We start from the raw sequence: 576716 nt of genomic DNA, 5'->3' as shown, positions 1-576716 counted from the left end.
GCTGTTATGCTTCCTTCTTGTGAGAACTTGCAACTCTGATACCAATTGTTGGAATATTCAAATAGGAATAATGCTTCTGAGAGAGGGGGGGGGGGGGGTGAATCAGAATTACTGTACCTTTACCATTAAAACTTTTAACTAAAAGTAGATTGCATGCATATAAAAACATCAAACAATTATGAAAAAACACATATGCATCACCACATAACACTTGAGATTTTGGTAACCCAAAAACCCTCTAGAAATAAGAAGGTAAAACTGGGGTGGGGATGATACGCACAAAAATTACTGCAGCAATAATGCTTAACCACTTCTGATGGTCTACCCTGTTAAAGGCTTTACACTGTATCAATAGTGACCTAATTAAAGGATTTCAAACACTTTACATGAAGTGTTACCCTGTTAAAGGATTTAATCAACTATTTATAGGATCTACAAAATAGCTGTTAAGCTAACCTATCACCATAGGATTTTCTTTCTAATACAATTGCTGGAGAGTATTAGGTATAATAAACCTGATAGCTTACAATCCTTAGATTGTTGAATACAAGCACTTGATCTTCTTTCTCTGACCATGATCCTCTAAGATCTGATACTCTTCACTCTAAAAATAGTTTTCCTTACACACCCTCATCCATCCACACATACAATGAGATTTAGTCTTCCTTATAAAGACATTCGAAGACTCAGGGTTAGGTATGGATCTATGATCCATATTGAATCTTTGTTTCTCGCTCATTCCTTGCACATTTACTATTGGTTGCATGCCTTCTCCATTTTTCTTATTGGCTGCATGTAGATTGCATATGAAGAACAAAAGATTCGTTCTTGTCTTTTTAATCCTTCGAGATTCGTCATATGTTGGCCATGAAAATAGTTTACATCTGCATTTGTAAAGTTACAAACTCATATGTGCATTCTGTGTTGCTCGACACTTACTAATTCCTGATGCTCGGCACATGTAACAAACTAGCTTACTCGACTCCTATTGTATTTCTATATTGCTTGGCATCGTATATAACTCAACACTCAAATACCACTCGGCACTTGTTTCATGCTCGACACCTAAAGTCATTCGACACATGATCTTCACTCGACACCTAAAGGCTACTCGGCACCTGAAGATCACTCGACACTTGAAGGCTTTCCTGACTTGGCTCATGTTGTGGCTCGGCATACATGGTGTACTCGGATCCAATGAAGAAAGTGGTTAAGTGTGTTGGCACTCAAGTGTCAAAAACCATTTTGAGGCTAACAAAATGGTACTTATGGACCTTCAGTAATTGATTCAACCCCCCCACCCCCCTCTTAGTTATTCTAAACATTTTTAACAATTGGTAGTAGAGCTCAATTCTTAAAAATAAACATCTAACAGTACTTAAAGCCAAAGATCATGAGTCAGAAGAGAGATGTACCAAAGCTCAATAGGGAGAACTTTCCTGCATGGAAAACCTTGATGAGGTTGCATATATCTAGTATCAATGATGCTACTATCAACTTTGTGGTAAATGAGTATGTGAAGGTAACAACTACTCCTCTGATAGCTATTCAACTAAAGAAAAAGAAAGATCACAATCAAGCAATGTTGGAGATTTCCTCAGCCCTAAGAAATGATGAGTTTGATGAGTTAAAAGACTATGATAGTGCAAAGAAAATGTGGGACAAATTGAAAACCATATTTGGAGGTGATGACAATTTCTTGAGAGCCAAATCAGAGAGCCTGAGAGGTAAATTTGATGACATGAGAATGATGGAAGGTGAGAATATAGTGCAATACTATAAAAAAGTCAAAGAATTTTGTTATGCTATTCATGGTGCAATTGGAGAAATCAAACATGAAATTGTGATAAGAAAGGTATTGAGAACTTTACTCCTTGTATATGCTATTAGAGTGTCCGCAATTCAAGAACTCAGATGCACACCAAGTAACACTTTGACTCTAGAAGGTGTAATTGGTAGGCTAATTGCTTTTGAGATGTCTAAATTTGATAATTATACACCTACTACTATTGAATGTACCTTTAAGTCATAATTGGTCCTTAGCAAAAGGAAAGAGAAACATGTAAAGAGTGAGAGTAATAGTTTTGATGATGAGATTGATGAACTTGAAGCCCTCATCACAAAATGATTTGGAAGAGGAAAAGGCACATACAAAGGTAAACTTCCTATTATCTATTTTTCATGAAAAAAAATTAGTCATAATGCTGCTAGGTGTCCTGATATAGAGGATAAGGATGAAAGAAAGGAAAGAAAGTACAAGGAAAGAAGAGATGGCAAGGACTAAAAGAGAACAAAAGATGAAAAAGGTAAGAATTCTTTTTATATTGTTGAAGAAGAAAGTGACAATGAATATGAAAGTAATGATGATGAAGTTGTCTATGTTGCTACAAAAGAATATTTTGATGAAGATGAGAAATCTGAATTAATCTCTTATATAAACAAAAGTGACAGATGGATAATTGATAGTGGATGTTTAAATGATATTACTAGTGATAAAGATAATTTTGAGGAAATTGGTATAGACAAAGGTGGATGTGTTAAATTTTGGAATGATGTTCACTGTGTTGTAGAAGGTAAATGAACTATTCAATTGAGTGACAAGATAAAATGTGACAATGTTTACTAGGTTGAAGGACTTAACTATAATCTATTGAGTATTTCATAGCTAGACAAATCAAGTTACAGAGTTGAATTCCAAAATAGGAATAGGAAGGCTAAGATACATGATGTTAATGGTAAGCTGGTTGGAAGTGGTGATCAAACAAGAGGTAACTTGTTCTATCTAGATTTATCTAATGAGACATGTATGTTGACACAACAAGAAGATGTTTGGTTATGGCACAAGAGATTATGTCATGTAAACTTTGACAATTTGGTCAATATCAGTAAAATGAATAGAGTAAGAGGGTTTCCTAAACTAAAAAAGCCTACCAATACTATGTGTAAACAATGTCAATTGGAAAAAATGACCAAGTCTTAGAGTTTTAAGAGAAAAAGATACACTTCTAGTGATATTTTGGAATTGGTTCATACTAACCTATGTGGATCTATTGATGTTCAAATCTATTGTGGAGATAATTATTTCATTCTACTTGTTGATGATTACTATAGGATGATGACTATGATCTTCCTTAAAGCTAAATTTGATGTTTTTCAATTATTCAAGTCATATTTAGCTAGAGTTGAAAAGGAAATAGGGAAGAGTCTAAAGTGCTTGAGATCTAATATAGGTGGTGAATTCATTTCAAATGAGTACAATACATTCTGTAATGACAAGAATTAAAAGATAAATGTCAGCACCAAGGACCTCTCCCTTAGAATGGGATTGCTAAAAGGAGAAACAAATCAAGAATGGATTGTGCAAGAATATTGATGATGGAGAAGAGTGTATCAAAGAAATATTGGAGAGAAGTTGTTAGTACTTCTATCTATACCCTAAATAGAGTACAAGTTAAGAAAGGTACAAATGCTACACCTTTTGAACTATGGTATGGATATGCTCCTAATGTGAAATATTTCAAAGTCTTCAGAAGTAGATTCTATATACTAAAAGATAATAGGAATGGAAAAATTGATGCAAAGAGTGATGAAGGTACATTCCTAGGATATTCCACCAAGAGTAAAGCTTACAAGTATTTGAACTCTAACACTAACAAAGTTATGGAAATCACAAATGTGAAAATTGATGAGTTTGTAAAAAGAAGTGACACTCCATGCAAAAAAGAGCTTGAAGGTTATAATACATTCATCTATATAGATGATGGTGCTCCCAACACTCCTAATGATCAAGAAAATCAAGCTATAGTTTCTCAATAGACAAGAAATGATGTAGTGCAACAAATTGTTTACCATTAGTTAGTGGACGTTGAGCAATAGACTGAAGATGCTAAGTCATAGACAAGCAATATCGACCATTAGATAAAGAATTCCAAGCATGTAGAACATGAATCAAAACTTGAAAAAGAAAGAGAAAATGAGATTTGTTCGTGTAAATAAGTATTTACTTATTACACTTACTTAAGTTTACTTAGGTTAATGCATTATTTAATTATTTTGCATTATTTTGTTATTATTTTAGGTGAGACACTTAGGAGTTTGTGAACTTTCATTGAGTTATGCAACTCTAATTATGCACATGTTGTCTACAACATAGGAGTATGCATCATTCACTGAGTTGTCATGTTGACAACACAGTTATCTGCACTCCTAATTTAGCACATGTTGTCTACACCACTGATTTGTGTGCTACACCATTGTAGGCTTATCCTCACATCAACACACTTAATCTCGTGCTTAATGGAGGATAACCCATATCTGGTGGACATGTGCCTAGTTGTATGACTTATCATGATGCTGACTTCTATGCATTCTAGAATCTCTCCTGAGGCCTTTATATACAGGCACTCCTAGTGTACTCTCAAGTTGGCTAAGCTATCATATTGAATGAATATCATCATTCTAATCATACTCTGTCTATTTTGGTCTACTGTGTGCTTGTGCTGAGTTCTTTAGTTCTTGGGTGAGTTTTGGTCTAAGCCAAATTCTTACATGGTATTAGAGTTCTGAGAGAGATTCTCTACACATAGCCATTCGAGACCATTCATGCTTCAGCACCTTGACCCGAATCTGAAGGATCCACAAAAATTGGGAGCATCTAGAGCTAGATCTGACCTCATCGTTACATCCAGAGCATCGATTTGATGAAGATCGACTATAAATTTTCCTATATTGTGTGAAAGTTGATCGTGAGGCAAATTTTTTTTGTAAATCAGAACCTGGAGGCCCCGATTTGCAATTTGGGTATGATCATTTATTTGATCCGATCATTAATTTTTAGATCTTAATTTAATTTATTCTCTATATTTCTGGGTATTTTTGAATCATTATTTTCAAATTTATTAATTGCCTTAGCAGAGAAATTTGTTTTGCCAAACCAGGCAGTGACACCTCGGCTTAGCTTTGTCTTTGGTGGAATATTTGGTATTATTTTCATAGGGTCTATTATTTAGTGTGCGGGAAACTCTACACATAAATGTGCAGATCAGACAACCCGCGACCATATATATCATGGGCCATACTATGCATTACATCCGAGCACAGTCTAATTTTTGGTGAAAATCACCTTCCACCGCCGACGACCATCCCTACTTCCAGTGGACTCTTTCATGTTGTTAACTGCGGTAGTTTATATTTATCAAGCACTTGTTGTGTTGGTCCCATCAATGTGGGACTAATCACATATAAACTGGCAGAATATATACTTCAGAACCTCCGGCAACACAATAACTTTTTCGATGATGGCAACATTTATGAAATCCAGCTACTGACATGCTCGTAAAACTCTTATCTCCAGTGACACTCTACATTTTTGGCAACCTACAGGGACCCCAAATAGAACCTACACAGGTCCACATGGACCAATCCATGCTTGACACGTGGACAACAATAACTGCCCCAATCAGTCACATGGACCAATCCACACTTGACATGTGGACAACAATAACAGCCCCAATCAGCAGTGACTGGACTGCTTAGGGTAAAATCACAAACCAGTGTCACCTTTTATAAAGAAACGTGATATCAAAATGTGATAGTTCAACATTAATGACAAAAAAAATGGTATTTGTGTTTAAAATATGAAGATGATGTAAACTGATGAAATGTGTAGAATTGTATGAATTTTATGCCTATAATTTTTATTATTTTTTTGACCAAGAATTTATTCATTTTATTTTATTTTGAAGTCCCTTTTTTAACTGTAAAAAATATAGGATGTAGTTCCCGTCAAACAAGTATGTGCAAATCATCTTTTTTTGTTCTGATTTGAAAATATTTTATAGATGACATGTATAGCTAGTGAACAAAAAAAGAAATAATTATTTTTGAAGTATATTTACTTTGTTATAAGTGCTCAAGTTCGACCTTGTTAGAATCCAATAGTTTTTTCCTCCTGTCAAAACTTCCCTATCAAATCTATACCTTCTTGAAAAAAAATTACATATTCATGAAGAGGATTCTCTCCTCTAGTGATAAATATAATTTTTTTTTTTTTTTTTGATATGATTTACTATTTTTTTTCATTTTTTGAGAGAGCATCTTTTGAAATGTTGAAATATTGACTTATAATTTTTTGAGATTATAACATATTATAACTAATCAAAACACTCAAAAATTTATATAATGATGATATTGAATCTGAGATCTATAAAAGGGTATTTTTAGTTTTTGAAAAAAATTGAGTTTTCATAGAGAAATGAGATTTGACCAAAACAAGTTTTTGTATCACAAATGTTGACATAGATCTGTGCTTTTACCCCTTAGTCAGTGCTACAGGGCACCACGTCAGTAGTAAAAAATCCCTATCAGTGTATATACAAGCATTTGTACGGTGCCATCTCAGCTACCATGTCACAGACTTCCATACAATTCTATATAGTACAATAAGACATGTCATCTGCTACATCAGTAGTGGACAAAATTTTGTGCTTACGTCATTTGATCACTATCTTAAAATTGATAGCCATTTGGACATCATTTCTAGGCAAATTACAACTGCTGCGATGGTCGTATGACCATCAAATTTAACCCTCTCATTTGCTGATGCAACCATTCTCCAGATTGATTTTGGTTTTTGCAGTCCGACTTCGAGAGGCCATAACTCAGACATCCAGACTCCAAATCAGGTGCAATTTTTTTAAAAATTGGGCATAATTTTCTAAAATTTTCAGTGGTGTAGCCCTTTTTTGGTTTTGGTTCAAGGATTGTTTAGAAATAGAATTTTTTGGCAACTGTACCTGGATAATCCTGCATTTTGCAACTTCAAACACTTCATACGGGCACATCTGGAGTTGAAAATAGGTTCCATTTTTTTTATAACTGTGTTATTTTTTGTCTGCTTTCCAAATCTGTTATCAGATTGTAGGGTTCTATGGACCAAAGTGTCACTTTTAGCAATAGGGCCTTTCTTTACTTTGTAATGCTTCAGAATTGTAGCACATTGTAAAGTTTTAGATTTGTACTCCATTAAGAGGTTGTAAAAAGAAAAATCAGAAGTCCATGAAGGCCAAAATTAGCAAATGGCCTATTGTAATCACACTACTAATAAAGTGCCCAAAGTATCTATTTTGGGGGGGTTTCTTGATTTAGTGAAAAGCGGGGGTGTTCTTGGTTATGGGAAAATTTAAGTTTCCTAAATTAACTCCTCATAACTATGCTCTGTGGTCAATCAAAATTTTGTATCACTTAATGCATAATGAAGTTTCACAATATGTAGATGGTACTCTTCCTAAACCAGCAGGTGATAATGTGTCAGCAAGTGATATTTCAGCTTGGGTAGCAATGGATAGGAAAGCCCTAGGTGATATATGTTTGGGGGTAGATGATAAGATCATGTATCAAATTAAGAAATGTACTACATCCAAGGAAGCTTGGGATACCCTTGAAAGCATTTATGGTAAAGTGTCTGAAGAGGATGTGTTCAAGATTGAAGATGAGCTTGTATCCTTAGATCCTAAGTCATATGACTCAATACAGGATTTCATCATCAAGGTGAATGAACTAAGGACAAAGCTTACTAATTGTGGGAGTTCTATCAAAGATGATAGACTGATTTATCTCATACATAACAAGCTACCATCGAAATATTCCACATCTGTATCTTCTTTTAACACCTCAAAGACTACCTTGGGGTCTGCCTACAAGAAAGTCACTTTTGATGAATTTACTAAACTATTGGATGATGAAGAAAAGAAGTTGAACTCAATGGGGATTCTCAAATCACCTCAGTCTAAAGCATTAGTGGCCAACAATGAGGGTTCTCAACATTCAACTAGATAGTCTTCAAACAAAGGAAAGGGTAAGAAGAAATGGAAGAAAGAAAAATTAGAGGATGCAGAAAAGACAACACCACAATCCAATCAACAAGGAAAGTCCTTGAATTTGAACAAGAAAGGGGACAACAACAATAAGGAGAAGAAAAAGTGTGCTTATTGCAAGAAATCGGGTCATGAAGAGCATGAGTGTTATCTCAAAAAGATTGATGAGTTGACCAACATCATGAAGAAACATAATGTTCCATTGCCTAATGCTTATAAGGACAAAGGATCCTCTTTAGATTCGAAGGGCAAAGGGCAAGCACTCATGGCTAATTCAAACTCTTCAAAGGAATGGATATTTGACTCAAGAGCCTCTTATCACATGGGTTCTTCAAAGGAGGATTTTTCTTCAATGAAGCAGAGCAAGGTATCACACATCTTCATGGGGAATGATAAAAAAATGGAAGTTGAAGGAAAAGGAAATGTGGAGATGGAAAATGGAGAGTTTCAAGAGGTTCTCTATGTTGTGAACCTAAGTTTGAATCTCCTATCAATCTACCAAATCACTCACCTCGGAGATGGACATAGAGTTGAATTCCTTCCGGACTCAGTAAAAGTGCACAGTCTTAAAGATGATTCCTTGGTTGCAGTGGAGAAAGCAAATGATAATAAGAGGTTGTACTCTTTCTCTCATTTTGTGCCCAAGTCTCCTTCAAAGGCCTTGTTAACACAATCCAATTCAAACATGCAACTATGGCATGAGCGGTATGGTCATCTTGACTACTACTATCTTCAGTAACTTTGCACAAACCATATGGTCAAAGGTCTACCTCAAATCAATTTTTCTAAGGGTGAATGTTCAACAGATTCAGTGGACATGCATCCAAAGGGAAAGTTATAGAGAGGGAGGTCTTCAAGAGCACAAGGTGTTCTATAGATGGTTCACAAGGTATTAGCAGGTCCTTTTGCATTCAGCCAAGGTCACTACATACTCACCTTTGTTGATGACTTTTCAAGGTTCACTTGGGTCTACTTTTTGCATAACAAGAATGAAGTGTTGGACATATTTCTAGCCTTCAAGACTCATGTAGAATGGAAATCTAGAAAGGCCATCAAAATACTCTGAATGGACAATGGAAGTATGTATGTGAACAAAAGACTTATGGATTTTTGCAAACTCAAGGGAATTGATCTTCATACTCCGTTAGCATTCAATCCACATAAGATAGATGTTACAACACTAAGGATTAGGACTCTCAAGTCTATGGCAAGTTGCATGATTCATGCCAAGTCTCTCAATCCATCATTAGAAGTTGAAGCAATCTCTAGTGCCACTCACATTCTTAATCATTCTCCTCCTCTAGCCTTAGATGGAAAAACTCCTTTTGAGGCATGGTGCAGAAGAAAATGTAACCTGACACACTTCAGAGTCTTTGGTTGTCCTGCATGGGAAAATGTATCTTCTAGGGATAAAAAGCACAGTCATCTTAGCCTTGTACCTTCATTGGTTATGAAGAAAGTGTGAAGGCATACAGACTTCTAGATCCAGAGACACATCAGCTATTTGTGGAGAAGGATGTATACTTTGAGGAAAATTCACCAAGCTTGTCCTCTACTCCTCTTCACACATCATACAGTGTGGAAACTGATAGTGATTTCAGCGATAGTGCTTCAACAGATTTAGACATGTGAGGTTCTATCAATAGTTGTAGTGAGAGGTCACTTTATCAATTCAGTCCACATGCATACATCACCACCGTGATAGGTCCAGAATAGTAGGGTACATCTAGTCTTCCAGATATAGGTTCAGTGATAGATTTGGGAGATAGTATTGATGATTTTCCTCTTCTTCTTGATGCAAAATCACCTTCTTTAGTTGTCATGAGGGCTCTATCTGACTCTCTTATTCATTCTTTGCATGATCGATCCTCATAGGTTGAAGTGATTATGTATACTTATGATTAGCAATAGCAGTAGGGTTCTTCATTAATTGTAGAGACAGACAATTCTTTGGGACAGGTTCTTCAGCCAGTTGAGCAGGTTTCAGAGACATCACTTATCCATGGGATTCTTTCCACATACAGTGGAAGTGTCTCATTTGTACCCTTGGCATTGTTTCTTCCTAAGGGGAGGACCACCATTCTGCAATCTTGGATCAGCTTCTTCATCGAAGCAGTCACTGTTCAACATTCTTCTTTTGTGGGGGGGGGGGGAGCCTATCCTATCTCTCTTCCTCTTCTCATCATTCTCTTATGTATATACTAGATGTATGTCATAATGGGGGGGTCTTGATTACTCCATCCATCCATGTATCCCTTTATCTCTCTTTTTGGGGGAGGGTTTTTCCCATAAGGTTTTCCCTCTTTCCCCACTTTATGAGAGATTGCATATCATTATGTACATGGGTACCTAACATGGCCTAGTAGTCGGGACCCATATTGCATTGCATCCTAGATTTTGTAAGCTTAAGGGCGTTCCCCTAAGTTGCACTTAAGGGGTGTGTTGGTGTAAATAAGTATTTACTTATTACACTTACTTAAATTTACTTAGGTTAATGCATTATTTTATTATTATTTTAGGTGAGACACTTAGGAGTTTGTGAACTCTCATTGAGTTACGCAACTCTAATTATGACCATGGTGTCTACAACATAGGAGTATGCATCATTCATTGAGTTGTCATGTTGACAACACAATTATTTGTACTCCTAATTTAGCACATGTTGTCTACACCATTGATTTGTGTGCTACACCATTGTAGGCTTATCTTCACATCATCACACTTAATCCCATGCTTAATGGAGGATAACCTATATCTAGTGGACATGTGCCTAGTTGTATGACTTATCATGATGCTGACTTCTATGCATTCTAGAAGCTCTCTTGAGGCCTTTATATACAAGCACTCCTAGTGTACTCTCAAGTTGGCTAAGCTGTCATATTGAATGAATATCATCATTTTGATCATACTCTATTTATTTTGGTCTACTGTGTGCGTGTGTTGAGTTCTTTAGTTCTTGGGTGAATTCTGGCCTAAGCCAAATTCTTACAAGATTGAGATTATTTTCCAAGATGAACCTATAGGAGAACAAAAAAGGAAACTACCTATGCTCACAAATTTTGTAAGAAGACATCACAAGCTTGAACAAATAATTGGTGATGCTGAATCAAGTGTTATGACAAAAAAAAGAATCAAAGATGACACATGGTTACTTTGTGAATTCAGGCCCAAAATAGTAAAAGATGCTTTAGACAATGAAGATTGAATTCAAGTAATGAATGAGGAAATTGACCAGATTAAGAAGGGCAATATTTGGACTTTAGAGCTAAGATGTAAAGACAAAAGTTTCATTGGAATAAAGTGGGCTTTTAGAAAAAAAACTCAATGAAAATGGTGAAGTAACAAGAAATAAAGCAAGATTGGTATGCAAATGATATGCTTAAGAAAAAGGATGTGATTATGGAGAATATTGTTCTTCTATGGCAAGACTTGAAGGAGTTAGAACTCTTCTTGCATATTCAATCTACAAGAACTTCAAGGTATGTCAAATGGATGTCAAATCTTCTTTTTTGAATGGTATACTTGAGGAGGAAGTGTACATTGAACAACCTAAAGGATTATAGATCCAAAATAGAAAAATATGGTATTTAAACTAAACAAATCCCTTTATGGATTGAAACAAGCACCAAGAGCATGGTATGAAAGACTAAATAATTATTTGGTGAAGATTGGTTTTGAAAGGACAAATGATAACCATTATCTATATTTGAAGAATGGTAAGAACAATGAAGTACTACTATCTAAAGTATTTTTTGATGACATTATATTTGGAGGAGGAGAAGCATTATGCAAATCATTTGTTGATGAAATGAAGAATGTATTTGAAATGTCTATGTTTGGTGAAATCATATTCTTTGTTAGATTACAAGTATGTCAAATGAAATTTGGTATTTTTATTACTTAATCCAAATACATCAAGGATATACTATTTTTTTTTGGAATAGAAGATTCAAAAATAGTGAGTACACCTATGTCTATAGGACATAAGCTATCTAAGAATGATGAATCTACTGATGTGAACCAGACCTTATACAGATCCATAATTAGAAAATTACAATATGTTGCTTTTAGTAGACCTGATATTGCATTAGTAGCTGGGATAGTTGCTAGATTTTTAGAAAATCCTAATGAGATTCACATGATGGTAGTAAAAAGGATAATGAGATATTTGAAACATATAGAAGACTATGGATTATATTATAAGAAAAGTGATAGATTTGAATTGAAGATATTCACTGACTCTAATTGGGCAAGAAATATTGATGATATAAAAAGCACTAGTGGAGGTGCCTTCTTTCTAGGAAAGAGATTGGTGGCACGGACAAGAAAGAAATGAAATTGTATTTCCCAATCAATAGCTGAAGTTGAGTATGTGGTAGTTGCAGTGAATTGTTCAAACATTATGTGGAAAAAGAAATTATTGAAAAGGATGAAAGAATAAATTATAGATCTAGTAGTTATCTATTGAGATAACACAAGTGCTATTAACATTTCAAAGATATGGAAAGATATCAGCATTGAAAGATATGAGAGTAGGGTGAGTGACTATAGATTCCACAATAGGTGGATTGACCTATCTGAGGTTTTAGAGGATCTAAAGCTATTGATGGACTTGGTTATACATATTCCTTTATCTCACAATCAAGATGCTATTGTTTGGGGTTAAACAATGAATGGTCTTTATTCTATGGATTCTAGCTATGAGTCTCTACATTTACAGGACTAGGCCCAGGTTTGGGCTAAAGCTTGGTTCCCTAGCCTTATTCTGAATATCAACTTCTTCTTATGGACCCTTCTCCAAGACCGCATCCTCACTATGGAAAACCTCACCAAAAGAGGTAACATGATGCCCAATAGGTGTATTTTATGAAAAAATAACAATGATAGTGTTAATCATTTGTTCTTACATTTCCCTTTCATTTTTTCTATTTGGTATCTTCTCCTGTCATTTTTCAATTTGTCTTGGTGTTTTCCATCCAACATACTAGAGCTCTTTGTTCAATAAAAATCTGGGTTGGATGTTAGGACTCCAAGACATTATGGCTATGGGCCTTACCCCATGTTTGCTGGGGAATGTGGAAGGAGAGGAACAACTGCATCTTCAAGGATAAGGAGTCAAATGCGAAGGTGGTTTTCCACAAATGTTTCACTGCTCTGATGGAAAATTCCACCAATTCTAAGGGTCCCATCCCCACTCTTAATTCTAAGGTCTGAGATAAAAGAGAGGGATGTTGCTGGTCTCTTTCGCCTGAGGGCTGGTTTAAGGCCAATTTTGATGGGGCTGCTAAAGGCAACGCAAGAAAATTTGGGGTGGGTGGTATCATAAGAAATGAGCATGGAAAAGGTATTGCAACCTTCACTACCCCCATTGGGAGCCAAACTAATTATTATGCTGAGCCCATTGCAGCTCATTAGACTATCAAGTTAGCTAAGGAAATGGGAGTTAATTTTCTCTGGCTAGAAGGAGACTCTAAAAATATTATTGAGTGCATCAATATTAGAAATAACTCAACATGGACGATGACCAATATCATTGGGGAATGCATCTAGGACCTCTAGACTTTTGAAAAAACCTATGTGGCACACAAGTATTACAAGGCCAACATTGTGGTGGACAGGTTGGCAAATTGGGGTGTTAAGCATAATGATGTGGCCAAATGGATGAATGGAAATGGCATCCAATCAGAAGCTAATGAAGTCATTGAGAGGGATCATATCCTAGGTAGATTGGGAATAATTAAATACCATAATGAAAGCTAGTTGTATGAGGGTTGAGATCAATACTAACATGTGTGAAATTAATATGGTAATCAATATTTTATGGGGAATACATAGAGTTAAGGTGTGGAAGTATGATATTTCTCATACTTTCCATATCTACAAAATCCATCAACCCATGTCTAATACTATGTAAGGGAAGAAAATTCACAAGGAGGATAAAAGTGGCAAGAAAATGAGGGGAGCCAAAGACTTGTAGGTTTAGAAGGCTTTTGGTTACAGGGACAATGGAAAGGAGAACACCATGGTGGGGGAACATCACAGAAGGGAACTGAAGGATGAGGCACAGAAGTGGAAGAGAAGAACTAAGGTCTGGAGCATCCTGAAGAAGGGTGAAATCAAAAGCTATATTGAATGCCTTCATAGATGGAAGCCCTTGGTTACCAAAAGCATGGTCAAAAACTAGAAGAAGGGCATGGTTGAAATTGATGGAGTGGAATTCTCATTCATGGAAGAAATCATCTCCCATGTCACTGACATCCCTATTATTGCCAAGAAATTCTATAGAGACTGGAAGGTATCTGGGTAGGCAGTCATGAAGTTCATGAAAAATCAAGAGGAGAAATATGCACTATTGAAGAAAGGCACCCACTACCTCCCAATATCAATCAAGCCTCTATGGAGATTTTTGCTTTGGGCCATCATCAAATACATTATCCTTGACACCAGGTTCGACTACATTTGTACATACCATTTTGTCCTGCTCAACCATTTCAGGTATGGGGCAAAAATCTCTATTCCTTTTTACCTCAATTCTTCCATGAATGAGAATATAAATGAGTATCAAGAAAAGCAAACAAGAAACCCAACACTCCATGAGGGGCTACTACTATTAATCTATGAATATTTCAAAGCTAGGACTATCAGTAAACATGTCAAAAATAAGAAAGAGGGCACAAAAATTAAAGGGGACTCTAATGAGTCCAAGGATATTTACTCACCTTCAGATATGGAGGAAAGTCTCAAAATGTACATGGACTCTCAGGACTCTGAGATCCCATAATGGACCTTAGGGAAAACAACCCTCACTACTGTTAGTAAGGAGAAGAATGTGCTCCCTAAGCCCACAAAGGATATTGACACCTCTTCGGATAGGGGTTACAATGAACAAGATGAAGGGATGAACACAGGAGGTGAAAGAGTAGAGGTAGAGGAGAATATTAGGGAGGTGGAAGGCAAGGAGTGAAGGAAGAGAAAGAGAAACATAACTATCAAAGTGTCGACCAACACAGAGAAGGAGGCTATGGGGACTGGAAAGCACAAAAGGAAAAGCTTAGATGACAACAAGGACAGATAGTGGGAGGAAAGTGCGAAGGTGGAGGAGGATCTCGTTAATAGGCCAGAGCTAGAACCTGAATAGGGCTACGATGATGTGGGCACTACCACTTATAGATGCTTAGTTACATGGAAGGATAGGAAGGTAGTATGGAGGAACTGTGACCATGCCTAGGCCAATTTTGGTATCAAAAGGGAACTAATTAGAATGTAGGTTAGAGAAAATGGAGAGGGTAGAATCCAACTAGAGGAGCTTATTGATCTGGCCTTGGTTATCCTTAGTGACATAGCTAGGGAGAATCTAGATATGGATGTTTTGAACAATGTGAAAAGTAGTACAATTGACAGCTACAAAACCACTAAGTGGATATTCCATGAAATCCTTGACCTCAAACATAGACTTAGCACTCTAGAAAGAGAGACATATAACTTTAAGAATAGGGTCAATGAGAATGAGCAAAGTATGGACAAAAGAGTGGATTCAGTGAATACCAGAACCCTTGAGATGGACAAGACTATGAAAGGCATAGCTAAGCAAAAAATTAACATTCTCAAGGAAAATGAGAATATGAAGAAGTTCATTCACTATGTGGACAAGTAAATTATCTGTAGGGAGTAGGATCTAGACATCAACCTTAAGGACAAGACTATTGATGAAGGAGCCAGGAAATGAACCAGATCAAGCATCAGGAAAAAAGATACTCTGACCCTTGATCAGGAGCTTTTGGAGATGAAAGAGGTGGCTGGCAAGTTGTCTGAGCTTGAGATCAATGCTATTGAGATGCTTAGAGATATTTTCTAAAGCTCCCTGACCTTTTGTGGGTTGCTTGGTTTTTTGGTGTCTCTCCCTAGCTTTTTCCTATGTATTTCTTTAATTAGGGAGATGTCTTTTCTTTTTCTTTCGAGCTCTCGGTAGCCTTTAATGTTTTAGTATTGACTATTTTATCTATGTTCAGGGTTTTAGGGCCCTTTTAAAGCCTTTTTTCCTTAATCAAAAACATTTCAAAGAATCTAGTGATGCACACTAAGACAACGAACATTACTATCAAGTATCATTGCTTTAGGGAAGTAGTTCAAGACAAAGAAGTAAAGCTAGAATATGTGCACACCAAAGAAAAAATTGTTGACATATTCAAAAATTCCTTACCTATAATATATCACAGATATCTTAGAGGTAAATTAGTGGCAATTCCCCTAAATAAAGATACTTAGGGAGATAAGGTGCATTGCATCCAATGCGCTAATAAGAATATCTTACACATTGATGCAAAACATCTCTACTTTGGCAAATGCCTAAGGTAGATAGTCAAGTACAAGATAATAGATCAGTCATAGACTGATGAAAAAAATCAGTTAGACATGAAAAATATACATAATTTAGATATATGAAGAGATTGAAGCTAAGAAAGCTAAGTGTCTTTGACATTGTTGTGAAAGAGGGAGAGATAGACAAGTAGACAAAGAAGGGAAACTATAACCAAAGGGAGAATATAAATAGAGGGAGAGATATATCCAAGAGAGAGACTTATTATTTCAAAGGGAGAAAATTAATAAAGATAATCAGAATGAAATTAAAGATATTGATCACTCATGATAGTGAAATCTTTTGGAATGTATGGTAGCCAAGTTACATACATTGAGATATTGAGATCTAGAGATGTTTCCATCAATGCCAAAGAGGGATATTGTTGGAAACCTACAATTGGAACAATTGGTGTTTTGTCATTGATGTCAAATATAATGATAAGACATATTGCTACCTAATCTAAATGTCATATCTATTTGATTGATGAAGAGGATTTGATAAATTTCTCATTACAATAACCCCTAGAGGTAAGGTTGAGTTCTGAAAAGGAAGCTACAATGGACATTTGGTTAGATAGACTTTGATGACACAAAGTGAATGTTTATATCAAGAAAGTTAAGCTAAGCCAAGCAATAGAATAAAATGGTTAAGGAATATTGAGTGTTGCTAGTATCAACCAAGCTATAATAAGTACCGAGAAAATCTAGTGTTGACTGAGCATTAGTATCAACTGAGCAAGATAGTTGATGCTAAACCAAAATTTTTATAGTGATGAAGTATTTAAGTGATGATTGAGTGTTAGAACTTAGTGATTATTGAGTAACATTGTTGAGAATTAATTTGAGAAAATCATGATTCCCAGCCGACTTAGTTGATTTCTTGGGAGATGTAAACCATGTTGAAGATAAGATTGATGATTTGGATCATTAAATTCAAGATAAGGATTAATTAAAGACCTGCTAGATAGATTCTAGAGAAGTTTCTAGAGGATGACCAAGAAGATGGACAGATACAATGAATCATATTGAACTTGATCATAAACCCAAAGATCTACAATGTTAATGAAAAACAACAAAGTAAGAATTACTTATTTAAAAGGTATATATCTAAACAAGGGTGCGACAGTGTGTGTGAGGCATGCACAAAAGAAGGTTGATCAGAGATACACAAGTGTGTGAGAGTGAATGCGAAGCTAAAGATTTTTCTTCTTATGTAGATGCTACTATTAATGGTAAGTAAATCTGAGCAGATGACTTAAGTTTTGTTGAAGAGAAAGAAGACTAATTTCTTGAAGGGTTGCCAAGTGACTCAAGAATAGAGATGATAATGGAGAGCTTATCAGTCAATCAATACATGAACTAGAAAGTGATATAAACTTGCAAAATGAGTTGTAATCATATAGATCAAAACCCTACTATTTTCTTTCTAATAATTTTAAACAATTTGTATTGAAATCCTTTTATCAGAGGTTGACCTAATAGTCATTTGAAGGACTTAATAGAATATGTAAATCCTTTAACAAGCTCATATTCTAAATGGAATGATCAAAGTCCTCTAACAAGGCCACTCCTAATAGGGTTATTAAATCCTCTAACCAGGTCACATTTAATTGTGTATTATAAACCTCTAATAGGGTTGGATCCTAATGGAGCTCACCTTGAAAGAGTAAAAAAGTGGTGACATGTTGCTGGTGGTTTTTCCCAAATTGGGTCTCCACGCAAAATCCTAGTGTCAAATGATTTATATGTTTTATAATTTATATTCAACAAAGCATGTTACATTTGGGACAATAATTTTTTTATTAATATAGTAGAGAACGAGAACAATAGGATAAGAAAAATAATGAGTGTTTTATGTTTAATTGTTCAAATGGTACTTATGGGCCTTGAGTAATTGATTCATCCCCCCATCAATAAATATTTCTGACAAGATCTTTATTATATTTTTCTAGCCATAGATCTTGTAACTAAGTTGGGGCTAACAAAAAGTTTGGTAGCTTCCTTAGTACTGGCCCCAAGTATGTATATAAGTGAGACAACAAGTATATATATTTGATCTAGAAAAAGGAATAAAGATAACAACATGTGCATCATTAAGATCTATAGGGGTAAATGACCAAATAACTAAATTATAATAGATCAAAAGCCTATGGTAACCTAATTCTTATTATGAGCCCCTAGAAACTACAAAGCTGAATTGGATAGGCATGGGTTTACTTTCTTGAAAGGGATGGTTAGGGAGATGAGGGATGAGCTTCTCCCCAGTAAGGGACATATTTTTTTCCCTTCATTGGGAAAAAAATTGATGAATGGAGGCTCATATTTGTAGTTTGGATTGGTGAAATGGTGACTATTCCACACTGAGAAGTAGTGGGTCAACAATGAAATCATCTTCAACCTCAAAATTTAATCTCTTAGAACAAAATAAAGATTTGGAAAGATCTTCAAAAGTGGTCTTTGGGTTATTTCTCAAAAGTGTGCCTTGAATCCCATAGATCTAAAAAGTGTATTTGTTGGTGGCTATATAGGGGGATTCCTTATTGAAGCCCCCATTGTGGTGACTTTCACTTCAATGAATAGTCTTTAAGAATAATGTAGTGTGTATAGTTCTTGTGAATCTAGATTATGAATCTACAATGCTAAGAGCTATGTAATGTAATGTAAAAATACCAAGATATAACTCCTTAGAGTGATACACTAGCATGTAAATGTAATTAATGTGTGCTTGAGTGCATGGCAATGTGTAAGTATGAAGAAACAAAGCATATTTTAAAATTAACATAAAATTATATCAAGACCTTAAGAGAAAATGTACTCTATATTCAGAATCCATTTGCAACTCCATGATGTCTTGAATGCTTGCTTGGTTGAAGCTGTTAAACTCCTCTTTATGTCAATGGATTAACCCCAAACCCTTTTATCTCCACCTTGAAATCAATATAATGTCAAATCAAGATGTCTACCAAAGTGTTCACTAACCATTACATGATTTTTTTCATTCTTATATTACCAAATGAATCCAAAGAGGATTTTTTATAGAGTTTTAGAGACAAAATCCCATAGGAGATAACATAATTAAACATGAAAAACCCCCAAATTTGAAATAGGCATAAGGGGAGCTTGGTGCTAGAGCACCCAATGACCCATGGAGATCCAATAAACCATTTGGGCATAAAATATGTATCAAGGGTCATGGGGAACAAATATGATGTAATCAATCCTTTGAGGCATAAAATGTAATATATATTTTTTATGTTGAAGTTAAAGGACCTATAATACCTCAAATAATGTAATAAGGGTCAAGTGGCCCAATAATTGTAACATTGGTGTTTGGGTCTTAGGATTCCTATAAACTATGTTCTCAATCATAAAATTCATAATCAATTCATTTAAAGGCTTTCCAATAGGTGGAAATGGTTATCGTTTCTTTGGAGGGAAAATTAGAAATTTAAATATGAAAGCTAACGACTAGTAAGCCCAAACAAATGTCGAAGTGTTTGTTAATGGGTAATGATAGTTGTAGCCAATTTTTTGAATTGAAATGATTTTGAAATTCCATGTACATGCCCATGCAAGGGGAAAAAACTTTTTGAAGACATTTATTGTAGAAATTTTTTATGGGAATTAATAACAACCATGATTTGATTATAATATGCTCCAAAATTTGAGTAATACTTGTAGACACCCTAAAATTGGAAAAGACATAAAACAACGTGAATTTTGATCAAACAACAAAAATCAAAGACAAAATTAGATAAATGAGGAAAATAACAAACTTTCAAATCAATCACTGGATCAAGTCACTTAAGTGGTTAGTTAATTAATCATCTATCAAATTCAAAAATATTAAAGTTGCTTTTAAAAGAAGAAAATCAATTCATAAAATCATAAAATAAAATAAAAAGGGAAAAAGGTAAAGACAAAAGTTGAAAGTAAATGCAACATTTTAATAAATCAACAAAATCATTTATCCTCTCAAAAGTGAAATGCATCTTTTTTGGAATTTAAAGGAATTGAAAAATCCCTATTTATCCTCACTAACCAAGTCTATTGGACTATTCCTCTTGGGGTTTTGTGAGATATTTTTAGTTTCACTCTTACCCCTAGTTAAAAGTAAAATCTAGATCCTTACCCCAATCCCCTTTCTAAAATCCTATAAATAGAAGGGAAAATCAAGAGCAAAGGGACCCAAGTTTTATGCATCCACACTATAGGCATATTTAGAGCTATTATCCATTTTAGCATTGTTTTTGTAGAGAATTCATGCCATTCAAGTGTTTTTCCAACATTATTTAGCACTGTTTAGTCTTATGCATACACATTTTCTAACATTTTAGTGTTATAATCATCATCTAATCTACATTTTCATATAGGTCTCATACAAACTTTGGTAGATCTGCATTAATAACATACTCCCATTCTAGAACTATCACTAAGATGTTGGTCTGAGAGACATTTTAGTAGTTGTTGTTAGGGAAATATGAGATGTTCGTGGAATGCTTATTTAATGATGATTTCTTGGGTCTAGATTAGTTCATTGTTATTTTGATTGCACTCTACACTAAGGTCTCATCAATATGCAATTCCACTATGTACAAATTAGTGCCCACTATGGGGCTTCATTCTAAAGCCTCATTATTATTTAACATTTCATTCTATTATTTGAATCTTTTTGTATATCTGTGTATTACTCTAGTTTCTTATGTAGATATGACTTGTTATAGGTTTTCCAATGTTTGGTAAGACTCATAATAGGAGCAACAAGCTTTCAAAGATGCTACTAAACTCACACATATTGGATCTAAGATTTTTTTGACGTTCTAGCACTTTTGAACATTGTTTCAACACTTCCACATTATTTTCTAATGCATTTGAAGTATTCTGTAATGCATTTGGATTCTTTTATAGTGCATTTACTAGATCTTTTAGCACATTTACATGTTCATCTAGCACATTTAACTGATATTATAACATGTTTGAACAGTTCTATAATGCATATGCAAAGTTTTGTAGCACATTTAATTAGAGTTACAAACTACCATATTTAACATGTAGATCTGATTGTCAGTTGTTTACAGGTCTCTTCTGAACTAGACATGAACTCTCAGGTCACTGAATTTACGAGAAGGGAATGAAGACAATAAAAATGTCCCTAGCCTTTGCTAGTGTCAAATCAGGTATGCCTAAAACCCTTGTAAATTAGATTACAACATTTCAAGGTTCATAACATAGCTTAAGCAAGAAGTTTGATTTCTGTTATTTGTTTAAAAATCAGCCTATCCTCTTAACTCACTGAGTTGATCAAAATGCAAAACCTTCCGAAAGGGTTAGTATGAATTAATCTGGGAACAAACAAACACCTAGATTATATAGGAGCCTCTTGTCTTCCTAGTTAAAGGCTTGTAACTGAACATTCTATTTATCATGTTTGAGAGGTTGGAGTAGTAGGGATATTGTCTCACTCTTTTAGGGTGATCAAACTCCCAAATTTTCTTCCACTTTCTATTTGTCATGCTTTTCACTAGGTATCTTACTCAATAATAGAAAGGCATACCTCCTGAGATTTTCCTTAGTAGGGCCAATGAGAGGGAAAGCCTTCTAGCTTGTATTCCTAATTGAATGCAAGCTGGTTGTGTTCAAAACATAGCCTTCCTCTAGTAGTCTCGAAAGATATTGTGCCAAACTTCCCTTGTGTTGGTGGGAAGCTCTCTTTCATGAGAGAGGTAAATTCAAACATAATCAGATAAACACTAAATCCTTATTGTGATATTTCTATTAGGATTTAACACTTAGCACTCATTGGATCTAGGTGATGCTCATAGGGGTGAAGCACTGGGACTTCTTGGGAGGTCACCCATCCTAGTACTACTCCAGCCTAAGCGCGCTTAACTACAGAGTTTCCTCCATGGTTAAACCCAAAGCTGGCAACCCCATTTGCAAAACCTTCACGAAGTGTTGTGCTTTATGAGCCATTCATTAGAAATCCCCTCAAGCTCATCAATTGATAAGTAGGAGATAATTTCCACAGCGAGTCAAATTGTGATATTGCTATCAGGATTTAATGGTATGATTTTGAGTCAAACTCAAAATCACACAGTTAAATCGTGATAGCAATATCACAATTTGACTCGCTGTGGAAATTATCTCCTACTTATCACTAAATCCTTATAGTCACCAACCTTAGGAAGCCATTGTTAAGAAGGCATTTTTTTTAATCTTCTTAGTGTGTGTGGGGATATTTCATTTCCGTTTCTACTATTATTGTGCGTGAATGTGTTTATTTTAATGCATGTTAATAAACTTCAGATTACAACCCTTTCAAGTAAATTGAAACGTGACTACAAACTAGCACTGGATCAAACACAAATGCTACAGTATACCATGAAATAGTGTATTGAAATCCTAAAACAATGCATTTGATTACTTCTTTAATGCATTTGAAACCTGTAATAACACATTTGATAGATGAAACAACGCATTTGCATAATCCAACAGTGCATCATCCTTTTAAAATGGTTTTTTTACCCTATAGACAAGCTCCTAACACAACATAAAATGATGCATTTGAACATTTAGATAGCAGATTAAAAAACTTCTACATCACATCTGAGAAAACTTGTGAAACAAAGGCTATCTGCATACAAAATATCCATAAATAGAAAGTAGATCTAGATACCCTTTACTTCCATTAACAAATTGAGTAACCCCAAAAGTGACCAACATCTTTAGGATCAAGGGAGAAATTTTCTGACCCTACATAGGGACTTTTGTCCAAAATACATTGTCACCTCAACTTTGTATATCGAGTTAGAAACAAATGAAAACACACATCCATCCCTTATCTAACTTCACGAAATTGATTCTTTTCATCATCAACAATACTGGAAACCTTTCAAAACATACCTTGATATTTTAATATATTTTGGTCTAAAAACAATCCTCACCTCATAAAAATGTAGAAGAATTAGAGGGATCTCATCCATGTCTTATGCCACTACATAAAACCAGTGTAGTTGTTAAACAAAAAGAATTGAAAAGATCGCCCATACGAGTAAGTGGCAGAATAGAAAAAACACACCACCAAATTGAGACAATCCCCAAATATCATTGAACTTGTTACACACATTGATTTCTTATCAACCACCATTACCAAAAAAATGACCCTTTTTCAAAGGATAGAACTCAAAACTCTCCAAGAAAATGGGTCCATCTCAAGCCTTGAAATGAATATCAAATATTTTTAGGAAAACCTAGAACTTGTTGACATAATAAAAAAGACACTAGAATGACATAAAGAATCCTACTTTCTATCATTGGCACAACAAGGTCCAAAACTACCTCCTGACTTTAAAATATCTAACCTTAGAGGGGATCAAGAATCACCCCTAGAGGTTGTCACTCAAAAACTTCAAGACCCACAATTAGAAATAGAAAGGATGAAAAGAGGGAAAGTCCAACCAACTAAATTCAATCTCAAGAAGGTATGTCCCCTCCCATTTGATAGAATTGTCATCTTGATACCCTTTCCAAAAAATATGCAAATACTAAAATATGGCAAATATTTTGGCACATCTGATCTTAGGATCATCTTCAATAATTCTATACTTTTAGTATGGAATTCATCCATGATAGGACCTACCTTATGTAGTTATTCCATAGATGCTTGGGGGGGGAGAGAATCCATGGAGTCATTCTCAGAGATCCCCTCCAATATTAAGTCATTTGATCAACTAGCTGCTATCTTTATTACACAATACTCATATAATGTCGAATGAGAGGTCACTATGATTGACTTATTCAACACAAAACAACTCCTAGGAGATTCTTTCAAGGTTTTCTAACAAAAATGGAGGCATGCCTTTGTAAAATACCATCAGGATATCCCAAACAAAGAAAAAATGGATATATTAATTATAACCTCTCAAAACCTATGAACTATTTGTTATAAACTAGAGTTTTTGTTGCACCAAAATATTGACCAGTTAATGCCCAAGACAACCACTAGACTTATAGATCACGAGAGGCAGTTAAGCCATGTCATGAATCCTAAAGGGGAACTTTTGTGATTAGTCCAACAATCTTCCCTCCAATGTTACTCAAGGAGATTTGAACCTATAATCAAGCTCTGATACCTCTTGTTACAAGCTAGAGTTGTTGTTGCACCAAAAGATTGACTTGTCAATGCCTAATACAACCAATAGACTTATAGAACACAAGAGGCAATTAAGCCATGTCATGAATCCTAAAGGGAAACATTGGAAATTAGTCCAACATTGTTTGCTGCAACTTCAAGGTCCTAAGCAATTTTAAACCACATTAGAAAATATAGCCAAAGTGGAAGAAACCTTGCTAAGAAATGACATCATTAAGCTATCAAAGGATGGCAAAGGTTTCTTAAATAACTCCTTACAATCATACAACTCATTAGATTGGTCAAATTTGTGTTGGAGAAATAAAAATGAAAATATAATAAATGATGGGGTGGTCAAAGAAAATCACATTAAACCACAACTTTACCCCTCTCCTAATCAACAATATCCAACTATCAACAACACCAATGGGCCTTCTTGCTAGGATACACAAAGACAAGATCATGTTCATCCTTTCTATCACAAAAATACGTCCACTTCTCAAACCCAAAATATCCCCAACTAACAGGTGGCATATAATCAAGCCCCTCCACCAAAAGGATATAAATCTATTAATCCACTTAGAGTATATACTCCCATAGGGGAAAGCTATGAAAGAGCATTACAAATGCTCTTAGTAGATGAGCTTATTATATTACCAGAAGCAAATTGCTATGAACCACAAGTCAAACCTCCATGGTGGTGTGGAAAACATTTTTGTGCCTACCATCAAAACAGGGGGCATCTTACCAACAACTATCACACCCTCAAGGGGGCCATTCAAAAACTAATTGATAACAAGACTATTGATGTAAATGATCTTCATAATAGTGAGAACCATAAAACTTTAAAAAACCCCTTCATGAGCCATGAGAAGGGTGAATCTTCCAAAACCAACTAGACCACATCCTCCAATGAAAAGGTCAATTATGCCCACAATTAAGATAATATGATCAACGTGATCTGTGGGTTTGAAAATATTGTTAATGTCATCATTGTCAAAGACAAGCACAAGAAACAACCCTTGAATGCCATTACCCAAGGTCAAGAATCCAAGGTGGTCCTACCGGGGGGAAACTACTAGTTTGGTAAAAGAAACCACGAGGTTCACTATATCCAAATATATCTTTGTTAATCAGCTATTAAAAACTCCTTCCCATATCTCCATCTTTGAATTATTTCAAATCTTTATGGAGCACAAAGAGAAACTCACCAAAGCCTTAGTGCCAAATAACCTTGATGGCAATAGATTTCAAAACATGGTAAGAAACCTTGTAGCCCCTCATTGTGTATCCTTCTTAGTAAAAGACAACATGTCCTTCACTCATCCATAAAACTCCTTGTTGCATATTGAATTCTTTATACATAGAATTAGAGTAAAGATGGCTTTGGTTGATAGTGGGGTCGATCTCAACATTTGCACTTTAAAACTAATAAGAGTACTAGAATATATAGAGGATTTTGTTGATCCCAAGAAAAATATTACAATTAAAGCTTATGATGATGAGGAGAGATGCTCTAAAGGCGTGGTCATTTTACCAATAAGGGTTGGCCTAGTCATGAAGGAAACTATCTATCAAGTTATGGACCTAAAGTTAGCTTACAACATCTTATTACTTAGGCCATGGATCCATGATATGCAAGCAGTTCCCTCTACTTATCATAAGTGTCTAAAATTTCCATATATGGGTCAAGAGGTAACCATACCCAAGGATCAAAGCTATAAAAAATATTGTAATTCCCTTGTTCCCCATAATAGGGAAGAAGTCCTCATCCCAACAAGAGATGTCAGCCAATCTACACCAGTAGAAACTTCAACATCCACCAGTAAAAAAAAAACCACTTTTCTACAATGGCTAAGGGAAAAGAGAAAGTGGATTGTCCCAATTTTTCAATCTCATCACATTGCTACAAGGAGGCTCTAAACAAAAAAATAATGAGGAAATGAGTTGTTTAATGAAGGAGTTTGAATGAAAGTGCAAACTATAGCATAGGGGGGTAGGTGAATATTCAATTTCATTATTTGATCCGCCACTATCTCCTAAATCTCATGGCAAACCATCTTCAATCACTCCTCCTAGACCCTACAACAAACACTTTGTTAAAAGGGAGCACTATATCTCCAAGCATCACTAAAGAAGAATATAAGAGTATAAAAAATGTGTACATCTCCCCCACCATTTTGACAAGGGTTATAATTTAATGAAGAAAATGGATTACCCAAGGGAAGGTCCTTTGGGAAGAGGCAAAGGTATTGTAGAACCATTAGCAACATATTTTAGACCTAATAGGTTGAAGACAAGGGTAGGTTATTTAGAACAAGAAAAGAAAAGTTTTTTACCCTTCCCTAAGCCACCACATCTTGATAAAACCCAACCTAATCATGGGGAATCCTCTTCCTCCACTTTGGTTTGGGTACCAAAAGAGAAAGACATCATAGATGAAAAAGAAGCTAAAACAAAGAGTGTGAACCTATCTTCCCCTAATGTACACTTTGTAGAAGGACAATTCACAAATGACATTAACAAAAAAGATGATGATAATTCCAACAAGTGGGAATTTGACTTATTATCTAAGGAATCCACCCAAGATCATAAAGAGTTTGATGTTGTTCACATTCCTATAGAAGACACTTCCATAGAACCAAATTCTACTTCTAGCTCAAACTTCACTTCACTGTAAATAGTCAATTCACACCAAGCTAGTTTAGAAGAAGAAATGAAACTAATGCATGATCTCACAACACCTAGGGATGATGAACCTAATGAAGGATTCCAATTCTAGACCCTATTTCTAAATTTATTTTCAATGGAAATAAAAAATGAGTATAGTGAACAACTCGAAGACTCTAGTTTCCTTGATAACTTATAAGAGGCACATGTCATATTCTTAATAGATAGGATGTATGAGTCACCAAATAAGGTTATGTCCTTAAACCTAGCCAAACCACATCTATACCCTGAACCATTATTCCCAGTCCATCCTGAGCTTATCAGGTGGCATACAATTGAGCCTCATTATATTCCTAACTTCAATATTGACTGAGGCATCTTCATATACTTTAATGCAGTTGAGCCATCTCCTAGATTAGAACCAAGTAATAGACCCATAGATAGGCTAAGTATCAATTATCTCAGTAACAAAAAGGAGTAAAAAATGTTAAAGATTGAATGACCCCAACCACGTTGTGGCAAGTCTTGATAAAAAATTAGAAAATAATAGAAGTGACACATCTAATGGTGAAAACCCAACTATGGGACCCGATGATGAGATAATTGATACTCTACCCAAGTATTCAGAAGAGAGGTCATTTTTCCTAATTGAGCCAATAGAGAAAGTTGACATTGTGACAGAGGTAGAACCCAAAATCATTCACTTAGAAAAATCATTAACTTCAAAAGAAAGAACATAATTTATTCACTTCTTAAAAGAGAGGAAAATTAATTTTGCATGTTACTATGCTAACATGTTGGATTTAGACCCTAATTTGATCTTTCATCATCTCAACATTTCTTTAGAAGCCAAAACAATCAAATAGAAACTCAGAAAAATGTATCCACATATAGCATTATTAGTCGAAAATAGAGTTGGAAAAGTTACTTCATACCAAACTCTTTAGGCCATTGGCCTATGCTTCATGGATCTTTGACATTGTACCTATTTCAAAGAAATATGGTAATATACAGATCTAAATTAATTTTCATGATGTCAACAAAGCATGTCCCGAAGATGACTTTCCTCTGCCAAGCATTGACACTATTGTAGAACTAACAATAGGACACTCCATGTTCTCCCTTATGGATGGTTTCTTGGGTTATAGTAAAATTAGGATAGCACCCAAAGGCCAAGAGAAAATAACTTTCACTTGTGCATGAGGATATTTTTTTGGAACATCATGCCCTTTAGCCTAAAAAATGTAGGAGCTACATATAAACGACCTATGACCAAAATATTTCATGACATGATGCACACATTAATGGAAGATTATGTAGATGACCTTCTAGAAAAATATCATACCTGTGAAGACCATCTTTCAATTCTAGAAAAAAAATATTCACATGTCTCAAAGCTTTCAAAGTTAGACTGAATCTTAAGAATTGTGCTTTCGGTGTACAATTTGGAAAGATCCTAGGCTATATTGACTCTACCAAAGGCATAAAGGTAGATCATGAAAAGAAAAATCTATTGTCAACATGCAATTTCCTAAGAACTTGAGCCAAATATGTTCCCTCCAAGGGAGATTGTAGTCTATCAGAGATTCAGATCTTAGTTGGTCGAGAAATGTGTTCCTTTTATACACCTCCCTCACAAAGATATAGTTTTAAGTGGGACAATCAGTGTCAAGCAACCTTTGATCTTCTCAAGAATTATCTCATGAATCTACTTATGTTGGTGCCTCCTATGCTGCATAAACCTTTACTATTGTATATTTCCTTGATAGAAAACCAATAGGATCCCTCTTGGCACAAGAAAATGACAAAGGGAAAAGAATGAGCCATCTACTACATTAGTTAAACCTTGGTTAATTATGAGCTCTACTGCACTTTCATTGATGAGGCATGTTTGGTCATATTTATTGCTTCTCAAAAACTACACCACTATCTCCTAACCCACAAAGTAAAAATCATAGTCAAAATAGACCCACTTAAGTATTTTTTGAGCAAGACTACGTTAACAGGAAAACTAGCCAAATAGGTAATGATTGTAAGTGAGTTATACATAGAGTATATTGATAGAAAGGCTATAAAAGGACAAGCTATTGTAGATCAACTAGTAGATGCACCTTAAGAAAGTTCCAATGCCATCTTAACAAGATTTCTAGATTGTGGCCACATTTTTAGTCCTCCATTCTTGAACTTTTAGGTCAAGTTCTAAGTCAATGTTTCATGTCTTTATTTTGGACTAGGTTTCTATTAGGGTTTCCTCTTTCATCTTTCTGTTTGAATTTCCTAGGTGGGGATAAAAGATCAATATAAAGGTTCTTAAATCATGTTAGATGATTAGGATGGTAAGGGTAAGTTTAACCTTCTCTAGATGAGAGAGAGAAATAGTTCTATCTCTGGAAAACCTACCTCTATGATCAAGTATTCTATTAAAGACATGATACAAGTAGAATGGAGAGATCATAGACATATTCAGAGAAAATGGAAGAAAGGAATACAAGGACCAAGGCTAAGGAACATGGTGCAGGCTGTGAGAATAGGCCAGAAGTAAGATCAATTGAATTTGAGGCAGAGTGAGCACAGAAAGATGCAGAAAAGGTGGAGAATGCAGTCAAAGGTGCCAAAGACCACAGTTGAAGTTGAATCTATGACACAAAATACATCTAAATCTCCATGTCATAGCTTGAAAGGTCAATTTCCTGTAGAAATGGATTCCTAACCTTTGGATGAGGATTAGATCAAAGGTCATGACTTCAATTAAGCCTCAAACATTCCAAGTTACAACGATGTAGGGAATAACCATCTTGAATTACACCTCAGGCATTCCAAGTTGTAATGATGTAGGGAATAACCATTATAGTTAGAATAAAGGTTTTCATAGCCTCACATGAATTTAAGGCTAACCTATGGTTAAGGTAGCAAAACAATGAAAATCTCATAATTTCGTTGACTTATTCTCAGAAAAATGAAAGAATGGCCATGCCTGATGTGAACACCAAGGAGAGGCCAAGGATTGAGCCTACTCTTAAAGAGCTCCATATAAATAAGGACAAGGTCTTTCAAAAGATCTTGTTGAATCTTGTAGAAAGCCTCAACAAAGGAGATGAATCCAAAGCAAGGAAGATATGGGGCCACCTCTGCAACCGATTCCACAAGTTGAAGGACTAGCAAATGGACAATAGAAAGGAGCTAAAGTTGAAGATAAAATCTACACTTGATCATGAAGCTCCTATGGTAATGTCATCCGATTCTAGTTCTCATATTGTTTTAGTCTTTGGTAGACAAGAGACTATTCCTAGTGTTATAAATTAGGGTGACAATACTCCATTAGAGCCCTCCGAAGAAGAATATGAGGATGGTCATCTGCCTATACTAGAGAATCCCACTTATGATCTACCAATAGCTATAACTCTAACTCTAGTTGAAGAAAGAAGCAATGAAGTTCAGCCTAAAGAATGATTGTATCAGCATGAGGAGGAACTTCATGAATGTACTACTAAGACTCTTATCCTTGATAAAGATGTGATTGAAGAAAAGAGTCTTGAGATCAACTATTAGTCTGTAGAAAAATTAGTTCCATTTCTAGACACAAATTTTTCTTATAGTATGGAAGAGGAGATTTTTTGTGGGTTCCTACCATCCCTCCAAATGGATGAACCCTCTTGAGATGACCCAACTATGGAACTATAACTTGAAGAAATGTCATTGGCTCATGAGTTTCTTTCTATGCATTCAAATTGTGTAAGAAATAATGATACACTGAAAGATGGAAGTGTTGAAACTAATATGAGATATGAGGATGATTTGGTTCATCAAAGAAATAAGGTGATATCTTCCTATTCTAAGGCTCATGAGGAAAGTACATACCACTACAAAAATGAGCTCACTTTCTTAAAAGAGATGTATGTCTTTCCCTCCCTCATTGGCAGAATATAATACCATCAAAGGAATAACATGAAAGGTGCAAATGAAGATATTAAAGTATATGATGGAGCATGGTTGTTCAGACCAAAGTGGGCACTCAAATGTTTCATGCATATCATGAGCCTAATCAAAATTGATTTACCTATGCTATTTGAAGGAGCCACATAAAAATGATACATGAAACTCTAAAGGAAGGGCTCATATTTCTCCCAACAAGTGAGTGGTTTCATTTGAATATCTCTAGCTACTAGTTTTTAAGGTGGGATTCATTCCACCTTTGTATATAATTAGTTTTAGTTGCATATTTTCCTTCTTTCTAGTGTAGCTATCTTTCCTTGCTTTCCTACTTTTTGTTGGATACCTTTGCTACCTATCCATCTATAGTTGCATCTTCCCATGCTAATTTAGACTTTGCAGCCCAATAGTTAACTTACCAAATTTTGTGACATATCGATGTTAAGTAAGATTTCCTTATTGTTGTGTATTTTAGTTTACATTTTTGTCTAAAGTTTTCCTTCTAGACTTTATAACTAGAGATTCTAGGTTCTTGCATAGGCATTAACATGCCTATTTCCCCAGTTAGAGCCAGTTGTTTCCACATTTTTAGTCCTCCATTCTTGAACTTTTAGGTCAAGTGCTAAGTGAATGTTTCATGTCTATGTTTTGGTCTAGGTTGCTATTAGGATTTCCTCTTTGATCTTTCCCTTTGAATTCCCTAGGTGGGGATAGAAGAGAAATGTAAAGGTTTTTCAATCATGTTAGGTGATTAGGATGGTAAGGGTAAGTTTAACCTTCTCGAGATGAGAAAGAGAAACACTTCTATCTTCAGAAAAACTAAATCTATGATCAAGTATTCCATTGAACACATGATACAAGTAGAATGGAGAGAGCATGCGTATATTTAGAGAAAGTGATAGAAAGGAATAAAAGGACCAAAGCTAAGGGACATGCTATAGGCTATAAGAATAAGCTAGAAGAAAGATTAGTTGAATTTGAGGTAGAGTAAGCATTGAAAGATGAAGAAATGGTGGAGAAAGTAGTCAAAGGTGGTGAACACTAGTGTTGAAGTTGAATCCATGACAAAAAATGCATTTGAATTTCCATGTCATGGGTTAAAGGGTCAATTTCCTGGATTCCTAACCATCAAATGAGGATTGGACGAAAGGTCATGACTTGAAATAAGCCTTAGACATTCAAAGTTGCGATGATGCGAGGAATAACGATTGTATTTAGAATAAAGGTTTTCACAACCTCACATGAAGTTAATGCTAACCTATGGTTAAGGTAGTGAAATAATGATAGGTTCATAATCATAGCATTTTTGGGTTAAGTAATGAGTTAGAGTTTTAAGTTGCGAGATTGTGAACATGGTAATAGTTAGACTAAAAATGGTCATCGCAATGTTGCAAATGTTAAAGTTGTCTTTCAAATTTGGGTTGCGAAGCAATAAAAGCTAAAGATCACATGACCGTGAGTCAATTATGGCTTAAAGAAATGCAAACTATGATGGAGTGAAGAATATAAAATGGTAGTCAAAGTCTAAATAGTCACACCATCGCAACTAGTTAAGAGTAATCTAAAGTTAGGTTGTGAAGGAGCAAAAGTAAGTGATCACAACATCGCAATGAGTTAAGGCTAACTTCTAATTAAGGTAGAAAATTAGCAAAGTACTCATGATCACATCCTCATGAGGTTAAAGTTGTGGTTAAAATTTAGGGATGCAAGGTTGCAATGGAGTGAAATAGTTAACTCTAAATGGTTATCATAATGTCACAAGTTAAAAGACATTCAAGACATTTCAAGTTGCAAAGAGGCAATAAGGAGTTCAATGATCAAATGAGTTAGGTGATCAAAGGAAGAAGTATATCGTTATTTTGATAAAGCAAAAAGGGTACGTACAATAGTTAGACTACAATTCATCACTACTTCGTAGGAAATTAAAGTTAATCTGAGATCATATTTGCCAAAAGGAGATAGTCAGTGATCTCAACATCAAAGGTAGTAATGTAGTTAAAGGATTTTATGGTGTGAAGCTATGAAATAAAATAATAGTTAGTCATTGCATCATCACACAAGTTAAAATTATTGTATGATGGACAATTGCGAAGAGGTGACAGGCCTTAAGATGAAGTTTTCATAGGTTCCCCAAGTTAAAGTCATGGTTAGCTTGAAGGTTTGTGATGTTGTGAAAGTATTTGATCAGGACTTTGCAACAATTTGCTCACAGTTAAGTTTTGAGGCAGAGAATTAAAGATGAAAGGGTTGCCATGTTTAAATCATGATCATTGATAGGAGATTGAGAATGAAGATTCAAACTTGTTGTGACTCTTAGGATATGAAATACAAGTTTTGGCACTAAGGTAACTATTACAGATCCAAAGAGAAATAACAGTTGTTTCAAGGAGGATTTTGGATGATCTAGAGCCTATAGAAGCTGGAGGAGATGCTACATTTCCATGAGAATGTCTAAAGACCAAAACCTAACTCTTGGACTGTTACACAAATGATTGGAAACCTCTGCAATGAGAATTTCATCAGCTTTTCCTTGTTTCCTTCTTCATTCTCTATGATATGTAATTGTAACTATAAAATGGTGATATGGTAGGTGATTCAAATTCTCTACATGCTTTTATAACTGATGACTATCAGTATGCAACATTGTTAAGAAGTTATAAATTTGTAGGGTCACTTGTAACTTCTCAAGGACAAGGGGACCTATATATGTGATTTTTCAAGTTAATAGAAGGGATCAAAATTTATGTCCTAGTTTTCCCCCTACATTTCCAGATGTTGAGTGAGAATCAAAGAGTTAGATGGAATAAAGGATCTATATGATTTTTGCAGTTAGGTAATTTGATGTTTTGATTCCATTTAACACTAGCATGCCTAGGTTCCTTTCATCATCTCCTTTAACTGGGCTAACCTTGCATCTAAGAATAGTTTATATGGGATTGTAGGACAAATACATTTAAGCTATTAATTACTTTCTAGATTCCATTTTGGTAATGTGTTATTAGTTAAGGTGGATTCCATTTCATCTTTCATGTGCATCTCTATGCTCTCCCTAGATTAAATTTTAGTAGGACTAATATGCATTTAGATTGGAGTAGGAGTAGTATTAGAAGAACTTTAAGGTAGCTTGCGATATCCATTCCACTAGGTGTTATAAGTTTCCCAAATCTATTTTTTCTTGGGGTGTTTGTAGTTATGGGCATCCTAGTTTGCCTCTATTGCTCTTAGGTTAAGAGAATCCCCCATTTTATTTATTAAAAACAATATTCACTGCATATCTTTGTAGAGGGGAGTTGTATCCATAAAATTAAAGGATTAGTGACATAGTAGGTGCATTGATCCAATCTATTATAGGTAGATTGTTTCCTAATATTTTGGGTATTTAAATTCAAGGTAAAGACAAGTTAGCAAGAGGGACAAACTATTTACCAATATTTTTTGGCTACTATACTAGGGAGAACCTATACAAGTTTTTAGTTTTCATTGCAAACTAGTCTTGCTTTTTTTCCCCAATTCTTTCAAAAAGTTATTTATTTCTTATATCAATAGGTTCCTTCCCTAGGACAGAGGATGGTGACTCTGTATAAAGGACCTACTTTCTTTTCTCTTAGAAGGTCTAATGTAACTCATGACCTTCCCTAATGGTAAGGGGATGGCTAGGTCTAGGCCTGACCACGCCCTTGAAGACCTATACAAATGGGCTGATCCTATGCTCCATAAGACTTATAGCAGGTATCAATAGGGTACCTTCTACATGGACAATCAAAGGATTTGGCGTTAAGTTTGTGTAAGATATCACCAACTACTATATTGGGCTAAGCACAAGTTGGAAGAACTAACACAAGAAATGTAGGAGATAAGAAGAGAAATGGAGAAAAGAGCCCATGCTTCCCAACTTGTGTGCACTTGTACTCCTAAAGAAGTAAAACTTGCACTAGTTTGCAAGAAAGATGATATATGCCTTGATATACATCTTAAAGAAGAAGCCTTCACTTGTTCTTAGATAAGTGGAAGAATGGCTATGCCTAATGTGAACATCAAGGAGAGGCCAAGGCCTTAGCCTACTCTTGAAGAGCTCTGTACAACTCAGGACAAGGTCTTTCAGAAGATCTTGTTGAATCTTGTAGAGAGCCTCAATAAAGGAGATGACTCCAAAGCAAGGAAGATATGGGGCCACCTCTGCAATTGATTCCATAAGTTGAAAGACCAACAAAAGGACAAAAAAAAGGAACTAGATATGAAGATAACATCTAAACTTGATCATGAAGCTCCTATAGTAATTTCACCCGATTCTAGTTCTCATATTGTTGCAGTCATTGGTAGACAAGAGAATATTCATGGTGCTATAGATGAAGGTGACAATACTCCATCAGAGGCCTCTAAAGAAGAATCTTTTGATGATCATCTACATGTACTAGAGAATCCCCCTTGTGATTTTCCAATAGCTAAAACTTTGACTCTAGTTGAAGAAAGAAGGAATGAAGTTCAGCCTAAAGAATGGTTGTATAAGCATGAGGAGGAATTTCATGAATGCATTGGTAAGACTCTTATCCTTAATAAAGATGTGATTGAAGAAAAGAGTCTTGAGATCAACTTTCCATCTATAGAAGAATTAGTTCCATTAGTAGACACAAATTTTTCTTATAGTAAGGAAGAGGAGATTTTCTGTGGGTTCTTTCCATCCCTCCAAATGGATGAGCCCTCTCGAGATGACCCAACTATGGAACTAAAACTTGAAGAAATGTCATTGGCTTGTGAGTTTCTTTCTATGCATTCAAATTGTGTAAGTACTAATGATACACTAAAAGATGGAAGGCATGAAACTCATATGATAAATGATGATGATTTGGTTCATCACAAAAATAAGTTGATATCTTCCTATTCTTAGGCTCATGAGGAAAGTACAAACCATTGCAAAAATGAGCTCGCTTTCTTAAAAGAGATGTACATCTTTCCCCCTCTCCTTGGCATAATAGAATACCATCAAAAGAATAAAATGAAAGGTGAAAATGAAGATACTGAAGTATATGATGAATCATGATTATTCAAACCAAAGTGGGCACTCAAATGTTTCCTACATATCATGAGACTAATTACAATTACTTTATATATGCTATTTGAAAGAGCCACATAAAAATGATGTAATCAGCTCTAAAGGAAGGACTCATATTTCTCCCAACAAGTGAGTGGTTTCATTTGAATATCTCTAGCTATTGGTTTTTAAGGTGGAATTCATTCCACCTTGGTATATATTTAGTTTTAGTTGTGTATTTTCCTATATTTTAGTGTAGCTATATTTCCTTGCTTTCTTAATTTCTGTGTGTTTATCTTCCCTTTGTGTTAGATACCTTTGCTACCTACCCATATGCAATTGCATCTTCCTATGGTAATATAGACTCTACAACCCAATAGTTAAGGCACTAGAGTTTGTGACTATCGATGTTTCCTATCAATAAGAAGTAAGGTTTTCTTATTGCTATGTGTTTTAGTTTACATTTTTGTCTGAAGTTTTCCTTCTGGACTTTTGAACCAGAGATTCTAGGTTTCTACATAGGCACTAACATGCCTAGTTCCCCAGTTAGAGCCAGCTATTTATGTTAGATTGTGGTTAGGGATTGTATCAAAGTTGTGATGAAAAAATTGGTTCTTGCAATAGTATTGAGTTGTAAGGGATTACAGATTGTAATTAGGTTGTAATCATTGGATCGTAATAATATTGGACTTTCCTTTTGGTGGACTTAGCCTAGGGATTGGGTGAACCACGTTAAATCTTAGTGCCTTGTGTTCATTTCTGTGTGATCTATTATTTTCTATTATTGGTTATATTTGCATGTAATTGTTATTTCTATCTATGGTTTAATCCTAACAAGTGGTATCAAAGCAAGGCTGTTTTTTAGTTATTCTCTGTAGGAAAGTCTCACAATTGAGTAGGAGTCTCACAATTGAGTGGAAGTGATGGAAGACGAGGGTAAGCTGAGAGTTGATAGGTTTTATTGGCATAACTTCTAATTATAGAAGATGCAAATGGAAGACTATCTTTATGAGAAGGATTTATGGAAGCCGTTGGAAGGCAAAACCAAGAATCAAGGATCTATGTCAAATGATGAATGGGATCTTTGAGATAGAAAGGAATTTGGAAGCATTCGATTATGCTTGGGACCATCAGTGACATTTAATATTACAAAAGCAAATATGAAAAAAGAATTGATGCAAACCCTAGCAAAACTTTATGAAAAGCCCTTCACTTCAAATAAGGTATTTTTCATGAAGTTTTTATTTAATATAAAAATGGCAGAAGGTGGATATGTTGCAAATAATTTAAATGATTTTAATACTATTACTAGTTAGTTATCTTTTGTGGGTATCAATTTTGATGAAGAAATTAGGACTCTTTTGATTTTGTGTTCTTTGCCTAAAAGCTAGAATGGATTGGTAATGCCTATGAATAATTATGTTCTTGGATCTAGTGCCCTAAAATATGATGATGTGATTAGTGTTGTTTTGAGTGAGGAAACTCGTAGGAAAACCTTAGGTGGATCTACATCAGGAAGTTCTTTGAATGCACAAAGTAGGGGCAGAACAACTAATAGAGGAAGTAATTCTAGAAATCATGGAAAATTAAGAGGAAAGTCAAAGGGGAGGAGGTCTCAATCGAGAGGATTGAATGACTGCTAGTACTGTGGGAAACTAGGGCACAAAAGGAAAGATTGTTGGAATCAAAAGAAAAATGAAGGAGATAAACTAGATGGAGACAAGGACGCAAATGTGGTAAGTAACAAATCTGAAGAGGATGCTTTGCTTCTATTTTTAGAAAGTGTTGATGATTCATGGGTTTTAGATTTTGGTGCTTCATTTCATGCTACACCTTATAGAGGTTATTTCATTAATTATGTCCAAGGGGATTTTGGACTTGTTTATTTGGAGTATAATAAACCTTGTCAAATTGTTGGAATGGAAAAAGTTAAGATTAAGTTGTAGGATGGGAATCATTGGCTACTACATGAGGTAAGACATGTTCCAAGGCTGAGTAGGAATTTAATTTCAGCAGGGCAACTCGGTGATGAGGGTTGTGTAGTTACTTTTAATGATATAAATTGGAAGGTTTCAAAAGGTTCTCTTGTAGTAGCAAAAGGTGTCAAAGTAGGCACCTTATATCTTTTTACATGTCATATTGTTCCTTCTACTTTAATTATTTTAGAGAAAAATGAATGTTCAAGAACAATTGCTACAATTGAGCAAGCAGAACAAATAACTGCTGTAAATTTTGATACAACACTATGGAACAACAAACTTGGGCACATGAGTGAGAAGGTATGAAAGTGCTTCATTCAAAGAAAATTTTGCCAAGTCTAAAATGTGTTAATATGGATTTCTATGAAATTTGTGTGTATGGAAAACAAAAGAGAGTGAGTTTTGTGAAGACTAGGAAGCAAAACAAAAAGGAGAAATTAGAGCTTGTCCATATCGATGTATGGGGACCGGCTCGGGTATCTTCCCTTGGTGGATCTCATTATTATGTGACATTTATTGATGATGCAACTAGAAAAATATGGGTTGAAAATGAGACTAGTAAGAAATTTAAATGTCTCAGATCTAATAATGATGGTAAGTATTGCAGTCATGAATTTGAAGATTATTGCTCCACTAATGGTATTTGTAGATAGAAAACTATTCCAAGGACTCCATAGGAAAATGAAGTGGCTGAACATATGAACAAGACTATAATGGAGCTTGCAAGGAGCATGAGGTTGCATGTTGGGTTGCCCTTACATATGTGGTATTCCAGAGGAAGCATGGTCAAGTAAGAAGGTGAGTTATTCTTTTCTCAAAACCTTCAATTGTGAAGCATTTTCTCACATAGATTCTGAAAGTAGAACCAAACTAGAAACTAAGTCAAAGAAATGTGTATTTGTTAGATATGGCATTAATGAATTTGGTTACAGGAGTTGGGATTTTTAAAATCATAAAATTGTAAGAAGCAGGGATATCATATTCAATGAGAATGTGTTGTACAAAGATCTGTTGCAGCAACATGAGAAGAAAGAAGATGATTATGTAGTGTTGGATGATGCTCCAAAAGCTTATAGTCCAGCCATTCCTCATGATGTGCAACAACCCCAACAAAAAATACCACAAACATCGGTGAATGTTAGAAGGTCAAAAAGGAAAATTAGACCTCCAAAAAGATTCTCTCCCTCTTTGTATTCAATTCTACTTACTGATGCTGGTGAACTTGAATGTTATGATGAAGCTATATAGGTGGGTACTAAGATTCAGTAGGAGTATGCAATAAAATACGAAATGGACTCTTTGCTGAAGAATAAGACATGGGATTTATGCCAGTTGCTTGTAGGTAAAAGGGCTTTATAGAATAAGTGGGTTTATAGGTTAAAAGAAGAGGATGGAGGTAAGAAAATATTTAAAAGCAGGTTAGTTGTAAAAGGATTTACACACAAAAAGGGTGTTGATTTTGATGAGATATTTTCTTGTGTTGTTAAAATGACTTCTATCTGTATTGTATTAAGTAGTCTAGCTACTAAAGATTTGTATTTAGAGTAGCTTGATGTTAAAATAGCCTTTCTTCATGGTGATTTGGATGAAGAGATATATATGGCTCAGCCACAGGGATTTGAGGTCAAAGGTAAGGAGAAATTAGTGTGCAAATTCAAGAAAAGTTTATATGGCTTGAAACAAGCAACTTGGCAATGGTATCTAAAATTTGATAGCTTTATGCATGAGCATGGATATCGTAGGTGTCATTAAGATCATTGTGTTTATTTTAAGCAATTGAATGATGATAGCTACATTATTTTATGTTTATATGTTGATATGTTTGTAGCTAGGTCTAACATGGATCATATTAAGGGCTAAAATGCCAGTTAGCACATGCATTTGCTATGAAGGATTTGGGGGCATCAAAATAAATCCTTGGTATGAAGATTTGTAGAGATAGGAAGAATAAAACATTGACACTATTTCAAGCTAATTATGTGAAGAAGGTGTTGCAACGTTTCTCTATGGAGAATGCTAAAGCTGTCAGCACACCTTTACCTGGTCATTTGAAGTTGACTAAGGAGATGTGTCCCAAGGCACAAGAAGAGGAGGATAAGATGTCCAAGGTACCTTATGCTTCAGCTATAGAAAGCTTGATGTATTCTATGGTATGTACCAGGACAGATATTGCACATGTAGTGGGAGTTGTTAGCAAGTATATGAGTTATCCAGGAATCGAACATTGGAATGAGATCAAATGGATTCTCAGATATTTGAGAGGAACATCTAATAAGTGTTTACACTTTGGGGGATCTACTACTAATTTACAGGGCTATGTTGACTCAAATTTGGTAGGGGATATTGATACTAGGCAAAGTACTATAGGTTATGTCTTTACTGTTGGTGGGGGAGCGGTGAGCTAGGTTTTTAGGCTATAGAAGGTTAATGCTTTATCCATTATAGAGGCAGAGTATGTAGCTACTATAGAGGCAACAAAGGAGATGATATGGCTTCAATTCCTATTAGAAGAATTGGGACACCCTTTAAAGGATAATTTTTTTTTACAGATAATCAGAGTGCCATTCATCTTGCAAACAATTCAACTCTACATTCAAAGACCAAACACATACAATTGCGGTACCATTTCATTCAGTCAATTTTGGAGGATGGATAGTTAAAGCTAGAAAAGATATATATAGATGAAAATCTAGCAAATATTCTTACCAAGGTAGTGACAAGGGTGAAGCTCAATTCCTCTTCAACTTTGGTTGGTCTTTTAGACTAAACATGAATACAATAACAATAGAATCTAGGGTGGTTTGGTCCAGTGGGAGCCTCATGGAGTAGAAACATAGCTACATGATCAATCCAATGGCTACAACCTAATTACAATCTATAATCCCTTACAACTCAATACCACCACAAGAACCAATTTTTACATCACAACTATGAAACAATCCCTAACCCTAAGCTCTTTTATACAAGTATTTTTACCACTTTAGGGTTATAATTAATAATTAGATGTTGGCCCAAAATCCCAATAAAATAGGGCCCAAATTTTTTTCAGGTGATGCCTTGAGCCCCAAAGAATTTATGAATTATGTACAGTACCTTTTTGATCACTCACCACAATCATGCCCCGAGCCCCAAAGAATTTATGAAGTATGTACAATACTTTTTTGATTAGTCACCACAATCTAACAATTTCTACATTTTCATTACTCCATTCTTGAACTTTTAGGTCAAGCGCTACGTCAATGTTTCATGTTTGTGTTTTTGTCTAGGTTGCTATTAGGATTTCCTCTCTCATCTTTCCCTCTGAATTTCCTAGGTGGGGATCAAAGAGAAATGTAAAGGTATTTCAATCATGTTCGATGATTAGGATGGTAAGGGTAAGTTTAACCATCTCTAGATAAGAGAGAAACACTTCTATCTTCAGAAAACCTAACTCTATGATCAAGTATTCCATTGAAGACATGATATAGGTAGAATGGAAAGATCACATGCATATTTAGAGAAATTGACAAGAAGGAATACAAGGACCAAAGCTAAGGAACATGGTACAGGCTGTGATAACAAGCCAGAAGAAAGATCAATTGAATTTGAGGTAAAATAAGCACTGAAAGATGAAGAAATGGTGTAGAAAGTAGTCAAAGGTGGTGAACACCAATGTTGAAGCAAAATCCACAACAAAAAATTCATTCGAATCTTCACATCATGGGTTGAAGAGTCAATTTCCCTTAGAGATGGATTCCTGACTGTCAGATGAAGATAAGATCAAAGCTTGTGACTTGAGTTAAGCCTCAAACATTCAAAGTTGCAATGATGCGAGGAATAACCACTATAGTTAGAATAAAGGTTTTTGCAACCTCACATGAAGTTAAGGATAACCTATGCTTAAGGTAGTGAAACAATGAAAATCTCATAATCAAAGCATCATTGGGTTAAATAACGAGACATAGTTTTAAGTTGTGAGCTTGCAAACAAGGTAATAGTTAGACTCAAAATGGTCAGTGCAACATCACAGATGTTAAAGATGACTTTCAAATTTGGGTTGCAAAGTAGCAAAAGCTAAAGATTACATGATCATGATTTAGTTCTAGCTTAAATAAATGCAATTTGTGATGGAGTGAAGAATATAAAATGGTAGTCAAAGTTTAAATAGTCGCACCATTGCAAGTGGTTAAGGGTAATCTAAGGTTAGGGTTGTGAAGGAGTGAAAGTAAGTGATCACAACATCGCAATGAGTTAAGGCTAGCTTATAGTTGAAGTGGTGAAGTAGCACAATACTCATGATCACATCCTCACAAGGTTACAGCTATGGTTAAAATTTAGGGATGCAAAGTTGCGGTGGAGTGAAACAGTTAACTCTAAATGGTTATCACAATATCGTAGGTTAAAAAGTATTCAAGATATTTCAAGTTGCAAAGAGGTGATAAGGAGTTTAGTGATCAAATGATTTAGGTGATCAAAGGAAGTAGTATCTTTTTATTTTGATAAAGAAAAAAGGGTAACTCCAATAGTTAGATTACAAGCCATTGCTACTTCGCAGGTAGTTGGTTGAACCCACAATAATGGGTTCCACTTTTGTGGTATGAAAAAAATCCAAAAAACTTGCAAAATCTGCAAATCACATTTACCAATTGTTTGCTTGAACATATTAACTATGTTTGTAGCGAACATATTTCACATGTATTAGGCATGTTCATTGCGAACATACCTCATTAATATAGTCAAAAGACTTAAGGGTGTGTGTTCGCATGAACACATGTTCGCAGCAAACCCATTATGTATGTTCACAGTGAACAGTATGTTCTAAGATAACATGTCAAATTACAAATTTTTGACCCTCTTTTCTAAATTAAAAAAAATTAGCTCTTTTGACACCTAAAATTGAAAATGATTGATCTCTTACTATAAAATAAAAAATGCTGATTTGTGCTGCTCGGAGCAAGCTTTCCAATTACTATAATTGTAATACATATTATATTCTTTAAGACTTTCAAATATGAGTTTAACTCATTATATGTTCATTACCAATTGAACATCAATTGACTTTGAAACTTTCGGAAAATTATTAAATTAGGTCAGAAAAATTTGAAAAATATCTAGGAAATAGGTTTTTGAGATATCTTTCTATTAAAAAAAAAGATTTATAATAAATTGAGTTCAAGTTATCTGTGTCAAAACGAATGTGTGTCTGAATTATGATTGGTGTCACTTCAAAACTTCATAAACTATACAATATTCAACCAAATCGAATAAAACTAAATGCATCCTCTAGATATTAATGTCACAAATCCAACACTGAAAGAATTGCCTCATTATCTTTTCTAGAAAAAAAATTATGTGTGTCAAACAAACTGTCACTCTTTAAAAATATTGAATTTTAAAATGTACAACTTTTCGGAGGAGAAGAAAAAATTGACATAAATAATTTTTATTTTTAAATTAAAAAAATGAGTACAAAGTAGGAAGAAAGTACTAGAAATCACTAGTTTATGTTATCTTGAAATTATTCACAGTTTTAGAGATATAGTCACTCAAACGTGAGGTTTGTTTCAAAAATATTGATTTCAATGTCCAAATTGGTCAAAAAGTGGAACCCATTATTGTGGGATCACCCTTTAAAATTAACCTGAGATTAGAGTTTCCCAGAGGAGATAGCCAGTTATCATAACATCATAGGTAGTAATGTAGTTAAAGGATTTTATGTTGTGAAGCTATGAAATAAAATAATAGTTAGTCATTGCATCATCGCAGAGGTTAAAATTATTGTATGATGGACAATTGTGAAGAGGTGATAGGGCTTAAGATGAAGTTTTTGTGAGTTTGCAAGGTTAAAGTCATGGTTAGTTTGGAGGGTTGTGATATTGTGAAAGTATTTGATTAGGGCTTCATAAAAAATTTCTCACAATTATGTTTCAAGGTAGAGAAGTAAAGAAGAAAGGGTTGCATTGTTTAAATCATGATCATTGATAGGAGATCGATGACAAAGATTCAAACTTGATGTGACAGTTAGGATATGAAATACAAGTTTTGGCAACAAGGTAACTATTATAGATCCAAAGAGGAATAATAGTTGTTATTAAGGAGGATTTTGGATGATCCGGAGCATACAAAAGCTAGAGGAGATGATACATTCCAGGAGAATGTTTGAAGACCAAAACCTAACTCTTGGAGTGTTACACAAATGATTGGAAATCTCTGCAATATGAACTTCATCAACTTCGCCCTATTTCCTTCTTCATTCTCTATGATATGTAATTGTAACTATAAAATTATGATATGGAAGGTGATTCAAATGCTCTACATGCTTTTGCAATTGATGACTGTTGGTATGCAACATCGTCAAGAAGTTCTAAATTTGTAGGGCCACTTGTAACCACTTGAGGACAAGGATACCTATATATGTGATTTTTCAAGTTAATAGAAGGGATCAACAATTATGTCCAACTTCCCCCATGAATTTCTAGATGTTGAGTGAGAATCAAAGAGTTAGATCGAATGAAGGATTTGGATGATGTTTGCAATTAGGTAATGTGATGTTCTAATTCCATTGAGGACTAGCATGCCTAGGTTAATTTCATTCTCTCCTTCAACTGAGCTAATGTTGCATCTTAGAATATTTTCTATGGTATTGTAGGATAGATGCATTTGGAGTTGTTAATTCCTTTCCAGATTTCATTTTGGTAAAGTGTTATTAGTTAAGATGGATTCCATTTCATCTTTCATTTGCATCTCTTCTCTTTCCCTAGATTACATTTCAGTAGTACTAATCTACATTTAGATTGGAGTAGGAGTAGCATTAGAAGGAATTTAAGGTAACTTGTGATATCCATTCCACTGGGTGTTATAGGTTTCCCAAATCTATTTTTTCCTTGGGTGTTTATAGTTATGAGAATCCTGGTTTTCCTTTATTGCTCTTAGGTTAAGAACATCTCCCCTTTTATCCACTAAAAACACAATTCATTGCATATCTTTGTAGAGCGAATTTGTACCCTTAAAATTTAGGGATTAGTGACATAGTAGGTACACTAATCCAATTTGTTGTAGGTAAATTGTTTCCTCATATTTTAAGTATTTAGAGTCAAGGTAAAACCAAGTTAGCAAAAGGGGAAAACTATTTATGAACATAGATACACACATGCTTCAAACATAGGCAATCACATGGAAGTTTTACTTTGACAGTTCATTCACACATCATGGTTCAAGCGCTAGATTATTGTTCATCATGTCTATAGGCATCACCATTCCAAAGTTATGCAACTGTTGTTCCCCCACACTAATAATGTGGCAGAATATGAGGCCTTAGTTTTTGGTGTCAAAGTATCTTTGGAATGGAAACTAATGACAATATAAGTTTATGGAGATTCCCAGCTAGTCATTAATCAAGTGAATGGCACATATCAAACCAAGGATGAAAAATTGTAACCTTATAAACACTTGGTTGATACACTAAAGGCATGTCTTGTTCAAATTACATTAGAGAAAATCCCTAGAGATAAAAATAGGGTAGCAAGTGCTATGGCTACTTTGGCCTAATAACTCCAACTACTAGATCAACATGAATGAAATGAATTCTTAGTCAAGGAGATGGTTCAACCTATGTTTTCTCAACTAGAATCCCACACCATTTAAAACTTAGATAGTCCTAAATACCCCTGGTATGGTTCTATTTATGCCTACTTATGCCATAACAATATGCCTTCTAACCTATCCCAAAACCAGAAATACAACTTTATCTAACATACCTTGTGTTACACATTGGTAGCTGATACATTGTATAAGAAAGGTCTTGATGGTACTTTATTTAGATGTCTAGAACACAATGAGTCTAGGGTTTCTTTACAAAAAGTTCATGTGGGTATTTGTGGGTCACATTCTAGTGAGTTCACCTTTATTGGATACAATTGACTAATTGTGTGTTGTCTATGATGTTACAAAAATGTCATATCAATTGTCTGTCAGTGCTTACCGAGCTCACTTGGTCAACAAGACAGTTTTCCTTGTCTACCAAGCATTCCTGGAGATTACTTTACAAAGAATGTGTCTACAAAGCTCACTTGGGCATTGAAGGAAATTAAGGTAAAAAGTAGTGTTAACCAAGTTCTCATGGTTAATGAAGGAAAGTTGGTCAAAATTAGTATTAACCAAGTTAACTCAGTTGCCAAAGGACTTTACAAGTTTGCAATGTTAACCAAGCTTATGTTGGTTAACATAGGAAATCATTTCAAAACCAGTGTTTACCGAGTTGGGTCAGCTATCAAAGGATTTTGTTGATTTGGGATAAGAAGTTTAATTATTTCAAGTATTCATTTCAGTCAACTACGGTAATGATTATTGGTCATTGTAATTTGTATTGAGCCAACTTAACAATCTGAACAATTTAAATATAAGGTAAAGTTGTGATTTTTAGTAGTATGCAAGTGTTATGATTGATTGAGAAGGAAATTGTGTGAGCAAACTTGAAGGATGGTCAGATATCCTTGTGGAGTAGCAAAGTAATATTCGATCAGGAAGGATCTAGAATGAAGTAGAACAAAGATTTGTAATCAGCAATTTAGTTGTATCACAATAAGGTATTTTCATTATTACTTTCTTACCATTATAGCAGTGATCCAACATATTTTAATAGAGTTGGTTTGATAGCTAGTTGTAAATCCTCTAACCAGGTGATAGTTCCATTGAATTGATTTAAAGACCTCTTGCAAGGCCACTCCTAATAGGGTGATTAAATCCTCTAACAAGTCACACCTAACAATGTGTTTTGTAACATTTAACTAGGTTGGCTCCTAATAGGGCTCACTTCAAAAGAGTGAAAAATAGTAACTAGTTACATTGGTGGTTTTTCCCATATTGGGTTTCCACATTAAATCTAGCGTCTCTTGTGTTCATTTCTTTTCTCTCATGTTTGCAAATTATTACTATTGATGTTAGATCAGCTAAAGTAAAACATACTCTGCATTTACCAAGTTACAACATTTTCAATATGTTTATTGAGTGACAACAGTAATTAGTTTTGTCAGACATCTAAAGGATCTATAAAAAATATTTTGTGGTAATTGATTCACCCTACCTCTCAGTTACTCCATCTATATTTCCAACAATTAAATTCAGAGCTTTTCATGCTCCTAGGAAAGGTTTCAAGGACCTAAGCTAAAGATCAGGATGTCTTACAAGAGAGAAATTCCGAAGCTTAAATGACACAACATTTTAGCATGGTAGGGACTTATGAGACTTCATCTAGCTTCCATTGGTGATTAAAGCTTGAAATACCTTGATGAAGAATACACAACTCCTACTAGTACATTATCTATTGGAGATATTGTTGAGAAAAAGAATCATAACACCATGATGATAGATATTGCATCTGCTCTTAGCTATGAGGAATTTGATGAGATCAGGGACTGCAAAACTGCTTTTGAAATGTGGAATACACTAAAGGACATCTATGATGGTGATGACAATGTGAAGAGAGCCAAATTTGAAAGCCTTAGAGGATAGTTTGATCAAATGAGAATGAGAGAAGATGAAAATATTGCCAAATATGTGGAAAGAATCAAAGCCAGTGTCAGTGCAATTAGAGCATCTGGAGGAGAAATCAAGGAAGAAACTATTGTAATTAAAGTTCTTAGAACATTGCTTCCTATCTATACAATTAGACTATCTCCTATTCAATAAAGGAGTTGTGAAACAAATCATAAGATAAATTTGGATACCTTAGTAGGAAGATTAACAACTTTTGAGCTAGACAACTATGACAATAATGTTCTAGCTTCCAAGAATATTGAATTTGCATTTGAGGCCAAGCTTTCACTTAAGGAGAAAGGCAAAAAAATAAAGAACATTCAGTCAGAAAGTGAAGAAGAATCAGAGGAAAGTTTTGCTAGTGATCTTGAAGTTATTGAAGCTTTACTTGCAAGAAAATATTCTAGAGGCAGAGGAAAATACAAAGGTAAAGTTCCCCTAATCTATTTTTTATGTGAATAAATTGGTCATATTGTTGCTAGGTGCCCAAACAAAGAGAGCAAGGATGAGAAGAAAATTCACAAGTGCAATGGCAAGAAGGATTTCAAAAATCACAAATCATTCAAGGAAAAAGGTAAGAAGACTTGTTTTATGGCTAAATATTCTGATAATAGTGAAGATGAAATAGTTTACATTGCTATAAAAGATGAATCTAATGATGAAGGAGATAAGATGGCACTTATCTCTCATATTAGAAAGAATGAAACATGGATCATAGACATTGGATGTTCACATCATATGACAGGAATAAAACAAAGTTTGAACACTTTGAAGACTATGATGGTGGTAGTGTAAGGTTCGGAAACAATGAACCTTGTTGGATAAAAGGGAAAGGTTGAATCTCATTAACTGAAGAACTTGTATATAACAATGCCTATTGGATTGAAGGACTAAAACATAATTTGCTAAGTGTGGCACAGCTAATCAATATTGGATTCAAGGTAGACTTCATGCATGGCAAGGCAAGCCTACTGGATGACAAACAGAAACTGATTGGATTAGGCAAACAAACAAAAAGTAACCTATTTTATCTTGATCTTGGTGATTTCTCATGTTTTATTGCTCAAGTTGAAGAAATTTGGTTATGGCACAGAAGGTTATGTCATGTAAATTTTGATAACATAGTGAAAATAAGAAAATTTAGGAAAGTAAGAGGTATTCCTAGTTTGAAGAAACTAGATGTTGGACTATGCAAGAACTATCAAATTGGAAAAATGGGAAAGACTAGTTTTATTAGCAAAAACTATCAATCTTAAGATATCTTGGAAATTGTGCATACTAATTTGTGTGGGCCTATTGGAATAGAAAGCTATAGCGGAGAAAAATTCTTTATTCTTTTTGTTGATGACTACTCTAGAATGATGACTGTTATGTATTTAAGAGAGAAGTCAAAAGAATTTGAGAAATTCAAATGGTATTTGGAAAGAGTAGAGGAAAAAAAAGGGAAAAGACTAAAATGCTTAAGATCAGATAGAGGTGGTGAATTCATCTCCAATGAATTCAACAACTTTTGCATTGAAAGAGGAATCAAAAGACAAGTATCAGCCCCTAGAACTCCTGGATAGAATGAAATAGCTGAAAGGAGAAATAGATCCATCACGAATTGTGCAAGGACTCTAATGATTGAAAAGAACATTGCTATCAAATACTAGAAGGAAGCCATCAAGACTGTAGTTCATTCCTTAAATTGAGTACAGTTGAAGAAGGACTCGTATAAAACTCCCTATGAATTATGGTATGGCTATATATCCAATGTAAACTACCTGAAAGTATTTGGAAGTAAATGTTATATCTTGAAAGAATCTAAAAAAGAAAAATTTGATGTAAAAAGTGATGAAGGTATATTTCTAGGATACTCCAGCAAAAGTAAGGCATATTAAATGTTTAAATTTGTTTACTCACAAAATCATAGAAAATGCACATGTGAGAATTGATGAGTTTGTAGAAAGGACTGAATAAGAAAACAAAAAGGAACTAGAAGATTATAGGAGATTTGTTTACATTGAACTTGATACATTGCCAAACACATCTATCAATAAGGAGACCTCTACTCCCGAGTCTTCCTCGGTCACCGAGTTGCAAGAAGTTTAAACTGAGTCACAAGGACCTAAGTCACATTCTGAAGCTACTAAGCCAATGCCTACTGAGCCTAAGCAACCAAAGCCAACAGTTGAAGTTCAAGAGGAAGACAATGAAATTCATTCAAAAGGCAAGGAATCTGTATTAGCCAAGTATGTTAGGAGGCATTATGCACCTAATAAGATTATTGGAGGTAAATCAGAAGGTACTATGACAAGAAGTAAGCTAAAAGGTACATGTTTACTTGCTGATTTTGAACCTAGAAATGTTAAAGATGCATTGGAAAATGAAAGTTGGATTGAGGCTATGAATGAAGAAATAGAGAAAATAGAGAAGGAAAAAACTTGGACCCTTGTTCCTAGGCCTAAAGATAAAAGTGATTGGAACAAAATGGGCATTCAAAAATAAGTTGAATGAAAATGGTAAGGTATCAAGAAACAAAGCTAGACTGGTGTGTAAAGGATATTCTCAAGAAGAAGGCATTGATTATGTTGAAAAATTTTCTCCTATTTCAAGATTGGAAGGTTTCAGGACCTTAATTGCATATGCAACACATAAAGGATTTAAGGTATATTAGATGGATGTTAAATCTACATTTCTCAATGGTATTCTTGATGAAGAAGTCTACATTGAACAACCATAAGGTTTTGTTGATCCAAACAAAAGTAACATGGTTTGAAAGCTATGCAAAGCTTTATATGGTCTAAAACAATCTCCTAGAGCATGGTATGAGAGGTTGCACAACTACCTTATACAGATTGGTTTCAGAGAACTAATAATAACAATAGTTTGTACATCAAGGAAGGACTAGATAACAAGATTGTATTGGCATAAATATTTGTGGATGATACGTTATTTATAGGGAATGATGATCTATGAAAAGAATTTTTAGAGAACATGAACAAAGAATTTGAAATGTCTATGTTTGGTGAGATTAAGTTCTTTGTTGGACTTCAGATACAACAAAGCAGGAATGGTATCTACATCACTCAGTCTAAGTATATCAAGAAGATACTCAAGAAGTTTGGTATGGAAGATTCAAAACTAGTTGGAACCCCCATGTGTACTAGATTAAAGCTTACCAAAGATGATGACTCAAAAGAGGTAGATTAGACCTTATATAGATGAATGATTGGAAAATTATAGTATGTAGTTCATACAAGGCTTGATGTTGCTTTAGCAGTTGGTATAGTGGCAAGATTCTCAGAAAAACCTAGAGAAAATCATATGATGGCATTCAAAAGAATCTTGAGATATTTGAAACGTACTAAAGACTATGGCTTATGGTATAAACTTGAAGGAAATCTAGACCTAAAAGTGTTTACTGATGCTAATTGGGCAGGAAATATTGATGACAAAAAAAGCACAAGTGGTGGAGCATTCTTTCTTGGTAAAAAGTTGGTATCTTGGACAAGCAAGAAGAAAAATTGCACATCCCAATCCATGATAGAAGTAGAATATGTTGCAGCAGCAGTAAATTGCTCTAACATTGTTTGGTTTAAAAAATTGTTGCAAAGTATGAAGGTTGAAATCAAGGAACCAGTTGTCATGTTTTGTGATAATACAAGTGCAATTAACATATCAAAGAATCCAGTGATGCATTCCAAAACCAAGCATATTGATATAAAATATCATTTTGTTAAAGAACTGGTACAGGTCAAAAAAAATTAGAATGGAATATGTCCATACAAAAGAATAGATTGTAGACATATTTACCAAGACATTACCTAAGCATTCTTGTATCTAAGAGGCAAGTTAGGGATCATTCCCCTATCTGAAGCTCACTAAATAAAGTTTTTGTGATGGATCAACAGGAACCAAGTTGAAGATCTATTAGTTGATGCAGCATAGTCAAGAGAATATTGCATATGAATCAGTACTCAAGGTACATTGATACTAATTTGGTATGTGTTGTCTTTGGCATGTGTTTTCAAAGATCGAGAAGTTTACTATCATATCTTTCTAAAATCCATTTTGAGAAAGAAGCTATGTAATTCCTTCACAAAGGGAGATTATTGCATAAAAGAGAAGCTTGTGGTATAAAAATCTAAGAGGGAGAAACTTTCTATCAGAGAAAGTCTTGCTTTCAGATTTCATTCTGCTATGACATGTTGTGTTGCCATCAATGCGAAAGAGTGAGATTGTTGGATACAATTGACTAATTGTGTGCTTTCTTCAATGCTATACAAATATCATATCAGTTGTTAATCAGTGCTTATCGAGCTCACTTGGTCAACAAGATAGTTTTCCTTGTCTATTGAGCATTCCTAGAGATTACTTTGCAAAGACTGTGTCTACCAAGCTCACTCGGGAGTCAAAGGAAATTATGGTAGAAAACAATGTTAACTGAGTTTTCATGGTTAACAAAGGAAAGTTGGTCAGAATTAGTATTAACCGAGTTAACTCAGTTGCCAAAGGACTTTGCAAGTTCACAGTGTTAACCAAGCTTCTATTGGTTAACACAGGAAATCATTTCAGAACCAATGTTAACCAAGTTGGGTCAGCTATCAAAGGATTTTGTTGATTTGGGATATGAAGTTTAATTATTCCAAGTATTGATTTCAGCTGACTATGGTAATGATTATTGGTCATTGTAATTTTTATTGAGCTGACTTGATAATCTAAATGATATAAATATAAGGTCAAGTTGTGATTTTCAATAGTATGCAAGTGAATTGATTGATTGAGAAGGAAAGTGTGTGAGTGAACTTGAAGGATGGTTAGATATCCTTGTGGAGCAGAAAAGTAATATTTGATCAAGAAGGATCTAGTATGAAGTAGAATAGAGATCTATAATCATCAATTCAGTTGCATCACAATCAGGTCATTTCATTGTTACTTTCTTACCATTGTAGCAATGATCCAAAATATCTTAACAGAGTTGATTTAACAGCCAGTTGTAAATCTTCTAACCAGGTGATAGTTCCATTGAATTGTTTTAAAGACCTCTTGCAAGGGCACTCCTAATAGGGTGATTAAATCCTTTAACAAGGTCACATCTAACAATGTGTTTTGTAATCTTTAACCAGGTTGGCTCCTAATAGGGCTCACTTCACAAGAGTGAAAAATAGTAACTAGTTACATTGGTGGTTTTTCCCATATTAGGTTTCCACATTAAATATGTTGTCTCTTGTGTTCATTTCTTTTCTCTCATGTTTGCAAATTATTACTATTGATGTTAGATCTACTCAAGTAAAACATACTCTACATTTACCAAGTTATAGCATTTTCAATATGTTTACCAAGTGACAACAATAAATAGTTTTGTCAAACATCTAAAGGATCTATAAAAATATTTTGTGGTAACTAATTCACCCCCCCTCAGTTACTCCATCTATATTTCCAAAACACCTTAGCTAAGAAAATTGTTATAATAGGCTATTTTTGGCCCACCATGGCAAATGATTCTATCGACTATGTTAAGACCTATAAGAAGTGTCAAATCCATGACAACCTCATTCACATACCAGCCTAGGAACTCAACCTTTTTGCCACACCGTGGCCTTTTTATTAGTGGGGTTTTAACTTGATTTGTGCAATCCACCCATCTTCCTCTGACAGACACAAATGGATTATTACAGCAACCGAATACTTTTCCAAATGAGTCGAAGTAGCACCACTCATAGACTCCATCAACAAACAAATATCCTCATTTATCCTGAACCATATCATTTGTCAGTTTGGCATACCTCATGCCATCTCAATGGATAATGCCTTGTATTTCAAAAATCAAATAGTTAACGAGCTATGTGAAAAATTTCACATCATCCACCATTCATCATCAATGTACTATCTCTAGGGAAATGGCTAAGTAGAGGCCACCAATAAAAATATCATTAAAATCCTCAAAAGAACCATCAATGATACTAGTAGCGATTGGAAAATATATAGTTAAATCCTACCCTATGGGCCTATAGGACAAGTGTTTGAATGCCTATGGGCACACCACCTTTCTCTTTGGTCTATGATAGTGAAGCTATACTCCCTTTAGAGGTTGAAATCCCATCTTTACAAGTCACCCTCCGTGACATATTTTCTGATGAGGATTATAGAGTGACCCATTTAGAATAATTAGAATTCCTAGAAGAACATCTACACACAACACACGAACATCTTAAAGTGTATTAGAATAAGTTGTCCAGACACTACAACAAGAAGGTCAAGCCCTATGTCTTCCAAAATGGAGATTTAGTCCTCCATGAGAACCCTAAGAATTAGGCAGCCAGTGAAAAGAAGGGAAAATGAGAAGCCAATTGGATTGGCCCTTATAGCATCATATAGTCTTTTGGGATAGGTACATATAGGCTAGTGAATTGTGACAAAGAGGAACTAGTAGAACCCATTAATAATATTCATCTCAAATGGTTCTATGTCTAAAGCCTTGAGGAAGTACCTCAATATTGAAAATATTTTTAAAAAAATCAAAAAGGCTAGAAAATATTCCAAAAATAATAATAATCTGGTATCAATGGAGTGAGAGATAACACGTTTGGGCTTCCTCATACAACACGTGTACCTCAATGGGAATGTACAACAAGAAAAAGATACAACAACACCCTTCATGCAAAATTTTCTTGTTTGTAGCCTTTCCATTGCTTATCTCCATCTTGTTTGGCATAGTTAAAAAGAAATGGGAACAAGGGGTACATAATACCACATTTGAGTCAATTTTATACATACCTAATTGAGAAACACTTGTGGTTTATATTTAAGTGGTTTCTCAACAGTAGAAATAGTTCACCATAAACAAGGGGCAAAATCAGAGGAAATACAAAGTTCAATTCTATTTTGGGATACCACAGACATGAATTGCAAGAAAATCAATGCACACCTCACATATATACCGTCACCAGTTGGTCATAAAAATCCATTTTAGTCTTCTTAAATCCATTTTTATCACAAAAATTTCATTGTAGCCTTCATAAATACCTACTCATTTCCAATAATCTATTATTGTTCCCAAAGCCCTCCACGTGCTCTTAAAAATCATGTTTGGCCCACATGCCTACTTTGGTGATTCCTATATTCCAAAAAATCTCACTTCAGTCCCTTTTTTGCTAATTACTAGATAAAACATGATCAAAATCTTCAAAAATAGTCAAATATCATCAAAAAATACCAAAAAAAGTCAAATATCTACCAAAATTATACAAAACAATCAAATATCTTCAAAAAATATTTTTTAAAAAAAAGTCAAATATCATAAAAATTTACCAAAAATAGTCAAATATCTTCCATAATGATAAAAAATAGTCAAATATCTTCAAAAAATATCACAAATGGTCAAATATCATCAAAATACTCAAAAATAATAACAAATTATCACTAACATGCAACAAACGTGACTTAGTTGATCTAAATTATTTTTTATATTTTTTTATCCAATGATACATGGATTTCATGTCGAGTTGGTGTGTGTTTGTAATCGCCGCTCCTTCGAGATGAGTTTGGCGTACCTAAACCGATCTTATATGAAATCAATGGTGAGGCCCCCTACATTGAAAAATATTTTAATATTTATAGAAAAATCCTTATTCTATTTTAATAACTATGGATGTCTATATCACCCATTTTGCCACAAAGAATTCAGAAGCAACATCGTTATATCTTGAAACATCTCTCTATGCTTGGGAAAATCTAGCACACCACAAATAGGTGAAAAGGTCTTGACTATGTTCCTTATGTTCTACAAACATGAAAACAAATCTTAGAGGATTTTGAAACTTATTTATGTTGCAGAGACCATGATTGATCCAACATCCTTCAACAAATCTATCGATGTTATCCTAAAAGGTCTTTTATAGCCCCACATCTTGCCTCTATGGTTTGACAGCGCATTAATATTTCATACATTACTTGAATTATCGTCAATATCCATCAAAATCTTTCATCATCACCAAACAATAGCATAGAATAGGTAAGCGTATATTTAAGAGATCGCACAAACCTACTCTAGCACCTTTTTAGGTCATCAAATGCCTTTGTAGGCCCTAAGCTCCCTTTTTCGCCCTCCTCTAATGCCTTTTTAGGCCATCCAACATTTTTGTAGGCCCAAAGTGTCCTATTTCGACCTCTTCTAGCACTGTTGTAGGTCATCCAATGCATTTGTAGGCCCAAAGATCCCTTTTCGAGCCCCCTAGCACCTTTTTCAGGCCATCCAATGCCTTTTATAGGTACCTTTTTAGGCCATCTGATGCCTTTTATAGGCCCACCACCCTTTTTAGGGCTTCTAACACCTTTGTAGGTCTTGAGCATCCTTTTTATGTCCACTTAGCACCTTTTTAGGCCATCCAGAGCCTTTTATAGATCCAAACAACTTTCTTTGGCCATCCAATGCCTTTTATAGGCCCAAACACCTTTTTTAGGCCCTCCAACACCTTTTTCAGGCCTCACAACGCCTTCTTAGGCCCCCATACTTTTTCATGGATCCCATAAATATCCATCTTGACACACACCTAGAGAAAAATCTTGACTTGGGCTCTCACTTGTCTACAAAGATTATCAATATACACATAATTGTTTTCTCAAGCTTTTCCTATCTTTCATGAGTTATCACTTCCTGCTTTTCCCACCTCATGCACTTTCCCTCTCCAAATGTTGCACAATTTCATATTCATCTTTCATTAAGAGCCCACTATTGCTTTCTTCTTCACAATCATTTATTAAACATAAGTGAAGGTCAATCTTCCTCTCGATTCAAACTTTTTGAGGGTCTCAGTAACTTCCCACTCTTGCGACAATTCCCAAAAAACATCCAAATAATTTTACAAAATTATCAAAAACATCCAAATAGTTTTACAAAAATATCAAATAATTCCAAATAATTTTACAAAAATATCAAAAACATCTAAATATTTACAAAAATTCCAAAAAGATCCAAAATATTGAACATATGCCACAAAAAAAAGCACAAATATATGAATAACGATAAGCCATTTTATACACACATGACACATGTCACCCTTTTTGCCATGAAAAAAAACTACACTCTTATTTATTATAATGGAAACAATACAATTACATCCCAATGAAGCATTTATTCAAGCCTTCCTCGTAGAGGTGGCATGTTAGGACCTTTGTCTAGTGGCATTTCCCCAGGTGTAGTCCTAGAAGATGAAGCTCCTAGCGTGGATCCCTCTTTCACCCAAACCACATCCATTGGTATTGGGAATTTACCACCATGCAGTTGTGCATTCAATAGTTGTGTAAATTATCTATCTACAAACTGGATCTCTTGTCAACGCTCCACCAAGACCGACTGATAATATAGCCCCATATAATATACTACTTTTCAGTGTACCTTCACCATCCTTTACATATCTACGAACACATTATCATTCAACTTGTTGATATTCGACGTCGTAATCACCCATTGAGCCACGTACCATTCTTGCTACATATGCTTGGTCACCATTCTCCAATTCTCCACATCCACTCTTGTCTCACTAAGCGACTACTACAGCTGTCTCATCCTTCCCTCACTAGCCTTTAATCGGCAGCTGCAATGACATAATTTTCATTTTTGACATTGTATCTTTAAAGGACTATGATTACACCTTCAATAACACCATCTCATTTTGCACACTTTTAAAACCTGCTTGCACCATCCTCAGATAATCTTGCAATTTTTGTGCTTGTGCTCGCTCTACCTAAAGCCCCACATAGTTTCCCTCTACTAATAACTTTTCCACTCACAACACGGCTTCTGATGATCACATCTACATGTATTCTACATCCAACACTCCTCAGAGCCATCTTGCTTCTGTTGCATTCCATCCTCATGGAATTTATCCATCAACCCTAACAAAAATGCAACCTCTTGCTCCACATTCTTTGCCCACACTCTCTTCATGACCAATGCTCTCCATGGCTCCTCCACTTCATGTGTAGCAACCTTCAGCTCCAACTTTGGCTCAAATGCATCTAAGACTCCCATCTCTTCACCAACTAACTCCTATATTGGAATTATGAGGCTAATTAACTAAGTCATGGTGCTCGTCACCTCACCCATATTGACATCCTCTATTACCCTCTGACCCCCTCTAGTGATCTTCCTAGGAGATCCCATTCTGCTCGCACTTGTTGATCCCTCTTCCATAATTTGTGCTACCCTTGGAAGGCTACCTTCTACCCTTGTCATAGGATTTCCACCTAGTTCCTCTTGTAATGCCTACTGGGATGCACTCCCTGACAACATTAACAACACTGACAAGGGAGTTTCCTCTGCCTTGACTTCTGAGCCCATTGGTTTTGTCTACCCTATCTCTGTCTGACTTTACTCACCTTGTTCATGCACCAATTCACTTAATGTCCATCGGTCATGCTTTTCTCTCTACCCTTTCCACACCCACCCTCCATGACTGATATCCCCCATCTCTTCCTTCTTTTTTGACTAGTCTAGTGAGCTCGACATGTTAATAACCTCACACTTACTTTGCTTGAATAACAATGAGATCTTCAAACAACAACAATACTTATCTCTTCACCATACATCACTTCATTCACCTATCCATCTATTTATAGACATCACTCCACCCACTTTACACTTCATAGCCTTACCACATGTTCTCTCTCTAAAACCTGCCACACTAGTACCAAGTATAAATGCCACTTTACTCTGAGATTACAATGCAATTATCTCCCATTGACACATATCTTCCAACACAATCACCATGCATTCCATTATACAATCTTCAGTAGTACACTCCATGATTTATTACAAGAATCCTACAGAAACTTTATCCATAGATAATAGAACAAACTTGACCCTATTGCACACAACTGTTGGTACTACTGGTTTGTAAATAATGGGTTTTCCACTATCATGTGTTTCTAGTACTTTGATGATATATTTGACTAAAGGGACCAGGATGAAGCCACAATCTTTTATTTTCTTTTAGTTTTTCACTGTTCTACTCCAGTGATTCTTTGATTTTGTGCATTATTGATGTCCACTTGTAAGTACCTCCTTTCATTTGGAAGGTCATGTGTACTTTGACCAGTTTTGCATAACATCTTAGACAAGGTTCTTTATCTGACATGTGTCTCTTTGTGTGTATGTTTTCCTTTAGTAAAACAAAAATTTCGTTCTTACTGGTTATCATATCTTTCATGTACATTATTTATTTTCTGTAGCAATTCTCAATGTGATTGAGTATTCATATCACCATAGATGAGCTAATGGTGATTGTACTATATCACTTTTTATTTTGAAGCTCAATGATGACATTTAATTTGCATCTCTCTACAAAATGTGATAGTTGCATTCATCAAGATTGTATTTCATATGTGTTCCCTTAGCACAAATGGTTAGCACACAACTAGGGAATAATCAAGATATCTCAACAACCATCATCTAATGGATTAAATACGAACTGAAGCATGGCCAAAAATGACTGATGACAACATCCTCATTCTAATGAGCTTTCACAATTTATGTATCATGGATTTTGTTTTTCATCACCAAATCACCATGTTGATCACACTTCATTCCCTCATTATCTCATACCTTTCATATCATCTATTGCATTGCGTGACCTTTGAATCTCAAACAATTCCAATCTCCTCATATCACATTTATCTTTCTCTCATCATCAATCACATTCTATGCATTCCCTATTTCGCAATTCTCACTAGGGCCTCAATGTTTCTTGGTGGCCTTCGAATCTCAAAACTTGAGATGCACTTCTTCATATCATTTTATCTCCTATCATCACTTTATTTTTTTCTCATTACATATTCATTTCATCTATCATATTTTATTATATTCCCTCTAAATCATTTGCATTTTATCCTTTTACATCATTTAGTATTTATTACCATTTCATCATTCTATTTTCCCTTTTCTTATCTCATATTTCTTACCATCTTCATTGTTCTTTTTTATGCTATTTTATATTCATTTCATTAATTCATTTTCATTCCAACACATACCAAAAATTGAACCTTTGCTCTTTCTTTTTATCATTTCTTTCCAGTTTTCACTTTCATTTCCCTAAAACTATTTTCATTCTTGTTCTTTTCTTATTTATTTATTCTTCATTTAATTTAATTACCTCATTTTATCATTGACCCATATTATTGCATTACATTTTCATTTTCCTTCTCATGTTCATTATTATTTTTGTTAATTCACTCTTCTTCACTTATTCAATTTACATCATCATCACATATTGTTTTCTTTTTCTTTTCTTTTTTCATTACGTTCACCCATTTTCTTAATTTTGGATCATTGTTTTCTCATTTTCATTTCATCTTTCCATCAAACAACTTTCATTACCCTCTATTCCATTATTCTATTTTTCATGTTCTTCCATTACATTACATTTCATTCATACATTTCCTTTATACACTTTATTTCTATATCCATCATCTATATATTATGTTATCACACTATGCACCTATTCATTTATACATTCACTACATTAATCATCCAATTACATCCAAATCTACAACTATCATAAAAATAAATACCATATGCACATCACATGCATACATCCATGACATCTGTAATATAAAGTCCATGATACAAAACCACAAAAATACAAACAACCATGTAAAATATTGATCGAAATAATCATATATTGAAAGGTCATAATCATACATCAAAAGGTCATCATCACACATCAAAAGGTCCCCATCATACATCAAAAGATCATTATTATGAATGATACATCTGATAAGCCAATAATATGCAATATAAAATTATATGCATATCACTCCTATGTCTCACCACTTGCATCATCCTCATGTGTTTGATTAGGAGGTGCCTAATCACTAGGGGCACTCATCCCATCTTGTGCAACCTAATATGTTGAATCTATAGCCTACATCCCAGGAATAGTTGAGACCACCTAAATAGTCATCACCCCATCTATCCTTAGTATTAGTGATGGAGGTGGAGGCCTCGATGCCATTGAGGCTATGAATGCCTGCACTATACTTGTCAAATGGCTAATCTATGTCCCAATCAATCTAACATGTGCCTTCATGGCACTCATGCGAGTCTCCATATTTTATGGCCCATCCAGTCTAACTGGTGGTGGCATGCACTACAAAAACTTGTGGTTGTGAGCTATTTTCACCTACAATAGGAACATGTACCCATAGCCTCTGATGCTTGATAAATTGAACATCATCTAATAACATGGCCCAGGTCTAAGCTAGCCTACCTGAACCCAAATCATTTTCCCTCCTACTTAGCCCTACAATTACACATAAGCTTCCCCTCACCACAACCCCACCTCACCCATAAACCTCTCTAGGTCTATTAGCTCTAACATCCCCTAGCCTCTACACTGGGCCCTATAATACAATCCTCTACTATGGCAACACAACTGCTCTACCTCAGTACCCATATCTCCCCCACACTCTAGCTCTTCCTCTAGCCCTGCCTCTCACCCTTCCACCCTCATCATCGCTGCCCTCTCCCCCACTAGATGGCTCTTCTATCCCAGGTATCGGCTCTACAGGATCAATGTACCTCGAGAAGGGATTCTCTCTGAACCACCAGGCATAGTCTCCATCCATCTTGACATCTTCCTCATCATCCCTCAAAGCCCATCTCTATGGATTCACTATCATCTGAATAAATGCCTCATGCTCCAATGTTGGAACCCATACCAGTCTCTTATCTTGAACACAAGAATAATGTGCCACTCCCTATGGCATCCCTTGTTGATGAACACACTATTTGACTACCCTCCTGAATAAGAATCTCTCAATCACCATAGGGATCTAACCAAGTAAATATTGAGGAGAAAATAAATACACCATCTCATCATCATCCTTAGCCCATGGGTCTATAAATCTGTACAGTCTCCATGTGACCTCATCCAAATCATCTAACATACATCGCCAATACTTTTTCTTTCCTAGATGGGGTTGTACAATCACAACTAAATACACATAAATGTATGGCATGTCTCATGGTCGATGATGCACACGTATCGTTTAAGTAATGGGAAGATGCTCCCATATCCATATTTGTAATAATGCCACACTTGTTGAAAGTGATGTGGCATCAAAATATACCACCTGATGCAAATCATGATATAAGTGGGCTAATATACAACTACCTCATGAAAATATTTGTGGTTAGTCAATCATATCCTGAATGATGTGGCCCTATCCCACTAGACATCTAGACCTCTACTTATTTGGCAAAATAAATCCCCCTATCAATCCAACTAACACTGTAGGTAACAAATCATAATACAACATCTAGAACCATAGTACACTATCATCCCCAATACAATCATCCCCAAATATATCTCTGAATGATGTCCCATCAATGCTTTGATCATAATAGACTAGATCCGCTAGAGTAGGGATCAAAAGAATCTTGTATACATCCTCAGGTGTAACCATCATCTCTCCCAGGGTCATGTAAAAGGTGTTGTGGTCTAAATACCATCGCTCGGCCACATCTGTCAATAATATTTTGTTCACCTAGAACTAAGGTATCTGAAGAAGGTATGTGAACCCACGTCTATCAATCACCTATCTCCTAGTCACTAATAATCTACCTATGGACTTCAATTTTCACAGACACAATCCCTGAACCATGAGCTTCCACCCATGTATTTATTTCACCAAACAACCAAACAGTGATATCAGTTTTTTATCACAAGTGATTATATATCCTACATCAATAAAAAAAAATATCTAGCTATCCAACTAAAGGTCCTATCTTGAACCTAATATTTGTCCTACTATATATTTTGATATGGACATGTTAGTTTTCCCTACTTTGCATCCTGAGGGGGGCACTTTTTCCTATCTATCCACCTATCCCTTGATTGATCCTAAATATCACTTTGTGACTACACATGCCCTTTTTTCTTATTCATTAAATAAACAAGTCTCTGGGTAAACTTTGAGCTCATCAATTCCTCATCAAGACTCTATATAAAACTTGGATCCAGGTTATGCACATTCTCATCTACCTATCTGGACTTGTTGCTATTGGACAAACCCTAAATTGGCCACATGCATTATCTCATGCCCCAAACACACTACAAGATTACTATGTGCTATTTTGTACATCCTATGCACTATTCCACTGGATGGAAGTGCTAAAAGCTTTAGAAGCATTATTACACTAATTAAAAGAATTGTTAAATAACATGGATGTGCTACAAGACTCCTTAGTTCTACTAAAATAATCATATGTGCTAGTGAATCAATCACAGGTGCTATCTAACTATGAAGTGCTACTACACTCATCATACATGCTATCACATCCCACAAATGTGCCAGCAATAGTAAAAATGTTAAGAACTTAACTGCATGCTATGAAAACCCCACCCATCTGATGGACATTCATCATCTATGATCATACTACCTTAAAATGCTTATTCACTATTATAGAGTTATATGTATTCAAGAATGCTTCAGATGCACTACAAGATTCAAAAGTTCTATAAAAACCTACATATGTGCTATATTTTATGCCTATGTGCTATTTCATTGAGTTATAGCAATTTCAAATTCACAGTTTTGCATCATGGATGCACTACTAGAGGCTATAAGTGCGCTAAAATGTTCTAAATGTGCTAAAAATATCTTAAATATGTTAAAACATGGAAATTCAACATTTATCAGTCCCTAACATGCAAAACCTAAAAATTCCTTACAAAATTCAAAAATTCAAAATTAAGGAGGTCATTGATGCCTTACTGGGGCACCATAGTCAGTAGGATGCTCGTATCTACGACCCCTCTCGAATATGTGCTCTCGCAATGGGACCACCATCTTCATCAACTCAAACCTCCACAAGGTGGAAAGTCAAAAGGGCATGTAAAAATGAAATGGGTAAAAAGTATTTTGACCTATTTAACCCCCTCTTAGGGAATCTTATGAAATTTTCTTCCTTATTCACCCCATTTCATGCCTTTAGATGACTTTTTCTGAATTGGGTATTGTCCCATTTCTACTCTTTTTTAATGTCCCACTATGTCATCAACATTTTTTAGAAATCAAATTGGACATTCCCCTATTGCAATCCTTTTTTTCCAATTTAATTTTTGAGAGTGCAGTATACCTATATCAAACTGGGGCATCAAAAATTTTCAAATATAAAAAGCATTCTACCCTAGCCAAATTTCAACATCAAATCAAACAAAACTGGTGCATTCAAGCAAGTTATTCTAAACAAAGGATTTTAAACATCACAATATCAAAATAAGACATCATATCAAGCTCAAATTAGCAAAACATCATTGATCAAACATTCAATCATCAAAATTTGGCTTAAAATCAAAAAATCAAGATAATCTTTGAATTAATATTCTTCACATATTAGCTCAAAGAGGGGAATTTGTAGACACCCTAAAATTAGTAAAGATCTAAAACAATGTGAATTTTGATAAAAAAACAAAAATTTAACACAAAATCAAATAAATCAGGAAAAAAACAAACTTTCAAATCAATCATGAGATCAAGTCACTTAAGTGGTTAATTAATTAATCACCTATCAAATTCAAAAAGATCAAAGTCACTTTTAAAAGAGGAAAATCAATTCATAAAATCATAAAATAAAATAAAAAGGGAAAAGGTAAAGACAAAAGTTAAAAGTAAATGCAATATTTTAATAAATCAACAAAATCATTTATCCTCTCAAAAGTTATATGCACCATTTTTAAAATTTAAAAGAATTGAAAAATCTCTATTTATCCTCACAAACCAAGTTTGTTTGATTGTTCCTCTTGGGGTTTTGTGAGATATTTTCAGTTTCACTCTTACCCATAGAGAAAAGTAAAATCTAGATCCTTAACCCAATCCCCTTCTAAAATCCTATAAATAGAAGGGAAAATCAAGAGCAAAGGGACCCAAGATTTATGTATCCACACAATAAGCATATTTAGACCTATTATCCATTTTAGCATTATTGTTGTAAAGAATTTATGTCATTTTAGTATTTTTTCAACATAATTTAGCATTGTTTAGTCTTATGCATACACATATTGTAACATTTTAGTGTTTTTATCATCATATAATCCACCGTTTTATATTGATCTCATATAGACTTTCGTAGCTCTACATTAATAACATACTCTCATTCTAGAACTATCACTAAGATGCTAGTGTGAGAAAAAATTTAGTAGTTGTAGTTAGGGAAACATGAGATGTTCATGGGATATTTATTTAATAGTGATTTCTTGGTCTAGATCTTACAAACGGGTACCTGATTTTAAAAAATGGGCACCCGTTTTTGGTTCGGGTGCTCGACCCTAAATTTAAAAAATGGGCACCCGTTATTTTTAAAAATCAGGTACCCATTTTTTATTTTCAAAAAACGGATACCCGTTTCTCAAAAAAAGAAAAATTTAAATTTTTAAGAAACGGGCACCCATTTTGTAAAAATAAAAAATGGGCACCCATTTTGTAAAAATAAAAAATGGGCACCCATTTTGTAAAAATAAAAAATGGGTACCCGTTTCTTAAAAATTCAATTTTTTAAGTTTTCGACAGATTTTACATACCGCTTTTAGCTTTTCAAAACGGGTACCCATTTTTTGAAATTCAAATAAGGGTGCCCGTTTCTTACAACATGAGGCGGGATTTTTTTTTTCCTACCTCGCATTTTGGTTTGGGACAGGCTTGGTGGGACCAAGCCTATGCCTTGCCCTCTTAAGATTTGGCTAAGGCATTGAACTGACAAATTCATGCCTTGCCATAATTTTTAGAGGGTCTTCCCGATCAAATTTTTTTACGAAACAAAAACCCATTAGAGCTCTCACTGTCCTGATTTCATAAATATAAATTTTATAGAGTTATGTTTTTATTTACTATTTTTTTTTTTTTTTTTAATCAAAGGTGGTACCTAAATGTAAAATAGAAATGTTCACTAAAACTTTAATAACTTTTTTATTTTATATTTAAAAAAAAATTAATTTATGTGTCATCAATATACATTCAATTCTTTTGAAGTTTAAAAAAAAAAATTGAAAAAAGTGAAATTTTGATCAAATTATGGTGTTCGTACACGAGAGGTTTTAAAATTTTCTTTTATAGCCAATTAAAAATTAATTTTAAAAAAAAAAATTCATTAAAAAATTCAAGAAAAATATTCTCATCAATCTTTGGTGTGTCAGGGAACTCCATTTAAAAGGATTCACAAAAATTCATTCATTTGTGTCAAATTATGGTGTCCGTACACGAGCGTGGTATGGTCCTGAAACAGGCATTTTGAAAAAGTGGTTTTTAAAGATCCATACCAAAAAAATAATCTATCATATGGGTATACAAATAAATTACATATTCAAAAAGAAGATTCCAGGCACTACAATTTTTATTTCTGATTTTTTTTATATTTAATCTCTAAATGGTTCAAATTTTGGCATCAATTGACAAAATATTTCAAAAACAGGAAAAATACTTCCACTTTTTGGCCAAAAGTGAGACCCAACTTCTTGCACTAACCTTGCACTCTACACTAAGGTCTAATGAATACACGATTGCACTGTGTACAATTTTTTTGAAGACATTTATTGTACAATCTTTTTGTGGGAATTAATAAAACTATGATTTGATTCTAATATGTGCCAAAATTTGAATAATACTATTTCTTAAGGTTCAACGTTGATTTATATTCCCTTTTAATATAACATTCCAATAACTTATGTTGTTGGTTTGAGGCCTTGATGAAATCATTTGTTTATTCTTTTTATTGACATGTACGTTGAGCACTTTGTAACAATTATATCAATTTGAGTGTCTTTTAACATAAGATGAACCATTCTAATTTTTGTCACCATTGTTCCTTGTCAAATGGGTCAATAATAAGGTATCAAATATTCTACTAAAAAAATTATATGCAGGAAAGATTGGGAGATGGATTTTTGAAGTGCTAGAGTGAAGGATTGCTTATGAAGAAGGTTACATTGTTGGAGCCAAGGTAATGTTCTAAGAGTTATCTATCAAAAAGCCATAAATTTTATGTTGGAATGTGTCTATAAAATTCAAATGTGAGTTAATCATTTTTGGTCTTAGGAGTGATTGGAAGAGTGGATTTGAGGAGGCCAGAGTTTTCAAGGCCTAAATAGGAGGGTTTGTTGGCTAACCCATTGAATGAGTGTGGCTAGCCAAGTAAATACCAAAAAAAAAAAATTTATTCCAAAATACAATATTATGTAAACCATAAAGTTATGGTTCAAATTATAAAGAGTAAATGCTTTTAAAAGTGGCCTAATCATGGCCCCAAACAAAAGTAAATTTCCCTATTCTTGATACAAGGTAGGTTAGGTAATTTGGGCCAGAGTCACGCCTAACTATCAAACCACCTTGCTTAGTAAACATAATGGAAGCAAGACACAAAGAACAACACCAAAGAGAGATAGAAATAAAAATATCTTATTGATTCATCAAATAATCTGCAAACATGCTTAGCTATGAGGCCTTTTAGGTTGTGACCAACAAAATGATTACAAATTAAAATTTGAGATCCTCGATCTCACTACAAATTCCAACCCAAACTCAATCCTCTATGATCATTTACATCTACTCTCTGAATCTCTAAGAAATGCCTAACTTAAGCCTAGACATCTTTATTTATACTTTCCAAAATTGATTAGAGAAGATTATAGATTTTTATATTACAAAAGGATGACCTCATAACAGTCTACACACACCCCAATTATCAATCCTTACGTTAAAGTTAGGGTTACAAGTTAAATACACAAGTTAGATCATGAGAGAACTAGCCATATGCAAACTTGGTCAAACAAAAATTTGAGCATTAGAAAATCACCAAGCCAACTCAGTATATGAAGTCACTCAAAAATCATAGAAGTTCATCTAAAATTGGAGCATGGACAATAATAAAACTAAAAAACAATTACAAGTCGACATTCAATGAGAAAATAAACAAGATGAGAGGGATATAAAGGAAACCTGGGATACTAAAAAGTAGCGTTGAAAGAAATTATTCTCCTAAACCATGAAGGTGTCACAACTTGAGCTAAATCCAACTTAGATTGAGAAATTTATGTAGCATCTTCAACTAGTATGTTCTTCCACGTTACCAAATACTCATAGTATCTCTTTTCTCTTGTTCTATTGCCAACTCTCTGATCCAATATCTATTCAATCTCTTCCATTTTCTTTTAGGATAATCACCCGGTACAAAAATGTCATCATCTAACTCATGATACTCATATAAATTAGAAACATTAAATACAGGAGATATGTCTATGTCATCAGACAAATCAACTTCATATGCATTACCACTGTCAAATTTCCTCAAGATTCTACAAGGATCAAACTTCTTTATTTTCAAATTATGGTAAGTATCAACAAGAAATCTGCCTCTTTTCAAATGAACCATCACCTCATTTCCAACTTCAAAAACATGTTGTCTTTTATACTTGTCTAGATTCTCCTTATACTCTTGATTACTTTGTTCCAACTTCAACTTCACTTCTTCATGCAAAGAATTCATAACATCAACAAACACTTCTCCTTTACAGCTTTTCTTTTCTTAACCAATAATATCCCTCAAATTTAATATACCTCTAGGGTGCATTCCAGTAACAATTTGAAAAGGTGTTTCCCTAGCGATCCTATTCACATAACTATTATATGAAAACTCATCTTGTACCAATGCCATATCCCAAATACTTGGTTTATCCCCAACTAAGAATCTTAGAAAATTACACAAGCTTCTATTCACAACCTTTGTCTATCCATTAGTCCATGGATGGAATGTAGAACTAAACTTCAAGTCAGTATTCATTTTCTTGCACAAAATATTCCAGAAATAACCAACAAACTTATTGTCTCAATTAGAAAGAATACTCCTTGACAACCCATACAATCTAACAACCACTTTGAAGAAAATATTTTCAATATGCACTACATCATATGTCTTCTTACATAGTATAAAATGTGCATTCTTAGAAAATCTATCCATAACAACAAATATAGAAACATACCCTCTTGTTATCTTAGGTCAGTAACAAAAAAAATTCATACTAATGTCACTCCAAGGTTTCTCAGGAATAGAAATAGGAGTATAAAATATAGTATTCTAACTTACTCCTTTTGCAACTTGATAAATTCCACAATTATGTGGTCAATAATACTCGTCTTTAAGAAAACTCAATATCTTATCAATAAAAAAGTATCCAACCAATCCACCACAATGATTTTCCTTAATCAAATTAACTCTCATAGAACTTCTTGGTATACACAAGTGAATCCCTATGAGCAACATGACTTCTAGAATAAAGTACTCATCATACTTAGTTGATTTGATAGATTCAGCGTTTTGCACTCTCTTGACACCTTAAAAAAATCAAGGTTAGTATCATACACCTCCTTTATCTCATCAAAGCTAAGGAATTGAATCTTCATCTCATTCAACAAAGAATGTCTCCTACTCAATGCATTTGTGACATGATTACTGACTCCACTTCTATGATATATCACAAATGTGAAACTTTGGAAATAGTCAACCCAATTTATATGTCTTTAATTCAGCTTATGTTGACTTCCCAAGTATTGTAAAGCCTTATGATCAATATACAACACAAATTATTCAAGAAGAAAATAAATCCTCCACTTCTTCAAGGCTTGAAAAATAGAATGGAATTCTTGATAATACATAAAATACTTCCTCTTAGCATCATTCAACTTATCACTAAAGAAATGAACATGTTTACCTTCTTGACCCAACACAACTCTTGTTGCACTACCACCTACATCATAGTCAACTTGATATACCTTATTGAAATTAGGCAAACTAATACAGACAACTCAACAACCTTTTGTTTCAAATTCGCAAAAAACTTGTCAACTCGATGTGTCCATTTCAATCCATTTTATCTTCTCTCATAGTCTCAGTCATAACATTACAAATAGAACTATTATTCCTAATGAACTTTCTAGAGAAATTTTCCAAACCATAAAATGATTTTACCATAGCCACATTCTCTGGTGTAGGCCATTCAATAATTTCTTTAAACTTATAAGAATCCATCTTCAAACAAACAAATGAAATCACAAATCCCAAATACACAATCTCCTCTTGCATGAATGAAGACTTCTTCAAATTAATCAATAATTTCTCCTCCTTCAATCTCAGCAACACTTTTCTAATGTGTTCTAGATGTTCTACCTTAGTATTATTGAATATCAGAATGTCACCCAAATAAACAATCACAAACTTACATAAGTATCTCTTTAGAACCTCTTTCATCAACCTCATGAAAGGACTTTGTACATTAGTCAAAGAAAAAGGCATAACTTGTTGGAAATGTAAGAAGAGTAACAAAGAGGAGAGGGGTGAACTAGTTACCACAAAAAAAAATCCCAGTCCCTTAAGATATCAATGAAATACAAAACAAAGCTCTACTAATTATACTATTGTAACTCGGTTAACACTGAATCACTTGGTTAGCAAAGTAACTCGATTTACACTAAGAATGATTCACTTGATAAAAACTTAATTAATATTGTATATAAGCATTGTTACTTTGTTAACACTAAACATGCAAACCTCAAGATATTAAGTGTGATTAACCTTAATTATCTTAGCTGTAAAAACATAAAACAAATAACATGAACACATGAGACACCAAGATTTATCGTGGAAACCCAATTTGGGAAAACCACCAATTACAACTAGTTATTGTTTTTCACTCTTCTGAAGTGAGCCCTATTAGGAGCCAACCCTGATAAAGGTTAAAAAATATGCTGTCAGGTATGACCCTATTAAAGGATTTATATGACCCTATTAGGAGTGGCCTTGTTAGAGGTCTTCAAACACTTCAATCTAGAAATACCAACTTGCTAGAGGATTTGGCAAATAGCTATTAAGCTAACTCTTTTACAAGATTTGGTTCACTGCTACAATTATTAGAGAGTAACAATGACTTGACTTGATTGCTGATGCAACTAACTTTCTGATTTGAGATCTATATTCTGGCTTGATTACTTTATCCTCCTTGATCAGAATATTGTTTGCAGCTCAGTTAACTTGGATACTCTTCTATCCTTCCAATTTGCTTCAACCTTTATATATTTTCTTCTATTCCACACATTCATTCTTTCAATCCTCAACTTTACCTTACACTTATATAGATTACCTAATCAAGTCAGCTTGAGCACACTTAAAATAAAATCAATAATCAATCCTTGAGTCAGATAGAACCAAAAAATTCATCCAATAAACTCAATATGTTGATACAAAAAATCCTTCATTAGTTGACCCAACTCAGTCAACACTAACTCAAAAAAGAATTTCCTTTTGCTAACCAAGTGAACTCAATTAACACTACATCCTAAACTGAATTCCCTTCAATAATTGAGTGAGCTTGGTTAACATTGGTTCTAGGCCAACTTCTCTTTGGTACTTGAGTGAAGTTGGTAGACACTAACTTCATGCCAACTTCTCTTTGGTGCCCAAGTAAACTTGGTAGACACCGAATCTAAACTTGGTTATCTTTGGAATGCTCGACATGCACTGGAAGCTATCTTCATAGACTGAGTGAACTCAACAAACACTGATTGGTAAAGACTTAACATTTTGTGTAACATCAAAGACAATATGCAATTGAACAATTGTTTTCAACAATCTCCCTCTTTGGCAATGATGGAAACACACCATGTCATGATACAATGAAATTTTTGAGCAAACTAAAAGTAAGGATAATATCCTTAGTTTGATTCTAATTCTCATCCATGAGAACTTCCTCTATCAGTGTGAACTCCCTCTGACATCAATCTTTCCTTCTAGAATGATTCTTTGATTACTCTAATTGAAATTTCTCCCTCTATTAGAAAACTCTACCTCTTTACTCTTTATCTTACTTGACAACAAACTCTTTGTTTTTGACATCTCATGCCAAAAGCATAAACCAAATTTCTTGATATTGACAAAAAAATCTCCCTCTTTGACATCTTATGCCAAAGACAACATTCAATATACTTCTTATGTACCTAATGTACTGATTCATATGCAATATGCTCTTACAATCCTGCATCAACCCAAACTGATCTTCAAATGCTCAGTTGATGGATCACTAAACATTGTTTAATGAGCTTCAAATTGGGGAGTAACCCCTAGCTTACCACTTAGATAGAATAATGCATCCTTAAGTAATGGCTTGGTGAATATGTCTAGATTTGTTCCTTTGTATTCACATATTCCAATCTTACCTCTTTGTCTTGCACAAATTATCTCAAAAAGTGATATTTTATTGTAATGTGTTTAGTCTTGGTATGCATCACAATATTCTTGGAAATGTTAATTGCATTGATGTTATCACAGAAAACAACTACTAGATTCTTGATTTCTTTCTTCATACCTAACGAAAATTGTTTGAACCAAATAATGTTGGAACAATTGACTTCTACTGTAACTTATTCTACTTCAATTGTAGACTAAGAGATGCAATTTTGCTTCTTTCTTGTCCAGGACACTAGCCTCTTTCCAAGAAATAATTCTCCACCACTAGTTCTCTTTCTCTCATCAATACTTCCTACCCAATCAGCATCAGTGAAGGCTTTCAATTAAAAGTTGCCTCATTTCATATACCACAATCCTCAATATTCATTACCCTTTATATACCTCATTATTCTCTTTATTAATGTTATATGATTTCCTTTTGGATTAAAAAAAAATCTTACCACCATACCAATTGCAAGTGCAATATCAACTCTTGTATGCACTACATACTAAAGTTTTCCAATCATAAATCTATATGTAGTCTAATCTACCTCTTTGGAATCTTATGTCCAGTAAAAATATTTGTTCCAAATGGTCTAGAATATTCCATTCCAAAATTCTTCAATATCTCCTTGATGTACTTTGATTGAGTAAAGTAGATGCCATCCTTCTTTTGTTGAATCTGCAGGCCAAAAAATAATTTGATCTCTCCAAACATTGACATTTCAAATTTCTTATTCATTTCATCAGAAAACATTTACACAAGTCATCATGTCCTATGAACAATATATCATCTACAATGATTTATGCTAGCAATATCTTCTTTTATGGTCCTTCCTTGATTTATAGATTGTTGTTATCATTTGTCCTTTGAAAACCAATCTTTATCAAATAACAATGCAATCTTTCATACCAGGCTCTAGGGTATTTTTTGAGACTATAAAAAGCTTTGTATAATTTCCAAACCATATTCCTTTTGCTAGTATCTATGAAAAATTTAGGCTTCTCAATCTAGACTTATTCTTTTAGGATTCCATTTAAGAAAGCTAACTTTACATCCATCTAATATACTTTGAATCCTGATGGAGCCTCTAGGGGCCTGCTGACTTTATACAAGACTAAACTTTTTAGGGTGGAATCAATATTCAATGAAGGTAATATTCTTTTTTGTGAAGTGTTCCATATCCATTCCAATGAATTTTGGTTCTTGCTCAATATTTATGCTCCCAATAATAAGAGAGATAGAAATTTCTACTGGTCTAGAGCAGAAGGGCTGGTACAAAATAGTAACATGAAAAAAGGAATCATTATGGGAGACTTCAACATGCCTCTTCTAGATAAGGAGAAGAAGGGTGGTCTTCCTCAGGAATGGGATAGCAAGCATGACCTTTCTAACTTCATCAATGGATTGTCTTTTTTGGATCTGGATCTAATGGGAGGTGACTTCACTTGGTCCAATAAATGATTAGGCAAGGAGTGTATTCAGGTTAGACTAGATAGAGCCCTCATTTCTCCTGATTGGTTGTAGTCCTCCTCTTGCAAGTTAGCTCTTTTGCCTAGAATAGGGTCCGACCACTCCCCCATCTCCCTCTCAATTGATCCTTTTGATCCGTGTAGACCTCCTCCCTTCTGTTTTGAGAAAATGTGGACCTCCCACCCTGACCTTTTAAAAAGAATTAAGGTCTGGTGGAGCATAGATGTGGAAGGCACTACAATGTTCAGGGTGGCTAGAAAACTCATTAATGTTAAAAGGATGGTAAAAGCTTGGAATAAGTCAGATTTTGGTCATTTATTCTCTCTTAAAGAGGATCTCTCTGCAAATCTCTCTTCTATCCAAGCCTCCATTCAAGAAAATGGGTATGATGCCTCGGATAGGGAAGAAGAGCTGTACATCCTATCTGATTTACATGACATTATTAGCAAAGAGGAAAAGTTCCGAAGGCAAAGATCTAGAATCAATTGGCTCAAGGAAGGAGACCAGAACACAAAGTTCTTCCATTTATCCACTCTTAATCATAGAGCTAATAACAGAATTTCTGGCATGAAGAAAGGTTAGGGTGTGCTAACTAAGGAAGAAGAAATTTCTTTTGAAGCTGTTTCTTTTTTCTCCTCTCTTCTATCTTGGGATCCTTTACTTTCTAAAGTGGACCAGGACGACATCATCTCTTGTATCCCTCAGATCCTCCAACTGCACCATAATAATCTGCTCCAGGCCATTCCTTCTAATTCTAAAGTAAGAGAAGCTCTTTTTTCTCTTCCGGAGAATAAATCAGCTTGACCTGATGGTTTTCCCACCTTCTTTTTCCAAATGTATTGACTTTTCATTATGAAGGATGTCGTTAAGGCCGTTCAGGAGTTCTTTGGAGCCAGAAGTATTTTGAAGGAAATCAACTCCACATTCTTAGTTCTTATTCCCAAAGTGCCAAGAGCCGACACTCTGGATAAGTTTAGACCCATCAGCTTATGCAACTCATTTTATAAGATCATTTCAAAGGTGCTCACTTTGAGGCTACTTAAGATTCTCCCCCTAATTATTTCTTAGCAACAATTTTGTTTTGTCCCGGGTAGACAGATTTTAGATTTGATTATGATGGTGCATGAAGTGATTCACTCTATGGAGGCTGGAAAGAGAGAAGGGATGTTACTCAAACTAGACATGTCCAAAGCTTATGATCGGGTCGATTGGTCTTTTTTGGATTTGTTGTTGAAGGCTTTTGGCTTTGATGTCAAATCATGCAAGCTAATCTCCCAGCTGGTCACCACCCCCTCTCTAGCTGTTTTAGTGAATGGATCCCCCTCGGATTTCTTCAAACCTAATAGAGGCCTTCGTCAGGGGGATCCTCTATCATCAATACTCTTTATTATCTTGGCAGAATGTATTGGCAGACTCATGGAGAAGAAAAAGAAAGAAGGGAGGATCAAAGGTTGTAAACCTTCTTCTAAATGCACCCCCTTTATGCATCAACAATTTGTTGATGATACTATTATGGGTGGAGAGGCCTCGATCAAGGAGGCCAAGGCTATGAAAGACACTTTGGAAACCTATTCTAGAGGGTTGGGGCAGCTCATCAATTTGGACAAAAGCTCTATTTTCTTTATCAATACTCCGAAGGAAAGACAGAAGAGAATCTCCATAATCTTGGGTTGTCAGGTGGGGAATCTTCCTTCTACCTACCTTGGTCTCCCCTTGGGAATGACCCCATCTGAATCCTTCTGGAATGAAATCATGGAAAGGTTCAGTAAGAAGCTAGTTGCTAGAAAGGAGCCATTTTTAGCCAAGCTGGAAAATGTCAACTAGTTAAATCCATCCTCCAAAACTTGTCAATATATGCTCTGAGCCCTTTTACCATACCGGTGAAATATGCAGAGAGGATGGAGAAAATCCAAATGGATTTTTTATGGATGAGAACTGAAAGGAATAAAAGGTATCCCCTTGTTGCTTGGGATAAATTTTTACTCCCTAAGAAGAAAGGAGGTTTGGGAATCAGGAAGCTCACTCACCTTAATAAGGCCCTCCTAGCTAAGCAAATCTGGCACATCTTTAGTAGCACGAGGGAATGGAGAGACACTATGGTAAATAAGTATATAAAAAGTCCCTCTATTCAATTCACTCTATTCAGTGAGGATATCCCAAGAGGCTCAGTTGTTTGGAATGGTTTATTAAAAGCTAGGGACTTGGAAAACTCTAATGTCTCCTGGAAGCTGGGTAATGGGGAGAATATTTTGATCTGGTCTGACTGTTGGCTTTCTCAAGGCCCCCTTATGAATAACCCCAGCTATGGATCATGGGCTAATTATTGCATCAACCTTTTTGGGCACAAAGTCAGCAATTACAGGACCGAACAGGGATGGAAGGACCTTTCCATTATCTCAGAGGACCTCAAACCAATCATGATCATGCTTAATTCCTTATCCCTAAGAAGTAATAAGGATGAACTAGTTTGGAGGGATACTACCAATGGGCTCTATTTGGTTGCATCTAGGTACTCTGCTTTATGGAGCTTAAAAGAGTCTCCCCCTTGGTCAAGGGCTTGGCTCCCGGGCCTCATGCCAAAAGTCAACATGTTTTTTTGGTTGGCTCTTCAGGACAAAACTCTCACCCAGGAAAATCTCATCAAAAGAGGTCATATCATGCCTAGCAGATGTGTTTTTTGCAAAGAAGAGTTGGAGATAGGTAATCATTTGTTTGTTCATTGCTCTTACTCCAAGATAGTTTGGGGCTTCCTCACCCAAGACCTAGGCCACAACTGGTGTTTTCCTTCCAACCTTCTGGACTTTTTCTATCAATGGCACAACATATTCAATGGGTCTACCTTGCAGGAAATTAGCTCCTGGCTCCTGCCCCATTTTTGTTGGAGCATATAGAAGGAGAGAAACAATCATATTTTTAGAGATACGGAGGAGCTGACTTTAGTTGTTGGAAGCAAGATCTTTGGTAACATAAAGGATAATTTTTTACTAAGGAAGGGGGGATTTTTTGAGATAGGAGGCAGGAAAAAGGAGAAGGTAAAAGACAGAGCGAGGAAAAGACAAGAAGCCAAGTGCCTCCTCCCCCCTGAAGGCTGGCACAAAGCCAACTTCGACGGAGCCTCCAAGGGCAACCCAGGATCCTCAGGTAGTGGAGGTGAGATAAGGAATGAAAATGGAGATAGTATTGCAGCTTTTTCTCTCCCATTGGGTTTCCAAAAAAATCATTTTTCCGAAGCCAACACAGCGTGCAATGTGATTAAATTGGCTTTTGAAATTGGGGTCACCAATTTATGGCTTGAAGGGGACTCGAATAACATTATAAAGTCCATCAATGGCAATTTGTATCCATCTTGGATGATTGCAAATCTCATTGATGAGACTAGAGAGACCCTTGCCAAATTTAATAGAATCCACATCACCCATACTTTTCAGGAAGCAAACCCAGTTGCCGACAGGTTTGCAAATATAGGGGTCAACGCAAACCAAAAAATGACTTGGCTTCCCAGAACTTGTTTGCTGGCGGATGTTAAAATTTTGATCGACTTGGATAAAATCCAAGGAATTACTAAGAAAATCAAGCTTTAATTATGAAAATGAAGGGGTTAAGCAATAAGGGTACTTTTCATAATAGAAGCATGGGAAATTGTAAATGCAGTAATCGTTTATTGATTAATCGACATGCTTTGTGGGTTGTTTATTTCAATCACTTATGGGGCAACAACAAGGTTATTTTTCTCTATTCTTTGCTTACTCTCGGAGGTCCATTTTAGTCACAAAGTGAAGAGCACATGAGTAAAGTGGGTGTGTAGTGTGCGGAAATGGTTGGTGAGAGATGTAGAAAGGAGCCGATGGGGGATTTTGAGAAATGGAGAAGTAGGCCAAAAGTGTGGAAAAGCTTGAAGAGGGTGGGGTTACCAATTATATCATGAAGTTGCATGGATTCGATTAGGAGGTGACCAAAAGCATGGTGGGGTCCTAGAAGGATGGCAAGGTGAAGGTGAATGGTATCTTCTTCCGGATAACAGAGGAGGTGATTGCGGCTATCACTGAAAACCCTATCGAGGGTTTTAAATTCTTCAGGGATAAGAAGCTCTCAGCCAATGTGGTTAGGGACTTTGTGGAGAGTGAGAAAGAATTGAAGGCATTGAAAAGGATTGACACCTACTATGTCCCTGACTCCATGAAGAAGTAGTGGAGGTATGTTTTGAGAGCTGTTATTGAGTACATTACTTTGGACCCTAGGTTTGATAGAGCCCAAACCCACCACTTTGTCATTTTGAATCATTTTCGAAATAAGGCCAAAATTTCCTTTCCTTATTATTTGTTAATCTCAATGAGAAAGGCGGTGGATAGCTTCAAAAAGAAGCCCATTGCTAACCTAGCTTTGCATGAGGGGCTACTGTTGCTTATCCACGAGCACTTCAAAGGTCAAACTATAAGCATTGCCCCCCCTCAAATAGAGAATGTGGAGTCTGGTAGTTCCAATTACTCCTCTAACTCAGATGATATTCAGAGCCTTAGCTCTAAGAAAGGAGGGATCTCTTCTTCGGGGAAAGCAACGACTTACCTTGCTAAAAAATCACCCTCCCCCATAACCCCCAATAGAAAAATCCCTAGGGATCTCAGGAAAAAGCCTCCAGAGAAGGCAGAGGAGGGAGACAGTGATGATGAGGAGGAACCAAAGTCTAAGGAGGTGGTTAAGGAGACGTAGGAGGAAATTAAAGAGGAAAGTGGAAGGAAGAAATGCAAGAGGGAGAGTTTGGAGGAAGTGCGCTGTCAATTTGAGGAGGCGTTTATGCTGCCCCTTTCTCCTGTCCATCTCCATCCTGAGGAGCAGAAGGAGGACAAAGCGGGGTATGCAGAAGGGGAAGTATAGACTAATGATAGGAGGAAAGCGTGGATCAACTTCAATGTCAAGACTTCCAAGATGGGCATCTTCAGGAAGGCCATGAATCCCCGAATTCTCATGGATAATCAAGAAGAACAGTGGCTAGAAGAACTCATTGATTCGTTGATTGTGGCTATTTTGGACAAAGCCAGGGAGACAGGGATAAACCTCTTGAATAATGCTTGTAACAGTATGATTGATAATTTTAGATCAATCAAATGGCTTTTCCATGAGCTTGAGGAGGTCAAAGATTAGGTGAAACATATTGAGGCAACAAGGAAAGGGATGGATGCCAACAGGAGGATGGATTCGGCTGACAGGCTCAGTTTGGTAGAAAAAAGGATACACAACCTAGAAAACTACAATCACAACCTTGCAAATCAGATGTTCTCCTTGTTAAGATCCATTAACAACAACATCATCTCTCTCATGGGCTGGATCAGAGACAGAGAAATGCATGAAGATGAGGACAGAAAAGACAAGGATGAGGCCAGAACAGTGGATGACTCTGCAAAGGACAACTCCATTCCTGATCAGGACCAAGGGAACCAAAGGATGCAACAGATGGAAGTGGAGGAGAATAAACTGGCCTTTGAGGTTGCTTAGGTTATGCAAGACCTAGAGTGAAAGAACAAGGAATAACTCTCGCCTGTTCTTTTGTTTATTATTACATCTTTAGGCTTTTTGTTCTAGCTTTAGGCCGTAGCTTTGCTTGTTTTTTTTCCTAGTCTTTTCTCATAACTCTTTCCTTTGGCTGGGCTTAACGCTTATTATCAGCCTATGAACTTAAACTTTTTTGGCTAGGCTTTCACGCTTATTATCAGCCTTTTTGTGTATTAACTTTTGGGTTTCAGGTTCCCTGTAAAACCTGTTTATCTAATCAAAAACATAAGAAAGTAGTGTTCTAACACCTTCTAGCCTAGCAATAGGAGAAATTTTTTCTCCATAGACAATACCTTCTCCCTGAGCATAATCCTTGCATACTAGCCTTGCCTTATTCCTCGACACTTCTCCATTTTCATTCAACTTATTTCTTGAATACCCATTTTGTGCTAATTGCATTCTTATCCTTGGGTCTAGGAACAAGAGACCAAGTCTTATTCCTTTCAATTTGTTCTATCTCTTTGTTCGAAGCCTCAATCCAAATTTCATTATCTGATGCATCTTTAATAGTTCTAGGTTCAAATTCAATAAGAAAACATGTATCTTTCAGTTTGTTGCTTGTCATTGTGCCTTTTGACTAATCTCCAATGATTTTCTTAGGTGCATTACACCTTTTAACATATCTAGAAAGCCCATGTATCTTCTCCTTGGATTTAGCACTTGAATGACTCAGTTCACCATGCTCAAAATGATCTTCTAAATCATGCTTGGGTCCCACTGTCTATGACTCAGGTCCTTTAGACTACGACTCAGTTTCCACTAGCTGAAACTCAAGTCCTTCTAATTGTCATTTGGGTTAAAATAGCTGCAACTCAAGTTGAACTAGAGATTTTTGGTACTCGAGTGGTGAAGATTGTTGATTCCCAATTGTATTAAGTTGAACTTTACGTAAAGTATCAGGTTCATAGCACATAAAGTTTCTATAGTTTTTAGGGTCCTTAGTACTTTTTTCTTCACTCTTTTAAACAAACTCATCAATCTTTATATATGCACTTTCTATAACTTTATGAGTAGTTAGATTAAGACATTCATATGCTTTGCTTTTGTTGGAGTATCCCTGAAATCTACCTTCAACACTTTTCACATCAAAATTTCCTTTCCTTGTCTCTTTTGAGATATAAAATATTCTTCCAAATACTTTGAAGTAACATAAATTAGGTTTATAACCATACCATAATTCATAAGGTATTTATTTTGAATCTTTCTTTAGTTGATCTTGGTTCAAGGTATGAACTACAGTGTTGATTGCTTCCTTCCAGTATTTGATTATAACATTTCCCCTATCATTAGTGTTCTTGCACAATCTATGGTGGATCTATTTCTTCTTTCTACTATGCCATTATGTTGAGCTATACCAGGGGCTGATACCTATCTTTTGATTCCTATTTCATTGTAGAATTCATTGAATTCATTAGAGCTGAATTCTCCTCCTTTGACTAACCTCAAACACTTCAGTTTCTTTCTTGTTTGTTTCTCTACTCTAGCCAAATACCACTTTAATTTTTGAAATGCTTTTGATTTATCCTTCAAGTACATTACAGTCATCATTCTATAATAATCATCAATGAATAAAATAAAGTACTTATCTCTATAGTAGATTTCTATGCCAATAGGTCCACAAAGGTATGTATGAACCAGCCCCAAAACTTCTTTAGAGTGATAGTTCTTTCTCTTAAAGCTTGTCTTTCCCATCTTACCAATTTGACTATTCTTTTACATGCCCATGTTAGGTTTCTTGAGGCTTGGAATGCATCTCACTCTTCTATTCTTTCTTATGTTGACCACATTATCAAAATTCACGTGAACTAACCTCTTATGCCATAACCAAGTTTCTTCTACTTGAGCTAGGAAACATGAACTTTCAGTTAGATCAAGATAGAATAGATTACCTTTTGTTTGATTGCTAGTCCCAACTAGATTTCCTTTCCCATCTCGCAGCTTGGCCTTACCATTCATGAATTCTACCTTGAGCTCAATATTGTTAAAATGTTACAATTTGTAGGGTATACACACTTTGTCACTATTTTCTTCCATATCTTATAGCTGAAAAAATGATATCAAGTATACTTTCATTTGACATTTCCATGAACTTTAATCATATCTATCAAACACAGGGATATTCAATTTGTGTGTCATGCTATCTACATCAAGTTGTTAAGTTTCATGCCAAAAAAAATCAAGCTCTTATACGGATTGTTGAATATGTTGAATAAATAGTGGGAAATCATTTATTCTACACACTGTTAAATGTTTTTCTAATTATCAATTATAAAAAAAAATTGCATCCACTAATACTAAAGATATTTTGGTTAATATTGTTGAAAATATAAGAGAAGTAACTAAGAGGGGAGGGGTGAATCAATTACCACAAAAAATAAATCTCAGATACCTTAGATGTCGATACAAAACATAAACTCTAATGAAACTATTGTTGCTCAATTAACACATAGGTACTTGGTTAACACTAAAAATATGTTTTAACTCAGTAACCACTAAAATAACAACTATTACTCAAAAAATACTGAACATGTAGAACTTAAGATATTATCTGTGATTAACCTTAATTAACTTAGTTGCATACACATGAAAGAAATAGCATGAACACAAGTGACACTAAGATTTAATGTGGAGACCCAATTTGGGAAAAATCGCTAATTGCAACTAGTTACTAATTTTCACTCTCCTGAAGTGAGCCATATTAGGTGCCAACCCTATTAAATGTTACAAAATAGACTGTTAGGTGTGACCCTATTAGAGGATATAATCACCCTGTTAGGAGTGGCCTTGTTAGAGGTCTTTAAACACTTCAATCTAGAAATGCCAACTTTTTAGAGAATTTAAAATAAGCTATTAAGACAACTCTGTTAAGAGATTTAGTTCACAGCTGCAATGGTTAGAGAGTAACAATGATATGACCTAGTTTCTGATGCAATTGTATTACTAATTTCATATCTCAACTCTAGCTCAAATACTTTATCCTTCCTAGTCAAACACATCTTTGCAGCTCCTCGAGGCTATTATGTTTATCCTTCTAATTTGCTTCCTCTAAGCATCTCTTATTCTTTCATCTAGTTACACACTTATTCAATTCTCAACTTGAGCTTACACTTATATCATAAACATTGTCAAGTCGGCTTGAATACATCTTAGAATAATTAATATCCATCTTCCTAGTTGTCTAGAACCAACAAACAAATTAAACTCAAAATTCCTTTGTTAGTTGACCCTACTCAGTAGATACTAACACATAAATGATTGTCCTATATTAACCAAGTCAACTCAGTTAACACGACATCTTCACTAACTTCTTTTGGTACATGAGTGAGCTCAGTTAGCACTAGTTCCATCCAATTTTTCTTTGTTAACTGAGTGAGCTCGGTTAACACTCAACTTTTGTGAAATTCTCTTTGATGCCCAAGTAAACTTAGTAGACACTATCTTCTAAACTTGGAAAATACTAGAATGCTCAGCAGGCACAAGAAATAGTCTTCATTTCTCAATTTAGCTTGGCATACACTGACTAGTAAAGATATGACATTTTGTGTAACATCAAAGACAATATACAATTAATCAATTGTTTTAAAAAATCTCCCTCTTTGGGATTGATGGCAACACAATATGTCATAATACAATGAAATTTTAGAGAAAAATAATAGTAAGGATAATATCCTTATTTTAATTATGATTCTCATCCATGAGTACTCTCTCTATCATGTGAACTCCCTCTAATGTCAGTTTCTCTCTCTGTCAGAAAACTCTATCTTCAACATTTTCTTCTGATAGAAAACTCTATCCTTTTGATATCAGACCAAGTTCTACCTTTTTGACATCTTCAAACAAAATTTCTCTAATGTATGACTATGATATTAAAGTCTTCCTCTTTAGAAAATTTTTGTGATATGATAGCCAAACTTTTCCTCTTGACATTTTATGCCAAATACAATATTCAGTGAATGTCAATGTACCTCATATATAGATTCATGTGTAATCTTCCCTTTCAATGTTACATCAACTTGTCTGGTCTTCAACATGCTCTGGTTGATGCATCACTAAACTTCATTTAGTGAGTTTTAGATAGGGGAATGACCCCTAACTTACCTCTTAGATATAGAAATACATCCTTAGGTAATGACATAGTGAATATCCCTACAATTTGATCTTTAGTACTCACATATTCCAATCTTACCTCTTTGTCTTGCACCAATTCTCTCAGAAAATGATATTTTATTGCAATGTTCTTGGTCTTGGTATGCATCACAGGATTCTTTGATATATTAATTATATTGGTGTTATCATAGAAGATAACCATTGGATCCTTGATCTCTACCTTCATACCTACTAACAATTGCTTGAACCAAACAAAATTTGAACAATTAACTATTGCTGCAACATACTCTACCTTTGTTGTAGACTGAGAAATACATTTTTTCTTCTAACTTGTCCAAGACACTAGTCTTTTACCAAGAAAGAATTCTCCAACAAAGGTGCTTTGTCTTTCATCAACACTTCTTGCCCAATCAACATCTATGAAGGCTTTCAAATCTAAATTGCCTCGTTTCTTATACTATAATTCATATTCTTCAATACCCTTGAGATACCTCATGATTATCTTGATTTTCATCATATGAATTTCTTTAGGATCTGCTAAGAAGCTTGCGGCCACCATACCAATTGCTAATGCAATATAAGGCCTTGTATGCACTACATATTGTAATTTTCAAATCATTGAGTTGTATGTTGTATGATCTACTTCCTTGCAATCATATTTTTTTGAAAGCTTATGTCCAATAGACATAGGTATTCCAACTAATCTTGAATCCTTCATTCCAAAGTTCTTAAATATCTCCTTGATATACTTAGATTGAGTAATGTAGATACCATATTTCTTCTATTGAATCTATAATCCAACAAAGAATTGTACCTCTCCAAACATAAACATCTCAAATTCTTTGCTCTTTTCCTCTAAAAAGGCTTTGCACAATTCACCATTTCTAGTAAACAATGCATCATCCACAAAGATCTCTGTGAAACAAATCTTCTTGTTTGGTCCTTTGATATATAGGATTTTGTTATCATTTGTCCTTTGAAAACCAATTTTCATTAAATAGTTATGAAGTCTTTCATACCAAGCTCTAGGAGCTTGCTTGAGACCATACAATTTTCTTTCTACAACTTCCAAACCATATCCTTTTTGCTGGGATCTACAAAACCTTCAGGTTGCTCAATATAGATTTCCTCTTCAATAATTCCATTCAAGAATGTAGATTTGACATCCATCTGATAAACTTTAAATCCTTTATGTCCAGCATAAGAAATTAAGGTCCTAACACCTTCTAATCTTACAACAAGAGAAAAAGTTTCACCATTATCAATACCTTCTTCTTGAGAATAGCCTTTGCATACTAACCTTACTTTGTTTCTTGAAACTTCTCCATCTTTATTTTGCTTATTTCTAAAAACCCACTTTATGTCAATAACATTCTTACCCTTGGGTCTGGGAATAAGATTCCAAGTCTTATTCCTTTCTATTTATTCTATCTCTTCATTCATTTCTTCAATCCAACTTTCATTATCCAAAACATCTTTCACTAATCTAGGTTCAAATTCAATAACAAAACATGTACCTTTCAATTTTTTCCTTGCCATAGTTCCATTTTACTTGTCTCTAATGATATGATCAAGTGCATGGTGCCTTCTAACATATCTTGCTAACACATGTACTTTGGATCTAGAACTTGTTCCACTTGCCTCGCTATGATCATCTCCATCATGCCCAAGTCCCACTATCTATGACTCGAGTCCTTCACATTTAGACTCAGGTTGCAATGGTTGCAACTCGGGTGCTTCTAGAGATTTTGAGGACTTGGGAGGTGAATTTTGTTGACTTTCAATTAGATTTAGCAATGTATCAAATTCAGAGTAAATAAACTTTTTGTAATTTGTAGGTTCTTTGTTGCTCTCTTCTTCATTCTTTTCTACAAACTCATCAATTCCCACATGTGCACTTTCTATGATCTTATGAGTTGTTAGATTCAAACATTTATATGCTTTACTTCGACTAGAATATCCTAGGAATATGCCTTCATCACCTTTCACATCAAATTTTCCTTTTCTAGTCTCTTTCATAATATAACATTTGCTACCAAAACTTTCAATTAACTTACATTAGGTTTGCAGCCATACCATAGTTCATGAAGAGTTTGGTTGGAGTCTTTCTTCCACTGTAATATATTCAAGGTATGAACTAATGTATTGATTGCTTCCTTCTAGTATTTGATTGCAACATTCTTTTCTATCATCAAGGTTTTTGCACAATCCATGATTGATTGATTCCTTCTTTTTTCTATACCATTCTGCTATGGTGTAGTAGGGGTTTATACTTGTCTTGTGATTCCTCTTTTAGTGTAGAATTCATTGAACCTATTAGAAATTAATTCACCTCCTCTATTTGATCTCAAATACTTTAGCTTCTTTCATGTTTCCTTCTCTACTCTTGCCAAATACCACTTAAACTTTTGAAAAGCTTTAGACTTTTCTTTCAAATACATTATAGTCATCATTCTAGAATAATCATCAATAAATAAAATAAAGTACTTATCTCCACTATAGCTCTCAATTCTAATAGGTCCACAAAGGTCTGTATGAACTAGCTCCAAGGCTTCTTTAGAATGATAGTTCTATCTTTTGAAACTTGTCTTGCCCATCTTACCAATTTGACAATTTTTTCATAGGCCGATATCAAGTTTCCTCAAACAAGGAATACCTCTCACTCTTATGTTTTTTCTTATCTTGTTCAAGTTATCAAAGTTCACATGACACAACTTCTTATGTCATAACTGTAGACACCTAAAAATCCTTTAGAAAATAAAGTATTTTTATTTTTTGAAAAATTCCCGATGACATCATCATTAATTAATTAATTAATTATTTAATTAATTAATTAATTAATTTTTATGCCATTAAATCCTTTTATCTTAATTAAAAATATTTAATTAAGGAATCCCTCCCAAAAATGTTTAAATCTCATTTAAACATTATTTCTTTATTTATTAATTATTTAATTAATAAATTGACCAAAAATCCTAAAATAAATAAAAAATTTATTTTTTTCCCAAAAGTTTGCCAATTTCCTTGTGACCAATAACCTCTTCCAAAATCTTCTAATCCTTCTTTAATTTTGATTAAAGGCTAATCCCATCATTTCCTACCCCTAATCCCAACTCAAAATATTTAATTAAAATTAAATATTAATCCTCATGTTTATTAAAAAAGTTTTAATAAATATCTCCTCAACCCAAACCCTTGAAATAAATAAAACTTTATTTATTTCCTAAAAATCTAATTTATCCTCATCCTAAGAAGTTCTAGACTCTTCTAGAAAGTCTCCATCCTCATCCTAGGAAATTCTAGACTATTCTAGAAAGTCTTTATCCTCATCCAAAATCTAGACTCTTCTAGAAGATGTCTTTAAACCTAATCCTAATCCCCTCCTAACCTTGTCACATTCCCTAAACATGGGTTAAGACTTACTAACCCAAGCCAAAGCTAACAAATATCTCCTCCTTCACCCACCCTCATTAAATGCCATCCACTTGCCTATCCCTAAGCTAATCCTAAACCATCCTAATCCATCCTCTAATCATTTTCACAAGCCTAAGCAAGCTTAGAGCCTTGCTAATCAAGTCCAAGTCGAATTTGCTCTCATCACCCTCAAAATATCTCAACCATAAAACTTTATGAAGTCCACTAGGTCATAAATGACTCTTACAAGCCCTTTTATTGCTCTTACAAGTCATTATGAGGGTCTTTATGAAGATTTTATCTCTTGAGCCACCTTTGTTGACTCATCCTTGCCCTTTCCTCCATCCTCTCACCATGTGACATGTGTCACTCCTTGATTGGCTATAAGGAAGCACAATCCATGTGCTCTCCTCTCATGCAATCTGAGCCCTCCATAAGCTTTTTCCCATCCTTGCATCTTAGCCCTCAATCCCTCAAGCCTCTTGCCTATAAATTGGATCCTTCCCCTTTGCAAAATAACACAATCCATGAAGTAAAGTTATAATGCTATTTTGAGAGCCAAATCCATATTAAAACCATATATCCACACCAAAAATCCACAATCATCCATTGAAGCTTTTGGAAGCATATTGAGCATACATCCTATCTATTTAGACAAAGCTACTCAACAAGAGAGCTTCTCATTGAGAGAGCCCATTAATGGCTCATATTCTCAATTGAGAGTTCATCTTAGTCTATCTTGAAGTTTATGAATTTTGTTTAGTTTGTAGAAGCTTTATTTAAATTTGGTTTCTATTAGCATACTAACATTACTCATATACAATAACTAGCTCTCTTCTACTTGAGCAATGAAATATGAACTTTCACTAAGATCTACATTGAATAAGTTACCTTTTATTTGGTTACCGGAGCCAACTAGATTTCCTTTTCTATCTAGTAGCTTGGCCTTCCCATTCATGAATTCTACCTTGAATCCAATATTATTCAATTATGCCACACTCATTAGATTTTGCGTCAATCCTTCAACCCAATAAGCATTATCATATTTAAGTTCATTGGTTAGTGAGATACAACCTTTTCCCTTTATGCAACATGGTTCATTGTTTCCAAATCTTACACTTCCACCATCATAGTGTTGCATATGTTCGAAATCTGTTTTATCACCAGTTGTATGATGTGAACAACCACTAAAAATAATACATGTATCATTTTTGCTAACATGAGAGATAAGTGCCATTTTATTTTCTTCATCATCAGATTCATCTTTTAGAACAATTTAGACCATTTCATCATCATCACTGCTATCTAAATCTTTAGCCATAAAACAAGACTTCTTACCTTTGTTCTTGTAGCTTTTAAAATCCTTCTTGCCTTTGTACTTGTTGTTCTTCTTTTCATCTTTGTCTTCTTTGTTTGGACACCTTGCAACAATGTGACCAATTTCTTCACAAGAAAAATAGCTTAAAGGAATTTTACCTTTGTACTTCCCTTTGCCTTTGGGATACCTTCTTGCAAGTAATGATTCTATGGCTTCAAGATCACTGTCAAAATTGTCTTCCTCTTCACTTTTAGATTGTTTTCCTTTAGAATTTTTATCTATATTCTTGAGTGACATCTTAACTTTAAATTTAGACTCAAGATTGCTAGAACTAGGAACATATTTATCATAGTTATCTAGCTCAAATGTTGTCAATCTTCCAACTATTGTATCCACTACTATATCATTCTTTCGATTAGATCTCATCTCTTAAATTTTTGTAACTCTAATTGCATATATAGGAAGAATTTTTCTAAGAAACTTATCATTGTTTCATCTTCAATCTTTCCTCTTGAGGCTTTGATTGCATAAACATTGGCTTTGATTCTATCATTGTACTTTGCAATGTTCTCATCTTCTTTCATCTTTATTTGATCAAGTTATCCTATGAGACTTTCAAATTTGGCTCTTCTTACATTATCATCTCCTCCATAGATGAATTTTAGCTTGATCCACATCTCATAAGCAATACTATAGTCTTTGACTTCATCAAATTTGGCAGAGTTGAGAGTTGAAGCCATATCAATCATCATAATATTATGATTCTTCTTCTTTGCAATTTCTTTAATAGTCATGGTTTGAGCAGGTGCCACATACTTAGCATTAAGATATTTTAGACCTAAATCAATTATGGTTGACAAATGTAACTTCATAATTTCTTGACATGCATGGAAGTTATCTATGTTCGACTTGGGGATCTCCCTTCTGTAAGACATCTTAATTTTTAGCTTAGGTACTTGAAACCTTTTCTGCAAGCACCAAAAGCTCTGATACCAATTGTTGGAAATATAAGAGTAACTGAGAGGGGAGGGGTGAATTAGTTACAACAAAAAATAAATCCCAGATCCCTTAGATGTCAATACAAAACATAAAATTTGATGGAACTATTGTTACACATGAAAGAAATAGCATGAACACAAGTGACAACAATATTTAATGTGGAAACTCAATTTGGGAAAACCACCAATTGCAACTAGTTACTAATTTTCAGTCTTCTAAAGTGAGCGCTAGTAGGGGCCAACCATGTTAAAGGTTATAAAATACACTATTAGGTGTGATCTTGTTAGAGGATTTAATCACCCTATTAGGAGTGTCCTTGTTAGAGGTCTTTAGACACTTCAATCTAGAAACACCACCTTGTTAGAGGATTTACAAATAGTTTTAAAGCCAACTCTATTGGGAGATTTAGTTCATTGCTACAATGGTTAGAGAGTAATAATGATATGACCCAACTTATGATGCAACTATATTGTTGATTTCAGATCTCAACTTTAACTTGAATACCTGGTCCTCCCTGATTGAATGTATCTTTGCAACTCCTCAAGGATACTTTTCTAACCCTTCTAATTTGCTTCCCCTAAGGATTTCATTTTCTTTCATCCACTTGTACACTTTTTCAATCCTCAACTTGACCTTATACTTATATCATAAACATTGTCATGTCGGCTTGAATACATCTTAGAATAATCAATATCCATCTCCCTAGTTGACTAGAACAAACAAATTAATTAAACTCAAAATAAGAAAATCCTTCATTAGTCGAGCCTTCTCAGTAGATACTAACTCAAAAATGATTTTCTTGTGTTAACCAAGTGAAGTCGGTTAACACTGCATCTTCACTAACTTCCTTTGGTAATTGAGTGAGCTTGGTTAGCACTAGTTTCATCCAAATTTTCTTCATTAACCAAGTGAGCCTGGTTAACACTCAACTTCCATGAACTTCTCTTCGACATGAGAGTGAACTTGATAGACACTATCTTCTAAACTTGCAAAACACTAGAATATCAAAGACAATATACAATTGATCAGTTGTTTTCAAAAAATACACCATCAAATGATAAGCATTAATAACATAGGTATAGTGACACAATGAACACCAGATATGACATGGAAATCCAAACTTGAAAAAACCACAAACAAAATAATTCTAATGAAATAAAAAACAACTTTATTTAAGGTGACATAGATGTGGTGGTTTTCTATAACAAGGGAAAGTTCCAAACCAAAGAAGGGTATTGCTAGTAGGCTAACTCCATGAGTAGCTATGCCCAAAAATATCGAAAGGTTCATTTCTAAAATGATAAGTGTGTATGAAATATAATGTAGTGACAAGACTCTAAAAGTTCCATTTATGAGTTTTCAGTAACTCCTCAATAAACTTGTCTAAGTGGTCCACATTTCCATTACAAAGAAATATAAATTGCCAACTTCACATGCTTGACAACTTTCCTATTTTTGATAGACATAACACAATAACATATATACAAACCTAATGTACCATAAGTTTATCTACCAAAATAGATAAATAAAGGGAAATGTCATCTTGAGTATATAATGCACATAATCTTGAGAACTCCAACATTCTTTTGTAAACATTTTATAAATTGTTGATCCAAAACACAATCTCTATGCAGCACCAAAATGATCCAAGAAACCACCAAGACATGAAATGATGAATCAATTAATGTTGATCCTGTTGACATTATGGTCAATTTTTCTATGAGTGACTCAACACTTAGTCAAATGGTTACATTACTACTGAGCTCTACAATTGCTACTTAGTTTATCAGTCAATGTGCAGTGTTTGCTAAACTACATAGAGTTTAGTGAGCTACAAACAAAATGCTTAGTGCAAACTAAACATAGCAGAGGCTACCAAGCTATTCAATGGAAGTAAAGAAGTTTATAGTGTTACCCAAGATATGGTATGTTAATTGAGTTATATTCTGTTTACCGATTTGAATATGTTAACATATGAATCTAGAGTTGATTGAGTCATGCAGTGTTAATTGAGTGATTCAAAAGCTATCAAGTTTCTTAATGTTCAGTGAGTCACATAGTGTTGACCAGGTTTAAGCTACTTGGAAGTGATTAGTATGGATTGAGCTTCAAGTTGAACCAAGTGTCAAATATTTTCAAGCGTTGGAAGTATTTTTTGAGTATCAAAACATCACCAAGTGTGTCTTTAGAACCCAAGTTACAGCAATCAGGACAACTTTGTGAATTGTGATGAAATTGGTATTGTAGTTGACTCTAGTAAGTTGTGATTTGGATTGGTATATATGTAAAACATTATACAATATCCAATTAAGTATGTGAAGAAGAATATGATGAGAAGGAGTGTGAATTAAAAAAGGCTACAAGAAGTATAAGGAATAGCAAAGATTTATCTATCACAGTCAGGTGATCATTGCATTTCAATGAATCTCAACCAGGAAAATCAGAGTTGTAGATTAGAGGTCAATCACTAGTTCATCCTAATAGGTGTATTAGTTAAATCCTCTAACAGGGTAGACTTAATAGTCTTTGCTAAATCTCTTAACCGAGTGCATACTTCATTGTATGTTTGTAAATCCTTTAACAAGGTGGAGCTCACAATCCTTATTGCTCCTAATAGGGAAAATCACCAGAAATAGTCAATTGTAAGCCTTAACAGGTAAACTTTATACTACAGTACTAAAGCTTGTGGGTATCATCTGCACCCCAGTTTTAGTTTCTAATTGGAAGGTTTCTAGGTTATCATATCTTGTGTCAAATTCTTATGAATTTTTAAATGCTCTCATTCTTTCATGCATACAAATAGATTAGAATATTATATGAAGGATTAATATGTCAAGTAGATAAAGTTTTATTGGTTCTTGATTCACCCCTCTCCTCTTAGTAACCTTGTCTACCTTATATTTCCAACAATTGGTATTAGAGCACTTGGTTCTCACATCATAAGCTTAACAACTTGAGAAACGATCAAAGGCAATGGAGGCATATAAGTTGGATAAGGCTATTGATAATGAAAATTTGGATTTGGAATTGGCTATTGGACAACTCACGAAAGAAAAGGAGAAACTCTCTTAGTTATTGAAAAGAAAGAAAGATCTTACAGTACAAATGATTGACAATCTCTATACTGAAGAAAGAATTGAAGACATATGCCCAAAAAGAAATTCAGATGAAGCTGATGAAGAAATCAAAGACCTATTAGAAAAGAAGTCAAAAAGTTGAAAGAGAACAAGAAATCTAATCAATCAGATTATGTGAAGTATTGGAAGAAAAAGATAAAGCCAAAGAAGAGATAGAAGAAAAGAGCAATGAAATTATGCAACTATCCCTTCAACAAGTAGACTTCATTGATCAACTAACTAATGCAAATGAAGAGCTTATGAACCTAATATCAAAGAATGAAAGACTATAGAATGATCTCAATATTGAAAATAAAACCTATGAAAGAATAATGAAATCTTAGGAAAGCATGAATCAATTGAATGCGCAAAGTAAGTATAGACACAAAGGAAAAGTTGGAATAGTATACATTGAAGAAGGTGAATCATCTCAGCAAGGAGCTCAAAAGAATAAAAGGCCTACTTGCAATCACTATGGTAAGATAGGTCATACATCAAAAAAAATGTTGGAGTAATGGAAAAGAAAAGTTCAATTGGAAGTGTTACAGTTGCAATCAGCATGGTCATAGAGAAAGTGAATGCAAGGAGAAACCTAAGTTTGAAGGTAAATGTCACAATTGCAAGAAACAAGGACAAAAATCTACAAAGTCTAAAACCAAGTAGATAAATTGAGAAAGCAATATTTGGATGGGATTACAATGCATGGTCTAGATGTCACTACTATGGTGAATTTGGACACATTGGAGAAAATTGTATGAAACATTGCATGAGAAAAAGAGATACTACAAAAAGATGTTTCATTTGTACAAAACTTGGACATCTTGCTAAGAACTATATGAACATAGGTAGAATTAAAGATGAAAAGAAAGCCAAAGCTGATAATATCATAAAAAAATGAGGCAACAATGGGTACCAAAATATCCAAAGAATAGAAACCAAGATCATGAAGTGAATGATATCCAATTCAATGAGTTGGATGACTCATTCATCTCAACTTAGTTTCTTATGGAGGTCACTAGAACTATGATTCAAAAGAAGTAATCTAACATTATTTCTAGCCAACAAGTAGAATGATCCAATTAGTATTCAAGATGCACAAGGATCACCGAGTATGATGGAAAGTAGAAGACCTTATTGAGCAAGATCAGGTTGCATATTGTTTTTGCTTGCGAAGTTAGTAGTTCCTATCGAGTGTTGATGACTCCATCAAGCTGTAGATGTCTCCTAAGAATTTAAAAAATAAACCAAGTGGAGGAAAACATGTCAGTGAGAAAGTATGAAGTATGAAGCATTAATGGCGATCGATAAGAGGAAATTTGTTAAAAAGGAAGAAATTAATTACAATGTTTCACCGTGAATTTCTAGAGCTATTTGTGAAGAGAAAATTCAAAGCCCCCGAGCAATCTAAGAATTTTTTTTTTGAAGAATTCTCAAAGTTTTCAGAAACCCTATCGAGCATGGTATTTTCAAGTAGCAAGGCAAAGAAAGGTTCTAAAATGTTAGTCTATGGAGTCAACTGCAAGGCACCAAATTTCAAGTTGAGTCTAGTGATTGTAGAGGCACTCAACCCATCCGGTGCACAATCTCAAATTCTATCGAAGGTATTACTCATGCATGATATCCATTTATTTTACCATTGTTCAATTCAGGAACTCAAAACCCTAGGATGAATGAAGCATTCAAAAAATTACGTGTGGACAGTGCATTAAAACTTGAACATCAACATCTGGAAACAAAGGGTTTGACACACATCTCTCATATGCCAAGTATTCTAAGTTTTGTACACAATGGGAAATTATGGTTGGACTAACCCATTTAGATATCGAAGAAAATGATTCACAAAATCATTGGGCTTCCCATGCTAAACAAGGCTAAGATGACTAAAACATAGGTTGGGAAGCTAAGAAGACTCTTTTTGAATGGGACAAAAGAGGTATGAAGCTAAGTTGAGTAACTGACATGGAACTAAAATTTGGTATTCATATAATTGCACACAAGATATACAACTCTATTCGGTTAAAAAATGTATCATGTGAAGCTATCAATCTTGCATATAAGATTGTGAAGAATAACCTACCCTTCGACCTTGTCGAGTTTTTGTTGAATCAATTCAACAAAAATATGGAGAGCATTAGAGGATCAAAGAATAATCCATGTAAGTTTGGATCTCTTTTCACATGTTTATTCCTCTTTGTTTAAAAAAGTTTCCCTTCCAAAGGTGTAATAGTATGAAGGAAAGATGTATATGTTTTATATCAGATTAATGAGTACATAGAAGGAATGGGTAAAATTTTTGATAGCATCATGGATAACTACTTTGAATCATTCAAGGAGAAGATGCATAATAGATTTAGGATTCCAAAGAAACTTGTAGAAGATTACAAGGATGATATATGTTTCATGGTGGATTGTGACAAAGTGTACATACAAGTAGTTAGACCTGGAGTGACATGGGTTAAACCTCTAGAGTATGAGGTTAATATTGATGACACTAAAGATGTAATTGAGGGTTTGTTGAATGAGCCTATGGATCCTAAAGCCACCTATTTTGGAATTTACAATGAGGCAAAGGCAAGAATTGAGCTTGAAATCAAGCTACCCCAAGTAGTGAGTAAAGGTAGGAAAAGAATAGAGAAGATGTTGAAAAGAACCAAGAAAAAAAGTTCTACTCTAATGCTTACCAAGGGAAAAGGTGATGATGATGATATTGAAGGTGATGACAAAGAGGATGAAGAATAGGAAACCAAATATGAGTAAAAGAGCCTCTAAGAAAGAAAGGTAAGTTTAGCATAACCAGACCTGCCAAATCATCTCTTGTTGTATTTACTAGAGGGGCACCCAAGTCAAGAAAGAAGTTGAAGTTAGGTGAAGATGAAACCGAGTAGGTTATCTTCAAGAGATCTTCACCTATATTTCAAGAAAGATTGAAGAAAATGGAAGAAGGAACAAGCATGACATGTTTCAAATTCCTCAAGTAAGAGTCAAGAAATGAGGAAGATACAAGGTAGATATAGGATATTGTTATGAACAAGCTAGGTAAGTGGAAGTAATCATTAGATGAGCTTGTACAACAAATTCCTAATGAGCTTATGAAGGTAGTAAAAACACAATGAGAAAATGCATAGAAGACTGCCAAGGATATCTAAGAATAGACCTTGAAGCAACTCATGCCAAATCTCAGTAATAAGGAGGTAAAGGAATCCTTGAAGAAAAATGAGAAAAATTTCACTCTCAAACTAGGCACATACATGATACTGCTTAAAGACATTGAATATATGGTGAAGGAAACTACAAAAACATGGAAAAACATTTATAGGTTACACCAACCTAGTAGTGCATGTTGATGACAAGGATGGTGAAGATGAGGATGAGAAAGAAAATGTAGAGATAAAAGATGATGAGTTAGATGATGTAAATTTGGATGATGAGGAGGAAGAAAAAGAAGCTACAAGAGTAAGCCTTATAGATATTCAAGGCATTGAGGAAACATGTGCAGAGAAAATTGCAACAATAGTCATGACCTCATTTCCTCACTCTCTGAGCAAAGCCTTAGTCCAATCAGACTCAAAAAAAGCTTCTACCAAGTTGGTTGTGGATACCACTACTATACCAAGCACCCAACCAAGCTTAGACTCTATTCATCTAAATGATACATTGATAGAAGTGCCCAACACTTCATCTACCAAGTAGCTAATCCCTTCATCACATGGCTTAATCAAGCAGCAACAAGGTATTTCTATTGCTAGTGCTATTTCAACATTTATTGATACTCCATTAATTTCCACAATTTTTTCTATTCCAAGTATATTCATAGCTAGTACAATGACAGTTGAGAACTAGTCTCAACTGAGTACTAAAGTCTCAGAGAGGGGTAAACAAATTATTTCCACCATTCTAAAAGAAAAAGGAAAAGGAAAAGTAACTATTGATCTAGACGAGGATATAGTTATTCCAAATTGGGATATCTCTACCCTCACCCTTGATCAAATAAACACCATGGGTGAACTACTGAAGAAGAGCTAAGAAACAAAAGCTTAGAGAAGAGTAGAAGAAAGAAAATTAAGTCTTTGAAGACATAAAGAGCTTATTTGTTGATACTCTGAGTATTGAGGTTGATAATACTCAACCCATTTTGGATCAGTTAGCATATATTGTCAAAAAATTCAATGAAGACCTAAATGGATAGGAGAAGCTGCTACAAAGAGTTGAAAGAAATTTTGGGAATAGAGTGTTGGAACAAGTTTCACAAAAAATTGCAATACATCAAGTAGAGTTAGCTACTATTCTTGTTTCACTAGAAACCTCTGTGAAGAATGTTGTTTCATTGTTTGTCAAGTTAAGTGACACATCTATCTTTACAAAGGAAAACAAGTAGAAATTGCCCAAGATAGATGAAGACATGAAGGCAAGTGTACACCAGCTACCACTTGACCCAAGTTACAATTCTGCACATTATACAAAGATCGGATATTTGACAAATCTACAGACAGAATTATTGAAGGAAGAAGCGAGGATCTAGGCCACACTTGAAGAAATCCAGGGCATGATTTTTCCAGACATGGATGCATTGAAGAAACACATTAAGCATGCAAAGATTCTTATCCATGATGACAATGTCTCCATAGCTGATCACATGATGGAATTATCAATAGAAGTTTAGATTGCATTGCATGCAAGCAAGGCATTATAGGAGAATTGGGACAAGACAATGGTACTTATCCTAAAAGTACATTCTTTCTTGTCACATTTTGGTATTATAATATAAATATTATACACCTTTGGTATTTATGTCAAAAATGGGGGTAAGATATTGTATATTGTAGAAAAGGGAAGAAGTATATGTAGTATATTGTAAAGGAAGAGAAGGTATAGTATACTCCAGATATTTATATAGGAGATGTATGTATAGAGGAGTAGTATAGTATGATGAAGATACTTGTACATATGAGCAGAAGGTAAGTTTACAAAAGCAATTTTGAAAAATCAGAAAAATAGAGTATGTTATTGAGCAACAGTAGCAGATAGTCAAAACCGAGTTGAAGACACAGAATGATGATTTAGTTTGAAGTTCAAATTTTTGGTTTGATAAAAAAAATTTGTCACTAATGCCAAAGAGGGGGATTATTGATATTATGGTCAATTTTTCTATCAATGAGTCAATGCTTAGTCAAATAGTTACATTTCTATCGAGCTCTATAGTTGCTACCGAGCTTATCAATTAGTTTACAGTATTTGTTAAGCTACATAGAGTTTTCTGAGTTATAGAGATAATGTTCACTGAAAACCAAGAGTAGAAGAGGCTACTAAGCTATTCAATGGAAGTAAATCATAGTGTTAACCAAGTTATATTGTGTCTATCAAGCTCGTTGTGTTAATATATGAATCTAGTGTTGACCGAGTCATGCAATGTCAACTGAGTGATTCAAAAGCTACCGAGTTTCTTAGTGTTCACCGAGTCGCATAGTACTAACCAAGTTTGAGCTACTTGGAAGTGATTAGTATGGATTGAGCTTCAAGTTTAACTATGTGCCAAATATTTTTGAGCATTGATAGTGTTTTCCGAGTATCAGAACATCACTGATTTTGTCTTCAGAACTTGAGTTACAGTAGTTGGGATGACTTCATGAATTGTGATAAAATTGGTATTGTAGCCAACTCTAATAAATTGTGATTTAGATTGGTATTTATGTAATACATTACATCATATCCAAGTAAGTATGTGAAGAAGAAAATGATGAGTAGGAGTACGAATTAAAGAAGGCTACAAGCAGTATAAGGGACAACAAAGATTTATCTATCACAGTCAGGTGATCATTGCATTTCAAAGAATCTCAACCAGAAAATTAGAGTTTCAAATTAGATATCAGTCACTGGTTCATCCTAATAAATGTATCAGTTAAATCCTCTAATAGGGTAGACTTAACAATCTTTGCTAAATCTCTTAACCAGGTGCATACTTCATTGTATGTTTGTAAATCCTTTAACAAGATGAACCTCATAGTCCTTATTGCTCCTAATAGGGTAGATAACTAGAAGTGGTCAATTGTAAGCCTTAACAAGTTAACTTTATACTGTAGTACACAAGTTTGTGGGTATCATCCCCACCCTAGTTTTAGTTTCTAATCGAAAGGTTTCTGGGTTACCATATCTTGTGTCAAATTGTTATAAATTTTCAAATGATCTCATTCTCTCATGCATACAAATAGATCAAAATATTATATGAAGGATTAATATGTGAAGTAGATAAAGTTTTATTGGTTCCTGATTCACCCCTCCCCTCTAAATAACCTCGTCTACCTTATATTTCCAATAGATCCAATAGTCCTAAACAAATGAAGCACACGATAACAATAAGAATAATTCATGCATAGCTAACTGATATGCCACAACTATCAGAAACCAATTCACAACCACCGATGCATGACTAGAATAACCAAGGTCTAGATAAAGATGTTGACACTATTGACAACTATGATGCCAACCTAGAATGATAGCCATCAAGCTTACTTCCAACATAAATCTCTATTACATTACATATAGGTTGAAATATAATAATTTCTTCCACTTATGGGCCTCATGAAGATTTATCATTTTATACAAACTAGTGGAGGGGTCTCACAATAGCATGTTCCACTTTTTGGTCTAAGTGGAGCACTAAAATTGGTCAACATTTTAAGCTAAAAAATTATTTTCATTATTATTTTTTTCTACGACATCAATTATTGATTTCTCCCATATTTATATTCCAACTACATATACAATTTTATTTTTAATTTTTAATATTTTTTTATAGTTTATAATACTTGAACGAGTGATATTATCACTTCACATTCTATTGTTAATGTCCATACATAAATTCATACAAATATTAAATTTCATATAAAAAATAAACTTCATTATTAACTTTTAAAAATTATAATATGTAAATAATGTTTAATTTAAATCTCTTACATAAGAATAATTATAATCGATAAAATATGTTACAAAAATAAGAAATTCAATTCAAAATGTTAGAAAAACATATTATAAAATCATTAAAAATGTATCTACACTTCATATCAATGTCTTTGTTTCAATTTTAAAAAGTAATCAATTTATATTTATATGGAAAATATATAGGTTATGAAATCTATTCTTTAGAAAAATAGAAAACTATTTACTACATATATTTTCCTTATTAGTCATTTTGTGATATGGTTATCAAGATTTAATTGTCTAGTTTTTGAGCCAAACTCATTGACCCATATTTCATGAGTAGTGATTCAAGATGAATTCATCTGTCATAATAGTAAATGGAACACTTAACACTCATTAGATCTAGGTGATGCTACTAGAGGTGAAGCACTAGGACTTCTCGGAAGGTCACCCATCCTAGTACTGCTTTAGCTTGAGTGCACATAATTGCTAAGTTTCCTCCATGCTTAAATCCACTCTACATGCAACCCTATTTGACTCAAAAACTACATAGTTAAATCATGATAGTACTATCACAATTTGACTTGTTGTAGAAATTATCTCTTGTTGATCAATTATTAGTCATTTTCATATAAGGAAAGACTATTTTTTATGGTCTCTTTTTTCCATTAGTTCACGCTTTGGTAAATATGAAAATATTTCAACATAGGCTATATACTATGGTATCCACAATTAAGTCCATTAAAATGAATTTATCTCTACAAAATTCCTATTTTCATACTGGCTCAGTTATTTTTTCTAGGCAATCTTTTAATTTCTTATTTACAAAATTTTGTTGGAAACTAAGTGTTGGATCATGGAAAGTGCTTTCACACATTTTTGATGTGTATATTAAAAGGTAACACCTCAAAGAATAGGTTTCTACCTATTGAAAATAATTGTTTAATTGTATATTGTCTTTGATGTTACACAAAATGTCATGTCTTTACTAGTCACTGTCTGTCAAGCTCAATCGATCGATGAAGACAATTTCCAATGTATGTGAAGCATTCCAGAGTTTACCAAATTCAATATTAGTATCTACCAAGTTCACTCAGGAAACAAAGTAAAGTTGGCATGGAACTAGTGTTAACCAAGCTCACTTGGTTACCAAAGGAAATTTAGTTCAAGATGCAGTGTTAACCAAGCTCAAGCTCACTTGGTTAACAAAAAAATTTATCTTTCGAGTTAGTGTTGACCGAGTTGGGTCGGCTAACGAAGGATTTTTGTATATCAATATATTGAGTCTATTACATTAATTTTTTTTCTAGCCGACTCAAGGGTTGATTATTGATTTATTTTAAGTATGTTCAAGTTGACTTGATAATGTAATTCATATAAGTATAAGGTCAATTTGAGGATTAGAAAGAGAATGTGTGGAATAGAAGAAGATGAATAGAGAAAGTGAATTAGAAGAATAAGCAAAGTATCCTTATTGACCGAGCTGCAAAGAACATTTTGATCAAGAAAGATCAAGTAATCAAGCTAGAATAGAGATCTAAAATCAACAAATCAATTGTGTCAGCAATCAAATCAAGTCATTTTTACTCTCTAGTAATTGTAATAGTGAATCAAATCTCTTAATAGAGTTATCTTAATAGCTATTTTCCAAATCTCTAACCAGGTGGCATTTCTAGATTGAAGTGTTTGAAGACCTCTAACAAGGCAACTCCTAACAAGGTGATCTAATTCCTTTAACAGGGTCACACCTAATAGTGTGTTTTGTAGCCTTTAACAAGGCTGTCTCTTAATAGGGCTCACTTCAAAAGAGTGAGAAACAATAGCTAGTTGCAATTGGTGGTTTTCCCAAATTGGGTTTCTACGTTAAATCTTGGTGTCTCGTGTGTTCATGTTATCTACTTTATATTTCTATAACTAAGTTAATTAAGGTTAATCACACTTAATATCATTTTGTATGTTTAGTGTTAACAAAGTAATAGTGCATATATTCAGTATTAACTAAGTGTTTACCAAGTGAAAATCATTCTTAGTGTAAACCAAGTTACTATGTTAATCAAGTGATTCAGTGCCAACTGAGTTACAACAGTATTTAGTAGATTTTGGTTTTGTTTTTTACTGACATATTAAGGCACTAGGATTTTTTTTTTTGGTAACTAATTCACCTATCCCCTCTCAGTTACTCCTCTTACATTTCCAACAATTGGTCTTAGAGAATTTGGTGGTTTCAAATAAGTTTTCGAGGACCTAAGCTAAAGATCAAAAGATGTCTTATAGAAGGAAAATTCCTAAGTTGAACAAGGATAACTTATAAGCATGGTAGGAACTCATGAATATAAATTTGGAAACCATTGGAGACTTGCGTTTGAAATATCTTAACACCAAGTATGTGACACCTACTTGAACTATGAGTGTTGAAGAATATACAAAAAAGAAAAATCATAACATAATGATGATTGGCATTGCCTTTTCTCTCAATTACATTGAATTTGATGAAGTCAAAGATTGTGATACTACTCATGAGATGTGGATCAAGCTAAAAGTTATCTATGGAGGAGATGACAATGTAAGGAGAGCCAAGGTAGAAAGTCTCAGAGGTCAATTTGATCAAATGAAGATGAGAGAAGATGAAAACATTACAAAATATAGTGAAAGAATCAAAGCCAATGTCAGTGCAATCAAAGCCTCGAGAGGAATAATAGATGATGTGACAGTTGTAAGCAAGATACTCAGAACTCTTCTTCCTATTTATGCAATTAGAGTTTTAGCAATTCAAGAGAAGAGATGTGATCCCAAAAATGATATAACTTTAGATGCACTAGTGAGAAGGTTGACAACCTTTGAGTTAGATAACTATGATAACTATGTTCCTAACACTAGTAACATTGAGTCTACATTTCAAGATAAGCTATCACTCAAAAAGAAAGGTGGAAAATCTAGAAAGTAGAGTGACCGTGAAGATGAAGACGATTTTGATGATGGTCTTAAAACCATTGAAGCATTACTTGCAAGGAGATTACCTAAAGGCAAAGGAAAGTACAAAGGTAAAATACCTCTAATCTTTTTTTCTTGTGAAGAAGTTGGTCACATTGCTACAAGCTGTCAAAACAAAGAAGAAAAAGATGAAAATAAGTACAACAAGTACAAAGGCAAGAAAGATTTCAAAAGAAACAAGGAGAACAAGGATAAAGGTAAGAAATCTTGTTACATGGCTAAAGATTCTAATAGTAGTGATGAGGATGAAATGGTCTATATTGCTATTAAAGATTAATTAGATGATGAAAATGATAAGGTAGCCCTCATTTCTCATGTTATCAAGAATAATACACTAATCATAGATAGTGGTTGTTCTCACCACATGACAGGTGATAAATCAAAGTTTGAGAACTCAGTACACTATGATGGAAGAAGTGTTAGAATTGGCAAGGATGAACCATGTTATGTAAAAGGAAAAGGAGGCATTGCATTGACAAATGAACTAAAATGTAAAAATCCTTATTGGGTTGAAGGACTAAAACATAATCTACTTAGTGTGGCACAATTGAACAACATTGGATTTAAGGTAGAATTCATGAATGGTAAGGCCAACCTTATGGGTGGAAAAGGAAATCTGGTTGGGACTAGTAATCAAACAAAAGGTAATCTATTCTATCTTGATCTAACTAAAAGTTCATGTTTCCTAGCTCAAGTAGAAGACAGTTGGTTATGGCATAAAAGGTTGTGTCATGTAAATTTTGATAACCTGGTCAACATAAGAAAGAACAAAAGAGTGAGAGGCATTCCAAGCCTTAGGAAACCTCACATGGGCATGTGCAAGAATTGTCAAATTGGTAACATGGGAAAGATAAGTTTCTAAAGCAAGAACCATCATTATGAAGAATTTTTGTAGCTAGTTCATACAGACCTTTGTGGACCTATTGGCATAGAAAGTTACTATGGAGATTAGTATTTTATTTTATTTATTGATGATTATTCTAAGATGATGATAGTAATGTACTTGAACGATAAATTAGAAACATTTCAAAAATTCAAGTGGTAACTGGCTAAAGTAGAGAAAGAAGCAGGAAAGAAATTGAAGTGTTTAATATCAAACAAAGGAGGAGAATTCATTTCTAATGAATTCAATGAATTTAGAAATGAGAAAAAAATCAAAAGATAGGTATCAACACTTAGTACACCTTAGCAGAATGGCATATCAAAAAGAAGAAACAGATCCATCATGGATTGTGCAAGGACCCTGATGATAGAGAAAAATGTTACAATCAAATATTGGAAGGAAGAAATTAGCACTAAAGTTCATACCTTGAACCAAGTTTAGTTAAAGAAAGATTCAGAGAAGACACCTTATGAATTATGTTATGGATATAAACCTAATGTTTGTTACTTCAAAGTATTTGGAAGCAAATGTTATATCTTAAAAGAATCAAGAAAAGGAAAATTTGATGTGAAAAGTGATGAAGGCATATTTCTGGGATACTCCAAAAAAAATAAAAAATCATATAAGTGTTTGAATCTAACCACTCATAAAGTTATAGAAATTGCACATATAAAGATTGATGAGTTTGCAAAAAAGAGTGAAGAACAAAGTAGCAAAGAACCTGAACACTATAAAAGTTTTGTTTACTATGAACCTAATATTCTACCTAGAGTTCAAGCTAATACAAATAGGAATCAATGGTCTTCACCACCCGAGTCCCCAAAATATCCAATTCAACATGATTTGTAGCTAGTGTAACCCGAGTCACAATCAAAAGAACCTGAGACTTTTTCAAAAGGACCCAAGTTTAAACTAGTGGAAATAGAGTCACAGTCTGAAGGACCTGAGTAATAGACAATGGGACCCAAGCATGATTTAGAAGATCATCTTGAGAAAGAAGAACTGAGTCATTCAAATCCTAAATCCAAGGAGAAGATACATGTGCTTGCTAGATATGTTAGAAGGCATCATGCACCCAATAAAATCATTGGAGATCAGTCAAAAGGAACAATGATAAGGAACAAATTGAAAGGTACATGTTTGCTTACTGAATTTGAACCTAGAATTGTTAAAGATGCATTGGATAATGAAAGTTGGATTGAACCTAAGAATGAAGAGATATAACAAATTGAAAGAATAAGACATGGTCTCTTGTTGCTAGACCCAAGGATAAGAATGTAATTGGCACAAAATGGGTATTTAGAAATAAATTGAATGAAAATAGAGAAGTATCAAGGAATAAGGCAAGGCTAGTATGCAAGGGTTATGCTCAAGAGGAAGGTATTGACTATGGCAAAACTTTTTCTCCTATTACAAAACTAGAAGTTGTTATAACACTACATGCTTATGCTGCACATAAATGATTCAAAGTATATCATATGGATGTGAAGTCAACTTTCTTGAATGGAATTCTAGAAGAAGTCTATATGGTGAAGCCTGAAAGTTTCATAGATCCTAGCAAAAAGAATATGGTTTGTAGAATATACAAAGCTATATATGGTCTTAAATAAGCCCCCAGATCCTAGTACGAAATATTGTATAGTTATTTGATAAAGATTTTTTTCAAAGGACAAATGATAATAATAGTCTGTACATCAGGGATGAACCAAAAAAGAAGTTATTGCTAGCAAACATCTTTGTTGCTAATATATTGTTTACAGAACATGATGACTTGTACAAATATTTTTCTGATGAAATGAATAAGGAATTTGAAATGTTAATGTTTGGAGGGATCAAATTATTTGTTAGCTTGTAGATTCAACAAAAGAATGATGGTATTTACATTACTCAATTATAGATCTATGATTGATAAACTCCAATATGTAGTGCATAGAAGACTTGATATTACACTTGCAATTGGTATGGTTGCAATATTTCTTACTAATCCAAAACAAAATCATATGATGGCAATTAAGAGAATCATGAGATATCTAAAGGGCACTGAAGATTATTTATTATGTTATAAGAAATGAGGCAACTTTGAATTGAAAGCCTTCACTGATGCTGATTGGGTAGGAATTATTGATGATAGGAAGAGCACTAGTGGTGGAGCATTCTTTCTTGGAAAGAGGCTAGTGTCATGAAAAAGAAAGAAGCAAAATTGCATCTCTCAATCTACAGTAGAAGCAGAATATTTTGCAACAACAATCAATTGTTCCAACATTGTTTGGTTCAAACAACTATTATTAGTTATGAAGGAAGAAATCAAGGATCTAGTAGTTGTTTTCTATGACAACACTAGTGCAATCGACATTTCCAAGAATCCTATGATGCATACCAAGACTAAACACATTACAATAAAATATCATTTTTTGAGAGAATTGGTGTAAGACAAAGAGGTGAGATTTGAATATGTGAATACAAAGGAACAAATTGTGAACATATTCACCAAGTCATTGCCTAAGGATGCATTCTTGTATCTAAGAGGTAAGCTAGGGGTTATTCCCCTATCTAAAGCTCACAAAACAATTTTTAGTGATGCATCAACTAAGCATTTGAAGATCAATCAAGGTTGATGCAGTATTGTAAGAGTAGATTTCATATGAATCAGTACATCATGTACATGGGGAGTCCACATAATGTTGTCTTTGGAATTAAGATGTCAAAGAGGGAGAGTTCTGTATGTATCAAGAAATTTTTTTGATTGTTTATGTTTCTAGCATGAAATGTCAAAAAGGAAGAATTTTCTATCAAGTCAGATGAAGAGTAAAGAATGAGAGTTTTTTGACAAAGGGAGAAATTGGAATCGAAGTAATTAGAGAATCATTCCAGAGGGAGAGATTGATGTCAGAGGGAGCTCACACTGATAGAGGAAGTTCTCGTGGATGAGAATCAGAATCAAACTAAGGAAATTTTTCTTACTTATATTTTTGCTATAAAATTTCATTGTATTATGACATGTTGTGTTTCCATCAATTTCAAAGAGGGAGATTGCTGAAAGCAATTGTTCAATTGTATATTGTCTTTGATGTTACACAAAATATCATTTCTTTACCAGTCAATGTCTATCGAGCTCACTCGGACAATGAAGATAGTTTCTAGTGTATGTCATGCATTCTAGAGTTTACCAAGTTCAATATTAGTACCTACCAAGTTCACTCAGGAAACAAAGGAAAGTTGGCATGGAACAAGTGTTAATCGAGCTCACTCAGTTACCAAAGGGAATTTAGTTCAGGATGTAGTCTTAACCAAGTTTACTTGGTTAACAAAGAAAAGTCTTTTTTGAGTTAGTGTTGACCAAATTGGGTCAGCTAACGAAAGATTTTTCTGTATCAGTATATTGAGTTGTTGGATTAATTTGTTTGTTCTAGCTAACTCAAGGGTCGATTATTGATTTATTTTTAGTATGTTAAAGCTAACTTGAAAATGTAATTAATATAAGTATAAGGTCAAGTTGAGGATTGGAAAGAGAATGTGTAGAATAGAAGAAGATGAATAGAGAAAGTGAATTGGAAGGATAAGCAGAGTATCCTTGTTGGCCGAGCTAAAAAGAATATTCTGATTAAGGAGGATCAAGTAATCAAGCCAAAACATAGATCTAAAATCAGCAAGTCAGTTGCATCAAAAATTAGGTCATCATTGTTACTCTCTAATGATTGTAGTAGTGAATCAAATCTATTAAAAAATATTTTCCAAATCCTCTAATAAGGTTGCATTTCTAGATTGAAGTGTCTTGAGACCTCTAACAATGCCATTCCTAATAGGATGATATAAATCCTTTAACAAGATCACAACTAATAGTGAGTTTTAAACCTTTAATAGGGTTGGCTCCTACAAGGCTCACTTCATAAGAGTGAGAAATAGTAACTAGTTGCAATTGGTGGTTTTCCCAAATTGAGTTTCCAATTAAATCCTAGTGTCTCATGTGTTCTTTTTATTTCCTTTATGTTTCTACAACTAAGTTATTTAAGGTTAATCATACTTGATATCATAAGATCTTCATGTTCGGTGTTAACAAAGTAACAATGTATATATTCAGTATTAACCAAGTGTTTATCATGTGATAATCACTCTTAGTGTAAACTGAGTTATTGTGTTAATCGAGTGATTTAGTGCTAACTGAGTTACAATAGTATTCAATAGAGTTTGGTTTTTTTTGTACTGACACCTTAAGGGACTAGGATTTTTTTTGTGGTAACTAATTCACCCCTTCCCTCTCAATTACCCCTCTTACATTTCCAACTCTCTAACATATTCATATTATAAGGAAAATCCTCCAAAGGATAGATTTTAAGTGGAGTCCTCTTCATATTAAATATTTTATTTTTATCATTGATGTTGATTAGCTCCTTTAGTCCTTGAAGTTTTTCCATATATTAAAAATTATGTTTCCTTTATTGGTGTCAATTGTAGTGAAATTAAATTTCTCTTTCATTCCACCTGAAATCATATTCTACACTCACTTTTCCTTACATAGAATATGATTGCTAGATATAGAGATCATGTGAGTTTGTTGATGGTTCAAGGTAGTAGAATTCACTAGTTGGCTACTAGGTGTCTTTTCCCCCATTTATGGTGTCGATGTATCATGTTTAATATTTTTTGTATAAAGATTTTGATGAGGAGGATTTGTATACATAGAGATGCATAAAATAGACATTCCACCTACAACCACTCTCCCTTATATTGAATATGGTTGCCAGATATAGAGATTGTGTGAATTTGTTGGCAGTTTCAAGTATGAGTGTTTCTACATTATTCCTCCTTATCTAGTACTCCTTGTTAACTTTCTATTGGAATAATAAAATGGAAAGAATACTTCTAAGAGGGGGGGTGAATCAGAAGTATCACACTTTTGACCTTAAAAACTTTTAACTCAAAATAAACTTCATGCATGTAAACATATCGAACAACCATAAAGTAACCAGATGCACCACAACACATAACACCAAATTTGGTAACCCAGAAAATCTCCAAAATGAGAAGATAAAACTTGGGGGGGGGGGTGGTGTGGGATGATACCCACAAAATCACTACAACAATAATGTTTGACCACTTTTGATGGTCTATCCTATTAAAGGCCTGCCCTATTAAAGGTTTTACACTGTATCAATAGTGACTTGTTTAAAGGATTTACAAACACTTTACATGAAGTGTCACCCTGTTAAAGGATTTTATCACCTCTTCAAAGGATCTACAGCCTATCTGTTAAGCTAACCTATCAACATAGCATTTTCCTTCTAATACAATTGCTAGAGAGTATTAGACTAATAAACCTGATAGCTTACAATCCTTGATTGTTGAATTCAGGCACTTGATCTGCTCTCTCTAATCTTGATCCTTTGAGATTTGATATCTAGTTGATTCCCTTGCTCTATTCTAATCAATTGAATACTGCAATGCTACTCAATTCCTCTAAGTCTTTCACACTTCCCTCTAAATTTCACTATAGTTTACCCTTAGACTACTCTCATCCACACATACAATGGGTTTTTGTCCTCCTTTTAAAGATTACAACGACTTAGGGTTAGGTATGGATCTATGATCCATATTGAATCTTTATTTCCTACTTATTCACTTGCATTTTTCTTATTGGTTTCATGCCTTGTCCATTTCTCTTATTGGTTGCATGTTGATTGCATAGGAAATATAAAAGATTCATTCTTACCTTTAATATCCTTCGAGATCCTTCTATGTTGGCTCAAAAAATGGTTTACATCTAAGTTTGTGAAGACACAAACTCATATGTTAAATCTATGTTACTTGGCACATACTGGATTAATGGTGCTCGACACATGTAGTATTCTATTTTTCTTGACACCTATAGCATTTTGGCTTGCCTAACATCAACTATGACTCGGTACCTATATATCACTAGGCACTTGATCTTCACTCGGTACCTAAAGATCAATCAGCGACTGTTGGAATTTTGGCTCAGCACATATAGTGTACTCAGCTTCTATATGAAAATTGGTTAAGTGTGTTGACAATCAATTTTCAAAACCATTCTGAGACCAACAATCTCCCCTTTGACATGAGTGTCAAAAACAGTTAACTAAGAATTATACTTGGTCTTATGAGTACATTATTCAATCTGTTCGGCATATATACAAAATTTCAAGAACTTTTTCAAAATTTTGTAAAGAATAATATACCTCAAAATTCTTATAACTCCCCCTGAGCTTATGTACCATTTCCATTCCTATAACCAAAATTCTTGTGTTGATTTTGTCTCATGCTGATATATCTAATACTATTTGCCTTTGCCCTATTTATGCTCTATTTCTATTTCCTATTTTCTGTATCTAAGTTACCTTCCATTTTTATTTACAACTCCCCAAACATTATATCTCCCTCTTTTATATGTCTCCCCTTTTTCCTATCATAGGATATGCACAATCTTTCCCCTTTATTCTCCAAAAGAATGAAAGAATGTAATTACTTAGTATTCTCCCCCTTAGTTATTAATCTCCCCTTTTATTTCATATCTCCCCCTTTTTTACACTAATGTCAAAGGGTGCTAAGGGTCAAGACCATACTTTGCCAAAAATGTACTATTTACCTCCATAATCATTTTAAGAGTTGCATCCCAATTCTCCAAAGCAATTTCCAATGACTTGTGTTGTATGGCAGTCTCTACAGCAAGATGTACAAGTCCATCTAAAGTAGAAAGATTAGGATCTTTCTTTAGCACATTCTCAGCATAAGCTTGTTCTTTGTGGAGTACTTCCAAGTGTGGGGTAATTGAAGATTGTATCTACATCAATTTGGCCTTGATATTGGCCTCTTCAGTTGTTAGTGTAGCTAATTCTTTTTGTAGGTGAAGCATTTGGAAAAAATGCTTCTCACTTTGAGCTAGGTCTTTTGGTAGCTGCATGTTAGAAATCTTTAAATTTCAATCCAGGCTCAGTATTCTTTGGCTTGTCTCTTGTGTGAAATAGGAAAAAGCACAGAACTTTTTGTACAATGAGAATACATTCTCAAGTACAATATTTACCTTTTCAATCTTTTTAGCCAATTCTACCTATAACAGTGCTATTTCACTAGCTATTTTCACATTGACTCTCCCTTGAAAGTTCTTCTCAAACCATTCCATAAGTTTTATGTTGGTTTCCTGGTCTTCATTGGTCACCTGTTCTACAATATTTGACAATTGTTCCATTATTGGTTTTGTCTCATCGGGTGACTACAAGATGAAAGCATCCAAAAAGATGTCCTTGATCTCATGTAATGCTTGCTTTTTTTTATACTCCTTCCTGAGTATCTCTTGCCTTTTTCTCCTGTTCAAGGCTTCCTAAATCTCAGTGATTTGCTCAATGCTTATTGTCTTTGAGTCATAACTAGGTATGACTATCTCTTCATCTAGCTCAGGGTCTCCATAGTGAAGTAACCTTTTCACCTTTGTTGAGCTCGAGCCTGTGCAAAAATTTGCAATGGCATTGCATCAGTGCTCGGCTTTTAAAGGACTTGTGTAGGGGTGCCAATAGTTGGTAGATTAACCATTGTCTATATGGCAGCCTGCTCCTCTTCTTTTGATGTGTCCTTTTCCTCATCTGATCCCCCCTAATCAATTACAACTATTTGGGGTTTACCTTGTGTTTGTACTATAGGGTCAGATGTAGCAACTCGTCTTGTTTTCTTTGTTGTTTCTTTCTCTACTTCTACACTCAACTTTTGCTGCATGGTATCACCTGTTCTAGATGTGTCAACTATTGGAAATGGTGGTAGAAGCATTAGGAGTTGACCACTAGTAGCTATAGAGATGGTAGAAGGTGGTTCTTATGGATTCACCTTGTCTCTAATTGGTTTTTCTACTACCTTTTTCAACTCATTCACACTCATAATACTAGATTTGTGCATAATTGGGCTTGTAGAGTTGATTGGTGAAGGATCTTCTTGAGATCCTCTGCAGTCAGTGGATTGATGTTCTGAGTAGAAGTGTCAGTAACATCCTTCATAGTTATAGTATCTACAGATGTGGTGATGACATGAGGAGGGCTAGGTGGTGGAAATTGTGTGTCTTGCACACTATGGTCTTCTTCCTTCTGTTGTTGATCAGTTGTTGCCATTTTATCTCCTTTTTGTGTCTCCTCCTCTTTTTTTTTTCTTTTTCCTCTTCATCTTTCTTCTCTTCTTCTCCTTTCACTTCTTCTATCTTCTCTTCTCCTTTCTTTTCTCCTTTTTCTTCTTCTTTTTCTATTTCTTTTTCCTCATTTTGTTTCTCTTCCTTCTCCTTCTCACTGGCTTCAGCCTTATTTGCTTCAGCATCCTTCTCTTCTTCCTTGTCCTATGTCAAGTTGTATATTGACTTCCACAATCTTGTGGACTTATTGACAACTTCTTCAATTTTATTTTGTAAAATTCTAAAGGCACTATACTTTGGTGCAAACTTGCCCCCATGTTTCTTATTAGCCTTAGCAATTTGACCTCTAGTCAATTCTATCATCACTTGTGCCAAAGTGGATTCTCTTATCTCCTCTTCCATTTTCAAACAATAATGCCACTTATTTTCAATAATTTCATATAGTTCCTTGGGCATAGTATTGTCTAATTCAAGAGGAGTATTCTTGAATTTTGCCATCATGGCATATACTGATTCCTCTATCTTATTCTAATCTTCGCTACTTAATTTATTGAAATTAATACTTTTCAAATCAAATAAGTCTGCATTCTTAACATTTTCACAAATTTTATCAATATGTGACTTGGGAGGATGACTTACCACTCTAAATTGGCCGATGTCCTCTAATTTTGTTCTTTCTTCATCATCAATTTTTGGCTGTGCTACATATTTCCTCCTTTGCTTCTTCTGCACTACACTAGTCTGCTCAATAGCTTTCTTCTTCTCTTTGATTTGTTCCTTGGCCTTTTGAGTTGAGGCCCTTGTGGTGGCTCTTGTCACTGGTGCTGGCTTGGCTTGAGTTGGCTCTGTAGCCTTCTTTTCTTTGGGCTGGGCTATAGGCTGAGTTTTAGCTTTTCTTTTCTTGGGCTCAGCTTGAGCTGGTGCTTCCTTGACTTCTTCTTCCTTTGCACCTTCTCCCTTTTCTTTGTCCTCACCTAAGCCTTGTGTCAATTCTAGTGGGCATTGCCCCTATTCATCTTCTTCACTCTCATCATCTTCTTCTTCTTCTTCCTCAACTGCCCTGCCAATACCTTCACCAAATTTCTTCTTTATCATCCTCACTAACTTATCCTTCTTCTTTAAGGTGGAAGTAGTTTTCAGCTCCATATCTACCTTGGAACACACAACATCATATGTCCCAACATGTTTAGTAGTCTTATCAATTTCCTCTACAAGAAATGTTGTGATTGTTGTTGATGCTTCATCAACTTCTACCTCATAACCTAGAGGTCTTAGCCATCTCACCCTTGGAACTATTGCTTGGATATAAGTGTAATCAATATCAATTAAGATGTAGATATCATTGATGTGTTGTTCCACTAGGGAAACTAGTATCCTAAGTCTTTGCTTCATGGATTTCTTAAAATCCTCAAAATAACTTATCATAAGAGAGTCAAAGTTGTCTCCCATTTGCTCAATATACTCATTAATTTGAGTAATGGCTGACTTATCTGATTTCCAGTTGACTTTTCCAAAAGAAGGAAATTCTTCCAAAACATAGAAAAATATGCAAACAAGAACTTTACCAAACTTACATTGAGCACCTTTAGATCTTCTGATTGCTCCTAGATTCTCCATGATTTGTTGCAACAACAATTCTGCTAGATCATATGTATGATCTTTCTTGACAAGTTTATATGCCACATTCATAGCAATACATGGTGCACTATTCAATCTACTAGATTGATAAAACTTGTGAGATATGATTCTCACTGCAAAATCAAGAAGGGGATCTGTGATTATGTTAATGGTCATGCCCCTTTTACTCCATTTTGCTCTAGTGTTCTTTTCAATAGCTTCCTTTGAATCACTACACAGGGTCTTGTGGCAATCTAGGGTTGGAAAACCTGTAACCCTATGCACTATCCTTTTTGTTATTTTGATTGGTCCTCCTTCCAACCACAAACAACCATTGTGTATTCTAATTAGAACAATTCTTATCCATTTAGTTTTAAAACTTGTGGGGTAAACTAGGGCATGGGTTAAACCCTTCTTCTCAACTATTTGAAATTCTTCCTTAAGCACTCGATTTTTGCATAGTTTATCATATGCTTGAAAATTTTCAAGGTCTCCTATTGCAACTATCTTGCAATTATAACACTTCCTCACATCCTGCACCATTACGACATTGGGTGGAATCATGGATAATGCACCAGCAAGGTTGTTTTTATAAGCTACCTCTAGAATTGGCCTAAACTCTAGTTGTTTGACCTCATTACTAACCAATTGAACCTCGAAACTTTCCTTTTCGTTAGGATTTTTAGAGCTGGATGCCATTTTGTAAATCTAGGGTTTCAAAAGGTTCTAAACTTTAAAATTGTGCAACTTGACACTTGAAGAATACCTTAAATTGATCAAATTTGTGCTTGATCTGTGTTGGAATCCATGCAAAAGGCTTCAATGTTGCTCTACAGTCACTTTTTCTCTCTTCTCATTCTTGCTCTATGTTCAAATGATGAGAAATGATCAAAAATTTGACCTTATACCTTTCAAAGCATAGCATTAAATGCTTAGTGCATACAACTATACACTCGGCTCCTTAGGATTTCTACTTAACTCAGCTTCCATTGGTTTTCCATCACTCAACTTCAACTAGATTTACTCTTTACTCAGCTTCCATTTAAATTCCTCAACTTGGCATCAACTATCAACTCGGTCTCAACTGACTACTAGGCATGCATTGACATTTACTCAACATCTAAGGACAGCTTGGCAACACTTGCAAAAATTTTAAATTTTAACTTGGCATCTTTTCTCATGTTGTTTTCTTCTTTAGAGTGCTTGTTTGTCTTAAGGCTGATGTTTGATATAGCTTTGTATATCAATCTCATGCACCTATTCATGCTTAGTTGGATGAGGTGTGATCACTTAACCTATTAGGTGAAGTGATCCCTTCATTTGATGAGATACATTCATCTTTCTTCTTCCAAGTCTTGTTCATTTGCCCTCTAATGTGTTCAACATCTACCTTCTCTTTTCCTTTGTTGACTTCTAACTTGGGTGCCTTTGACTTTGTTGGGAAATTCCTGCTGATATGACCAGTCTTCAAGCAACTAAAACATGTGGTTTGACTTAACCACAAGCTGTAGTTCCCTCTAAAATGTGCCCTTATGCAATTTTCAAGAATGTGTCCATATTCCTGACAGTGATGATAGCTATACCTAGTGTTATAGTCCCAATTTTGGTGATGACCATGGTTACCATCTCTTATTGCCTGATTTGATGTCCACATTGGCTTTGATCTGCACTCAAAAGCTCTATGTCCATACTTCTTGCAATTATAGCACTGACCTTCAAGTTTTGGTGTCCTGATAGTCCTCGTCCTGCATTCATGTGCTTGATGTCCTTATTTTTTGCACTTGTGACAGTAGCTTGCATTCTTAGGCTTATCATGTTGATTGTTCTTCTTACTCCTACATACATTAGAAGTGTGTCCCTTTTTACCATAGAAATGACAAGTAGGTTTAGTGTTCTTACCTTTGTTACTCTTTTCTTCTGTAGTCTTGGAACACTCTCCTTGTTCAGTGCTGGTGTAACTAAGTCCTAAAGTATCATTACTAGCCCTTGATGATTTCAGTAGCTATTCAAAGTACTTGATAGCCTCATTTGGTTTGTTGAAACTTTTTGCAACTTTCTTCTCTCTTTTTAGGTCATTTTGCAGTTGTTCATTTTGTATCTTCAATGTAGAGATCTCAATGTCTTTCATATTTAGCTCATGATGTGCATTCATCATTTGACTTAAGGTGTCTAGTTGCATGTTTGAGATTTTTTCAAACTCAATTGTCTTTTCCTCCAATCTATTGGTAAGATTTCTCTTGTCATCTTCTATCATGGCCTTGTCTTCAATGGCTCTTTTCTTCTATTTAATTACTTCACAAAGCATTATGGCTTGTCATTCTTGTTCAAGCTTGAGTATTCTAATTTCTTCTGCTTGAGCTCTGTTCTTGTCCATTAATTCTGCTATTTCTACATCAAACTCTTGAGTATCTTGATTGGAAAACACTTTTGTGGTATCAACCTCCTTGTAATGTGTGTCATTTTCAACTATGGCTATATCCTTCCTTCTTTTCAAGGATTTTCTTAATTCTTCTTTGGCTTCCTCCAAGTTGTGTAGAGTGAGGTGCACATCAATCACTTGATTCTCTATAATCTTCCTAAGTTTGAAGACTTCCATCTTCAGATCTTTTCTCTAACCTGTTAGGCTTCTCCTTATTAGAACTCAACTCTAATACCAATTGTTGGAATAATCAAATGGGAAGAATACTTCTGAGGGGCAGGTGGGGGTGAATCAGAAGTATCACACTTTTAACCTTAAAAAAATTTAACTGAAAATAAACTTCATGCATGTAAACATATCAAACAACCATAAAGTAAACACATGCAAGACAACACATAACACCAAATTTGGTAACCCAGAAACCCTCCAAAATGAGAAGGTAAAATTGGGGTGGGGATTATACCCACAAAATTAGTGCAGCAATAATGTTTGACCACTTCTAATGGTTTTCCCTATTAAAGGCTTTACATTGTATCAATAGTGACCTGTTTAAAGGATTTACAAACACTTTACAGGAAGTGTCACCCTGTTAAAGGATTTTATCACCTCTTCAAAAGATCTACAACTTAGCTATTAAGCTACCCTATCAACATAGGATTTTCCTTCTAATACAACTGCTAGAGAGTATTAGACTAATAAACCTAATAGATTACAATCCTTGATTGCTGAATTCGGGCACTTGATTTTCTCTCTCTAATCTTTGATCCTCTGAGCTCTAATATCTAGTCGATTCCATTTCTCTGTTCTGATCAACTGAATATTGAAATGCTACTCTGCTCCTCTAAGTCTTTCACACGTCCCTTTGAATTTCGCTATAGTTTACCCTTATACTACTCTCATCCACACATACAATGGGTTTTTGTCCTCCTTTTAAATATTATGAAGAGTTAGGGTTAGGTATGGATCTATGATCCATATTGAATCTTTATTTCTGACTCATTCACTTGTATTTTTCTTATTGGTTGCATACCTTGTCCATTTTTCTTATTGGTTGCATGTTGATTGCATAGGAAATATAAAAGATTCGTTCTTATCTTTAATATCCTTTGAGATCCTTCTATGTCAGCACAAAAAATGGTTTACATCTAAGTTTGTGAAGACACAAACTCATATTTTGAATCTGTGTTACTCAGCACATATTGGATTACTAGTGCTTGACATATGTAGTATTCTATCTTGCTCGACACCTATAGCATTTTTGCTTGCTAGGCATCAACAATGAATCGACACCTATATATCACTCGACACTTGATCTTTACTCGGCACCTGAAGATTGCTCGATACATGAAGATCACTCAGTGCATGTTGGAATTTTGGCTTGACACATATAGTGTACTTGGCTTCTATATGAAAATTGGTTAAGTGTGTCGACACTCAATTGTCAAAACCATTATGAGACCAACACTTTCTCTATTGTGGTTTGCAAATACTCTGAGTATTAATATTATCCCTATTTAAATGATCCATGTAGGCCTCTCTTGTCCAACTTTATGTTATAAATTAGAATATAGTTATGGATTTGTTATGAATCTTTCATATTCGATATTATTTATAAACTAATTACTATAGATATTGAAAGATTTATTTTCTAGTGTCCTTGAGAGGGCTTTGTACAAGTTTTTTAAAGGTTTTTGTTTTGAAACTCTTCTTTTCTTCTCTTAGAATATTTTTGTTGGAAGTTTATTGGGAAACTAGGATACTAGGGGGGGTCGAATCAGGATCACTAAAACTTTTAACCTTCAAAATAACAGAGCGGTATTGGTTGTCCCTCCTTCATCTAATTGGTTGTCCCTCCTTCAAAGAGATTGATGATCCACATCAAAACATGTAACAACCTCTATAACAAAATCTATACTCATTAAATGTTATTTATATGTCAGCTCAAAATATATTACATCAAAGTTTCTGCCATTTTAGACATTCTTGTTCATTCTGTGTTACTTGGCACATATTGTTTCTGATGCTCAATCATAATTGTTCCTCCTATTGAACTAGGCCTCAACTAACTCAACACCTTATGTATGACTCGGTGTCCATTTTCTTTGTTTTCTTGACATTTACTAAACTCGGCTTACATAGTAATGCTTGACAACCAAAGACTTACTCGGCTTCTATAGAGCTCAACATATACAATATTATTTATAAATCTTCACAAATACATGACTTAGCATGTATAGAGTGTCTCAGTTGTAGTGATGACCGAGCAAATTTTCCTTATATATGACAATATTTGACACTAATAGGAAACAAAACTAGAGAGATCAACAATTTTTGCATTGCAAGATTGAACATTTTAGACATTTCTAATATACTATGTCTTGGGTTTATCAACTTTGTTTATTCATATTTTATGCATTAAGAGTCAAAGCTATGTAGTATTTTTGAATTTATTTACCTTTAGAAATAATAAAAATTTTAGCATCGTAAAAAATATTTCAAATTAAAATCATCACACAATTTGTATGAGATCCAAGGAAAGGAAAAATAGTTGCAAAATTACAACATGTAGAGAAAATATTTGTTTTGTCTATCTAGGTCAATTTGTGCTATAAATTATATTTTTAGTAGAGTTCATCATTATGCTAAGGTACAATGACTGTAAGGAAAAACTTGGTACTATAAGGCTGGGCCCCTATTTTTTATGTGTGTGTGTGTGTGCGTGTGCACGTTGGTCAATTGCTTCTTTATAAAATGCCCACAAAGCATATAGAAGAGAGGTATATGTTCTACTATTCTTTGCATTTGTTAATGATTCCTCTGTTGTTTATAGTTTTAAGTAAATTTCAATTGATTAAACAAAGATTATTCATTATTTATGTATTTACTTTGATAATGCCTGCAACAATGGAGATGTGTATCTATAAGGTCTCAGTTAGGTGCCTAGCTATATCCATGAATAACTATTATCATAAGGGGTTCCTTTTTAAAGTTATACGATATATCAAGATAGGTTCTACCAAGTTTTCATGTACATAGTTTTAGTCATGAAAATTAATTCAAAATAGAAAATGTTTCATTACAAAGTGCGGAAATACCATAGAGAATGGTGTAATACTACAAATAGCACTAGCCATTGTGTTGCTATTCATTACTCACTAATTTCCATTTTTATACAATCTAAGATTCTAGAAAGAATTAAAATTGAGGTTCATGATTATCTATGAAGAAAATAGGATTTTGTGCTCCTTTAACAAAGGGCTCTAAATTTGTAGGGCTTGAGTAAATCTATTAATTCAATTTTGGAGGGTTTATGAGACTATTTCTATAGAATATTGGAGCATTTTTAATCATATCTCTAATGAGGTTTATTTTTACATGCTTGCGGGACATATACTCCAAACTTGACCAAAGACTAGTTGAAGTGTGTCCTTCCAAAAATATTTATAGATGTTTTCTTTTAGGTGCACAAATATTCATCTTTTAGGATGGAGGTTATCTCCTTTACTACAGTAAATAGTTTTCAACTTGTACGAAATTGAAGACAATGTTTTGGCTTCATTTTACTTTTATGAGCATGCTCAACAGTGTCTCTTCACACCAAGAGAGTCTTTCAACATCAAGATAATAAAGTAAATCCCCATCTTGATAAGATGCAAATAAGATGTAACTATAACTAGTAATGTAGTTTGGTTTTCTATTTAATTCTTCTAGTTCTGTAGAGGGAAGGAAACTCCTATAGGATCCATTTTTCACTCAACCTGGATATAGTTAATCTCATCACAAAATTCACACTTCTTTCCAATGCTATTTGAGATATCAATGACTATATATGGCACTAAACTACAATATATGTGCCAAAATGTAGTAATATACAGAGAGGAACTTGTGTTGCCTTAAAATGAACCACAATTTTTAATAGCAACACCTATCTTTCTTTCAAAAATGTATCATTTTGATGGTTGTTTGATCTCCTCTTTCTTGTATTCTCAATGATCCCTTTAAATAGATAGATTGACTTGTCTTTAACCTCCTTATACACCAGTCCAATTTCAATGATTCCTATCAATATATAGATAATTTTTCCTTTGACCTCCTTTTCTTGTAAATTGATTTTATCTCAATGATCAGCTTGCATTCTTCTCTTTGTATTACTGAATTTTCAGCTTGTGTGAAGTAATGGTGGAGACAAATGCACCAAAGCAATGACGTAGTGATCTCTATGGTTTATGTTAAAAAAATTGAGAAACCACTTCCATGTCCTATAAATCACCATGATGTTCGTCCTCAATTCTTGGAGAAACCCAAAAATCTAAGTGAAGTTGAAGAAGAGAGAACAAAAGGGGATTTGTTGCAGAGAAATGAAATAATAAAGGAGGATTTTTCTCTCATCACTCCATTTGAGGAGAAGATCAAAGATGATGCACGTGTTAGCAGACATGTAAGTAATGTTCAACCTCCATCTATGGTGTAGCTGAAAGGTACCAATGATGGTGAAGATAAAACACTTGAGAAGGGGTTGATTACAAGCCTCATCTCAAAAAAAAATCTTATTTTACCTTTATTATTTCTCTTTTATCTCTTTTACCCATTTTTCTTGATTGAATTATTTTTAAAAATAAAATATTTTAGTAATTGGAAATATTTTTCTACTTTTAGTACTTACAAGAATGTAATGTTGGAAAGTCTATATGTGCAATCTATTATTGAGGAAGTAGGAAAAGCACGTAGTAATGATAAGACTTAAGAAAGATTTTTGGACACGATGAAAAGGAGAAGGTAAAAAATATTATGTATATAAGATTAATTGATGATAATTGATAAAAATCTTTAGAAGAGAAAGTGTGTGAAGTGGCTATGATGGTTTCATGTTAGTTTTTTCTTTTGATTACTAAATGTGGATTTTTTGGATTTCTGGAATAGTAAATTTTATAATATTTATGTTCTTTTTGTAATCGTTTATTTATTTATTGATATTGTTGATTTCTATTGATGTTTATGTAATAATAATTTCATAGTAGATCTATAAAATATGTTTATTATATGTTTAAAAAAAAATCATATGTATGTGCATTTTATAGAATAATAAAGTTATTAATTTAATAGATTTGATACTCATAATTAATAATGATCATATTTAGAAATAGTTTATTGGCCTCTATAAGTTTATAATTAGCTCCAACATATCAATTTCTTTCATTACTATTTTATTAATTTGAATATTTAAAGATCTTTATAAATTCTTTGTGATAATTTAGAGATCTATTTCATATGCTCGCCTTTATTAATATATATTACATTAATTATAGAACATTATTTGATGGTATTTATCTTGCTTTATTATAGAAGTAATTGATTATGTTTTTAATAGTTAGAAGTTACATCATAGAAATTATCATCAATATCTTTATGGTTCTCAAGAATGACATCTAAATAAATTGTCATCACATCTACTATGAAGGATAATTTATTTTAAACTTAAACATATACTAGAATGAAGCTTTTATTTGCAAACAAAATTTTAAACCTCACTTTCTAAGAATTGAACCCAAATATTCACTAGAGTGAAGCTTCTATTTGCAAACAAAATTTTTAACTTCACTTCCTTGGATATTTCTAGTACATGTAATCTAATCTAATATATTCCATCAGCCATGCTTGGAATGGAAGAATGTTATGATGATTATAAGCCCCTTATTCTTACAACTGTATTTGATAGATATACTTTTCTATCATCGTATTTCTATCTTTTATTGATACCTTCTATATTTTCCATGATGTTGATCATTGCTCAACATAGTTCTAGGCTAGATGACAACTTCCTACTACTCCCCTATTGAATGAAGGGTTCTAGTTGCTTGCAACCCTTGTTTTATTGGTTCTTATAGAGTGCTTATGTTAAGGTGAATACTACAAGAGGAATTTAAGAATTATCAATTAATTTCGCATTCACTGCAAATATTATTTCAAATATTTAAATATTTACTTTTGATACATGGTTGCGAATATTTTTATGCTTTCAATTTTTTTATCATTTTTAGATTCAAGTTCACCTTAAATTGGGAGCTAAATTAAATTGTCAGATTTACTTGGTTATGTTGTTTTTTATTAGTTTGGGCTAATATAATCACATCTCAACAAATGACATTTGAACTAACTTTGGTTTATGTCCTGATATATACATCTCATACATTATATAGTCTTCCATGTCTATTTCTATGCATTCAATCTTACATCATCCATAATTATATTCAACACATTCACCATTTATTAGTCATTTGTACATCCTCATTTACACCCACTTTCATAAGCTTATTCTTGACCCTAAAAAGTCTACCTTTTGTCCTTAACCAATATTTAATGGTGCAAAAATGACCCCAAATTAATTATTTTTAATTGAAATTTTAACTTCCTTATCCCCTTTCACCATTTGTGTAAATATGGCTATTTCGCATTAAGTTATCTAATCACTCTTTGTAGGTTGACACATTCATACTAGTTAAGTATCCAATATGGAACTTTTATCATTTTCTCCCTTTATGTCGCCAAGGTGTATGTATTCACATTTTGAGACATCAATTGCATGTATATCTTACACATTCTCACACACTTACAACATGTGCTTGAATATGTTGTACCTTTGCAAGGTAAGTCATTTTATCTAACCTTCCTACTTCCTCCACCTTAACTATACATCCAAGGTTCTTGTCACAAATTCTACATGTCATCTATAATATCCATACAGATTTTTGTGTTCATTTCTTCAGTAATATGAGATATTTTGATGTTTTTATATCTTGGCTTCCCCAAAAAATTTTATGAATGTATTTATTATTATTTTGCCAATTGATGCAGTACAAGGAAGGATGATCCCGAAAGGAGATGTCCTAGCCCCCAAAAAATAGCTACACAATGGAATATAAACAATAACATAGAGATTTATATCCACAACCAATGCCAATTCTCATAATATAATAATAAGATTTACATCCAATATGCCTTGTTGTAAGGCCTTCCTAGTTATGGCTACATACATAAGCAATTATAATAACAATTCTACAAGACCTTGTAAGATCTAAACTCTAGCTAACCTAGATCCACAATCTAGTAGAAAACCCAAAGAAGAATCTAAATTTGTTCGTGCAAGCCACCAAGAAACCTTCTTGTTTCTCAAGCCCACACTTACTACTAGCTCTTTCAAACTCCACTTCTCTTAGCTACTCCATGCTGAAATGAATACCTTTATTCATCACAAGACCAAACTAAACCAAGCCACAAGTTGTCCTAGAAAGTTACATTAAATAAACGCTCTCATTAAAGAAACCCTCAAGCCACATGTCAGCTTGGTAACAAACATTAAATACATGAAATATCTAAATATTTAGGACAAGCCCCAAGTTTACAATGGATAACTAACTCATAAGACCAAATAAGAGTATGCACTCTTAAGCATAGTTCCACGTGCCATCGAATGATCCAAATCCAAGAGTGCACACACCAACTCCCTTGGATCAAAGCTCGTGGATAAAATCTCCAAAGTTTGTCAATAAATTAGAAGCACGCTAACAATAACCACCAAAAAGGCTCTAACTTAAAGAAAATTACCCCAATCATTATGCACACTTATGAAAAGGTTCTCCAATATACCTCGAACACATCCTCAATTTCATAAAGTATAAATACACAAATTTGAACCTAAATCCCCTTCACACAAGATTGTTGACTACCCCAGGATACACTTACATTAGACATTGCAAGTGTGAAGAAAAGATGTTCTCGGTAGCTAGAAGAACATCTTTTAGCATTCAAGACATAAACCTCAAACTAGTTCTTCACATACATGTCCTCCAAGTTATCAACTTGAACACTCTTTCCTTTATTCAACTTATGCAAATCCTTTCCTCCAACATTAAATTGTTTACTCTGCTTCTTTTGATCCTTCTTGGGTGTACTATGAGTATGTTTTCCACACTAATCTCTAACCCCTTGAGAACCCTTCAACTCAACTTGCCTACCAAAAATCAATTTCCTCCTACCAAGTTATGCATTCTATAAAGGAATCAAGGAATACTTCCTTCCACCCTTCTAAAAAATAAATATGTTCTTGACACAATCATGCACTACCCTACAATCATACTTCCAAGGTATACCAAGTAGTATGCGACAACTACTCATGTCAACAAAATCACATAATACTTTATCAACATACTACCCAAATTGCAAATTAACAAGACATTTCCCTCACTTCCAAAGCATGTTGATCTTGCAATCAAATGATCCTATAAGGACAAGGATGTCTCACTCAAACCAAGTTTCTAAACCATCTCCTTAAAAACTAGGTTATTAATACTACCACCATCCACAATTACATTCTAGCATTTATCTCTAGATTTAAAATGACTCCTAAAAAAATTCCTCCTTTTACAAGATTTCAATACCTTCTTATCAAGCAACACTCATTGAATCAGAAAGTTCTCCCCCTCCTAGTTGGGCTCATTCCTTGAATCCATATTTTCATTTACCACAACAACTCTTCTATCACCAAACTTTCTATCAACATTGGGACATTCAAAATCTCTATGTCCTTCTTCACCACATTTGAAACAAGTACCTTTAAATGTAACTATGCCTTTACTTCTCTTCTACTCAATGGGCTTTGGTTCATCCTTAGGAATATGTTTGTTCTTCACCAAGTGATCCTGCTTCTCCTTCCCTCAAGAATTACCTTCATGTCTTCTCTTCAAATTCTCTTCTTCCCTCAAAGCATGCTAATAAGCATCCTCAAGTGAAGCAATATTCAACATACCAATCTCATCATGAATATTGAATCTCAAATAATTAATATATCTAGCCACCTTTTCTTTAGAAAGTTGTCTATGTCTAGATTGAATAGTTAACTTGTAGAAATCCTGAGTATAATCCTTCATGGTCACATACTTGTGCTTCAAATTATACAACATTTACAACAACTCAAGTTCATAATCAACAGGAATGAACTTAACCTTCAATTTAGTTACCATTGACTAGTGATCTTCATTTCACCTTCCTCTTCTCTATCTATTTGCAATTAATACCACCATATAGTAGGATGTCCTTTCAACTTAGTTTGCGTCAACCTTACTCTAAGCGGATCTCCAATATCCACTAACTCAAAGTTGTCTTCCAACTAACCACTTTAATCAATCAAGTTTTCAAGATTCAAAGTACCTGAGAAATTATAAACATTCATCTTATGCTTCAATTTTGAGTGACCTCTAGATCTATCCAACTGACTAAATTATGCCTTCCACAGGTCTCTCCATGTGATTGGTTTTGTCATCACCACTAGATCTAGTAGCTTTAAAGTCTTCATCAGCTTCCTCATAGCCATCTTTAGTAGCCACATTCCTTGGTACACCGGCTACATCTCTCATGATCTCATGGACCATATCATCCTTCATCAACTCCATCTCAGATCCCAAATCTAATCTAATCTTCTCTGTAATCCTCGGCTCCACGACATCATAGAGATCTACAATTTTCCTAAGGTCCAATCTTCTTAGAGGCATCTTCCAAGATCTTTGCAAACCCAAGCAACAAATCCACAAGATTAACCAACTCTACAAGATCAACCAGCTTTGATACCTCTTGATGCAATACAAGGGAGGAGAATCCCCATAGGAGATGTCCTAGCCCCCAAAAAATAACCACACAACATAATATAAATAATAACAAAGAGATTTAGATCCACAATAATGCCAATTCTCATAATAGAATCATAAGGTTTACATTTAACATGCTTGGTTGTAAGGCCTTACAGGTTATGACAAAATACATAAGCAATTACAATAACAATTTTGCACAATCTCATAATATCCAAACTTTAGCTAGCCCAAAACCACAATATTGTAGAAAACCCCAAGAATAATCTAAACTTGTGCTTGTAAGCCACCAAATAACCTTCTTGTTTCCCAAACTCACACTTGCTACTAGCTCTTCCAAACTCCTCTTCTCTCAACTACTCCATGTTGAACTAAATGCCTGTAATGTCCCATGTTTAACCAGTTTGGATATATGTTGTCGTTAGCCTACTTCTATGTGGTCCCGGGGGCTAACAAGGACATGGACGGGATCTTGTGGTGTTTTGGCCTAGTCGATTTTGTTCTAGGGCCAACTAAGTTCGTTTGGAGGCATTTACAATGTGACTTACTATTTTTAGTAAGTCAGCCAGGCTAGCCGGATGATAATTTTGATGATGGGGTTGGATGTGTTTTTCTTAGCTCTTTCTAACGAGCTATCATTTGTGGTGTTTCGAGATCATTTGCTATGGAATTTTAATGCCGGAAGTTATTTAATAAAGTAACTTCAATTAAATTAATATTATAAGGTTACTTTATTATATTTTGTATTTTAAAGTGATAAATGGAAATAATATATTAAAATGCAAATATGAGATTTAATCCCACATTGCTTGTGGAGTGGGGGTCGACCCTCTAAGAGGACTTTATATACAGCCATGAATGGGGTGTGGAGATATGAAGAGATTGATGAATTCAAGCTTAGTTTGGTTGGTTTGGTTGCTGGCTTTTGGAGACGAAATCCTCCATTGGTGACAATCCTTTCGTTCTTGGAAGACAGAGTCAAGGGATTTAAGATCTATTAGTTTCATACTGTGTGCATTCAGCTTCAATTTTTCAGCTACAGGTAAGATTGAAATTGTTCCATTTCCAAAGGCATATCATTGCAGACATTGAACAGCATGGACAGCAGATTTGGAGGTGAGATTTGGAGCAGGTTTGTGGGTAAACAGTGCTGCTACAGTGCGCGTGAACAGTGCATGTGAATAGTGCGCATGAACAATCCTCATTCTGTGTACTTGGAGGTCATATTTCATACCCTAACCGAGCAGCTATTAGATGGGTTGCTAAACTGGACATCCATCCTCAAATTTCGAACAGCAGCGATCATATTATTTCCAGATCATATGGTCATTGTTTGGCAGAGAAGTATTATAACATCTGAACAAGAACTCAGAAATTATAAATCAGACTTTGCACACCAACTGTTTGACAAAATGCTGTTGAATCAAAACTAAAAAATTCAAGGTAGAATTAGTAGGGTATGTTACAATGCCTCTAAATATCACAAGACCCTCTACTTATACTAAATCATACCATAGGTCGGTCATGCAAGTTATGTTAAATAAACCCTCAAGCCACAAGTCGGCTTGGCAACATACATTAAATACATGAAATAACTAAATGCTTAGGCCAAGCCCCAAGTTTACAATGCATGACTAACTCATAAAACCAAATAAGAGTATGTGTTGTTAGGCTATCCAAATCGAAGAGAAGACATGCCAACTCCCTTGGATTGAAGCTTGTGAATACAATCTCCAAAGTCTACCACTAAATAAAGAACACAATAACAACAACCACCAAAAAGGCTCCAACTTCAAGACAGTTACTCCAATCATAGGACAAGGTTCCCCAATATGCCTCAAACACATCCTCAATTGCGCAAAGCATAAATCCACAATTATGAGCCTAAAGCCTCTACATATAGGATTGTTGACTACCCCAGGATGCTCCTGCATCATCAACTCATTATTTTTTTATTAAATATTACACTTACTTTATTTTATTAGAGCAAAATACAAAAAAAGAGAGAAAATAAAAAGTAGCAAATGTTATAGAGAAACACCAACAAGTTAAAGATGACTAAAGTAAAAACATGAAGTTAAAAGAGCTCTTTTTCTAATAGCTAAAAGAGCTTATGATTGTTGAACAAAATTCGAATATTTTAGTACATATGACTAAAATATCCAACATCTCTAGGGAAGAGAGCTGAAAACCGACAAGGAGTCAAATACCCTCTTTGTTTTTATTAACTTGGCTTTCCAATTACTAATCTTAAAAGGGGCCTAAAAATGATCAAGCACAGATCAATAGTCGATCACTTTTTAGGTTTTTAGGTTGGTAATTGGCCCATTCATGCATCACGATTGAGACATGAATTCCCAAGTAATAATGTCTTTGAAAGGAAAAAATATTTTTTTATTAAGGGAACTACTTTTGGTGCATCTTTGAGTTGGTATTAAGGGACATTTCAAAATGATCACATTTTGACCCTTTGATTTTTGACAATTTCTATAAAGAGATTTGTGAATACCCAAAAGTTGAAACCAAAACTTTTTAAATGTGTCAATTCAAATATGGGGATAACAAAAAAAAATTGTCAGAATTGGATGTGTAATTTTTTTCTAATATAGGTTTAGGTTTGCAAGCAAGGTCGTGAAGCCTACAAGCAACCTAATCTCAACAAAGGCCACCACAGAGAATTTTTGCTACTTGATATGGAAGCACAAGTCTATAAGTCGAAACCTCTTCAACTAAAAGCCAAAGACTCGAGAGTATCTACTATAATATTACTATCATGATTTAACTGTGTGATTTTTGAGTCAAACTCATTGACCCATGCCAAATGAATATCTATTATGATAGTATGGGTCAATGAGTATCTATTATGCCAAATATGTCGAAAACACAATCCTAATCTCATCCTTTCGCAGGCTTATTTAGAAACATTCAACTTTCCTTGTTGACAAATGTATTATTTGATCCCGACTTAGCAGAGTATAACTCTTCCCTCACAAAAATTAATATTGGACTTCTTCCAAATCTTGGGAACCTACTCATCTAGGTGAGAGCTCCAAAAAGCAAGTTGTAATGAAATGATAAGTAATGACCCCACAATGTCGATTACATTTATTTTAACCTAGGTTTTCATCAAGTGGATTTTTATCATTTCCTTGCATTAATTAGGTGTAACAGCTATGGTTGTCGGGGAGGATAAACTGGCCGTATGCCTGAAGCGCGTGGCAGCGTGTGATTGCCACCATAAAAGTACAAATCCGGACGCAAGGTGGCCGTACGCGTGTTAAGATGATTTCGCATCATTTAATCTTGTCAGGTACCCCACGCACGCCTGACACGTACGGCCCATTACATCATCTATATACCACACATTCCTATAACACAACATTCTTCTACTCAGTCCTACACTATTTTCTCCTCGAATTTTCTATCTGGAATTGTTAGTTGAGCCACACAATAATGTCGAGTCACAAATTAAATCCAATTGTAATAATAATAGGCTTGAATGGTTCGTTGGTGTAATTCTTCTCTGTTGCTTTGTTTGGAATGCCTCAGTTTTCGACGCGAATAATGAGGCTTCGCGGTTGAGAAAATAACAGCTCCGACCAAGTAGTTTCAAAATTAATTCACCCTAAATGAATGTGGCCAATTTTGTGTAATTAGAATCTCTGAACTGTGAGTCAGATTTTGTCGATGTTTTCCGTGTTTTCATAGGTGAAGGATAAGCTTATAAGGGAGAGGACTCAGTACTTGAACACCTTAACTTCGTGCTTATTAAAATCTTGCATAAAAATTTTAAATCGCTCTTATTTTTTTACAGCAACTTAATTCGCGAGTTGCCTACTTATAACTAAGGTTTCAAGTCTATGTCACTCGTTATGATGCCATATCAGCATACTTTTTGCCAAGTTGTCCAAAACAAGGCAAAAAAAAAAGTGAGACCAATGGTCATGCATAAAAGACACCCATAATTGAATAGCTTATGAGGCATCACATCATTGGTTAATTTTTATAATTAAAGGTACATTTTGTTCAATTTTGGGTAGTTGGCATTGTAGTAACTTCTTTAAAGTCACAAGTATTGGTACAATGTTGTCCAAAAAATTGGTCATTAAGTCAATAAGTGTAGGTATCAAGTGAACAACTCCTATCACGACTATTGGATTTCAGCTTTTTGAGTATTTATCTATACAGATCTTAGAGTACAAAGTGTTTCACAAGTATCATTTCAAAACTCTTATTCATACCCATTTTGTTATTCACCAATAGTCACTAAAAAATATCATTTGGGCTAAATTTTCTAGTATGCCCTATTATTGGAACACAAATGGGCCAATTAGCAACCAAAAAAGCTAAAAAATGATTGACTACTAGTATTGTGCAATGGATATTAGTACACGTGTATTCATTTTTCGAAGTGTAATTGGAAGGTATATACAATGACAAAAGCAATAACATTATTGGACCCTATATTAGTTGATAATTTATTTAGCTTTTTTTAATGTTTTATATTTATGATTGACATTTGTGCAGCTATATTGGAGATTTGTGAGCCACTACTAAAACATCTGTCAACAAGTACTAGTGATTTTGAGTATATGATCAGTAGTGCAGTAGGGATCATATATTTCTTTAAAATGGCCATTTTTTTAAACCCTCTTCTACATAAAAGACTCCTACAACTTACATTGTTAGTACCCAGAAGCCGAAACATTAGCTTTAAGTAATCAAATTACATATTGTAAAAATCATTACAAACTTACAATAGTATATCTTAATTAAATACAAAAAGTTAACTATGACCACTACTAATACTTTCCCTTAATTAATTTATAATTTTTTTATTTTTAAATGTATCCCAATTTTCTTATTTTCTTTGTCTTCTGAGTTTGATCATTTTTTAACAAATCTTGTAATAAATTTTTTATTGAAACGTCAAAATTCAAATCCAAAATTAATTGGCAAAGTTGATAGATAAAATGTCATATGGACTCCTCTGTTATCTAGTTTTGTTAAGATTAACTTTGATGGTGCATCACGTGGAAACCCAGATAAATCAGGAAGTGGAGCTTGTATTAGGGATGAGTATGGAAGGGTTTTAGCAATTAATTCTCAACCTTTACCTCCGGGGACAAATAATATGGTAGAGGCACACGCTTTGCTAACTGGTTTAATACTAGTAAAAAGAAATGGTTTTTATTTAGTTCATATTGAGGGTGACTCAATGATTATAATTAAAGCACGTCTCTCAAAAAATTCTTTCAATTGGAAAATTACTTATATCCTAAAACAGATTTGGGAGTTATTGGATTCGTTTCGAGAGTATCAAATATCTCATATATATAGGGAAGGTAATTATGTGGCCGACTATTTAGCAAATATGGGATGTGATGATCAACATGTAGAGTTTGTTGCCTCGGCTTCACATCCCAATCTTAATTCTCACCCAATTATTTTGTCTGCCTTTCCTATTCTAGCAGAACTTTTTATCAAAGATTCAAATTAATGTCTCCAAGTGCAGCCCTTTGTAGTTTGAGTTGTCGTAGGAAAAAAAATTTGCGGACTGCTTTTCTTCTGCTTATTTTTTTTGTATTTCAACGAAGAAATGAGATTTTCTTTCTAGTTCTTTCCTCATAGAATTATCGAACTAACTATTTTAATATATAATTTGTGGCCCCGTCCACATTTGCCAAAAAACAAAATATAGATTTGAAAGTAATATGCACTTATAAAATTAACAGTCCAAAAGATCTCTGTAATAGTCATAAACAATGTCTGTTGTGTTGGGAAAACATTGAATCTTTGAAGTAGGAGAACCATTATTAACATTCCCTTGCTAATATTTACGTACTTTATGATTCAGTCCACTCCTAACCTCTATAAATGGCGGAACTTTGTTGATGGCAATGAGAGTTGGACTTCACATGCAAACAACTGTTGGTGACATGGTAGATAACTGTTCATGAACTGATGGTACAGAAGATTTTATTTTATTTCTTAGATTTCTTCCGTAATAAAAGTTCTCCCCAATTAGGTGGGTTGATCGAGAAAATGAAATGTGTGGATGCCAGGCATTCATAAACAAAGCAATTTCACCGTCGGCCCCACCCTTGATGGATATTGTCGTTCCCATCAAACGGCTCCTCGTAAAAGAAGTAAACAACAAAATAATAAATAAGTATCTACCCAAAATTTTGTAGAAAATCGGATATTTACTAAGAATTGGGTTATATTTTTCTAGCGAGTGTTTTTGGTAGGAAATTGTGTAAAAGTTTCTCCAAATTCGAATTTTCAAATAAGTTGAGCAGTTTTTGATAAGTCTATTTACATTTAAATTATATTATATTATAAAACAAACTTATATGATTTTAAAAATAATATTTGAGATGTCTATAGAAGAGAAAAGTTTATATTTCATTTAACTTAATTTAAAATTGAGTTTTCAAATTCATTATAATTACTTAACTATTGGAATATATATAGCATAATTGTAAATTAAACAAATATATATCTAAGTCATTTAGATTAAAATATAAGCTGTAATAATTCTTAGATTAAGATTTTGGAACAAAATCTTGTGTATCTACCTTTGTCACATTGCTTTGCGAGAATTTCATATTATTTAATAATTTTGACTAACTTTAGTCCAGTTATTGATACAAACATCCCTTAAGTTTGTGCCGGATATTTAAAAGTACAAACCTGTGTTGCCCTTTAAAGGAAAAAGGCTAACAAAAGTATAGCTATTCAACTTCAATAATATAAAATATGTTTTATTATTTAGAATTTGAAAATGAAGTAAACTAATGAAATGTGTAGAAATAGACGAAGTTTAGGATTATTATTTTTAATAATTATTTCAAATAAGAATTGATATATTTTCCTAATTTTTAAGGATTTTTTTTTAGTTGTTGAAAATGAGGGGTCTAGTTTCCACCACAAAACTATATGGGAATACAATTTTTCCCCTTTGATCTCAAACTATGTTATAGATGACGTATATATAGCTAAATCAAAAATAAATTGGCTTTTGACCTATATTTTTTCTTTTATAACAATTCAAATTTCAACTCACTTGAAATCGATAGTTTTCATCTCCCACCACATTTTTCCAAAACAAATCTATTCTAACCAAAAGAAAAATTATACATTTTGGAAGAAGACTCTCTTCTCTATAACTTCATATGTTTTTATTTATTTTTGATAAGTTTTACTATTTTTTTCAAGTTCTCAATATCAACATCTTCTTGAGTGTTAACATCATGTGTACTTGTAGTATTTTTAAATTATAATATACTATATATAAGTTAAACACTAAAAACTCTATATGAGAATATTCATAACTTTGAGCTCTATAAAATGGTGTTTATAAGTTATTAAAAAATATCAGTAAAAATAGTAAGAGTTATTGAAATGCTAATTTTCTAAAATAATTTTATTTCTTTAGTAATTGGATAGAAACTATTATAAAACATGCATTTAATAGACATTTCCAATTGGAAAAGTGTGAGAATGTATATAACTTAGCTAGAATGAATTTATCTAGATCATATGTTTGAAAAAAAATTATTTTTAGGTAGAAATACTCAAATTCAATCATTTAATAAGTCAGCCTAAAAGGTGACGCAACTTTGTAGTTTATATTAAATTTATTTCACGAGGTATGTCCTTGCCTAGAATTGTGCTTCTCATTTAGGATTTTGACAATGCTTGTGATTGGCTCGAGAAAATTGTTTTGATAGGATATTTTGTAGGTTAGATCCCTCCTAAAATCATGATGCAGGAATAGCTTGCCAAGGCTTGGTCTCCTTATGGAATTCACCTAACAAGTTGTCCAAAACCTAACCAAAGGACTCTTTTTATTTCACTTTTCACACCCCTCTCATGTTGAAGTTATTTTAAGCAATGAACCATGGTCTATCCACTCCTCCTTGCTAGTTTTCAAGCATTATTCTCGAGACTTTATTATTTCAAATGAAAAATAATTAAGGGTTCCTATGTGGGTTGAGTTCCTTGGTCTCCCTTTTCCTTGTTGGGCCTTAATGCAAACCATTACGTAGTCTCTAGACAAGGTGGTTTGTCTTGAATTGAACTATTTTTTTAATGTCCTCCCACAAAAAAAGGGTTTGTGTTGAGGTCGACCTTTCACATGACCTCAAAGAAACTGTTGATATCCAGGTGGGTGCCAACATATTTTTTCCCATACATGGCATGCTTTCACGATGGAAATCCCTATCACAATATGGAAAGAGAGAAATATTGTTATTTTCACTCACAACTACAACAATATCAATACTTCTATGTACACTAAGGCATGTTTTGGTAATATTATTATGACGTAGATTCAAGTGCAAGTAAATAAAGTGGCTCTAGAGGTGGCCCACCTTCAAGAGATATTACAACATTGGGGAAATGTCATGTGTATGATGGCTTGATTTCTGCTAGGCTCTTCCTTTGATAACTGCACTCCACCTGATGTATGTCAACTTGACTGCAACTCCTCTTCTCGCCTCTTTCAAACCCTAAGGTCCCAAGCACCTCATCACTCCTATGACATGGAGGAAAAAATGGGTGGCAGTACGACTTTGCCTCTCCTCCTCATTGTGGATTTGGTTAGTCCCCTACTTCTTCTACTATTCCTACTACCTCTACTATCTAATAGCCCATTGCCACTAATGATAAGTGGTTTCCTTGTCTGGTGTTGGTCATTTCACTCCTAGGCAGGAGGAAGAAGATGATGGTTGGTCTCTTCCAAACCCACCACTAAACCCCGTTGATGTATGAGGTTCTGTTGACTTCCAAGATCCATCCTCCTTGGTTAGCACTGCTCTTGCAACCTGGATTTATACTTTTTTTTATAATGAATAGTTAGTTGTTGTTTCTAGCCTAAATGCCAAGTGGACTCTCGCAAGGTGATCTAGTATCCCCTAACCTTTTTTTGTGAACATATTACATAATACTTTATTTTAATGGAAAGGGATTATTCATCAACAAAAAAAAAATTAGTTCAAAACATATTATAAATGATATTAATATTTATGTTTTAATTTTGATAAAGTTAACATAATAAATGTATATACATAAATCAATTCAAATGAATAAATATTATTGTAAAAAGTAAATATGATGAATTGTCAAGTGCTTAATTTTAAAACTAATGTAGAGATAAATCTAATGCAATATAATAATTTTAATTATTTGGTATGTCTATGTGTATCTTTGTATGTTTGTGTGTACATACATGTCTTGGGTGTGTGTGGGAACACTTGTCTAGAAAATATTCACCTTTATTCTTTAGTTCATATCAAAATAATTAATTTTACAATATTGAATATTACTATTAAAAAATCATTAGTGTCGTTTAGCCAACTCTTTAGAGAAACCAACTTACAACCTTTACAAATGTTGACAAACAATATGCCAGTGTGTAAATTTTCTAGGGATTTTTTTTTCTAAATAATCTCATTTTAATAGTCTAATTGATGTGTTAATGTGGTGAATGCTCCTTCTATTAAATACTTCTTGTATGGAGTGATTACTAGAAATTATTCTCATATAGTTTGAAACCAATATATGAATGAATGACTTTAAGTATCACTACATTAGAAAATCATTAAAAATGTTTACCATATTGAGTCATTGCAAGAATAAAATTAGTACAAGTGCATAAAATTTAAAATTCAATTGTGAAATCTACATAGGTTCTACTACCTAGGGATTGATCCAAGATGATGCAATGCCAATGTTAGTACACCAAATGAATGTTCGAATATGGTAGGTATAATAAATATCAAATGTGTCAAATTGTTTATATAAATAAATGAAATAAGGTTACTCATAGAAGAATTACTAATGCTAGAAATATATGAATGGTAATGGAACAAATCTAACTTTATAAAATATTTGCAACATTTTATAAATATTTAATTATAGTATTTACAACATTTGTTAATATATAATTACTTTTAAGACTTTCTTTTAATAATACATGTAAACACCTAAAATTGTCCTAACATAATTTTAAGCATAATTTATCTATTATTTATGCAAGTATAATTAAGGCATTTTACCTTGGTTAATTCACATCTAGGTACTAATTACATTTTACTTAAGCCTACTTAGGGATTTGCATAGGAGTAGTCAGACCATTTCTAATTTATGTAAACTTATCATTGCCATATCCATTTATAGTGTATGCAGTATTTTTTCCACCTTAGGTGTGTGATCCACATTTTGAGGTCTTATCACTTTACTACCCTCCAACTTTTTTGTACATGTTGCACAAATTTTATTAACATTGGAGGATAATCCACCTCTAGTGAACATGTGATACTACATTAAATCCAAGTCATAAACTTTGTCTCTTGATAACCATGTAATAATAATGAAACTTGTCATTGTCTCATTCACTTATAATTTGTACTTGCATTCACTATATAACTAAGGGGTCTCCTATCTAATATACATTCTAGTTGAGTCAATCCAATAATCTGCATCTATTGCATTGTACTCTTCGTAAGAGTAAAATTTATTTTTACCATATTATTTGTCACTTGTTATTGTGATTTCTATTGAATTTGTATCTTGGTTGGCTACCTTTAGAGCCATACCTTATATGGTATCAAAGCTTTTAGAGTGTCATCGGTTTCAAATGAAATAATATGTGTGCATATTTTAGTGGGGTCCTCTTTGTGGATTTTAATTTCACGGTGAAAGTGGATCTTATTGATGCAAATTAGAGGTTGGCATCACATTAAGGAACTCCAAAAACCTCAAGATTGACTTTTGTTTCATCTAAATTAGACATCTGAGGCCAAATCTATAGTCATTTGAAGTTTGAAGGTGTTGTGGTGATTTGGGCATCATGATTATGGAGATGATTTTCAAACAATCACATCTCAACCATCTTAACTTCTTTCCTTATAGTTTTGTACTCTACACAATGGTCTTTGTACTCTACTTAGTGGTGTTGGTGGTTTATGACCTATGTACCTAAATCTTTTAAAAATTGCATAACTTCATTTTTACAGATCTTCAAGGCCTTGTGTAAGTTCATATAGACTCCTTTTTAGGCACACTATTTTTTGAAGTGCATGATTTTTATGTATTTTTAATGGTGCTATTGATTTATAGTGACTATTATTAGGCATTTTAATTTCAAATCCTAGCTTAGTTTTACAATCATAACACTACATAGACCTTAGTTTGGTCTTGCACATACCAATCTAAGACTATTATAGTATGGTTGTGTAAATTGTGATCAGTAAAATAAAAATAAAAAAACTTTATTATTTAATAATTTTTAATAATTTGCAATGGTTTAAAAAAAAACCTCGAATAAATAAGAAAATTTTGGAAAAATATTTTATGTCCACCCATCCTCCAACTAGAAGCCAAGTGACCATTAGCTCTTGTATATTTTTGGCACACCAATCCAATTAAAGGGTATTATTAGTGATCATTTGCAATACATCATTTGTTAAATTCTACTTTTATATTATCTTGGAGAAGCTATGTTGTACAGGATAATATAACATTCCATCCTTTCGTGTATTTTCATTGATGACATATTTCATACTATCCTTATGTTCTTAGTAGATTGGGCATTATCTTGTGATACTTGGTGCTGGCTCCAAAGGAAAGTTAGAATGTACAATTTTTTCAATGGTGGTGCATGGCTTAAGAGGAGACTTAAAATGTACCAATCTTTTATTTGTGAGTATTACATTAATGGTTATGTAGGTATGTTCATGGTTGATCTCTATTATATATTACAGTGGCTAATTCTTCTTTGATATTAGTACCCAATTTTGTTACACTTTGACATTTTAAGTTCAATATTGGCTCTATTTTCTTCCTATTGAGGGGTATTGGTCATCATCTCACACCATATTTGTACTCGATATATTACATTAAGGGGAGATTTCTAGTCTCTCATCTCCTTCCTCATTCATTATTGAGATAATTATGTCTTTTCATCTCCATTTTGGAGGGAATTTTTCTCGTGTGGTATTTTCCCTTTCTTTGTTTGAGAGAGATTTCATTTTCAATTATACATGGGTGACTAATATGGCTTACTAACTAAGATGGTCCATGTATTGCTATCTTTTTCATATTTTCCCTAAGTTGCACTTAAGGGAGGTATTAGTATAATTAAGGTATTTAACCTTGGTCATTTTCACCTTGGAACTAATTACATTCTACTTAATATTACTTAAGGAATTATTTAGAAGTAGTTGGAAAATTTCTACTTTATGTGGACTTATCATGTTAGTATTTAATCACATACACTTAAAGTGGATGGACTTTTCCACTTTATGTGGGAGATTAACTTTTTCTAGTATTATGACTTTATCACCCTCAACATTTTGTTTCATATTTTGCATATATTTTTTTCATTTTGGAGGGTGATCCACCTCTTGTGGGCATGTGATTCCACTTTACATGGGCACGATAAGTTATCTATTGATTATCATGTAATGATACATTGACACTTGTAATTGTATCATTCACGTCTTTGCACTCACCTTAGCTATATATAATCAAATACATGTGATGATCATCAAGTAATTTAATCCATTTGTTGTATCCATTGCAGTACATTCTTCATGAGAATACAATATATTCTTATCACATTATTTCTCTATTGTTATTGTGCTTTTTATTGCCTCTAGATATTGGGGGGGCTATTAGAGTAATTATTTTTTACACTCAATAATTAGATCACTTTGATTTAATTAATTAAGTTTTCTATTACTCTAGTTTACTTAAGCTATCTCTTAAGTGCATATAACTAATATTTTATATTAATTATAATGCACAACCTAGTTTTTTTTCCTTTTTAGGGTTTCGTTCACCTTTAAGGTTGAACTCTTGTAATTATTATTTTTTACATCTTGGAATACAATTTTTCTTTCACTCCACTGAGATTTCCAAGCTTTGGTATTTTCTCTTTGGTTTCCTTTCAGCAATAGGTTATTTTGCATGCAAGTGTTCTTGGCGAACTGTGAAGTTGGTTTTCTCAACTTCTACATGATACTAGAGCTTCCCTACTACTGCCTGGTCTAGAGAACTTGAAGATGTGATTCGAAGACCAAAAAAACCAGCTTTTCATGGTTGGTTTCCTTCAATCTAGAGGAAGCACCTTCTTCTGGTGCACTTTGAACAAAAACAGATGCTGCCATTATGCTCAGAAGGTTTGGAATAGTCAAAATTCATATAAAATTTGTCATTTTTTGCCATAGTAGCCTCTGGGAAAAAAATTTCCCTCTCCTAGGCCGTACACCTAAAAAAAGAGAAAAAAATCAAATTTTTTTTAAAAATGCATTTAAAAGAATTTTTTGGGAGCATCACCACCACACCACCCTTGCACTCACCCTTGCCAACCTGCCACTACGGCCTAGCCCGTGCCCTGCCCCTGCTAGCATGCTGCCACCCCGTCGTTGCTCTGCCTGACAACTACCTCTACTGCCACCACCACCACCGTGTCTCCTGGCTACCACCTCTATTGCCTAGTCACTGCCACTATCTGTTGATGTCAACAACCCAACATTTGACATCAACAATCTAGCAGCCGTAATTGTTTTCCAATGACCTATAATTTTTTGGCAACCAAATTTTTTTCTGGTAGATAATCCCTTAACGGTCATACAACCCTCAAAATTTTCCTCGTCTCTATATTTTTCTAGAGAGCTTATTGTTTGAAGGAGTCATTAGTTTTTCAGTCGTATCTTTTGCATACGGTGTCCATTTTTGAAAACCAAAATATCATTGAAAAGATTTTTTCGAGGCAGAGGTGATGATGTTGGTTCTATTTTATGACTCGACTATTTGAGCTCCTATTTTTGGTATTAAAGTAGAGGCTTCAATTTCCTACCTCTCTGCATTTGGCATCTAGGTTTTCTTCTAATTTTTTGTGCTTTCCTTAGTTGTTTCTTTGGTCAAGGAGGGATAGATTTATACATTGTAGGGGGGTGCATCTTTCTTTTTGTAATTTAATTCAGAAAGGACCCTTCTACTTTTGTCTTTTTCTCTCAATGTCAGAACCATCTGTGGTCCAGATGACACCACACAAATACCATACTTGGAAAGCACACATGACTAGGCTTCTTATGTCACATGGCTTATGGTCATGTCTAGATGAAAATCAACCTACCCTACAGTGCCCCTTTGAGGTTCTTCAACATAGAAACAAAATGGATGAAGCCATGGGATTAATTACACTAAACATCTTCGATAGTCTCATATTTCACATGGATGGTTTGACCACTCCTCGGGCTATTTGGACCAAGTTTTCCAACGTTTTTGGTACAGTGAATGAATTTCAAGCAATACAGCTTGATGTAGAGTTGACTACTTTGACTCCTACCATCTTTCCCACCATGGAGGACTTCTTGATGAAGTTCAAATCTCTGCATTCAATTTTGTAGGGATGTAGGAAAACCAAGACAAATGATGAGGTATTTTTTTGATACTCTCAAAGTTGAGAGGATAGTGTAAGATCTTTTCTTCCACTTTCTACTCCATTATGGATGCTTTGTTCAACAAACATGTCATGCCTCTTTTGAGACATTTTGTGATCGTTTGACACAAGAACAGGTAAAGATCCAATAGATGGATGCTTTTGGCTCTTCCAGCCAAGCATTGGTTGCTCAGTCTTCACAGGGGAAACTAAAATCGAAAGCCAAACTGAAGAAAGATACATAGAAAACTGATCCCAAACCTCTAGCTAACCCTTCTGAGGGTAAATCTTCTTCAAAGTCTATTGAGTCTACCTCCAAGACTACGAAGAAATTAGTTGAGACCTGTGGTTTTTGTGGAAAGGATAGACATCTCATTTCTAGGTGTTGGAAATGTTTGGAGGCTTTAGAGGAAGCCATGTAGGAGCATCACATTTCTGCTCCTAAGTCTCCATCCCCCCTACAGGGAAAGATCATGCTCTTACTGCATGAGCAATGACTTCTGGACCCACCTAGATTCTTGATTCTGGTGCCTCTCACCATATGACTCAAACTCAATAGTTGGTCACCTCACTTGCTCCTTGTGCTACTTCACAGATTACTATTGGGAACTCATCACATCTTTTAGTCTTTGGTTCTGGTTCTATTGCATTAGCCAGGGGTTCTCTCTAGGATGTTCTTTTTGTCCCTAACATCTTGATGAACCTATTGCCTATTTATCAGATTTTCCACTCTGGCTCTAGTAAGATAGTTGAGCTCTCACCACATGATGTGATTATTTGGGACTTACATGATTTTGAGTTGATAGTGGCTACTAGGAGTGTTGACTCTACATCTCACCTATACAAATTTTATGGATTTGAGTCTTCTAATGGCACAGGTTCCTATCTTGTAGCACATGTAGATTCAATAAGCAGACTTTGGCATGAGTGTTTAGGCCATGCCAATTACAGATATCTTTAGCAGATGAGCACACAGGCACTTGTTCTTGGGCTTCCCCAGATTTCTTGCACAGATGGTGTTTGTTAGGGTTGTGCTCTTGGAAAACAACATAGGGATCCTTTTCCACATGGACGAGGTACTCATGCTTTGGCACCATTAGAGTTGATTCATAGTGACCTCATGTCATCTCCCACTCCTTTTTCTGGTGCCAGATATGTGCTTACTTTCATTGATGACTTCTCTAGCCACACATGGGTGTACTTTTTGAGGTACAAGTCCAATGTCTTTGATTCATTTTGAGTCTTCAAGACATTTATGGAGAGCAATCTAGTCTTTCCATTCAGTAGATATGCATAAGGGAGTATGTGAACCAAGATTTTAGGGATTTTTTCTCTAAATATGGTCTTCAACATTAGTCTTCGCTTCCCTACACCCCTCGACAAAATGGTGTGGCAGAGAGAAAGAATATAATAGTTTGGGAGATAGCTAATTGTATGATATAGTCCAGGTCTATGGATTCATCTTTTTGGGTAGAGGCAGTCAATTGTGCCAACTATATTTAGAATAGGATGCCTCACAATGTAGTTTGACATATGACTCCTAAGGAGGCTTGGTCTCGTGTCAAGCCTAATGTATCTTCATTCCAAGTTTTTGGTAGTGAAGCATGGTCATTTGTATTTGATGCTTAGAGGAGAGCAATGGAGCAGAAGAACCGACACCTCATTTTTGTTGGCTACTATGAGGATGTTAAGGCATATAGGTTGTTTGATCCTGATTCCAAATAGGTCCTATTTCAACAAAATGTCCAATTTGATGATTGTCTTCTTGCAGTAGATACCTTGCCTCTAGAGTCTACTTCACTTACCACTACTCCCTCATCCTTTCCAGTCTCTTTTCTAGATGATGAGGATGATGATCTTGGTGATCCCCATTTACCTCCACCACAGGATCCTCCATAGATGCCTAAATGAGCTCGTGTTATAGTTGAGGCTGTCGAATCTCTAGCTAGTGACCCTTCCACTTCCCGTCGCACCCCTTCTCATATTGCAAGTTCTAGTCTTCTAAGTCATGCTATTTGTGGTGATCCTTAGACATTTGCAGTAGTGACATGACATACTGAGTGGGACAATGCCATAGAGGAAGAGTATTCTTCTTTGATGAAGAACCATACTTGGGATCTTTGTTCTCTTCCTAAGGGAAGAAAGTTAGTGTGATGCAAATGGTTATATCATACTAAGTTTTCTATTGATGGTTCTATTGATAAGTACAAGGCATGTCTTGTTACAAAGGGTTTTTCACATGTTGAGGGTATTGATTACACTGAGACATTTGCCCCTGTTGCCAAGATGAACTCTATTCACCTTATCTTATCCCTCACAGCTTCTTAGGGATAGCCCATTTTTCAGATGGATGTGAAGAGTGCATTCTTGCATGGTGATCTTATTGAGGAAATTTACATGGAGTAGCCTCATGAATTTGTGTAGGATTCCTCCTTGGTTTGTAGACTTCAACACTCATTATATGGTCTCAATAGGCCCCTCGGGCTTGGTATGAGAAGATGGACTCCTTTCTGCTTTCTACAAGCTTCACACACTGCCATTCCAATCCTACAGTTTACATTCAGTGTCTTTAGGATGAGGTTTTGATCCTTGTTCTATATGTTGATGATCTTCTCCTCATAGGTAGCTAATCCTCTCTGATTCAGGATGTTTAGCGCACATTGATGGAACAGTTTGAGATGATTGATCTTGGCCTATTACACTATTTGCTTGGTCTATAGATTGTTCAATCCTTTGCTGGGATCTTTGTTTACCAAAAAAAGTATGCTCTTGACATGCTTCGACGCTTTGACATGCTTGATTGCAAGGTTGCTCCCACACCTTTTCAGTCAAGTGTTACCTTGTCTACCTCTTGCACTTTGCCTTCAATGGATCCTCCATTGTATCGGTATTTGGTTGGCAACTTGTTGTACCTAACACATGCTCATCCTGATCTCTCCTTTATAGTTGGTCTTCTCTCTTAGTTTTCACATGAGCCTCATGAGAGTCACTGGTACACTACCAAGTGTATTTTGAGATACATTCAGGGCACACTTATGTATGGCATTCATTACACATTAGGGACTCCTCACATTGTTGGCTTCACTGACTCAGATTAGGCTAGTGATGTTGATGATTCGAAGTCTACTTCTAGCTTTGTCTTTTGTCTTGGCTCTGGTCCTATCACCTGGTTGTGCAAGAAGCAGAATGCTCATGCACTTTCATCTATAGAGGCTGAGTATAGAGCAATAGTTCATGCTAGTTAGGAGATTCTATGGCTTTGGCAATTGATGAATAAGTTTGGTTTTCCTCCTAATCATCCCGTTGTACTATGGTGTGATAATTAGAGTGTTATTCATATTTCCTGCAACCCAATGGAGCATCAACGCACTAAACACATTGAGCTTCATATGCATTTCATCTATCAGCAGATTTAGGATGGTGTTCTCTCTTTGGAGTATATTCCCACTAATGTGTAGGTTGCTGAAATCTTCACCAAACCTTTTGCATTGCCACACTATCTTTAGTTGCATTCTATGCTTGGGGTTATGAAAGTTGTCCTTGGGGGGTCTTGTTGAGGCCTTCCTTCGTTCATGTTTTTTCTGCATGTTTCTCCTATTTCTTTTTGGAGTGGATTTTTTCCCACTGGATTTTCTCTTGTCTCCAGTTTATAGAGATTTCCTTGTTTTGGGTACCTGATTAGGCTTTGTTGCCAAGACCCATTTCTTGCTTTCATAGCTGAGCTAGGTTAGCTTACCTCCTGAGCTTCACTTAAGGGGGGTGTTAGAGTAATTATTTGTTTATACTTAATTAATTAGATCGCTTTGATTTAATTAATTAAGTTGTCTATTACTCTAGTTTATTTAAGCTATCTCTTAGGTGCATATAATTAATATTTTATATTAATTATAATCCACAACCTAGATTTTTTTTTTCCTTTTTAGGGTTTTGTTCACCTTTAAGGTTGAACTCTAGTAATTATTGTTTTTTACATCTTGGAATACAATTTTGCTCTCATTCCACTAAGATTTCCAAGCTTCAATTTTTCCTCTTTGGTTTCCTTTCAGCAATAGGTTATTTTGTATGTAGGTGTTCTTGGCAAACTATGAAGTTGGTTTTCTCAACTTCTACAGGGGCTACCTTCATAGCAAAATCTTACTTTACTTTAAACATATATATAATTTACTTCATTCTAGCCTAAGTTTCTACACCACATAAATAATGATTTTATTTATTTCATTATCTAATTTCCCACTTTCCATTTTCTACTGTTAATTAAATAAACATTTTAGTTTTTTAATTATTTCATTATCCTTTTCTTTCTAATATCACCCAATAATTTTTACTCATATGGATTAACTCTAAATTTAAATACACATGTGAAAAATGTTACTTGTCTCTTCATTTGACTTCTTCATCTTTATATTTCATGATGTATTACCAAAACTTAATATTTTTACCTACTACTTAATCTCATCCCTCTATTTTAAATTAACCTCTTAATATGTTTTGTTTGAGGATTGTTATTTCTTACTTACCCTATAATCTTAGTCATCCATTCTCCCACCTTTTAATCTCTACTCTTGATTTTCATAAGGACTTTGATAAAACACCATTTTCTTAAAATTTGAATCTTGATGCTAATAACGAATTAAATTTTTCATACTTGCTTATTTGTATCCTTAGATATCCTTTCTTATCATAATCATCATCATGTTATCACCATTATCTTCATACTATCATCCTATATTAATCAACCATACTAGATTCTTTTAATACCTTTTTGTGCACGTGCTTAAGAATATGAGAGCAACTATCCTTCCATACAATATCTTGATATGTAATTATAATAAAGCATTTTTTAAACCAATGTAAAACTTCATGGAATATATATATATATATATAGTGAGGATAAAAATATTTAATAATATTTTTAAAATGATTGAAGGGTAGGATCATACTTTATCCATGTTCAAACAACCATTCATTTGGACATGCTAATTTGAAACCCGCTTTAAGCCACATAGCCTCCCACTTGTATAAGGAATGATTGCAAATGATAGTAATTAGAGAGGTTGTTCAAGTTTACTGATACCCATAGCACATGACTACCACACACTATGTGCATAAGTATTTGATTACTTGTATAAATTTTGTTTGGGGGCACATGGAACCTTGTCAAATTTGTTGCAAAGTACCTAAAGGCTAAAACAAGAATTATAAGTATTTAAGTTGTATACATAAGAATAAAAAACTAATGTAATATTTAAGAAGGGTTTCGACTGAAGAAGGAAACAACGTAAAAAAAACTCGTACTATTGTTGGAGATCAACTACCAAATCTGTTTAGTAGACATCCTCTGCTTCTTTTTGAACAATGCAACTCAAGGATGCAGCTAGAGTGGCGGGTGTTGTGGGTTATGAAACTGGAGGGAAAGTGGAAGATATTCTGATAGAGCTGGGAGGAAAAATGGTGGAAAATATAGTAGGAAGCATGGAGGAAAACATGGCTGAAGGGACACAAGCCAATGAACAGGATGTTGATGCTAGTATGGGAAAAGAGCCGACCCTAAGTGCTGGTCAAGATGAATCAATGTTTGAAGAATTGGGTAAAACACTAGAAATTCAACTTCCAAATGATGTTGCTGATGTTATTACAGAGTGTCAAACTAGAACTGTCATTTTATTTTTTCTGAGAGGTGTTCTCCCATTTAAATTAGGAGAGCCATGGATGGGAAATCGAGGCTATTAGAGGACTCGGGAAGGGATATGTGTCTTGTATGTTTAAATCTGTCGATCACGCTCAATCTGTGTTGCAATTTGGGACATGGGTGATTTGTGGGAAAATCTATTATTTACAAGCTTGGATTTTTAATTTTCATCCCAAAGGGCCATCTCGCTCACATTATCCCATGTGGGTTGAATTACCCTTCCTCAATTTAGCTTTTAGACCATTTTTAAAGGATATTGTGGCTCGGTTGGGTAGAGTGATTTGGTGCAAACATAGCTCTGACAAATTTTCTAGTTTGAGGGTTCATCCAAGGGTATGCATGGAAGTAGATCTTAACAAGCCTCTATCTGAGAACATTAGACTCATTGGCCGAGGATTTGAGTTAGATCAACCACTCGTTTACTTGAACAAACCAAATGCGTATTTTTATTATCAAAAAGAGGGCCATTTGATTCGTGAATGCCCCATTAGGAAAAGTAAACAAATTCAGCCACCACATAATTCTATTCTATCTAATGGCCATAATTTAATGCCCTCCCCTACTATGGGTCATCTATCTCCTTCTATTACTAAGGTTACAGACCTTCCATTAGCGACTTCTAATGGTTTGACTACTAACCCAGGTGCCACCAGTCATTTAGGTGAAGATGTCTTGATGTCAGATGGATGGAGAATGGTTAGGAAGAGGAAAGATGCTCCTGTTTCTTCATCTCATTCCTTGATTCTGTCCCAGTCTAAGGCTTTCTCCCTTGTTTCATCCTCTAAAACTAGTGATACTTCTCTTTCCTCTCGTCCTTCTTCCCCTTCCCCCAATACTTCTTCCCCTAAAGCATGTGGTGTTTCTCCTTCCTCTCATATTCATCTCCTAAACCACACATTACTCATTCCATCTCCGCTTGCTCTCATCAACGCTCTAGATCTCCAACTTCTTTGAAAGAATGTCAGGCCAAAGATTATGTGCTCAATTTAGATAGTAGCTTTAGTGTGTTGGATCAGGATAAATCATCCTCTCTTGATAATCATGACTTATAAAATCTTGTCTTGGACTGTTCAATGGATTTTTCTCCCTCCTCGCAAGTATAAGGTGAAAGAAATGGTCTCAAAATGGAAGCATGATGTCCTTTTCCTCCAAGAAATAAAACTCAATAGCACTAAGTTAGACCTCGCTTTATGTATGTTTGGAAAGATGCTACCTATTGGTATATAAAAAATCATGACAAATGAGGTGGGGCTATTATTGGGCTAGCCCCTTAGGTTTCCAAATGCATTGTTGATAAAGAAGAGGATCCATCTCATAGCTGTGTTTGGGTTCTCACCTTTATCAATAACCAACTCATCAGTTTTTGCTCCATTTATGCCCCTAATTTTGCGAAGGAGCGTATTGAGTTATGGCACTAATACATTTGGCATCGATTTGTGATGGCTATGTGTCACAATTATGACAGAAATGTGTCGCCACTGCGATAGTAATAGACGTTGCTATTTTTTAGTCGCAAATTATGACGTTTATCCTCTGCCGTCACAATTATGACGCATATCTATCACAATTCTTGGGGTTGACATCGCAATAGTGATGGACATCCAAGTACTTGCAATAGCAGTTGGGGCGTCGCTACTACGACAACCCCGTCATAATTCTTGTGGGTGACATCACAATTACTACGGTAGTTGGACGTCGCCGCTATAGCAACCTTGTCGCATTTCTTGTGGTTGACATTGCAATAGCGATGGATACAAAGTAAAACTAAAAAAACAAATTTGCTGGCTTCTAGCTACGTCAAACCAAATCAAACCTCCTAAACCCTACGTAACTTCATTTGATCACATCTTATATTTGAGCAGGATGGTGTCTTATTGGTGCTCCTTCCATTATTTCATGATGTATTATTATCAGGCCATCCAATCGGCTATAGGACAAAGATGATTCCTAAACAATCGAATTAGCAATATGGTCGATCTGCATTATATTTGGACACTTGGTTTGAGGTTCATCTCATCGATTCCTATTCATCACAAGATCTTTATTTGATTAGACATTGATAGAAAACATTAAGATTTCTTGAGCCCCAAGCCCAAATCATGTAGGCTTCAATTCATTCAAATAATGTCATCTCGACTTCTATTGCATGCATGATAATCCATAAATTGAGCCAAGCTACTACACCTAAATAATTGTCGCATCCGTGGAATAATGAGGATGTAATGAAGAACCTTTTGAGGCACCTTTTTTGTTAGTTGATCTGTTCGATATCTACTCGTATGACATACAGGGCATTGTGTTGTAAATTCATGTTCTTTATAATATACAATATGATCATTGGGACAAGCATGTATTGCTTCATACTCCATTCCAATATCTTTCATAACAGTAGATAATTCTCAATATGAGTGAGGTAGAATATTTGGTGGTGGTAACAAAAACTCGCCTATCAAACTACAGCAAAAAATATAAGTTGTTAATATCAACAATATTAGTGGTACATTATTCATTGTTAACTATAAAGACATATATGACATAACTTAACATACGTGACATTGCTATGTTGGATAAACCATTCATAACCTTCAAGTTCAACAACAACAATACAGTAGAGAGAAGAGTTGTTTGGGAGTCTTTGTATAGGGGCTCGTATGCCTTCTTAGGTAGAGGTACATCGAGGCTATCATCATCATCATCATGATCAGATATGCTCGGACTAAATGTGTCATGGATCAATGTATTTATACCATCATCTTCAATTGTGTTTTCTAGCACATGATAGTCATCTTCCATGGGATCATTATATTCACCTTGGATATTTGCACCTCCATGTTCCTCCACTTCGAAAACCATATTCTTCGAATTGTTGTGGTTCATATCATGTACTTCCCTGGGGAGATCAACCTATATAAAATTGATTAACATAAATAAACCATGATCATCAACTCATCATCAAGTGATTTCATATGTATATAAATTGTTAAAATGATATAATGAACAACTTACTAGTGGATGATAGTCATGCCCCCCTTCAATGTGACCATTCTCCCTACAATGTCTCTTAATTGTTTTCATTAGCAATCTTCTATGGTTTAAACCCTTACAAATTTTGCAAGGACAATAACATTTTCCATCACCTTTTCTTTTCAAGTTAGACCACAATCTAGTGATTGTCTCCCTATTTTTTTCTTCACTTATATTATCTAACATGATCGTTCTTTGCAGGAAGCAAAAATTGGGGTATGAAAACTTTGGTCTACAACTTTCACAAACTAAGCAAAACTGTTGAAAGTACACAAATCATCTTAGACCTAGTTAAATACTTTAATATTTTAAAAATAATTTCTTTGACTTTATTCCTAAGACATTTAACCCAATCACCTTTTATAACATTCAGTCAATTGCTCTAGGCAAATTTGTGGATAATATTATTTGTAAAACTTTGACCAACCGCTTGAAGGTCTTATTTCAAGAGACCTTACAATATTCAGCCACTAAAAGCAATTTCAAAACATATAAGCTAAAAGTCTAGTTAAAATATACATTAGATTAAAAAATATACAATTTTCATACCCAAGCACGCAGCTAAAACTCGTGCAATGGTCTTCTTCCTTAGCTCTAGAAGCTCTCCAGCAATCAAATTATATAAGCTACAAGGCCTAACAGAAATTTCAAAATATATAAGCTACAAGGCAAGACATATTACATGACATGAAAAAAGGAACAAAATTTACAAGCTTTAGCAAGACATATTAAACGACATCATAGTGCTAGAGAGATCACAATTATATGAGTCAAACATAGTCATGAAAAAGCACATAAATTAGTTATTATATGTAATTAAAAGATATATAGTTAGATAGGGACATCCATAGGGCATATTGAAGAAATGAAATGGTCATATAGATTTCATATAAGATTTTGAAGATGATAGTGTTCTAAGGCAAATAATCCATTCATATGACCATAATGACATTAAATGTTTAAGCATGGACAATCTTCAAATACCAAAATAGAGCAGCAATAAATCATTAGCAATAGTATTTGCTTGAAAGTTTCTAAAGCCTTTTCAAAAAATCCATTTTGTTCTTTTAACTCTTAAATCATTTGCTTTCGTTTCTGTCATGATACAATCTAGCAAGCAATGTTATTCAAAATTATATTCAACAAACCTTCACAGTGTAAATAGCCATCTCCTTTAAACTGGACTCCAGACACGAGGGGGCATTCACATACTCTTCCCCTAAAGGTATTTGAAGAACAAAAGCCACTATTCTTGAGTTTGTGAATTGCACCTCGAGATGAATGAAGCTTAAAAGGAATGAAAATTGTTTTCATACATTTAAATCAGGGTGTAATATTTATTTATAAGTATATACCTTGCAAGCACTCATACTAGCATTTGTGTGTTGCCAACAACCACCATTATTTGTCAAGCATTCATTTGTCTCTATATCTGTATTTATAAATGGAAAAAATGGATTACATCAGCTGAGAGTTTGTAAAAATATGGCATTCCAGATAAATGTGTAAAATAAATTGAGTCAAAAAAAGGAATAAAACAATATACTATATTCTTTTTACGAAAATCAGTAGTTTTTAAGAAATCAATTTGGAGGTTTTCAATTACCATGAATTGGATTAAGAAAGCCTAAACACCTATATCCTAAACACCTATATCTTATGAGACTACATATAAAAGGTGCCAGGAATCTACCTCCAGTCAAACAAATTAGAGGTTCAATAGTTTCTTTAAATCCTGCACATATGGCCTTCAATATATCACTTCTCTCCAGCTTGCCTCTCAAAATAGAAGAAAAGATGAAATTAAAATGAAAGCCAAAAATGTTACAAAGAGAATGAGCTTTTTTATATTGATTGATTTTCATGATATTATAGAACTTCGTATCTATAAATGCTAGCAGGGCATTGAAGTGGGTGACCTTCAAACCAGCCTTGGCCAACACATGAAACACCATTTCATAACAATATTTTTATGCCTACCCTCCCTTAAGCCACATTGCACCCATATTGTAAGGAGTAATACACACCCAGGTCATATCACAAGTAGCGCAAAGAACATTCAGATGTTTTCGTAGATAACACAGCATGAAATAAAATGAGTATAAGTTATTATGTCATTCAGATTGTATTTGTTTGCGTTTGGCATATAGACAACATTTTAGGTCTTTGTTACTCTAAGTCTTGCCAGGCATTTTCGGTCAATTGACAGACTAATTTGTAACGTTTGTAATGCTTGTCTAGTTCTAGTTGGGTCTTATGTGTAATCTATGTTGCTAGTAAATCTTAGCATGCTTTCTTGAGTTTAATGTTAACTAATGAGATACAGATTTGATTGTGATAACACTAGAACTTACAACATAGGTAAGAGTAAGTCAGCAGCACAAGGAACCAAAAACGAAAAGAAATACTTCATAGTTTCATACCAACAACATGGAGTAAATGTAGAAAGACATATAATTAAGCATCATACATAAGTATAGCAGTACAAACATAGTAGAGAAAAGATTTGCAGTACATGGTACAACTCATTATCATTTGTATAAATCTCAATATTGAGCATCCTACAGCCAACACGTAAAATCCTTAACATTTGTGTAATTTTCACTAATTCTCCTTGCTGTTCAAGTTTGATGATATTTTGCCTGATTCCAACTTAAAAACACAGTGAACTATAACAACAGAACCCATCAAGTTTTCACAGAAATTTATTTCATCACAATCCCAGTTCATCATGCATGGTTTATATATAGCTAGTAGTCTCTTTTGAACAGACCTTAACACAACACAAAAATATATATAGTCACTCTACACGCAACTGCAATCTAGGTGTATACAACAGGTGCCATCTTCCCAAACCACAGTTAATAGCTATGCAAGATTTAGCTTCTATAAAGTCAGGCTCAGCTCTTGGGGTTTCGTTATACACAGACCCTATCTCCTACTCTACGAAATTTAGACAACAGTATATAATATATTTATACCCAACAAGAGTACAGGCTATCACTGACATAGGTGCCATAACAATACATCCATAACTTCATTACCAGCAAGCATTCGGTTTAGTTTTAGGGTGAATATGCTTCAAGAGTTCAATGTCTGTCAGTTTGGGTCTATTTTCATTCATAAACACAGCATTTTGGCATACAAACTACAACGTACTTAGTAAGAATTAAGAACAATGCATAACGGGAGGAAATTCGAGAATTGTTAGTATGTTGCATTGCTATGGACGGAGAGGATAATAGGTGATATTCTCTATCAATTTAACCCTAAACTGGTCTCTAAGGTGGAGTTATTTAGAACCTATGGGTGTTTCTCTATGGTTTCCCTCACATAAAATGAAAACCCTGATACCCTAAGATACACATTACCTACGGTTTAGTTTTAGGGTGAATATGCTTCAAGAGTTCAATGTCTGTCAGTTTGGGTCTGTTTTCATTCATAAAAATAACATTTTGGCATACAAACTACATCATACTTAGTAAGAATTAAGAACAATGCATAACAGGAGGAAATTCGAGAATTGATAGTATGCTGCACTGCTATGGACGGAGAGGATAATAGGTGATATTCTCTACCAATTTAACCCTAAACTAGTCTCCAAGGTGGAGTTAATTAGAAACTATGGGTGTTTCTCTATGGTTTCCCTCACATAAAATGAGAACCCTGATACCCTAAGATACACATTACCTATAGGTACATTCCACAAAACGAAACAAGGAGAGAGAGAGCATGGAAAAAAAGAAAATTTTCATTTTTACTACTATCTATTGTTTTCTTTCTGCAAGAAAAGGGGGAGGATTTAAGGAAACCTATGATTAGCAGCCTCCACTCTAAGGAATTCCTCCCTTGCCGCTACAAATGAAGATCCCCCGCCCTCTATCTCAATGTGTAATACAATTATAGATGCTTGTGCTTTGTCTATCTGTGCCTCCTCTTGAACAACAAAACAAAAATAAAAACTACAATGGCAATATTATGAGCAAGGTTTTTTTGGTTTTCTTTCTCCTGCCTTGAACTTGTGAGTTTCTACCGAATGTTACCTTGGCCCTTTCGTCGCAAAGATGCTTGTGGATTCTGAACATACAAATTACCCAAATGAGCAACGTTTTCTTTTTCTTTTTTTCTTATATCCTATTAGCATCGCAATTGCGAAATTGTCGGGTTATAATTGAAAAAAAAAGCCAAAAACACATAACATTTTTCCGTTGTCACGAATTGCCGTCGCAATTTCACCCCAAATGTATTAGTGTGGAATTGGATGGTTGAAAATCTTCCTTCTGCAGATTGGGTGTTGGGGGGAGATTTTAATATGGTTGAACATGATTCTAATCGTAGTTGGTTTAAACAATCAAATCTTAGTTGTGAAGAATTTAACAGTTGGCTATTCTGTCAAAATTCTTTGGGAGTGGTTGATCCTATTCCTAATAAATTCTCAAGTCAATCTAATAATTGGTTCACTTGGTCAAATTGTAGAAGGGGTGATGATAGGAAATTGAGCAGACTAGATAGATTTTATATATCTCCAATATTGCCTTTGGTTTCTGATTTAGTGGGAATGACTATACAAGTGGATTCATCATCCACCCTTTCTGACCATTATCCTATTCTTTGTCATATCAATCCATCCCAAACCCCAAATATCAATAATGTTCAACCCTTCAAGCTTAATGTTTCACATTTAAAGAATCCTATTTGTATAGCAACCCTTTCAAATATGTGGGACTCCTTTCCTAAACCTATGGGTGAAGAATCTTGGGTTGATTGGTGGTGTACTGCTAGTTTGCATTGCACCAGTTTCTTATGCTCCTTTGGCAAGAAAATGGCATGGTAACGTAAGTGCAAGGAATGATCACTTCAAGGTAAAATTGTCAACGCTAGGAAGCTCCTAAATGATGATCCTAGTAACATCCACATTCAATCTTCTATTGCTGCTGTAGAAGCCAAATTATGCCAAATAGACACTTACAAAGGCCAGAGGGTTAGAATCAAATCAAGACTTCATTGGATTAAAGAAGGTAATAATGGCAGCAAATATTTCTTCAATTACCTTAACTATAAACATAGAAAAGAAAGAATTAATATGATTCGAGATGAATTTGATATCCCATAGTCCAATCCCTTTGAGATTTGTAATGTTTTAAAGTGTTTCTATGATAATCTTTTCCAATATGACTATTGGCAAGATATTCAAGAGAGTCTTGAACATTCAATCCATGATTTTATTCCTACTTGAACATTCAATCGATGATTTTATTCCTAATGAACAATCAAGGCCTCTTTTCCTTTTCAGTCTATATGGAGGTCTTGGCAGCAGGTTTGCCATATTATAAGCTGGAAGGGAAACTCTCTTCAGCATAGATTTAGTTTTTCCACTTTCTCTATATGGTGGAACAAGCACATCTGATACAAAAATCAGCCTCTTTCCTTAATGTTTCCAAAGCATTCTTACTATCTATTTAAAAAAGGCATTTGTTCAATGGGAGACCTTTGGGATTTCTAGACTATGGATTGGTTATCATGGCATACTGTCAAAGCTAAATTCAGCTTGAATAACCATTATAAAGTGTTTCTTATTTTTGTTCGATCTCTACTTCTTTTGGAATTGTCTATAAAAATATGCACTCCAATTCAATGTAACTTTTTCAAGGATTGGTGATGGATGTCTGAATATCCATTTTTTTGGTTTCCTTTGAAGAAGGTTTACTTACATTTTCTCCCGCAGTTGCATGTGAAACAAAAATTGAATTCTAAATGGAAATGTAGATTCAATGAAGTTTTTTGGCTAAAACTATCAGCTCAAATTTGGAAATCCAAAATTGATGCAGCTACCCAAATGCTTGCTTGGAAGATTTTACATTACAAGCTGCCCATTGGGGACAGATTGAAATGTATGATGGTCTAGCCAATCAATTGTCCATTTTGTTGTAAACTAGAAAGTGTGAGGCACATTTTTTGGGGATGTCAGTTTGCTAGAAGACAATGGAATTCTGTTTTTAATGATTTGCTTGCTATTTTTTATCATAAATTAAGCTGGAAAGGGCTCTTCTTGGGGTTGGTTTGCATACAAATATTATTGGTAATGGGGTGAGACAGGTTATATTACGACATATATGGAGGACAAGATGTTTGGCTGTTTTTGATAATCACAATGATCTTCATCAAGAATTTGTAATTCTAAGGCTTTACTCAGACATTTTTTATTGTCTGACATCTCTTTTTTCTCAACTACAGGCTAATGCTGAAAAGGACTTACAGTTGGATTTCCAAATTCAACGAATTAAAGCTCAAATTACTTAACTATTCAGCAGAAAGAAGGTCAACATTGGACATCGCTTGAGAGTTCTTTTAAAGAATTGATCTTGCTTTTGCTCATGTTGGTGCTCTTTTTTATAGCCTCTTGTATGTATTGTTGTAGCTAGTTGTCTTTCTTGCTTCTAGCTAATTCTTTTTGCAGTATTTTGCTGCAACTCTTTGTAACTTGCATTTTATCAATTTAAAAAAAAACTAATGTAATATTTAAGAGCATCACTTACCACCCATATTCTAATTACCATCCACTTGGTACCTTCAGCACATGAATAGGGACTGAGATAATTGTGTATAGGTATATAACATTTTTGAGGTGGTTGTAGTGCACAACTATTAGAACATTTAGATATTAAATGACACTTTGAAATGATAATTGCCACCCTTTGACACATTTCACTACATAGAAACATATCACAACACTTGTAAATAATTAAATTACATATTGAAAAAAGAAAAAAAATCTCATATAATATGATTTACAACCTAATATTATAGACTTACAAGTTAAGATTACATGAAATTACTATGAATATTTATAAAATTATTATAATTACTAATTAAATGAAATAATCTAAACTATAGCTGACAAAATACACCAAAGATATTAAAAAAAGAGTCAAACTTTTTCTAATAGAAAAATTCAGATAAATTTGTTGTATTTCCCTTCTTCTTTTTCGATGGACCGTACATTTTGTCTGTTCCTTCTATAATGTAAATAACCCTTGGGATCCTATTCCAATGCTGCAATATATTCCATGGAACAGCCATGCCATGACTACAACGACAGGCGAGGCCCCACTGGCCGGTGCAAGCTGAGCCATGCAATTCCTTGCCGCGCCTGCCTCATCAAGAACATGAATGGTAATTCGCATTTTTATCTTTCACTGTAAAGATGAGGCTCTGGCCCATATATTTAGAAGATCCTATAAAGGAACTGTACAATATCAATTTAAATCCATCCTGATTTAATGTACTGGCAGGAGTAACTAGGCCGTAGTACTGATACTGACGCAAAATTGAATTGTTAATAATTCCTTGGTCCGAAAAAATTGTCATAGAGCTCGAAAACTTATTTGTCATGGAGCCGCTGGGCTCTGTAGATCCGTAATAGCAGTTTTATTTCCAGTGAGGGACGATTTGAGAGTCGAAATCGAGAAAAGATCTGATTTTGCCTGTTGAATTCAAAACAAAATCGGATCTTTTTGATGGATGAGCCGCAGCAGTGGAGGGGAAGAATGGCAGACGCCTCGGGTCGACACGAAGACGGCACAAGGGGAAAGCCTCCCTTGGGTTTTCCTTCCGGCACGGCCGTCATTTTGTTCTTAGTCTTGGGCGTCAGCGCTCTCTTTTCCTGCTGTTATCACTGGGAAAAAATCAGAAATATGGTCCTCCGCCGCCATTATCGAAGCAGCGGCGATGGCCGCGGAGGAAATTCATCATCGCGGCCAACCAGTCGTTCAAGTTTGACGGCTACTGCGATTGCTCAACCGAATTGGAACAGCCCTTGCAAAAACGCTCCTGTTCAGCAGGTGATTTTTCAACCTTCTTGACGTCTTGCTCAATTAAATTTAAAGAATCAGATCTTCATTTAAATTACTAGCATGAGATCTTCAATTGAATTATAAGCATCTTTAGTTTTTCCGGAATCTTAATGTTAAGAATTCGCACAATATTCAATCCGAAAGCCTGATCTTCTGAAAATACAAACTTAAGAAATCACAGTGATATTTCGTTAAATTCGCACTAAATATTAGAAATCACGGTGATATTTCATTAAATTTGCGCTAAATATGCAAAATTGAATTTACAAATAAGCACGATTTTTTTCAATCTTCTTAAAACCTAAGCTAATGCCGTCAGATGTTCAAATAAGTTTAAAGCATCAAATCTTCTTCATTTTTTTTTTCATCTCCTTGATTTTAGTTAAAGATTGATTACAAATTTTATCTGAAATTCAAATAATCAAATTTAGAAATCACAATAAATAAAATAGTTCTGAAATTCACACTTTCAAATTTAGAAATCACGACGATGTCTTCAATAAGTTCAATCTTCTTAAAATCACAACGAAATTTAGAAATCGCAACGACATTTTTGAATCTTCTTAAAATCTAAGTTAGTGCCGTCAGATGTTCAATTAAATTAAAAACATTAGATCTTCATTTTTTTCATTTTTTCCATCTGTTAAATTTTTTACGACGGATCTATTACAAGTTCGATCTGAAATATTGATAAAATAAGTCAGTCAGAAATTCAGACCACCAGATTTAGAAATCACAACAATATTTTCAGTAAATTCAAATACAAATCGAATTTAAAAATCACATCGATATTTTCATTAGATTTGCACAACTGAATCTAGAAATAACAACAATATGTTCGTTTGATTTTTGTTCATTTGTTAAAAAGTTTGATTATGCTCATGAACATCTCAGGGACCTGAAATTTAATGTAAAGAATTCTAATTGCTCCAAAAAAAATCTGTTTTTAAACGGGTGAATGTGACAGAGCCGCAGAACTTTGCCGGTAATGATGCCCGGAGACGACGTTCCGAAGTTCTTGGCAATGCCGTCTCCTCACGGATTTGTGCCGGTAAATGTTGGAGACAACGCCGTGGCGTCCTCTCATATGAATCAATCCAAACGGAATCCTCAGTCGCCATTGATTTAAAGTTTTGCGGAAGTTTCCATGATTTAATGTCAGAAATATACAGCTATGGACAAGCTGTATATAATCAAAGTGGGGGGTTTGTCGAAGGCGTATCAGATTCATTGGATGCTCTAAATATTTTTTGTGGAGCATGGAGAGCCACATAAGTTTATTCCTGGTCAAGTTCAGACTTTTCTTTGAACGGCTTATCTGAAATACGAGTGTTGGGAGTGAGTTTGAGTACTGTACAATGAAATGGATGGGACGAAATAATGAAATTTGCCCCCTCACTTCACCTCCTCCACTATTTCCGTAAGACTTCGCTTATATCAACTTTCTTGTGTATTTGACGTCATAACTAACTAGTTTTTTTTTCGGTTCGAATTTGATTGTATATGTACATGAGGGAATAAAATATATTTTACATGAATTAGGGTTAATCGAATCAAAGCAATGAGGGAAGTCGTTCACGCATGATAACCATGAAATAATGATGAAACTTGTCATTATCTGATTCACTTATTTGTACGTGCATTCGCTATATAATCAAGGGGTTTCCTATGTAATATTCGTTTTAGTTGAGCCAATCCAATAATCTACATCCATTGCATTGTATTTTTACCATATATTCTCCCTTGTTATTGTGATTTCTATTGAATTTATATCTTGGTTGGCTACCTTTAGAGCCATACCTTACATGACATCAAAGCTTTTAGAGTGTCATTAGTTTGAAATTTAATAATATCTTTGCATGTTTCAGTGGATTTTGGCGGGGTCCTCTTTGTGGAATTTAATTGCATGACAAAAGTGGATCTTAATAATGTAAATTAAAGGTTGACATCACATTAAGGAGCTCCAAAAACCTCAAGATTGACTTTTGTTTTATCTAAATCAAACATCTGAGGCCAAATTTATAGGCATTTGAAGTTTGGAGGTGTTGTGGTGATTTGGGCATCATGATTGTCTAGATTTTCAAAGCAATGATATCTCAACCATCTTAACTTCTTTTCTTCGAATTGTGTACTCTACATAATGGTGTTGGTGGTTTATGACCTATATACCTAAATGTTTAAAAAATTGCATAACTCCATTTTTATAGATCTTCCAAGGCATTGTGTATTTTTTAAATGTATGATTTTTATCTAGTTTTCAATGGTGTTATTGATTTATAATGACTATTATTAGAAATATTGCTTTCAAAACTTGGCTTAGTTTTACAATCATAACATTGCATAGACCTTAGTTTGGTCTTTGCACATACCGATATAAGACTATTATAGTGTGGTTGTGGAAATTGTGATCATTAAAACAAAAACAAAAAATCTTTATTATTTAATAATTTTTAATAATGTATTCTTTTCAAAAAAAAATTCAAACAAATAAGAAAAGTTTGGAAAGATATTTGATGTCCACCCGTCCTCCAACTAGAAGCCAAGTGGCCATTAGCTCCTATATTTTTTTGGGTACAACAATCCAATTGGAGGGTATCATTAATGATCATTTGCAATACATCATTTGTCAAGTTCTACTTTTATAATATCTTGGGCCCCATTTGGTTATGGGAAGATCGGGCACGGAATAGGGTTTTCAACGCCAAAACCAGGTTATGGAGGAAAACGGTGGCGTTTGGTTCATCAAACGCATAACCCAGTTTCGGGTTTCGTCTGCCAATTTCGCTCAAAAATTGGAAGAAACTTCTTCCAGGAAATAGGTGGAAGTTGAAATAAAAACTAGGTTTTGGGTTTTTATGAATGCGTTTGAATAAATCGTCGAGTCTGTCGAATCCGACTTAGGTTTTTGGAAGAACAAATTGGGTTTTTTGGAAGATGACGGTTGTGTTGTTTTCGTGCTCTGTTGTGCGAAGGCAAGGGTTTCTGGTTTGCTACGTTTGTTGGGTTGTGGCCGTGGAATTTGTTGGGCTGTGGCTGTTTGCTGGGTTTGTGGGTTTTCTGTGGCCGTGGCATTTTTTGGGTTTGTTGGGTTTCTTGTGGCCGTGGCATTTTCTGCGATTTATCTTCTCCGCTTTGAACAGCGGCGACGGCTTTAAACGGTTCTCTTCTCACACCCACCTTTGCATACTGGATTTTTTTAGGTTTTTTTTGTTCATTCGAACGTAACTGCGTGTTGTAGGCTTGCTTAGAAAACTAGTTAAAATATATGCTCAGGAATGAGTCCCAGTATGTTTAACTTTGATTACTTGTATATATCATAGTTAAAGTTTTAATTTTTTGTACTCAACAATGAAATTTACAAGTATATCAATAGGTTTTATCTATACATAGCTGACCTATACATAGTTTATCATGGTTCTATTTCTATCTACTATATGCTTAGCAATTTAGTCAATATATGTGGTAACTGTTTGTTTCAAACCTATTTTTAAAATAGTCAATATGTGCTCACTAATAAATTCTAGTATAGTGCTGTGAGAGATCAATACCAGTGAAATGAACAATTAAACTTTGTAACAGTTTCTGGCTATTTGTTTCAAATCTGTTTAGCAAAATAGTCAATATGTGCTCACTAATAAATTCCACTATAGTGTTGTGAGAGATCAATACTAGTGAAATGAACAACCAAACTTTGTAACAGTTTCTTGCCAGTAATGAGTTTTAGTATGATGTTGTGAGAGATGAATGCAATACCATTAAATAGAGCCAAGTCATAAACTTGTGCTCACTAATAAATTCCAGTATAGTGCTGTGAGAGATCAATACCAGTGAAATGAATAACTAAACTTTCTAACTATTTCTTGCCAGTAATGAGTTCTAGTATACTACTGTGAGAGATGAATGCAATACCATTAAATAGAGTCAAGTCATAAACTATGTATGGATCAACTATGTATAGATCAATGGCAATCATGGCTTTTATCTATACATAATCAATATGTGCTCAATATGTGCTTAATAATGAATTCCAATATGTGCTCATGTGATTACCTGTATATATCATAGTGCCAATCAAGCAAAACATGGCAATCATGGCTTTTATCTATACATAGTTGACCTATACATAGTTTATCATGGTTCAAATCTGTTTAGCAAAACCGTCCAATATATGCTGTAACAGTTTGTTTAGAATCTGTTCGACAAAATAGTCAATATATTCTCACTAATGACTTTTAGTATAGTGTTGTGAGAGATCAATACCAGTGAAATGAACAACTAAACTTTGTAACAGTTTCTTGCTAGTAATGAGTTCTAGTATACTGCTGTGAGAGATGAATGCAATACCATTAAATAGAGCCAAGTCATAAACTATGTATGGATCAACTATGTATAGATTAATGGCAATCATGGCTTTTATCTATACATAATCAATATGTGCTCAATAATGAATTCCAGTATGTGATCATGTGATTACCTGTATATATTATAGTGCCAATCATAATAGCAAAACATGGCAATCATGCTTTTATCTATTCATAGTCGACCTATACATAGTTTATCATGGTTCAAATCTGTTTAACAAAACAGTCCAATGAGTTCCAGTATAGTGTTGTGAGAGATCAATGCAATACCATTAATCAAAGTGAATCATGCCAATAAAATGAACAACTAAACTATGGATATATCAAGTATGTATTGATCCATGCAAAATCATTCAACATACTTATGATGTCATAAACTATGTATAGATAAAAGCCATGATTTCAAACTATGTATAGATCAATGCAGAAAGAAACTCTATTCCCATTGCAACAATGCTACTTTTCATCTTCTAAAAGGCGAGCCTCAGTTTCAGCGGACCCGACGGTTTATTAAAAAACATTCATAAAAGCCCAAATTCAGGTTATAGTTTGTACATGTGTATGTGTACATACATACATGTGTCTATACATTTATACATGTGTGTACATGCATACATACATACATACATACATGTGTGTGTACATACGTACACACATTCATACATGTGTGTGTACGTACATACATGCATACATACATGTGTGTGTGTACGTACATACATGCATACATACATAAATTCATGTGTGTGTATGTACATACACACATACATACATGTGTGTGTACGTATGTACATGCATACATACATGTGTGTGTGTACGTACATACATACATACATGTGTGTGTACGTATGTACATGCATACATACATGTGTGTGTGTGTGTGTACATACATACATGCATACATGTGTGTGTGTGTGTGTGTGTACATACATGCATACATACATGTGTGTGGACATACATATATACATACATGTGTGTATACATATAGACAAATGGAATCAATATTATGTTTTCATTGGTATAGATAGATTACATGGAGTATAATGACACATTGTAATTTGTTCTTTATGGGCTTATGATCTTCGGTAGTTGGTACTCCTTGCTGTATTTGAATAAATAATTGACTTCTTAATGCAATGAGACTAGCAAATAATCATGTTGTATCTCGATAGGTTATAGTTGATATCTCATAATAGATAGTGTTTAAATTGTCCACCTTTCAGGTCACTGATGGATCCTATGGAGAGTATAGAGGTCCAAGGAAGCATAGTTAGGAAGACCACATACACCCGCATTCTCACAATTCTTTTTGCTTTTGTTGGCATAGCCAAAGTACTGGTAGCCCGAGAAGGCAGTCAAATGGGTAAACGAATAAGAAAAGGAAATTCCTTTTGTAGAGACATTATTCATTCGAATGAGGTGGATTGTCATGATCAGATTCGGATGAGTAGGGCAACCTTCTTTTCTCTAGCTCGTATTCTGAGGCTAAAAGGAAGCTTGAGAGATACGATCCACTTGAAGTTAGAGGAACAACTAGTGATGTTCCTCCACACCCTTGGGCACAATCTAAGGAACCACAAGATTGCCCATAACTTTGGGCACTCAGGAGAGACAGTCAGTCGGTACTTCCACAAGGTTTTGATGGCTATCTTAGCCCTTCACAGAGATTACTTCATACCACCTAGTCTAGGCACTCCTCCTGAAATTAGTGGGAAGGATCGTTTTGAACCATTCTTTAAGGTAAATCACACATTGTTACAAGTTTATTGTCTAGAATGTTGTCCTTATCTTATTATTACTTGAGCATACATTTGATCAGTGTATCATATCCCATAGGATTGCATTGGAGCCATCGACGAAACCCATATTCTAGTGCGAGTCGATGTCGAAATACAGGGTAAATATCGTGATAGAAAAGGGAACCTATCACAAAATGTTATGGGTGTCTGCTCCTTTGATTGTAAGTTTTAGTATTGCCTTGCTGGTTGGGAAGGCTCTGTTGCAGATAACCGTGTTCTAGCCTCAGCTCTATCCAGATCAGATCCACTTGTAGTTCCCCCTGGTAAGCCAAATCACATTTTAATATACTCAAGGTTATGCTAAATGGTTCAAGTATTGACAATATACTTTTTTAATGTAGGAAAATATTATCTCGTGGATGCTAGATATCCAAATGCACCTGGATTTCTCGCTCCTTATCGGTGTACACGCTGCCACTTGAAAGAGTGGTCAAGAGAAAACCCAATAAACTCTGCACATGAGTTGTTCAACCATCGACACTCCTCTCTTAGAAATGCAGTAGAACGTACATTTGGTATTATGAAGCAGCGTTTTCCAATCTTAAGACATGCAATGTCTTACGATATCATGACACAATCCTATATTGTTTTAGCATGTTGCATACTTCACAATTTCATTACGATAGAGGATGGCCTTCCATCAGAAGAAGTTATTGAAGAGGAAGATGATCGTGATGGGATAGAGGTACCACTGCTTGAGACATATGGGTTGTCTCAAGATGATAGAAATGAGTGGGCCCAATTTCGAGAAGATATAGCAAATAGGATGTGGGAAGATTATAGATCTCGAGAATAAATGATTTATTAGAAGACAATGTGCTTTATATGATTAAATTGATGTATGCATATACAACATGATGGTGTGTGATTTTGTTTTTCTGATATCAATCTTTGCTACATTCTAATTAAATAAAAAGAACATTAACTTTCAATTTCATACCTACATTATGTACAAAAATTGTTGATCATATCTGCAATACACAATTCAACTTGAAATATAGATTACATTGTTTTAAATGCAAGAAAGCACAATTATTATACATCTTTGCATTGAGAAAGTACAATAACATGCTTCATAATGGGGCTCATGACTATTTACTTGCCATTGATATCACCATTTTGTCTTACTGGTAGTTTTTTTGATGTTGATGTGTTATCATCAATTATTGCCTAAAATGTGTATCATCTTCAGTTAAATGCTTTCAAGTTTATTAAATGTTAGCCTCATTGCATTAGGATGTATTAAAAAATGATATTTAAAGTTTATCATCTTCAATTTTAAATGAAATACAGCAAGGAGTACCAAATGATGAAGATCATAAGCCCACTAGTAAGAAGAGAACAACGGATTCGTTGAAAATCCTATTTTTCTGATGTTACTGCTTGCTGCATTCCATTTAAATTTAAAGAGCAATAACTTTCAATTTTAGTCGTATGATTACTTTAAATTGTAATACGTTTACCTATTCAATATGTTAGCCTTGTTCCATTATGACGTCTTACAAATTGATGGTTAAAGATTTTCACCTTCAAATTTAAATGAAATACAGGAAAGAGTACACAATGGCATATACCGAGCTCATGATGAGCATGGACGGATCTGATCATGTGAACTAGATGTGTTCTCCCATTACTTTGAGTGATATAGATGGATCCCTCGCTGCGAGCAACAAATCTTCTTCTTCAAAGAAGAAAATGTAGACAAAATCGATGGAACACAAGTTTCTAGACTTGCTCCTCGAACAAGTCCATCTCGGACGGAAAGGTGAAGGTGGGTTTAAAAAAGAGGCGTGGACTGCGATAGAGAGGACATTTAATGCAGTGATGAACTCGAATCTGTCACGAGATCATTTTAAGAATAAGCTGAAAACATGGAAAGTAGGATATAAAGTAATGAAGGACTTGAAAAATACAAGTGGGTTAGCTTGGAATGAAGAAACTCAAACTGTGGATGTTGAGGATTCAGTGTGGGATGACCTTTTGAAGGTAGGATGATCTTTGTACTCCTTTTATTGAAGAAATTTTCCTTTCTTATTTTAATAATGAAAAACTTACAACCTAATCCATCTATCAATGCTTACATGTAGAGAAGAGAATTCAAAAATGCAAAAATGTATAAGAGGTCACCTTTCCAATATTTCAATGAGTTGGCTGTAATTGTCGGTAATGACATTGCTGAAGGGTTCGCATCTACAACGCCCCTTGATGCTGAAGAAGGGCACCCTATGAATGATGCATTTAATGTGCTTGATGAGGATGATACCAATTGTTGTACACCTCTTGACAGTCAACAAGATATTGATGAAGAGTTATATCATTCCAATCAGTCAAGTGCAAGTGCTAGAGGGACTCCTCCACCATCATCATCAAGGAGGGGAAAGAGGAAGAAGACATCTTTGGCTACATCATTGGATGTGATATGCGAAACAATGAAGGAACTGAAAGATGGCCTCATTAAACCTCAGATTGTAAAAGTGGATAAATCTGAAGATGATAATATTTTGACTACTGCATATACTACTCTTAAAGCTGTCCCTGAACTGAGTCGAGCAATTTTCGTGAAAGCACATGATACCTTTGTGCTTCAACGTGAAAGAGCCAAAGGATTCTTGATGATGGATGAGGTGGAGAGAGTGGAGTGGATTGCAATGACATTTGGTACCATTTAGCTATTTCAGCTACTGACTGGATTGCAATGACTTATGCTGCACGATTACTCTATTCAATAGTTTTGCATTAATCTCTAATAGCACTAAACTGAAACTATATTGATCTCACATCACTATATTGGAACTCATTATTGAGCACATTTTGACTATTTAATTAGTGATCTCTCACAACACTATACTGGAAGTCATTAGTGAGCATATATTTACTATTTTGTTAAACAGATTGTAAACAAACTATTACAGCATGTATTGGACTGTTTTGCTAAATAGATTTGAACCATGATAAATTATGTATATGTCAACTATGTATAGATAAAAGCCATGATTGTCATTGATCTTCCATGTATCCATACATAGTTTATGAGTTGGCTGCATTTAATGGTATTGCATTGATTTGTACATAGTTTATGACCTCATAAGTATGTTGAATGAATTTGCATGGATCTATACATACTTGATATATCTATAGTTTAGTTGTTCATTTCATTGGCATAATTCACTTTGATTAATGGTATTGCATTGATCTCTCACAACACTATACTCGAAGTCATTAGTGAGCATATATTTACTATTTTGTTAAACAAATTCTAAACAATCTGTTACAGCATGTATTGGACTGTTTTGTTAAATAGATTTGAACCATGATAAACTATGCATATGTCAACCATGATTGTCATTGATCTTCCATGTATCCATACATAGTTTATGAGTTGGCTGCGTTTAATGGTATTGCATTGATCTGTACATAGTTTATGACGTCATAAGTATGTTGAATGATTTTGCATGGATCTATACATACTTGATATATCCATAGTTTAGTTGTTTATTTCATTGGCATGATTCACTTTTATTAATGGTATTGCATTGATCTCTCACAACACTATACTGGAAGTCATTAGTGAGCATATATTTACTATTTTGTTAAACAGATTCTAAACAAATTGTTACAGCACATGTATTGGATTGTTTTGCTAAACAGATTTGAACCATGATAAATTATGTATATGTCAATTATGTATAGATAAAAGCCATGATTGTCATTGATCTTCCATGTATCCATACATAGTTTATGAGTTGGCTACGTTTAATGGTATTACATTGATCTGTACATAGTTTATGACGTCATAAGTATGTTGAATGATTTTGCATGGATCTATACATACTTGATATATCCATAGTTTAGTTGTTCATTTCATTGGCATGACTCACTTTGATTAATGGTATTGCATTGATCTCTCATAGCACTATACTGGAAGCCATTAGTGAGCATATATTTACTATTTTGTTAAACAGATTCTAAACAAACTGTTATAGCATATATTGGACTGTTTTGCTAAACATATTTGAACCATGATAAACTATGTATAGGTCAACTATGTATAGATAAAAGCATGATTTCCATGTTTTTCTATTATGATTGGCATTATGATATATACAGGTAATCACATGAGCACATACTGTAATTCATTATTGAGCACATATTGACTATTTTGCTAAACAGATTTGACACAAACAACCAGACACTGTTACAAAGTTTAGTTGTTCATTTCACTGGTATTGATCTCTCACAACACCATACTGGAATTTATTAGTGAGCACATATTGACTATTTTGCTAAATAGATTTGAAACAAATAGTTACCACATCTATCAGCTATGCTAAGCAGATAGCAGATAGAAATAGAACCATGATAAACTATGTATAGGTTAGCTATGTATAGATAAAAGCTAGTGATATACTTGTAAATTTCATTATTGAGCACCTATTGAGCACATGTTGACTATGTCTAGATAAAAGCCATGATTTCCATTGATCTATACATAGTTTATGACTTGGCTCTATTTATATGGTATTGCATTCATCTCTCACAACACTATACTAGAACTCATTACTGGCAAGAAATTGTTACAAAGTTTAGTTGTCCATTTCACTGGTATTGATCTGTCATAGCACTATACCGGAATTCATTAGTGAGCACATATTGACTATTTTGCTAAACAAATTTGAAACAAACAGTATGTATGTACACACATGTATGTACGTACATACGTATGTATGTGCATATGTATGTACACACATGTATGTACGCATGTATACATACTTGATCTATGCATTGCATTGATCTCTCACAACACTATACTGGAACTCATTACTGAGCACATTTTTACTATTTTGCTAAGCATGTATGTATGTATATGCGTATGTATGTATGTATGTGCATATGTATGTACACACATGTATGTACGTATGTATACAAACTTGATCTATGCATAGTTTAGTCATCCATTTTATTGACATGATTGGCATTGGTCAATACGCAGGATAGTTGTTCATTTCATTGGCATTCACATGATTGGCATGTGAAGTCATTCCAGATGGTTAATTGGCTTTGTGTAATGGTATTGCATTGATCTGTCACAACACTATATTGGAAATCATTACTGAGAACATTTTTACTATTTTGCTAAGCATGTATGTATGTATGTGTGTATGTATGTATGTATGTATGTGTGTATGTATGTATGTACGTGTGTATGTATGTACACATGTATGTACATGTGTACATATATGTATGTATGTATGTCTATGCATATGTATGTACACGCATGTATGTACATATGTATACATACTTGATCGATGCATAGTTTAGTCATTCATTTCATTGACATGATTGGCATTGGTCAATACATAGTTTAGTTGTTTATTTCATTGGCATTCACATGATTGGCATGTGAAATAATTCCAGATGGTTAGTTGGCTTTGTTTAATGGTATTACATTGATCTCTCACAACACTTAGTTTATGATCTCATAAACATTTGGTATAGTTGTTCATTGCATTGTTAATTAGAGTTATATTTGAACCATACATACATGGAATACACAAGGAGTGGCAAATGATGAATGCTCAATTGTAGAACTTGAAAGCATATAGAAATGTGATTTGCTAGATGATTGTATAGTTCATGATTCTGTCCTATGTTATATCTATAGTCCTAATTTTCTTGCATATGTTTTTATTTTTTGTCTTTTTGTCCCTATTTGATTTCCTATGTATGTTCTCGTTGACAAGATTATCAAAAGTATTGAGGATTTCTAGTAGATGATTGTACAGTCATGATTTTGTCCCACGTTATATGTATATTCCTAATTTGCTTGGATATTTTTAAAATTTCTTATTTATTTTTCTCCACAATTTGGTTTCCTATGTACGTGCTTCTTGACAAGATTATCAACGGTATTGATAAAGTGTCTTTCTCTTGTATTTTTTTATTGCTCTTGATTTGCTGATATTGCAAGACTACACATGCTGATAAAAAATGAGCTATCTGATGATTGTTTACTGTGTTTTTAAACGATCAATATTTCTGATGCCACTTCTTGGTGTATTCCATTAAAAAAATAATCAGGTTTTAATTTTTCAAGCATGTTTAGTTCATATATGTAGGATTGACCATCTAACAATACATACAGTGATGGGAAGATTGAGCAGCATGAGAGGGTTGCCGTCGAATGTGGGGCATAAGGGCATACATCGTGGATTTCTCAGTGTTTTCGTATTTAACGGTGTGCCGTCGAATGTGGGGCATAAAGGCATACATCGTGGATTTCTCAATGTTTTCGTATTTAACGTTGTGTTTTCACACCACCATTCAAATCATGGATATTGTTCTATCAAGTTAGCAAGTTTTCATATTGTAGTAATTATGTGAAATTCATTATCAGAATTTCATGATGTTAAAATATGATTTATATGATTAATGATCTTCATGATCTTTTTTTTAAATTGCTTGTAAAATCTATTTGCCAAAATTCCACATTTTTTAAGAGCAATTATTGACAAAGCATCATTTTTCTTGTTAAAGTTATCATCAAATGTTTAATGTATGTGAATGTAAAATGGTATATTTTTTCCTATATAATATTTCACGTAAAATTTTAGTTGCATATTTTGTTGAATAATTAACTAACTTAATAAATTTATTAAAAGGGAGAGATAATAGAGGGGCAGAGAGTGTGGGATAGGAAGGGGGGATGGAGGGACGGAGGGAGAGAGCGAGAGAGAGAGAGAGAGAGAGAGAGAGAGAGAGAGGAGCTTGTGTGTTCCTGCATCTGTAGAAAGGTGTCTGTTGATGTGTGTTTTATGACTCACCAAATAGTAGAACAAAATACTGAAATATCTTATCCTCTCTTGAATATATATCTGTCTATGACCTCATCAAGATCTTCAAATGTCTCCTCCCCAATTGAAAGTATTTTCCAAGTTGAAGATAGCTAGCAAAATCCTTTTGGTCTTTTCCTCCCTCCACAATATCCTTGTGTGCATAAACTCCATTGTAAATGGTCAATGTTAGAATCAAGTGAGTATGCCCTTTCAAGCTTGGATGGATAATACTCTCCCTTGGCTCTTTATCTGCTAGGAACTTAACGGTTTCATTCTCTTGTTCACTTCATGAAATGGAATCCTCTTCCGCAAAATATGGATCCTTAACCTCCTTATCCTTATCCTGTTCACCCTAATAGTTATCAGTCTTCAGTGAACTCTCTTTGCAAGTTAACTTAACTAGGTACTTCACTTTTGTCATAGTTTTCACCCAACAGGTAAGGATGCTGCCTTCTGCAATTTTTTCTACATGATCTATATCTAGATCATCAGAGAGCTCCTCTTTCAATATTATTCCTGTCAAGCTTGATTCTAGATCACAAATTATACGATGATTTTGGACTCTGCAGGTTGTTGCTTGGACAAATTTTCCCATTGACAGGGTCTCTTCATTTTCTCCAGTCAGCAGATAAAATTCCTCATCCTGGGATGGCTCTTTATATGGCAATCTCAAATCCTGAAATCCATGTAATAATTCACTCTTTATGTCAGCAAGGGTTTCCTACTTTTTATTGGATGTCCGTTGCTCCACACTTCTAGCATATTCATCAATATCAAGTGCATTTAATAGATCAAGATATTTTTTGACATGCTCAACAACCATTTCTTGTGTTTCCTCATCCATATCATCTATATCATGTCCAGCTTCTTCACAATATATGTCCTTAGCCATTTTCTTGGCAAGTTCATATGACTTTGGATGAATTCTAGTATTATCCAATGGATCCGTAACATGGTTTCTGGACGCTGCTTGTCCATTCCCTCTAACCCTTAAAAAAACCAATAGAATTTATAAAGACAAGTCACTTCATAGCCTCTACAGTTGGTTGTTGTAACTATTACCTGCTCAACAACTTCATACTTTTCATCTGGAGTAAGGAAATGTTCTAGTGAATGAAGCTTCAATGATAATATTTCTTTGCCAAGACTATATAATATTGCAACCATGGCCAATGGATTCTGAAGATACCGACCAAGAGCCACAACATGCCTCACAATCCCTCTCTGTGTTGGCAACTGGTCCTAAAAGATGTGAGAATTCTCATATAGTGTAGGCAATAATTCATCTGCATAAACAAAATTTATTGTGTCCAATCCTTCTACAAAATCACGTGGATGAACACAAACACAAGGAGGGATAGAGGGAGGAAACAAACACACACATATTTAGCGGCTAAGTCACAAGGTTTGAGTTTGAGTTTGAGTTCGACAATTATGAAGTTCGGATGAACTTGACAATCAATTCAATTTGACGATAAATTTGCCTTACATAATTTTTCAAAAATATATAATATATATGATCACAATTTCCAACAATGGGACAAAAAATAACTTTGTACAAATGATTGCAAGTATGATTATTTTTTACTTTTCTTTGCTAATAAATAGAATTAAAATAAAAAATAATAATCATTTTATTTATTCTTGACTAACAAAATAAAACTGTGAATATTCAAGAATAAAAAATAGTAATAATGTAGTCTAATTATAAATAAATTAAATCATAAATATTAATACTTTACTCATTATAATCCTTGTGTTTCACTGATTAAACAAGATTAAAAAAATTTACATCAAATTCCAATTCCAATTCAAAAATGAACAACCAAACGCAAGAAAAAGATATTCCCAGTCATATTCTGTTCCAATTCCAATTTCTAAATTGGCAACCAAACACAGAATATGGATTTGAAAATTCATCTTCCGTGTCAACCAAACGGTCCAACTATCTTCCTAAAATACATAACCAGGTTTTTGAAAACCTAGTTATCAGATAACCTGGTTATGAGAGAAATTCATCTTCCCCAACCAAACGGGGCCTTGGAGAAGCTATGTTGTACACTGGAAAATATAAAGTTCCATCCTTTTTGTGTATTTTTATTGATGACATATTACATACTATCCTTATGTTCTTAGTAGATAGGGCATTATCTTGTAAGACTTGGTTCATGGCTCCAAAGGAAAGTTAGAATGTACAGTTTTTTCATTGGTGGTGCATGGCTTAAGGGGAGCCTTAGAATGTACAAATCTTCTACTTGTGAGCATTCAATTAATGATTATGTAGATAAGTTCATGGCTGATCTCTATTATAATACATTGGCTAATTCATCATCAATTGTACATCAATATTGGTACCCAATTTTGTTACACTTTGACATTTTTAGTGCAATATTGGCTTTATTTTCTTCCTATGGAGGAGTATTGGTCATCATCTCACACCATCTTTGTACCTGATATTTACATTAAGGGGGGATTTATAGACTCTCATCTCTCGCCTCATTCATTATTGAGATAATTATGTCTTTGCATCTCCATTTTGGAGTGATTTTTTTTATCCCATGTGGTATTTTCCCCTTTCTTTGTTTGAGAGAGATTTCATTTTCAATTATACATGTGTACCTAATATGGCCTACTGACTAAGACCCATGTATTGCCATCTTTTGCATATTCTCCCCAACTCGTGCTTAAGGTTCGATATTGATATAATTAAGGTATTTTGCCTTGGTTATTTTCACCTTGGAACTAATTACACTTTACTTAAGCTTACTTAGGAAATTATTTAGAAGTAGTTGGAAAATTTTCACTTTATGTGGACTTATCATGTTAGTATTTAATCACATACACTTAAAGTGGATGGACTTTTCCACTTTAGGTGGGAGATCAATCATTTCTAGTATTAACACTTTATCACCCTCAGCATTTTGTTGCATATATATTTTTGCACTTTGAATGGTGATCCACCTCTTGTGAGTATGTAATTCCACTTTACATGGGCACAATAAATCATATATTAATTATCATGTAATGATACATCAACACTTGTAATTGTATCATTCACTCCTTTGCACTCACCTTGGCTATATATAATCAAGGGGTCTCCAATGTGATGATCATCAAGTAATCTAATTTGTTTGTTGTATCCAGTGTATTGCATTCTTTGTGAGAATAAAATCTATTCTTATCATATTGTTTCTCTCTTGTTATTGTGCTTTTTATTGCCTCTAGACCTTGGGGGTTACCTTCATAGCCAAATCTTACTTTATATATATATAATTTAGTTCATTCTAGCCTAAGTTTCTATACCACTAATACATAATTATTTTATTTATTTCATTATCTAATTTCCCACTTTCCATTTTCTACTATTAATTGAATAAATATTTTAGTTTTTTAATTATTTCACTATCCTTTTCTTTCTAATATCACCCAATAATTTTCACTCATATGGATTAACTCTATATTTAAATACACATGTGACAAATGTCACTTGTCTCTTCATTTGACTTTTTCATCTTTACATTTAATGATGTATTACCAAACTTAATATTTTTACCTACTACGTAATGGCATCCCTCTATTTTAAAATAACCTCTTAATATCTTTTGTTCTCATTATTTCTTAGTTACCCTATAATCTTAGTCATCCATTCTTCCACCTTTTAATCTCTACTCTTGATTTTCATGAGGACTTCGATAAAACACCATTTTCTTAAAATTTGAATCTCGATGCTAATACCTAATGAGAATTTGCATACTTGCTTATTTGTATCTTTGGATATCATTTCTTATCATAAACATAATGATGTTATCACCATTATCTTCATACTATCATCTTGTATTAATCAACCACACTTGATTCTTTTAATGCATTTTTGTGCATGTGCTTGAAAATATGACAACAACTATCCTTCCATACAATATCAATATGTAATTATATTAAAGAATTTTTTGAACCAATGTAAAACTTCATGGAATAAAAAATTTAATAATATTTTTAAAAATGATTAAAGGGAAGCATCGTACTTCCTATCCATGTTCGAATAACCATTCATTTGAACGTACTAATTTGAAACCCACTTTAAGCCACATATTGACTTGTAACCTCCCACTTGTATAAGGAATGATTGAAAATGATAGTAATTAGAAAGATTGTTCAACATTACTAATATCCATAGCACATTACTACCATACAATATGTGCATAAGTATTTGATTAATTACTTGTATGAGTTTGGTTTGTGCGCTCAAGGAACCTTGTCAAATTTGTTGCAAGTAACTAAAAATTGATAAGTAGGAGATATTTCCACATCAAGTCAAATTGTGATATTGCTATCAGGATTTAACTGTGTAATTTTGAGTCAAACTTAATTACACATGTTTCATGCATAGTGATTCACACATTAATCCACCTCTCATACGAATAAATATAACACCTAGCACTCATTGCATCTAGGTGATGCTCACAAAGGTGAAGCACTGGGACTTCTCAGGAGGTCACCACATCCCAATACTACTTTGGAGCTCGAGCGCACTTAACTACATAGTTTCCTCCATGGTTAAACCCAATCTGCTTACAACACCATTTGCAAAACCTTCTCTGAGTGTTGTGCCTTATGAACCATTCATTATAAAGCCTCTTAAGCTCATCAAGTGATAAGTAGGAGATATTTACACAAGTAGTCAAATTGTGATATTGCTATTAGGATTTAACTATTTAGTTTTGAGTCAAAATCATTGACCCATGTCTCATGAGTAGTGATTCACACATGAATCCATCTCTCAAGAGAATAAATGGAACATTTAGCTCTCATTGCATCTAGGTGATGCTCATAGAGGTGAAGCATTGGGACATCCCGGGAGGTCACCCATCCTAGTACTACTCCAGCTCAAGTGCGCTTAACTACAAAGTTTCCTCCATGGTTAAACCCACTTTGCTTACAACCCCATTTGCAAAACCTTCACCAAGTGTTGTGCCTTATGAACCATTCATTAGAAATCCCCTTAAGCTGGAGTAGTACTGAGATGGGTGATCTCCCGGGAAGTCCTAGTGCTTCACCTGTGTGAAGATCACTTAGATCCAATGAGTGTTAAGTGTTCCATTTATTCTCATGATAGATGGATTCATGTGTGAAGCACTACTCATGAAACATGGGTCAATGAGTTTGACTCAAAACTACATAGTTAAATCTTGATAGCAATATCACAATTTGACTTCTTGTGGAAATATCTCCTACTTATCACATGATGAGCTCAAGGGGCTTTCTAATGAATGGTTCATAAGGCACAACACTTGGTGAAGGTTTTGCAAATGGGGTTGTAAGCAAAGTGAGCTTAACCATGGAGGAAACTTTGTAGTTAAGCGTGCTCGAGTTGGAGTAGTACTAGGACAGGTGACCTCCCAAGAAGTCCTGGTGCTTCACCTTTGTGAACATCACCTAAATCCAATGATTGCTAGGTGTTTCATATATTCTCATCAGAGTTGGATTCATGTGTGAAACATAACTCATGAAACATGGGTCGATGAGTTTGACTCAAAACTACACAGTCAAATACTAATAACAATATCACAAACTACCTAAAAGCTATAACAACAACTATAAGCTTATTTATAAATGTCTAGCAATTAAAATTGGTACTCTTTTATTTAATGAGCTTTACAACGTTATTTATACCTATAGCACATGAATAGGTACTAAGATATTTGTGTACAAGTAAATAGATTTTTTAAGGTGGTTGTACTTCACAACTATTGAAATATTTAGATATCAAATGACACTATGAAATGATAATTTGCCACCCTTTGATACAATAGATTTCACTACACAAAAACATATCACAACAATTGTAAATAATTAAATTACATATTAAAACAAAAATTAATAATAAAAATCTAATATAATATATGATTTACACTTAGAAGTTCAGATTACATGAAATTACTATGAATATTTATAAAATTGTTATAACTACTAATCACATGAAATTATCTAAGCTATAGCTGACAAAATACGTCAGGGAAAAAGGGAAAAAAACAGTCGAACTATTTTTTAATTTTAAGTCGGAAAAATCTTCTGTTGTTTTTAAAAACAAATTTGGATGGACCGTACATTTTGTCTGGTCAATCTATACTGTAAATAACCCATGGGATCCTATTTCAGTGCTGCAAAATATTCCACGGAACAGCCATGCCATGACTAGAACGACAGACGAGGCCCCACTGGCCGGTGGAAGCTGAGCCATGCAATTCCTTGCCGCGTCTGCTTCATCAAGAACATGATAGCATTTCGCATTTTTATCTTTCACTGTACAGATGAGGCTCTGCCCCTAACTGTACCCAGTCATATATTTAGTAGATCCTACAAGGAAACTGTCGAAACATCATCTTAAATCCGTGCTGCTTTATTGTACTGGCAGAAGTAACAAATCCGTAGTACTCATGCTGACGCGAAATTGAATTGCCGACAATTCCGTGGTCCGAACAAGCCATAAATATTGTGATACAGATCAAAACTCTTTATGTCATGGGGCCGCGGGGCGGTGCAGATCCGTAAAAGTTGCTTCACTTCCGGTGAGGGACGATTTCAGAGTCGAATTAGAGAAAAGATCTGATTTTGCTTGTCGAATTCAGAATAAAATCGGATCTTTTTTATATGGATGGACCGCAGCAGTGGAGAAGAAGTGGCGGACGCCACGGGTGGCCGCGAAGACAGCACAACGGGAAACCCTGCCATGGGTTTCCCTTTCGGCACGGCCGTCATTCTGTTCTTAGTCTTGGGCGTCAGCGCTTTGTTTTCATGCTGTTATCACTGGGAAAAGATCAGAAATATGCACCACCGCCGCCATTATCGAAGCAGCAGTGGAGGAAATACCTCATCGCGGCCACCCGGCCGTTCTAGTTTCACGGTTTCTGCCATTGCTCAACCGAATTGGAGCAACCCTTGCAAAAACGCTCCTGTTCAGCAGGTGATGTTCCAGTCTTCTTGACATCTTGCTCAATTAGATTTAAAGAATCAGATCTTCATTTAATTTATAAGCATCTGATCTTCAATTAAATTATAAGCATCTTAGTTTTTGCTAAATCTTAATGTTAAGAATTCGCACAATATTCAATCGGAAACTTGATATTCAGAAATTACGAATTTAGAAATTACGGTGATATTTCGTTAAATTTGCGCTAAATATGTACAATTGAATTTAGAAATAACTACGATTTTTTTCAATCTTCTTAAAACGTAAGTTAATGCCGTCAGATGTTCAAATAAGTTAAAAGTATCAGATCTTCTTCATTTTTCTTCAATTTATTTCATCTCTTTGATTTTAGTTCAAAATAGATTGCATCTTCAGATCTTCATTTTTCTTCAATTTATTTCATCTATTTGATTTTAGTTCAAAATTGATTGCATATTTGATCTGAAATATTGATGAAATTCAAATAATCAAATTTAGAAATCACAATAAATAAATAGTTCTGAAATTCACACCGTCAAATTTAGAAATCACGACGATATTTTCAACAAGTTCAATCTTCTCAAAATCACAAGGATATTTAGAAATCGCAACGACATTTTTGAAACTTCTTAAAATAAAATCCATGTTAATGCCGTCGGATGCTCAGTTAAATCAAAAGCATCAGATCTTCTCCATTTTTCTTCAATTTTCTCCATCTCTTTAATTTTTTAGTAACAGATTAATTACAAATTTGATCTGAAATATTGATGAAATTATCACCAAAAATAAGTAATTCAGAAATTCACACAACCAAAGTTAGAAATCACAATGATATTTTCAATAAATTTATATATGAATAGAATTTAGAAATCACGTCGATATTTTCATTAGATATACACAATTGAATTTAGAAATAACAGCTATATTTTCGTTTGAATTTTAATCATATGTAATTTTTTTTTATTATGCTCATGAGCATGGACGTGAAACTTAATGAATAGAATTCGATGATTTTAAAATAATCTGTTTTTAAGGGGGTGAATGTAACAGAGCCGCAGAAGTTTGCCGGTAATGATGCCCGGTGATGACGTTCCGAAATTCTTGGCAATGCCGTCTCCTCACGGATTTGCGCCGGAAAATGTTGGAGACAACGCCGTGGCGTCCTTTCATATGAACCGATCCAAACGGAATCCTCAGTCACCATTGATTTAAAGTTTTGCGGGCGTTTCCAAGATATTATGTCAGAAATATACAGCTATGGACAAGCTGTATATAATCAAATTGCGGGCTGTGTCGACGGCGTATCAGATTTATTGGATGCTCTAAATTTTTTTTGTGGAGCATGGAGAGCCACATAAGTTTATTCCTGGTCAAGTTCAGAATTTTCTTTGAACGGCTTATCTGAAATATGAGTGTTGGGAGTGAGTTTGAGTACTGTACAATGAAATGGATGGAACGAAATAATGGAATTTGCCCCCTCACTTCACCTCCTTCACTATTTCTGTAAGTCGTCGCTTATATCAACTTTCTTGTGTATTTGACGTCATAACTAACTAGTTTTTTTTCAGTTCGATTTTGATTGTACATGTAAATAAGGGAATAAAATGTCTTTTACATGAATTAAGGTTAATCGAATCAAAGGAATGAGGGATTGTTCACGCATGATATTTATAAAATATGTGGATAAGTTGTTAGGTTGCTAGGCGTAAGTTCTTTTAGGCCAATTTATTTTGAAAGATTGATTTCCACAAGCTTGGGTAGATGTAAATTTTACATTTTAAAATATCTATGATTTGTGATTTTGATTTTAATGATTTGTTTGAATGAATATATGTTCACTCTATATTATACATCTTTGAATAATCATAAATATATATCAAGTTCTTTTATGATGACTAGTAGGACTGACATTTTTGCACAAGTACAATTGTAAGTTAATTCATTTTTATATATAATATAAAGAGGTAAGGAGATGATGGGGATGGGGTTGAGGGGTTGATAAATGCATGTATGATAATGATATTGAAAAATTTATATTTGGTATGATAAACCTAATGTGATCAAAATCTATTTAGGCACAATAACAAGTTTTTTGTCTAGGGGCATGTGCTTATGTACAATCTCCAAATAAAATCTTACAAGTGTACGCCCCTCGTAAATTAGTTGCATTCATCAATGCAAGGAAATAAATGATACATGATATGCAAAGATAATTAGTAAGATATAGACATACAAATATATTGATCATGTAAACTAAAATGTTAAAGATATAATTTTATGACAAACAAGTAGGTCACATAGAATGATACTCAATAAAGCCTATTTAATAGCCCTAAAGTTAAAAAAGTAACATTAAAAAGTTAAAAATGGTCCTAAAGTTAATATTGTTTAATTAGCTTAAAACAAATATCACAACAATAAGCATTCAATTTTATTATGATATGATTAAACCAAAAAATAGCATTAAAAAAATAACAAAGAAATAATTTAACAAATTAGCAAACTCATAAAATGAAAACCTTATAGATACTAGATATATGAAGAGAAACCCTTGTATAGTATATGTATTTTATTTAATTTTAATTTTTTTTGCAATTTTTCCTCCAAGTAATTTCATTATGTTTGCATATGTTTACTTGAAATGTACATAACTTGTTAAAATTGTGAAAATTGGCAATGTAAATAAATGCTTGCAATAGTGATATATATTTTCCATTGATAACAAATATATGTCTATGTGGAAAAAAAATATTAACACTATATAAAATTAAAATATATGAACCATACAAAATCTTGTTCCCATGCAAAATTAGGATGTGTTGACATTCAACTTTGTGTAAGAACAAAATTCTCAAAAGTTGCCACATACGCAAAACAACCATAAAATGTGAAAAAGTAAAGTTGAAAAGTCAAATGTCAACTTCATACTCATAATTACTTGTTCCAAATTCAAATTAAAGTTGGAAATTACATAACAACATTTACTTTAGTTGAAACTGATATCACAAGTCATCATTACATAAACACCATAATCTTTCTATACATATGATATCACAAAGTCGACCACATGTCAATATCATAAACTAACAAAATTCATAAAGTAGATATACATTAAACATCTATCATAAGTATGTTGACCTACATGTTGAACATAAGAATTATGAGTACATTAAATGAGATAAATGTACAATAACATAAAAACACATAATATGACATTTCATCAGACCTATGAGTCCATCTGCATGTAGTCATGTCTCCAAGCCATCAAAACACTGTCCATTTGCTATCATGAGATGAGAGAGTGATCTAGGTGCTTTTACTACCCAACCATGGAGTGGTTAGTTCCCCAAGATTCTCCGATTAAGAAGAGCTATCTAACCCTGGCATGAGAAGGTTAGCAACTCGACACAATTGGATCGAAAGGGTCTAGTGCAACCAAGTGCCTAATTCTACTTTATACATATGTCTAGCAGAAACATACACATGGATGTGGAAGAGGGAAAACAAAGATTTAACCTTGCATTTCAAACATATGCATAATTGTTTTACCAAGCTTGGCCAAGCAACATTAACTAGTTTAGTGTAAAAGACTAGTAGGTAATTTCTAAGGCAGACAATACAATTCCATTAATTACCCACCTCTTTAAACCCACATTCAACATCCTTCCATTTCAACACAATTCTAAAGATAAGAAGTACAAATTAAAATTTTTCTATTCTTACATTTTTATCTTTCTAGAGTCAAGTTTCCATTAAAATGAGATTCGTCAATAACATTGAGATGATAAAACATATATAGAACATTACAAAGATAATGAAATGGGAAATAATATCTAATTTTAAACCAAAAGCCTATTTTTAATCAGGATTATGACATTTAAACAAAAACCCTAAATATAATTCATCAACCAAAACATCTCTAAAGTAGCTTATAATTTTGAGTTTGAAATTTACAAAAAGGAAAACTTAGAAAGATCAAAATAAACATTAGAGTTATAATCTTTTCATATCAAGAAGACATTTTAAAACTTTAAACCGAAACAACAAAGTTTTTAAACCAATTCCTTACAGTTGAGGTAGTTACTGCACACAGAACATATTGATAGATCTACAACAGCAGCGAATAAACTATCAATATAGGTTCTAGTACTTGCTTGGGTCAGTTCAGAAAGTTCGGTTTTTATGACTTGCATGTATTATCTGTAATGAGAAATGGAAATACGAAGGCTGTTTTCAAGTTTTGATAGCTATCAAGCCATTAATTTGGCAGTCAGATTGAAAAGAAAGTGTCGAGTCTCACATGAAGTATTCATAGACATAACAGAAACAAAACGAAAAACACACGCATTATGACTCACACTTCCCAACAAGATCATTTTTTCAGTCATATGATAACTTCTACTTTAAACTTTTAAATTAAAACTTCTAAGGAATGACTTCAGAACATGAAGAAGGGTTTAACATTTCAGACAGTTGCAACCGAAATCCAAACTTTCTATCCAAGTGACTATCATCAAGTTTCTCATCCAGCACGTGATAATGAATTTTCATAGATCTTCAATCCTTGTTTTATAAATTTCGAAAGTCCACTCAATCGAAACAATTAAATTATAACATTTTTGAACTTGTATATTGAAGCTCATCATTCAGATGGAAAATTTACGACACTCTTGCTAATCAAGAAAATAAGCCATGGCGTGCAACAACAAAACATTCACCATTTGCAAATTCATTGCCTATAATCGAATCAATTGGGATTCCTGATAGTATATCAAGAGAAGGAAAAAACTCAAGGAACCTAAATTTTTTTTGAGGAATACGTTGGTCTCTGAAGCTTCTCTTCAAGAATTGACTTCCCACACAATTCACTGCCTCCTTCCCTTCTTCTTTTGACCTGTCCCTCCTTTTCTTATAGAAACTCCCAGACCCCTCTCCACGTCTTTTCCCCTTCCCCTTTTTTTTCAACTAATCATAATAATCATAAAGGAAAATGCCACTTGGCTAACAGATTTTTAAAATACATATAGCTCTATTAAAGACATCTATATCTTATTCAAGACCACTTCAATATCTTCTTTAAATTTTTGAAAACTATTAAATATTAATTAATTTATCAACCAATTATATATCTATATATATAAATTTAATTTTTTGAGTATGTCAATTTCTATTAGGAAAATGGGTAAAAGTACAAAGTTGTATCACCTTTCAGGCCGACTTATCAGACTAAATAAATTTTAGTATTTCTATCTAAAAATCAATTTTGTTCAAACATTTGATCTAGATAAATTCATTTTAGCTAAGTTATATACGATCTCGCACTTTTCTAATTGGAAATGTCTATTAAATGCATGTTTTATACTACTTTGTATCCAATTATTAAAAAAATAAAATTATTTCAGAAAAGTGGCATTTTAATAACTCTTACTATTTTTTATGATTTTTTTAATCACATAAATACTATTTTATAGAGCTTAGAGTTAAGAATATTCTCATATAGAGTTTATAGTGTTTTAATTAGATATAAATATATTGTAATTAAAAAATTCTACAAGCACATATTTTAACACTCGAAAAGATTTTAATTTTGAGAAAGAAAAAAAATTAAATGATATCAAAGAAAATTAAGAATTATATAGCATTCTAGAGGAGAGAGTCCTCTTCAAAAATGTATAATTTTTCTCCTGGTTAGAATTGACTTGTTTCAAAAAATGTGGTGGGAGATGAAAACTACTGATTTCAGGTGAGTTGAAATTTGAATCATTATAAAAGAAAAAATATAGGTCTAATGATAATTTTAATTTTTGATTGTTCTAGTTATATATGTTATCTATAATAGAGTTTGAGATGAAAGGGAAATAAGTTCATTTCCATATAGTTTTGTGGTGGGAACTAGACCCCTAATTTTTAGCATTTTTTCAGTAGCTAAAAAATTATCTATAAAAATTAAGAAAATATATCAATTCTTATTCCAAATAATTATTAAAATTATAATCCTAAACTTCATCCATTTTTACACATTTCATTAGTTTATTTTATTTTTAAATTCAAATTAATAATACCATTTTTATGTCATTGAAGATGAACAATTATACTTTTGTTAGCCTTTTCCTTTACAAAAGAGTGACACAGGTTTGTGCTTTTATCCAAATAAGATATCTTTGTTTATAGAAAAAAATTTTATTTTTTAAAAAATATTTCAAAAGAAATAGTAATTTAAAATCTTCTCATTTTATCATTACTCTACATATACATATAACAAAATATTTAATCCATCTAGATAAAATGCATTCAAAGCAAAAAATTTAAGTTAAAAAAAAAAAAAAAAAAAGTTAAGTGTGTGTGTGTAGCTACACCATACTGTTCGAACCAACCCTACCAAGGAGCTAAACTCCTCTACCTCAACCACTCTTTTTCCTTCGGTACTTGCACACTCACAACCTCAAACATGCCAACATATCAATAAAGTTTCATCATCTCATATCACAATTCGTGATTTCCTCATCATTCAAATAATATGAAATTTTAAACATTCATCAGTCATCACATGATTTAACAAGTAAATACAACCAAAATATTAACCAACATATCTCTAACTCATAAATTAATTAACTAACGACTATCATAATGACAAATCAATTAAATTACCCATCTAATAACATCAACAATAAAAGTCTAATCAGAGTCTATAAAGTATTTGACTTAAGTTGAGTCATATAAAGTAAATCAATACTCATAATCGAACAAGGTCTTCATCATATAAAATAGAGAAACAAAAACCACAAGTTATAATGCATATCAACCAAGAACATATCAACTATAGTTTTAAGTCAAACACATAATGACTTAATGTCTAGCTCACACGAATTGATGAAAAGATAAAATTCTCCAGTCGAGATCAACCATCCTAATCAACTAAGTCAAAAACTATCAACATCATCCTAAATAGTAGGAGTCATACAAAGTGGGTCGTGACACTTTAATACTACAATCAAATATGCACTTCAAAAATAGACTAAGAATGAGTACCTTCAAAAATACATGTATTCTTAGTGTTAAAGGTCTAAAACATCTTAAAATTCACCATGAAATTCTCATACGAAGTGAAATAATGTGAAATGGGGCCCTATCCTAGATAGACATAGATTAATATCCAAATCAACACCATTCATTGTAAAAAATGACCAACAAGATCAAACTTCAATCATATAGCCCAGTGTTGAAGGTCATGTATGATTATTTCCTCCTTTTAATTTGATTTTATTTTGTTTTAATAAGAAGTGATTAGGAAAATTAGTGCAAAATGGACAATATTTAGCATATGCAAACTAACTAGAAATGATATGTAGAGAGGAACCTATCATTGAAATTTGAACTCGAAAATGTTAGGCTATGGAGATGGGATTTGTAGTCATATAGTTGTATTTGTCAATTGAGGCTTTGGTTTTTAAATCAAGATGCTTGTAGCACTTTCTCAAAAATTTAGCCAAAAAGTATTAGACTGTGCATCATTGTAGTCTTTTTTTTCGTATTTTTAATCCTTATTATCATTTTTTTCGTTCTCTCTCTTGTTAGAACATCTTGCAGCAATATGACCTACTTCGTTACATTTAAAACATATCAAAGGTAATTTACCATTGAATTTACCTTTACCTCTTGATAACCCCCTTGCAAGAAATGCTTCAATTTTTTCCATATCATCTTTTGATTTTGGTTCACTTTCATCTTTACTAGTCTTTTCTTTCTTTGAACTACCAATAGTTATTGAAGTATTGAAAGAATTTCCAATTATAGACACACTATTACCAAAATTACTTAATTCAAATGCAGTCAAACTATCAACTAAACCATCAAGAGTAAGATCATTACCATATATAACTCTGACTTCGTGAATTACAGATACTTTTATAGCATAAATAGGTGATTTAGCAGGCCAATCTCAACTCACAGAGAAATTAATAATTCCATAACAAAATACAAAATTCAAAAACTTTCATTTCTTCATTCCTCCCAAAAACTCCTCCTACATGGTTCTCAAAATCTATTAAATAACACTACCACAAAAAGTAAGAAATTTCCAACTTTGGCAGATTTTGACAACAGGAGAAATATGCCATTTTTGGTAACTTCTAAAAAACCTCTAAAAGCAATTTCAAAGTTTCCTAAATCTACCCTTTAATCTAAAAAGGAAAATTGTCAACTAATCTCTGAAATTTAGAAAGAAATTTCGAAGTTATTACATAGCAAAAAAATCAGAAAAACACCTAAGCTATTTTAAAAGTGAAATTCTGAGGTCAAGATGGAATTTTTGGCTCTCAAAAAAATAGTTGAAATGGCCCCAACAAAGATGGATGAGTTGGAATCCACCTCAACTATAGATTTTAAATAAAAATCTAAGAAAACCCAAATTCGAGTCAAAAGTTATGACTCTTCGAACTCCCTGCATCAATAGGTAAGAGAGTTCCAAGAGTTTTACTTACAAATTTAGTTTCACTGATCAATGAATCCTCTAGCATTTTGATAGCACTTAAAAATTCCTTGATTTAGTTCACATACTGTACAATATTTTCACTGTGTATTGATAGTTGCTGATATGGATTTGCATTCATATGTTGTAGTTGAGATGATTGAGGATGTACCAGTTACTACTAATATGGTTGATATAGATGTTGCTACTAATGTGGAGTTGGATGTTGTTGATGTAGTTGAAGATCTCCATGATAATGAGGATTTGCGTACTCCTAATTTGCCTAAGTTATAGGGATTGTTGGTGAAGCATTATGTTCAATTTTTTCCTGGGAGTGAGCATGTTGATTGGGTTGTTGAGATTCATTCAATTAAGATGTTTGTATGGATGAAATCGAGATGGTTGGTGTAAAGATTTGTTCTTTTTTCTAGGATGGATTGGAAACCTTTGGTGAAGATGAAGTTGGTTGGAGAAATTTCTTTTGGCACAAAATTATGGGACATACTTTTCTATCTAGTTGGGGAGTTTGATGCAAGAGCATCTTGCATCATGAAATAAAAGGGGGTATGATAGAAAAAAATTGGAGGAAAGAGAAAGTGACGAAAAATTAGAGAATTTTTTTTTTAAACAAAAAATGGAAAAATGGAGAGAAATGATTTTTTGTTTACCAAGGTGCATGGGTGACATAAAAAGAAGAAATAAATAAAAATAGTTGCTATTTCATTTATCGACGTGTGTAGATGAAATCTTAGAATTTTGTGAAAATTTTCTTAAATCATACATTTAATATTTGTTGTGATCCACAAAAGCAATGTAATTTTCTAATTGGGCGATATGGTGGTGCTTATTTGTATTTGGGTGGGAATTAAATATTTTTTGTAAGGTAGTTGTATTTACCTTTTATCCTACATTGGTTGTGTTTGTAACACCTTGGGTGGTAAGTGCTTATTTAAGCAAGGCATATGAGCATTTGTAATCAAGCTCTCAAGGTGTGATCTCTTCTTGTATAGAATCTTGGAGATAAGGATGAAGTAGAGGAATGAAGTTTGAGAAGGGGTAGTAGCTATGACTTGGGAAACAAGGAGATTGCTTGGTGGCTTGTCAACACAAGTTCAGATATTCCTTGGAGGTTTCTACTAGTGTGGATCTAGACTAACCAGAGTTGGGATTGGATCTTGAGGGATCTTGCAGACATATTTTTGTAATTGTTATTGTATTTGGCCAAAACTCAAAAGGCCTTATAGCCAGGAACATTGCATGTAAATAGTTATTTTATGAATCAAGTATTGTGAATTTGTATCATATATTACATCATTGTATTGTTTCCGCTATGTGGTTATTTTCTGAGGGCTAAGACATCTCCTTTGGGGATTCTCCTACCTTGCACTACTACATCTGAGGCCATTTTTTGACCATTATTGGTCAAAATTTTGACCCACTTTTCGACCAAACTTTGACCAACTTTGACCAACTCATTGGTCAAAAATTTTCTAGTTGAAAGTTTGACCAACCTTCTGGCTGGTCGAAAAACTCCAGTAGCCATAGTGCAGACCAATACTTTGGTCGAAAAACTCCAGTAGCCATAGTGCAAGTTTTGCCTGGAATTGGTCGAAATTTCGACCAATGAAGATATAAATTTTGACTAATAAAAGTAGAAATTTTGACCAATGATGGTAGAAAGTATTGGCCAAGAAAGGTACAAATTTCGACCAATGAAGGTAGAAATTTTGACCAATTAAGGTAGAAAGTTCAACCAATAAATGTCGAAAAGTTTGACCAATGAAGGTAGAAAATGTTGGCCAAGAAAGGTAGAAATTTTGACCAATGAAGGTCAAAAATTTTGACCAATGAAGGTAGAAAATGTTGACCAAGAAAGGTAGAAATTTTGACCAATGATGGTCGAAAAGTTTGACCATTGAAGGTAGGAAATTTTGACCAAGAAAGGTAGAAATTTTGACCACTGAAGGTCAAAAATTTTGACCAATGAAGGTAGAAATTTTGACTAATGAAGGTAGAAATTTCTACCAATGCCTAGGTGTAAATTTTTTTTCAGGCATTCTATAAAACAGTTCACATGCCTTCCGTATGATATGACATTTTGCATGCATCCTGCACTCTCTCATCTGGCTGATGATGGATTATGGAGAGTGATCTGAAACGATGACACTAAAAAACACACAATCAAATCCAAAATGAACTTGCATTACAAATGGATTGTGGAAATCTGATATTGCTGATTTTGCATGCATGTCTACCTGGACAATCACAACTTAAACACACACACACACACACACACACACACACACACACACACACATTAGCCAGATGAATGGAGAGTGATCTAAAACGATGATGCTAAAAACCACACAATCAAATCCAAAATGAACTTGCATTACAAATGGATTGTGGAAATCTGATATTGCCGATTTTGCATGCATGTCTACCAGGACAATCACAACTTAAACATATATATATATATATATATATATATATATATATATATATGTTTAAGTTGTGATTGTCCTGGTAGACATGCATGCAAAATCGGCAATATCAGATTTCCACAATCCATTTGTAATGCAAGTTCATTTTGGATTTGATTGTGTGGTTTTTAGCGTCATCGTTTCAGATCACTCTCCACAATCCATCATCAGCCGGATGAGAGAGTGGAGGATGCATGCAAAATGTCATATCATACAGAAGGCATGTGAATTGTTGTATAGAATGCCTGAAAAATATCAACAATAACTAATCAAACTATCGTAATCATCGACAGTAACTAATATGCTTCTTCATTAATATGCCCGATACAATAACCAAACTTGGCAACTATGCACAACAAGTTATACGCTAAAAGGAAATCATTTAGGAGATACAAAATTTGAACAACCATATGTTAAGATTCTACAATTTGTATCACTTACCTAAGTCTGACGGTTGAGATTAAGTTCGTCATCCTCCCTACAGTATGTTTCGATGACCTGCACATCCACAAAAGTTCTAGCATCTCGAATTTGTAGAATAAGAATTGTTTCATAGCAAATGGACATGATTGACAATAAATCATCATATAAAAAGACTCCCGTGTGAAGCATGAATAGCAAAGCAAATGAATATGGGTGATAGGGAAGAGAATTCAATAATAGAGGCTTTTAACTTTAGTTATATATAGTCATGATATGGGTAATGCACAACTGCCTCCTCGATTCACGTTCCATCCCACAAATGAAGAGCTCATAACACATTATCTCATTAGAAAATTTTTAGATAGCAATTTCACAGGAAGGACAATTATTGAAGTGGACCTCAACAAGTGCGAGCCTTAGGGAGGGTTCAATTCCCTCCTTTATTATTTATTGTGCGTATAATCCCACACACCCATTTGATCTCGAATGATATGTACTGAATGCTAAGTGTTTGTGCTGAGTGCTCGAAAACCATCCATTTCATGCCTTCATCTGTACACAATGTCTTTCTAGTTTCTTTCTACTCGCATGCCCATTTTATTTCATATGATATTCTGAAAATTGTGTCACTTTAAGCTCTCAACTATTTCTTCTTGATTGATCATCTCATACTTGTTGAATGAGAGCTTTAGGATAAGCTATAGGCATCCATCAAAGCATAAAGGATTTTGTTAGATAGTGTAGATGAAGTAGTAGCATTTGTCTTAGGAAACATGCTTGCAAAATGGAAGCATAGATAAGTCATGTGAATTGTGTGACAAGATGCCTGAATGTAATGTTCCTCCACGATGCTCCTGATTTTCCAATTTGAATATTGCCAGTTTTTTAAACACAAGTTAACTATGATTCAATAACCTTTGATTACTATATCATCCATATTAAAAGCATCACCTTTATCATATGCTGTTGGTGTTGATCATATGCAGGACTGAACACTTGTGAATAGCATTTAGTGGTCAGAATCCACCTTAATGAAGGCTGCACCCAAGATTTTCAAAGTAGATTCAGTGCTGAGAATGAAAAATCACTAAAACATAGCTATTTAGGAGCTTGGAAAACCTTAGGAATAGTCCATTATAGCTTGCAAGACCAGACATGACCATCTTCATCCTCACATCTAAGTTTCATCAAGCCAAAAAAAGTGTGTAACTGTTGAACAAAATCTGAAAATGTTTTTCTTAAATGGTATACTCTCAATTAAGCATCTAGTTGTTATATGCTATTAGTTTTGCCTTGGACTAAAAGCTTGAATGGAAAGATAAAACTTAGTAATGGAGTCGTGTTTTCCTAGCACATGATCCAATTCATCATTCAATGCAAGACCCTAACCAAGAAGCTCCTCGTTCCATGACATACATCTTGTTCCATGACATGCACCCTCCCATTAGCGTATCCAATCCAAATTCTTGTTCCTAAAGCACACAAATATTGAATAGCAGCAGATGAATGCATGAATTCCTGAATACGATTACCCTGGGAATCCCACTGCACAAGAAATCCATTTTCATATCTAGTCCAAATCATTTGATTGCTTGATGTTGCATATCCAGTCTAATACATCTTGACACTTTCCTTAATAGAGTTTATATTTTTGTTTGTTGTACATTTATTAGATTACAATAGTAACATCATAGAACAAACTGCGTATAATAAGACACCAGATACTTAAATAGTCCACACAAGAAGGCATCAAAAGCAATAAAAGACAATTTAGAGAGGTTCACAATGATGAGTTAACATGCATGGTTTGCCTATATGCAATATTGCACTAATTGTTCATAGTAGACAAAATATATGTGCATTGTTAGGCAGCTTCTGCAAAGCCTACTCTTAAGTTCCCGTAGTAAAAAACTGTATGGTATGCACTCATGAAAATATCTTCAAGAATCCTGAAAAAAAATTAGTGTTTACAAAAACTTACTCTAAATCTATGTTTGCAAATAGAAAGAAAAATTACATGGCACAGCATACCATGTCGGACCCAGTGGTGGAGGAACATCCACACCCACAAATCCACTTAGGCACCTAACCGCAACACCTTCACCAACTTTCAAAATGTACTGCCAACCACAATTACCATCTTATTATTTATGTAGACTACAAAGTTCCATGTTGTCCAGTTTACTCTGGCTAATTCAATTAATTAGAAGCAATTTGCATTCCTCATCAACTCTGAGACACTGAAGATCAAATGTCTTGATCTGTCATCACCAATATAGAATATGATTGACCGACATGGACATCTAGTGAGTCATAGAATGTTTGTGCCACATAAGATCCTTCTGTTTCCACAAGAAATAGTTGATGACCTTGTATTCTAAAATTTAAAGAAGTGTCTATTCCAACATTGGAGATCCTGAATCGATATATGCTTCCTGCAACACCCACATGGAATGGATTAAAATATTTCTTAAAATAGTGAAAATTAAATATGATACAATACACCCATTTAGAAAAATGAAACATATACTGTGAAAATTAAATAGAGATCCTAGTGCACTTTTCAGTTGTCTTAGCATTGAAACATCTATTGACAATGAGTACGTGATTGGGTCATATAATTTCAATCTTATTTCTAAGAGTAAAAATGCAAGGGAATGTTAACTTCCAATTTATGGATAGAAGGACAACCTGTCAATAGAGTTCTAGGATAGATTTGGAGAACAGTATACAAATATAATTTATGGATAGTAAAAAGGATTTGTAAATGGAGTTTAAGGTTATATTTGGATCATATTATATAAGCATGAAGTATTAGCCATTGATCTATTGACACATAATCTTTATGATAGATATTGACTTGTACATAAGGATGTTATTCAAAGGTGTGCATCTATGTATTAAATTTCTATTTAAAAAAAAAGAGGACTATGCCCATGTATTAGACCTTATTTGATGCAATTTGATGAATCAGTGTGAAAGAGGGAAGTTGGGACTTGGTGTGAAGACAAAGAACCTTTATTTGGACTAGAAGCACACTCTCAAGTTGGGAGTTTGATCCATGAACCCATATCATGGCGATTTTCTTTGTAGACCAAGCCTAAACTTGCTAATTAGGCCTAAGTGCACAGTTGGGTTAATGCATGATGGAGTGGAGTCAAGGTTCCAAACTTTGGAGTCTTTTAGCACTTTGAAAAGAGTATTTGAAACTGGTCTTAGATTGCCAAGTCCTTTGTAACAAAATTAAGTGGTTGGTGAAAAATAGTGTTGAGAGACCTAATTGCCTACCAGGTCTATGGTATCAATGTTCATTATTTGCTGGCTGCAGAGATTCTAATAAGTGGTATTCCTTATTTCGATCATTATGAATTTGTATTAAACCATCTCTAGTGTTTGGAAGTCGTAAAGTCTCAAAATCCCACTTTTGCTACTTTGTGAAACAAGCCTAAATGTTGCATTCTTATTTGGGTGCTGACAATAGTCAAGCTGCTCATAAATTTGATCACTATTTGGTATAGTTTGTTAGATGTTTTCTAGGCCCTTGCTATTGTTAGAAGGTTTGAGGGGCTTGAAACCACTTTGTTTTAAGTTGAGTGTGGAGGGAGTCTTGCTTGGTGCAAGGGAGAAGAAGTTGGGGTTCAGCCTAATGTGGAGTATTGGGTTGTGAAACTTGTTGGACAGTGGTAAACAACAATATAGTCCCTTTTGATGTGAACCAAACACTAAATAACCTTGTGGTGTTAAGGAAATTTGGAGTAGCAACTTGATTTTTCTTGATACCTCCAAGGTGCTTAGATTTGTTTGGTGCTTCCAAAGTGCTGCCTCTACATCATATTGTGTAGCATGTACTCTTGAAAGCCTCTCGTCCACCATGTTTGTCAACTGAAGGCTTGTTGGTTGCAATCCAGGGGGCTTCAAATCATTCCAATCTACAAAACCAAAAGAAAGGAAAAAAATATGGTTTTGGCAATACATAATATTTACAAAACCAACTCCAAATCATCTCTATAACCTAAAACTAATCCAAGTTCATGTTTAAAAGAACTATTCATTCCTACTAGCTTTTTCAAGAGCCTTAGATATTCATGAAGATAACCCATAGGTTTTGGTTATGGACTTGTTGGCTACCTTTTCTTTACCTTCAGTTTGGGACCTGCTGAGAACCTCCATGATAGAGAGAGAACCAGCAGACCTCAAGGGCATAGTAGTATAGAATGGCCCCCCTCCACCTTGTTCGTAGCTGTGATGAGTTATACTTGAAAGAGGATCCCTACCCCCTAAATGGGTTGAGAGGGAGAATGCAAACCAGCTATTATTGTTAGTGTTATTCATGGATTTCACTAGGTCTTATCACACAGACCATAATGCTTCAGCACTAGTGTAAAGAATATAACCAATATGCTTATGATTTCATTGCAAAAACTTCATCTAACTTAGAGAATTTCATATGTTAATCAATTATTTCATTGCCAATATTGTGTCAATGCAAATATAAGACAATTCTATTTTAAGAATTTGTTTATATGTCAAGTTGAAATTATAAAAAACATGCATCCAATACATGATACATGCATCCAATACATGATACAAACCTGCATGGCCAATACAAGGAAATAAAGAACATAATGATATTTTCCCAAGATAATCGACTTCATGTCCAAACACGCATGAAGCAAAGTTATAATACCAGCTACTGTAGAGCTGCAAATCAATTTAGGTTTTTGATTAGCAAGACACGAAACAAATAAATAGAAAAAGAGTGCAAAGAACTTGGTAGACCAATTATATAGATAACAAGCTGCTAAAGTCCCAACATATCCAAATCAATATAAAACAAGTGCAAAGAGTGAAGCAAATTGAATACAAGAAAATGGGTTCAGAGGTTTGCAATTTTAAAATCTTGCTTTAGGAATGCACTATGTAGGTACTTACTATGACAACAAAAAGCGGTCTGAATCATATGGACTCAGTGTTAACAACCCTTTTCCTAAATGAACCAAACCTTGAGCAATGCGGACCTGCAATATATCTATTTATGTCAGATTTCCTGAATTAAGATTTGTTAGACATTGTTAAACTTAGAAAATAAAATTGCAGTATCAACATTAATAATTGGCTTAGATTGCAGAAGAATCTTCCTACCTAAAATAATTCAAACAATCTTCCTCTATGAAGGTGCTCTCAGGGTAAATTCAACAAAGTCTTGCAACCAAACCAACTATGTCATTTTGTTCACATCTGTATTGTAAACTTGGGAGCATCCTTTGCTAAAACAACACATAATCCTGAGTATGATCATTGCTTCTTTCAAATATTACTTAACCCAAACTAGAAAAATAGTAGACAGTAAGGAGAGATAATAGTTTTCCTGAAATCATGTTATATTTTCGTTACCATTTGCTTCATAGTGATTACAGTCTGTTATCCTCTTTCAACTATGACCAATATTTGAACTTAGATGGTGTATATTCAAAAATACTCTTGATGACTATAAAGTATAAAGATACACACATCTTAAAGACTGGGAAGTCAAGTCTCTCATGTCATTTGAGATGCATATTCTTGAGGATGCTAATAAGTGGTCTTTTATCATATGTTTATTAGCATGGAACCCTCACTTGGAGAAAAGTTTGAAGAGGTTGTAGTCTTTAAACAATACATTTTCTAAAAGATCTGCACAATCAACATAGAATATATGTTTGGATAAGACCATGCTTGGACAATAAATGGAAGAAGAACATTTCATATTTCTGATTGCATAATTAATTTCCAATAGAAAATTAATACCTCCACCACTACAATGCACATTATGGCCTTCGTCACGAGCAGGTTCTGTGGTAGGATATGAAGGCTGCAATAAAATGTTATGCACATTGTTATGTAGTCAATTTACGTTCAAAACTAATACCAAAAAAGAAAAGGATCAACTATTCAATTTCATTTACTTTTCATCTAACCAATTTACCTATGAGATATCATTTGGTGAACTGGATTCTTGGGCAAGGCTTACAGATTCTGCGCGTAGGCATGCAACCATGACTTTATAGCCTTCCTTCAAGGCAAGTTTTCTATCTTCATCTATGACCTCCACATTTAATTTTGTGCCCTATATTTTTTGCTTAATATCATCAATTTTGTATGTATGGTTTCACTAAACAAAATTGTTTGCAACATTATATTAAAAAAAATTATTTCATATCATTGCTCCTACTTACAACTCGAGACTGGAGATTCATATAGCCACCAGAGCCAAGTTTTTGTTGGCCAAACTTTTCTAGTCTCGCTTTTGTAGCCACGGATGTGTCCTGCAATCTATGAACAATTTCAAACATCTTAGATTATATATTTACAAATATGAATAATTAGTGCATGATTACAATGTACTAAATACTATCATGACATACCTCTTTTTGCCCTGTGCTGCTTCATTATCTCTATCTTCACATAGCCTTTTCTCCTTTGCATCTTCTACTATTTCACTCCACTCCATTGGTGGAATCATAGCTGGACAGTCGTACTTTGGGTTATCCTTAAGAGCCCTTCTATATTGATCCCTCACAGTCTTTATACGCTTTGCTACTCTTTTGAGAAGTAGGCCATTGTCAAACATGTCTTTTCCAAATTTCTTGTCAAAAGATGCAATGAGCTGATTTTTTAATTCCACGATTTGTAAATTCCACCTTTTTAAAAACAAATAGATTGTTAGATCAATAACTTTAATATATTACAGTAAATGGAAGAAAAGAAAAATAATGTAGCAATGATATAAAACTACGTACCTTTTACGTATGGTGGGTCCAAATAGTCTCAATGTCATATGAAAAAGATGTTCAAAGAAAACATTATTACCTACAAAAACATAAAGGATTTATCAGTCCAAAATGAGTAATATAAAAATAAATTAAATTTACACTTTAAATAAAAACAATTTTAAAGCACTTGGAAGCTTTCGTTCTTTTAACAGAAACATAGTTTTCTTATTCAGCAATAATGTCCCTTCATATGAACCAGTACTAATCACACGAACTACTCCAGGAAATGGATCAGCTTTAGTAGTACTGCTCTCTATTAGTCTATCAACTGAAACATTGTGACAATTAAAGCAGACACCAAATGAATTAAAGCATACTTATGGATATAATCAAATTGAAGAAATTGACTAGCAAAAATGTTTTTTCCTCACATTCCATTAAGGATTTAATTTAGGATTTTCTTTCCATTTATCTTATTAATAAGATCACATTTTTGGAAAATCATTCATTCTAGACAATGTACCTTCATTTTGTGAATATATTTGTAAAGTAATCTCTGCAGGCAACAAAGCAATTAGAGTTTCTAGTGGGTACAAATAAGAAATAGCCTAACACCTATTCTTTGGAAGAAGCAATGGCAGTTGCACAACACCATGATGCAATAGCTAGTACTTCAAAACACCATGCGGCCAATAGCTGGTACATTGTCCAAAACATGATGTCTGATATTGGACTAGATAGTGTGGGATTTATTTCCATGAAGCGGTTGTGGTGCAAGATACGGTTTTGTATGGTACTGTTATGATTGCTAAGTGTGTGGATTAGTTGCAGGGGTGTGTTCATAAGTTTTTTGGCTTTGATTTGACATAAATTGGAGTTGGGGTTTGCAAGTTATCAACATTTTAGTAACAAGGGGTCTGAACAGCCATGTTTTTTATGGCCTTGTACAAATGCAGCCCTAACTTGCAAATCCACCGGTGGAAACCTTTGAAATTGAGAGATATGCAAGTTAAGGGACCTACGAACATGATTCTAGGAGTTGGAGGCATGCTGAGAAGGGCAAGTATTTTTCCTAGCTGGCCCTAGGTCAAGCAAGACCATGTGCTTGACTGGTTTTTGCAAGTAGAATGGTGACAATGATATTGGGAAGCACTATTGAACAGTGCAAGTGTTGAATCTAGTTGCAAATTGATGTGTTAAGGATTTCCATAAGTAATTGGGGTCTTGGGAACCCACCTTGTCCATTCTTCCTTGAAGCCCTAGCCTAACTTGATCAACTAGGCCTAGGTACCAAGAAGCAGTTTGGGGTGCTAGAGCAAGATTTGCCTAAGAAAATTTTGGATCCTTAGTAAGTGCCTAAAGAGGTGCTTGGAGTGGTGGAGAAGTCCCTATGCCATTGAGGGATAGTTGGTGAAAATACAAGAAATCATATTGGAAAGGCCACAAGGACTGTAGGCCTAGAAGTGAAAAGGTGTGCTGTGGGTTTGGTGGATTCCAAACTAACAATGGATTGTGGTTGGACTGCATGTCCTATTTGTTGTCACCATTTCATGTGTCAGTGGGTGAAGTTTTTGAAGTGGATTGCCCATTTGGGCTAAGTAGTTGTGTATACCTGGTGTGGGTAAAGGGACTTGTGCTAAGTCCTAGTATCCTATGTTGGATTGTGAAAGCCATTAGAAGTCTAGTGGAAATTATAGCTTTAGTCTCTAGTGACCAATGCTATAATTGTGGTTTAGTTCACTACCATTCATGTAGTTCTAGAAAGATCATGAAGGCTACACTGGCACTAAATCCAAATAAACCACACTGTTTATGTGATTCTTGTTTTGCCAAATTGAAAAAAGCATCGGAACTGGCAATGGTATCTTATAATAACAACCAAAACATGCTTCCTACGCATTTGAATGATATATGAGATAGACCAAAAAAAAAAAAAGGTTCAAAGACACAATCTACAACTCTGGAAGTAAAGACCCAAGGCAACAAGTGTGGTATAGAGCTGGAATCTTCATCCCAAGTACCTCCTTTGCTACAACTAAAGGATATTTGTAGTGCCTCTCCCATTTGACTTTTGTAAGTCGTCCTGATGGATGCAACCTTGCTGATCTTTTTTTGTGATGGATCATGATTGTGACCCTGAGTGGTCTACACCATTGAGGTGTTTGGATTTATGTTTCTTTCTCAGTTGCGTTGATTATGCTTTTGACTGATCTTTGAGATTATGATGTGATTTTTGGTTCACTAAGGTTTGTGCTAGTGGTTACCAGGATCGATGTGGTATCATGAGGTTGTTCCGTGATTACCTTGAGATGTGTGCATAGATTGCACTATGTACTATTACCATGCTACACTGGACTAGGTTCCTGTAGTAGTGGTTAGTCATGTTTATGATTGTGTTTGCTTATGTGTTTTAAATGCCTTTTTAATGCAGAGTAATCAATCATTATTAAATGCTTAAGTAATTAGAATGGATTGTTCATGTGAGATTATTTGGTTATGTGTTGCGGGCATTTACCTTGTTACATTTCTGATTAGAGAGATATGTGTTACTCATGTTATGTTTATATTTGAGAGGACCTAAGGGTCAGATGTTACACCTTGATTCTAGTATCATAGATTTTAGACTACTATGTTGTTCAGTTAATCATATTGCATGATGATGCCATTTTGAGATGAATTTAATGCTATGGTTATTTACTTCATTCCTGCGTTGCTATGCGTTTTGCGAACGTGAGTGATGTAAATAGATTATTTTAATATAATTAAATAAATGCTTAAATTAGGTGATTTAATGCATTTATTGCTTCGGTTATGTTATTATATGCAATTGCACTTGATCGTGTTGTTTAGTGTGCAGGATTTATATCCCTGGCAGTGGTACATGGAGTTAGTGATTTAGCCTTCCATATTTTACCAATGTCATCCTTGTATGGTCGACGTATCCTTTATTAAAATGTTTAATTTAAACCTTTTGGTGATTATTAAATCTGAACTCTTTGCATTATGTGATTAGACCACTAAGCATGTCTATGCATTTAGAGGTTCGCATTGTCGCGAAAGTTATTAAGGAGATTTATGTGTTTTGGGTTTTTGGGCTTTTTAATTGATTTATTTTAATTTCTGGTAGCTTTGCCATAGATGAATTCCTATTTATAGGAATAGCCTATTTTTGTTTGGGTCGATTCGAGGTTTAACTAGGTTGGTTGGTTATTTGCCCTAATCGATTATTCACTCGAAAAGTGAATAAGTATCCAAAGAGGAATTTAATTCCTCACTTCTCACTTTCAAATTGGAAAGTTGGAGAGTAAAACCCAAAATCCTCTTCATGAGGATTTACTGTTTTGTTCATTGTGGGAGCTACGGGAGTGGGATCGTCGCGAGGTTGGGCTCGTTGGATCTAGCTCGGGAAAATCTTGGATTGCCACAAGTTTCAGCTACTTCTGCGGGATATTTATTTTATGGTTCAGATTTTGCCCTTTTGGTTGTGAGGTAGGGCTTTCCTGTTTTATTGTTTCTACTTTTGTTTTTGGTAGCCGTTTGTTTGGAGGCTGAGAACTAGTGTTCCCCTCTATTTTTGTATGCTAGTTCTACCCGGTTGGGCGGGTATGAACATTTTCCTATTTTTTGAGATGAGGGTTTGGGATTTTACGTCGTTATGCTGGCCGTTTTTGCATAAAGTGTCCGATTCCATTTATTTTGGGATTTTTGGGATTTTTGAACCCAAAAGCCAAATGGGTTTTAATTTTGAAGTTTTCCAAATTTTTGGGATTTTTACCTCGTTTTGTGTGCTGCCCTATTTTCTTGGAACTTCTTGACACAATGTGGGTTGTGGACCTTGATGATCCATTTGGATATCAGTCAGACCACTTTTGCACTTTTATGTTGCATCCGTACTCCCGACGTTGTGTTCGGTTGAGTGATTTTATACTTGTTATGATTTTTGTTGGACCTTTGCTTTTGTTTCGTGAACGCTAGGATTCGTGTAGAATCCATACTCTCGGATTGAGGCCGGTTGAGTGAGTTCACGATGTTTGGTCTTGTTGCATCATTGGGATTCGTGTAGAATCCATACTCTCGAATTGAGGTCGATTGAGTGATTTCATGATGTATGATTTTATTGGCTTTGGGATTCGTGTAGAATCTGTCCTTTCCGTGTTGCTTTCAGTTGGGTGTTTTCTTTGCATTGTGTTCTCATTCCTATCCTTGTGTTATGATCTTTGTGATGGTGGTGCGCCACACACGAGTATGCCACGTACATTTGTTGGGTGACTTACGAGGCCCGATCTTCCGTGGATTTGTCAAAAGTTATGATCATTGGGGTTGGGATGGGAGTATGCATGCCCACGAGCACTTGTCGTAGGATGAGCATGGGTAGGGTAGGGTAGCATATGGAGGGGGCTTCTACCTCGCAGCCTAGTGACCTTAGTCCCATAGGGTTGGCGGAGGATAGGAAGTTTTAAACAAGTGATAACTAAATAAAATGTGTGACTGGTAATAAAATTTAAGATAATAAAATGGTACTTTTGTGTATTGGCCTTCCGTTGAGGGAGTTGAGCTACACGGTGTATTGGCCTTCCATTGAGGGAGTTGAGCTACACATATCTGAGCTTGGGCTTTTTGATGCCAAGCGACTCTCCATGATGTTAGTCCCTACATAGTAGCCTATTGAGTGTCTGACTAGGACCTGTACTCCTTGCATTGTCTTAGGTTCTTGGTTCAGCCATCATACTGTCTGGCGTGAGTGTTAGCCTTGGATGTTGTGCTTTATGTGTGTTTGCGGTTGGATCATTATCTCCATTAGCACGGCGAGTGTGGACCTATGGGTGCCATGTGGTTGGGAGGTGTAGCTACCTTCACCACTTCTAGGGGTCGGTGTACAAAGACGATCTTTTTTTTCCTAGTGCGACCGTTGCTGGATGTCTTCACTTGACCTACTTCGAGTTTCGGAGTATGCTTTCTTGTGATTTATGTTTTCATTGGGATGCTTGTATATCATGTTTAGATGATGTTAGTTTACTTGATGCATTCCCTTATCATGATGTTTAGCATATGATTATATGACGTTATTTGATTTAGTAGTATATCTATTGCTTACTACTGTTTAGCATGTGATAGGTGATGTTATCTACAGTAGGATTATCTTATGCATTATCACTAGCATGTTAGATTTCCTTATGCTGATATTGTGCATGTTTTTAGTAGTGACGTCCCTATTACGATAGTACTGACGATTTGGTCAGTGGCTTGGGATGTTACGTGCAGGGGATGGCTAGGACCCACGATGGTCTTATGATGCTATTGACGGTTGGGAGGAACCGCGCACTTATTTGGTTGTTTAGTTCTGAAATGTACTTTGTTCATTGCGATATTTATTTCAGTATGTGCTTTGCTTTTATGTTTTAGATGGTTAGATGTTCCTCTTTCCTTGCTGTTAGTGCTCTCGAGTGTTCTTTCCTCGATTTACGTGGATTCGGTACTCCTCAGCGTGGAGGCTTCCTTGTTTGTTTAGCTTTTTGTTTGCTTTTTGTGTCGTGCTGATTTTTTTCCTCGCGCAAAATTGTATTTTCCTCGTGCGAGATTGTTTCTTCCTCGCGCGAAAGAATACACTTCCCACGCGAGAATGTAAATCTTCGCGCGGCGCATAGGGAATCCTCGCGTGAGAATGTGAATCCTCACGCGAAGCTTAGTAGTCCTCGCACGAAGTGCAAACTTTCTCACGTGAAGCAGTGAAAGATCTCACACGAAACTCGAGACCAGTTTTCTTTCTTGCGCGAGAAACAGGGGCTATCTAGGCTTGTCGGATGAAAGTTCAGAAGTTGATTTTGGACACCCTTTTGGTTTTTACACCTTCTTGGTTCAAAACAAATTTCTTAGGGGTTTAAAATATATCGTTTAAGTATAAGTTGATGTATATTTAATTCCTTATACTTAAGATATATTTAATTCCTTATAATTAAGTTGATTTTGGACACCCTTTTGGTTTTTACACCTTCCTAGTTCAAAACAAATTTCTTAGGGGTTTAAAATATATCGTTTAAGTATAAGTTGACATGTATTTAATTTCTTATAATTCCTTATACTTAAGATATATTTTAATAAATGCGACAAATCTTTTGAGATAGGTTTCAGACCTCTCGAAGACAAGTTATGGATTCTAGGAAATTTCAAGGCTTCAAAAATTTAGACTTAGCCAATTTTCAAGGCTTCAGGATTTCAGGCTTAGCCAAATTTTGGGATTTTGCATTTTACCCCAGCTTGGTGTTTTGTTGATGAGTGGTCTTTTCTTGTGCCCTCATCTTGTTGTGGTAGTTGTTGGCTTTTGTTTGGGTGTGTCAGTTGGGTAGTGGCATTTGGAGATTTGTTGGTTGTCGGGATTGTGTTGAAGTCTCCCGTTGTGATCTATGTGATCCCTGTATGATGTTGTCTTGTGCATTCATACTTGTAAAAAAAAAAATTATCTTGGCTTCATTTGAATCCTTGTTTCCAAGGATCTCTGGGCAGGGCAGTACAATATTACTATCTCAAACTTACTTGATTCACAAGAAACACTAACAAAAGTAGTTATTTCAATTCCATAGTCAACAAACAACTTACAATCAATATCACCACTCTTAAGGAGATCTAGTCCAACACCTTGTTCTGCAACACCAACTACACCAACTCCAACAATGGGAGCCCTTTCTTCTAACAGAGGTTTGGTTGAAAACCTTAAGAAGACAAATCAAGTCTTGAATGAAAAGTCCTCAAGTTGCAAAGGTAGGTACTTCAATTATTCAATAACATTTTCATTATATAAAAATGTAACTCTGTTCCATAACAATTTGTAATTCAATATGGGGCTTGGAGCACTGGCCTAATTTTGTTATCAGTGCCTAGTAAAGCCATGCAGCTTCAAGATCTTAAAAATTAGCATGCAAAGAAGGCACAAGAAGCCCTATCTTTTGCTGCAGCAGAATCTTGTAAATGCAAAGCTGCAAAAGAAGCAATCAAATCCTTGAGTGAACAAGTAGATTCATCTAGAATTCAAGCATATTCTGTAAACTTGGTTTTCACACTGATTTGCTTTCAGAAAATGGTTGGGCACTACTGTTATTTGTCACTTAAACTTGTTATACCCCTTTCTTACAAGAACCACTGCAGAGGAAAGAATGTATCTGATAGCATGCTTTTTATTACAATATTTTCTAGATGTTGGACTTGGGATGTTAAAGGCAAGCCCAACTAATTGCAATATGAATATTCTTCATTATAAAAACTACGAGTTTTAGCAAATTATCTTTTCTGCACTCTGGCCATTCTATTTATAGCAGCTGGCATAGATATTGCTTTTTGTTCCAATTAAATCTTAATAGTTGAAATATTTCAAGATTTGAATTTTTCATGCATTTGAAGGGGAAGACTGATTGGCAATTATTCCATTGTATGATTCAACACTACAGATTTAAGTTTCCTTGTGTTGATTGAAACGACAATTTAACAATGCAACTCAATGCTTCTTATGACACTATGACTGGCATCTATAGATCATATATTCATTAGGTCGTTGCATAAATGCTCATATATATGCTTGTAGTCTCTGCATATAATATATCTGACCCTGTTGTATGCTATGATCAAAATGTGATTTGTCTGGTCCACAAGATTGTTTCCTCAACTAATGTGAGAACTGGTTACGCTTCTTATGGATTTTATGAACAAGTACTATTCTACTCACTACTCATGAAACATGGGTCAATGAGTTTGACTCAAAAATCACACAGTTAAATCTTGACAGCAATGAACATTTTGACTTGTTGTGGAAATTATCTCCTACTTATCAAGTACTATTCTTATAATCATCTTTATATATCATTCTCATGTTTTCTTAAGTCCTCCCAATGATGGAGCAGTGGCATGGCATGGAAACAAGCAAGAAAATGAATTAGAACGCGCATAGGAGAGATAAAATAAGAACTATCCTAGAAAAATGAGAGAAAACTGTGCAGAAGGGTGAAGCTATGTTTTCTTATCGTCACAATAATCTTTCAAGTTTCTACAAGTAATTAGCTCTATTTGAGCCTTCAAGTGCACTGTAACTTTTGCCTACACTCTACAGTGGTCTATCACATTTCTTAATATGGGTTATTTGAGCCATTAAGTGCACTGACTTTGCTTAGACTCTATAGTGCTCTATCACATTTCTTAATATAGATTATTTGTGCTAACTCGAGAGCAACATGAGTGTAACAAGAAATTCCAAAAATCAGGGAATAAGAAATAGTTTATGCTTTCAGTTCTACATAGGTGAATTTGCCACTTAGGAGAAAAAATCATGGCACATAGGAGAAGTCCCTATGCCATTGAGGGATAGTTGGTGAAAATGCAAGAAATCAGATTGAAAAGGCTACAAGGATTGTAGGACTAGAAGTGAAAAGGTGTGCTGTGGGTTTGGTGGATTCCAAACTAACAGTGGATTGGGGTTGGACTTTATGTCCTGTTTGCTATCACCATTGCTTGTGTCAGTGTGAAGTTTTTGAAGTGGATTGCCCATTTGGGCTCAGTAGTTGTGTATACCCGGTGTGGGTAAAGGGACTTGTGCTAAGTCTTAGTATCCTATGTTGGATTGTGAAAGCCATTATAAGTCTAGTGGAAATTATAGCTTTAGTCTCTAGTGACCATGGATGGATTGGTCACCAAAAGGGCCTATAACTCAGTGGTAGATCATCCCAGCATCAACTTGGTGGTCCTCAGTTTGACTCCTGGCTAGTACATAGAAAAGTTTACCCTGGTATCAAAGAAAAGGTAAAGTAGACCGAGGCTAGGATAAGAGCCCCAAGCACTTCCAGTTTGGATGAAAGGGAATGTAGGAAACACCTAAACCATATTTCTAGACCTTATATTTTGAATTTACTTAACAGGTTTCTATGTCTAACCATCGTCTACCACTTATCTTTGTTACCTATGATTATAAAGTTGCTCAACAATACTTATTTCATATCCTAGGTTGGCATGACAGTGTCTTTGAGGGAACTCCATGCAGGAATTGAAGAGAGAATGCTATATTCACATGCATGGTGTGATAGGGGTTTTATTCTTTAGTGAACTTATCTATAGTAGAAATATTAAATTAATAATAATAAATTTGTAAAAAGTAGGTAGCAGCTTCGACAAAGTCTACTCAATCAATTGACCAACAATACATGAGTTTTTCAAAAAACTAAATACAAAAATAGTGTATTAAAGATACCATATTTTTAGAATTCATGATATATTGTTGTTTATGTTTATGATAAGATAATGTGTGATTTTTAATCATCTATGTTTAGGATAGCTTTCAATGGTCCATGGTCTGTTATCACAGTGAGAGTTCAAGAATATAAAAGTATACAATATACGGTGACAAAATCTTGCCTACGTAGTACAATATATGTATGTATGTATGTATGCGTGGTGTGTGTATGCAGGCTTCTGTAGACATCATTTAAGCACTAATATGCTACTTCATTGTTCATCAACTTGTACAAATACATTACAAAATATAGCAAAACAAGGTTTTACCAGTTCCAGTGGGCATAGATGAGGATGTTTGCATGGCCCTTGTTGCCAACAATGCACTAGGCAATAGTGGACTGGCAACCGAAGGAGGAGTCCACACTTCATCATGAGCTGAAGAATACAATATTGTTAGCAAAGGCATTTGCAATGGATAAAGATCAAATGGGATACTAGCTAGAATTGTCCACAAAAAAAAAGTAAGTGTTATAATGTTGATGAAAACAAACAAAGTGCTACTTACACGAAGGTTGTGTGCAATGACCATCACCATGTTCACCATGCGATGTCACAAATGGCACAAATGTCTATACAATTACACATAAAATTAGAGATCATGATCCATAAGATAGTATAAAATATTCATATCTATTGAACTTCTATTATTGCTTTAGTCGAATTACTGCTTACCTGCAAAGATTAGATTCTACGGCCCAATTCTGTTCTCAGTGCCTCTTTCTCCTCACTTTTTTCACCCTCGATGATAATGTTAACAATTTCATCAGTGTATCTTTGCTTGATTTGCTGGGTGATGAACACAGGGTCAGTACTAAGGGTGATGTTATGTAGATATGAAGCCCATATTTTAGATCGCATTTGATCAGCGGTCATTCTAGCTTTTTCCTATCATTTGTGACATTAAATATCAGTAAAATTTCATCAAAACAACTCCAAAGCCATAAAGAAAAGAACATAATAATATGACATTTGTTTCTATATTAACATTAAAATTTACAATATTTAATGTTTACCTCTACTGAAGGTGTCTGAGATGGTGCATCCATATTGACCTGTGGAAAAAATTAGTAAGTCTTAGAAATCAACAACGAAATTAAAGTAATAGACTTACCAAAAAAAAATATTAATAATAAAGTAGATTGTATATGTAAATCATTTGTCTTAAGTTAAAAATTTAGTGTAACTAATGTGTATATCTAAAAAAATATTTGACATGTTCTACTTAATGTTTATATGTGCACATATGGTTTAGAAAGAAAAGTTTGGTCATACAAGACCCCATCATAGTTGACATTGATCCTAGCTGGACATTTCATTGATCATCATGATCTTCATCCATGTCATCATCATCATCATCATCACCATCATCATACTTGTCACTTTGATCATCGTCGTCACCACCACCATCTTCATCACCATCATCACCATCTTCATCGCCATCATCATCATGACCATCATTGCCATGATCATGATCGTCATCAACATCATCATCATTATTATCACCATTATCGTTAGCATGACCAAAATCATCACCATCTTCTTCATCTTCATCATTGGGTAACTGTTGTTCCTGATAATCATTCACTTCCTCTTCTGCTTCTTCAATTTCTTCTTCTTCGATCACATTATACTTTACCGGCCTTCCTCTTGGGTCATGTCTAACAACAAATGACCAACCTAGTTTTTGTGGAACACCAAAATAAAACACTTGCTCGCACTGGCTTGGAAGAACATAGGGCTCATCTCTGACTGGCTCAAATGACCTTGTATTAATCATAGTATACCCACTATCATGTTCAATAACAGTCCTATCAGGATCATTTCGATTCAGTCGTAACCTGAACCATTTGATGGCAAATAGAACTATTTTGAATTAATTAAAGTCACACTCAAGTATATCGTCCAAAATGCCATAGTATCAATTTTTGAATCGTTGAGGATGTATGTTAGTTCTAGATGAAATCTTGGTGATCGCGAAGACAAAACTTATCCTGGAATCACACATTTTTTTTGTTTCATCTAACTTTTTTGTGCAAAATTTATAGCCATGGTAGTACGTAGCTTTGTGGTGTTTGACCTGCAATTATTCAAACATGTGAAGATTATTTGCATCGATCTGTGAGTTGATATTAAACTTATGTGTGATGATTAGTAATCTTATGCATACCTTTGTATCTCTTAAGCCATATATTAGATCAAGTACCATTTGTGTAAAATTGGGATCTCCATTACGATGAGCTTCTTTAACCAATGATACAACACCATCCCATGTTAATGAGCAACCATTTTCTTTAGACTGTTTAATCCATACCATCATCCAATCAAGATTTTTTGCAATATACAAGTGTAGTGCATCCCACTCACGACCAACTATAAAGAAGAGAATTACACCAATTAGAAACAACTTATATATATTGATGATGAATAATAATTATTAAACTACAAAAAAAGAACTTATAATTACCTCTCACCCTCTTCAATCTACCTTTCCCCGTTAGGTACTCCCCTTCAAATTTTTCATTAGAGTTGGGATCCCAAATGTGATCTACATGGATATCTACTGCAAACTTTGGAAGATATTCAATAATGTACACCATAGTCTAGTATATCATATATCCCTCTATCATAGAACCCTCAGGACGTGCTCTTTGTCAAACCAATCCCTTCATAAATTTCAAGTGCCTCTCAACCATCCACATTGATCTAGCTTGTACAGGTCCACACAATTCAATCTCTTCAACTTGATGTATGAGGTAGTGTTCTTGAGCATTGAAAAAGGTTGGAGGTAAACACTTTTTCATTTCACAAATAAGCTGTGGAATTTTTCTCTTCCAATATTTTATATTTTTTTTTGTTAATTTCTTTAGATTATAACCACCTAAAAGAGATTCAACACGCAAAACCACATAAACGAGATTTCAAATAAAATTATACAATATATTTAAGAGAAAAAGTTACAAATCTAAGAAAAAACACTTCTAACCTAGTGTATTTTCCAAGATCATATATAACTTGTTTAATACTGTTGTCAAACTATTGTGGAAGGGATAGAGGTAGGATGAACTGCAATTATTAAAAAATGATCATTTCAATATATTATTAAATAATGCAATAGGTAGTACATTCAATCTTACAAATATACTGTAAATAGAGAACATGACTTACCTTGACGAAGGTATGCCAATCATGTGTTTTCAACCCAAGCCCAAAATCACCTTTCTTTGATAGAAGAGTGCTTATATTTGCAACAAATCTTGTTGGAAATTTTGTTTTTTTATGACATCTTTTAATGCATCACTCTGTTGCTCTGTTAATAACCAAGGAAGGGCACTTGTATTTATGCAGTCTCCATTTCTATTTGATTCAATGGAAGCTTTTAGTGCATGATTGGATTCATGAATGTCAGTACATATTTTGGCAATTTTTTCTCTATCATGCCTTCCATCCAACATTTTCCATAGTGTCTCTGTTACATTCTTTACAATATGCATATCATCAAACAAATGTGCAATTAAGAGATCCTTGTAATACGGTAATCTACTAAATTGAGTAGGATAACTTTTCATTCCTCTAGAAAGTTGGTCGTTGATGCCTTAACGACCTTCACAAGCATCAATTACAACGTTAGTAAATATAAGACAATATCAAAATAAAAATTTTAAACTTTGGACGACAAATTGGATATTAATTTGACAATTTAGTCAATCATATTCCAACTTCCATAAATGAGGTGTCATTCTTCGTGGCCTTGATGATGTCTCTTCTTTCCCATTGAAAAGATGTTTTTCGGCAATTCGATAACTATGATTATTGTGGAGAAAGTGTCTAAACTCATCAAACATCTGCTTTCTTAAAGTTCTCAAATGACAAGATTTCATCTTCGGACCACAAATTGGACATGCGAATTTTTCCTTTGTCTCAAGACCTAAAAGATCATGTAGAAGTGGATCATGTACAATTATCATACGCAACTTAAACATTTTATAGTAATGTGTAAGCACTATAATAGACCAAAAATATGTGATATTAACAATATAACATACCACAAAAATGAGTTAGCCCAGGGGCATCATGTATTATCCATACAAGCATTGCATGGAATTGAAATTGTCGATGTCCTATTGATCTAGAGATGTCATACATAGTGATGCCATTCCGTATCTTCAACAACTCGTCAATTAGGGGCTCAATATACACGTTCATATCTTTAACTTGGTATTTACCTAGCAATTGAATGAACATAAACATTACATTATTATTATGACCATTTTCATGCACTATTTATAAATTAATTTAGATAACTATAAAATGAAAAAAAAACCTGGCACAATCATTGACAACATTATGTGCTCCCTCTTTATGGACATCCAAGGAGGAATGCTATTGTTAATAACAAAAACAGGCCACACTGAGTAAACAAATCTCATATCTCCATATGGATTGACATCGTCCGCTGCCAATGAAAGCTTCAGATTATGAGGTTCTTCTTTAAAGTGTGACCATGTTTCTTCTATCTCTTTAAATGCAAAACCATCGGTAGGCATTCGCATAATGTCATCCTGACTTCTATTACGTGCATGGTAATCCATAAATTGTGCCAAGCTAGCGCACCTGAATAACCGTTGAAGACGTAGAATAATGGGAATGTACCGAAGAACCTTGTGAGGCACTTTTTTTGTTATTTGATCTGACCGATATCTACTACTATGACAATCAGGGAATTCTGCTACAAATTCATATTGTTTATGATATAGAGTGTGATCATTGGGACATGCATGTATTGTTTGATACTTCATTCCAATCTGATCCATAATGTTAGATAATTCTCGATATGAACGACGCAAAATGTTTGATGGTGGTAACAAAAACTCACTAATCAACCTACAACAACAAATATGCATTGTTAATATAATGAATAGTAATTGTATGCTAACATTGAAGGTGACAAAAATGACATATCTTAGCATACGTGACATTGCTATATTGGATATACCATTCATAACCTTTAAGTTCACCAACAACACTATAGCCGAGAGTAGAGTTGTTTGGGAGCCTTCGTATAAGGGCTCGTGTACCTTCTCAAGTAAAGGTATATCAAGACCATCTTCATCATCATTATTAGATTCGCTAGTACCATCATTGTGAGCCTCTTCATCAACTGCCCCAATACCATCTTCTTCAATCATGTCCTCTGGCACATTATCATCTTCTTCCATGAGAGTGTTATCCTCAGCTTGGATATTCACACCTCCATGTTCCTCTAGTAGGAAATCCACATTCAGCAATGGACGAAAATCATGGCCCCCTTCAACATGACCATGTTGCCTACAATGACTCTAGGCTGTTGTGATTAGAATTCTTCGAGTCTTTAAGCCTTTACTTTTTTTGCAAGGACAATAACATTTATTAGGTTTTCTTTGGAACTGAGCCCACAATGTAGCCATTATCTCATTTTTTTCAGCATTCATATTGTCAGGCGTGGTCTTTCTTCACAAGAAAATATATTTGCAAATAAATTGGACATGTTGTGATTAATGTTTATATCTGCACATATGGTTTTTCTTGATTAATGTTTTCAAATGTAACTAAAATGATCCTATAATTTCTAGAAGGCATAGATGTTTGCAAAATGTGTAGTACCACCCTTCTACCAAAAAAACACACCTAGTATACAATAATGGATAAGATCAAGACAACAATAATATTGGTCCTTTTGTTGATACGCCTTTTGAAGGTTGAATAAGGTCCTGATTTTGCTAACCCACTCTGTTTTATCTGCTATATTTTCTACTTTCAACACAATTGCACTATGTGTTGGAATAGAAAGCCATGAAACAAAGATCAGCAACCATTTGAGCATAGAAGGTGCCTATTTAATATACAAATATGTGCACTTGCAATTTGAAACTTGAACCTCAAAAAGACACACACCTTTTAGTACTATTTTGTATGAAACCTTGTTGTTGATTTTGAATGTAAGACTAATAGCTACAACATCAAGACCATTTGCCTTTTTTGAGTTTTTAGAACTTGATTTAGCTGGAGCTGGAGAATTAGAAGTAACATCATTAATTCATTAATTCAAAGACATTAATTCATTAAAAAAATTTGTGGTGCTTGCTAGATAATCAAGAAAACCAAATACTCCATACAAAATTACACAATGGATAAACAAACAGAAACAGTCAATCTCATTTTTCCCTTACTTGATTTAGAGGTTTAAAGGTTCTAATTACAAAACAATTTTTGTATCCTTCGGGGAACTTTTGAAAAAGACCAAAAGCCTTTACAATCACAAGAGATCAACTTATAGTATACTTAAATGTTAGTAAAGATTTGCATTGTAAAGTTTCCTGGAAGTGACTGGCGCACATTACAATTACTATGCCCCTTAGGCACCACGATATTGCCACATAGGCACTACGATAAACTTAACCATTTCTATTGGTTGGAGAGGCTATGGTGAATTAAAGTATATTGTTGTGAAGGAAGAAGGTATGCTCATCAAAATCTTATTAGAGTAGTTGGAAATATATTAGTAAAGTTCGCAATAAATCTTCATGTGAGATCTTTTCCATGAAGAGTTGGGCTGCTCATAACTTCATAGTCCACATGTTCAGTTGATGGTATAAATAGCTATGTAGTTCATACTTCTAGCCATCTAAAGCTAGGCATTACTTTCTTATGTCAATCACATTGCCTGAATTGGGCATAGCAAGTTAGCAAGAACAAGGCACGTAAAATCCTTTAAGAGCACTCAAAATTCTTGGCACTAATTGGTGGATACTCGCTGTAACAACTTGGTCATCCATTGCTATCTAGGATCTTAGTCATCCATTACTATTTTTTGAAAGATATTGGCAAATATTGTAGTTTTATGTGCACCAATATGAGGAATTAGAAGATAAGGAATCATATTAAGCAGTCAAATGATATGAAGGTATCATGTCGATACTAATGATAAATGATTTCAATCAAATAAAACATATTCATATGGAATTATTGACTAAGACCACTCTTAAAGAGGAGAGATCCACTATTAGAGTAGGCCTCTGGTGTTCATCATTTACCTTGACATCCTAGTAGGTGCTTCTAGGTCTACCAAGACACAAACAAATATGTTGCCATGCATCCTCTTTTGAATAGGGCAGCCAAAACCAAATGTCTATAAAGGGATTTCACAAGCCCACATCTTTGAATATGGGATATTTAGGACTTCCATTTGGCCTGTAAGTCGGGCATGCTTAATACATAAAGAAGAATGCCTAATCACTTGAAGAAGAATAGATACATATATACTTGAAGGTGCTTTCCCATGATTAGCTTCTCTGAGAATGCTCCCACATGCATGGCTAGTGAATCTCCCCAAAGTGTTGGAAGCATTTAGTTGAATAGAAGCATGTTGTGTATTAACTGATTCAAAGGTCTCTCTTTTCTTCTAATTTTCTCCATAAGTTGATATTCCTTGCAAGGATGGAATTGACTACACAATATTTGAAAGGCAATGCTTTTGACTACTTATTTTTGGAGTTATGTCAGATGCGTTACCATGACAAGTTAAAGAATCTGATGTTTGACCTATAAGATATATACCTCATGCATTAGCTACATGATATTTAGTTAAAAATAGAAGGCATACAACAGACACAATTGACATGCCCAACCCAACATGCCACCATTTTCCATCTCAAAAGTATAGTGAATTAGAAATAGAAACTTGCATGCTGGGGGGATCATGTGAAAGCTAGTTGCAAAGCTTTTAAATACAGTTGATGTTTGACCACCAGTTGAAATCTTAACAATAGAAGACCTTAACTGTTGAATGGAATTCCTATGCACTAATGATATTCTTGTTGTATATGACGAACTAGTTTTCCAATGAGTAGAATGTGATGGGAGCCCCTCCTTTGGAGAATCCATTACTTTTCTTAGATGATTATCCTCCATTGATGGATAACCTAAAGTGTCTCCTAGATGCAATGGAGACTTTGAAGAAGTGAGATCATGGTTAAAATAATACTTTGTAGCTGATGATAGTTTATTAAAAGATTGGATCCTTGCAGGGTTGAGTGTGGATGTATTGACTCCATAATTGTGTCCACCAGCTGGGGGGCTTGAGCCAGTCCGCCATACATTCTTATGATTTGGTTCAGACATCAACCTAGTGTTAAAAGGTGAGCTTCCAATAGAAGTTTTTCCAGTATTATTAATTAAGCACAACTAAGAGTTCCTATCCCATGTAGTTGATGGACCATACTTTTCTCCTTGCTAAATACCCTACACAACACTTAGATGATTTGATGGTGAAGATTCAACAAGAAAATTATGTTTTGGTAAATATCAAGATAATGGCATTCCCTTGTCAAACTCAAATACATCATCTACTAGAGATGAAAATCTTGACTGCAAGCACCCTTGGCCCTGAAGATTAGAATCTGTAAATGCATCAAGATTAGACACAAATTCTGACATTAAATTTGAAATTTTTGTTATCTCTTTCTCTAGAGATGATTGCCCATTTTCTAAAAGGCTCAAGTTCACCTCATGATCTACCATTTGCATTCTTCTAATATCAATCTTGTTGAAATGAAACATGTGGATGGAACTGGAAAGAAGACTAGATCTACTTGTTGAGTCTTGCTTGGACTCCAAAAGGGTAAAAAGAGGCTTGAAATCCATATCCAATTGTATTAGGAGGTAATAAGAATTTCCATAGTTTAGAAAACCCATGAGCAGTAAGTTTGAGCCTTTAATTATTGATTTAGGAAGCTTAACTATAGCCACACCTTTTTCATACACTTGTAATAGGAAATATCGATAAACCAAAGCCTTTAAAAAGCATGTCAAAATATTTTAGTATGATTCTATTGCAAAAAAACATCTATACACTTTTCATACAGAAACAATGGCAAAAATTGGATAAGAAATAAGTTCATAAATGCGCTGTCTTGCTAAAAAATATTGGCAGGCATACAAAAAATAAAAAATATGGTTTCTTAGATAAACTATTAGAAGTGCATTTAATGGACTAAATGGAAAATTATGTTTCAATAAAAGAATTTTTCACAGGTATTCAACAAGTCTCAGAAACCCAATGCACATCTCTATACCCAATTTGGATCTTGCATCACTATAGAGCCCATATCCACTCCTCAAGATGAACATACATGTATACCATGTTCCTTGAAATCAACCTCGAAGAATATTCTATCTTTAAATGGAAGTGTATTATAAGGGTTATTAGTCAATGTATGATCTTTCCAATGAATGAGAACCATGTACTTGTCTATTATCTAGATACTAGAAACAGAAGTACATGACCTTGCTCCCCACAAAGATGGCTTGCTTCAAAGTTACTCTAGACTTCTAGAATTGCATTGTGAGACTAAAGCATCCCTAGGTTAATAATATTTTGCATTGCCCTTGCATCTCTTCCTAGTGCAAGTTCCTTTGAACTGAAGATACACTAATGAATGAATCACATAGTACACTCACTCTTCACAAGATTAGTTAATGTCAATGCTAAGTAGTGGTCATTCTATTCGAGTCAAACACTAAATAGCTTTTCTGATAGCATGCTAAGCTTGAAAGGAAAAAAAAAATGTCAGTTCAGATTTGTTGAGGAATTGTTGGATTGTTCTTTGATAAATTGCACCTTGCTGGCTCAACTAACTCCTGAGCACATGTTTATTTCAGCTTCCAACTCCCACCCACTCCCAAACCCTGTCTTCAGTTCCAAATCTTCATGTTTGAAAGCTATGGTTTAAGAACTTAATCATATCTAAAACATATGGTAAACATAAATCTTCAGCAAAGATGTATCCAAAGTTCTATTACAAATTACAACAATGACAAAATGATCCTACTTTAATCTATTGGGAACATTATAGTTCTAATGGAATGGTATTTATATTAGTAAAGATAGCCTAAATGTTGTTTGGATTGAACACCAGAATCTTGGCTCTCCAAAGAAAACAAAAACAAAATACCATCTATTTTTCAGTTCATAATGTAGACACCTAAAATCCTTTAGAAAATAAAGTATTTTTATTTTCTAAAAAGTTCCTGATGACATCATCATTTATTAATTAATTAATTTATTTATTTTTGTGTCATTAAATCCCTTTATCTTAATTAAAAATATTTAATTAAGGAATCCCTCCCAAAATGTTTAAATCTTATTTAAACATTATTTCCTTATTTATTAATTATTTGATTAATAAATTGACCAAAAATCTCAAAATAAATATATAATTTATTTTTTGCCCAAAACTTGGTCAATTTCCTTAAAATCACTAACCTCTTCCAAAATTTTCTAATCCTTCTTTAATTTCGATTAAAGGCTAATCCCATCATTTTCTACCCTTAATCCCAACTCAAAATATTTAACTAAGGTTAAATATTAATTCTCATATTTATTAACAATGTTTTAATAAATATCTCCTCAAACCAAACTTATGAGATAAATAAACTTTATTTATCCTAACCCTAAGCCTATCCCTAAACCCCCTTTTTAGCCTAATTCACCCCATCCACCCATACTAACCAAGCTTAGCTACTAACTCACCCACCCTCATTAAATGCCATCCACTTGCCCATCTCTAACATCCCTAATCTAATCTTAACCCAAGCCTAATCCAAGCCTTAATCATTTGCACATTCCTAAGTCAAGCTTAAGACTTTCCTAAGCCAAACAAAGTCAACAATCTCAACTCCCTCCAAAATATCCCAACCACTAAGCCTTCAATGCTCTTACAAGGCCATAAAGACTCTTAAAAACCCATTCATTACTCTTACAAGCCATTTATGAGGGTCTTTAAGGCCTTGAGCCTCCTCTGTTGACTCATCCTTGCCCTTTCCTCCATCCACTCACTCTGTGAGATGTGTCACTCCCTGATTGGATGTAAGGAAGCACAATCCATGTGCTCTCCTCTCATGCAATCTAAGCCCTCCATGAGCTTTTCCCCATCCTTACATCTTAGCCCTCAAACCCTCAAGCCCTTAGCCTATAAACTGAATCCCCTCCCAAGACATTTCATCACAATCCTTGAGTTAAAGTTATAATGCTAGTTTGAGAAGCCAAAGCCCTTAACCATACCCTTATAATGCCAAATTGAGAGCTCACAAAGCTACCAATTTTCCATTACCCATCTTCACCATTTGAAAAAAACTTGAAACTCTTTGAGCATACATACTAATCCTTCATTTAGACTCATCTACCAAGCAAAGAGCTAGTTTCTATTAGGAGAGTCCATTCATTTGGCTCACATTCTTAATTAAGGGTTCCTCTTAGTCTCTCTTATATGATATATTAATCTTTGTTAGTTAATGCTTTGTTCTCTTAATAGATTAGTGTTTCTTGCTAACATATTAGTATATACATTTTGGCACGCTCGGTGGGACCCCGCTATGGGTCATTCAATCCATATTTTTGTTATTGTAAACTAATAATCTAATGTTTCATGTTATTTGAGAAGGTTGTAGGGTGTTTTTCTTATTTTTGCAGGTTGAAGGACGCACTTGGGAGAAAGACATATCCTCTAAAATCTGAAAATAATAAATAAAAATAATTTTTTTTTGGGAAAAAATCGCACATTTTAGTTTTGTTCACGCAGTGTCATCTCCGTAGTTTAGCGTCTTCGCAGATTGGCATCTGCGCCTAGTGAACTATCATCTGTGCCTAGTAAACTGTCATCTCTGCAACCTCAACCGTCATCTCTGAAGTTTGGCGTCTGTGCTTGGTGAACTATCATCTGCGCTTGTTAAACTGTCATCTTTGCAACTTCAACCGTCATCTTCAAAGTTTGGCGTCTGCACCTGGTGAACTGTCGTCTCCGCCGTCGCCAACCTAAACTGTCATCTCCGCCGTCACCAAACTGAACTGTCATCTCCGCAATTCAGCGTCTCCACCTGGTTTCTTATTTTTTGCGCTGCCAAACTGAATTGTCATCTCTGCCTCTTTCTCTGTCCTCTCCGCAGATCAGCATCTTCGTAGTTCAGCCTCTCCGCAGTTTGGCGTCTTCGCCTGGTGAACTGTCATCTCCGCTTGTTATTGTTGCATTTTTGTTAACTTTTGGTGGTTCCATAGAGTAGAGGTTTTTCTAATCATTTTTATGCCTAAGAAAAAGAACAAAAAAAGTTGATTTTATTTTTCTCATAGTTAAGCTTGAAATTTTTGAGATTTTTGGGTTACTAATCAAATTGGCTTTTGTAGCTTTATAAGTTGGAGCATCTATGAAACCACTAACCATGTTTCTTGTAGGTTCTCCTTACATGGTTTAATGCTCTTGAAAAATGAATTTGAATGTTTAAACACTTGTCTTTAAATGCATGTTGCTAAAATGAACTTGAATGTTTAAACATTTTTCTTTGAATGAATGTTGCTCAAACACAATCTTGAATGCCATGGATTAAAATCAAAGTTTTTTCTTGGAATGCATGCTTAAAAAAACCAAACACAATCTTGAATGCAAAAGATCAATTAACCATTGCAATATCTCACACTTCATCTTTTGGGGCATAAAAGGAATCCACATTTTAAAAATTTCTTAAGTTACAAAAACTAATTAAAGATGCTTTGAGTGAGTTTGTAGTTGGACTAACCCTCTTTAATCACCCATCAATTTAACCATTGGTTGCAATCTCAGCACCATCTATGGGGATGGGTCTACCTAAGAGGGTGTTAAGTGCTTCACGCAAATCAAACTCCACTCACTTGGGATTTTTAGTGGTTTTTCTAAGTTAGAAAATCTCTTGAATGAGCATTAGTCTCACTAACACTTCATTTGGGCATAAAAAATTGGATAAATCTTAATGTGGAGGGCCTCCGGGTGCGCGCTTGACAATCTAGTTTCACACATCTTTGTTTCGGGCTTAAAACAAATTCACATTCAATCTTGAATGCCTTAAAGAAAAATCAATCGACACTTGACGTGGAGGGCCTTCGGGCGCGCGAGTTTACTTTTGTTGACCCTAAATCTTCTTGGTGTATGCATTCTTTGATTGATTTTACTTTTTTTGACATTTCAAAGTTGGAATTGAACATTTGCATCCTAAACATGTGTGTTTTCAAGGTCTAGATTAAAAAACTTAAGCATCGATTGGAAAAGAACTTTATCTTTTAGCCCAAGGTCATCCAAGTCTTCTCTCCCCTTGTCATCTTTCAAGGCCATCTTGGGTGCATAAGATTAGGATCCAAAATCTTGTTTCTCTTTTTAGGAGGCCTGCTTGGGGATTTCATCACCCCTTGGGACGACCTCAACTCCAACGTTCCGACAGAGTATAAAGATCGGGAGGTGAATCCAAAGACACCTCTCTTGGAATCAAGATTTTGTCACTCGGGCTAAGCCTCAAGGAAATTTATACCCTTGAGAAGTGAAAGAGGAGAAGTGGGTTACCACTCGTCTCGACTGTGTGACATCTTTTTGGTTTCATCTACGAATTTGGGCCTCACGTACCTTGGGTATATCGAGGACTCCTTAGCTAAACCAACTGTCAGCCTTGCAGACAACCATCTAGGGTGTTAATGTGTTTGAAGTGATTGATCAAAACATTTGTAAAACATACACACTCCTTGGTGCAAGTATCACATTCTGAGAATCAAAAACTTCTATCTGGTTGTTCCTATCTATTGCTTGATTTTTTATTTGTTGAATGAATGTTTGCCAAACTTGGTCAATCCTAGCTTAGGGCATACTTACCGTAGCCACTTCCTATTCTAGAAGTCGAACGAGTTGAAGCAAAACAATCGAGATCTCTTAAAGCCAAATAGATTCAAGAATTTATGTCAGAACAACCCAAACCCAAACAGAAGTTTCAAAAAGCCAAACTCAAGCCATCTCAGGCATATCAAGAACTTTTAGCCAAGAGAAAAGAAATAACACCAAGCCCTTGAATTGCCAAACTCCACAAAGTAGAAGACAAAGCTACCGACAAAGCCCTTCAAGATGCCTAGTTAGATCGCACTATCCAACTTAACCAAAATCCAAGAGTTAACCCTGCTTATGCATTACCAACTAAGCATGATTTCTATGATTAGACCCCCTTGTTTCTCCACATCTTCTTGCATAAGCTCCACTTTAGAGTCATCTTTGTAGGAAAGCCAACCATCTTTAGTCCTCCGCTTAAGCATTTTAGCGCATCCATCTCATTTAGAACCAAACCATCTAGCTAGCAATCCAAAAACTTCACATCCAAGCCTTCAAAATTGTTGTCACCTTGCCAAAAATTTTCCATTCCTAACATCTTCCAAATCCACCAATTTCACCAAGGTTATCCCTTTAACAGAGCTTTGTCTAGGTTAATCTAGCTTTGTCACTTGTTATCCCTCATCACCTTGAGCTAAAGGTTGGGATCCACAAGTGGTCAATCTTGTGTTCTTCCTAAAGGATCATCAGTCTATCCTTAAGTTGACACAATCACCACCAAGCTTGCACATAGGAAAGCATACCTTTCATGCTTTGGCAACATACCTTTGAAGTTAGAATCCCCAACGCAATCCTCCTTAGGTTTTTTCATATAGCTTTGCCTCAACCTAGGAAATCTTTTGCATAGAAAAGCCTTCCCCTTTTGCATCCATCAACATTGTTGCATCTCATCACTAGGAAACATTTTGCATTTTCATGCCACCTGTCACTCGCTTAGCCAAGAAGAAGGAAACAATGGAGCCCTATCATTTGGATCAAACAACATTGCTCCCCTTGAGAAATCAACCATCCTTTAGCCCAGAGAACACCATACAATCACCTACTAACATTGAAGCTTTCATGAGCCAACCAGGAAATGCAGTATTGGTGAATGCCATTATAGACAAAAATAAGGAAACAATCATGGCTAACTTTCGAAGGGACAACATTGGAGCCTTCGACTTTGGAAGACCTCCTCCCCTATCAGAGCCATCTCACCTATTTTTTGGACAACTCCCACCACCCATAGGTTCTTATGATTCGAATTATCCTCAATATGTGCCAAAAGAAGAGCCTCAACCCACCCCATATGATCCAATAGACCCAAACATACCAGCCTCCACTCAAGTTGAAATCTCCCTTCTGCAAGCCAATCCAGCCACCACCACTCCACCATTGGTCCATACCACTCCATCCCAAACCCCCTTCGCCAAAAACACCTCATCATTCACTCCCTTCACTATTGTTGCTGCTGCTCTCCAACCCAGCCTTCCAAATCCACCCATCTCCCAAATCAGTGCTAGCATCTTTGGCCAACCTCAGCAATATACAACTGGGATGCCACCCATGGGGTCAAGTAATCAACCTTTCATCACCCCCAGCTTGTTTACCTTAGCTTAGAACACAATTCCATCATTTCCACTAGGTCCTTGGAGCTCAGTGCCATCAACCACAAATCCACAAACTACTACCCTCACTCCACAAAGCTATCAAACCCCACCAGCTACTACCAATGTTCTTCCAAGCTCTCAAGTGACCCAAGCTCCTGCCACCACTCTACCAAGCTTTCAAATCTAGCCACCAAGCTATCAAACTCCATCAGTTCCATTTCCAAGCTTTCAAATCCCACCACCTCCACTACCAACTAATCCATTACCTCCTATTACCAACTATTTTTCTATGCCACTTCTAGGAGGAAATCCACCACCGCCAACCACCAATTACTTGGCCTCTTTTGCCATACAGATACCTTCCCAAATGGGGGCACAACCCACATATATTGGTCAAACTCCTCAAATCCAAAGTCAAGTTCCACAAGCTCCCCGATCCTTCCCCAAGCTTCACAACCATCTTATACCTTACCTCCACAAAGCAATCCATTTATCCCACAGCCAGCTTATGTTCCTCAATCCCAACCTCAAATCCAATATCAACAGCAAGCCTCACAACACATGCAGCAATATGTGCCACCTCCACCTTAGCAACCCATCATCCACCATTCAGTGGCCCAAGCCATGTACAATCCCTACCAGCCCATACCTCAAAGCCATCCATATTCCATTGCCCCATCTAGCACATACCTACCTTAGGGCACTCTTACATTGGGGGTACCCCAGCCATCATCCATTAATTCAGAATGGGAAGCCATGAAGACATCTTTGAAGAACATCCAGGAGGGAAATGATCCAAAAACCTTCAAATTTGAGAATGTGTGTCCTTACCCATTTGACAGAGCCATTACCATGACACCATTTCCCAAACACTTTGAGACACCCAAGTTTGACAAATTTAGAGGAAAAGGAGACGCTATCACACATATCAAAGAATTTTACATGCACTGCCAAGAAGTGGCATACAATGATGTCTTCCTCTTGTGTCTTTTTCCCAAAAGCTTGGCTGGACTAACTCTTGAATGGTTTTATAGAATACCATATGGCACAATTAAAAACTTTGCTGAATTGTCTGAGGCATTTGTAGCCCAATATGCCCATCTTGTTGAAACAGAGCTATCAGTAGTTGATCTTGTCCACACTAAGCAAAAAGGTGGAGAAAGCCTTCCTAAATATCTGCAAAGATGGCAAACCCTTACCACTTGCATATCTTGCACCTTACCAAAGCGCCATTTGGTGAAAATGTTTATTGATAATGCCCATCCCAGCTTGGCTCACCACATGACCATGAATTGTTTGCAAACCTACAAAGATATCAAAGAGAAAGGAATGATCCTTGAGCAAGGACTCATTAAGGATGGTGTGGTCAAGATTTACAAAGAGGCCAACCAAAATCAATCACATTCCAATGACAATTCTAGGTATTGGAACAAAAACAAGCATGTTGCAACAGATGGGGTTACTGATACGAGACATGTGAATATTGTTGGTCCTTCTCAAAACCAATCCAACCCACCTTATCAACCAAACAATCAACAAGCTATCAACTACCAACAACAAAATCACCAAAGCTATCAAAACCACAATCCAAGACCCAACTTTCAAGGGCCTAGCAATCAAGCTAATGTCATCAATGTAGCTACAAGGAAAAAGTCCAGATTCCAAGCTGCACCTAGAAATTATACACCCCTTGGTGAGCCATTGGATGTCATTTTTAGAAATTAACCAAGGGAAACCTCATCAAATTTCCTCCTACCCAGCAAATTGACCCAAGCCAATCCAAAGCTGCATGGTACAAAGATAATGAGTACTGCAAATTTCATAGGGTAAAAGGTCACACTACCCTCAGATGCATGAAACTGAAAGATTATGTGCAGGACCTCATTGATTGGAAAGAAAACACTGTTGGTGCCCAAACCTCTCCCAATCTAGGCTTACAGATATATCAAAATCCTTTTCCTCCTCACAAAAACCAAAATCCTGAAAAAGCACCTATCCAAACCAACAACAACAACACCAACAACCGCTAGCCAAACCAACAGCATGGGAAGAACAATGAACACACTTCATCCTATATAGACTATGGTAGCCTCATAGGTTGTATATCCGAGAAAGAGCCAGGTGACATGGTCCTCAAAGAAAAAATGAAAGTCCAAGTAGATTGAGAAAAGAAAGGTAAGTTTAAACTTACATGGCTTGCTCCTTATGTTGTCACTGCCTCCTTTGGCTCTGGAGCCTATCAGCTATCTACACCGGAAGGAGAACTCTTGAATGATCCTACTAACATCATTCATCTCAAGAATTTCTATGCTTGAAACTCCTTGGTATACCCAGCTTTTGAAAAATACAAAAAAATAGTAAAGAGAAATAAGCGACCAATGGTGAAAACTTGGCAATTCAAGTGCCTTAGATAGGTACCTTGGTGAAAACTTGGTAAGTTAGGCACCTTGTGTACTAAGACTAATCCATTATCTATCACTATCCTATCCCTCATCCATTCACTCACCATCCCATAAAACACTTGCTTGTTCCCTTGGTGTTCTAACCAAATATCCAAAATCTAGTGAAGCTTGTAAATACCTCTTGTACAGCTTGTAAATCTTGTACCTCAGCTTGTAAATCTTGTACCCCAGCTTGTAAATCTTGTATCATCCGTTGTATCATAGCTTGTATATCCAAATCTTGTCCACAACTTGTACCATATTCCAACCTGTATTATATGCCAAAGCTTGTATCCTATCACATGCACACAAAGAACCCCATTTTTACTTATGCTTTTCGCAAACCATCTACCTATCTGCCTATCAACTATTATAGACATCCCACCCTTCAAAAACATTTCCATCTCACAAAACTAAAACATGAACAACCTTGTACATTTGTAACATATCTGAGTTTGTCAGCTTGTACATCCTCTTTAGCTTAGTACCATTGTATATATCCATCTTTTGTGTCAGTTCCTCCTTGATCAGCATCTTGCACACATCGCACAACCCTTGGTTAGCTATTCCAATGCATCCTTTAACTAGATCTCCTATCACCAAAGTGTTATCTTTCTTAGTTCAGCTTGCTAGATGCATCATTAATCCAGATCCATCAGCTTAAGTGCTCTTCGATAGATCTTTGTAGGATATAGCTTTCCTCATGTTTGATCTTGGTCCGTTAGTACCTCATCCCACCCATCTCGTTGGCAAATGGTTCTCTTTTAGATTTTCGCTTTCTTTTGAATTGGAATCTTTCCTTTTGGGTCTTGAAGTATCTTTTTCAAACAATCTTTTTGTTCCCTCCTCACAGTTTCCACAATCTTCCATATCATGGTATACTACGAATGGGGCAATCTGAGCATAAGGTCTTCATCCGATCTTTTGTTTGTTTTTCTTTTCTGCTTGTGGGTTACCCAGTGTCGGTTCCACCCTGCTTCCTTTGGAGATCATGTGTGATGTTGGGGCAATCCTTGTGCGTTTGTTTTGAGTCAATTTTTCAGTTCTCTGGACAGATGGTGAAAAGGCCTTGATGTTCTTGGTAACCTTGGCAATTAACCAACAGTCCTATAGCAAATCTAGTGCTCAACTACATGGTGGTACTTCTCTTTGAATTATCCCCCCGCTCAATAAGCTTCAATGGATTCCCTTCATCTCCATTATCCCTCATCCATATCCAACATTCATCTCTCCTACCCCAGCTTATGCATCAGTATCTCTCAGAATCAATCATCGCTCTTAGCTTTAGGGATCCACAATCCTAGTCTTAGGGATCCACCAATCCAATCAATCCACCAAGCCTCATCTTTCGAGATCCACAATCCTAGTCCTAGGGATCCCTGAAACCCATCTTTCACCAATCTAACTCTTTGAAATCCTGTTGCATCAGCTTTATAATCTCCTCATCCATCTCCCTATCCTAGATTCCTTTTTATAGTGCTCTGCTCCTTCATCCTCCCCCCAATCCTAAAAGTCTTAAGCTTATTTACTCTTGTGCCTCTGATTTTCCCCTTTATCATTATCCCATAGTGCGAGTTTGAGTTGATTTGGCCTCTTCTCTTAAGCCACTCTTCGTCCTCCCACCCACCAAGATTCTTGTACTTTTTAAGAAGTCGTCGAGCCTCGCTTTCTCTCCTCATCGCCTTCTTGAGGGGGCATCTCGCAGTCTATTCTCTCTTCTTCTGCTCTAGCCTTGGGCATCTTATTTTCTTATCTTTGATGCCATGCCACTTGCGGCATCACATCAAAGAGGGGAAAATGTAGACATCTAAAATCCTTAAGAAAATAAAGTATTTTTATTTTCTAAAAAGTCCTTGATGACATCATCATTTATTAATTAATTAATTATTTAATTAATTTATTTATTTTTATGTCATTAAATCCCTTTATCTTAATTAAAAATATTTAATTAAGGAATCCCTACTAAAAATGTTTAAATCTTATTTAAACATTATTTCCTTATTTATTAATTATTTAATTAATAAATTGACCAAAAATCCCAAAATAAATATTTAATTTATTTTTTGCCCAAAACTTGGCCAATTTCCTTAAGATCACTAACCTCTTCCAAAATCTTCTAATCCTTCTTTAATTTCGATTAAAGGCTAATCCCATCATTTTCTACCCTTAATCCCAACTCAAAATATTTAACTAAGGTTAAATATTAATTCTCATATTTATTAACAATGTTTTAATAAATATCTCCTCAAACCAAACCTATGAGATAAATAAACTTTATTTATCCTAACACTAAGCCTATCCCTAAACCCCCTTTTTAGCCTAATCCACCCCATCCACCCATACTAACCAAGTTGAGCTACTAACTCACCCACCCTCATTGAATGCCATCCACTTGCCCATCTCTAACATCCCTAATCTAATCTTAACCCAAGCCTAATCCAAGCCTTAATCATTTGCACATTCCTAAGTCAAGCTTAAGACTTTCCTAAGCCAAACAAAGTCAACAATCTGAACTCCCTTCAAAATATCCCAACCACTAAGCCTTCAATGCTCTTACAAGGCCATAAAGACTCTTACAAATCCATTCATTGCTCTTACAAGCCATTTATGAGGGTCTTTAAGGCCTTGAGCCTCCTTTGTTGACTCATCCTTGCCCTTTCCTCCATCCACTCACCCTGTGACATGCGTCACTCCCTGATTGGCTGTAAGGAAGCACAATCCATGTGCTCTCCTCTCATGCAATCTAAGCCCTCCATGAGCTTTTCCCCATCCTTGCATCTTAGCCCTCAAACCCTCAAGCCCTTAGCCTATAAATTGAATCCCCTCCCAAGCCATTTCATCACAATCCTTGAGTTAAAGTTATAATGCTAGTTTGAGAAGCCAAAGCCCTTAACCATACCCTTCTAATGCCAAATTGAGAGCTCACAAAGCTACCAATTTTCCATTACCCATCTCCACCATTTGAAACAAACTTGAAGCCCTTTGACCATACATACTAATCCTTCATTTAGACTCATCTACCAAGCAAAGAGCTAATTTCTATTGGGAGAGTCCATTCATTTGGCTCACATTCCTAATTAGGGGTTCCTCTTTAGTCTCTCTTATATGATATATTAATCTTTGTTAGTTGATTCTTTGTTCTCTTAATAGATTAGTGTTTCTTGCTAACATATTAATAGATACACATAAATTTTGCAAGTAGGAATGATAAGGCAAAGCATGTCCTAAAGAGTACACAACATTATAAAGTATGACTAAGGTGACTGATTATAAATTTCTCCTAGTTAATAAAAGATGATAGAGATATTGTATTTAAAGATTTATGTCAATGGTTGTTGTGGCTAGAATTAAGCTAAGAAATAATGGTGGACACAATTTATGTATGGAAGACATTGAACAGAAGATCAATGAAGGCTTTGGTGATGACTTGAAATGCTTTCAACAGATACTCCACTTGTTGTTTGCAAGTGAAGAGAGTAAAATTCAATCAGAAAGCCACATGTATTGCTTATCCAAACTAGATATATACAAATGATAGAGCTTTTACATATCACTCTCAAATTTGCATAGGGAAGTGACTCCTTCAAAGGGAAAGGTCGTGTCTCTCCCAAAAGGTGGTAATTGAGAAAGGTTGTGACTCTTTCGTAAGGGGGTAGCTATGAAAGGTTGTGCCTCTTTCAAAGGGCATAAAGGATGAAGAGTTGTAATAATGAAAGGTTTTGACTCTTCCATCATGAAGATATAAACAGGGGGGAAAGACTTCTTTTGAAGGCATGGAAGACTGGATAATCATAAGATAACCATAGTAAATTCTGGCATAAGATATAAGATAGTTCTAATATGCATAAAGGGAGCATAGGAATTAAGGAAGGATTGATGGAATAAGGGAGGGGAAGATAGTAAGGAAGTACATTCATTTGGTCAACAATGATGAAGAGTTTGACCTTATTTGAAGGGTGGTAATTGTGAAAGGCTGTGACCAATGCAAGGGGCACATGTGGTGAAGAGAAGTGACTCTTACATTATAAGATATAAAGAAGAGGTTTCGTTTGAGGAGGGCATCCAAGGGAGATAAAGTTGGGGAATAACATATTAATCTAAAGTGGGGATTCAATTTTTATGACAAGTGTTGAACCTTCCACGAATAATATATAAAAGAAGAAATTTTTTTATGATCATTTACCAATCATCACTTCCAAATACATTAAATCAACACACAATCATCACTCCTCAATTTATGAATTACAACATTCATTTAGTCATCATTCACTAACTATCAAATTGTCAAATCAAAGGAAATCATTCTATCATTCACCAAACATCAGTTGGGAATCAAAAAGACTTGCAATCAATTCTTCAATTAATTCAATCAGTCTATATTAATCATTCAATCGTTCTGAGTGAATAAAGAAATATAAAAGACAAGAAGACCATATGATTTAGATTATTGGGTATTCTTATTTGGTCTTTAGCTATAAACTCATGTTTTGTTGAAATCTTAACTAGTGCTATGTTTATGCCTATTCTTGGCTTGATTTTGTTGATAAAATTTTAACTAGGGTATAAGAGAAAGAAGAGCTGATCAAATTTTAGAACTGCGAGAAACTTCCCTGGAGGGCTTGAAGGAGGTAGTTATATCTTTGAATGCATTTAAAAGTATTTTTTGACAAATAAATTTGTGTGGGAAGATCTTTGCTAAGTAATACACTAATTTTGTTTTGCAACTCCATGATCTGCAGATACAAAACATGTTCAAGAGTACAGCTCAGCAAGTCTTTGGTTGAAACAAAAAGAGTTGTTCCTTGTGTTAGGCCTTATTTTCTGTAATATATGACCTCTTCTATGCCAGAAATTGGCATTCATTCTTGAAGTATGAGGAAAAACTACTTTTTCCCTTAAAATGGTAGACAAAGGATATAACTTCTAAAATTTAGGAAGTGTGAGATACTCATCCTCTAATCATATGAGCAACATGAGTCATGTATTTTTAGATACCTCTTGACGCTTCTTGGAAGCTCATTCCAAATAATTTCCATGAGCTAGAGGGTTCTCTGAAGTCCAATTGAATATGAGAATTATTCTTAAAAGATATTGTGTTCTCTTAGGACTTTGGAGCTTTAAGTGGTATATGTTTTCTGCCTTGTAAGCATAGAAAGGTCTTCTAATGAGCCTATTCAACATAATTGCTTTCTATTGTGAGGATTTTAATTAAATTGACATTTCATATTATTTTTCGGCATGCTATAATGTTGTACATTATACCCGGCAGAATGAAAACTTCTCTATTGTTTTCTTCATGTAAATAAAGCCAAGACAATTTGTGTATTGTTCATTAGTATAGATTTTATCTTGTGAAACATCTGTATAACATCATGAATTTGATTTTTCTTTCTTGTAATGTCTTCCAAAGGCTACCAATAATAGAAACCATTAACCTTTTTTTGTCAATTGGCCCTTTGAGCATTTAGAGGGCTGAAGACTCTATTATTGATGAAGTTTAATATTCTAATCACTTGTTCTCCTTTGCTCATCCCTAAGAACCCTAACATTGGCATGATACCCTCAAACTATCTAGCATAGTTGGCTTGATTGCATAGTAATAGATTTGTAGGTTATTCTAGTAGTTGATTTTATTATTTTGAAGAAAACTTTTGCTAAGCTTCATCTAGATTGATCTAGTAAGATGCATACATGTGTATAGAATGAATGTTGTAAGTATGGATAAGTTTGTAATTATACACGGGGATAGTAGATGCAAATTAGATACGGATACTCAACTTTGTTATAATAGATATTCTTTTTGAGAATTTTGGAATTTGAATTGTCTAAAGTTTAGAAATTATAGGGGTAATACCTTAGATTTCATCTAAGGGTTATTATTGGAGGGCCTTTTTGTGTCCATTGATTAGATCTTGATAGTTTTGTGTTCTATTTTTTGACTCATCAAATTTGTTTGCCTTGCTTTTGGATTACTGGTATTTATGAATATCTTAGGAGGTTGTTATAAGCACTAGTTTGAAAACTCAAGTTAGGGAAAAAAGCAAATGAGAAATGTCTAGTCCAAAAAAAGGCAAACATTGTATAGGGCATATAAATATATTCAAAACAAGGCAAGAAAGCAAGCAATCAAAGCGCAAATTACAATGACTAAATATTTTGTAGAAATGGGGTGGACTATTAAGAGTATGATGAGATCAAATGTCAATCTATAAAACAAAACTTCAACTCACCTTTATAACGTTGGGAAGGAGACTCTTCAACATTTCTAGCTGTTATTTAATCCTTTCAGGTCGCCTTCTTTCTAAAATCTCTTTCAATAGATCAACTTTGAAGCATTCACAAGCTCTCCTCTGTTACAATCAAGCACCAAAGAACCCAAGATGTCAAACCCTATTGGTGCTAATGCTATAAAACCCTTTTGGTGCATACTCCTAGCCACAAAACACAGTGTAGAAAATGGTTTAGTGCACGAGCTATCTTCTGGGTCACGTAACAATAAGATTAGGGCAGAAAATAACACTTTTTTCAATTTTTACATAGCGTGATCCCATGTTGGTCAAAATTTCAACCAACACGGGATCATCATTTAACAAAAGTCATCACGTTTCGACCAAATTGACCCCAATTTATCATATGGTGAAAGTTTTGGTCAAAAATTGGGGTCAAATGTACTAGTGTTGCATTGTATCATATGAGATTGTGGCTAACTCTAAGTAAATGACTAATCAATTCAGAGATATGCAACCTCAGAACAACTTGTTATAAGATTTTTGAGTGAAGGGTTGGCTAATTTGGCACTCTGTAACCATAGATGGCTTGTAATAAAATTTTAGCTGATTCTAAGAGAAGGGTTAACTGGTTCAATAATTAATTTGTAATCTCATAATGGGTTGTTATTAGATTGTAGTTGATTCCGAGTGAAGAGTTGACCAATTCAATGATCTAGAACCTCATAATGGCTTGTTAGGAGATTGTGACTGACTCTAATTATATGGTTGATTGCTTCAATCATGTGTAAGCTTAGAATAGCTTGTTAAGAGAATGTAGTTGATTCTGGGTAAAGGGTTAACTAAGAAAGGTTTGCTATAAGATTGTAGCTAATTATGATTGAACAATTGATCAATTCGATGATCTATAACCTCATAATGACTTGTTATGAGATTGTAGATAATTTGGAGTTAAGGTGTGACCAATTTGGCAACTTGTAACCTTAGAATGGATTGTAATAACATTTTAGCTGATTTTGAGTGAAGGGTTGATTGATTCAATGATATAGTAACCTCATAATGACTTGTTATAGATTGTAGCCAAGTTTAAGTGAATGGTCAACCAATTCAATGATTTGTAACCTCATAATGACTTGCTATGAAATGATGGCTGACTCTAATTGAACGGTTGATCAATTTGGCAATTTATAATAGACTTACCAAAAAGTGGGTCTCAATGTAGCGATCATAACTTTGGATTCCACTTTTGGATTTTCCGAAGTTTTGGGTATGTTGTTGGGGGCCAAATTTACTCCAAAATCAATGCTTAGTTTTAAGAAATGAGTCTTGGTTCAAAAATTTTAAGTCTCTATATACAAGTCTATCTAGAATGGCAAAATTTTAGACTTGATTCTAAGTGTAGGGTTCACCGATTCAACAATTTGTAAGGTTAGAATGACTTGTTATGAGATTTGAGCTAATTCTAAGTGAAGGGTTGACTTATTCGATGATTTGTAACCTCAAAATATTTTTTTATAGTATTGTACGTAATTTGATTGAATAGTTGACCGATTCGATGATCTACAACCTTAAAATGACTTGTTATGAGATTGTAGCTTATTCAAAAGTTAAGATTTGAACAATTTAGAAACCTGTAACCTCATAATGGTTAATCAATTTGGTGATCTATTACCTTAGAATGTAGCTTGTTATAAGATTGTAGCTGAGTCTTCTTGAATGCTTGACCAATTTGGTGATTTTTTACCTTATAATGATTTTCTATGAGGTATGGATAACTCAAATTAAAAGGTTGATCAATTCAACAACCTACAAACTAAGAATACCTTATTATGAGATTATAGCTTATTCTGAATGAAGGGTTGACTAATTTAGTGATCTACAACCTTAGAATGGATTACTATGTAATTTTAGCCAATTCTAAGTGAAGGGTTGACTGATTTGACAATTTGAATCTTAAAAATGGCTAGTGATGAAATTGAGGTTAATTCTAAATGAATGGTTGATCAATTTGGCAATTTGTAATCTCAAAACAACTTGATATAAGATTGTAGCTGAGTTTTCTTAGAGGGTTGACTTATTTGATGATCTACAACCTTAGAATTGTTTTTTATAAAATTGTGGCTGATTTTGATTGAATGGTTGATCGATTTGATATTTTGGAGGCTTAGAAATGCTTGTTATGAGATTATATAATTGATTTTGAGTGAAGGTTAGTCTTATTTGGTATTATGTAACCTTAGAATGGGTTGTTATAAGATTGCAGCTGATTTTGATTAAATGGTTCGAATGATTCAATGATTTCTAACCCTAGAATGGATTGTTATAAGATTATAATTGATTCTAAGTGAAGGGTTGGCTTGTTCGATGATCTATAACCTTGAAATAGCTTATTATGAAACTCCACCTCATACTTAGTGAAGAGTTGACTAATTTGATGATTTATAGTGTCACAATGCCTTGTAATGAGATTGTTGACTGATTTGGTGATCTATAAACTCAAAATGGCATGTTATTATATTGTACTTGATTCTAAGTGAAGGGTTCACCAATTCAGTGATTAGTAACCTTAGAATGACTTGATATGAGATTCTAGCTAAATCTATTTAAATGGTTGATCAATTTAGTGATCTACAATAGAGTACAAGAAAATGGCTCTTAGTGTAGAGACCATAACTTTTTATTCCACTGTTGGTTTTTCCTAAGTTTTGGTTATGTTGTTGGGGGCCAAATTATGCCCAAATTCAATTGTTAGATTTAAGAAACAAGTTCTAGTTCAAAAGTCTTGAGTCTCTGTGTGTAGGTCTATCTAGAATGACATAATTTAAGACCATATTTTCTTTCTAGCCTTAGAATGACTTGTTATGAGATTCTAGTTTGTTTTGAGTGTAGGGTTCACTAATCCAGTAATTCATAATTCTAGAATGACTTGTTGTGACATTTTAGCTAACTCTAATTGAATGGTTAATCAATTCAGTGATCTATAATGGAGTCACAGAAAAATGGGTCTCATTATGGAAACCATAACTTTGGATTGCACTATTGGATTTTCCTAAGTTTTGGGTATGCTGAGGGGGGGCAAATTGCATCCAAAATCAATGGTTAGATTTCAGAAACAAGTTTTGGATCAAAAGCTTTGAGTCTATGTGTATAGGTCTATTTAGAATGGTAGAATTTAAGACTGTGTTTTCTTTTTAACCTTAGAATGCCCTGTTATGAGATTCTAGTTGGTTCTAAGTGTAGGATTGACTAATTCAACAATTTGTAACTTGAGAATGACTTATATGAGATTTTAGCTGATGTAGAGTCAAGGTTTGACAAATTTGGCAACATGTAACCTTAGAATGGATTGTAATAACATTTTAGTTAATTCTGAGTAAAGGGTTGACTGACTCGATGATATGTAACCTTAGAATGACTTGTTATATTATTTTAGCTAAGTCTAAGTGAATGGTTGACTAATTATGTGATCACTAACCTTAGAATGACTTGGTATGAGATATGGATGACTCTAATTGAATGGTTGATCCATTCAACAATCTGCACCCTAAGAAAACATTGTTATGAGATTATATCTTATTTTGAGCAAAATGTTAACCAATTTAGTGGTCTACAACCTCAAAATGGCTTGTTATGAGATTTTAGCTAATTCTAAGTGAAGGGTTGATTGATTTAGCAATTTGCACCACCAAAATGACTCATAATGAGATTGTGGTTGATTTTTCATGAGGGTTAAATTATTTGGTGATCTATAACCTTAGAATGACTTGTAATTAAATTATGGTTGATTTTGATTGAATAGTTGAGTGATTCAGTTATTTGGAACCTAATAATGGCTTGGTATGAGATTATAGTTGGTTTTAAGAGAATGTTTGATTGATTCAATGATCTATAACCTTAGAGTATGATGTTATAAGATTGTAGCATATTCATTCAATGATCTATAACCTCAAAATGACTTTTTATGATATTATAGGTGATTTTTAGTGAAGGGTTGCCTTATTCAATAATGTATAACCTAAAAAATGACTTGCTATAAAATTGCAGCAAATTTTGAGTGAAGATTCGATGATTTGATGATTTATAGCATCACAATGCCTTGTTATGAGATCGTAGCTAACTCTAAGTAAAGGGTTGACCAATTGAGTGATCTATCAACTCACAATGGCTTGTTAGAGATTGTAGTTGATAATGAACAAGGGTTGACCAATTCGGTGATCTATAACCTTAGAATGACTTACTATGAGATTCTATCTTTCTCTGATTGGATGATTGATCAATTCAACAATCTATAATGGAGTCACATAAAATGGGTCTCATTATAGAGGTCATAACTTTAGATTACATTGTTGGATTCTCCTAAGTTTTGGATATGTTGTTGGGGGCCAAATTGCACCCAAAATAAATGGTTAGATTTAAGAAATAGGTCATAGTTCAAATGTTTTGAGTCTTTGTGTATAGGTCTATCTTAGTAACCTTAGAATGGTTTGTAATGAGATTCTAGTTGGCTCTGAGTGTAGGGTTGACTAATTTAACAATTTGTAACTTTAGATTGACTTGTTATGAGATTTGATCTAATTTCTAAGGAACCATTGACTGATTTGATGATCTATAACCTCATAATGACTTTTTATGAGATTGTAGCCAATTCAGAGTCAAGGTTTGACCAATTTTGCAACTTGTAACCTAAGAATGGCTTGTAAGAACATTTTAGCTTCTGAGTGAAGGGTTGACTGATTCGATGATATGTAACCTTAGAATGGATTATTATAAGATTGTAGCTGAGTCTTAGATGATTCTAAGTGAAGGGTTGACCAATTCAGTGATTTTTAACCTCAAAATGACTTGCTATGATATTTTGGATGACTCTAATTGAATGGTTGAGTGATTTAGAGATCTACATTGGAGTCACTGAAAAATGGGTCTCAGTGTAGAGACCATAACTTTGGATTCTACTATTGGATTTTTCTATGTTTTGAGTATTTTGTTGGGGGCCAAATTACACCCAAAATCAATGGTTATATTTAAGGAAAAAAATTGGTTCAAATTTTTTGAGTCTTTGTGTATCTGTCTATCTAAAATACAAAAATTGAAGACTATGTTTTCCTTCTAACCTTAGAATGACTTGTTATGAGATATGGATGACTATGATTGAATAGTTGATCAATTCGGCAATTTGTAACCTAAGAATGCCTTATTATGATATTATAGATTATTCTAAGTAAAGGGTTGACCAATTCGGTGATCTATAGCCTTAGATCATCTTGTTTTGAGATTTTAGCTATTCCTCTGTGAAGGATTGATTGATTTGGCAATCTGCACCCTCAAAATGACTTGTTATGAAATTTTGGTTGATTATGATTAAATGGTTGACCAATTTGGCAATTTGTAAGCTCTAAATGGATTGATATAAGATTATAGCTGATTTTTCATCAAGGGTTGACTTATCTAGTGATCTACAACCTCAGAATGACTTATTATAAAACTGTGCCTAATTTTGATTGAATGGTTGATCGATTTAGTGATTTGGAGCCTTAGAATGACTTGTTATGAGATTATAGTTGATTTTAAGTAAAAATTTGACTGATATAGTGATTTGTAACCTCAAAATGTACTTTGATCAAATTGTAGCTAATTCTAATTGAATGATTGAATGATTTGTAACCTCATAATGGGATTTTATGAAATTATAGTTGATTTTGAGTGAAGGGTTGACTTATTCATCAACCTATAACCTGCTGCTAGTTCTAAGTGAAGAATTGATAGATTTAATTATTTATAACATAAGGAATGCCTTGTTATGAGATTGTAGCTAATTTTGACTGAAGGGTTGATTGATTCAGTGATCTATAAACTCAAAATGGCTTGTTATTGTTAGCATGAATGTTGATGGTATTCCTTTAGGGGAATATCCCAAGCATTGGAGAGCATTGACATGTTGTATTCATGATAGTGTTTGTCAGTGATGTCAATATAACAATATTTTGTGAAGATTGACAAAGTAGCAGATAGAGATCGTGGTCATACAAACAATGTTTTCATTATTTGGAGATGCATGTTTAAAGACATGTTCCACACCATGTCCTGATAGTGAGGTCAAGTGCACGTAATCTAAGTTGAAGATATATGGAAGTTACAAGTTAATTACAGAGATCAATGCACAGATAGAGTGCTTAGAAATAAGTTTTTGATGATCTTCTTATATCTTCTAACAAAGATATAATCTAGTGATGTGTTGTCAGAAAGTGATAGAGGATAGTCTAATGATGACATTTGTAAGTATGCAAGTTGTGGAGTCGCACGTGTGAGAACTTGTATAGACTATGAGCCGACAGTGCTATATGGTTATGAAATAATTAATTATCTTATCGTTGTCCTATTATACTTAATTGATAAAGCCTTGAGGCCGACTCAAAGAATTTTTTGGGGGACTTGGTATAAATTAAAAAAATTTCCCTGTATGTAAGTATGATGTTGTATGTGAAGCATTCAAGGAAGTGAGAGTAAGAGAAAAGTATTTGGTAAATGTGAGTAAGTGATCTAATGCAAGAGCATCCTAGGTGCAAGGGAAATCTTGCATCACCCAAAAATATTTTATTTTCAGTCTTTTCTATTTTAATAAGGACTAGTAGATAGGTTGATTACTATTTATGGGAAATTACTATTTTTAGTAAGTTTCTCATATGAGCTCAAAATGTTCTCATTTTCTACAGGAAGGCTCATTTTGGAGTTGTAAGCCTACCATAAAAATCTCATTGCTCAAGTATTAGTATCATAAAAGTTATTGTAGATTTTCGATGTAAAAATTTGCAGAAAAATTTTCAGGCTCACTGTTGGAAGCCTTAGAGTGACCAGATGAGGTCCAAAAATTCAATAGAAGGGTGCTAGTGCAATTCCAAGTCTGTAGATCAGGAGTTGGCATTTCTAAAAAGTGGTTATAATATCCAATTGGAGCAATAGTTCATGAGTTATGGCCTTCGAAAGTTGGGCTACCAGAAATTCTAAGATAATTTGTCAAAGATGTATTTAGCCGACTCTATGTGTATTGTTAGGGTTTGTCGGCCCTAGGTATTAAGTTTGAGCATCTAGAACCTTCCCAGGTAGCATAAAACTACCTATTTAAGAAAGGCTCGAACATTGCCTAGGATAGCTCTTGGTGACAGTTCGCAGCTTGTCTTGCAAATTAATGTACTGAAGGAGCCCATGTGGGTTAGCATATTGTACTTATGAATTCTATAATTTTTTATTTGTGGTACAAATAAGAAGTCCATATTTTTTTCTTACATTTTCTATTTTTTCTACATTTTTGTTATGAGTTATGGTATTAAGGGGAGCTCCCTACATCAAGTGGTATCAGAGCTAGAGTTCTTGAGTGTGTAGATAGATTGTCGATTGTGAGGTAGTTCGCACTAGGATCGTGGTTTGGGCTAAGCATGTAGACAAATCGCTAATTGTGAGGCAGTTTGCACTAGGGTTTCAGTAGAAGCACAAAAATGCCTCCACGAAGAGAGCATGGTGGAAGAGCTATAGGTGTTATACTTCTGGGTTTTTGAGCCCTCTAAAGAAAAATACAAGCATTGGAAGAATAAATGCATAGAGGAATGAATCTTCCCATAAGAGATGAAAGCAAGGATGATGATGAAGTAGAAGAAAATGCTGAAGTAGAGGAAGAGAGGCTTTTTAGAGCCATCTCCAAGATTGGAAAAAGGCCTAAGTTTGAGGTTCTCACATTTTCAAAAAATCTTAACCCAGACGAGCTGATTGATTAGATCAATGACCTAGAGTACTTTGAGTATGAAGATATTGATGATCCTAATAGGGTCAATTTTGCAAAGTCAAAACTAAAGGGAGATGCAAAGATTTGGTGGTAGGAGGTTCAGTTGGAGCAAAATAGAAAGGAAAAGGAAAAAATCACTAGATGGGATCAGATGAAAGATAAACTAAAGCAACAATTCATTCCCATGGATTATGAGCTTGATCTGTTCAAGAAAATGCAAGCATTGAAGCAAGTGGAAAAATCTGTTCAAGAGTATACCAAAGAGTTCTTTTGAGCTCTCATTAGAACCAGCCATGCATAAGCTAATAAGGAAAAAGTCACCCATTATCTTAATGGGTTAAGGCCAAGCATTCAAGATGAGCTAAGTTTGGTTTGAATTAGCAATATTGAGGACGCATACTAGTTTTCCCTAAGAGTTGAGGATAAACTAAGAAATAAGTTTGACAATAAGCATAGTGGAAGAGGTTGTGGTGGAAGATCTAGTAGACGATCTTATGGTGGTCGTAATGATGATCAAAAGAACAAGGATGAGGCTAGAAGTAGCAGTCAGAACCATAGGGGAAATAATTTCAATTATTTCCATGATCAAAACAATAGAGATCAGAGAGAAAGAGGTAGATGAAAAATATTTGGAAGAGGAGGCTATCGTGGAAAATATTTTCACTGCAGAGAAGAAGGGCATAGAGCATTTGAATGTACCTAGCACCAAGGAAGGATAGATCAAAGAATAGAAGGTCAAGTGAGAGTTGCACATGTTGATGAAGATGCCAAATGCTCACATTCTGAAGATGTTGAAAGAGGAGAAGTCCTAGTGAACTGAAGAGTCTTGCTGAGTGGTGAGAATTAACTTGAAAAAAGAAGGAGCTTGTTTCCCACAAGGTGCAGATGTGAAGATAAGTGTTGTGATGTGATCATTGATGGTGGAAATACTGACAATTTGGTATCAAAAATAATAGTCACCAAGATGAAGCTAAAAAGGCAGAAACACCCACAGATGACCATAAGATCATGGTCAATGAGCAGTGCTCAGTGAAGTTCAAGATTGGAAGCTACTAGGATGAGGTACTATGTGATATCATACCTATGGACATATGTCATATGTTGTTGGGTAGGTTGTGGTAGTTTGACAAGCATGTCGTACATGATGGGTGAGCAAATACCTACAATCTAATTAAGGATGGAGTGAAACATAAGTTGAAGCCGTTGAAGGATAAAGAAGAAAAGGTATGTAGTGCTGCCAGAATATGTTTTGTTGATGGAAAAGAGTTTCTTAAAGGTATGAAGCATGAGCATATATGTTTTTCTATAATTCCTAAAGATGGTAAAGAAAAAATTAGAGGAGGTACCTACAGAAGTTGCAAATATGTTGAGAGAGTTTTCTAATATAGTATCACATAATGTACTTGAAGGATTGACCCTAGTGAGGAAGATCAACCACCAGATAGATTTGGTTCCATGATCCAGTTTTCCAAACAAGCTAGCACATAGAATGACACCAACAAAAAGTGAAGAGTTGAATAGGTAAGTCCATGAGTTGTTGTTGAAGGGGTTGATTTGAGAGAGTCTGAGTCCATCTGTTGTACCAGCAATATTAGCACCAAAGAAGAATGGAGAATGGAGGATGTGCACAAATTCTCACGCTATCAACAAGATCACAATAAAGTATAGATTTCCTTTGCCAAGGATGGATGATATTATGAATTGTTTGAGTGGAGCTACATATTTCACAAAGATAGATTTGAAGAGTGGGTACCATCAAATTTGTATCAAAGAAGGTGATGAATGGAAGACTACTTTCAAGACAAGGGAAGGACTATATGAGTGGTTAGCCATGCCTTTTGGGCTAACCAATGCACCAAGCACTTTCATGAGGCTCATGAATGAGGTACTGAAGGAGTTCTGGGTAACTTTGTCATTTTTTACCTAGATGATATATTGATCTTTAGTAAGACATTAGAGGAGCATTTGATTCATATTCGCAAGCTGTTTGATAAGTTGAGGGAAAAAAAGTTGTTGATAAACTTGAAGAAGTGCAATTTTGTAAAGAAAGAGTTGGTGTACCTAGGATTTTTAGTCTCAGGAGAAGGTTTAAAAATGGACCCAGAGAAAGTGAAGGCTATTCTTGAATGGCCTGCTCCAAGGAGTGCGATAGAGGTAAGATATTTTCATGGACTAGCTACATTTTACAGAAAGTTCATAAGAAGTTTTAGCAGTATTTGTGTACCTTGACTGAAACAATGAGATGGGATAAGAAAGAGTTTAAGTGGACTATAGGAGTAGATAAGAGTTTTAATCTGTTGAAATAGAAAGTTACTAAGCAACCTGTTTTGGCACTTTCTGATTTTAAAAAGGTATTTCAAGTAGACTGTGATGCTAGTGGTACTGTAATAGGAGCTGTTTTGACTTAGGAAGGTAGACTTGTTGCTTATTTTAGTGAGAAGTTGAATTATGCAAAAATAAAATATAATGTTTATGATCAGGAATTTTATGCTATAATTCAAGCATTGAAGAAGTGGAGACACTATCTTCTTCCTAAAGAGTTTGTTTTGTATACTAAACATCAAGCTTTGCAATATTTGAATAGTCAAGGAAAATTAAACCAAAGGCATTTAAAGTGGGTTGATTTTTTGCAAAGTTATACATTTGATTTAAAACACAAGAGTGGGAAGTCTAACAAAGTTGCAGATGCTCTAAGTAGAAGACAACTTTTGTTGATAGAAATGTAGATAGAGGTGGTTGGGTTCAAGGAACTCAGCACATTGTATCCAAATGATCCTGATTCTGGTGAAGCGTGGAAGGCTTGTACAGAACCTGTTACACTTGACAAGTTAAAGTAGTTGGATTTCATGATCTAGGATAATATGTTGTTCAAAGAAAGCCAGTTGTGCATTCCCAGAAGTTCAATGAGAGAGAATCTCATCAAGGAGAAGCATAATGGAGGATTGGTTGGACATTTTAGTAGAGATAAAACCATAGCTTTGGTTGCTGAAAATTACTACTGGTCATAGTTGTAGAAAGATGTGATGAAATTTGTACAAATTTGCAGAGTATGTCAGATGGCAAAAGGAGTGAAGTAGAATACAGGGCTGTATCAACCATTACCTGTACCAAAGAAGTTGTGAGAGGATATTAGCATGGATTTTGTTCTTGGATTACCAAGGACACACCATGAGCATGATTCTATTTTTGTAATGGTCGATAGGTTTTCAAAGATGACACATTTTATTCCTTGCAAGAAGACTAGTGATGTTGTTCATGTAGCAGAGTTATTTTTCTAAGAAGTGGCGACATTACATGGTTTGCCAAAGAGTATAGTTTCAGATCAAGATACCAAATTTGTTGGGTATTTCTAGCATACATTATGGAAGAAGTTGAAGATAAATTTGAAGTTCAGTTCATCACATCATCCATAGACTAATGAATAGACAAAAGCTATGAATCACATTTTGAGAAACTTGTTGAGATGCTTGGTTGGAGATAAACCAATTGGATGGGATATGATTTTACCACAGGACAAAATTGCATATAATAATTTTTTCAATAGGAGTACTGGTAAATCACCATTCCAGATTGTATATGGGAGTAGTCCCAGAAATGCTTTTGAACTTAGGTAGTTGGATAAATGAGAGATAAGTAGTGCCGAAGAAGAATATTTTGCCAAACATTTGAAGAACATCCATGAGGAGGTGAGGAAGCACATCATAAAGATGAATAAATAGTATAAGGCTAAGGAAGATGTGAAAATGAGATATAAGGAATTTTAGATTGGAGATGAAGTCATGGTTCATTTGAGAAAGAAGTGTTTTGCAGTGGGTACATATAATAAGTTGAAGATGAAGAAGTTTGGACTATGCAAGATACTGAAGAGGCATGATTCTGGAAATGCATATGAAGTGGAGTTGCCTGCTGAATTGAATATTTCACCAGTATTTAATATTTCAGATTTGATAGAATATTATGAAGGAGGTGACAAAGATGAAGTTGCAGAAGCATAATGGAGCTTTCCAGCAGCTAGTTTGGATACAAAGGAGATTGAGGAGATACTAGACAGTCGTGTTGGAAAAAGTACCAAAAATAGAACTTATGAGGAATATATGGTCAAATGGAAAGGAAGACCAATTGAGGATTCATCATGGCTAGCAAAGGAGGAGGTTAACTATCTAGGTTTTCCTTTGAACACTTGAGATGTGACAGGGTCACTTCCCAAATAACCCCAAGTGTCTGATGCAGGGGCATCCTGGGTGCAAGGGCAATCTTGCATCACCCAAAAATATTTTATTTTCAATCTTTTCTATTTTAATAAGAAATAGTAGACAGGGTGGTTATTATTTATGGGAACTTACTATTTTTACTAAGTTTTTCATACAAGCTCAGAATGTTCTCATTTTCTACAGGAAAGTTCATTTTAGAGTTGTAAGCCTACCATAAAAATCTTATTTCTCAAGCATTAGTATCCGAGAAGTTATTGCAGATTTTTGGTGGAAAAATTTGCAAAAAAATCTTGAGGCTCACCATTGGAGGCCTTAGAGTGCCTGAATGAGGTTCCAAAACTCGATGGAAGGCCGCTAGCATAGTTCTAAGCCTATAGATTAGGAGTTGGCATTTTTGAAAAGTGGTTATAATAGCCAATCAGAGCAATGGTTCGTGAGTTATGGCCTTCGAAAGTTGGGCTACCAAAATTTCTTAGATAATTTGTGAAAGATGTATTTGACCAACTCTATGTGTATTGTTAGGGTCTGTCGGCCCTAGGTATTAAGTTTGAGCATCGAGAACCTTCCTGGGCAGCATAAAAATGCCTATTTAAGAAAGGCCTAAACATTGTGAAGGATATCTCTGGGTGATAGTTCGTAGCTTGTCTTGCAAATTAATGTACTAAAGGTGACCATGTGGGTTAGCATATTGTACTTATGAATTCTGTAATTTTGCATTTGTGGTGCAAATAAGAAGTCCATTTTTTTTTTTTTTGCATTTTTTGTCGTTTCTACATTTCTGTTATGAGTTATGGTATTAAGGGGAGCTCCCTACATCACGATCCAAGGGATTATTGGATGCAAAGCTCATGACCTGGTATTGATATCAGAAGAAGTAGATGTCTAGTTGATAAGACAAAGAAAGAGGAAGAAGTAGTAAAGTACATTTTTATTATTTTGCAAGAAATAATATAGAGATCATTTGAACAATGGGTTCATTGGTCTTGCCCTTGAAGTTGTTTGGACAATGGGTCCATTTGCCTTCCATAAATCCTAACAAGTTTGGAATCTCCTCATAGGGATTCAAAGTCTCCTAATAGGGATTAATATGTATTGAATGTATTTCACAGACTCCTAACATGGTGTATCCTCTAACAAGGAATATTTATATTAGTACATCATCTTGTGGGTACCATCCCCACTAAGGTTTTCCCTCTGATCAAGGGTTTCCCTAGTTAACATATCTAGTGTTATTGTGCATGTGTATCTAGTTGTGGTTTATGATTATATTGCTCTATGGTTAAGATTTAATAAGGTTGATAATTCTAATAATAGTTATATGATTGATTCATTGCCCCCCCCCTCCCCTACCCTCACTCAGTTATGTTGGTGGACTTTATATTCTAAGTTTACTAAAGAAATGAAGAATGAATTTGAAATGAGTAAATGATGCAGAGAATGTATTGGTTCAATGGTATAAAGCACTATTGTTTGATGGGATTGAATGTCGATGCTTCTTGTATGGGGGAGTATATGTGATGGAAGAGTCATCAAGGACTCTTGATAATTAGTCTTGTAACAATGTCTTTGGACACTTGAGTTGGTTGAAGACTTGGAGAAAAGAATTGACATAATGAGGCCTTTCTCATTAATGTCAATGGGGGAGATATGCACATGAAAAACATCTCTACTTTATTAGGGAGATTTAGAAAGATTCATGTAAGGAGAAGGAATATCTCTATGGCAGAGATATATAGTATGAAGATTCTTGATGTATAGGGAAAAAGATGACTGTTGTTTAGTTGTGAACAACCAATGCTACTCCTTGAAGATGTAGAATAAAGCAATGTTCCTGAGGATCTTAGATTTGATTGATGAAGAGGATTTGAAAAGATGAGAGCAACAATAGCAACACCAATATATTATTGTTTGGTATTCTTGGAACGTAGATATTTTTTAATCTATGTTGCCATTAATGCCAAAGGGGGAGATTGTTAGCATGAATGCTGATGGTATTCTTTTGGGGGAGTATCCTAAGCATTGGAGAGTATTGAAATTTTGATTTCTTGACTGTGTTTGTCATTGATGTCAACATAACAATATTCTATGAAGACTAACAGAGTAGAATATAGAGATTGTGGTTATATGAAAAATGTTTTGACTATCTTGAGATGCATAGTTAAGGACATGGTCCACAATGTATCGTGATAGCGAGGTCAAGTGCACATAATTTAGGTCTAAGCTATATGGAAGTTAGATGTTATTTATAGAGAGTAGTACAGAGACATAGTGTCTGGAAAGTAGTTTATGATGATCTTATTATATCTTCTAACAAAGATATTATTTGGTGATACATAGTCAAAAAGTGATAGAGGCCAATATAATGATGACATCTATAAGTGCACAATTCCTAGAGTCACACATGTGAGAATTTTTATAGACTATGAGTTGATAGTGCTATATGGTTATGAAATAATTAATTATCTTATTGTGGTCTTATTATAATTAATTGAGAGAAGCCTCAAGGCTAAATCAAGGAATTGTTTTGGAGACTTGGTATAAAGGAAAATATTTTCCTTATTTGTAAGTATGATTTTGTATGCCAAGTGTTCAAGGAAGTGTGAATAAGAGTAGAGTATTTGGTAAATGCTAGTAAGAAATCCAAGGGATTATTAGATGTGAAGTTTGTGATTTGATATTGAGATCAAGAGCAAAGATTTGGTTGGTAAGCCAAAGAAAGAGGAAGGAATACTACAATACAATTCAATTATTCTACAAGGGATAATATAGAGATCATTTGAATAGTGGGTTTATTGATCTTTCCCTTGAAGTTGTTTTGAGAGTGGGTCCCTATGCCTTACATAACTCCTAATAGGTTTGAATCTCCTAACAAGGATTCAAAGTCTCCTAACAAGGACTAATATATACTGAATGTATTTTACAGGCTCCTGACAGGGTCTATCCTCTAATAAGGAATATTTATATTAGTACATCATCTTGTGGGTACCATCCCCACCAAGGTTTTCCCTCTAATCAAGAGTTTCCCTAGTTAACATATCTAGTATTATTATGCATGTGTATCTAGTTAGTTTTTTATTATATTTCTCTATGGTTAAGATTTCATAAGATTGATAATTTTGATAATAGTTATATAACTGATTCACTTCTCCCCCTCTCATTTATATTGGTGGACTATATATTCTAATAGTTATAAGATTGTAGTTGATTTTGAGTGAAGGGTTGACCAATTTGGTGATATGTAACCTCATATGAATTGCTATGAGATTCTAGATAGCTGACTCTAATTGAATGATTGATCAATTCAACAATCTATAATAGAGTCACAAAAAAATGGGTCTTAGTTAGAGACCATAACATTGGATTAAACTATTAGATTTTCCTAGGTTTTAGGTATGTTTTTGGGGGCCAAATTGCTCCCAAAATCAATGATTAGATTTAAGAAAAGAAATTTGGTCCAAATTTTGATTCTTTGTGTAGGTTTTTTTTTTAAATTGAAGAATTTAAAACTATGTTTTCTCTCTAACCTTAGAATGGTGTTATGAGATTCTATTTGGTTCTAATTGTAGGGTTGACTTATTTGGCAACCTATACCTCAAAATGGCCTATTATGAAGTTGCAACTAATTTTGAGTGAAGTGTTGATAGATTCAATGATTTATAATGTCAGAATTACTTGTTATGAGATTTTAGCTAATTTTGAGTAAAGGGTTGACTAATTCAGTGGTTTGTAAACTTAGAATGGATTGTTATGAGATTTTAGCTGATTTTGATTGAAGGGTTAACCAATTCAGTGATATGTAACCTCATAATGACTTGCTATGAGATTTTAGCTAACTTTGATTGAATGATTGATCAATTCAACAATCTATAATGAAGTCACATTAAAATGGGTCTTAGTGTAGAGACCATAACTTTAGATTAAGTAGTTTGATTTTCCTAGGTTTTAGGTATGTTGTTGGGGGCCAAATTTCTCCCAATATCAATCATTAGATTTAAGAAAAAAGTTCTAGTTCAAAATTTTTGAGTCTATATGTACAGGTCTATCTTGAATAGAAGAATTTAATACTATGTATTCTTTCTAACTTTAGAATGACATGTTATGTAATTTTATTTGGTGCTAATTATAGGGTTGATTGATTTAGCAAATTTTAACTTCACAATAACATGTTATGAGATTTAAGATGATTTCGAGTGAAGGTTTGACTTATTCAGTGATCTGTAACCTCAAAATAGTTTGCAATAATATTTTGGCTAATTCTGAGTGAAGGGTTGGCTGGTTCAATGATATGTAACCTCAAAATGTTTTGTTATAATATTGTAGTAGTCTAAGTGAGTGGTTGACCAATTTGGTGATTTGTAACCTCAGAATGACTTGCTATGAGATTTTAGTTGACTTTAATTGAACAATTGATCAATTTAATGATCTCCAATAGAATCATAGAAAAAAGGGTCTCAATGTAGTAACCATAACTTTGGATTCCACCATTAGATTTTCCTAAGTTTTTGGTATATTGTTGGGGCCCAAATTATGCTCAAAATCAGTAGTTAGATTTAAGAAACAAGTTCTAGTTCAAAATCTCTGATTCTCTATGTACAGGTCTATATAGAATGGAAAAATTTAAGACTATTTTTTCTTTCTAACTTTAGAATAGTATGTTATGGGATTCTAGTTTGTTTTGAGTGTAGGGTTGACTAATTCAATGATTTGTAACTTCAAAATGGTTTTTAATAAGATTGTAACTAATTGTGATTAAAAGTTGACTAATTCAATGATCTATAACCTCGAGATGACTTGTTATGAGATTGTAGCCCATTTAGAGTCAAGGTTCGACCAATTTGGCAATGTATAACCTCAGAATAACATTTTAGCTAATTTTAAGTGAAGGGTTAATTGAATCAATGATATGTAACCTCAAAAAAAAAATTTATAATATTGTAGCTAAGTCTGAGTGAATAGTTGACTAATTTGATGATCTATAACCTTAGAATGACTTGTTATGAGATATGGATGACTCTGATTGAACGGTGATAGATTCAATGATCTACAACCTAAGAGAACTTTATTATGAGATTATGGCTAATTCTAAGGGAAGGGTTGACCAATTCAGTGATCTACAACCTCAAAATGTCTTGATGTGAAATTTTAGCTTACTCTTAGTGAAGGGTTGACTTATTCGGCAATCTACACCCTTAAAATGGCTCATTATGATATTGTGGTTAATTTTGATTGAACAATTGACTAATTTGAATATTGTAGTTGATTTTTCCTAAAGAGTTGACTTTTTTGGTGTTCTAAAACATTAGAATGGCTTATTATGAAATTGTAATTGATTTTGATTGAATGGTCAATCAATTCACTTACTTGGAACCTCAAAATGGTTTATTATGAGATTATAACTAATTTTGAGTAAAGGTTTGACTAATTTAGTGATTTATAACATCAAAATGGATTGTTATAAGATTGTATCTAATTCTAGCCGAATGGTTGAACAATTCAATAATTTGCAATGTCATAATGGCTTGTTATGAGATTATAGTCAATTATGAGTGAAGGGCTAACTTAATTGGTGACCTATAACCTCAAATTTTTTTTATGAAATTGTAGTTGATATTGGGTGAAACATTGACTGATTTGATGATATAGCATCAAAGTGCCTTGCTACGATATTGTAGCTAATTTTGAATGAATTATTGACTGACTTGGTGATTTGTAAACTCAAAATGGCTTGTTTTGAGATTGTTTTTTATTTTGAGTCAAGGATTGAACAATCCAATGATATGAAATGATAAAATAACTTGCTATGATATTTTAGCTAACTCTAATTGAATAGTTGATCAATTAAGCTATCTATAATGGAGTCATAGAAAAATGGGTCTTAGTGTAGAGACCATAACTTATCATTCCACACTTGAATTTTCCTAGATTTTGGGTATCTTGTTGGGGGCCAAATTGTACGTAAATCAATGGTTAAATTTAAGAAACAAATTCTAGCTCAAAATGTTTGAGTCTTTATCTACAGGTCTATCTAGAATGGAAGAATTTTAGATTATGTTTTCTTTTTAACCTGAGGTTAACTTATTATGAGATTCTAGTTGGTTCTGAGTGTAGGGTTGAATGATTTAACAATTTGTAACTTCAAAATGAATTGTTATGAAATTTGAGCTAATTTTGAGTGAAGGGTTGACTTATTTGGTGATTTGTAACTTTAGAATGGTTTGTAATAAGATTGTAGCTAATTATGATTAAATGGTAGACCAATTAGGTGATATGGAAACTTAGAATGGCTTGTTAAAATATTATAGCTCATTCTAAGTGAAGGATTGACAAATTTGGTGATTTGTAACCTCAGAATGAGTTTCTATGAGATTTTGGCTGGCTCTAATTAAATGATTCACCAATTTGACAATTTACAATGGAGTCACAAAAAATGGGTCTCAATGTAGATAACACAACTTTGGATTGTACCATTGGATTTTCCTAAGTTTTGGGTATGTTGTTGGGGGCCAAATTGTGACAAAAATTAATAGTTATATTTAAGAAACAAGGTATATTTCAAAACTTTTGAGTCTCTATGTATAGATCTATCTAGAATGGAAGAATTTAAGACAATATTTTCTTTCTAACCTTAGAATGGTTTGTTATGAGATTCTAGTTGATTCTAAGAGTAGGGTTGACTAATGTAGTGATTTATAAATTTAAAATGATTTGTTATGAAATTTGAGCTAATTTTGAGCAAAGGGATGACATATTGAATGATCTATAACCTCACAATGATTTGTTATAAGATTGTAGCTAATTATGATTAACACTTGACTTATTCGACGATCTATAAATTTAGAATAGATTATTATGAGATTGTGGTTGATTCCAAGTGAAGGGTTGACCAATTTGATGATCTATAACCTTAGAATGACTTTCTATGAGATTTTGGCTAACTCTTATTGAATAGTTGATCAATTCAATGATCTATAATAGATTCCTAGAAAAATTAGTCTTAGTGTAGAGATGATAACTTTGGATTCCACTATTGTATTCTTTTAAGTTTTGTGTGTTGTTAGAGGCCAACTTGCACCCAAAATCAATGGTTATATTTAAGAAACTAGTTTTGGTACAAATATTTTGAGTCTTTGTCTATAGGTCTATCTAGAATGGCAAAATTTAAGACTATTTTCTTTCTTACCTTAGAATGACGTGTTATGAGATTCTAGTTGGTTCTGAGTGTAGAGTTGGTTGATTCAACAATTTTTAACTTCAGAATGACTCATTATGAGATTTGAGCTAATCTTAAGTAAAGGGTTGACTTATTCAATGATATGTAACCTTAGAATAGTTTTTTATAAGATTGTAGCTAATTCAGATTGAACAATTAAGCAAATTGATGATATTTAACCTTAAAATGACTTATTATTAGATTGTATCTAATTTAGAGTCAAGGTTTAACCAATTTGGCAACATGTAATCTCAGAATATTCTATAATAACATTTTAGCTAATTCTAAGTGAAGGGTTGACTAATTCGATGATATGTAACCTCACAATGGCTTGTTATAAGATTATAGTAGAGTTTGAGTAAATAGTTGACCAATTCAATGATTTGTAACCTCAGAATGACTTGTTATGAGATTTTGGCTGACTCTGATTGAATAGTTGATTAATTTAGAGATCTACAATGGAGTCAATGGGTCTTAATATAGAGACTACAATTTTGGATTCCACCATTGGATTTTCCTAAGTTTCATTGGGTGAAGAATTGTTTCCAATACCAATGGTTAGATTTAAGAAATAAGTTTTGGTTCAAAAGTGGTGAGTCTCTATGTATAGGTCTATCTAGAGTGGCATAATTTAATACTTTATTTTCTTTCTAACATTAGAATGGTGTGTTATGATATTATAGTTGGTGTTTGATGTAGGAGCATCTTGGTTTGACATGTTATCCTACTCATATATGTTCATTCTACCAATTGATGTTGAGTTGTAGTAATTGTCAATGGTCAGTATTGGTCGAGTGTTCCTTCAAGTATTGAGTGAACTTGTTATTGAGTGATGCTTAGTTCCTTATTTGGTTATTTTTGGAGGACTTTGTGGAAGAAGATGGGTACTGAATTGAAGTTTAGCTCTATATTCCATCCACAGACAGATGGATAAACAAAGGTTGTAAATAGAAGCTTGGTTAATTTGTTGAGATGTTTAGTTGGAGCTGAGTCAAGTAATTGGGATATGGTATTGACACAAGCTAAATTTGCATATAAATTTTTTTTAATAGAAGTATAGGAAAAAAACGCTTTTGAGATTGTTTATAGAACGTAGCCTAGAGGAGTATAAGATTTTAGGGATATTGATAGTGAAGAGAAGAGAAGTGTTGAAGGGGAAGAATTTATTGGTTTTATAAAGTCTTTGCATGAGGAAGTGAAGTTGAAGTTGTAACATAGTAATCAAAAGTATAAGGAGAATGTTGATAAGTCTAAGAGACACCATATTTTTGAAGTTGGTGATGAGGTAATGGTTCATTTGAAGAGAGGTAGATTTCATTTTTGAACATATAGTAAATTGAAAATGAAGAAGTTCAGACCTTGTAGAATCTTGAGGAAGTTTGACAGTGGTAATGCATATGAAATTGAGTTACCTGATGACATGGATATATCTCCTATATTCAATGTTGTTGATTTCTATGTGTATCATGAGTCAGATGATGAAGTTGTTGTACCTGATGATTATCCTAAGAAGTAGATTGAAGAAGTTGAACAGATATTGGGTAAGAGAGTTGGCAAGAAGATAAACAAAAGATTACCATGAATATTTGGTAAAATGGAAAAATAGACCAGTTGAAGATGCTATATGGATTTCTCAATCTGAGTTGGATTCATCTCAGGTTGTGACATCTTAATCATTCTGGAGTATCATTTCTTTCAACCCTAGTTTTCTGATGCAGGAGCATCCTAGGTTAATGTATTATCCTACTCGTTTTATTTATTTTGTCAGTTGATGTTGAGTTATATTCATTACCGATTGCTAGTATTTTTTGAGTGGTCCTTCAAGTGTTGAGTGAACCTATTATTATTTATTAATGCTTGGTTCCTTCTTTGACCGATTTTTTCTATGGTTGCTTCTTAGTTTGAGCCAACTTATGTAATCAATTTGGATCATAAATTTAATGTTTAGATCTTCTCTTGAAATGTGTGCAACCCATTTTAAGGTTGGCCTTTCTATTATGTAATAATCTAGAATCTTCTATAAGATGTTTTGGCAAGTATAAAGAGGGTTGTTTAGGTTTAGGTTAGGTATCACTTATATAATTGGGATGAGAATGCAAATTAAAATAACTTAGAGAGTTGAGAGCAGATGTTCTTGGAATAAAAAATTTGAAACTTGATCATGGACTTTGAAGTTATATTTTGTTGGCCCTAACCTAGAAGGCCTTAGAACTAGGTATGTATGCAATAATTTGATGAATTAATAAATCATTTTGAGTTTCCTTCTCTTTGTGTTGTTCTCTTGTGTTGTGTTACTCAACAAGTTTATTGGATAGTTAAGTGTGCCTCTTTCTCTAACTCTTTCACTCCTCTTTGCATCATTTTCAGTGTAGGGCTGACTTATTAAGTGATTTGTAACTTCATAATTATTTATTATGAGATTTGAGCTAATTTTGAGTGTAAGGGTTAACTTATTTGGTGATTTGTAACATCAAAATGGTTTGTTATAAGATTATAGCTAATTATGATTAAAAAATTGACTAATTTGATGATCTATAACGTCAGATGACTTGTTATGAGATTGTAGTTGATTTAGAGTAGGGGTTTGACCAATTTGGCAACATGTAACTCTAGAATGACTTGTAATAACATTTTAGGTGGTTATGAGTGAAGGGTTGATCGATTCAATTATATGTAACCTCATAATGGCTTGTTATAAGTTTGTAGCCAAGTCTGAGTGAATGGTTGACCAATTAGTGCTTTCAAATCTTAGAATAACTTTCTATGACATTCTATCTCACTCTAATTGAATGGTTGATCAATTCAATGATCTTAAATGGAGTCACAAAAATTGGGTTTTAGTATAAAGACCACAACTCTAGATTCTACTATTAGATTTTTGTAATTTTTGGATATGTTGTTGTGGGCCAAATTGTGCCAAACATCAATGGTCAAATTTAATAATCAAGTTATGGTTCAAAAAAAATAGTTACTGTGTACAGGGTGATCTAAAATGGAGAATTTAAGAATACATTTTATTTGTAACCTTAAAATAGTTGGTTATGAGATTGTAGCTAATATAGAGTTAAGGTTTGACTGATTTGGAAACCTATAACCTCATAATGACTTGCAAATAACTATTTAGTTGATTCTAAATGAAGGGTTGACAGGTTCAATGATATGTAACCTTGGAATGGCTTGTTATAAGATTGTAGTTGTTTTTGAGTGAATGGTTGACTAATTTAGTGATCTAGGGGAGAGGACCTAGTACTTGAATGTGTTGCAATAGTTGCAATAGGAGTTGTTGACTTGATACCCACACTTATTGACTTAATGCCCAATTTTTTGATAACATTATACCAATACTTATGACTATAAAGTAGCTAGTACAATGATGACTATCCAATATTGAATAAAATGTACCCTTAGCTATAAAAATTAATCAATGATGTAATGTCACATCATCTGTGCAAGTATGGGTACCCTTTATGTACAACCATTGGTCTCACTTTTTATCTAGGCTACTTTGGAAAACTTGGCAAAAAGCATGTCGATGTGGCATCATAATGGGTGATGTGGACTTGAAACCTTGGTTATAAGTAGACGACTTGCCAAATAAGTTGTTGTAAAAAATTGGGAGTGATTTGAAATTTCCATGTAGGATTTTGAGAAGTGTGGAGTTAGAGTGTTCAAGTACTGGGTCCTCTCCCCTATAACCTTAGAATGACTTGTTATGAGATATCAATGAATCTAATTGAATGGTTGATCAATTAGATGATCTTCAATTTAAGAATACCTTATTATGATACTATAGCTTATTCTGAGAGAAGTGTTGACCAATTTGGTGATCTACAACCTTAGAATCTCCACCCTCAAAATGACTCATTATGAGATTGTGCTTGATTCTGATTGAATGAATGACCAACTTATCAATTTTTAATCTCAGATTGGCTTGATATAAGATTCTATCTAATTTTGCATAAGGGTTGTGTTATTTGGTGATCTACAACCTCAGAATGGATTGTTATTAAATTGTGCTTGATTTTGATTGAATGGTTGATTGATTCAGTGATTTGGAACCTCACACTGACTTGTTATGAGATTATAGTTGATTAGTGTGAAGGTTTGACTGATTCAATGATCCATAACCTTAGAATGGACTATTATAAGATTATAGTTGATTCTAATTGCATGGTCAATAAGAATAAATTGTCAAACAATAAATTGATTCTAGAAAATCAACTAGAATCAACTAGAATCAACTTATTGCAATTAGAATCAATTGACCATGCAATTAGAATCAACTATAATCTTATTTCTAGTTGATTTTCTTCATGAGAATAAATTGTCAAACAATAATGCACAACAAAGTCCAATGGAAATGCATGCCCTGAAAGAAATACCAAGAAAAATTGAAAATGAGATTCAAATACCAAATAACAATGAAAATGAAATGTCAATTGAAAATAAAAATTGCATGAATGTAGATATAGAAACACCAACTACTGAACAAACACGTCAGCATGATAGTAAAGTGTCGGAACATAATTTTCATTTTCTTAATGATGTGGTAGATAATCTTGAGGGTTTGGTTTCATGGAGAAAAATTAGGACACATGCTAATAGATTATATAGACATTTTTTTAATATTAAGAAATTTGGGTTTCAATGTCAGTTGATGTTGCAACTAATTAAAATGTCTAAAATGCGAAAAGTAATGAGAAGTTTAGGAATGCATGCAAAACCCAAGAATAAAAATGGGTCTTTAAAATAAGTTGTATCCATTGTTGCTAGTGCCTTTAATGTTATTGGAAAGAGAATTCGCTCTAAAGATAAGAATCCAACACGATGAGCAATAACAACAACTTTAGTTAACAAATCAACAGCTAACAAAAGATTGATTAGCAACATAAGTGGATATCTTAATGTGAATTGTAAGACTTTAGAAAGAGATTTAAAGAGAAGGGTTAACTTTGAACGTGATCCAACAAATATTTTGTGGACTTCTAGTGGTAGACTCCCGAGATGTGATATGAAACTTACTAGTGAAGTCAAAAGTTTGGTTGAATTTTTTTGGCATGATAATACAAGAGTATCACCTAATTCAAGAGATGTTCTTAAATTGATAATTGGGTCAAAAATACGTGATCCACATCCTAAACACCTTTTGGACATGACTCAAACTGAATTGTTTAGAAAATTTGTAGATGGTAAGGTATTGAATATTACCATTAGTCAAAGATCTTTTGAAAAGTGTAAACCATGGTATGTAAGGATTAACAAGGAAAGAATCACATGTTGTAAAACTCATGTTCAATTTCATTACCATTATGATGTATTTCGATCTATATGTGGTACTATGCATAGTAAAGAAATGTTGAAGGAATGTGGTATAAAAATACCACCTCAAACTGTAAAGGATTTCATATCAAGTCTATTTTGTAAGCCACCTAATGATCAATATTTTATTTTGAATGCATGTCTTTCTGGTACATGTGATATGTGCGAAAATCTTTCTTTGTTAGATGAATGTTTGCATGAAAATGCTTTAACTACTTTTGGACAACAATTAGTTGAGGTAAAAATATTCAAAACTATTGAATATCCATTGAAGGATGGGAAGATTGGAAGAAGGTGTGATCTAGTTACAAATAAAGTTAGTTGTCATGCATTTATGGATGAGTTTAAAAGTGTGATCATACCAAAATATGTTAAAAACTCTCAATATGCTAGATGGCTTGATGGACAATTTCTCATATGTAAGAATACATTTCCAATTGGTACCATACTTTCAATTGTTGACTTTGCAAAGAACTACACACTTGCACGACAAGAAGAGGTACAACCAAAATATTACAATTCAGTGCAAGTAACAATTTATGTTCATATAGTTTATAGGCATGCACCTGGTAGTATAGAGGAGGATCAAAAAATATTGAGAGAGTACCATTTTTATTTGAGTGATAATAAACTTCATTCATCTAAGTTTTTCTAATATTGTTTCAAGGTCTTTAATGATAATGTAAAAGAGAGACAAATTCAAATAACACAACATTGGATATGGTCAGATAATTGTACAGGACAATTCAAGAATTCTAGGATGTTCTATTGGTTGAGTAGGAAACATAGGAAAACTAACATCCAACATGTGTGGAGTTTTTTTGAGGCTGGACATGGTAAAGGAGAACATGATGGTGCCGGTGCATGTGTGAAGAGAGCTTTTAGTAGAGAGCAATTAAAATTTGAGAAAAAAGCTAAATTCAAAAATGCACATGAGATTGTCGAATGGTGTAACAAATATTTATACATGAGATCAAGTGAGAACTCTACAATAAAACGTTTCTTCTACCTAGTTGAAGAGAAGAATATCCTTTCAAGATATGACTGTGATACAATTAGTGGGTCAACTAAATGGCATTCATTTAGGAGTTTAGATTCTAACACTTGGACTATATAGACTAGGGAGCTTGCTTGTTTTTGTCAATTTTTTCTTGCGGGTGAATGGGAAGAATGCGAGAATACAGAATGGGTTGAAGATTGGAAACAAAAATCATTAGCACTTATTGACACACATTTTCAAGATGATATAGTAAATGAAGGCCAAAATGTTACTTTTGCATTAGAAGACTATGATCGTATTTCAAACCTCATAGAACCTAGTGTGCACAATTTAATTAGATTTTCTTGTGATCTCATGCTTCAATTTATATAATTTTCATATGTACTCATATGATTAAAGTGTTTCTGTACTTTATCTTATCTTGTAGGACATGTTTATGCTATTATTGTTCCTAGTAATAACGATGAAGAGACTGAATATTGGCTAGCTAGATGTGTGGCACCTAAGAAAAAATTGATATGTCATCAAGTAGATGATGATGATTTTGAGTATCCAATTGGGTCTATCATTGTAGCTGGCACCTGGCTACGTAGATACCTAACAAGAAGAAATAGTTTACTAGCATTTGAAGACTACCAATCTGAAAAGAAGATTTTACACTATTCTCATTTGGTTGTGGTAATGAATATCAAATTAGAAAGATACAAAGGGAGACCCACCAATAAGATATTATGGACAATTTCAATGGATGAGCATGAGACAATCATAGATGCATTGCAGAAGAGAGAGGATGCAGATGGTATGTGGGATGACTACACTTAAATCAAACACATGTAAGTTTTTCTTTATTTTATTATTTTTATATATGTACTTATATAATTTAATTAAATGTATGTTTGTGTTGTCAGTACCAAATTAGAGAACTTATATATATTCCTCTTATTTAGGTCTCAATTAGAATTTATGCAAATTTAAATGTTAAAGTGGATTGAACATCAACATCTTGTGCAATTCCACATAGTGAGTACATACAAATTACACATATATTTACATAGTTCAGATAACTCATATTAATCTATGCGTTTATTAACATGTGATTTTTTTTTACAATTTTATTTTATAGGACCTCATTTGAAGAGATGTGTTGAACCAATTCTATATTTTGAGTTCACTTCTATAAATTTATCATTGACATTGTCTTACATATATTGTGAAATATGTTGTACAAACAAATTTAAAAACAGGAGTTTACTTCTATTTGAAAGTTAAAGGTGTGCACTTGATATTATAAATTAATTGTCAATTTAAATAATGACCTCTGATTTTTTTCCATTACTTATGCATTCAAGCATGTTTAAATTAATGTTTGTTTGAAGTTTCAAATTCCTATTTATTGTAATATTAAACCCTTCACTTGTACATGATAATTGAAAGATCATTACTCATTGTATTGATTATATGCTATTGTTATGTTGATAATTGACATGTATGTTTAACCATGTTAACCATGTTAAGTGAGAGGGAGGGAAGGAGGAAGAGAGGGAGAGAGAGAGAGGGAGGGATATGGGGAGGGTTATAAGTTCTTGTAATTTATCATAAAGGGTTATAATGGGTTCTAGGTGGTCCTAAAATCCCTTTGGACCCATTATGGCTCCTTAGAACACATTAGGACCCATTAGGACACCTTAGAACAAATTAGCACCTCTTAGGACCCCTTATAACACATTATTTATTGTAGTCCTAAAAGTAATCTTTTCTAACGTGTCCTAGTACATTCTAATGTTTTCAAGAGGTTTTTATGGGTCATATGTGGTCATAAGAAACCTTAGGACCCATTATGACTCCTTGGAACCCATTCATACCATTAACACACTTTATGAACCCTTAGAACACATTAATCATTGTAGGATACACTTTAGGGCTATAATGTGTCCTATTCAATCCTATTTTTTCCTAAGGAGTTTTAGTGGGTCCTAAGTGGTTCTAGGAATCCTTGAGACTAATTACAACCTCCTATGAACCATTATGAGCAATTATGAGCCTTTATAACATATTGGTCATTGTAGGACACCGTTTAGAGGTCTAATGTGCCTTAATGAGTGATATGTTCTAAGGGGACATTAGGGATTTTTAGGATCCATTAGTACACATTATGTCTCATTAGGGTCCATTCGCACACATTAGGACCCATTAGACCCCATTAAAACCTCTTATAACACATTAACCATTGCAAGACATAGTAATGTGTCCTAAGTGATCCTAATATCTCACAACAGATCATGATTGGTCCTATGTGGTTTTAAAACCTATTAATACCCTTTAGGGTGCACATTATGACCATTTAAAACACATTAAAATCCATTAATGCCTCTTAGACAATCTTAAGGGGCATAAGACAACTAATGGGTTATAATATGCCCTAATGGGTCCTAATGTGTCTTAAGGGGTTCTAATGTGTTTTAAGTGATCCCATGACCTTTTAGGACCCATTAGGAACCCTTATAATCCATTAGGGGCCATTCGGGCACATAAGAACCAATTATAACCCCTCTGAAGACATTCACCATCATACGATACGGTACTATGTCCAAAGGCATTATAATAGTTCCTAAGTGGTTGTAATTAGTCCTAATGTTTCCTCTTGGAGTTTAAGTGGTCTTAATATATCATGAAGGATCATAATGGGTTCTTACTGGTCCTAGGACATCTTAGGGCCTATTAGGACCCCTTAGAACACATCAACTATGGTAGGACACACAAATGGGATGTTAATGGTTCTAATGTATCATAAGGGGTCATAATGGATTGTAAGTGGCCCCAAGACTCATTAAAAAACCTTATAATATATTAGGACCAATTAGGAAACTTTTAAACTACCTCAATTGATTATTTAATTACATAGGTAAATATATTTAAGAAAATGTAACAACTTGATATGACATCAAGTGTCTTGTTTAGAAAAATAGGCATTCTAGCCAAAGTGGCACTTGATGAGAAAATGTGTGAAAGGAAGGGTATCATCCATCATTTCATAAAAAAAATCTTCAATCTTTACCTCAATTTTATAAATTTGAATTTTTAGGATGAAAAATATTTATAATAGTAGGTCAATTTTATTTGTATGAATCTCAATGCATAAATTTGATGTGATATTTATCCAATAATCTTTTTGATATTAGTACTAATGCTCTATAAATAGTTAAAATTATTGTTCATGTACCATATATACTTTTAAAATGTGTCATATGTTCATGAATAAAATATGTCACAATAAAGAAAATGGTTTGAATACTTAAAACATGATTTAACATAATAATATATACTACATACACTAGCATGATAAGAAGTCGTAAAAAAATAGTACATGGTCTAACATGTCATAACATGATCTATGAAGTCAAAAAATACATATAATACAATTAACTATCCTGATACAAAGTGTATAAAAATAAACAATATGTGTCATAAAAACACAATCTAAAGGTGCCAACAAGACCTAATCTATCTGATCGAATGTCCTCTTTACTCCATGCGAAGAGGACTTAGATGGATCATGTTGTGTAATATGAGATGTATCATCATGTGGGACACCCTATGAGGTAGATGGATCATCATGTGTAACATGAGGCATGTCTCATCATGTACATGCTTAATTGAAATGGGTTTCAAAATCTAGCTTGCAAATAAATTAAGTATTTACTACATAATAAAATAAATACCACATGAGATGGGTGTCCCTCTATAATGGGAGGAGGTGCACTATGAAAGATACCAAATGTGGGAGTGGTGAGGTCCTATAATTACAACACATACATTTTTAAAATTTGATAAAGAGCATAATGAACTATGTATGTACATAAATCACTATACTGACCTCAAAGGATGATGTAGGTACCTCCATCTGGCTTAGTCCCATACTCTTAGCAACACTCATGGCGACATAGTCCTAAAACTATGGATACATAAACATTGAGTCAAAAATATATATACATGAATAATTACAAAGTACTTAAACTAAAAAGTACATTATTTTTACACTACATTTTTTATACATTATAAAACTGTATGTGTGTGTGTGTGTGTGTGTGTGTGTGTGTGTGTGTGTGTGTATCATACTTGAGTAGTAGCCAATGCCATAGATGTGTCTAAAGGTATGCTAGCACGATGATCAAAAGATGGAGTCAAAAATCAACTATATCAAGGCTTGTATGGATGAGTATGATCCATCTCTTGTTCGTAAAATCAGAACACATAAAATATATACGTGAGTCAATATTTTTCAGATTATAAGTTAATAACAATCTACATACATAAAAATAGGACAAATTATTTGTCTTCAATCAAAAGTTCATACCGTATGTATTTGAGGCTATGCCTCAGTGGTAACTGGATCAGGACTTGTACTGACATCAAACTGTGTAGCAGCCAACAATCCCTAAAAAATTAGATAAAAAGAACATATGAGCACATGTTATTAAATTCATGTTTGAATGTACATTTTTACAGTGTAATTCAAAGTGCAAAGTATATGAGAGATGCCAACATCTGTTAGGTCTAAAAAAAGACTATACTGCCTCCTAGGAGGAACAATATCATCCATCCTCTGTTATTTCAAAAGTACAAATTAATATGGTTAATACAATTACACATTTATGTAGAAAGTAAATAATTATGTACTTTATATTGAAATTTTAATTAAAATTTACCTACTGCTCTTGACTGTCTTCGAGCTCTCCTTGCATGAGGTCAACAAATGATGACACAGCAATCTCATCACTACCATCACCATGGCAGCATAATGGTCATTTTGCTCTGCATCAACATCGCTCTGAGGGCCTCTGCATATGCCTTTACAGCTAGTACAAATATGTCCAAGTGGACAGACATGTGTTGCCTGCATCCACTATTGTACTAAATTTCCCAAAAGGGCACTCAAAGAGGTAAGAGCAAATGAGACTACTTGATGATGGTGTGGAGTTGGTACAATGGGTGTAGGAAGAGGTACAAGGGGCTGAGGTTGCATGTGGTTTCTCATTCTATCATTGAGCTTTGCCCTAAGCCTATCCTGGGGCATCCCTCCACCAACCCTCTAAAATGATTTCATATAAAAATAATTGGGTTTCAAACCCAATTCAAACTCAACACATAGCTTCCTAAGGAAGTACATGGGCACCTCATGATTAGCATGTGGTGGATGGTCAAATAAAATTCACCACCGCTTCCAAAAGTGTGCTACTATGTGTGGATGTGTGCACCATCTAATAGAAATACGAGGCTTCCTCCGTTAATCTCCTCACCTATCTTAGGGTTAACAAAATAGCTTTTAAAATTTCCTTTACCTATTTTTAGGTTATGAACCTCTCTATATGATAAGCCATTCAAATAGAAGGCACACATGTTTTGCCTCCATAATCTAAATGAATCAATATCATAATCCAAATTCTCTATAGATTGAACAATGCCTTGCATGCTATCTGCAAGGAGGGGGGTGGGCCTCATGCCTAATAGCCTCAATATCTCACATGAGGTCATTAAGATTACACCTCATTCTCTCTCGTAGATCATCTATGGTGGGTGGTGGAGGAGGACTAGGTGGTCGTGGAGGTGGGGGTGGAGGTGGAGGTGGAGATAGAAGGGGCAGAAGTAGGGGTGGGGGAGGGGAAGGGGGTGGTGGCAAGTCCATCAAATATAATCTGCATATATGTTTAAACAACATAAAAAATGAAAAAATTACTATTTAATAATATTTAAATCTAAAATATCAATTTTATAAATGTGTGGATCTTTAAAACCATATCAATTAAATAAATAAAGTTAAACACTTAAGTAAACTTCAATGTTAAGGCTAATTGAACATTATACCAAATTTAAGTCTAATCATAAAATAATACTCGAAAAAACTATATTAATAAATCAACTATCTAAATCTGGTTTTAATATTAGATACGAACTTGTTTTGTTTATGCAAGTTCAGAGGAACATTTTTTTGATATTAAGGAAAAGGATGTGAAAGTGCCCAATAGTTTAACCATTGTTTTGTTAGATTATGATCTAGATCCTAAATGGAATTACTTTATGAAATATTGCAGTGATTTTTTTATTATTAATATTATATATTGAATGCTAGAGTAGTTATATTCCTATTCTATTTAGTTTTTGAAGTCTTGTTGAAAAAAATATTACAGTTTTATGTTTCTATCCTAGACCCCTAACTGACCATTAGGGATGATTTAGACAAACCATGTGTGGTTAAGGATAGAAAAAAGAACAATGATGATGCTGATGATTTTAATCAATTCTTTAGTATTGTATAGAAGAATAACTCCATATGTTAGGAGTTCCCTTTTTTTGGATGCATCTAAGGAGAAATCAAGGACTCACTTCTAGGTAATTTCGTCAATAATGAGTGAAGAAGAAGAGAAGGAACCAAATAAAGTTAAGGATTACAAATATTGTAGAAGATATTATGACTAAGACATAGAATAGAAAGCTAATTAATTAAGGGTAAGCCTTCAATGATTTTCTTTAAAATCTTGTGACTGTGAGTGAACAATCTTTGCGATAAGAGAACCTGTGATAGATAAAATGGAAAATATTATCTAGATTGACATTCCTTGTAGTGGTGAGAAATTAGGCATAAGTTTATTGTTGGCAGGTGAATTTGGTAAGACATCTTACATTAGGAAAATTTGGAAAGGAATAAGACTTAGAGACATGTATGGTGAGGATCAACTCATGAAATAATTACTAATCCTTTGTGAAGGAAAATGAGAGGTTAGAGAAGAAAATAGAAGAAGATTGTTGGAAAGTGGATTCCATGTGACCATATAGATGTTATCATTTTTGGAAACATATCTCTCAGGTATGATTAGGAGTCATGATGAGTCAAATAAGAATAACATGTCTATGTCTAGGAAGGACTCATAGTGTTGCTTGAAGAGATTAATATGATTATTTGAGTTCTAAGTTACAATCTTTTGATCAGAGACTAGTTTTTCCAGTGATGATGGATTGATTATGTAATTATTTTTGGTGCCAACCAAGTGAAGTGTTGAGTACTCATATGTGTACCTCAAGATAGAAGGCTTCATGATTTTTATTTGTGCATGCCATTTTTATTTAAAGATAGATATTTCTATTTGATGTTCATGATGAACAGTGTAGAGTTTCTTTTGGATAATGAGATAGAGATGTGTTTTTTGTTGATGTGGTAGTTCACAATGCTTATTTATGTTTCTTAATTGTATCATGTTATTAATATGAGAAAAAAATGATATTTTTGATTGGATTCAAAAGGTCTCTTGGAGTGTGTTGATGTATTATTTCCTAACTCAGTTAGCTGTCATGTTGCATTAGGTCATGAGTGTGATTGATAGATCGTGGCATACTAGAGATTATATATGTGGGTCCTAACTGTCTTAGTTTACATATCTTGGGTAAAATGGATTATTGTAGTTTGTTTTTGTAAAATTAATATGATGGTTAAGATCAACCTTTTTTTTATGTTAATTGCATCTATAAAAAGATGAAATTATTTTTTAATGTTACAAGAAAATGGTGATGTTATGAGTGTATGAGATATAAAGGTGTGTAAGAATGTCATACTAAAGATTGATCTAAGAGGTATGACTAGAATATATATTGAAATTTAGAGATTTGATAACTTATTTAGAGTTGTATTAGCATATCATAGATGCTATCAGTCAATCCATAATTCAATAGATTTTTGTCCATAATGGATTGTTGTTTGTTCTAGGGTTGTTTCCCTAAAAATTGTTTCTTTTTTCTATATTCAAGTAGCTAGATCAATTTTTATGTACACTTATTTTGTGACACTGTGGGATTTTATTCTCATTATGGATTATATGTTCATCTCAGGATCAAAAAAAGTTTAGTAATGTTACCTTTTTTGGCTCAAAATCTTAGTAATGAATGGGTTAAAAAGGTTATAAAATCTAATAGAATCATACAAACTCATAGCTAAAGTTGTAATGAATGTAGACTTCATCACAAGTTGAATGAGTAATGGACAATTATAAAGTATACTTATTTTAATAGTTTGATAAAGGAAGTTTATAGTTGGTATAGTTTTAGTGTCTCAAAATATCAATGTACCAAGATCTAGTATTTAACTTAAGACAATTATATCTATTAATAACTACATTAATAAATGATTTTTTATACACAATCTATTTCATTATTTAGAACTAATTATTAATAACATATATTCTCAAAATAATATTATTCATATTATCCATAATATTTCTTCAACCTAATTTAAAATCATTAAATATAGTTTTCAAACTTAGGATTAAGATTACTTTCCATTATACCTACTGCTATGGTTACCTAGCTAGGGATCAAGTGTTAGGTTTAAGATTTGAAGTTACAATTACAATTAGGGTTTAACATTTAGGATTAAGTTTATTAACATGATTAAGGTTAGGCTTAGAATTGATTTTGTTGATTTTAATTTTATAATTTGGTTAAAATTTTAATCAGTGTTAGGGTTAGGTTAGAATTATGGTGAGAGTGAGATTTTACATCAAGGTTAATACTATGTTTACAATTGGTGTATAGTTTTATTTAACAAGATATGGTTTTAAGATAAGGGAGCACATTATGTAACACCCAACCAAGTGATTTAAAGAACTAACCTAAAGTTTTACTAAGAAAGCAATAACATGTACAATAATTTACATTAAAAACATAAGAGATTACATTCCTTAATGATTCCTTAACAAGCGCATCTACATTTCATTTTTAAATAATTATACTAGAAGTAAAATAAATAACACATCCACATGAAAGAATAATTGCAAGTTCAATTCATTTAAATAATATACATTTGTTCTGAATGCCACTTGGCATTAATTCAGAATGCACAATCATCCACTGTACATGTCACAGGGTATGAAAAGTTGAAAGAATATACATTTATAAAATAGTTTACATCATCCATTTTTTATCCATGAAACAAAGTACAATATAATAAGTAAAATCATGAAATACTAAGTTTTGTGTTTGGATCCCTTCACAGGGTGTTATGTGATTAAATACTTAGTTATATGTTTAGGGTTTTATTGTACAATTATGGTTAGGTTGAGGTTAAAGACTTACGAATATAGTTAGTTTTAATTTCTTAGTTATATGGTTTACAAACCAATCTATAATTAATCACTATTTATATGAAATAAATATAAAATATTGAATGTAATTACATGTTTAAACAATGAATTTACATCTATCTAATCATTGAACATTATAATTTACATATTAAATACATTTCAAAACATCTAAAATAATAATTTTTAAATGAACATCTACGAAAATATTATTTAAATTAATAGATACAATAATCTAAAGATAATACTATTAACAATGAAAATTTATAATTTTATGTACATATTAAAACTGAAAAAAATTATAATAAATTGACAGTATATAAAACGTAAAACTGAAAACTATTAAATAAAATAGTAAAAAACAAAATAAAATACATAGTATGTCAGAAAATAGTAGTAGGGAGCTCGGTAGAGGTCAAAAATGGGCTCTCGTATTGCTCTAAAATCAGACTCACATTTTGTAAATGATAAAAATGACACAAAAAATGCCAAAAAATGGGGGGATTTATAGTTTTTCAAATTAGGTACCCGATTTGTTGAAAATCAAGTGTCCAATTTTTAAGACGTTTGGGCACTTGGGCCACATTTCAAAAATCAGGCACCCAATTTTTGAAATATGGATTGAGTGCCTAGAGTGGGATTTTAGAATCGGGTACTCAATTATAAGCAAATTGGGTACCCATTTATGAGAGGTCCAATTTCGTGGATTTGACTTAGGTGGAATTGCAACCCAATTTTGTGCTCTTACCCCTAAGTGAGGGTTGATTTATTTGGTAATATATAACCTAAAAATGGCTTGTTAAGAAACTACAACTGATTTTGAGTGAAGAGTTAATCGATTCAATGATTTACAATGTCAAAATGCCTTGTTATGATATTGTAGCTAATTCTTAGTGAAGGGTTAACTGATTTGGTGATCTATTAACTTAGAATAGCTTGGCGTGATATTGTAGCTGATTCTAAGTGAAGAGTTGACCAATTTTGTGATTTGTAACCTCAAAATGAACTGCTATAAGATGCTAGGTTATTGAGAGGGGAGAGGTGAATCAGGAACCAATAAAAGTTTAACTCACTTCATCAATTAATCCTTCATATATTATTCTGATGTAATTGCATGCATGAAAAAATGGAAGTAACAAAACATTCATAACACTTTGACATGAGATATGGTGACCCAAAAACCTTTCAAATAGAAAGTAAAACTGGAGTGGGGATGATACTGACAAGATTTAGTACTATAGTATAAAGTTGGCCTATTAAGGCTTACAATTGACCATTTATGGTGATCTACCCTATTAGGAGTAATAAGGACTATGAGGTCCACCTTGTTAAAGGATTTACAAACACACACATCTGCTCTTACTTCTTCACATACTCATGCTTAATTACTTGCCTTTGGATATGATTTAATACATTACATATATATTAATCCAATTAATTACTTAATAGAGTTGGTTATAATATAAAATTCATTATAATTTACAAGTTTGGCCCATTGTTGTAACTAAGGTTCAGAAGACAAACTTGGTGATGTTTTGACACTTGAAAAACACTATTAACACTCAGAATAATCTGGCACTCAGTTCAAGTTGAAGATCAGTCCATACTAATCACTTCAAGTAGTAGAAACTCGGTCAATACTATGTGACTTGGTGAACACTGAGATACTCAATAGATACTGGATCACTTGGTTGACACTACATGACTTGGTCAACACTGGATTCACTTCGTTAACACTGCAAGCTTGGTATACATTGTAGAACTTGGTTAACACTATAGAGATCAATTAGCATGAAAATCTTTATCACTTCTACTGGATATCTTAGTAGACTCTGCTACACTTGGGTGATACAATAAACTATCTCAAATGCTTGGTAGACACTGTAAAGCTCAACATAAACTGCATTCTAACTACTTAGCTCAGTAGCAACTAAAACACTTGGTTAACACTGCTAGATGAATGATAAGCTGAGTAGCAATGAAATCAATTGACTAAGTGTTAAGTCACTAATAGACAATTTACCTTAATGTCAATAGGTTTGACATATTTGATGATCTATAACCTTAGAATGGGTTGTTATAAGATTGTAGTTGATTTTGATGGAATGGTTGAATAATTCAATGATCTGCAACGTCATAATGGATTGTTATGAGACTATAGTTAATTTTGATTGAAGGTTTGACTTATTTAGTGATCTATAACCTCAAAATAGCTTGGTATGAAATTGTAGTTGATTCAATGATTTATAGTATTAGAATGCCTTATTATGATATTGTAGTTAATTCTATGTGTAGGGTTGACTGATTCAATGACCTATAAACTCAAAATGATGTGTTCTAATATTGTTGTTGATTCTAAGTAATGTGTTGACCAATTCAATGATGTGTAACCTCAGAATGACTTGCTATGAGATTCTGGTAGACTCTAATTGAATAGTTGATCAATTTAGTGATATCAAATAGAGTCATAGAAACATGGGTCTTGGTGTAGAGACCATAACTTTTGATTCCACCATTATATTTTCCCAAGTTTTGGCTATGATTTCAGGGCCCAAATTGTGCCCAAAATCAATGGTGTTATTTAAGAAATAAGTTATATTTCAAATGTTTTGAGTCTTTGTGTACAGGTCTATCTAGAATGACTGAATTTAAGACTATATTTTATTTCTAACCTTAGAATGGCTTGTTATGAGATTTAAGTTCGTTTTGAGTGTAGAGTTGACTAATTTTTCCATTTATAACTTCAAAATGACTTGATATGTGATTTGAGCTAGTTTTGAGTGAAGGGTTGACTTATTCAGTTCTTTGTAACCTTACAATGGTTTGTTATAAGACTGTAGCTAATTCTAGTTGAACAGTTGGTCAATTCTATGATATATAATCTCATAATAATGTGTTATGAAATTGTAGTTTATTTAGAGTCAAGATTTGACCAGTTGGATAACTTGTAACCTCAAAGTGGCTTGTAATAACATTTTAGTTGATTCTTAGTGGAGGGTTGATTGATTTGATAATATGTAACCTCAAAATGACTTGTTATAATATTGTAGTTGTGTCTGAGTGAATGGTTAACTGATTCAATGATTTGTAACCTTAGAATGACTTATTGAGTAAGTGCATCAATGGTGTGCAAAAGTGAAGGTATAATTGGACACCTTTTTTATGCAATTAGGTAAACCTAGTCATGAAAGACCTGTTTGAGGGTCATGCACTCAAAATGAGAAAATGTGTAAAACAAAAAAATTGTAGTACTCTAAATTTAGTTTCTAAACTATGAAAGTTTTTTTTTAAATGGATAAGATTAAGAGGGTCAAATCCTATAGGCACAAAAAATTGTTCCTATGTTTTTTGTAGAAAAACATAGCATAGTTGTTTCTGTGTGCTAAAAAAAAAGTTATATTTAGTATTTTGAAAAGACCTTTCATAGCATGATAGGTAAGGGTGAGATCTAGAAGTTATGTATTTTTTCATAGTTTTCTCACAGTTATTTTTTTGCTATGATTTTTTTAAGTGAATCCATCCTAAAATTCTAGTACCTATTCATGTGTTGGGAATAACTTGCATCAAAATAATCTAATATTAACACTTTTTTTAAGAATGTGTATATATAAAGTGTAGAACAATAATATGTAATTTATTTTGTATTTGGTTAAGTAGATCAAAAGTTATTAAAAAAATGGTAGACATATGTCAAAGAATTGTCAAGACACTAATATAGAAAAATCAATTTCAAAAGGCTAATCTTGCCCAAAAAATAAAAAAAATATATGGTTAGGAAGGTAAGAAAATGTGTGAGATTATGGTGATAATTTTAGAGATAACCACAATGAAGTGAAAGAAAATAAATGATCTTAGAAGTTGAAAAATCATCTAAGCCAACAAAAAATGGAGGGAAACCATCAACCCAAGCCTTCAGGTAGTTGAATAGGCATATTACCAAGCCTAAACACAATCACACTTTTTTTAATAATGAAATGCAATCGCCTTATTCTTTGTATGACTAAATTGTCATACTAGACATAATGCAATCATGTTATGTCTAATATACATAATGCATTTACATTATGTCTAATATACATAGCATAGTTGTGTTATGTCCAGTATGAATTTACTAGACATAATGCTATTACATTATGTCTATGTAAAAGTATAATCATTTGTTTAGTGGCCTAATAAAACTAATTAGGCCTAATTAATGAAGCAACTACCTAAAAATGGATTAATTTCATCAAATAAATTATTGGAGGGATGATGCACAGTGGGTTTTATACAAAGAAAGAGTATATTGGAGGAATAATGCATAGTGGTTTTATACAAAGATTCAAATATAAATTCTCTCAAGGAAAATTTAGTGTTTGGAACTTAGACGATGGGTCTTAGAGTCATTCAATTTGTTGATCATCAAAATGGTGACCCTTATAGGGAAGACCTAATTACAATGCAACAATGCAATGTATGGTTGGGATAGAGGAGAGAGATTCTTGTAGTTGAACTACAAGATAAATCATCGTCTGAAGAAATGATGGAGACTTCCTGTAAAGGATCTGAGGTATGTTGATTCATTTTACTAAACTTTGTCTTTGATTTTTACCATGTAGGAAAATTTAGTGATGTATTTTTGTGTGTATGCCAATTTAGTATATATCTTGAAATCATGAAACATGTTGATAAGAACTCTAGTAAATGTATGTGTCATCTTCATCACAACTTTTCCATGACATACTAGTAGTTAGAGGTGTCATCTTCATCATAGGTTTTTTGTGACAGTCCATTATTTGTAGGTGACATCTTCATCACAACTTTTTTTAAGTACATATGCACTAAAGAAATTCTATCACTACTTGAGCTAGTAATATATGGTAAGCATTCATCATCATCATCTGACATAGGCTCACATGCATATCATGTGTTAAGTGTAACCAAGTTGAAATTTAACTAGGTCTTCCTAGTCTCAACAATCTAAAAAATTATCAGAGCCTGTCAAATGTCACCACCACTAGATTTGGAGGGCATGGAAATGCAACCATCATTGTCATATGGAGTACACTTAATTTCATATGTTGCAATTATATATTCACTTGTAAACATGATCTTGTTTCCATTGTAACAAATATTTGGGTTTAAGTATGTAGTTATGACTCTACATGTTAATGTGGTATGTAGTATGGACTAAATACTATTATTTTTGAGAAATAAATATTTCTTTTGGATTTCTCATGAATCTTTTGTCCAACCATTGAATTATAATTCACAAAATTCTTTAGAGTGGTAAGAGAAAGAACAAGAACATAATAGTAGAGATGGACAAAGCTATCAAGTCAAGATAAAAATAACATTTTTGAATCAAGGTTTAATATGATTTCTGACAACTAGAATGTTTTATTTATTGTCATCCTTCTTGTATCTTTTTAAAAGATCATCTTAAGTTGTGTTTCAACTCACCTTATTTTTCAAGGTATCTGTAGAGCTTATCACTGAACTTCGTATTTCTATTTTCATGTAGGTACTATAAAAGGACAAGGAGGTCTACTTGGGAGAAAGTTTCAAAACTGACATGACATCAATTGAGGTGAGATATCTAAGATTATTATAGATCCAATGGGTGTATCTCCTCTATTGAAAAATGTAATTTCTTCCAATGACTTGTTGGCTCTAATGCATTGAAAGGGATCATGAGGGTTCCTAGTGTGTCGAAAGTGACATTATGACCCCTTAAGATCTCATAAGATCTCTCTAAATTTTGTTTTTGAGTAAATGTGCACAGAAGACCTTCTGTCACTACTTGAGCTACTCATAGATGGTGAGTATCATCATCATCATCATATGATATCAAAAGAATCTTCAACATAATGTGATCACTAGACAGGTCTTTATGCTACTTCTATAGTGGGATGTTTTCTTTCTTGTTTTATGAAGATGGGTAATCCTTGGAATCCATATTGCATGTATTAGAATCACAATTAGTATAGAAAAAGGAGGTGTATGGTTCAACTGCCATCTATTTGCACAAGCTTTCATTAGGATAAGTTATGTTTAAAAAAGGTTTGTATATGATCATCCTTAGATATCTTGCCTATCCACCATTCAAATTATCAACAGATAGAAGGCATCAAATTGTTAGTGGTCTTTTGGATTCTATAGCTTGTGAAGCCAATAAAACCTTTGTAGTTATGTACACTTTGACAATAATAATTGAAGATGATAAGACAAAGCACATAAAAATGGTTGTACATTCTTGTATACATTTGGAAAAATACATCAAGAGGATTTTGTAGTTATGTACACTCTAACCCTCTGTCACTACTTGAGCTACTAGCAGATAATGAGTATTCATCATCATCATCTGACATCTAGGATCACATGCATATCATGTGTTAATTTCAACCAAGGTGAATGTTAAATAGGTCTTTCCAGTCTCAATAGTCTAAGGGGTCATCAGAGCCTCTTAGTGTATAAGGCTCTTGAAGCTCAAAAACTATCACAAGGAATATAGAAAAAGGAGGTGTATGTTTGAATTGTCATCTATTTACATAGAGTTTTCAGTAGGAAAAGGTATGTTCAAAAAAGGTTTGTACATGATTATCCTTGGATATCTTCCCTATCCATCATTCAAATTATCAACAGATAGAAGACATCAAATTGTTAGTGGTCTTCTGAAGTCTATAGCTTGTGAAGCTAATAAAACCTTTGTAGTTATGTACACTGAAAATAATAACTGTAGATGATAAGATGAAGCACATTACAGTGGTTGTACATACCCATGTACTTTGAGAAAAAAGACATCAAGAGGACTTTGATATTGAAATCTGATCCACATAAACAAAAGGAAAAGATGTGATTGGCAACTGAATTTTCTGGTAAGAATATTATTCCCTTCAAAATCATTAGATAAAGAACAATTAGAAAGAAGTTCAAGCCTTCATCTTATGAGGATGATGGGAGATGCTTGCCTTAAAATTATTAATGTTTCAAAAGTTCTTGGTGTCATTTAAAAGTGTCAAATGGTGTCATTTAAACTTGAAAATTTACTAGATGATACAATTTTAAAATTGGGGATCTAAAACTATTCTTATACCAGATCTAGATTTTAACTATTTTGTGGATCTAAAGGATCAATCATATGCCTAAAGGATTGGCCAAGAGAAAACTATGATTGTATATCAACTGATTATAAAATGTTTGGTCGACGAGAAAATATTGCAACGATCAAGAAGAAAATAAGCTATGGAGAATCTAGTTATGAATTCTATTAAGAATGAAACTATTAACCAATTACTCAGCATTAAGAGAGAATGCCTACTTGGTTAATGGAAAAGAGTGGGAAGAGCTTCTTGGACCCATGATAAAAGTTACAAATAATGGCCCAAAGAGATAGAAAGGGGAAAATAAAAAAGGAAAGAAGTGAGATATGAATGTGAGCCTATGTCTGATGATGATGATGATAGGTACTCACCATCTATTAGTAGCTCTAGTAGTGATAGAAGGTCTTCAGTGCACATGCACTCAAAAATATACTTTTTAGATAGAGAAGTGACAAGTGTTGTGGAATTATCTATAGAGCAATATGAACTCTATCATTCCCCTCCTCTCTCTCTCTCTCTCTCTCTCTCTCTCTCTCTCTCTCTCTCTCTCTCTCTCTCTCTATTAATATCACTCTCATTACTTCTAGTCCTTCATAGGCTAATGAGGCTATGGAGAACTAGAAGTAATGTTATAGTTCTTAAAAATGTGATTAAATTTTGTTAAGCATAAAAAAATCACATTTATAACATGATCACATTATGTAAAACCTCAAAAAATTTAATGCTTTTCCTTGGTTGGTAATGATCTAAGGCCAATTTTGAAATTTGATCAAAAGTACACATAACATGATCACATTATGTGTACTTTTCCCTTTTTTCCATGGTGTTCACTTTATTACACACCATCTTGGTGCAAATGCCCTATCATGAGATATGGATAACTCTGATTAAGGGTTGAGTGATTTGATGATCTGCAACCTAAGAATACCTTATTACAAGGTTATCGGTTATTTTGAGTGAAGGGTTGACCAATTTAGTGATCTATGACCTCACAATGGCTTGTTATGAGATTTTAGTTTATTCTAAGTAAAGGGTTGATTGATTCGACAATCTACACCCTCAAAACATCTCATTATGAGATTGTGGTTGATTTTAATTAAACAATTGACCAATTCGGAAAATTGTAAGTTCAAAATGACTTGATATAAGATTGTAGTTGATTTTTCATGAAGGGTTAACTTATTCAATGATTTACAACCTCAGAATGGCTTGTTATGAAATTGTGGGTGATTTTGATAGAAAAGATGATCAATTCAGTGATTTAGAACCTTAGAATGTCTTATTATGAGATTATAGCTGATTTTGAGTGAAAGTTTGACTTATTCAATGATCTATAACCTTAGAATGAACTGTTATAAGATTGTAGTTAATTCTAATTGAATGGTTGAAGGATTCAATGATCTATAACCTCAAAATGACGTGTTATAAGAATATAGTTGATTTTGAGTGAAGGATTGACTTATTCTCTGATCTATTACCTCAAAGTAGTTTTTTATGGAACTCTAGCTGATTCTGAGTAAAAGGTTGACCAATTTGATGATTTATAGCATCACAATATCTTGTTATGAGATTGTAGCTAATTCTAAGTGAAGGGTTGACCAACTCGGTGATCTGTAAACTTGGGATGGATTGTTATGAGATTGTAGCTAATTCTAAATGAATTATTGACCAATTTAGTGATGTATAAACTTAGATTGACTTGTTATGAGATTAAAACTAACTCTAATTGAACAATCGGTCAATTTAGTGATCTGTAATGGAGTCACAAAAAGATGGGTCTCAATGTAGAGATCACAACTTTGGATTCCACTATTGGATTTTCCTAAGGTTTGGGTATGTTGTTGGAGGCTGAATTGTGCCCAAAACAATAGTTAGATTTCAGAAAAAAGTTATGCTTCTCAATGTAGGGTTGACTAATTCAATAATGGTTAACTTCAAAATGACTTGTTATGAGATTTGAGCTAATTCCAAGTGAAAGGTTGACTTATTTGGTGATCTGTAACCTTAGAATGGTTTGTATAAAATTGTGGCTAATTCTAATTGAATGATTAATTGATTCAATGATCTATAATGTTATAATGGCTTGAAAATTAACTGAGAGTCAAGGTTCAACCAATTTGGTAGCCATAACCTCAAATGGCTTGTAATAATATTTTAGTTGATTCTGAGTAAAGGGTTGACCATTTTGATGATATATAACCCTAGAATGGCTTATTATGAGATTCTGGATGACTTTGATTAAACCATTGATCAATTCAATGATCTACAATGGAGTAAAAAAGGGGTGTTAGTTTAGAAACCATAACATTGGATTCAACTACTATATTTTCCTTAGTTTTGGATATGTCGTTTGGGGCCAAATTGTGCCAAAAGTCAATGGTTGTAAGAAACAAGTGCTTCTTCAACAAAGATTTGTCTCTCTGTACAAGTTTAATTAGAGTGGCAGAATTTAAGACTAAGTTTTCTTTCTAATCTTAAAATAGTTTGTTATGAGATTATAGTTGGTTCTAAGTGTAAGATTGACTAAATTCAACAATTTATAACTTGAGAATGATTTGTTATGAGATTTGAGATGATTTTGAGTGAAGGGTTGACTTATTCAGTGATTTGTAATATCATAATTGTTGTTATAAAATTGAAGCTAATTTTGATTGAATGATTGACCAATTCGATGATCTATAACCTTAGAATTATTTGTTATATAATTATAGCTAATTTAGAGTCAAGGTTTGAAAATTTGGCAACCTATAACCTTAGAGTGGCTTGTAATAACATTCTAGCTAATTCTTAGTGAAGGGTTGACCGATTCAATTATATGTAACCTTAGAATTGCTTGTTATAAGTTTGTAGCTGAGTTTGAGTGAATGGTTCATTGATTCGGTGATCTCTAACCTTAGAATGACTTGTTATGAGATATGGATGATTTTAATTAAGCAATTGATTGATTCATGGATTTGCAACCTAAGAATACCTTATTATGATAATATAGCTTATTCTGAGTGAAGGGTTGACCAACTCGATGATCTACAACCTCAATATGGCTTATTATGAGGTCTTAATTGATTCTAAGTGAAGGGTTGACTGATTTGATAATCTACACCCTCCAAATAGCTCATTATGAGATTGTGGTTGATTATGATTGAATGGTTGACCAATTTGGAAATTTGTAAGCTCAAAATGGCTTGACATAAGATTGTGCCTAATTTTTTTTGAAGGGTTGACTTATTTAGTGATCTACAACCTTAAAATGACTTGTTATGAAATTGTGATTGATTTTGATTAAACGATTGATCAATTTGGTGATTTGGAATTTTAGAATGGATTTTTATGAGATTATAGCTAATTTTTAGTGAAGGTTTGACTATTTTGATGATTTGTAACATTAGAATGGATTGTTATAAGACTTTAGCTGATCTTTGATTGAACGGTTGAATGATTCAATGATCTGTAACCTCATAATGGCTTGTTATGAGATTATAGTTGATGTTAAGTGAAGGGTTGACTTATTTGACAAACTATAACCTCAAAATGGCTTGCTATGAAACTGTAGCTAATTTTGAGTGAAGAGTTAACTTATTTGATGATTTATAGCATCATAATGCCTTCTTATGAGATTATAGCTAATTCTAAGTGAAGTGTTCACTAATTCACTGATTAGTAAGTTCAAAATGACTTATCATAATATTGTAGTTGATTTTGAGTGAAGGGTTGACCAATTCAATGATATGTAACCTATGAATAACTTTCAATGAGATTATGGTGGACTCTTGTTGAAATGTTGATCAATTCATTTATCTGCAATGGAGTCACCAAAAAATGGGTCTTAAATTAGAGATCATAAATTTAGATCCCATCATTGGATTTTTATAAATTTTGGGTATGCTAGGGGGAAAATTGCATCCAAAATCAACACTTAGATTTAAGAAACAAGTTTTGAGTCTTTGTGTAAAGGTCTATCTAAAATGACAAAATGGAAGAGTATGTTTTCTTTTAAACTTAGAATGGCTTGTTAAGAGATTCTAGTTGGTTCTTAGTATAGGGTTAATAAATTTATGGGTTTTTAAATTGAGAATGATGTTTTATGAAATTTGAGCTAATTTTGTTGGAATTACTATAGGAAAGGTAAAATTCTAAGGTGGGGAGGGGGGGTGAACTTTGACCCATAAAAATATTTATCACACATCCATCTCACATATTCAATAAGTAAACATAAATACCATGTAAAGCATATACATCTAAAGCATGTAAACAAGTAAACATTTACACATTCATGACATAAGATATGATTACCCAGAAACCCTTCAATGAGAAAGTAAAACTAGTGTGGGGATGACACCCACAAATTTTCACTACTATAGTAATAAAGTGTATCTAATGAAGGGTACAATGTTTGATCATGAAACATGATTTACCTTGTGAAAGTTCTACCTCATTAAAGGCTTACAACGACTATTAGGTCTCACCCTATTAAAGAATTTCAACACCCTATTAGAAGTGTGCCTAGTTAAAGGACTTCAACTCACAATTAAGTAAGCATCTTGATAGAGGATTTCAATACAACCTGTTAGGACTACTCTGTTAAAAGATTTAACTGATTCACTTGTTAAAATGTCTCAGCAATGATCCTTTGGTTAGCACTCTGATGCTTGATGATAGATCACCTCTATTTTTCTATGTATTTGATCCTTCTTAATCATATGTCTCTTTGTTGTTCATTGTTTCCTTCCTCTATCCTCCTTTAACTAATTATGCAATTCAATTTAGATCATAATACCTTGGTCACCATGAATGTCCTAGTTTGCACATGAAAAACACTCCTTGATCATTCATTCATTCCCTTACTCACTCAAAAGAAGTTTAGGGTTTGTCCTCTTTAAGAAGACCTGGGTGACTGGGGGTTAGGTATGAATCAATGGTTGTGATTCATCCATATTTTTGCTTAAACCTTCCCTTTACCTAATTAGGTGTATGTAATACACAAGGATTCCCAATTAATATTAGTCCTCATCACCAAAATATCATAATTCAATCCTTAAGTCAGCCCAAAAATGGTTTACATAGTAGTTTGTGCCAATACAAACAACTATGACAAAGTTGCATTACTTGACATCTAAATTCCCTGGTGCTCAAGACATGTTGACTTCAATTCTATCACTCAACATTTGAATGACTCGGCATGCACTATTTTCTTGACTCCTGAATCACTCAGCATATACTATCTACTCGATACTTGAGTGACTCAACACTTACTGTTTACTTGACATGCACTAAATTTACATGATGTGCTCAACATATGTTACTTTTTTAACATGAACTAAGTAAATGACTTAAGTGTAAAGACACTCACTTGTCAAAACCAATATGAGATTAACAACCTCCCCCTTTGACATGAGTGTCAAAAACACTTAGTCATACATTAATACTCTTATTCTTATGAGCATAACATAAATGAATATTCATCTTCTATACAAAATTTCAAAATATCAAAATTTTGCAACATGACTTTTACCTCAAAATTGCATAACTCCACCTGAGTTGTTTGATCTGTTATGTATTGTATTCTATATCAAAATCTTTCTCCTATTGAGTAGGTTTGCCTCAATTGATACTCTTTCTTTGTTTTCTACTCTTCCACTTGCTCTTACTCTTGCTCTTGCTCTTACTACCCCATTCTTGCTCCCCCTTAGCTCTTGCTCGCCCTTTTTGACACTGATGTCAATGGGTTATACACTAATAGTGTATTTTTATAAAAAGGATTTGTGGACCTTAGGTATAATTTTAAGAGTTGCATCCCAATTATGACATGCTACCTTGAAAGACTTAATTTGGATGGCCAGCTTGGCAGCAAGGTATACAAATCCATCTAATGTTAAAAGATTGGGGTCTTTCTTCATAAGTGTTTCTGCATAACCTAGCTCCTTGTGTAGAATCTCCATGTGAGGAGTAAATCTAGATTGGATGCTAACCAGTTTATCCCTTATGTTGGCTTCATTTGCATTTAATGTTGCTAAATGACTTTGGGTTTGCAAAAGGGTTCTAAAATGTTTCTCACTTTGTGCTGGAGTCATGGGCAATTTTGCACTGGATGACTGCATTTGACTCTCCAAGCTCAAGATGTGATTCCTTATCTCCTATGTGAAGTGTATAGGATTACACAATTTGGTGTATAGAGAGAAAATGTTCTCTAGTACCTTCTTCACACTATCTATCTTAGTTGTCAATGCAACTTGTGTTAGTGCTATATCACTAGATATCATTCACTTTGTGTTGAAACTTCTTCTCAGACCATTCTAGCAATTTGACATTAGTATCCAGGTTTGCATTACTTTCTCTTTCCACTATGTTGGTCAATTGTTCAATGTTTGGCTTTGTTTCATCTAGAGTAGGTAGATTGAATGCATCTAAGAAGATGTCTTTGATCTAAATCAAAGCTTACTTCTGCCTATGCTCCCTTTTGAGCAATTCTTGATGTTTCTTTCTTGCTAGGGCTTCTTGTAGTATACCCATCTGCTCAATTATGATTGCTACATAATCAAACTTGGGCAATACAATTTATTCATCTAGGCTAACATCTTCATATTTAATTACTTCTTCTACCTTACATGAGCTAGGACTCGACATTGAGAATTGCAAAGGTATTGCATCAGTGCTCGACCTCTAAAGAGTTTGATTGGAAAGAGTTCCTAATTCTAGTAATATCACCAGTGCTTGAATTTCTACTAGCTTCTTTGGCTTGAGTGTTAGAGTTGTCTCTCAAACTTGTCCTTTTCTGCCTCTTTGATTTCAGTTACACCTTGAGCTTGTACTAGAGGTGTAGGTACATCTACCTAACCTATTTGACTTGGTGCCCCATCATTGACTTGTGTTTTCACCTTGTTTTCTCCAACTATCTCAACCTTATCTTTTTCAGGTTCTTGTGCATTTTCTAAGACTTTATTTCCTTCCATGTGTGTACTAAAAGTGCATCCTGTTGTCTCCTTCCTTTGATATACAACTAAGGGTTGTGAAGGTTGTACACTTGTGACTTGAGGAGTGATTGTAGGTGTTTCTTGTGGTTTCACTTCATCCCATATAGTAATAGTCTCTAACTTTTGAATTTCATCTACACTGACCAATATAGGGTTGTCACATGATTTTTCATGTAGAGTATATTGGATAAGTATCATTTTCAAGTCTTCCTTTATTAAGGGATTGATGTTCTGATTAGTAGAATCATAAACATCCTTTATTGTGACAATTTTAGTAGTTGTACTTATCACCTAATTATTATCATCTTCATCATCTTTTACCTCAATAGGTTCTTGTTCTCCTTCTTTGGAAGTGGCTAATCCATATGTTAGTTTCCACATATATTTGGACTTCTTTACAATATCCTCTATGTTGTTCTGTAATATGCTAAATGCCCTGTACTTAGGTACAAATCTCACAACATATTTCTTTATGGCTTTAGAAATTTGTGCCTTGCTAAGTTTTGGCATAACTTGAGTGAGGGCTATCTTTCTAATTTGCTTCTCTATGTCTAAAAAATAGTGGCATTTCTACTCAACTCTATCATATAAACTCTTAGGTATGGAGTTGGCAATTTATAGAGGAGTTTTCTTGAATGTAGCCATCATGGCATATATTTCCTCCTCCACTTGATTCTTCTCAATATTTCCAAGGTTATCAAATTTAATGTGAGAGAAACCTAACAAATCAACACTATTTCTAATTTTCTCACATAAATTATCTAGGTTTGAGGAGGGATTATGACTCACCACTTGGAATTGGCTAATGTCATCAGATTCACTCTTCTCCTCACCAAATTCAGCTTGAGCAACATACTTTCTTCTTGGTCTTTTTTGTGGTCCACCTTCTTTATCTTTAGGCTTGGCTACCTCTTTAGCCTTCTGTGTAGTGACTCTTGTACTAGCCCTTGTGGTAGGTGCTATTGGTTTGGGCTAGCTAGGTTTTGCAACCTTCTTTGGTCTTGTCACTGTGTCTTTTCTTTTCATTTCTTCTTGTCAGTAGGAATGGGTTCTTCCTCAAATTCTTCTCCCTTGAAACCTCTTGCAATTTTAGTTTCCTCTTCTCTTTGATCCTCACCCTGACCTCATGTCAATGCTAGTGGTGCTTGAGTCTGTGTGTCTTCTTGTTCTTCTTCCTCTTCCTCTTCTTCCTCTTCCTTGGCTCCTTCACCAAATTTTTCTTTCAGTTTCTTCACCAATTTGTTCTTCTTCCTAATTATAGAGGAACTCTTCACCTCCATAGTGATTTTAGATTTGGCCAGTTCATAGTTACCAAATTATTTGGCTTCTTTGTCCACTTCTTCTGAAAGTAATGTTGTGATTATTGTAGAGGCCTCATCAACATTTATATCATAACCTAATGGCCTTTTCCATCTCACTCTAGGAATTGTTGCTTGTACATATGTGTGATCAATATCAACTAGGAAAAAAAATCATCATAATCTTTCTCCACTAGTGAGGCTGGAATACCTCTTCTTCATAGATTGTTTGAAATCTTCAAAAAAACTAGTCATTACTGACTCAAAGTTATCATCTAATTGTTCAATTAATTCTCCTATTTGTACTACAATTGATATTTTTGTCTTTCATGTAACCTTACCCAATGCAAGAAATGTATTTTGTACATTGAAGAAAATAAATACCAAAACAGATCCAATTTACACTAAGCACTCTTTGTTTTCCTCATTGCTCCCAGATTTTCAATCAATTTTTGCAACTGCAACTCGGCAAGATCACAAGTATGATCTTTCTTTAAAATTTTATAGCCCATGTCCACTATAATGAAAAGTACACTATTTAATCTACTTAATTGATAAAATTTGTGTGCTATTACCCTCACTACAAAAGCTATTAGGGGATCTATGATTGTATCAATTGTCATTCCCCTTTTGTTCCATACGGCTCCTGTGTTCTTTTCAATGAACTTTTTTGACTCACTTTTCATAGTCTTTGGGAAATCGAGGGTTGGATACCCTATCAATCTATGAATAATTTCCTTTTTAGTTTTAATTGGCACATCCTCTAACCATATTGAGTTGTCATGTATTATGCTCAAGACAATCTTAACCCACTTAGTTTTAAAGACATTTGGAAAATCTAGGGCACAAGTTAACCCTTTCTTCTTGACAATATTGTATTCTTCCTTCAATACTTCATTTTCACATAGTCTTCTATATTCTTCTCTAAGTTCCATGTCACCTATGCTTTCAATCTTCTAGGTATAACAATTCTTGGCATCTTGTATCATTAAGACTCACAGTGGTATAATAGCAAATGCACCAAAGGGGTCTTGTTTATATGCTATATCTGGAGTAGCCTTGAAAATAGGTTGTTTAATCTCATTGCTAATTAACTAAAACTTTAAAACCTCTTTTCTCTCTACACCTTCTTCTTTCGAAGAACTAGACACCATTTCATATATGTAGGGTTTGCAAAATTTGAAACTATGTAGCTTGGCACATGGTAAATACCTTACAAATCCTGATGAAATGGTGTCAAACAACCATTCAAATCTCCTGCAAATACTTAGATGAAATGATCCAGATCACCTTTAGCTCTTCATCTTCTTTCTCGATTTCAAATGACTTTAAATGATCAAAAATTGATCAAATAGTTTTTAAAATACTACTATTAATGTGAAGTGCTTAGACAACTGTAAGCTCGACATCAACTGATTTTAGGCTCACTCACCATCCACATGTCTTTCCATTTGCTCAAAAACCATTATGAGCTCAGCCTTAACTAACCAATTTCATTAGCTCAACATCCACTAATATTTTACTTAGTAACTATAAGAAATTCTTCATACTCAGTAGTAACATGAAAAAGATGACAAAACTTTAAAAAAATTCTTTGTTTTCTAATAACACTTTGCATCTTTTTTCATGCATATGTAATCTTTTCTTAATTAAATCCTTGAAACTGATTAATGGTATAACTTTTAAATATCAATCCCACATACCTCTTGATTGCTTACTTTGATGAGGTGTGATCACCTGACCCATTGGGTGAAGTGATCCCATCTGCACTTGATGTGCTACAATGCTCCTTTCTCTTACATGTCTCGTTCATCTCATCTCTTACATTTTCAATATCTTTCTTGCCTTTTCCTTTGTTGAACTCACAACTTGGTGCCTTTTACCTTGTTGGACAATACTGACTTATGTGACTAGTCTTCAAATAGCTAAAACATGTGGTTTGACTCAACCAACTTTTATAGTCACTCCTAAAGTGTGTTCTAATACAGTTCTTAGGAACATGTCGATACTCTTGACAGTATTGACAACTATACCTTGTGTTATAATCTCAGTTATAAAAGTTGTCATTATTCTTTACCTTTGTCTACTTGTTTAATAACCACTTGGATTTGGATCTACACTCAAAAGCTCTATATCCATACTTCTGATAGTTATAATAATATCCTTCAAATCTTTGAGTGTGCATGGTCTTGGTTCTACATTCATGTGCTTGATGACCTTGTTTGTTGCACATATGGTAGTGACCTATGCTCTTCTACTTAACATTCTGATTTTCAGTCTTGCTCCTACACACATTAGCAATATGTCATTTCTTACCACAATTATGACAAGTAGGTTTTGAGTTCTTACCTTTGTTACTTCTTTCTTCAACACATTTGGATGATTCTTCTTCTTCAGTACTTGAGTATTTGAGTCCAGATGTATCATTGTTAGATCTAGGAAATCTCATCACTTGTTCAAAGTACCTGATAGCTTCATTTGTTTTATTAAAACTTTCAATGATTTCCTTTTCCCTTTTTAGATCATTGCTCAACTAGTCATTTTGCAACTTCAATGTTGTTATCTCAATCTCTTTGCTATTTATTTCATGATTAGAAATCATGACTTGATTCATTGTTTACAATTGCATGTGAGAAATCTTGTTTACTTCTATTGATTTCTCCTCCATTCTTCTAGTCAAAACTCTTTTGTCATCTTCAATCATGACTTTGTCTTCCATAGCTTTCTTTTTTTGTTCAGTCACCTCGCATAGTAATATAGCTTGTGATTCTTGCTCTTTCTTAAGATTTCTGACCTCTTCAGCTAGGGTTCTATTCTTTTCCATTAGATTTGCAATTGTTGCATCAAATTCATTGGAGTATTCATTTTCAAATAGCTTAGTAGTGTCCATCTCTTGGTATTGTGTGTCATTCCCCTCGATAGGAATTCCCTTCTTTCTTCTCAATGATATCTTTAGATCATCTCTTGCTTCATTCAATTGATGTAGAATGAGTTGTATTTTAATTCCCTGTTTCTCAATGATTTTTCCCAACTTGTAAACTTCCATTTCTAAGATCTTTCCTTAAGGATATTAGGCTTCACTTTCATAGAACAAGGCTTTGATACCAATTGTTGTAATTACAATAGGAAAGGTAACATTATAGGAGGGCGAGGGGGGGTGGTGGATTGGTGAATCAGTCCTTTAAACTTTGACCCATAAAAATATTCACCACACATCCATCTCACATATTCAATAAGTAAATTGAACTACTGTTATGGTGTCCACAACACACACCCCATTTCTTACTAGGAATGGGGACCCCCTATTTTTTTTGACTCCTGAACTCACAATTCGAGTCAGGAGAAGAATTTTTGTTTGAAAATTGAGTCCAAAAATCACAAAAAAAATCAAAAGTTGAAAAAAAACATTAAAAAAATTAAATATTTGAAAAAAAAAGAAGGTGTCGTGCGCTTGCACAAACTACGCTTGCGCGCTGCTTGCACTTGTGCGCCGTGTGCCAAGCACCGAGCGTCGCGCACATGCCGTGTGTTAAGCACTGTGTGTACATGTCGCGCCCATGCACCATGCATTGAGCACCACACGCGTGTGCCCGCTCGCCGCCACGCTTCATGCATGCGCGCGTGTGCATGACCAAGGCGCCTCATGCGCATTTGCGCTGTCATGCTCCCAAGGCACTGTGTGCCCTTGCCAAGCTGCCTTTTCACCTCCAATTTTGTCTGAATAGCCATAAGTGGGGTTTAAAATATATCGTTAAAGTATAAGTTGATGTATATTTAATTCCTTATACTTAAGATATATTTTAATATATGTGACGAATCTTTTGAGATAGGTTTCAGACCTCCCCGAGATAAAGTAAAGATTCTAGAAAATTTTAGGGCTTCAAAAATCCAAACTTAACCAAATTTCAGGGCTTCAGGAATCCAGACTTAGCCAAATTTTAGGGATTTAGGATTTCAGACTTAGTCAAATTTCAAGATTCACCTCCAGTTTTGTTTGAGTAGCTAGTGTTTTTGCTATGCATTGTTAACTCTACAAACTAATGTTTGCTTCTCTTGTAGGTAAAAATTGCATTCTCAACTTGTCGAGATCACAACTTTTGACTCGGGCCTCGGAATGCAAAACCGCTCACACCGTTGGAAAGAAGAACTGAAAATCTAATTTCAGTCCCTAAAATAGTGAGCCTTTGGCTGCCCAATTTTAGGGACCGACAAAGGTTTCGACTTCAAATTTTGAGAAAAAGACCTCCAAAAAAGGTCATTTAAAAATGCCTAGGAAATTTGTGAAAAAAAAATATGAAAAAGTTGCAAACATTTGATCGTCTTGGATAATCTGGATCACTTGGTTTCTCGTCGGGAAGGATTGGACAGGTGGAGAGAAGACAAAGATCAAAGATACAGAGGTTGGATGCATAGAGAAAATCAGGTTCCTCATCTTATTAGCTATTGGGGACAAGATTCAATGCAGGCGCCTTGAGATTTTCGATTGAAGTAGAGGGAGTGCAAGTTTATGAAAGTAATTAGCTATAAAGAGGGTGTAAATCATAAAAAAAAGGGCATGGAGCATATACAAAAAGTGATCTAAAACCTCATTTGAGCAAAACCCAGAAATTGTTTTCAAAATTAAGAACTTTGATTTTTTGGCAAATTGAGCTTCGCAGGTACGCAGGTCCACAGCTCGACATTTTCATGTAGTTCCGCAATTCAGAGGTGCGCCGACAGTTGACTGCTAGTTCCAAAAATAGCACTTTCCATGCATTGGGAGTGCATTCTGATGGCAAGTTAACTCTGACACATGCCTAGTGAAAGGCCAGCTTGTATTTTTGGTGTCTCCATGCACTTCTACTTTGACTGATGGCTTCCTCCTACTTTCTCTCTCATACTTTCATTGTTTTCGACATGTAAAGGGCTCATGCATCCAATTAATGAATAAAATATGGATGGAGTCCCTCTAAGCAGCAATTAGATTGTCAGTTTGTATATATTTAGTTTATTTTAATGTTTTAATAGTATTTTATTGCATCAAGATATCTCTCACTCTCAACTCAAATTGAGGTGACGATTTCTTATAAATACCCCATTGTAAAATGTAAAAAGGGCCATCATTATTATGCAATAAAGTTATGCTTTTGGTGCTAGCATTTGGAGTGTAGTTATTCTTGCCTGAATGTGTCATTGTTTTGTGAATTTTATTCATGAGATTGTGATTGAGCCAAAGGTTTATTGTGTTATTTCTAGTTGTGCGATCTTTTAGTTCTGGTGTTTGCTACAGATATATGAATTCCATTAACGTAATGAGCTTGAGAAGAGATCACCCGATTGTGTCTTCATAGCTTTTTGTCTCGCATGAGCGCACTTTTTGTGGCCTTGCGATTTGATGAAGAGTGAAACATCATTCGATTTGTTAAAGATTCTCACCGATAATTGCATCAGTGGATTCTAGGAAGCGCTAGTCCTATTTTCATTGGTTTCCTACCGATTTCTTCAAAGGTTAAACTCGCAGCGTGTTGTGTTGTGTAGCTTATGTCCATTTAGGAATTTCAATTTCAAGTTATTTGATTTCATGTTATTTGCTTTCAGTTTTGTTATTTGCTTTGCTAACCTCCCTATTAGAGTAGGACCTCATAGTAGCTGCATTGTTAGAGTTGCATTCATTGAAAAATAGAAAATACAAAAATATTGTTCTTTTGGTGTGATATTTTAGACAACAAATAGATTTTACTTGATTCCAAGGTAAAAGAGTTTTTGGAACCAGTAAAGGCCTCCTTGTGAACATTCACATTTATCTTCTACTGAGTGAATTTTGGTAAAGACAAACACTAAACCTTGGAGTGGATCCTTAAAAAGATTTACTTTTCAAGAGAGGAATTGCACTATGGATTCCTGCTATTGACCTCATGCAAAATGAACGCCCAACAGAAGTGGCGCTAGAAGGAGGGCCACTTAAACAAAAAAACTTACTCTTGGAAACAAGAAAGATTTGATAAAGTTTCGAAAGTTTTGCACTCTTGCAATAATTTGCACTTCACACAAGTTCAAATTTTTTTTTGAGTTTTCCAAAAATTCAGGTGAGTAGGTCCACAGCTCTGTAGGTCTGCAGATCCGTAGGTCCGCAGGTCTATAGATCCACAGGTCCACAGATCCACAACTCTATAGGTCCGCAGCTCCGCAGATCCATAGCTCTGTAGATCCACAGCTCCGTAGGTGCGCAAAATTTTGTGGTGCACTATTTTGAGAAAGTGTGCTTCTCCAGAGGTGCACTTTTCCAGAATAAAAACAAGTTGTTAGAACTTAGTTACTTTCACAAGCATCACAGTGATAAAGGGATACTAAGAACTTGACCCATGCACATTACACATTTCATCATCACTATTCGCTTTACATTCCACTTCACACATTTATGTCATTATGCACCATGTCTTTCTTCAATGCCCAAAGTTCACCTTTGAACCTAATTGGACCATTACATGACTTGCCCAAAAATCCTAAAAAAAATTTCCCACAGTTCATCTATGGAGAATCACAAACAGTAGAAGATCATATCAAAATCTTTAAAGAGATCTGTAATCGAAACCAGATTCAACATATGGATGTGGTATGTCGCCTTTTTCCTTACACTTTGGGGGAAATGGTGTTCAGTTGGTACCTCAATCTGCCATCAGCATCAATAAGGGATTGGAACTCTTTTGAGAACAACTTTCTAGAGCAATTCAAGATCTATGTTGACCTAGCTCTTCTATATCATCAGTTTATCTTGATTAAGAGGGATCCCCATGAGACTATTTCACAATTTAATCATTGCTTCTATAGGATGTATCAAAGAATGGAGTTTCCATACACTGTACCATAGGAGGCTGCCATCCAGATCTACTTTGGAACAATGGATTCATTAACTTCTATTTTTCTAAGAAGGCTCCCACCTAGAGACATTGATACCATTGAAAAGGTTTTCAAAGAGGCTGTTACATTCATGAATCAGGTTACTGTTGCTCCAACGCCGACAATTACATATTCCGGATATGGGTCTCAAAAGACTGCTTTCTTTGAGCAAAATGCAGTTGCATCCGTTGAAGTAGAAAATGATGTGGCTAGAGAGCTTAAGGCCATGAAGGAGATGATGTCTCTTTTATCCAATGAACTCATCAAAATAAAGTTGAATTCTTCAAGAGACCAAGGCAATCATCCAAGACAACTTTCTGCTCAAAACAATTATTCTCAAAACCAGAGTGGAAATTTTGGCCTCTACAAAAACATCAACAATGAGAATAATCATGTTACAAGAATAAGTCCAAGTAAAAATGGGTATGGGCACAATGATGTTTCGGATCAGCCTCACCAAATCATGGAGAAACAACCTTTGCAGTTTAGTGCAATGATGTTTGATTCATATGATGAATCTACATGAAAACTTGATGAAGATGATGAAGAGGAGTTTGCATTCCCATTCAATGAAGAAATTCTTCCAAGTGTTGATGTTGCAACAAGTGTGGATATGCCAAGAAATTTTGAGGGTGTGGAAAATTTTGAAGTTCCAAAACTCCATGAAGTTTCAAAAGGTGATGAAAATGTGGAGGGTCCTGAGGTTGGTGAGATTTTTGAATCACAAAGTCATCAAGAAGAAGACACCAATTCTTCCTGCGGTGATATTGATTCCCCATTGGATAACGATAAGTTGCCTCCTTCAAAACAAGATATGTCATTAGAAGAGATGGATAGAGTGTTCAATTTGGTCTCAAGCTTGATTGAGGAAATGTCTATTTGTGGGTATTCTACACACATATCAAAACATGCAATAACTAAGTCATGTAGGATCCATCCATTTGGGTTCCATTCAGCAGAAAGTTGTCTGGATTTCTTGTTAGCTTGGGAGATTGCAATGGAGGAAAAATATGATTTTGAACAAGCTTCTTTGGGATATGAGGCAGAAAACATTTTGGTCGATGATAGTAATGAATCCTGTAATTCAGAAGGGAGGCTTGTAATTGAGTTTCCTAGTCCAAGGGAGCCTAGAGCGGAACCTAAAGTGTCTCCATGTGCACGTGAAGTGGTGTACCATGAGATGAGACCACCAGAAAGAGAAATTACAATGTGTGAGTGTACCCCTATGATGGGGGACTTGCTGGATCAGGTGATATCTTTCCATTATCCTTCTCAGTTTGATGATTTTCAATTTGAATATGATGCTAAAGGTAAGAAAACTTGTTTGTGGATTAATCATACCCATAAAGAGTTACCACAACTTTTGATTTTGTGTGATTTGTGCCCCGAATTTGAGCCAAGATTGTCCAAACTTTATTTTTCTGAGTACAAAGACAAGTCAACATTTTTGAGAACTATATGGGGTGGTTCATCACTATTGCACATAATGAGAAATCTACTGACAACTACCCCACATTCTTATTATTCAAAGTTTTTTGTAGATAAGTTTTTGTTTTTTTTTTTGTTTTTCTTAGTTTTTTTTTTTTTTTTTTTTAGTCTTTCTAGTTAGGTGTTAGTTTGCTTTGAGTCGAGTCTTTTTGTTTGGGTTTTGTTGTCTGTTTTGCTTTCAGTCGTGTGTTTTTTTTTCAAAGTTTTGTCAGCCCAGGGGGTAAGGTGTACTTGGGATTTTTCTCAAGATTTTACTCACCACTCTTTGGTCCCAATTTTAGGAGGAGGTATTTCTTTGTCAAAACATTTGGACTATTGTGTGTTTTATACCAACCAAGCAACAAACATCTCTTGTGGAATTAGGAGACTTTCAGTTTGGAAATTAGAGGCATAGACCAACAAGCTCTCAACACTTTGAAAATTTTAAGATTTGATCATTTTGGGTGTTGTTGAATTCAAGTCAAAGATGATGAGAAATGATCCAAACTCTGACTAGTTCAAACAGGAGGGGTCTCCTCGAAAGGTTACTAAGATCATTGTTTGGCATGAGAGTTTCCTAAAAAAGTTCTAAAAGAGGAATGCAAGGGATGTTCATAAGAGATTGAATCCAAGAAACAACATTGATGTTCTGATTACATAGTCTAAGCGTAGTCAGGATACAGAATTCAAAAAAGAAAAAAAAGAAAAAAAAAACGGTGTTAAGATTGAAGGATTCTAAGATCTAAAATGGCTAAAGATACGTTGCAAAACAAAGTGTCTTGTATTCAAAAGTACTGTTTCATCAAAAAAAAAGATCATGTTGAAAGACACAGAGCAATTATGCAAAAGGCCAGAAATAAAAAGAACATGACATCCTGCCAAGAGCCCTTGAACTAATTCTCTCATCTGGTCAAGCAATTGATTGATAAAGAGCCTTCATGGAGATTTTGAATGAATAAGCTAGGAGGAGTCGAAGATTATTTTGAGTTGTCAGAAAACTCTAATTAACTGCAGCTTGACACATCAAAAGGAATGAATACACAATGCACACACTGACCTGGAAGGTTTTGAGTTTTGAGATTTTGACTGAGAAGTCATCCAAAAGACGCTTGGGATGTTCGAAGCTTGGTTGGTGTTTGACAGACAGTAGAAGAATGTTTGCTGATGAAGAAATTCCTTGGTCATTTCTTCCTTTTTTTTGGGGCTATTTCTTGTGGTGTCCACAACACACACCCCATTCCTCACTAGGAATGGGGACCCCTATTTTTTTCGACTCCGAGACTCATAATTCGAGTCAGGAGAAGAATTTTTGTTTGAAAATTGAGTCCAAAAATCACAAAAAAAATCAAAAATTGAAAAAAAAACATTTAAAAAATTAAATATTTGAAAAAAAAAGAAAAAAAATGCTGCACGCTTGCACAACCCACACTGCGTGCCTGTGCGCTCGTGCACCACTCGCGTTTTCATGCCACGTGCCGAGCACCGAGCACCGCGCACACGTGCCTGCTCACGCACTACACATTGAGCTGAGTGCCTTACGCCTTCTCGTGCATCGCTCACACCTACACGTCACACGTTGAGCACCACACGCGCACCTGCTCGTGCTGCATGCCGAGCCCATGTGCCACATGTTGAGCATCGTGCCCCATGCGTTGAGCCGAGCGTCACACGCCTGCTCGCCACCATGTTTCATGCATGCGAGCGTGCGCATGACCAAGGCGCCTCGTGTGCATTTGCATCGTCGCGCTCTCAAGGCACTATGTGCCCTTACCAAGCTGCCTTGTCACCTCTAGTTTTGTCTGAATAGCCATAAGAGGGGTTATACCGTTTAAGTATAAGTTGACGTATATTTAATTCTTTATACTTAAGATATATGTCAATATATGCGACGAATCTTTTGAGATAGGTTTCAGACCTCCCCGAGATAAGGTAAAGATTCTAAAAAATTTCAGGGTTTCAGAAATCCAGACTTAACTAAATTTCAGGGCTTCAGGAATCTAGACTTAGCCAAATTTCAGGGCTTCAGGATTTCAGACTTAGCCAAATTTCAAAATTCACCTCCAGTTTTGTTTGAGTAGCTAATGTTTTTGCTATGCATTGTTAACTCTACGGACTAATGTTTGCTTCTTTTGTAGGTAAAAATTGTATCCTCAACTTGTCGAGATCACAACTTTTGACTCGGGCCTCGGAATGCAAAACCGCTCACACTGTTGGAAAGAAGAACTGAAAATCTAATTTTAGTCCCTAAAATAGTGAGCCTTCAACTACCCAATTTTAGGGACTGAAAAAGGTTTCGACTTCAAATTTTGAGCAAAAGACCTCAAAAAAGGTCGTTTAAAAATGCTTAGGAAATTTGTGAAAAAAAATATGAAAATTTTGCAAACATTTGATTGTCTTGGATAATCTGGATCACTTGGTTTCTCGTCGAGAAGGATTGGACAAGTGGAGAGAAGACAAAGGTCAAAGATACAGAGGTTGGATGCATAGAGCAAATCAGGTTCCTCATCTTATGTAGCTATTGGGGACAAGATTCAATGCAGGTGCCTTGAGATTTTCGATTGAAGAAGTAGAGGGAGTGCAAGTTTATGAAAGTAATTAGCTATAAAGAGGGTGTAAATCATCAAAAAAGGGCATGGAGCATATACAAAAAGTGATCTAAAACCTCATTTGAGCAAAATCCAAAAACTGTTTTCAAAATTGAGAACTTTGATTTTTTGGCGAATTGAGCTCCACAGGTCCGCAGGTCCATAGCTTCGCAGGTCCGCAAGTACGTAGGTCTGTAGCTTTGCATTTTCATGTAGCTCTGCAATTCAAAGGTGCGCCAACATTTGATTGCTAGTTCCAAAAATAGCACTGTTCATGCATTGGGAGTGCATTCTGATGGCAAGTTAACTCCGACACATGCCTAGTGAAAGGCCAACTTCTATTTTTGGTGTCTCCATGCACTTCTACTTCGACTGATGGCTTCCTCCTACTTTCTCTCTCATGATTTAATTGTTTTTGACATGTAAAGGGCTCATGCATCCAATTAATGAATAAAATATGGATGGAGTCCCTCTAAGCACCAATTAGATTGTCAGTTTGTATATATTTAGTTTATTTTAATGTTTTAAAAGCATTTTATTACATCAAGATATCTCTCACTCTCAACTCAAATTGAGGAGATGATTTCTTATAAATATCCCATTGTAAAATGTAAAAAGGGCTGCCATTATTATGCAATAAAGTTATGCTTTTGGTGCTAGCATTTGGAGTGTAGTTATTCTTGCCTTAATGTGTCATTTTTTTGTGAATTTTATTCATGAGATTGTGATTGAGCCAAAGGTTTATTGTGTTGTTTCTGGTTGTGTGATCTTTTATTTTCAGTGTTTTCTACAGATATATGAATTTCATTGATGTAATGAGCTTGAGAAGAGATCACCCAATTGTGTCTACATAGCTTTTTGTCTCGCATGAGCACACTTTCTGTGGCCTTGCGATTTGATGAAGAGTGAAACATGATTCAATTTGTTAAAGATTCTCACCGACGATTGCATCAGTGGATTCTAAGAAGCGTTGCTCCTGTTTTCATTGGTTTCCTACCAATTTCTTTAAAGGTTAAACTCGCAGCGTGTTGTGTTCTGTAGCTTATGTCCATTTAGGAATTTCAATTTCAAGTTATTTGATTTCATGTTATTTTCTTTCAGTTTCATTATTTTCTTTGCTAACCCCCCTATTAGAGTAGGACCTCATAGTAGCTGCATTGTTAGAGTTGCATTTATTGAAAAGTAGAAAATACAAAAATATTGGTTTTTTGGTGTGATATTTTAGATAGCAAACAGATTTTACTTGATTCCAAGGTAAAAGAGTTTTTGGAACCAGCAAAGGCCTCCTCGTGAACATTCACATTTATCTTCTACTGAGCAGATTTTGGTACGTTGCAAGACAAACATTGAACCTTGGAGTGGATCCTTAAAAATATTTACTTTTCAAGAGAGGAATTGCACTATGGATTCCTGCCGTTGACCTCATGCAAATTGAATGCCCAAAAAATACCATGTAAAGTGTATACATCTAAAGCATGTAAACAAGTAAACATCACACATTCATGACACAAGATATGATTACCCATAAACCCTCTAATGAGAAGGTAAAACTGGGGTGGGGATGACACCTACAAATCTTCACTATTGCAGTAATAAAGTGTATCAAATAAAGGTTACAATGTTTGATCATGAAACATGGTCTACCCTATGAAAGGTCTACCCTGTTAAAGGCTTACAAAGACTATTAGGTCTCACCCTATTAAAGGATTTCAACACCCTATTAGAATTTTCTTAGTTAAAGTACTTCAATTCACAATTAATTAAGCACCTTGTTAAAGGATTTCAATACAACCTGTAAGGACTACTCTGTTAAGATATTTAATTGATTCACCTATTAAAATGTCTCAGCAATGATCCTACGGTTGGCACTCTGATGCTTGATGACAGATCACCTCTATTCTGTTGTGTACTTGATCCTTCTTGATCATATGTATCTCTATTGTTCACTATTTCCTTCCTTTGTTCTCTTTTAACTATTTTTTCAATTCAATTTAGATCATAATGCCTTGGTTACCATGAATATCCTAGTTTGCACATGCAAAACACTCAATCATTCATTCACTCCCTTACTCACTCAAAATAAGTTTAGGGTTTGTCCTCCTTAAAAAGACCTGGGTGACTTAGGGTTAGGTATGAATCAATGATTATGATTCATACATATTGTTGCTTAAACCTTCCCTTTACCTGATTGGGTGCATGTAATAAATAGGGATTCCCAATTAAGATTCATCCTTATCACCCAAATGTTGTAATTCAATCCTTAAGTGAACCCAAAAATTGTTTACATAGTAGTTTGTGCCAATAAAAATAACTATGACAAAACTATGTACTTGACATCTGAAGTCCCTAGTGTTCGGCACATGCTAACTTCAATGTTGTCATTTGACATCTGAATGGCTCGGCATGCACTATTTTCTCAGCTCCTAAATCACTTGGCATATATTTTTTACTTGGCACTTGAGTGACTTGGCACATGAGTGACTCAACACTCACTATTTACTCAACATGCACTAAATTTACATGTTGTGCTTGATATATGTTACTTATTCGGCATGAACTAAGTAAATGACTTAGTGTATAGACACTCATTTGTCAAAACCAATCTAAGATTAACAAATTTAGTGAAGGGTTGACTTATTCGATGACCTATAACCTTAGAATGGTTTATTATAAGATTATAGGTAATTTTGAGTGAATGGTTGACTGATTCGATGATCTATAACCTTAGAATGACTTATTATGAGATTATAGCTAATTCAGAGTCAAGGTTTGACTAGTTTAGAAACCTGTAACCTTAGAATGGGTCATAATTGTAGTTGATCTAAGTGAAGGGTTGACCAACTCGATGATCTATGACCTCAAAATGGATTGTTATGAGATTTTAGTCAATTTTAGGTGAAGGCTTGACTGATTCAAAAATTTGCACCCTCAAAATGGCTCATTATGAGATAATGGTTGATTTTGAATAAATGGTTGACCAAATTTGGTAATTTTCAAACTTAGAATGACTTGATATAAATTGTAGGTGATTTTGCATGAAGAGTTGAATTATTCAATGATCTACTAATTGAAGTTGATTTGATTGAATGGTTGGTCTATTTGATTATTTGGAACCTTAAAATGACTTATTATGAGACTATAGCTAATTTTGAGTGAAGGTTTGACTTATTTTGTGATCTATAACCTTAGAATGGCTTGTTATAAGATTATAGTTGATTATGATTGAATAGTTGAACGATTCAATGATCTATAACCTCATAAGGCTTGTTATGGGATTATAGTTAATTCTAAGTGAAGGGTTAACTTATTTGGAAATATCAAAATATCTTGTTATGAAACTACAGATGATTTGATCATTTAAAGTGTCACAATGGCTTGTTATGGGATCATAGCTAATTTTGAGTGAAGAGTTGACCAATTTGATGATGTGTAAACTTAGAATGGCATGTTATGATATTATGATTGATTCAGTGATTTATAACCTTAGAATAACTTTCTCTAAAATTTTGATTAACTCTGATTGAACAGTTAACCAATTTAGTAATTTACAATGGGGTTCTAGAAAAATGGGTCTTAGTGTAGTGGCCATAACTTTTGATTCTATCATTAGATTTTTGTATGTTTTGGTTGTGATGTTGGGGAGCAAATTGTTTCCAAAATCAAAGGTTTTATTTAAGAAACAAGTTCTAGTTCAAAAATTTTGAGTCTTTGTATATAAGTCTATCTAGAATGGAAGAATTTAGGACAATGTTTTCTTTCTAACCTTAGAATGACTTGTTATGAGATTCTAGTTAGTTTTGAGTGTAGGGTTGACTAATTCAACAATTTGTAACTTCAAAACAACTTGTTATGTGGTATGAGCTAGTTCTAAGTGAAGGGTTGACTTATTTAGTGACTTTTAACCTAAAAATGGTTTGTTATAAGATTATAGTTAATTTTGATTGAACAATTGGTCAATTCAATGATGTATAACCTCAAAATGACTTGTTATAAAATTGTAGTTGGTTTAAAGTCAAGGTTTGACCAATTTGGCAACCTCTAACCTTAAAATAGGTTGTAATAATATTTTAGCTAATTTGGAGTGAAGGGTTGACCGATTCAATGGTATATAACCTTATAATGGCTTATTATAAGATTATAGTTGAGTCTGAGTGAATGGTTGGCTGATTCAGTGATTTGTAAACTTAGAATGATTTGTTATGAGACATGGATGACTCTGATTGAATGATTGACTGATTCGGTGATGTACAATTTAAGAATACCTTATTATAGGGTTATAGCTTATTCTAAGTGACGTGTTGACCAATTCGGTGATCAATAACCTTACAATGGATTGGCATGAGATTTTAGTTGATTCCAAGTGAAGGGTTGACCAATTCGGCAATCTGCACCCTCAAAATGGCTTATTATGAGATTATGGCCAATTATGAATAAATGGTTGACCTATTTGGTAATTTTTAAGCTCAAAATTATTTGATAAAAGATTATTGCTGATTTTTCATGAAGGGGTGACTTATTCGGTAATCTACAACCTAAAAATGTCTTGTTATGAAATTGTGGTTGTTTTTTATTAAATTGTTGATTGATTTGGTGATTTGGAACCTTGGAATGACTTGTTATGAGATTATAATTGATTTTGAGTGAAGGTTTGACTAATTTAGTGATTTTTAACCTAAGAATAGGTTGTTATAAGATTGTAGTTGATCATAATTGAATGGTTGAAGGATTAAATGATCTGTAATCTTAGGATGGCTTATTATGAGATTATAGTTGATTTTGAGTGAAGGGTTGACTTATTTGGCAATCTATAAGCTCAAAGTAGCTTTTTATGAAATTGTAGCTGATATTGAGTAAAGAGTTGATTGATTCAATGATTTATAGCATCATAATGCCTTGTTATGAGATTATAGTTAAATCCAAGTGGAGGATTGACTAATTTAGTGATTTATAAACTCAGAATGACTTGTTATGAGATTGTTGCTAATTATCAGTAAATCATTGACCAATTTGATGATCTATAATCTCAGACTGACTTTCTATGAGATTTAAGCTAACTTTGATTGAAGAATTGATCAATTCAACGATCTATAATACAATCATAGAGAAATGGGTCTTAGTATAGAGATCATAACTTTGGATTCCACCTTTGAATTTTCCTAAGTTTTTTGTATGGTTTTGGGGGCAAAATTGCACCCAAAATCAACATTTCTATTTAAGAAACAAGCTATGGATTTTAGTGTAGGGTTGACTAATTCACCAATTTTTAACTTTAGAATGACTTGTTATGAGATTTGAGCTAATTCTGAGTGAAGGGTTCACTTACTTGGTGATCTACAACCTTAGAATGGTTTTTTATAAGATTATAATTAATTCTAATTGAATAATTGAGTGATTTGATAATTTATAACCTCAAAATGATTTGTTATGATATTGTAGCTCATTTAGAGTCAAGGTTTGACCAATTCGGCATCTATAACCTCATGATAGCTTGTAATAATATTTTAGTTGATTCCAAGTGAAGGTTTGACCTATTTCATGATATGTAACCTTAGAATGACTTGTTATGAGATTCTAAATGACTCTGATTATATGGCTAATCAATTTGACAATTGGATTTTCCTAAGTTTTGGGTATGTCATTGGGGGCCAAATTGTGCTCAAAATCAATGGTTAAATGTAAGAAACAAGTTCTTGTTGATAATAATTATTCAATTGTATGATGTTACACAAATTTTTTACTCTAACTGAGTACTTCCAATTGAAACTAAGTTCAAAAGACTCCATTATCAGCCAAGCATAAGTTTAGAAGAAGCAAATTTCAGCGATTCCTATGCAAATCGAGTAAGGTGGGTTACCAAAGGAGTTCAGTCTAGACTGAGTTAGGTTGGTTACCAAGGAACTCAGTGGTAACCGAGTGACCCAAGTTTTAGTTTTAGCTGACCTATAGTAGATTAGTTTTATTTAATAGTTGGTTTATGCAAGACAACTTAGTGGATGTTACTTGTTTATTTGAAAGGGTATTCAAGCTGACTTGACATTGGGTTTCATATATATGAAAGGTCAAGATGTGGATTGAGATATGAAAAAAGTTGAGAAGAAGATAAGATGCGAATAAAGAAGGATATCTGATTTAGATAAGGGTATCCAAGGAGTTGCAAAGAATATTTTGATCAGGGAGGATGCAAAGGATAAGTCACAACAGGTGACCTGAATCTACAATTTACATGCTTCGTCAATCAGGTCAATCATTGTTACTCTCTAACAATTGTAGTAGTGAAGAAATCTCTTAACATAGTTGACTTAATAGTCATTTTGTAAATCTTCTAACTAGGTGGCATTTCTAGATTGAAGTGTCTTAAGAACTCTAACAACTCCACACCTAACAAGGTGATACAAATCCTTTAATAGGATCACACCTAACAGTGTGTTTGTAACATTTAACAGGGTTGGCTCCTAATAGGGCTCACTTCAGAAGAGTGAAAAGTTGTAACTAGTTGCATTGGTGGTTTTCCCAAATTGGTTTTCCACGTTAAATCTTAGTATCTCATGTGTTCATGTTATTTTCTTATTGCTCAATCTTTTTACAACTAAGTTACTAAAAGTTAATATGCATCATTATCTTAGGATTGCTTTGTTAACTGAGTTATAGTGAATATCTAATTCTAACTAAGATGTGACCTAAAAGGAAGTTTGTATTGACATCTAAGGGATTTGGTATTATTTTAGTGGTAACTAATTCACCCCTCCTCTCTCAGTTACTCCTCTTATATTTCCAATAATTGGTATCAGAGCTCTTGGTGCTTACAGGAAAGGTTTCAAGGACCTAAGCTAAAGATCAAGATGTCTTATAGAAGAGAGATTCATAAGTTGAACAAAGATAAATTCAAAGCATGGAAGGAACTAATGAAGATGCATTTCAAAAACCATTGGAGATACATGCCTAAGATTCCTAGAGAACCAGTATGTGTCACCTCCTGATCCTTTGACTGTGGAGCATATGGTGCATAAAAAGAATCACAACACAATGATGATTGGCATTGGTTTTGCTCTCAATTATGTCAAATTTGATGAAGTCAAAGATTTTCCGACTACTCATGAAATATGGAACAAGCTACAAAAGATGTATGGAGGAGATGATAATGTGAGGAGAGCCAAAGAAGAAAGTCTAAGAGGCTAGTTTGGTCAGATGAAAATGAGAGAATCAAAGAAAGTGTGAGTGCAGTTAAAGCTTCAGGAGGAGAAATTAAAGATCCAATAGTAGTCAACAAGGTATTAAGAACTCTTCTTCATATTTATGCAATTAGATTTTCAACTATTTAAGAGATGAGATGTGATTCCAAAAATGATATAACTTTGGATGCACTAGTGGGAAGGTTTACAACTTATAACTATCTTCTTGGATCTCGCAACATAGAATTAACATTCAAAGACAAAATAACCCTTGGTAGAAAGGGATGAAACTCAAAAGGCAAATAGTCTATCAATGAAGAAGATGAAGAAAAATCTTATGATGACCTTGAAGCCATTGAAGCCCTACTTGCAAGAAGGTTACCAAAAGGAAAAGGTAAATATAAGGTAAAATTCCATTGATTTGTTTTTCTTGTGAAGAAGTTGGTCACATTGCTACAAGGTGCCCCAACAAGGAAAGTAAAGATGATAGAAAATCCAACAAGTTCAAAGGCAAGAAAGATTTCAAGAGCTACAAAGACTACAAAGACAAAGGTAAGAAATCTTGTTATATTGCTAAAGACTATGATAGATGAAATGGCATATATTGCAATTAAAGATAAGTCAGATGATGAGGATAAGTGAAAAGATGACAATTATTTCTCATGTTAGCAAGAATGACACATGGATAATAGATAGTGGACGTTCTCATCACATGACTGGTGATAAAATTACTTGGAGCAATATGATGGTGAAAGTGTTAAATTTGGAAACAATGAACCATGTTATGTGAAGGGAAAAGTTTGCATTGCATTGACTGATGGAATCAAATATGATAATGCCTATTGGGTTTAAGGACTAAGACATAATCTTCTAAGTGTGGCACCTGAACAACATTGGATTCAAGGTAGAATTTATGAATGGGAAGGATAGGCTTCTGGATGTGAAGGGAAACCTATTTAGAACTGGCAATCAGACAAAAGGTGATCTATTGTATCTAGATCTCACTAAAAGTTCATATTTTTTGATACTAGAATAAGAAAGTTAGCTATGGCATAAAGGGACGTGTCATGTAAAATTTTATAATTTGGTTACTATTAGCAAAAATAGAAGATAAGAGGTATTTCAAATATGAAGAAACCTAAAATGGCCATATGCAAACAATGTCAGATTGGAAAGATGGGTAAAACTAGCTTCAAAAGTAAGAATTTCAATACTAAAGAAGTCCTGGAACTAGTTCATATAGATCTTTGTGGACCAATAGGTATAGAGAGCTACATTGGAGACACATTTTTCATTTTGTTTGTTGATGATCATTCTAGGATGATGAAAATAATGTACTTGAAGGATAAATCTGAAGCTTTTCAAAAATTCAAGTGGTATCTGGCTAGAGTTGAAAAAGAAACAGGTAAGAAGTTAAAATGCTTAAGACTGGATAGAAGAGGAGAATTCATCTCTAATGAATTCAATAAATTTTGCAACGGAAGAGGAATCAAAAGATAGGTATCAACACTTGGTAAACCTTAGCAAAATGACATACAAGAAAGAAGGAATAGATCCATCATGGATTGTGCAAGAACACTGATGATAGAGAAAAATGTTGCAACCAAATACTGGAAGGAAGCAATAGACACAATAGTTCATACCTTGGACACAGTTCAACTAAAGAAAGTTACAGATCAAACATCTTATGAATTATGGTATGGCTATAAACCTAATGTCTATTATTTCAAAGTATTTGGAAGCAAATGCTACATCCTAAAGGAGACAACAAAATGAAAGTTTGATGTGAAAAGTGATGAAGGCATTTTCCTATGATACTCCAACAAGAGAAAATCATATAAATGTTTGAATCTTGCTACTCACAAGGTTATAGAAAGTGTACATGTAAAAATTGATGGGTTTGCAAAAAAGAATGAAGAACAAAGCAACAAGGAACTTGAAGATTATAGAAACTTTATTTACTTTGAGCTTGATACTTTATCCAACGTTCAACAGATTACCCCGTCTGAGTCACCCAAGTCTGGAGTATCAACTGAATTACATCTAGTGTTAACTGAGTTGTAGCCAAGACAACCCATTCTAGAGATAGTTCAAACTGACTAGTCCTAGACAAAGGAACCCAAGTCACAGTCTGTGCAAACAAAGTCTCAAATAGCAGAAATAGAGTAGAATTTGGAAATTCATAAGGCCTTTGAGCATGATGAACCAAGTGAATCCAATCCAGAATGTGGATATAAGATACCTATACTTGCTAGATATGTCATAAGGAATCATGCACTTGAGAAAATAATTGGAGATCAAACAAGAGGCACAATGACAAGGAACAAACTAAAAGGTACATGCTTGCTTATTGAAATTGAACCTAGAATTGTTAAAGATGCATCAAATAATGAAATTTAGATTGAGGCATTGATTGAAGAAATTGAACAAATTTAAAGCAACAATACTTGGACTCTTGTTCCTTGATGCAAGGACAAAAATATAATTGGTACAAAGTGGGTATTCAGAAAAAAATTGAATGATAATAGTGAAGTATCAAGGAATAAGGCAAGGCTAGTGTGCAAAGGATACACTCAAGAAGAAGGCATAGACTATGGAGAAATGTTTTCCCTTGTTGCTAAACTTGAAGAAGTAAGAACATTGCTTGCATATGCTATATTTAAAGGATTTAAAGTGCATCAAATGGATGTAAAATCAAATTTCCTGAATGCAATTCTGGAAGAGGAAGTCTACATTGATCAGTCTAAATGTTTCATTGATCCAAATTAAAGAAACATGGTCTATAAGTTACACAAATCTTTATATGGTCTGAAGCAAGCTTCTAGAGCATGGTATGAGAGACTTCATGAATATCTAGCAAATATTGGTTTTTAAAGAACCAATGATAACAACAGTCTATGTATTAAAGAGGGACCATAAGACAAGATTTTGTTAGCATAAATATTTGTGAATGATATCCTATTTAAAAGTCATGATGACTTATGCAAGTCATTCTCAAAAGAAACGAGGAAATAATTTGAAATGTCAATGTTTGGAGAAATAAAGTTCTTTGTTGGTTTACAAGTTCATCAAATGAAGGATGACATTTACATTACTCAATCAAAATATGTCAAGGAGATATTGAAGACCTTTGGAATGGAAGATTCCAAACCAGTTGGAACATCTATGTCTACTGGACATAAGCTATCCAAAAATGATGATTCAAAACAGGTAAATTAGACTATCTATAATTTTATGATTGGGAAACTTCAACATGTTTTTCATACAAGACCTAATATTGCATTAATAGTTACTATAGTTGCAAGATTCTTTGTAAATCCCAAAGAAAATCATATGATGGCAATCAAAAGAATTATGAGATATCTAAAAGGCATTCAAGACTATGGTCTATGGTACAAGAAAGGAGGATAGTTAAAATCCTTTATGAATGTTGATTGGGCTAGAAGCATTGATGACAGCAAGAGCACCAGTGGAGGACCATTCATTCTTAGAAAGAGGTTAGTATATTGGACAAGCAAAAAGAAGAATTGCATCTCCCGGTCTACAATAGAAGTAGAATATGTTGCTACAACAATTAATTGCTCCAACATAATGTGGATCAAACAATTATTATAAAAAATGAAGGAAGAAATCAAGGATCTAGTGGCTATCTATTGTGATAACACAAGTCCAATCAATATATCTAAAAATTCAGTGATGCACACCAAGACAAAACACATTGCAATCAAGTGTCATTTTCAAAGAGAATTGGTTCAAGATAAAGAGGTCAGATTGGAATATGTTAACATGAAGGAGTAGGTTGCTAACATATTTACCAAACCATTACCTAAGGATGCATTTTTGTATCTAAGAGGAAAGCTAGGGGTCATTCCCCTATCTGATGCTCACTAGAATACAAATTATAGATGCATAAAGCAACCTACTTTGAACATCTATCAAGTTGATGCAAAGAAGTCAAAGCTCATTGCATATGAATCAATACATCAGGTATATTGTAAAATCAATGTGTCAAGTCTTTGGTATTTTATGTCAAAGAGGGAGAGAATCATGTCATATATTCATTAGGGGAGAGATTGATGTAATCAGATGCAGTAATCCGCAAGAGAGAGAACTTGATCTAATTTAGTCGGAAGATAAGATGGCAGAGGGAGAATTTTAGAGGGAGTTCTCATGGATGGATGGAGAATCAGAATGAAACTAAGGATATTATAAAATATTATAAATCATTTTTATTGCTTTGAGTTTTATTTTCTTAATGACATGTTGTGTTGCCATCAATGCCAAAGAGGGAGATTGTTGATAACAATTATTCAACTGTATATTATCATTGATGTTACACAAATATTATACTCTAACTAAGCATTGCTAGTTGGAACCAAGTTCAAAAGACTCCAGTATTAGCCAAGCATAAGTTCAAAAGAAGTAAAGTTTAGGGATTCCTGTGTAAACCAAGTCAGGTGGGTTATCAAAGGAGTTTAGCCTAAACTTAGTCAAGTTAGTCACCAAGGAACTCAACGATAACCAAGTGACCCAGTTTTTAGTTTTAGCTGACCTATAGTAGATTAGTTTATTTATTAGTTGGTTTATGCAAGATGACTTAGTGGATGTTATTTGTTTATTTAAAAAGGCATTCAAGCTAACTTGACATTGGTTTCATATATATGAAAGGTCAAAATGTGGATTGAGATATGAAAAAAGTGGAGAAGAAGATAAGATGCAAATAAAGAAGGATATCTGATTTAGAGAAGGGTATCCAAGGAGCTACAAAGAATATTCTAATCAAGGAGGATCGAAAGGATAAGTCAGAACAGATGATCTAAATATGCAATTTAGTTTCTTTGTTAGTTAGCTCAATCATTGTTACTCTCTGATAATTGTAGTAGTGAAGAAATCTCTTAATAGAGTTGACTTAATAGTCATTTTGTAAATCCTCTAACCAGGTGGCATTTCTAGATTGAAGTATCTTGAAACCTCTAACAAGACCACTCCTAACAAGGTGATACAAATTCTTTAACAAGGTCACATCTAATAGTGTGTTTTGTAGCCTTTAACAGGGTTGGCTCCTTACAGGACTCACTTCAGAAGAGTGAAAGTTGTAACTAGTTGCATTGGTGGTTTTCCCAAATTGGGTTTCTACGTTAAATCTTGGTGTCTCATGTGTTAATTTTATTTTCTTATTGTATTATCTTTTTCTAATTAAGTTACTAAAAGTTAATACACATCATTATCTTAGGATTGCTTTGTTAACCAAGTTATAGTGAATATGTAGTTCTAACCAAGTTGTGAGTTAAAAGGAATTTTGTATTGACATCTACGAGATTGAAACTTTTTTTAGTGGTAACTGATTCACCCCTCCCCTCTTAGTTACTCCTCTTATATTTCTAACTATTCTACCTCAAAAATTTTGAGTTTTGTATGTACAGGCTTTTTTAGAATGACTGAATTTAAGACTATATTTTTCTCTATAACCTTAGAATGGCTTGTTATGAGATTCTAGTTTGTTTTGAGAGTAGGGTTGGCTGAGTTAGTGATTCATAACTTGAGAATGACTTGTTATCAGATTTGAGTTGATTATGAGTGAAGGGTCAATTTATTCAGTGATTTATAACCTCAAAATGGTTTGTTATAAGATTGTAGCTCATTTTGATTGAGCGGATGGCTGATTTGATAATCTATAATCTTCGAATGACTTGCTATGATATTATAGCTGATTTGGAGTCAAGGTTTGACAAGTTTGGAAACCTATAACCTCATAATGACTTGTATTAACATTTTAGCTAATTCTTAGTGAAGGGTTGACCAATTCAATCATATGTAACCTTAGAATTGCTTGTTATAAGATTATAGCTAAGTCTGAGTGAATGGTTGATTGATTTGGTGATCTCTAACCTTAGAATGACTTCTCATATATGGATTACTTTGATTGAGCAGTTGATCGATTCAGGGATCTGTAACCTAAGAATACCTTATTATGAGATTATAACTAAAGGGTTGACCAATTTGATGATCCACAACCTCATAATGGCTTGTTATCAGATTTTAGCTGATTCTAAGTGAAGGGTTGACCAATTCAATAAATTGCACCCTCAAAATGGCTCATTATGAGATTGTGGCTGATAATGATTGAATGGTTAATACAATTGGCAATTCGTAAGCTCAAAATGGCTTCACATAAGATTATAGCTATTTTTTTGTGAAGGGTTGATTTATGTAGTGATCTACAACCTCAGAATGGCTTGTTATGAAATTGTGACAAATTTTGATCGAAAAGGTTGATCAATTTGGTGATTTGGAACCTCAAAATGGCTTGTTATGAAATTATAGCTAGTTTTGAGTGAAGGTTTGACTGATTTGATGATCTGCAACCTTAGAATGGGTTGTTATAAGATTGTAGCTAATTGTGATTGAACAGTTAAAGAATTCAATGATCTTAAACCTTGGAATGCATTGTTATGAAATTGAAGCTAATTTTGAGGGAAGAGATAATCGTTTTGATTATTTATAACATCTGAATGCCTCATTATGATATTGTAGCTAACTATAAGTGAAAGGTGGACTAGTTTAGTGCTCTATAAATTCAGAATGTCTTGTCATAAGATTATCGTTGATTCTAAGTGATAGGTTTACCAATTCAAGGATATGTAACCTCAAAATGACTAAGATTATGGATGACTCTAATTGAACTATAGATCAATTCAATGATCTATAATGGATTCACAAAAAAAAGGGTCTTAGATTAGAGACCATAAATTTAGATTTTGCTATTGGATTTTAATAAGTTTTGGGTATGTTGGGGGTCAAATTTCGCCCAAAATCAATAGTTAGATTTAAGATACAAGTTCTAGTTCAAACATTTTGAGTCTTTGTGTACAAGTTTGTCTAGAATGACAAAATTTAATACTATGTTTTTTTTTTAACCTTGGAATAAATTGTTAAGAGATTCTAGTTGGTTTCGAGTGTAGGGTTGACTAATTCAAATATTTATAGCTTTAGAATGTCTTGTTGTGAGATTTGACCTAATTCTAAGTGAAGGGTTGACTTATTTGGTGATTATTAACTTTAAAATGGTTTGTTATAGGATTGTAGCTAATTCCGATTAAATGGTTGATTGATTCAATGATCTATAACCTCAAAATAAATTGTTATGAGACTATATCTGATTTAGAGTCAAGGTTTGACCAATTTGACAACCTGTAACCTCAGAATGGCTTGTTATAAGATTGTAGTTAAGTTTGACTGAATGGTTGACTAATTAGAGGATCTCTAACCTTATAATGACTTGTTAACATATATGGATGACTAATTTAATGGTTTATCAATTTAGTGATCTACAACCTAGGAATACCTTATTATGAGATTATAGCTTATTCTAAGTGAAGGGTTGACCAATTCAGTGATCTACAACCTTAGAATGACTTGTTATGAGATTTTAGTTGATTCTGAGTGAACGCTTGATTGATTTGGCAATTTGTACCCTTATAATGACTCATTATGAGATGATGATTTATTCTAACTGAATGATTGACCGATTTGTCAATGTGTAAGCTCAGAATGACTAGACATAAGATTATAGTTGATTTTTTTTAAAAGGTTGAATTATTTGGTAATTTATAACCTTAAAATGACTTGTTATGAAATTATGGATTTATTGATTTATAGCCTCTAGATGTCTTGTTATGAGATCATAGCTAATGTTAAGTATAGGGTTGACTAATTCATTGATCAATAAACCCAGAATGTCCTCTAATGAGATTGTAGCTAATTTTGAGTGAAGGTTGGATCAATTTAGTGATCTATAACCTCAAAATAACTTTCTATAAGATTTTGGCTGACTCTGATTGAACAAATGATTAATTCAGTGATCTAAAATAGAGATATTGAAAAATGGGTCTTAGTGTAGACAACATAACTTTGGATACCATTGTTGGACTTTCCTAAGTTTTGGGTATATTGTTGGGGGCCAAATTGCACCCAAAATCAATAGTTGGATTTAAGAAACAAGTTCTGGTTCAATTTTTTTCAGTCTCTATGTACATGTGTATCTAGAATGATAGAATTTAAGCCTATGCTTTCTTTCTAACCTTAGAATGACTTGTTATGAGATTCTAGTCGGCTTTGAGTGTAGCATCAACTAATGATTCGTAACTTTAGAATGACTTGTTATGAGATTTGAGCTAATTTTGAGTGAAGGGTTGACTAATTCGGTGATCTATAACCTCAGATGACTTTTTATAATTGTAATTTAATTTTGATAGAACGATTGACCAATTCGATGAACTATGACCTTAGAATGACGTTTTATGAGATTGTAGCTTGTTTAGAGTCAAAGGTTTCACCAATTTGGCAAATTTTAACATCAGAATGGCTTGTAAGAACATTTTAACTAATTCTTATTAAAGGGTTGGATGATTCGATGATATGTAAACTCAGAATGACTTGTTATAAGATTGTAGCTAAGTCCGAGTAAATGGTTGATTGATTTAGTGATCTATAGCCTTAGAATGACATGTTATGAGGTATGGATGACTCTAATTAAACAATTGTTTGATTCAATGATTTACAACCTAAGAATACCTTGTTATGATATTATAACTTATTTTAAGTGAAGGGTTGACCAAGTCAATGATCTATAACCTCAAAATGGCTTGGTATGAAGTTTTAGCTAATTCTAAGTGAAGGGTTGACTAATTTGGCAATTTGCACCCTCGAAATGGCTCGTTATGAGACTGTGGTTAATTTTAATTGAACGGTTGCTCGATTTAGCAATTTGTAAGCTAAGAGTGGCTTGATATAAGGTTGTAGCTAATTTTTTATGAGTGGTTGGTTTATTTGGTGATCTACAACCTTAGAATGACTTGTAATGAGATTATAGTTGATTTTGAGTAAATGTTTGAGTAATTCAAGGCTTTTAATGAAATTAGAGTTGATTATGAGAAAATATTTGACTGATTCGGCATTTTATAACCTCAAAAATGGGTTGTTATAATATAGTAATAACATTTGGAAAATTGCAACCTTAGAATGGCTTGTAATAACATTTTAGTTGATTTTGAGTGAAGAGTTGATTGATTTGATATGTAAGCTCTGAATGGCTTGTCATAAGATTGTAGTAGAGTCTGGGTGAATGTTTGACAAATTCAGTGATCTATAAGATCAACACAACTTACTATGAGATTCTAACCGACTATGATTCAATGGTTGATCAATTCAACGATCTATAATGGAGTCATAGATAAATGAGTCTTAGTGTAGACCATAACTTTGGATTCCACCATTGGATTTTGCTGAATTTTGGGCATGTTGTTGGGGAAAGATTGCACCCAATATCAATGATTAGATTTAAGAAACAAGTTTTCAATCAAAATTAGCTATAATCTTATAACAAACCATTTTGAGGTTATAGATCATTGAATAACTCAACCCTTCACTTAGAATTAGCTCACATCTCATAACAAGTCATTCGGAAGTTACAAATCATTGAATTAGTCAGCCCTACACTCAAAACAAACTAGACTATCATAACAAGTCATTCTAAAGTTGGAAAGAAAATATAGTCTTAAATTCTACCATTCTAGATAGAACTATAATAGAGACTCAAAACTTTTGAACCATAACTTTTTTCTTATCTCTAACCATTGATTTTGGATATAATTTAGGACCCAACAACATACCCAAAACTTATGAAATTCCAATAGCAAAATCTAATGGTCTCTACACTTAGACCCATTTTTCTATGACTCCATTATAAAATATTGAAATGATTTTGATAATACCATTTAGGATCTTTTAGATCAAATATTATCATTAACCTTTGAGTGAGTTCACTATAGAAGGTGATTTTTTTTAGTCCCTAGTGATTTTGGCTGTAGTACCACCATTTGTGCACTGATCCCCTTAAATGAAGTATGGAAAACTTGATAGCACATTTTTTTGTCATAGGACTACAAGATAGATATGTATCTAATTTTTGGACCCATGATTTAGTGGTTTCTTCTCTCGATCCATCAAAACATGGTAATTTTGCCTTATTTACTTTCTGATGAAGATCTTCCTCTACATGTTGTTTCTCTCTATTTTCCATGAGTTTAGATTTATAGTATTCATTAAAGGGAATAAGTTTTCAAAGACTTGGATCCAAGTTGGCATACATTTCTACAATGTCTTCCATGCCATTAGTGGTTGTTTCATCCTCATTTACATGTTCTTCTCTTCAAATGAATGAGGGAAAGTTTCTCATGGGACTAACCTATACGACAAGGGTTCATTTTCTTCATAAGTAGAATGATGGTCCCTTTGTGGGTTAGGTCTTTCATCTTGATTATTATTATTGCTGAATTTTTGTATAGCTTCAACTAAAATTTTTGGAGTTTTCAGTCATTTTGAATCTCTCATTCAAATTTTGTTTTAAAAAAAAGAGAAAAAGGTGGGGAGTGGGAGGGGGAAGCAATAAAAGATCCAACAATTTAAACCTTTGGATGTTATTGGCCATTTATTATTTGAAAACAAGTTTTCGACAGATATTAACTATAAAATAAGTTCTTGGTGGAGAAAATTTATTTCATGGTGTCATTGAGTGGTGAGTGACTAAACACTAGTTTGTCAGCGATCACTTGTCGTGATTAAAATTTACAAGGAAAAATGAAATAAAAATTTGAAAAATATGAAAATTAAAAGACGAAAAAGAGAAATGAAATAATTGGTTCAAGCTAGGTATTTTTCATGGAAACTAGCCTACTTCTATGGATGTTTCCCTCTCTTAGTGTCTCTAGCATCTCTTGTTACTTAGTTGTGTGGTTATGCTTTAGATATGGTGCTCACCATGCCTATGGTACACGCTCCATATTTAGTTGAGATGTGATGAACTTTGTATTCAACTCGCTTCATTGTGATCCATAATGCTTTCATTTGCTAAAGATGGCTTTTGAAGTTGCAGGTTTGGTCATAATGTTCTATTGCTTCTTGGTGGGTTTATCTCTAGTGCGTCAAGTCAACTGGAAAGGTTTTGTGGTGTAGTTCTTGGTGTAATCCTTGGTTCTTTATTGAAGATTCATTATCTATGTTGCTAAGATACTCATGCCTATATGAACATGCATGTTGGTAACACAATCAATTTTAGTCTTTTACCTCTTAACTTTATTGATATTGCTTATTACATTGATCATTATGTAACACCAATACCTAGCCTCTCATTTTTTGTGGACGGTCAACCTTTTAAGTTGGGGGTAGGTATCCAATTGTATTATATATCTTCCATTTACCATCCTTAATCATCCCTTCTTCCCATCCCCACACCCTATAGAATTGTAAACATTAATCATCAGGCGTTCATTCCTTTAGCGAGAACTCACAATCCTTTGCTTTGTTTCCTATTTCACCAATTTCAAATAATCTTGTGTATTGTGAGATAAAAATCTCATGACATCTTCTATATATAACCATTTGAACCATGATGCTCTGAAAAAAAGAAAAAAAAATTAGATTAAAAATTCAAGTAGGTATATGTGTTGGAAATAGAAAAAATGAAAGCACTAAAGGTTGTCATGTGAAGAAAATAAAGGGATATGTTTATACATGAGTTGTAATGGTTCAAGGTGGAGATAAAGCGCAAAGCCATAAACCTAAGTGGATCTAGTCTAAACCAAAGACCTCTTGATCATAATGACTGCACGAGAATGTGCAATATGTTACATTGTGGGGAATGATGAGAGCCAATTAAGTTCCATCTTATTTCATATTTATCCTATTTCACGAACCTTCATACACATTCTTGAATTCTGTGTCCATTCCATATCCTACCATTTTTCCATATTATGTTGCATATGATTAAATATATGTAAGTGTTATTTAACATGTATATTTTAGATAAATTACAGAATTGATTATTGATTGCATTTACTAATGAGGATTGTAATTTTAAGCCTTTAAAGTAGATCATGCAACATATTTATGGAAGGAAAATAGTTTAGAATTCAAGTTAATTTTTAGGTGTCGTGTTGCCTATGAGATAAGACTAGTCACCAGTCAAACTTCGTATCACAAACTAGACTTCCTATTGCCAACCAAACTTCCTGTAACCAACTAGATTTCATATAGATTTTGTCACTTGCAGGTGAATTTTCCAACAAATAAATTCATACTAGAATACTAGCTTTCATTATATATTTTAGTTAATTTTTTGTAACTAATTAATATGTAGTTTATAATTCAATTGAAGAGAATTGCTTCGCATAAAAAAAATTCTATATTGTTGTAACTATAAGCTAAATAAGATCCTAAATTTTAGGGAAGTTTTTTTCCAACAAAAAGAACACTCAAATATGAGCCACAAAATATAGCAAAGTGACATGAAAATATGAAATAACTTGCAACCATATTATAATATAAATATGAGCTACACAAAAGGCGAAGGGAAAGACTTATGTATTACTTCTTTGATTAACAAAAATTAGCATTTACATGACCAATCTTGCGTAGAAAAGATTTCATTGAATCCATTGTACAAACCAGGTGCTTGGCAATATTTTATTTTAGTTTGATATTATTTATAAGGTAGCTTTATTTATAGTTGTATCATTTTAATTAGCTTGATTTTATTAGTTCTAATTTATTTTATTAAATTTTTGATTTTAATAATTTTTATTTTATTTTAATAAGATAGTTGTGATTTATTTGAATAAATTGTGTAGTTTGAATTAATTTGATTTTCTTTTGATAAGATAGTTCTAATTTATTATTTCAATAGTTGTGTGGCTTTAATTAGTTTGATTTTATTTTAATAATCTAGATCTAATCAACATTAAAATTATGAGATATAAATTTCATTAGTTTAGTATGATATAATATTTTAGAGTTGAGCATAGTTTAGAAAAGTTGATTAATGTTTGATTTTAGTATTACTAATTTGGGGAGATGTTTTATTTCCTTTTAATAAATTATTTATTTTATTTAATGTGTGTGGTGTTCTAGTAGCTAGAAAGTAACATCTCCTATCGTTGGAATTGTTTTCATTGTTGTAGGTTTCTTTTCAAAGTTGCATTCATCCACACTTGACTTTCCATCTTCATCCCTTGAGTAGAAAACCATTATAGCTTTCATTAGTCTATGGCCGTGTATTGACATTTTAAAGTACAAATTGAGGGAATCTACATGATTCTAAATTTGATCTTGAAAGGGAGTTGATTGAAACCATAGTTTTATCATACAATCACTTTTGTCTTTTTTCTACCTTTGGAGCATGATTCACCTATAGCAAACTTATTACACAATCACCTTTCCATTTTAGAGGGTGATCCACATTTAGTGGGCATGTGACACTTTCTCTTTTTCACCTTTGGACATAAGTTTGACACACGTGTCACAATCTTATGCATTCATATGTCTCACCTAGCCTACTTACCTATATAATCGTCTTTGTAATATTAATTAATTTTATTGTATTTCATTCCTAATGAGGATAAACTTTATTCTTGTCATATTGATTCTCTCTTTTTATTGTACTTTGTATTAAGCATCTAGATATTGGGTGGCTATCTCTATAGGAAAATATTACATAGGGAATACAATAATATGGCAATTGAAAACCTATATTATATTTTGCAAGTAGACATGTAGTGATGAATTTCATTGTACTTGTTGCTTTTTGAAGAGAGATTTGAGGTCGAGATACCATTGGATACAAATGAGGAAAGAGAGTGTAGAGAAGGCTAATTTCAAGTGCCTATTCAGACTTTTGAGTTTTTTGGTTGTGTGTATTGGTATGACAAATGCTCCAACATTTTTCTATGGTTGCACTAATTAATTGTTCAAGATACAATTGAAGAAGTTTTATGGTCATTTTCTTATGACATCTTGACTTCCAGAAAGACTTGGAGGAGCTTATGAGGCATCTTAAAGAAGTTATGTAAATTTTGGAGTGCTAGTCCTTATACATTAAGAAATCAAATTGTGACTTCAGTGTGATTGAGCTTCTTTATCTTAGTCAAAACATTAATGCAAAGGTGGTGAAGGTTGATCCCAAAAAGATCAAAGCTATTCTTGAGTGATCTACTCTAAGGGGTCTTGTTAAGAGATTCTTTGGGCTATGTATAGATTTACATTAGATTTTTTAATCTTATTGATTTGACAAAGAAATGAGCTTTTGACTAGTTTGATTCAATACATAAATGTTTTGAGCACTCAAGCAACACCCATAGGCCTCATGTTGGTAATATCAAATTTTTACAAACCTTTTGAATTGGAGTGTGATTCTTTAGTAGAGAAATTTGAAAAAAATTAAATGCAAGTGAAGCTCCTTGTCACATTTGATAGTAAGGAACTAGGAACTAAAGATAAGTTACTTTGTTTATGATAAAGAAAATGCTCCAAATTCATACCATACCTAGTTATGGGCATGTGTGTCATAAATAAATTAAAAATCACAATACACTGACTACTTTATATGAGAAGGATCTTAATAATAGACAACATAAGTGGGTTAGTAGATTGCAAACAAATGTATAACTTTGACATTTTATATATCAAGGAAAGAAATAATACAATTGTTAATGCACTTTCTAGGAGACCTCATATTTGTTGTCTAATAGAGGTTTTTTTTATTAGGAGTTAAAAGGATATAATTCGTGATGATATGTACTTAATGACTATTGAATTGATTATTATAAGAATGTGATTTATTTGGTGCATTTTTCACAACTTAAGGTGAAGGTAATGAAGGGTTTTTGTGATGGACCTTTGGATAGTCATGTAGGTGTTGAGATTATAGAAACAAAAATAACAATTACATGCAAATATAACCTATATTACAAAAGAATGAAACACACACAGGATAACATAAGACAAAGATCTAATGTGGTTCACCCAATCCTTGAGCTATGTCTGCCAAACAACAAGTCCAATATTATTATCCAACGATTTCATCATAATTACAATTTGCAATCCCTTGCAACTCAATATTGTGACAAGAAGCTACTAAATTATCATACATCATAAAATCCCTAACCCTACGCCATTCAAAAAAGACTTATGGTGATTACAAAATTAGGGCTAGAATATAATGTCAAATAGAAAAACAAATCCTGGCACTTTGGGTGCTACCATTGGACCCCACAACAGGTCTTGCCTATTGACCCCTATCATGGGAGTGCTACCTCCAAACCCCCGCAGGAAAAATCTGGGAGGAACAACATCGAAGGAAGTGGGAAAAATTAACCCCTGACTTTTTTTAGGCCCCACATAACAACAATAGGTTTCTTCAAAACTTGAAGATGAAACCAAGACATAGTTACATAAAAAGACTTAAAAATGAAGTCCTTAAACATGTTAGAGAGTGTCCTAGAATTGCAAAGAAATACAAATGGACACACTAATCAAGTTGCTTTATTTTAGCTCTTATCTAGACCTAATAACAAATGGGAGTGTATCTCCATGAATTTCCTTACAATGCTATCGAAGGCATAAAGAAAAGATTGTGTTTATGTTGTGTTTGAAAAATTGACCAAATCAACACATTTATTTCCATTTTAAGGTATATATACAAAACAAGTAGTTAAAATGTTCTTAATGGAGATTTTTATATTGCATAAGATGTCTAATGGTATCTTGAATTATGGGGACAAGAAGTTCCTAAGAATCTTTCATCAAGAGGTTTTAAAAATTGAGAAGAACTAAGCTCATCACAAGTATGATATAACACCTGTAGTTAGAGAGATAGATAAGATTGGTAAGGGTAGACTATAAAATCCCCTACAAGCAATTTTTTGAAGGGTAGACCATAAAATCTCTTTCCTAATTAGTGTGGTATGGTAAACAATTAGCCTATCTAATGGCTTATGATAGGCTACTATATTAGGATTAGGTAACTTTGGGAGATATTTTATCCAACAAGATGGTAGTATTATATGTCTATTTGAACTTCAAAAGTTATGTTGTGCACAATGTCATTTATTGGAGTGGTTTGGGTAAGTTCTCAAATACTTAATAACTTAGTAAGTTGGTTTCAAGCACCAAGTAAAATGGAAATGTCACCATTTTAAATGTGCCAATGGAAGCAATGGATATTAGTATCTCAGTATTTAATATAGTCTAGAATGTAAAGTAAATAACAATGTTATTATTTTATTAAATTAAAGACTTAACTTGAATTTTATTTTAAATAAATGATTGTGGTTCTTGTTGATATTTTTTCTTGCAATCCTTAATACTAAGTTGCACAATATGTAAACCACAGGATAAGGGATTGAGGGCATTGGACTTGTACCATTAATAAATTGAGGAAAAGAAAATCAAACAAAAAAAGATCTAAAACTCTATACTTTGAGCTCCACGTGAATCGAAAGGGTATTTCTAAATGAAGGCCTAATTGAATGACAAGCATATAATCAACATTGAACTCTAGACCTATTAATGTATATTGTTCTCTAGCATATGAGTGATGAGTGTCCCATAGTTTATTAGGTTCAATCAGAGTCATTGCATTGAATTCATTTAAGAACAAATAATAAATCAACTCTATCTCAAATACATAAAGGCATGTTACATAAAACTCTTCCCAATTCAACCTCTAGATTCTTTAAACACCATGGAGGTACAAAAACTGAAATTACTTTTTTTAAAAAGGAAAGAAAACAATGAAAAAAAAAGGATTTAAATCATTGAATATTAAAGAGATCAAATTTCCACAATCCATAGCAAAAATAAACTGATATATTTCTAATATAAATCGAATCCAGAAATATATCAGTTTATCATTGAATATTTCTATAACTAATCTAGGAAGTATTCTAGACTAGTGCTTAATTCCTAGGTTATGAAGTCAAATATCGAGTTATAATGCCAATTTGAGTTCAAGATCACTTCAAATTAGTGGACCCTTTAACATTAATGCATGACATCAACACAACCCCTTATGTTGTTGCACACTTATTGATCCATATCATATTTTCATAGTCATAGCAACCTGCACATTTTATAAGCCTCTTCTTAAAAGGAACTCAAATATAGATTTGCACAATTACAAGGAAATTGTAATGACAAATAAAAAATATACTTGCTAATCAATTATTCATATGAGATAGAAAACATAATTTGAAGATAATTTATGCAACATTTTATTTATGCAATTAATAGACATGATAATTGATGGTAATAGAACCAATTGTTGGGTGGTGTTGCATGACAACATTGGGGTTGAGAGATATTAATGTGCGAAGTTGGTTACTTAACTCTTTCCAAAATTAAAAATGTCAAACCCTTTTTGTATCCTATCAATTTCATACCTTGAAAAAATATTGAATCTCCCCCTACAAAGTGGTCGCTAGGGGGATAGGTTAATTTAGATATAATGAACATCTGTACCAAATGAATTTTTCCAACTTCCCCTCCTCTATGAGATATTAACCTTCAAATATGAGGCCTCAAGAATATCTGATAGTGCAAACAATAAATATTTGCAAACCCTGTTTGCTTTTCAACTTGAAAAAATATCAAACTGAACTTTAGAACTCTGCAATTGAGCATTCAAAGTATCATGGGAATCAATTCATCTCATCTAACAATCAACTACTTGATATGCACTCATGAAATACATTTGATTTAAAGCCAAAAATTTGTCTATTCTATTTGCTTGACTCAAATGTTTAAAACCATTACAACGAGGAGAAAGAATAAAAAGAAAACAATCCACAACCGTCCCCTTTCTTGTCTCTTCGACTATAAAATGAATGCTCACATTCTTGACCCATCTCATTTGCTCTTTATTTTTATTTTTATTTGCAACTTTAAAAATCATTTTATCTCCCCATTGACCTTTGTTGTGAAATCATTCTTTTCTTTTTAATATTTATTTAAGTGCATTTATATTCTTTACTCTATTGGTGTAAAAATTCCTCCACTTGGTATAAAAGTAAATCACCTCCATGTACATATATGAGGATGGTTTACATGTCTTAAAAAAAGAAATCATAATGTAACTGTATTTGGCTCTATTGAATATGAAAATATTTCACCCATTAGTGGAAGTATTCAAATTTGATGCTTGCATTTAGTTTACTACTATTACTTTTCACCCCGTTTGGATAGAAAAATACTATCCACATTATGCACACATTTATGTTTTAGAAAACTAAAAATTAAATTAGGTGTAGAAAAGTTGAAGATTGGAACTAAAAACCCAAGAAAACTCTTGTTGGTTTGCTACTCACACAAGTTGCTCTTTATGGTTTTGAAGTTTGGGGAGGAAACATGTAAAATTGTGGATGGAGACAATTAGAGAGAATTCAAACATACCTAATCACAAGAAATCTCAAAGTTAAAACCTCAATACCATATGAAATCCTTATAGGAGAAGTAGCTACTTTTCCATAGGATAGTTCAGTGAGACCTTGTAAAAAAGTTATTTAAAGAAAGATGAAAACATGGATAACCAATGCAAGTCCAAAATTATGATGAAAGGAGGTCTTGACTCTAGGAAGAAAGCTTGGATGAAACAAAACAAAAGTGGTAGAGCAAGTGGAACATCAATTAGCATGTGTGTCCTAATTACTAATGGGGAAATTAAAAAGTTTTCCATAGAAATTTTTCAGACTGCCATGTGGACCAATCATTTGGAAAAAGGCTTATTACATCAAATATTTTAACCTAAGGAACATGGAGAGAGTGTATTTGGGTACAATTATTAATGGAAAAGAAAGTTTGTTAAAAGCACAATTAAGGACAGACTTACATCATTTCATACATGACATGAGTGGGTGGAAGAGGCCCAAAGAGGTATGGAAAGATAACTTGCATGTTGTGCAAGATGATGAGGATAAGATCAACCAAACTGCTAGCTTTCTAGTCAAGATCTATAGCAAAAGATCAAATATTGAAAATAAGTGGAGATAGTTTAAGGTTGTGAACCCCGAGTCCCCTAGACTGATCTGTCTTGTATGTCATCAAAATAGTTCATTTATGCAATTACTTTTTGTCTAATCTTTAACAATTTACTTCCCTTATTTGGTTAAAGATTTATCCAATTTGAATTTAGCATAGTAGAACAATCTTGTATACTTACTTGTCTAGTGCAAAAAGATAAAAAATTCCTATTATTTAAATAATGTGACTTCCCATTTTCAAATTCCAAACACATTTTATTTCAACCCTTATCCAAATATAGGGACGCTTTCCTACATTTTGTTTGCCACTCCCATATATAATCAATCAATCTTTGAAGACATGTTGCCCATTATTGCATGTTATCACACCCTCCAAAGAACCAAAAATAGTCATATCATTAAATTCCATGGGATTCTACTTAGTAATATATACTCTATCGAAATTTTGCTTCTATAAGTCATTAGCTCTTAGGTTCATTCATTATGTATTGAGGAGGCATAATTTAGCTGAAAGTCAACTGATCAATCACACATACATTGTCACTTTCTTTTAGCTCCATCTTTTATCATGCCTTTGATATTGAAATTTAATTTAGTCCTTTCATTTGCATTCTTGAGCAAGCCAACATTTAGTAGAAACAAATCCAATACTAACTAGTTGCATTTGAAGTTTGCCTTTCCATATCATTTGTTAAAAGTTCTCTATCCACGCACATTTTGCATATATATGTATGTAAGCAACATTGAGGATGCTACAAATATTATGAAAAATGGTCTTTATACTTGTCATTTTCCTTTTCTTGAAAGTTTCTAAAACCTTTCCAATGGATTCATCTTTTATCTCACAAATCATTGCATTCTATGCTCTAAAATCCACCAAAGTATATAATTCATACTCTCTCTCTCTCTCTCTCTCTCTCTCTCTCTCTCTCTCTCTCTCTCTCTGCATGTTTCACTACCCTATTACAAAGTTCTCAATTGTTAGAGGCATAGGAAATACTAGCAAAGGATAGGAAATATGATTTTTACAACAGCCAATTGCATTTGCCTTAACGTTTTGACAAAAAAGTTTTCTACAAATCTTGCAATCATCTCATTCCACGAGACACTATGTGATTGAGACATTCTAGAAAATAATTATGCTGCAAGCCAATGATACTGATAAACTTACAACATCAATAAATATAATTCCTTCATATTTAGTTTGAAACTCTCAAGCTCCACTAATCATTTTCTTTTAAGTTATTTTCATAAATAGCTAATTCTTTAAAGTTATGAGATCAATTTCATCTAAAAATATGATACAATGCAAAAAATTGCTTGCACCTACCAAGAGATCAAGTACCTTTGGTGGTCTAACACCCACACACATTTCTTAAAATTCACTTTCCAAATGAGAGCAATGTGGCAACATACACAAGGGTTGAAGGAAAATACAAAGAAATCTCAAATTTGTAGGTCCCAATCTGGAGCATAAAAGCTTGAAAGTAACACCGAGGAAGCTGAAAGTAATCGAAGTATGGAGTTATTAAAATCAATCATGCATTCATTCATCCATCAATTGATGGGAGCATCTTGGACCACTTGAAAACAAACAAAGCCTACAAGTCTTTCCACACTAGTCTTCTTTGAACTAGAACTATTTAGCACTCAATTAAAATATTTTAAATTATTTCACGAAAATGGATTCAAACAAACCTTCAATTTCATCTTTGCTTGTCTTGGATAATAAAAGAGGGCTTACTTTTAATTTATCAAATCCCTTTGTGTTAAAGTATGATAGCTGCACGAGAGTTCATGTTACTTGTGATAATCTGCCATCATGCTCGGGTTGTGTCTTTATTATGGAGACTCTCTCTCTTATCATTCACCATGCTCAAATTGCTTTGAGAAGAATCATAAATAATGTGAGTTGCCATCATGTGTGTAATGTCAGGCACCGTATGATGACTTGGCAACATGGTCATGCTATCAATTTTTGTTCTCTCTTTGGTTCATATTTGGGAAGTGTCGCTAGTTATGTATTGAAGATGTTGGTTCATGTAATGAAGATACCGTTTGAGTTCCATAACTGTCATCTATTGATCTTCGATGTGAAAACTCTTTAGTTTGCAGTGGTGTTTTTATTTGGTTCAAGGAGTACAAATCATCATGTGGTATCTAGATAGATATCTGAGGACTATTGGTGTTTACTATTCTTTATATTGTCTATGTGCTTGAAGCGAAGTACATACTGGCAGGCATCTTCATTGTAGGTATTCTTTAAGCATTATTAGTGTTTTCACGTCAAAACATAATTGTTCTTCTATAGGTGACTTTTGTCTCTGAATGTAGTGCTCTTCTTCAAGCTACAGATTGATTATTATTGTAAAGATAGTATACCATAATGCTCTAGTTTGTAAGTCTTGCAAGTGTGTGAGTTCAGAGATATTATTATTATTCAATAAAGAAGATTTTTTTTTTCTTTTTGTGTGGCTAGGTTTTCTATCAAGTAGAAGGGTTTTCCTAGGGTAATCTATTGTGTCCTTTGTTCCTTGATTTTGAGTTTCGATTCATTGAATTTCTATGTATTCTGGTTCATAAACTTATCACTTTGAAACCATATCCACATTTTCTGTCAATGCATTGTTTATGGCATGCACTTGTAACATCCAACACCTTTACTATTAATGTGTTGTTGATCTCCTTTGACGACTATGGGTCATGGTTGTGTAAGTATTTACACCCTTGCTATGTTGTTGATTAATATAAAAAATGATATATTTAACTACTCAAAATGATTAAATAAAATTTTCATCCCTTATTAACACTCCAAACACAAATCAAGAATAGCCTATGCATCGTCTACATTATCAAATAAGCCATGATTTAAATAATAAAGCACTTACATCAATGTAACACAACTTTGCAATATTGTAATGCATGTTAGGCCAACATGATTTCTAACCATTCTACATGTTGACCAAAAAACGTTGTGTGGCCGCCCAAAACTGCCTTGAAAAACTAATGAAAATCCATTTGCAACCACAATAACTAATACACATTGACTGATGTATGAGAATCAAGCTACTGGGTTTTGTTGCAAGAAATCATTGGGATAGGGAGATATTTATGTGTGAAGTTGGTTAACTATATCAAAAAATACACATGAAACCCTTTTTGAATGTGTCAATTTCACACCTTGAAAAAATACCAACTCTTGCCCTAGAAAGTCGTCACTAGATGGATATGCTAATTTAGATATTCATATAATAAGCATGTGTACGAGTTGGATTCTCCTGACTTCACCTCCTTTGTGAGATATTAACCATCAAAGATGGTGTCTCTAGAATATATCAAAAAGTGCAAACAACAAAACTTTGCAAACCCTATTTGCTTTTGACCTTGAAACAAATATGAAACTGACTTTTAGAGCTCTGCCATTGACCAAAGTAGTACATGAGCATTCAAAGAAACATTGGAATCAATTTATTTCATCTAACAATCAACCAATCTCAAATATCAACTCTTAAAGTTGTGATAAAATCATTTGGACTACCTAAGCACTTATGTCAACCAAGCCCCTATTTGGTATTTTTCAACACTTCTAAGATCAAATGAAAGAAGTTGTAAACTTAAGCATATTGTAAATTGTGCTAGGTAGCACAAATTCTAAAGCATATGGAGTTCCAAGTCTTTGAAGTACTTAGTGTATAGAATGGTGATAATGATGAAGTATTATATGTGCCAAGGGTCGCAACGTATGTTTACATATTTAGTTTTGAGAAGTGATCACAATGGTAGGAGACACAAGTTTAGGGAAGAAAGTTCATGAAAACTATAGAATAATAGAATGAAAAGAGCTACAAGTAGTCGGGAAAAATGGAAATAAAACCAATAAATACTCAATTGTTGGCGTAATTGTCATAGTCCACATTGTCTTGAATGGTAACTATCTACAGTTAGTAATTGTCCAACTATATATTGGTTGGTAACAATGTATAAAAATATTCTCTGCTATGTTGAATATTCACAACATTTATGTTTTCCCCAACATATTGGTATCTGAGCACAGCTAATCTTTGTGCCTTTGAAGAGATGGAAGACTATTAAACTGTTATAGAAAAGAGATGAAAAGGCAGAAAACAAAAAGGAGACAATTAGCATGGAAGGCAAGCAATTCTGCAACTGCAGAAAGATCGAACGAAAACAGATTAGCATTGCGTAAAATTCCAATCTTCTTTTTTTGAAACTCTCTAGAATTACATAATAGATAAGTTTCTTTAAGGCATGAGACTTTATTTATGGTATGATTATAGTGAATCATAGACTAGCGTGAAAAGAGTCATGAAGTGTCCAAGCTAGAAAGAGAGACACAAAATACTTTAACAATCTCATTCTTAGATTGGAATTCATATTTGCAGACTATTTCTTCAACATTTTGTCATATTATCAAAGTGATTTGAAGAGACAAATCATGTTTTTCATTGTTGTGTGATTGAAGGGCCAAAGATTCACTTGAGTGGTTTTAATTAGTGTGGCAAAGACACATACCACTATAGGTATGATTAATAAATTTTATCAGGAATCAATAGTGTATGTCTTTCAAATGTTTTCGATTAATATTAAAATAGGTTTTGAAGGGACCCAAAACCCTTTATAACAACAAGACATAAAGATATTTAAATAAAGCTCCAAAACAAAACGCCACCTGGGCACCTAATTAACCACCAGACACTCGACACGACAACAATATATAGAGAGACATTAAATCCAAACTGCTCAAATGGGTTTTCAAAACAAGACCCCACAACCTACAAAATGAAAAGAAAAGCTAAGAGTTTCCTTTGCCTCCCTTCTCTTGGAAGCGTAGAGTTATGTCAAAATGAGGAGTAGACTTATGTTGCCAAACCTAAGAATTCAAGGACCCAAAAGGACAAGAGCCAACAAAATTTTGGATAGAGCCAACATTGGAAACCTCCATCAAAGCCCCATCAGTAACCTAGTGGTAGAACCAACAACTATAATCTTTACTGGATCTTGTTGGACAAGCCAACCCCATCATTGATAGTACCAGTATGTTAGAAAGAGTCAAGAGTCACAAATCTAGCAGTCCTATGTTGATCATAACTGGTTTGACTTGCAAAACTCTCCACCCCACAACCATTTGTTCTACACTAGTAGAAACATCAGTTGTCATATCCAGCATAGAGACATCAACATTTCCATACACCTTATTCGAACCACAAGAACCTTGTGATGCATCTATAGGATTTTATTCCTCTTAAGAGAATGTCTTACCTACGTATAATGTTGCAAAGAAGTGCCCTTCACCATGAAGAGGGCTTTTTGGTATTAACTCTTTTGAAATCACACTTTGCTGCCACATGACCCATTTAAAAATATTTTTTACATCTAAACATAAGACCTTCATAATCTAGTGATTGAATCCTAGATCCCATTAGAGAGAAAAGTTTAATCTCCACTGAAACATCTTTAGAGGCATCTATGTCAACAAGAATACAAGCATAGGTAGAATGAAAGATATTGGAAGAATCAAAATCCCCCATTATAAATTCTTCTAAGGCCTCGCCCACCTCCTCAAGGAGAAAATCAAACCAAAGATATAGAGGAAGACTAGGGAGACGAATCTAGATAGGCATCATAGAAAAGGATTCAAAAGATAGGTTAAAATCTTGGTGCCAAAGTTTAACTAACCATCAGAGGAAAACAATTCTCCCAAGTAAAAAAGTGATTACAAAGAATGACCCTCCTATCCTTCAAATTATCAAATCTAGCTATGAAGAAACCTTTAGCCAAGGGAACGATTTGAACTGAGTTTGTGATATGTGGTTCCCATTACTTAGAGATCCAAGCATGAAGCCCCAAGAGTGATGGTTAGAGGCCTCTAAATTAACAGATAAGAGTGTCCTCAGAAAGAGCCTCAATCAATTTCTCAATATGCGATACAGATTCTTTATCTAAATTTAGCAGAAGAGAATTACAATCAAGAAAGGGATTAGAAACTACCCTTCTTATGACAGCCCCAACTCCTCCAACATTTAAAGTTTGGGCATAAGAGGTCCCAATCTTAGCATCCCAACAACCACAAAAGATTTTTGGAGCAACATCAACGTAGGTTCAGAGCCAAATCCTTGTGCAAGGGAGAAAAACCCCTAGCTATAGAGGATGAAGCCTCCACATTAGACGAAGTTTCCATGGAAGGGCCTGCACATGACATCACTAGTCATACACTCAAAATAGTTACCAATGCTCCCAACCAGTCAATAACTCCCTTTGGATCCATCTTTCCAATCAGGATGGGTAGATCTACCTTACAATCCCTCTTTGCTACCCTTTCAAGGGCCTCATGGAGTGATCTCTGATCTACATGCACTTCCTCTCTATCCTTCCTTGGAGCCTCCTCTCCTTCTTCCTCAAAGTCCTCTTTACTCCTTTTCCCTTTCATCTTCTTCAACTTCTCTATCTTTGCTTCCATCTTCTTATTCCTTGCCATCTATTCCCTCATGATTTTGGCAAGTTCAACATTGGTAAATCTTGAGAGAATCTCTTCCCCTACCACTTCTTCCTCTCTTTCTAACATCTTATCACTCCAAGTATCTCCTTGTCCTCCAATACCACCTGATGCATACAACACAACAAGAATTGTGCTTTATGGGCTTTCCCACCTATATGCCTTCAAACGTGGATTCTTCGATCCAAAGCTTGCAAAAACCTTCAATAGGGTCTAGTCTATCCAATCAAATATTTTGCACACCCTCAACACTCCTACAAACTCCTAGGGTTCAAATCAAAGTTCACCTAATTCTAGGCTTTAGGGACTCTTTTCCTATTTTTGGGGAAAATGAAGAAATATTACTAAACCCTTCCACAAACTCAATGTAATGATTGGGATGGCTTACTTAGGCTATTTGTATGGAGAATAACCACTTGTTGGACTCCTAGATGCCCACAACACACCAAGCCTCAATTAGACTAGTGGCCCCAATTACGTCACCCTAATAGGAAACTTGGGAATAGCTTACAACTTGTCCAAGTGACCAAGAAAAACAAAACACAATTTCGGATACCCTTTTGGGTTTTCTATAAGATTCCAAACTCCTAGGTTGTGATTGTACTCCAAAACCTCCTAACCTACACTTTGCACACAAACATAATAGGCCTAATTAGGCTTGGTTTACAAAGAAAAGGGTAATAGATGGGTGCATAGAATCAACAAACTTCTTAGGAACCTATTTTTTTAAAGTCTTCTTCCCATGTTGACCATGAGCAAGAAGGTCATGTGTTGGCCGTGAGCCATTTCCTCCTGTGTTGTTAGACTTCTTCATAGGTGTCAAGCCCTGACTAGGGCCGAGGGCAGGTATAGGTGCCATGAGCAGGTGCAAGGGCAGTGTTGTGTGTAGGTGTAGTACCGTGCACAACAAGCAAGAAGGTCCTATGTTGCGTGCAATAGGAAGCAATGAGTAGGGCCTCTAACAGAGTCGTTGAACATATAACAATATCTTGTTGATAACAACCTCACACCTGTTTAGTACATTTTCATTGCAGAGAACCCACGACAGTCACAACACCCACTAGATACTTGAAACCATTGGTCTATCATTAGTACAAGTTGTAGATGAACTATTTGACTGAATGCTTGAGCAACATATGACATTATTATGTCAGCATGACAACTATTTTTCATAATGCCTAAAATTAACCATTTCTTCCTGTAACTCAAACAGTTCTTGATGTCGCTTTGCAAGTATTGTACTGAACCATGGAACCCCTGCCCAATCTGGCTCCATCTCCAGCTGCATACCAATAGATCATCGAACACTTGATAATACTTAAGACTGGCTATGTAGCTCACAACTCTCTCCTATCTACTATTTACTAGGGTCTTGTAGAGTAGTTGCAGAGGCACGAGTATGCAAACCAAACTCTTCAGGACACTATGAACTCCCTATCCAAGGCACTAAATGACCTTAATCAACATGTCGTGACTAATTCTTCGTGCATCCATGACCTCTCTAAGTATTTTTCCACCCAAACAATAGACATTACAAAGGATATTAGCTCCATTGTTGAAGACTTTGGGGATATTGGAAGTCGTAGGATTAAGCAGACCAAGATCCTTAACAAGAAAACATCTCTCTTGATAGAATTTGAGCAGTAGATTAAATCTTAGGTTTCCACGCACAAAAACTCCAACACTACATCTTGCTACAAGGTTGAGAAGATTGTCTAAGATAAATTGGCAGAAGACCGTGTTAGGCGTGTCAAGGAACTCAACCTACGGGTTAGAGGTCTTCCTCCGTCTTCCATTGGCCATCTCCCTGTAGGCTACTCATTTCTCAAGGCACAACTAGGTATTTGAGATATTACACTCGACAAGACTTGGTTTAGATGCAATGGCACCCTTTTTCTCAAGTTCCTCACACTAGCTAATTGCTTACAGGTTCTTAGGGAAAAGAGGAAGCTTTTTCCTCTTCCCACTAAGATCTTTCTAGATGAAGATCTTACGAAATCATAGGTGGCTGAACTAAAGCATTCTAGGAGTCTCGTGGTTGAGGACTTAATGGGAAATGGGCCGTCATTAGGAATGTCAAAGTTGTTATTCATGATTCACCTCCTAAGGGTTGGGATATGAGACAAGCCCAAAAAGCCAACACCAAATGAAAGTTTGGTTGCTAACAATTGGGCAAGACGATACAGTTGGGTCAGCTGATCTATTGGTGGTTACTGAGACATGAGAGTCCTGTATGGCCTCTCCCAAGCTATGCTGGATATCAGTGGCTATTGGTTTGTAGAGAGTAGGTCTATGTTTCTAGTGGTGTGCATGGCTCTAGTGGAGTTGCATGTTTGATTAGAGATGACCTATTCAACACTATCTCGATGGTTCATTCAGACACTTACGCTCGATTTATGTGGATCTACATTGGCTGTACTAGTTGCTGTCAAAGAGATATCTTCATTGTTGTTTGCTACTTTCTGCTGATTTCCTCACCGTACACCATTCAAAATGTGGAGGATGGAGACCCTTTTACAGACTTATATGACTACATCTCCAAGTTCGGGACTATTGTAGGCATCATCATATTAGGGTACTTCAATGCACAGACTAGAGATTTTCAAAATCCTTAGCATGACCATAGGTCCGACTTGACTTGTACTTTGGAGAGAGATCCTACTTGTATGGGGCTTCAATGCCTATCTGAGAATCACAATGGACCTTTTTCCTGCTATGGTCGCCACCTTTGCCATCTTTGTGAGTCCTCTGACCTGGTGATCTTGAATGACCTCTCCTACTTCCTGGGCTCTGAGACTTTTACTTGTTGGCCTCATAGTGGAGGTGCAAACATGGTTGAGTACATCCTAAATTTTGCTTCTCTCATCCACCTCATCCATAGCTTTACCATCTCTCGCCTCCTCCTGGCTGATCATGCCCTCCTCAGCCTTTTCGTTTGCATTTCTTCTTCCTCTACTCACCCTCCACCTCCCATCTCTCACTACCTGATGCTTCGCTTTGCTCCCCTACCCATTTATGCTTTTATAAGAGTGACCAAGACCTCTTCATCATCCATCTAAGAAGATTGCTCCACTCAGATGACTTTACTGATCACAACCAGGTGTCCACCATGTTCCACCTACTTGACTCCACAATTTGGGAGTCTTCTCTCCTCTCTATTCCCCACCGCTCCTCTTCCCGCACCTCCAGATCTGCACGACGAAATACTTGTCCCATGAACCAATGGTATGATGACACCTGTAAAACTTTCCACTGCTCCTTGCGCTTGGCCTTCGATGCTCATTCCCCCTCTTTCATAGACTTATGACTCTCTTACTATTGCTTCCTTCGCCATAAGAAGTTGTTATTCATTGCCTCATAATGTAGGTCCCTCTACGACACACTTACTCATTGTCCCAAGTTGTTTTGGCACACAATGTTCCCCCGTTGCTCCCAACCCCCATCCACCCCAGACCTTCACTCCCTCACCACCCATGTTTCCATGCTTTACGACATCCCTAGTCAGCTTGCTCCTCGTCCCACCCTACCTCCCCATTGTCACATGAGGTCATCACACTTATAAGATGCAATAGGACAACTGATGAGAAGGGTTTTTAGGCTGAGCTCTTCAAGCTCGGTACCTCGATCTTGGGTCTCTTCCTCTCTACACTCTTTAATAGAGTAGTTTGTATTGGGTTTCCAGACTCTTCATCAATGCATGCTATCCACCCGATCCATAAATCTAGGTTGGTTTCAAACCCCGACAACTATACGACCATCATGATCGGGCATATTTTTTCCAAATTCTATGCCACAACTTTGAATACCAATTTATTTGGAGAGCTTGACATGAGAGGGTGTAGGGCCAAGGGCCAAGTAGGCTTTTAGGTAGACTACCAGACCATGGACCATATTTTCACACTGTGAGCTATTATCGAGGAGGCCTGCCAGTGCAAGATGAGAGTCTATTGTTGTTCTGTGGACATTCGTAAGGCCTTCGACTCCATCCCCCATGTGGCCCTTTTTTAGAGGCTTAGAGATATTGGTATCTCCAAGATCTTACCGACAGTGATCATGAGGTCATACGAGAAGGTGGTTGGTAGACTCAAGACCCCTGAGGTCCTCTCTAATACTATCCAGAGCACCATTGGGGTGAAGCAAGGTTGCCCACTTTCACCCACCTTGTTCAGGATCTACATTGATGAGCTTGAGGCTTTTCCTAGTGACTCCTCATCCTTAGGCAACGGCTACCATCTACACTAGGTTCTGATCTCCGTCCTCCTTTTTGCTGATGATGTGGCTCTTTTAACTTCTTCTCCTGAGGGGCTTCAAAGGGTCCTTGATAGAATTGCATCTTTTTGTGACTTGAGACAACTGGTTGTGAACCTTGAGAAGACCTGTGTTATGGTCTTCAATGGTCTAAAGACCTCACATCTCCATTTCCACCTCCAGGGTCAAATAAGTTGAGATTGCTTCATCTTGCACATACCTTGGGGTTAAGTTTTCCAGGCCCCATTTCAGCTTACGACTATCCATTCAGCCTTAGATTTGCAAAGGCTTGGGTTCCCTTGCCATGCTCGAGAGACAGTGCTTTACACATCACTTCCAGGACAGCTCAACTAAGTTATCCCTCCTGGATTCCTTAGTCGGACCCACAAAACTCTATGGTTCAGTGGTATGGGGGCCTACCCTATTAGACTCAAATTGGGCCTCAATCAAGCGTATCCAAATTTTGCTCCTACATTGGATTATCAGATGCCAGAGATCCATCCTCCACAATGTTATTTTGGCTGAGTTTGGTGCCCACCCTTTCAGATTAGTGGCCATTTTTTACTTGATTTGGTTCCTCCACCACCTTTGTGGCTTTGCGGACTCTACTGAAGGCCGACACAGATACCCTTGGCATACTGCTCTTTAGTTATTATTATAGACTCTGATCCTACCTCTAAGGCCCATTGTTGGTATGCTCAAGCTACTATCCTACTAAGATTGGTCTAGATAGACATCAACCATCTCCCTCCCTACAAATTCTCACTGGACGCTCCAGCTCACCTCCTCCATTCTCAACAAGAGTTGAATAGATATGTCAGACTCGATATCCATAGATAGTATATTATCCAGACTTAGGTTGATCCTCCGAGGGGTTTATGCCCGAGGATGGCACTCTATGCTGAACACTTCTTGGATATTCAAGATGGGATCATTTGGCGCTCTGACTACTTACATAGACCATGGAACCATGTCCTATGCATCTCTCTTGGCTCCTTCGGGGTGGGCTCTCACCGACTCTGAATTCACACTGACCACCATATCATTAGAGAGGATCGGGTTTGTAGACTTTGTACCATGGCAGAGGCAAAATTTGAGAACCATTTCCTTTTCAGATGCCCCATATACACCAAGATTAGAGGGAGATTATATTGTTTGTTTAGAGAGTGCAGAGCTCTCAGAGACTTCTTCAGGTACACAAACCAGTGTTGCCTTGCACTCTATCTTCATGAAGCTATACAACTTTGCGACCACATTTTGCAGTTATCTTCCCCCACGAAACATACCCTGGTACAACTTATCATGACTTTCTTCTTGCCCTTATGTCTTGCCTGAGGTACGAAGCGACCATATAGTTTACCTAACACTGGCCACTCCAGATCAATGAAACCCCGTAATGCTCCTCTTCGCTAGCGACACTCCTCCCACAACACTCAGCGATAGAACAGAGCCCCTAGTTGCCCCCATCCATTTCATTCATTGTTGTCCTTCTTCCCTTCGAGAAAGGATCCCTAATCCTATTTGGGGTGGCTCATACTCTCTTCTTCTTATTTTCTAGGTTTTTGTTTTCTCTTTTATTGGCACCGTGTGGTGTTCTATCTAGTGCTATCTTATTGGTTGTAAGCTTCCAGTCCCATAGACTCGTATTGTAGTCTCTTGTTGGACATTACTATATTTATCTTATCTTATAATCCACCTCCACACATACCAAATCCACCTTTTACTTGGCCACCTCAATATTCTATTTCATCCTACAATACAATTTGCACATTTCAAGGTTAAATTCATAGGGATATTTGACCTAAGGCTCTCTACCAAAAATATCAACCTTCCATATCTTGTCCCTAGCCTTTGAAATCTTATAGAACATTTTCTTGGCATGCTTTTCCCAAGTGGCCGTGAAAATGCAAGTTAGGACCCCATTTGTATGAAACCCTGATTATGAGTAGGGTTTCCAACCAGTCTCAACAAAATTAACTCTAATTTGCTTTAATGATCACCAATTTGAACCAAACCAAACACGATTGAAAGCTAATTCAAGTCTCTATCTAACCATACTAATTGATCATATGCATCAATCCCCACCATGTTGTACAAATGCAAGAAACAACAAATTTGAGACAAAATCTAGTAGTTTCTTTATTGATTCAAAGAAAAAATAGAAAATTCAATCTTTCTCCTCTGCACGTGGGAAGTTTAAATTTTTTTTATATAGACCTCTCCCAACTAACAAAACCAACTTTTGAAAGGTTACGATCGTTGGGAAAGAAGTTACAACTCACCAAGCAACTTTTACAATTTTGGTAATTTTTTCTTCCACAACATTTTGCACTTTTTGCAATAATCTAAACGTAGAACTTTAGAAGATCTTTCTAGAAATTTTGACGGATCATGATTTTGAGCTACGAATAGAAAGTTGTGACTTCTACAAGTAGACAACTTTCAAAATAGATTTTTGGTAGTTTTATAGTTGTTAGAATTTATCAACTTTGGTAATTTTTCTCTTATGACCTTCCAAATGACTCACTTACTTACCCAAACCATTTCTAAGGACTTTTTAACATGAAATAATCTATACTAGGTATTCTACTATGGTCCAATGGTCTAATGAGGACCAAGGTTTATACACCATCTTTAGGCTCTTTACCCTTACAATTTGGACCTTAATGACTCTATGGTTGATCTCATGATCAAAACCATCTTATTACATCACAAAATAACTTATGAGACATGAATTTGCAAACTAAGTGCTCCACACCAAATTCTCATTCAAACTAATGAAATTGATGCTTCCTTCACAACAGCTGATCTCCAAAAGATTCATTAGAGTTGTCATATGAGGAAGTACTAAGACTAGTCTGGAGGTTGGTAGTATCAGAGGATGGAGGAACTTCCATCATCTCAAGTCAACTTCTCACTTTGAGATGGTATAAGAAGTGTTTTCAACAAAACTTCTCACTTTCAAATGGTGTTCTGCATGAAAAGCATTTTCGACAATTTTTGGTTTTATGTTTTGTTTTCGGTTCTAATGCTGACAAATTTGAAGAATGCATATCTTGTAAGGACACTTTTCGGAGACAGATATGGGATTTGTTGTGCTCAATATAGATTGTTGTCAAGCAAGATTCTAAGTATATGATCGAGAATTATACCCTTTCACGATCACTAGACATTGATAGAGATTTGTCACATCTCTTAGGCATCATTGTTGAATAATTCAAGACTGTGATTTGAGAGTTCAGGACTGAGAGCTTAAGAATATTTTCTAAGGCAATCAGGACTATAGAGAGAAATTTTTTCACACAATAAATGCAAATAAATCCTACTTAAATAAATACAAATAAAAGTTCCAACCAAAATTGAGCAAATAGTCTATGTATCATTCTATATTATAATTTCTTACAAAACATAAAACTATCACTTTATCTAGACCTCTTTCTAATACTATCAACTTCCCTAAATCATATACCACTATAATTATAAATTCTTACAACATATAAAAATATCACTTTATCTAGACCTTTTTTTAATACTATCAACTTCCCTAAATCATAGTAGAATTGTGGAGAATTATGAAATCCAAGAACAAATGCTTATGTTCTAAGTATTACGGTAAAATAATGAATGTGTTATTAAATAGATGTAATAACCCCAACAGGTTATAAATTCTTCAAACAACAAAAATCTTTATACTTCAGTTGTTTGACATTTCGTCAAACACTTTGCAAGCAAACTCTGATACCACTGTAATGATCTTGCTCAAATCCGACCTTAAAATGCTGATTGATGGCTCGAAGAATTTTGTCAAACACTTTGCATACAAGGGGTCATATGACTGATATAACTTTTCAGATTGCTGCAATGACTCTTGTTTCGATTTGCCTCAAAGAGAATGCTTACAAAAGACTCTAGATTGTCTAGACAATGACCTAATATGAATGTGCAACTAATTTTGGCAATATTCAATGCATATATGTGACTTAAACTACTTGCAAAATGCAGCTACAGCAATTAGTAATTATAACAAATACTTTGGATGCAACCTAGGATGGCATTAATGCACTTACAACCAAGTGGCATTAATATAAACACTTAGTATGCAAAATTATAACTTTATTTATGCCAAAAAGAGAACTTACAGCCAATTGACATTTTGTCAAACAATTGGCATGCAAACTAATAAGCTGATTATCAAACTCTAGGTTTGCAATATAAATAGTCTAAAAATTACAATGCTCTTTCAATTGCAAAATCCTAGCCTCCCTTTGATACCAATAATGCCAAATGGCAATCAAAGACAAGTACAATGTAAAATAATGAAGTGCTGAAGCTATATTTTATACTCAGCTGAAAACTCACATTTTCCAGAAAATATGCCAAATGAGAAGTGAAAAACCTGATTGTGGATGGCTGTAATATTTTCCTTCAATGCTGCCCCTTCTGCTTTTCTTTTTTCCGATCTGCTTTTTCCACTTGCTTTTTTCGGATTTGCTTTTTTTTCGTTTTTGCTTTTTTGGATTGCTTTTTTCGGAGCTGCTTTTTCGACCTGCTTTTTTTGGTTCTGTTTTTTCGGCCTGCTTTTTTTTTTCGGACTGCTTTTTCGACCTTTTTCGAACTGCTTTTTTGAACTGCTTTTTTGGCCTGATTTTTCGAACTGTTTTTTCGGCCTGCTTTTTCGAACTGCTTTTTCGACGTGCTTTTCAAACTGAAATATTTTTCCTCAATGTAGCACAAATAGAAGACTGAAGTATCTTCCTCCTAGCTGCGATAATTCAAGTGATATTTCACACCCTCAAAATCACGTACCAATTGAGAGTTTTCGTTCTCAATGGGCAAAAATATTTTTTCTCAATGTAACACAAATAGAAGACTGAAGTATCTTCCTCCTTGCTGCAATAATTCAAGTGATATTTCACACCCTCAAAATTGCGTACCAATTGAGAGTTTTCGTTCTCAATGGCCAGTTGTGACTATTGCAGAAACCCTAGGCTCCACAATGCACATCAACAAACATCAACATCAACAACACAAATCTGGATGATTAGAATGAAGCCCGAGATGCCTATTTATTCTTTTTCCTCCACTTTCTCCAGAAGCTTCTAGAACATTTTTTTATTATATCTATTAAGTGACTTTATAAAATATTTTATAATTCAAGTCACTTTATTAAATTAATTAAATATAAAGTTACCTTTTAATATTTATTTATTTGATAACTTTATAAATAATTAACTTAATACCATTTATTTATTTAATTAAAATAATTAATTAGTCATCCTCATAAAATATTCATTATTTTGGACAACCTAATTAATTAAATTAATTAAATCAAATTGCCTCCAAAATGGGGACATGACAATAGATTTCATAGATAATCTATATATACAAGTATACACAAGAATGTTTCTATGGTGAACAAAGAGAGAGAAATAGAAACATTCTGAAGAGAGAAAGAGAAAGTTTCCATATTGAATAGAGAGAGAATATGGAAACATAGAAGAGGAGTGTCCATTAGAAATATAAGTAAATCTATGGGAGAGAGAGAAACCAAAATAAAGAGATTTAACTCTAATACCCTCCCTTAATGGTCAATCTAACTTCAAAACAAAAATTTGCAAGGGAATCAGCTTTGTATGTTCTAAAATAATGGTATGTGGTAGCATTGACTATGGTAGGACAAGTGTCAATACCCAGAATAAGCTCCTCAAGGTGACAATACTCAAAGATCGTCATCATTCTCTACTTCCAAGTAGTAGTTATTTCCGTTCAATCATTGACTAAGAAGATTGGTAAGAGATGCCGTGACACATTTTTTATCCAAAAATGTGAATATCTGAAAAGGCATGAACTTTGAGAAAATTTGACGAAAGACCCAAAAAAAATGAAGACACCTAGAAGAGAGTTTGCAAAACCTAGAAAGATTTGAAATTAGATTTTGAATTTGCTAGCTCGAAAATGATGCACCCAAAAAAAATAGAGACTGACCCATTTGAGATATGCAAAACTCCACCATGAATGTACAAAAAAAAAAAAAACCAACATGAAAAAAGAGAGTTTTGAAAGAAACCCTAGTGCTTTTTGAAAAAAATCAAAAAAATGACAGCTTTGATTGCAAAAAGTGGTGGAAACAAAACTATTGGATAAAAATCAAAGACAAGGGTTTAAAATACCCTAAACATTGCCCTTTACTAACATGTGCAAAAAAAAAAGGTTGAAAATGCCCAAAAAGAAGGCCATGAAATTGCAAAAAACCAGGCTAACAAAACAACATCAAATGTAGGCCCAAATGCCAAAAAATGACCATTTTTTATAGGAAGTTGGTCGCATGGGCAGGGGAAAGGAAGATGATGCATGAGTTACAAGAAAAAAGCCAACTAGAGGAAAAAAAAATACAGAAACCCTAGATGGATTTTAGAAAATATCCTTGCAAAAAAAATTTTGAACACACCTAGGCACAAGATGTTGAAAATTTTGAGTCTGACATTTCATGAAGAAATTAAAGATTTTCAAAACCTATTTCAAAAAATAGCTCAAAAATTTCAATAATAAAATTATTATTTAAAAAAAAATCTCAGATACCATACTATGGTAAAATAATGAATGTGATATCAAATAGAGATCATATATATATATATATATATATATATATATATATATATATATATATATATATATATATATATATGTAAAATATGAACAAAGAGAAATAGAATCATTCCAAAGAGAGAAAAAATCCATATTGAACAGAGATAGAATATGGAAGCATAAAAGAGTGACCATTAGAAATATAAGTAAATCTACGGAAGACAGAGAAACTAAAATAGAGATATTTAACTCTAATACTAAGTACATGAAAGGACTATTTTTATCAAATTGAAAAGTATCTTCAAAAAATGCATTTTAAGTAATAGAAATGAAACTAGACTCAAAAACTAGTACTGATTAACTAATATGTATTGAACAATAACTAAATCTTCAACTAGCTCTAGACTAAAGTTTTGTAGTCACATAGTATGGTTCATGTCAACTCCAACATCATTGTATAGACAACTGTTAAGAAAATAGAGTCGAATTTAGCAATATACTGTAGCAAGTTAAGTAGACACAATACTGCACCCACATAAAAATAAAGTTTTTGTGTTCCCCAATTGGCTACATACATGGAAAAAGAAGATATTCAATCTCTTTTACTAGTTGCAGCAATACATAAGCTTTAAAAGCACTCAAATGTTATATTCCCCAAGATTATATATAGCTTCATCAATGCAAATGAAGAGACCAAAAAAATAGGGGGGCTCAAGAAAATCATTTAGAGGATAATTGACTGGTCTTTAGATAAGAACAAATTTAGATGAAAAATCCACTTTTTCTATACCTTGGATTCATGTTTTCAATGTCCCATAATCCCAACATAATCGTTAATAAAGTCATGAAAATTTACAAACAAGTTCTTATAATGAATATGAAAAGAATGTTCCATTAATTTAGAAAATATCTTCTAAAAATGTCATTATAGAAATATCATTGCAATGATAGTGCAACCAAAAGTATAGTGAAAGACCAAAACCTATAAAACAACAATGAAAGACCAATTCACCATGTCACTATGTATGGATACAAATTTTGATATGCTAGTTTGATGCAACATATTTAAATGATGGAACGTTAATTGCTAACCAAGAAAACTATCATACATTCAATTAACACTAGATACTGTTTTATACCTAAGAAATGCATGTATTGGATGTGTTTCTCAAATGCATCAACATTCATAGATTGGAACTAATTGTTTTATTGTTTAAGTATTTATTTCTAATTATTTATTTTCTACATGTGAGGTACTTGTTGTAAAGAAAACCTTTGACAATGTGGTATCCAATTTCTCGCCAATTACATTGATCCATCTCTGTAATAAGAAGAGAAAAGTTGAGATAAGTAAAAATGTAAAAATAGATCTTGTTGAAACACAATGTATTTTCAATAAGTGAGAAAGACAAATAACTCAAAGATTTGTTGCAACTCTTCTTTCTTGACATGCATTAATACTATCACCATTGCAATAACATTTAATAGAAAAATGCATCTAAAACAAAATATGCAAATGAACAAGCATACAAGGCTACAAAATGCAGCCACTGAGGGTGAAATAGATCGCAGGGCAAAGTTTGGCAAAAACAATAGCAAAGAAAATAAGAATAAGACAAATTCATTAGGAATCTTTTGGAGGTGATTACACAACAAATCTATTTGATCCATCATGTGGCAAAAACAATCACATTTCCTTAATGGAACATGGGGCTAAAACCAAGCTAGGGGAAAAATAGGTGGTTGGGTGGATATTTTGCAAGCAACAGTTGTGCAAATTCAAACACAAAATAGGTAGACCAACCACACCGTATGAGACAAAGTATCTCCTACCTTAAAGGGAAGACTCCCCCTTCTCACCGTTCCTTGGATCAACTCAAGGTAAGTAAGAAGTTGGGAGATACCAATAAACCAACACCATCTCAAAGGCTAATTGAAAGCGTACTATTTTGGCTCCAAGTCATGTTTGTCTAATTTATAAAAAAAATCATTACCATTGGGGCACACAGACTTCTACAAGTAGATGATTTCTAGTCTATAACTTATATTTAGTTTTAATCTATTCAGTAAGAAAAACTTATACTGCTCAAGTAGAAAGGCTTTCAAAAGAAGAGAAATTCTAACTATTTTTTGTGTATTTGAGAGGGTAATACAAGCTACAGTCAAAGCTTCTAGTCTATGTATCACCACAATAGCTCCTAATCAAAGCTTCAGCTCCGATTATTTCTTAACTCACTTTGCCCTATTATTTAAGCATACAATAAAACATGAATTAAAGACAACAGACAACAATTACAGTCAAAGCTTCCAATTTGTGCTATTTGTGCTATCACAATTGCTTCTAGTCAAAGCTTCGAATCCAATTGCTTCTTTTTATTCACTTTTCTTCCAAGATGATACTACTCAATCAAAGATATGCTAGCACAAGTTTGACAGAGCTTTCTTGCATACGTTAAAAGATGATTTTTACAATGAGGGGGGTACACTCCTTATATAGGAAAAAGAAGTGAGAAAAGAGGAAAAAGTGGAAACAACTCAACCACTTTAACCCTGTAAAACTAGGTGAGAAGAATTATTGGATTACATGTCATGAGGACATACAATTGAATTGCATCACATGCAATTCATCTTCTACAACTACAAAACTGAAAATGCTCTTGAAGAAGTTGAAATTGTTGATTTTGAATGAATTAATCCTGGTTATGCAATCATGGATGATCATCGGACCGGAAGTCTGTGTGATCCAAACCATTGTATTCTCTTTGATGAATTGCAAGTTGTCATTTGAAAACTTGATGTAATCAAGCTTTTCCTCATTCCACAGTTGTGAATTCTTCTTTGTCAAACTCACACAATCTGGAGTTTTCGACACTTAAAAAACCTTCTCAATGATGTCCAGATGTAATCCCAAAACAACATCAACATTTTCAATTGATTTCTCTCTCTTTCTTTCTTTTTGTTTTGCTAAAGTTCTTTGGTGCATTCCCCCACAAACTTAGGTTCTAGGGCCATCATTGGGAAAGTGGGAACCACATGAATACTGCTTCTTTTGATTCGAAGTATGCCTTCTTGAGTTGAAGAGTTCATTTTAACATGAAAATTCCACTAAGTATAGGTGTTCAAAGTATGGATTAGATACAGGTGTTCAAAGTATGGATTAGATACTTATTGAACACCTTGGAAAGCTGGAAATGTTTAGGACAACTTGTATTTTGGACAAAAATGGCCAAAATCGAGTTTAAGACGATGGATTGCATGTGGGCAAAATGAGGCTTTTGTCTTGGGTGATCAAGAATGCAAGTTGGAATCATATGGATATGTACAAAATGAGAGTTTGGGCATTTAAAAATGTGAGTTTTTACCCAAATCAAGTTCTCTAGATGTCATTGCATTTGGCAAAAACTCATCATTGTACATGATGTAAAACATGAAATCGGGTTCAGAGGATGTAATTGTATGTGTTAGAGAATGGAGTTTGAAAAATAGATGAAGTATAAATTGGGATGAAAGATGAAAGCATGTATATGCACTTGCATTCTTCGGTGGAAATCCTTAACTTTCTTCCAAAACCAAATCAAAACAAACAACAAAGAAGAAAGAAAAGCTCATAACAAAACAAAAACTTACCTCTTGCTTTTGGCTCAAGCATGACAAACTTCAAGATATCCCTTCACATACAATTTCGTTTTTAGAGTGTGGGAGGATTTTTAAGCATTTGGAATGAGAAGATTTGAACTTATTTAAAGACAAAACACAAAAGATATGGCATGCCTTTAAACAAATGGACAAAAATGAGCCAAATAATGCAATAATGTAGAAAAATAAGAAACATAAGAAAAGTTGAATGCTTCTACTTACTTGGAGCTCAATCAGCCAAAAAATGGAGGAAAGAGAAGTTGAAATGAACAAGTCTTCTTCGAAATTGAGTTCTCCAAGTGCAAACGCATGCAACAACTTAATAGCATTTGACCAATTCAAAGTTGCAAATGGTAATATCCAAGGTCAAATACATAGGTGTTTTTGCATGTAGATATCAAAAAGCAAGCTCTCAAACCCTTCAAACGCAAAAAGTTTTGCCGAACTGTAAAATTTTTGGATGTTTTTGGATAAAAATGTGCCCTCCAAATTCATCATCATGAGCTGTTTCTGATGTTCTTGGTAAAAAATGTGATCTTGACATGCCTTTACATGCATTCATTTACAAAAACGTGCCCCTAAAACTCAAAAACATGAGCTGGAAACACACTTTTCTAGGTGTTTTTGAGCAACATGTCCTTTTGTTGCATATGTATGAGGTATTTTTGGAGAAAAACAACAAAAACGTGGTCTAGGATAGCATTTGCATGCATTCAAATGCATAGTCAGACTCTATAGATGCATTTTCTTGTATTATTCTCCCTTGGAATGCCAACGTTTTGGCTAGATATGCATTTCAAACTCTCCACATGCAAAGACATTATTTTTCCCCTTGTATTTGTAAATGTATGTAAGTCGGACTCTAGGAAGGAGATTACATTGAACATTGGAAAGAGGATGTATGTGTTGGGTGCAAATTGCACTCTTCCAGCTCCATTACATATTTAAAATATGCAATAGATGTCATGCCTTGGGCGTTTTTGGCTTCAAAGTGTAAAATCGAGGTCTTGGGCATTCATCAACATTTAGTGCAAAATCGACCTCTCCAAGGCCCATTACATGTAAAAAACTTTGGCTGGAAATGCATTTTACATGCAAATCTGACTCTTGGAAGTCCATTACATGTTTAAAAATACACTTTTTAAATTTGCCTAAGTCCACAACTTGACTTCCTAGAGCAAATCGCATTCTCTATGTGGTATTATAACATCTTTTGCATGTAGCAAGGACTTTTCATGTAAATCGGACACTTAGAAGTCCATTACATATTTAAAATGACTTGTTTTACATTTTCCTTGCCCAATCTTTTCCATTCAAGTGTAAAATCGCACTCTATAGATGCAATTGCATGTTTTATTTTCGGCCTCAAGTGCAAATCGCACTCTCCAAGTGCATTTGCATGTGTTGAAAAAATGATTTGACTTTAAATACATTTGTATTGGACAAGGTAAATCTCACTCTCTAGATGCATTTGCATGTTTTAGTCATTTGCATTTTTGCATGCAAGAAGTAAATATAAATCTATAGATGCAATTGCATGTAACGTATTAAAAAAAAAGACATGTTATTGAGTTGAGCAACTTAAGTGACCTATTTAGCACATGTCCAATTGATTATTGAGTAAAAATCACTCTAAATGCCAAAAAATAGAATATTTACACTATATAGTTTACATATTGTTTATATATTTATTTAAAAGTAACATTTACTTAAATACTTTTAATAAAACATTAAAGCAAATCTCAACATTAATTAGGCTATATAGTGCATTATAGTCACTTAAGTGAAAAATTAAAAAGTAACTCAACATGAAAATATAACATGAAGTGCATTATAGTCAATAAATTTAAGTGATAAAAACATAACATAAAGTGAATTTATGTTATATTTTTCAAAAAGTGAAACTCAACTATGAAATATAACATCCATATTTTAAACATGCGATTGTACCTAGAGAGACCACTTTTTGGGCACTTAAATGATCTATCTTTTGACTACTAACTCTGATTAAGCCCTAAGATATACCAAATCGAAAGAAAAATTAAAAGAAAGAGATTGAACGAAACAGTAAGCTTAAAGCAAACTAAACAAACACTCAAAAATGCAAATAAGGTTTTTGAAGGCTTCAAAACTCAAGTATAGGCTTAATAAAATGAAAAATGAAGAGAACTTGACAAAAGCATTCACTATGCAAATTGGGGTCGATTGGTTGATCAATGTTGGCCAATTAAATAATGAATTGTCTTAGAGATGAGATAAGATAAGATCATAATATTAATTCCACAAGAAACCAACAAGGTTTATGGGACTGAGCATACAAACAGAAGGGCTGGCCAAAGCAGAAGCACCAAATAGTAACTGAGAAGAAACAAAAGCAAGAAACAAAGCAAGAGAGAAGACGAGGTAAAGACTACGGGTCCTTCCTTGTCACAAACAAATTAGTAATAGAGGGGTAAACCAATGAACAAAACTAAGTTTAAAATGTTTTGTACTGTTACCTCCATTTTGTGGTGACAAAATGCACAAGAACATAACAGATAGGGCCATCCCTTCCCTACAAAAATTCTTCTTGTATTCCTATTGCATCAAAGATAATTTATAGAGAATGATTGAGAATCTAGTTTGATTGAACTGTTGGTTGACAAGGTGCATGGTTTTATCAGTTGACATGGACTTTCTTGATCCATTTAACATATTCATAAGCATGTATGCCATTGTGGATGTATCTAAGCCAATCTTCAATTCAACCAAAACCAGGTCACCTCAAAGAATTTGAACTCAACTTTATCCCTTGAAGTTCGAATTGTAGACATGCAATGTCCCAATCATTTTCAAACAAGAAGACATATATGGGGACACATATACAAAAACTAAATGATATCTAGCAATTTTTCATATGGTTAATAAAGACATAAATCATCATCGACAACACATTATTGAAAGATAGAAATTATTAGTTTTTTAAAAATGCATTTTTTGGTTAATAGTGAAGGTAATATAATTAAATATGCTTAAATTAACAAACTAGAGCAGCAATCTTGTAATGGTTGCTGAAACAAGAAATATTCGACTTCAAATAATGTTAGCGACTTCCTCAATGACATTTTCAAATTCATTATTGAGCTTGAACTCTACAAAGAAATTGTTGTGGCTTAAAGTGAAGCGATCATTAATGATATGTGTTATTATCACCACCAAATGAAGTACAACTAATGCTGATAGCTTATCACTTATTAGTACCCACTATGGGGCATGATTCCATGGAGAAAAGTATTACGATTTGTCAAAGAATAATGAAGAGATCCAAACCTTTGCTTCCATGCCCCAACCTAAGCCCAGACCTAAATCTAACTTCCTGTTAGCTTGTATGGTATCTCATGAGCTAATTATCCTTGCAAGGTGGCACATTTAAGGGGGCGCACTTGTGTGCCACCTTTAATTAGATAGAACCTATTTCAAATTATTATTTTTGAGAGCACATTTGGGTTGGCCGACCTACTCCATTTGCATTGTTAGATTTTCATATAAATATCAACTTGCTAGTAGGTCATAATCATCAATGAACTTTGCTCATACTTGCCATTGAGATTCCTATTTGATTCAATTGGCATTTGCAGATTTGGGGGTGAGATTCTCTCTCTAGTCTGATATGTCTCCAATTAGGCAAAGTCTCTTAGAAACCTAATTGGACTAATAGATTTGAATTGTCCTTCCTAGCAGATCAGCGATATCATCTCTTGTTTGGTTTTGCATTCATACTTGCGAGGTTTTTCACACCATCACCCCATTGCAAATGGGGACCCTCTCTTTTTGCAAGTAGGTCTAGGTGGTACAGAAAACTTGGCAACAATTCAGAATTTTGCAAGCCTTTCTAACCAAGTTGTCTAAATTTTTGAAAAAATAGCAGAAAATTGGCGAAGTGTGGAGCCAGAAAGGTTGAGCCAATGTCTAAGTACTTAGTAAACCTTAAAATTGCCGAAGCAGAACTGCTATGAAGGTTAAATAAAGAACTATTGTTAAATTTAAAATGCCATTCCCCCTTTCAATAATACTGATACTTCAAGGAGAGAATTCCATCTTCTCAGGTGGCAAGGTTGCCACTTTGAGGAGTGGAATCCACCTTCTCATCTAGCAATTGACATATCAAGGATGGAGTCCACCTAGCCATGTGGAAAGGGAAAAAATTAACCTTTATTAGATGAAGGATGCAAGTCAACTTGATGAATTTAATGGAGGGAGGGAGAAAAACAGTACGAGAGGGAGAAAGTAAAAAAAATCAACCAATCACAAAGCCCCTTTGTCATGTTCAAATGGCCTTGAAGAGGCTAAAAGTTTCACTTTAGATGCAAAATCATGGGCTCTACTTTGAACTTGCAAACCCTATATCAAACGAATACTACTTCAACCAATTACCAAAGCCTTTAAAGAGAAACATGTGGGCCTAATTTGCAAACTCTAGGCCTAGGTTCGATCTGTTGGAACCTTAACTTTTTGCAATATCTAATGTTCCAGATTCATTATCAGGAAGCAAATCATCTTCATACAATCACGTGCATCATCTGTGATCAAGTAGAGACTTCTATCTCCTACTTCCCAAAAAAGTTGTTGATACTTATGCCAAGTGGTGGATCTCCAGGTATGTATGCGGTTTAGAATTTGTAGTTGTGGAACAATGAGGAAAAGGATCTTCTCAATATAGAAGAGATTTCTAATTTATTAAACAAAGAGTATCAGAAATATGTGCAGAAAAATGGTACACTTTTTTTCTCAACCTACAAGAATAAACATATTAATGGATCATTTCCTATTCAGAAAATGTTTGAGAATCTGATGATAATTATCAGGATGGTGATGTGTCCGATGAGCACATACGCTGTGATCAAGGAGTTATGCTTGGAAATGATTTTAAAAATTATTTAAATCTCTCTGATAATAATGTTCATGTAAATTATGAGAAAATGTTTCCCAAACGCGAATCATTTTTCACTCCAATTTGTGAAGTAGAACTGCATTCAAAATATAAAAATGAAGTAGAATTGCATACTGTATAGGAGGAACCTTCAGCAAATAACCTTAATGAAAATATTGATACTGTTAATGAAGCGCATGAAAATCCATTCAGCAAAGTTAAGCATTATGATACACCAGATATATCTTGTGTGATGAATGCAGGAAAGCTTACATGGAGGTATGCCAAAATTCTCTATATTCCCGAATCCATTATTTGAAGAAGCAGAAATAAGTATGCCTGAAAGTAATTTAAATTTTTCAGAGACAGTATATACAGAGACCATAGGAGAAATATGACAGTAATAAGTGGCGATGTAATTAAAACAGATAAAAAGTATTTTTGCAAAATACTCCTGAAAATGATATATGTTAAGAGTCAGAAGATGAAGATATAACGCCAAAAACAAAATACAATATAATGCATATAATAATAGTTACGAATTTTGTAAAAAATAGTGGACTCCACTTTGGATAATCTGGCTCAAGAGCCAAATGTTTCAAAAGAAAAAGCTTATAAAGAAAATTTACCAAAGAGGAAGCAAAATCAGAGAATGAGTTTCAAGATGAAATTGGTAATCGAGTTTATGACATTGAGTATTTTGAGCATTTTTGTGTAAATAACAATCTGGTGAGATCTAGATGTGACAATAACGTCGATTTCAAAACCTTTTCATAAGAAAAGAAGTGTAATGAGCATAGAATGCATTGGAGAAATAATTGCAAAGTCAAAGGATTTAGAGACAAATATCAAGGAGACCATAGATATCATCATTCTTTTTCAGATTAGGTGACATCAATGGGATGCATTGGTAAAAGAATATCATCAAACAGTGGCGAAGAGGAATGCAACAAGTGATATAAGGAATAGGGAGGATGATAGTTACAGAAAGTTCATATTGCTACATGATCAGAATCAGGTGTTTGACAGAGTAAAGAATTGGCATTCCTTTTGGGGGACATGGGTCCACCCAATCAAGTTCTCATATGACAAATAATATAATGCTATATAGTCTGCTTCTCCAGAGATAATTGGAATCTAGGCAATGGCATGGAATACAGGCATTGGAATAAGCAGTTTTGGTCTTTGAATTGAGTCGTTTGGACTTCTCTAGAGTTATACCGATGAAGTTTTTAATATCAGAGAAATGTACCACAATAACATGAAGAACCAAGATGGGAGAACAATCAAATAACATACTCTGATAAGTTGCACAAAGGATGATACCAACTCTGAGCCAATCCACACCTGAGCCTCATCAAATTCTCCATGTCTGGATAATAGTCACAATAAATAACTCCAACCTGTATTATTGGTTCATCTTAACATACAATCTGCCTACTAGAAGTGGACGAATCCTGATCAACGCTGGCACTATCATTACTGACAATCTCCTCAATGGTCATATGTGAATGTTGAGTTGTGACTAAAGCGTGCCAATTCTAATTTCTGATTTAGCTCAACAATCTGATTTTCTTCTTCATGGAATGCCACTAAAGTAGGCTCTGGGGTGTCCTTGGCATTCACGAGCTCATACGTGCATGCATCTAACTCTGCTTCCTCATCCTCAATACTTCTAAGTAAATTAGTGCAAGGACAAAGAGATGATCATGATCTGAAAGAAGGTGTAGGTAATCGGATTTCATAGTTTTCAGCCCTTCTTGGATTATTAACAGCTGTAGAAATTCTTCTTAAAGTCCCCTTGGTTTTCCCTTAATCTGTTCCTTCCAAAGATGATTATCAAACATCCCATATATGTCATCAAAGGGTGATAAAGCTGCAATAATCTTAATTTCAGTTACTTTCATTTGACTCTCCAAATAAAGTGAGCTAGTAGGTGTAGGAAAGAAATCGAATGTAAATGAGGTGGGAGAATGTTTTTCATCGAACATAACGACATAATAAATGTCACCTGGATGTGTAAAGGAACTAGGGGCAGCACTATGCTCAAAAAAAATTCAGTCCAAGCAGAATCCATACATGTAGAGACCATTAAATCTGGATCAGAATCAACATCAACACTCACAAAAAATGTTTAGTCCTCATTATTGGCTGATTGGACCATTTTCTGCAATGCATTATCAACATTCCATAAAGAGCACTAGTGTCGGCAGCCCCGCATGAAACCTCTACTTCCCTACTACCAATCAATAGACCTCCACCATGTTTGTTAGCCGACTGGATGGTTCTAGCGGTATTTTGTATTCTGTAGCCGATGGTCCGGCGATGTTTCTGTAGCCGACAATCCGGCGGTGTTTCTGTAGCCGACGGTCCGACGATGTTTCTATAGCCGACAATCCGGCGGTGTTTCTGTAGCCGACGGTCCGGCGATGTTTCTGTAGCCGACGGTCCGGCGGTGTTTCTTCAGTATTCCATAGCCGACAGTCCGGCAGTGTTTCTTCGGTTGTAACGGATAGAATAATTGTGGCCGACGGACTCCTTCGGGAAGGTTCGGCAGTAGTATTTATATCCCGTCTGGGATCATTGTAAATCATTTCACTTACTATTGCGAATATTATGCTAGTGTTCTGCTGTTACTTTCTGTATGCGTTCATTTACTTTACCTGTACGGTAAACAATTTGGCGCCGTTGCCTTATGAATCTGGAAGGTGGGAGGAATGAAGATTAATGCCAAATCAGCTTAACAAGGATTGAAATAAGGCGAAGGGAAAAGATGGAATCCGTATTGCGCAAGAGAATTTAATTCTAGCACAGCAAGCCGAACGCCGACGAAGATTTCAAAGGATCGCCGACGAAAACCGAAGTGCGGAAGCATTGTTGGAGGAGACTCGTCAGCGGGTGGAATTGGTGGAAGAAGCACGGGAGGAGTTCTTGAATTTGTGTTCGCCGAGGGAAGAAAATTCAGACGGGAGAGCATCAACTCGCACGGCTCGCAGTGTCGACGGAGCAGCACGAGCGTGGAGTGACCTCTTCGTCCAGGATAGACTTCCGCGGGAAACAATTTCGGAGGATCCTCCGTCTTCACCAAGGGTTGTAGCTGTAGACACCTCCGGTGTGGGAGTGCAGACTGCCGGTGTGGGAGTGCCGACTGCCGGTGTGGGAGTTCAGCCTGCCGGTGTGGAAGTGCCGACCACTGTAGGAGTGCAGACCTCCAGAGTTATGGCGGGACCCAAAGAAAAATTACCAAAATTTGAAGGCGATGGTACAGCCGACCCCCTCCGACATTGTAAGACATGTGAGACGATCTGGCGGGCAAATGGAATCATAGATGCCGACGAATGGGCCAAGCAATTTCCGGCAACCCTACGGGGTGTCGCGATTGATTGGTTTTCGGATATGGATCCGCAGAAGCTGGATACATGGGATAACATTAAAAAGGAGTTTTTGGCGGAATTTAAACTCTTATGGGATGATAATGAAATCGTAGCGGAAATTTTCAATACCAAGCAAGGGAAGCACGAAACTGTCCGTGTCTACGCCAGGAGATTGAAAGACTTAATAAACAAAATGGAAAGCAAGCCAGCGGATGGGTTGCAGAAAAGGTGGTTTGTGGACGGCCTCCGCTCGAAGTTGCGGAGGAAAATGAAAATTGTGCCACCGTCATCATATGTGGACGCGTATAACAGAGCACTGGACCTTGAAAGTAAGCAGAAGACAAAGAAGAAGAAAACTAGCTCCTCTGATTCTGATGACGACGAGCCTGCCGCAGATGATAGTAGCGACGACGAAGGCAGCAACAAGAAGGTTCGTGCCCTACAGAAGGATATGGTTCGCATGATGAAGGAATTTAAAAACATGTAGAAGGAGCCCAAAGGCAGTGAGCTGTGGTGCACAGAGTGTAAGACAGACGGCCATACTAAAGGATCGTGTCCAACGAACCAATTCTGTGACATTTGTCAGATCATGGGCCATTCGACAAAGGAGTGCCCCTTTAACATGAAGACAAGAGGACCTCCGCAGGTGTTTCTCACACAGGAGGCTTCCCCATCGGGTAGTAGCGGAAACATGAATACTGCCGGTGCTACATTTGGAGGATACAGGAATAATAGCAGAGGGCAATATAACAACAATGCAACCAATAACAATAATAATGGGAGCCGAAGTCGAACCTAGTATGATGCAAACGGACGGCCGATCGTTAAATGCCGAGCATGTAATTTGTGGGGTCATTTTGCACGGGATTGTACAGCGGCAAACACACCGAAATTATTATGCAGATGGTGCGGACCCGGCGATCACGAAGATTCCAAGTGTCCAAAGGCTGGAGTAAACTTGATCACTGTTGGCACGGATGTAGAGGAGGTTCTGGCAATTACACGGAGGCAAGCGGAGGAAAAGAGAAAAGTGGGGGAAGTGCAGGCGGACATTGCAAAGGCATCGTCGGCGGGAACATCTCAGTTGAAGGACATCACCGACACCTTGGCAAAGAACTTCGCAGAACAAAGCATTGTACGATAGATCTTACAAATGGAGATACCGGTCAAGATAAGTGACCTTCTCACAATGCCCCAGTTACGGACGGCTATTCTGAATCATACACCGTTTTCGAAAGCATCAGAGGACACAGGAAGGAATAGTAGGGAAGTAATGACAACAGACCCAATGCTGCTGGCACTCACCTCCGGACGGCATCCAGCGGTCGTCGAGATGGGGATTTTGGGAAATGTTTTGACAGAGACAATTGTTGACGGAGGGTCCGGCGTGAATGTGTTGCCGGAGGATACTTGGAAGAAGTTGGGAAAGCCGACGCTGTGGCCACCTGCATTTCAGTTGCTCACGGCAGACCAACATGGAATCAAACCGTTGGGAATTCTGAAAGCGCAACCGGTAACAATTGGTACGCAACCATTTTTATTGGATTTTGTGGTCATTCCATTAAAACGAAAAGGCTATGATGCTATTCTGGGATGGGATTGGTTGGTGCAAGCAAAAGTACAACATGATTGGAAACGCAATACCCTATTAATGGAGCGCGGAGGCAAAAGATTCATAATTGACCTACATACGCAAATGGTCGGCGAGGAGGCAGCATTGTCAAATTCTGACAGTGAAGGCGAAAGTGATGACGAAGGACAGAGGAGAATGGAACCGGATGAAGGAGGAGTATTGAGACTTGACGGAGGATTGAATGACGACGACCTGGACTCGGTTAATGGCCTTTACCACTGGCAGATAGAAGACTACGAACTCTTTCCGAGTTGCAATATGCTAAGGGTCGACGAAGATGAGAAAAAGGAGGAAAATGAATGTCCGGAGGAATGCAAGGAAGTGGAAGAAGGAAAAGTTGCCATGGCTGAAGCTGAGGGGAAGAACAAACAGTCTGAACACAGAAAAATGAAAAATCCCACTGTCCGGTACATGGTGAATGGACTGCGCGGAAAGAAAAGGTTACACCGCAGCGTAAGATTAGTGGAAGGGCACCGACAGCAAGGAAATAATCTAGTTGCGCGACGACCGCATGCACAGTGGGCGACGAAGGTGGCACAGAACAGACGTAAGGTGTACAACGGTCGGAATGAAATCAAAGTGAAAAAGTTTAAGGCCAGATGGGTTGGACCATATCAGATTCGGAAGGTCGGCGACAATGGAGCGATCAGATTATCAACCCTGGACAGGCAGAAGGTACCTCCGACAGTCAATAGATCCAAATTCAAAATATATGGAGCTAGGAAGACTCCATCGCTGTCACAAGATGGCCAGCTGACTCCATTGTCGTTGCAGAATGATGATGCCTGGAGGCAAAATGGAGGTACCTCTATCATTTGATGTGTAGTGAAAAAAAAAAAAAAAAAAAAAAATTGAAAAAAAAAAAAATTTGAAAAAGGCCCCGCGGGAAAGTCAGACCCCGCAGGCAGCACCTGCCGGAGGCCCCGAGGGAAAGTCAGACCCCGCGGGCAGCACCTGCCGGAGGCCCCGCGGGCAACACCTGCCGGAGGTCTCGTGGACAAACCAAACGAAGGCCCGGACAAACCAAACGGAGGCCCCGCGGATGGACAAAAGCCCCGCGGGCAAAGTCTGTTCGCGGGTGGACAAAAGCCCCGCGGGCAATCTATCCACGGGCTTCAAATTTCCTTGTCCGCGGAGTTCGGAATGTAGCACGTGAATAAAACGAAGGCAGAACGGGAGGAGAATGAAGTTTAGTTTGCACGGATATGAAAGACTCTGTCTGCGGAAGCAGCTTAAGCTGCGGAGTTCCTTTCCTGACCGCGGGTTTGGCTTTGCGACATTTTTCTTTTCCCATAACACCGAGGAAGCTGATCGGCAAGGTTGGAAATCCTGCAGTTCCTTGATGCATAGTTCCCGATACCACTTGCTGCTCCGTTTCACTCTATTGCATATTCTTTTCCTCCCCCCCGGGGTGAGACCTTCTGTAACGGGCGGAAGAGGCAAAACTATAATTAAAAAATTAAAAAAAAAAAAAAACGACGACAAAATCAAGTTGTTCAGAATGAGTGACAGATGATGCCAAAGGTAAGGGGACACATCCGTGGTTACCAGAAAGAGTGCAGAATCGGCAGATAATGACAGAAATGCTGCCCCTCGACCCCGCCGGGGGCGTTGCCCCCTGGACCCCCAGTCATGGCGGATATCAGTCGTGGGAGTCTGACCAGTTGAGAAGAGTTGAAGTTGCTGCAGGCATGGACTTTCTGTGTACCAAAGGCAGTGGGAGCAGGTGTTGGCTGTGAGGCTGTCTTGGTGGATGCGTAGAGAGCTCGGGAGGAGCTGATCATCCGGTTGGAGGCAGTGCAGCGACACTTGGCTTAGGGTACCGAGGAATTGAAAACAGAGAAAGTAGCACAGGTGGCTATCAAGGTCAGCTTGAGGAGACAGTGTTGTGTTAGCAAAGGCTATAGGCACGGGACGAAGGTGACAGTGATGTGTCGGAAGCAGATTTCTCTTGTTGTAGTCACTCTGTAAATGTATTGTTTGTTAATTTGTCTCGGATATTTTGTCAGTCGTCAGGAGACGACTTTTCTTTTTGGGGGGATGGTGTTAGCCGACTGGATGGTTCCAGCGGTATTTTGTATTCTGTAGCCGACGGTTCGGCGATGTTTCTGTAGCCGATGGTCCGATGATGTTTTTGTAGCCGACAATCCGGCGGTGTTTCTGTAGCCGACGGTCCGACGATGTTTCTGTAGCTGACGGTCCGGCGGTGTTTCTTCGGTATTCCGTAGCCGACGGTCCGGCGGTAAATAGTTTGTAACGGATAGAATAATTGTGGCCAACGGACTCCTTCGGGAAGGTTCAGCAGTAGTATTTATATCCCGTCTGGGATCATTGTAAATCATTTCACTTACTATTGCGAATATTATGCTACTGTTCTGCTGTTACTTTCTGTATGCGTTCATTTACTTTACCTGTACGGTAAACAATGTTTAACATCTTCTGCATGATCATGCAAAGGCTGCAAATCAGTGGTGTAGTTGGTTTCTTTTATTTTCAAGACCACCTGTAAGCTAATTATTGTCCGCTAAAAACTCTTCATCCAATTTTTTGGAACAATGTTTTGTAAGAAGATCTTGGGCCAATTCATAGAACTTCTTTGCCACAATATCCTTGTTGTGAAGCTTTGGATAAAAGTCCATATAATCAATGAAAGGTAAGTCTTTCTGAACCTATGGTGGGAGTTTGTTATATTTTTCATACATGTCGAGGATTTCATCCCTTATATCGGGTTGGAAGTTTTGGGTTAACTACTGCTATAGCTTAACAATGTCTTTTCTGATCTTTCCCAAGCCCTATATTTTTTGCATTGTGAGATACTACTTTGGGACCTCCAATAATGCTGCTCAAATCTAAATGTAATGCTGCTCATCTTATTTTCAAGAGTTTTTCACAAACATTTCAGGCTGAAGAATTCACTAATTATGAATTTAGACTTTGAATATCAAACACAAGAATACCGGACATTCATTTACTCAAATGCTTGTCCCAAATAAAATCAATCAGAGATTAGAAACCAACTACTGAAGCAATTCTGATTAGAAGGGAAATTATGTCAAACACTAGTGGACTATAGAGATTCCAGAATTCTCAGCTTTCTAGTTTTTAGGTTCAGATTTATCTTCGTGCCGTAAAAGATGCAGCAATTTATCAAACACTTCACCAGCTGACAATTTATTCCTTTGGTATAGTTTAGTTAGACACTCTTCATGCTACATATAGAAGTATTTCTCTTCCTCTTTGAGTTAAAGTTTCACTTGGCTAAATTTTGCACAGTTGAATTTGCAATCTGGTAAGTAATTAATCACGGTGTGCTGCCCAATTGCAAAATCTGGATGTTCTCAAAAGTTAACACCCGCTACAGGATATTAAGGAATGAGAACATATTTCAATTTGGAAGTTCAAAATAGGCCTGTAAACTAATGCTAGCTAATCTTGGAATGATCTGCAAGTTTGTATTTCCGAGATTGACAATGGTTGGGTCTGATGACAAACTCATCCCCTCTGTTTCAACTCGATCTGCAAACTAAAGATAATGTTGTATGGCCTTGCCTACGAATTGCTATAGATCTGAAGCTTCTTGAAACAACATAAAGTATGCTTCCCCAAACCATAATCTGCTATACGATGCAATCTTGGTTGTGTACAGTAGCAGGTTTGTCTTCCAGGCAGCCTCATGTCACATAATCAGTCTCAGAATTTAGCTGGGAAGAATCATTTCCTTCATGTGACCAATCTGCAAGCACTATGGCTGTCATTCAAGACCAACAAGAAATAAAACACAAATTTGGTGGTACATGATTAATACTGAGTTTTCTACAAATTCACATCAACTAATAATGTCCCAAATCTGTACCTGTGTAATTTTTTTGCTTCAGAACTTGAAGAATGGGTACAACTTGAGCAGACCTGCTCCAAGGAGGCATGTGAGCTGTGATTGCTTAATACTAGAACTGCTTCCAAAACTCCCTTCAATGGCTGGACAAGTCATGCAACCTTGGACTATACTGCAGTATAGCCAGTCAAGCTTGGTCTCCATATGTTTTCTGTACCTCGTGGCTTCTGAAACAGCACCTGCATTGACAGTCAATCTCCTCACCCGTCCAATGTACAATGCTTCTACAACAACTCAAGTTGTCGTTCACAGTGCACTCCCATCACAATTCAAACCAAACTCCAATAAATTTAAAGACTTCTTCAATCTTTACTATTCCTGGCACTATAGTTTCTCTGATAAAAATAGGCACAACTTATAATATTACAGTCACCAAATGTCTGCCCAGATATTATCATCGGGCCCAGATTTATATTCATTGCACCAACAATATGTATTTCTCCCAAAAGGTCACGAATAATCACATATTAGGCCCCTGATTTTAATACTATTACTTGAATAATATAAAAGTGACACTTAATATTTTTATTGGTCCAACAATACTTCAATATAAGTTTCCGCCTGATGAAGTCATTTCTTATCATATAAATTGGGTCCAATAAAAAATATATATTAACTTGGCCTTTTAATACATATGTTGTATCCGATTCAACTTGTATTTGCTCTCTTTAATATAACTGGCCCAAAAATATTAAAATAAAGAACCATTATAAGATAAGATAAGATAATAATATTAATGTCCAACAAAAAACCAAAAAGGTTTATGGGACTGAGCATACAAAAAAAAAGAGCCGACCACACCAAAAAGTTAGAAACACCAAAATGGTGTTAGAAAAGAAACAAAACTAGATAGAAGACCAAGAAACACAAGGTAAGGACTATGAATCCTTCCTTGGTACAAAGTAATAAAAAACAAAAGGATATAACCGTGGACGATTCAAAGTCCCAGATCTTCGCTTAGACCCGCTGGAGGATTGCCGCTGCCTGAAAAGACTGGTACAATGCTTGACTGATCTAGGAGTAGTGCTGGAAAGCCTTTTAACACCCCATGACAGAGACAAGGGGGAGTAAAAGTCGGTAATGAGCTGGTTAGAGGTGTGGATCTGAGATGTAGCTAATTGAAGAGTATGCTCACAATGTTGGGTGGCCTCCCGAAGATAAAGTGCAAGACACCACTGATCAACATAATTGAAGAACTCTGAAAGAGAGAAACAATCCCTGAAAAGACAATAAAATCTCCCTCTGATCTCATAGTAGATAGGGCTATGAAATAAGAAATGGATCTCAGACTCAAACTTTGCCAAAGTACACAATCTACAAACTAGATCCTCTCCGTCCATATGATGATTAGTCCAAATCCAAAGACAATGAGAACCAACTCTGAAGGGGCCCAGAGAGAGTCGAAGGGAACGACACCAACATCGATAGAGATAAGTAGGCCACACAATAATACCATTTTGAATCTCAAGAAAATGCTCTACATAAAATGCTATCTTAGGACGTAATCCCCTAGGAGGATTACTCCAAGTAGTGATAATGTACTGTCTGTAGATAACCTGTCTAACACAGTCGTTCAACTCCAAACAAGAGGGGAGGAGATGAGCAGAAGCATTCGGTGAGAATTGGTAAGGAGGGAGACGATCAATGTCAATCCCAATCGAACCCAACAGAGAGGTGGCAAGGGCATACCAACAACAAGATCTAGTGGTAGTGTCGGATCTCCCATTTTGAAGAGAAGAACAGTATGCAAGATGAGAGTATCTATGATGGTCAACATTAGAGTCCATGGAACCTTGAAGCTGATGGAGAAACCAAATCAAGTCAAAAAAGGTTGAAAGCCTAAAAGGATGAGCTCCAAACTCGGTTAAAACAATACTGTGGGGGCTGAGTTTGTGACATTTGATGATGCGCTGTAAAAATAATGTCCAAACACGCTCAATAGAAGCCCAATCAAAAGTAAGAAGAGAAGGCCCCCAAACCATTGAGCCATAAAGAATAGTCAGTCTGACCAAGGAGTCCAAGAGGGACAACTTGGATGAAATATCCTAAAAATGATGCCTGAAACACTACTCTCAATCATGGCCAGAGACCTCATACCCGTACTAATCCTAGATTGAATAGCTGGTCTCAAATTGAAGTGGTGTCCTGAAAACTTAACTCCAAGATATATGTATGAAGAAGTGATCTCAACATCCTGTCCCTGGAAAAAGAAATAAAGATGAGAGGTCTTCAAGCAATTAAAGATCATCACACGAGTCTTGGCTAGATTAACTACAAGCTAATGCTGATCATAGAAAGAGGCCAGAACATCAAGGAGTCTCTATAAACTATTTGGAGAAGAGGCCAGGAGACAACATCATCTGCAAAAAGGAGAATGGATATCAACACTTAATGCAAATAACAACCGTCACTAGGATGAGAGGAGCTCACAAGAAAATCCTTGACCTCGTTAATATACAATCCGAACAGAGTAGGAGAAAGAGGGCAACCCTGCTTCACACCAATGGTGCTCTGAATCGGATCAGAGAAACCCTCTGGAGTCCTGAGCCTTCTAGTCACCTTCTCGTACAACCACATAATAGCAGTCAAAAGCATATCTGAGATCCCAATCTTACTAAGTCTCTAAAATAAGGCCATCCTAGTAACAGAATCAAAAGCCTTACAAAAATCCACAAAACAGCAGTAGACTTTCTCAGAGCGATGCCTAGCCTCCTCAATAATAGCCCGCAGAGTGAAGATATGATCCATAGTCTGATAGTCAGTATGAAAATCAGCCTGCCCTTTAGCTCTGCAACCTCTCCTGTCCAACTCTCCAGATAACATGGTGTTTAGAGCATAGCGTAAAGTTTGGAAAAGGCATGTCCGACATGATAGTTCTATAGTTACCTAGGTCCAAAGAAGGTCTAGACTTATGGATAGGATAAATCACATGCCTCGACCATGTCTCTGAGAAATCCAGTGCAAACTACTCTATTAAAGAGTGTAGGAAGATATGAACCAAGAACTGAAGCACCAAGTTTGAAAAGTTCTACTTGGAAACCATTCTCATCCACAACTCTAGTACATTTCATGGATCTGTTGGCCTCAAAGATACAAGAAGAAGTGAATAGATGAAAGTAAGGAGGTAGAATGGAATGAAGGGAAGGCTGACCTGGAATGTCATACAATGAAATGGTATGGGAAGTCAAAGAGTGGAAGTCAAGGATGGACGACGAGGGGAACACCAAGGGAAAAGGGTGTGTTAAAAACTCTGAGGATTTTGGATAAGCATGGAGCAAAGGGATCTGCACTGAGAAGAAGCAAAAGAACACTTCTTATGGCGAAGGAAATGAAGATAAGAAACACGTAAGTAGACGAAGTCAGGGGAGTGAGTCTTAAAGGCAGAATGAACAGATCAATGAAAAGATTTACAATCATCATCAAACCATTTATTCATAGGACAAGTATTTTGGTGCTTAGATCTAAGAAGAGGGGGGCAGTGAGGAATGGATAGGAGAGCAGACTCCCGTATGGCAGAAGCAAGTAAGTCAAACATGACTGAGACAACCTGTGCGTCAGTAAAACCTAGCAAGTATTGGGAGTCTTCTAAGATGATAGGAAAAAACCTCACCATCACCCTCGGAATAGCAAAATCTAGGAGTGCAAACATTGGTTGACTGGATGGAGGAGGGCTATAGGGAAGGTGCTAAACGGGAAGAAGAGCGAATATCAATGCTAAGGAGAGCATGGTCAGCAAAGGGGAGGCGAGAAATGGTGAAATGGTAAATGAAGGGAATGAAGGAAGAAGAGGTGATGAGATAGTCCACAACACTTGCACCACCACAGTGAGGCCAACAGGTAAAGAGATGGGAGCTCGGGTAAAAGGATAACCCATTCAAAAGCAATAAACCAAAAGATTCACATAGCTGAAGGAGGTGATGACCATAAAAAGAAAGAGGACCAGAAGCATCATCTGATGTACATTGGAGTCCCATATTGATCGGATCTAACTCAGAAGTACAGATCGAATTTGAGCCATAGTCATGTATAGGAGGCTGGAGGTCCCTGGTGCATGCATTGAAGTCTTCGAGAATAATGATATCACCCATGGCAATAAACTATGAGATACTCTCCTGAAGGTCACCAAAAGGGTCACCATTCTCAGAATCATTAATATCATAAGGAGAAGAGGTCGGTGGAAAATAGAAAACTGCGAGAAAGATGTCCCTCTGTCGGTGATTATGATGCCCGATACGGACCCATATGAATCTGGCAAAGGCATCAGAGTGAACCACTGAAGTCAACCTGAAAATGTCATCTCTAATCAAACAAGCAACTCCACCTGACCCACAAACCCCACTAGAAGTACAGACCTCTTCTCTGCAAACTGACAACCACTGGTAACCCGGATACCTTGGAAGAGGGCACATGGGACTCTCGTGAGTCTCAGTAATGGTCAAAATATTAGTGGACCCCACCACATAGTGAAAGAGACCAGGTAATGACCATAAAGATCCATTACCATTCCAATAGTTGACAAGAAGAGAAGGAAATTTCCTCTTGTTAGACTACTGCCAAAACTGTCATGTAGTTTTGGAGGTCATTCTCTCAACCCACCCAGTAGGAGAAGAATCATGAACCAGAACTCTAAGATTCCTAATAGCAGCCCACTGTCCCGCCCACCTAGCCTCTGTCGCAATTCCCAGTGCATGTTCTAGCTCTATAACATGTGCCTTAGTGAGATCTTAATCAAGATATATAACTTCTTCAAATCAATGATTCCATTTGCCAAAGTATTTATGTTTTCAAACTTTAGTGGAAGCAAGTGTTAAATGTGCGATGCTATGAAATAATAAATATTGAATTTTAAAAAAGATTCCTCAAGAACAGGTGCCAGCCTGATAAACAACACGACAAATATATTAAGTTTGATGCACTTATATAGGAAGGATACTATTGTAGTATTCTACAGTATTGAAGGTTTTGTCTCCATGTGTTCAGACTTATAATTCTGTTAACTACAATGTTTTTTTTGTTTATTTCCTCGGGTAAACTTTTACCAAACAAGTAGTATAAATATCTTGTTACTGTTATTTTAGAACTACATATGTTTATTACTACAACTATATATTTGTAACTTAGTTTTGATGAAACCTCTCACAATAACCAACAGGATAGTATGTTTGATGCTTTGATACCACTGTAATATCCCTAATTGGATATTTTCCCAAAACCCATAACAGAATCTCATAATTTTAAACAAATATATTCATGCGATGATTTTTCATATCTTACCAACAAAACCCCACCAAAGAGCCAAATCAAATAAATCTCAAAGTACATTTCCAAAAATAATGTTTCATTGAAGTTCTTCAACATACTAATCATAAATTCAACGATAGATACAATAACTACAACTAGATAGGATAACAAGAAAAATGAACCAGGAATACAATGAGAAAACACTTGTGCGATATCTCCAATTGACAATGGCTTTTCGATCACTGCCCAAGCTTAAGGGTTTTTCATCTTCTCATGTGTTGAAAGATGGAGCTTTTAGAAATAACTATTGAATAGAGAAAGTGAAATCCAAATCACAAAACCAAGCATGCTGGAAGTGAGCTCCTTCCTTTTTTAAGAACAAACTGGTGACTTTTTGCATTCCCCATTCTGTTTCTTTATTTCCTTTTTTACAATAATACTTTTCCCCCACTTATGGAAATAAAGTGTCCATAGATAATAAAGTGGCATTAACAGTATGAGCTTAAGATTTAAAGCAGAGTAACGTGAATCACCACAATTCGGGCGATTCGGCGTTCTGACTAAGGTCGAGCAATTCATGGTGAGTCAGTGAATCGGCTCACCAATTTTTGGGTTAGAAATTGCCAAAATCATGATTCACGGCAATTCACTAAAAATCACCCAAAATCGCCTTAAATCAGCTCGAAAAATTGGCCGTGGCAAGCATAGATTTGTAATTTAAAAACATAAAAATTAAAACATCTTTTTAATGTTTTATTGTGTCTTTCCTCTTTCTTATAACCCTAAAGAGCCTTCTAATTGTTTAGTATGAGAAGAAGACAGGAAAAGTGAGAGAGAAGAAGAGAAAAGAGAAACCATAGGTTTGCAAACATCAAGAAAGAAAAGCATCAAGGAGATCAAGAATTAGTTTGGGGAGGCCATAAGATTGCATTGGGAACTTTAAGAAGCCAATAGCAACACTCCTCAGCTCATTTGCAAGAGGCAAGTGTTGATTGTTTTTTGTATGTTAAGTGTATTTTCCATTCTTTTGTCAATTCTTTTTCATTTATAAATCTTGAATGTCTTTTAGTTTCTACATTTTTTTACTAAATTGCAAGGTGCAATCTTGCAAACCCTACAATTGGTCTTAACTTTTTATAACAAATTGCAAACATCTATTTGATTTTACATTGTACTATTTGCTCAAAAATAATGTAGGGTTTGCTGTTTATTTTTAGTTTAAGTTTGTAATGGATTTTTCTTATTGCAGCAGCCTTAGCTTTCATTTCCATAATGCCTAAAAAGGATGACGCTTAAATCTATAGTGCAAAATTTCCTGGAAGAACAAAATATCAAACAAAATGTTTCTTTTGTAAAGAAATAAACTTAGGAGGCATCTATAGATTCAAATATCATATTGCAGAGATTCCCGAACATGATATTACCCCATGCACTAAACAAACTGCTGAGGCAAAAAGAAAATGTTATATGGCATTAGAGGCTTTGGAACAAGAGAAGTTAAATAAGAAAAGACAACTTGAACTATTAGGTGCTATTGGCTCCCACACATCCTCATCCGCATCTATAGGTTGCATTGGAGAGGGTTCTTCTAGGCCTCCCTTTTGTCCTAGTGCTATTGCCAACAATTAGGTGCTACTGGCTCCACACATCCTCATCTGCATTGGTAGGTTGCATTGGAGAAGGTTCTTTTAGGCCTCCCTTTCGTCCGAATGCTTGTCCTAGTGCTAATCATTCTTATACTGAGCCTGAGCATATTATATTTTAGCCTAGAGTGCAGAAGTCCAGATTGGATAGTCACTTTGTGCCACGCACTACTCCTGGCTCACACCCCTTGCTTGGGAGCATGGGTAGTTTGAACAAGGAGATTCATGATGCTGCCAAAAAACAAATTTGCAAGTTTTGGTACTTTTGCAACATTCCATCTATTGCAACGAGGTAATTATTTCTTTTTTATTTTCTCTCTTTTTTAATTATTTAATATTTCTACTTGTGTAATCATATATTCATATTTGACATTACATAATGATTTGTTATCTAAATTTCTAATCATAATCTATTTGTGATAGGACTCCTTATTGGCAAGGCATGATAGATGTCGTAACTATTTGTGGTCCAGGCTTTAAAGCCCCTATTGAGGCTGAGTTGAGTGGCTACCTCTTAGATGAAATGGTAGAGGACATGAAGTTTGAGCTAGCCGGCCACCAAAAGGAATGGACCATAAAGAGTTGCACCATCATGACTGATGATTGGATAGATAGGAGGGGAAGATTACTCCTCAATTTTCTTGTTTCCTATGGAGGTGATTGATCATTCTACTTTCCTACATGCTAATTTAATTTTGATTTTTCATTGCTAATTTGTTGATTGTTAATTTGTTGATGGTCCATGAATCATAATCATGATAATTAAATGTTTCACTCTATTTCAATTTTGCAGGATCCACCATGTTCATCAAATCTATTGATACTTCATCTCAAGTCAAAAATGCCACATGCTTGTCTGAGGTTATTGAGGAAGTCATAGTAGAGGTGGGGGAAGAACATGTGATGCAGGTGGTGATGGATAATGCAGCAAGTTATGTTGCTGCAGGTAAACTTTTAAGTTTTAAGTTTAATAGTTTAACTTATCAAATTTTGAACTTTTCTAATTTTTAGTTTCTTAACATGTGTAAAATTCTAATTAATTTTAAAATTGCTACATGCAAACTATTAATAGAGAGGCATCTCACTATATTTTGAACTCCTTGTGCCGCACATTGCCTTGACCTCATGTTGGAGTATATTGGTGAGATTGAGTAGATAAAATCATGTGTCGAAAGGGCAAAAAGTATATGCAAGTTTATATACAATCATGCATTTGTCCTCGCCATAGTGAAGAAATACACGAAAAATAGGGAGTTAGCTCGTCCGAGTATCATGAAGTTTGCCTCGAATTTCATCACATTGATGTCCTTGATGACATCAAGGGAAGTACTGAGGCACATGATTGTTGGGGAGGAGTTTGTTTCTTCTTCCTATGCTATGACCACCGCAGGTATAGATGTGGGAAAATTCCTCTTCGATGAGGATGGTTTTTGGGCACCTACTCAAGAAATAATCAAGGTAAATTTTTTACAATTTAACATTTAATATTGTTATTATTATTTAATTTTAATGATTTAGCTTTATAATTTAGTTTTGACTCAATTTTTTTTACATATTATATGCAAATCAGTGAGCCCCTTGTATCTCTCCTACAAACTGCTGATGGGGAGAAGCCCTCTATAGGCTACAAATATGAGGGCATGGATAGGGCCAAGGAGGCCATTAGAGCCCAATATGCAGGAGTGTCAGAGAAGTATGGCCTCATTTGGGACATTATTGATAAGAGATGACAAAATCAGCTCCATAGGCTCATCCATGCAGCTGCCTATTACCTTAATCAAGCATATCGTTTCCTTCCTAACTTCAGGGCAGATGAGGAGGTTCTTAACGGCCTATACATAGTCATGCAAAGGTTGAGTCCTGATGGTAGTGCCACAACTGCAACTATTGAGCTGGACAAATTCAATAATAAGGAGGAGCCACTTTTCTCTAGTAGGATGGCCATAGAGGCTCACACATCACTACAACCAGGTAAAAACAATATATTCTTAAAGTTAATTCATAATTGTTACGACTTATGCATTTAAATGAGACTAATTGTTTTTCTTTTCCCTCATTTTAAATAGATGGTGGCAAATGTTTGGGCAATCAACCCCAAATCTTTAGAAGATTGCCATCCGTAATTTGGGTCAGCCGAGCAATGCTTTTGGATGTGAGTGCAGTTGGTCCATGTTTGAGCATATCCACTCGAAGAGGCGAAATAGGTTGTCTGTATAGAGGTTGAATGGTCTTGTATTTGTTCATTACAACCACCGCCTTAAAAACCAGACAGATTTTGGCCACGGACTCCTCTCCGATCATTCTAGAGGAGATTGATCCAAAGTCAAAGTGGCTTATAAAGGATACAGATGCAACAATCTTCATTGAGGAAGACCATGAATGGATTGACCAAGTAGATAGAGAGGCAGATGCTGTGGCCATGGCAGAGGAGGCTAAAGCACGTTCAAGCACTAGCAGACGTACATTTGCACACATAGAGCATGCCACAGATACAGGCCCTAGTGATACTTGTGCAGCCATCTCACATGTGACTTCTGTACCCATTCGCACAACTCCCAAACTTCATTGTACGACTGTATTTCAAACCGTATGGACACCTCAATCAATACCGTACGACCATCTTACTCCATACTGCATGACCATCTCCACTCATCATCCTTAGGCCGTACGGCTATAGTCTTTCTGATCTGAACTATACAGACTACCTAAGGCATAGAGAAAGACTACCCAAAGCATTGAGGGAGAACTACCTAAAACACTGGCTACCCGAAGCATTGAGGAAGACTATCGAAGCATTGAAAAGAACTACCCGAACCATTGAGGAAGACTACCGAAGCATTAAAAAGGACTACCCAAAGCACTGAGGAAGAATACCTGAAGCATAAAGAAAGACTACCTAAAGCACTGAGGGAGAACTACCTGAAGCACTGGCTACTTGGAGCATTGAGGAAGACTACCTAAAGCATAAAGACAGAGTACCCAAAGCACTGAGGGAGAACTACCTAAAGCACTACCTACCCGAAGCATTGAAAAAGACTACCTGAAGCAATGAGGAAGACTACCCGAAGCATTAGGAAAGACTAATCAAAGCACAAAGGGAGAACTACCTGAAGCACTGAGGGATTCTACCTAGAGCACACAACTAGACTACCTGAAGCACATGACAAGACTACCTAAAGCATACTACGAGATGTTGTTGGAAAGATGGAAAAGAAAGTGACAAAGAAAACAACATGCAACGGGCTACAGCAAAAATTCCCTACCTGGAGCATCATAAGGCAACTCTAGAACGAAACATTATAGTGGTATCAGAGCTAGTGATCTTGCCAGCCTGCTAGGATGATTGAGAGATTTTGGTATTTGGATCATACTATGGTTTCGAAAAACGATGGAAAGTGGTGGTTGAAGGCACTACAAAAAGATTGGCAAAGAGCTCAACGAGGGTGTTGATCTTCCATCAGAAATATTGGAAGTATATTTGTGTAAGATGGACCAATTACCTTCAAAATTTATATAAAGAATCCTCTTGCTGATTAAGGATGCTTTAAGTCAACCTAGGCTTTTGAGACACCATGACAAGGAAAAAAGGTTGGCAATTGCTACATTTCTCAGTGAGGTCTTGAGAATTCCGGTTCCTAAAGCACCGTGTGACGATAACACCATGATAGAGATATTTCATTTGGTAGTTGATAGCTTTCAAAGTCTTGATGACTTCAGTAGTGACCCTTTTGGTAGATCTACAATGTTGGAGAGTTGTGCAAATGTGAAACTAAGTAACCTCCTCTTAGATCTTGAATTGCAAAATTTGGTCCATGATATGTTTCATCACTTCTTGGTCACCATCATGGAAGATCATGATACTAAGATTTCAGTTGCTATGGAGAGTCTTATGATTTCGTGCATTAAAGAGATGGATGAAATATCCCAGCCCATCATATCTATGTTATGGGTTGTTCGTAATCTAGAATGTATCCCCTCTATAGCAGCATATAGATTGGTCAATAATATTTTTCAAGCATTGTGAAGAAAAACTAATATCTCATTTGCACAAGTGGGAGAAAATGGATGACAATGATAAGGGTGATGTATTACGTGAGGAGAATGAAGGCATGATTATAGGGTTGCTCCAGGAGGATTTGCTAAATCTTTCTACTACACCAACATGGAAGAACACCAAAAAAATGAAGATGTTGCTTACATGGATCTTGTGAAGAGATGGACGGATCAAGTTGTGCTCATCATTGAAGTTGTGCCCAAGATTGTGTCCGTCGCCAAGGCACTATCTGTCATGGAAGTTTTATCAATTGCCAAGGTTGTGTCCATCATAGAAGTCTGTTGTTGAGGCTCAATTTGTCATCCCCGACGTTGTGTCCGTCGTCAAGGTCGTGCTTGCTACTGAGATTGTATACCTGTCGCCGAAGTTATGTCCATTATCGTGGTCATGTCCATCGCAAGGTTGTATATATGTCTCCATAGTTATGTATGTTGCTATCAATTGCCAAGGTTGTGTCCATCATAGAAGTTGTGTCTATTGTTGAGGCTCAATTTGTCATCCTCGACGCTATGTCCATCACCGAGGTCGTGCTTGCTGCTGAGGTTGTGTGCCTGTAGCTGAAGTTATGTCCATTATCGTGGTCATGTCCGTCGCAAGGTTGTATGTCTTTCTCCATATTTATGTTTGTTGTCGTCACTATCACCATGCATGTCACCATAGTTGTGTCTATTTTCGTAACCGTTACCGTGCTTGTCATTGTGTCCATCATTGTGTCCGTTGTTGTCACGGTAGCCATGTCCGTCATCATCATTGTGTTCATTGTCATCAGCGTCATTGTGTTAGTTGTTGAGTCCCATCATTATGTCTATAACCGTCGTCGTCATTATGTCTATCATCTTTATTGTGTTCGTTGTCGTCAGCGTTGCCGTGTCCATCATCATGTCTGTCAACATCGTCGTGTCCACATCGAATCTATGTTTGTTGTTGAGTTTGTATCTATTGTCGTAGTTGTGTCTGTCGACGTCGTCGTGTTTGTCTTCGTCATCATTGTGTGTTCGTGATTGTGGCTACGTCTGTCGCAATAACTACATTTGTCGCCATTGAGACGTTGCTTGCTGTTGAGGCTCTATCTATCATCAAGGCTTCAATCAGGGTTTTCTGTGCCACTAAGGTTTTATCTGCAACTAAAATTTTGTTTGCCACCAAGGTACTCTCCATCAAGGCTTTCACTGCCAAGGCTCCCTTCGCCAAGGTACTCATGGCTGGGGTTCTCTTTGTTGAGGTTCCCTTCAGTAAGGTACTCTTTGCTGAGGCTCCCATCATCATGGCACCCTTCGCCAAAGCTCCTATTGTCAAAATAATCACAGTCGAGCCCTCCTTCATTGACATTCTCACCACCAAAGCTCTCTTTGTCAATGTTTCGTCCATCAGGAATATAACAGTGGTCGTTGTGATTGTGTTAGTGGCTAAGTTTGTGCCAACATCGATGTCTTTGTGCTTGACCATTACCAAAGAGATTTTTGAACATAATGACGTGAAAGATTTCACCATTTTGTGTCATTGGGATCTTGCTGAAGGCTACGAAATTTTTTTGGTGCAGCGAATGCTTAACGACAGTGTGGTGCAAGGGAGGTTTGATGACAATTCACTCATTTCGCTTGCATGTCTAGTTTGGGATCTTGGTGCAAACAAAAAAGCCACTATTGAAGTGAACACCCATAATGCTCTTAGTGTGTGGGATGAGAGCAAGGCTGCTAATCTACAACAGGGCATGGATAATAATCTAGAGTCACATAAATGGAATCATGAACCTACAGAATGGGGCAAAGGTTGTTTGCGGGAATAATTGCTACCATTGATTAATGATGGAGTCTATCCTCCAATTGTGCTCAAGGCATGCATAATTGTAATCTTTCCATGTGAGGATCTTTTGCGTGAGAGCAATAGGGTTTGCCTAAGTTATGAGTTTTCAAAAGAGATTGATGAACATGATGACATTGATGTATTTTATGATTGGCATCTTTGAAATCTTGGCGACTTTGTTGTCCTGCATTTTGTCACCACAAAAAGTTGGCAACAACACGAAACTTTTTCAAGCTAGTTTCGTGTCTCTCTAAGTTAAATTTGATATTCAATTGCTTAATGTTGATTGATCAATCAACTTCAATTCGTATATCAAATTGTTTTATTGAAGGTTTTTATCAAGTCTTTTTCGTTTTGCTTTATGTTAAGCCCTTGTTTGATTTTTGAGGCCTTCATCGTCCTTTTCTTTTCTTTTGAGTTTGTGTTTGTTGGTTTTTAGTCCTTTGGTTTTGCTTATGTCATGGCTTTCGATTTTCCCTTCGATTTGCCCTAACCTAGAGCGTAATCGAAGTTGTTAGTCAATAGTTATGGTCATTTTAGTGCCTCAAAAGTGGACCTTTTTGATGCAACAACATGAATTAAAAATATCATGTCATAATTTTAATTTGACATTCACTTTTTGAAAAATATAACTTAAATTCACTTTAAATTATGTTTTAAAATTACTTTATCATTTAAATTTTTACTTAAAGTAACTATAGTGCACTTTATGTTATAATTTTAAGTTGAGTTAACTTTTGATTTTTCACTTAAAGTGACTATATAAACTATATAGTTTCAATTTAATTTTTGATATTTAAATCAAATGTTCATTTAAATGTTACTTTTTAAATGATATTTATGTGTTATATTTTTAATATGATATATAAATATGGTTTATGTCCCATTAAAGTAACATTTTAATGAAATTAAATTGATATATGTGTATTAAATGACTTTAAGTTATCAAAAGCGGATATTTTAAATGCTATTACATGTAAAATCCATCAAAAGTGGACATTTTACATGTCATTGCACATAAAGTTCAACTTAAAAGCATAAGACTATCAAAAGTGGACCTTTTTGGTGTCATTACACCAAAAATGTGAGCTTTCACTTGAAATGTGTCATTGCATCAAAAACATGAGCTTTAACTTAAAATATGCAATCCTCCCAAAAAGGTCCAATTTTAACCAAGTGCATATTTTAAAATGTATCATGCCTCCCAAAAGGTGTGATTTTCCTTATGGGGAGTTTTTAATGCATTCCATCTAAAAAGGTCCGATTTGCATCTTGTGTATATTTTAAAACATGTCATGTCTCTTAAAAAGTCTGATTTTGGAAGAACACATGTAATGGGCCTCCAAGAACCCGATTTTTGAGATTGTGAGAGATTTATTTGATGGTTTTGCATGAGATCTTCTCCAATAGGGTCATTTTGCTTGACAACAGATTTTCTAACATAAAAGTGGATTCATCTTACTCAAAGATGTTTTTCTAAGCTATATCCTAAGGCACGTTTTTGGTAAAAACTCCAAATAAATCCATTTTTGGCCCTTGTTTTTGTTCAAGAAGGACTCAATTTGGCATATTTTGGAGATTGCATTGCATTTTGCTATATGTTTTGGTATTTAATGATCAAAACGTTTTGATCAAGTGCCTTGGAAAGAAACGACTTTTATCAAAAATGTCCCATATGCATGCAACCCAAAAACGTTGGGATTTAGAGCAATGATAGGGCACATTTTGGCATCTTCCACCTAAAATGCCCTGTTTGCTACCTTCTCCCATTTGAATTTGCAAAGTTTGAAAGATTCAAAGTGGTTTTGAAGAAATTTTCCACATTGGAGCATCTTTTTCCACCATTTTTGGCACTTAATCTTCATGTAAGTGGACTTATTATTTCTTGCTATTTAATTTGTGCTTATCTTGCTGATTTTATGCACATTATTGCTTGACGATTGCCACTTGTTGAAATCAATACCATGGAAAGTGCATTTTTCCTTTAAAAAATGAAGAAATTGTTCATTTTCATGTTTTCAGTTTTTCCCCAAACTCCAAATTCGAATTTGTGTGTTGAAGTGCTTTGCATATTAACATATTTGAGTAACTTTCCAAAGGTATGATTTTCTTTTAAGTTTTTGTGTTTTGTGTGCTTGCTTTCCGATTTTCTCCACTTTGTAGAAGTTACAAGTTCTTTCCCAAGAACTTGTTGTTTCACTTCATGCGAAAGCATTATCCACTTCCATCTTCAACACATGTCACAACACTTCACATCTCATCTGACAAATGCGATTACATGTTTTCCATCTCATTCACCATCTACACATGTATGTAATCTCATTTTCCACCTCTATTTTCACTCATCTCACTTTTCACATCCACTTGCGTGACATGATTACACAAAAAGCCTTATGTGTAATAGCATCTCAAAATCCTAATTTTGACTAAAAGTCACTTTTTGAAAAGTCAAAAAGATGTCATTTTCATTTTCCATGTACTTTGACTTCAACTTTTCACCAAAGATAACTATAAAGTTCAGTGTCCCTCTTCCATTTTCCATTTCCATGTCTCCACATGCATTCGCGCCTTCATGAGAAAATACAAGTTTTTGCATCTTTCCTTGCTTTACACCTCATCTTCCATTCACACTTACATTGTAAAAGCTTGTCCACCATCTGCCTTCACATTCCATCTCATCCTTCATCCCTTGTTGCATGTTGCACTTACATGTACTCATTTTCATGCAATGATGCCTTGAGAACACTAAGTCACGTTTGAAATCAACAATCTTCATTCACACACATTCCCATGTGTTCCACCTTCACATATTTTCATTTCATTTTGTAATAACCACCCCTTTTTTGGTTTTTTTGAGGAGACTTGCAGACTACAAAGTATTATCAATTAGAGTGCTATTTTTCAACATGGCATATTGACAAACATTTAGCAAATATACAATAATAAATACACAAAGTCTAGAACCTCCTTATTTGCTGATAAAATATTGATTTTGCAATAGAAATCTTTACATACAATTGCCTTATAGGCTACAACAAATATTCAGACTGATATTTAACAATTACAATGCCTAAAATAAAGAGTATGACAGAAGGAACTTGGAAGTAGATGTTGTAGTGATCTGCAGATGAAACGATAGTGTCCCAACCTTTGACCGGTGAGAGTGGACAAGAAACTCAATGCAAAATTTTGTGTACTGTAGCAGTACTATTTACGACACTATAGCAATTTCACTATTCACGGTACTATAGCAAAAACACTATTCACACATATTGTAGCAAATACTATTCATGACTGCATGACCTGAACTTCTGAGCTCTTAAATTATGTGTGAAATCACCAATAAATCCCATTGTGTTTCCTAAATGAAAACACCCGATAATGCTCTGACTGTGTCTTTCAACAACGAAGAGAATGCTAGCAAAAAGGGATTTCCTCCTCCAAGCTCAATAATTAGATTTCCTAGAAATCCAATAGCATAATAGTAATATCATCCAAGCATACCCCAACTCATTCCAACCAAGAGAATATAAAGTCCTCAAAGAAGTCAACTTCATTTGCATAAGCAATGTGGGATAAATGAGAAACACCTTTTTAAAAGAACTTTATAATAAAGTGACTTAATTAATGTCTTTTATTTTATTATCATTTTATAATAAAGTAAATTAACTTTGGCATTAAAATCATATAAAAATCGAACTCAGAATACCATGTATGATAGCTCGTCAGAAAGAGCTCAACCAAATCCACCTTGCCGAACACTACAAATTTTCATATCACTTGACTCCCACTAACTTACTAAAATAGTAACTCCTAAAAATACTGGCAAATGAGCTCCCTAATCACTTCATTAGCCTACTGAAGCTCCTGTCATAGGCTAATCTATTGAGCCGGATGGCCAAATTAAGTAGGGGACATTATAGTCCGCCCCTTTGAAATTGCTTATCCTCAAGCAATCTCAGTTCTCGATGCTGCAATACCTGCTCTTTTTCCCAAATAGCATCCTCCTTTGGCAAGTTTCTCCACTTAACCAAGTATTCCTTAACTACCCTGTTCCTAAGAGTCCTCGCTCTGGTATCCAAAAAAGCTTTAGGGACCAACACAAGCATACCCTCCTCATCCAATGGTGGCAAATCTGCAGATGGCACAATTCATTGACTAATGGCTTTCTTAAGTCTCAACACATGAAACACATTATGTACACGACTGCCCTTTGGAAGCTCAATCTCATAGGCAACCTCGCCCACTTTGTGAATTATGATTCATGTTATCTTGTATTCTTGGTAATTGTATCTTGTGAATTGAATATAAAAAGAGTTAAGAAGCAAGTGGAGCCAGAGCTTTGACCAGGAGCAATTGAAAATTTTTTTAGCTAGAAGCTTTGTCTGTAGCTTATACTTCTTTCTTAATTCACAAAATAGTTAAGTTATTCTTACTTTTAGGAGTCTTTGTGCCCTAATTGTAAAGCATTTCATATAGAAGTACAACCGGTTTTAAAGCCAAACCTGTACATATTTAGTTAGCCTTTGAGTTAGTGAAAGTTTATCAGTATCATTGTTTCCATCTCTTGACAGAAGTGTAGTTAGAGATTCACCCTACCCATTACTCACTCCACGAGTAAGTGAATTCTTTCTTCAAAGATAGAAAGAAAGGATACTGGTAACACCCATTTTACAAAATCTCTCAACTTCTTGCTTACCTCGAGTTGATCCAAGGAACGGTGAGAAGGGGGAGTCTTCCCTTTAAGGTAGGAGAGACTCTTTTTCACACGCTGTGGCTGGACATCCTATTTTGCTACTGAATTTTTACCCAAAACTATCAGTTGCAAAATATCCACCTAACAGACTCAAGACACAACAATATTTATATCAGAGTGGCGTAGCAAAAGTTTGATGGCAATGTGGTGCTATAGAGGATTGATGTCATTTCACTTATCTCGCCTGTGCATTTGATTTGGGACCTTGAAGCTATTGGTGTTTTGTCTGATGACAGATTGCTTGAGGGAAATCAATCTTTAGGTAGCCAGGATTTGTCATGTCCCCAAATTTTAATGTAATAATTAAATTAAATTAATTAATTGGTCCTAGAATTTAAATAATATAATACAAGGACCTTTAATTAGTTTAATTCATTAATATGGGGCCCAATTTAATAATATTTATATTTGTGGTTCTGATTAATTTAGTATATTTCGGACCCAATTTTATTTCAATTATTTCCGTAGGGGTTGCCATCGGCTATCTTTGTAAACCCTCGAGAGTTCTTTCGACGGGTATTTAAAACACAACATGCAGGTAGTAGTTGTCATGGGATTTGGATTATTTCTTTGTACTGCGAATTCCTGTTGGAGTTTAATATTGTTTGCTATTTTAGAAGTGAAAGATCTTCCCTACTTGGCTAATCTGGTTTCGGTGGGATTCAACCCTCACCCTACTCTGTTTCTGTATTACTTGCTTGGATCTAGCAATTTCATGCACTATCTTTGTTTGCAAATCATATATCTATATATCTGTGATTGGATTTCAATATTTGTACTGGCATTAATTGGCATTTCTAACAAATATATTCACTTTGTTCTAGCATCTCAAAGTGCAACTCAACCCATCACTCCAACGGGCCTTAGCAACTTCCTTACCCATCTGCACAACTCCCAGACTGCACCGTACGACTGCATTTCAAACCATATGAACACCTCAATCAATACCGTATAGCCATTTGCATACCGTATGACCATCTTGCTCCATACCGCATAGCCATCTTCAACCAGTCATACGGACACCTCTCATCACCATCAGGCTTGTACGTCCATATTGTCTTTCTGATTTGAACTATGTAGACTACCTAAGGCATAAAGAAAGACAAACTGAAGCACTGAGGGAGAACTACCTGAAGCACTAGCTACCCAAAGCATTGAGGAAGACTATTGAAGTGTTGAAAAGGACTACCCGAAGCATTGAAAAGGACTACCCGAAGCACTAGGAAAGACTGCCTGAAGCATAAAGAAAGACTACCCAAAGGATTGAGGGAGAACTACCTGAAGCACTGACTACCCAACACATTGAAGAAGACTACTGAAGCATTGAAAAGGACTACCTGAACCACTGAGGAAGACTGCCTGAAGCATAAAGATAGAGTACCCAAAGCACTGAGGGAAAACTACTTGAAGCACTGCCTACCGAAAGCATTGAGGAAGACTACTGAAGCATTGAAAAAGACTACCCGAAGCATTGAGGAAGACTACTTGAAGCATTGGGAAAGACTAACCAAAGCACTGAGGGAGAACTAGCTAAAGCACTGGCTACCCGAAGCAATGCGGGGTTCTACCTGGAGCACATGACTAGACTACCTAAAGCACATGACAAGACTACCTGAAGCATACTATAGGATGTTGTCGGAAAGCTAGAAAAGAAAGTGAAAGAAAACAGCATACAAAGGGCTAGAGCAAAAATTCTGTACAGGACTTCATAAAGCAACTCTAGAACAGAACATTACACATGAACGAATGCATTTATGGGATGACACCATGTATGAATGGACTGCATGATGACGATTAACTAATATGAAGCTGTAGAAGACAAGGTATGTTTATCTTCCCTTGCCCTTATTTACATGTTTATTATATTGATAAAAATAAAGGGATATCAGATGCATTGATATCATCCTTGAATATTTTGTGATTCAAGAGGTAGAATTCAGATGCACCTTGTACATCCAATTATAGTGCATTTGATAGATATCAGTTCACAAGTTCAGACAAATTTACCATAAATATTATCATCATGATAGAAGTGGTGACAACAATCTAATTCTTGCAAAGCACAAGATATTTAATTTTGTTTTATTAGTAAAGATTTTAATTGAAAGAAGTCTCTTGCAATTGAAATTCAAGAAAATAGTCCCAAAACCTAAGAGATTGCACAAGGGGGCATCACAAGGCACCATAGCTATCACTTAAAAATCATTTCATAGTTTATGAGAAGTTAAAAGGTTGAATTTCTTGCAGAACTGTTTTGAGGAGAACACAGAGAACTGTTGGAAAGTCCTTTATTACATATGAAAGCAACAATTATGGGAGTTATGATCTATCCCTCAGATTAGGTCATTTTCAAGAGAATTATAATGTGAAATCATTCTGTTTTTTCCATTTTCAATGACTTCTGTTGTCAAATATCACTGTAAAACACTGTATAACAGATTTGTTCTCTAATCAAAGAATCAAGCCAGTGCCATGTCTACTCAACTTTACTATTCCAAGATGTCAGCCTGACCTACCATCATAGGGAAAATCAATCTTGCACATCAATGTTCATGTCACATTACATGTTTAAAGTGGAGCCTAGAGCATTTTCAACACCCCACATAGTTGTTGAAGACATCCATATCTGGAGAATTTGACATATTCTCAATCTGCAGAGATCTTACTATGGTACTCGTATATATGTATGTATGTAAGTACGTATTTATAGATATGCATGTATTTACATATTTATTATAGTATAAAAATTACACATCACAATACTAGAACAAAAGCAACAATATTGAAATGTGAAACTGTTAAGATTGTTTCTACAGAATTCCATTTTGATGCATCTATATGGACCAAAAAGTGTCTTGGCCAAAATTTCACATTTAATTTATACCCACTTCAGGGAAACTTCTATCACAGAATGAGGGGGTAGTAGCAAGACAATTATTTTCACTTAGAACTATAGAAGGAAGGAGGTTTTATATGCTCAACATTCATAATGGGTGAAACAAAGCACCTGGTCACTTTCACTAAATCCTCGAATTGTGTCTCCTGCAACAACCATGACACCCTTGTCTCCAAGAGGTTGTAAAATAACCGCCTGAAAAGATAGAATTCATTTGTCTTTCAGAAAATAGAGAAATCATATGGTTCAATCAAACATACATCAAAAGTCATCTGAAATTAGAACATGGTAAACACAGATTTAATAGTAGTTCAGAGAGATGGTCGTTGATTAGACTGGCTTCCTTAAACTTCCCTATTCTGTCAAACTGTAATTTAAACTTTATCAATGATAAGTAGCAAGAGAATCTCTAAAATACTTCCTTAGAATCTTGAGCATAAATCAGGCAGGTAGAGTCTAATTGCTCCTAGCATATCAGATGCATACAAGTGTTTAACCAGATCACTGTGGTCTTAAGAAACTACTGTAGATGTCCATCTGGACTACTATATTAAGTGTAAGAACCCTTCCCGAGATTCTTTGTTCGACACTTGCAATGTCACTAATTTTACATTCCAAACATTTTGTTACTAATTTTACATTCCAAACATTTCACCAAACACTTTGCAGGCAAGGTATTATGAAGAATTTATTATTATAATCGCCTGAGAACAATCATATCTAAAATTCTACATTTTATTTTTTTACTTAAACCCATGTCAACAACATTCTTAGTTTAACAAAGACATTTTGTCATAAAGTAGGCAGATATTCAAGAGTGCTAGTAACAACAGAAAATGAATAATATATTCTGCTGTTCCAGAAATCAGAGCCACAGATTTGTAAATGTTGGTTTCACCAACCTTCGAGTGATGCCAATTACAATTGCAACAATGGATATGAAGAATGCTAGACTGGCTCTAGATGGAACAACAAGGAACATTATAACAAACAGTTGGTGGCTTTACTTTGGCATTAATTGATAAGATTGCTGATGATAAATTCTGTACTACATCCATCAATATGTCTGCAATAAAATTGAAACATCTGACCTCAAGGACTGAAGCTACAATTACTAGTAGATAACGTTGAATTAAGCCTCCATGGAGATTCGTGACATGGCTTAACCGCCTCCTATGGATCGGGTTAAATCTAGCATTTGCATCAGGCTTTGATAGTTTGAGCTTTTGGTGCAATCGCAAATGATTTCAACAATTGGTATTAAAGCCTTGGGTCATGGGTATGAGTCTCCCTTTAGTGGGTGCTGAAGGCTAAATTGGTGTTGAGGGGAAGATTATTGTCTTGGTAGTCAACACCTCCTTGGAGATTCGTGACATGGCTTAACCACCTCCTGTGGGTTAGGTCAAATCTGGGATTTTTGTCTGGCAAATATAGTTCAAGGTTTTGGTGCAATGGAAAATGATTTCAACATCTGTTCCAGCTTGTATCTCAATGAAGCTTGCTGTTACAGACTTCCAAATATGCCATAAACCTAAGAAGCAATAATCAGTAGCCAAAATGACATCCTTGGAGAAAACCCTGCACAGAAAATTTGGCTCACAGGGCTGTGATATCAGATAAGGCTCATGGCAGTATATAAGATTCCCAAACTATCATACAGCTCCCAAATCCCTCCTACATGCATCTGCATCATGCTACTATATTCTGTTCCAGCTACCAATATAATGCTTTTTCTCAAATATCTCTCCCGGCAACTATAGAGAAGACTCCAATAATTTGTTTGAAATATATTTCCAGTCACAAATAGAGTCCTTAATTTATTGGAATGGCTGGCATATTTACCACAACAAAGGACTTATCTATCTATCTATCTATCTATATATATCGTCAAAATGATTTACTGATGTATTCAGTCTACAATATATTTCCTACGATATGGATACCTTAAAACATAGGAAATATATCAATCAAACCATTAAGTTGCCTCAAATTGTAAATTGGGGGTTGCTTTTAATATTCGAGATTAAAGAACTAATGAAATTCAACTTCAATAATGCTTTCAAATATTATCCTGAATGATTGTTGATAATATATATATTTTCGCATCTTGATAATCCTTACATGAAATAATAAAAACATCCATCTTGCATCCACAGGTAATTAAAATATTTGCTCCTTCCACAGAACAGAAGCATAGATTTATTCGATCGCCTCAATAATTGATTGTTGACATCAACAAGATAATTATAATACTCAAAAAAGAGATCTTTGCTTCCTCAAATCAGACAAAAAGCTCAGAGCTGTAAATATCTTATCTTTCCAACAAATTTGGCACAAGTGTGAACTCCATCGTGAATCCATTCCCGGGAAGAAGACCTAGTGTTTTGTCTAGCTCTTAGATCAGTCTACGGAAGGTTTGCATCTGTCATGACCCTGTTTTGACGTATAACCCTCAGAACATCTATAATTTTAAATATGTACCCTGTAACTATTATTCAATGGAAATATTAAATATATTTCCAACAAATTTATTTCAATAATAATATCCTTAATAAATATCTTAATATAAATAGAATATATTTATATTTTAGTGAATAGTAATACAAATAGAATGAACTTCTATTTTCTATAGAATGAATCACAATAACCTAAAAACAAATAATATTTTATTAACAATGTGAAAGATATAATTAAGGTGGAAAAGCTGCACCTCTTAATTAATCACCACAGCCCACATATAAAGTGGGGGACATTTTGAAAGGAGGATATTCATTAGGCGGATATAGCATTTTATAAACCTTACCTTCCTATTGTGGGTGGAAGACTGGAACGAAGAGATTGTACAAGTGATTGGGACGTGGGCAAGATCAGACACTGGACAGTACAAAGCGGAGGTGGCCAATAGGCATGCATTCTAAAGAAAGGGAGGAGATTTATAAATTAAGTTAAAACATAGTACTGAGATCCATAAGCTATAAGGAACATCGGTCATCTAGCTAGGAAAGCGGAGCCACGTAAGGGGGGGCAGAGAGTTTTTTATCAACCTGTCATTGGTCTGGAGCACAAGATTGTATAAGCAGACAACAATAATTTGTGAATGACATGGAGCTAGGTCAACAAATTGACCAAGTACAATTCGGAGACCACATCATCAATGGGTGCTAATACAAAGTGACATAGCCACCAAGCGAGGGAGGTACATAGCCAAAAAAGGTATTTAAGACATTAAGGACCATAAAGATGGGGTGTTAAGAACTTAAGCCAGCAATTAAGTCAAGGTAACAAAGTGATTTATTATTATATCTTTCTCTTACTATTATTATTTATGTTTCTTATGCATAACATGTATTTAATAATGATTAACATTAAATATATATAGATATAGAAATAAAGAAGAATGATATTGTTTTTATATTTTTTTTCAATAATGATATTGGTAATCTAATATTATTATTAAACATAAGAGGATTAATCAAGGTATTGCAAGATAGTGATGTGTTTCTAATAGATCTAATTGGTTAATTAAAACTCTATAGTGCCAGTGTAGGAACTATGCTCATCTCTATATGAATGGTTGCATGCCAATGTAGAGATTGAGGGTGTTTCTATATGAATGGCTAGATGAGTAAATGGAATCTCATATTGCTAGTACAGGAAATGAGATCCTCATATGAATGGCTATCATGCCAGTGCAAGCATTGAGTAATTCTATATGAATGTCTAGATGAGTAAATGGAATCTCATAGTGCCAGTATAGGAGATGAGATCCTCGTATGAATGGCTATCGTGCCAGTGCAAGAGATGAGTAATCCTATACGAAAGACTAGATGAGAAATGGTTAGAATAGTAAAAAATTATTATTTTTGTATAAATTCTAACATTGGTTTTGCAGATATTAATGTCCTAGTTAGTGGGGACATTACAGTGTTATCAGAGCATAATCCTATCATCTTGTGAAACTGGTTAGTCCACACATCTTCACACCTTAAAGAATGGTGGCAAGGGAACTAGCCCAAGAAGTAAGGAACTTTATAGAACAAAGTAATGAGAGATTTGAAAGGACAGAAAATTCCAATAAAGTACTATTGGAGGCTATACAAAGATTAAGCAGTAATAATAACAAAAATAAGAGACTTAACTCACAGAAGGACCATCGTTCCACTCATGAGGAAAATGAACCCTCATCACAAAGTTCAGTTCCACGAGAAACATTCCCCCCATTCATTCCGAGGGAAGAACCTGTTGCGGATAATGGAATGACAGCTAATAGCGTGGAAGAAATTGCACAAATGTATGTCAGTTTGGATCCCAATCTTCGACAACTTATTCCCTTTAAAGAATGCTATGAATCTAAACTCATGGAAAATAGAAAGAAACATCATGTAGATGAAGACCTTCAGAAGAAGGTAAATAAGGTAAAATTACCGTGTTTTGATGGGTCAGGAGAAGAAACTGCTCAATCATGAGTCCAAAAATTAGATACATATCTATCCTATCGTCCTATGACAAAAAAAGGTGCTATCAAGTTTGCCATACTTCATTTAAGAGGATCAGCACACAAATGGTGGCACTATGGCCAAATTTCCTTGGGGCTCAAAAAAATTACCTCTTATAGTGAATTCACTCAAAATTTGATGAGTAGGTTTGATCTAAAGGATCTTGAATGGTACTCCCAACAGATAACTCACCAAAAACAATCAGGGTTAGTAGAAGAATATGCAAATCAATTTTTCAAGATCTAGCGGTAATGGTTCTAAATCTATCGCAAGGCGAACTCACTTATATCTTTATAGGACTAAAGAATTTTATTAAAAACCATGTAAAACCCCTTGAACCGCAAAATTTAGAGGAAGCCATCAGGAAGGCAAAAAAAGTTGAGTGTAATGCACCTAAGGAAAGATCTAAGAATTTCACATCCAAAAGATCTTATCAAAATAAAGGGCCAATAGGGACTCACCAAGAGAGATCATGCTACGTGTGTAAAGAACCTTGGAGCAAGGAACATCATTGTCAAAAGAGAGGAGAATTACTCAAGAAGAACATTTGCTTTAGATGTAAGGAACCCTAGAAGAATGGGCATCGATGCAAAAGAGGACAAATAAATAGGACAAAAGAAACATATGAAGAGACCCCCAACAAGAAGGCAAGATTCGAGGAACAAGAACATGGAAAATTAGCTACCATTTCTAAAGAAGATGGGGATAATCCATTTCAAATCAATGGAACATTCTATGAGAAAATAAGTCAATGAATCAAAGTCATCTTAGAGATTAGTTTTGCTTGAAGACAAGCAAATTTGGGAAGGGTGGATTGTCATGACCCTGTTTTGACATATAACCCTCAGAACATATATAATTTTAAATATATACCTTGTAACTATTATTCAATAGAAGTATTAAACATATTTCCAACAAATTTATTTCAATAATAATATCCTTAATAAATATCTTAATATAAATAGAGTTCATTTATATTTTAGTGAATAATAATACAAATAGAATGAACTTCTAGTTTCTATAGAATGAATCACAATAACCTAAAAACGAATAATATTTTATTAACAATGTGAAAGATATGATTAAGGTGGAAAAGTCGCACCTCTTAATTAATCACCACAACTCACGTATAAAGTGGGAGACATTTTGAAAGGAGGATATTCATTAGGCAGATATAGCTTTTTATAAACCTTACCTTCCTATCGTGGGTGGAAGACTGGAATGAAGAGATTGTACGAGTGATTGGGATGTGGACAAGATCAGACATTGGACAGTACAAAGCGGAGGTGGCCAATAGGCATGCATTCTAAAGAAAGGGAGGAGATTTATAAATTAAGTTAAAACATAGTACTAAGAGCCATAAGCTATAAGGAATATCGGTCATCTAGCTGGGAAAGCGAAGCCATGTAAGGGGGGGCGAAGATAGTTTTTTATCAACCTGTCATTGGTCTAAAGCACAAGATTGTACAAGCAGACGACAATAATTTGTGAGTGACGTGGAGCTAGGTCAACAAATTGACCAAGGACGATTCAGAGACCACATCAGCAATGAGTGCTAATACAAAGTGACATAGCCACCAAGCGAGGGAGGTACATAGCCGAAAAAGGTATTTAAGACATTAAGGACCATAAAGACAGGGTGTTAAGAACTTAAGCTACCAATTAAGTCAAGGTAACGAAGTGATTTATTATTATATCTTTCTCTTACTATTATTATTTATGTTTCTTATACATAAACATGTATTTAATAATGATTAACATTAAATATATATAGATATAGAAATATAGAAGAATGATATTGTTTTTATATTTTTTTTTTTCAATAATGATATTGGTAATCTAATATTATTATTAAACATAAGGGGATTAATCAAGGTATTGTAAGATAGTAATGTGTTTCTAATAGATCTAATTGGTTAATTAAAACTCTATAGTGCCAGTGTAGGAACTATACTATGCTCATCTCTATATGAATGGTTGCGTGCTAGTGTAGAGATTGAGGGCATTTCTATATGAATGGCTAGATGAGTAAATGGAATCTCATAGTGCCAGTATAGTTAATGAGATCCTCGTATGAATGGCTATCGTGCTAGTGCAAGTGATAAGTAATTCTATATGAATGGCTACATGAGTAGATGGAATCTCATAGTGCCAGTATTGTAGATGAGATCCTCATATGAATGGCTATCGTGCCAGTGTGAGAGATGAGAAATGGTTAGAATAGTAAAATATATATATAAATTCTAACATTGGTTTTGCAGTTATTAATGCCCTAGTTAGTGTGGACATTACAACATCCTCAGACATTCAACTTATGCAAATGCATCAGACATTTTAATCAAATTCAATAAAAATCTGAACATGTTCTAAGTAACACTCTCACTATACTTTTATATCATTTTATAGAAAACTTTTAGCGTTCCATCACCTTGTCTCTTGGTATTCCATTTCTTTCTCATTTTTAATTTTAAATAAAGTGAATTTTACTTTATAATTCTGATTGACATAAAAAGTCACTTTAGTTTCTGTATTAAATAATTACATTAAGTTGTCATTACGTTTTGAAAACTTAATATTTTTATTATTCAATTAATTTTTAATGTCCCAAAACTGGGAGATTACAGTCGTCACTCGTTAAAGATTGCTTGTCCTCAAGCAATCATGAATCTACATACCTATACCAAGATCCAAAATAATCTGCCAACAACTTCATTGCACATTCTAGAATAGCTGAACTTAGAATCAAACTCTACCATACTGCAAAACAATCTGCCCAAATGCAACTCATTCATCAATAAGATCCCTCATTTCCAAGGCCAATTTAGAAAATTATCAATCCCATCACCTATAGTCTTCAACCCATTCTTAGTTTTACATCTGCAATTCATCATAACAGCCATCAGAAAAGTGCAAACTGAAAATCCTACAAGTCGCAACTCCTCTTACCCAAGGAGATTACATCTCATACCATGATGAAGTACATTCTTGTTTAAACCAATCATTCAGTCTTTTCTTATTGGTCATCATAAATACATTCATCTCATCAACTTGCAGGCTGAAAGATAAATGATACGTACTCCTCACAATGCAACCATGCTGATAAGAACCACCTCCTTTTTGCAAAGACTTACTCACAACTATTGGAGTCATACCCATCATGTTTTTGTCGCTCTACTCTGTCAAAACTAAAAACTGAAAGTTTATTATCATATAAAAACCACTTTACAGAACTGCTGCAACAAATGGTATCAGCACTATTAAAACTAGTACTCTACTTTTTAACACCTTCATGAATGCATTTCTTGTCATCTGCTAGTAAAAACTCTAACTTACACAATAAATCTATATTCCACATTTGAAGAACTGTTAGATCATCCAACCCAAAGAGTGGATTATCATATAGCATGTGATGTCCCCTATCTCGATGATCAAACTCAGTAAATAATAACAAAAAATAATATTTGAATATTTGAATTATTGATGGTTAAAAAATAATATAATATAGTAATATGCTATCAATATAATGATATGTTAATAATAACAGAATAACACAATTATACACATAAATTGAAAGATCCCTGACAGATCTGTTCTGCTGATCTACTATAATTTTATATTTTTAAATCTGTTTTCTTGTTTATTTATGTTTTCTTGCAGAACTAGACAGAAGTGCAGAAAGGTTTGTTTGTTTTTGATGGTTTTATAACATAGAAAGGAATAGGGAACAACAACCATGAAACAAGACTGAAATAAATAAGGTATTCAGTAAAAATCAGAATTATTGCAAACCCTACCAGGCAAATTTGTCTGAATTATAGAGTCAAGCAATAAATCCAATGCATTTCCCAAAGCTCACATACAAATTTGATGTCAAACTAGAAGGTGAAGATTGTTCTTGAATCTAGCATACATTTGGAGGTGAATACAAGCAATACTCTATACACCATGTGGTGTATCTGCTGCAAATGGCATCCCACAGGCTGCAATGAACCACGTCCCAACTGGAAAGATGATATGCCACGCTAAAACCCCAATGAGAATTGATGCCTCTATCCTTAATCACCACGCACAATGCCTAAGAGATTCGATGCCAAAGATTGCTGAGGGCTACGTCCCAACCAATCACTAACCTGGGGTTTGCGTCCCAAACTAGAAATCGCCCATTTAGAGCAAATTCATAAACAAGTTGTCAAATATCTCTCAATTGCAAATCGAACCCTAAGTGTCTCCAAGTGGCATTGGGTAGTGAAAGTGTTATAATTTCTTATTTTAAAGTGGTCATGTTACTAGAAAATGACCTTTTTCCTCAGATAGAAATATGTTCATTGAATTGCCCTAAGACCAAAGAGAAAGATTTAGAGAATTTCAAGACCTTTCCAACAAGCTATCACACCATAGGATGCGCATCCAAATGAGGCCAAAAACCCCTTAATACTCCAAAATGGCTAATAACTTAGCCTTATTTAATTATTAAACGCTAACTTAGGAAATATTAAAAATATAACCCAAATAGCCACAAAGTGCCCAACTGACATCACAAACCATAAAATCATCCTGTCACCTGTCTGTGACTGAAGTTGGAAATCGAGGATCCACTGGCAATCTCATCCCTAAAATCTAGGGATGCTCCTAAAATTTAGGAAACAAGCCCTATCCCTCTGAAACTGAACCCAAAGAGTAATCTCATGGAGACCCAACCCTAGGCAAGATCATACCTCCTAAAAAGTAGGAACTGCCTCCTAAAAACAAAGAACATCTCCCAACTGATCAATAACTGCTAGAACATCAAGTCCCCAACATTGAATAACCATACTGGGTCTCTATCCAACCCTATCAGCCTACAAAACCCCATAATAAGCTGATTCACATGTCTCTGCTAGACTGAGCTAAAAGAGGGCACATGACATAAATACAATATTCTAATAATAATAATTAAACAATAATTAATTAATAATAATAGATAAATATGACTATAATAATGTTAAATTTTAAAATAAATAGTAATTCAATGAATAGCTGGGTGTAGGCAAACCATTACTCTTGAATATGGGTCGATGAGTTTGACTCAAAAACTATACGCTATTGAATCTTGATAGCAATATCACGATTTGACTTGTTGTGGAAAATATCTCTTACTTATCAATTGATGAGCTTAAGGGGCTTTCTAATGAATGGTTCATAAGGAACAACTCTTGCTAAATGTTTTGCTAATTGGTTTGCAAGAAGATTGGGTTTAGCCGTGGATGAAACTCCATAGTTAAGTGTGCTTGAGATGGAGTGGAACAAGGATGGGTGACCTCCCACTAAGTCTTAGTGCTTCACCTCTTTGACCATCACTTAGATACAATGAGTGCTAAATGTTCCATTCATTCTTGTGAGAGATGCATTCAGGTGAACTACTACACATGACACATGGGTCAATGAGTTAGACTCAAAAACTACATAGTTGAATCCTGATAGCAATCAATTTGACTAGCTATGGAAAATATCTCCTACTTATCGATTGATGAGCTTAAGAGGCTTTCTAAAGAATAGTTCGTAAGGCACAATACTTGCTGAAGGTTTTCAGAATGAGGTTGCAAGCAGAGTGGCTTTAACTATGGAGGAAACTCCATAGTTAAGAACACTCGAGCTGTAGTAGTACTGGGATGGGTGACCTCTCAGGAAGTCTTGGTGCTTCACCTTTGTGAGTATTACCTAGATGCAATGAGTGTTAAATGCTCCCTTCACTCTCATGATAGATGCCTTCAGATGAACAAATATTCATTAAATATGGGTCAATGAGTTTGACTCAAAAACTACATAGTTGAATCCTGATAGCAACATTACAATTTGACTTGTTGTGGAAAATATCTCCTACTTATCAATTATTGAGCTTAAGGGACTTTCTAATGAATAGTTAATAAGGCACAAAAGTAGTTGAAGATTTTGTAAACGGGGTTGCAAGCAAAGTGGGTTTAACCATGGAGGAAACTTTGTAGTTAGGTGCACTTGAGCTAGAGTAGTACCAGGATGGGTGACCTCCCAAGAAGTCCCAATGCATCACCTCTATGAGCACTGACTATTGCCTAGATTCAATGAGTACTAAATTTTCATTCATTCTCATGAGCGAGGGGTTCAGGTGAGCCACTACTCATGAAACAAGGGTCAATAAGTTTGACTCAAAAACTACATTGTTGAATCTAATGACAACATAATTTGACTACTTGTGGAAAATATCTTCTACTCATCAATCCCCATATTCTTATAATAATGTCATTGTCATATTAATATTATATATTATCATGTACTATAATAAAACATTATAATATTCATATTAATAATATTATATATAGATATATACTTAATACTTCGTCATATAAAGCCAATGTTATATAAAACTTAATATAAAAAACATGTAATATTCCACTCGGGATAACTATCCTAATTCTTCAATACAATTTCCAGAACTTAAACAAAAGATTTTGTACAATGATTTTCAGATTTAAAACATCAAATGCTTGTGAAAGAAACTCAAGATTGTTATTGCACTATAAAACATCAATAGAATAACCAAATAATTAAAGTTCAATCTTAAATACAGTTACATGTCAGACTGGAAAATTCAGAAAGAACATATAAGCACAATGGTGAATTTCGTCCCAAATTCACTCTAAGGCAAAATCAGGTTGACGTTTGATCAACTGAGAAGAACCTTAAGGTTTCCAACCTCAAGATCTTGTGAAAAAACTGCAACTTCTAAATTTCTCCAAGAGATATAAAAAACCAGATCCAAAATCAAAACATAAACCAGCATGCCCAAAATGAGTCTCCTTTTAAAACATCAAGTTGTGACCCTTCAATTTCCACTTCCTGTCCCTTGCCTTCTAGTCAAATTGTATTTATGTAACCCCATTTATAATATTAAATTGATTTAAATTATTCTCCATTAGGTCCTCCATAAATCAATTTTAATATAATTTTGGGTTGGGTAAATAATTCCTAAATGTCCCAAAAAGGGGACATTACAGTCCTCCATCAAGATTGCTTGCCCTCACGCAATCATGAGCTTGCAACTCATACCAAGATCACATAACCATTTGCAATCATGCCTATTTTTCATAGGAGTAACTCTAAAGTCACAACATGCCATGTTGTGAACCCAAATGAAGAATGCAACCCACCTATCAATAAGATCCCTGGATCCCATGTCAACTTGAGAAATACTATTGCACCTACCTACTACATTACTATGATTACAACTACTCCAAGCCAAAAAATGTGTAGCAACTTGTAATACACCCGCAAAGGTAAAGCACATGTTAACTCTTTGGTCCCAAAACAATGTATCCATCTAATCTTGGGAACAGATGTGCATTGTCCTACAATCTTCTCTGAAAATCACCACATCACAATAGTCTTATGACCAAGTCCCAACACCTAGGTCCCAAATCCTACAGTCAATCTTGTCCTTGTCATGTGAATCGATAGGATCTTCCCCATTCAATTCTAAAATTGGATTATCAAAAGCCAAATCAATATCCATGTAAAATAAACAATTGTCAACCAACTGAATTTTTTCCATCCGAGCTTGACGTTCCAATGGTTCCAAAATTTTTTTGGGGCTGTTATACAAATCATAAGTCTATCGAATGCTATCAAGTTACTTAATCACTTGCTGGAAAAATTTATGCCTTCATATGATCTCTTGTTCCCTAGATGATCTCTGCTTCATGAAGATCAACCTATGTATTATCCAATGCCTTATGAGCAACATTAAGCAACTCATTGAGCCTACTAACCTCATCCCCTTTTCCCCTCAATTGTTTAGCATATATTGCAGCAACCTATAATGTCCCCATTTAGAAGGCTCCTATAGCTAGTCTTAGTAAGTTCATCATTACGACCCTCGTGAGATAACAATGTGATTTGAGGGTGTAGTGATCTTCTTTCTAGGCGAGAGTTTGTAAAGTATTATTTATGTTGTGTATCCACAGAAGGATCAATTGGCTTCTAGGCGTTGGAAGTGTTCTTTCTTGTAATGTCCCTATCTTTATAGCATTTCAATGGAGTTCTTAGCCTTTACGTCCTCCGAAGGCTAAGTGGAGAAATAAGGAAAAATTGATTAAATTAATTTCTTATAAAGTCATTAAATAAATTAAAATTAAAAGGTGACTTTATATTTAATTAATTTAATTTTCTAGAAGCACAACTAATTATTGTATTGGAAAGGGGGAAGCTTCTAGAGAGTGCATTTTCTAGAAGTACAACTAATTATTGCCTTGGAAAGGGGGAAGTTTCTAGAGAGTGCAATTAAATAATATTTTATTTCCTTTTAGAAGGGTGAAGGAAAAGATAAATAGGGAGAGCAGCCTCATTGTTGGGCATCGAATGTGTTGCCATCTACTCTTCTAAATAGTTTGTGGAGTCAAGGGTTTCTGCAGTTGTTATATTGATCATTGGGAATGAACACTCCCATTGATTTGCATAACTGAGGTGGTGAAATATCTTCCGAAGGGTTGCAACTGTTGGAGAAGACAAATCAGTCTTTTCACTGTGCCAAATTTGTGGCCTTGGGCCAACTTTGTGGAGTAAGGAATAAGTTGGAATTTTCTACAATGATTTACTATAGGGAAATTCATGTTTTTGGAGCACTTCTAGGTTTTTTTTTATCTACTACATTTTGCATTGTTTGAGAGTAGATATTTAGGGCATTGGTAGGGTTTATAAAATCTATTGTAATCTTATTTATATCAGAGTTTTATATAAGAATTTGTTGCCCTAATGTCTTATTGTTGTAGATGCATATTTTCCTATTTATAATCAATGTTATTCAAAAATAATTGCATCTTCATTGTTAGTTGTTTGGTGTGTTCTTTGGAAGCATATTTATTAAAGTTTGGCATTTAGAAAGCAATTGGAATTTACATATGCAATATATCTCTTGCTTGCAAAGTGTTTAACGAAATGTTAAACAATTGAACCAGAGAAGAAATTGGTGTTTAACGAAGTTATAACTGGTTGGGGTTATTACATTGGTATCGAAGCTTGCTTGCAAAGTGTTTGACGAAATGTCAAACAACTGAACTAGAGAAGAATTTGGTGTTTTACAAAGTTATAACTAGTTAGGGTTATTACATTTCTCTACTGCAACCAATGCCATTATTGGGAATTAATAGTGTTGTTACTCATATAGTAGTTGGATGCCATGGTATTTAGCCTTCAAATCTATTGCATGTTATTGTTTAAAGGTAGCAAATAAAAGCACTACATATAGGCGTTAGCAATCTACAATTTGGTGCAGTGTGGCAAGGCACATTGGGAGGTGAAATTATTTGCAATCCATAAAACCAAGCGTCAGTGTGAGATGCTCATATATTTTCCAATTTGTGTGGGTTTAATTTTGCAAGTCCAAGCTTAAAGGGTGTCATTGAGAGAAAAACGCTGGAGTTTTTTTTAGGCTTGTTATACACTCCAACCTGGGCAGTCAAAGTTGGAGATTGAATGTGACATTGGCTTCCACATTTAGGGGCCACAAATTACTGTTGTTTGGCACCATTTAAATTTGCTCACTATGAGGAGATTGATAGGGTTTGGGACGTCACTAATTGGGCACTCTCTGAAGCTGCAAATCCTTGTATGTACTAGCATTTGGCCAAGGCAAGGCAACATAAATTGTAGTATCCCCATCTTTTTAGCCTCTCAGTGGAAATCTTAGCCTTTATATTCTCCAAAGGTTAAGTGGAGAAATAAGAAACGCACACAAAAAATAAACACAAACACGAACAGTAAACAGCAGAACTTTTATTATTCGCATACGCCAACAGTATATTATGCTTTGATGATATATTATGATCTCCTCCATACAATGCTTCCCGAAGGGGTTATAAATACTTTCCGAAGAACCTTCCCGAAGGAATTTGTCGGCCACATATAACATGTCGCTACATAACTATTTACCCGTCAGCTACATAACAAGAACTTTTCCGAAGGGACCCGTCAGCTGATACACAATTTCCTTTCCGAAGGGACCCGTCGGCCGATACACAGTTTCCTTTCCGAAGGGACCCGTCAGCCGATACACAGTTTCCTTTCCGAAGGGACCTGTTGGCCGATACAATTTCTACCGATGACAACCCAGAACCGTGTTGATGAAAGAGTGGGGTTCGTAACCGTACAGAGCTTTGAATGGTGTCATTCCGATGGACGTGGTACATGGCATTGTAGCAATATTCCCCCAGATGGATCCATTTTACCCACGTTCCCTGTTGTGCCAAAACATAGTTCTGAAGGTAGCCTTCGAGCCATTTGTTCACAATCTCAGTTTGTTTGTCTGTCTGCAGGTGGTAACTTGTACTTGGCGATAATTCTATCCCTGCCATCCAAAATAGTTTTGTCCAGAAGATATTGACGAATCGTCTATCTCGATCACTGACGATGTTTCGGGGTAATCCATGCAGATGAAAAACTTCTCTAAAGAACAGATCGACAACTTGTACAACTTGAAGGTTAGAAGGAATGGCGAAGAAATGTGCATACTTTGTGAATCTTTCAACCACCATGAAAATAAAATCCTTTCCATTCACCTTGGGAAGCCTTGTTATGAAATCCATTGATATACTTTCCCACTTATGTTCGGGAACTGGCAAAGGTTGTAGCAGCCCAGCAGGAAGAGTATGTTTGGGCTTGTTCTATTGGCAGACCGTACACTCTTTTACATACTACAACACATTCACTTTAAGTCCTTTCCATGAAAACCTCTCCCGAAGACTTCGGTAAGTTTTGAGGAAACCCAAGTGTCCAGCCAGAGTTGAGTCGTGTACTTCCTTCAAAATTTTCTGCTCCAATTTGAATTCTGGGACCAAGTATATCCGGTCTTTATAGTAGATGATGTCATCCACCACTCTGTACCGATCATCGTGAGTGTGGCCATCCATTATTTCATAGGAAAATGTATTTTTAGAATATTCCACTGACAGATGTGCCTTCCTGTCAACTGAAATCTAGTCTAGTGAGTAGATGGTGGGTTTTTTGGACAAGGCATCTGCAACTACATTATTCTTCCCTTTCACATATTCAATGTCAAAATCAAAAGCTTGAACTTTGCTTACCCATTTTTGTTGCTGTTCGTTCAAGTCTCGTTGCTCCAAAAAATATCTCAAACTATTGTGATCCATACGGACGACAAATTTGGCACCTACTAGATACAGTCAAAACTTGGTTAATGCATGTACAATGGCCAACATTTCTTTGTCGTAGATCGAATATAGGCATTCTGTTGGTGTAAGCTTCTTGCTCTCATAAGAAATGGGGTGTCTATCTTGCATTAGTATCGCTCCAATGCCTTCCCCAGACGCGTCACACTCCAAAATGAATGGTCGAGTGAAATCAAGTAGTGCAAGTACAGGACAAGTGATCATGGCCTCTTTCAGCTTATCAAAGGTGAGTTGTGCTTATTCGTTCCACTGGAATGACCCCTTCTTCGTCAGATCCGTTAAAGGTGCACTGAGCTGAGAGAATCCTTTAATGAACCTCCTGTAGTAACTGCACAGTCCAAAGAATCTTCTCAAATCTGTGTGTGATTTTGGGGGAGGCCAGTCGAGGATAGCTTGAATCTTCTCCTGATGCACTTGAACTCTATATTTACTGACCACATGTCCCAAGTACAATATTTCTGTCATACCAAATTCACATTTGGACTGCTTGGGGAACAAGGATTGTTCCTCCATGATACTTAAAACTTCATTCAGATGCTTTAGGTGCTCCTCCCATGTCCTACTATAAATAAGAAGATCATCAAAAAATACCAATAAATACTTACGCAATTGTTTGTTGAAGATGCGGTTCATGCATGATTGAAATGTAGCAAGTGCATTGGTCAGTCCGAATGGCATGACCAAAAACTCATAATGTCCGTTGTGACAACGGAAAACCATTTTCTCCACATCTTCCCTCGTGTGGATCTGATAGTATCCAGAACAGAGATCTGTTTTTGAAAAATAGACCGCGCCATGTAGTTCATCCAACAATTCATCTATCCTTGGAATGGGATATTTATTCTTTATTTATTTTTGTTCAACGTGCGGTAGTCCACACACATGCGCATCATGCCATCCTTCTTTTTTACCAACACCACAGATGATGCGAATGGGCTAGAACTGGGGCGGATCCATCCTTTCTCTAGAAATTCTTGAATCGTCCTTTCGATCTCATCTTTGAATTTCTTGGGGTGGCAGTACGATGTGGTTATGACTGGCTTTGCTCCTGATTCCAACTCGATAGTGTGTTCAAACCCCTAATGAGGTGGTATGGCAGGAGGAATATCCATGAAAACTTTATCATGTCTACTTAAAATATCCTAAGTTCATCATCCTGTGGAGGGGTATTTGACACCCCTTTATAGGTTTCGCCAAGATAAAACAATGCGCAACCCACGCAATGTCATCGTGCCGAAAGATTGCCTCCATCTGATGCACAGAAACTTCCTTCGGACCTTCAGTTGCCATTTCTCGGAGGACAACCTTCTTTCTGTCAACCACAAAAGTGAAGTCCATCCGTTGAAACTCTTAGTGTATTCATCAAGGGTCTCCATCCATTGCATGACAAGAATAACTTCCATGCCAACCAGGTCCACTATGAAGAAGTCCTCAGTCACTGTGTGATTCGCCATTGTGATACTCAATTGAGGAACAAGGTGAGTGCAGGGCAGGAAAGTCCCTCCGGCTACCTTGACCTGAAAGCCTACGTGCGCCTTTGTAGGTAGATTTCTTCGCTTTACCAAGGATGAATTTATGAAATTTAGAGTAGCTCCACTATCCAACATCACCATAGCCCTTTGTCCTTAAAGGGTACCCCATACACGAAAAACTATGCACCTTGGGCTACCAACCAATGCAATGGTTCCTCCGCGTTGTACCAAAGCAGCAATTCTCTCCATACAGTTCAAACTGATGCTGGTGTCATTGTGGGGTTGGTTATCTTCGGCTGACATTTCTTCTTGTTCATCCTCATCATCGGACACAGCCTCAATGTAATGGATATTCCCCTTTCTGAGGCATCGGTGGCCAGGCTCCCAAGGTCCCTTGCAATTGAAACACAATTTCTTCCTTCGGAGTTCCTGTCTAGTAGCTTCATCCAACGACGGCTTCTTGGGTGGAGGTTTGTCCCTTGGAAACATAGGTGGTTTAGAATGTGAGTAATTTTGAGAGGATGATGCCGATGACAATGCCATACTCTATGCTTTATTGATCGCTTCTGACAGGGTGGCAGGATTAAACCCCTTTACCCAACCTTTTAGAGGTTTTGTCAGTCCATCCATGAAGAGCACTACCCGTCTTCTTTCGGAAATGTCCGTGACCAAGATGGAGAGTCTCTGGAATACCGCAATGAACTGATCGACCAATCCAGTTTGTCTCAGTTGTGCCAAATCTTTGAAGTTGAGTTCCGGATCCTTACCATCAAATCGCTCTATCAATCTCTTTGTGAATTTTGCATAAGTATTTATTTGATCATGCCCTAATGTGATGGTGCCGTGATGCCACCATTCGTGCGCAACTCCTTCCAAGTGTTGCACGAAAAATTTGATTGCTTCTTCTGGCATAGGATTTAGCTGGAAATAGGTATCGGCTTTCATTACCCATGCTTGTGCAGATATGGAACTGGATCCATCAAATGGAGACAGATTTACCTTACTCAACTTTCTTCTAAGATCATTGTTAAAATATCCTTTGTTTTCGCCTCCTGAATATCTCATTCTTAGATCCGCATAATCTTTGTAGGATATATCTTCTTCAAGTTTTGCTTTCTTCCAGTCTTCTCTTAGTTGTTCTTGCATCTCTTCGAAAGTTGGTTATTTTTCTCTGTGTTGTGCCTCCATCCGTGATGGAAAAGTCGGCATGGAAGGTCGAGAGTGTGCTAGTTGAGGGTTTGATTTACCCGACACCAAGTCCGCACTGTGACCATTTTGTTCCCCTGATATTTTGTTTTCCGCCAACCTCTTGAGAGTTTCTTCCATGAGTCGCTGCGTATTAGTGATTTGTGCCTGATTCCTGGCAAGTTCCCTCAATAGTGCCACCAGTTCGGCAACAATCGGTTCTTGTTCGGCAACCATTCGATCAATGGAATGCGTCCTTCTTCTCTTCCAGCTATAAACTCTCATTCACTATCTACAAGCTGGCAAGACTGATGCACTCTGATACCACTGTGATGTTCTGAAGCCCTGGTGAAGAGACAGGAGGGCTGAGTAGTGGCCTAAGTGGTGCACGGAGTAGTGTATGGTGATCGAACAGTGTTTGAGGAACAAGCTCCAAATGCCTGGAATAACTGTACAGATCAAAGGGGATGGTGATTGGAAGGAGAGAGGCGACTGTACGGCCAAAATTTGTACACTATTATGACTTGCTTGTGTGCTGGTAACCCGTATGCCAAGAATACTGACCGTACGTCGTACAGTGGTGTAGGGAATCGGTGAGCCATACGGTACAAGTTTGTATCGAAGGTTGTGCAACAAGAGTCCGTACGGGGGGTAAGGGGAAGGTCATGTGGTGGATTAATGAGGGTCGTACGGTAACTGCAGAAGGAGTACGGTGTGGAGAGAGGGGTGGGTGTGCGACAGGCTGTTCAGGAGTAATGTATGGCAAGGGGTAATGAGGGTGAAGGCCGTAAGGAAAAGGCAGTACGGAGATGGGTTAGATATCCGACTCAACACGGAATATATCTTGCTTCATAAGCAAAGCACAATAGGTCTTGATAAATTCCACACAATAACAGAGACTTAAATGCGATTAATAACTGCCAAAGATGGTGCTCCGATTTGCCAGATCCGAGCGAAGTATTACATGCAACAACGAAATAGGGTGAAGGTTGAATCCCACCGAAACCACATAAGACAAATAGGGAAGGTCTCTCATAGAAAACAACAGAAAACCCTAAACAGGAGTTCGCAGTACAAAGAAATAATCTTGAATGCATATTTATAAACTACTTACAAGCCGTGCTTAAATACCCGTTGGGAAACTTTCCGAGGGTGTACAAAGATAGCCGACGGCAACACAAACTACGGAAACAAAAATATGAATGGGTCTGAGATACATTAAATCAATCGGCCCGTTACAAAAGTTTAATTTATTATTTATTTTATAATGGGAACATTACAATTCTCTTGAAATGCTTCAAAATATGTTACTGTATTACACATCAACAATTCAATAACCAAATATCAAGTCCAATCTTAAATATAGAAATAGAGTCAAATTGGAAATATAAAAAAGAGCCTGTAAGCACATGTGAGACACCTGGTGTGACATCTCCACAGACAATGGGTTTGCATCCACTGTCTACCGGCATGAGGTTTCTATTCTCGCGCTGGATGAAAGCAAAAGCTTTCAAAATAGCTAGAGCAAAGAGAGAAACTAAAATCTGAATCATAAACCAAGCGCAGCTGAAAATGAACGACTCTATCTTTTAATGCTCAATAATGACTCATCAACTGCCTTTTGTTGTTTCGTCTTATTCTTCTTTGCCACCTTTAACCCACTTCATACTTTTAATTTGGCCATTTTATAAATTTGCATTAAGCTCCCTTAAGCCAAAATTAATATTTTATGGATTGGACTTAGCATTTCTAATGTCTCAAAAAGGGGGAAATTACATAGCAATGTTGGAAATGAAACAGAACGATGGGTCAAGACACTTCCGATAATCTGAACGAATATGCAAAGAAGGTAGAGAATAATAGTAAAGAGCAACAAACTTGTTAAGTGAATAGTATTTCATGAGGACATGCCATGCTTGTGCGAACATATACGAAGAGTTGAAAAAATAAGAGAACACATTTTTTATTACGACAGAGATGTCATCGGCTGTTGTGGATATCAAATAAATGACACAATATTAAAGTGCTTAAGACATAAGGACCTGCACAAACAGGATATTTTAACGCTGATGTGTTTTGTTAGATGCCATCAAATGAAAATGAAAAACATGTCATCTGGAATTTAGAAGGCAAGTTCATGGAATTGGGGAAGTTTCGAATAGATAAAAAATAATAATTATCAATCAAACATATTGATTTGGTGGTTTTGAAGACAAATAAGGAAGTGATAAGTGAAAGGTTGCTTAGAATTTTTAGAACTCATTAAAATGGAATTACAAACTAATAATTACCACTAATTTAATTTTATGAAAAGGTGCAAAGTTTGTAAGAGATGATTCTTTTGGCCAAAAGTCACATCATTTTATTAAATATTTGGAATGAAAGTATATAAATAAGAGATGTATCATTTACAAGAAAAAGAAACAAGACAATAACAAGAATAAATTACTAAGATATATTCAGACCTTGCAAGGATAACTGTAAATTTAAAAGCATGGCTTGTAAAATGAACTCATATATATTATTTTAATAAGAAATAAAAGATCTCTATTTGTGTTTATTTAAGGCAAAGAGAATAAAACTACAATTTGGATATGTCCTTTATGATCAGTAGGGAGATTATTGGATTATTTTTGACAATGCTCATGTGGTAGATCTATCATAGCATTCTTTGTTTGATAATCAAAATAGCATGGAATATGTGTTCCCTCATATTTGTCTGATTGGGCTTCCCACCAAAGAAGTTAGAATCAATTTGGACTAGCACCAAATTGCATAGGTGATATCTTCTGGATTTAGAGCACAGGGATAATTGATAATATTTTTAAAGTATAGTCTCATAAAGTTAAACATAAGAATCTTCATTGTGGTAGACTCTATTGCTCGAATATAGAAGGAACTGGTCTTTGGAATCATTGAAATATAATTATTCGATTTATAGTTGAAGTTAACCATTCATTTTTGTATCTTATCCTGGCAAGCATTAACTCAGTTATTATATAAACATTCAACATATAAAGAATTCATATAACCTTATTTTGAACAATTTTAAAGATTTTACCAAATTATTACTCGCAACGTTTAAATTCTCTATAGAAGAGCTTTGAACCAAGCAATCAAAGTTCAAGGAAGGTTTACCCACCTAGGTCTACTGAAGCATAAAGCGTAGGGGAATTAACATTATTCCCATTTGTTGCCCAAAACCGATTGAGTAATCCTGCTATAGAATTGGCAAAGCTCTCGGATTTCCAATTGGGGGTTTTGGGAACCAACAGGACCAAGCGTCACTGTGAGACACTCATATGTTCTGTAATTTGTGTGGGTTTACCAAAGGTTCAAGGAAAAGATGGCAACTATGTAGTAGTAGAAAGAATCACAAAATTTGCACACTTTTTTTCCATCTCTATGGAATATAAAGCACCTCAAATTGCAGAAGTATTCTTTAAGGAAATCTTTCGTCTCCATGGATTACCTAAGAACATTGTAAGTGATAGAGACAGCAAGTTCCTCAGTAAATTTTGGAAAGAATTATTTAAACTAGCAAGGACTTCACTTACCCCCAGCACCAACTATCACCCCCAAACTGATGGCCAAACTGAGATCGTCAACAATTGGATAGAGGGATATCTAAGAAACTATGCCATAGGACAGCAAACAGCTTGGATCAAATGGCTACACTTTGGCGAATATTGCCATAATACAACATACCATATGTCCATAGGGATGAGTCCCTTCAAAGCATTGTACCGGTATGAAGCTTCAAAATTTGGAAGCCTGACCATTCTAGAAAGCAAAGTACCCAGCGCACAAGAGTCCATTCAAAGAAATATTGATATCATAAAAGAACTGAAGGATAATTTACATATTGCACAAAACCAACAAAAAAATTATGCAGACAAGAACAGAGTAGAGCGATCATTCCAGGAAGGGATCTAGTGTACTTGTGATTACAGCCCTATAAACAATCGTCTCTTAAGAAGAATGGAACCGAGAAACTCAAACCTCGATTCTATGGACCATATAAAGTAATCAAAAGAATTGGAGAAGTAGCCTATGAACTGGAGTTACCTAGCAATAGTCAAATCCACAATGTGTTCCATGTATCCAGACTCAAGAAGGTTTTGGGCCAATAGGTAGCACTATGTGTAGAACTTCTCCCACTCGATGACAAAGGACAACTCCGGTTAGAACCGGAAATAATACTGGATACCATAAAAAAGGCATTAAGAAATAGAATCGTGAGAGAACTCTTAATCAAATGGAAAGGATTGCCTATTGAAAATGCTACTTGGGAAAAATAAGGAAACTTTATGTTGCTTGAGGACAAGCAAAATTGAGACAGAGGGTTTGTGATAACCCGTAATAATTAATGTAATTTCTTACACAAGAATTCATATTTTGTAATAATTATTATTAATAAAATAATAAATGTAATTGTGAAGAAGTCTTATTTTGTGATAAATAAATAAACACAAATAATGAATGATATTATAATAAATAACTAATGAAAATAAATAAAATACAGACTTAAACATAGAAAATGAAACATTATTACAAATATAATAAACCACTCCCCAAGAGGCACAACTAGCCGGCAAGCAGTCGTATATATCATGATCAAAGGAGGGTGAAAAGGGCAGGCAGAAAGTTAGGAAGAATATCCATTCAGACTTCGGCAGCCAAATACGATCAGAAGTTAATTGGAGGGAATGACATCATCTTGCATCCTATTCACCGTAAGACCAATATACAATAGTGGGGCAAAATACACTTTAAAGACGTGACGTTGCAATTGTGGGGAAGCCGTCACATGCAGTCAAAGCCTCTTAGACAATTAGCAATCAAAGTCCTCAATACCACAGACTAAGGAAGAATCAAAACCAAATTTACACAAGGAGAAGCTATCACATTACCTGCGAACAACATCCATTAGAGTTTGCCAATTATTGAACTCACCAGTAGACATTACGCAGGAGGAAGATAAGCTTATTACGCCACATCTGCGTTCAAACTAGGACAACGTTAGTAGAGGTATATAATTTGTCATTCAAAGAGCACTTGGAGTAAGGAACAGCTGAATGTCCGATTTCTTTAGAGAGAAACTCTGACATTCAATTAAGATATTGAGATTCTGAATTAGAGTTCGGAATGTCGAGTTTCTATAGAGAGAAACTCAGAATTAAGGCATTTAATTAAAAAGATAAGTTTCTGAATTAGAGTTCAGAATGTCTAATTTTTTTAGAGAGAAACTCGGAATTAAGGCATTCAATTAAAAGGATAAGTTTCTGAATTAAATGTCTAGTTTCTTTAGAGAGAGACTCAAAATTAAGGCATTCAATTAAGAAGTTAACATTCTGAAATTAGAGTTCAGGATGTCTAGAGAGAAACTCAGAGAAATAACATTCAAATAATGAATTCTCAGAATAAGGACTCAAAGAAGGATTCATTTTTTGAGACAATATATAGATGGTTTCGTTACAACTTAGAAAGGGGGTTGTACGGAGTAGTTTTTAACATTATTAATTTCATGTCTAGTTTGAATTTCATGCATTTCTTATTTATACTAACAATCTGATGCAAACTCTCACATTCAAATACAGATTCCGACAAGGGTTCATTACAATGGTATCAGAGCATAATCTTACCACGCTGTGGATAAAGGCTTATGCAAACTTACGAGAGAAGAACTAAGACAACAATGAACGATTTAGCAAATGAAGTAAGGTCACATATGGAGTAGACCAACCAAACCAATCAAACTCTATTAAACCAAATGAAGAAATCAAACCAAGCCCTCCTACAAGATTGTAGAATATGGGAAATTCGATTAATAATTTAAGAAATCAACCAAACCTAGGGAGAGAAACAAGTTCAATTCATTTAGAAAACAATAATATAGTTTCAAGCTCGAGTCTGCCCCAATGAACATTCTCACCTAGAAGCACAAACCTCAGAGAAGAGGAAGGGGTAGAGCGGCCCTTAACTAGCACAGAAGATATGGCAAGAACATATGCAACGCCGGAACCTCACATTTGAGAAGTAGTCTCTTTTAGGGAATTTTGCGCAGATAAAAGAAGAGAAATTCCTAGAGGTTACGTAAATGAAGAACTTAAATGTAAAGTAAGCAAGGTTACAATCCCTACCTTTAATGGATCAGGGGAAATGTCAGCTCATCAGTGGTTAGAAAAGTTTAATACATTCTTCATCCTAAATCCAATGACAGATGAAGAAGCCCTCCAATTTGCCATAATTCTTTTGGGGAGAGCAGCACATGACTTGTGGACACAAAGACGTATCTCATTAGGTCATAAAGATGTGAAATCTTATGAGGAATTCTCCCAAAAACTCATAAACCGATTTGATGAGAAAGATACTGAATGGTACTTCCAAGAGTTGACACACCTTAAGCAAACAGGAGCCCTACAAGAATATATAAAGAAATTCCAAGAAATTTCAGTCATGGTCCCTGATTTTTCCCAAAAGAGGCTCATACGGATGTTTTTAGAAGGTCTAAAAGAATCTACTAAAACTATGGTAAGACCCCACAAGCCGTAAAATCTAGAAGAAGCCATAAGGAAAACAAAAATGGTTGAATCTAGTGACAAGGAAAGATTTTGGAATTTCCCCTCCAAATATTTCTCCCGAAGTGCAAGTACCAGTAAGGAAAACCAAGATAAACCATGTTACTTATGCAACAAACCTTGGAGCTTTGGCCACAAATGTTCTCAACGAGAAGAACTAATCCAGAAGAATTTATACTTTAAATGTAGGGAGCCTTGGGGATGGAGACACCAATGTAAAAGAGGACAAGTAAATCAAATTGAAGAAACAAACAAAAGAATCAGAAGAGAGGAATTAGAACAAGGAACATTGGCAGTCATATCTCAAGATGAGAATAGGCCTTTCCGTATCAAGGGTGTGCTCAAGGGACAAAAGGTGATTGCGCTAGTGGATACAGTAGCTTCTCATGATTTTATCAGCAAAAATTTGGTCATAAAGAGAAGGTTAAAAACCCAAGACTTTGAAGGTTTTAGGGTCAAATTGGCAAATGGCACAATAGATCACTGTAGAAAGATGGTTACACAAGTAGAAATCACCACCAATGGGCATGTAATAAAAAGGAACCTATATGTAGCAAACATACAAAATGATGTCATCTTAGGTATGCCCTGGATCAACTCCTTAGGACATTTTATCATGGATGGGCCAAATTTGGAAATATGCTTCAAACATGAAGGGAAAGACATAACACTAAAAGGCATGGCTGATGGATCAGCAAGGATAGTATCTTGTAATAAAATGGAGAAAATATTAAAACATGACCAAGGAGAAATGATAAACTCAATGTATGATCTTGGATAACAACCCCACTAAAGAAAAAACATTCCATTTAGAGATTCAACCCATCCTTGAGAAATATAAAAAGGTGTTTGAAGATATACCTCATGGACTTCCCCCTAAAAGAGGTTTTGAACACACCATTGAATTGGAGGAAGGAGCAAAACCAATAATCATTATGCCTTATAGGCATCCCCACAAATATAAAGAAGAAAAAGAAAAAACTAACAAGGAATTGTTAGAAATGGGGCATATACAACCCAGTAGCAGCCCATTTGCATCATCTGTGGTATTAGTAAAAAAGAAAGATGGAACTATGAGAATGTGCATTGATTATCAGGCATTGAATAAGAAGACTATCAAAAATAGATATCCTTTCCCTAGAATTGATGAACTAATGGATGAATTACATGGAGCTCGTTACTTCTCTAAGATTGATTTAAGATCCGGATACCACCAAATCAGAATGAAAGATGAAGATGTACCAAAAACAGCATTCTAGTGCCACTATGGACATTTCGAGTTCCTTGTACTTCCCTTTGGCCTCACCAATGCACCAGCAACTTTCCAATCCTACATGTACCTAACTTCTAGGCAACAGCTGCGCTAATTCCTTCTCATATTTTTTGATGACATTCTCATTTATAGTAAGACATGGGAGGAACATCTAGAGCACATCAAGGAAGTCCTTAGTATTTTAGAAAGAGAATCCCCTTATGCCAAAATTACAAAATGTGAATTTTAGACTCAAAGAAATACTTTACCTTGGTCATAAAATCAATGAAGGAGTAAGCGCAGACGAGGGAAAAATCAGAGCTATCAAGGATTGGCCAAAACCAAAAACTCTTACACAACTCAAAGGATTTGTGGGGCTATGCAGTTACTATCGAAGATTTGTTAAAGGATTCTCAAAAATTGCAGCCCCTCTTATCGACTTAACCAAGAAAGGAGCCTTCACTTATGATGACAAAGCACAAGCATTCGAACAGCTCAAAGTCATTATGAGTTCATGCCCAGTATTGGCCATACCAAATTTTTCCATACCCTTTGAACTACAATGTGATGCCTCGGGAGATGGAATAGGGTCAGTACTAATGCAAATGAAACACCTTATAGCTTTTGAAAGCCACAAACTCACCGGAGTTGAAAGACATTATTCAATTTATGACAAAGAGATGTTAGCAATAATGCATGCCCTGGCAAAGTTTCGACAATATTTAGTCTGTGGGAAATTCAAGGTCAAAACAGATCATAATAGCCTATGCTTCTTAAATTAGAGGGATCTAAACAACAGACAGCAGAAATGGGTAAGCAAAATTCAAGCCTACAATTTTGACATAGAGTATGTTAAAGGAGTGAATAACGGGCAAGCAGATGCCTTATCCCGAAGATACCACATCAACCATATCTCTTGCATTTCAGGCTAGAAAGATGATATAATAGCAGATTATGCGAAGGATCAAATTGCAACCGAAGTAATGGAAGGGAAGATATCCAATGGAGATTTTAAGATCTCTAATGATCTCATCTTCTACAAAGGGAGGATCTATTTGACCCCTAAATCTAAGGTAAAAAGGATAATTATGAAGGAATATCATGACAATCCCTTGGCAGGTCACCCCGGGTACTACAAAACATATTGACAGATAAGGGAAAAATATTCTTGGAAAGGATTAAAAGGAGACATTCAAAAATATGCACAGGAATGTAGAATATGTCAACAAAACAAAGCAGAGCAATCCCACCCTATAGGGCTATTACAACCATTACCTATCCCAAATCGAAAATGGGAAAGATATCTATGGATTTTATAACAGGGTTACCAAAGGTTCAAGGAAAAGATGGCATCTATGTAGTAGTAGATAGACTCACAAAATTTGCACACTTTTTTCCCATCTCTATGGAATATAAAGCACCTCAAATCACGGAAGTATTCTTTAAGGAAATCTTTCATCTCCATGGATTACCTAAGAACATTGCAAGTGATAGAGAAAACAAGTTCCTCAGTAAATTTTGGCAAGAATTATTTAGACTAGCAGGGACTTCACTTACCCCCAACACTAGCTATCACCCCCAAATCGATGACCAAACTAAAATCATCAACAAGTGGATAGAGGGATATCTAAGAAACTATGTCACAGGACAGCAAAAAGCTTGGATCAAATGGCTACACTTTGGCGAATATTGCTATAATACAACATACCATATGTCCATAGGGATGAGTCCCTTCAAAGCATTGTACGAGTATGAAGCTTTGACATTTGGAAGCCTGACCATTCTGGAAAGCAAAGTACCCAGCGCACAAGAGTCCATTCAAAGAAATATTGATATCATAAAAGAACTGAAGGATAATTTACATATTGCACAAAACCAACAAAAAAATTAGGCAGACAAGAATAGAGTAGAGCGATCATTCCAGGAAGGGGATCTAGTGTACTTGTGATTACAGCCCTATAAACAATCATCTCTTAAGAAGAATGGAACCGAGAAACTCAAACCTCAATTCTCTGGACCATATAAAGTAATCAAAAGAATTGGAGAAGTAGCCTATGAACTGGAGTTACCTAGCAATAGTCAAATCCACAATGTGTTCGATGTATCCAAACTCAAGAAGGTTTTGGGCCAATAGGTAGCACCATGTGTAGAACTTCTCCCAATCAATGACGAAGGACAACTCCGATTAGAGCCAGAAATAATCCTCAACGATCCTGTAAGTACCATCACATAACACACTAAGGCTGCATCTATCATATCTTCATCAACTTTGAGCTGGTTTTTCAATGAATCATTGTCAATCTGGCATGCATTTTCTAGTTGGTCATCCAAAACACCACCATCCTAAAATTTTGTTTTTGATTGCTCCACTAAATCACCATCATTTTATAAGTGAGTTACTGTCATAAAAAACACATGATTCATCACTCCTCACAAGGACGGCATCAATGCCATCATAGGCTTCAAGCTCCATGTTTGATTGATTTCTGTGTAATAACAAGATGGCTGTCATGTCATCATTTTCAAGTGAATTCTCATCATCTGAACTCTCCAATGCACTCTCTCCTCGACTTAGACCATCCTCTTCAATATCCTTTTCTATAACCACCTCCAAGTCACCAATATAGAGAGTTCCGAAACCCTTACCAACATTTGTGTTTTGTAAGGGTAAAGTTGTGATATTTTTATCTTCTTCATTGTTGGCCTGAATTTCTTTGTCTACATTGTCTTCATTTTAGACCTCACAAACATGATTTAGTGTCCAAGTTTGCTAGCATGTAAAACAAATATGCTCTCTTCTCATTTGGTTTTTACTTTTCTTTGGTGCTTCTACAATCTATAAACCCAATGAGATTAATTCATTTCCAAACATATGCTTCTTGAACTTTCCAATTTTGTGCTCAATTAATTTTTTTGAGAGCTTGTGAGCAATAGAAGATACCACATACTCCTTCCTCCAAATCGACAACACGTTAGATTGCAATTGTTTGCATATGTCATCATTTTCATCAAGGATTAAGGATATCACAGTATGCATGTAAGCCTTTACATTATCTGAATGGTGCTTCCTGATTTTAGTGAAGAAGCATTGGAACATGTGGAGAATCAAACCATTACAATCAAGGTCAATCTTAGTAGAGAATGATCTAACCTTTTCCATAATCTCTAAGATCTTGACCTACTTAACAAAGGCAGGGCCTTTGTCATCATGTAAGCTTTCCACCATTATCTGCAAGACTCGTCATGTAACCCCTGAAAGCTTTCCACGATTATCTACTAGACATTCTTTAACACATAATCGTTGTAGGCTTCTATAGGAGTTGTTATCTGAGTGATCTCACTGAGACACGAGGCTACTACAAGTCTGACATCTCTATGTGGATGATCCATAAACTTCTACTAAACCAAAGCAAGCATTGAGGGCTGCAAGACCCAATTAAGAGTTCTCCAATCTGCCTGGTCTATTTTGGACAGACAAGTTTCCAAATCTTCCAACTTAGGGATAAGGGCATCCAGCGACCTCATGGATTTCAATTGCAAACTGATTATGTAAAGCCAACTGCCCACTTCCTGTTCTTTTTGCAAGTTCTGTAGTTGTTTGCCATTGAATGTATCATTGAATTCCTTTGGGAAGTGTTTACCTTTCAAATTATCCATTGCCCTTATTTTTGCTATTTCCAAACTAAAAGATGCTACCCCTACTCATGAGTGTAAATTTATACTTCCTTTAACTAATATGGTTGTATATATGTTGCTGTGATAAATTTGAACCTTCATGATAAATTTGCCATTGTAGCAAGGTATCCCAAATCTGTTCCAACTTCTAGCAACCCCCTTCCACTAACTTCACTTTTTTTAAGTATCTATAGTCAGATTGCATAGTAACGCATAGTTCAGAATTAGCTTAATCAGTTTGCTCCAAATAAGAGTCTGATGCAAATCTAATGTTGGAGACTTTACTATTGAAGACAAACTATGCAAGTTTCCAGTCACCTTAAATTTATGGCAAAGTGGAATTCAATATCACTAAATAGGAAAGACATCAATGTGATTTTGTCCCCTATTATTTCTTATTGCTTTCTCTAGGGAGTATTAATGTCTGTGCAGCTATTCTTTGTGATGTTCTCCCCTCTATGTTTCTTTGTTTTGGGTTTTACGCAAGTATTCTGCTGATGGTTTGAGTTTCAATGTGTTGGTTGGTATAAATGGTTTTGTTTCAACATTTCACAGTAATTTGCAGAACATATGCATGAAGTTAACCAAAGATTGACGGTGGTGAATTAACAACAATCCACCACTTCTTCATTTTATAAATTCTTCAGCAGTATTACAATGAAAATTCAATAATTGACAACTGACTTGCCTATGGGTTTTGGAATGTTTTGGGATAGAGCTTTGTTAACAGCATTGCCCTGGAAATAACTGATGAGTTACAACTCCCTATATTAGTTGTTGATGGCTCCTAGTGATGAGTGCTTCCCTAGAAAGTGATCGCACAAAGCTCATTATGTATGTATGGGCACAGCACGCGATGTGAGTTTGGTTACCCTGAATCTGTCTACTGCACTCTTCTTTTAGAAGTTTATGCGAATGTCTTTTAAGGTTTGGTCCCAAAAACGACCCTAAATTCTCAATAAAATTTGTTGTACAATACACCTACTCCAAAAGCATTAAGAGTCACAACACTGTAATGAACTAACATGTTCCTTGTCACTGGTAGAAATTGTGTATCGGCCGACGGGTCCCTTCGGAAAGGAAATTGTGTATCAGCCGACGAGTCCCTTCGGGAAAGTTCTTGTCATGTAGCCGACGGTAAATAGTTTGTAGCGGACATGATGTATCTGGCTGATGGATTCCTTCGGGAAAGTTCTTCGGAAAGTATTTATAACCCCTTCGGGAAGCATTGTATTCATCTTATCATCAGAGATCTTATGAGAAAAGCATGATGTACTGTTGGTATATGCGAATAATAATAAGAGTTCTGCTGTTTTCTATTTGGTGTTCGTGTCTATTTCCTGTGTGCGTTGCTTAATTAACCTATGCGGTAAACATTTGGCGCCATTGCCCGATGGATCTGGCATGCAGGCAGGCGGATATGAATTAAATGCCGAATTAGTTGAACAAAGATAACAGTAAGCTGAAGGAAAAAGATGACATACGCGTTGCGCAAGAAAATTTAATTTTGGCTCAGCAGATAGAGCGTCGAAGGAGGTTTCAGAAGATTTCCGACGGAAACAAGAGCGCGGAAGGATTGTTGAAGGAGACTCGACAACGGCTTGAGTTGGTGGAAGAAGTGAGGGAGGAGTTTCTGAACCTGAATACGCCACGGGAAGAGAATCCTGACGGAAGGAGATCAACTCGCACGGCTCGGAGTGCCGACGGAGCACGAGCGTGGAGTGACCTCTTCGTCCGGGATATACTTCCGGAACAAACAGCTTCAGTTGACGAACCCTCTTCTTCACCAAACAGCCCGGGTGTTAAAAACAGCGCGGGTGTTCAAAACAGCGCGGGAGCTCAGAACAACACGAGTGTTCAAAACAGTGCGGGAGTGCAAAACAGCGTAGGTACACAACAAAACCTTCAACATATAGTGATAATGGCAGGTCCGAAGGGAAAATTGCCTAAATTTGATGGTGATGAAGCAGCTGATCCCATTCGACATTGTAAAACATGTGAAACGATCTGGAGGGCGAATGGCATAACAGATACAAACGAATGGATCCGACAATTTTCCGCAACCCTACGGGGTGTTGCCATTGATTGGTTTACTGATGCTGATCCACATAAATTAAATAGTTGGGATAACATTAAGAAGGAGTTCATCGCAGAATTTCAACTTTTGCGTGATGACAATGAAATTGTCGCAGAGATATTCAATACCAAGCAAAAGAAGAATGAAACGGTACGGGTCTTTGCCAGGAGGTTGAAGGACTTAATCAGTAAAATGGAGAATAAATCGACAGATGGGCTCCAAAAAAGACGGTTCATTGAAGGCCTTCACCTGAAGCTGCGCAAGAAAATGAAGATCGTGCCACCATCCACATACAATGAAGCGTACAATCGGGCAATGAACCTCGAAAGTGACCAGAAGACAAAGAAGAAGAAGAAGCCCAGCTCGTCCATTTCAGATGACAATGCATCCTCAGGAGATGATAGCAGCGATGATGAAGGAAGCAACAAGAAGGTCCGTGCCCTCTAGAAGGACATGATGCGGATGATGAAGCAATTCAAAAAAATAAACAAGGAAACTAAGGGCAATGACCTATGGTGCACGGAATGTAAGAAAGAAGGCCATACGAAGGGATCCTGCCCGAAAGATCAATTATGTGAAATCTGTCAGATCCTGGGACACTCAGTAAAGGAATGCCCTTTCAACTTGAAAACTAGAACACCGCAGCAAATGTTCCTGACACAAGAGGCATCCCCGTCAGGAGGGAACGGGAACACCAGTACGGAAGGTGCCACATCGGGCGGATACAGAAACAACCGGCACGGTCAAAATAACAACAATAGCAGCAACAACAATACAGGCGGAAGGAGTCGAATTCAATATGATGCGAATGGTCGACCGATTGTTCAATGCCGTGCATGCAATCTATGGGGTCACTTCGCCCGAGAGTGTACAATGGCGAACACATTGAAGTTGTTATGCAAATGGTGTGGACTTGGTGATCATGAAGATGCTAGGTGTCCGAAGTCGGGAGTAAACTTGATCACCATCGGGATGGACTAAGAAGAGGTTTTGGCCATCACACGGAAGCAAGCGAAAGTGTACCCCGACCCGGCGGAAGAAAAGAAGAGACTGGAGGAAGCACGGGTAGAGATCCAAAAAACAACACAGGCAGAAACGGCACACTTGAAGGACATGCCGAGTACTTCCGTACAGAACTGCGCAGAACAGAACATTGTTCGGCAAATTTTGCAAGCCGAGATACCTGTCAGGATAAGTGATCTATTGCTCACTATGCCTCAGCTCCGATCGACACTCACAAACATTGTTCCCGCTGCTCAACTACCAGGAGAACATGGAAGGCAGCAGGAAAGTGGAGCAAGTACAGTGGACAACAAGGAGAAGGAAAGTGGCGCAGATCCGATGTTGTTAGCCCTCTCATCCGGACGCCGTCCAGCAGTCGTCAAAATGGGAATTCTCGGGACTGTATTGACGGAAACAATTGTGGACGGAGGGTCTGGTGTCAATGTGTTGCCTGAAGACACTTGGAAAAAGTTGGGACAGTCGACATTAAGGCTGCCTACATTCCAGCTGCTAACGGCCGATCAACATGGAATCAAGCCATTGGGAGTCCTGACAGCACAACCAGTGATGATTGGAACACAGCCATTCCTGTTGGACTTTTTCGTGATCCCACTAAAGCGGAGAGGATATGATGCCATTCTGGGCCGGGGGTGGTTGATACAAGCCAAGGCAAAACAAGATTGGAAGAAAAATACTTTATCACTTGAAAGCAAAGGCCGCAAGTATGTCATCAATCTACACACTCAGATGGTTGGAGAAGAAGCTCTATCGTCAGATTCTGAAGGAGAAGATGATGAGAGGAGGCAGAGTATGGAACCCGATCAAGAGGGAGTCCTACGATTGGAAGGAGATGACGATCTGGATTCAGTAAATGGTCTTTACCACTGGCAGATAGAGGATTACGAGCTCTTTCCAAGTTGTAATATGCTAAGAATTGACGAAGGTAAGAAAGAAGAAGGAAATGAAGGTCCGAAGGAACACAGAGAAGCCGAAGGAGGAAATGAATGTCCGAAGGAGCACAAAGAAGCCGAAGGAGGAAATGAATGTCCGAAGGAACACAGAGAAGCCGACAGAGGAAATGAATGTTTGAAGGAACATGGAGAAGCCGAAGGAAGAAATGAATTTTCGAAGCAACACAGAGGAGTCGAAGAAGAAAACGTGGATATGACTTAAGCTGAAGGACAGAACATACAGTACGAATCCAAAAGAAGGAAAGATTCTACTGTACGATTGCGCCAGAAGAAAGTATTACGTCGAACCACAAATGTAGCAAAAAGGTACCAGCAGCAAGGAAGATACATGATATGGTCTACACAGGCAACAAAGCGGAAGGGTCTAATAAAAGTTGCAGCAGTACGGAGTGGACACGTTATTGGTGGCCAGAAGGGGCAACTGATGGAGTCCATGGTACGGAGCTTCGGGAACAAACTAGACGATATGGAGATGACACAGAACAAGCATAGCAGGTTTCAACTCGGATAGTGGGTATTAAAGTACGACGGCCGGAATGAGATCAAACTGGGTAAGTTCAAGGTTAAGTGGGTCGGGCCGTATCAAATTCGAGAAGTAGGGGACAATGGAGCAATCAAATTATGGACTTTGGATGGACACGAAGTGCCTCAGGCGGTGAATGGGTCGAAGTTGAAGATATATCACAAGCAGAAGACTTCTGCATCAGGATATGGCCTTCGAGAGACCCTTCCGTCACTGCAGACCGATGGTGACGACGGTCGAAGGGAAAACTGACTATTTTTTTATTATTACAAAAAAAAAAAATTTTTAAAAAAGTGGAAAAAAAGCACCGTACGGTTTTCCATTGTTAAGGTACGGATTTCATTAGCACCGTACGGTTTTTCAGTGTTAAGGTACGGATTTCATGAGTACCGTACGATTTTTCATTGTCAAGGTACAGATTTCATAGTGTCGTACGATTTTTCATTGTCAAGGTACGGATTTCATTAGCACCATACGGTTTTCCATTGGTAAGGTACGGATTTCATAGTACCGTACGGGTTTTCATTGTTAAAGTGCGGATTTTATTGCTACCATATAGTTTCCATTGTTAAAGTACGGATTTCATTGATACCGTACGAAATTCATTGCCAGAGTACTTTTTTTGATACCATACGGATTTCACAGTAAAAGGCATTGTACGGTATTCAATATATGCAGGAAGGAGCACCACCATACGGATTTCACAATAAAGAAGGAATACCGTACGGTTTTAACATCTGGAGAATGGTGTACAGTTTGTGTAGTACGGATTTTTGCTGTACGGTTTTTGCAGTATGGTTTTTTTCAGATAAGGTACGGGTTTCAAATTTGAAGTACGATTTTAAGGCAATGTACGGTTTCCACCTTCAAATTTGCTCTATGCCTCAGAAGATTAACGTACGGTTTCTGAAGCCAAAATTTGTTAATTTTCATTGTACGGATTTTCCAAGACAGTGGGATATTGCAGTACGATTTTTTTAAGCAGATTAGAATCCAGATTGTGTCAAGTTTGAAGCCATACGGATTTCATCACAGAAGGGTGGAAGGAGGTTTTCTAAAAAAAAAAAAAAATGACGACAGAATCAAGTTGTTCAGAATGAGTGACAGATGATGCCAAAGGGAAGGGGACGCATCCGTGGTTGCCAAAAAGAGTGCAGAATCGGCAGATAATGACAGAAATGGTATGTTCCATGCAGTTTTGTGTGGGTTTCAGAGTGCTAATTTGGTCTTGGCGACGAGGGCGCTGCCCCTCAACCCCGCCGGGGGCGTTGCCCCCTGGACCCCCAGTCGTTGCGGATATCAGTCGTGGGAGTCTGACCAGTTGAAAAGACTTGGAGCTGTGGCAGGCATGGAGTGTCTATCTACCAGAGGCAGTGGGAGTAGGTGTTGGCTGTGAGGCTGTCTTGGTGGATGCATAGAGAGCTCAGGAGGAGCTGATCATCCAGTTGGAGGCAGTGCAGCAACACTTGGCTCAGGGTACCGAGGAGTTGGAAGCAGAGAAAGCAGCGCAGGTGGCTATCAAGGTCAGCTTGAGGAGTCAGTATTGTGTTAGCAAAGGCTATAGATGCAACGGGATGAATGTGAAAGTGATATTGTTGTATTAGTTGTTTGAGTTTTGTTCTGTAGTCGTCAGGAGACGACTTTTCTTTTTGGGGGGGATGATGTCACCGGTTGAAATTGTGTATCGGCCGACGGGTCCCTTCGGAAAGAAATTGTGTATCAGCCGACGGGTCCCTTCGGAAAGGAAATTGTGTATCGGCCGATGGGTCCCTTCGGAAAGGAAATTGTGTATCAGCCGACAAGTCCCTTCGGGAAAGTTCTTGTTATGTAGCCGACGGTAAATAGTTTGTAGCGGACATGATGTATCTGGCCAACGGATCCCTTCGGGAAAGTTCTTCGGAAAGTATTTATAACCCCTTCGGGAAGCATTGTATTCATCTTATCATCAGATATCTTATGAGAAAAGCATGATGTACTGTTGGTATATGCGAATAATAATAAGAGTTCTGCTGTTTGCTGTTCGGTGTTCGTGTCTATTTCCTGTGTGCGTTGCTTAATTAATCCATACGATAAACATTCCTGAGCTTCCCACCATGTAACAATAATGTTTTGCAGTTTATCCTTCATGCTCACGCTTCAGTTAATGCATGTTATGACAACCAGAAGTGCATAGGACAAAGACTCTTTCCAACTACATGATAGGAATAGAGTTGGTACCTCCTGCTTCCCTTACATGCAAAACAACCTATCAATTAAATAATGATTGCATTGACACTCAATTCCTCGTTCATTCATTATAAACAACTCTCAGTTTTTGTAGCAGTTGTCTCGTAATGAAGTTATGTTGCATCAAATATAATGTTTAGCAGCAGGAATTCTAACAGTATAGCTTCCTGAAGCATGAAAATTTCTTCTGGGAATCCATGATTATTATTGATATAAAACACAAATTACAAAGCTTCTTCGGAAAGTCTTTAATATTTGTCGGGCTATGCCATACTCATTGAGTTCACCCAATGTCCTCTTCAAGCATCAAGAAAGTCCAGTCAAACAAAATCAAGTTCTTTATTTGGAAGTTGAAACGATATTCTTTGAGCACTAGGCATGTGAAAAATGGTCCCAAAAATTAACTTCTTAAGAGAACTTCAGCTTTTCTCATAACACGACCCTTTTTCTAAGCATCTTCTTCCAAAATGGGTTTGGCAAGAAACAATAGAGTTATAATGTTTCGGAAGATTGTAATTCAAACTATAGTCCTTGGCAAACCCTATGAAATCTTCTCGCGATTTTGTTCAAAAAAGATATATAGCATCTCCGCAACAATGAAACGGTTCACCATTAATATATTTCATGACCAATCAAAAGGTTCCATTCAAAAATACTAAACTCCAACACAATAGTTTTGGGAGATGATATTTATGATATCAATTTTTCAATATAGTTCCTCCCGAGCTTAGCTAAACATAATATAATGACTGATGAATATATTTGCAAAGTTTCAACCGAAAAGATTATAATGTTATGCCCAATGATATATGTATTAAGCAATTCATTTGTTGAGAGGAATATCAATAGTCACCCTTTAATACAAACATACTTCGGAAACCACTAACATAAACACAGTTCAATGAATGCTTTGTTTACAAGTATTTGCTTCTGAGCTTATAAAATGTCCCAGAAAAATATCAAGATCCACAATTTTCTTCCCTATCCAAAGTATGTGCTACAATAATGTCATCCCCTCAAATGCTAGAATTAAATGCTAGCATATTAAGGCTACCAAATATTTAATTTCCATGACAAGTCTTTTTAAAATATTTAACCTTCAAGTTGCTTCCAATATATATAAATCCAAAAATATTATGAAAGCCAATCAAATATTTATGGCCTGTGATATCAATAAAGCTATCACAATAAAGCTGAACTCATCTATTGCTCTATCACCGAGTTCTTATGCTATGGCAGCTGCCTACTTATTGATTGGTGATTTTACCTTTATGCATACTCCAGCTACCAATAGTTGCTACGCTTGGTCTACTTTTATATTTTCAGATTTGCCCCAGCCTTTGGAAGATTGTGAGTTGTAGATTGATTTCCTCTTGAGGCACATACCTCATGCGATTATTTTCCTTCTATTAGAAAGGCAAAATGATAACATGGGTATCATTCCTATTCCTGGTTCAGATAATAGCAGCAGCATGTGGGCGTCTTATGAGTTGGACTTCTCACTTATTGAAGATGTTTTTGATTTTGGTAGGGTGATCTGTTTGTTTAGTTGGCTGATTAAGGATGATGATAAGTTGATAGACACCTATTTCTACTTCCAGGATTGAGTTAACTAGATAGATGTTTCGCATTCTTATTTTTGGTACCACAGCATGGCAGGTCCTAACTTTAGAGTTACCAGTATAGGCCATAGAGGTGCTAGCAGATGGATATGGGATCCTGGTATTGGTTATGGATTCGTGATTGCTTAAAGGCAAGCAATCTCGAGGAGGGAGGATTGTAATGTCCCCTTTGTGGAACATTGAGAAAAGTAAGGCCAAACATATGTAATATTATATCTTGGTTTTGAGAGCTTTGTTTACCGTACAGGGTAAGAAGTTCAACACATGTATAACACGATTCAACGCAGAACAGATACTTTATTCATATATGCACTTAATGATTACAATCGAATACAATGATGATTCCAAAGTCCATATCAGACGTGTACATATACCTTTCCGAAGGGTTGACTCAAACATCACGCACCCATTCGGATACTACTCCACCTGTTGGCTACACGATACGTTTCACCTACAACATCATCCCCCCCAAAAAGAAAAGTCATCTACGAACGACAATACAACAAAATTCAGAATAACAAAATATATCAATGCGTAAGTACTAGACAGAGGCATGCGTCCGCATCCTCAACTCGTTCAGCTCCATCCGTAGTTTGTAGACCTGTTCTTTCCTAATCTTCAACTCTGCTTCTGCTTCCATCTGAAGCTCTAGGGCTGACTGCATCATCTCTCTGACTTCTCCCAACTCCTCCTCTGCTGCCATCTTTTATTTTTCTGCTACCAGGGTTGTTCTCTCGGATTGCCAGGCCACCCTCTCAGATTCCCAGGCTGCCCTCTCTAAAGCTAACTAGGCAGTTGACTCCTCCCGAGCTCTCTCAACTGCTACTTGATCCGCCTGACTCCTCCGAAGAGTGTAGTATGCCTCCCTGTGCAACTTTGCTATCTCGTGAATCAAAACCTCTACCTGGCTCTCCATCTCAAGGTCTCTCATTGTGGCCCAGTCCTGCCGCATCTCTGCAATCTCCATATCCGACCATCCCCTCTCCTCAAAACAAACCGTAAACACAGCTAGACATCCCAACCTCATGAAAGATATGACTCCCTCCAGCTCCTTCACCACTGATTCCAACGCCTAAGTCTTTGCCGAAGCTAACAACTGGCGAGCCCAAGATGCTAGAGCTACGACATCATCAAGAAACAATGCCTCTGTCATTGCTGTCTCCTGCGTTACTGGGTGTTCCTGCTGTGTACCCATAACCCTCTCCACTGCCTCCGCCATACGCTCAAAAGCGCTATGCGTTACTCCCTCACTCTGTGGCTGCCCAACCTCCTGTAATGGGTTCTCCGAAACTGCTTCCTGTGTAGGTGTCAGCGAGTATGTCACTCGAGGTTTCAGGTTTGGTGGAACTTTGTACTCAAGAAAGCACTCACTTTCTAGGTTCGGCTCTCTGTGTGTCCTGCTCAGGTGATGCCAATAGTGTCGTATCTACTGTGACCACCGCATCAGAGCCTACCACATCCAGTTGGACACCTGATGCCCCCAACTCCTTGCCTTCCGGTACCTCCATCACCCCTGTCTCTGTGTCCGTCTCCATGTCAGGTACCAAAGTCTCTCCTCCTGTATCTGGTAGAGTCTCGGCTCCATCGGTACCTCCGGAGTTACTATCTCCATCGATGACAGATGTGACTCCACTACAGCTCATGTCTCCATGGTAGGCTGTATCGTAGCTGAAACTAGTGTCATCATCACTAGCTACTTGAACTATCCAAACCCTAGGATACCATGTATGCCTACAAGAACCAAGTGTGTCGTAGTCGAAAGCACAGGCCGCGGAAATCTCAAAGGTGTAGCTGTAATCACTTCTACCTCTTCGTCCTCTTCTTCTTCCCCCTTAGATCCACTCTCCTCTAAAGATGTCTCCTCTCGGCCACTATCTGTGTTTCCACCATCCAATCTTGGTCGCTTATGTCCTACAATTTTGGTGCCAAGAGTGTCTAAATGCCTCCACTGCATAATAGGTGGTTTGCTAGGCGTGAGTGGTCCCGATTTTGCCTCCAATGCATCATTCAGAATCATCTACGTCGTTGCCTCCAGGAACGGACCAATAGCATAATGCGGCATATGGAACGTTTTGTGTTGCAATGTCATAAACTCTAACATCCATTCAGCCAATAGTGCTGCCCAATCATATACCTTACCGTGCAAGATGGCTAAATGGGGGAAAGAGATATCCGAAGCATGGCTCGAACCTGTGAGGCGGCTTTTCACTATATCCATCAAACAACGCCAATGACCCTCCTAAATATTAGATTTCTTTAACCCTCTGCCCTTGGATGTGTCTAAAAGAGCCTCCTATTCCACCTGCAACAAGTCTCCGCACACAAGCTGTATCAACTTCAATGTTATTTCGTGGCTCATCTTTTTTGGCTTGCTTTCTATTTTTCTCCCACCCTGAGCATGACCAGGTATGCCAAACACTCGTGTAAAATCAGCCGGTTTGAATGATACTACTAAATTGTGATCAAGATATTCAAACGTACTCGTTCGAGAGAACCTGTCATACATTTCAATCATAATGCGCAAAAACCCTTTGTAGTCTCTGATGCAAAATACTGGCATTTGCACTACCCATTCTACCTGAGCTTTCCAGATACTAGCCTTCATCGGGTGGTTGTCTAGAGTCTATGCCACCACTTCCGGCACTTTGCACCATTTAACCCTTCAAATGTGATACTTTGTATTGTAGGAATGTCTCCCGGTTGCTTCAGTTGCTTTGTTTTTTTCTTACTTGCACCCGCACTAGTCCCTGTACTAGTCCCTGCATAGGTCCCTCCTACTACACAAATTCCAGAAGGTAGTGTCTTTGCATTCTTGTTCATGGAAGTGTCTTCGTCTAGTTTCCTCTTCCAAGCCCTCTTTCCAGCCGACTGCATAACTATCACTCTTGTCGTTTTGTGAATAAATCCCAAACTGAGAGAGCAATTACCTCTCGTACAACCTTTTCACAATTTTCTCTCTTGTCCTAGTTTCCGTACTGTACGGCTTCTTTAGGCTTCTATGGTACGGCTTACTAAATTCAGCTTCCAAGGTGATGGCGCAGCCTAGTTTTAACTCCTCCTGCTTAGTACAGTTTCCTTGTTGTTCTAAACAACTTAACTCCTCCCATGTACAGCTTCCAAATTTCATAGCATCTGCATACTTCACAGTTAAGTTTATTCACTCCCCTTCCGTACGCCATACAACTTTCTTTTCTCTTTCCTGTGGTCTCCAAATACATACGGGCTCAGGCTTATAATTTGTTTCAAATCCTTCCTAGCGTATGGTTTTTTATTTACTCCTGAACTTTTATGTACGGCCTTTCTCTTTATTTTGTGCCAACTTAATTTCATTCCATCGTACGGCTCTTGAACTTTGTGGATGGTTACCTCTCTTACGATTGTCTTAATCGACGTACGGCTTTGTTTTCAATTTCTCTAGATCCCGTACGAGCTTTGTTTACTGCATAGGTTAATTAAGAATTGCACACAGACAATGAACACAAACACGAACAATAGAAGTCTTCTTCTTATTATTATTCGCATATGCCAAACAGTACATTATGCTTTAATGATCTGATCAATACAATGCTTCCCGAAGGGGTTATAAATACTTTCTGAAGAACTTTCTCGAAGGAGTCCGTCGGCCACATACAACATGTCGCTACATAACAAAAACCTTTTCAAAGGGACCTGTCGGCTACATAACAAGAACCTTTCCGAAGGGACCCGTCGGCTAATACACAATTTCCTTGGCTGATACACAATTTCTACTGACGACATCATCCCCCCCAAAAAGAAAAGTCGTCTCCTGACGACTAGCAAAATTAGGAGACAACCCACAAACAATAAAAGAAATACTAGAGAGAAGGAGGTGTCCCAGAAGAGTGTTGCTGACGACGTAACTCATACACCTGGTCAGTCTGGATGCGCAAATCTGTCTGAATCCGTGAATTAACCTCTACGGCCTCCTTCAGTAGAAGCGCAGCATCCATAGCCTGTCTCCTGGCCAACTACAACTCATGCTTTGCCGCATCTTTATCCCGGATAGCCGCGTCCTTATCCTGTACTACTGCTGCCATATCCTTCAATAGTGCTGCCCGCTCTGCTGCCCATGCTGCCTGCTGGTCGGCCAAGTCGGCAGCTAACTTTTCTCTTGCCTCTTTCTCAACCGCTAGGGATCTCTGAGCTGCAACACTGTCTGCTACCCTATCCGCCTCCGCGCGCTGCCGAGCATAGTAAACCTCTTTGTACAATCCCACGATCTCATGTGCTAACTTCATCATTAGAGTGTCACTCGGTCCCAACTCTGGCTCAGTGGCCCAATCTGCCAACATTTCTGGTGTCTCAACTACCGGCCAACCTCTATCCACAAAACAAGTCTGAAATCGCTTAAGACAAATCCCACGAATATATGCTGGGATCAAATGCCACTCCTTTCGCCGAGTGAGAGCCTGAATTGCCACATCATGCCCCTTCTTCAATGCAGACTTCATAGTCCTAAGGTAGTCCCTGCACCTGTCCTCGTCCGACCCGTAATCCTCCTTGGCGAAGTCCTCCAATGACCATTCCGCATTAGTATTCTCCTCCTCATTAGTGGGAGCCATGCCCACATCCGGTGCTGCCTCCTCTGCTGTTGGCATAACCACAGCATGTGGCATTCCCTCCTCCTAAGACCGAGGCTCTAGTATAGGTGCTACTCTGGAATAGCTGGGAGATTGAATGGACGGGCCACGCCTGTCAGGAACGAGTCGAAACTGCTGCCTCAGAAAAACACTAGCTCTATCCATCACCTCTAGTTGTTCGGACTACGCTAGGTCTGTACACTCCTGCATTCCTCCGTCTGGTACGTTCTCTACTGGAAGTTCCTGAACTTCTGTTGACTATGCTACGGTAACAACTGCTGCTGGCTGAATTATAGCAGGTGCCATGGGTGCTGCTACCGGAAGTGCTTCAGCAGGGGCTGAAGAAGTCTGTCGGGTGACGGGTGCTATCAGGTGGGCAAAGCCTACAGCGAATCCAACTCCTGGCCGGACAAGAGAAGGCCGTACCCCATGTTGCCACGGTGCGGCTAGTGTGATTGCCTGGTGGGATCCACCAGTCATCAATATCGGTCGCTGTGTCTGTCCAAACCCAAGAATGTGAGCCATGTGTAGACCTCCTGGCACCAACTCGGAAGTCACAGGAACTGTAGCACGCGGAAATAGCAAGGGGGTAGCCGTGACAATCTGAACCTCCTCATCATCCTCGCCTTCCCCTTCTTCTTCCTCCACACTGTCCTGCTCAAAAGATGTCTCCCATCGGCCACTGTCCGTATCACCTGCCATGTCCATCCGAGGCCTCTTTTGGCCTGCAAAACCCTTCTGCCCAGTGGTTGTATCCAAGTGCTTCCACCGCATTCTCTCGGAGCTAGTGGTCCAGGCTTTGCCTTTAACTCATCCATGGGAATCACCCGTGTTGTTGCATCAAGGAAGAGACCAATCACATAGGGGGCCATATAGAAGGTCTTGTGCTGGAGAGTCATAAACTCATGCATCCGTTTAGCCAGCACAGACGCCCAATCGTACACTTTCCCTGTCATTATTCTATTCATCATGGAAACCTACGGAAATGAGATATCAGAGCCCTAGAGGATCCCATGAGCCTACTCTTGACCAAGTCCATCAGACATCGCCATGGGCCCTCTTGAATGTCGATTTTCTTTAAACCCCTTCCCTTTGATGTCTCAGCTAATGCTGCCTGCTCTGCTTCAGTCAAATCTCCACATACTAATCTGATTAAAAATAGCTTTCCATCCTTTGGAATTTTCTTCGATTGAACCTTTTTGCCCTGCTGACCTGGAATGCCAAAAACACGTGTGAAATCGGCTGCCTTGAATGATACCACCAAGTTCCTACCCAGATACTGAAATGTGCTCCTTCGAGAAGCTCTGCCATATATCTCAATCATGGTACACAGATACCCTTCATAATCTCGAATGCAAAAAACAGGCATCTGAATGGCCCATTCAACCTGTTCCCTTCTGATGCTTGCTTTTATTGGATGATCATCAGGGGTTTCTTGCCACCATTTCTGGCAATCTGTTCCATTCAACCCTGCAAATTGTATAGTCTGTGGCGTGACTTCAGCTGCTGCAAGTGCTGTAGTTTTACGCTTTTCTTTGTTGCTGCTCGAGCCTTCATTCTGGTTACCTGTACCTGCCATGTTCCTTCCCTCCACACCTTTAGACTGCGCTAATTGTTTTTTCCACTGACGTTTACCTGCAGACTCCATCAGTTATATCTTTGTCTTTTCCTAACGGTCTTCCAAATCCATACACTGGAGAATTCTTTCAAACACGTATGGTGAATTGCAACCTTTGAAATGATTTCCACAATCCGTAGACGCAGGAGATTGAAAATCCATACTCTGAAGAAGTTAGAAGGAAAATCAAATAACAAAACCATACCACCAGAAGATTACAAATCCGTACAACAGTTTCCCTCCCAAATCCGTACGGTGGTATTTTCAATGCCCTTCACTGATCAGCCGTACAGGGACCATAGTATGCTAAATCCGACTAGAATTGATACACTGGAAAAACTGCCTTGTTTACTGCTGAAATCCGTACTCCAATCTTTAGAACCTGTGATCTCATAATCCCAATGATATGGATGGAAATCCGTACAATTACCTGGCTCCAGAATTCTGTACTAAGGAAGAGGCCATACACTGCTTTCCGTAGCTTGCATTTAATAATGAATTTGCTGGAAACCAAATTCTATAACCCTTTGCTGAATTCAAAGAACTGTACAGTGTATCATGGTTATAAAACCCGTACATCATACATTAAACCTTGTACTGTTCAAAGCTCAAAAATCCGTACATTGTCTTCACTTTAGCTCCTTTCAAAATCCATACACCGTACGGATGCAAAATGATGAATTCCAAACTACATAAAATCCGTACGCTTTCCAAGGAAGGGGAAAACTGTACACTTGCTAGAATCCATACAGGAGAAAGCCGTACATCTCAGACTTTACAATCTGCAAAACCGTACTCTTCCTCCAAACTCTGTACGATGAGCAGGTTAAATCCGTATGGTGCTTCAGAGTTTAATTTCAAACCGTACACCAGCTCCCAAACTAAAAACCGTACAACTCAAAAACCAAGTGAAAACTGTATGGTGAGCAGACAAAATCTGTACGGTACTTTTTTTTCATTCTTTTATTTTATTTTATTTTTAAAATTTATTTAAATTTTTTTTTTTTTTTTTTTTAAATTTTAGTTAACAGCACAGTCAGTTTTCCCTTCGACCGTTGGCATCGTCGATCTGCAATGACAAAGGGGTCGCCCAAAGGTCATTGTGTGACACAGAAGTCTTTCGGCCATGGTATACCTTCAGCTTCGAGCCATTCACCGCCTGAGGCACTTCCTGTCCATCCAAAGTCCATAATTTTATTGCTCCATTGTCCCCTACTTCCTGGATCTGATACGGCCCGACCCACTTAACTTTGAACTTGCCCGGCTTGATCTCATTCCGGCCGTCATACTTCAATACCCACTGTCCAAGTTGAAACCTATTTAGCTTCAGGTGCTTATCGTGCCATGCCTTTCGCCTGTTCTGCGTTACTTCAGTCGCCCACTGTGCTAATAATCGCTTCTCCTCCAACCTGTTCAATTTGTACAGCTGCTCCCTTAAGCATTCCATGTCACCCAACTTGTTTTCTAGTGCTATTCGCAGGCTTGGTATCATGAATTCTGCGGGTACTATGGCCTCCTATCCGAACATCAATTGAAACGACATGTGTCCTGTTGTAACTTTATACGCCGTACGGTAAGCCCACAGAGCAGAAGGTAATTTCTCCTCCCAATCCTCCCCTTCGACTACGTAGGATTTGTATATAATTGATACCAGAATTTTGTTGGTAGCTTCGGCCTGTCCGTTTGCCCTTGGGTAGTATGGACTTGATAGCGAATGATAAATTTTGAACTCCGTGGTAAGCAGTCGGATCACATGATTTACATGTCCACCTCTATCACTCGTTAATTGTAACAGAATGCCGTACCTGGTAATTATTTGTTCATAAATAAACGTTGCTGTACTTACCGCTGAGTTGTCTGGTAGTGCACGCGCCTCCACCCATTTAGTCAAGTATTCCGTCGTGACGACAATGTAACAGCACCTTCTGGTTCTGCTTGTCTTCAGAGGTCCTATGAAGTCCAAACCCCACCGTTCAAAGACCTCCTGAGCATGAGAAGGATTCAGAGGCATGAAGTCTCTCTTCAAAGGTTTCCCAGCTCGCTGACATGTATCGCATGCAACAACCCATTCCCTGGCGTCATTGTATACCGTTGGCCACCATAATCCTACTAGAAGTATCTTTCGTGCAATTGTGTTCGGCCCCATGTGTCCTCCTACCGGTCCTTCATGCGCTTCCTTCAGTACCCGTAGAATTTCTTCCTCCAGGACACAATGCCTCAGGATCTGATCGGGTCCCATTTTATACAACAGTCCATTAATCAGCTGAAATGTTCCGCTCCGTATCACCAACTTCCGTCTTTCATTCGGTGGCATGGTATTTGGAAATTGTCCCATCGGCAAGTATTCGCCGATGCTTGTATACCACTCTGGTAGTGCAGCAATCTGAAACAACTGTGCATCAGGAAAGTCATCATTTACACCGTCTATCAGTTCTCCTGTTCTAATACGTGACAAATGATCCACGCTTATTATAGTATAGTGGTGAGTATTCCCGCCTGTCACGCGGGTGACCCGGGTTCGTTCCCCGGCAACGGCGCCAAATGTTTACCGCATAGGTTAATTAAGAATTGCACACAGGCAATGAACACAAACACGAACAGCAGAACTCTTCTTATTATTATTCGCATATGCCAAACAGTACATTATGCTTTAATGATCTGATCAATACAGTGCTTCCCGAAGGGGTTATAAATACTTTTCGAAGAACTTTCCCGAAGAAGTCTGTTGGCCACATACAACATGTTGCTACATAACAAAAACTTTTCCAAAGGGACCTATCGGCTACATAACAAGAACCTTTCCGAAGGGACCCGTTGGCTGATACACAATTTTCTTGGCTGATACACAATTTCTACCGACAACAAGCTTTTATTTAGTTCTGCTCCTGGTCATTGTACGATCTTTTATTAAGCTTTCTGCAATCACCGTACGTACTTTTTTCTAGCTCTCTATAATCACCGTACAGACTTTTTCCAGCTCTCTGTAATTGCCGTACGGACCTTTTCCAACTCTTTGTAATCGCCGTACAGACTTTAGTTCCAATTCTTATGAAATGCAATTTCCTTTTGCTGGTCATACAGTGCCACCATATGGTCTTCAATATCGGTTGTACTGTATCACGTACAGTCTTCGATCTCTTCTGTTCGGCATGTAGTACAGTCTCGAATCAATTCTTCTGATCAGCCTATCCGTACGGACATCAATTCGTTTCTCCTGCTTCCAAGTTTTCGTTCCATATTCTCTTGCCGTATGGTGGTCTTGAATGCTATTGAAATGTGACAATCTCCCTCTATCCCCGTACGGCTGTATAGCTTTTAGTTTCCACCACACAAATCATCTTAACTCCGTACGGTCATCTCTCTTCCACCCTATTTAGCCGTACGATCTTTTCCTTGTCCCTCTGTGAAATGTTTTTCTTTGTTCGGCTGCCTTTTCATATACTTCAGTCATACAGCTATGTTTTTTTTTTTTCTGTCAGTGTACAGTTTTCCTGTTTTTAATCATGCTCTCCCCCTGGCCGTACGGCCTTTAATTAGTCCTACTCTCTAGCTGTACGGTCTTTTCTAATTCGTCAAAATATGATTTGTTTTTATGTTATGGCTTGCCTATTACATTCCTTCAAGGGCGTACAGTAGGTCGTACAGCATTATTTTTACACTTCTTTGCTTTATTACTTTATCTTAATACTTCTCCTTTACATCTTGCTACTTCACCCTTTAAAACTATAGTTTATTATTTCATTCTTTAAAACTACGTTCAACTTCACTATTTTATTACTTATTATAAATTATTTACAGACGTTTCTTTTCTTTCCTTAGCTGTTTGTCGGCAGGGGATTATTTCTCTCATGGTATATTTTTAATTTTGATCCATTCACTACATCCGGTATTTCTTTTCCATCAAGTGTCCATAGCTTAATTGCGCGATTATATCCAACTTCCTGTATCTTGTACGGTCCGACCCATTTAACTTTGAATTTTCCAGGCCTGATTTCATTTCGTCCATTATACTTTAGTACTAACTTACCGGGTTGAAAGTTGTTTAATTTTAAGTGCTTGTCGTGCCATGCCTTCCTCCTATTTTGTGTTACTTCGATGGCCCACTGCGCATGCAGCCGTCGCTCATCAAGTTTGTTTAGATTGTACAGTCTCTCCCTTAAGCTCTCCATGTTGCCTAATTTGTTCTCGAGTGCTATCCTTAAACTCGGTATCATGAACTCTGTCGGTACCACTGCCTCTTGTCCGTACATTAGCTAGAATGGGGTATGTCCTATAGTTACTTTATATGAAGTATGGTATGCCCATAGAGCGGATGGTAACTTTTCTTCCCAATCTTCTCCCTCAACTGCACAAGATTTATAAATTACTCCAACTAGGATTTTGTTCATTGCTTCGGCCTATCTGTTAGCCCTTGGATAGTACGGGCTTGAAAATGAATGGTAAATCTTGAATTCAGTAGTGAGCACTCTGATAACATGGTTAACAAAGTGTCCTCCACGATCACTTGTCAACTGGAGTGGGATCCCGTACCTTGTAATAATTTGCTCATATAAAAATCTTGTTGTGCTTACTACTGAATTGTCTAGTAATGCACGTGCCTCCACCCATTTAGTCAAGTACTCCATTGCTACCACAATGTATCGGCACCTTCTTGCTTTACTCACCTTCAGTGGTCCAATGAAATCTAGTCCCCATCTTTCAAAAAGTTCATGTGCATGCGAGGGATTTAGAGGCATAAAGTCTCTCTTCAATGGTTTTCCGGCCCGCTAGCATGTATCGCATGCAATGACCCACTTCCTAGCATCGTTGTATGCGGTCGGCCACCATAATCTTGCCAAAAGTATCTTCCGCATAGTAGTATCCGACCCCATGTGTCCTCCTGCCGAGCATTCATGTGCTTCCTTTAGTACTTTTGGAATTTCCTCCTCGAGAACACAATGCCTTAGAATCTGATCCGGTCCCATTTTATACAATAGTCCATTGATTAACTGAAACGTCTAGCTCCTCAGTACCAATTTCTATCTTTTGTTTGGTGGCATGTCATTCAGAAACTGCCTCGTTGATAGATATTCTCCGATCCGTGTGTACCAAGTCGTAGTACTGTGACATGAAAAAACTGCGCATCTGAAAAATCATCATTAACTCCCTTCGGTGGCTCCCTCGATTTTATTCTCGATAGGTGATCTACACTCACATGACCTTTTCCTGGACGTACCACAATCTTAAATGTGAACTCCTGTAATAATAACAACCATCAACTTATTCTTCCTTGAATAATCGGCTTATTCACCAAGTATAGCAGCACCTAATGATTTACGTAAAATACAAATGGAGTGGCCAACAAGTAATGTCTAAACTTCTGTACTGCATATACCATCCCCAACGCCTCTTGCTCCGTAGTACTATAATTTTTCTCTACCTTCGACAACAATCTACTTGCAAAGTACATTGGATGGTCCAACCCGTGGTCACCAATCTACGCCAGTGTTGCTCCGATGGCATAATTTGATGCATCTACATGAACATGAAATTCTTTGTCCCGATTCGGATAGGCCAAAATCAGAGCCATAGCCAACCTTGTTTTCAGTCCCTCAAAAGCTTCATTCCATTCATCCTCCCATCTGTAAGATTCACCCTTGCAGGTGAGTTTGTCCAATGGATAAGAAATTTTTGCAAAGTTTTTAATAAATCTCTAGTAATAACCAATGTGCCCTAAAAATGACTTTACTTCCGATACATCTGCCGAAGGTGGCATCTCCAAGATCACGCGGACCTTGTCTGGATCCGTCTTCAATCCTTCTTTACAAACTATGTGTCCAAGCAGCTTTCCCTATGGCACCATAAATCTACACTTCTTTGGAATCAACACCAATCTTGCTCGTCTGCACCTCTCCATACATTCTCCTAACGCCATTATGTGTTTGTCCTCTATGCTAAAAATTGACCAATCATCTAGAAACACCTTAAAATTTCCAACAAATATTTTATTAAATATGTGTAAAACAATCCTTTGGAATGTCGTCAAGGCATTGCACAATCCGAACGGCATCCTATTGTATGCATATACTCCATCCTCCACAATGAATGTCGTCTTTAATTTATCCTCCTCAGCGATGGATATCTGATTATACCCTGAGAATCCGTCCATGAATGAATAAATTTCATGCCTCGCTACTTCCTCCAAAATGCTATCTGTAAATGGAATTGGAAATGGGTCTTTAATTGTTACAGTGTTCAGGCATCGAAAGTCCACACATATTCTTATCTGTGCTGTGTCCCTTTTCAGGGATATCACGATTGGTAATACCCACTCACTTGTCTACATTTTAAAAATGATTCCTGCTTCCAGCATCCTGTCAATTTCTTCCATGCCCTGTGCTGCATAGTTCATTCGGTACGACCGCTTCCGCACAGGTATCGCACCTTCGATTAATGGTATCTGATGGACACATAGCTCTGGTGGTACTCCTTTTAGGTCCTTATACGTCCAAGCAAAAACATCTTTGTACTCCATGAATATCCTGAATGCTGCCACCTTCAACACTAGGTTCCAATCATCTCCTACAAGAATGTTCTTCGGATTTTCCTCATCACCCAAATTCATTGTTTTCACTGTTGGCTCTTCATACTTCATCGATTTATCTTTACTAAACATATGGGCCTGTGTTTCATCCATGTGCACTTCTCCCTCCTTCAATTCACTGTACTCCTTCAGGAACTCATTGCCTTCTTATTCTTCCTCAACACTCAAAATGTTGCAGCTCGGGAAGACCTCATAATCTTCCATTTGCCAGTGTAGCAGTCCGTTTACTAAATCTAAGTCGTCATCAGTTGACCCTCCTAATCTCAACACCCCTTCATCTAGTTCCATCCTCTGTTTCCTTTCGTCATCACTCTCGCCTTCGTCTTCTGAGTCCAACGACGCTGCTTCTTCTCCTACCATTTGTGTATGCAAATCAATTATGAATCTCCTACCTCCTTTCTCCATGGACAAGGTGTTCCTTTTCCAATCATGTTTTACCTTAGCTTGCACTAGCCAGCCCCACCCCAGGATAGCGTTGTACCCTCTTCTCTTCAGTGGGATGACCACAAAATCTAGTAAAAATGGTTGTGTCCCAATTGTTACCGGCTGTACCATCAAGGTTCCCAACGGCTTTATCCCATGCTGATTTGCTGTAAGTAACTGGAAAGTAGGTGGCCATAGTGTTGGTTATCCAAGTTTTTTCCAAATATCTTTTGGCAGTACGTTCACCCCTGATCCTCCATCTACAATTGTATTCATTAGCGCAGTACCCAAGATGCCCATCTCTACTACCACCGTGTGTCTTCCTGTCGTAAGTGCCAGTAACATCGGGTCTGTTGCTGCCGTCACTATTTCCTTACTATCCTTTGCTTCCTCCGTCACTCTCGGGGACGGCGTCATATTTATAATAGCCGTACGCAACTGTAGCATCGTGAGGTCATTCAGTTTAATCAGCACCTCCATTTGCATTATCTATTTCACCATGTTTTGCTCTGCCAAGTTTCTTTTTGATGTTTTTGCAGTGTCCTTCACTTGTAACTTCTTTGTTTTCATCTGCTTTTCTATCTCTGTTCAGGGTTTTTGTAACCTCTCCTTCTTTTCTTCTGCATTCGGATATTTTGCTTTCCTCGCCTGTTCCCATGTTGTGATGTCCCCAGAGTGGGCCCCTAACGGAAGGTGACGTAGGTCTGTCCGTGCGGTTTGTCGCTACCACGTGTCCGGGGTCCTCGCTAGCGAGGCTATCCTGGGGTTGCCCCCTTAACGCGGGGAGGTGCCGTTTACTAACAGTCCGGGGTTTTGGTACAACGGTTACTAACTTGGTATCAGAGCCGAAGGTCTCGAGGTCGAGACCCGCGGAGCGTGGTGGGCTGTGATGTCCCCAGAGTGGGCCCCTAACGGAAGGTGACGTAGGTCTGTCCGTGCGGTTTGTCGCTACCACGTGTCCGGGGTCCTCGCTAGCAAGGCTATCCTGGGGTTGCCCCCTTAACGCGGGGAGGTGCCGTTTACTAACAGTCCGGGCTTTTGGTACAACGGTTACTAACAATAATTGTAACGTAATGAACAATAACAGTACCAATAACAATATTCAGAATATGGAAACTCTCAGATTTGATACTTTCAGAATATAAGGACTGTGGTGTCTAATACATATGCATATGAATATAGATTGATGACAACATATAAACCTTCATATTCAATCCTATCAATGCATGCAAATCTGATTACAACTGATTATAATGGACTGAGCTGTGCATCTACATTAATGACTGATTTTACAATATCAGATTTAGGGGACTGTCACAACTATGCACTTCTAATACATCAAACCCTTGACAATGCAATGCTATGACATGACAATAACCCAGTTCAGATTATATGATAGATGACTGGTTTACAACAGCAACTAATAACTGGAGATAACCAACAATGCAATGACAGTGCTGACTGTTCAACTATTTGTATGCAACACCTTTGACGATCAAAAACCTCAGTATGTGCACCTGGTATTGCTGCTGGAGATGTCTGATGTAAACCGCTGCCAAAGACACTAAATCCTCCACAAACTGCCCCCAAACGAACCCCCAAATTGCTGCTGCTGATTCTACTGGCAAGGCCGTACCCAGGCCAGCATGTACGGCCCCTATATAAAAATAATGCTGGGGTTTTGGGACCCCCAAATGCAAGGAATATGGGCGCCTAGGGTTAGGTAGTAACCCTACCAAACCATAAAAAATAACTCCAAGGGGTTGAGAAGATATGAGCAATTATGTGGTTCCAAACCCTGATTTGACAATTCTGAAAATGCACAAATTTTGTCTTCAAACCCCTGCCGAACGCTTCACCAATGCTAGGGTAAATCTGAAACCCTTATTCCAACCAAAATAAACTCTTCAAACAATTTTTCAATGAAGTTCCAATGAGATGGCTGAATACCAACTCCAATTATGCAACCCTTCAGTAGATATTTCACTACCTCAGTTATGCCAATCTAGGGGAGTGATTCGTTCCCAAAGATCGAATAGTATTTGCAGACCCAAGAGACTACAAATTGCTCCACAATGGAAGAAGTAGAAGAAATCTCAAATCCAAGCATGTCCAAATGAGAGGCCCAGCCCTCTATTTATTCACTTTTCTAAGAAGTTGCTAGAACTTCTAGAAACATCCTTTATAATTTCTCATTATAATGCACTTTTTTATAATAAAGTAATTTTATAAAATAGAAAGTGCAACTCAAATTAAAATTATAACATGTGGGCCCCAATATCACATAATGATAAAATATAACCTCTTAACACTTCTTCAAGAGCAAAATATGACCATCTGATCTGCAGAATTGAATCTCTCTCCACACCATTTGCCTACGAGAGTCGAGGATAGGAAAATCCGGCACGCTACACGAGGTCAGCCAAAAATGGGGACATTACAATCCGCCCTTCCTGAAATTGCTTGTCCCCAAGCAATGGCTGAACAACAACCCAGTCAATCCACCTGGATCCCAAATGAAGTCATGAACTGTACTGCAGTCAACCAACGCAAGCTCCTACAATATCCTTTGCAAAATAACCAAGAGGAATCCATGAATGAATCGTGAACCACTGCTCAACTGAACTCTAACTCCATAACTGCCACAGTTAGGAACCCATGAAACATTAACTCTGAAAATATCAAAACCCAAGTAGAGAGGACAACTGAAACTATCAACATAGCAAATGTCATCAACACATCCCACTGGCCTACATAGAGCGCACAATCCATCTCTGCAATAATGGTGAACACTCTGAAATGAAACTGCACCAAGTGCAGAGAATCCACACACTGTACACCAACTGGAGTCAACATGTCTCTGCAGATCACCAGCCATGCTGGCATCACCATAACTCCCATGCCCCGTTGACGGCCAATAGGCATCACACAATAGATAGCAATCACTGAAACCAAATCTATTTGCCAACAACTCCTGAATACATGAATCAAAAGCAATCCGATGAATATACTCTGAAATATAATGCCAGTAAAAAAAAACCAACCAAGTCATCTTGCAAACATAATGCAACCAACTGTGACTGGTCATTAGCTAAGTGAGAAGATGGCATAGCCAAGGGAGTGAAAACAAGAACTACGGCTGAATCATCAACAACAACAGTATCACCCCCAATCTCCTGATCATGAACCATCCAGCTGTCACTCGCCAAACCCAACACCACATCATATGCCTCACAACTCTCTACCGGTGGAGTCAAACCATTCCAAAACTAATGACCAATACTAGAAACCAAAGTACATCTACGTATCATCATCTCATCAACATGGTCATCAAAGGTAAACTGATGAGCATACTTCACAGTGTAAGGCCAATAAAATGCGCCAACCTCAGTCAGTGGCTCAGACTGCAATCCCGATGAAACTAATTGCAACTGATCACTAACCACGCCCGAACTCGCCACTACCTCCGAAGACACCTCCAAAGGAGTAGTACTACTGATAGGAACCATGCCGACTACTGACTCCTCAGCATCAAACATGATCTCTGGTACAATATCACAAGTCTCCACGCCATCAGTAGTAGAGATCACCATCATGTCGAGCGGACTACAATGCTCAACTGCAACACCCAATTCAACCGAGCTTGACTCTAGTGGAAGGGAACAAGATATGCCACTACTAGTATCTAGGATGGATGCATTCCCATCTCCACTGTCTCTGGCAATCTCAACCGTGGACATCCTCGGATCACTAGACACCATAGTCTGGGACTGTATAGAAACTGGTAAAGACTGCAGTCGCCCTAACTCCATGGTTACCTCAGCCAAACAAAACTGTGACTCCTTGAAAGCCAACTGTGTTCTCTCAAGGATCTCAGAAGTCACCTCGAGCTGCCGAGTAAGCTCGCTCACCTCCTCTTCCTTGACTACTAATGCCTCGTATGCTGTACTGCCCCACTCTATAAGATGATCTCTGTCAGCTACCAACTGCATATAATCCTGTCTCAAAATCCGGATAGCCTCCCATAAAGAGTGGATTTCTGTCAAAGAAAGATAACTACCTCCCTGCTCATCACTAGTAGGAGAACCCCATCCATAAACTGCTAACAACTGACGAGTAGCATCGAAATGCTCGCAAGCGATAGAAATGTCTCGCTTGCCAACTCTCAGCTGACTAGACACATGATTGTGCTGACTGGTCGAACTCCCATACTCTATCCCTGGTACATTGTCCAAGGGAGTAACCTCAGAATAGCTATCATCTATAATACTCAGATCCTGGGACTCTCCTGTAAACTCTATCATCTCTGAGAAATCATCAACATGTGATCTGACTGTAAAAGGAATCTGAGTCCCTGCTATACGCGCTAACTCCCGAACTGAGCTCACCTCAAGAGAACGCTCATCCACATGTCTCTCAGAATCCTGGAGAGCCAACTGAATACACACCAAGGAATTTCGAGTATCCTCCAGCTCATGAGAAAACCGGTCAACCTCCTCCTCCTTCTTCTTCAATGCATCTAAATAGATGCCTGCAAGATTAAGGAGATGATCGCGATCTGACAGTAGGTGTATGTAACTTACCTTCATTGCCTCCATGCCTTCCTTGATCTGCTGTAAGTCGTCACAAGAAGAACCTGTTGTGACTCCTTTCTGTCTCTCCTACAGTGGAATCATCCAAATGTGATTCTCAATCAATCCACGCATCCTGTCATGATGAGATAAAGCCGCGACAATATCCTTGTCCCTTGTCTTCAGCTGGCTTACCAAACCAAGTGAAGAGCTACTAGCCTCTATCTCATGTGAAGAAGCATCCAACTGTGCTTGATACTCATGTTCTGCAAAGTCCTGAATGCTCACTATCTGATCAACTGTACTATCCTCAAACATGACAGTATCCTCAACTGCTGTAACTTCATCCAGCCCAACTGTACTGGAATCACTATCTGTGTCAATCACACAATCTGGTGTACTTGTGATATCACCTTCTAATACTACTGGCTCAGCCTGCACAACATCTGTAACCCCTTCTACCTGTGAAGATGATGCAGATAAACCATTACCTGAAGATGTGCTAATGTCTCCCTGTATCGAATCAGTATGTCTGTTAAACTCCTCATACAAGTTTCTGCCTGTCATAGGGAAGGTACGATCCTTAGGCCTATCAAAATGTTCAATCAGTCTCTCCTTAAACTCCACATATGAGGTAATGTGTGCATGACCCATAGTAACCATACCATGATGCCACCACTTGTGTGCTAACCCATCCAGATGAATTGCTGCATACTTAATAGCTTCTTCCTCAGGCATAGGGTGCAATTGAAAGTATGTGTCAAGCTTTTGAACCCAAGCTCTTGTTGTAGACTTCCCCGAGCCATCATAATATGGTAACTGAAGTTTCCCTACTTTCTTCCGTAGCTCATAGCTCTGGTTCCTGTCATGTCCACATGGCATATGCTTCATCCGCACATCCATATACTCCCTAAAGGTAATTGCAGCAATAAAATCTGGACCTCCGGCTTCCCAGTCTCTCCTCAACTGGTCCTGTATATCAGTGATCTAGGGCTCAGGTACGGGCTGCTCTGGAGCTCTAGGAGGAAATGTGGGAATCATGGGCCTCGAACTCACTGTCCTAGCTTGCTGGGATGCATGACCAAAATTGTTCCCAACTTGTTCACCTCCATTATGTGTCCCATCCTGATTATTCCCATTCCGATTGTTACCATTTTGATTATTACCATTCTGATTATTTCCTCCACTTATGTTAGCGTTCAACCCCATTTGACGAGCCATCATCTGCATCATAAGCTCCAATCTCTGACTCTGTTCCTGTGTCCTCTGCTCTGCTGATCGCTGTCCCTGTGCTAAGGTGTTTAATAACTGTAAGAATCTTTCCTTTCCCTGATCTGGACCGGCCTTCATTTTGTCAAACATTTTTCTCTCTATCCGGCTGTTCCAAAATCCCTATAAGACTTCCACAGGATGGCAGGACTTATAGCTCTGATACCACTGTAATGACCCTTACTATAAAGGCCACTGAAACCCTCAAACTGGACTTAGGAATTTTGTCAAACAGTTGGCATGTAACCGAATAAGGCTGCAATATTACTAATTGTTGTACAACGAAACCACAAAGTACAATGCCAATATCGAAATGTAACGTAATGAACAATAACAGTACCAATAACAATATTCAGAATATGGAAACTCTCAGATTTGATACTTTCAGAATATAAGGACTGTGGTGTCTAATACATATGCATATGAATATAGATTGATGACAACATATAAACCTTCATATTCAATCCTATCAATGCATGCAAATCTGATTACAACTGATTATAATGGACTGAGCTGTGCATCTACATTAATGACTGATTTTACAATATCAGATTTAGGGGACTGTCACAACTATGCACTTCTAATACATCAAACCCTTGACAATGCAATGCTATGACATGACAATAACCCAGTTCAGATTATATGATAGATGACTGGTTTACAACAGCAACTAATAACTGGAGATAACCAACAATGCAATGACAGTGTTGACTGTTCAACTATTTGTATGCAACACCTTTGACAATCAAAAACCTCAGTATGTGCACCTGGTATTGCTGCTGGAGATGTCTAATGTAAACCGCTGCCAAAGACACTAAATCCTCCACAAACTGCCCCCAAACGAACCCCCAAATTGCTGCTCCTGATTCTACTGGCAAGGCCGTACCCAGGCCAGCATGTACGGCCCCTATATAAAAATAATGCTGGGGTTTTGGGACCCCCAAATGCAAGGAATATGGGCGCCTAGGGTTAGGTAGTAACCCTACCAAACCATAAAAAATAACTCCAAGGGGTTGAGAAGATATGAGCAATTATGTGGTTCCAAACCCTGATTTGACAATTCTGAAAATGCACAAATTTTGTCTTCAAACCCCTGCCGAACGCTTCACCAATGCTAGGGTAAATCTGAAACCCTTATTCCAACCAAAATAAACTCTTCAAACAATTTTTCAATGAAGTTCCAATGAGATGGTTGAATACCAACTCCAATTATGCAACCCTTCAGTAGATATTTCACTACCTCAGTTATGCCAATCTAGGGGAGTGATTCGTTCCCAAAGATCGAATAGTATTTGCAGACCCAAGAGACTACAAATTGCTCCACAATGGAAGAAGTAGAAGAAATCTCAAATCCAAGCATGTCCAAATGAGAGGCCCAGCCCTCTATTTATTCACTTTTCTAAGAAGTTGCTAGAACTTCTAGAAACATCCTTTATAATTTCTCATTATAATGCACTTTTTTATAATAAAGTAATTTTATAAAATAGAAAGTGCAACTCAAATTAAAATTATAACATGTGGGCCCCAATATCACATAATGATAAAATATAACCTCTTAACACTTCTTCAAGAGCAAAATATGACCATCTGATCTGCAGAATTGAATCTCTCTCCACACCATTTGCCTACGAGAGTCGAGGATAGGAAAATCTGGCACGCTACACGAGGTCAGCCAAAAATGGGGACATTACACATGTGATCACCAGTACCTTCTCATCACATGTTTCAATACTTAATAGATTTACGCCTTGCTTTGGACATTTTGAATCTTCATGGTCCCCTAGACCACACCATCTGCACAATAGCTATGGCATCTCCTTCATAGGACAGTCCCTAGGGAAGTGGCTCCAAAGATTGCATGCCCGGCATTGTATCATCGTTCGTCCACTCACATCATACTATATTCTACTTTGGCCTCTGTTGTTATTATTGTTTCCACCCCTTCCGCATCTATTATTATTGCAATATCCACCCGAAGTTGCATCATTGCTCGTGTTATTGTTGTTGTTGGACGCTTCCTGCGTTAGGAATACCTGCCGGTGTCCTTTTGCTTTCAAGTTAAACGGGCACTCCTTCAGGGAATGTCTCGCTACCTGGCATATGTCAAAAAACTGCTTCTTCGAGCATGAACCCTTCGTATGGCCAACCTCTTTGCAATCTGTGCACCACAATTCTCCTTTCACTGTGTCCGAATTCTTTTTCAAATTCTTGAATTCTTTCATCATTCGAAGCATGTCTTTCTGCAATGCTTTCACCTTCTTGTTTGATTCCTCATCACTGCTGCTACTTTCTGAGGATGAATCATCCAAATCAGAGGATTTATGCTTTTTCTTCTTACTCGTCTTTTGTTCACTTTCCAAATCCATGGCATGAGTATACGCGTCGGTGTACAACGCCGGTGGTACAATCTTCATCTTCTTTTTAAGAGCCAGTCGTAGCCCCTCCACAAACCATCATTTTTTCAAACTGTCCGCTAGTTGACTCTCCATCTTTCAAATCAGTTCTTTCAATCATCTAGCATAGGTCCAGACTGTTTCATTCTTTCCTTGTTTAGTGTTGTATATCTCGGCCACTATTTCATTATCATCCCGAAGCAATCTGAATTCTGCTATAAATTATTTTTTGACATTCTCCCATGTATTGAGTTTCTGAGGGCTGGTGTCAAAAAACCAATCTATCGCCACACCTCGCAGGGTCGCTGGGAATTTTCTAACCCAATCATCCTCATCTGTCACACCATTTGCCATCCAAATGGTTTCACACGTTTTACAATGTCTGATAGGATCTGCTGAACCACCACCGTGAAACTTGGGTAATTTTTCTTTAGGACTTGCCATCATTACTTTTCTTTGATTCTGAGGTACTTGTGTACCTACGCAGTTCTGAGCTCCCGCGCAGTTCTGAGCTCCTGTGTTGTTCTGTACTCCTGCGCTGTTCTGTACTCCCACGTTGTTCTGTATAGAAGTCTTGTTTCCAATAACCACATTGTCTGGTGAAAGGTCTTCAAGTGATGTTGTTCTATTCTTCGCCTGTATCCTTTCGTCCGGTGTATCAAGAACGAAGAGATTACTCCACACTCGTGCTCCCTCCGAGCCGTGCGAGTTGCTTCCCTTCCGTGCGGACACTCTTCCCTCAGCGTATACAGGTTAAGAAACTCTTTCTTTGTTTCCTCGACCAAATTTAAGCATTGTTGAGTTTCCTCCAACAATTCCTCAACACTCCTCAGCTTATTAAGTGTGTGCACTCCCTCCGCCTATGCCTCTTCACCCCTTTGGTGCCCCTCAGCAATCTGTTGAAGTCTTTGTCTGTGTTCTGCCTACTGCACTAAAATTAAAATTTCTTGTGCTTTATGTATCTCATCTTTGTCTTTTACCTTATTCCTATCTTTGTTAAGAAAATTTGGCATTAATCTTCATATCATTCCTTCATTCCAAGTCCGTCTAGCAATGGCGCCAAATGTTTACCATACAGGATAAGAAGTTCAACACATGTATAACACGATTCAATGCAGAACAGATACTTTATTCATACATGCACTTAATGATTACAATCGAATACAATGATGATTCCAAAGTCCATCTCGGACGTGTACATATACCTTTTCGAAAGGGTGACTCAACCATTACGCGCCTATTGGGATACTACTCTACCTGTCGGCTACACGATACATTTTACCGACAACAAGCTTAATGTAGGATTAAAAATGGGCCAATTTAGTATTATTAGAGTGAGCTAAAAGGTGACAAAAGGGGAGAAAAAAACGGGGGTGTAGAGTGGAAATATCACTCAAGTTCACAAAGATATGCTAATTATGCAAAATAACATAATTGAGATACAAATAAAGACAGAATATATCATTAATGCCACAATACTAGTAGGCGAAGAAATGGTTTCTTTATTAATACCAAAAACATCCTCCATACATTGACAATATTCCAAGTACTTATAGAAGGGTTGGTTGGTTGGGAAAACCAACCGACGCATTCCCTCACCTCCTTACTACACAACCCAACTAAGCTTTAACAAGTACTAAGCACAATAGTTACTTTACTCCGACTACATCTATCCCCCCAAAAAAGGACGTGGTCTGCTGAACATGAAAACAACAAAAAGAACTTTGACTTCAAGAAGAGGGATGAGAGGACATCCCTGTACTCGAAGCTCCCCATAGCCACTACAGGTCCCGTTCAGTTGTCTTTTGTTTTGTCTAAACACCTTGCAGTACCATTAAAGCGTCCATTTTCTTTGCTTTTGTTGCGGCAATCTTGTTTTCCAATTCTACTTTCTCTATCTTCCAGGCTTCCTCCATGGCAACTTTTTATGCTTCCCATTGATGTTGAAGATTTTGTCTTTCTAGCCCCCATGCCTTTGCCAAGCTTTTTTTCTACTAAAGTTCCAAGAAGGTTCCCCGAAAAGCAACTTCCATAGCTCTCAAAGCCTCCATGAGGGGCGGCGATTGTTCCTGTCCACTGCAAATGACAGAATTGCTTGTCCAAGTAGCAGCCATATCCTTCTCTGATATCCACCTTGCTCTAACAGTCCTTATGGCAGCCAGTCTACATAACTGTGGCCAACGCTTTTGTTGTTGTTATGAGAGTTTCCAGATTTCAAGACCTAGCTTGCTACATTCGCTCCTTGGTAGAATGCTCCATGGCATGCAACTCAGTGAGAAATAACTCTGCCTTGCTTGCAAAAGAAACCACGTCCGAAGGTTCCCCACGCTTGCTTTGTATCCTACCTATTCCTCAACAATTACCTGTAGAGTGGAAGACCCCATGCCTTCTTCCTAAAGTAACCTGTCAACTTCTTCCAGGACAATATGCCATAGCCATAGCCATCACACTCTCCTGAGGGTGTATTTCTCCCTGTTGGTTATCCACTACTCCTGTTGACTGCACTACAAGAGCAACCGGATGTACTACTTCTAGGCCTAGACATGTTTGCAACCTCACCTTATGTGCACATTTTTTCTGGCATCTCATATCTATTACTTTAGTATAGGAGTGTTGTTCTCAAGAGATTACTGGCACCATCCTCGAAAGCGATATTCTAGAAGCCCCCCATGTCGATATTTGTTTCCTGTCGCCTGCTCCTTCCTTGACTCTTTTTTGATTTGGATCGGCAATATCTGTTGTAGCAGTTTCTTCGGGATCACTAGTCATGTGATGGTAAATCTCAGGAGATTTTGATACTCCTGTTGGAAGTGGCTGCTCTGCAAGTGGTAAGAAAGTAACTTTCCATGGAGTCCCCTATAGATGACTTAGGCAGATTTCTACCTGCTATGAGTCTGAGGAAGATGAATCTGTATCGCTATCCTCCTCTTCTGAACTCTCTTCATCCTCTACAAGTGTCTCAGCCACAATTGCTTATTTTGGATTCTTTTTCTTTGTTCCACCACCATTGTGAAATCCTACACTCATGGTGTCCATATGGAGCCAGTATGTCATAGCAGGTTTGTTGGGTTCCACCCTATTGACTGGTATCAATGTCCCTCGATGCACGCTGCCTTCTTGAGTGTGTACTCCTTCTATAAACTAAAGCCATGACATGATGGGGCATGTAAAAAGCCTTGTGTTTCAACTCCATGAATTCTTGAAGTCTGTCAGAAAGAAATTAAGCCCAATTATATGCCTCTCCTTTATACGGGGAACATCCAAAGGGCAATATTTGAAGTGCGGTTGTCGGCTGTGAGCTTACTTTTCACCAAATCTATAATACATCGTCATTCATCATTTATAATGAAAGCTTTCTTGAGACCCCTACTGTTCTTCAAGATTCCTTCCCATTTAGAATTTGTAAGATCTTTTCGGCACATTAGTTTCAACCACTTCTTGTCCTCTACTGTCATAAGGATTTTTTCTAGTTCCTGCCCTCTATTAGGAATTTCAAAAACCCTTCTTATTTCCTCTGCTAAATAAGAAACTATCACTTGCTGCTGGAAATACTACACTGTAGATGTATGACATGATCTCTCATAACCTGTGATTAAATTTTGTAGTATAGGTTCAAACTCCTTCAATTCAAAAATTGGCATAAAGATTATTTTGTCTACCTCTACTGTGCACAACGCCTTTTTCAGAGGGTGATCTGCTTCTATTTTCTCCCACCAGGTCTTGCACTTACTTCCCATGACACTTTCAAAAGTGATATCCTCAACCGTGATTTTCAGCCTCATTTTGCCCTTGCCTTTTGTTCTCTTCCTTATCCCTTTCTGTGCTTTCAGTGTAGTAGGCTTCTTCCTTCTGGAATCAATAATGTTCCCTCTGCTGGGTTTTCTTATACTTACTTTCACCATTGCGTGGTAATACCTCACTTCCCAACAAATTTCTTTTGTTTGTATGTGCCAGTGTGCCAACTATTCATGTGACATGTCATTATGCACCCTTCCGTACAGACCTCTTCCTACTTCTGTACAACTGTAGTATCTTCCCGTACGGCCAACAAGTAAATGTCTTCGTACCTACTGACAATGATAAGTACATACGGACCTGTTTTGGAGTATGGGTTCTGCTTGCTTGGTGTCCTTTGTACGGCCGTACGGCATGCTTGCCAGATGTCTTCCTTCCATATGGCAATCTAAACCTCTTCCTTCCATATGACAATCTGCAAATTTGTTGCTCCATGTACGGATTCCTTCGTACACCTTCTTTCCTTCTAGGTCCATAAGAGCTAGTTTCCTAATGTTCTCCTTCATACGGTTGCCTTGTCCCGTACTGGTACAGCTACATATTCTTCCTCTTGTACGGATGCTTGTTTCTCCTCCCATACAGATGCCTTCTCCTGCCTTACAGCTAGCTTCTCTTGGATTACCTCCTCTTGCCATACGGATGCCATCCAAATGGACACTTCTTGTCGTACAGACCCCTGCTACCATACAAATGCCTTCTTTCTCCTTAATACCTTCTAACGTACGGTCACATTCTGCAGTACAGATGTTTCTTCCTTTTCCTTCTATATGGATGCATTCTATACGAATGCCTCCCCCTTCATCTATACTTCTCTATTCTTCTGTACAGCTATCGCCTTTGTACGGCTATCACCTTTCTACGACTACCAACCTTCTCTCTCTGTGGATGTCCTCATACAGCCACACTTTTTTTATGTGTAAGTTGTATGGATTTTCGTACATCCGTTCTCTCCTCTTCTAGTGCAAGATGTACAGCTGTTGCTTCCTCTGGTATGACTGCTAAGTTAAAGTATCGTGACCTCTTTATATGGACTTGGGTGAACATTTTCTAGTTCATCACTTTTTTCTTTTCTTACTTGTTCCTTTCCTCCTCCCGTACTTATAAAATAGTTGGTTGCCCGTATATTCCTTTCTTCATATGCTTTTAACTTAAACCCATTTACTAGGTCTCTGATAGGTTTATTATCTAGAGTGGATAACTTTATTGCCCCATTCTCTTTATACTCCGTGTACCCCTCCGAATAGCTTCCTTCCAACTTAGATTCTTGTATTTGCAACATATTACATCCTGTGTGGAAAACTTCGTAGTCTCCCATTTGCCAGTGGAATAATCCATTAAGGGAACTTGTGTCATCGTCTGAGCATTCCCCTAGTCTGAGTACCCCTTCCTCATCTGGTTCCATCCCTTCATTGTTTTCTCCTTCGGAGTCTGATGCTAAGTCCTAACTTACTGACTGGTTCCTGAGATCTATGATGTACTTTCTTCCTTCGGACTCAATAGATAGTGTTCTGTTTCTAGTTATGGGTAGCTTTTTGTTGCGACTAACCATCGCCTACCTAATAAATCATCGTACCCTTTCTTCTCTAGAGTGATAACCACAAAATCCAAAACAAAATGTTGGGTACCCACTATGACTTTTTGTCCCATCAAGGTTCCTATACTCTTGATTCCTAGTTGGTTGGCTCTCCACTAGATGAAATGTCGATGGCCAAAGTGTACGCTTCCCTATTTCCTTCCATGTTTCTTCTAATAAAAAATTTACGCTAGAACCTCCATCAACAATGCTATTTGAAAGCTTGCACCCTAATATCTCCATCTCTACAACCGCTGGTGTTTTCCCCATTCCTATAGTGAATAGGGTATTGTCTTCTATCCACACTTCTCCTTCCTTCTCTTTCTTTGAAGTTGTCCCTTTCAGGTTTTCCCCCTGAGTTAGCACTACCTGCAATTAAGGTAGTGTTTCTAATAAATTTGATATTTTTACTGGGGTAGTGGTTTCCAATACTTGCCTCACAATATTTGGTAAACCCCTATTAGAAGTAGGTTTTTCTGGCCTTGTCTTCCTTCCTCTCGCATGCTATCTTGAATGTCCCTCTTTACTTCCTAAAATCTTTCTGTCTCCCTAGTAGCATCTGGATAGGTTAATTTTCTAGCTTGCATCCTGATGACTACAAGAATTTTGCCTTCTGGATCTTCAATGTCTATCATACTTACCCCCTTCTGTTTCGGGCAAGTCACATCCTCATTATTTCCTAGCCCACACCATTACAGAGCATCCCTCCATTTTGTCCTCCTTTACTTTGGAAATTTGCACATTGCATCTCCTACATTCGATCATAGGGCTCCCCTTGGAGTCATACTGGATTGGACATTGGGGTGTGTTGTTGGTGTTGTTGTTGTTGCTATTATTACTACTTTCTCTTTTGTTATTTTTGTATCCCCCTAGTGAGGCTTCTGTATTTGTATTCTTTGGAAGGGGGGACGGTGGTGTAGATTCCTCCCCTTGTGTAAGGAGTACTTGAGTGCTTTGTGTTTTTACATTTTAAGGACAATCTTTAATTGCATGCCCCAGTACCTGACAGATCTCACAAAATGCTTTCTTTGGGCATGCTCCTTTTGTATGGCATTCTTTTTCACAGTCAATGCACTAGAGTTCCCTCCCTCCTTTCTTTTCTTCCTTACTCCCTGTCACTTCCTTCATCAATCGCCTCAGGTCTTTTCTCAGGGCTTGGATGGTTTTGGATTCTTCTTTGCTTTCCTCGTAACTTTCACTCATGCTTCCATGCCTTCTTGCTTTGGAAGTTTTGCTTTTGCTTTCTATGTCCATCGTGCAAGTACACGCATCCCCAAAGGTTGCTAGTGGAACTATTTTCATCTTTCTCCTAAGGGACGGTGTCAATCCTTCAATGAACCATCTTTTCTTTAGTCCATCTACAAGCTTGTTGTCAAGCTTCCCTATTAGCTGTTTTAGCCTTCAACTATAGGTTTTAACAGATTCACTATTCGCTTGTCTTGTGTTATAAATCTTCGTTACTATTTCATCATCGTCCCTCAGGAGTTTGAATTCCTCCTCAAAGGTTGTGCAGATATTACTCCATGTGTTTTTCTTTGCTGCCTCTAGATTGGTATAATAAGCAATGGCTATACCCCTTAGTGTGGCAAGGAAAGCTTTTAGCTACTCAGGTGGGTCATTTTCTCTATTGGCTTGTCATATTGTTATGCATGTCTTATAGTGGCGAGCGGGGTCCTCCAAGCCATCCCCTATGAACATTGGCAATATTTGTTTGTCTATTGTCATTATGTGGGGTTTTCCCCCTCCTATCAGAATACTTCTTCTGGATGGAGCACCTCCTCCCGATGAAACACCTCCTCCTGACTGGAACTTCACTCTCGATGAGGAACCTGATTCTTGATTACTGAAAGTATCCTCTTCTTCTGGACTTTGCTCCTGTCAGAGATCTCTTTATGTAGGTGTCTCTGGATTTTTTTATCCCAACTTCTTTGCTGGTGTCTCCAAGATGACCACATTTTCTATACCTTCGATTGCATGCTCAATCAATCCTTCTTGGATTCTAGTGGAATCCCCTTGTCCTCCCCTCAAGTTACAATGTCTCTCTTGTTGTTGGAGACGTAGTGTCCTCAAGGCAACTTCTTCCTCAATTTCTTCTCCTTGTACCCACCTAGGATATATGTTTGGAATTAAGGGCATGAATCAATTTTATTGTCTATTTCCCTTTTTGGAATTTTCACATTCCTCCTTTTAGCAAACTACTCGAGTACTTTTTGTCTCCTCTGTTCCCTTTGCGTCTCAGCTCTTTCCTCTTCTACTCATAACAAATTGTGTGCTAACAGGCAAGGAATCTCTCCCAAGAGATCTACACCGCTGGTGGCACCGAAAGTTAGTCGCGTACCATACCTTCAGGGACCGTTCTCTCATAGGCTTCCTTTCGTACGTACTAATCGACCGCAACTTCCCAGGTCGTCACCAAATCATGTGTCAATTGATCTTCTCTAGTTATTTCCTCCTCTTCCCTATCACTATTTGTTACTTGGATGAGCGGTACAAAGGGCCTTCCCATTACTCCATCTTGCCGACCTCCAGGTTCAAACCTAGGCAATGGCACAAAAAATGTAGAGTGAAAATATCACTCAACTTCACAAAGATATGCTAATCATACAGAATAACAAAACTGAGATACACATAAAGTAAAACATAAAATGTATCATTAATACTACAATACTAGTAGGTGAGGAAATGGTTTCTTTATTAATACCAAAAACATCCTCCATACATTGACAATATTCGAAGTACTTATAGAAGGGTAGGTTGGTTGGGAAAACCAACCAACGCATTCTCTCACCTCCAAACTACCCAACCCAACTAAGCTTTAACAAGTACTAAGCACAATAGTTACTTTATTCCGACTACAAGGAGAAGGGGAGTTGAAGATTCAAAGCTATGAGGAATAAAAGTAGGAAGCTTCATTCTTTCAGGAATGCTTGGCTTTGGATTTTTTTTGTCGTTTTCCCTTGAGGAAGTGGAAGTTTTGCTTTCAATCTTATGATCCTGAGGATGAGCACCCTCGGGCTATTCTTGTGAATCAGACGCAAACTCAGTTCAGCCTTGTGGTTGATTCGAGGAGTTTACATTGCGCATACAAGTTCCTTCTTAGTGTTTCCAATCTGACTACATAACTATTTTTAAGATTTGATTGCTTGCATGTTGTTGTACTCCTAGTTTATAATACAGTAACAACTTTGAAGTTGTATTAAACTAAGTATTTTAATGAGCATCTACTAGTTCATTTGTTGGTTATATGTGTGGTTTTAATCTGTCATGCCTGAAATTCGGATTTGGGCGAACTTCAGATATTTCTATAAAATTCGTTGAAATTCAACTTGTTTTCATACAGAAAAGGACGAGATTTTTCATCAAGTAAAAAATTTTAAAACAGTGTTTAGGGGTTTCAAATATCATTTTTAAGGGTATTTTTTTATCAAATGCAATATAGTCCGACTTCACTGGAAAGGAGTTGAGCTGCAAGACAGGAGCAAAGACGAGGAAATACCATCGTTAACATCCGACATGGAAATACCATTGTTAATCATCTATTTGAAATACCTTTGTAGATCATCCGACGTGGAAAATTCACCGAAGTTGATCATTTGACGGAGGCAAGATAGGGGCTGAGTCGCATGTCTATCATGTCGCGAGAACACTTTGTTCCTTTCTGCCATGTCAGATGATTATAATTCATTTTATGTTGAATATTAAAATTATTATATAGTTTTGGCTTTGTGATATTTAGGTTTTTTTTACCATATCATTTATACATATTATAATTTTTTTGGTTTTTACAATTTTTTAAGAACATTAAATTGTTATAAATTTTATGTTTCATATTAAAATATATTAATAAAAATTTAATCATATAACTTAAATAAAATCTATATTTTATAAATGTATCAATGTTTTAATAATGATTTTAAATCTATTTAACAATGTTAATATTATATATATCTATATATATATATATATATATATATATATATATATATATATATATATATATATATATATATATATATATATATATATATATATATATATATTTATATATTCACGGCAAATTTAACGTCGAACTTTTTCGAATTTTACGCTTGTCAAACTTTATTCAAATTTTATGGTTACCTTGTGACTTAGGTTTTAATTGCATAAATCATCTCTTGTGTTCTAAAATTTGTTTATGAGATAAATTGGGTAAAATATCGATCCAAGATACTACACCTCTAATGGTGCAATGGTATTCCTCTAGTCTATAGGTGACTCCAAGGAAATAAAAATTGCTAAGACTTTGTGCAATTTGTTAGCTGGGGTGATCTAATATGTTTGAGTTGAGAATGTTGTTGAAATTATCACGGACAATGCAACTGCTTATGGAGAGGCATCCAACAATTACATAGAGTCCTTGTGTTGGACTTGTTAGAAAACATTAGAAAGACTAGCTAGGTGTAAAAGGTGGTTGAAGATGCTAAAAGTGTCACCAAATTCATCTAAGACCATACTTGGGTCCTCGCTTTGATGAGAAAACACTCAAGTGGCAAGGAACTTGTGCGACCAAGAGTGACATGATTTGCTAGCCATTTCCTCGCATTGTAAAGCATTCTTGGTGCAATTCCTCATCTTATGCAAATGTTTGTGTTGTATGCTTGGATACACTCTGCATATGCCAAGAAACCTAAGGCAAAGATGATAGTATTATTTTCAATAATGGACTTACAAAAGGCAGAGATGAGTTTATCAAAAGTAAGTAACAAACCCAAATCTAAACTTTTTTAGGGGTTACTTTTGTAATAATTGAAATTTGTTTTCACTTTTCTAGGTGATAGAACCTTTCGTAAAGGTTCTTTGTATGGTAGATGGAGAGGGAATGCCAATGGGTTTCATTTGAGGCCACAGATAGGGCCAAAGAGGCCATTTCACATTATTATGGTGGAAATTCAAAAAAATATGAAGTCCTTTGGTGAATGATTCATAGTAGCTGGACACTCCAGCTCCACCAACCGATGCATGACTTGGCATACTACTAGAACTCAAGATTCTACTTATTTGATTCATTAAAGGCTGATGAGGAGGCCATAGTAGGTGTTATTAAATGCATTGATAAGATGGTTCCTAACTGTGACTTGAGAGACAAGATTTTAAGACTAGTAGGTGAGATTTGGCATTTGTTATATCCTATAATTTATTTATGATTCATGAATTTGGAAATGCTCATTGTTGAGTTTGAGTCTTCAACAATTCTTATTTATGAATTTGGAAATGTTCATTGTTCAAGATCTACAAGGGTGCATAGGGGAGACTCTTTTCTTCACAACAAGCAATTGACAAGAGATAAAAACAATCAGGTAAAACATTTTGATTAATATTAGAAGATAAAATTAGAAAACTGATAATGATTTCTACTTTGGTACAAACCTGCATATTTTACTCAATTCTATTATTTATAAATGCTTTTTGTAGATTTATGGTGGGAGAACTATCGTGCTAGCATATCTAATCTTCAAAAGATAGTTATCCCTATTTTGTCTCAGCCATGTAGTGCTTTTGGGTGTGAATGGAATTGGAGTACATTTGAGAACATTAACACAAAGAAGAGAAATAGGTTGAGCCAAAAGAGACTCGATGATCTCATCTTTGTTTGGTATAATATTCGCCTTCACACTAGAAAGGTGGAGGGTACTTCACATGGGTCCGTTGAGTTGGACGAAATTGATCCATATGGTGATTGGAATGTCAATAAACAAGATCAAAGTGATGATATGCTCCTTACTGAAGAAGATATTGCAGGATTAGAGAGAGGTGCAGCATTAGAAGCTGCAGCATTGGCTGATTCTAGTGAGATGGAGGATGATGAAGATGAGAACTTTGATGTTGAAGAAGAAGACTCAACTCCTACTTTACATACCACAATGCCTACCAGTTCAAGGCATCAAAAATTGAGTTATATTAGAAGAGAAAAGATGAGGCTGTAGTCTTTAGTTTGATGTTTTTCACATTTGGACAGATCAGTATATCTAATTTTGTCAATATGTATAAACTTATGCTGCTGTTATAGATTTTAAACTTTGCAACTATGATGATGTTCATATATTGAGTGTTTGAGATTCATATGACCTGTGTAATGTATCAGTTATGGCTCTTATGTTCCTTAAATGCATTAATTTCTTTGTGTTTTTATGTAAAACTATGGTTCTTTCCTTTTGCCAAATCTTTCGCAAGTCCAAGTCCAAGTCCAATTTTTTGGTTTGCCAAGTCTGTGGCGAGTCCAAGTATCAGCATTTGAAAACAACATAAAATGTAGAAGATGAGCAATAGGAAATTGATTATAAGATATAATAAAGTGGTGGCCTAGCTATTCTACAATATGTGGATATCAATGTCTCTAACTTATATAAGAATCATTTGAGAAATATCACAAAGGAAACACAACCAATATGGACCATGTAATATACTTTGGAACTTTGCCAAGTTCAAATTATGTTTCTTTGTGTACCTGAGTATTTTGGGGCAAAAATGGTAATTCGAGACGCCCAGGATAAAGAACAAGATTAGCCAAGTAATTTTCTGCACCAACAATCCAAATGCCATCTCAATATAGATTTTAGAAAAATGCAAAAGTATCCCCAGTAACTTGCAATACAAAAAATAAAATATTTATTTATACAAAAGAGCCCAACAAACTAAATCTTATTTCCCTTACGCTTTCCAGATCTCCAAATTTCTTGGCAAAGGGAACCCTGCATGAGCTTCCCAGCATCAACTTGAATAGCCTTTCCTTTCACTGTGGCAGATTCAGCAGCCAAACCAATTTGAAGGAAGCAATGATTATCATACACAATAACCAGAGCCTGACAACATGTTATATCTGCCAAAGACTCCCATACCCTGCTCCCATCCCAATTCCAGCCATCAAATTCTATTCATATTGTTGGACAAACTGAAAAGAGCAATGACAATTTGCAGAGAATATTGGATAAGAGCAGAAAACTGTTCACATCAAACAAAATAGTTATGGTCTTTAAGTTCCTTATTATATTAATCTGCATGCAGTCTGGAATGTTTGCAAAATAAAAATAACAGCCTATTTTTTTCTTCATGAAATAGTGTTCAAATCCTGTAATATTCATTTTTGTGGCATCTTCTAGCTTTAAGTAGGTCAAGTTTAAGTAACACAGCACATAGCTCATGATCACAACATGGCACAAAAGCATTAGTTGCTTCTTCCTCACTCAATGTATCCCTTCTCAATGAAATGCACAACTGCAGGTTTCCATTGGCTTTTATCAGCAAACAAGTATGAAGAGAAAAGATGGCATTATCAACAAGAACGTACTATTGAAACAATGTTTTGTTATTTATTTAATGCTCAATAATGTACTTTATTGTAATTATAGATGATAAGATCGTACTTGTCAAACCCCTTTCTAATTTTTTGTTTTCCACACAATCGAGTTCTGGACAGCTTCACCTTGTACTTAAGTTCATTAACTGTTGACTTTGAACTGAAAGGTAACGTATAAGGGCCTAGTGAAGCTTTCTATTTTAAATTATACCTAGGCATTGTGAAAGAAAGAATGAAAAACGTATTACTTGCCAAGAGTTTTTGAACTAGGTCAATAGGATTTAAATGTACACCCATTTAATATAGTATGAGGGCAGGAAACAACCATAGAGTGCTATGAGGGTAGGAGACAGCCAAAGAGCTGAAAAAGTTACCACCAAACCTACGAAACAGCTGAAAACTAACAAGAAAAGGTGAATCTCATGAACATAAACACTAGAGATTGAGAAAGTACAAACATAAACAGAAAACTGAAGAAAGGAACCAAAATAGTGAAAGGAATATGCATATATACTTAATTGAGTGACTAAGAGTCTACTGAAAACATGAAGAGAGATGGATGTGACTCCAGAAAAGTTGTTCTCCCAAGAAAACCTTTCCAGTATTAGTCAAGACAGATAATTACATAATAAATACTTAATAAAGAAGTGTTCTACTGAAACCATGGAGAGCAATGGTTGGCGACTCCAAAAATACACAATGATTTGTCTAGAATGTAAATAATGTTTTACAAATTTCAAGAACAAATTCATACACAAGTTGTTGAAGCAAACAAACATAGCTACTTTTAGTCAAAAGTTGTCAAAGACTCAGTTCTCTTTGCCGTAGTTCAAGGTAAATGGCCAATTCATAGTGTTGAAGATGACTTGGGAAGGTCAAAAACATATGAATCTAGAAAAAGGGCACCAAATGTTTTTACTATATTGCTAATTAATTATATGCTAAATTTTAAAATTGACAATGCAAGCAGATAGGGGAGTATCATTCATAAATAAAACACCATTCCTAACTACAACAATTTTCTTTAAAGGGTCCAATAACTTAGAACAAGACCATCAATACCAATATATTACTTTGTTTATAAGTACTTAAGAGCAGAAAAGATCTAACAAAAATAATTGGCTAAATGACATAGAAGCATTTCAATGGCTCTGCATATTAGAATCCCAAAAGCATATAGTTTTTACTTTTAACAGTAATCTACAATAAGTCTGAGAATGTGCATGTTTGTGGCAAATGGTAATTGGTTGAATTTTGTTTTCTGTGTGAAGATACAGGGTTGATTGACAGACATCCCAATGCAGTAATCCATAAGGAGTATTTCCCTATCTGGAATTTATATAGTAACACCATTGAGCCTTACGTGTTTGTATTCCATTATTTAAGGTTAGGCAAGGTTTCATTGTTCAAATTCGAAATGTCCCACTCCTAATCAGAATATGCAATTCTGATTTTTTTTCCAATTTACTCTGATTATCTGAAGTTTTGTGTTTATCATTTTTTGTAATTTTGTTGTGTGTTTTTCAAAACAATGAAAAATAATACCGGAAAATAAAAACAAATAATTTATGAAAGCTAACTAATAAATGGCTAAACAAACTCCTAAGTTTTCAATTGCAAGAAATGATGAACATGCCCAAATTCCAATGCCTCATTCCTGTGACAAACACCCTTAGTTGCTACTATTTTAATTTATTTTTCAAACATCAGAGTTAACTTATTCCACCAATCATTTTCCATTTAATTTATAAGTGGTGACTATAAAACTCCTCCATTCACCATGGTGGCAACAACCGGAGATCACACTTCATGCTTACTCATGAGTGTTTAGTTTCCATAAGCCTTGACAGTTCACTCTTAATGACCCTGCCTACATATCCACTCATGGGAAGTTAGAGGCTTCGTAGTTCACAGTTAGAGGGAGCTCAATCTCTCCTCTTGACAAGATCTCTGATCTCCCTTAACCATGACTGTTAATTAAGTGTAATCTTTTAAAATAGTCCCATCATAATTAAAGATACTCCTTGTCATCAAGTGTTGATGAAATATCCCCTCCAAGATTCTTATAGTTTAGGGTATCTTGAAATTTGATCGCTGAAGACTTCTTTTTACTAAGCTTACATTCAAGATAAATTTGGAAGCGCGGCAAAAGCAGTATCAATTCTCTTAGTATGTATTTATAAATCTCAATTTCTTTTAATTGCTTATCAGAGAAACATACAATATGTCTCTCCTTGATATACCCTTATTCATTTCCTTTAAATTAATATAAATAATGGTAACATGAATCCTTAACAAATTGGAATGACATTGTTAGAAACAGGAAATACTGAGAGGGGAGGGGGCCATAAAGAAATGCAACTCATAACACCATATTTTGTTAACTAGGGAAACTCTGGCCAAGGGAAAACCCCAATGGGGATGGCACCTACAAACCGATCCACTAATCAAAAGTATCTTGTCAAAGATATTGACCCTATTAGGAGTCTATTACATCCGTATAGTGTCTCGGTCCTTGTTAGAAGCCTCAACCATGTTAGGAATTGTTATTACAATTATAGAATGTATGCAAGCTGAACCCACTGCCCAAACATGCAATATACAATAATATACAGTATACAAAAGAGTAGATACAAAAACCTCTTTACAACTACTGATATCTTCAATATCTGACATGACCTTTGTAGCTCATTGTATCAACTTCGCATATTCTTCCTTTTACTGCTTTACCGTCAAAGTTCATATTACAAAATAATCACATACTTAACACAATAACCACATTTAACATCGCACTCAAAAACTTTCCATTATACCTTGTTATTTTGTCTAGTGTCCCAAAACACAAATTTACACATTGCCCACTTAGGGTCAACATCTAGGATGTTGTCACTAATTAGTCAAGTAATTGTTTTGGTAAACGAAAAAATTCCTTAACGTGAAATATATGTTTCCTTAATTCTGTCTTGTTCGGTCAGCTCATTACTGCAACTAGAAAAACTGTAATAACTCTGTTCATATTGTCCATACTGCCTTGTGCTCTTATGTACGGTATGCTGACATACTATATTATCGCCGGTAGCTGCATACGTGCCAATGAGAATTCCAACTGTGCTGACAGATAAACTGCATAATAGACAATTTTCTAAGTCAAACTGCCAAAACTTCATCTCCATACTTTGCTCATTTTAACATTGATTATATGTTTCCATAAATGACAACTCCAACTTATCTACCTAGCCAAACTGCCAATAGATATCTCCTTGGTTACAAGACTATTTGAACATGATTTTCCTTATTAACTCTTAATCACTTATCTTTAATTGTTAAGGGATGAGTTTTAGATTATATTAGATGCTTTGCTTATAACCAAAATAGCCAAAGAGCAGATATAAGTAGGAGTAGAAGATAATATGTTCTACTATGGTCCTCCTTTCATGTGGGCTAGCGCTTTGAGCATATGTTTGCCCAATACAAAGTAACAGAATTATACATATACATAAATATCAAATTTACACTGAGTTTTTCAATGGGACCAACGATGGTCCAAAATTATTCCTCTTATAACTTAATCAGCTCCTATATCTCCATGTTCTTTCCCCCTTAGCAAAGTCACCTTTCTTCCTTTACATTTTTTATTGTATATCTAATATTTCCTCCTTCCTAAAACATTTTTTTGTTTGATGTGTCGATCTAAAACTTGTTGTATATCCTTTCCTTGCGTATGCCTTAGCAAGAAATCACTGCTGCCCTCAACAAATATAACCTTCTATTATGTCCTCCCTGCTAATTTGATTTATACAGTTTATAATTTCTATTTTAATTGTTTCATATTAGATGATAGTCTGTTTTTGTGTATTCTCCCCAAATCAAAGGGGTGGCACCGATTGAGATCTATCCTTCTAAATTGTTGTCCTTCCTTCAACACCAGTTAATACACTCGCTAGTATCACAATTCGATGTTATTAAGTTTATAATTAATTGTATCAATCGTTGCCATTATTGCTGATCAAATTACTTTGAATGGGGGCCCAAACTTACACAATTGCCCAAGATCCTTGTGCACCCACTTCTCTATCTTTGTTTGGCATAGGTATTCAATTTGGTTGTCTTGCTAGCCCCTTTAATTTAGAGCTTAAAAATTAAAGTTTCCCACATAGACGACTGTAGTATTATATTGATGATAATAATAATATATGTATCTTAATGTTTCTAAGGACTGTATAATATAATATCTATTATGTTAATATGAATAGCATAATATTAATATTATACCTTTTTGATTATATATTATTATCACATATTATCTTATACATATGTTTGATGATTCTATCCAATAATTTGTTCTATGAGAATATATAATATTATACATGTCAAAAATAAATTATCTATCTCATATAATATTTTAATATTTATTAATGAATGATATCATATCTTGCAGTTTATATATTACGTTGTTTTATAATATTTAATTTAATAATAAATTATTTATTTATTGTTATTCATTTCATTATTCTATCCTATTTTAGACAATGGAAAATCATAGTGGATTCCATATCCATCATTACCAATCATTAGTTGCACCATCTTACACATTCATAAGGGTCATATCACAAATTCCATACGTTTGGTGATCTTGAGCATACGCCACATATACAAAAAGGACTAGCTCATAAACATCACAACTACTCAAGGTGGATAGCTTACCATAAAACACATACATAATGAGTTAGCTCCAACATATATCACAATAACAATAAGGATTGTTTGATAAATGATTCAAAAGATGACAGTTATGTAATGTTCCTGTTATAAAATAAATCATTAATCTATTGTTAATGGGCCGATTAATTTAATATATCTCGGACCCATTTTTGTTTTGTTTCCGTAGTTTGCATAATCGTCGGCTATTTTTGTACACCCTTAGAAAGTTTACCCCGACAGGTAAAGCACGGCTTGTAGGTAGTCTTTAGGTATGTGATTTGATTATATTTCTTTGTACTGCAAATTCCAATTGGGATTCTCTGTTATTCGCCATTTCGGAAAGATCTTCCCTATTTGGCCTTTTCGGTTTCAGTGCGATTCAACCCTTGTGCTATTCTGTCGCCTATAATAATTCGCTCAAATCTAGCAAATCGAAGCACCACCATATTGCGAATTAGAGAAGTCATGTTTAATTTGACCAAGCTCTCTTTGTGTTGAATGAATAAATTCCTTGGCAAAATGTTTGTGTTTTACTTTGCATATTTCATACATTTTGTTACCTGCACTTCCATTCACCCAAGCTTTGTCCATTATTCAATACGGCCTTCATAACAAACCTTTCGCACACCCTTCATTACTACCATACGGCCTTCATAGTTATCCCACCGTACGGCTACCTTACATACCGTACGGCCTTGTTTCCAATCCACCATGCATACCATCAAACCCCACCATACGGCTTTCAATCATCTTCTCTACGGCATCCCTATTTGTCACCATATGGCACAATATAACTGCTCCACCAAATAGAGTTTATCAACCCCATACGGGTCTTGCCTACACTATTGTATGGCTCCCAGTTATTCATCACCGTACAACCACATTATTTTTGCATGTCGAACGGTGTTGTGTAGCATGAGGTCAAACCAGTTACCACCATACGAAGGTCAGGAACATTTCAATAGTATGAGAGCTTCAATCGTGCCAACCAGTGGACAATGAATGAGAGTGTATAGTCGGAAAACAAGAACCCATTCCGTTGATAGAATGGCTGTAGAACCGAAACCCACAGCTGCCAAACTTGTGGCACTACTGAGAGAACTTGCGAGGAATCAAACACAAATCAATGTACTCAGCATCTCATGGAAAAAACTCTCAAGAAGTTGGCAGACAATAAAATATTCGGTGAACAAACTGGTCATAGCACAGACTCGGTGTTGGGTAAAGAAAACCCTCATCCATCACGCTCTTGACCTTTCATGCCTTCTTTTCCCCAACAGATGGAGGCACCACACAGAGGGAAGCAACCCACCTTTGAAGGAATGCAAGAACAGCTAAGAGAAAACTGAAAGAATGAGAATTTGGAGTAAGATATATCCTACAAAGATTATGCAAATCTGAGGATGAGATATTCAGGAGGCAGAAATTGAGGATATTTTAATGATGATCTCATAAGGAAGTTGAGTAAAGTAAATTTGTCTCCATGTAAAGATCCTTGCTAAAAGACTACTAACAACTACCAATGCCGAAGTATGGAATTTTGTCAAACACTTAGCATGCAATCTGATCTGTAGTGCTGTAGAATGGAACTGAATATATACTATGGAAATTCCATCAAACACTTGGCAAGCAAACTGATTCATACTGTTAAAGTTTAATTCCGTACTCAAGAATTTGTTGTGCAACAAACCCACAGTAAACTAATGTAATAACAGTGTCAATATGCATAGAATGTAGTGATGTAAGAACAATACCAAACAATGATGTATTTCAAGAGGGTTGCCAATTACAATATTCAGATGTTACAACTCCAATACATGAACAACGAAACTATTGCAATGTCAAGACCTCATCAATGCACTTTACATTCACTATGACATTCCAAATACATAAATATGATTCCAATGAATAACAGTGACTGATTTTAATACATATGCTGGATTGTTACAGTCTATACTATTTTTATTTTTTTTCCAATCAATACATAACAGACTCTTATTGCTGAACACATTGAATTGGAACTTGGAAATTGATGCAAATTATTGTTGACGAATGCTGATGAAGAGACACCCAAACTGCTCCCCAAACTGGTCCAGAAACTACACTGTACCCTGCTACTGTACCTGGCCATACAGTACGGACATGTACGGCAGTTATAGTAATTTTTTTAAAGTGTTTTGGCTGCCAAAAATGCTATGTTCAGAATCGCTTGGGGTTATATCCTAGCCTCCCAAATGCATAAAATCGAACTCCAAAGGGGTAGGAAGATATGAGTAGAAATGTGTGTCTCAGGCCCTGGTATGTACTTCACAAAAATGTACTGAATTGCTTCCAAACCTTTGTCAAATTGATTCTCCAATGGGTGGATGAATTTCAAGCCCTTATGCAATCTCTATCAAACCCTCAAACTGAATACTCAGATATGCCCAACATGAAATGGCTGAATACCACTTCCAATGTGCAACCCTTCAGAAGGTATTTCACTTCCTCAGTTACACAATCTCTTGAGAGGTATCATTCTCAAGGATTATGCCGAATATTTGTAGACTATCAAGCTCCACAAATGCTCATAGAAGATGTAGTTGAGTTATCAAACCTCCGCGTGTCCAAATGGGAGGCCAAGCCCTCTATTTATTTACTTTCCTAAGAAGTGACTGAGAGCTTCTATAAACATCCATTATAAAATCCCTTTACAATGCACTTTTTATAATAAATAACTTTATAAAATAAAGTGCAACATGTAGGCCTCGTATAAAAAGAGATGATAAAATATAAATAAAATAATATCTCCAAGAGCATAATGAGCCATCCAATCACCAAATAAATGCCAAAATGACTCTCTCATCAATCTCATCTGCCTACGAGAGTCTATAATAGGCAAATCCACGAAAAATGCCATGTCTTACTAAAGAGGCGACATTACACTCCATTTGATGGATTAGGATCCATAGCTATGCAAGTGTGGGTAATGAAGACTAATACTTACTTCCAGCTTAATCCTATGCTAGAAGAAGCAATTAAATTTGCGGCATTACACTTGGAGGGAGTTGCGCATGAATGGTGGCATCATGACACCATCACATGAGGCATGATCAAATAAATACCTATGTGGAATTCACTAAGAGATCAATAGATTGATTTGATGGTAAAGATCCAGAACCCAATTTCAAAGATTTGGCACAACTGAGGCAAACTGGATCGGTTGACTAGTATATTGCGGAATTTTAGAAACTCTCTGTTTTGGTTACGTACATTTCTGAAAGAAGACGAATAGTGTTTTTCATGGATGGACTAACAAAACCATTGAAGGGTTGGGTAAAACGGTTCAATCCTGCCACCCTGTCAGAGGCCATTAACAAGGCAAGGAGTATGGCATCATCATCGGTGTCATCCTCACAAACTTAATCACATTCCAAACCGCCAATGTTTCCGAGGGACAAAGATAACAAACCTCCACCAAGAAAGCCGTCATTGGACAAAGCTACCAGACAAGAGCTCCGAAGGAAGAAACTATGTTTCAACTGTAAGGGACCATAGGAATCTGGGCGCAGATGCCCCGAGAAAGGAAAAATCCACTACATTTGAGGTCATGTCTAATGATGAGGATAAACAAGAAGATATACCCTCCGAAGACAACCAACCCCACAGCTATCATCGGTAAATATTGTGTAGTGTAGTGTTTCGGCTATACTCCAAACCAAAGTAGCCATACACGAATAGATTGAGAGGTTGTACGACAGAATTGGAGGGCAAAATGCAGAGCCGTACAGATCAAATTTGCTAGTCGTACAGTGGAGGTTGTGTGGCCATACGTGGGTCTGTCAGTCCGTACGATGACCCAGCAAGCCATACAGTGACTCCAACAGGCAGGTTGTACAATGGCTACAGCAGGCAATACGGTGATTATGAAAGGTCGTACGCTGAGGTGAAGGCATCTGTATGTACGGCAATGGAAAGTGCTTGTACAGTGGCAGGAAGATGATGTTGTATGGTAGTGAGGTACGGCAATGGAAATGTAAATAAGTTTGATAGGAATACACAGTTGGATCCGAAAACACAGTCTTGCTCATATACAAAAAATGTTCATGAAATCCACACCACAATAGAGATTCGAATGTGAATAATGATTGCCAAAAGAAAATGCTATGATTTGCCTGATCCAAGCGAAGGACGCATACACTAACAGAATAGGGTGAGGGTAGAATCCCATCGAAATCGCACGAGCCAAATAGAGAAGATCTTTCACTTCCGAAATGGCGAACAACAAAGAACCCTAAACAAGAGTTCGCAGTACAAAGAAATATGATCCAAAAGCATACCTAAGACTTCCTACAAGTCTTGCTTAAATACTTGTCAGGAAACCATTCCGAGGGTGTACAAAGATAGCCGACGGCGGCACAAACTTCGAACACAAAAAAAAAAGGGTTTGAGATAAATTAAATCAATTGGCATGTTACAAAGTTTAATTTATTTTATAACGGGGACATTACAATCCTCTCGTCCCAAAGTTTGCTCGTCATCAAGAAAATGTAGTGCCAGATGCTAGAGAATTGCTCGCCTTCCCACGTGTCATCCAACGGTAGGTGTCACCAGCATACCAAGTATTCCTTCACGGTGCAGTTTCGTAAGGTCTTTGCACGTACTTCAAAGATCTCGGTAGGTTCCAAAATGAGCTTTCCTTCTTCATTGAGTGGTGGAAGGTCGGTAGCAACTGTGATGTTTTGCCCTATGGCTTTCTTCAGACAGGAAATATGGAAGACATTATGAATGCAGCTTCCCTCTGGGAGTTCCAGTTCATACGCTAACTCACCAATGCGACAAACCACACAATAGGGGCCATAAAAACATGGCTTCAATTTTTCCTTTCCTGTTCCCTTTAATGAAGATTGTCCGTATGGCTAGAGCCGAAGATAGACCAGATCCCCCACTTTGAAGCTCCTCTCTATTCGGTGCCTGTTGGCGTACAACTTCTATTGATTTTGTGCGCGCTGTAGGTTTTCTTTCAAGCCCTCAGTATGTCCTATCCTTCCTAAAGCCAGTCCCTCGCCCTTGGTGCACGACTATCACCCAGAACTGTGTTGATGAAGAAGAGGGGTTCGTACCCGTACAAAGCTTTGAATGGTGTCATCCCGATAGACATGTGATATGTGGTATTGTAGCAATACTCCCCCAGATGGATCCATTTTACCCACGTTCGTTGTTGTGCCAAGACATAGTTCCGAAGGTAGCCTTCGAGCCATTTGTTCACAATCTCGGGTTGACCGTCCGTTTGCGGGTGGTAACTCGTGCTTGGCGATAATTCTGTCCCTACCATCCGAAACAATTCTGTCCAAAATATACTGACAAATCGTCCATCCCGATAACTGACAATGTAACTTTCTATAAATAGTAAGTGAGCCAAACCGAGTCCTACAAAGGCCAAACCTGAACATAAATTAAGCTCTGAGAGAGAAAACACATTGATCTCTACAAAAAGGAGATCATCTATCCAATTTCCTTTGGTTACAAGGGCTAGTGGTAGACTAATCCAACAAACTCTGGTGCTCACAAAAATGGGGACTTCCACAGCTCAGCAATATGAACAAGTGACACAATGTGGTCAATCTATTAGCTGATGTAATCATAACCTTTGTTGTAACTGTCCATGACAATGACCTTTTCACCTATAGCAGGCAAGCATGGTGCTAGCATCCCATGGGAGAAATACACTTGCCCATGTCATGAACTAACAAGAAAATCATGTCAGATTTTTCGGCATGCCAACAAATTGTAACAGAAAAATGATCAGTTCTTTGATCAAAGCAGCCAGAGATTGTTACTATAATACCAGAAGGCTTGTATTGTATAAAGGGAGATGGTTGATGATGTATTTTCACAATTGTTGGAATAGTAATATCTCAGATTTGAGAAGACAGGGGAGGGGGCCTGTTAGGAAATAATTGTAAATTCAAAGTGATTTTAATTCCTGTTAAAAGGACTTCATGGGCATTCTGTTGGAGATGTAGTTGTAGCATCTGTATCGTAGAGCTTACTCTCCATCCTTGGCATGTTTTCTCTTAATGAAATACAGGGATTGTGCCTGAGACTCCTTTCTCTTTCTGTTAATTAGTGTGTCCTATGCTAATATTTTAGGGGGTTGATCAAGTTTGCTTATGTTGATGCAGTCATTTTATATTTAATTGGGTCTATTTGTGATCATGAATGTTTCTTTCTCCTCAGAATGCATCTAGAATAGAGGATGACTTGTATAATTTTCAGCCTCCTCCTTGGGAAGATTTGTTTTGGGGTTCGTAATCTTTTCACCAGACCCTTATAGGAGCTATATTAGTCTAGAACCAAGAGACCATTCTTGGCATCTCATGTTTATTTTTTTGCTCAGAGATAGATTTATTATTTTGTACTCCTCAATGATTGGATCTACACACTCCTTAGAAATTTTGAATCTTTACTTCAACCCTTGTAGGTGCTTCCCGAGATTAAGATCTGAACAATACTATGTCATGTAGTCTTTATATGTCTTGCTCTTTTAACCAATAATGAAGGCTTTGTGGTGCATCATGTCTTTTGGCCCTTTGGGTAAAGATATTAACCTTTGACTGGGAAGGGTCAAATCTCTTTGAATGTTATCTTACAAATTCCTAATTATGCCAAGAAAATCTTATTATGGAGAATTGCCTCCCCTTGGCTTAGCTTGTTGTGAAGGGTTTCCCTCTCCCCTCTCTTTCAAACCCCAATACAAAGAGTCGGCTTCTAAAATCCCAGAGTTTGTTTTGCAGGGCACAATCTGTAAAACTTGTTGACTTGCTCTTATTTAGGCGTGAGCCTTGTAGGGATCAACGGTACCAAAGCAGATAGTTGCTACTATTTTTCATCTATGTCTACCTTGGGTATCACTCATCACACCTTTATGCCAAAAGAATGAAAAAGATAAATTATCTATGAAAAATAGAAATAAAATGGTTTCTCAATCTGTGGCTACTTTCAGATATTTTAATCTCTTAAGTCTGACAAGTTATTGCAAGCTATTAAACAATCTTATGAATGGCATTAGCCTATCTTTGCAATAGTAGAAAATTTCTGGGAGGACTATATTACAGCGTAAAGTAAGCCCAGATGAAAAACTTTTGTACCACCATTTCTACAAAACCAACACGGCCAAGAACAACTCACAAGTAAGATGGTAAAACATAATAACACCTTATCTATATTCAATAATGACTGCTATTTGCTTCACATAACAAGTTCCCAGAGTTCAATGTTCTATAGCATACAGATACAATAAAATGCTTGTCAAAAGAGAACCATTTCAAGAAAACTGCAAAAATCGAGTTCTAAAATTCCACAAGATGACGACACGTTTAGTGATGCATCTGCAAAAAACATGATTAACTTATGCATATTTTTTCTAAGGAATAAACATTTGACAAAGTGGTTGTCAAATCTGACTCTAAAGATTAAGAACTAAAGAAAAATGAAAAGCGTGATATGCATTTAGCCATCATTGAGTGTGATCAAAAAAGGTGATTAATTTACTATACCAGTATAGCTCAGCAGCTGTCTTTGCAGGCAAGTCTTCCTCCATAATGTTGCACTCTATGCCTTGAAGTTGCACCTATAGCTACAACAGAATCAAATGGGTAATTTCATCTTGTTATGTAATTAGCATCAAAACTATCAAGAATTTATAAAGATTATAGATAAAGAACATATTAAACAAAATATACAATCCATATCAAAATACAGAATTCTTAGAAACTCACAGGTGCCAAATATTTGGGTTGAATAGATATCCAAACCAGACCGGTAAAAATAACAGTTACTGCCAAGGCAAGTGTCAGAACATCTGCTCTTGATTGTGAGCTGTCAAATCAAATCCAAATATAAGTATAGAAGAGCATCTGCCAACAAAATTCTAAATCCCTTAAAGCAATCAATGCAGAAGCCTCAAAAATATTTTCTCTATTGCATCTAGTCAAATTAGATGGAAAAGTTCATATTTGTGACCAATGTTTGGGTATTATCAAATTCAGTAGCCTGAAATGATTTCCTCAATGTTCAAAATAGAAGCACTAGTTTTGGTTATTTGGAAATATTGACTTGGTTCGAATATGTGAAACCCAGATCATAACCCAAAGAAATAGAAAGAATATTTCAAAAAGAAAAGTTAAAAATTAAAGTACATAGCATGTGTTACAAAACCTGATCTACAAAGTTGGTGTACATTTTAAGAAATTTCTGAGAGCAAAAAATAAAAAAGACAACATTTCAAGTAATTTTCAGATTTATCTGTGCATCAGGACATAAGTTGCAGTATTTTTCTAGAAGTATTAATAAGAGAAAACTTTCTATCAATGAAATATTATTCAGCTCTCACATGTTAGAATTTTAATGTCTCTTTAAGGACAGCTCAACCCCAAAAAATAAATTATGTCAAACCTCTCCTCAAGTTATAAGTAAAAGCACATTGAAATTGTAACTACCCTAGACACTAAGCCAGGGAAAAAATATACAAATACAAACAATGCTCTATATTTCCTTGACAGCTTCTGCATGAATGAAATAACCTTTTTGCCTCAGAAATGTGCACAAGACTGGCAATGACTCTTGTCTCAATAGCAATATTTTCTAGATTTTGAACAAAAGAAACTAATCTCAAGTTTAAACACACAAATGGCAACACCTTTCGTAGCCAAATAAGTGCCCAATGATTTGAAGCAAACAAGCTATGTAAATGGATAACTTCAACAAAGGATTACATAATTCCAAAGACTACACAACCAAGTTGCATACACAGCTACCAGTTAGATGAAAAGAAACGAAAAGACAAGGCTGGACCCTTTCAATCAACTTTGATTTAATCAATGAAATTACAAACACAATAATAAATGTAAGATTTCAGAAAAATGACCATGCAGTCTGTTGGTTCCCAAAACTGCAGATTGGAAATCCAAGAGCTTGCCACTTCTCTGACAGGATTCCACAATCAGTTATGGCCAACGAACAAGAATCACCTTGATTCCCCTGCACTTCAGGCTCTGCTACACCTAGGCGGGTAGACCTTCTCCTCGAAACAAATCAGTTGGTTGAGAGCTTTTCTAAAGTGAATTTAAGCTTTGGAGAGTTCTTCAGCTAGCAAGTCCTTGAACTCAATTAAAATGAAATTGAATGCTGAGTGTTCAAAATGGTTGGATATTTCGAATAATGTTTGTCAATAATGAATTTGATGCTTGTAGGAAGGAAGATATAGATTTTCTAACTTCAATAATAAAAAGACCAGTGCTCTTCTTATTCAAGTAATACAGTCAACTACAATGAAGATTTTCATGTACAACTTTATAAAATTCTATGCACTTATACTGTCAATAATTAAATAATCAAGATGTAACAGATCAAATATATATGCAATCATAAATTAGTCCAGATTGCAATTTAACTCCTTTGGTAGGGAAACAAACTGGACACATATACTATAATATCCCCGTCATAAAATAGTTTATTATTCAAATCATTGTTAATGGGCTGATTGATTTAAATTATCTCGGACCCATTTTTGTTTTATGTCCGTAGTTGTGTAGCCGTCGACTATTTTTGTACACCCTCAGAAAGCTTGCCCCGATGGGTATTTAAGCACAGCTTGTAGGTAGTCGTTAGGCATGCATTTGGATTTTATTTTTTACTACAAATTTCTATTGGATATCTGGATTTCTTTGCCATTTCGAAAGTGAAAGATCTTCCCTATTTGGCTCGTGCGATTTTGGTGGGATTCAACCCTCACCCTACTCTATGGTTGCATGTAATACTTTGCTCAGATTTGGCAAATTGGAGCACCATCTTTTGGCAATTATTAATTTGCAGGATTATTTTTGTTCAATGTCTGATTGGTTTTATTTCAAGATCTATAAGTTGTTGGCTTTTCATCTGTACTCCATTAGCTATTCACAACACCCAGCACACCTTTCGTGCCCCTGCATAACCCAATCATACGGCCTACTTTTCCCCATTCACCATACGGTCTACAATTTCCCATACAGTATGGCCAAAACAATCCACCATACAACATCTTCTGCCCCTTTTTACTATATAGCCTGCACCGAACAGCCTTTGTCTTCTCCCCGACACCACCTCCCTACACCATCTGTATGGCCATCCCTTACATACCGTACGGCCATTCATATCTATCGTATGGCCAACTTAATAGTACCATACAGCCAACATTGCAATGTCCTACCCACCCTATGTACAAATATCTTTGCCCCTTGCCACACTGTATATCATAGAACTGTGCGGCCTCCATTCTCTTTGCATGTAGCAGAAGAAAATCGTTCTCAGAGGAGACATCAATAAAGAATCATTACAATGGCATCAAAGCTTCGATCCTACCACCCTATGGACAGTGAATGAGAGTTTATAGTCGGAAGAGAAGAAGAACCCATTCCGTTGATAGAATGGTTGTCAAACTCGAACCCATAGCTACCGAACTCGTGGCATTACTAAGAGAACATGCGAGGAATTAGGCACAGATCAACGATACTCAAACGACTCATGGAAGAGACTCTCAAGAAGTTGGCAGACAATAAAATATCTAGTGAACAAATTGGTCACAGTGTGAACTCGGTGTCGAGTAAAGTAGACCCTCATCCAACACGCTCTCGACCTTCCATGTCGTCTTTCCCGCAAATGGAGGCACCATGCGGAGGGAAGCAGTCGAACTTTGAAGAAATGCAAGAACAACATAGAGAAAACTGGAAGAACGTGAATTTGGAGGAAGATATATCCTACAAAGATTACGCAAATCTGAGAATGAGATATTCGGGAGGTAGAAACAAAGGATATTTTAATGATAATCTCAGGAGGAAGTTGAGTAAAATAAATCTATCACCATTTGATGGATCTAGATCCATATCCGTGCAAGCATGGGTAATGAAGGCAAATACTTACTTCCAACTTAATCCTATGCCAGAAAAGAAGCAATTAAATTTGTGTGTTTACACTTGGAGGGAGACATGAATGGTGGCATCACGGCACTATCACACTCAGGCATGATCAAATAAATACCTATGCAAAATTCACTGAGAGATTGATAAACTAGTTTGATGGTAAAGATCCGGAACTCAATTTCAAAGATTTGGCACAATTGAGGCAAATTGGATCATTGACCAGTACATTGCGGAATTTCAAAAACTCTCTATTTTGGTCACGAACATTTCTGAAAGAAAACAGATAGTTCTCTTCATTGACGGACTAACAAAACCATTGAAGTGTTGGGTAAAAGAGTTTAATCTTGCCACCCTGTTAGAGGCCATTAAGAAGGCAAGGAGTATGGCATCATCATCTATGTCATCCTCACGAAGTTACTCACATTCCAAATCGTCAGTGTTTTCGAGGGGCAAAGATAACAAACCTCCTCCAAGAAAGTCGTTGTTGGACGAAGCTACCAAACAGGAGCTCCAAAGGAAGAAACTCTGTTTCGACTACAAAGGACCATGGGAAACTACGCACAGATGCCTCGGGAAAGGAAAAATCTACTACATTGAGGTCTTGTCTGATGATGAGGATGAACAAGACGATATAGCCTCCGAAGACAACCAACCCGACGAGGACACCAAAATGGTTAGTTTGAACCGTACAGAAAGAATTATAGCATTGGTACGACACAAAGGAACTATCCCCCTAGTCGGTAGCTCAAGGTGCATGGTATTTCGTATACAAGGAATCCTTCAAAGACAAAGGGTTATGGTGATGCTCGATATCGAAACCACTCTAAACTTCATTAACTCATCTCTGGTGAAACGAAGAGATCTACCTACGGAGATGCATGCAGGATTTCAGGTCAAGGTTGCCGGAGGGACTCTTCTACCTTGCACACCCCTTGTTCCTTAGCTAAGTATTACAATGGTAAATCACATGGTGACCCAGGATTTCTTCATAGTGGACCTTGATGATATGGAGGTTATTTTGGGCATACAATAGATGGATACTCTTGATGAATACACTTAGAGCTCCAAATGGATGGACTTCACTTTTGTTGTCGATGGAAAGAAAGTTGTTCTCTACGGAATGACAAATGAGGGTTCGAAAGAAGTTTTTGCACATCAGATGGAGGCAATTTTTCAACATGATGAGTTGCTTGGGCTGCACATTATTTTGTCTCAATAGAACCTATAAAAGGGCAATGAACACCTCCCCAAAATGATGATCTCCAAAATATTTTGAGTAATCATGATAAGGTTTTTGTAGACATTCCTCCTGGCATACCGCCTCATCGAGGGTTTGAACATACTACCAAGTTGGAAGCAGGAGCCAAGCCAGTCATAAACACACCCTACCATGATCCCAAGAAATTCAAAGATAAGATCGAAAAGACAATTCAGGAACTACTGGAGAAAGGATGGATCTGTCCCAGTTGTATCCCTTTTGCGTCATCAATGGTATTGATCAAAAAGGATGGGACAATGCGCATGTGTGTGGACTATCGTGCGTTGAACAAGAAAACAATAAAAAATAGATATCCCATGCCAAGGATAGATGAGTTGCTGGATGAATTACACAATGCAGTCTATTTTTCGAAAATAGATCTCCGTTCCGGATACCATCAGATCCGCATGAGTGAAGATGTGGAAAAGACGACTTTTCGTTGTCACTACAAGCATTATGAGTTTTTCGTCAGTAAATATTGTGTAGCCGACAAGGTGTTGTTGTCGGTAAATATTGTGTAGTCGATAGGCTCATGTTGTCAGTAATTGTTATGTAGTCGATGGACCCCTTTGGGAAGGTTCTTCAGAGAGGTATATGTACACCGTGGGAAATCATTGTAATCATCATCAGCATTATGTAATCTCTTGGCATATGCGAATAATAAAAGGAGTACTACTGTTCTGGTTCATTGTTTGTATGTATTAATCTATTTACCCATGCCGTAAACATTTGGCGCCATTACCTGATGGACCTGGAACGAAGGTAGAGGAATGCAAACTAATGCCAAATCAGCTTAACAAGGATAGAAGTAAGCTAAAGGGAAAAGATGGAATACGCACCACACAAGAAAATTTAATCTTGGCACAACAAGCCGAACGCAGACAGAGGTTTCAGCAACTTGCCGACAGATACCAAAGCACTGAGGAATTGTTGGAGGAGACTCGACAGCGGATGGAATTGGTAGAAGAAGCAAGGGAGAAATTTTTGAACCTGTATTCGCTGAGGGAAGAAAATCCAAACAGAAGGGAATTAACTCACACAGCTCGGAGTGCCGAGGGAGCACGAGCGTGGAGTGAACTCTTCGTTCGCGATACACTTCCAGAACGGGAAGACACTTCTTCACCAAAGAATACAGCTGTAGGAAATAAGACAACTTTCGGAGAGAGAAGCACCGGTGTGGGAGTGCAGAGCGCTGGTGTGGGAGTGCAAAACAACGCCAGTGTAGGAGTGTTGAACAGTGCTCGTACACCCAATCAAGTAATAATGGCCAGACCGAAGGAAAAGTTGCCAAAGTTCGATGGTGATGGAACAGCCGATCCAATCCGACACTGTAAAACATGTGAAACAATTTGGAGGGCAAATGGCATAACAGATACAAATGAATGGGTTTGACAATTTCTAGCAACCCTAAGGGGGTAAGCAATTGATTGGTTCGCCTATACGGATCCCCAAAAATTAACCACTTGGGACAACCTTAAGAAGGATTTTACCATCGAATTTCAACTACTCCACGATGACAATGAGATCGTAGCCGAGATATACAACACAAAACAAAGGAAAAATGAAACAGTCCAAGTCTACGCCAGGAAATTAAAAGACTTAATAAAAGTGACCCAATTAATCTCAAGAATCTTAGTTTGAAAATGTACATGATTTGACCAATAAGGCTTTGAAACATCCAACAAAAGATTATCATCTTACATATCATTTTATCCTAAAACAACCAATGTATAATGGTAGTCTTCAAAATTCTCATGGAGGTTTAAATTTGCAAAAATTAAGGCTCCATCGTAGTCAACTATCATTAAGGATGTTTTCTAATCAAAGCACTTATAAGATACATGATCCCAAATTTTAGTGACTTGGATGATAATTATTCATACCAAAAATCAAAATTCTAAAGCACCAACATTAAGAGATTCCGACAAGCTGAATAAAATGCAAAACTAATCAAAGAAACAATAAATGATAACTAGCTAAACCAACCTATAGCTAGCAATTTAACGTGTGAACCTTACCCTATGATTTGAATGTAACACCTTTTTCTGAAACATGATGATCCTCTAATGAATCCCAAACACTAGCCATGATGAGACTTCACCAAACAATCTCGGCGACATAAATACAATGTCCTCCACAAAACCAAACAAATCAATGTCCTAAACCCTAATGATTTCGACCTTTGTGAGACAGAACACCTTTTGACAAAAATCAAACTAAATTGAAATGATAATCCTTCCAGCACCTATACTTCCATTGCATTCATCAAACACCTGGTATAGACCTTGCTAATGATGAAAAATACTCAAAACTGAGTGTAAACTTCTTAACACCCCAAGCCCCATCTACAAATCACCAAAACAAGTTAAAAACCAAAAGTGTTTGCTTTATTTGCCAAAGTGGGTGACCAGGTGCAATATCCCCTTTTTGACACGGGATTTATTAATAAGTAACATTAATAATAAATTATAATATTTCAAAACTATAATGTAATTAAACTTTTATTAAGTTATCAAAAGCCATGAAATGAAAGGTTGTGCCTCCCTTAAGAATAATATATAAAAGGGAGATCATTTCCTTGGGAGGAGATACATAAGAAAGTGTGAAAAAATGCAATGCAGCAGGTGAATCAACAAAGGATTAATAGGAAGGAAATGGAGGAAGATAAGGATGCGACTATTTCAAAGGGCAGAAATTAGCATCTGCTCTTTCAAAGCACAGAAATTAGCATGCGCTCTTTCAAAGGGAGGTAATTGTGAAACCTTGTGGCTCTTCCAAGGGGCATATATGATGAAGAAGTGTGACTTCTCCCTCACATTTCAAGATATAAAGGGAATAAGGTCTCAACTGAGGAGTGCATGGAAGAGAGATCAATTTGGAAAATAATTTGCTATTTTCAAAAGGCAGCAATGAAGGGTGTTGATCAGTGTAACGAGACTCGGACTCGGCTCGGACTCAACAAGGGTAACTTGACTCGTGACCCGGCTCTGACTCGTGACCCGGCTCGGCGGTGACTCGGCAAAGTGAAAAAACCTCGAAATTTTGAGATTTTTTAGGATTTAAAGAACATTCCATGCACCCATTATTGAATAAAGCATAAAGACACAATAACATCATTAAATAGAAGATAATTTGATCATAATGCACATGCCACATACTTAAAGTTAAAAACTTAAAACTTAAAAGTCAAACATCGATTACATATGTACAATACTACAAACTACAAAGTTACAAACTTACAAAGGTAAATTGCTAAAAGTAAATACTATATTACTAGTAATTAAAGTCAAACTAAGATAAATCCATGCAAACCATCAAAATGTATATGTATTATCATTTATGCATTATGAAATCCAACACATCAAGATTCAATAGTCATCATCAAATTCAAATGTTCCAAATGCTGATCATATATTAAGTTACTGTTAAACTGTTAAACAAAAAGTTAAAACAAGACTATAAGTTTACAACTATGGCTCCTAGTCAGAGTCCTCATCATCATCCTCATCATCATCGTCATCCTCATCCTCATCCCCAACCTCAGCCTCAACCTCAGGCTCAGGCTCAATATAATCTACAAAATGCCTCTTAGTAAGGCGTCTAAGGTAGGTCCTGGATGTCTCAGTAGCAATAGCATCAGCTCGTGAGGTGCCTCTAGGATCAACTGTACTCTCTGCCTCTAGCTCTGCCAATCTCTGTGAGCTGCCACTAGGAACAACTGGAGCTCTCTGGTCCTCTGCTGCCATAGCCACAACCTCAGCCTGGCCCTCTCTATCTGCCTGGTCAAGCCACTATAGGTCCTCATCATCAAAGACAGGATTAGTAGCCTCAGTGATCCAATCAGACTCTGGATCAACCTCCTCTAGAGTAATCGGAGAGGTGTCACTATCCAAAATCTCCTTGATCCTAATGCGCAGGTTGTAGTGCACAAAGACTAGACTATTCATTTTTTGCACAGACAACCTGTTACGCCTCTTCGAGTGGATGTGCTCGAACATGCTCTAGTTGCGCTCACATCCAGAAGCGCTACTTGGGTGGCTCAAAATGCGGATGGCGATTTGCTGAAAGTTTTTGGTTGAAGGCCCAAACATTTGCCACCATCTATCTGAATTTTGAAAAAAGGAAAACAAAAAAATATTAGTCTCATTTCAAAATTTGAGCTTTAAGTTTAAAGCTAGAAATTTATAAACTAGATTGTATAAGGCTTAAGCTGCAATCTTTACTTGGTTGCAATTTTGTACGACCTTTTTGCAAATTTGACTTGAAAAAATGGGCCCTGATGCATTATTATAGGTATCCATCTCAAGCAATATATCTGTGGGATTAGGAGACATCTTCAATACCACTGTGTATAGGCCACTAAGAACCTCCTCATCTGCCTTGAAATCATCAAGGAAATGGTATGCCGGATTGAGGTAATAGGCTACTGCGTGGATGGGCTTATGAAGCTGATTTTGCCATCTCCTATCAATTATGTCCCAAATAGGGCCATAGTTTTCCTCAACTCCTGCATATTTGGCCTTAATAGTCTCCTTGACCCTATCCATGCCCTCATAAATGTAGCCCATAGAGGGCTTCTCGTCATCAGCAACTCATAGGAGGGCTACAAGGGGCTCGGTGATCTACAAAACAATTAAACAAAAAAACAATTTAGTGAATGATGAAACTTTGCAAAGTTGCACAATGAATATAAATCAAAAATATGTATGAGACAAATTAATTTATAAAATTTTAAGACTTAAGCTTTTAAATTTTAAATTACCTCCACAATCTTCGAACATGGCTCCTAAAAATCATCATCATCATAAATGCATTTTGTTGCATCTATCCCTGCAGGGCTTCTCGCAAAGGAGGAGGAACTCCATTCTGGACCAACAAACATGCACCTCAACTCTAACCTTGAACTCAGCAAGGATTTTAGTGTGATAAAGTTAGACGCAAATCTTGTGATACCAGGACGAGCCAACTCCTTTCCCTTCATGTATTTCCTCATAGTGCTGAGGACCAAGGCATGATTATAGATGAACTTACAAAGATTTTTGGCCTTGGTAACACATGATTTCACCCATACAAGCTTGCCAATATCCTCTAACATGAGGTCGATGCAATGGGCCGCACATGGAGTCCAAAAGATTTTTGGGTGTCTCTCCATCAATAGTTTTCCTGCAGCAATTTTAAATTAGTTAGTAAACAATGAAAATTTTTGATGTATTAAAAAACTTTTAATTTTCAAAATTTAATGAAAAACTAAAAAAAATTTTTTAGAAGTAGAACTTAGAAAGTTAGAAGTTCAAATTTTACCTGCAGCAACATAATTAGTTGCATTATCTGTCACCACTTGGACAACATTGTCTTCCCCCACCTCCCTTATGACCTCTTCAATAGTCTCACATAAGAATTTTGCATTTTTCACACATGAGGAAGCATCTATGGACCTCAAAAACATGGTGGATCTTGAAAGTGAAAATTAAACAAAATAATTATCATTCAAGAATCAAGAATCAATACTCAATAAAACAAAAATTTTCGTTATTCAATAATAGTATACATTAAGTTTTAGACTTCAAGAAGTAGAGCATGATGAATTACCTCCGCTAGTAACAAGAAAATTTAGGAGGGTTCTGGACCTCCTATCTGTCCATCCATCTATCATGATGGTACACCCCTTTTGGCTCCAAATCTTTTTGTGGTCCTCCAACTCAAGTTTCATCTCCTCAACCATATCAAGCAAGAGGGGGCCACTCAACTCATCTTCAGTGGGGGCTTTGAACCCCGCACCACAGATGGAAACTGCATCAATCATCCCCTGCCAATAAGGAGTCCTATTACATTTAGAAAAACATTTTAATTAGCATATTTCAAATTTTCAACATCAAGTTAAAAGTATAAAATTGAATATAAATTTTAAAACTTAAAACGTAAAACAATCAAATATAAATGAAGTTGAAAACTTGAAGTACCTGGCTGCTATAAATGGAATGTCGCAGAAAAACCAAAACTTGCAAATTGCTCTTACTCCAGCTTCATGTATCTCCCTATTCCAGCCCATGCTCTCAAGTGAGGGTTGCGCACCAGGAGTGGTACGCTGTACAAAAAAGTTGTCCAACTTACTAGATTTTTTGACTCTAGGACGAAGAAGAGCAGCACTACTAGAAGGGGCAGCAGCAGTAGCATCACTAGAAGTGCAAGGAATAGATGTAGAAGAAGCACGAGCAACAGAAGCACTAGGACGATAGGGGGGATGAGAAGAACCTTCTCCAACACAGCCTACTGACTCAAAAACATTTGCAGATGAGCATGGAAGGGAACTAGAACCAATCAAAGCTAACTCTTCTAATTTTATTTTTTTTAATTCTTTTTCTTGTTCATATTTTTCTAAGGCTACATAACAAAAACGTTGAGCCTCAGCAGATGCAGCTCCACAAGTCTCAATATCATGACCACGTAAGCCAGCAATATGGTATTTTAATCTATTTATGCCCCCACTATTAATGGTTTTGCAAAATAGGCATTTTTTTTTAGTTCTCTTTCTACCCGGAAATTCTATGGTGAACTTCCAACACTCATCTTTTTTGTTGCCTTTAGAGAGCTTCGGTTTTTTACCTCTAGAAGCCATTATGACTTAAATAAGGAACAATGTAAAGGTTGCTGCAATAAGACATTTTAGACCAAATATTACCATTTCAGCATTGCATTTTATGAAGATCTAAAGTAAAAAAAAACCTCATAAACAAACAAAAAAAATTCATGCAAAAAACCCATAAGCATAGACAAAAAAATCATCAAAATCTAAACAATCAAGTCTTACCTCTTTCAAATGCTTTGGGAAGTGTTGAGAAGAGCTCCTATAAACTCCTTGATGATCTAAATGCAAGCTCCAATGTCACAAATGCAAGCTTTTCTCCTCCTCCTTTCAGCTGGTTGCAAAACAAGAAACCTCTATTTCTCTTCTACCTCTCTCTCTCTTTCTTCTTTTCACTATAGACTGTTATGAGAGCCCTTTTAGGGTTATATGAGTGAGATGTATAAAAAAAAAACATGCAAAAAATTATATTTTTATGGCCCAGTTTCTTGCCCGTCGCGGCCGAGTCAAGAAGGCCGGGTCACGCGAGTCACGCAAGTCACTCCTCGTGACTCGCCGCTCGCGAGTCACGAGTCATTGTGACTCGGCGAGGTCAGCGCGGCTCGCTGACTCGCTTGACTCACGTGACTCGCCGCGAGTCACGTTACCCTGGTGTTGATTCTTTTCTTAAGAAATGTGGTGACCATTATCAATAATGATTTACAAATACATCAAAGGAGAACTCAATTGTCACTCCTCACTCTATTATTTCAACATTTTCAAACAGCACTCGCCAATATATCAAATCATCAAATCAAAGGAAATTGGTCAATCATCCATTAATTGTCGATCTGAAGTAAAGTAATCGAGCAAACAAACCAACAATCAATTCTTCAATTAATTTAATCAATTTTATATCCACCATTCAAACATCAACTATTCAAGCATCAACCATTCCTATCATTAAATTTATTAAATATCAACTATTAAATCATCATTGTATTATTTAAACATCCACCCATCGACCCTTCAAGAAATGATGATAAACAAAAGTTGAGCAATTATGTAATGTTTCGAAGACGATATCTTCCCAAGGGCGATCTCTGTCCGAAGGACTATAATGTCCCAATGGCGATCTCAACCCAAAGGGGATCTTAGTCTGAAGGGGACCTCAAGTGACTATCAATCATACGGTGATGTTGGGTCTGCCGTATAGGTGGTGTGAATAGGTCGTACAGTGGTTCAGTGAAAGTCGTGTGATAGGACTGAGGGGTTGTCGTGTGGTGCTAGAGACGGACAAAAAGTATTGTGTAGAGGGAAAATATGAATTTGGATTCACTTGTCAAAGCCAGAAATGATTCAAATCAATGCCAAACACTTGTATGAAACTTGCCTGATAGTGATTTGTAAACCAAGGAGAAAGATGTATGCAATTTGTTACCAAAAGATAGAGATATGTTCTCAACAAAGATGGTACTCCAGACATACCAAAGCAAAGTAATACAGAGAATCAAAATAGGGTGAGGGTTGAATTCCACTGAAACTAAACTAGCCAAGTAGGGAAGATCTTCCACTCCCGAAATAGTGAACAATACTAAACTCCAATAGGAATTTGCAGTATGATAAAATAATCCAAAATTGAATATTTATACTCTCCCTTTTCAAACCGTCAAATGTTTCCTTCCTTAAACCAAACAAACTTTTATTGTCGTACAATTCTTATTCTTAGGATCTCCTAACAAAGGTAATAATACTCGTTTCATCTCATTTGCTATTGTGGTGTACCTATATTCCTTCTACAATCATATATTGCTTTCCTATCATACTCCCAGGTCTACCCAACAAGATATGACAACAAACCATTGGCATATCAAAAAAAACATCATTCTGTTAAGATCCAATCTTCAAGTTTACAATGCATTGAATTTCACTTACCAAAACCTTATGACCATCCTTGATCCATGCAATCCAATTGGCTTTGGGTGCTTCAATCTTGGCATCTGCAACTTGGTGACCAATTCCTCAGATGCTAGGTTATTTGAAATTCCATTATCAATGATGACCTTGCAACACTTACGGATCAGGTTCTTCAAGTGACATAGGGCTCTTTTGACCATTAGGACTTCCCCATTTTCAGGTTATTCATAGATCCAAGAGACTCTTCCTCCACAAATGCATTTTGGCCACTGCTATTGGTCTTCTTCCTTGAATTCCCTTAAGTAATTCAAATGTTCTATGACCTTCTCCACATTTGAAACAAGTTCCCTTAAACAAATTTTTGTCATGTCTTCTATAATTATTACCTCTAGGGTAATCTACTCTTCCATAATATGAACTCTCTTGTTTCCACTTTAACGTGCCTCTATTTGGATCTAAATAAGATTTGCCTCCTCCGAAAGTTCCACATCCACCAGTAAACAATCTGCCTCTTTGGAATCAACCTCTTGTTCCTCTTTGTCTATGCTCCTGCCTCTTGTTCAATTTTTCTCCTGCTTCCACCAAAAACTGATAAGCGTCCTAAATACTTCCCATTTTATCTAAACTAATCTCATCTTGGATAGATGTCCTCAAACCATTTACGTATCTTTCAATCCTTTCAACCTCATCATCCATATGTCCAGATCTGATATTCAACCTATAGAATTCTTCAGTATATTCCTCCATAGTAGGATTCCTTCAGCTTTAGATTGTGCAATTTCTTCAACAAGCTCACTTGATAATCACCGGGTAAGAATTTACCCTTTAACTTACTCACCATCTTATCCCAAGATTTGATCTTTGATTCTTTTCGTTTCCTCTCCTTTGTCTATCTATTTGCAAGTGTTCCCACCATAAAAATGCATGTCCTTTCAACTTAGTGCTAGCAATTTTCACCTTCTTGATTGTATTAGTGTTCTCATACTTGAAATACTTTTCCATCTCAATGATCCAATCAAGCAATTCATCAAAATCTATCTTAACATCATAATCAGGTGGCCTGAAATGTTAACTCTAGTTAGGGCTCTCAAAAATCTCTCATCTCCTTAATCAAGTATAGGTTCTTCACCCTTAGCTACTACTTCAATCTCATCATCACTCACATCTTCAATAGGTCTTTCTCTTCTCTAGGCAATCTCCACAGCTTCACATTTGGCCACAGTTCATCTTAACATATCCATTACTATTGGATTTGCTATTATGCTTCCACAAACCATCTTGCAATTCCTCTGCAATTGTGGGTCAAAGCTCAAATCTGCCACCCTACAACAAATTGACTAGGGCTCTACAACTTTAGGTTCACCAACTCAACTCCACAAACAACCCAACCTTGCTCTAATACTGTCGTTGGTAGAAACTGTGTAGCCGACGAGCTCATGTTGTCGGTAAAGATTTTGTAGTCGACAGGTAGATTAGTATTATTATGTAGCCGATGGACCCCTTCGGGAAGGTTTGGCGAGAAGTATTTATACCCCGTCCAGGATCATTGTAAAGGATCTTATGCTTTGTATGTAATCTCTTGGCATATGCGAATAATAAATGGAGTACTGCTATTGTTGTTCTTGTTCATTATCTGTGTGAATTAATCAATTAATCTATGCGGTAAACATTTGGCACCATTGCCCGATGGACCTGGAACAAAGGCTAGAACGAAGACTGATGCCGAATCAGTTAAACAAAAATAAGACTAAGCTGAAGGACAAAGACGAAATCCGCACAGCTCAAGGAAATTTAATTTTGGCGCAACAGGCCAAACGCAGACAGAGGTTTCAGAAGATTGCCGACAAACACTAAAGCACTAAGGAGTTGTTGGAGGAGACTTGACAGCGGGTGGAATTGGTGGAAGAAGCAAGGGAGGAATTTTTGAACTTGTATTCACGGAGGGAAGAAAATCCAAACGGAAGGGAATTAACTCGCATGACTTGGAATGCAGAGGGAGCACGGGCGTGGAGTGAACTCTTCGTTTGCAATACACTTCCGGAACAGGAAGACCCTTCTTCACCAATGAACAGAGTCCCGCGGACAACTCCGCGGACAGAGTGTCCTACGGGTGGTCCACCGGCAATCTCCCATGGACAGCCTTGAGCCCGCGGGTCTCCCTTTAGTTCCCCGCAGGGCTATGTTACCCCAAGTTTCCGAGATGAGGGGATGTGGGGATAGGGAAACGGGTTTTCGAGACGGATTTTTTTTTCTCAAAGCAGGGGACAACAAGGGACGGTAGTGGGAACAGCTATATAAAAAGTACGGAAATTTTAAATATTCATATAAAAACATGGATAACACATGCTTATATAAATTATAGAACCTTAACATATAATGTTTGTGTTAAATAATTTAACTTTAGAGTTCACATGAGAGTGGAAATCAAAAAAATTATCAAAACTGAAACATTAATTTTATAGGACAGCCAAGGGAAAGGTTTCTGAAAGTTTTCGAGTTTCTGAGACAGGGGGACGTGGGGACGGAGTCAATTTTTGCTGGAAACACGTCCTCGGGTAACATAGCCGCAAGGTGACTCCTACGGTTATAGCTTTTCTTCCACGGATGAGTCTTCTTCTCCCGCGGATGTATTCTTCTTTTCCCGCAGATGTATTCTTCTTCTCCCACGGATGTGTTTTCTTCTTCCCGCAAATGTTTTCTTCGTCTTACCGTGGATACTTTGTCTTCCCGCAAACTGACTTCTGTAGATATCTTCTAGCCACGGCTTAAGATTATATTCTCCTGTGGACGATCAGACTTTTTCATAAAGTGTTTGCCACGGATTTATGTGCTAGGACTCTCCTCTACAGCTTGCCTGTATTCTTCGCGGCTTGTGGGATTTGATATTAGCAACAAGAGCTACATTGTGGCCATGGCCAGGTAGCGTGGTATTGATATTGTGCTGAATGATAAGTCCAAGTGGGAGATTCCTGCTCTTATTTGTTTTGGCAAGAAACAGTGTTTTATTGGCATGGCAAGAAACAGTGTTTTATTGGCATGGCAAGAAACAGTGTTTTATTGGCACGACAAGGGCATCTTTGGTGCTTATGAATTCCAAGAACACAGTGTCCCAGATTCAGCGGCTTATGTTTCCTCTTGACAACATACAACTCTTTCCGGTGCGCGGATGGTTGAATGTTCATGGTTTCACTTGTTTAAATTTCTATGGGAGAAAAAGAAATGTTAAGGCAGAGAGATCCTCAGGGTTCCGAACAGAACCTTGCCACGGAGAACAAAAGTAACGGAAGGAGGAACCTTATATTATAAAAGCATGAAAGAAGCCATTATTATATGGAATTGGCAAGGAAACGGAAGCAGTGGAAGAACCAACTCAAGGCTAATATGGAGAAGAATGCCAGACCTTGGCTTCTGGAATCCGAGTTGCAAGGCCATCAACGTCCGCCAACAAGTAGTAAAAAGTAAGGGTCAAACTCACACATCTCACTATTCAGTTTGAGGGGCTCAATGGCAGCAAACGCCAGAGATGGTGGCAAGAGACTCCGGAAACAAAGGTAATTAAACAGATTTTGATGAGCACAGGTGCATTGGGCCATCCAGCTTCCAATTTTTTCCATCCGATTGTTTGGATCAGTTTTGCGAACTATGATAGAAGCATACAATCGGCACAGCAGAACCAGCACATTTTTGTACAAAAAGCATTGCATGACGGTTTCTTTTAAACCTAAGGATTTCACTAGGGTTTTTGGTATCCCTATCCCAGGAGGTCGGAAGGTGGAAATCAAGAAACATAAACTATCTCAAGAACGGAAAGAACATTGGATACGATTAGTGGGCCGCGATCTTACCCCCGAGGAGATGGAGTCATTAATAAAGGGGTCTAAATGCAAAGAGCTTTGGCAAGATCTTATTCAGGAAGGCCATTGGAGGTGCATTATGGATGTCATCAAGAGCAAGTTGACAGGGGCAAGTTGGGCTTCGGATATAGCGTTGCCATAGATTGTATTCATGAATGGCATCATGAACGGCACGGTGTATGATTGGGCTACAGTTCTAGCCGATAGGATGGAGGAGTTCATGACACTCCAGCACCGCACATTCTTTATGTCGCACCATGCCATTGGCTTGTTTCTGGAGGCAGCAGTTAATCAGATACCAATGGATGATTTTGAGGCTCCACCGCGAGGAAAGTTGGCACAAGGAGAGCCTCCAATATTTTATTGGAGACATTTGGACACAGGTGGACTAGCAGCAGGGCAGAAGAAGGTATTTTGAGGATTGCAGGCTCAAAGGGACACCGATAGCGGACGGGAGGAGATGTCAGAGAGCAACAAGGCTGAGTACGAGGAAGAGAGTACTTCTACGGAAGTTGGCAGCAAACCAGCAGTTAGCGAGCCCACGTTTTTCACCCTGCCGCAGTTGTCAACTTCGGCACATTTGTCCGCCACCACTTCACACATTCCCCCATTTGGTCAACGTCACACACTAGTCATTATGACCCCATCGGTAGTGACAGAAGTGGTCCCACGAACAGTAGCAGATATCCCACAGGCAGTGGCTGAGGGTGTCACACCGACGACAGATGTTGTTACACCAGCGACCACTCCAGATGTTGCTTTCTCCACGGTCGCAGCGGATGTTGTGTCTCCTATAGCTTTGACCGAGGGCTTGCCTTTCCAAGATTGTACGCCAGACCCTATTGCACCAATAGAGCTAGAGTTGATAGAGTTGCCAGCGCTAGAGTCCAAACCCCAAGTTCATTTGGATGTGGTTGGTTCAGATGCTGTGGTCACCATTTCATCTTCCTTGTTGACGGAAGCACAGTCGAAGTAGCCTGAGAGAATGGAGGTGATAGATAGAGCGAGCGAATTTAGGCAACAATTCTAGCTCATTCCTGCAGAGTTCGGACCGCATATTCAGTCCCCCAACCATAGAGGAGTCCCTCCAGGACCAGCAGCCATATGAAATAAACTTAACCCAATTCCTACAACAAATATATATGTAATCTTTGTGAACTGTGGTAGATTGTTCCCAGAATTTGACAAAATTTGCAAATACTGTGATATATGTGGGGTAATGACTTTGTCCAGCTATTCACTAACTTTAACCCAATCTGTAAGGATTTCAATAATAACACATAATCAACTGACTTCCCAATACAATCGACTTAAGCTGAACCCCTGAGAGAAACTAAACATGGACCAGGTACTAAATTGTTACCAAAGTATTTTTATTACAGTGGGTATTTTGTCAAACAAGTCTCTGCTAACCCAGGTGTTGTTGTGTTCACTATACTGTTAACTGAATATTGCATGAGCATTTCAACAAACAGTTGTCAACTATTCCTATCACTTAAGAACTATGTGGAGTGCAATACTGAAACATTCCGGTACTATAAAATTTGATGTCTGAGATATATATTTAAACAATAATACCAACATGATAGCCCATCCAAAGATTTTATAGAGATCTCAACATAAATTCGAAATCAAAGTTACAATGTCATCATGTTAAATGATATACCAGTAATAACAACATTTTCAGAACACGTTAATAAACCCAAGGAAAACTCTCAAAAAACGTCTTGAAATACAAACCCGATATTCTGAAGGAGCCTCTATCCCTTTGGCCATGGGTGAACTGAGAAATGATGTCCTCACGAGCTTGTTTTCAGAAAATTGAGCCAACTCTTCCAGTATTAATCGAACTCCTCAATGTGCACTCTTCATTTCAGATTTTCATTCCCTGAATAATGGCGGAAGGTCCTTACCCAAGAAGTTAATGCGGATATGTGGTTCCAGCACCGTATCCTTCCAACATTTCATAGACATTCATTCACCTTCATTCATGTGTTACCAAACTCGCGATTTCCACAAAATATCTCCACTTGCGTAATACTACTGTTGTTCCGAGCTGCAGGGAAGTCTGAATCTGAAGCAGAACACTACACTTGCTTGCTGAGCATGCCCTTGAGTAGATACTGAACCCGCAGACGCACATAAACTGCTGAAAATGCCTCCTTTTTGGCACCCGACTGTTAACCTCGTGGCACGTTGAAAACTAGGAATTCCTGTTATCACGTTAGCTCCAGAAACATGCAGATTTAGGGCCTAAAAATTATTTACCACAATAAACCTCCATTAAACTATCCACAAATTAAGTGAGTTCAAGAGAAATTGGGGCTACGTCCAACGTCCCTTATTTGCTTCAAGGGTTTTCGTCCTCAAAGCGACCAGTCACATTCAAGCAACCAGAAATGTAAAACTACTGAGTTCATTAATTCTCCGTGTGTGTTAATCCCAATGCTAACTCATCCATTTATAATCTCGGAATGGGAGAAAAATACCACATGCAAAGAATGTGGGATTAAGCGTCATTTTCGTCCTGTAGTCACATAAAGCTATGTATAAAGTAAATAATTTTAAAACATTAAAGTGACTTAACTCCGCATCTTTAATAAAGTCCTGGAATATAATAAGTTAAATTCCCTTTTTTTTTTTTTGTGACTGGATAGCATCCTGCCTGAAGTCGATATTAACCTATCCGAATGTGGAGATAGATTAATTCTGTCGCTCAGAACTAAAATTGAGAAGGGGACATGACAGTCCTCCCTTCCCGGGATTGCTTGCCCTCAATCAATCTCAATGCTAGGTGCTGTAATATGGACTCGCCTTCCCACGTGGCATCCTCATAAGGCAAGTCTTTCCACCTGATCAGATATTCTCTAACAGTCCTGTTGCGTAGCTTCCTCTCCCTGGTCTGAATCACCTCCTCTGGTACCAAAACAAGTTTACCCACTTCATCAAGTGGAGGTAAGCTCTCTGATGGCACAATCTATTGGCCCACTGCTTTCTTGAGGCATGAGACATGGAAGACTTTGTGGATCCGGCTGTCATCAGGTAACTCCAGCTCATGCGCGACCTCCCCTATCCTCCTGGTGATACAATAAGGTCCATAAAATCTAGGCTTAAGTTTCTCGGCCCCGCTTTTCTTCAATGAGCTCTGTCTATAAGGCTGTAGCCAAAGAAAAACTCTATCTCCAACCTCAAAGCTCTACTCTGTGCGATGTCGGTCAGCGTACAACTTCTGTTGATTCTACGCCTACTGGATATTATCCCTGAGAGCTCTAAGGATATCCTGCTGCTCTTCAATCCAATCTTTAGCTAATGGCGCTCTACTGTCTGACAAAGCCAAATCAATTAAGGAAAGAGGCTCATAGCCGTAGAGGGCACGGAAAGGAGTCATCCGAATAGACATATGATAGGTGAAGTTATAACAGTACTCCCCCAAGTACAGCCACTTGACCCACGCTCTCTGCTGACCTGCAATGTAGTTCCTCAAGTAACCTTCCACCCACTTGTTCACTATCTCGGTCTGGCCATCAGTCTGTGGATGATAACTTGTGCTAGGAGTCAATTCTGTACCAGTCAACCTGAAAATCTCCTGCCAAAAAGTACTGAGAAATCTATTGTCTCTATCACTTACAATGGTTTTAGGTAATCCATGGAGTCTAAAAATCTCTCGGAAAAACAATTCAACTACTTGGGAAGCCGACCAATCTGTAGATATCGCAAAAAAATGCACGTACTTGGTCAACCTATCCACCACTACAAAGATGCAATCCCTGCCTTGGACCCTCGGCAACCCGATGATGAAATCCATAGAAAGGCTCTCCCATCTCTAAGCTGGAATGGGGAGGGGCTGAAGTAATCCTGCTGGAAAAACCTGTTCAGACTTGTTCTGCTGACAAGTTTGGCACTCTCTAATATGCTGCAACACATCATCCTTAAGCCCCTTCCAAGAGAATCTCTCTCTAATCTGCCTGTAAGTTTTGAAAAACCCAGGGTGCCCTGCTGTCGGTGCATCATGTGTGGCACGCAAAATGTCTTTCTTAAGTTTAGAATTGGGTACTAGGTAGATTCTATCCTTAAAGTATATAATATCATTCAATACCTTGTACCGTTCATCCTGAAGTATGCCGTCCAAAAACTGACATGCGTGTGCATTTTTGGAATACTCCACTAGAAGTTGTGATCTCTAGTCTGCTGAAATTTCAGAAGTGATGTAACAATCCAGCAATGGGGGTCTACGAGATAGAGCATCAGCAACAACATTATTTTTCCCTTTGACATATTCAATGTCAAAATCATATGCTTGTATCTTGCTGACCCATTTCTACTATCTTTCATTCAATTCCTTCTGTTCTAAGAAGTAACTTAAGCTATTATGATCAGTTTTAACTGTAAATTTGCTTCCTACCAAGTACTGCTTGAATTTTGCTAACGCATGCATTATGGCCAGCATCTCTTTATCATATGTGGAATATAATACCTCACTACCTCGCAGTTTTCTACTCTCAAAAGCAATAGGGTGACGGTCCTGCATCAAAACAGCCCCTATTCCATTTCCCGATGCATCACATTCTAAAACAAAGGGCTTAGAGAAATCAGGAAGCGCTAGCACTGGGCATGAGCTCATCACCTGTTTCAGCTTATCAAATGCTACCACGGCATCCTCTGACGAAGAAAAACCCCCTTTCCATGTCAAATTAGTGAGGGGTGCAGCTACCTGTGAAAAACCCTTGGCAAAGAAACCCCGCAATTCTGAAACATCCTTCGGTGGTGGCCAATCCAAAATTGATCTGATTTTCTCCTAGTTCACCTTAACTCCCTCAGCTCCAATTACATGACCCAAGTAAAGAATTTCAGTCAAACCAAATTTGCACTTAGATTCTTTTGCGAATAAAAAATCTCCGCTAAGATACTTAGAACCTCATCCAGATGTTGTAAATGTTCCTCCCAAGTTCTGCTGTAAATTAGTACGTCATCAAAGAATACCAAAACACACTTCCTTAACTGTTTTTTAAAAATATGGTTCATGCAAGACTGGAAAGTGGTTGGTGCGTTAGTGAGCCCAAATGGCATCACCAAGAACTCGTAATGTCCGTAATGGCATCTGAAGGCTGTCTTATGCACATCTTCTTCCCAGACCCGTATCTGATGGTACCCTAAGCGAAGATCTATCTTAGAGAAATAAACTGCCCCATAAAGCTCATCCAACAACTCATCAATGCGGGGAATCGGGTACTTGTTTTTGATAGTCCTCTTGTTCAATGCACGGTAATCTATGCACATTCGAAGGGTGCCATCCTTCTTTTTAACCAACACTACTGAGGATGCAAAAGGACTTGAGTTGGGCCTGATATGCCCCATATCCAAAAGCTCCTTTATCGTCTTCTCTATTTCCTCCTTGTAATGCCTGGGATGACGACAAGGTGTAGTGATAACAGGTTTAGCTCCCTCCTCAAGCTCAATAATATGCTCAAATCCCCTATTTGGAGGAACCCCAGGAGGAATATCCTCAAACACTCTCCTGTGCTTATCTATAACTGATTGTATGTCACAGTGATAACGTTGTCCTGTACCTTGTGTCTCCTTAGACGAGATGAAACACTGAGTAGCCCACTCTATTATCTCATGTCTTAAAATAGCCTCCATCCTGTGAGCGGAAATCACCCTGGGACTACTATCAGAAATAGCTCTGAGGATCACCAGTCTATCATCCTGTAAAAACTCCAGCTACATAGTCTCATGATCAAATGTATATCGACAAAGAGTACTCAACCATTGTCTTCCCAAAATGGCATCGAGTCCATCCAGATCAACCACATAGAAATCAGCCTCTAAAAGGTAACCATCAAACTGAATCTGGAGCCCTGCTACCTTCTCTGTGCACCTCAAAACTTCTCCACCAGCTACCTTAACATCAAACTCAGGTATGGCCACTGTCTGTAATCCCCTCTTGGATACCATCTGTGTACTGATAAAATTATGTGAGGCTCCTGTATCTAAAAGGCAAATAATACGCTGGTACTCCCTTCACCCTGAAAGGATGACATGCTGAGTCACTCAAAAGGGTCGCTAAAACTGGAGGCTGTTTCGTACTGGTTTGTTTCTTCTTATCTTTACCAGGCTGCCCTTCAACTTCCTTCTCTTCCTCACTGTCCCCACTAGTATTCTCTTCTTGTGGCTCTTCCACCTCTTCGTCCTCCTCCTCAAAATGGACCTCAACGTAATGGATTTTTCCTTTACCCAAGCATCTGTGATTAGGAGTCCAAGGCTCTCTGCAAGTAAAACATAACTTCTTCCTCCTTAATTCATTGCGTGTCTCAAAATCCAATCTGGGGGTGTCTGTCTTTTGCTGTTTTTTATTTCCCTTATAAAAAGTGGATCCCTTATAGGATTTCTTAGAAGGTTGTGACAATGAGGTAGGTGTGTCCAAATCGTGAGCAATCTTAATGGCATCATCCAAGGTGTTTGGTTTTAAGACTTTGACCAAACCTCTAAACCTATCTTGTAATCCTTCAATGAATAACATCACCTTGCGCTGCTCGGACATTTCCGGTACCATCACTAATATCTGCTGAAATTCATCTATATAGTGATCCAAAGTCCCACTCTGCCATAACTGGGCCAAATCCCTGTAGTAGACCTCGATATCTTTCCTGTTAAAACGGTTAATCAATTTTGAGCTGAAAACCTCGTATGAAGTGATGAGTCTGTGATCCTGGGTAACAAGTCCATGGTGCCACCAATCATAAGCTGCCTCCTCAAGATGCATAGTAGCGAATCTAATGGCTTCTATTTCCGTCATGGGCTTGAGTGTAAGGTAGGTATCCAATTTATGAATCCATGCTCTGGCTGTAGTTTTATTGCTGCCATCGAAATTGGGAAGTGTTAATTTGTTCATGGCATGTTTAAGATCCCTGTTTTGCATCCTAGGCCTTCTATCATGTTGAGGTCTCTCCGCTTCCCTTTTTTGGTTCATATATTGATTAAAAGTCAAATTTTGCTTGATTGGGTCTGGAAGTACATCCCACTCATCATATATAGCTATAATATTATCAGGTAACAAAGTTGGAGTTGCGGGTCGAGCCACTTCTTCCTCAGCATTATTTCCCACAAAAATAGGCATCAAGGGTCTATCCGTATTCTGAGTTGGAGTTCTTGCTGTACGGGATGTTCCTTCTATGCTACCACCCCTACTGTGGTGGCTGGACACTCTCCTATTTTCAGGAGCTAACTGTTGCATGGCACCTGTGAGCTGTTGTAACGCTGTAGCAATGTTATTTTGCCCTTCTCCAATTGCCCGCATGGTTTCCATTACTTCCTTGTCTATTGCTTCGTCATTTCGTGCCATTAGAGAAACTAGTGCTTGTTCCTGAACCTGTTCAAAACTAGTAGATTGTTCAACTTGTACTTCTGGTCCAAAGCTTATATCCTTATCCACTGAATAACTATCTTCCACCACAAGACATTCTGAAGATTCTCTCTTTTCCGGCTAAAGATGACAGAATGTGTACTGCCTTTTACTCATTCAAGAACCTGCAAAAAAAATAGTTTTCCCCAAAAGCTGGCAGGGTCTGTGGCTCTGATACCACTGAAATAAACTTAACCCAATTCCTACAGCAAATATATATATAATCTTTGTGAACTGTGGTAGATTGTTCCCAGAATTTGACAAATTTGCAAATACTGTGATATATGTGGGGTAATGACTTTGTCCAGCTATTCACTAACTTTAACCCAGTCTGTAAGGATTTCAATACTAACACATAATCAACTGACTTCCCAATACAATCAACTTAAGCTGAACCCCTGAGAGAAACTAAACATGAACTAGGTACTAAATTGTTACCAAAGTATTTTTACTGCAGTGGGTATTCTGTCAAACAAGTCTCTGCTAACCCAGGTGTTGTTGTGTTCACTGTACTGTTAACTGAATATTGCATGAGCATTTCAACAAACAGTTGTCAACTGTTCCTATCACTTAAGAACTATGTGGAGTGCAATACTGAAACATTCCGGCACTATAAAATTTGATGTCTGAGATATATATTTAAATAATAATACCAACGTGATAGCCCATCCAAAGATTTTATAGAGATCTCAACATAAATCTGAAATCAAAGTTACAATGTCATCACGTTAAATGATATGCCAGTAATAACAACATTTTCAAAACACATTAATAAACCCAAGGAAAAATCTCAAAAAACGTCTTGAAATACAGACCCGATATTCTGAAGGAGCCTCTATCCCTTTGGCCACGGGTGAACTGAGAAATGATGTCCTCACGAGCTTGTTTTCAGAAAACTGAGCCGACTCCTCCAATATTAATCGAACTCCTCAATGTGCACTCGTCATTTCAGATTTTCTTTCCCTGAATAATGGCGGAAGGTCCTTACCCAAGAAGTTAATGCAGATATGTGGTTCCAGCGCCGTATCCTTCCAACATTTCATAGACATTCATTCACCTTCATTCGCGTGTTACCAAACCCGTGATTTTTACAAAATATCTCCACTTGCGTAATACTACTGTTGTTCCGAGCTGCAAGGAAGTCTGAATCTGAAGCAGAACACTACACTTGCTTGCTGAGCGTGCCCTTGAGTAGATACTGAACCCGCAGACGCACATAAACCGCTGAAAATGCCTCCTTTTTGGCACCCGACTGTTAACCTCATGGCACGTTGAAAACTAAGAATTCCTGTTATCACGTTAGCTCCAGAAACATGCAGATTTAGGGCCTGAAAATTATTTACCACAACAAACCTCCATTAAACTATCCACAAATTAAGTGAGTTCAAGAGAAATTGGGGCTACGTCCAACATTCCTTATTTGCTTCAAGGATTTTCGTCCTCAAAGCGACCAATCACATTCAAGCAACCAGAAATGTAAAATTGCTAAGTTCATTAATTCTCCGTGTGTGTTAATCCCAATGCTAACTCGTCTATTTATAATCTCGGAATGGGAGAAAAGTACCACGTGCAAAGAATGTGGGATTAAGAGTCATTTTCATCCTGTAGTCACTTAAAGCTATGTATAAAGTAAATAACTTTAAAACATTAAAGTGACTTAACTCCGCATCTTTAATAAAGTCCTCGAATATAATAAGTTAAATTCCCTTTTTTTTTTGTGACTGGATAGGATCCTGCCTGAAGTCGATATTAACCTATCCGGATGTGGAGATAGATTAATTCTGTCGCTCAGAACTAAAATTGAGAAGGGGACATGACACCATATCAGAGCCACGAGAGGTGGCAGTTCCACAGTCGGAGGGTGTGTCCAAGAAAGAGGCAACACCAGATGTGGACATGGTGACAGCGTAGCAGAGACGAATAGTGATGGGGAGTGGACCATGGACAATGTGCTAAAGGAGGATTATGGGTCAGATGAGGATAGATGAAGAGATTACCTCAGGGTATGCAGGCTGAGCTGCAGAAGGGACGAAATGTGGCATTGCAGGCTATGACTCGGCGGAGAGAGTGGCATTCGGTTCGGGCTTATATTAGGGGGATTTGTCTACAGCGGTTTCATTCATGTTTTGAGGACAGAGGATAGCCAACAGTTGAGACACCGGAGATGTTGGCGGATTGGGCCACCGAGCCGGACTTGTGTCCATGCAACACTTCCATGGAGAAGCTGGCGCACGAGATAGTAGGATTGTACAAAGAAGTCTACTATGCTCGCAGGCATGCAGAGGCAGATAGGGCAAAAGACAGGGTCGCAGCGAAGAGGTCTCTAGCAGCAGAGGAGGAGGTCAAAGAAAAGGTAAATGCAGATCTGGCCAGCTAGCAAGCAGCGTGGGCAGCTGAGCATGCAGCACTGTTATGGGATAAAGAAGCAATTGAGCAGGAATTATAGTTAGCAAAGACCCAGGCTATGGATGCAGCACTTCTCTTGAAGAAGCCGTAAGGGTTAAGACACGGATTCAAAAGGATTTGAGCATCTGGATGGAGCAGGTCTATAAATTGCGCCAGCAGCAACATTCTTCAGGATCACAGCCTCCTCTCTAGTGTATATTCTTTCTATATTGTATTTTCTGGTCTCCTATTTTTGTTAGTTTTGAAGTCGCCAGGAGACTTTTCTTTTGAAGGGATGTTATTGTCAGTAGAAACTGTGTAGCCGACGGGCTCATGTTGTCAGTAAAGATTTTGTAGCCGATGGGAAGATTAGTATTATTATGTAGCCGACGGACCCCTTCAGGAAGGTTCAGTGGGAAGTATTTATACCCCGTCCGGGATCATTGTAAAGGATCTTATACTCTATATGTAATCTCTTGGCATATGCGAATAATAAACGGAGTACTGGTGTTGCTGTTCTTGATCATTATCTGTGTGCATTAATCAATTAATCTATGCGGTAAACAGATACCACTTGGTGCAGTCACAAATGGAGGGACCTGAAAGAGATCTATCCAAGAGTAAAGGCAGCAGGACAACAAGAAAATGGAGAAAACAAAGCGAGATCAGCTTTCATTCAACTAGAAAATCAATTAAAATTAATTGGCAACATGCCTTCTTATATTTCAGGCTACCAGAAATGATTGCTTAGGAAAAAGTCAGTTATTGACCTTGAATTGAATCCTTTTATCCTAAAAATCACTCTCAAATCCCCTTCCTCTCACTAGAGATCCATTACATTGCTTTTATCAGCCACATGACATGCAGGTTGGCCAAGGAATCAATTACATTCCCCAAGAATAGGAAACATATTACAATAAATAGGACAAGTCCTAAATCATAAATAACTCATTACATAAACCATTTGAGAGCTTGTGGTTCAAGATTTAGGTACACACATAATCCAAGAACATGAAGATAGGTGCCACTGACTATTTGCCAATTGAAGATTTCCATCGCTGATCCAAAATTCACAAACATGTCCAAGAAATAGCATGAACTCGATACCTGAGAAAGAATCCAACATAACTCTACCAACACAGAACCAAATGAGTTGTGATAGTAGAAATCTGACCACAACTAGGTCTGAATTTGAATCCTAGCTACACAAGTGTTAACTCAAAGAGATGATAACTCTCGATGATCTCTTAGACTATACAACTAGAAAAACAAGAGACCATTTGAGAACTTGTGGTTCGAGATTCAAGTCCACACGTAATCCAAGAACATGAAGAAATGCACCACCAACTATTGTTGATCGAAGATTTCCATTGCTTTTCCAATATTCATGAACAGGTAGAACTAGCACGAACTCGATACCTGAAAAAAATCAAACATAACTCGAGCAACACAAAAACAAATAAGTTGCAATGGTAGAAATATGGCCATGACTATGCCCTAATTAGAATCCTAGCGACACAGGTATTAACTTGAAAAGATGATAACTCTCCAAATTGATCTATCAGACTTTACAACTAGCAAATCATGAACAAATTGATACAATAATGTTTTTGTTTGATGCAAGCTTGCTCTGAACCGAAGATGATCCTAAGTCAGACACCTGAGATTAATTAAAAGTGAGTCACTCACTTTGATGCTTGAGAAGAAACAAAATGATCTAACCTAGAGAAGCCCATGAAGAATCCTCAACTGGTCTGTGTTTCCACTTTACTAGATATTCTTTACCTCTTGCACTCCCTCCAACTCCATAGTCCAAGATCCTTTCTATTCCTTCCAACTACTTCTTAGGACACTATTGCTTCACATCTGAACCATCCTCTGAAATCAAATCAGCCTCATGATATACAAAACTGCAGTGTTGAATATGGGTGATATATCCATATCCTTAAGTAATTCAACTTCATAAGCATTCCCTGAATCAAATTTCCTCAAGATCCTACTAGGTCCAAACTTCCTCGCCTTCAATTTCCTATAAGCCTCAGTAAAAATCACCCTATCTTCAAATGAACCATAACATCATCTCCTACTAAAAAACCCTTATGTCTCCTAGTCTTGTGAGCCTTCCATGTATACTTTTGAATCATATCCTCCAAATGATGTTTAACCTCCCCATACAATGAATTCATAAGATTTGCAAATTCCTCCACTTCAATACTCATTTTGTTCTCTTGATTAATGTCCCTTAGTTCAGAAAATCCTTTAGGATTCATGCCTGTAACTACCTCAAATGGTGTCCTCTGTGCTAAATTCTCTAAATTATTATGTGCAAACTCGTACCAAAACCAAATCCCAATTGCAAGGCTTATCTACAACCAAACTCCATAACAAATTCCCTAAATTCTTGTTCACAACCTCTATTTGTACATCAATTTGCGAATGAAAAGTGGAACTAAACTTCATATAAGTATTCATCTTCCTCCATAAATATCCTACAAATTTGCTATCCCTATTTGAAACTATACTCCTTCGTAACCCATGCAATTTCACAATCTCCTTAAAGAATAGTTAACTATATGCACTGCATTTGAAGTTTCCTTACAAGGAATGAAATGTAACATTTTAGAAAATCTATCCACCACCACAATGATAGAACCATTACCAATTTGTGCTTTAGGCAACCCCAAAACAAAATCCATACTAATATCCTCCCAAGGTCTACTAGGTACAGGTAAAAGTGTATACAATCCCACCATCTGGCTACTACCCTTAACAAGTTGATAAACTCTACAACCTTCAGAAAATTTCTTAACATCCCTATAAATTTGTGGCCAATAATACCTTTCACTTCCCAAACTCACTATTTTGTCAATACCAAGATGTCCTATAAGTCCTCTACTATGTTTTTCCTTAATTAGATTTTGTAATGTCCCCATTTTTAGCAAGTTCCTGCATTTGGCCAAGTTAGTTCACCATCGCAACCCTCGTAAGCTGACAGTAGGATTTGAGGGTCTCACTCGTGTGGTTATAGGCTTTACAGCAGCTTACGGTGTGTTTTGGCTCCATTGAGGGACTTAGTATTTATAGTAAGTCAATCTGTTGGTTCCAATGAGCTCGGTTGAGTCAGAGGAGTTGGAAGATGCTCTCAGTTTTTATTTCAGACTTCCAGTTTGGGCTCCAAGAATCTTGGAGGGAGCATCTATTTATAGTAAGTCACCCCATCAGGTTCATTCATCGTCTTTTATCATCAGGATCACTTTGGTGTTGTCAGATTTTAATTCTGATGCTTCTTCAGTTGTTTTCGCAAGACGAGTGAATTATTATTATTATTCATCTAAATATGTTGAGGTTGTTATTTTTGTTGATGTTGTTGGTTGGTCACCTCAGTATCATAGCTCGTTGGAACCGGGACGAAAAGTTTAAAATCATGGGAACAAGAAACAGTGGTCTTATGTGTCAGAATTTGAAGTTATAGTGGAAAAGGTCATTTTCGGAGCCAAAAGCAATTAATAAATTGGTTTATAATGACACTTTATTCTATTTTAATGTTGTGTGTGGGAAGCTTCTTAAGTGAAGTTCATTTGGGAAACTTTGTGCCATTTGGAGATTATAAATATGAGCTCATTTGATGAGTAAAGCATCCGATTAAATATTATTTTCTTTGTTGTCTTTGTGACATTTCTAAGTTTGAAGTTTGTGCCCTTGTTGAGGTATAAGGGTTTGAGTTGGTTGGTGTTTTGCTACTGCTAAGTTATAGTGGCACAAGTCAGATTGCAATCTGAATTCTGTTTTCTTCTCTACTGTATCTACTAGATATGAGAAGACATTTTTTTCCTAAAAGAGATATTAATAAAATTTGGAAGGGATTGGTGTCAATCTTCAGAAGGGAGCACTTGGTTACAGATGGCATTTCTTCTGCATTTATATCTGCATTATATGCCTTGTTATCTTTGTTATTTGGGAGTGAAGAATCTGTACTATGCAACATTTATATTATCTACTAATGGATGCCAAAAATCATCCATTTCTGGACACCATTACTCTTGGGTTTGGACATAAATCTGTTGTGTTCATTGCCTTTGCTGGGCAATTTTCTTCCAGACTGTAAGTGCCATTTCGAGGTGTTCATATCTCTATTGAAAGGCCAAGATATCATGGTGTTTGTGCATTACATTTCTTGCTATTGAATGCCTATGTTATCTACAACCTAGCATCACTTAATTTATGCATTTGACCGCCCAGTTGCATCTTTAATTGGGCATTTGTTAAGACTTGTTGTAGCGGTTGATATTCTTCATCCTTGGTATTGGATCTGCCTGTGTGTGGATTGATTGATTGGCTGCCCATAGACAACCAGAATTTCATGTTGGTGGCGTGCTTTTCCTTGCTATGGATGACTGAAAAGTGGGGTGGACAATTGCTGAAACTAATTCTCCATTAGGTGTTGATGACTGTAGCATTTCAGGTGTTTGTGTTAGGATTAACCTCAGACAGAAATAACAGTTGCATGTAAATATAACCAATATCAGAAAATAATAGATCGCATAGAAGAGAACACAAGACACCAAGTTTAACGTGGTTCAGCCAATTCCTAGGCTACATCCACCAACAGCAAGTCCAATATTATTACGATCCAATGATTACAACCTGATTACAATCCGTAATCCCTTACAGCTCAATACTGCCGCAAGAAGCAATTTTCGCATCACACACAATGAAAATCCCTACCCTAAGCTCTTTTATACAAGTATTTTTACCGCTTTAGGGTTATAATTAATAATTACATGTCGGCCCAAAATCCAGATAAAATAGGGCCCCGAGCCCCAAAGAATTATGAAGTATGTACACTACTTCCCTGATTAGTCACCACAAACTAACAGTTGACCAGATTGTCATATATACAAATACCTATCCCAATGTGGCCAATACTACAAGATGAGTATTTGCTGGAGTTACAGGTCATACTTAGTTTCTCATGTAAATTGATCATTGGTATATTTAATAAAAGTTCCATTCCATTTTTTTTACTAGCATTGGTTTGGTAGATAGTTCAGTCTACATGCATATTTGAAAGTTCCAAGAGTAAAAGATACAAGCAAACAAGAAATATTGATTGAGATCTAACAGCTTAGGCAGTCCAAATTCATATCAAATATTTGACAATTGTTTGACAAAATGCCACATTGTTGATTATTAAAGGAAATTGATGTTTGTTTAAGCTATAACCAGACAGGGTTATTACAGTGGTATCAGAGCGGTTTCCTACCAGTCTACAGGAATTGGACTCAGTTTTTATTTTGTTCGATGCTAACTTCGAAGATTTTCAGATCCGATTCCTATAGTGACCAACACTTTAATTTCTCCAGCTATGGACAGACATAATACTGGCAATTCTAAAAGTCAGTGGAGTAATGAGGAAGTTAGCATAAAAATGAATGCCTTGCAGGAGAGTATGGAGAAACTTAAGCTTCATCAACAAAGGATGGTAGAGAGTTTGTCGGATCCAGTGACAATTGAGAGGGCAGCACGATATATGGTTTCCGCCTTTAAGTGGCCAACATCAAGGTTGCAGGGAAGGAAGCTTGAGTTTTTCCCGACAAGTGTCCATGATGCTGTTGTTCCTTCATTTAGTACGGTACCTGCTAGTCCTATCTGCAATATTGATGATGGACTAGTTTCGTAGGGACATGTGGATGTGCCCATGATGGATAGCAGCACTGAGCTTCAACAGGTTGAGGCTCCCAAAGTAGTTGCTATGGTTAGTTCAGAGGCAGTTGATAATGTAGTTGTCACTAGCTTGTCAAACTCACCAGAGGAGGGAGTTGTTATTGGTGACTTATATGTCAGCTACTGTAGTGTGGCTCCTGTACAAAAGGTAGTTGCTTCCTTAGGTGGGACTAAGGCATGTATGGAGTCACCAACATGTGATGTTGGTGATATAGATGTTACAATGAAGTCAAGAGATGTGGATGCAAATGGTATGGACACATCTGATAACGCTATGAGTTGCACCGGGTATGATATCCCTTATTAGATATTGGGTGATGAATCCGAGGAGCTTTTGGATGAGTCCCAGGATCAATGTTTACATGATCTTATGATTGAGGTGGAAGCTCAGACATGCAAGGAGATTGATATTGTGAGGGCTTCGATTTCTTCGGATGAGGAGTTGTGCAAGGATGATGGCACACGTATGACTGATCTTGTGGTGGGTAGTTCTGATTCAGTTTTGTAATGTCCCCTCTTTAGTTCGACATGACATTGATCATGGATTTTGCCTATTCCAGACTCTCGTAGGCAAATGGTGTGGAGAGAGAGTCAATTTTGCGGATCAGATGGTCATATCTTGCTCTTGAAGAAGTGTTAAGAGGTTATATTTTATTATTATGTGTTATTGGGGCCTACATGTTATAATTTTAAGTTGAGTTGCACTTTTTATTTTATAAAATTACTTTATTATAAAAAGTGCATTATAATGAGATTTTATAAAGGATGTTTCTAGAAGTTCTAGAAAAAGTGCATTATAATGAGATTTTATAAAGGATGTTTCTAGAAGTTCTAGCAACTTCTTAGAAAAGTGAATAAATAGAGGGCTGGGCCTCTCATTTTGGACATGCTTGGATTTGAGATTTCTTCTACTTCTTCCATTGTGGAGCAAATTTGTAGTCTCTTGGGTCTGCAAATTATTATTTGATCTTTGGGAACGAATCACTCCCTTGGATTGGCGACTTTGAGGGTGTGAAATATCACCTGAATTGTTGCATTTGAGGAGTTGGTAATTCAACCATCTCATTTGGACTTCACTGAGATTCAGTTATAAGGATTTACTTTGGTTGGAATAAGGGTTTCAGTTGTGCCCTAGCATTTGTGGATTGATTAATAGGGTTTGTAGACACAATTGTGCATTATTTTTAGACTGCCAGTCCAGGGTTTGGACCCATGTTTTTGCTCATAACTCCTAATTGGCTTGACGGATGAATTTCATATTTTAGGGGGTTATTCAGCAACCCTAGGCGCCCAGATTTATTGCTTTTGGAGTGACAAAAAACGCTGCAATATTTTTATCTAGCAGCCGTACCAGGCCGTATCTGTACGGCCCTGTCAGTTAGGCAGCAGCAGCAATTTTGTGAGTTGGTTTGGGGGCAGATTGTGAGGTCTTCATGTGGCATCAATTCAGCATTCATATCCGGCAAAATTGGAGCTATTCCAGGTGCACAAACTGAAGTTTTGATTGCCAAAATATTGCATGTTCTGGATTAGAACAGTCAGCACTGTCATTGCATAAATAGTTATTTCCAATCATTAATAACTGTTGTATAATTTTCGTCATTTGCATTCCAAATCTGAACTAGGTTATTGTTCATGTCATAACATTGCATTGTCAAGAGCTTGATTGTGACAGTCTCTCATTGTAATCAGTTCTATTTGCTGTCATAAAATCAGAATTGCATTGGACTTCATATTTGAGTTTCATATTGTCATCTATCTCTTAGATTGGTAGTGTTATAATCTGGAATTGTTGTTCATACATTATTGGCATCATATATTGAGGTTTTGTTGTACAAAAATTAGTAATATTGCATCCTTATTCGGTTACATGCCAACTGTTTGACAAAATTCTTAAGTCCAGTTTGAGGGTTTCAGTGGCCTTTATAGTAAGGGTCTTTACAGTGGTATCAGAGCTATAAGTCCTGCCATCCTGTGGAGGTCTTATAGGGAATTTGGAACAGCTGGATAGAAGGGAAAGTGTTTGACGAAATGTCAAAACACTAAAATCAGAACATTTATGTTTGAGCATGCGACAGAGGCTTTATAATTTCCGCAATACCAAAGCAAGACAAGATAGGATTTCAGACCTGCAGAGCGAACAGTCTAGCTCATCTGTATAGGTGGACATAGAATCCAGTCATATAGACACAGGGGAGGTATTCTTTGATCAAGACTACGACTACAATATGGCTAGAGGCGGGAATGCCGGTCCAGATCAGCAAGAGGAAAGATTTTTTCAGTTATTAGACACCTTGGCACAGGGACAGCGATTAGCCGAACAAAGAGCACAGGAACAGAATCAGAGAATGGAGCTTATGATACAGATGATGGCTCGTCAAATGGGGTTGAACGCTAACATAGGTGGAGGAAATAATCAGAATGGTAACAATCAGAATGGGAATAATCAGGATGGGATACATAATGGAGGCGAACAAATTGGGAACAATTTCGGTCATGCACCCCAGCAAGCTAGGACAGTGAGTTCGAGACCTATGATTCCCACGTTCCTTCCTAGAGCTCCAGAGCATCTAGTACCAGAAACCCAAATCACTGACATACAGGATCAGCTGAGGAGAGATTGGGAAGCAGGAGGTCCAGATTTTACAGCTCCAATCACCTTTAGAGAGTATATGGATGTGCGGATGAAGCATATGCCCCGTGGACATGATAGGACTCAGAGCTATGAGTTACGAAAGAAAGTAGGGAAACTTCAGTTACCATATTATGATGGCTCGGGGAAGTCTACAGCAAGAGCTTGGGTTCAAAAACTTGACACATACTTTCAATTGAACCCTACGTCTGAGGAAGAAGCTATTAAGTATGCAGCAATTCACCTGGATGGGTTAGCACACGAGTGGTGGCATCATGGTATGATCACTATGGGTCATGCACACATTACCTCATATGTGGAGTTTACGAAGAGACTGATTGAACGTTTTGATAAGAAGGATCCAGAACTCCATTTCAAGGAGTTAGCTCAGCTTAAACAATGGGGATCATTGGAAACATACATTTCAGAATTTCAGAAACTTGCAGTGTTAGTAATAGATGTATCTGAACGGAGGCTATTGGTTTTATTTATGGATGGGCTAGTTGATCCGTTGAGAGGGTGGATTAAAGCTCTCAACCCTCCCACTTTGCAGGAAGCCATTAAGAAAGCTCGTGACATGGATTCCTCTTCAGCTTCTAAAAATAAATTCCAGGCAAAGAGTTTCCCTTCAAGAAAAGATAGGGACAGGAAACCCTTTCATAGAGAGACACAGCTACCTAAGGAGGAAAGTAAGAGGCTGGACAAGGAGACACTTAATGACTTGCGTAGGAAGAAGCTATGCTTCTATTGCAAAGGCCCGTATGAGTATGGCCATGACTGTCCTATGAGGCCAAAAGGGAAGACCAACCGAGCAATGTGGGCTTATTACGAAGGTTCAGATTCAGATAGTTCAGAACATCATGATGAGAATCCTGATGAAGCAGAGGGAGAGCAGGAGATAGACAGTGCAGGGCAACAGCAGGGAACAGAGCTACATTTACAGGAAGCACGACTATCTAGTATCCAGAGAGAGGGATCTTTCAGACTTCGGGGAGTTTTGGCTGGGCAGAAGGTTATTACATTATTGGACACAGGTGCCATACATAATTTCATTGATGCACGATTCGTGGAGAAGCGTGGACTCATTACTGAGGAGTTCGTGGGACTAAGAGTCAAGGTAGCTGATGGATACACTCTTCGTTGTGACAGGATGGTACGAGACCTACCTTTGCGCCTGAACAACTATGAGTTTAAGGCGGACTATCATGTGGTCAACATGGGTGACATGGATATAGTACTTGGAATGCAATGGCTACATTCATTGAAGGTGGTTACCCTGAGACTAGAGGATATGGAGATACAATTCGAAGTGAATGGTAGGACTCATGTGCTTAAGGCTATCCGTAATGGAGACATCAGGACTATCTCATTTAGGCCGCTGGAGAGATTAACTAGGCATAATGATATAGAGTGGGCAGCAGTTTGTACTTTGACACCTACACAGGAGGAGCAACATAGGACGGAATATCATCCTGATATTCAGAAATTGAGGATTAAGTACGAAAAGGTATTCAGTGAGATTCCACCAGGCAGGCCACCGAACAGAGGCATTGAGCATATTATTGAGCTGGAGGAAGGTGCTAAGCCTATCATGATCACACCATATCGACACCCAAAGCGACTCAAGGATGATATCGAAAGGACCATCGAGGAGTTGCTAGCTATGGGGCACATCCGACCAAGTAAGTCACCTTTTGCATCTTTTGTTGTTTTGGTAAAAAAGAAGGATGGAACTCTTCGGATGTGTGTTGATTACAGGGAATTAAATAAGAGAACCATTAAGAATAGGTAGCCCATTCCTCGCATTGATGAGTTGATAGATGAATTGCATGGGGCTTGTTATTTCACGAAAATTGATTTGAGAACAGGATATCACCAGATCAGAGTCCGTGAACAGGATATTGAGAAAACTGCTTTCAGATGTCGTTGTGGGCACTTTGAGTTTGTAGTCATGCCTTTCGGTCTGACCAATGCACCTGCCACTTTCCAGTCCACTGTGAACAGAGTTTTCCACCATCAGTTGAGGAAATTCGTGCTGGTGCTTTTTGATGACATTTTGATCTATACCCGATCATGGCAGGAGCATCTAGAGCATTTGGAGACAGTGTTAAGCATTTTACAGAAGGAGTCCTTGTATGCAAAAGAGTCCAAATGTGACTTAGGGATGACCGAGCTGTTATATTTGGGACACATTATTAGTGCAGATGGAGTGCGGATGGATCCTGAAAAGATTCGCGCTATTGTTGATTGGCCTCCACCAGAGAACCTTACACAATTGAGGGGGTTCCTTGGTTTATGTGGTTTCTATCGCAGGTTTGTCAGTGGCTACTCACGACATGCAGCTCCCATGACAGATCTACTAAAAAAAGGGGAATTTGTGTGGACTCAGAAGGCACAGGACTGTTTTATGAGATTTAAGGAGATAATGACTACGTGCCCAGTTCTAGCATTACCTGATTTCACGAAGCCATTTGAGCTTCAATGTGATGCATCTAGAGAGGGAGTAGGTGCTGTACTTATGCAGAATAAGCACCCCATAGCTTATGAGAGCAGGAAGCTCAGAGGCCCCGAGCGTTCATTCAGTATATATGATAAGGAGATGTTGGCCATCATGCATGCTTTGGCCAAATTCAGACAATATCTTGTAGGTAGCAAGTTTTGTATTAAAACTGATCATAACAGTTTGAGGCATTTCTTGGGACAGCGGGACCTGAATGATCGCCAGCAAAAGTGGGTAAGTAAGTTGCAGGCATATGATTTTGACATCTCATATGTCAAGGGAACTCAGAATGTTGTTGCAGATGCTCTTTCTCGAAGGCCACACCTCACTCTTATGGTTCAGATATCAGAGGATTGGCGACACTTGATTATAGCAGAGTATGCCTGGGATACATGGGCCTCCGATATAGTGGAGGGAACAGTGATTGATACCAGATACACACTTGTAGATGATTTAATCATTTACAAGAACAAGATTTACCTAGTCCCAGGATCGAAGGTTAAGCAACTGATTTTGAGAGCATTTCACGACTCACCGACAGCAGGCCATCCCGGGTACTTCAAGACTTACAGGTCAATTCGAGAGCGGTTCACTTGGAAGGGGCTGAAAGGTGATGTTTTGCAGTACGTTCGAGAGTGTCTTGTTTGCCAGCAAAACAAACAAGAACACACCTATCCGGCAGGGTTCCTACAGCCACTTCCAATCCCTGACAGGAAGTGGGAGTGCATCTCCATGGACTTTATCACAGGTTTGCCCAAGGTACAAGGACGGGATTGTATTTATGTGGTGGTAGATAGATTAACAAAATATGCTCATTTCTTTCCTATCACTACTACCCACTCAGCAGCTCAGGTGGCAGAGGTTTTCTTTCGGGAGGTTTTCAGATTGCACGGATTGCCTCGGAACATTGTGAGTGACAGGGATAGCCATTTCATGAGTCATTTTTGGCAGGAGGTATTCCGGTTATGTGGCACGGAGCTTACACCCAGCACTAGCTATCACCCACAAACCGATGGTCAGACGGAGATTGTGAACAAATGGGTGGAAGGGTATTTAAGGAATTATGTGGCAGCTCAGCAGCGAGCTTGGGTCAGATGGATATATCTCTGCGAGTATTGTTACAATACTACATATCACATCACTATACAGATGAAACCCTTCATGGCACTTTACGGTTATGAAGCACCTAGTTTCTTGGATTTGTTGTTGGGCGACAGCCGGGTACCCAGTGCAGGAGAATTATTAAAGGAGAGTAAGGATATAGTTGCTACGCTCAAAGATAATATTGCGAGAGCTCAGAACCAGCAGAAGCAGTATGCCGACCAGAAGAGGACTGAGTGTAGTTTTGAGGTGGATGATATGGTTTACCTCATGTTGCAGCCATACAGGCAATCTACCCTTAAGAAGAGTGGTGCAGAGAAACTCAAGCCATGCTATTACGGACCATTCAGGGTTATCAAGCGAGTTGGTGAGGTGGCTTATGAGTTGGAGCTTCCGGCAGATAGCAGGGTGCACAATGTGTTTCATGTGTCCCGCCTCAAGAAGGCGTTGGGTCAGAATGTGGTACCTTCCGCAGTATTACCTCCTTTAGACGATGAGGGAAAATTGATTTTAGTGCCAGAATCCATCCTGGAGAGCAGAGAAAAGCAGCTTCGCAGAAGAGTGATCAGAGAATACTTGGTTAAGTGGAAAGATCTACCTATTGAGGATGCTACTTGGGAGGGGGAAGCTATTTTGCAGCACCCGGCGTTGAGATTGCTTGAGGCCAAGCAATTTCAGGAGGGGCGGACTGTAATGTCCCCTCTTTAGTTCGACATGACATTGATCATGGATTTTGCCTATTCCAGACTCTCGTAGGCAAATGGTGTGGAGAGAGAGTCAATTTTGTGGATCAGATGGTCATATCTTGCTCTTGAAGAAGTGTTAAGAGGTTATATTTTATTATTATGTGTTATTGGGGCCTACATGTTATAATTTTAAGTTGAGTTGCACTTTTTATTTTATAAAATTACTTTATTATAAAAAGTGCATTATAATGAGATTTTATAAAGGATGTTTCTAGAAGTTCTAGAAAAAGTGCATTATAATGAGATTTTATAAAGGATGTTTCTAGAAGTTCTAGAAAAAGTGCATTATAATGAGATTTTATAAAGGATGTTTCTAGAAGTTCTAGCAACTTCTTAGAAAAGTGAATAAATAGAGGGCTGGGCCTCTCATTTTGGACATGCTTGGATTTGAGATTTCTTCTACTTCTTCCATTGTGGAGCAAATTTGTAGTCTCTTGGGTCTGCAAATTATTATTTGATCTTTGGGAACGAATCACTCACTTGGATTGGTGACTTTGAGGGTGTGAAATATCACCTGAATTGTTGCATTTGAGGAGTTGGTAATTCAGCCATCTCATTTGGACTTCATTGAGATTCAGTTATAAGGATTTACTTTGGTTGGAATAAGAGTTTCAGTTGTGCCCTAGCATTTGTGGATTGATTAACAGGGTTTGTAGACACAGTTGTGCATTATTTTTAGACTGCCAGTCCAGGGTTTGGACCCATGTTTTTGCTCATAACTCCTAATTGGCTTGACGGATGAATTTCATATTTTAGGGGGTTATTCAGCAACCCTATGCGCCCAGATTTATTGCTTTTGGAGTGACAAAAAATGCTGCAATATTTTTATCTAGCGGCCGTACCAGGCCGTATCTATACGGCCCTGTCAGTTAGGCAACAGCAGCAATTTTGTGAGTTGGTTTGGGGGCAGATTGTGAGGTCTTCGTGTGGCATTAATTCAGCATTCATATCCGGCAAAATTGGAGCTATTCCAGGTGCACAAACTGAAGTTTTGATTGCCAAAATATTGCATGTTCTGGATTAGAACAGTCAGCACTGTCATTGCATAAATAGTTATTTCCAGTCATTAATAACTGTTGTATAAGTTTCGTCATTTGCATTCCAAATCTGAACTAGGTTATTGTTCATGTCATAACATTGCATTGTCAAGAGCTTGATTGTGACAGTCTCTCATTGTAATCAGTTCTATTTGCTGTCATAAAATCAGAATTGCATTGGACTTCATATTTGAGTTTCATATTGTCATCTATCTCTTAGATTGGTAGTGTTATAATCTGGAATTGTTGTTCATACATTATTGGCATCATATATTGAGGTTTTGTTGTACAACAATTAGTAATATTGCATCCTTATTCGGTTACATGCCAACTGTTTGACAAAATTCTTAAGTCCAGTTTGAGGGTTTCAGTGGCCTTTATAGTATGGGTCTTTACAGAGTTAGTAACCATTACACCAAAAGCCCGGACTGTTAGTAAACGGCACCTCCCCGCGTTAAGGGGGCAACCCCAGGATAGCCTCGCTAGCGAGGACCCCGGACACGTGGTAGCGACAAACCGCACAGACAGACCTACGTCACCTTCCGTTAGGGGCCCACTCTGGGGACATCACAGCCCACCACACTCCGCGGGTCTCGACCTCGAGACCTCCGGCTCTGATACCAAGTTAGTAACCGTTGCACCAAAAGCCCGGACTGTTAGTAAACGGCACCTCCCCGCGTTAAGGGGGCAACCCCAGGATAGCCTCGCTAGCGAGGACCCCGGACACGTGGTAGCGACAAACCGCACAGACAGACCTACGTCACCTTCCGTTAGGGGCCCACTTTGGGGACATCACAAGTTTCCTATCACAATGCAGTTAGCGAGATAGAGAGATTGCATAGGAGTCAAGGTTTATAGAGACATCATGTGACCAGTCAGCTGAAGGTGAGTGATAGTGACATTTCTTAAACTCTTGGGCATCATGATGTTGTCTGTGAGATGTTCGCTACATCTGGTTGGGGTGCTCCTATATCTGATGAGTGCAGTGATAGTACTCTTTCTCTAGCAGAGGATCATGCACTTCAAGAGGCTGTCAGGATCATGAAGCATAATTACTCACAACTAGTTGCTGACCTGGATTACCTTCTGGAGTGGGGTAGCACCTGTCATGAGACATTGTTAGAGGAGGAGGCGGTGGAGCTTACCCAAGAGCTTGAGGTGATTGTGGACTCTCTTCAATGTACTCAGTGGGCTCTTCAAGAGTCAGTCATGATTGGATGAGGTGACCGTGGAGTTGGAGCATGTTCGGACCGCACCAGCCCCAAATCCAATTCAGTTCCATAGTGGTTGGTGATGAGTTTGCTTCTATGGTTGGGGATGATGGACACGATGATGGGGCTGACACATTCGTCCAGGCTATGGGTGTCGTATGTACAGATGAGATGAGAGTATCATCGGAGTTGATCTCTCATGCTAATTTGTTTCCTTCTACTAGAAGTGAATCTATTTCTTCATCTCATATAGCTGATAGCATTGGGCAGTTGGCAGTGCCACATTTTCAAAGGGATCAGTTGTGGGTCGCAGGGGAGCAGGTGGATACTTCCACATACAATTGCTATTGCATAGAATCCTTCATGGAGTATCTATTGGAGAGTTCGGATGTGAGGGAGGATTCATATAGAGTGTCTAAGGGTACTGTCATCCGAGGCTCTTATGCTATTCAGAGGTTGGTGGGAAAGATTGTAGAGACTCTGTCCATTATGCTTCCCCATAGGGATTTTGAGGTTGGGTTTGCTGAGAGGGTTGCCCAAGATCATGCATGACCAATAACTCGAAGTCAAAGATTGGAGCCATCTTCTGATTCCCAGTTCGATGATGATGAGCCCTTGACAGAGATTGGGGGTTTTTATCAGCATTACACTATGAGGAGTGTTCATCATCTTTCTTTTGACCCAGAGGTAGAGGAAATGGTTTCACGTCGGTGTGGGTTGGCTCTAGTTTCATACCATCAATTATGGGATGGATAAGCACCATCTTTTGCAGATGGGATTGACAGCTGCTTGCAGTGTCTACACACTACAGACATTTTGGCAAAGGTTGAAGTTGGTGTTAGTGATTCAAGTACTTGTGGTTGTTACCATCTCCATAGTGCAGTTGGGTGTGATTATCAGTTTGATGTGAACTAGGTGTGGATAGAGTTGGTATTTCAGTTGCGTTTAGTTCCAATGGGTTTTTCCTTCATTAGCACCTCGGGTCAATTTTCAGATGATTTTGACGTTGATGTCCATTATTTGGGTGTTGGTGCTACAGGAGATGCGTGTACACAGCATGGATGGTACACAGTTCTACCTTTGGGATCTAGGTGGATGGTGTGTTCATTTTGCTCTGGGATTGCTTGGGGACAACCAATCTAAGGGAGGGAGGACTATAATGTCCCCATTTTTAGCAAGTTCCTCAATTTGGCTAGGTCAATTCACCATCATGACCCTCGTGAGCTGACAGTAGGATTTGAGGGTCTCACTTGTGTGGTTATAGGCTTTCCAGCAGCCTATGGTGTGTTTTGGCTCCATTTGAGGGACTTACTATTTATAGTAAGTCAATCTGTTGGTTCCGATGAGCACAATTGAGTCAGAGGAGTTGGAGGATGCTCTCAGTTTTTATTTTAGGCTTCCGATTTGGGCTCCAAGCATCTTGGAGGGAGTGTCCATTTATATTAAGTCTGTCATGTCCCCACTCTAGCTCAGTCTAACAGAGACATGTGAGTCAGCTTATTATGGGGTCTTGTAGGCTGACAGGGTTGGATAGAGACCCAGTGTGGTTATTCAGTGTTGGGGATTTGGTTTTCTGGTGGGTATTGATCAGTTGGGTGACGTTCCTTGTTTTTAGGAAGCAGTTCCTACATTTATGGGGTTCATTCCTACTTTTTAGGAGGTATGATCATGCCCAGGGCTGGGTTTCCATGAGATGACCCTTTGGGTTCAGTTTCAGAGGGATAGGGCTTGTTTCCTAAATTTTAGGAGCATCCCTAAATTTTAGGGATGAGACTGCCAATGGATCCTTGATTTCCGACTTCAGTCACAGACAGGTGACAGGATGATTTTATGGTTTGTGATGTCAGTTGGGCAGTTCGTGGCTATTTGGGTTATATTTTTAATATTTCCTAAGTTAGCGTTTAATATTTAAATAAGGCTAAGTTAATAGCCATTTTGGAGTAATAAGGAAATTTTGGCCTCATCTGGATGCGTATCCCATGTTATGATAGCTCGTTGGAAAGGTCTTGAAATTCTCTAAATCTTCCTCTTTGGTCTCAGGGCAATTCGGTAAGCGGATTTATTACTATGGTGGAAAAGGTCATTTTCTAGTGACATGGTCACTTTAAAATAAGATTTAATTCATTTTTATAGCCAACGCCAATTGGGGGTCACTTTAGGGTTCGAATTGCTTTGCAAGGGGTTATAAGGAGATGGGCGCCATTTCTCATGATTATGCATATTTTTCAAACACTTCTTTTTAGATTTGCTCTGCTTGAGCGATTTGCATTCTGGGACGCAAACCCTAGGGTAATTGTTGGCTGGGACGTAACCCTCAGCAGCATTGGGTATTGGTTTGTCAGTAGTTTCAACAGTATTCAGGAGGAAGGTAGACGCCACTTCAGCTTGGGCCTACAGTTTGTTTTGTTGGGCATGTTCTTTGGCATATGGAAGGTGAATTCTAGCATCCATACACTGCCATTTCTTGCAGCCGTACTCTGTCATTTGCAGCACTTGGATACATAGAGAAATCGGTTACTCAGCAGCAGAATCTTGCATCTTATCAACCCGTTTTCATCAGCCAGTTGTGGCGTCATTGTTAGAGGAAATGTACTGGATCTTTTATTTGGCTCTTTAATTCAGAGATCTGCCTGGTACGATTTGTATCAACTCTGACTTTACTGCATATTGTTATTTATTTTCAAACTCTTTTCTTGCCATTTGTTACTTCTCATTTCTATGTGGAATAATCATCAAAAACACAAAAACAAACAAACTCTTCTGCATTTCCATCTAGTTCTACAAGAAAACATTAATAAACAGAAAAAAACAAAAATAAAATAAATCTACAGCAGATTTGCAGCAGAGATCCATCAGGGATCTTTCAAAGTCACCCCATTAGGTTCATTCTTGTCTTTTATCATCAGGATCACTTTGGTGTTATCAGATTTTGATTCTGATGCTTCTCTAGTTGTTTTCAAAAGATGGGTGAATTATTACTATTATTCATCTAATTATGCTGAGGTTGCTATTTTTGTTGGTGTTGTTGGTTGGTCACCTCAATATCATAGCTCGTTAGAACTGGGACGAAAAGTTTTAAATCATGGGAACAAGAAACAGTGGCCTTATGTATCAGAATTTGAAGTTATGGTGGAAAAGGTCATTTTTGGAGCCAATAGCAATTAATAAATTAATTTATAATGGCACTTTATTATGTTTTAATGTTGTGTGTTGGAAGCTTCTTAAGTGAATTCATTTGGGAAACTTCGTGCCATTTGGAGATTATAAATATGAGCCCATTTGATGAGTAAAACATCTAATTAAATATTATTTTCTTTGTTGTCTTTGTGACATTTATGAGTTTGAAGTTTGTGCCCTTGCTAAGGTATAAGGGTTTGAGCTGGTTGGTGTTTTGCCACTGCTGAGGTATACTGGCATTACTCTGATTGAATTTGAATTTTGTTTTCTTCTCTACTGTATCTATTGTATATGAGAAGAGGTTTTTTTTCCTAAAGAGATATTAATAAAATTTGGAAGGGATTAGCGTCAATCTTCAGAAGGGAGCATGTGATTACAGGTGGCATTTCTTCTGCATTTATATCTGCACTATATGTGTTGTTATCTTTGTTATTTGGGAGTGAAGAATTTGTACTATGCAGCGTTTATATTATCTACTATTGGATGCCAAGATTCATCCATTTCTGGATGCCATTACTCTTGGGGTTTGGAGGACAATTTGTTGAGTTCGTTGCCTTTGCTGGGCAACTTTCTTCCAGACTGTAAGTGCCATTCCCAGGTATTCATATCTCTGCTGAAAGGGAAAGATATCATGGTGTTTGTGCATTACATTTCCTGCTGTTGAACGCCTATGTTATCTGCAACCTAGCATCACTTAATTTATGCATTTAAGCGCCCAGCTGCATCTTTAATTGGGCATTTGCTAAGACTTGCTGTAGTGTTTGATATTCTTCATCCTTGGTATTGGATCTGCTTGTGTCTGAATTGATTGATTGGCTGCCCATAGACGCCCAGAATTCCATGTTGGTGGCATGCTTTTCCCTGCCATGGATGACTGAAAAGTGGTGTGGACAATTGCTCAAACTAATGCTTCTCCATTAGGTGTTGATGACTATAGCATTTCGGGTGTTTGGACCAGATTGTCATATATACAAATACCTATCCAAATGTGGCCAATACTGCAAGATGAGTATTTGCTGGAGTTACAGGTTCATACTTAGTTTCTCATGTAAACTGATCGCTGGTATATTTAATAAAAGTTCCATTCCATTTTTGTTACTAGCATTGGTTTGATAAATAGTTCATTCTACATGCATATTTGAAAGTTCCAAGAGTAAAAGACAAAATCAAAGAAGAAATATAGATTGAGATCTAACAACTTAGGCAGTCCAAGTTCATATCAAATGTTTGCCAGTTGTTTGGCAAATGCCACATTGTTGATTATTAAAGGAAATTGATGTTTGTTTAAACTATAACCAGACAGGGTTATTACAGATTACCCTCATTGATCCTCTAGTTATTCACAACTCAACTCCTTTGAACAACAACATCTCAAATGAAATAATCCAACCACTTACTTCTATCAGTTGCAACAAGTTCTTTACAATCTTTCCATCGTTCTACAAAATAAAGATCGATCTCATACAAAGTCTTCAATTCATCAAACCCAATTACTTCCTCTCTCATCTCTATCAACAAATTATTTATCCTACTTAATGCATCAGCTCCCTTATTTGATTGTCCACTCCTATGTTTTAACACAAAAATATGACACTATAGGAACTCAACCCATCTCATGTGTCTCTGGTTCAACTTACCTTGACTACTCAAGTACTATAATACTTTATGGTCAGTATAAAATACAAACTCCTTAGGCAACAGGTAATGTCTCCATTTCTTCAATGCTTGAACTATGGTATAGAATTCTTGCTCATAAATGGAATATTTTCTCTTGGCATCATTCAACCTCTCACTGTAAAAAGAAACAAGAATACCTTCTTAAATTACTATTGCTAAGGATAATTATTAGCTGATCAAATTGTATTTCACTTTAACTTTATACTTACCTTAAATTACTGGTTCCATAGGTAACAATAATATATATAATGCCTCATTATTTATCATGATTAAAATATCATATCTCACAAAGTTTTATATTTATCAAAGTATAACGTACCTTCTAAATGATATTGAATAGCATTTCCATACCTTGTTAATGTGTGCGCTCTACACCATCTAGCCGTCCTCTGTTTGATTATCCTTAGTGGCTGAGTAGGCTATGGTTGACATGGCAGTGGAGTCTGTGTTCTGAAGTTGTCCCTTGCTCATGGTCCTTACCGACCGACCTCTCACTTTGATGATAATCACGTGGAGGTATCTTGTAGGGTGGGAAGAAATATTTTTCTGACATTACTCTTCACATTACCTTTGTGTATGTGTAATTCTTTACTCATTGGTCGTTGTCATGTGTATCATTTTTTCCTTACCCAGTTTTTGTTTTCATTATACATTTATTTGTATTCTCTTACAAAGTAGTCACATAGGCATATTAAGCCCGATAGCCATTAAGGTATTTCTGCACCACCTATTCTCTTTCATCTTTACCCTTATTTCCTATAGACCTTTCCGTAGTGCCATTAAGTTATTCGTCTTGTGACATCTGTGTATGATGTGTGTAGTTTATAACAAAGGGATATGTGCACCACATAACATACACATTAACAGAGTAGATACATGTACCATGTAACTTGTTCCCTTATACTTGTCACATATCTTGTAAGTGGGTTTAGGATGGTTGATGTGGACATTGGAGCAGAGGTGTGTACTGCCAATTCGGTGTGCTTCCCGTTAGTGCATTTAGCCTTTTAAATTCCTCCTTGATGGTTATCTCATTTTTTTTTCTACACTTATGCCCCTGCGTCTTGGGATGAATGCCCCCATAGTCTCCACGATAATGTGGACCCTTGCTTTACTATGCTCACCAATCCTCACCTGATGTCATGGGCTTTTATTATCGTTTTTCTCTGACATTTCCTTATGCTTGTTTCCCTCGTGCTCAAGAGTTTTGTAGATGCCACAGAACTAGTGTCTATCTATTGTGGCTCGTAGAACCTTCCTATTAGTCTGATTTTTCTATTTGATTCAACTGTATAGATTTGCATCTTGCCCTTTTTGCCCTATACCATGTTAAGGTTTGAGAATCATTGCAAATGTAATAAGCATTGCTTGATTGTTTTGATGTGTGTTCCAAAGGCAGCAACCTCTTCTATTTATAATGAGCATAAGTCATGAAGAGACATGTCCCTTCATAGGACATGTCTATTCATTTATTAGATAATTAATATAATAACAAATTTAAATATAGTTACATATATATATATATATATATCATTATTATATGAATTATATCTCATTTATAATTTTATATATATATATTCATAAGTTTATCCAATTAAAGCTACCAAACATCAAGAGTGTCCCCTTTTTATGATTATATGGACACTACGTAGATTGATGGAATGCAAAGTGAAATATGTGAAGTATGATACAAATAATGGATTATGGATATGACTAGTAATTCCAAATGCTAGAATATGGTAATGAATATCCAATGTATAATAATGCAATGAAATATATATATATATATATATATATATATATATGATTGGTAATTCCAAAAGTCAAATGGAATGCAATTGATATGTTCAATTCTATTACAATTACAATAATGACTCCTATTTGGCAGTTCGAAAAGCACTCGAATTTAATAAATGTGTGTTCTGGCAATCTTTGATTTATCAATAAAGAATATGCACATTACCCTATGAGTCGTCTTTGATATGCAATCTAATATAAGTTGTAGATGATAGGATAAACACTTAGCAGAAAATGTCATCTCTGATATTCTACTATAGATTATGCAATGTTTTGTACTAAAGCAATCTCTGATATATCAAATATGTTATATGCTCATTGACTCTATCGTCTCTAATCTATAATTATAAGACCTGCACTTAAATAAGATTGCACTAGCAACTGTCTATGCTCTTCTCGGGCAGAATATAGGGAGTTCGGTTTATAAAATCAATTTTCAAATTATGCTTTTGTTGGTCGATCGACTTTGATATATAAGTGCCAAAGAGGCATGATAAAAAGATTCCAACTGTTATTATCATTTGCCTTCATTCTCTAATGGTTAACAAACACAATTGTATGGTTATCATGAACCACCATTTTCCAATCTTCTCTGATCTGTTCTTGTAGATATCTAAACTTGGTTTGTGGCTACCTGATTGTTTGGTCAAGAGGGATCATATTCAAAAGATAATTGGCCCTAATACCAATTGTAATGTCATCTTTCTATAAGTATATGGACACTACATGAATTGATGGAATACAAAGTGAAATATGTGAATTATCACACAAATAATGGATTACAGATATGACTGGTAATTCCAAATGCTACAATATGGAAATGAATGCAATGTATAATAATGTAATGAAATGGACATATATATGTATGTATCATGTATGTATGTATGTATACACACACATACATACATTAGGAATTGAAATCATATGTTCACTTCTATTACAGTTACAATAATGAATACTATCTGGCAGTTCGAAAAGCAATAGAATTCAATAAATGTCTATTCTTGTCTCTGATTTATCAATAAAGAATATGCACATTACCCTGTGATCCATCTCTGATATGCGATCTGATATATGTTGTACATGACAAGATAAACACTTGCCATAAAATGTCGTCTCTAATATATTATCATAGATTATGCAATGTTCTGTGCTGGAACCATCTCTGATATATCAAAAAAAATTATATGCTCTTTGACTATGCCATCTATAATCTATAATTATAATACTTGCACCTAAATAAGTTGTGCTAGCAACCATCTATGCTCTGTTTGAGCGGAATCCACAAAGGGAGTTCGGTTTATGAATTTTTCATAAATTTTCCCTACTCCTCACAATGTTTTAGATTTAATTGTTCCCATGATTTTTCACATTTGTTACCCTTCCCAAGAATTCAAATGATGTGAAAGTGGCTTTTCTTTGACATGACAAGAGGCTTGGCATTTGAGGACTATTTGGGAATTTTTAAACGAAGAACTATCCCATATATGTCAAGATTTTAAAATTTGGCCAATTTAAAATCAGGGCTAACATAAATATAAATATAAATGAATACATAATAATAATTTGAAATATGAAAATAAATAAACAGATAAAAATAGACTATAATATAATACAATATAATATTAAAATAATTTTCAATGATATAAAATTAAGATATCAAAATGAATAAATAAATTGACCCCAAACTCTCTTGACCAATACACAAACTATCTAGTGAAGATAAACAATGACCATATTGGAAAGGTATGTCAACGCGATATTAGTATGTCAGGAATCACATCCACAACACTCATCCTTATAACAGTGACACTAAATCATCAACGAAACAGCATCTACAACCTATTAAGTCCTAAAATTTGCACCCTGCCAAACTCACTGAAATGAATTGGAAATTTTAGGTAACATTGAATCACTCATAGGTGGTAGGATTTTCCTATTGAATTGAGTGAATCTCCAGGCTATAGGCTGGCTCCTTATGATAACCACCTAAGTTCTGAGTACTGAAACAAAATAAGCTTGAGTGGAAAAGGGGAAGAAATACAGAAATAAACACCTAAACTAGTAGATGATACACCAAAACTTGTGAATATTGAGTACACAACTTATAATTATTGGTAAGATTTCCCTTGTAGACAAAACAATCCAATCCTATATGGGTCTGCATTAATATTTCAGAGTAAGGTCCAGATGTTGAGAGAAGGAAAAGAAAGGTATTATCATATCTAAAAAATGAAGACACAAACTATAACCTATAAACAAGGTACACCCTGCAACTAGGTGGAAGATGAGACAAAATATTAAGGAATCATTAGATTCTCTTGCCTATTTCATCAATCAGGAATTCACATAAAGTAACAGAAAGAAAGAAGACCAACCCTTTTCAAGAAAGAAACTGCCACAAAATGATTCAATTGTATTTCAAATCCAAAATGAATTATCAAAGAATATCATAATAAACATTTAGGGATAAAGGAATGCCACAAAATGCTTTTTCTACAAAATTAGAACTACCAAATCAAAAGAAGTCCAAAAGACTAAGTACAAACCTCTTGGGGTCAAATCCATGAAAAAAGCCTCCAAATAAGGAGTCAAAACCATTAAAACTAATGACTAACTGCTTCATAAACTCCACTAAGTCATCAAGAAACCTATGACTCATGCTAAACTATCCATAAAGTGCTCCAACTGATCATAAAGACCCCTAAACTAGCTTGGTAAAGTCAAATTCGACCATCAACTGCCTCCTAGGAATACTCTTTGACTCCAAGTTTGACTCCAAGTCAATCTCACCACTTGGCAAAATACAACCCACTCCCTCTTCATTAAGACTTAATCAAACTAGCTTTTAAAAACAACCTCCATGTGTCACTAAGAATGAGTCATAAGATCTTACAATTCTTAGTTCAAAATATTAGCATTGAGTTTGCATTTTGAAAATTTAATACTTACTTAATTGACTTATAAATTATCAATATAAGTAATATTAATTACAATGATGATGCAGAGCTTAGTTATGACAATATACATTAAAACTTCCCAAGTTTCATAGCCATGTGATCCGCTAAGACATATATTGCCGATGAAATATCATAACGCAAAAATAAAAGAAGAAAACCACTTGCCCAGGAGAAGGCAACGTGGCTGCTTATACTCCAAGTATTATGAAGACAACCCTAAAACAAAAGCATCTTCACATTTGTTACTTGCACTTTCTAGAAAGCTTGAGAAGAATGGAACGCAAAGGATTTTTTGTTCTGGACATCATTATTTCTGAAAACTCATCCGCCATGAGTCCTGCTATCTGTACTTCATGGCATTTCTTTCCTACTCCTTTTTATTGCCGTCCCTAGAGATTTCTTTGTTTGGAGAAAATACGGCTTGATTTTATGTTACTCCTAAAGCCATTAGAGTCTCTTCTTATTTGCATACCATCTAGGTTTGTCAAAGGCCATTCTAGCGAGCAAAAAAAAACATGGCTATGCTTTCATTTCCAACTCCATAACTAAGGTTATCTTTCCAGCCAACATGAAGTTTTGTCTCCTATCTTAATGCCACTTTTGGATAGTTGCTTCTGTAGTTGTTTCAACTGATTGAATTGGGTAAGCTATCATTGTATCATGGCTTTGAAACTTGGAGCATTTCTCTTCCTCTGCAAAAAACATGACTCACTATTTGGTATATTGATACATTTCTCCTTGATCAACATCTTACTTCATCATTTTTTCTTTTCTAGGTTTAAGTTATTTTCCATGGCTATCATTGTTGCATTTTTAATATGTACTCCTCTGATAGCCGTGGCCCTTAAACCATCATTTTCTAATCGGGGTTTTAGTTATTTTCCATGGCTGTTCCAAGGTTTCCTTGCTTGTCGTGGCTCCTTTCTTAGCTGTTGGTTGATCATGGAGATTATCTTTTCTGTTGGTAACTCGCATACCTATTTTGCTTCTATTGTGGTCATCTTCTCTGCTTAAACTGGGTAAGCCATTTTCTGTTTGCTTCATCTAGGGTTTTGATGAGCAAATTGTGATTCTGTTTGTTGCATCTAGATATCATTATTTTGAGGATTTTCTGGAACTACTGCTGTCAGCATCTTTGAACAACATGAGATATTTATAGGAAAATATGAATATCTTCTATTCTTTTGCTTACATTGAATTTCTTAGTAGAGACATAATCTCTCAATTGTTTTGTCATTTTGGCTTATGGCCTTCTCTTAATGGATCATGTAAGCATTCACTTAAGACACCATTTTCAGCATACTCATAGATAAGAAATATAGTTCAGCTCCAGCAGAATAACCTATTAGTCCAAACCTTTTTTGGAATTTTCTACTAGAATTGATCTGAATCTTGTTGAGGCACATAGCATGTAGTGTTCCCACGCTCCTCCCAGACCTAGAGATTTGCCTGACAATACAAGTTGTATAGCATACACAGGAGAACAGAATACTAAGATTGTGGAATTTGCGTATGGAGACCAGGTAGTGGTGTAAGAAAGCAGTAGACGGCTGTACGAAGCTGAATTGGTAGCCGTACGGTGGAACTGATGGAGGTCGTATGGTAGAAAGAGGCACAGATGTATGGTGGGAAATTCGTACAGGAATGAGCTTGACAGCATACAGAGTTACAGAGGGACGTACGGCTGTGAGAAAAGACTGTACGATGGATAGAGATTGTCGTACAGAAGGCAAAATGTCATACGATGTCACAGTGAGCTATCAGGTTACATAAACTTGTCGTACTAGCAATTTATGTCCGTACAGAGAGTGGAGGTGGTGAATATGGAGTGTAATGAACGGAGATACTTCAAGGGGACCGTACGAATAGTGGGTGTAAGACAAATGAAAGATGCCACTTAAAATTGCAGAAGGTATCATACACAATATGTATACGCAGAGTCCAGAAATTCATCAACAAGAGCTGATATATAATTTAAGCCTTCAAATTGCCAAGTACAAATTGCAACGAAAACCAACAGAATAGGGTGAGGGTTGATTCCCACCCAAACCGCGCAAGCCAAATAGCGAAGGTCTTTCACTTCCAAAATGGCGAATGATGCTGAACTCCAATAGGAATCCACAGTATAGAGAGATATAATCCAAAGCATGCCTACAACTTTCTACAGGCTGCGCTTAAATGCCCCATCAGGAAAAAGTTTTCCGACGGTGTACAAAGTTAGCCGACGGCAACACAAACTAAGAAAACTAAATAAAAATGGGTCCGAGATAAAATAAATCAATCGGCCCGTTACAAAGATTAAATGAGTACATTTATTTTATGACGGGGACATTACAGTCCTCCCGTCCCAAAATTTTCTTGTCCTCAAGCAAGTGCAGTGCCGGGTGCTAGAGGATGTGTTCGCCTTCCCACATTGCGTTGTCCAGCGGTAGATGTTGCCAACGTACCAAGTATTCCCTAATGGTTCAGTTCCGCAGGACCTTTTCACACACTTCGAGAATCTCAGCATGTTCCAAAATGAGTTTTCCTTCCTCATTGAGTGAAGATTGGTAGTGACGGTGATGTTTTGCCCAATAGCCTTCTTCAGACAGGAAACATGGAAGACATTGTGAATGTGACTACCCTCCAGAAGCTCCAGTTTGTATGCTACCTCACCAATGCGACGGATCACGCGGTAGGGACCATAAAAACCATGGCTTCAGTTTTTCCTTCCCTGTTCCCTTTAATGAGGATTGTCAGTATGGCTGAAGCCGGAGATAAACCAAATCCCCCACTTCAAAACTCCTCTCTATCCGATGTCTGCCGACGTACACCTTCTATCGGTTTTGTGCTTGCTGCAGGTTTTCTTTCAAGCTTCTCAGAATTTCCTGTCCCTCCTGAAGCCAATCCTTCGCCCTTGGAGTGCGGCTGTCGCCCAGAACTGTATTGATGAAGGAGAGTGGTTCATGCCCGTACAGAGCTTTGAACGGTGCCATCCTGATCAACATGTGATACGAGGTATTGTAGCAGTACTCCCCGAGATGGATCCATTTCACCCACACGCATTGTTGTGCCGAGACGTAGTTCCGCAGGTAGCCTTCAAGCCATTTGTTCACAATTTCAGTTTGGCCATCCGTCTACGGGTGGTAGCTCGTGCTCGGTGATAATTCAGTCCCTGCCATCCGAAATAGTTCTATCCAGAAGATACTGACAAATCGACCATACAGATCATTGACGATGTTTTGGGGTAACCCGTGTAGGCGAAAGACTTCCCGGAAAAACAACTCGGCAACTTGTGCAGCCTAGAGGTCCGAGGGAATGGCGAAAAAGTGAGCATACTTTGTCAGTCTGTCAACCACCACAAAGATGTAGTTCTTTCCGTTCCCCTCGGAAAGACCTGTTATGAAGTCCATTGATATACTTTCCCACTTATGTTCGGGAATCGGCAGAGGCTGTAACAATCCGGCAGGGAAAGTGTGTTCGAATTTGTTCTGTTCGCAAAAAGTACATTCTCTCACATGCTGCAACACATCCCCTTTCAGTCCCTTCCATGAAAATCTCTCCCGAACACTTCGGTAGGTTTTAAGGAAGCCGGGATGTCCAGCCAGAGGGGAGTCGTCGTGCACTTCCTTTAGGATCTTTTGCTTCGATTTGGATTCTAGTACAAGGTATATTATGTCTTTATAGTAGATGATATCGTCCACCACTTTGTAGCGATCATCATGGACGTGGCCATCCATTATCTCACAGGCAAATGTATTCTTGGAATATTCTACCAACAGTTGCACCTTCCAGTCAGCTGAGATCCGGTCTAGTGAGTAGATGGTGGGTTTTTTGGACAAGGCATCTGCAACAACATTGTTCTTCCCTTTTACATATTCAATGTTGAAATCAAAAGACTGAATTTTTCTTACCCACTTTTGTTGTCGTTCGTTCAAGTCCCGCTACTCCAAGAAATATCTCAGGCTGTTGTGATTCGTACGGACAACAAACTTGGCAACAACCAAATACTGTCGGAACTTGGTCAGTGCATGTATGATGGCCAACATTTATTTATCATAAATAGAATACAGGCACTCTGCTGGTGTAAGCTTCTGGCTCTCATAGGCGATGGGGTGTCTATCCTACATCAAAACCATTCCAATGCCTTCCCGAGACGCGTCGCATTCCAAAACGAATGGTCAGGTGAAGTCAGGCAGTGCCAGAGTTGGGCAAGTGCTCATGGCCTCTTTTAGCTTATCAAATGTGAGTTGTGCTTCTTCGTTCCATTGGAAAGCCCCTTTATTCATCAGATCTGTTAAAGGCACACTGAGCTAAGAAAAACCTTTGACAAATCTTCTGTAGTAACTGCATAATCTGAAGAACCCTCGCAAATCCGTGAGTGATTTTAGGGGAGGCCAGTCGAAAATAGCCTAAATCTTCTCCTGATGCACTTGAACCCCATATTGACTAACGACATGCCCCAAGTACAATATCTCTATCATCCCAAACTCACATTTGGACTATTTGGCGAACAGGGACTAATCCTCCATGATACTCAAAACCTCGTTCAAATGCTTCAGGTGCTCCTCCCATGTCCTGCTATAAGTAAGATCATCAAAGAATACCAATAGATACTTACGCAACTGTCTATCGAAGATGCGGTTCATGCATGACTGAAATGTGGCAAGTGTGTTGGTCAGACCGAACAGCATGACCAGGAACTCATAGTGTCCGTAGTGGCAGTGGAAGGCCGTTTTCTCCACATCTTCTTCCCTTATTCGGATCTGATGGTATCTAGAACAGAGATCTATTTTTGAAAAATAGACGGCACCATGTAGTTCATCTAGCAACTCATCTATCCTCGGGATGGGGTACCTGTTCTTTATTGTCCTTTTGTTCAGAGTGCGATAGTCCACACACATGCACATTGTTCCATCCTTTTTGACCAACACCACAGATAACACGAACGGGCTAGAACTGGGTCGGATTCATCCCTTCTCAAGCAATTCTTGAATTGTTCGTTCGATCTCATCCTTGTACTTCTTGGGGTGGCGGTACAGTGTGGTTATGACAGGTTTTGCCCCTGATTCCAACTCTATTGTGTGTTAAAATCCCCAATGCGATGGTATGCCAAGAGGAATATCCATGAAAACTTTTTCATGCCTACTTAAAATATCCTTAAGCTCATCATCCTATGTAGGTGTTCTGTGGCCCTTCATAGGTTCCACCAAGATAAAACAATGCGCAGCCCACTCAACATCATTGTGCGGCAAGACTGCCTCCATCCGATGCACGGAAACTTCCTTGGGACCTTCATTTGCCATCCCTCAGAGGACAACTTTCTTTCCGTCAACCACAAAAGTGAAGTCCATTCGCTTGAAACTCTAAGTGTACTCATCAAGCGTCTCCATCCACTATATGCCAAGAATGACTTCCATGTTGACAAGATCCGCTATGAAAAAGTCCTCCAAAACCGTGTGATTTGCCATCGTGATGCTCAACTAAGGGGCAAGGTGTGTGCAGGGCAGCAAAGTCCCTCTGGAAACCTTGACCTAAAAGCCTACATGTGCTTCCATAGGGAGACTTTTGTGCTTTACCAAGGATGAGTTTATGAAGTTCAAAGTAGCTCCATTGTCCAACATTACCATGACCCTTTGTCCTTGAAGGGTACTCCGTACACGGAAAACTATGCACCTCAGACTGTCTGCCAAAGCAATGGATCCCCCACACTGTACCAAGGCAACAATCCTCTCCATTTGGTTTAAACTGGCCATGTGGGTGTCACCGCTAGGTTGGATATCTTCCACTGGCATTTCCTCTTGTTCCTATTCGTCCTCTTCATCAGACATTACCTCGATGTAATGGATCTTCCCCTTCCCGAGGCATCGTTGGCCAGGCTCCCAAGGCCCCTTGCAATTGAAACACAACTTCTTCCTTCGGAGTTCTTGTCGGGATGCTTTATCCAATGACAGCTTCTTAGGTGGAGTTTTGTCCCTCGAAAACGTCAGTGGTTTTGGACGTGAGCAACTGTGAGATGATGAAGATGATGCCAATGACGATGCCATGCTTTGGGCCTTACTGATCGCTTCCAACAGGGTTGACAGATTGAATCCCTTCACCCAACCCTTCAGTGGTTCTGCCAACCCATCCATAAAGAGCACGACATGCCTCCTTTCGGAGATGTCTGTGACCAACACAGAAAGTCTCTGAAATTTTGCAATGAATTGATCTACCAATCCAATTTTCCTTAGTTGCGCCAGATCTTTGAAATTGAGCTCGGGGTCTTTTCCATCAAATCATTCTATTAATCTCTCCGTAAACTCCGCATAGGTCTTTATTTGATCATGCCCTAGTGTGATAGTGCCATGGTGCCACCATTCGTGTGCAACATCCTCTAAGTGCAACGTGGTGAATTTGATAGCTTCTTCTTCAGGCATAGGATTCAACTAGAAGTAGGTATTGGCTTTCATCACCCACGCCTATGCTGAAATGGAGCCCGATCTGTCAAATGGAGACAAATTCACCTTACTCAATTTTCTCCTGAGATCATCGTTAAAATATCCTCCTCTGTTTCCGCCCCCCCGAATATCTCATCCTCAGATCTACGTAATCTTTGTAGGAAATATCTTCTTCAAGGTTTGCATTTCTTCAATCCTCTCTTATCTCTTCGAAAGTTGGTAGTCTCTCCCCGTGGTGTGCTTTCGTTTGTGGTGGGAAAGTCGACATGGAAGGTCAAGAGTATGCTGGCTGAGGGTGTGGTTTACCTGATACTAAGTCCGCGCTGTGCCCATTTTGTTCACCAGATATTTTGTTCTCTGCCAACTTCTTGAGGGTTTCCTCCATGAGTCGTTGCGTATCCGTGATCTGTGCCTGATTTCGAACAAGTTCCCTCAGAAGTGCCACAAGTTCGGCGCTGGTTGGTTCCTATTCCTCAGCCATTCGATCAACGAAATGTGTCCTCTTCCGACTATAAACTCTCATTCATTGTCCACAAGCTGGCAAGACCGAAGGCTCTGATACCACTATAGTGTTCCCACGCTCCTCCCAGATCTAGAGATTTGCCTGACAATACAAGTCGTACAGCATACACAGGAGAACAACATACTGAGATTGTGGAATTTGCGTATGGAGACCAAGTAATGGTGTATGGAAGCAATAGACGATTGTACGGAGCTGAATTGGTAGCCGTACGGTGGAACTAATGGCCATACGGTAACTACAAGAGGCCGTACGGTAGAAAGAGGCACAGATGTACGGTGGGAAATCCGTACGGGAATGAGCTTGACGACATATGGAGTTACAGAGGGATGTACGGCAGTGAGAAAAGACCATACGGTGGATAGAGATTGCCGTACAGAAGGCAAAATGCCGTATGGTGTCACAGTGAGCCATCAGGTTACATAAACTTGTCGTACTAGCAATTTATGTCCATACGGGGGCTGGAGGTGGTGAATATGGAGTGTAATGAACGGAGATACTTCAAGGGGACCGTACGGATAGTGGGTGTAAGACAAATGAAAGATGCTACTTAAAATTGCAGAAGGTACCATACACAATATGTATATGCAGAGTCTAGAAATTCATCAACAGGAGCTGATATATACTTTAAGCCTTCAAATTGCCAAGTACAGATTGCGACAAACACCAACGGAATAGGGTGAGGGTTAATTCCCACTGAAACCACGCAAGCCAAATAGGGAAGGTCTTTCACTTCCGAAATGGCGAATGATGCCGAACTCCAACAAGAATCTGCAGTATAGAGAGATATGATCCAAAGCATGCCTCCAACTTTCTACAGGCCGCGCTTAAATACCCATCGGGAAAAAGTTTTCCGAGGGTGTACAAAGTTAGCCGATGGCAACACAAACTACGAAAACTAAATAAAAATGGGTTCGAGATAAAATAAATCAATCGGCCCATTACAAAGATTAAATGAGTACATTTATTTTATGACGGGGACATTACATAGCATGCTCTTTGATCTGAAAATTATCATTTCTTATGTTGTTACTTATATGCATAACTTGGCTTTTGCTATTCCTGTTCCTTCATTATGAATTATGAATTATGTGATATTTCTCATCTACTTCATTCTATTTGTGGTTCACTGGAATTCTTGGACCTGTTGTAGCTTAATTTTTTGATATTAGACCTGTCTGTTTGAAGCTTTTGCTGATATATACTTAGCTGTAGCAAGTGTCAATTCATTTTCAATTCAAAAACTCCACACACTTGCACTTGTTTGAATATTTGATTATTTTTCCAAATCTAGATTTTACTTTCAGCCCCCTATTACTCTTTGCTATTTATAACATGCTATTCAGAGATCCTGACAATTCATTTATGATTCTTGACTGCAACATGATCACTATTTACACATTTTCCTTTTATGCAGTGGTCCTAGCAATGAGACTGTACAATTCTCATCTCATTTTGCAATTATTGATTTAACAAAAAGTTTCAAGCCAAAAGCACTCGTCCTTTTGATGTTTAATTTTCTGATATTGAATTTGTTGAAGCATCTCTGTTTGAAGCAAAATGTTTCATAAATGAATGCGTCCCTTTTACACATCATTCTACTTGTTCAGATCAGCTTCATAGGTCTTGTTTCTAATGGGTATGTTAGGCTCAATAACCCTTGTGGGAACCTATGGTTATATCCACATACTTGTTAGAGATAGGACGTTGAATAGTAAACAAACATGTTAGTAATAAAGCATGTGTCATGATTGTTTTCCCTTTTTGCTGATATATAATTTTGTTTTGTGAAGATGAATGGCGTGATAGGAATATGAAAGAGGCGAGGTGAGACACTTAGCATTGCTTAGATCCATTGGATCTAACAATCTTTTCTATGAATGCAAGGTTTGGATACATGGATGGGACGCGGTTCGAGGCAGCGAATGGATGCAACTCAACCAATCATTACAAGCAATGACTAGTGCCCATGACCTTTTCCTCTCTTTTTTCTTTCATGTCATTTATTTTAGCAAAGTAGGAACATATATCAATAGTTTAGGGATTACCCTCACGGTCGATTGTGTGAGATAATTTCACTTTCAGCATCCTTTTATCATTTCATATTTGTATATATCAATTGTATCATCATGATGAATAATAAAAGGACATTATTTATTCTTCAATATGAATGAAAAGTGTTTTCTTTGCAATTTTGACTATGAGTTGAAAGTGATAATCATGTATGCTTTACTTCATTTGATTTTTCAAAATTGAATTTAAACATGAGTTAAAATTGAGTAACACAACCACAAGGGTTGAAAATGATAAATAAGGAACAGATCGACTAAGTTGAGGAGGGCTATGATAATTACTGCAATTGTTATTAAGGAATTAGTCTTGTTGAGTCATCGATAATATTAATAATTGTTTACCGCATAGATTAATTAAGAAATGCACACAGATAATGAACACGAACTCGAACAGCAGAACTCTTCTTATTATTCGCATATGCCAAGATATTACATTAGGTTCTGATATGAAGATGATTACAATGATCCCGAAGGGAGATATAAATACTGTCTGAGGAACCTTCTCGAAGGTATCCGTCAGCCACATACAACATGTCAACTACAATAATAGAACCTTCTGGATACATCTCGATACATGTCGGCCTAATGGCACACATCCCAATACACTGACAGAAACCTCCCTATACACCGTCGCGAACCTCCCAATACTCCGTCAAGAACATCTTGATACACCGTCGGGAACCTCCCGATACCTTGTCGGGAACATCCTGATACACTGTCGAGAACCTCCCGATACCCCATCGGGAACATCTTGATACACCATCGGGAACCTCCCGATACCCCCCCCCCCCCCCCCCGTCAGGAAGCTCCTAATACACCGTCCAGATCATCCTGATACACTGACGCATATATCTCGTTACCCCGACAGGTACATCCTGTTACATTATTTCCTGACGACATCATCCCCCCCAAAGAGAAAAGTCGTCTCCCGACGACTAGACAACAAAAACTGTCTCCTTAGCTGACCTTGATAGCCACCCGTGCTGCTTAGTCTACTTCCAACTCTGGGTCCATTGAGCCAAGTGTCGCTGAAGTGCCTTCAACTGGATGATCGACTCCTCTCGAGCTCTCTACGCATCTGCCAAGACAGCCTCTCGGCCAACACTTACTCCTAGTGCCTCTGGTACACAGACAATCCATGCCTGCAGCAGCTTCAAGTCTTCTCAACTAGTCACACTTCACAACTAATATCCACAACGACTGGGGCTCCAGGGGGCAACGCCCCTGGCAGGGTCGTGCCGCCAAGACCAAATTAGCACTCCGAAACCCACACAAAACTGCACGGAACACACCATTTCTGTGATTTTTTACCGATTCTACACTCTTTCTAGCAACCACTAATGCTTCCCCTTCCCTTTGGCATCAGCTGCTACTCATTCCGAACAACTTGAATTTGTCGTCTTTTTTTTTTCTTTTTCTTTTTTTTGAGAAAACCTCCTGTCATCATTCTTCTGCACTGCCAATATACAGCTACTGTGCTTTGGTCCTTTTGCATTGCCGTATGGCTGATGTGCCTCAATTCTTTCTTCAATTTTCCAACATGTGCTACTGTACAGTGATACAACTTGAATACGTCGTACGGGCTTACCACTTTCAATGTTGAATGCTGTTGTCCAGAAAGAAGTTGTACGGCTCAATGTGGACACCTCTCAAAGCCGTACGGTGTTCAACTTGTACTCCAGCTATGTCCGTACGGTGACGAATGCCTTCAGTGCTTCAGGAAGAAATGACTTGTTTGACAGACTGGAAACCGTAAGGGATTCATTTTTCAATTCCAAGTCGTACGGTGATATGAATATAGAAATCGTACGGTGAGTGACTAGGAACACCATACGGTGGCCATTTGGACTCTTACTCAGTCCGTACGGTGATGAATGCTTCCAACTTGCCTTTATGTTCTCATTCCAAGCCGAATGGTGATATAAGATGATACCGTACAGTAATGCAAGCTTTCCACCGTATGGTGTCTACTGTTCTTCACAATGTCGTATGGTCACTTGACCGTACGGTGCTCCTCTCTCTCTTTTTTCCTTTTTTTCTTTTTTTATTTTTTTTTTAGCAGATAACTCTGTACAATATTTACATATATACAGTACTTACAGTCGTTCTTGTCTCAGTTGTTCATCCATGGAGGTGCGTTACTTCTTTTATGGTAGACATTCAACTTCCACCTATTCACTGCGTTGGCCACCTCCTTTCCATTTAGTATCCATGGTTTTATTGCTCTATTATCACCCACTTCCCGAATCTGGTACGGCCCGACCCATTTAATTTTGAACTTGCCTGGTTTGATCTCATTCTGGTCGTCGTACTTCAACATCCACTATCCGAGTTGATACTTGCTATGCCTGTTGTATGTCATCTCCATATCGCCCAGTTTGTTCCCGAAGCTCGCTACCATGGACTTCGTCAACTGCCCCTTATGTCCGTCAATAACACGTCCACTTCGTACTGCTGCAACTTTTATTAAACCCTTCCGCTTTGTTTCCTATGCGGACCGTATGATGTGTCTTCCTTGCTGCTGGCACCTTTCTACTATATCTGTGGTTCGACGTAATACTTTCTTCTTGCCCTGTCGTACAGTGGAATCTTTGCTCCTTTCGGGTTCATACTGTATGTTCTTTCCTTCAGCTTCAGTCATACCCGTGTTTCCTTCTTTGGCTTTTCTGTGTTGTTTTGAACATTCATTTCCTCCTTCGGCTTCTCCATGTTCCTTCGGACATTCATTTCCTCCGTCGGCTTCTCTGTGTTCCTTCGGACTTTCATTTCCTTCTTCAGCTTCTCTGTGTTCCTTCAGACATTCATTTCCTTCTTTCTTACTTTCGTCGATCCTTAGCATATTACAACTTGGAAAGAGCTCGTAATCCTCTATCTGCCAGTGGTAAAGACCATTTACTGAATCCAAATCGTCATCTCCTTCCAATCGTAGGACCCTCCTGATCGGGTTCCATACTCTGCCTCCTCTCATCCTCTTCTCCTTCGAAATCCGACGATAGAGCTTCTCCAACCATCTGAGTGTGTAGATCGATGACATACTTCCAGCCTTTGCTTTCAAGTGATAAAGTATTTTTCTTCCAATCGTGTTTTGCCTTGGCTTGTATCAACCACCCCCGGCCCAGAATGGCATCATATCCTCTCCGCTTCAGTGGGATCATGATGAAATCCAACAAGAATGGTTGTGTTCCAATCGTCACTGGTTGTGCTGTCAGAACTCCCAATGGCTTGATTCCATGTTGATTGGCAGTTAACAGTTGAAATGTAGGCAGCCATAATGTTGGTTGTCCCAACCTTTTCCAGGTGTCTTCAGGCAACACATTGACACCGGACCCTCCGTCCACAATCGTTTCTGTCAATACAGTCCCGAGAATTCCCATTTCAACGACTGTCGGATGGCATCCGGATGAGAGGGCTAACAGCATTGGATCTTCTGCACTTGCGCCACTTTCCTTCTCCTTTTTGTCTACTGTACTTGCTCCCTTCCATGTTCTCCTGGGAGTTTAGCAGTGGGAACGATGTTTGCGAGTGGCAATCGGAGCTGAGGCATAGTGAGCAACAGATCATTTATCCTGACGGGTATCTCGGCTTGCAATATTTGTCATACAATGTTCTATTCTGCGCAGTTTCGTACGGAGGTACTCGGTGTGTCCTTCAGGTGTGTCGTTCCTACCTGCGTTGCTCTCTGAATCTCTGCCCGTGCTTCCTCCAGTCTCTTCTTTTCTTCCGCCGGGTTGGGGTACACTTTTGCTTGCTGCCACGTGATGGCCAGAACCTCTTCTTCGTCCGTCCCGATGGCGATCAAGTTTACTCCTGACTTCGGACACCTAGCATCTTCATGATCACCAGGTCCACACCATCTGCATAACAACTTCGATGTGTTCGCCGTTGTACACTCTCGGGCGAAGTGACCCCACAGATTGCATTCGCAGCATTGACCTATCGGCTGACCATTCGCATCATACTGAATTTGACTCCTTCCGCCATTATTGTTGTTGCTGCTATTGTTGTTGTTTTGACCGTGCCAGTTGTTTCTATATCCGCCCAATGTGGCACCTTCCGTACTGGTGTTCCCGTTCCCTCCTGATGGGGATGCCTCCTGTGTCAGGAACACTTGCTGCAGTGTTCTTGTTTTCAAATTGAAAGGGCATTCCTTTACCGAGTGTTCCATAATCTGGCAAATCTCACAAAATTGATTTTTTGGGCAGGATCCCTTCATATGGCCTTCTTTCTTGCACATCGTACACCATAGGTCATTGCCCTTAGTCTCTTTGTTCATGTTTTTGAACTCTTTCATCATCTGAAGCATGTCCTTCTAAAGAGAACGGACTTTCTTGCTGCTGCCTTCATCGTCGCTGCTATCTTCTCCTGAAGGCTCAACGTCATCTGAATCGGATGAGTTGGTCTTCTTCTTCTTCTTTGTCTTCCGTTCACTTTCGAGGTTAAATGCTCGATTGTATGCTTTAGTATATGTCGATGGTAGCACGATCTTCATCTTTTTTCGCAGCTTCAGGTGAAGGCCTTCAATGAACCATCTTTTCTAGAGCCCATCTGTCGGCTTATTCTCCATTTTACTGAATAAGACCTTCAACCTCCTGGCGAAGACCCAACTGTTTCATTCTTCTTCTGCTTGGTATTGAATATCTCATTGACGATCTCATTATCATCGCGCAATATTTGAAATTCTGCACAAAACTCCTTCTTAATGTTATCCCAAGTGTTTAATTTCTGCGGATCTGTGTCAGTAAACCAATCAATCGCAACTCCCCGTAGGGTGGCTGAAAACTATCGAACCCATTCGTTCGCATCTGTTATGCCATTCGCTCTCCAGATCGTTTCACATGTTTTACAATGTTGAATGGGATCAGCTGCTTCGTCACCATCAAATTTAGGCAACTTTTCTTTCGGACCTGCCATTATCACTATATGTTGGGGGTTTTGTTGTGTACTTGCACTGTTTTGCACTCCCACGCTGTTTTGAGCACCTGCATTGTTCTGAGCTCCTGCACTGTTTTGAACACCCGTGTTGTTTTGCACACCTGCGCTGTTCTAGACACCCGCACTGTTCTGGACACCCGCGCTATTTTCGACTTCCGCACTGTTTGGTGAAGAAGAGGTTTCGTCAACCGAAGCTGTCCGTTCCGAAAGTATATCTCAGACGAAAAGGTCACTCCACGCTCATGCTCCTTCGGCACTCCGAGCCGAGCGAGTCGATCTCCTTCCTTCAGGATTCTCTTCCCGTGGCGTATGCATGTTCAGAAACTCCTCCCTCACTTCCACCAAATCAAGCAGTTGTCAAGTCTCCAACAATCCTTCCGCGTTCTTGTTGGCAATCTTCTGAAATCTCCTTCGAAGCTCTGTCTGCTGTGCCAGAATTAAATTTTCCTGCACGACACATATGTCATCCTTTTCCTTCAACTTATCCTTATTCTTGTTCAACTGATTTGACATTTAATTTCCATTCGCCTGCCTGCATACCAGGTCCATCGGGCAACAGCGCCAAATGTTTACCGCATAGATTAATTAAGAAATGCACACAGATAATGAACACGAACTCGAATAGCAGAACTCTTCTTATTATTTGCATATGCCAAGATATTGCATTAGGTTCTGATATGATGATGATTACAATGATCCTGAAGGGAGATATAAATACTGTCTGAGGAACCTTCTCGAAGGTATCCGTCGGCCACATACATGTCAACTACAATAATAGAACCTTCTGGATACATCTCGATACATGTCGGCCTGACGGCACACATCCCGATACACTGACAGAAACCTCTCGATACACCGTCGGGAACCTCCCGATACTCCGTCGGGAACATCCTGATACACCGTCGGGAACCTCCCGATACACCATCGGGAACCTCCCGATACCCCATCGAGAACATCCTGGTACACCGTCGGGAACCTCCCGATACCCCGTCAGGAAGCTTCTAATACACCGTCGGGATCATCCCAATACACTGACGCATACATCTTGTTACCCCGATAGGTACATCCCATTACATTATTTCCTGACGACAATAATAAATCAATGAAGATTATATGATTGATAAATAAGCACCCTCAAGCATAACATCCAACATATCTAACAAATGGCCCTAACTATAGTATCACCCTATCGAGGCATGTAATAACCAAGGCATTGATTGCACTATGATGTCAGTGACTCGTGAAAAGATTGACCATCAACATTGCTAGTTGACACCAGTGTTACGGGACCCAGACTCACCTCTAACTCAAAAAGTCAAAATTGGTCTTGGACTCGGACTCGGCAATCAGATTCGGCCAGGACTCGGCAAGGACTCAGAAAATCGAAAAACCTATGAAATTTAAAGATTTTTAAGGATTTAAAGATTTTTCATGCATCATGTAGTCAATTAACATCAAATACACAATAATTGAGATAAATAGAAGCTATACTTATACATAATTTTGCATAAATCACATAAGTATAAAAGCGAATTTCTAAAGGAAAAAAATTGAATAACATAATATAAAGTTCAACATAGTGTCACTATCAAATGTCTACAATATATGAAATCCATGGAATAAAAAGTTCAAAACATATATCAAAATATCAGCTAGAGTGTAGAAGACTAAGGCTCATAGTAGCCTATGTCCTCCTACAAATACGCCTAAGCTAAGTGATGGAAGACTCTAGAGCCATCCTCTCTACTTGTGTTCAAGGATGAACCTCAGGTGCATCCTCATCCTCATCCACACCCACATAATCTTCATCATCAGATTCGGATCCATCACTCCTAGCCTTAGGGTCCTGCACTTGGTCTCCTTGCGCTGTAGCCTCCTCAACTGCCATCGCTACTGCCTCTGCCTCCCAATCCATCTAATCAACCCACTCCACGTCTTCATCACTAAAGACAAGATCAACAATCTTTATGTTCCACTCTGTATGTGGATCAACAATCTCTAATACAATCAGTGATATATCGGTGCTCTAGATCTATCTATGGAGAAGGCGAAGGTTGTAGTGAACAAACTACAAAGACAAGATCATTCAATTTTTGCACAAACAATGGAAATGCAAGTTTGTTTGTAGAAGCCTCCTCCAATGCTTCCTTTAGCTCTTCTCAATACTCAATTGCAAGCTGCAAAATTGCACAAACAATCAGTAATCGAAATGGGAGAGCCAACCAGTTTGTTAATTTCTCTCTCAAAACCCAAATACTCTTCTCTCATTCTTTTCTCTCTATCACAAGCATTAGCAAATAATGGAATGACCTTTTTAGGTAAAAAAGATGTTATACAAAGCACAAACAATTCATTTTACCCTTTATTTTATTATTTTTTGCACTTTATGAGTCATGCTGCTAGAGCGAGTCTAGAGCTTGGGTGTCATGTCCCTATTTTGGAGGCAATTTGATTTAATTAATTTAATTAATTAGGTTGTCCAAAATAATGAAGATTTTATGAGGATAATTAATTAATTATTTTAATTAAATAAATTAGTATTAACTTAATTATTTATAAAGTTATCAAATAAATAAATATTAAAAGGAAACTTTATATTTAATTAATTTAATAAAGTGACTTGAATTATAAAATATTTTATAAAGTCGCTTAATAGATAAAACAAAATAATGTTCTAGAAGCTTCTGGAGAAAGTGGAGGAAAAAGAATAAATAGGCACCCCGGGCTTCATTCTAATCATCTAGATTTGTTGTTGTTGATGTTGATGTTTGTTGATGTGCATTGTGGAGCCTAGGGTTTCTGCAATAGTCACAACTGGCCATTGAGAACGAAAACTCTCAATCGGTACGCAATTTTGAGGGTGTGAAATATCACTTGAATTATTGCAGCTGGGAGGAAGATACTTCAGTCTTCTATTTGTGCTACATTGAGAAAAAATATTTGTGGCCATTGAGAACGAAAACTCTCAATTGGTACGCGATTTTGAGGGTGTGAAATATCACTTGAATTATTGCAGCTGGGAGGAAGATACTTCAGTCTTTTGTTTGTGCTACATTGAGGAAAAATATTTGAGTACAAAAAGCAGGCCGAAAAAGCAGTTCAAAAAAAGCAGGCCGAAAAAGCAATTCGAAAAAGCAGGCCGAAAAAGCAGTTCAAAAAAAAGCAGGCCGAAAAAGCAATCTGAAAAAAGCAGGCCGAAAAAGCACGTCCGGAAAAGCAATCTCAAAAAAAAAAGCAATCCGAAAAAGCAAAGAAAATTATTACAGCCATCTACAATCAGGGGCGGCAGCTAGAGAGGCACGACTTGGGCACTTGAGGAGGTTATTTTCTGTTCAATGGTATTGCAATACATCTATTCTCTAAGGCGACTTCATATGCCATGTCTAATGTGTATTTTCATAGTTGCCTTTCACTATAGAGTGCTGTTGTAATTGTCATCTCGTATCAAACCTATCATTCATTAATAGATATATCATTCATTTTTACATTCCTCACAATGGTATCAGCAATCCATGGCTTTAGTTGTATTTAATCATGCATGTGATTAGCGTACTGCTGTAGGGAAGTATTGAAGTTAGATATTTAGTGTTGCATTAGTTTTCATTGGCAGTTGTAGGTGCATATTACTTTACCAGCAATCATCATATTTTGATATCTTTGTAAATGCCAAGAGTCTTGGCTAACTTAGTATGAATATTGTATTGGACACTCATTCTCAATTAAGGAGATACAATTGCTGGTCATTAATAGTTGTCTTTGAGCATTAATATATCATTTCTTATCAGCCAGTTAGCTTGCATACCAACTATTTGTTAAAATACCAGTTGGCTGTAGGTGATCATTTTCATGATTAGAACTCATATATGCATTCACTATTGCCAAAATTAGTTGTATATTTATGTTAGGTCATTGTTTAGACAATTTGGAGTCTTTTGTAAGCATTCTCTTTGAGGCAAATCCAAACAAGAATCACTGCAGCAATCTAAAAAGTTATATCAGTCAGAGGACCCTTGCTTGCAAAGTGTTTGACGAAATGTCAAACAACTGAAGTATAAAGATTTTTGGTGTTGGAAGAAGTTATAACCTATTGGGGTTATTTCAGTGGTATCAGAGCGGTTTTCTTGCCATCCTGTGGGGTGAGAACCGACTTATATGAGTGATCAGCACTCTACTTTATCCAGAATGGACAGATACAGTACAAAGTCTCTGAGGACACAATCTTGGACAATTGATAGACACAGAATCCAGAGTTGGAATTGTAGAAAGGATGGCTATTCAGACATTCGAGATGAACTTAGGAAAATAAGGCATAACATGTATGAACTGTTGGTTAAGCACCACCGTATAAATGACAGGCTGTCCGACCCAGCTAAGGTGGATAAGTCGACTGGATTTCTATTTGGCAAATCTTCTCGCAAAGCATTGACTGATACAGTGAGAGATGTTACTAGGAACCTTAATGAGGAGTTCAAGAAACAAGTTTGCAACCAGTCAGAGGTTTCAGTTCAGCCACAGGAAGAAGTGGTGAAGGATATCACACTGATGGATAGTAACTGTCAACTTGGTACTCAAGTTGAGACAGTTGTATATAGGCTGCCAAAGGGTGATGTCTCAGGTACTCAGGATGGTTTGGTTCCAACAAGCAGTGACTACAGCATAGTGGGTTCAGATGAAGATTATGAGGATGTCGTTGTGCATGATGGTGAGATACTTGGTAGAGACAAGCAGAGATTGAGCATTCATGATTTTGCTGAGAGAGAGTACCAGACACAGATAAATGCTTCATCACATGAGGTTGAGGCTGGTAGTACTTCACATGATTTGTCCAGCCAGCTAAAGGTGAGCGAAGACAATATTATGACTTCATTATCTCATCATGATAGGATGCGGGATATGATAGAGGATCACATTTGGATGATTCAGTTACAGGGTAGACATAAGGGAGTTCAGGCAAAGTCTTCTTGTGTTGACTTACAGGCAATTAGGGAAGGAATGGGAACGATTAAGTTGAGTTATTTACATCTTCTATCAGATCGTAACCATCTTCTTAGCCTTGTTGGAGACTATTCAGATGCCAGGAGGAGGAAGTTGACAAGCTTTCTCGCGAGCTTGAGGACACTCAAGCTTCTTTGGTGAGTACTCCATTGGCATTACAAGACTGGGAGAGACATGAGGGTAAGCATGGCATGGAGTTGAGTTTAGTTTCATCTTGCACTCTTGATATTCAGCTTTCTGCGGCACGTAAATCATATGTGTTCGTTGATAATGTTGTGAGTTCATCTTGCATTCACATTCAGGATACAGGGACAATGTCAGACAAGTATGTGGAGTTAGTTGGTATTAGTCATATTACTCAAGTGAGGAGTTTGCTTGAGTTACCAGCTGATTATAGTTTACAGATATGGACTCGAGATTGTTATATTGGCGTTTCGGATTCAGTTGACTGGAGATCTTTAACACTTTTTGATAGCAATGATTGTTTGGGTGCTATCATGGATTTGATTAGCAAATTGCGCGGTGTTGTCTTTTCTTGTGCCAATAGCTTGTCTGATGTTGGTATTAGTTTTTATACACCGGTGTTGGGCTTTGTTCATATATCCAGTCGACCATTCTTGCTAGAATTTGTTGATGATCTTTCATTTTTGGCAGTGTGTACAGATGAGTCCCAGGATCATATAGGCATTGATGACATCCAAGAGGATGTAGTGGGCAGAGTTGAAGATTTAGTTTCCTTGGCAGTTTCTTTTGGTACAGAGGAGTTGGTCAGCGGTGCTACAGTTTTTAATACTTCGTATGTTGATATGAGCTTTGGAGTTGATTCGCAGGATATGTTTGGTAATACTCTAGAGACCAGTAACTTTAAGGATACTCCCTTAGACAGTGTGTCAGAGGAGGTTTGTAGGAGACAGTCTAGCCAGTGCTATCATGTGTCTAGTCAGTTGAGAGTTAGTGAGCGAGACATTGCTATTGCTTACTAGCATTTCGATACTGCTCAACAGTTGTTAGCAGTTTATGGATGGGGTTCTCCTACTAGTGATGAGCAGGGAGGCAGTTATTTTTCCTTGACAGAGATCCACTCTTTATGGGAGGCTATTTGGATTCTGAGACAGAATTATATGCAATTGGTAGCCGACAGAGACTATCTTATGGAGTGGGGGAGTACAGCATATGATGCATTATTGGCCAAGGAAGATGAGGTGAGTGAGCTTACTCAACAACTCGAGGTGACTTCTAAGATTCTTGAGAGTACACAGTTGGCTTTCGAGGAGTCATAGTTTCATTTGGCTAAGGTGACCATGGAGTTAGAGCGACTACAGTCTTTACCAGATTTTGTACAGTCACAGGCTGTGGTGTCTTGTGATCCGAGGATGTCCATGGTCGAGATTGTTAGAGACACTGGAGATAGTGATGCATCCATCCTTGATACTAGCATTGGCATATCGGGTCCATTCCCACTAGAGTCAGGTTCAGTTCAGTTGGGTGCTGCAGCAGATTGTTGTGGTATGCCTGACATGGTGGTGGCCTCTAGTACTGATGGCACGAAGACTAGAGATGTTGTATCAAAGATCATGGGTGATGTTGGTGAGCCGGCAGTTAGCATGGATCCTGCTAATAATACTACTCCCTTGGCGATGTCTTCGGAGGTAGTAGTCAGTTCCAACTTGGTTAGTGATCGATTGCAGTTAGTTTCATCTGGATTGCAGTCTGAGCCACTGACTAAGATTGGCGCATTCTATCGGCATTACACTGTGAGGTATGCTCATCAATTTACTTTTGATGACCATGTTGATGAGATGATGATACGGAGATGTACTTTGGTTCCTAGTGCTTGTCATCAATTATGGGATGGTTTGATGCCTCGGGATGAGAGTTGTGATGGGCATGACATGGCGATAGGTTCTGCGGTTGACAGCTTGATAATACATGACTTAGAGCAGGAGTTTGGGAGTGATGCTTAAGCGGTTGTTGTTATTGATTCTACTCCTTTGGCTATGATATCTCCTGACTTAGCTGGTGATCAGTCACAGTGGGTTGTATCACTTGTTCATGGTGAGCTGTTGACCGAGGTTGGTTCTTTTTATCAGCATTATACTGCAGGGTATGTGCATCAGTTAGCATTTGATCCTTGTGCTGAAGAGTTGATGGCAGGAAAATTTGGTTTGGGTTCCATTTCTTGCTGTTTATCTTGTGATGTATTTTCACCATCAGTAGTGCATGGGAGTTATGGCTATGAGACAGTGGCCGGTGATCTGCAGAGTTGTGTTGACTGCAGGAGTTGTTTAGTGTGTGGATTCTCCATACTTGGTACAATTTCATTCAGGAGCGTTCACCATTGTTGCAGAGTTGGATTGTACATTCCATATAGGCCAGTGGGATGCGTTGATGGTATTTACTGTGTTGGCAGTTGTGATTTTGGACTTTGGTTGAGTTGTAATTGTCAGTTTGATTATGGATTCCTCTTGGTTATATTGCAGAGGATATTACAGGAGCCTGTGTTGATTGATAGTAGTATAGTACATGACTACATTTGGGATCCAAGCGAATTGATTGGTTTATTGTTCAACCATTGCTTGGGGACAAGCAATTTCAGGAAGGGCGGACTATCATGTCCCCATTTTGGAAGCAATTTGATTTAATTAATTTAATTAATTAGGTTGTCCAAAATAATGAATATTTTATGAGGATGACTAATTAATTATTTTAATTAAATAAATAAGTGGTATTAAGTTAATTATTTATAAAGTTATCAAATAAATAAATATTAAAAGGTAACTTTATATTTAATTAATTTAATAAAGTGACTTGAATTATAAAATATTTTATAAAGTCACTTAATAGATAAAACAAAATAATGTTCTAGAAGCTTCTGGAGAAAGTGGAGGAAAAAGAATAAATAGGCACCCCCGGCTTCATTCTAATCATCTAGATTTGTTGTTGTTGATGTTGATGTTTGTTGATGTGCATTGTGGAGCCTAGGGTTTCTGCAATAGTCACAACTGGCCATTGAGAACGAAAACTCTCAATCGGTACGCAATTTTGAGGGTGTGAAATATCACTTGAATTATTGCAGCAGGGAGGAAGATACTTCAGTCTTCTATTTGTGCTACATTGAGAAAAAATATGTGGCCATTGAGAATGAAAACTCTCAATTGGTACGCGATTTTGAGGGTGTGAAATATCACTTGAATTATTGCAACTGGGAGGAAGATACTTTAGTCTTCTATTTGTGGTACATTGAGAAAAAATATTTGAGTACAAAAAGCAGGCTGAAAAAGCAGTTCGAAAAAGCAGGCTGAAAAAACAGTTTGAAAAAGCAGGCTGAAAAAGCAGTTCGAAAAAGCAGGCCGAAAAAGCAGTTCGAAAAAGCAGGCCGAAAAAGCAGGGCAAAAAAGCAGTTCGAAAAAGCAGGCCGAAAAAGTAGTTCGAAAAAAAGCAGGCCGAAAAAGTAGTCCAAAAAAAGCAGGCCGAAAAAGCAGAACCGAAAAAGCAGGTCCGGAAAAGCAATCTCAAAAAAAAAAAAAAAAAAGCAATCCGAAAAAGCAAATTTGAAAAAGCAAAGAAAATTATTACAGCCATCTACAATCAGGGGCGGCAACTAGAGAGGCACGACTTGGGCACTTGAGGAGGTTATTTTCTGTTCAGTGGTATTGCAATACATCTATTCTCTAAGGCGACTTCATATGCCAGGTCTGATGTGTATTTTCATAGTTGCCTTTCACTATAGAGTGCTGTTGTAATTGTCATCTCGTATCAGACCTATCATTCATTAATAGATATATCATTCATTTTTACATTCCTCACAATGGTATCAGCAATCCATGGCTTTAGTTGTATTTAATCATGCATGTGATTAGCGTACTGCTGTAGGGGAGTATTGAAGTTAGATATTTAGTGTTGCATTAGTTTTCATTGGCAGCTGTAGGTGCATGTTACTTTACCAGCAATCATCATATTTTGATATCTTTGTAAACGCCAAGAGTCTTGGCTAACTTAGTATGAATATTGTATTGGACACTCATTCTCAACTAAAGAGATACAATTGTTGGTCATTAATAGTTGTCTTTGAGCATTAATATATCATTTCTTATCAACCAATTAGCTTGCATACCAACTGTTTGTTAAAATACCAGTTGGCTGTAGGTGATCATTTTCATGATTAGAACTCATATATGCATTCACTATTGCCAAAATTAGTTGTATATTTATGTTAGGTCATTGTTTAGACAATTTGGAGTCTTTTGTAAGCATTCTCTTTGAGGCAAATCCAAACAAGAATCACTGCAGCAATCTGAAAAGTTATATCAGTCAGAGGACCCTTGCTTGCAAAGTGTTTGACGAAATGTCAAACAACTGAAGTATAAAGATTTTTGGTGTTGGAAGAAGTTATAACCTATTGGGGTTATTTCATTGGGACTCTACAAGTCAGGAGAGTCCTTGGACCAGGAGAGTCCTTGGACTTGGCGAGTCCATGTTGACTCTACCAGGACTCTGCTAAGTTCGAGTCTAGATGCCATTTGCCTTGGAAATGTAGACATCTGGCTCAGACTTGCAGAGTCCCGTAACTATGGCTGACACTAATGGTCTGCATATTTATTAAGGATCACTGATTACATAGAACATTTAGAGAATGGACAGTAATTAAAATTGGAGGACCAAGTTATAATAATTAATAAATGAAACATTTATGGAACACAACAATCATGGAAAGATGCAATTAATTGAGGTGTAATTATGTCTAATTTGAGAGAGGTAACTCTTAAGAAAATAAAGAGATAAGAGGAAGACCAAACACACTCATTAATGAGGGAAGGAATCTCACTACCATGGGATAGGGAAAAGATCTGGAGTCCCATTAAAATCAACATATATATGACATATTAGAAATAGCATATAACCAACATCTATACAATTTATACCACACCCTATCATGTCCCATTACCTAGCTAGTGAGTCTTGTTGTGCCAATAGCCCATTTTTCCTTAGTCCCATGGGCAAACCAAGTTTTCTATATGATCAGAGCAGTTGTCGACATAGGCGATTTTAGTTGTGGGCTAATTGGGTTCGTTTTAGTAGGGTTTTCAAACACTATTTTTTGTAAGTCAATGGGCTCAACATTATTGGCATTTTAAGGTTAGACTAGAAGCGGCTTATCCAGACCTTTCCAGTGAGCTATCACACACACATATCCTTGTCCATCTGATTAGAGATTTTAATGCCTGCTGAATTAACTGATTTATTATAAAGTCACATTATAACTTAAGCTCATACTGTGAATGTCACGTTATTATCGATGGGCACTTTATTTTTTTAAGAGGGGGGAAAGTATTATTTTAAAAGGTAAATAGAAAGGGGAATGCAAAGAGTCACCTATTTGTTTTTAAAAGGGAAGAAGGAGCTCATTTCCAGCATTCTTAGTTTGTGATTTGGATTGCACTTTGCCTCTTGGAGATTTATTTTCAAAAGCTTCAGCTTTGAATAGGTGAGAGGACAATAACCCTCAAGCTTGGGCAGTGGACAGAAACCCATTGTCGATTGGAGACATCGTGCAGGTGTTTCACATTGTGTTATAAGATCATCTTTTATGTTATCCAATCTTCTTGTAGTTACTATGTCTATGATTGGATGTCTTGGTCATTGGAAACAATATTTTGAAAATGTGCTTCTGTTGGAGATTTATTTCAATTACATTTTGAGATTTCTTTGATCTAGCTATTTGTTAGGGTTTTACTAGTGAAATCTGTAAAACGTTGCATGTAGTTATTTGTTTAAAAATCTTGTGCATAATATTTGGTTAGAGATATTACACACCCGCATCAAAAAAATACATACACAACAATGACATACATATGTCGTGGAATTAAAACGTAATCTTATAATTGGCGCATATATTATATGTATTTCCCTCATACTTATATATTGATCAATATTAAGATAAATACAATCTTCACACATTTGCTAGTAGCGAATAAGATCTATTTGCATATCCAAAACATCATAAGACCTATTTCATTCATATTTAGATAGACCTTATGGTCTAAGGAATCGAATATGTTTTAATTTTCATATTTTTATTAGATTAATAATGAGGCTAAAAATAGTTAGAATAAAAGATATTGTTACTCCACAAGTTCCTTTATGGAAAAGTTTAGAATAGAATAAAATAGAAAGAAGTCTTTTAAGAGTTGAATTTTTTAAAATATTGTCCCAATATTTCCAAGCTAGACAAATAGGGGACATTATAAACCAGTCTAATTTTTACATCAATAACTTGGAATGGGCTTATATATTTTACTATGTGCCTCTGATAGGTGTTATGCACTTCCATGGGAGATCATTTGTAGTTGGAGAGTTGTTCAATGTTGATGCCTCCTTGAGATACTACTATCCCCTCATATTTGATCGTTATGACAGCATGATAATTTGGGAGTTTGGAATTGGCATATTTGGTGCACTACATCATAATCAGCGCCTTCACAATTCCAAGCGTGATCTTAATTATATTAGAGCAATGCAACGAATTGGCAAAACAACATTCTTGAGGTTCATATGCGATCCAAGAATTTGGTTTCAGCATGCAGATGTAGATTGCTTGAGGGTAAGCAATCTCCGAGAAGGAATGATTATGTCCTCTTTTCGGAACATAAGAAATCAAAGTAATAATTAAATTCTGATTTGTCAAATTATATCAAAATAAATAACAAGTTAGTTGAATTATTAAAAAACTATTAACATGAAGTTTATGGAGCCTAGTGAAGAATTAATAAAGTTATTTTAAGCAAGGTTGCATGGGGATGGGGGTACTCAGGGTACAACTATTTTTCAAAATAGGGGACGGGGGTACTTGGGTATGTGTTGTCCTCAATTTTGACATCACAAAATTGAGGCAACCCTACGCAATTTTCTTATGGATTTGTATGCGTTTCCTCTTTGTTTTAAAGTAGTGATAAGGCATCATGAAAACAATTCATTGTCTCTAAATCGTTCTTTGTGTAGTCTTGTCTATGTTTTCTTTTGAAGGTTTTCTATCGAGATTATCCCTAATTGTTTGTTGGTAAGAGTTTCCTTCTTGCACTACAAACACTCGATTTTCAATGAACTTTCATATATTTTCTTTGTTTTTATTTGTGTTGTAAATAGCTTTTAGTCTTGTTTTGCCTTAGGTAAATAGATCTTGGAATTATACTCAATTTGAGCTAACTTAGGTCCAAATCGGAGTTTTTTAGCTCAAGTTATAAGGGAAAAAGTGGGTTCTTCAGGTCAATTGCATATTTTTATTAAAAACCTCATAAAAATGAGTTTTTTATTGGCAATTACATGAAAAAGTCATATTTAATTTTTAAAGTGGATTTTGTGGTCCGTTTAAAATTTCAACTCATTCTAAGTTGATTTGACCATAGTTTTTTATGTTTTATGAAAATAGCTTATCTCTTGACTATTTTTCATGTTACTTCATTAAAACTATAGTTAGATATTAAATATAATTACATGAGAAAATTTAGGTGTGTAGAGTGGGATTTTTATTGATATATGCAAAATACTTCATAATAATTCACTCCCAATAAATTATAAGTCTCGGCATTAATTTAAATGGACTTTTTATATGCAATAACATGTTTTAATATGTTAAGTAGGTTTTTAATATGTATTTACATATTTAAACTTATTTAATTAATGTAAGTAGGAAAATATTACGCATTTACATATGTTATTGCATGCATAGTTCAATTTCCCATTCTCTGCCACTTCTCGGCGAGGCCAAAAAAAAAATCTCGGTAAATATCGGAGAGAAATCGGCAACTTCTCAAGAAAATATCGAGAATTTAAAAAATGACTTTAATTTAATTAAAAATGCATTTTTTTCACAAAATTCAATAAGTAGATGCATGTACTGAGTCAATAAATGAGTAAACAAACCAAACAAGCTGATCTAGATATATATAAATGCAATAAGTAACAAAATTGCATCCTCATGTGGAATGCTGATGTAATCACAGTCTACAAACTCTAAACTCTGAAACAAGCTACAAATAGTAAATACCGAATTGTCTTTGTCAAAATATAAGCAAATACAAATGTCAAGTTCAATATGAAACTAGTCTACATCTTCCTCTTCCCCATCCCAATAGTTCTAGTAAAAACTATGGGAGAGGGAGAGGGTCTAGCAGCTCTAGCCATAGCAGTCGTCTATAGTGGTGTTGGTGTTGACCCTAGCAAGGACTCCTCATCATCCTCATCCTCACTATCACTGTGCTCACTGTCACTGTCCTCACTCTCATTGCCCTCCTCCCGAATGTCATCTAGTCCCACTGCAAAACCACCCTCCTCCATAGCCTCCCTCTCCAACTGATATATTTCATCCTCAATGAACAATGAAGGCTACTCCTGTGCTATCTAATCGCCAAAAGGATCTATGTTATCCAGATCAAGTGGCTCAGTTGCTACTGCCATTACGTTTCTTATGCGCAACTTGAGGTTATAATGCACAAAGACAAGGTCATTTAGGCGTTTTTGTGCCAACTTGTTCCTCCTCTTTGTGTGAATAGATTCAAACAAGCTCTAATTATGCTCACAACTAGATAAGCTACAAGGCTGACATAAGATGCGAAGAGCAAGCTTTTGCAGATTTGGGACATTACCACCCCAATTTCATCACCAAGCATCTGCAAGATAAATATTAAAAAGTTAGAAAGCAAGATGAGGACAAGTTTTTGTAGCTTATTTATCTACTTAACATGCATGTGAGAGACTCGAAATTCCAAATATTGTACCTAGTGCCTGTGTGTGTCTGCCTCTCTTTGCCAAGCCTGAGGAGAATAGTTTGCCTGTTGCATTTTGATACACTTCCATTTCGGCCACAATGAGGTCTCTCACCGCAATGTCGGGTACCATCCTCTACATGCATTCACTAAAGCCCTCCATGACCTCTCCACTGGGATCCACATATGATGGAGAGAAGCAATAACAAGGGTTGAGGAAATACCCTGCTGCATGAATGGGTTGGTGGAGCTGATTGCTCCATCTCCTATCAATAATATCCCATAAGGGCTGAAATTTTAGGCTCTCTCCCCTATACTTATTTCTTACAGCCTCTTTCGCCCTATCCATGGCCTCATAAAGGGACCCCGTTGGGGTTTGTTCCCCATCTACCAAGCGGAGAACTCTAACCAAAGGCTTCACCACCTACAATTGAAAAGTAGAAAACAATTATTAATCAGAGAGTAGGGTTATAAAATAATAATGAAAGACTTGATTAATAAGTACAAAAAATCAAATTTTGAAGTTTCCAACTCACATCCACAATTTTTGTAGCTCGCTCAAAAAACTGGATGTCAAACACAATGCATGCAACACTCTGCCCATCGACCTTCTTTGAATAACTTGACTATAGCCATTTTGGACACACAAACATCTGCCTCAAAGGATTCATATGTTTAAGAACACTTTGCAATGTTAAAAAAATCGTTGCAAATCTTGTGACCGAGGGTCTAACCAACTCCTTGTCTTTGGTGTAGTCTCTCATCAAGCAAAGGACCCAAGAGTGATTGTAGATATATTTTGTTATCGTCCTTGCTTCCTCTACAATAGCTTTCACCCAATCCAATTTCCCTATATCCTCCAAAAGAAGGTCAATAACATGCGCTACACAAGGAGACCAAAAGAGTGTATTATGCTTTTCTTGTAAGATCCTACCCACTGCCACATATGCCGCTACATTGTCGGTTATGATTTGCACCACATTTTCAGCCCCAACCTCTATCACAATATTCTCTAGCATTTGAGCCAAAGTCTCAGCCATCTTTATCTTGTCTGAGGCATTCAAGGATTTAAGAAAGACTACTTGATCCTTGCAAGAAACTAAAAAGTTGATGATGGTACAGTTTCTTCCATCCGTCCATCCATTTGAAAGTATGGTGCAGCCATACTATTTCCGTTCTAACCTTTTCTCTTCAACCACATCTTTACCACTAGAAACAACATCTTTCAACAATCTACAAGCACAAAATAAAAAATGAAATTCACTTTAAGTACACGAGTTTGATTAAGAAAAATTACTTTCAACAAAAACAAGTAAATTGTAAAACTGTAAAAGTATTAAAGTTTGAAACAAGTGAATTACTTTCGACTCAAGGCTACAGGAGTAGGTGGTTTGTAGCCCTTTCCTGCAACCATACAACCAGTAACAAAATTCAAAAAATACGGACTTGCTGCAACATTGAAGGAGAGCTTGTTAAAAAACCAAAAATTAGCACACTGAATGTCAAGTTGCTCATGCACATCATGATTCCATCCGATACCCTCCAATGATGGTTGTGCTCCAAGTGTGTTTCTATGCACAAAATAACCATCAATAGAAGAGTTTTGCAGTCGAATAGACCTAGCAGATGTGGAAGTTGAGCCTGAGGACCTGCCACGAGTAGTAGGTGTGTTCCGTGAGCATATCCTTGGGCCACGAAAAGAGCCCACTATCCCCTCAACTGCTTCTTCTTCTTCATCAAGGATGACTAGGATACCTAGTCACATAACACAACCCACATCATCTCATTATGAATCATGATAAATTGATAATTGTTTTAGCACAAGCATTAGTCGTGATTAGAAAACAATAAATGATTGTTAAAAGGAAACATACCTTGCGATTTGTAAATCGCTGCCCTCATGGCCAATTTTGCCCATTCCCTTTACAACTTCTTCTCTTCTTGGGCACTAAGAAAAGCAATCATCTCCCTTTTTATTTCCTCCGTAGTCGCATCACAAATCCTTGTGTCACACTTTTCTATACCAGCAAAATGGTACTTCAAACGAGATATGCCTGCACGGATTTGTTTTTCACATTTCATGCATATGACACTGTTGTACTCTGTTCCTTCAAAGGCATATTTCCATTCAAAGTCTCTAGCCCCTTTAGGGCACGTGCCTATGAATCCAGATGGACATGCTACAAGACCATTGGGAGATGCTGCAGCTGATCCAAATCTAGAGGAAGCCATATTTGCTGGAAAATCAGAGAATAAAACAAAAAATGTATTAGCCTTAAAGTTTTGAAATTATTGAGAAAAACTTGATTGTTTTTGGGAAAATTGCAAAGAGATGGTGTTAGGTCTTTGTCATGACTCATTACACTCTAAAATCATAAAATGTATTAAAGAACATTACAAATGCAAGATATGCAAGTATGATGCAAGTATGATGCAAGATATGCAAATATGGGAAGACAAAAATAAGTTTAACTCAAATGAAAAAAAAATTGAGAAACTTGTGGATCCGAATTTGCTTGGAAAGAGCTTCAAATCCGCTCCTAATCCGCTGGAAATCACTACGAATCAATGCCAAACACCTAAATGCTGCTCCAAAACCCTGCTCCACCCAAGACGTCAAACGCAGCAAATGAAACAATGAAATGGCGTTTTTTAAACCGCAGGTGTATACTGGACGCTGCCCACGAAGAAACACTAAGTTATCGCGAGAAATTGGCGATATATCGCCAACTTCTTGCCAACTTCTCACGGTGATAAGTTGAAATTCTTGGAGCCCTAATGTGGCGATAAAAACTAGAGTTTTCTCGCCGCCAGAAACTTCTCGCGAGAAGTATACTTCTGAGCGATAAAACGGCGATATTTTAATCTATGATTACATGTATAAGTTTATTTTATATATATATATATATATATATATTTATATATATATATATATATATATATATATATATATATATATATATATATATATATATATATATATATATATATATATATATATATATTAATACATTTAAATGGGGTTTTTCTAACCCATTATATATACATCTTTTAAAATTGCTACATAATGGACTTTTTAAGTTCAGATACATGTTTTAATAACATGTAAACCCAGGTGGTGATTTTTTTACCCAATTGCATGTGTATGTAATATTTAAAAACCCATTTCACTTAGCCTAAGCTAAAGTGGCATTTTTTTATCCAACTACATGCATTTTAAAATATGTTTTCATGTTTTAAAACCTCACCAAGGCAAAGTGGCGATTTTTTGCCCAGTTGCATGTCATTCAAAAACATGTAAACGGTCTCCAAAAGTGCGTTTTGCACTTTCTTTAATGAAAAACACAAAGTGGCAATTTTGGAGCACACTGCATGAGTTATAATATATGTATTTGCACAACGAAATCCCATTTTTAACTTGTAGCTTGCATTTGGAGGGATTTTGGGCACATTTTTCACATGCAAATGCAACCAAAAAGTGTGTTTTACTTCAACATGAGTCTTTTGATCAAACACCCAGAAGTGGTGATTTTTAGCCCAAACACATGTTTTTGGCTCTCAAAACTTGGGTTTTTTGGGCATTTTCTCCAAAATTGGGTTTTCCAGCTTTCACATGCTCATATCTTGAGTATTTCTAGGTCATTTTTTATGATCTAAGGGCCATTTTTGCCTAATATCACCCAAAGAACACATTGGGCTACTCAAAAATGGAGTTTGTTGAATGTTTTCTTCATTTCTCAACCCATCTAGGGCACGTTTTTGCTCAAAAACGCCCTAGTTTTGAGCAATTTGCACCATTAAAACAGCAAGTGATTGAATCAATATAAGTTTGAAAGAATTTCCTATCCTTCTTAGTTTGCATTCAAGTCTTCTAAATCACTTGATATGCTTTGGACGCCATTTTCCAAATTCTTTGCATGTTGCACATTGTTAGAATCTGAAAAGATTAATAACCCAGAAAAATAGTGCAAAGAATAAATATCTAAACTATGAATGCAAATGATACAAAATCAAAATAGCAACATAGAGTTAGTCTCCAAGAGAGTAATGCAAATGCTAGAAGCAAAATAGCATTAAGAGGATGCAAAAAACAAGAGATCCAAATACACGCCAGGTAGCATGCTTATATAGACTAGGAAGAGGGAGGAGGTGGCAACACCAACCAATGAGGAGCAACCATCTATCGGACTAAAAATAGCAAAGTATCTTCCCAAGATAGCTACTGGATGCTCACATGTAGGAAGGTGACACCTCACAACCGTTCACCTAATAAGACATGCTTTATTAACCTAAGTGAGATTATTAAAAGTGTAGGAAAAACCTAGCAAAAAAGGAAAAATAAAAAACTACACTAACACCCCCCCATAAACGAAGCTTAGGTGGATGTAGAAATGGGTCCCAGCAAGTCAATCCTGATGAGGTACCCATGTACATAAGATTTCCCAAAAGAGAGAGAAAAGAGACCCCCCACAAAAAAAAGGTCAGGACTCCGAGTGAGAGGAAGAGGCCCCCCCAAAAGATGAAGCATCCCGCACCCCCAACAAAGCTCACAAATGAAGGAACTTGCTCTCAGTGAAGGGTTTGGTGAAGATATCATCAACTTGCTCGAAAGTCGGACAATAGCGAAGGTCAATGACATGACCATGGATGAGCTCCCGGATGTAGTGCATGTGGACCTCTATGTGTTTGGTCTGCTGATGATGAACCGGATTCTGTGAGATCTGAATGACACTCTGGTTGTCACAAAATATGACTGATGGCCGTTTAATCTGGATACCAAACTCAATGAGAAGATGTTGAAGCCAAATGTCCTCAGTGGCGGCATTTACAGCCCCTCGATACTCAACCTCAGTAGAAGATAGAGCAATAGCAGACTGCTTTTTGCTCGACCAACAAACAGGACCTGACCCAAGTGAGAAGCTATACCCTGAAGTAGACTTGCGATCCTCAGAATCACCTGCCCAATCTGAATCTGTGTAGCCCACCAAATCAAGCTCAATACCTGCTGCGTAATGAATCCCACAACTATGAGAACCCTGAATGTAGTGAAGGATCCGCTTGGCTGCTTTCCAGTGCAACTCATGCGGCTCCTGCATGAATCGAGAGACCATGCCTACAGCATAGGAGATGTCAGGTCTCGTATGAGTCAGATAAATGAGACTCCCAACAAGTTGGCGGTACAAAGTGCCATCAACAAGTGGAGAAGAACATTGAGCCTCAAGTTTGACTCCAGAAAGGAAGGGAGTTGGAGCAGGCTTACAGTCAACCATATGAAACTTCGAGAGTAAATCTAGAGCATACTTGGATTGTGTGATGGTGATCCCAGAAGGAGACTAAAGGATCTCAATCCCGAGAAAGTAATGCAACAAGCCCAAGTTAGTCATCAAAAAATTGTCCTAAAGGGCCACTTTGACAGCCTTAATGGTGGGTGAAGAACTTCCTGTGATCAGCAAGTCACCAACATACAAAACCAAAAATAGAAGTGAATCACCCTGTTGCAAAATGTAGACATTAGGATCAGAATGGCATCGAGTGAACCCAATTGATAGAAGGAAGGAGTCCATCTTGGCATACCAGGCCAGAGGAGCCTATTTGAGGCCATAGAGAGACTTCCGAAGACGGCACACAAGTGAAGAATCCTGAAGGAAGCCCTGTGGCTGCTCCATGTAGATCTCCTCATGAAGGTCACCATGAAGAAAAGCACTCTTCACATCCATCTGATGTACTTCCCAATGATTAGCTGCAGCAATGGCAAGAACAATTCGAATGGAATTCATTCGAGAAACTGGCACAAAAGTCTTAGAGTAGTCAATCCCAGGAACCTGGGAGAATCCTTTGGCGACCAAGCAAGCCTTGTGTTTGTCAACTGACCCATCTGCTGCAAATTTTGTCCGATAGATCCACTTACATCGAACAAGTTTTCTTCCTTTAGGAAGAGGGACAAGATCCCAAGTGTGGTTCCTCATCAAGAAACTATACTCTTTCTGCATAGCTGTATCCCACTCAGGAATACCAGAAGCCTTGTGAAAGGACTGTGGATCTGAGGCAGTAGCAATGAAGACATGTGGAGCATCCTGGAATTGTGAACGAGTTCGCCTAGTGTCTGATGGATCCCCAACCCAATCACCTGCAGACTGCAAGGTTTGTCTAGCCCAAAGTGGACAGGAAGATGGAGAATCTGGAGGGGAATCATTAACCTCTGAATGATGACTAGGAGAGGAAGGAGGTGAGTTCTCTGAATCACTTTTTGCATCAGAAGTAGAGGTAGAAGACTGTTCAGGTGAATCTGACTCATCAGAAGATCTGTCATGTATTCCAAGTAACTCTAATGTCAAGGTAGAAGGAGTTGGAGAAGTGATAGAAAGTGAGCTTGAAGATCCCTCCTCAAACTGAACACTCCTCTCAATGAATAACTCATGTGTAGTAGGGTGGAGCAACCGATAACCCTTCACACCATCAGGATAACCTACAAATATGCAAGGTCTGCTTTGCGGATCCAAGGCCTTACGTTTCTTTGTAGGAATGTGGGCCCATGCAGGGGAGCCAAAAACTCGAAAGTGCTTAACTGATGGTTTCCGACCACTCCAAGCTTCAAAAGGAGTAACTCCCTTCAAGGCTCGGTGAGGAACACAGTTCTGGATATAACAAGCACAATTAATGGCTTCTGCCCAATACTGTGGTGCAAGAGATCTAGAGTGAATCATACAGTTTTCCATTTCCTTCAAGGATCTATTCTTCCGTTCTGCAACACCATTTTGCTAAGAATTGTATGGAACTGAATGCTGTAAATCAATCCCCTCTAAAGTGCAAAATCTTTCAAACCGATGGTTGACATACACACCACCATTGTCTGTGTGCAAAACCTTGATGGCTTTCCCAGATTGCTTTTCTACAAAAATTTTGAAGTCTTGAAAATGATCAAATACCTCTGACTTATGCTTGAGAAAGTACACCCATGTATATCGAGAAAGGTCATCAATGAATGTGAGGACATATCGGGCCCTGCTGAAAGAAGGATGTTGAAATGGACCAGCCAAATCACTGTGAACTAACTCTAGTATCTATGAAGCTCTCCATGCCTTACTTTTGTCAAACTTTTCCTTAGGATGCTTACCAAGAATACAACCTTGGCAAACACCTCCTGAGAATTGAACCGAAGGCAACCCTATGACCATGCTCTGCTGGTGGAGCTGATGCAAATAGCGAAAGTTAAGATGGCCAAACCGCTCATGCCATAATTTACTCACATCATTAGAGTGAGTGAGCAAAATAGATGAGGGAGGATCAGGAACAAAGTGAGAAAACAGATAGAGTCGTGATTGATGATCTGCTCTCCCAACTGCAACTACAGAATCACCATGCAACTCACGTATCTCCACTGAATCAGGAGTGAACTCAACCCGCTTGCCTAAACCTGTGTGAGTGATCTGGTATATTGATAGGAGATTAGTTGATAATGAGGGTACACAAAGAACATCATGGAATGTGCCATCCCCCACATCAACAGACCCTCTCCCACACACCTCAATAGGAGTGTCATCACCCATCAAAATAGAAGGCATAGTACATGGCTCCAAGGATGCAAATTCTTCCTTAGATGAAGCCATGTGGTGCGAAGCACCCGAATCAAGAACCCAAGTGGATGTTGAGGAAGCAACTGCAACAAAAGCCTTGCCCTTTCCTTTCCCCTTGTTGTTTTCTTTTGCCTTGTTAGACTCTTCATTAGAACTTTGTTTGATAGACTCAAGAACACTAATATTATTCTTCTCAAGAATGTATGTCAAGTGATCAATTTGTTTCCTCAAACATTTATGTTCATCATGACCAGGTCTTTTACAATAGGCACATTTAACCTTTTTTTTCTTAGTCTTATCGCCCTTAGAGGATGAGGTATCAATAGTTGTTTTTGAAGCAATTGGTATCTGATCCTTCTTTTCCTCACTATTATTTTGTTTCTCATCCTTACTATTGTTGTTACTACTTTGTCCTTCTTACTATTGTTGTTACTACTTTGTCCTTTTTGTTCTTTTGTGCCTTGGTTGGTTGCTAAGGCATGTGACTTAGAGGACTTAAGAGTGCCCATCTGGATTAGCTTGTCCTGTTCTCGAGTGAGATTGACAACAAAATCATCTAGAGATGGCATGCTGAATTGAGTTCCAACTGCACCCTTAGTAGCATAGAAGGTAGAGACAAACACAAAATATTCTGAACTTAGCTTAGAGAGAATACTAAGAATCAGTTGTTCATCTTTTTTTTCAATTCCACATTGTTTTAACTGTAGCCTTAGTGATTTTAATTTGGTGAAGAAATCTTGGATTGTGTTGAAATTACATGGACTTAAACTGATTAATTCATTTTCCAACATATGACCCCTCATTGAATCTTGTGTGCCAAATAGTGTTTCTAGCTTTGTCCATAGTTCATTTCGTGTATCCAAAGACTCAATGTGAAATAGCAAGTCAGGAGAAACAGACAAACAAAATGTTCCATATGCCTCATCACATTTGTTAAACCACTTAGGCTTATCTTCATCTTTATTAGGTTCAGTTTCAAGTCCCATAGTTATCCTATTTAATCCCGCTTTCCTTAAGTGAATTGTCATACGTGATTTCCACTCAAAGTAATTGTATGGAGTTAGGATGGGCATATTTGTTTGATCCATGATGAAGAAATACACAGAAGAAATGCTAAAAAGAAGAGAACCCAGCCACGATAATGCCCCCTCTTTTTACTCAATCAAAGAACCCCCCCCCCCCCCCAAAAGAAATATGATTTGGCACTTTATTTTAGTGCATTTACAACTACCACTAGAAAGAAATACTTAGTGGTCTTGATTTCAATGCATTACAAACCCTCATGAAGAGCATATGTTGAAAGTGAAACTAGGCACAATAATCAAGGAAACAAATAGCACCACTGTGATCTACTCAAAAAATATGCACTTTCAAAAAAAGAATCGCCTCGATATGAGGTCGTATGAGAAAGTTATGATCTTTCAAAGTTTCCAAAATGAGAACTGTGCACAGTTACGGCCAAGAATCTGCAATTTTTGAAAAATTTATGCATAAAAATCAAAAAACAACTCCACTAGTGGATAGAGCACAAAAAAATAGCCAAGGTCATAACAAGAATCGTCAGAATCGGAGTCCGTATGAGCAAGAATGAGACATTTGAAAACTGTGTTCAAATTTGCGATTGCCAACGGAGAGGGGTACGGCTATAGCTTTCTACACTCAATCCTACAAAATATATAGATTACATGCAAAATCTAAAAAATATCCAAATGGTTTTTCGGGGCTGCGAACAAAACCCAGAAAGCGTTTTTCTTGCTGATGTACAAAAGATGTTGCTGTAGTGTAAATCAGACGCCTTTAACAGTAAAAAACGGCTCTAAAAATTAAGAAACGACCCCAGCAACCAAAATATGACATGCAAATGCTGAATCAGCTTTCTAAGTCCATCAATGGCATGCTGGAACCTGCAATACTAATTGAAAACTCCAAATATGCAAGTTGGTTGTCAGATTTGAGATTGAAACCCCAGAAAAAAATCGTTTTTGTCAAAAATTTTCTGATTCTCAAGATCATCCAAAGATGCAAGAGAAGAGCATACTTCGTTTTTCAAAAAACTACAATAAAATTTATTAGCCCCCCCCCCCCCCCCCCCCCCCGAATCTCTCAAATAAGGAAACTAAAATCTACTCTTGCACATAGAAAAGCTCTGATACCATGTTAGAATCTGAAAAGATTAATAATTCAGAAAACTAGTGCAAAGAATAAATATCTAAACTATGAATGCAAATGATACAAAATCAAAATAGCAACATAGAGTTAGTATCCAAGAGAGTAATGCAAATGCTAAAAGCAAAGTAGCATTAAGAGGATGCAAAAAACAAGAGATCCAAATACTAGTCAGGTAGCATGCTTATATAGGCTAGGAAGAGGGAGGAGGTGGCAACACCAACCAATGAGGAGCAACCATCTATCGGACTAAAAATAGCAAAGTATCTTCCCAAGATAGCTAATGGATGCTCACATGTAGGAAAGTGACACCTCACAACCATTCACCTAATAAGACATGCTTTATTAACCTAAGCGAGATTATTAAAAGTGTAGGAAAAACCTAGCCAAAAAGGAAAAATAAAAAACTACACTAACACACATTGCTTGGTCAAAACGGTTGCTAAAATGATGCAATTTTTTGCTCTAACTTCCTACACTTGGCAAGCTACGAACTTTGACTCATCTCTTGCAAGGAACGAGTTAAGCTTCGAAGTCTATTTAACACTTCATCTTGCAATCTTGCTAAATCGAAGAAATCTCTTTGATTGCATTTTCAGATTTTTCACAAGCATTTAAAACAACTTCTTCTCTTGCCTCTAGATAAAACGGTATGACTCCTTGTTATTTTTCACAAGGTTTTTGTTGTATATATTTGTTGTGTTGTATATGCAAGTCTCATCATTTCCATTTTCAGATTTGCATGTTTTTGTATATATCTTCATTTCTTTTCTTTTGTCTTCTTCTTTAAGTTGCACATGCAACGTCCCATTTACTTGCATATGCAGTCAGAGATAAACTCTCGTTCTAATATGGAAGCAAGTCCCTCTTTTCCCCTCATGAGAATGCAAATGCAGGTCCCGCCAATACGCATTTCGTGAACCTCCATATGGCTGTCCTATAGATGAAGAAGAATTTTCCGCATGCTTGTTGAATACATAATATGACTTACACCTATTTAAGCATGCTGTGTTTTCATTTCATTACATTTCACTCCACACTTGCATATGCAGTCGGGGATAAACTCTCGTTCTAATATGGAAGCAAGTCTCACCAATACGCATTTTTTGAACCTCCATGTGGCTGTCCTATGGATGAAGAAGAATTTCCCACAAGCTTGTTGTATACATAGAATGACTTACACCTATTTAAGCATGTTGTGTTTTCATTTCATTACACTTCACTCCTCACTTACATATTTTAAAGTTCGTTGTCCACATGTGCAATCCACTCCAATAGAACCCATTTTTGGCTATTTTAGCCATTTTTGAGTCATTTTGAGCTTGACCCATTTGTTCATTCGCAATCCCCATACATTTCACCCACTCTCCCTATCCATACTAAGCCTAAAATCTGTGTTTTTACATCAAAAGCTTGCCATAGACCCTTCACATGACGATTCATACACTATTCGACAATGTCAAGAGAAGTTACACCAACAAAAGGGAAAGAGACTACTGCTGGACTGAATGACATTCTCAAGTCACTCAATCATCAACTCGAGTTACTAGACAAGAATCTTGGTACTTGGGACAACATGATGGAGATTGATTTGGACGTCTTGTGTAAGTACGAAGTCATCACATTTGTTGAGATGTACCATGATTACGCACATGTGATGACCAACAAAGAGAAAGTTCTACAAGGACTTGTAAAAGATGCAAAGGCAGCAATAGCCATGATAATTAACCAAGAAAGCATGATTAGAGAGGCATTTAGAGGGCTATCATACGAAATCATCACTGAAGATAACGGACTCAAGAATCAAGAAGATCTTCTCACAGAGTTCGCAGAGGCCATCCGCTTATAGCTTGAAGTGGATGACTTCAACATCAGTGTAATGGATACATTTGTAAGCTGGAAGTATTCATTGAAAATCTGCAAAATCAAATGGACATTTGTAAGAAAGAGATATCTAGAGCAGCAAGCAATACTCGGGAAGGTTACAATGATCTCACAACATACCGGTGAAAGAAATGCCCGAATTGTACACAGTCCCTGTGGAAGTTTGGAGAGCTGGCTGATACTATGTGAATACTTCAAATCAGATTTTCATATCCTTTTAGTAGAATAGTAGTCAGACAGTTATATGTAAAGAGCATCTATGTTGTAAGTACAGGATAACATGCACCTGTACAACCAGCTCATGTAGTTAAATTGCAATGGCATTAGACATGCAACTTTGAATAAAATCAATGTATTTAGTTAAAGATAAGTCAAGATGGTTGAGGTTGTTCCACTTTTTCCTCCACCTTTCTCTCTCCTATTTTTCTGTATAAAGGAGAGAGCTCATTGTAAATGATCATATTTTGGCAAAAAAAAAAAAAAATTATGCCAGTTTATATGTGCACTTTAGGATTTTTGTGCTTAGATGTAAATCTAAATTGCTATTAATAAAAGAGGCAACTTGTTTTCAAACTTTGTATTGATTTAAGGTGTTATGTGATGACATTTTCTGAATAATGATTGTGAATTTTGGAGCTTTGATCAAGAGGGATTTGAATTTAATCGTGTAGACTTTGAGTTGCCTATTGCATTCAAAGTCAATTTAAACTTTTGAAGACTTTGTGCTATAGGAGGGAAAATTGTAATAGATAGTAGTGTTTGTAATCACTTAGAGTTGAAGACTTTGGGCTTCAATTGTAAATGTTGTTATTGAATTTGAGGGTATCCAATAAGAGACTTTGTGCCTTACTGATTGTTCTTCTTGAATCTTCATTCGAGACAAGTGCAAGAGATTTTGGGTTCCTATTTTGGTTTCACAAAATATAAAAAGTAAATTATTGTCCTTGGTGTTGCTCTTACGTCAATTGCAAGGTCACTAGTAGTATTATAGCAATAAGGCACTTTTTGTTAAGTTGGAAAGTTAAGAGTTGTAAGCAAATCATTCATGAAAGAAGAGGAATTGATCAAGAAAGTCATCCTTTTTGTAATTCCAGTTAAGTGTCTATTGAAGCCACCTATGTTTAGAAGGGAGCCTCCCCTATTGCTAAGAGGAGAGAGAAATCTCATGAAATGATGTCTAAAGTCACAATTTTGTAAGTTGTAGTTAGTGACGTACAAAAATTTTAGCCAACAATATATTAAACTTTTTTTTTTAAATTATAATATAATATTTATGGAAAATCTGAAATTAGAAGTCATGACAATGGTTTTTCAAAACAAGATCAATGATAAAGTTTCCAAATGTAATGTATTGTTTTTAGTTTCAGATTTGCTATATGTTTGTAACAATAATATATGAAAAGTGTTTAGATGCATAACAGAGAAGGCAGACTTTAAACATGAACAAGAAGATCATAAATCATATAACATTGAACAATGAAATATTGCAAATGATAGCAGTATTGATGCGGGAGCATCCTAGGTGTATGAGCGATCTTGCATCACCCAAAAATATTTTCTTTTTGTTTTTTGAATAATGGTTGTCTTAGTGTAGATCTATGAAGGCTTACTACTTAGTAAGTCGGTAATACAAGCTCAGAATGTCCTAATTTCAGAGGCGGATGTTCATCCTGGATATATCAGCCTACCAATTGAGGCTCGGTGCCATATCATGAGTATTCGTAAAGTTATTGCGGAATTTTGGTGTGCAATTTTGGTACAAAAACTTCAAGCTCAGTGTTGAAGGCCTTAGAGGCCCCGGATGGGCTCCAAAAATGGGGTTGATTGGAGCATGCATAAATTGAGCCCTATAGATCAAAAGCTGAGGATTTCAAATAGTGGTTATAATAGCCAATCAGAGCAATGGTTGGAAAGTTATGGTCTTCTGAAGTTGGGCCTGTTAGGTCCTAAAATTTGCACCCAACCAGAATTAATGAAAAGAACTAGAAATTTCAGGTAACATTGAACTACTTATAGTCAGTGGGATTTTCCTATGGAATTGAGTGGATCTTCGAGTTACAGGTCGGCTCCTTGAGATAATCACCTAAGCTCTTGTAACTAAAACGAACTAAACCTAATAGGAAAAGAGAGAAAGATGCAGAAAGAAACCTAAAACTGAACTTAGCTAATAGGTGATACACCAAAATTCATGAATACTGAAGATGTGACTATTAACAAGACAGTGAAACTCTTCCTATTGATCAACACTTAGATCTTATACGGACTTGCATTACTATTTTATAATAAGGTCCTTATAATGAGAGTTAAGGAACATGAAAACATTCACATAACAGTTCCAAAACAAAAGACACAAATTATAACCTGCAAGCAAAAGTACAAACTACAACTAGGTGATAGCCGAGACAGAATGATAATTAATCAATCAGATATTACTCACATAGTAACAAAAAAGATTAAGACTAAATTTCAAATCAGAGAATATCGCTAAATGATTCAGTACATGTATCAAATATGCTCCAAAACGAATTACAAAATATGCAGAAAAAGCTTCAAGGACACAAAACTGTCATGAAAGTCCTCTTTGCATAATCAGAACTCCTTTTTACAATCATAGTCCAAAAGAACAAGTACAAACCCCTTGGGGTCAAATCCATGGAAAAAGGCTCCAAAAAAGGAGTCAATCCTCATTAAAACGATGACTCACCGCCTGATAACTACACTAAGTCATAAAGGAACCTATGTCTCACTCATAACCACCCATGAAATGCTCTAACAAATCATAAAGACCCCTCAAGATGCTTAGTCAAAGTCCAAATTCGACCCTACACTTAGCTCCTATAATCCTTCATGATTTAAAATGATTTGAAATACTAAGTCTCCACCTAATATTTCTCCTCCTTTCCCTCTTTAAACACATGTCAATTTTATCATAAGTGCTAGTCCTAATTAAAAGAATAAGTCATAAGAAAGAATTAACACATGTTCCAAAGATTTTACATAACAATAAATATATAAAATAGCTTATAAAAGCACTATTGTATATTTTTATTTCACATATGATATGCCTTCATGACAAGTGTTATATAACACTTGAGTCAAATTCCATAACCCATGACCATATAGAAGGAAAATATAATGGGAAAAAGAAACCCACCAAATGCATCAGATCTCAAATTTTATAGAAAATGAATAAGGGCAAGATATATTACACCTTAAACCTAAAGTCATCCATTTTGCATATGCCGTGGAGAGCTTGAGGGCAATGAAACAAGTAGGGTTTGAAGCCATGAGCTATGGCTGCCATTTTTCTGTTCTACTCTAAATCTCCGGTATTATCTCAATGAGAGTTTTAATACTCTTTTCTGAGCACACTTTGCTTGGAGTTTGGAGTCACCACATTTTGCTTGTTGCTATTGCTATTCATCTGGAGTCTCAGGCTGGAAGTAGTCTGTTGTTCGAAGCCTCTGTGGAATCCTCTTTCTAGAACTGTTATTCACATTTTATGCCACCATGATTGAGTTTTACATCTGGTTTTATGTAAGTATACAACTTACCATAGTTGTGTTTTAAATTGTCCCAGATTTAAAAGAAAATATAGGTTGCTGGATTGTTCTTTCCTTGTTCATTTCATGGCGATTCTACTGCTAAAAATGGAGATATGGAGTTTAAATCCTTGCTTTTCATTGTATCTTTATAGGTTTTGTTTCCTCCATTTGCAGTTCTTTGAAAGCCGAATTTGGGTTTTTTCCCTTCTTAGTCATTACCCTTAACTGTAAATCTGCCTCGATCATGAGCTTCTGGAGCTATTTTTTGCGATCTGGAAAAGTATTTGTTATTTCCACTGTCATTTCTCATTACTATGAATACCTCAGGTATTGTCGTGACTTGTTTTGTGCAAATGGAGATTAAATTTTACTGTTTATTTCTGAATTTACATGTTCCACCACCATGGAGGTTTTGCCTGTAGTTGATATCCTCACTGCCGTGACTCCTCTCTATTTTCTCTTTGGCAATTGATCTGAAGTTTTTCTTCATTGGATCCCGCACCATATTTGCTAACTCATATCATGGCTAATGAGATGCTAGCTGGAAATCACAATTCCATGGTATTTGATAGAAAAACCATCGTGCTTAAATGAATTCACGCTTTGTTTTCTATACTGGATAAATATTTTGCAAATTTTCTATTGGATATTCTCCTTCTTCCCCTATTGCTTAGAGTTATAGTTTGTGACACGAAGGATAAAATTCCATTATAATTTCTAAGAAGATTTAAGGGTATTGAGGCCACCGTTATTAACTAATTCTTGCTGCCTTTGCTATTGGACACCATTTTAAGCTTTAAAAATGATCTTCCTCTATTTGTAGCGCCATTAATTGAGTCCTTTGCTTCTGCTGTGTATTATGGCCATGAGTTGTAAACCACCATGTATGAAAGAAAGCTTGCTTATTTCCTTTGATGGAGTTAAACACTTGATTGTTGTACATGAGTTTTTCCATGTCATTTTTATGCGTACAAGTTATTACATATTCTGTAACATATTTCCTCTTTCTAGGTGATCCATCAATAGAATCGTCTTCATTCTTTTTGATGCTAGAATGGCTCTCTTTGATCTTTTGCAGTAAAATTGAGGACTTCATACATTTCTCTTTTCTTGGTATGGTTTTCTTGCAAGTATTCAGCCTGTAATAATTCTGCTTGATTATTTCATGATGCTGAAGCCGCCATTCATGTCATAGTTGCAATCACAAGTTACTTCTTTTGTATTTTACTTTGATAAAAAGTGTACTTCCGTTTATTATAAGCTGCTTTCTAAAATTTATTACTGTTCTAATACATGTGATTTCCCCTTTGATTTCTATTGCCATTCTGTGAAGAAAACTGGAAAACTCATCAAATTTTATCATAATCCCGGACTAGATCTTCCTGTAGCTTGTTTCTCATATTTTTGAAAGCATTTTGCTCCTCCTTTACTGCTATTAATGATTAAAATGTCTGCTATGAATCCTTTCCAAATTTTAAAATGACAATATAGCTCAATGTGTTCACTTGCTTGGAAAATTTGAAAGCTTTATCTCTTTTACTCTTTTCACTTTTACCAAAAACACCATAAGTGAATGACTCATGACACTTTTCCGATTTGATATCGAAGTGCCTTTATGACTATTGCTGCAACATCTTTGCTTTGATTTATTACTGCTGATTTAGTGCCTCTCTTGTGTCCTTCTATTGTGCAATCTACAATGTGATAATAAAAGGTTTCATGCATGATGAATACAGGTCCCTTTAATATTATGCTTTCCTATCTTATTTGTCTTGATCAGTTTCATAGATTCTATTTCTAAGGGGTACATCGGTCTCAATAGCCCTCGTGGGAGGCTACTGTTATATCCACATACCCATTAGAAATAGGACGCTGCACAAGGAACAAACATGTTAGTAGTAAAGCATTTTGTCTTGAAAACATTTCCTTCCTTGCTGATATATGTTTTATTTTATGAAAATGAATGGCATGATAGAAAAGATGAATGAGGTGAAATGATACACTTGCATTGCTTAGAGCCATTAGATCTAACAATTTTTTATGAATGCAGGGTTTGGATACATGGATGAAACGCGGCTCGAGGCAGTAGACGAGTGGAAGCGGATGGACGGAAGCCAACCAATCATTACAGGCAATGACTGGTGCCCATGACTTTCTACTCTTTTTGCTTTCTTTTCTATCATTTATTTTTTGTAAAGTAGAATATATATCAGCAAGTAAGGAACTACTCTCACAGTCACTTGTGTGAGAGAATTTTATTTTCAGCATTTATATTCGGAATGAATAATACAAGGACATTTGTTATTATTTTGGCTCATAATGAACATGATTTTAACATGCATAAACTAGACTAAGATGTAAAAATTTTATGAATTTGTATGAAACCTTTGGAATCAGAACTAAATTTCTGCATGTGTAGAAATTTAAAAATAGGGCTGACCAAAATTTCCAAAATAAGTGTCAAAGGCGTATCGGGCCCACTCTATATGTTATTCTAGGGTTAGTCAATCTCAAGGGTTAGGGTTTGATGTCTCGAAACTTTCCAGATGGTGAAAAACTGCCCATATAAGGAATGCTCGTACATTGTCTACAATAGCTCTGGGTGATAGTTTGCAGCTCTATATTACAAATTATTGTAAAGAAGGCGCCCATGTGGGTTTGCATATTGTATTTCAAAATTTTGTAATTCCGCATTTGCGGTGACAATAAGAAGCCCATATTTTGTTCTCACAAATTGTTGTTTTTTTTTTTATTTTTGTTATGTGTTTGTGGTATTAAGGGGAGCACCCTTCATCAAGTGATATCAGAGGATTTATTATGTGTGTAAATAGATCGCCGACTATAAAGCAGTTGCACCATGACCGTGGTTTGGGCTAAGCGTGTAGACAAATCGTCAATTGTGAGACAATATGCACTAGGGTTTCAGCAAAAGCACGAAAATATCTCCACGAAGATAGCGTGGTGGAAGAGTCATAATGTTACACCTGAGGGTTTTAGAGTCCTCTAGAGACAAATGCAAATATTAGAATAACAAATGCATAGAGGAATAAATCTTGCCGTAAGAGATAAAAATAAGGATGATGGAGAAAAAGAAAATGTTGAAGAAAAGGCAATTCTGAACCTAGAAGAAGAGAGGTTTTTTAGGCCCATGTCCAAGATTGCAAAAAGACCTAAGTTTGAGGTTCCCACATTTTCGAGAAATCTTAACCCAGAGGAGATGATCGATTGAATCAACCAATTGGACGAATACTTTGAGTATGAAGATATTGAGGATCCTGATAGGGTCAAATTTGCAAAGGCCAACCTGAAGGGTCATGCGAAGATATTGTGCAGGAGATTCAATTGGAGTGAAATAGAAGAGAAAAAGATTAAATCACTAGATAGGATCGGATAATAGCTAAATTGAAGTGACAATTCATTCCTGTGGATTATGAGTTGGATTCAATAAATAAAATGCAAGGGTTGTAGAAAGCGGGAAGATCTATTCAACAGTATGCCGAGGAGTTCTGCAAAATTCTCATCAGAACTAGCCATGCGAAAGCTAATAAAAGAGAAAGTTGTTTGTTATCTTAATGGGTTGAGGCCAAGTATTCAAGAGGAATTGAGTCTGGTCCAAATGAACATTATTGAAGAGGCATACCAATTTGCCCTAAGAGTTGAGGAAAAGTTGAACAAAAAGTTTGATAACAAAAAAGTGGAAGATGTCATCATGGAATATCTGGTGAACGGACTTATGGAGGCCGAAATGACGATCAAAAGAACAAAAATGAGGCTGGCGGTAGCGGTCAGAACCAGAGGGGAAACAATTTCAATCATTTCCATGATCAAAACAATAGAGATCAAAAAGGAAGAGGTAGAGGGCAAGGATCTGGAAGAGAAGGTTTTCATAGAAATTGTTTTCACTATGGAGAAGAAAGGCGTAGAGCATTTAAATGTTCCCAACGCCAAGGAAGGATAGATCAGAGAACAAAAGGTCAGGCCACAGTTGCGCATGTTGATAAAGATGCCAAATCATCTATAATGATCCACTTCCCAGTAGGAGGCGTAGTGATTCCTTTTTCCTTCAATGACCACTAATTTCCACTATGCCAAGTTGATGAAAGGGGTCGTACGGTGGGGAGAGAGGACATAGAAGGTGTACGGTCAGGGACTGGGTGTGTAGGGTTAGCGTTCAGCTGTATGGTGGGAATAAGAATGGTCCATACTGTGGCCAAGATAGGCCGTACGGTGGTAAATGGCAGGGTTGTACGGTGGATCAATTTGTTGTATGGTGGAGGTAGGGGAGAAGAAGTACAGCATGAATGGATGTATGTGCAACAGGAAGGTTGTACAATCAAAGATACCATACAATACGAAGGTCGTACATTCAATTATACTATGCAACAGGAAGGTCGTACAAAATACAAGGATGTCGTACAATGGTGTATTGTCTTGTTTGTCTATTCTCCTAGAGTACAGAAAGATGAATGGTGTATGGATGGAGGAAAGACTCAATAATGCAATCTAAACTTAGAGATCCAAATTCATCAGATAGAACCAAATTCATCAGATAGAACCAAACAATAATGGAAATTAGAACACAAGTAACCTTCAATTAGTATTTGCCAAAAGATGGTGCTCCAATTTGCCAGATCCAAGCGAAGTATTACATGCAACAACAAAATAAGGTGAGGGTACAATCCCACCAAAACCACACAAGCTAAATAGGGAAGATCTTTCACTTCCAAAATAGCGAACAATCTAGAACTCCAACAGGAATTTGCGGTACAAAGAAATAATCCAAAATGCTTGCTTAAAAGACTACCTATAAGCCATGCTTAAATACTTGTCGAGAAAAACTTTCTGTGTATAAAGATAGCCGAAGGCAACACAAACTATGGAAACAAAACAAGACTAGGTCCGAGATGTATTGAATCAATCGACCCATTAATAATAGTTTGACTAATAATCTATTTTATGACGAGGATATTACTATTGAAAATATAAGAGTAACTAAGAGGGGAGGGGTGAATCAGTTACTACGAAAATATTTCCCAGATCCCTTAAATGTCAATACAAATCAAAATTCAGTGTAAATAGAACTCTATTGTAACTCGGCAGTTATACAGGCACTTGGCAAATGCTTATAATGAAAATCTTAAGATATTATCTATGATTGATCATACTTTAACTTAGTTGTATACACATAAAAGAAATAGCATGAACACAATTGACATTAAGATTTAACGTGGAAACCCAATTTGGGAAAACCACCAATTACAACTAGTTACTGATTTTCACTCTTCTGAAGTGAGCCCTGTTAGGAGCCAACTTTGTTAAAGGTTACAAAACACACTGTTAGGTGTGACCCAATTAAAGGATTTAATCACCTTGTTAGGAGTGGCCTTGTTAGAGGTCTTTAGACAATTCAATAGAAATGCCACCTTGTTAGAGGATTTATAAATAGCTGTTAAGCGAACTCTGTTAAGAGATTTAGATCACTGCTACAATGGTTAGAAGGTAACAATGAAATGACCTAATTTTTGATGCAACTAAATTTTCGATTACAGATCTCAATTTTGGCTTGTATACTTTATCCTCCCTGATCAAATGTATCTTTGCAGCTCATCAAGGATATTTTGTTTATCCTTCTAATTTCTTTCCTCTACGCATCATCAAATCTTCAACTAAGTTCCACACATTCAATCCTCAACTTGACCTTGTATAAATAACTTACATATTGTCAAGTCGGTGTGAATACAACTTAAAATAAATTGATATTCATCACCTCAGTCGGCTAGAACCAACAAACAATTTAATTGAACTCAATATGCTAAAACAAGAAAATCTTTCATTAGCCGACCCTGCTCAGTAGGTACTAACTCAAAGTGATTTTCCTGTGTTAACCAAGTGAACTCAATTAACACTACATATTCACAAAGTTCCTCTCGTAACCGAGTGAGATCGGTTAACACTAGTTCCATCCAACATTTCCTTCATTAACCGAGTGAGCTTGGTTAACACTCAACTTCTGCAAACTTTCCTTTGTCGCCCAAGTGAACTCGGTAGCTGTCTTCTGAACTAGGAAAACTTTGGAATGCTTGGCAAACATAGGAAACTGTCTTCAATGCCCGAGTGAGCTTGGCATACATTAACTGGCAATGATATGACATTTTGTGTAACATCAAGACTACACAATTAATCAATGGTTTCCAACAATTACATCATCACATTTTGAAGATGTTGAAAGAGGATAAGTCCTAGTTAACAGAAGAGCCCTGCTGAGTAGTGAGAATAAACTTGGTCAAAGGAGTTTGTTTCACACAAGGTGAAAATATGAAGATAAGTGATGCGATGTGATCATTGATGGTGGAAGTATTGATAATCTAGTTTTAGAAGAGATGGTCAAAAAGTTAAAACTGAGGAGGCAAAAACACTTGCATTCGTACCATATTGCCTAGGTGTGAGATGACCACAAGGTCATAGTTAATGAGCAATGCCTCATAAATTCAAGATTGGAAGCTACCAGGATGAGGTGCTTTGTGATATCATACCTATGGACATATGTCATATGTTGTTGGGTAGGCCGTGGCAGTTTGACAGGCATGTTGTACATGATGGGCGTGCAAATACCTACACACTGACAAAGGATGGGGTGAAACATAGGCTGAAGCCATTGAAGGATACAAATGAAAAAGTATGTAGTGCTCCTAGAATGTGTTGTTGATGGAAAGCAGTTTCTCGAGGGTATGAGGCATGACCATATGTGTTTTGCTCTAATTCCAAAAGATGATAAAGAAGTTGAGGAAGTGCATGCAGAAGTTGCAGATTTGTTGGAATAGTTTCCAGATATTGTGTCAGATAATGTATCTGATAAATCACCACCAATGCGGAAGATCAGTCACCAAATAGACTTGATTCCAGGAGCCAATTTGTAAAATGAGGAAGTTCATAGAATGACACTAGCAGAAAGTGAGGAGTTAAACAGAGAAGTGCATTAGTTAATGTAGAAAGGGTTGATTCGGGAGAGTCTAAGTCCATGTGTTGTACCAACAGTATTGGTACTAGAGAAGAATGGAGAATGTAGGATGTTTACAGATTCTCGAGCTATCAATAAGATCACAATGAAGTACAAATTTGCATCACCGCGGATGGATGATATTATGGATTGTTTGAGTGGAGTTGTGTACATCACAAAGATAGATTTGAAGAGTGGGTATCATCAGATTTGCATCAAAGAAGGAGATGAGTGGAAGACAGACAAGGGAAGTATTGTAGAAGCGGTTAGTCATGCCTTTTGGGCTAACCAATGCACCAAGCACTTTCCTGCGGCTCATGAATGAGGTACTAAAGGAGTTTTTAAGTAAGTTTGTCAATGTTTACCTAGATGATAATTGATCTTTAATAAGACATTGGAGGAAGCATTTGATGCACATTCATAAGCTATTTGATAAGTTAAAGGAAGAAACGTTGCTAATAAATTTGAAGAGGTGTAGTTTTGTGAAGGAGTTGGTGTATCTAGGATTTGTAGTTTTAGCGGAAGGTCTAAAAATGAATACTCAAAATGTAAAGGTTGTCCTTGAATTGCCTACTCCAAAGAGTGTGATTGAGGTAAGATCTTTCCGTGGGCTGGCTAGTTTTTACAGAAAGTTTATCAGAGGTTTTAGTAGTATTTGTGGAAAGTTTTGACTGAAACAATGAGAGGGGATAGAAAAGAATTTAGGTGGACTGTAGGAGCAGATAAGAGTTTTAATCTGTTGAAACATAAAGTTATAGAGCAGCCAAGTTTTAACAAGGTGTTTCAAGTAGACTGTGATGCAAGCGATACTGCAAGAGAAGCTATTTTGAGTCAAGAAGGTAGACCTGTTGCCTATTTGAGTGAGAAGTTGAATGATGCCAAAAGAAAGTATTATGTTTATGATCAGGAATTTGATGCTATAGTTCAGGCATTGAAAAAGTGGAGACACTATCTTCTTCCTAAGGAGTTTGTTTTGTATATTGATCATCAAGCTTTGCAATATTTGAATAGTTAGAGAAAACTGAACCAAAGGCATTTGAAATGGGTCGAGTTTTCGTAGAGTTATACATTTGTTTTGAAACAGGAGAGAGAAGTCTAATAGAGTTGCAGATACTCTTAATAGAAAACAACTTTTGCTAACAAAGATGCAGGTTGAGGTGATAGGGTTAAAGGAACTCAAGAGTTTATATGCAGAGGATCCTAAATTTGGTGAAGCTTGGAAGGCTTGTACAGAACTTGTTACACTTGACAAGACAAAGTGGTTGGATTTCATTATCCAAGATGGTATGGTGTTCAAGGGAAGTCAACTGTGCATTACCAGAAGTTCTATGACAGAGAATCTCATTAAGGAGAAGCATAGTGAAGGATTGGTTGGACATTTTGGTAGAGATAAAACCATTGCTTGGTTGCTAAGAATTATTGTTGGCCACAATTGCAGCAAGATGTCAAGAAGTTTGTATAGAGTTGCAGAGTATGTCTAATGGAAAAAGGAGTGAAGCAGAATACTAGGTTGTATCAGCCATTACCTATACCAGAGAAGCCGTGGGAGGATTCAACATAAATTTTGTTCTTGGTTTACCAAGAACACGGCGAGGGCATGATTCAATATTTGTGGTGGTTGACAGATTTTCAAAAATGGCACATTTCATTCACTACAAGAAGACTAGTGATGTTGTTCATATGGTGTTGTTTTTTAAAGAAGTGGTGAGACTACATGGTCTACCAAAGAGTATAGTTTCAGATCAAGATACCAAGTTTGTTGGGTATTTCTAGCATACATTGTGAAAGAAATTGAAGATGGATTTAAAGTTTAGTTCATCACATCATCCATAGACTGATGGACAAATAGAAGTGAACCAGAGTTTGGGGAATTGTTGAGATGCTTGGTTGGAGATAAACCAAAGGGCTGGGATCTAATTTTACCACAAGCAGAATTTCCATAAAATAATTCTATCAATAGGAGTACTAGTAAATCACCATTCCAGATTGTATATGAGCGCAGTCACAGAAATGCTTTTGAATTGAAGCAATTGGATAAAGGAGAAATAAGTGGTGTTGAAGCAAAAGGATTTGCTAAAGATTTGAAGAACATCCATGAGGAGGTTAGGAAGTACATTGTTAAGATGAATACACAGTACAAGGCTAAGGTGGATGTGAAAAGGAGGTAAAAGGAATTTCAGATTGGAGATGAAGTCATAATTCATTAGAGAAAGGAGCTTTTTCTAGTAGGTACATATAATGAGCCGAATATGAAGAAGTTTGGACTGTGCAAGATAGTGAAAAGAATATCATGAAGGAGGTGATCGAGAGAAAGTTGTAGAAGCACAGTGGAGTATTCCAGCAACTAGTTCGGCCACAAAGGAGAATGGAGATACTGGACAGTCGTGTTGGAAAAAGTACAAGGAACGGAACTTATGAAGAGTGCCTAGTCAAATGGAAAGGGAAACCAGTAGAAGATTCATTATGGCTAGCAAGGGAGGAATTTAACTGTTTTGGTTTTCCTTTGAACACCTGAGACGTGATGAGGTCACATCTCAAATTACCTCGGGTGTCTGATGCAGGAGCATCTTGGGTGTAAGAGCAACCTTGTATCACCCAAAAATATTTCCTTTTTGTTTCTTGAATAAGGGTTGTCTCTGTCCAGAGTTGTTGTCTATGAAGGATTTCTCCTTAGTAAGTCAATCATACGAGCTCATAATATCCTTATTTTAGAGGTGGGTGTTCATCTTGGATATATCAGCCTACCAGTTGAGGCTCATTGTCATATCATGAGCATTCGTGAACTTATTGCAGATTTTTGGTATACGATTTTGGTACAAAAACTTCAAGCTCAGTGTTGAAGGCCTTAGAGGCCCCAGATGGGCGGCGATAATAAGAAGCCCATATTTTTTTTTCGCAAATTGTTGTTATTTTTTTGTATTTGTTATGTGTTTGTGGCATTAAGGGGAGCACCCTTAATTGATTATGATTTGAACAATGATAAAGTTTACTATTAATCAGTATTGTGTCAAAGTTTCAAACTAATTACGTATTGAATTAAGCTTGATAAACAACAAGTTGATGCCCAAACAAAAACCAAAAACAAATCAAAAATCTTAATCAAGGTCGTTAGCTATGATGCTCTACACTGAGTACCCAGTACTTAGGTACGTGGGTACGTGTACCAGAAAATCTTTAGAATTTCTGATCTTAGTTACTGGATTTGTGCCCTAGAGGTCGAATCTAGATTCAAACCAATCCAAATCCGGATTCGTGCTTGGATTCATGTTGATCCGGGCAAAATCCTTGTTTTACACAGTGGATTTGTCTGGATTCGTAGCTCACGAATCCGGACGAATCCACTGTGTAAAACAAGGATCCTGCTCAAGTAAGCATGAATCCAGCACGAATCCTCAAAGATCCAACACAAATCCTCAAGGATCAATAGGTAGGCCAAGGTTTTATGTGGGTCTAACTTATTTAATGACTTTTTTAATATTTTTTTGCTTTCTAACCCTAAAATGACCCATTTATTTCATATCCAAAAATAGTTCACCTCAAATTTGCTCTCTATTTGGCTCTCTCATTAGAGATATATATATTCACCAACCCTAATTGGAAAAAGAAATGGCAAGTCCACGAATCCGATTCACATGCCCGAATTGGATTCGTATCCTGAATCGGTAACTAAGGAATTTCTTGGTGGATTGGACAAATACAATCCATTTGCTTGGTGGATTTGCAATGGAGTTCGCAACTAGGCAAAGTTGTGATAGAGGTATTTCATATCTATTTGAAATTAGGTCGTAATGATTTATCTTCATTATTAATTTCAGCTATTATATGGTTTCTATATAATCTATTGGAAAAAGAGAAATCAGTTTGCTTACAAATGTTTGTATAAGTTCTTGTGGAACAATTGGAAAAAGTCAAGAGAAAATATCCTTGAGAGGTATTTCACACTGCCACTTCAAGTAACAATTTTGAGCAATGGAAAGAATATTGGAGCAAAAGAGGTCAAGTTTTCTTTTTCCCAATGGTGACAAAGTCTTCAAAGGAGTAAAAGTAGGGAGGTTGTTTTTTCAAGGCTAAGTGGATGATGATCATGCAAGAAGAGGTCATTAATTGATTTTAAAATATCCTACTTCCTTATTCTCTCAGACGTTGGATGGAGAAATACAAGGCATAGATCTCTCATCAATTTGCAATGTCCCCATTTTAGCTCGCCATAGTTTATGATATCTTTAGCCTATCATTAGCCCTCATAGGCTAAGATTGATGTTAAAGGGTTCCAGTTGGCAATTTAGGAGGCTTATTCTCATTCTGAAGGTTAGAAATGTTTAGGATTTCTCTACGTTTGGTTCAAGTTTGGTACACTTACCATTTATAGTAAGATATATATATATCCAGCATTTTTATATTTGGCAGGACACCTGAACAGACCTTAGTTGTTGTGTCAACCCTTGGCACCATTGATTTGATTACGTATTCAAGGATTTACTGACTATAATAAGTTAGTGGTTGCTAAAGAGGGACCCTTACTATTTTAAGTAAGGCAATTAGACATGCAGTGGAAACAATGGCTGACCTCCAAGTTCAAACAAGGCAGGGACATAATGAATACTCAATGAGATATTAAAATTATAATGGGATTAATGATGTTATTAATGGTTATATTATTAAGTTATTAGTTAACTTTATCAAGTGTCATTGAGGGGCCAAGTGACTTAATTAATGAACATTAAATGACTTATTTGAAAGGGATTCCCATTAAATGATATAAACCAAGGTCAATGCCATGACATTTTAAAAAAAAGCAAGCATTTTACTATGGAAAGGAAAATCACAATCAACCAAGGGTGAGAAGAGTGCATCAAGTACAAATCGACCTCATGAATTATTGAGCATTTGACTTTGTTTGGTTTGATGTCTTGGGAATTGGGTGTGGAAAAGGTTTCAGCATTCCAGACTTTGAAGAGCAAGAATCTTCTTCATGGTTTCAGCAATCTGAGGTGGTGGGAGATCCATTGAAGGTTGTACAGGCGTTTGGCTTCATTCAAAGGTCAAATGTGTGCATAATGGTGAAGCTTTTGTGAGTTTTGATTGCCAAACTAAAGGCTATTGCAGAGAACTTTCAGATCCGACTGATAGTAGTTATCTGAAGCTCTATTAGCAAATAATAAACATTGTTTCCAGCAGGCTAAACTCTTTCTAGCCCTCATGTGAGAGTTTGCAGACCTACCACAACTTTCCAGATTTGCAGCTTGTTGACCAGGTTACTCATACCACTGTTATTTTAGAATTTAATGAATTCAGTCTCTTTGCATTGTATACATTTTAAATACAATAAAAATCATTTCCAGCTTTTCAAATTAGCATCTTGCATATTGGAAAAATCAAAAAAGGCATATATACCCAAAAAAACAAAAGAAATGCAAATACATGTCAAAAATACAACAAAATTTTGTTAGTTACAGCTTGGTTTTAGAGTGAGCCAGTCAGGCTCATCACCAGTAGTAGCTCCGTCTTAATGCTGGAAATGTTTTGAATGCTTGATAGAAGATTGATGTAGTCTTAATTCGTAAGTCTTCATTTCATGGGCTGTCCTCAAATTGGGGCTACAACCATATAATTGCTTCCATCATGCCAAAATGAAGTGTGAAACTTGCTTTTATACAAAATCACGAGATAAAATTTATTAGAATATTGTAATGTTCCTTTAATGGTCATCTTAGTAAGCCTTTAGTTTACTTGGTAGTTTCTATTTTCTTCTTTAATTCACAGTTGTTTCATTTAGAAATATTGTCTTTGTAAATGTATATAAGGAGATTTCATCTCCTCTAGTTAATACAGCATCAATTTACTATAACATGGTATGAGAGCAAGTCAATGGGATTTTAAAAAATTGGCGATTTTTTTAAAGAAAAAATCGAGCCTCTTATGATATGGAATTTCTGTCCAGAAATTTGTTTTCCAATTTTTTTTAAAAAAATCTTTGGAGGTATTTTATGAAAATTTTGTGGTTCATCTTTGAAGCTTTGTGCTGAAAATCACGAGTATAGTTGAGCATTTTGATCGCACGATTTCTTAATTTGAGCAAAAGTCCCTAATTTTCAAGGGTTGCATATATTTTATGTTTGTTGCATGACTTGCATGTGCTTGTTATGAGTTGTAAATTGTTTGCATATGTTGTTTAGCATGCAAAATCTCGTGTTTTGCCACATAAAAGTTTCTTTGATGGGTTTTCATAATTTTTTCCCTTAAAATATTTTTTATGAGTTTTCATAAATGTTTCCTCGAAACATTTTTTAAGGGTTCTCATAATTCTTTGCCTCAAAAAAATTTGATTGGTTTTCATTACTTTTTTTTCCTTTTAAAGCAATTCTGGTGGGTTTTTTATAATTTTTTCACTTGAAAAAAAATTGGGTTAATGATTTTTTCCTTAAATATTAAGGTTTTTCTCGTCAAGGAGGGCTCTCTACTTTCTAGAAAGGATTTATCATTTTTCCTTAAAAATAATGTTTTGTATGTTAATCCATGTCTCAGATATTGTGTCAGTTGTCTGGTTTTTTTTTTTTTCCCCCTCAAAAATCATTTCTAGATTCTATAATTTGTAAAGTCATGTGGGATTCCTTTGTGGGTTTTACCATTTTTCCAAAGAAAATGATGATTTGTAATCTTGGGTTTAACAATTTGTTCCTCAAAAAACATAACATTTTGCAACCTATTTCGGGGCATCATACTCTTCTACATATATTTGGAGGGTTTGGCGATTTTTGCCTCAAAAATTATGACTTTTTGCAATCTATTCTAGGGCATTGTGCTCTTCCACAAAAATTTGGAGGGTTTGCTGATTTTTTTCTCAAAATCGTGGTAGTTGTTCTCAATGTGTGCCTCTAGCTACAGGGAGGGACAACTCTATTAGACAACATCAAGTTGGACATTTTGTGATCATTTAAGGTCAAAAGTTTTAGCTTCTGGAGGGGGCTCATGGTAGATTCATCTAAGTGGCAAGCTCTTGTCTCTTATTGCTTAACATTCGTCTCTATTTTTTCTAGACGGATTTTGGCTACTCTTGGTCATTGACATTCTGCAGATCCAAGGACAATCTCAACAACAACAAAATGTTCTAAGGAATATATGACCATGAGACATGTAGGGTCTTTTAAAAGATAATTAGACGATAACTATTAAGGAAGGGTATTAGAATATTGTAATGTTTCTTTAATAGTGATCTAACTTAGTCTTTAGTTTATTAGATAGTTCCTATTTTCTTCTTTAGTTCACAACTGTTTCTTTTAGAAACATTGTCTTTGTAAATCTATATATCTCCTCTATTTAATACAACATTGATTTACCATACCAAAATTGAGAGAGCCTACTATCGATCCCAATCCTTCGCTAAATCACTAAGATGGGAACCTAATTTAAATTTGGGCCCAAAGCCTAGGGTATAAAACATTTGAAACATTTTGTACCCAAGAATAGAACATTTCAAACATTGTGTACCCACAAACAGAACTTTTCAAACATTTGTTTCACCCATTTCAGGCCCAAATTAGAACTATAGGTCTCGAGAGATCAAGGGATGTGAAATAAGAACCAACAGCTAGTTTTGAGGTCAGGACAAAACACCGAGGTCACAAATGGTTACATAGGGCCTAGGAGATGATATGAATTATTGTCCACGGAAGACAGAGGAGCACACTTAGAAATAAGGGCTTACCTCAATTTTAAACAAGATTGAAGTGAAAGAGGACACATATTTCAATTTTGGTGTTAATTAAGTGCAATTATAAAGTCCTATATACAATGTTAAAACTATAATGAAAATTCATCAAAGCGGGTGCTAAAAAATTGTGAAATTGTACACCACTTAGGTGCTTACAATTAATGATGGTACAGAGGTAAATTATAAGTCACAAACGCTTTCAATCTTCCCCTGCTGGAAGGTGATACTCTGTGCAGGATGACAGCATATAGAAGCTATCTGGGGAGTCCACTTCAAGCAGGTGGATGGCTATCTGAAAGTCCCTCTCCTCAACTTAGGCAGAGTAACCTGTAACTTGTAAAGATTTCCTTTGTAATAACAATCAATATGCAAGTGGTGTGCGTGTGGGAAGTTTCCAAGCTCAATTAGGGTCCGGAGGTTCTACTATACTTTATGTTTAATGTTTTACACGTAACTGTTGTTAGTTCGTCTCCTTGCTAGCTTTTGTTGGCTCTAGATAGTTCAGTTAGTAATCTCTATGTTTTTCAGTGACGAAGCAGTCGGATTTCTCTGCTCTAGTTTGTTAATGTTTGGCTGGCATGCCAATATTCTCGATATATGTAGTTTGCTCATCCTCGTGAGTGAAGACATCAATAGAATCCCGGCTTAATCAATTAAGATAACAATAATCTAAAAATCCTTAAGATTTATGTTATATGCAATACATTTCTGCAAATTCTAGAGGAAAAAACAAATAGAGAGCTTCAAGCTTTTGTTGTCCAGTAAAATTTCGGCTACATTCAAGTCTCAAGAAAAAAAATCTCGATGACAACTATCAGATCAAATTTATAGGAACATTATTGTCTCGAGTATAATTATCCAGATGAATTAAAGAAATTGAAGGAACCTACATTTGAAAATGTCCAAAAATTATGAGAAATTAGTTTGTGAACAATTATATATTGACGAGATCTAGCTATTGGTTTTTTCTTAAGAAACACCATTTCCTCGGAGAATGCTAGTATACTGGAGATAATGCCACGACATGTTTCCAAAAAAGAAATTGAAGAATTGGTGAGATATTAACGATTCTTTTTTATCAAAAAGTCCTATTTCGTAGAAAAATGCAGGTGTAGTAGAGATATTGCCATGAGCTGTTTTGAAACTTGAAGAAGAAAATGGTTACCTGCTGGCATCGGCAATTGGAGAGATTTCTGATAAGCTGCGATTGAGGATTACGGCGGCTAGCGACATACACCCAATATATATAGGTGATGACCGAACCACATTCTCGTTCTTCCATATCCATTCCTCAAATTCATTCTTCTTTGGAATTGGTCCTCTATACCTCTTCTTCTCCTCCTTCCCCGTACCCTTCTCCTTCAAATCAAAGTTCAAGTAAATGACAGCACATGATAATATTCGCACAATTAGAAACATTGTGTTGTAGGGAGAGACCTGGCTTGTTGGCATAGCCATCAGAACTGGATAAGATTTCGAAAATGGCGTTGTCGAAAGCATGAAACGTGGTCCCTTCAAGTTACCTAAAGAAATACTGAAACACTTGCAGCTGCAAACACGGACCAACATCATTCCTACATTGATCTTCTCCAGCCAAAACTAAACTCAAAACTGACTCCCTGCCTTGTCCAATTTAGTAATGGAAAACTTTTTTTTTCCTTTCGGTAAACTAATGGATATTGCTCAACCAACACTTTGAATCTCTAATAATTTAATTTTGGCTGTATTTTCTGACCACTATTTTCTTGCTTTAATTAATAGATGTGATTTATGTCACCTATTTGTATATATTCATATATTTAAGTTTATAAAAATAAAATAAAAAGAATTATTTAAAATTATTCAAAGAATATTAAATATACTTACTAATTCTACTATATATTTTTAAAGAAGATATCTTTATACTAATCAAAATTAATTTAATGTCACAAAAATAGATTGAACAAATGAAGTTATTTAGGAAAATCATTTTTAAAATCTTGAAGATAACTATAATTCAGCATTTGTATTTACTAGAAGTTGCATGTTTTTGTGCAGGCAACATAAGTCCATAAGAGTATAGAGTATAGGGACAAAAAGTGGACATAATTATCAATTAGATTTTGATCAAGGAATAGACTTCATAGATTTTACTTCCATTCCAGCATATGATATAAAATATAATGCTTTGAATTTCAAAAATCCTAAATGAACAAGAATAAAAATTATATAATAAAATATTACATGATAGAAAATATAATCTCAAATTAATAGTATGATAGAGCAATTAACATTAATCCAACACACATCTTGATTGTAGAAAATGCAAAAATAGTTCTCATTTCATTTTGCAAAAACACAATGATAAATGGTATGCTAAGTGTTTCCAATACTACAAGGTTCTTTGAAATTTGTTTAATTTGCCAAAACCTTTGAGAAAGAACACAACAAGAGTTTCTTAGTTAGTTTTAATGACACACCAATCCATCTTACATTCTCCTTTGAGGAGAAGATGGCTAGAGACACCAACATATATCCCAAATCAAACATAAAAACAAATCTTGCATCTCACCAGTAAAGTTAGCTTTTAAGAATTGAGAAAATTAGAAAACTCAATCCAATAATCTAACTTGTGCATACAATATAATAAATTGGTAAATAAATCAAGATGGTTGCAATCTATTTTTCATCTGTACTAACAACTATTCCTACAAATAGCCTAAATTTACAATTATGATTTGGGCATATGCACCGAGTTGTGGTGCCAAAAAGATAACAAGGTTTTTCTTTTTTTTTCTAATTTTCAATAGTACGTACGCGCTATAGCGTGTACGCATTATTCTGATATTCAAAAAGTTATATGATGGGCTATAGACATGCGGTCCATCATTTTCATTTTGTTTTTTGGCTCTCCAACAGCGCGTACGCGGGTTTGATAGCAAAAATTCACTACCATTTGCCAAAATGCCTCCTCACCGACGAGATCCAAGACAACGAGCACACCGACGACGATGAGGTAAGTGATATAAACTTAACTTTGCATTGTTTAATATGTTTTCCATATTGTTTTATTGGTTTTTGATATTCTTTTGTAGGGTTTTTACAAATTTCATTTAGATTTGTTTATTTAGTTGGATTTCAATTGATTTTTTATCAGGAAATGTCCATAATCAATCGGAAAATCCACAAAACCCTCAAGAACCTCAAAATCAAAACCCTCCTCAAGAAGAACAACAAATTTCACAACCCGAACCAATTGCAAGACCTCTGCCAGGCACACAAGAAAATATAAGAAATGAAATACAAAGAGGCAAAACTGAATTAGAAAGACTCATTGCTTGGTTGAAAGAATCCGGACAACCAATACAATGAGGGCTCAATTGGCATCATCCCTCGAATCCATTAACACTCAGATAGCCTCAGTTAGTGGTCAGTTAGATATTTGGCGGGCTAAGAGGGATGAACAAAAAAGATTTTATGCAAATAAATTGTCATATGAAGATGTTAAAAAAAAAGAAATATCAAAAGGTAGTATATGTGCATTATTTAGAAAATCCGGTGAGCCAAATACTGTTAGAGAGGGTACTAAACGATTCCCCATCCATTGGTGTATACACGATGCTATTAGAAATAATTTTTGGGATAGATGGTGGATGGTTTTTGATACCCCTCCTTGCAACAATCACAAGGTCCCCATGTATTTTTTGAAGAAATTATATTGTGAGTTTGTCCTTGGGGAGATCCCCAATTATTTTGATATGTTAGACTCCCAGGGTAGAGGTGGGGGGTCATCATTTGAGAGGCCAGGAGCACGTCGTGACCCTAATGTAGTTAGGGCACCTATGGTCCATCCACAGCACAAGCGTGTGATTATTCCTTTAGTTGTGAAGGAACATGTAGAGGCCAGCACTCTAGGGACCATTAATGCTTTGACGTAGATCCTCATCCATTCCACGAGCCCATTAGTTGAGGGGGAGCCTTCTATGCGTTGTGGTCACATGTGCACTTCATGCGGATCCCTATGCACATTTGGCACTCATGCCGAAGATGCTGCGGATGATGGGCTTGTCACCGATGAGTTCCTGAACGAGACATTTGGCATTAACACACAGGTAAATTACTAATTTCATCACATTTCATATGTATAGTGAAATATTAATTAATTAGCATTTATTGACATTGTTCAAAATTTAGGGTCAAAGTGTTGCTGGGCCTAGCAGTGATCCTCCAGGCCCATTTTTTGTCCCTTCGACGAGTCCTGAGGTATGTATCAATTTAATCATTTTAATTAATACATATATTTATTACGTAATCATATTAAGGATTGACGAAAAAAATTATGCATGTGCATCAGTTCTCCACATGACCCTCAACCTTTACCACAGACACAGAGCAGAGACATCATACGAGCTTCACACAGGTACAGTTGTTTCATGTTAATTTAATTCATTTGATTATATTTATTCCATGTTTCATGTTAGATATAATGCGTATTGTATGACATGCAGCTCATGATGTCGGACACACCTCCTCATCTGCGACAGTTTGTTGATAGTGGAGTGGCCGCAGCTATGGCTAGCTCACAGCCACTGACAGAGGTATGAAAGAATTTTCTTCGTTTTAGTTGTTGTTTATAATAGTTAATCTCAAATTTTCTAATGTTATTTATAAGTGATTATATTTATTGAATTGTTGTAGGGTCTTGTCACGCCTGATTGTCCACGAGCATTTGAGGTGGACTTACAGAGTGACTATTTGTTGGCGGTAAGAAAATAATTGATTTTGTGTGTACATATATTTGATTTCAACGTATAATAAATATTGATTCATATCTACTTTCTGTGTATCAGTTGGACCTGGAGAAGAGCCTCAACAAGAGGTCAAGTGAGCGTGTCAGGAGGGCCTCGTCATCTCCACTGTCTCCCTCCACATGATGGCAGAGGACGTCGAGAGACTTGTTTCCTTCCCCTCGTGGGAAAGAAAAGATGTAGTTGAGATATTCGATACATATATATAGAGAGAGACTTGTTTCCTTCCCCATGTATATATATAGGCATCAGAGAGACATATTTGACATACATTTGATGTACATATGACATTCTATATTTGATGTATGACATTTATTTGATGTATGACATTATTGGTTAATATATGATATGTTTGTTCATATACGACATTATTGGTTATCATAATATATTATGTGTTTGTTAATGTATATTACATTATTGGTTATCATTTTATATTATATGGTTGTTCATGTATGACGTTAAATTAGATATGTTCATGTATGACATTAAATTAGATATGTGCATGTATGAAATTAAATTCAATTGCTAGAGAGTTGTCATTATGTCTACCAACTAGTAGATGTTATTTTTTGCTTTATTAGTATTTCTCAAAAACTGCAAAGAAGTTGTTTCTAGTGAATAGTTGTAAACAATTGTGATAATCGACTTCATGTACTCATGGCTTTGGCTGCGAACACTTGTAACTTTGGCTATAAGCATCCATGGCTTTGGCTATGTGCACTAGTGGCTTTGGCTGTGAGCATTTATGGCTTTGGTTGTAGGCACAATATAGCCTTGGCTGTAGGTTGTCTTTCTTGCTGCATGTCAAAGTTACCTTCAAGAATATCATTAGTCTAAGATCATTACAATTAAAATACTATGACATAATACCTTGGAAATAATAGTCTTTAACCCATTACTTTATTTGTTAAAACATCATGTAGTATCTACTATAGTGCTTCTACTCAAATATGTTTTCAAAAATACTTAGTATGGCAAAGAAATGTCTATGGAAAGCTTGTCAAATAGGATATTGAAGAACTAAATGTGGACAGTCATTAGTACCCATCAATAAGAACATGGACATCTTTCCCAAGCAAGCCATATGACATTAGCTTAATTTATAAATTTCCTTTGCAAATAACTAGAAGATGCTATGAATCTTAATACAGAGTTAATCACGAACTCATTATTCCATCCAAGAAGCATATATCACCCTAAGCCAATTAACTGACAGGATAAAAATCAATTCAATTTCAACAAAATTTTGAGTATAACAAGCATCTTAGGGATTCTTACAAGAATTAACACGATGTTCACAAGAGCATTACAAGTTCTCGTAATGCTATTTCACATATTGTAATCATATTCAATTTTGAATGGCCATTTGTGTTACAAGCATAAATTTTCTTTAAGGTCTTTTAATTCTAGACATGAATTTTATTCTGAAGCTTTTCTATGACAACCCACTCAATGCATATATTGTTGTTCCACATTATGTTGATTTGACTTTCATTGGTTGATTTGGGTCTAGACATGACGTTATTCACTACCTTTTTTATATATAATTTTTTTGTAGTGAGGTTCTAGCCTGAATGAATGTATTAACCATCGAAGTTGTGAACCTTGGTCGAGATCCTTACAAATATATTTTTAAATTGGACTTCAAATAGTTTTCTCAGTCACCCCCTGTACACAGATACTGAAATTGTAGTTAATTACAAAATTAATACTGAATTAACACAAGTTTAATTGAGAAGTATTATGTACCTCAATAGGCTAGATTATTATTGACCGGGAAGCTTTATCTTAGAGCAGTTGGTTTCCTAAATCTTTAGTGCAATGACACTCTTATGGAATGTGGAATTAGGTATGCTAGCTAAGGAACGTTCTTTAAAAGGCAGAGGAAACTCAAGACTCACATGTTTCCAATCAATATAAATGTTTAAATCTCTTCTCTAATTTTTTCTATTTATGATCTTCTTAAAACTTAACTTTCTAAATGCATTGATGGGGAAATAAAGATCTTCTAGGAACTAAAGGCTAATCATGTTTAATACTTACAATTCTTTGTTTTTATCTAATAATTTAAAAAAGATTGTACAAGTGTTTTCAAAGAGCAACACTTGTCACTAACATCATAAGAAGGAATATCTAAGGAGAATTACCACTGATCCCCCACCACCAAATTCAAGAGAAAACAAAAATCCACTACTAAAGAGATAGTAACAACGATCATCCCTAGTCTCTCCCTTATCACAAAATGATTACCATCAAAATTTGCATTTCCAATTGTGTCATGTGCGTTGAAGCGATAGTAACATTTTCACTCTCTTACCTAATGTCTCCCATTTCTGAAACTCCTGGGGAAGGGCAAGGCCATCTTCTCAGTACTTCAAAATACAATGAGTTCCATTTTTTCCCATATTGATAATCGTTGACTTAAAGTATAGTCAAAGTATTGACAACCCATAGGAACTCAACCTTTGAACATCTCATCTGTAAATGACCTCATAAAGAAAGTTCAATAAACCCGCATGAAATAGTGAAACAACAGTTGCATACTTGTGAACATGATCAGACTGCAGGTGATCAATATGTCTCAAATCTATATTCAGTTCTTTTACTATGCATATAAATGATTTGTTATATAAAAGACTTATATCCACCAAATAAATAATCATTTTCTTACTATGTTATCCTTATCCTTGGTTGATCTCTGGTCTCTACAACACGGTCCTGTAGGAACTGGAATCTCATCCATATCTCCAACGAGCTCCGAGATATGCCCCGTCAAAGATTGCAACCCTGTGGCATTTAGTGACCCTTAGGGACATTCTGGTTGAGCGTGCCTAAGAATGTTCGAGCACTGAAGGGGACAAGACGAGGTTGGGAATAGGGTTTACCCGGCCACCCAGAGCTAATGGAGCAGACAGTTTGATCCCACGACGAAAGATGAGAGAGATTTGGCAGTTGGCAACTTTGTACTGGCCAACACTGCAAGTTTCAACATCACCCGAGATGGCATTGTAGAATGAAAACCAAATGCGATCTCCAAAAAGTGAGAGAGGTTATTGTAGGTCTCTGCAACACAGTCTTGTAGGAACTGGAATCTCATCCATATCTCACACGAGCTCCAAGATATGCCCCGTCAAAGATTGCAGCCCTGTGGCATTTAGTGACCCTTAGGGACATTCCAGTTCAGTGTGCCTGAGAACGTTCAAGCACTGAAGGAGACAAGACAAGGTTGGGGATAGGATTTACCCGGCCACCCAGAGCTAATGGAGCAGATAGTTTGATCCCATGACGAAAGATGAGAGAGATTTGGCAATTGGCAACTTTGTACTGGCCAACACTGCAAGTTTCAACATCACCCGAGATGGTGTTGTAGAATGAAAATGGAAAGCGATCTCCAAAAAGTGAGAGAGGTTATTGTAGGTCTCTGCAACATGGTCTTGTAGGAACTGGAATCTCATCCATATCTCGCACGAGCTCCGAGATATGCCCTGTCAAAGATTGCAGCCCTGTGGCATTTAGTGACCCTTAGGGACATTCCGGTTCAGCGTGCCTGAGAACGTTTGAGCACTGAAGGGGACAAGACGAGGTTGGGGATAGGGTTTACCCGGCCACTCGAAGCTAATGGTGCAGACAATTTGATCCCACGACGAAAGATGAGAGAGATTTGGCAATAGGCAACTTTGTACTGGCCAACACTGCAAGTTTCAACGTCACTCAAGATGGCGTTGTAGAATGAAAACGGAATGCGATCTCCAAAAAGTGAGAGAGGTTATTCGAGGTCTATGCAACACGGTCCTATAGGAATTGGAATCTCATCCATATCTCGCACGAGCTCTGAGATATACCCCATCAAAGATTGCAGCCCTGTGGGATTTAGTGACCCTTAGGGACATTCTGGTTCAGCGTGCCTGAAAACGTTCGAGCACTGAAGGGGACAAGACGAGGTTGGGAATAGGGTTTACTCAGCCACTCGGAGCTAATGGAGCAGATAGTTTGATCCCACGACGAAAGATGAGAGAGATTTGGCAATTGGCAACTTTGTACTAGCCAACACTGCAAGTTTCAGCATCACCTGAGATGGCGTTGTAGAATGAAAACGGAATGCGATCTCCAAAAAGTGAGAGAGGTTATTGTAGGTCTCTATAACACAGTCCTATAGGAACTAGAATCTCATCCATATCTCACACGAGCTTCGAGATATGCCCCATCAAAGATTGCAGCCCTATGGCATTTAGTGACCCTTAGGGACATTTCGGTTCAGCATGCCTGAGAACGTTCGAGCACTGAAGGAGACAAGACGAGGTTGGGGATAGGGTTTACCCGACCACCCAGAGCTAATGGAGTAGACAGTTTGATCCCACGATGAAAGATGAGAGAGATTTGGCAGTTGGCAACTTTGTACTTGCCAACACTGCAAGTTTCAACATCACCCGAGATGGCGTTGTAGAATGAAAATGGAATGCAATCTCCAAAAAGCGAGAGAGGTTATTGTAGGTCTCTACAACACGGTCCTGTAGGAACTAGAACCTCATCCATATCTTGCACGAGCTCTGAGATATGCTCTGCCAAAGATATTTGAATTCACAGTGTTTAATGAGAATATAGTTGAGGCTTGCTTTACTTTTCTATGTTAAGTTTGGCTTTCAATTTTGGTTTCCCTACTTATCTATGTGAAAGTTCCACTTTCATAAGTAACATGGATGCAATAATACTAAATTAAGTATAGGTCCATGGTTCTAGAAGCTTCACATAGCTTCTCTTCAACTATGGATCTTGTAAGCATTGTACCATGACTATTGGTGTTGTGAGAATATACAAAGCATATATATTGTTTGACCAAATGTCTTCAATGAACATGAACTATATGGAAGAGGAGAAGACATGTTGCAAAGTCTTTGAAAATTTTCTTCAAGAAATGTAAGGAGCCATGGGTGATTCATCCAAATTATTTGGTAAAATAAGAGGAGGAATGAATCAACCTTGATGATAGAGGTAAATGCTGAATAATATTTATTTAATCACATTGTTTGAAAAAACTTTAATGACCTTTAAATACAATTGAAAGAAATGGAATTGATCTCCCTTACTCATGTAGATGAATAAAATTGGAATTTAAAAAAGAGAGGGACATCCACCATAAAACCATGCAATCATGCACTTCTTGATGGGAGTATCATAAGTTCATTGTTAGATGGATATGCCAAATGTGGAAGAATTAAAAGGAAAATATGTTGATTGATTGAATACAAGCATCAAACCAATGTGATAACAAAAAATCAAAGTTGATTCCATAAGGTCTGACAATATCATATAATTCATTTATCAATAATTTGAAACATCATAAGCATATGTCTAATAATGTCATACATGAAATATATGTAAAAAATGACATACATAGAAAAAATTATACAAAACATATGCCCAATAATGCCATATAGGTGTAAAATGTACATCATTAGATATATACTCTTTCCAACTAGATGAACAAAATAAATCCCTAATTGTCTTTAATTGCCAACAAGTGGGAGATGACCAGTGTATATAACGAGGTCTTCCTAACATGCTCACTAGTCCATTAGTCTAGAATCTTCTGTAACTCGACATGTTACAATCAAAATTATATATGAATAAATAACTATTTTATATAAAAAAATAAAATATATTTACACATAAAACTTAATATTTTCTTACAGCTAGCTGATAATTCCTTTGTATATACACCTCAGGGATACACTGATGATTAGGAATAATAAGACCCTACAAAAACTATCAAAGTTACCACTCGATTGTGCCTATGAATTTTATATTGAATTTTAGTACTAATGAAATTTTAATGTAAACTCTTTCATACCTTAGTCATTGGCTTAGAACTAGTGAGTGCAATAAGGACTCATTGATCAATACAATGATGAAGATGTAAAGGTATCTTTGATGTCAATAGCTGAAAATGATAATACATGAGACTCAAATGCAGTTATGAAGAATACACATTTTCTTTTGTCTCCATATCAAATAAAATATTTTGGTATCTCTGTGAATGTAGTATGGCATCCTTCATTTTATAGTGTTGATCCCAAAGCTACAACACTTATTATTTATTACACATGTATGTAAATCTGTTAAGCATCAAATTCAACACCTTTGTCTGGAAAATAATGTACTATATGTTAGAGTAATAAATTCATTTCCTTAGTAATTAAATTATATTGATCTAATTACTAAGTTACTTATTATATTGATATAGTTTACTTATAATTCCTTTTGATTTACAACTAATTGAAATGATTTCCCCAATTTTCCATCTAGTCACTAGAAAATTGGATTTGTTGTCTCTTTCTCTTAAAGAACCAGATCTACTAGTTTCTTTGGTCTAGAAGCCTTCCATTAAGATTGGGGTTTTGAAAGGTTCAAGGGTTGAGGAACTTTTTATAGAATATCTTGAAGAAGGAGAGGTCATGTATAATGGTTTTGAGGAAGGCTAGAGTTCCATCCAGATGGTGTTGCAAAATGGCCAAGCGGAGGAGGAGGTAGAAGAATAAATAGAATAAATGCATGAGAAGGAGGGTCATGGGGGCAATGGATTCAAACCCACAACCAAGCTTTTATACCATTATACAAATTACAAATTGTAAGACTATGCCTTTCATGATAGTCGCATTTTCATATTGGCAAATGAAGAATGACTTTTGGAACAAACATAATAAATACTTCCAAATAAAAATGAAGCCAATGTATTGTATTATAAGCTCGAATGGTAAAGACCAAGCCCAAACATTTATTAAGGTGTAGCATTTATAATTGTCAGGTTCATGTGAAGAAGTCATCGTTCATATTCTCATTGTTGTGTAATTTGATGATAAGAAGAATACAATGATATAGAGGTTGATAGTGACTTAAAACTTTACAAAGTGCAATCAATGAGAATTTTACATTGAGGGGGGAGTAATAATCAATATTTAATTCTCATTGTTTGACAAACTCTTATATAAAGAGGGAGTAGACAGATGATATGGTTTAGTCTTCTTCCGAGAATCTTAGTCATATTGGTTCAGAAGGATTCATGGTACAACTACTATACTTAGCGTGACCAATTGATGCTAAAAACCTTAGTATTGATGCTACAAACCTTAGTATTGACATAATTTAACCTCTGCAATTCCAGGCATAAGATGATTATCATACAATGGTACTTGAACAAAGAACACTAATAAATATTGAGGATGTGAATTGATAATACCATTTCGTAGATGATTTTGGCATCTCACCCTTTATCACTTGTGTGTCAACTTTATTAGCCCTCTTCTTTGGTGACCTACAAATGAAGAATTAGCATAGTAACAAATCTAAGATAAGATTAAAAAAATGGATCCTATTAAAGAATCTAATATAAATTCAAATAATGTATCTATATTCTAAACAAATCAAAAGTAAATCTCATCACTTACACATCATAACAATATGGTCCACCTTAGTCATGTGATAGTCTTGGGGAAGAGGTTGTAACATTGTATTTGGATCCAATTGATCACTTTTTCTCTCTCTCCCAATTCAATCTAATGAGCCAACTGGATCTGCTCGACATTTTAATGTCTCAAGTATTGCCTCATGGTCTGACTCGCAAACTTTCCAAAGAATCTTATTATGTGGTTTTCCAAGGTATTTTATCAAGTGGACATTTGATGTGACAACAAAGTTTGAATAATGAAGAATCTTCCTCTCTGTTTGCCAATCCTCGAATAACCACAAGTTAGGATTCTTCATAGGATATCGTCTAAGCCATGTGCCTATTACAACCACCACACCGACATGGTACTCTAAACCTTTACCATCTATAACCGAATGATCCAATTTTTGTTTGGCTTCAACACAATGACACAAATAATAATCTGTCCCTTCTTCATTGTCTTCAGGTGCAATAACAACAAAAACATGGCCTGCAGTGACAAATGTACAAAATGCAGTCATTAATTCAGAAAATACTTGGGTAAAAGTTATAAAGTTACATATTGAAATTAAAAAGATATATATATATATATATTACTAGGTTGCACTAAATCTGACAAGCGATCAAAGTCAATAGATGAATCCATCTCTACCATTTCCAGTGCTTGTGGGGGACGATAGGTGTCAATTGGGTTCAAAACCCGTATATCCCATTTGTCCACCCATTCAGTTGACTCACAGTCATCCCAATTTTCCTCTGCACATGATGTACAATAGCATGCCATTTTTCATGTGTGGATACTCCATGAACCTGCATCAGAGCTTCTAAAAGAGTGTAACTCACTAGATCCTGTTAGTGTGCAACAATCTTGATATGGTGCAATGTTAGTATTATCTATCAACCAAAAAAATCTACGAACTGTAGACTCACCTTCCTTACTTAGACCCATTGTAGCATTACACCATTGGACGATGGATTTTGCATCTATCAATATTGCTCCATCTTTGTACTTTAGTTCTTCACAAGCCAAGGCTCTTTTAATGCATGCGCCTGCACCATCGTGCTCTCCCTTACCATGATCAGCCTCTGTGAAATTCCACATATATTGAATTCTACACAACCTGTGCATCCTGCTCAACCAATAGAACATCTGTGCATTCTTGAATTGAGATGCACAATTGTATGACCAAATAATGTGTTGACGATATGATATGCCCCTGTTAGCCAAATCTCCATAAAATAGTTGAAAACAACCATGTACAAACTCCGTAGAATGTGATCGATCATCGCTGATGTAAAAATGGTACTTCCTCAAAATATTTTTGTCATCCTCTGTACTTGTAGGTGAATGCATGAATGTTATGTGAACAAACATAGAAACCTATTGAGATGTCTAATACTTTGCTTGCACCTCATTTTGTGGTTGTAGTGTGTAGTTCTCTGCAAAATCTACAACCGAAACAATGGTATCCAATGTGTTAGTGAACAGATTGTCCTTCGAGAAAATGTATGCAAATCTGACCCTAAATGCCCAAGTGAAAGGACAAATCGACACCAACAGTTGGATAGGTTATTATTAGATTAATAACCTTCCTCTGAATTTTATCGGGTACAGCTCCCCGTGCAAGATTTACAATGAATTGATTATAGGTACTTTTAACCAAAAAGCACGAAAGGATACCAAGCATCTATCCGTAAACACAGAATAGACGCGAAATCTAAGAACTAAAAAGAAAGGAAATAGAATAAAACAGATTACACAAAGTTAACATGCTGTACACTACATTACAAAGGATAAAAGTCAAAGAACAATTTCCATTCTCTTGAGGAAAGACGAATCAAAGCTTCCAAAAGATCTTGATATCAAATGCATACAGAAAATAACACACCTGATGCACTTAAAGAAAACTGAAAGTTACAGCAACATAACCATCAGTGGAAAGAAAACTACATAGACTCAAAGTTCCAATTTGCAGATATCTTTCAAACCTCCCCTCTTTAAGATGTAAAAGACTACAAAGATCCTATTACACACGCATCAGAAAATGAAAACCATCTCCCCTACATTACATTTCAAAATCAAATTCCTCTTTGATCACTAACACAAAGTTTAGCAAGTGAAGCTCTGTTCTGCTACAGCTTCAAAGTCTG

At 36.1% G+C, this 576716-nt stretch overlaps 4 protein-coding genes across 9 annotated transcripts; 2 read left to right on the top strand and 2 right to left on the bottom strand.

The window, feature by feature from the left end:
* Positions 1-154655: 154655 nt before the first annotated feature.
* LOC149579458 (uncharacterized protein At5g65660-like) lies at positions 154656-156863 on the top strand. 2 transcript variants are annotated; one of them, XM_089832924.1, is made up of 2 exons: positions 154656-155303; positions 156283-156863. In XM_089832924.1, the coding sequence occupies exons 1-2, from the start codon at positions 154980-154982 to the stop codon at positions 156442-156444; spliced, it is 486 nt and encodes a 161-aa protein (XP_089689050.1). In that variant the 5' UTR covers positions 154656-154979; the 3' UTR covers positions 156445-156863. The 2 variants fall into 2 exon arrangements, with proteins under 2 accessions (XP_089689050.1, XP_089689046.1); XM_089832920.1 differs by having other exon boundaries at positions 154725-155303; positions 156291-156863.
* A 17809-nt stretch (positions 156864-174672) lies between these two features.
* On the top strand, positions 174673-176913 carry LOC149579457 (uncharacterized protein At5g65660-like). The gene is made up of 2 exons (XM_089808593.1): positions 174673-175266; positions 176302-176913. The coding sequence occupies exons 1-2, from the start codon at positions 174958-174960 to the stop codon at positions 176461-176463; spliced, it is 471 nt and encodes a 156-aa protein (XP_089664719.1). The 5' UTR covers positions 174673-174957; the 3' UTR covers positions 176464-176913.
* A 154859-nt stretch (positions 176914-331772) lies between these two features.
* CCB4 (cofactor assembly of complex C) lies at positions 331773-564024 on the bottom strand. 5 transcript variants are annotated; one of them, XM_089832879.1, is made up of 9 exons: positions 563775-564021; positions 563503-563696; positions 453644-453743; positions 453422-453495; positions 440541-440725; positions 440334-440404; positions 368858-368941; positions 339728-339793; positions 331773-332230 (listed from the first exon to the last, which is right to left on the bottom strand). In XM_089832879.1, the coding sequence occupies exons 1-8, from the start codon at positions 563907-563909 to the stop codon at positions 339749-339751; spliced, it is 888 nt and encodes a 295-aa protein (XP_089689005.1). In that variant the 5' UTR covers positions 563910-564021; the 3' UTR covers positions 331773-332230; positions 339728-339748. The 5 variants fall into 5 exon arrangements, with proteins under 5 accessions (XP_089689005.1, XP_089688989.1, XP_089688998.1 ...); XM_089832863.1 differs by lacking the exon at positions 339728-339793 and having other exon boundaries at positions 563775-564024; XM_089832872.1 differs by lacking the exon at positions 339728-339793 and having other exon boundaries at positions 563503-563690; positions 563775-564022.
* Positions 461471-467348, bottom strand: LOC149579456 (uncharacterized). Its single transcript, XM_089832906.1, has 7 exons — positions 464887-467348; positions 464039-464726; positions 463668-463900; positions 463380-463531; positions 462841-463241; positions 462302-462700; positions 461471-462183 (listed from the first exon to the last, which is right to left on the bottom strand). Exons 2-4 carry the CDS (start codon positions 464692-464694, stop codon positions 463515-463517), a joined length of 906 nt encoding a protein of 301 aa, XP_089689032.1. The 5' UTR covers positions 464695-464726; positions 464887-467348; the 3' UTR covers positions 461471-462183; positions 462302-462700; positions 462841-463241; positions 463380-463514.
* Positions 564025-576716: the final 12692 nt, after the last annotated feature.

Source organism: Cupressus sempervirens, chromosome 1, assembly GCF_028749045.1.
Source record: "Cupressus sempervirens isolate cs-2001-9-10 chromosome 1, ASM2874904v1, whole genome shotgun sequence".
Lineage (NCBI taxonomy): Eukaryota > Viridiplantae > Streptophyta > Pinopsida > Cupressales > Cupressaceae > Cupressus > Cupressus sempervirens.
Note: the sequence above shows the minus strand (reverse complement) of the source record. Positions and strands in the feature narration are given on the sequence as shown.

Coding starts and splice junctions, on each gene's coding strand:
- LOC149579458 (XM_089832920.1), top strand. CDS start 154,980: ATGGATGAGCCGCAGCAGTGGAGGGGAAGAATGGCAGACGCCTCGGGT. Junction 155,304..156,290: donor AAAACGCTCCTGTTCAGCAG/GTGATTTTTCAA, acceptor ACAGAGCCGCAG/AACTTTGCCGGTAATGATGC.
- LOC149579457 (XM_089808593.1), top strand. CDS start 174,958: ATGGACCGCAGCAGTGGAGAAGAAGTGGCGGACGCCACGGGTGGCCGC. Junction 175,267..176,301: donor AAAACGCTCCTGTTCAGCAG/GTGATGTTCCAG, acceptor TGAATGTAACAG/AGCCGCAGAAGTTTGCCGGT.
- LOC149579456 (XM_089832906.1), bottom strand. CDS start 464,694: ATGGCTTCTAGAGGTAAAAAACCGAAGCTCTCTAAAGGCAACAAAAAA. Junction 463,901..464,038: donor ATTCCATTTATAGCAGCCAG/GTACTTCAAGTT, acceptor TAAATGTAATAG/GACTCCTTATTGGCAGGGGA.
- CCB4 (XM_089832863.1), bottom strand. CDS start 563,909: ATGATGTTGGTCCGTGTTTGCAGCTGCAAGTGTTTCAGTATTTCTTTA. Junction 453,744..563,502: donor CCAATTGCCGATGCCAGCAG/GTAACCATTTTC, acceptor TTGATTTGACAG/CTCACAATCAAGAGCAGATG. Junction 368,942..440,333: donor TTTTGCCCCAAAATACTCAG/GTACACAAAGAA, acceptor CTATCTTTTCAG/GCGGTTATTTTACAACCTCT.